This window comes from Manis pentadactyla, chromosome 1 (genome assembly GCF_030020395.1).
Source record: "Manis pentadactyla isolate mManPen7 chromosome 1, mManPen7.hap1, whole genome shotgun sequence".
Classification (NCBI taxonomy): domain Eukaryota; kingdom Metazoa; phylum Chordata; class Mammalia; order Pholidota; family Manidae; genus Manis; species Manis pentadactyla.
In genome coordinates this window covers 190,520,990-191,097,705 of record NC_080019.1, presented here as the reverse complement: position 1 = coordinate 191,097,705, position 576,716 = coordinate 190,520,990, and the positions used below count along the sequence as shown (strand labels likewise).

The 576,716-nt window shown below is 44.6% G+C and overlaps 3 protein-coding genes and 2 long non-coding RNA genes across 15 annotated transcripts; 3 read left to right on the top strand and 2 right to left on the bottom strand.

Annotated features, from left to right (window-relative positions):
• Nucleotides 1-54,128: 54,128 nt before the first annotated feature.
• ETS2 (ETS proto-oncogene 2, transcription factor) lies at nucleotides 54,129-72,004 on the bottom strand. Of its 2 annotated transcripts, none has more exons than XM_036899226.2 (10): nucleotides 71,848-72,004; nucleotides 67,906-67,977; nucleotides 65,234-65,345; nucleotides 63,986-64,105; nucleotides 63,446-63,646; nucleotides 61,860-61,943; nucleotides 60,221-60,442; nucleotides 59,059-59,322; nucleotides 57,228-57,346; nucleotides 54,129-56,355 (listed from the first exon to the last, which is right to left on the bottom strand). In XM_036899226.2, the coding sequence occupies exons 2-10, from the start codon at nucleotides 67,975-67,977 to the stop codon at nucleotides 56,140-56,142; spliced, it is 1,410 nt and encodes a 469-aa protein (XP_036755121.2). In that variant the 5' UTR covers nucleotides 71,848-72,004; the 3' UTR covers nucleotides 54,129-56,139. The 2 variants fall into 2 exon arrangements, with proteins under 2 accessions (XP_036755121.2, XP_036755122.2); XM_036899227.2 differs by lacking the exon at nucleotides 71,848-72,004 and adding an exon at nucleotides 68,412-68,431.
• A 166-nt stretch (nucleotides 72,005-72,170) lies between these two features.
• Nucleotides 72,171-79,537, top strand: LOC130684295 (uncharacterized). Its single transcript, XR_008998514.1, has 3 exons — nucleotides 72,171-72,420; nucleotides 77,611-77,724; nucleotides 79,336-79,537. It is a non-coding gene; the product is annotated as an uncharacterized LOC130684295 (long non-coding RNA).
• A 113,879-nt stretch (nucleotides 79,538-193,416) lies between these two features.
• ERG (ETS transcription factor ERG) lies at nucleotides 193,417-436,401 on the top strand. Of its 7 annotated transcripts, none has more exons than XM_057504584.1 (12): nucleotides 193,417-193,433; nucleotides 258,048-258,149; nucleotides 264,250-264,337; nucleotides 378,869-379,086; nucleotides 396,491-396,642; nucleotides 414,951-415,154; nucleotides 415,937-416,017; nucleotides 417,904-417,975; nucleotides 425,004-425,072; nucleotides 425,611-425,667; nucleotides 426,342-426,389; nucleotides 433,269-436,401. In XM_057504584.1, exons 3-12 carry the CDS (start codon nucleotides 264,299-264,301, stop codon nucleotides 433,787-433,789), a joined length of 1,461 nt encoding a protein of 486 aa, XP_057360567.1. In that variant the 5' UTR covers nucleotides 193,417-193,433; nucleotides 258,048-258,149; nucleotides 264,250-264,298; the 3' UTR covers nucleotides 433,790-436,401. The 7 variants fall into 7 exon arrangements, with proteins under 7 accessions (XP_057360567.1, XP_036755123.1, XP_057360574.1 ...); XM_036899228.2 differs by lacking the exon at nucleotides 193,417-193,433 and adding an exon at nucleotides 194,365-194,492; XM_057504591.1 differs by lacking the exons at nucleotides 193,417-193,433; nucleotides 415,937-416,017 and adding an exon at nucleotides 194,365-194,492.
• A 75,774-nt stretch (nucleotides 436,402-512,175) lies between these two features.
• Nucleotides 512,176-553,803, bottom strand: KCNJ15 (potassium inwardly rectifying channel subfamily J member 15). 4 transcript variants are annotated; one of them, XM_057504572.1, is made up of 4 exons: nucleotides 553,590-553,799; nucleotides 530,119-530,225; nucleotides 516,449-516,547; nucleotides 512,176-514,246 (listed from the first exon to the last, which is right to left on the bottom strand). In XM_057504572.1, the coding sequence occupies exon 4, from the start codon at nucleotides 514,224-514,226 to the stop codon at nucleotides 513,099-513,101; it is 1,128 nt and encodes a 375-aa protein (XP_057360555.1). In that variant the 5' UTR covers nucleotides 514,227-514,246; nucleotides 516,449-516,547; nucleotides 530,119-530,225; nucleotides 553,590-553,799; the 3' UTR covers nucleotides 512,176-513,098. The 4 variants fall into 4 exon arrangements, with proteins under 4 accessions (XP_057360555.1, XP_036755148.1, XP_036755149.1 ...); XM_036899253.2 differs by lacking the exon at nucleotides 530,119-530,225 and having other exon boundaries at nucleotides 553,590-553,803; XM_036899254.2 differs by lacking the exons at nucleotides 530,119-530,225; nucleotides 553,590-553,799 and adding an exon at nucleotides 539,153-540,240.
• A 268-nt stretch (nucleotides 553,804-554,071) lies between these two features.
• On the top strand, nucleotides 554,072-557,914 carry LOC118919374 (uncharacterized). Its single transcript, XR_005027484.2, has 3 exons — nucleotides 554,072-554,526; nucleotides 556,533-556,717; nucleotides 557,386-557,914. It is a non-coding gene; the product is annotated as an uncharacterized LOC118919374 (long non-coding RNA).
• The last annotated feature ends 18,802 nt before the right edge of the window (nucleotides 557,915-576,716 follow it).

The window sequence follows — 576,716 nt, the reverse complement described above, 5'->3', positions numbered from 1 at the left end:
CAGCTCTAAGACTGTGGTGTTTTCTGCGGGGGCTGCTGTAACCAAGTACCACAGACTGGGCAGCCGAAACAGTGGAAGTTTATTCTCTCTCAGAGAGGAGTCTGGAGTCTGAGATCACGGTATGGGCAGGGCTGGTCTCTCCTGGGGCCTTCCTCCTTGGCCTGCAGACGGCCGTCTTCTCCCTGTGTCCTCACACGGCCGTCACTCTGTGTGCATCTGTGTCCACAACCACTCTTCTTATAAAGACACCAGTCATGTTGGGTTAGGGCCACCCTAATGACCTCATTTACCTTAATTACCTCTGTAAAAGCCATTCATGCAAATACCATCACATTCTAAGATAGCAGAGCTTAGCACTTCAGCACATGAATTTGCAGGGGACACAGTTGAGCTTCTAGCAACTCTGTTGTGTAATGACATTTATATGTCATTAAGGCTGATATATCTATTTAAAGGTATTTTTAGAGAGACTCGTGCTTTGAATTTGGGAGCTTTTATGGCTGTGTATGAAAGCGGGAGGTGTGGGGAGTCCAAAAGTGAAAACTCATGATGCCAGCAAGTCCCTACACTTTGAAGATTTGTCTCCAGTCACCTTGCATGGGAGGACACAGCTGGGGGTGCCTGAGCTTCAGGGGGTGCGGAGCCGCCCCAGGGCTGAGGGCTGTGTGCCTGGCCATGTCCATGGCTCTGGGAATTCTCTTTCTGATACACAGTAAGCCGCACTCAGCTGTCCACGATGCATCAGGCCTCTGCCAGAAAGTCAGCCCAACAGACAGAAACCCACCCCACAGACTGAAATAGAAGCTCACTTGTTTTCCAGTGTGTGACAAAGGAGGAGGGTATTTAATTTTGAAAGGGGCTGAGCCAGCTTTCTTACAGGTCTTTTTGGTCTGGGACAGAGCCCTCCCTAGTAATCCCCCTGGGATGGTCTTCTTTCTTAGCCACCTTCTGACATTTTGAATGGGCTCATCTCTGTAGTGAGGGGGTCCCTGTGCGCTGTAGGACACAGCAGCAGCCCTGGCCCGGCCGCTTAGATGCCAGTAGTAGCCCTGCCTCATCGGTGCCACCAAAAATGTCCCCCACATGCCCGTGTCTCCTAAGGGGAGAAGGATTGGTGTGACTAAACTGTAGAGAAAGAGAATGGCTGGAAAGGGTGGCCTGGTATCCCGGCCTTGGCTGCTTCACTGAGAACAACAATAAGCAGTAAGTGGTGAGTGGATAACAGCTTACCGTGTTTAAGGTGGGTGGAAGGCATGCCCGGGGAGGTGTCAGCCCCCGGCAGCAGGGTGTAAGGGTGCCAGGCAGCCAGCCTCACTGGCTGCTGAATCGAATGGTTTCTCCACTGGTCCAAGGCTCCCGAGAGTGGCCTCAGAGGATGCTTGGGGTCTCCTCCCTCCTTCTCTGAGAGGCTGTGAGGGAGGGGATCCTGTCCACGTCTGTAAACTCAGCTCCCTGAGCATCCCTCCAGCCACACACTTGGTTGCCCCTTGAACACCGCAGATTCTTCTTACCTCCAGGCCTTTGTACGTGACGTCCCACCCTTACACCAAGCTTACCTCCTGTATTTCTGCTCTCCTGGCTCCTTCTCATCATTGGGGTCTTACCAGGGCGGTTGCTTGACCACCCATCGGAACCCATGCCAGTCCTCTTCAGCACATCCATTTGGACTGTTTGTCACTGTTTGCAGAGGGGGACACAGGGGCCCTAGTTCTCTGCCTTGCTTGGTGGGCCCCTGCCTGCCTGCATCCTCTCAGCTGCTTCTTTCCCATCAAGGGAGTTTCCAAAAGTTCAGACCCTTCCTGTGCTGGCCGCCCTCCGTTCCAGAGCAAGGAACGCCCCTTACCCTGAGCACCAGGGAGCTCTTTTCCCAGGGTTCTCTGGGGTCTGCTTTGGGCTTTCTAAAAAAATATCTGCATTGGGCTGCAGGGCTCCAAGCATGCCTGCTTCCATGGCCACAAAATGTGTACTTTATTGAGAGGGACTTTTCCTCCAGAAGAAATCTCCTTTCTGTCCAGGCTAAAGGAGGGTGGTAAGGAGTGGGGGAAGGTCCACAGAGATGAGCTGAAGGTAACTGTGGCTAACTCATTTCCCTGCCCTAAGAAGAGCTTTTTGTCCCAGCTGGTGTATTATGGCACCCAGCCTTACATCTCAAGTGGCTATAATCAAATCCAGCTAAGCCTCACACCCTTTGCCCTGTATTACGTGGTAGCTCCCCCAGCCCTGGCCAAAAAGAGGCCTTCCTTACAGGTGTCCTGGTGGTCAGAGTTCTTATTCTTCTTCCCCACCTGCTTTGCCCCTAGGGTGCCTCGACTGGAATGGTCTGGGAGTGGAGAGCAGGAGTCAAGCCAACTGGCACATGTTACCGTTACTCCAGATTAGCCTCAATTAAGAAATGGAAAATGGCCTGCGTATGAAGAACAGGTGGCAGACCTTTTACTTGTAAAGTTTATCTGGCAGTTTGGCCTCTGTGTACTACCATCAGTCTCCCACAATCATTACATCTCCAAAATCCACCCAGGTTCATCGTAAAGAGAGAAACGCATCTATTTAAGTACAATGAACAAGATGGTCAGGACGCATCTAGTGAAAAAGATGTGATATATTTAACAAGGATTATTTTTGGACTGTTGTGGCTGGTCACTCACCAGGCTGTATGTATCTTTTAACATGTAATTCTGAAATGTGTGACGTGCCTTCAAGGGAAAGCGTGAGAATACATATGATACGGGTGTTGATTACTTCTGTGGGCACGTCAGAGACTCTTTCAAAAACGAACTTCTCAAGAGAACTTTTTTCTGATGGCAAGAATAAAGCTCTTTATTTTTTATTTAAACCTCAAACAACAGAAAACTTCGTTTGGGGTCTGTGGTTAGCGTAGCTTGTTGTCTTAAATGGACACACATGAAATCTTTTATTATAGCAATATTGCTTTATGGGAGCCATCAAAAATTATCTAACAAACAACAGGCTCAAGCACTTGGGCCTTGCCGCACAGTTAAGATGAAACAGAGAGTCTTTAGATTAGGGTTAATTTTATGGCCAAAAGGAGGACCATGTGTCTTTGAACATTCTGGAGCTGACGGTTTATTACATAAGAACAAAGGGGCTTGTGCGGGTTAACTTTGTAACGAGTACAGTGACTTGAAACAAATCTCAGGAGCCATCACATTGCTCCAGCTAAGACCTTTCCCAGGATGGAAAGCTACACCTGCCCCCTGCCGAGACCGCCCATCGCACGCTGTGAGAAAGCCACCTCCGTCCCTTGGAACGTGTCAGTTCTGCGATGAACTAGGACTTGGGTCTGGCCACGTGTTAGCTTTGGAGAACTAGGGACTGTTATTTCTGGAGCAGCAGGGTTGGTAAGATAAAAAACAAGCAGGGGGAAGCCTTAGGCCGAGGTATTGCTTCCCTTCTCTCAGAGAAAACAGAACTTTGAATGTGTGTGTGGTTAAATACACATAATAACAACTTAACTATTTTAAGCAATTTCAAGTGTATAGTTCAAAGACATTAAGTACATTCATATTGTACAGCCATTATTACATCCATCTCCAGAACTTGTTCATCTTCCCAAACTTAGACTTTGTACTCATTAAATACTAACTTTCCCATCTCCCCTGCTGCCCCCTGCCCAGCCCCTGGCACCCACCCTTCTGCTTTCTGTCTCTATGAATTTGATGACCCTCGATGCCTCATGTAAGTGCAACCACTCAGTATTTGTCTTTGTGTGACTGGCTTATTTCACTTAGTATAACGTGTCCAAGTTTCATCCATTTTGTAACGTGTCAGAATTTCTTTTTCTAAGGCTAGATAATATTCCATAGACAAAATGTAGTAGAGATGACATTTTACTTCTTCATTCATCTGTCAATGGACGTTTGGTGAGAACAGAGCTTTTTATATGACTAGCTTGTACGTTGGCAAGACTTATTTTAAAGACCGTTTTATGCAACTTCTCTGAAGAATTTGCGCAACCTCTAATCCGATGAAAAAGGAGATGATGAAAGACAAAAGAGGGCAAACAGCAAGTATTTTGATAACACCAAATATGTGAACAGGGGTGTCATTTTCCTCCCAGTTTCTTTTTTTGTTGTCGTTGCTGTTCTGGAGGAATATTCAGGGTATTACAAAGTCTACATTTCAAAAATAGAATTTATGAGTCTAATCATATTAACTCAACAGGGAGCATAAAGGCCAAAACAGCCTCTGTGAGTCATTTATTGGATTCTAAAAGGAATTAGTTTCAGGCAGGAGTTTTCTCTTCTTTGAGGTCTGTTTTAAGAAGTTCCAAAAGCAAACAGAAAAAATCACAAAATGCCTGGAGCCACAGATCTCAAAGCAACTCTTCAAAATAGCAGCCCTGATGCCCCCAAATCAGGGACCTCTGGGCTGCAGGGGCCTCCATTCCTCTGGCAGTGCGGGCTTGCCAGCCTTCTCCTTCCTGGGTCTTGCAGATTATGCTGCCTCCATTTGATTTAAGAAGCCATGACGTTGTCAGGCGGGGGTTGGTGAATAAGGGGTGTGAGAATGAATCTGGGGGCTTTTGAAAAGCTATAACCATTTTTGAAAGTAAATCCTATCCAGTAGCACCAAGTTGACTTCCTGATTTTTCTAGTTATGAGCCAGTGTCTAGGGCAAAGCTTAAATTTAGGGCTTCCGTGTGTTGCTGCAGAGTTGCATCATTTATGCCACCGTGCAAGCCAGTGTTAGCTGCTGGGTTAGGGTCTGACTTCCTGGCCCCGGGAGCACTCTTTGCCTCGTCCCCTTTGCCTTCCCAATGCATTCACTGGGGCTCTTTCTTCCCCCAGGAGGGCCAGGTGCCCTGACCAATATCTCCCTTGTTTTAAAAGCCATCATGTAATTGTTATTGGCTCATCTTTATCTGTACCCTATGCCTGGGGAACAAAACCTCTCTGTCAAGAATAATCAAGCCCAGATCCACACCACCACAAACACCCCAGGAAATCAGGGTGGATTTACGGGGTTCTCCAGAACCTGCAACACAGAACAAGTATCCTTTCGTGACTTCCATCTTCTAGATCTGCATGGGCCAAGTGTGTTGTGACATTAGCTGCTTCTTCCATGTTCAAGTATGTTTAGCAATCACATTAGTTATGGAAATACTGGGCTAACCATTGATAAATAAGCATATTTACTGCAGTAATTATCAGAGGTGTAATGTGCATTGTGAATCTCCAAGAGACAGATCAGGACAGCACATTTTCCAAATGTAGTTAACTGTCAAACCCTCTTATCTAGGAACACCTCCCTGGAACAGCATTCTCAGCACACACTTATGAAAACCCCAACGTAGACACCTGTTAAATTCAGTAATTTAATATGGTGTCCAACACACAATAGGTAATCAATGAAGTATCGATAGTGTTTCTGGGACCACATCCTATATGTACCAATAATCCCGGCCTCTCTTTCCACCCCTCCTCCCAGGTGCCCCCAGTCTGTAATGCCAGCATGGTCTTGACCTTATGGTACAGTGCAGGGGAAGGAAAAGAGAGGGGGTTCCTGACACGGGAGCAATGGTGGGATTGTCCATGAAAAAGATTGAGAACTACTATTGCATAAAAAAGTGAGGGGCAAGCAGTGAGAATGTCCTTGCCAAGGGTGGCAGAGTGTGTTTGGGAAGGGACCTGAGAGAATGTCCCAAAGAACTAGAGTGTGAGATGCAGAGGGAAAGATGGAGGCAGAAGTTAGGCAGATGTTTCCCTGTGTCGTGATGGAATCTTCACTGGCCTTTTGGTGAGACTTCATTTGCCCTTCGATTTATTCTTGCCTGCTGGGTTGTTCACCTTTGGATGGAACACCATGGATAGCGGCCTCAGGATGCCAGCAGATCAGCCTAATTTACTGCAGGTCTCCCTGAGAATAATATTAACTGTTTCCTATTATTCTTATCATTATGCACGCATAGGTCTTCTTGCTTGCTTTCCCCAGAAAAGGATATTGGATGCAGAACTGTGGCTCTGGGTACTGGCAGATTTATCAGGTTTGCTGAATGGCTGGTCACCGTGAGTCAAATGCCAGCTTAAGACCCCAAATATTTAAAACCACAATGAAGATCTGGCCAAGGAAAGCCCAGCCCAGCCGATCCAAGGGATCCTGTTTCCCAGGGTTTTGGACAGCAAGGTGAGCATTTGTTTCCAGTAGGTCCCCAGTCTCAGCCCAGGCACCACAATACAGGAGCACCTCCAGGGGAGTCAGAGGAGGCCCTACCCTGTATTGTTGCCATCCTCCCCACCCCCTCCGGGGGCCCAAAGAAAATAATGTGCAGGCTGGTGCTTGGACCATGCTTAGTTTCCGATGTTAAGTCCGCATCCAGGATTCTGCCCAACTTCATGGAATCAAATGAGCACATTTGTTTCCGGCTTATAATTTCCGCCTACAGCACCTCCACAGGTGACCTCCAGGCCTGCTTTGAAATCAATCTCCAAAGTACAAAAGGATTCTTTTTGCACCTTTTTTTCTGCAAGGGACTTACCAATCAAGGATCTGATAAGCACAGTTGATGATTAAACATAATGAGCTGGCTGCTGGGGGAGCTTTGATTTGCTTTGACAAAGGCTCTTTGAGCTTGGCTGAGAACCAGAATCTGCTTTTTGTTTTTGTTTGTCTCGGTCTTTTCTGCCCAACGCCTCGATTTAGGTCTTGAAAGGACTAAGGTTTTCTGGCAGTTTCTGTAGGCCAAGGCCTCTGTTCTCAGTGCAGGTTGCTAAGGGGTCTCAGTGCAAAGGTCATCCGGCCCCTTGGGGTCTTCACAGAAAGATCTGGATGTGGCACTAGCCAAGGACAATTTGGGGAAGGATTTGTGTATGGTGTATCTTTCAGTATTTTAATTTCATATTTTTAAAATTAGAATAGGTTTTAAAAAAAGTTCTGGAAAAACGAGTATGATAGAGAAATGGCTTGACTGCTCTACACTGGACAGCCAGTTTTGCCTTATTCTGGGGTTGGGCCACCCTGGGCACGGTGGATATATTCACATGCTTATCAGCGCTGGCTTGTTATAAGAAGTATCATCAGACAGATTCCTTGCTCACTGTTTATTCATTTGCTCATTTCTGTCACAGTGTCCCCTGGTGCTGGCCAAGTCCCACAGGAGTCCAGAGGCTCACGTGGGGGCTTTTTGAGATGCACCGTGCTGGGGGCCTCAACCCAGAGAGGCTGACACATCGAGCATGGAGCGGGCCAAAGAGCTCTTCAAATACAAGCCATCAATTCCTTTCGTCAGTAAGACACAGCTAGGGGAAAAGCAGCTAGTGCAGAAAGATTTATCTTGGAAAACAAGAGGCACCTACCCTATCCTCTCCATTGCAGTCTAGCTCCACAGAAAGAACTATTTAAAATGAAAATTTTAACGGTTTCTGTTTCTGGTCCTTGTGGTAATTGGTGTCAGGTCGCTAAGTCATATATGCACGCCACTTTAAAGTGTGCCGTTTTATCGGTAGACTTCCTGTCGTGAGACATGAAGATGCTCAACTGCTCTTCTCCCCTCCTGCCAACCCAGCAGTTTGGTTTTTCAACTGGTTGACACTGTAAAGCAAAACGATAGATTTGTTGCCTCTTCAACATTGTCTTTTAGGCCCCCACTTTGAAGGATGAAGATATTAGTGCCCTGGCCTCCCTCCACCCATTCCCATTCCTTCCCACAGAGCTGGACCTCCTCCCCACGCTCTGGGCACCCACTGCCACCCCTGCTCTGGGTATCCAGCATGTCAGCTCCCACTTGCTCCCCTCTCTGGAAGCCAGACATTTCTCCTCCTCCTTCCCACGGAAGTTACTTCTCTTTAGAATCCCCTAGCTTTGGCCATTTGGGAAGGTGGGAATGTAGCTTTTATGGCTGTGATGCAAGAGGTCTGAAAAATGCACTCAAAATCCTATCAAACAGGTGACATGACATATACAACAGTTCTGGCCTTTGCACTGACAACACTAACACAGAAAGTTAAAATGGGGTTAGAGCTTTGCAGCCAACCCAACCCTATGGAAAAGTATAAGATATCGTGCTCAAAGATATCATTAGGGGCTGGGATTCATTCATTCCACAAATATTTACTGAGCTAGTTTACTGTGTATAATGCATTTCCTTTTTTATCGTGTTTTTTTTTCCAGATACTTTTACATATTTCTAATTCTGGAAGTATTTATTCACTGCTCTGTTTCAAGAAAAAGAAGGGCTTCATAAATGGGTCCAACAGGCCACGGCCAGCCCAGGGGAGTATCTATATGCACCTCCATCTGGTGAGTAAGCAAGAGCAAGGAGGGCTTTTGATTTTTTTTTCTGATTTACACAGATAAGCAGGTAACAATAAGATAGGGTTAGCTCTGTTTTAAGGAGTGATGTTTGTTTGGTTAATATAGGCCTGTCTCCCTCCCTCCCTCCCTCCCTCCTTCCCTCCATCCTTCCTTCTCTCTTTCCCTCCCTTTTCCCATAATTTCCCTTTTGTCTTTCATCAATCCTTTTTTCTAATTAAAAGATCTAGAAAGCAAGAATACAGATTTCAAAACCTTACAGGAATCCCTTTGATTAGTTTCAGTAAATAGAATAACCAAATCATCATTTGACTTCTTAAAAATCAAGGCTTTATTTTTTAAAAGCAATTTTGGGTTTGCAGTGAAATTGAGGGGTACAGAGTTCCCATATACCTCCTGTCCCCACATGTGCACAGCCTCCCCCATTGTCAACACCCCACCAGAGTGGCTATACTCAATGCACCTACATTGACACAATCACCCAGAGTCCATAGTTTAGGGCTGCATATTTTATGCATTTGGACAACTACATAATGACATGTATCCATCATTACGGTATTGTACACAGTGTTTTCACTGCCCTACAAATCCTCTGTGTTCTGCCTATTCATCCCCTCACCCTCTGTAACTACTAATCTTTTTAGTGGCCCCACAGTTTTGACTTTTCCAGAACATCTCATTGTTGGGATCATACAGTACAAAGCCTTTCCAGGTTGACTTCTTTCACTTAGTCATATGCATTTAAGGTTCTCCATGTCTTTTCGTGGCTTGATAGCTCATCTCTCTTTAGGGATGAATAATATTCCATTGTCTGGGTGGACCACAGTTTATTTATTCATCACCTACTAAAGGACATCTTGGTTGCCTCCAAGTTTTGGCAGTTATGCTATAAAGTTGCCGTAAACATCCATTATGTTTCTAGCAGACATAGGTCTGCTAGATTTCTGTGCATGTGGACATAAGTCTTCAGCTTCTTGCCACCTTTTCAACCAGGAGTATGATTGCTGGATTACATGGTAAGAATATGTTTAATTCTGTAAGAAACTGCCAAACCATAGCTGTACCATTTTGCATTCCCACCAGTGGTGAATGAGAGCTTCTGTTGCCCCACATCCTTGTCAGCATTGGTGCTGTTAGTGTTCCAAATTTTGGCCATTCTAATAGGTTTACACTGATATCTCCCTGTTCTGATTTGTGTTTCCCTGATGACATAGGATTTGGGGTGTCTTTTTACATGCTTATTTGCCACCTGTATATCTTCTTTGGTGAGATGTCTGTTAAGGTCTTTTGCCAGTTTTTAAATCATGTTGTTTGTTTTCTTATTGTTGAGTTTTAAGTGTGTTTTGTATATTTTGGATAACAGTCCTTTATCAGATGTATCTTTGGCAAATATTTTCACCCAGACTGTGGCTTGTTTTCTTATTTACTTAACATTGTCTTTCACATAACATAAGTTTTTAATTTTAGTGAAATCTAATGTATTCTTTCAGGAATCATGCCTTTGGTGTTGTATCTAAGAAGTCATCACCATACCCAAGGCCATCTAGGTTTTCTGTTATACTGTCTTCTGGAAGCTTTATAGTTCCACATTTTACATTTAAGTCTTTGATTCATTGTGAGTTAATTTTTGTGAAGGGTGTAAGGTCTGTATGTAGATTCACTTTTTTGCATGTGATGTTCGGTTTTTGCAGCACCATTTGTTGAAAAGACTGTCTTTATTGCATTGACTTTGCTCCTCTGTCAAAGATGAGTTAATTATGTTTCTGGGCTCTCTGTTGTGTTCCATTGATCTCTTTGTTTATTCTTTCACTAATACCACACTTTCTGGGTCACCATAGCTTTATAGGAAGTCTTGAACTTGGGTAGTGTCTGTCCTCTGACTTTGTTCTCTTCTTTCAACATTGGGTTGCCTATTCTGGGTCTTTTTTCTCTCCACATAAACTTTAAAACCAGTTTGTCATCGTTTGATTTTTCTAAGGTGCATAAAATGTAATATGGATAAAAAATCGAGGGGCAAAGAAGGAGAAGTGCTTACTATGAGCTAGAGTTTTGCAGGCAACATCTCCTTTAATCTTAACAACAGCCTATGAGGGGAGTATTTTTACCGTCATTTGTTTAAAGATGACACCCATTTTGGAAGGGCTTACTTAGCCTGAAGTCATTCAGCAGGTAAATGCTAGAGGTAGAATTTGAGCTTTTGATCCTATGACAGCTGCCACTGATTACAAACCCCCAGCACGTACTTCCTAACAAGAACACGCACACCGACCTGGTTGTGTAGATACGCATGTGTATTGAGTGCATCCGGAGTCCATTTAGGTCCATTTGACCTAGCATTTCAAATCACCTCATCCTAAACACAATTCACCGTGTTCACCTGTGTCCTCAAGATGACGCACCTGCCCTGAGTTCATGCCTAGTACCGAAAATGTCCATAGCAGCATTGAGAAAATTCCCTTACTTCAAAATCCCAATTTCAGCAATGAAAATGGATGTTTCCAATGAAGGGCTCAGAACAAAGTTGTGGTAATTCTCCTTCTCTCTTTTGTTCTATAGGTTGTGTCGTTGCTTCTGTTTTTGTGTCATTTTCTGGCTTCAGTTGTGTCTTCTCTTTAACATCTTTAAAGAAGGGGTGAGTCTGTTTCTCTGTGCTTCATATCATAGACCAAAACGCTGAGAACAAATCCAAGCAGCTCACACCGGAAACGGAGAAGCCGGGCTGTGTTGCCCTGGGCTTGAGTTGGAGGGTTCCTCTCTTAAATATCTCCCTGGGTGCGCGTATCCAGGGAGTCAAGCGCCTCCACAAGCAATGTTCCTTTCCAGGGGGAGACCATGAACTCAGCTCCTCTTCCAGTCCTCGGGGTCAAGCCTTCTGAAGTCAAGTCCGACTGCACCTGGCTTCTTTTGAGAGAAGAAGATGCCTTCTTCTAAACAGGGGATTGGATGGGGGGAGAGAGTCTGCCCAGGACTAGTGTCCCAGAAAAACCCTCCATGGAAATACAGGTCTTCAAACCTCTTTCCCTTGAGAAAAGTTTCCTGGCTTCCATCCCCCTAACGTAAGAGCACACTGCCGACCGGTAAGTTCATACAGCGTGTGAGCTTTCTCTCAGATACAGGAAGATCCGTCAGTGTGAGGCCTTGGGAAGCTCTCCCCTGGGAGTGAGGTGTGTTGACACCATAATAATGAATCACGCCTATAAATGAGAAAGGAGTGGATCAAGTCCATGAGCTTCCCCGAGACCTAACTCTGCCCACACAGGGAGGAGAGGAGGCGGCTGCTCTGCGGGCGACACCGGCAGTGTGGGCTCACCCCTCCTCACAGCTGCCCAGCTGCCCGGCCCTTCAACGGTGTCTCCTGGGTGACAGGCAAGAGGCCGGCAGACAGTGCCCACGGGAGGGCGGAATGTCACCTCGTGTCACCAGCCGCCCTCTCTTCCTCCGCCCTTAACCTCTTAGCACCTGGAGAGCTGGTCCCTGCCTTCTGGTCCCATCTGACTTCCTTGCCCCGGACAGGCCGGTGTGCTGGCTGGTCCAGCCGGAGCTGGGTGCCGGGGCAGTTGCTCCGTCTCAGATTCGCTCTGTGCCTCTCTCCCTTCACCTGTAACACGGACAGTCGTGCTCTACACCAGCCTCACCCGGTGGGGTGGAGGAATTAGTGTTCATGATGTCCTTTGAAGACACCAAGTGCTCCGTAAAAGCTGCTTCTCGTCACACTGATCTTGGCAAGGCCTTGTGCTCTGGTCCTTCTGGTAGGGGGCGTGGGCCCTCTGTTTTCCTTCCCATCTTTTCTGCGGAAGCCCAACAGGCTGGAATAAGCTACATAGTTCTTCTCATTCAGCAGGGATAAAACCAGGTGGGGCTGGGAGAGAAAGAGAGTGTGAGGGGTGCCTGTGTGCTGTGTATGTGAGCTACATGTGTGGTGTGTAGTGTGAGATGTGTGGTGTGTGGTGTGGTACACACCTCTCCAGTGTACCTGGGCTGTAGTGCAGTGGCTGTGGCCACCCTGGGGAGAGACCGAGGAGGGACAGATATGGCCAGATCACAGTGTCCATAGCTGGCCTGCGGTGGCCCTGCACTTGTGTCCTGAGAACGCCGCCGAGGTAGGCAGGCTGTGGGGAGCGGCGCAGCCCCTCCGGGAGCTGGGCAAGCTAGCCGACTTGACAGGAATTAGCTTCCAACTGACAGAGGATTTTAGTGTTTTCCTTAAACAACCTCCAACTGCTACTTTTCCTCCCCTGGGTCCTGATTTCTTCAATCTTTATCTGCATCCCTGCCCTCCCCCAGGGGGGGATTGGCTGCACAGACCTTGACCCTTGCTCTAGGGGTCTGTCCCAGGGCGCAGGGGTGGCCTGCATGGGGGTCTGTGGCCATCGCTGGGCAGCGCCAGGCCTCTGAGCGGAGCCTGGGCAGGAGGAGGCTGCAGGGTTCTGAACCCCGGGGAGCCCAGGCCGAGGCTGGAGGGTTGCATCTCCCTCTTGGCCTGCACAGCAACGTGGGGCCGACCCCGCCATCGAGTGTCCCCACTCCCCCCTATGGCCAGGTGACAAGAGTTGCCCACAGCTCTGGAGCCAGCCCAGAGGCAGGCCACTCTCTGCTGGCCCTCCTCTCCTTCTGGGAAGCTGGGGCGGTTGGGAGCAGAGGACAGGGCTCGCTCCTGACATCCTCATTTCCTCTCCACTTCATGTCTTTGTCCACAACCAGCCCCAGTGTCTTCAAATGTAAAATGAGGGCTTGAGCCACGTGGTCTCGAGCATCTGTTTTGGCTGGAACATTTTAGCAAAGCAGCGACGAAGCAGCCTCCATCATCTTTTGAAAAGGGCAGAGAAAAGCAAGCTGTGTGCTAATCTGGTTCGATGTGTCCATACCTGAAACTGCTCTTTAAATATCGATCTGGGCCATCCACAGAAGGCATTTGTAACAGGCTTCTGAATGACCAGAAAGTACTAGGAATGAGAGGCCAAAGGAAAAGAAGAATATAACAGGAACAAATATAAAGCCTGTCATTTAGCTCCCAAGCCCAGCAAAACAGCTACTCGTGCAGGGAGAGGAGGCCAGACAGTGCATCTGTGGCAGGGTTTTGGTTGATTCTAAGTAAATGTCATTATGAGCCACTGTTGGGTTGAGCTGCCAAAATAGCCAGTGTGATTTTAGATTGTATTACTAGGATTGTAGTGGATGCAACAAGGGAGGTGACACTAGTAAGACCTCCCCTGACATGGCAGCATGTTCTGAGAGGGGCACCACCAAGAAGAGTAGGCCTGGAGAGGATGGACAGGCTGGTGAATGTTCCAGAACCATGAAGCATTAAGAAGGCTGAAGAACCCAAGAGTCACAAATGTGAAGGAACATTCCGTGACAAAGGGAGCTGACTTCTGCCTCATGGGCCTGGAGTGGGGCTGGAGTTGTGAGGTGGCGGACTGTGACCCAGGGCGAGGAAGAATTTCGTGGCATTGCAGCAGAAGTCCCTGGGACCTGGAGCGACTTCCTGGTGAGGAGCCCTAAGGTGGGGTCCCCACTCCTCAGGGGCAGGGGCGGGGCAGGATAGGGGAGGTGAGGGGCTATAGGCACCCTCCCCGCTTGGAGCTGGCTTTCACCGGGTGCTGCCAGCCCAGGAATGGTCTGCTGCCCAGACAGTGAGTTGAGACTTTAAAGTGAGGCATTGTTCTCCTTAGAACCTGAAATTCGCAGAGGTAAATTACCTGCTGAGGCAATTGTGGATTAATCTGAAGCAATCAGCTATCTCTAAGTCCACCCAAGCCCACATTTGAATCAGATAGGGTGACTCACAGCAATTTGAAGTCAATTTTGAAAGCTGGCCTCTTCCCGAAACACCAGCCCAGTGCCCTCGATGACCGACTGGGGACAGGGTTGGGCTCCCCCTGGGACTGGTGAGCCGTTCAGCAGGGTTGCCTTTTGTACACTGAGAACTTCAGGAGGAAGGAAGGGAGCCGATGTCTGCTTCCTGGTCCCGGATCTGAAAACCATTGAATTCCGCACAGCCGGTCATTTCTCCACCAAAGCTGTCTTGGACTCCTTCCTACAGGCAAAGCTAGTGGCCAGTGAGGTGATGGCCTTGCTCCTGCTGGAGATGGCCCATGGTATTGTCAAGGTCAATGGTCACTGCTTACGGACCCCGAGGGATTCAGGGATCCCAAGGTCTGGGTCGGCTCTGCAGAGGCAAATGTTCAGAAGGGAGTGTCTCTGACACATTAAGTCATTAAGTTCCAAAGCTGCAGGTGACCAAGGCAAGGTGACACTATTAATTTTTGGATTCCCAACTCCTCCCTGCCAGGCCCAAGTGGGCACGAGACAAGCATCACTGCTTTCCATGAGCCGGGAGGCTTGCTTTGGGGAAGCTGTGCATCGCACGACTCACACTTAGGATTCTGTAGGGCCTGGGCAGCCCCAGTCTTTAGGGTGGAAGGTATTGGAAGAGACTGGAGCTCAGCCACTTGGAGACCAGAACCACACATTCCAAAGTGCTTAGTGGACCAAGACACCCTGAACTTGGGAAACAAAAGTGATAGGAATCATTTAGCAAATACAATGTAATCCTACAACCTGCCTCACGGCTGGGCCGGCTGGCCAGGACAGCTAGCGAGCACACCTATCAGGGTGCCCCGGCTGTCCCAGGAGAGCCCTGTGATCAGGTAGGAAGGAAATGTGTGTCAGCCCAGTGCTCTGAGCTGTAACTGGGATTTAGACCTGCCTTACAGGGGTGGAAAAGACTGCTAATAAAACAAGGACAGTGCAAAAGACAGTGTTTGGCACATACAGATTCATGCATGCACAAATCTGCCCAAAATATATACAGGGCTGCTCTGGGGGTAAGAAACCACAGGAAGAAGACAAAGTCCTTGCCTCCAAGAGCTTGTGTTTTCGTGGATTAAGGCTAATGAATAGTAGCTATTTTGATTACTTCTGTTATTATTAGCAGTTGGAGTCAGAACTTAACACTGCTCCCACGTTTATGTCAATTCATGATGGTTGCCCATCGGCATTGTGCTTTGCAGGTAAGAAGGATGGTGGGCTTCTCGACAGAGGGAAAAATCCTCCCCTTGACCCTCACTGAAACAAACACTGCAACAATCTAAATGCCTTAGTATCATCATTGTCTCTCTGGCTGGTGCTTTAAGGAAGACAGTCTGAGCCCCCATCCTTTCATTTCTAATGAGGAACGTTCACTTCTTTCTTCCAACAGATATTTAGCATTCTTTGTACTTGTGCTAAACTGTGATTTTACGAGCAAGCTGTTCTCGTCTGTCAAGAATTGACAAGGAGACCTCACATGGGCCCAGTGTAGACAGCAGACCTGGGTCACAGAGGCACAAAATAAAGGTTCTAGTCACCAATCCACATGATTTCAGCTTGGATTGAGACAATTCAGAGATTGTCTCAATCATCTGATCTGTATCCATATTCTGGTTCACTTTTTTTGCTGAGCCAAATGCAGTTTACTGGGCAATAATTCCTAGGGTCCCAATTTTGACCATGGATCTGTTTTCCCCAGGGAATCTGGAGACCCCAGAAGCTAGCAGGGGAGGGGGCAGTGTTATGAGGCGCTGACCAGTCTCGTCCCGCAGACACGGGCAGGCGAGGCTGGGACGATGGCAGGATAGCAGCTGGCAAGGGCTCTGGCCCGAGGCCTGGGCCCAGCCTTTGCTGACGCCGGAGCCCCGGAGCAGGGCTGCTGACGTGTACTGACTGGGCTGGCTGTTTACTAGATTGTTTTTTAACAGCTACATTTCCAGTAAGACCTGAGAACATGCCATGACACCCTCACTTACAGCACTGAGCGTGTCACTTGGGTGGCATGTGGGCCAAGAAAGGGAGAGTCCAGGAAAGGTGAGATTAGTCTGGCAGTCAGGTAAATTACTGACATGAAGAGAGAGACTAGCGCGGACCAGATGGCAGCATTGGCGTTGTCCTGGAACACGCTCAGAGCCGCGCTTTGGAAAGGCCCATCCGAGCAGACTTTGTTCTTGGGAAAGTCCAAGGAGCCAAGGAATCTTGGTCTGGGACTGGGATCTGGCCTCAGTTTGGCTGACGTCTAGAGAGACATGGACAGATCATTTCTCCTCTTCGAGCCTCAGTTTCTCTACCTGTACAGTAAAGATGCCCATTCAGAGATTCCTCGATGGGCAGCAGCAGGGCACAGCGATAAGCATGGAGGCTTGTGGGTCCGCGGCTGTGGGGCTGTGGGGAAGGCCTTACCTTGTCAGGAGATGGCCTTCTTGTGTTCAGCAGAGACACCTATGTACCTGTGCTATCTCGGGGCTGTTTTGAGGGTTCTGTGTGATAGAGCACATGTACGTCTGAGCAGTGCGGTGGGGGCCTGGCAGGTGCTTACGACACTGGAGCCCTTACCAACCCCGACACCATGGATGCACTTCTGTGGAGGGCTTTGTGTGGGGTGAGTGCTGTGTGCTGGGCTGGGAGGTCGTGGCCCCTTCCTGCTGGAACACTGTCATTTGTGATATAATAAAAGGCCACTAATGACTCTCTTTATAGTTTATATTTATATATATAGTTATGTGATTCTTTTCCTCTCTTCTGGTGGAAATCACAAAAACCTTCATTTCCATTCCATTAAGATTTCTAAAACATGGTCAGTCACTTATTATTTAAAACCATTTCCCTAAGGCAAAGGTCAAGTTGTCCATTTGGGTTAAAAGATGATAATCACACCCCCTGCCCCCACCCCCTCAGAGTAAATTCTTCTGTGCTCGGTCCTGTAGACCTGACAGAGCGTTTTCAAGTGTACTCTCATCTGGACCCTTGCGATAGCCCTTTGCGGATGAGCATCACTTATGAGTTACAGGTGAGGAAACAAGCTCAGAGATTGTCTGAGGTCACATGGGTGATGAGGGGCAGAGAGAGGTCTGGACATCATGTCCTGTGGCTCCAAATGGAGTGTCTTTCTAACCGCAAAGAGGTTTGTGGTTTGTCCTTCCATGTGTGCACAGGGTGGTGGGTGGTGTGAGAGATGGCGGACCCCCATGGTTGACGTGCTGTGTGGGGGTGCACACGTTGCCCCACAGGGGGCACGCCCCATGCTGAGGGTGGCCCTCACATGGACCCTTTCTCAGGAAGACCTCCCGCAGCCCTGACCTAGAGGAATGGCTCTGCCTCACGAGAGTAGGCATTTCACCTCTTTCTGCACCAAGCTGGGTGGGCCCTCGAGGAGACCGGAAATCCACAGGGGGCAGGGGAGAGATATCCACACTCAGCAAATGGAGAAGAGTGAGTTGCTTATTAGAGGTGTTTGTGATGAGAGGAGTAGACCTTTAAAACAATACGAGCAGATTTTTAACTGAATCTTACCAGCCAAAAAGGACAGGGGCAGATACCACGAGGTCGGGATGCCGGCAGCGTGGGGCATGGAGGGCTTGCCAAGGCAGGGTTACTCCTTTCCGCCTGCTCACAGTGCGACCCGGGGACAACAAGTCTCATCAGGCCATGCGGGCCCTTCCCGGACACTGCTGGCATCCTAGAACTGACATGCCTCCTCACTGACACGTAGGCAGCTTATCTCAGGTCTTGTTTTGGCTTAGAAATCCTTTAATCTCTCAGGATCATTTTAATGGATAGGCCTCTATTTTTATTCTTGGATGGCAAAGTGAATCAGAGACTTGGCCGACTCCACTGGACTTGTGAGGGCCTGTCCCTGAGCACTAAATTCCTTGCAGCTTCCAGCAAGTTAAGGACAAAGCTGAGACTGAAATGAAAGCACGAACAGGAAGGGACCTGCTGTCTGGTGCATAGTAGGCATTCAACAAATATTTGTTGGAAACAGACATCAAGGGATCCTATTAACACCAAGCAGCTCTCTGCCTGTGCTGCACAGTGTATGGGAAGCACAGAGATGGCAGCCAGCAGGTTGTTTTCTGAATTGCTGTCATTTTTCCAAAATGAAATATTTGTAGATATGGTTACATGGTGTGGAACTTCCTAGGCTTCATGCAGGCTTGAGAACCTTTGCTTACTTCTTTATACAGGGTCACTGTGTTTACTTTCCATATTACTCTCTCTAAGGGGAGCCCCAGGGAATGTGAGTGTTCTATTGAGCCGAAGGGTCCTTTTTGCATTCCTCTTGATACTTATCAAAATCCATTCTGGCTCTTGTATACCTGGGATTTAGGTTGTTCTGGATGCATGGCCTGGGAGCTGGGGAGTTATGAGAAACCAGCAGGAATACTTTGTAGTTATGCTGTTCCATGTTAAGCTGTCAACACCTCCCCAAACTGAAGACTGGAGCTAGACTGTTGGCCAGGGGACTGGGGACAATGTGTTCCAAGTAGGGGCTGAAGACTCCATGTCTGGGGCACGGGGCGCTGGGGCAGTGTGGTGAGCTTGCTGCAGTCCCAGAGGTCCTGAAGAGAATGGTTTCAGAATAGGAGTTGGCCATAGCTAGGTCAAACACAGAAGCCCACCGGCTCCCCTGTCTGGCTCCGCAGCCGCGTGGACCGTGCTGAGGCCATGACCCACACACCTACCATGGCTGCCCCATCAGAAGGCAACTGCTCAGCCCATAGCTATGCTGAGGGAAGCACCTCTAATCCGTTCCTTCTTCATGGGTAACTGTGTCTCTATATTAGTCAGAATTTTCCAGAGAGCAATAAGATATATATATATATTTATTTATTTATCATAAGGAATTGACTCGTGATTATGGAGACTGAGAAGTCCTAAGATCCGCAGTCAGTAGCTGGAGACCTGGGAGAACTGAGGCTTCTATTAGAGACTGAAGGCTGGGAAAGATCAATGTCTTAGCTCACACAGTTAGGCAGGAGGTGTTCCCTCTAATTTTCCTTTTCTGTTTCCCTTTGGGCCTTCAGCTGATTGGACGAGGGCCACCTGTACTAGGAAGGGCAAACTTCTTTACTCAGTCTACTGATTTAAATATTAATCTCACCCAGAACTATCCTCATAGAAACACTCGGAATAATGTTTAGCCACATTTTGGGGCACCCATGACACTATCAAGTTGACACATAAAAGTGACCATCCCAGTGTCTCATAACATAATTTCCATCTTTAGTGAGATTGAGCTTGGTTGGGGGGTCTTTCCCAAACCAAGGGTGGCTACTTTGTGGGCTGAGTGATGAGCTACGTGGGTCTGCAGGATCAAAACCCTAGGCAGGGGCCATAACAATTGACAAGGATGGCCCTGTTCTCTCTGTGGGAGGGATGGATGGAATCACTCAGGTGGTATCAAAAGGAGGAGAAAGGAGATACCTAGAGAGAAGCAGAGATGAATCAACAGCAGGGGATCCATGCTAGTAGGTGCACCACATGAAGATCCAAGAATGCCTGATGCTACTGGGACAACCAGAAAACATGGAACCCAGCACCACCTCCGGTCCTGAGCAGCCTCGCAGGTTCATATGCTGTAGTGCTTTCAGTTCTGTCCTCACCCTATGTAGCTTATTACCAGGTGGTTCCTTAAATCCCCACTTCTTAAAAGTGACCTGAATGAGTCTTTTCCTTACCACCAAATAAGATGAACTGTTATCTAACACATGACAAACTAATGCCAATGACATTATTCTACTTGACTTTTCAGGTTGATTAGAGTCCAATTTCAAGAAAAGACTTACACAAATGCTTTCTGCTCTATTTCCTTACTTTCTTGGCTGGGTAAGAGCTACACTGGAGTAACAGAAGTAGAGGGGAAAGGAGACAGCAGGATAGGTCTGGAGACCGTGTCCTTGTATGGACACAACTCCTCATGGATCTCGTAGGATAAGTAAACATAGAGTCTAGGGCTGCTTTCCAAGTTGTTTTCCGTATGTTTGCCGTCACAGGCTTTCCAAACCACTCAACTCGATAATCTAGTCTTTGATATTCAATACATTATTTATAAATCTCTCCTGAGTGGAGGGTTGGGTAGGTGGAGGGAAGAGATGAGGAGAGAAATGCTTACAATGTCAGTATTATAGGTGTTACTTATGTTTGCCAGAGGAACATAAAAAAATATGAACTTGCTCATTTGGTAAATATTATTTGAATACATGCTATGTAACAGGTAGGATCCTAGGTGCATAGGGGATGTCAGTGATTAAAACAGACACCCCTGCTATTGGGCACTGCACTGTAGCAGGGGGAGCAGCCAACAAACAATGAACATAACAGTATAATAAATAACAAGTATAGTATGATAAGGGAATAAATATACTGAAAGAAGCAAGTGTCACAGTATGTGAATGGTGATGAGTGCACTGGGAAGGAAGGAAACAGACTGCAGTTGTAAATACGAAGGTCAAGGTTGGTCCCACCAAGCAGATGACCTTTATGAGAAGGCTTGCAAGAGGTAAAGGGGTCAGTCATTGGAACTAGTCATCAGGGGAAGGGTGTTCAGGCAAACAAAAGGCCACTGCCAGGGTCCTAAGGCGAGAGCATCAGGCGTGCTCAAGGAATAGCACGGACACCAGTGTGGCCAAACCTGATGGGGCAGGGGAAGGGTGGAGAGTTGGAGCAGCTGAGGAATGGGGCTGGACCACACAGGATGGTGGGGAGAAAGAGACAGATCAGTGATGGCCCTGGGCCCAAGCAAAAGTCGTACTAGGCATACTGGTGTTGGATGAGTTTAATCCCTGATGGGCTTCTCCTGGTAGGGGAGGGGAGCTGTATATCCTACCCTCCCGACCACCACCCCAGAAGGTCTCCACACAGCTCCTCTCTTTAGAACACCACTGTCTTATGAAGGTGTCCGTACTGATGGGCAAGAAGGCAGTCGTCTGTGTATCTCGTCCTCGCACGTGTTAGGGCAGGGGAAAGATTGAAGGCCAATGTTGTAAACACCTTGAATGTAACTAGCATCTATTATTGCTTAATATGTGCAAACTGTCTTCTAAGGCAATTTTTTATTTTTACCCTTTATATTCAACAAGGTATTCTGACCAGAAACACAGTAGGTAACATGGCATAATTTTAAAAAGGCTCCCAAGGGGTATATGTTAACCTAGCAACTAAGTATTCCAGTAGAGTGTTCAATGTGTTCATTTCAGATCAGAGAACCAATTTGAATCACCCATTTTGGATGGCACCAGACTCTGAGAAGTGTGTAAATATCTCAGCTAATGAGATAGTATTCCTCAGGAGGAGGGATTTTTTTTCATTTTAAACCTCATCTTAAACATTCTCTATGGCTTCATGTAGTGTTTCTAATCTTCTGTCTTCCATAATAATTATGATTCTGGATTTAAAATTTCTCTTTTGAGCATTTGCAAGCTATGTAGATTCATGTGTGGTGAATTAGGATTTTTCTTAGGCCCTCGTTTGAGCCTCAGACTCTGCAGGGATGGTCCCTAGAGGCAGCTCCTGTTCCCACTCTACGTCTGGCCTTATTGTGGCTTCATGGTCCAATACTCACTCCTAAACTTCTCAGAATAAAGAGCAAGCATTTTACTGATGACACTGTGTTCCACGGTGATATTAACAAATTTTTGGACTGTTTGTGTTCTTCCAAAATTCATATGTTGAAACCCTAACCTGAAATGTGATGGTATTAGGAGGTGGGGCCTTTGGGAAGTGATTAGGGTTAAATGAGGTCATGAGGATGCAGCCCCCTCTACGGGATTAGAGTCCTTACAAAGAGAGGACGAGACACCAGAGCTTCCTCTTTCCACCGTGTGAGGACACAGTGAGAAGGTGGCCATTTGCAGTCCGGAAAAAGACCCTCACCAAGAACTAAATCTGCAGGAACCTTGATCTTGGGCTTCCAGCCTCCAGAACTGTGGGAAGTAAATGTCTGTTACTTAAGCCACTCAGTCTGTGGTATTTTGTCAAAGCAGCCCAATCTGAGTAAGAACACATCTGAGGGTTTTTGTGGTCCTTGCGATGCAACACGAATGTCAGATGTCTACTACTTCTATTTTTACCTTTTCTGAGCATTAAAAAAAATGAAGTATAACTTAAGTGCAATAAAATGCACAGCTCTCAAGTGTTTAGTTCAATGAAATTGGACAATTGTACACGTATGTAAGCATCACCTTAGTCAAAATCTAGGGACTATCTACCACCCAGAACATTCCCCTCTGCCCCCTTCGAGTTAATTATTGGACCACCCTCACAGTCACAGAGACAATCAGTCTCTGACTTTTTTCCACCATATATTAGCTTTGCCTGTTTTAGAGTTCCAAATACATGGATTCTTCCAGTATATATCATTTGTATGTGACTTTTGTCACTCAGTGTGATGTTTTTGAGATGCATGCATGTTGTTACACCTATCAGTAACTTCTTCCTTTTTACTGCTGAGTAGTATTCCATTGTATGATTATATATCACAATTTGCTTATCCATCCTCCCATTGATGGGCATTTTTTTTTGCTATTGCAAATTAGAAGCTATAAATATTCTTGCATATGTATTTTCGTAGACATGTTTTTTATTTCTCTCAGTGAACTAGAAATTAAATTGTGGGTCATAGACTAGATGCATATTTAACTTTTAAAGGAACTGCCAGACAAATCTCTCACATGCTTGTACCACTTCCATCTGTCCTAGCAGTGAATGGTAATTCCAGTTGCTCTACATCCTGGCCAACATTTGGTGGTGTCAGTCGTTTTTTATTTTAGCTATTTTAGTGGGTGTGAAATAGCATCTCGCTGTAGTCTGAAATTTCATTTCTGATGACTCATGCTGTTGAGCAACTTTTCATATGCTAACTGGCCCTTCATATACCTTCTTTCTTAAAGTGTCTGTTCAAGTATTTTACCCATGTTTAAAATTATTTGTTCTTTCATGTTAATTTGTAGGAGTTCTATTTCTTATTTCTGTACTTGTCTTTTCTTCTGGGTTACTCTCTAAATTTCTTGAGATATTTGATCAGTTTTCTCTCTAGTACCTGCCACAATTCTTGATGAGTAACAGGTATTTATTGGATTTATTGGATTATCAGCATATATTTAAGCTCTGTCTGTACAGTTGCACAACCTGTTGATTTTCTAAAATAATTGAGTCAAGCGTAGGAGTTTAATTTTTTGATTGACAACATTTTTACTTTATAGTTTTTGAATTTGTCATTGTTCTTTTCCAGTATGTTAACCTTTTAGAAACATTCAGTATATTTATTTCCAAATGTTTTAAGCCAGTCTGGCTTAAACTAGTTGAGTTTGGAAATGATAATAAATTTTACAGTTAATTTTTATAAGACTTAGGAAGACCTGAAGTTTTCATGATAGGTGGTCTCTTCTAGAAGTTAAAATAGTTATAGCCATAAAAAGCTAGAACATTATGTACTATCCATCTTATGTTTATCTCCTCTTCTGAAGTTTGAGACATTTCTTAATCAAGAACTAGAGCCTAAGGGGCAGAAAGAATATAAATACTTTTATTTGAAGATAAAGATGGTAAGTGTCAAAAAAGAGAATATCTGAGGCTTTTAAGATCTTGTCTCCCTTCCAGTTTTGTTAGCTAAAGCATTATAAATTTATGTTCTGCTTTGAAAAAAAACACCTGCAATGATGTCATCTTCATATTCTTAAATTAGTTTCTGGGCAGACCAGGCAGCTCAGGAAAGCCAGATAAATATTTCCGCTCTCGTCCATTTGAACTTTGTCCCAGACTTTTCGCTCTTGGATATTACTCTGTGTTCTAGAGAGACTCTTGTCCCCAGGTTCACTCAGAGAATCATAATATTTAATCTTCAAAATTATAAGTAGCAAAAGGATGTTTAATCATTCAGCCGGTTGGTTTAAACTCAAGTCAATTCAAAAAATTAAATTTTTTTCTGACCTCAAAAGTTATGTTTGCTTGTTGTTGATAATATAGTATGAAAGTATAGAGAAAATTAAAATAATTTGAAAATCCATCTCACAAAAATAATTATTAATGTCTCTTAGGTTTACTGGTAAGGTTTACTTACAACCTTTTTTATTTCTTATGGGAGGACTATATATAATTTCTACTCCATGAAAAGGAGTCATAGTGAATATACTTTTATGGTTTCTGCATTTTGTTTATTTTGTTTTGTTTTTTTTCCAAAAGGATGTCCACACATAATTACAGTTTTTTAATGGCTGCATAATATTTTATTTTATACTTTGTCTGTTATGTTTGTGTTGTGTGCTCGGTCACCTTTTGTTATTTACTTCATGTTGCTAATAAGAATTAGATCTTTTCTGCCCATGAGAGGCTATTTTCTGTTTGCTTCATGTCGGCACATGGAGAAGATACTGACAGTCATCCTTCTGTTTTTGCTTTTTTAAAAATCTAGCCCTTTTACTAAACTTTCTTTTAAACTCAAAGTGTTTCAGACCTGATTCTCTTAAGTGTTTAAGTTATCTAATCATATTATTGGTATATAATAAATCAAATTTTTGACTCCTCCTTTCCAATAGTTACAACTCATGTTTCTCTTTCAGATCTTATTACACGAGTCACATCTTCTTAGGCAACATGAACTAGTCATAGTTGGAGCAGGCAAACGTGTTCAGTCTCTGATTTTAATAGGAATGTGTCCAGTGTTTCACTATGAAGTAAGGTGTTGGCCATTTTTTAAATATAATTATGATGTGAAAGAAGTATCCTTTAATCCCAGTGTTCCCAAAGACTTTTTAAAAAACTTGGCACATGTTTTAGGTGTTTAATACCCTTTTAAACCATATTAAAAGTGGGGCTATTGACATAACATAAGATAATGTCAGATTTCCTAATACTGAACGCTTTTGCAATCCCAACGTAAGGTAGGCTTTCCTGGATCATGATAGAAAATTCTTTTGGATACTATTTATTTTTCAGCTACTTTATTTAGGATTTTAAAATTACTCCTAAAAGAGGCTGGTTTATAGTTTTCTTTTCTTTTTGTTAGGTGCTAGAAGCAGGGATAATGTAGCTTCATGAAATAGATCATATAGCTTTCCATCTTTTTATGTAGCTTCATGAAATAGATCGTATAGCTTTCCATCTTTTTCTATATTTTGGAATAATTGATATAACCTAATTCCTTAAAGTTTGAAAGACACTTTTGAGATATGTTATTTGTATTTTAAATTTCTTCTATGGTTATTCATCTATTGACATTTAACATTTCTTTCTCTGTTAATTCTTCAGAAACCCCTTCCCTTAAGATTTCCTATTATATTTTGCTTGGAATAGAATATCACCACTTGCTATTTCTTTGTTCTCTCCTCAGTTTAATTTTAAAAACTTTTTGTATACAAATGGCAAGAGAATTTTGAGTGCACTACTGTTCTCATCCTCTGGTTTTAATATTGATCAACTCATGGACAACGTTCGTCTACCTCTATCCTTAGTCATGTGCTCACTCGCTGCCTCTCCTACCCCATTATTTTAAACAAATGCCACCATCAAAGTTTCATCCATAAATATTTCAGCATGTATTTATAAAGTACAGGGACTCTAAAAAATAGTGAAAATGTCACTGCCTACCTAAAACATTAACAATAATTTCTTAATATCATAGGATATCCATTTAGTGTTCACATTTCCTCAATTATCTTCTACTTGTTTATGATTCATTTGAATCCCTACATCACAATCAGTCGATATGTCTCCTACATTTCTTTGGTTATATGTTTTTCCCTTTGATCCCTTTTTCCTTGAAACTTCCCACTTCTAAATTCCTACTTGCTTAATTTTTTTTGATTATAATAGTCAGAAATTTATCTATTTTATCCCCTTCTCATTTTATATCTGTTCATATTTCCCCTGTGATCTTGATTACATTTCCCTAGAGCTTATCTATTATATTTCTTAAAGAATCATGTATTTATTACTCCAAATCAAACACTATACTCTTTGCCTCCTCCAAAATATTTACAGTATTGCAATTTTAGTTTCCTTAGAATCCTTTCTTACCTCAGCTAAAGTGTTTATCTCTTCATCCTACAGTCTTGGCCCATCTTATTAAAAAAATTTTTTTTAAGAAACTGATGTTTATTTTCCATCCATCTTCTTCTGTTGTCTGTGGAAGAGGCACTCCGGCACTCCGTGGTCACTCCCACCTATTTGATGTCCTGGGAAGTGGAGGTTGCAGTCTGTCCTCAGGGACAGACAGTCACCCTGGTCTTCAGCGGGCTTCTTCGCTGGGTTGGCACAGAGGGCCCCCATGTGCCCTGGACCAGCCTGTGACCTCAGGTGGAGTAGCAGTGAACATGGGAGCTGGAGCAACCCATCTGCCTTGAATTCCTCCCTGTTCACAGCCTTTTCAGTCTCTCCTGGGTCTCTCTAGAAGTGGAGGTCAAACAGGAGCTCGCGGGTGCCCCTGGGGGTGGTACTGCACCTGTGTGGGACTTCCTGGGCTAGTGTGTACTGCTGCAGACCCAGTGAGCGAGCCCCTGGCCATTTTTCATGTTTTCATCCCTTCTTGAAGCTCTCATATGTTAAAATTACTATCCACCCCCACCCTGGGCCAGAGGCTCCTGTGGAGTTGGAGAAATACTTGCCCCTCAGCTAGTAACTGCACACTTTCTGTTAAAGCTTATTTGTCTTTTCTCTTTCACCACAGCCTGTTCCTAGGTTTTGGTTTTCTGTTCTTGTTTCATGGAGGTTCTGCCTTTTTATATGCTACCAAGGATGGAAAACTCCTTTCCCAAATAACTCCTTTCTGGTTTCTGTCAGTCATGCTCACAAGCCTCTTCATTCTCCTCTGAGTCCTCATGATTGCTGTTTCTTTTAACTTTTGGCTTTTTAAAATTCCAATTAGTACCATAATGATTTTTTTTTTCCTTTTAGAAATGAAGTCCTCTTCCAAGAAGAAACATTTTCTAGAGAGTGCCTCCAGGAAAATGTGTTAACTGTCCCTTCACTGTTGATGATATCACTGGTTATATCCATCAAGGTTCACAGTGGCAGGTAACAGAATGCACTCTAGTTGGAGAGGAAGTTCCTTTATCAGATGGTATCATGAAGCTTACAGAATCTCAGTGAGATCCAGGACATGAGATTTGATTGCTACACAGTCAGAAATAGTGGCAACCAAGGGAAATGCCCAACAGTGCACAAAACTTTCCTAGTGGAAATCCCGCTGTTGTCACCAACTACTGCTCAGGACCCACAGCACTAAGAACCAGACTTCAGAAACTGCCAGAGCTGCCCCAGGAGAACCATTGTGCTATTGCCTTGCTTGCAGTCTCTCTGAACTTGGCTGCTGCCTCGCATTGCTTACATCCTCTAGCCTCATGTAGGGGTCTGCTTGTCAGAATCTAAGTAACATGCAACATCCTCTCATAAGTGGGGCTTTCAGTTCCTGGGCATCTGTTATCCTAGAAGGCTCACAAAAAGGGAGTACGAATGGCAGTTGAGTGAGCCACTGAAAGATCTGCTGCATTAAACAAGTTTAGTGATAGGTGAACACCTCTCTCCACAATCCTAGGTCTAGAAAGTCTTCATCTATAGTAGTCTTGCTGTATAGGAGTGGGTCTTCCAACACACCGATTTTCTGGAACTCTGTATGAAAGAAGGATATTAAGAAACCACAGTTCCTTCTTTTATGAACTCTAGAGCTTCTCCTGCCTGAATCTTCTTCCACAGAATTTTGTTTCCTCAAATGAAGAGTTTCACTAGCAATCTCTCCTCAAACCCTCCATGTCACAACCCTTCACACCCACTAGTTTTTTGAGACTTGCAAATATAAACAGGAAGGCATAAAAAGGAGGAATTATTCTGACCACAGTCCAGGATTGGTTGCCCTCTTTCTGGGTTGGTACATGGATATATGAACAAGGAGCTGAATTGGTGCATGGATTGCTTTGAGTATACCAATTTCTTGTTTGAGGGTATTTGGACTGAATCTGCCTCCAGGAGATTCCTAGAGATAATGTCTTATGATTTTATGAAATTAGAAAGTCATTCATTTACATATTAGCTTTTTTCCTCACAAAAATAATGCATGACTTTTCAATAGTTGTTCTGGAACAACTGCATTACATGCAAAAATATGAAGTCGGTACTTATCTCACAACATGTACAAAATTAACTCAAAATGGATCATAGACCTAGAAGTAAGAGCTAATACTATAAAACTCTTGTGAGAAAACACAGGAATAAATCTTTGTGACCTTGAATTAGGCAATGGTTTTTTAGATACAATACAAAGCACAAGTGACAAAAGAATAAATATATAAATTCGGCTTTATTAAAATAAAAAAAGCTTTTGTGCTTCAAAGGATGTCATCAAGCAAGTGAAAAAACAACCCACAGAATGAGAGAAAATTACTTGCAAATCATGTATCTAATAATGGAGATGTACCCAGAGTATGTACAGGACAACTCAACAATAAAAAGACAGCCCAATTTGAAAATGCTCAAAGTGTTTAAATAGACATTTCTACAAAGAAAATATACAAATAGTCAAAAAAACATGTGAAAAGATGTATTTTATAGGTGCCTCCATAATAAGTGGAAGCTAAGTTCTTTAAATCACAGGGATATGAAACCTGAGGCCTCATGAAAGCTTGGATGTATACAAAGAAATGGAGTGCAAAACGCTGGCAAATATATGGTAAATGTAAATTTTTTTGACTTATTAAAAAATTCCTTTAAAAGATATCTGAATATTTAAGACAGAATGTGAAAATGTATTGTAGCCTTAATATTATATAAGAAAGAAAATATGACAGGAACAAAATATCAGGGAGAAGACTACGCAAATTAACAACTTTAGTTGGAAAATTTTGCCCTCCTTTCTTAATAATTTATTGAACAGGTAACCAGAAACTCAGTAAAGCTAACATTATTCACCAATTTGACCTAATTGGCCTTAGAATATCTACCCAACATTAGCAGAATATCCAAGCTTTTTCAAGGACATGTATAACATTCACCAGGAGAGACCATGTGCTGAGTCATAGAAGAAACCTCAACAAATATAAAAGGATTGAAATCATGTGAAGTTTATGCTTTGCCTAACAACAGAATTTAATAAGAAGTCAATAGTAGAAGTACCGCGTTCGCCCCTTGTGGCGGTGACGACAGCGATACGTACACAGACCTGGTTCACTTCAGTTGTTTATTGTTGCTCGGAAGGCCGGGAGAAGGTGAGTGAGAAGAAGCAACAGCTGGGGGTAGCGAATGAGAGGAAGAATGAGAGGAGAGAGAGACAGAGATTGAGAGAGAATGAGTGAGAGAGTGAGAGAGTGAGTGAGAGAGAGAGAGAGAGTGAGTGAGTGAGTGAGAGAGAGAGAGAGACTGAGAGAGTGAGTGAGTGCTTCTCTTTCCTGCTTATGCCTTATATAAAGGAAGCTGGCCTATGGTGATCAAGATCATGCAAGCCTATAGGAGCAACTTCCTTATGCTAATGCCACCTAACCAGGCAGGGTGGCGCCCATTAAGCGGGCGCCATCTTAGGGCGTTGGTCAGCTACAGTGGAAGGGCGGTGTTCAGCCATAGTGGGACTCAGCCTCGGCCGTAGGCCGGCCCCTACAAGAAGAATAGAAAATCTCCATGTATTTGGAAATTAAACAATACATTTCCAAATCATAAATGGGTCAGAGAAGAAATCAAAAAGGCGATTAAGAATATTTTGAACTAAGTAAGAATAATAACACAACATAGCAAATTTGTGGGGTGCAGCTTTAAAAAATGACCTAACCTATACTTCCTTCTTTAAATGTTAGATAAACAAAAAAAGCAAATTAAACCCCAAAATAGGAAGAAATAATAAACGTAAAAGTAGAAATCAATGAAATAAAATCTAAAAAATAATAACAATATGAATGAAACCCTCAGCTGGTCCTTTGAAAAAAATTCAATGAAATTTATAAACCTCTAAGTAGGCCTACTCAGAAAAAGAAACAAATTTCTACATCAAGCATGAAATAGAAGCATCACTACAGATCCTATAGACTTTAAAAGGACTGTAAGGAAACATTATGAGCACTTTTACTCCAATTACTTTGATAATTTAAATGAATTAGATAAATCATTTTTCATAATGTCGCTTTAATTGTATTAAACAATGTCCTTACTCTTAGAAGATACATGCAGAAATATTCAAAGTGCAACTCACTTTCAAATGGCTCAGCAAAACTATGACAATTGATGACCTAAGTGGTGGATATACAGATGTTCATTACATTCTTCTTTTTCCTTTTTGGTACATTTGAACATTTTCATAATACAGAGTTGGGATAAATAGATCAGCACAAACTCCTGTCAGTAGAGGGGCTCTCACTCCAGGTTCATCATTTGCAGTAAGCAGACGATGAGAAGGACGGTGTCATGAGCTTTTGGCCCAGAGGACAGAGCAATGACCTTCTCATGTCAGGATGAAGCTTCTCAGTGATGCTGGTGAGCTGGAACCTCCTACCAGATGAGTAGAGTAAGGCCCTGGGTCACTGGGGGCCGGTCTTACCCCTTTCACTAGGGGCAAGGGCCAACAAAAATACTGAGTAGCTTAATCTAGATGTCCAGCTACTAACCACAACTTATAAAGGGGCCAGGGCAGTCAGCACTGGGGCTTGCTTTGTAAACAGAGCCTGGACCCACTTAATTCTTCCCAGAGGTTGGAAAAAGAGGCCTTGACTCACACAGACAAGAAACCTTGGCCTACCCGAATACTAATTACTCATAAGACCTCTGTTTACCCAAACTTCCCGTAAACCAAGCTCAGAATGAAATGAGAGCATGCCCAAAGGAGCAGACTCACTACTAGGAAAATGACCCAGGCACATTTATTCAGTCTTGAAGGTCCTTTTTCGGAAATGATGTTGTTAATTGCACAAGAATAAACAATGCAAGGTTGGTAAGTCCCACATTTAGGGGAGAGAACAGCTTTCCCACATTACTAAGGAGCTGTATGTTTGGAATGGGTAAAATTGAAAGTAAAAGTAATTGGCCATCTAAAGCCAAGTTGAATGAGACAAGCAGAATGTCCCATATTTTGATATACCTCTTGGTGATGAAAGTATCTCTAAAGGAAACAAATGATTGTATGTTTACTATTTTAGTAATGTACAAGGAGCCTGATCATGTGAGTGCCCTTTTGGCCTTGGGTCCTGGCTGATGTTTGGACATCCAACCACCCTCTTTGTCTTGAGGAAAGAATTGAGAGGAAGATATAGTGGAAAGGCATCAGAACTTCTTTGCAGGACATGATTGAATCACTTGGTACTTATCTTCTCATGATCTGTTTGTTCAGCAAGCGGGGCATCTCAAACACTCATTGCTGCTATTGATGCTGGTAGAGTGGAGAAAAAGATAAAATAAATTGCAGTTTTTCTGCAGCTTACATTGTGGCTCATATGATAAAACCAAAATTATTTAAATAAACAAAAGTTGTGAGAAGGCTCTGGACCTAGAGTTCTCTGGTCCTCATCTGGTTCTCATCCCAGCTTGGCGGCTGGCTGGCTGGGGAACCTGAGGGCTGAGCCCTTTGACCCGCTCTAGACCTGAGCTCTAGTGCACCATGGCTGGAACTTGGCCAGATTTCCAAAGCAGCCCTTCCAGCCCGACCTTCATCAAGGGACATCTGAGCACGGGCTGGCGGGAGGGGAGTGGGCTTTGGAGGGGGGCATTTTCGGTTGGGCAGTTGTTGAATCTCTGATCTCAGTCAAGTCATTTAACACTCTGAGCTTCCATCTCCTGGCTGCAAAATGAGATAGTAACATTTGCTCAAATGAGATGCCATGGGCAGAGCAACCCCGACGGCTCCTGGCATGTCCTCATACCTGGCTTTGGCCCCTGGGGGCGCTTCCTTATGAAAAAAGATTTTGTGATGCCAAAGACAATGATCGTTTCCTTAGTGAGGCAACCTAAACATTGGGCAATCTCCCCTCAACTGCACCGTCAGCCCGTGCCCGGTCTGGAAAGCATTTGGCCAACAGTGGAAAGGGCGTCCTCGCAGCTCTCTGCATTCTGGCCATCTTTGTTCTGAAGGACCAGGAAATTTCTGTCAAGTGGAAAAAATTCCGTATGTTTGGTATCCATACTAAGTTTATGTTTCTTTGGGAAAATGTGTCAATTTTAAAAGTTCTGGGCCATTTTTCGTGGTGAGACTGGTGCAGGGGGACCCGGGGCTCTGGGCCGCTGTGCAGCACCGGCCGCCACTCAGGGCCAATGTGGGTCCACGTGTCAGGAGGAAGGCTCTCTGAGACCTCAGGCATCTCATCCTTAGGAACCTGGTGGTAGAAACATCCAGGGCACAGCTATAGTAATGGCCTGAAATAATACCGTAATTTCTTCTAATTTCCAGAACATGATAGATGATTAATAACACAAGACTGGATCCAGAACTTACAGAGAACTTGTACAAGTCAACGAGTCAAAGAAAACAAATCAGTTTAACAATGGGCAAAAGTCTTGAGCAGGTTCTTTACCATAAAACAGGGGTCCAAAAATTAAGACCCTGCAGGCCAAATCCAACCCCTCCCCAGATTGTTTCATAAATAAAGTCTTATTGGAACACAGCCCTGCACATTCATTCACATCTCTGTGAATCATGTATGGCTGCTCTTCTCTACAACAGCAGGGCTGAGTGGTTGGGACAGAGACCATACGGCCTGGAAGCCAAAGATGTTTACTGTCAGCTTCTTACAGAAGAATCTGCAAATCTCTGTTACGGGAAATCCAAGGGGCAACACATATATAGCGAGGTACCCAACATTGCTACCGGGGAAAATGCAAACTAAACCCACAGGAAGATGTCCTTAAACAGACCGACAACAGGAAGTACTGGCAGGGGTGGGAACAGCAGGGGCTCTCGCGCACTGAGGGCTGATGTGTGACGTGGCACAACTTTGGGAAGCAGTTAGGCAGGGTCCAGTGTGCACAGACCTCCACAGCCAGCGATCCCTGGGGATCTACTTGAGAAAAATGAGGGCCACAGCCACCAGGAGGCCCCAACATAAAACCACCCCCGTGTCCATCAGCGGTGGAACAAAGTAAAGAAATGGTGGGCATGGAGTCCGTGATGGGAGGGGGTACAGCAGCAACATCCTGCTCCACACAGGGCTGCGTCCCATGCACCATGCCGGAGCGACAAAGCAGACCAGCCGGTGTATTGTATGATCCCACCTACAGGAGGCTCCGTAACCTGGGGGGCTGGAGGTCAGAACAGCGGTCACCTGGAGGGTGGGGGCCAGGTGTGGACGAGGGTGCCTGCCAGCCTGGATGGTCTGTGGCTCTGGGAGGCGGTTACATGTCTGCAGACATATGTAAAGGGTCCCTGCATAGTGCCCCTAAGATTTCAGCACCTGCAGTAGAAGTGTTATATCTCAATAAAAAAGGAAAATATTAAAGAAAAGGACTCAGAATCCTGTTGGACTTGAGCCTCAGGTCAGCAGCGGAGACCCTGGACTGCAGTTTCAACCAGGATTCAACTGAAATGCATTTTAGGCTTTGTCCTAAGAGACTTAAAGCTTGAGAGTGCACTGAAGTCATCCATAATAACCCATTCCATTCTCCCCTGCCTATCCTGGTCACTGAGGACAGTCACCCGGGTTCACCTGGCTCCGGGCCTGAGCCCCAGTGGGGACGTGTTTTGATGAGACACCTTGGGAGTGGGACTCACACTGAGGGGACCGATGACCCAGGCTGACTCACGTCCCTGTGCTGCTGGCAATCGGGCCTTCCCTGTTCCTTGGAAGGCGGTCGTTGCCCCAAGGAGCCCCCTCCACCATGCTGTAATGGTGCACAGCTGACGTTACACGTGAGTCCACGGCAGCACACACAGTGACCCAGATGTCAGTGACGGACTTGGGTTGATCCTGCACCAACGCTGGTTTATCAGCTGCAGTGGACGCAGCACACTCATGCCAGACGTCAGTAGTAGCGAGTCTTCATGGGGGGGTCAAGGGGGTACATGGAAATTCTCAATACTTCCCATTCCATTTTTCTTTAAACCTAAAATTGCTCTTAAAAATAAAGTCTAATTAAAAAGAGAAAGGAAAGGCCATGGGTCACCTCTTTCTCTCACTACCAAGCCTCTGTTTTCTCCATCCAGGCCAGGGGCATCTGCAGTCTGTGCTCACAAGTGTGGCCTATGCACCCATTCTGTCCCAGGCCCGGCTCTCTAACCATCCCTGCAGCAGGCTGGGGGTTAGGGGAGGTCAGGGAGGGCTCTCTGGAGGAGGTGGCCCCTGAGCTGAAAACAGAAAGATGAGTAGGAGTTACCTACTGTGATTTCACACTTTAAAGCCCATGTGAAACACTTGGAGGTCTTGTCACAAAGCAGATCTGATTCATCAGGCCTTGGGTGGGCCTGAGACCCTGCACTTCTCCCAGTGATGTCCACGCAGGGATCAGACGTGGAATAGCTGAGTTTAGATGGTTATGGGGCAGGAGTGGGGGCAGTTGAAGGAGGCAGGAGCGCCTGGCAGAGGACTTGTGACAGCACAAGTTAAAATGCAGGGGCACAGCTTGGTGTGGGTAAGCAGGTGACTTTGTGCAGTTAGCTTCTAGGGCCCAGAAACTCAAAGCAAGGAGGCGACACCAGAAGGAGAACAATGTGTAACTCCTGTGCGTGCCCTGCTCCCATCCCCTGTGCACTGCTCCTGTCTTACACGGGCAAGTCTTGTCCCTAGAACATCCCTTACTGCAGAGCAGCATGACTTGAGGCCACCCTTTGGGGAAGCCGGCCATGGAGGACCCACTCTGCTCAGAGACAGAGACAGCTTTGCAAAGAGCAAACCTCCTGCCCTGAAATAAACCAGCAGTTTCAGAACCCAAACACGAGCTCTTGTGCCATGAGAGGAATTTCTAGGGGCTCAGTTGTCTGTGCATCCAGTGGAGGCATCAAATGTAAACAGTCCCGGGAGGACTGACTAGTCACCCCCTCACCCCAGCTGCCCCTTCCCGGCTAACTGGAGTCATAAAGCATCTCCATATGCTGCCATGTGCATCCCGCACCTACAGTGAGTCTCTTTCTAAGGCCTCAGCTGAGTCCTGTGATGCGGGTGCCCCCAGCCTCAGCTGCAGTTTCTGCACTGGTTCTGAGTGATGCCCAGGACCTGCTCCCCTCCTGGCCGCCTAGAGGGTCTCCATAGGAAACCCTCTCAAATTCCTCCAGGAGGAGACAGGGTGGGTCCAGAGCCTGCCTGCCGTCTGCTTACCGCGGGGACCCACAGGCATCTGGGTGAGTCACCTGGGAAGGACGCTGTGCCTGGCTGCGGGCTGGGGACCTCACGCCTCCTCTCCTGAGCACGTGGCCATGGCCTGGTCGCCCTCCTCCCCCAGCAGGCACGGAAATCAGGATGGTCCCAGGCCCAGGGCAGGGAGTCTGTATCCGGTCAGGCGACCCATCATTAAGAATAGAGAACGGAGTTGGCGATTGCACCAACACTGTGCCTGGAAGAAGATGTGGCCTCATGTTTGGGGCCGAGCACACTTTACCAAAGGATGTTTCAGAAAGGGCCTTGTTATTTCACAGGACTGAGATAAGGCCCTGAACAAAGATCCGTCCGAGAAGCCCAGGGGAGCAGTCTCATGGCGACAGTGATGTGAGGCACTATTCCTCTGTGTGTCCCTGCACGGGGCCCCCCAGAGCCAGGCCCTGCTCTGTCCTCATGTGCGTGGACACCCTCATGCTGATTCTCTGAGGCACATGTGAGGTCTCCACTCTGCAGGCCAGAAACAAGATCAGGATTTGATTGGGCCAGAGCAGGATTTGAACTCACGTCTGCACAAGAGCCAGGTCCTCGCCCCTTTCCTTCTGGGATTTTCCTGTTCTGTCTTGTCTCTATTTTCCCCTGCCTCTCTTTTGCTCCCTTCCTGCCCATCTCCTTTGCCAGCTGCTCCTCTCCTCCTGTCTCTTCTCCCCTCTTCTTCTTCCCACTTTAGCCTGGTGTATCTGCCCCATGTCCAGCCCAGTCCCGCACAGAGGGAGCACTTCTTGGGAGCTGGGTTCTTGGAGACACCAGAACGTCCCCTCTGACCTGGGAGCACCTGCAGACACACTCACTAGGTTACCTGGCAGAGGGCTGAGTGTGGTGTCTGCCTCTTAAACCTCAGGGGAGCTCAATACCTCGCTCCTCCTTCCGTGGCGGTTTCCACTTCCATGTGACCTTCAATTATTGGCTTCAAGTAAACCTTGCTACTGAGCCTCAGGGAGAGGAGCTTGGGTTGGGGAGTGGGGGCAGGGGCCTGCTGGTGTCTGAGGACAAGCTGTGAGGTAGGGATGGTAAGGGGGTGGGGGAGAGGAGGGGAGCGGGAGCAGGGTGTGGGTGTGGGTGTGGGGGGGTGAGCATTCTACTGTGTGAACCAGGCTTTCTGGAAGTTCCTGCAACCTTTCAGGAGAGCAGAGCCCTCATCAATGAGAAATATCTCCTTGATTTGGGGTCCATTTTGACTTAAATGCTCTCTGAACAATCGAGTATTTATTCACTCCCAGTCTCTATGACCTTTAAATGTGAGCTGGGGTCTCTCAGTTTAAAGACTAAGAAAAGAATCCCTCTGGCCCTGGTCTGGTTCCCAATCACAACACAGACGGAGAGATCTGAGTGGAGGAATGAAAATACCACCTCTCACTGATCAGAAACTGATAATATCATTACCAACTTAGAGCATCTCTTACTGTTTTAAATTTTCTGATGACTCTTTAAAAAAATTTTTTTAATTTACCTAAAATTGGGCCTCTAAAGGTAAGTCAAATATCCATTAAATGATGGCAGATACTAAAAGTTTGGGAACCTTTGTGGAGTGTTTGGAAACAAGTAGAGTCCCTGGGCACAGCCCAGGCAGATTGTCCCGTTCCTGCCTGTGTCCTCCCCTTCCGGGGACGCCAGGGCCCCCAGGTCACTCTCCAGCATCTGCTCTGGCCACACTTTTCCCTGAGAACTGTTGGGGAAGTAGTGGCCTCAGGAGGAGGCCTGGCACCTGCCCCCTCGCTGGGCCCAAGGGCAAATTGTCTCCTTGGAATAGAGGAGCTGTGGGACGCTCCCCCCAGGTTTTCTGGATTTGAATTCTAACTCTGCCATTTACTGAATCCGTGTCCTTGGGGAATGTGTCCACTCTGTGAGCCTCGATCTCCCCTCTGTTAAAAGAAGGGATCATTTAATACCTACCTCATAATGTGGTTGTGAGGATTCTCTTAATGACACATGTAAAATTCAGAGCACAGTGTGGGCACACAGGTAGTGCCCTGGCTCCCCTTGGCAGGCCAGTGGTGGCTCTGGACCCTTCTCAGAATCACATTTTTAATGCCTGAGATAAAATGCAGCAGATGACAAAGGAAACTAATTATATCGACATGCGTATTGAAATACAGCCATGGAAAAGTAATATATACGCTTCTTTATTTATTAACAGTCAGATCAAAAGACCCAGCAGCAGGTCTAGTGACTATTGCAATGTCAGAGCAGAAAGGAGCAGAGTATTTCAGGATTCCACAATCGTGGAATGTCGTGTGACGTACTTGTGACTCCAGTTGGCAAAGAAATCCCAAGTGCTGGGAATGCTGCTGGAATTCGCTGCCCCCATTCAATAAATAAAGAAAATGCTACCCTTCAGTTGGGAGGTAGTTACAATGAAAATGCAGTGTTTTCCCATCCAAGTGCATTCATGGGCTGTGAAGGGTCACTTCTCCAGGTTCTGTGGGAACCACCACACCTGGGCAGCGTGGGTGGAGACTGGGAAGAACACGCACCTCCCTCTGGGCTGGACCCACATGGACAGTGAAGATGTCAGAGGAATTCTGCACTTTGCTTTCTTTCTTGTACTGCTTCTCAGAAGCATTTCAGAGCCCGTCATCTTCTCCTATACAGTCTCATTGTTTGCCTGAATATTAAGTTCAGAGCTACTCTAGTCTCTCAAATGAAACCCGTGGGTGGAATGTTTTTTTAAATGTCGAATCTGAAATGAATCTGCAGAGCACAGGCTCCAGGGAGCTGGGTGCAAAGGGACAGGCAAACCCTTCATTTTCATTATTTAAGTGACATCTTCAAGATTTCAGAGTTGTGAGGCTGTCAGTGTGCAGAGGTTTTTAGAGGCCCATTCTCCCCCTGCTATCAATTTATTCCTCCTCCTGCTTCTCCTCCAGCTACAAGGCGCCCTGTGAAACATCCCATGGGAGGCTGGCCGCTGGACTTCGGGTGGTGAACCTGATGTCGGGCCACTCGGAACCTCTGCTCCTTCTCTTGCCTTCTGGGAATTGTCCTCCTCCTCGTGGGAACAACCACCAACCCTTCCGTACTGGAGTGGGCATGAGACCCCACAGGCCCAGGCTAGTCCACGTTTATGGATGAATACAGACACTAAGAAAGCAAAGACTTCTCTCCTGAAGTCACAAACACCACGAGTCCTGTACTCCTGGGCACCGATGGCCATGGTGGCCCTTTTGGTAATCTGTGTGAGAACTAAGCTCTCACAGAGAAAGCAGTAGACCCAAAAGACAGGGAGAGCCAGAGTACCAATAGCTGGACCCTAGATCCAGCTGTTTCTGAATCCTCTTCCTGGTCTTGTAAATGACCTGAGCCAATGAGTCCCCTTTGAGACTTAAGCCAGTTTGAGCTGAGTTTCTGACACTTGCATGTCAAAGAATCTTCTGGGTATATTTTATAATAATTTTGCCTATGAGCAAACACTGTCTTGAGTAGAACATTGCCCATCAGCACAGACGAGGTGAGACAGCTAGCTCACGGGTTCACCCGGGCTATGCCTTGCAGGTGTAAGAGCACCGACAAGTCTGTTCCCGAGCTCCCTCAGGGCCACCACTGTTCAGGGCAGTTGCACTCTCCCTGTGAGGCCCTCGGGGAAAGGGATTGCTTTGTGCTGTCACCACACCTCCCTATGGAACCCAGCAGGGACCCCAGGTTGAGGGCTCTGCACTGGCTGCTGACCTGTCAGGCCGGGTGGGATGCTTCTGGGAGCAGGACCTGAACTCCTGTGTGTTCAGAGGCACCCACCTCCCAGGGGAGCTTCCACAGGTGCTCCTGAGGAGGCCACAGGGCAAGATGCAGGCTCTTCTGTCCCCAGCAGTGATGGGTGATGCACCCTCTGGTTTTCCGGCTCCTCCTGGGCCTTCGAAACCCAGACCCAAGGCTACAATTGCCCTTAACGTCCTGAGGGTAGAGACTGGACTGGGCTGCCCAGACAGTGCCCCCCACACGGGCCCAGCAAGCCCCCTTGCTCGGCAGCCTCTGCAGTGCCAGCTGGGAAGAGGAGACCTGGTCAGGAGTGAACCCACCCCCCAGACCTCAGAGTAACTGGCGACGCCACAAAGAGAGGTGCCTGCACATGTCCGTGGAGCTCCCCCACGCTGCCCGGCATGTTCTCGGCCAGGTCACCCACACAGCATCTCACCATTGACCTTGGCAAAGACTCACTGATGAAATCTGATGGTCAGTGTGGGGCCGATTTTATATGCAAGTATTCTCTCCCGGCCCCACTGCTGATGAACTTCCTGCCTGAGTCATAAGGTGAGGATGAGCAACACCTGACAGACGAGAGCAAGTGTAAGACTGAAGCTAACGGGGGTTCTGCTCCCATTTCCGCCTAAGTGCCTTGTTTCAGACAGCACCCAGGATATTTAAGCTGAAACAAATCTCCACCCAGATGACACCACTGGACTCTGAGGGTGAGTTCTTACCTGCCTGTTAAGGTTTGTAAAAATAGGCTGGAAATAGATGATACATTTTGTTCTGCTGGGCAAAGTTAATGCCAAGTTACATTAGCTAACTTTCTGAGGGACACAAAAAAGGTGCAGGAAGGGTGTGTGTGGAATCTGAAACCTGAGCAGGTGCCCACAACCCCAGCACAGACAAGACCATCCACCTGGCTGGAGAAGGCCCTAGGGGCGCTCCAGGGGCAGTTCTCAAAGCAACGGCCCCATGCCTGGGGTCACGACATGATAGTGAGGATGCTTCACCCTGGAGGCCCTGTTGTCAGCCTACAAACCACACCCGGACCTCTTGCCCTGCCAGGAAGGCTAATCCCCTAGGAAGCCGTGGGACGACTGTGTCTCCACTTAGGCCCTGAAGGGTCCTCCGTTCACTGCCAGGGCGACAAATGGAGTCTGCTTCCTCACCCAGGACTCCCACGGGCAGCACCCTCCTGGAAGGCTAGGCTGCTCCCACCTCTCCCAGGGCCGCGTGGCTTCCCTGTGGCTTCTTCATCAGACCCCGAAGGATCAGGAGGGGGGAAGGCTGCTGGTCACCCACAGCCCCCTGTGCAGGGGGCACTGGCTGTGGTGAACCTAGACCCACAGAGGCAGGGGCAGACACACGGATCCTGGGGACCACGGCGGATGCGAGACCCAGTCACCATGGCAACCTGCTCTCCAGCCTTATCCTCCTCACCTTTGCTGGGTCTGGACCCTCTCCTTCTATGCGTGTCCTGAGGTTCTCTCCAGGATGTGGCGCAGGCAGGTCTTCCACCCGTCGGCAGGTTGGGGCAACAGAGGCACACATGTGGTGCCTGGTACCTCGGCTGGGTAGAGCGGTGGCTCCCCAAATTCCTGTCTACCTGGAACCTCAGAACGTGAGCTTATTTGGAAATAGGGCCTGTGTAGATGTCATTAGTTAAGACAAGGTCATACTGGGTTAGGGTGGACACAGAACCCAATGTAACTAATGTTCTCCTCTTCGACGCAAAGGTGAGAAGCCACGTAAGACAGGGGCACAGTTGGAGCTGTGCCTCTGGACACCAAGGAACGCCAAGGCCCGCAGCAGCCATGGGAAGCTGGGGGAGGCACAGAAAGGATTATCCCTTGGCATCTCCAGAAAGGGGCAGCCCCGATGCTGCCATGTGGCCTCCAGGATTGTGAGGCAATAAACTACTGCTGCTTGAAGCCTCCTGGTTGGTGGTGGCTGGTCACAGCAGCCACAGGAAACTCACGCTGTGCCGCACAGCTCTTCACACCCAGGCGTTGCCAGACCCCAAGGCTGGACTCCCAGTAGCCTGAGCTGCTGCCAAATGGAAAACTCCCATGTGTCTGATTTGCATGCCTCACCCTTTTCAGGAGGCAGGCCTAACTAAGGAAACAACACAGAAAGATCACATCCCTTCCTCTTAGGTATTTATTTTAATACTAATCTTCTAGAAAATGCCCTGGGATTTGCCCAAATTCATGAGGAGCTAACAAGGAGGTTGAGGTCGTGGTTGGCCCTGGGGTAACTCTGCAGGGGCTGGGTCCTGGTTCCAAGGGCAGGGCGCTGAGTGGCCTGGGCACCGCTGAACTTTGTAACAGGCAGAAGGGAAGTGAGGACATGCCGCCCGCTAAACCTATGACCCCAAATCACACCCCAGGGTCCCTTGGGGGACTCCGCTCTGGGTGCTGCTCTGCTCCCTGGGGGGTGACCTTGCAGGTGGCTCTACGGCACCCACCTGGGAGGGGCAGTCGGGACCTCAGCCTGGCACAGAGTCCAGGCAGCCCAGAGGCCCAGCAGTGTGTCCTGTGTGCCATGGTAGGGGGAGGCACAGGGACACTGATGGGACCCCTGCTCTCCACAGCCCCAAACCCAGAGTCCCAGCATGTACCAAACCATCAGAAAATAGCTGAGTGTTGCATGGGAAGAGTCTGAGGGCAGGAGAGGACCCAGACCACCTGTTAGGGAACAGACTCCTGCCTGAAGACAAATAGGCCCGCCCCCTGCCTCCTTCCCGCACATCTGCAGTCCTGCGCCCCCTGCATCCCAGGCATCCCAGGCGGGGCACTGAGTCTGGGCCGCACCAAGCAAAGCCAGCCAGTCCGCATGAAGACACAGGATGGCCCCGCGGGTTCCATCGGGAGAGCCCCACTCCACACAGGGATGGGGCTCCTCCCCGGGCTGCTCATGCCACTGAGAGCACTGTGACTGGGGAGGGGATGGGACCCCGCATGGGGCCCCCCCTTGGGCACAAACTCTAAGGGGTGCCCACTCCACGCCCACTACCAAGCTCAGAAGGCAGAAAGTAGCAAGTGTTGACGAGGATGCAAAGAAATTGGAACTCTTGTGCATTGTTGCTGGGAGTGTAAAATGCCATGGCCAGTGTGAAAAACACTTTGGCAGTTTGTCAAAAAATTAAACATGGAATTACCATGGAGTCCAGCAATTTCACTTCTGAGTATACACCCCAAGCAACTGAAAGCAGGGGCTCACACAGATACATGCACACCAATGTGTGTAGTCGTGCTATTGCCAATAGCCAAAAGGTGGAAACAACTCACGTGTCCATTGGTGGCCAAATGGGTGACCTAGAGGTGGCATCCCCACATGCTGGAATATTATGCAGACTTAAAAAACAATGAAATTCTGACCTGTGTTACAGCTTGGATGAACCTTGAAGGCATTATGTTAAGCAACATAAGCCAGTCACACAGGGACAGATACTGTAGAATTCACTTAATGAGGTATATAGTCAGATTCATAGGGACAGAGAGTAAGGCAGAGACTACCAGGGGCTGGAGGCGGGGGGCAAAGGGACCCTAGTGTTTAACGGGTGCAGTTGCAGTTTGGGAAGATGAGCAAGTTCCGGAGAGGACCAGTGGTGGTCGCAGAGCAATGGGGATGTTCTTAGTGCCACTGAGTTTATACTGAAAAATAGTTAAGATGGCAAATTTTATATATATTTTATGACAATAAAAAATTTTATGGAGTGCCAAAACAACTCAGGAATCAAGATAAATAGCATTTGAATGCAATATTGTTTTAAAAATAAAAATTAATGCAGAAAAATTCATGATGAACAAAAAGCAAAATTTTAGATAAAGAGAACCTGTGTCACTGAGGCTCCCTGTGCCCAGGCCCCATGATCCTGGCTGGCGCTGACAGTCACCCTCTGGGACGCAGTGTGCAGGTCACATGCAGGTGGGACTTTTCATTCATCTGGCAACCCTGCAGGACAAGGATTCTGATGCTTGTTTTGCAGATAAGGAAACAGGCCCTTGGGGGTTCACTCTCCTGCCCAGGGTCCATCCTGCACCTTTGGCCTCTGCAGAGCTGCCTCCAGGCCACACACGCAGCTGAGGAAGAGGCAGCCAGGAGCTCAGGGTGGGACATGTTTTCAGGCTCTTCCTCAGAAAAATGCCTGAGCCTGTCAGGGTTCAAGTCGGAGATGCCCATCCTGTCCCTTCTGTCTGGAGTCTCGTAAGGGCTGGGCTGATGCATGGCTTTTCCTTCTGTGATTTCCCTCATCTCTTCTGCATTTCCCTGTTCTGAGGATTTGATCTTTCGGCTCTGGAATTGGCCCTAATAAGCCCCACAACAATGAGCTTCCCTGACTCTGATGTACTGAGGGTGACTGGTGTCCTGGCTTCTGGAAACCGGACCAGAGAGGGATCTTGGCAGGGGGCCTCCACCCTCCACGGGCCTTTGTCTCCACCTGCTTCTTGATCAAGTTCAAGTCTTTCAAGCCAGAACCTTGTCTGTCCTGTTCACTGCAGGATCACCCCAAATCTGCCTGCTACCTGGCACATAGAGGTGCTTAATAAATCATGAGTGAGTGAGTGAGTGAGTGAATGAGTGAATGAATGAATGAATGAATGAAGTCTAACCAGCCTCTAAGCCTTGAAAAAGAACACACCAGCTTTTTGGCAGCTGTCTTTGAAATTGCACCTGGGGTAGTTGTCAGATGAGAACTTGGTATTTGAAATGAAAAAGCATGTAAATTTTGAGATGCCTTAAAATACCATGTTAAATATATGTATTTCTAAACCTTCAGTTGAAGTGCACACAGTGACATACATATTCTTTAACCACAAAAGTGGTAGCAGCATATATTTGTCACCAAATACTCAGACGTGAGGGGGGTTTGCATTTGATGCCTCCACTGGATGTACAGACAACTGAGTCCCCAGACATTCCGCTTACGGCACATGAGCTCGTGCTTGGGTTTTGAAACCACTGGTTTATTTCAGGGCAGGAGATTTGCTCTTTGCAAAGCTGTCTCTGTCTCTGGGCAGAGTGGGTCCTCCATGGCCGGCTTCCCCAAAGGGTGGCCTCAAGTCATGCTACTCTGCAGTAAGGGATGTTCTAGGGACAAGACTTGCCCGTGTAAGACAGGAGCAGTGCACAGGGGGATGGGAGCAGGGCATGCACAGGAGCTACACATTGTTCTCCTTCTGGTGTCGCCTCCTTGCTTTGAGTTTCTGGGCCCTAGAAGCTAACTGCACAAAGTCACCTGCTTACCCACACCAAGCTGTGCCCTGCATTTTGACTTGTGCTGTCACAAGTCCTCTGCCAGGTGCTCCTGCCTCCTTCAACTGCTCCCACTGCTGCCCCACAACCATCTAAACTCAGCCATTGCATGTCTGGTCCCTGCGTGGACATCACTGGGAGAAGTGCAGGGTCTCAGGCCCACTCAAGGCCTGATGAATCAGAACCTGCTTTGTGACAAGACCTCCAAGTGTTTCACATGGGCTTTAAAGTGTGAAATCACAGTAGGTAACTCCTACTCATCTTTCTGTTTTCAGCACAGGGGCCACCTCCTCCAGAGAGCCCTCCCTGACCTCCCCCTACCCCCAGCCTGCTGCAGGAATGGTTAGAGAGCCAGGCCTGGGACAGAATGGGTGCACAGACCACACTCATGATTGTTGCTGGTCCGTGGGTCTCAGTCTCCCACGGGCTGTGCACTCTGGTTGAGTAGACTTATTATTCATCTTGGTCTCCCCCTGGTGACATCATACCGGATCTGCTGAGTAGTAAGCACATCACATACAGGAATCTGCTCCCTGCACTCCAGACCCTCCTGTGCCTGACCTTGGGGTCTGTTGTGGGGACACCTGAGAGGTGAGGCCACCTGACCCCCAGGGCCCTCAGGTGTGCTGGAAAGCACATGGAAGTCACATGGGCATGCCACCCAACACTCTGTTCCTTAGAAAACTGGGTGCTCACCGGCGGAACATACCTATGCCTACTGGTTTCCCAGGGTCCCCTGGAGATTCACTGAGGTTTCCTGGGAGTCATGCCAACAAGACATGGGGTTATAAGAAAAGGTCTAAGAGTCATTCTTCCTCCCTCTCGTCTGACCCCAGCCCCCAAACCCAGTCCCAACTGTCCTCACCTCCGTCTTCTGAGCCCCAGCCAGTGCCAGCCCACAGGGCTGACCGCACACCCCTTGGGCCCCTCCCAGTCCTGCCCCCGCCCCCATTCCACTCTCCACGGCCACAGAGACCTGCACAGAGCTCACATCACACTGGGACCCCAGCCGCCAAGCCTCCCCTCGGGTGTGGGTAACCCTGTGTCCCTACCTGCCCTCAGGGACGCCTGTGCGGTGGGCCTGCTCCCCGCCCCTTCCCGTTCCCGCCATCTCTGCCCCATTTGCTCACCCCACAGGCCCAGGCCCTGGGCCTTCACCCTTCCTGTGCTCTGCCTGGAGCCCTCTGGCCCAACCTCCTGGACTGGCTCCTCTTCCCTTGAATCCCAGCATCAGTGTCACCAACTCCTGTGTGTCACCTGGTCAGCACGTCACCCGTCACCCACTGGAACTGTCTGCAGGGCAGATGCCACCATCCGTGCCTCTTGTTCTTTATCATCCAACCTGGCCCCTCACTAGAACACAAGCCTGGCCGTGGCCCCGTGGGGCTGTTTGTCCTCCACGGCCTCCCAGACACCTAGAATGGGGCTGCACACGCGGCAGGCGCTCTGCAGATGCTGACTGAACACACGGATGCCAGTGACCCCCAGGCTGCTCACAGGCACACGGGGTCAGAGAGAGGCAAGCGTGCTGGCTGTCCCCCAGGGTTCCTGGGGGCCCTTGTCTGTCTGCCCCGCGCCTGAGGCTGACTCCCCCGCTGACTGCAGGCCCAGCAAACGGGAGGACAGGGGGACAGAGGGTGGGGACAGCTTCCCCGTTCCCAGGAAAGCCCCTCCCTGGGCTCAGACGGCACCACTTCCCTCCTCCCTCCAGACCCAGGGGTGGGGGCAGCGACCCTGTCGCCGGCAGCTGGGAGCCCCCAGCCCTGCCCTTCCCTCCCCCATCCCCCCCACAGCTCAGGACCTGCCTCATCTCAGTCACTGACCTCAGGGGCACCCCTGGGAGCAAGCGTTTCTAGCTGGGTCTGGTCTGCCGAATCAGGCGACCCTCTTTCCTATGATGTGATTTAGGAAACTTTTCTTTATATTCAGATTATATGCACACGATTTTTTCTTTTCATTTACTTATTTGAAAACATTAAAAAATTGTAACTCTATTTTTACATTTTCCAAGTATTCACAAAACAACTAAAGGGCCTAGTATCTGCATTGTGGGGTGTGTGTGTGTCTGTGTGTGTGTGTGTGTGTGTGTGTGTTTGCCATGAAGAGAAAATGTCTTTATTTTGATTGCATGACATTTGGAAATGTTAAACAATAAACAGGATCTTAAAAAAAACAACAAAGGTTAAGAAAAAAATTTACCAAACAAGAAATGGTAGCAAGTTCTTAAGTTTTCCAATCTACGAATTTAGGACTCAAAGAATAAAAATATCTTGTAGTTTGGATGGGGTGCTCTTTTAAGGTTTTGGGGTTTTTTGCAATGTTTTGAAAGCAACCAAAATTTATTCAGGTAAATGTTAAGTTACTTCTATGTATTTGTGATTATGACCATAGCGTACAGAAATGGTCTTTATTGTTTTCAACATCTCTACCCATGTCAAACTTAGAGGATGGGTTTAAATAATAGTGGGCATGTAATTTAAACCAAAACACAATTATATAATTTTAGAGGGTCTGAGGGGAAATTGTTTTTATGAGAATTATGTTATAAAGCCAATGGATTTATACTTAAACGACACACCAGTAAGTCATAACACAGTGTGGTAAGAACAACTGTGGCTTCAGCTCGGCAGGAGCAGTGACTACAGAGACCAGTAGAACCCCTCTGACAGAACCCCATGCAAGGGCTGTGCGGGGCGGAGGAGGAGGGGGCTATGGGTGCTCAGGGCCCGGCTGCTGGGGGAGCCGAGTCAAGCCCACAGGTGACCCTGAACCCTGAGCCCCAAGGCCGGGGCCTCCCCCTTCCTGGGAGCCAATGACAAGCAGCTGTTATTTGCCTCCAGCACCGTGGTTCCCTCCTGCTCCTGAGGTGGCACTTTCATCAGGAGGCTGGCTCTTCTGTGCCTCTCCCAAAGGGAGGATGGTGTCCTGGGGTGACAGCCTGCTCAGGTCCACGTTCAATGCTGACAGCACAGGTTTAATGGGGGCGGACTGTCCTCCACCCCGGGTGGCCTGAGGGCACCACTGGCTTGTGTCTTTGGTCCAGTAATGTCACTACCGATTCCACAGCCTTCATTGCAGGCACAACACCTTCTGCCCAGTGCCTTCCCTCCTCTTACAGTGGGCGTCTGGTTGCCATCAAAACCAGCACTGCAGTCCAAGCCAGGGTATCCCAGGGAAATGCATGGAGACCTGAGGCCTGCCCCCCACTCTCAGCAATTGCATCAGAGCACCCACAGGTGCTCCAGTATCGGCTGGAATGTGAACCAGGAGGCATGTGGCAGGCCCTCCGTGGCTGCAGGGGCTCCCCAGCTCGGCTTCCGAGTGCCAGTGTCCCATGGCCACAGCTGACCGCCCAGAACCCTGTGAGTGTTCGGTCTCCAAGGCCAGAAGGTGTCGACCAACAGGGAAGGTCAGTAGGTGGGGGAGGGGAGGCCAGCCTGGTTCCAGAAAATAGCTCCCTAACTTGGCTCTGACACAGAAAGTGGTCTCACGTGCCCAGGCCCTGGGAGAGGCGGGAAGGGCCCACCGCACCTGGAGCCTGGCCCCTGCAGGCCCACCTGGCCCCACAGCGAACCTAAGTGCCAAAGCAGGGCCAGGCCATGTCCCTCTCTGGGTAGGAGAGCCAGTCAGGGCAGGGGGATGGGCCTGTCCTGGTGAGGTCCCTTCTCCTCATGTGAGGGTTCCTTCTGCTGAGGGAGGGGTGGTGCTGCCCACAGGGCCTGGGGGTCTCCTCCTCGGCGGCTCCCTCTCTCCTTGCGCCTGGCTCCTGTGGGTGGGCAGGGGCCCTGGACGGAAGGGTCTTCCCGACGGTGCTGAGCCCAGGTTTCCAATCCTAACAACTCAGGACACATTAACTGGAGCTGGCAGGTCCCATGATTCTGTGGATTCTGTGGCAACGGCATGTCCCTGTTCAGTTCCTGTGGCCCTGGAAGGGGGTGACTCTGTCCTGGGGTGGCCCTGTGACCCGAGCTCATTCCCTGGTGGCCTCTGTCTTGGGCCTGTGCCTCCCGAGGTGGTCCTTGAGGCTCTCGTCCACCGGGTCGTCTTCAGAGGTGATGCTCTGGGGAGTGGGCAGGTCCTCTTGTGACTCAGTTAATTTTCCACCTTTAGTCTCATTGAACCACGTCTCACCCTCCTGGTACTCTCTGGCAGAGCCGTGCTCAGAGCCTCCTTGCCCACCCCCTGGGACTCAGCCATGAGAGGCTGGTCCCCAGGCCCCTCTCCTGAGGTGGGAAGGGGGCAGCAGTCCCCAGGGCTAGTCTGGGCGTCCTGGGGGGCCAGAGGGCAGGCCCCCGCAGCCGCTGGATGGAGGGAACAGGCTTGCAGGTGAGGGAAGGAGGTGGCCCGCGGTCCTTCATTTCCCTTTTTAATTACACTTTATTTTTTAGAGCAATTTTAGGTTTAAAGAGAAATGGACGTCTGGCATGAGTGCGCTGTATCTACTGCAGCTGATAAACCAGTGTCAGTGCAGAATCGACCCAAGTCCATCACCGACATTTGGGTCACTCTGTGTTGCTATGGGCACATGTGTAATGTCAGCTCTGCACCATTATTACATCATACAGAATAGCTTCACTGCCCTAAAAATTCCCTGATGTTCCACCACTTCATCTCTCCCTCCCCTTGTGCCTCTGATCATCTTCCTTTATCTGTACTCTGCTTTGCCATATTAATACAATAATTCCTGTTTTTTAATATTAGTGTCAGCATGTTGTATCTTTCTCTATCCTTATACTCTTAAACCAACTGTGTCTTTATAGCTAAAGTGAGTTTCTTGTAGACAGCGTGTAATTGGGTCTTGTTTTTTTATCCACTCATTCTCTGTCTTTTTATTTGTGTATTTAGACCATTGACCTTTAAAGCGGTTATCAATATATCTATATTAATACCCACCATATTTATTACTGCTTTGTCTTAGGTGCCCTTTTTTTCTCTGTAACCTTTTTCCTGTCTTTTGTGGTTTTAGTGGAGCAATTTGTTTCCATTCTATCTTCTCTCTTAGCATATCAATAATACTCCTTTTTAAATTATTTAATAGTTGCCCTTGAATTTGCAGAATACATTTACAATGGGTCCAAGACCATGTGTTTCACTGGTGTCCCCAGGGTCCACTTTGCTGAGCTTAACTTACTAATTATGGCTTGAATTATGTTCTCCCAGAATTCAAACACTGGGGTGTTAACACTCAGTACCTCAGAATCTCAGAATGTGACTTTGCAAAACGTCTTCACAGATATAATCAAGTTAGAATGAGGTCATTTGGATGGGCCTTAATCCATTATGACAGCATTCTTCTAAGAGGGAATTTGGACACAGACACACATAGAGAGAAGATGATAAGGAAAGATACAGAAAGAGGATGACAATCTTCAAGCCAACGAAGGAGGCCTGGAGGAAATTCTCTCCCGTAATTCTCAGAAGGAACAAATCTTATCAACACCCTGATTTAGATTTTCTGGCTTCCAGAACTGTGAGACAATAAGCTTATGTTGCCTACAGCCACCTCAGGAAACTGATAGGGAAGAGAAGGTAAGGAATGTGTTGACCAGAAGGAGGAGGAACAGAGGTGGTCACGGTGAGGCAAGCAAAGGTATGGTGTGTGCATGTGTGAATATGAGTGTGTGTATGTGTACACAAGTGTGTGCACATGTGCTTGTGGGTGTGTGCGTGCACGTGTGTTCTGACGACCCAGGTTCGTCTTAACCGCAACTGCAGGGTTGACTACAGAGACATTTCAGCACACCTGTGGGCCCACAACACCTACCACAGCACAGGCACGGCTGGTCCTTTGGCCCCTCGTTGCGAGGTCACTGCTGCCGTGCACGGTTATTTCTAGCCTCCACCCCTAATGCAGCTGAGTGAGAGGACCCAGGCCTCTCGCTCCAGGTGGAACTCACATGCTCTTGTCATCTTTCCTCTTGGGCTTCTTCACTTGGAAAGTGGCTCCTGGAAGGCACAGAGGGTCTGGCTTTCAGCAGTCTGTATCGAATGGCTCGATGGATGAATACTAAAATGAATGAATGAAAGGGAACCAAATTGGTGGAGCCACTGTTGGGATGCGTTCTGGGGTCATACACAGCTTGGAAAGAGAGATGCCCCAAGTCATGCAAATAGGATAAAAAGTACTAGTCCGATTGCTTGGGGCCTGAGAATTATAGACAAGATGTTATGTTCTTAGGATGATGTAAATCTGGCTTCATCCACAGGGTTGTTGATAATTACCTGGGACAGATGGGTCAATAGGAAAGGGGCAGCTTTTGAGAAGCTATCCGGCTCCTCAGCTGCAGTAACAGCTCTGTGTTGCAGCCCACGAAGCCCTCTAGAACCCCAAACCAGAGTCTGCAGGTACAATGGGCTGGGGCCACTGCTGGGTCCAGAAAAGTCCCTCATGTTTCAATAAAGGGCCTTAACCTTGACAAGCTTCAGTTCTTATATCTGTAAAATGAGCATAATGAACCCAACCTCCCAAGGTTACATGGCCATGATGGAAGCAAGTGAGCCTTGAAAACGGTACTGTATTTCCCAGTGATTACTTATATATTTACATTTTAATGAAAAATAACCTCTTCAATACCCAATTTGGTGCAGTTTACCAGCAAATGGTAAAGTTGTTTCTTGTGAGCTTTATGTGGAAATGGACCTCAGCTGATACACAGCATATTTTGCTTGAGAGCTCATTTTCTATTTACCATTTGTCATCTTCCCCCAAAACCCCACACTCCATCTTCCAGGCACATGAGGTCATGGGCTCCCCTGAATCAGCATTTCTGGTTCCACACCACGCAAACACACATGTATGTGCTGAGCCTAGGTTATCTGTATGCAGAATGTATGAAGCCATAGACACGGACACAGCCTGTGGGAATAAGATTTGGCAATCCTGGGCTCTTTTGCCACCTGAACATGACTTTCGGAGACAAGGAGAGGGCAGTTACTCATAGCATGTGGACAAACGCTGTGTCAGTTCCAGTTGTGAGGGTGTCATCACACCAGCTATGACCAAAAATTGTCTTTCCCCTAATGTTAGATTTCAAGCAGAATCACAAGTTCAAACCCTGCCCAGAAGTTTCAAAAGGATTATGCAATAAGGGGTTTCCCCCTTCACTGCTTTGAGCCTGATGCTTCTGTGTTGCTCTTACAGAAAAGACAGATTCACATCTGGCCCTGATTAGTGGACTAGTGCATCTGCTCAAACTACACTAGCTGCTGCATATAAGAAGACTGGGTGTTCTTTGGGTAGGAGATGTGTGGATAATTTAAAATTCAAACAAAGAACTGTGCACTCTGTTCAAAAGAGAACAGAAGGAAGAACTGGAAGCTTGGGAGAGGCCCTGGGTAGTATTTATACTGACAAACGTGGTGTGGTGATCATAGCAAGAGAACAACTCAAGAAACAGAAGGCCTAGATTTGAGTTCTGGTTCAGTTAAATATCAGCTTTGTCACTGAACTCTGTTCCTGTCCTGGGCTCCATAGGAGGAGGAGCTGGGACACAGGGGGTGCTAAAGACATTTTGTTTGCTTCTTCCCCACTGTGTGGAAAGCTGGGGGACAGGCCACATGTTCCTTTTCTCTTCATGATCTCAGTTTGGACTATGTTAAGTAAAATGAACTTTAAAGAAAAGCTGAGGTAAAATATACACTTAAAAAAGGTTTGGAATTGGAGGGGAACATGGAAAAGGACAAAGACAGAATGAAGAATGGCAGAAGGACTTTGAGAATAGCCATTTCACCCTATGTGAATGAACTATCATGCTTTAAATTGTTTTGCTTTAAATTTAAAAAATCCTTCATCTTAACTATATGGAAGGTAAGATTGGGAGTGTGGACACTGGAAAAAAGAGGAGAAAGGAAAATTTCCCCTACCTGTCTCCTCACCATCTCCCTGCTCCAGTTCCAACATCTTATTCTGGGTGAGCTTATCTGTTTTCTAGAACAGTTCTCAAGGTGAGGTCTAGAGACAACTGCAAGGCTCTGACACACTTTCAGGAGGATCCTCAAAGTCAGAATGATTTAAAAAATAATATTAATACATGGTTGCCTTTTTTTTGTGTGTGTGTTAAAATTTGCACTGGAGGTGGAGAGGCAAAGGTGGGCAAGACTACTGAGGCCTGGGCACTTAACCCAGTAGTCACTACCTTCTTCACCACCATGCACTTGCAGGGAAAAATAAAATTTTAATTCAAAAACATCCTTGATAAGCAGTAAAAATTATTTTTATTAATGAGTGAATGCACATCTTTTTCATTTCTGGGTGATAAAATAGAAAGTACACATAAAGAGCTTCTGTTGCATACTGAAGTAGATTGGTCGTCCTACAATGTGCAGTTGTGTGTTTAAGTTGCAAGCTAAACTAACCACTTTAGTCATAACTCCATTTTTACTAGAAAGAGCAACTGACAAATTATGTTTATTCAGACTTGGCTATTTGACAGTTATTTCTCAAAAAGTAAATGAAATGAGCCTATCATATCAAAGAAAACAACTTAAAACATTTGTTGTCAATAATAAAATTTGAGATTTCAGGTGAAAATTTGAATTTTTGAAACTTTTTATCTGCCTCTCTGGGCTTGATAGCTTCCCAGTCCCTTTTCTGGTGGAATTGGTTATAGTAGTAACCAATGTGATACTCTGATATTGCATGTTAAATGTGTCAACATAGTGGAGCAATATTTTCCAAATGACTAATGCGTGATGTTGCAAAATCCACCCATGGGTGAAAGATCCATTCAAAGTACAAGACAGCCAATTGAATTTATTATAACCATAGTAAAGTTTATTGATGTGGTTTCATATTCCAACTGCAATTAACCTTTAAGAAACTGCCACTTGTCAGTTTTGTTGTAATACAAAACAGTATCAACAATGATTTGAAACAGCTATTAAGTAATCCTTTTCTGACTACATATTTGTGTGAGGCCTAATTTTCTTAAAATAGATCACAACAGACTATGTGCAGAGCAAGTATAAGAATACAGCTCTCTCCTATTAAACCAGACATCAAAAAGATCTGAAAACATGTAAGCAATGCCATTCTCAGCTTTTTTGGAAATTAGCTATTTTTTCATAAAAATGTTAATATGCAATTTCATTTTTTAAATGAATCGTTATTTTTAAATGTTTTAACTTTAAATATGATAAACATTGGTGACCAGTGGAGTGGTGGTAAATGTTTAACAAGCAGCTCCCTGAGGAGGGTGGGGAGCAGAGAATGGGGGAACCCCTGGTATGTAGTGTGTTTGTTGACTTCCACGGTGTAAGTACCCTCATCACACCAAGTTCAAGCTACCAGTATGTCACTAACTCGAAGCTGGGAAGAGATGCGCACCGTCAAGTGTTTGCTAGCCCATGGGGAGCTCCAGCACACATCGATAGAATCTACCCATGTTTCTTGGTGTCCTCACTAATTTTGAGGAGTGGAACCATTTTGATAACAGGTGTCCTAGGACCATCACCCTCACGGCCAGTAAATCACCTCAGCAACATCAGAACTCTGGAATGTGGCCTCAACGACAAAAGTCCTTGAACCTCAAACCTTAATGTTCTTCCCATATACATCCTAAAATCTCTTCTCGCTGGCAAAGACCCTTACATCTTTCTATTCTAATCCCTTCTTAGATGCGGATTTCACTTGAACGAACTTTTTGGGAATTCCTTCAGGAAGGGCTCAGGGCCGGTTCCAGCTCGATCAGAATTCATCAGGTGACCCGTGCATTAAGTTGCTTAAACCAAGACACAGCTCAGTGCCTGAAAGCCACCGAGCGGATGATGGATCTGAGCCGAACATCCTCACTCCCCCTCCTCCATGTTGGGTGAGGAGAAAGAATGAGGCCTCTGACAAGGAGGAATTATATCAACAAAATACTTTATTTGAGGAAGAAAAGACCAAATTAGAAAATTTTTATACTTAAGTTCTGTTCATTACCATGCCCAAGGTTTATAACGGCCTTTAGTTTCCATAACTACTAGGTTGAACTCCATGCAACTGCCAGCTTTGGTCCATACAAAAGCCAAATGCTGGCAATTTCATGGGGTTCAACCCCATATAAAATAAACCACTGGTGAACATTTCTTTCAGCAGCATGATGTTCTCATTCAAGAGTCTGTTGATGTTATAAACAGATGTCCTAGCGATAAACAGGCCCCGCTCGAGAGAAACATCCTGTGCCGACAGACCCAGGGGACAGTCTTGGGTGGGTGCTGAGACCTGAGTCACCCCGGGTCCGGCTTGCCCGTCCCAGCACACCCTGCCACTGCCTGCTGTCCTCTCACACTGCTAGGAAGCATGTCTGATTCGAAACCAACTCGACTTGACCATTTACAAAGTCCGGGAATACATGCTGACCAGGTGCCCCTTTGAAACAACTACAATACAAAAGCCTCAGTTGTGACCGAAACATTTTCTGCACGTGAACTATGCCAAGGCCTTTTCTTTGCTGTCTTGTTGGTGCCCTGCCCGCCTCTGGGCATTCTGCATCCAATAACATGAGAAGACAGCCACCTTGCTGTGGAAGCTAAACAGAAAGGAGTAGCATTGTGCCCAGGCAGCCCTAAGACTTGGCAGGTGAACAAGGATGGGACAAACCATGCTTCATTCATATCAACGGGTTTAATAAAAATTTGCCCTGCTCTCTCCACCTCCCCCCTCCACCCCAACCTCAGCTCTGTACAATAGGCTTAGCTTTACATGGAGCTGAGATAAAAATAAAGCTTTCTTACATACAAATTACATTTTTTTTCCAGTGAACTACTATTGCAGTAAAAATAGCTGCTACATAAATCCCTCCTGATCTCTGAAAAGGAGTCGCCTATTACCAAAAATAGCATTCTTATTTTAATCATACAGAATAATTTGCAGTGCGGAGGTGGGGCACGGGAAGGAAATGGTTGCCCAGGCGAGGTCAGTCTTTGGGGAAACATAGCTGAACTAAAAAATAAAATAAGTTTTGTGTATAAATTGATTTAAAGGCATGCATAGAAATGGAAAACATATGCCATTTGTCAAGAAAAATACTGCTTTATAGCTTTTACATTACAGTTGAAGGAGAAAGCAGAGGCCAGATGTGCCCCCAGATAATAACATTAAGATTTTTATAAAAATTCCCAAATGTACAGAGTCCTTGCCAGATAATAACCCAGGCAAAACAAAAGACAAAACATAACAAAACCAGGGATTAACCCTCTTAGAACTTACTCCTGTTGGCATATTAAATGCAAATGAACATACGTCACAAGTTCACTTAGCCGGCCCTAGGCAAATGACACATTTGCAAAATGCCTTACGTGCTCTTGAAAACTGGAATAAACATTGAATGTCTGCGTTCTTATTTCACAGAGTTACATAATTATTTTAAATTATAATATACAATTTCTGTTAAATAGGACTTAGAGAATTTCAGTAACAATTAAGATTACAATCCTATATACAAACTAATGTCAGAAATGGCACAATTGTCTCCTTGCATCCTCCAGCCCCTCTGAACCAATGAGCTGCTTTTGTACTCGGGATTCCTGGTTGAAAAGGCAAAAGAAAATAAAAAAACCTGTGAGTCCACAACATGCTCGCTCCTTTGAGAATATCCAACAGCCAGAACATGACTGTCACATGGACCACTTGGAGCCACGTGTCTCCGTGGCCCTTCTTTGTCGGCCATTCTAAGGTAATAGCATCATAAATAGCATTTTCCTGTCAGCAGGCTTCAGGAGCAAGAAACGGTGCCGCTCTTGGTGAAGAACCACAGGTTCAGATGAAATAAGGCCACTGCTTCTTGGCGGCTTTCCTGGACGTGCTCAATCCCACCCTCCCGGGTCCTTGGAACAGTCAGTCGGATGGCCCCCTCTTGGCCCTATGGGGGCCTCAGTCCTCCGTGTCCGGCTGGACGCCCAGGATGGCATGCAGCTCCTCGGGCGTGAACCCCAGCAAGTTCTGCAGGTCGCACACGAAGCGGTACACGTAGCGCTTCCCTGACGTCTTGTGGATAATGTTCTTGTCGTAGTAATAGCGTAAGCCCCGGCTCAGCTTCTCGTAGTTCATCTTGGGCTTGTTTTTCCTCTTTCCCCACCGGCGGGCCACCTGTGGCAGACACGGATGGAGCAGAGCTCAACTCAATGGGATAAGGAGGTGACGTGAATGAGCTGCCCCAGGGAGAAAAGACCCGCAGCAGGGACACAGGTGCAATGTCTTCCTTTGTGTGCCAGGAAGCTGCGACCCTTAGGTGTCTTTCTCTGAGGCTGGGGTTGCAGATGCGGGAGTGAGGTGCTCCACTCCCAGCTTAGTCTGGTACAGGGCGCCTGAGGCCTCTCGCTAGGCAGAACTTCCCGGGAGCCCAGAGCTGGGGATCAGGAGATCCCGACATGAGGAAAGTGCTGTGTCTCTTCCTGGGGTTCCCATTCTGCCCACCCCAATGTGCAGTTGCTGAATGGGATTCTGAGCCACGTGACATTCCCCATTCCCCAATGCTCTACTTCCCAAGGGAATCAGGGAGGTGACAGATGGCACCCTTCCGGGGCCAGAGACCAAAAGCTTCTCTAATGCTTGCCCTCAGCCTTCTCCTCTGGCCAGGGCTGCAGCTAAGGAGTGTGAAGCCCGCTGGCGGGCCAGCATGGAGCTACCAGAGGCTCATTCCCTGCTGTGGGAAAGGCAAATTTCCTAAGGCCTTCTCACATGGTCAGGAGAGAGCCTCAGTGTACTGCTGGCCCCTTTTTATTAGATGACAGAGCAGGACGGTGGAACCCGCCCAGTGCCGCTGTGTACAACCAGAGGACACATCAGTATCAGGGAAGCAAGGACTCCGGGATTCCCGACAGTCAGGAAAGCCGTGTGCAGAAGTGTTCTCATTTGTGCTGGTGAACCCTCTCTTGTGCCCAGAGCATTGAATTTGTGAGCCCAGAGCGATGAAATCAGGTTTCAGAGCCCAGAGACTGACTTCCCAGGCCTGGCCATACCTCATCGGGGTCGGCGAGCTTAAACTCCCATCCATCCCCGGTCCAGCTGATGAACGGCTGGCAGGATTTGTCGGAGAGCAATTCCAGGAGAAACTGCCACAGCTGAATAGGTCCGCTGCCTGGGTAGAGGGGTGCATTACATTGTGGTGGATTTAAAATACGGCAAGGCTTTCATCCTACTGGAACAGACTGCCTGAGGAAGGCGAGCCCCAACCCTAGACTGGCATGGTCGCGAGGTGCACGCAGCTGCTGGCGGCAGGCCTGACATTCAGTGGGATGAGGCGAGACACCGACACCAAGGTCTTCCCCACCCCTCCTACTCTTGGAGAAGATGTCACTCAGCCCTTGATTTCTGGGTTTGGTTTTTCTGGAGGAAAAAAACTCAGGCCCACAACTTTGGCATTCAAATACCTCACCCTGCTTAACTGTTCCTTATGTAATAATTTTCAAGGTTTATTTTCAGGAACCCCCAGTGGGATGGGGTGGGGCAGTGGGAGGGGTGTTGCCCCCCAGAATGAAGCATGTCATTTATGAATCACATCCATAGCTTTCCTGCAAAATGACGGTGAGCAAACTGCTTAATCTAAGACTAGGTCCACTCAACAGCCTTATATGGGCATTTGGGGTCATAGCCACAACTCGCCTCACCACATCTGTTTGGTGAGGTACGCTTTGCAAAGTGCTTCCCGTGTCCCTTTTCTCCATTAATATAAGAACTGCCACCTTGTGAAGGGAATATCCCCCTATGGTGCTGTTTTAAAGATGAGGACAAAGCCAGGCTGCTTGCCCTGGATCTCATGCTCATCAAACAGCTGTTCCCCCGAGATGCAATGGCCTGCTCAGTAAGGCTCTGCTGCTCCAGCACCAAAGACAGGAGTTCTGGAACCAGACAGAACTGAGTTGTGACCAGGGCTGTCTACCTCTGAGCCGATTCCCCATCTGTAAAATGGGTTAATATCACCACCTGTGTGTGCTGGGCTGTCCTGACGACTGTGGACCACGGATATGCCTAGGTAACCACAGAGAGGTGGCAGTGAACAAAAAGGTAACTAATATTGACATGAACAGCACCAACACCATGGCTGTTCATTGTCTTATCGGGTCCTGACTCCCAGGTACAAAAACCACAACAGTTTTCGCACCCCCTATGTGTATTTTAATACAATTCTGTTTGAGATGACGGGAAAAAAAGGGTGTCTCTGAATTCTTACTTTAACCTATCGCTTTTAAAAAGTAGTTTTTTTTTTTCAATCCAGTGGCTCCATATGGTCAAAATATGGAAAAAAGCATATTTAAGGACATATGAAGCAATGAAAAAAATTTCTGTATTTTTGCCAAAGTACTGGATTCTAAAAACAGCTTTAATATTTGTCCCTTGCCTAGAATAGCCTTTGCCCAAATCTTAAAAAAATAAGATGGGTTTTGGAAGCAAGAAAAGGTAAACAGTCCCGGTGTTATTTAGGGCCGGCCCTGCCGCTCCTCCGTGAGCCAGCCCATATTCTTTGAAATTCCTGGGGTGGTGAGTCAGAGCCAGAGCCTCCACAGGCCGGGCGCCCTGCTCCCCCTCCTCTCCAGGATGGCCAGGCACATCCCAGATGCGGAAGCAGCCCGTGGACTTTAATCTGCACCCCTGAGAGCTCCGTACAAACTTCCTGCAAGGTCAGCCTCTTTAGAATTCAGGGACACAGCTCTCTTGGATCCCAGATTACACCCCATGCGTAAGATGTGAGGTCTAATGCAATGTGTTCGGACCAGACCCACCCTTGATGGAAGCACTGAAGCTAGGCAGGGTGCAGGGCGGAGACGGGGAGAGTGGGCGCTGCAAGCTCACCTGTGAAGCCGGCTAGCACGGCCGCAGGTATAACTGGTTTGCCTTGCTCCACCGGGTCGCTCCTCTCTTGGATGTAATCCTTGAATGACATGGTTGGCTTGCTGAGGCAGAGCGACTGGCTGCAGTCATCTTCGAAGCTCTCAAAGGAAGGCACCCGCTGTACATCCAGCAGTGATGACTGGCTATTCCAGGACTGCAGCAGCGACTCAGAGCTCTCGAAGCTGTCTGCGCCGTTCTCAGGGGGGTCGTGGTCTCTGGGCTTCCCTGCAGACAACCAGGAACAAACTTTGACTCCTATGGGCCAACGAAATGCCCAGTGCTACTGAGTCCTAAGTAACTGCAGAGTGATCCTAGGCTTGAACATAGCATCAAGGCCAACCACCCCCATTCAACCACATACCCTTCTGGGCTGAATTACTTGGAGCTTTCTCAGCACTCTTAAGCAACACTCCTTATGCTAACTCCAGTATACAACTAAATCAAATGGCGCCTCATGGAATGGGGTACTACACAACAATGAAAAATGACAAATGGCTAGATTCCAGACATAATCACGGGCAAAAGACAAACGCAAAAGAACACATACAGTATGATTCCATTTATATCATCATTCAAGAACAGGAAAACCTAATCTACGATGATCACAATCAAGACAGTGGTGTCTCTGAGGGACGAGATGCTATTGACTGGGGAGAGGTATGAGGGAACCATCTCTATCTCCAGCTGCGTGGCTGTTATCTAGGTGATATATATATAAATCCAACCAGTTGTGCAACCTGAGATTTGGGCACTGCATATGTACAGCTCCATAAAAAGAAATGTATCACATTCTTACATTCTCTCCCAAGTACAGAAATGCCATATGCTTATGATCTCTCCCCATATATACCATTGGTTGGAGGAATCTAGCCCCAAGAGCAGGGACTGTGTCTTGTTTACTTGGTACCCTCAGCATGCGGACCAGAGCCTGAGCTTGCTGAGTGAATTCATCACCTGCAACAGTGACCTACAGTCACTGAGAACACAGAGGCGTCCTCTGACCAGCTTCAATGGCTGAACACAGGACACGCTCATCGAAAAGCTCATGTCACTGTCCGACTGTGGCTCCCAGGATCAAACCACCAGCCCTACTGAGAGGAGTACTCAGAAGCTCCGATCTTACCAGGACCATTGGTGAGCAGGTTCAAGTTGCTGCCTGCGAAGTCCTGGCTGACGGGGCAGTAGTTGACACTGACAGTGTTGAGTCGTGACTTGGAGAGCATCTGAAACTCCTGCTCTGAGCTGAGCACACTGGGCGCAGAGGATGCTGGGCACACGTCCAGGAGACTGCCTTTGCTGTAGTTCTGGGTCTGCATTCCATATGGCGCCTGCTCCACACCAAAACCTGGAACAGAACCATTGGATGGCAGAGCTATTAAGCTATAGTAGTGTGTAATTAGAGACTCTCTCTGCCCTGCAACCAAATCAAACATGGAAAGTTCTGCATGCCCCAGCCCGCGCCAAAACCTCAGTGGAAATGTGGGCTTTGAAAGGTAGGTCCCCCACTAACTCCTCTTCTCAAACCATTCATGTTCTCAGCCAATAAGCTCTTTTCCAAAATGCCTGCTGCTTCTGGGCCCAAGACACAATGCCTCAATGTCAGTACAGTTGACCCTTGAACAAAACAGGTCTGAACTATGCAGAGTCCACTTATAAGTGGATTTTTAAAAATAAATATATTGGACACCTTTTAGAGATTTGCAACAATTTGAGAAAACATTTTCTTTTTGCTAGCTTACTTTATTGTATATATAGTGGTAGAATATATATACAGAGAGAGAATTATATATAGTGTATAATACATACAACATACAATCTATGTGTAATTGACTATTTACATTATCAGTAAGGCTTCCAGTCAATAGTAGGCTATTTGTAGTAAGTTTTTGGGGGAGTCAAAAGTTATATGTGGATTTTCAACTGTGCAGGAGTCAGGTGCCCCTAATTGTGCTCTGGCCAATGCACAGGTAGGACAAGCTACTTGTGCAATTCACTCAAGGGTCAACTGTGCTTCCATGGGTCTAGTTTATCCAGTGCATTCACATGACCCTCAGGTGACAGTGTTCACTGGCTCGTTCAGCTTTCGAGCAAACCAAGGCTCAGAAAGACTGGGATTTGCTACCCAGTGTGTGACTCATAAGGGAAGAGCCACAGTACCCGCCACCCATGCTGGCTGGGGGGAACACCCATAATCTATGCTTGCCAGTGTCAGCCAGACAATTCCTCAAACTCCAAAGTTCACAGCAAGCTGAGTATTGCTTTCCACATACTCCTGGGCCAGCCACCTTCTACCCCTATTTTTGTGCTAGATCAGCTTACTCCATTCCACCCCCTGCTCCATGAATAGCCTGCATGAGCTCTGGCCAATGCACAGATAGTACAAGCCACTTGTGCAATGTTAGATTTTCTGGCTGCCATGTTAAAAAACTAAAAACAGGTGAAAGTAATTTTAGTATTTTATTCAACCTAATACTGTCCATTATCATTTCAACACATAATCAATGCTTTACAAATTATTAAGGAGATATTTTACATTCTTTGTTTCATACTAAGATTTTCTAATCTGGTGTGCATTATATTCTCACCATACCTTTCGGTGTGGACTGGCCCCAATTCAAGTGCTCAGTAAGTCAACAGCCACATATGGCCACCACAGGGGACAGCTCAGGTCTAACTGTGCCTTCAGACCTTCCATTAGGAAGTCCAAATCTAACAGGAAAACTTAAAACCAAACTCTAAAGGGCAGAATCAATTGGACTGACCTAATGTATTGCTATTAATCCAGTGAGGAACTGAGTTGAGGTGTGAATTTTCTTCATACTGATCTTCTGTCCTTTCTTGGTTTTCTAAAAAATAGACAAAAGAGACATAAGATTGCAAACAGAGGTTAAAAATATGCAAGAAGTTACTTTCTGACGTACTTTTATATGGTTATTCTGAAATACCTAAACGCATTTAGTGCCTCCCATTTAGTCTAACAGTGTCCCATGTCATTAGGTCTTTGTAAAAAAACTAGAGATAGCAGAATGTTTTTCCAATAACTAGAAAAAGTTTTCCAAAGTGAACGCTGTCACGGGCAAAGCTAAAATGTTCTAGAGCCTGAATGGAATCATCTAGACTGTGTAATTAGTTCATCCATGCAGTCAACAAATAGGTAAACACTTACGAAATACCACCTACATCAGGGGCTGGGAATACAGCGGATTAGTAAAATGGACAAAGTTCCTGCCCTGGGAAGGCTATGATCCATCACTCCAAACCCCGAAGCTTCTCCAGGGTGAGTGCCCGCAAAGGGAGCTCTGCAGTGGTGGGAGTCAGTGAGGGCCACCCGTGGCCAGAACTTGGAAAGGGAAAAAATGGTTGGGTTTCCCTGTGTAGCTTACTTCCTACAAACACACTTAACCACACACACACCCACAAACCCAGATCCACACGCTCACACCCCGAGTAATGGCAAAGAGGCCCAAATTGCCAGTGAACAGATTCACCAGAAGCCTGTCAGGTCAGACCAGACCAACTTCAGGGAAAATTGGGGGTCTAGGTTTGCCTGGTCCTCAGAAGCCATAACTACCAAGAGCTGGTGGGTAAATCCTAAGGTCTTTTGAAGATTTCCAAGTCCATAACAGAAGAAGTCGAAACATAGTATTTAAAATCAATTAAATAGGAATATTTCTCTGGACCCTACGGACAGGTTAATTTTCTTGTATTTTTAACTTCATTTCCTCCGTATAGTTTTTCTTCTTTTTTGACTCATTGTGTTTTTAACATTGGTTTCAATGCTCTTTTAAGGTCTAAATAAAGACTTTCTACATGATGAGAGTTCTTTTGCTCAGCAGCTTGTTTCTGTATAACATGTCAGTGGGTAAATATGTATCAATTAATTCTGCACTTTTAAACACGTGAAACATGAAATAACATTCTCTCTGTTGGATTCCATTTGGTCTTAGGAAAATTCAGTTTGCCAGGGCTGGTCCAAGTAAGGGCTCCCTTTCCTTGGGGGTGACTTTACTCCTTTCGCTTCTATAAGGTGAGCCCCAAATCATGGTGATCCTTGCTGCCTCCACATCTGAGCCAACACGTCCTCCTCTGACGGTGGCCGCCTGAAAACAGGGGCCAAGTCAGTGACTCAGGCGCCCACCTTGTGGCTATACTCCATGCCATACACACACATACATACTTAAGTGGACTCAGAATCTATAATCACCGCCACAGACCTGACTCACTCCGGTGGCATTTTCAGGCACTTTGCTCTCCGTCACTTGGGACACTGACCCTGAGGTTTACAGCACTGCCCCCTGCTTCCCTGCTCTGCCCTGCGAGGTGGGGGACCCAGGGGCTCAGGCGGTACCTTTGATCATCTGCTCCAGATGCTCCCAGAGAATGTCGCCCACAAAGTCAGGTGCCAGCTCCAGGAAACGCTCCTTGCCCAGGTTGCACAACACCTGGCCATTCATGCCGAACCTCTGGAGGTTCACGTTCACCAGACTGAACTCGTTGGTAGCCCAGAGAAGCCACTGGCACACCTGTTGCTCGGTCCACAGCCACGGGTCTACCGGGGAGGGAAAAGACAGAACACACAAGAGAATAGATGGAAGAAGGTGGTAAGACCAAGGTCAGCCCGATGCAGCCACACGGCCTACCAAAGCTCCACGGATTGAGCGAAATGCCGCGCACTATCACTTCCGAGACACTGACAACAGTGCTGGGATCGGTGCTCAGCTGACAGGGTGGAAATAAAAAGTGGCTCAGGTGAACCACATCTCTGACACTCTTCGCAAGACACCCATGACCATGCTTAAGAACTAAGTCATCTCCAGCAACTGCCATCCAGTTCATTTGCCTCCTACAACACGCACTCAGGAGAGCAGCTCTAAAGAGCAGGACTTACTCTTTGGAATGCCGAGGCGGCGCTGCTCCTTTTTGAAGCCACTGAAGGTAGCTTTCAAGGCTTGACTCATCACAGCCTTGCTGCACGGAGTTAACAGAGGTAATTCACAGTTGGTGGAATCTAGAAAGAAATCCCCAGGGGACATTAGGATGTCAAGCCGGCAACAGCAGATGGAAGAAACCTTAGTTTTCAGGGAAGGTCAGTTTTGATCCCAAACTTTGGCATCATTCCTCAAAGAGTACAAATATTAAGAAAAACGAGTTTTTTTTGCCTGAAATTAAGAAAACATTATATATCTCCTAACTACACTTACTAAAAATTTAAAAATAAAACTCAAGCTATTTTTTTGTTTTGCGAAACTTCGTAAAGCAGTTATGCCTAGGTAAAATTTCCAAGTCTACTTAAAAATTTTACACAGTGCAAGAAATCTCACAGTTTCTGGTCAAAAGGGTTAAGGGGTCATAAATGCGTAACTTGGAAGTTACTCCCATTAAAATCAGCAGAGCATCATATGAACACACAGCACTGAGCACTAGTACGGTTGGCACACCTTCAGTTTTTATCGAGAAACAATCTTCTCTGGCTTCCCTCAGCAATTTCAAGAATGATAAATGACGAGCACATGATGGTGTGCTTATGAAAGTGTGTGTCTAATTAATTTTCTGGGTTGTATTTTCCAGCACCTACTTCATATGACAAAGCAATTTCTGGAATGTTTCCAACCAAGAACACTATCACAGTAATTGCAGAGGCTTTATCTGACATGCTCTTCTTTTAAAAAGAAACATGACATTAGGCCGTCCAGAAGTAAATACAGATCGGTAAAGATGAGCAAGAATAATCCGCTGCTCCAAAACTCCAGGGGTGGATGATCTAACTAACCGTGTGAACCCAGAATGAAAATATGGGGTGCATTTTCATGGGCACTGGTCTGGCTTTGCAGAATGGACCTGGGACATGGGGCCTAGGCTTGCTGCAGGGTTGGAAACCTCATAAAGGAAATCTCAGGGGTTTCCCTGCCATTTGCTAACCAGCAGGGCATTTGCTCTCACTGGGGTGCGTCTGGCAAGGGAAGACTTCAGAACTGTCATGCTCATAAAAATGCAAAGCTGTCTCCTCCAGGTCCAGAGCCTCTATCTGACTCTCAAGATTCAAGATACCAACACTGCTTATGAACTGTCATTTCTTTATTAACTGAACTGGGTAGGGAAATCACGCACAATTTGTCAAGTCTGAGTAACAAATTACCGTGACAAATTGAATCCAAGCCTGTTGGCACTTCTTGGAGTGTTTGTTCTTCATTTAGTGAGGGGAAAGCAGCAAATAGGGACCCATCAAAGGTGTCAAAGGCTGGCTGGCGCTGCAAAAACAGATGGAAAGAATACTGAAATGTAATACTTAACTTTAATTCCTATTTTGAAAGTGGTCTGTGGTAGTCTTACCGATCTACCTGGATTAAACTGGCAACTAAAAAGCCACATATGGAATTGAGCAGTCAGTACTCCAAATGGGCCTCTAAAAAGCCACTGAATCAACCCTGCAGAGTCAGAATGACTGGGAATTTATTTATTTAAAATTTTTTTGTATCATTAATATACAATTACATGAGCAACACTGTGGTTACTAGATTCCCCCCATTAACAAGTCCCCACCACACACCCCTTTACAGTCACTGTCCATCAGCGTAGTAAGATGCTATAGAGTCACTACTTGTCTTTTCTGTGGTATATTGCCTTCCCTGTGCTGCCCCCTACATTATGGGAATTTATTTTTAATAGCTTAATCAATTAATCAGTAAACATAATAGAACCTTAAAAGAACAGTGCTGGGAGAGACCTCAGAGACTGACTGGTCCAAACACCTGGCCCTTCTGCTACAGCGGAGAGAAATTCAGTCAGGCTGTGTGCGTAAGAAAAACGACCCTTGGCAAGGCAGTGTGAGAGCTCAAAGCAGTTAAAACTAAAGGCAAATGAATGAATGAAAACTGAACATCAAACAATGAAATAAGTTACTGTATCTGTGAAGCATTTATTTTTAAATGTTAACAAAGAAAACACTTTAACTGAAACTAAATCACTTCCTCATCAATTCCAATGGTTCAGATAATACTAATACATGTGAGAAAATTCCTTAAAGTTTAATTTTATAAAAGTAACTGTATTAAAAAGAACTTCCCTCACCCCAATTGTCTAGTAAGTGGAAAAATTTCCAAAGGAAATAGGTTTAAAGTTAAACAGCTTATGTGAAAGAAGAGGACAGATAAACAGAGAAAGATAAATCTCCCACTGTATTGATTTCTGATAATCTCAACTAACATTTATGAAAGAAATAGCCCATCGTGTAAGACTCATTCATTAGTAACAGATAAAGTTTTGATTCATCATTGCTTAACTCATTGAGGAAAACGTGAAGGCAGGCTCTATTTTTCCAATATAAACTGGAAATCCCATGTTATGTGTCATACAGTGACCCATCTGTTGAGTCATCAATAAAAGAAATGTGTAACACATTTACAAATAAAATTGGTTTCTGTGCTTGCTTTTTAGAAATGCAGAACAATGACGCATTACATAAGAGGGCAGGCAGAAGTTGGAGCTCAGCCACAACCCTCAACACAATGAGTCCCCATGAAGTTGCAGAGCCCAGCCCCCAAACCTAAGGCAATGAGAATCCGGCTACTCAAAGACCTCCGAGGGGAAAACCAGTCAAGCAAGTGGGAAACAGTCAGATTTCCAGACTATTTTATAGCTGTTATAATTTAGGTGAAATATCCAGATTTTAAAATTCCCACTAGCATTGCCCAGGTCATTAAGAAATGCCTTTCCTTTCCTGATTGTAAGTTCTTTTTTTAAAAATCAGGAAGCCAAAAGACATACCAGTTCGCATTATGAATTTCAACACATCAGTTTCAGCAATGACCGCTTCTCTTCTCTGAACCCAGACATTACATGCGCTTCATCAAATTCTTTTAATTTATGAAATAATTTTTCTTGCTAGGGGTGTGGTTTCAAACTGAACCCCCGAATTTCCTGTACAGTTTCTGCCACGCTGAAAACCTCTGACAATTAAACCAGAAAACTCCTTAGCTTGAAATCTGACGACTGTCTTAATATTCAAGAAAGAACCTGTACCAACTGTGGGCACTTGGGTTCTCTCTGACAGCCAACCTTGTAATGATAGACATGGGAAAATAAAACACTCCAGAGATACATCATTACACAAAAACTAAGCCGGGAGGAGGCAGATCTGAAGTCCCGGCTTCTGAGGCATGTTTACTACACAATGCTCAAAACAATCAAATCTCCATGTCACATTCAAAGCAGGCAAATGGAAAATTATCAGTCTGTGCTACTCAAGAATGTTCCCAAAAGGAATTGAGATAGAAGCTACATGAAATTTGTTTATTATGCAGCAGAAAGGCTCTTTCATTTTTGTTTTTTGGTTTACATCAACAGGCGTGGCTGTGCACTGTGCCAGTGAGAACAGGTGGCCTATGACACCGTGGGCACTGGCCCTACTGATGGAAGCTGCAAAAGCAGTTGGCCTGCCAGCCACTTCTCAGCTCTTTCCCCTCACCCAAGATAACTCCTGGGTGGATAGAAAAGCAGTAGAGACAGCCTCTCCGGCTCTATTCTCTTGAGAATCCTAGGATTTTTCACCTGACAGGTATCTCAGAAATAAACCACAAAGGCCTCACCTTCTGCAAATTAAATGGTTTCATATCATGGAGGACAAGCACCAGGATACCCATGTTATAGACTAGAAAACTGAGGTCCAGAGACAGCCATAAAGAGCCCAGAGTTACACAGCCTATAAATTAAATAAGCCAGGACTAGAACCTGTCTTTTGAGACCCAACACATTGTTTTTATCTCCTAGAGATTAAGTTTGCCAATTTTAAATTAAGACTTGCTCACTCACCTTGAGTGTCCCTCTGTAACTGTTAGACACAGGGGCCACCTGGTCCATGTTCTTGATTCCAAAATCATTCATCTTTTAAAAAAGAAAAATGAAAGAGTCTAAGACATAACAAATTAAGTATAGTTTTGAGAAGTTTTCATTGGGCTGCACCTGACTGGGTCTGCCAGGTTCTAGGGCATAACAGGCCTTTCAAAACTGAATGCCAGGAATTCTTATTTAAAAGGCCCTTCTCACTACGTAAGGAATTAAGGAATAATGCTGATTCTCCACTCAATTCCACTTAGACAAGAGACACATAAATAAAGTTACTTTCTGACTGGCAGGTCAGAGCCTCCCACGGGAGCCCCGCTGGGTGAGCAGAGCAAGGGGACGGTCTCTCTCCAGGGCAGGAGTGGGAGGGGCTGCTGTACACTGCCATTTCCATGGTCAGCTCGGGGTGCAGGCCTGCGGGGTCCTGGGGAGACCATGGGCCACCTCAGCTGCACGGGAGCGGCCAGCTCACTCACCCTGGGAGCATAAAGCAAGCTACAGGGCGGCCTGTACCTGGCAGCTCTTGATGGAGGCTCAAAGGCCCCTCTCCTTGGCAAGCTCGGAGGACACACACACCCAGGAAGAGAGAACGGGAGAGCCCTGCTTCAATCAAGCCCTCGTGCACTGCCCAGATCCTCCTGCGTGGAGTACACAAGCTCAAAGTATGTCTGCTTTACTTGTTGCGTGGCTGTGCATTTCGACGGGCAGTCACGCTGATCACTGACCTGCCTCACTTGCTTGGGTAAAGCAGGCTTATCCTAGACCTGCGCTGACTGGTGTGGTGGCCACCAGCCGCGTCTGGCTACTGAGTGCTGGGCACATGGCTAGGGCAGACTGAGAAGGGCTCCGAATGTAACACACACACAGGATTTCCAAGATTTGTAGAAAAAGGTATGTAATATTTTGATGTATTCATTTAATTGAAATATACTGAAATTACATTCACTTATTTTACCATTCTTAACATGGCTATTAGAAAATTTGTAGTTACATACATAGCTTGCAATTGGACCAGGGCTATAGTAGATTCAAAACTTACTTGGGGCTCTAAAATAAATTGTTCAACCAGGTAAGTGATAATGTTAGTGTGTGAGAAAGATGTTTAGATAACACCATCAGTGTTAGAGAAAAAAACAGAGCAACTAAAACTCATTTTCAAATAATCTGGGTTAGCACTCAGGAGACTAATAACCCTCATCCCAGAGGCTACTCTGCAGCCTTCCGGCTTGCCGGCCAGGGACTGAAGGTTTGTAAGGACACTTTACAGGGTACCCCTAATTGCCCAGCCCTGTGGTCTCTACTGGGTGCTCACTCCCACCTGTTACAACAAAGAACTTTTGAGTAATTAAAATATTGTGCAATTTCTAGGACTTGCTGGAGGTGGCAAACAGCACGTTTTCCCATAGCTACTTAATTCGAGTTTGTGCTTCCTTGCTTTCTCTTTATGATCAACATTATGGCTGAACCAGACCTCACACACACACATACACACACAATACACGCCCTTGGCTGGGAGGCAGCGTGGGAGGAGAGAGTCTGGCCACAGGGGAAGCAAGAGGCTCTGGAGAGGGCTGTTAAACCCTCAGAGGGCGGGGAATTGTCCTGGTGGCCAGAGGAGGCTGGAAAGCGCTGACAGTAAGAATCTCAACTTGGTGGACCATGTCATCCACATGCACTCAGAACCAGTATTCGCCTCCAATGACAGCCACACTGAGAGAACCCTTCTCACTAAGAGCTGTTTCCGACCTGGGGACCCTGCATTCCCACTTCCTTGAAGCGGCCTGACACCAGATTGGTAGATCTTACACGGCCCTAAGTGAGGCCGACCTCTAGTGACTTGCCCAGGACCACGCAGCTCCTGCAGGGGGCTACTGAGGGACAAGCCCCAGTTGAGTACAGCCCCAAATCCTGAGCTCCTCTGTGAGCCAGGATAATGTGTGCCTGAACGATGAAGCATATGGGGCCTTCTCCTACCACATCACTACAGAGCAGCCAGAGGAGAGGATACAAGTATTTTTAGACCAGGCTCCTGCTCACTCCTCTTTACCATGTGAAACGCTCCTTTATTTAGAGCTTTATGTCATTTATCTGGACCATCTAAGTCCTGCTATCTGTTGATTAAATAAACAAGCCTGAAACAGATGTGCAAAATGAGAAGATATCTTGACTGCTGTCCATCATCCCTCCTGAGCCTACTAGGACAGCTCTTTCTCTTCATTCAACTTGCAGACCACTTGCTGACTTTATTCTGCATTTTTCCAGCTTCACAGAGATGGGCAGAGAATAGATGTGGAAAGCCATGGAGGAGCTTCGCCTGCTCTCTGCATAAATACTGGGAGAAATGGCAGTCCACCACTCCCACATAAAAAGCTGTAATTACTAGCTATGGAATAGGATTCTTTCGTTGTCCAGCTTTTAATTTGTTGGCAAAAACCACAGAGAATCAAAGTGCTCTACCAGTGGTTTCAGGCAGACATATAACTAATGAAATTTAAGTTCATTTATTTCATTCCGTATGGCTTGTTAAGGTGGCAGCCAGGCCAAGATTCTCCACATAAATCCATTACAAATTTAGGTCTTTTCGGTACTGCCCTGTTGATAGCTGCTTTTGAACAAAAAAAGGAAAAATGGCAGAAACGTATGGGCTGAGGATGGTTAAATTTTAGAACGAGGAGAACTTGCCTGACAACAGGACCTGTCTTGGTACAAGGGGTCACCTTCCTGAGATCACCGTACAGATTGTACGCAGGTAAATATGAAAACCAGGCCCCCCCAAACAAACCCGTATGGCAAACCTTTCGAAGACTGGTTTGCTCTTTTCTTTGAAAGCTTTCAATTCAGCGAGAGGAATGACTAATCCCAGGAATGAGCGTTTGAGTATTTCCCTGCAGGGCGCACGGTGCTAACATTTACTGTCCTGTGATGTTACTCAGAATTTTAATAAACCTTAACTTGGAGATTTATCTTCCCGATCGGTGGCGGTGCGGACAGGCCGAAAGCGCAGAGGCGGGGCCGCTGTCCAGAACGATCACAACCTCTTACCCGAGAATGAAAGTAAATTACCTCTGTCTCCAAAGGGGGCTGCTCGCTCCTTACTTTCTAAGTAAGTAGGACGTCAGCTACTGGCTTAGGCTACTCTGCAACGGAATACAGGCCAATATAAAAAAGGCTCCTGTGCTTAAAAAAAGCGAAATCCCCACACGCGCACAAACGCGGTTACGCCTTCATCCAAACTGCTTAAGACGAGAAAATAGGCAGCTCTGCGCCCCCACACCTTATTTCCGTGGCTGCCCACGCTCCCCCGCAGGACCCAGGGCCCCGCGCCCGAAGCCCCGGCGCGCCCGCGGGGGTCTCGTCCTCCCGCTCCTCGCTCGCCCGCCGCCCGGCCGGGCCCTGACCGCGGTCCGGTCGAGCAGGTGGCCGGGGCCGGCGCGTTTCCGGGAGCCGCGGCCGCGCAGGTGTGCGAGGCGCCGGCGCCCCAGACGCTCCGGGCCCGGCGCCCGGCGGCAGGCCGCCCGCGGAGCGGGGCGCCGGGCCCTCCCCGCAGTCCTGTCGGCGGCGGACGCGGGCAGCAGCCCCCCGGACCCGCATCTCCTTTTCAAAACAAAAGCTGGAGAACCAGCCGGCGGCCCGGCAACCCGAGGTCGCAGCGGCCCCGCCAGGCCCACCGTGCCCCGGCCGGCCCCGCCGCTTCCCCCCGAAAACCGGCTGGAGCCGAACTCAGACACGCGACCCCCGAATCCCAGGAGTAGCCGCCGCCCCGCCGGGACCCAGGCTGCGCGCGGGGTCCGGACCTCGGGCCAAGCACGGCCCCCGTCCGGTCCGGGGTCCCCGGGAGGGCAGCCGGCGCCGGAGGGCGCTGTCCGCGGACCCCGCCACCCCGGACCCCACCTCCCCGGACCCCGCTCTTACCGCGCCGCTTCGGGCAGGGCCGCCGGTGCTCGGGCCGGGCTCCGCGGGGCGCGCCGGGCACGGGCGCGGGCGAGGCGAAAACGAGGGCGCCGGCGTGGGCGCAGGTCCAGGCAGGGGTCGGCGGGCTGGGGGGCGGGAGGGAGGCTCCGGGCTCGGGGCTGGGGCCACACCGCACTCCGCGCCACCCAGAAGGAAGTAACCGGCCTGTCCCCTCGGTAGCGCGCTCTTCAGGAGCCGGGGAGGCGGGGAGGAGGGGGCGCGAGCGCAGGAGGGGCGGGGCGGGGCGGGGAGGAGGGCTGCGGGGCGGGGCGGCGGAGGGGGGCGGGGGGGAGAAGGGGGCGGGGAGGGAGGAGGGCTACGGGGCGGGGCCGGTTTTCCCGCAGGCCCTGGCTCCGCCCACTGTCAACGCTCGATGGGCCCGCGGTCCCAGCCCCGCCGCGCGCCCGGCGGAGAGGTCCCACCTGGAGCATTCGGTATCCTCCCAGGTCTCGAGGCTTGCACCACAAATGTGCCTCCCGAATTAGGCAGGAACGGAGTGGTGGCGCTGGTGGCAGTGAGGGGCCAAAGGCTGGGGTAATAAGGGTCTCATTCTGGCCCCATTCTTGGACCTCCTCATGGACCTAGGATTTTTTTCATCCTTCTGTCATGAAAAGATGAGATGATAAATGCACGAACTGGGCCCTTTGCTAGGTCACTGAGGCCGTCCTACCGGGAAGCCCCATTCCTTCAGCCTTTGTGTGAGGGGCGCCCCCTAGAGTTGAGCGGTGCCTCGATGGTAACCAGTTTTCTAGCTAATCGTCCTGATGATTCTCCAAGACATTGTTGTTCCTGCTTTAAATATGAGGGCATGGAACCTTAGGGCAAATAGCTTGCTGGGTCATAAAACGGCCAAGTGGGAAACTCAGGATTGAAATTCGTTTACCTGACTCCCAGCCACAGTAAAAACCATCACCCATACCGCCGGTTTTCATTTCTAGCAGAAAAATGTTTGACTCCGTGGCTAGAAATGTGTGCATTTCCTTTTCAGATTCAGATCACATTCTCAATATTTTGGAGAAAAATATAGATTCCTGAAGATGGATATAAAAAATAAGACAGCCCAGCTTAGGTCATGGAACTGAAAGTTGGTGCATTTCAGGGACTGCGGTGCTGTGAAGGGGAGAGGCACCGCCTCACTTCTGCGTTACTAAGGCTCCTGGTTACCGTGGCAACCCCCAAACCCGGAGTTATCTGGATAACTGAGATATTGCACCTTAACGTTTCCAGGTACCTGCTGATCTTCAGGCATCAGTACTGCTTGGGTCAGAGTCAGGGTGTGCACGGCTGAAACACCCAGGTGCAGGGCAGATTGATACTTCCAGTAGACTGAATTGATTCTGATGGCTTCTCAGTGTATATTCAGGTCCAGATCAGAAATCATAGATTGGTTAAGAAGGAACTTCATAAATGGAATACAGATCCATAGTAAATTACCATGGAGACCTCAGAAGTATGCTAATTTTTTTTTAACTATAGCAGAAAATACTGACTCATCTGTGCTGCAGTTTCAGCTAGTAGAGGGTCTTTTCCCCCGGGCTACTCACACAGCTTCTGACAGTGTCTGAGAAGCTTGGTCCCCAGTTATTTCGGTCAAGTTCATTGCTCAGGGCGGGACTGCCTTGTGCAATTCACCTGTCCCCATGCCCATAGGTGTTCAGCGTTGATTGTTCCGGGGCCCCCGGAGTCACTGAGGCCCACTGACTTTCAGGCTAGAGACGTCTGTCCTCCCTGGAGGTCTGGCGCAGTCTGGGGACTGGTAGGGGCACTTTGCTCATGCCGGGCGCTATCCGACACATCTGAGCAAAAAGATATCAAAAGAAGTAGCACAAGTCTGGAGACAAGCCCTTCCTGACAGGCATTTTTCTTCTTGTTAAACTTTGGGCAAGTTCTTTCTTATGTAGAAGAAAAGTAATTGTGGAACCTGTGTCATTCAACACAGACCCAAATAGGTAAAGAATATGTTAGAGTGTTGAGTGCATGGTTGAGAAGAGCTCAAAATGGTAAAGCTATTCAGTTTATTTTTCCAAGCTCCCTTCTGGGAGCATTTCATGAAAAACCCTTTGAAAACACACACACACACATACACAAAATCATCCCTACTCTCTCAGATGTGTGTGAAAACCTATTGCAGTTCATCTGGCCAGAAGTACAAATGGCAGCCCCGAAAGGGGCAGGAGGCTGGAATCAAATACCAGCCTGGACTCTCGATTCCCACCCAAGCCCCTGTCCCTCCCTGCTTCCCTTCCGGAGGGACTTGAACACAGGCTCTGCAACTGGAACAGTCCCCGGCCCTGGGTCCTACCCTGCAGCAACTGATCGCCTCTGCACTTGGGTGGGCACGTGCCCATAATAAAATGGCATATCCTCCTTCTCGGGCCACATCAGGTTCCTAATATTTTTTACCTTCCTGTCATTAGTCGGTTTCCTAGTTACTCAGCAAAGCTAAAACCTGGCCTGGCTGAAGCCTGTGATTATTCGCTGAGGATTATGGCTTGATTCACAGGGAACACCAGTCTTTCCAGTAAATTAACATAATAAAAGTACGACCCTTGTGCTTCAAGATAAAAAGTCGAAGGTGTTAGAAGGAAATTAAGTAAGGAGACATGCAGGGTGAAATGATCAAATACAGTCTGTCGAGGTGAGTTTAAGAGTAGTCTTAACTCTGTCCCCTTAAGAAAGAGGGAAGCTCATAGAAAAGAGGAAAGGTGATTTTACAGTAGAATGTATGTATTAGAAAAATTGAATGTCTAGAGAGTAAAATGCAGATCAAGAGTCTTTAGAATCCAGACGTAATTATTAAAAATGATTAGCTTACCAGGTCATCCAGTTAAAAACCAAAACAAAATGTTTCCTTAGGAACAGTCTGTATTTACCTTTAAGACCAAATCAATAATCAACAAACAGTTTGAGGTGGTTTCCAGTTGCCAGCTAAACAGACGTCATTAGGACTGAGGTGTATCATGTATTCATTCAGCAAAAATAGTGTCAGCTACTAAGACAAAGAAGAGTTAGGCTTCATCCCTGTCCTTGGGGAAATAAAAATGGAGTACAAGGAACCGTAAACATCACATGCAAATGTGAGACTTTGGAAATCCTAGAGGGAGGGAAGCTGAGCTAAGAAAATGCACTTAGAGAGAAATAATTGAATTCATGCATCTTCTGGCACCTGCATTTCCTTTGTTGACTATTCACTCCACAGTCACTGCAGATGTGGGCGGGCAGTGTCTGGCAGTGGTGCCAGTTCACTGGCACGTATTAGGGTCAGGAACGGATAACGTCAGGCTTTGTAACCCACCTCCCCCCACATCCATATACGCACACGTGTAACTCATCCAGCTAGCCCTCCACTCCTGCCCATTTGCAGGTGGCCATGGGTGCCACAGGAATTCCTGGCTAACCTGGGGTCCTTTGGCAGCTGTCCTGCCACCCACCAGGGTGGGTGCAAACTGGGCAACAGTGGCTACTGTCCATTCTCTTGTTTAAGATTCCTGGAAACAGCCAGTCTGAGACTACCCTGCAGGTCAGAAGCTTTTCTTAGTGTCCCATGATCATTTCTTCTGCTTCTGCTTGTTTGACTGATTTGTGCCTTGGGTTCTCTATGGGCATGAAGGCGTTAAAACTATAGTCTGATCTCTTAACTCTGAAGGGCAGCCTGTGGGGCCAGACTCTCTGAGGTTGAATCCCAGGTCAGCCCTTCACTAGTGGCCCCTCGTGGCCTCCAGTTTCTTAACTTCTCTGGCTCTCAGTTTTCTTCTCTCTCAGCTTTGCATAATAGCGGTACTTTTCTCCCAGGGCTGCAAGGTTAAATGAGTTAATGTTTATTAAGCTTTGAACAATGCCTGGCACATAATTAAGACTAAGTGTGTGATAAATAAACAGCAGCCCCCGACCCTGGAAGAGCTTGGTCCCTCCATCCCCTTCAGCCGTCTTGATCACCACCCTGTTCTACACTCCAGCCAGGGTTTCCTTCCCTGTAATTCTCTTGCCTTTGGTGGTAAGAGACCAGGGATGAAACAGTGAGTTTTAAAATTGGAAAACCTTTAAGGCATTGATCAGTGAGACCAGTCCTGTTTTTATAAGGATACTGAGGACCAAAGAGGATCAATTCCTTGCCTGAGGTCACGTGGCTATTTCCTGGCAGGGCTGGGGCCACAGTCTGGGCTTGCTTGCCCCACTGCCTCCCCCAAGCAGAGGTTTTCTTCCAAGGAGTATTGTCGGAGTATTTGAACCACCTTCAAAATCCACCTCAAGCAAACTGCATGATGACATGCTCTAGGCAAGTCTGAACAACAAAAATAGTAAGAGGGACCCTTTGTGTTCTGCAGAACTGATAATCCCCAAATAAATGTGTCTGAAGTATGAGTCAGACATGTGCAGATATATGATTCTGTAGCTGTGTGTGTATTTTTCTGAATCACACAATGATTCCCCCAGTCTTTACTGAACCGAATAAGGCTCAGAGCACTGACCTGGTCTTCACACAAACGGAGAGTTAGTCATTATTGTGTCCATCAGTCTAGCAAATTATTAAGTAAGATTAATTCACAGGCCACTTTGTGTGGCAAAGTAAAACCTGGATTAATGTTCTAAAGCTAAATAATGTAACAGGCTTAAGCAGTTGTGTGAATAAATCACTCAGACATTGGGAGATTTGTTACATCCATTCTTTTGAGGAGTGCTTTCCTATTGATGCAGTATTTCCCCATTTGCATTTATGAATTTTGGGATCTATGTCTATTTCAGACCCACTGAGCTATTAGTTCCTCTTGTTTATAGCTGTTCTGTACATTATGTCTCATATCCCACTCCAGGCTAATGCCGTTTACCTCTAAATGCCAAGCTTCACCACCTTGAACGTGCCTCTGGTTCAGGTTAAGGATGAGAAAGAGGGCCAAGCACCAACTTTTAACTGTCAGGGGAGATTCTTATGAGATGTCATAGGAGTGCCCAGTTCTCCTAGCAAAACAACACACCTTTACTTGACCCTTAAAACTGACTGACAGGTACCTGCTGTAAGAACACTGTAGCAGGGACACACCCCACCCCATCTATGGCTGGAGAAAAGGACAGGTGGTGGGACCAGACATCTTGACATTCTTTGTTTTTTTTTTTTTAAACAAGAGGCCCACTTTCATTTTGCATTGGGCCCTGCAAATTACATAGTCCGTCCCAGGTGGGACACTCCCCATAGGGCTTTCCGCAAGAGCAGGGAGCTGGCACTCTGTCGCACAGAACACAGGGCAGGAGGCGAGCTGCCAGTGCCTGTCCAAGGCAGGTCTGGGCCTCTGTGCCAGCCTCATTGGTCTCTTCAAACTGTCCTTTCCTGTTTGACAATGGGAGTTCAAAGCATGTGTTTTTCAAAGGCTCTCTGGGCTGGATATAAATGCTTCTATTTGCGATCATTAACACTTTTTAGAAGTCACAAAAGAGCATTTTGTGTGTGGGGGGCTGTATGCGTACATGTGTATATGTGTATATACACACACACACACACACACACACACACAAGCACCTTTGATGAGTAATCCACATACCATAAAATGTTCAGTTTAAAGTATACCATCTGGTATTTTCAGGACTACTCCCAGATGTGTGCAACTGTCCTCTAGGTCAGTTTTAGAACATTCCCTCACCTCTGAAAGAGCCCTGTTCCCATCAGCTGTCACCCATTGTCCTCATCACCCCCCAGTGCTGAGTAACTGCTGGCCTGCTTTCTGTCTCTAGATTTGCCTATTCTGGACATTTCGTGTGAGTGGAACTGTACACTGTGGGGCCCCTTATGACTGGCTTCTTTCACGCAGAGGAATGTTCTCAAAGGCCTTCCGTGTTGCGGCACTGGTCAGACCTCTTCCCTCTGTGGCCGATATACTTCTTTATTCTGTCCACCTGACTGATCTCTGTTTGTAGGTCCCCTGAAGCTGTGGGCCTGTACCACGAGGATGACAGCGTCCTGAGCACCCAGGTGGGTCACCCCTGACGTTCTCTGCCTGGACCGGCCTGGCAGGGGCATCCTACTAAGATGTCAGTCAGACCTGCCCCTCCTGAGCTAAAACCCTCCCGTGGCCCCTGTGCTACTGGGAAGAAAAGGCCTTCTGACATCACGGGGTGGGTCTCCCTCCAGCGCCCTGCTGTGACCCCTTCCCCTCTCTTGATCCTGGCTCCCTCGGTGTGCCAGCACAGCCTCCCCCAAACACGAGGCGGCTCCTCCGTCTCTGGGAAGGTCTTCCGCAGACACCACATGGTTCTTTCCCTTACCCCCTCCAGAACTTGACTAAATAGTCACCTTTGCTCTAACCTTCCCTGGCCACCCCATCTAAATTTTCAATCACTCCCCGTCTGACCCAGCATGACATTTTTTTTTCTTAAGCCCCTTTCATTTTTTAACTTTCTGCACTTTTTATCCTATTAATCCTTCCCCTCACCCCCTGCCCTGGAAGGACTTGTGTCCCTTTGGGGCAGGGACTGCATTCATTTTGTCCACTCCATTTCTGCAGTGCTCCGAACAGCTCCTGACACACAGAACTCAATAAATATTTGTTGAGTGAATAACAGTAATGAATTCTGAGGATGAATTTTCCAATGAATATGTACAATGGCTAATAAGTATAGACATGAATGTTTTACTAATAAAAAGATATAAATACATTATGCAATTTCTTCTATAATACTTTGCTGAAATAGTAAATATGGTAATAATGATAAAACCTTGCATTTATATAGCACTTGATACTTTTCCTAGACTTGTCTCCTATGACATTGCTTACTCTGGATTGCACTGCTATCTCCAGTTTAAGTGACTTGCCCAAAGTCACAGAGCAAACTCCTAGGAGATGCAGGACTAAAATCTTCCAAAGTTTCCATGGAGAGTGTTTTCCTGCCGAAGCATTCAGGATGGCACTTTGCATCTGGGTAGCCCTTCAGAGTCTACCAACTGTTTCACAGACATCAGCTGCCCTGCCCCTTGCTTGCCCTGTGATACGCAAGCATGCCCTGTTAACCCGTATTCCCATTAACCAGTGAGTTCACTGTGACTCAGCCTGGCCCAGTGAGGGCTAGCACCGGGCCTCTGCTCTTTGCACTGACTTGACTGCCAAATGACAGACAGTGACATCTGGCTTCCCTGTGCTTTGCAGAACAAAATACGGCCTCATCCTCGGTATTCGAGGCTGTCATGCTGGTCAGTCCCCTTATGTGGGGGTGTCCTGAGACCCATGGTGAGCTATGCTTTCAAACCAATTGTTCCAGCCATGTGGCTAGCAAGGGAAGCTCACCCTCTTGCTTTTTATCCTCCATGGGTGGGTTCCCCTTCTCTGTGTGATAACTCCCTGCAAGGGATAATAGTTGTGTCCCTGAAGGGGGCAAGTGGGGGCCCCCAAAATGTATGTCTGCATCCTAACTCCTGCAACATATGAACGTGACCTTATTTAGAAAAAACAAATGTTTTTGCAGATGTGCAAAATGAAGACCTTCAAGATGAAATCATCCTGGGGTATGCTGATGGGCCCTAAATCAGACGGGTTTCCAGGAGAGACACGGGGAAGAGGAAAAGCCACGTGCGGACCAGGGCAGAGACTGAAGTGATGCAGCCATTAATCAGGGAGCAGCTGGAGCCTCCAGAAGTCGATGGGGAGCTGGAAGGACCCCGCCTACAGCCTCGATCTTGGACTCGCGGCCTCCAGACTGTGAGAGAATAAATTCCTGTCGTTTCCGGCCACCGAGTTTGTGGTGATTTGTTGCAGTGGCCACAGGAAATTCATACAATCTTCTTGTGAGAAGTGGAGAGCAAGAGAGTGGACAGGCACGAGGGTTGGAAGTCAAAAGATGAAGCATTCTAAGAAAGTGAGGGATTCTAGCATGCATAAACAGTTTTGGTAAATTTACAAAATCAAAGATTAAAAAGTTGAATCAAGCAGGGACTTGGGTCTGACATTCTCTACAGGAAAATGAGAAAAGGGGATTTATGAAACTGCTTCACCAAGCGCATTAGCCGGTGGCGGCAACGTGCACGTGACTCTGGCGATTACATGTTGGCAAGTTCAGTGCGGTCTGGGGGATGAGTCATCATCTACCATTCCTTGGAAAAAAGTCATAAAAGAAAAAGAACTTAAAAACTCAGATCAATTCCATGTTAGTAATGGTGTGAAGTGGTTAGGTGACAGAAGATTGGGAGGGACCAGAAGGCCCTGGGCCCTCCTGCTCCTGTTTGCCCCTTGTTTCCCCAGGCTGGGTTTTCTGGGGCCCCTCAGCTTCGGATCTAGCCCAATCCCTGTTCCTGAATTGTCAAGAGAACTGGGCTGGCCCTGTGAACTTCTGGAACAGCCAAAAGTACACCGACAGCCAGCCCCATGGTCTGGTGGAGAATTGACCACGTCCCAACCCAGGGTCACTGAGAGCTGGGGCCTGAGAACCTCCCCGGGCCCTGCTCTGCTGTGACCAGAACTTTCCACTTCCCTCACTCTGGTCTCCTGAGATGGGGCTTCTGCCTCTGTCTCATGTCTTCAGCTGGGACTGGTCCCCTGCCTGGTGTCCTCAGTCCCTTCCCCAGCCTGAAGCATGTCCAAGTTGTGCCATCCAAGCACTGCCCCATACAAGGACCACCTGTCTGCCTGGCCTCTGTGCATGGAATACACCAGGGTTTCCTTGAAGCCCATCTGTTAGCATGTGTGAGTGTTAATGTGGAACCTCAAGTGTTGATTTCCACATGACTCATCACAGACCAGGAGGACAGAAGTGGTGAAGCAGGGAGCCAGCCCCGTGGCTGCAGTGACAGTAAATGTATGTGACGAGGGTGGCTTGGATCAGTGAGCTGATGGTGGAGACGGCGAGAGGCCACCTCAGGTATGGGCACCGCCATCCACCAGCTGCGCAAGCTAAGGCCTGGGAGTCATCTTCAGCCCCACAGGTCATCAGCAAACCCTGTGGACACTATTTCCCAAAACATGACTCAACTCTCACCACATGTCACTCCTTCTGTTTCCCTACCCATCATCATTTTGCTTACCTTGACCAAGCATCGACCTCCTAACTGTAGAGCTCTCCTAATCCCCCTACCCCAACCCTCTGGTGATCCATCCTCCACACAGCAGCCAACAGTCTTTGAAAAAATAAATCCTGTGAAGCCACCTCTCCCCTCAGAATCCTCCAAAAGCTTCTCACCCCACATAGAATAGAATCCCTGTTCCTTACATGCCCTGGCCCACCTGGCCTGCCTCCTCCCCACCATCCTCTCCTTCCTCAGTCTCCTCCTGGAGCCCCCCAAACCTGCTTCTGCCTCAGGGCCTTTGCACTTGCTAGTCTCTGGAATGCTCTTTCCCCCGTCTCTGCAAGGCTGCTCCTTATCATCCAGGATAAGTGCGAGTGGCTCAGGAAAGTCCTCTCTGACCCCAGATCAGAAGGCTCCTCACCTTCCCACCCCTGTCGCATTGTGCTGATAATGCTCCGCCTAGCACTTGTCACTACAGAATTACCCGGTTATTTGACTTTGTTGTCTTTTCCCTGCATAGTAAGACACAGGCTCCATGAGAGCACAGCCCTTGTCCATCTTGCTCATTGCTGGTCCCAGAATGTTTGGGGGCATCTGGTGTGTCTGAGGTGTGGATGCACAGTGTTCAGTGAAGAGGAATGACTGCCTACATTCAACCTCTCACATCTTTATGACTCCTAAGTTTCGTTATCCAAAGTGTCTCCCACTACTAACCACTCTGCTCACCTATTGCCCTGATAAGAAAGTCACTGAGTAAATAGTGACTAAGGCGAACCTTGAGCGTATGTCACTAGGACTTTCCCTCTGGGTGACAGTGACCGAGGCATGATTAGCTCTTTTGGTATACCTACGTTTGAAGATAAAAGACCATGAGCAAAATATCCTGCCGAGGAGCAAGCAGTGCCATCTGTCACACTCGCCCTGTCTGCCTTTCCAGTACACCCAGCAGGCCACACTGATGCTCGCCCCTCCATCCCACTGACCTTGAGGCCCTCACTCAGTTGGGAGTGTTTCCTGGCTCAGGCCTGCCAGGGTAGAGGTGAAGTGGCCACGGCTGTCCAGGTGCACGTTGCACACCCAAATGGCCCTTGCCCCGGGCGGGCTTGGGCTGCAGACGCCACACAGGTGCTCTTCACGCAGGCAGATGACAGGTGGCTCTGAAAGCCCTTGGTGCAGAGATACTGTCTCGCAACCTCCCAGGCACTTAAAATACAGCAAAAGCACACGGTCTGCCCCTCACATGGAGCAACACTTGAACATAACATGTAACAAGATCCCACCAATCCAGGGGCTTAACTGAGCTAGAAGCTTATTGTTCTAGCTTAACAATAACACTTGGGGAAAGCAGTCCAAAGGCTGCTTGGTGGCTCAGTGACGCTGGGACTGAGGCTTTTCTGTCTTGTTCTGCCCTCACTTTCTGGCTAAAGATGGCTCACTACCAAGTCCACACTGCTCCCTGAGACAGCAGACAGAGGGACAGAGGCACATTCTTTCACAGACATATTCAGGATTGCACACGGCGGTCCCGCACACTCCCGCTGGTCTGGAGTCAGTCACTTGACTTCGGCTAGCTGCAGGGGTGCTGAAGCACCGTCTTCAGCTGAATGAACCTGTGCTAAGCCTGGATCCCACCAGGAATGCCCTCCCCCTGGCTCATATCCAGAGAAGACCTCCGGCTCTTCCATCTCTTTCCCTCCCCGAATCCATCTGGAACTGGACAGTGGATACCAGCTCCTCAATTTCTCTAGCTGTCAGTCTCTTCTTTCCATCCTCACCAATCTCCCAGGGACAGGAACCAGAGCATCTGGAAGTCATTTTCTAACCAGGTGCCTTCCCTCTGATGTGTGCGTTTCAGTCAACACTACGCCAAGCAGCCAGACGCACTTTCTAACCCATCACCCTGATTGTGATATTCCCCTACCCAAAAACATCCCATGCCTCTTCACTGCTCTTAAAATGAAACCTAAACAGTGTGGTGTGGCTTTCATCTGCACTGCCAGCCTTGTCTCCCACACCCCCTCACCTCCTACCCCATGAGCCTCAAGATCTGGCCAGGGGAAGGGGAGGACAGTGAGGAGAAAAGAGAACAGAAATGTACAGAGGGCCTTTTGTAATGATCATTGCTATGGTGTGAATGTGGGTGGCCCCCAAACTCCTGTGTTAAAACCTACCCCCTGATGTGATGGTTTTTGGAAGTGGGGCCTTTAAGAAATGATTGGGTCCTGAATGGGATCAGGGCCTTTATAAAAGTGTCCCTAGAGAATGCCCTTGTCCCTCTGCCACATGAGGGAGAAGACAGCCCACTATGAATCTAAGCAGACCCTGTACCTGCTGGTGCCCTGGTCTTGGACTTCTCAGCCTCTGGAACTGTGAGAAGTAAGTTTCTTTTGCTTGCAAGGCACCAGTCTGTGGTATTTGCTGTAACAGCCTGAACGGACCAAGACAATCATCACGGATCACTGGGTGTCCACGGAGCACCAGGCCGGGTTCGCGCATGTTCTTTATAGGAATCTCACTGGCTGTCTGGGCCAACTCCTGGGTCTTACGTCCTAGGCTGTAATGGTCAGTTTGCCTGACCATTTCTCCTGGAGTCTCTAAGGCCCAGAAGGTTCCTTGAGCATCCATGGATGAAGGAAGCTCCAGGCTCTTTTATAGAAGTTGTAAGGTGGTTATTTCCAGGCAGGAGAGGCCAACAGGACAGGCCGGGATCAAAACAGTCAGTGGATAGGGCCAAGATCCTGGCTGGCTGATTGCAAAACTACCTCTCCATTCCCCGAGATTCCAGCACAGGCTGCAAGGCCTGGTCTGTGGTTGTGCTTCCTTGGTCATGGACTTAACAGGAGCAAAAGTGCTGTGGCCCTCAGAGGTCATGCCTGACCCAGCTGCCACCTCTCCAGGCCTGGTGAACAGGGACTGACCTGTGTCACCAAATTGAGCTTAGAACCCTTCAACTGATTCCAAGGCCCATATCTGTTCTCAGACCCAGAGCTCTCATACAAACTGTGTGCATGTGAGCATTCCTGCTACGCTCCTGCTAAGAGCTCTGGGGGTGTCCCTATACCTTTCAGGGTCAACTCGACACAAGCTCTCTGTTAATACCAATTCCAGGGGACTCAGATACCCCTGGGCTCCCTGGAGAAACAGCTGCCTTTGTTGGGGGGCAGTCAGAAAATAGAGTCATGTGACTGAGAAGCTCCCTCAGGGAGTCTGGCTTTGCTGCCTACCACGTGATCTCCTACAGGACCCTTTGGGTCTGATGTCTCGGTTTCTCCCACAAAGCAGAGATAGCACTCCTGCCTGGTCAATTACACAAATGCTGAAAGAGCTATGCCCCCATCTCCTCCCCGCTCCTTCTTACTCACAAATATTGATTGAGTCCCTGCTACGTGCCAGCCCCAGTTTTATTTTATGCAACCTGGGAAACGTTAATGAACAAAACAGACAAATATCTCGGCTCTCAAGGAGTTTACATGAGAGCAGGATGGGGTGGGGGTGGGGGGATAACATAATAAATAGTAAACATGACAAATAAGTAAAGTGATTAGAAAATAAAATGGCAATAAGTGCACAAGGGGTAAAATGCAGAACAAGACCAGGGAGTAACATTTTTTAAGTGAATAACATTTTTTAAGTGAAAAGTCACTGTATATTTTAACACAACAAAAAGATTAGTGTAACGCATGGTATTGTTTTATGTTTCTATAAATCTTAATTTCTAGCTTAATAGAAAGCAATTGGGTTCTCATACCTGCCTCTGAATTCAATCCATTGTAGTAACACATGTCTCAAAGCCTCTGGAAAAAAATCCACTGTGCACTACTGCTTGGCAACAAGAATGAAGAAGGCAAATAACACTTACGAAAGCAGTTTTGACCTCATGGATCCCCAGAAAGAGGCTCAGAGACCTCAGGGACCACACTTTGAGAACCACTGCTTTCATGTATTCTGTCTCCTCATTTTCCAGAAGAGAAAACTGAGGTCCCGAGTGGGACAGTGTCTTTCTGAGGTCTCTAGGCCGGTCAGTAGCATGACTGAGGAGCACACCCGTGACTTCTTACCTCAGCCCAAGGTTACTCTCCCCAGTGTAATGTTTATTTGTTGCTTGGTTATTTTAATGCAAAGCAAACACCAGGTATTTAATTATGCTCACAATGAAGCCACAACTTTTGAAATAATTATGTATAAACTGAGTGGCCACGCACTGCCAAAGGTGCGGCGCGCAGGCCCAAGGAGTGTGGCCGGTAATGGCATGTTTACCACTCCAGTGACCTCCCTGGTGGCGGTCCGCACAATGCCCCTTTGTGCTTTCTGAAAGCCTGTGTGTGTTAGGTGAAGCCTCTGTACAGTGAGAGGAGTCATTACAATAACAGTAAGTGTTCCCTTTGATGAATGGGACAAAGGTGATTTCAGCTGAATCTTGACTGGAGGAGGGGAGGTAATGAGCTGCTCTGCGACAGCCGTCACCCTTGGAAGTACATCCCGCCTTCTCGACAGGTGAATTTGACACACTTGACCTCCGCTCCCAGGAGGCACGGCTTAATCACAGACACTAGCATGAATGAGTTAACTCCTCTGGTTCAGGGACCACAAAGATACGGCTGCCAGTGGTCACCATTTCCAGGTTCCTATTCTAGGAAGTACAGGCCCTTGGAGTGAGTGTGGTCTGAACACACAGTGCCTTCCCTGGGCTCCCCAGGTGTCCAGGCCTTAGTCATCTAGATGTTATCAAGATGTAGAAAGCTCTGGCAGGGTCGGGAGTGAGTCACTGGGCCCTACCAAAGACCAATGAGCAAACAGAAATGAAGTAGGAAAATCAATATGCTGTACTTGATTCAATGGGCCCCGCCGGGATTGCGCAAGTGAAGATTTCAGCCCCTGGGAGGCAGTGCCTGGGCAGTGACCCCCATGCCCCGCTCCCTGCTCCCAGCTCTGGGGGCCCATAGAATTGGTGGGGATCTCTAAGCCTTGTCCAAGACTTGCTGTTTTAACCTGCTAGTCACATGCCAATCTCCCACAGTGGACTTTCTTTCAGTGTGTAAAAATGTAAATCCAGCCGCATACCGTAAGGCTTCTAGAAAGGAGGAAAGGTCAGGGGCCTTGCAAGAGAAGGAGATGGGGTTGCTTCTGGAAATAGGGAGGTTGACTCCACAAAGTTAAAGTTTATTCTTTTAACCAACAGCTTTAACTAAGAACCTATATTTTAAGATTTTACTTCCCTATCTTTTAGACATTTTTTATATCATAAAGTAATTTGGTTGATAAGGCTTTTATGGCCATCATAAATTTAAGTTATTAAATATTTTCCATGTTTACTGAGGCTCTGAAGGAACTCAGATGCTTAGTGTGTTAGTTATATTCTGTGAAATAAAAAATTCATTTTCATGTTTCCTGTCTCAAATTTTCAACTCTTTGCTTTTGTTGGTAAAGCAACAGTATAATTAAGTACAGATGGAAAAAATATGGGCCTATAATACTGTCTCAGAATAGGACTCAATTCTAATGCTAACTTCACAAAGTTATTGCTTTAAAATTAGAGAAATTACATAGACAAAAGTTAGAAAATGTAAAAGTTACACCATATTTAATGCTAATACTAAATAGTTTAAAGAACTATTGACTTATTTCTATTGAAATGACTTAAATACCCTTATCTCTGTTCCATTAAAAATTTGACATTCTTATTAGTGACATTCATTCATCGTTAGTGACATATCACTTATGTTTAGTGACCATCACTAATCTAATAAACTGATTTTAGACTCTCTGCTTTGAATCAGTATTGTGGATGGTATGTAAGATGAGCAGTTTTGCTTTTGTTTTTGTCTGATCAACTTATTGCCCATCTTTCCACGTATCATAAAGATGTGGACCCCTTACTCAATTTACCATAGTCAAAAGAATGTTCTAGATCTGCCAGCATCAAATACACTGTTTTCCCCAATGGTGTGATATGGTGAATTAGAAAATGCAGGCATCTTAATGGTGCCTATAGCTATTCTCCTTTACATCAATTCACTCAGCATATAGTACGTGCTTAATAAACAGGGACAGATTACAGAAGAAAAAATAGAATTTATTATGATGGCATTAAACCATAAATTGTACAAGAAAATCCCCATCTTGATAAAGAACTCTTTTTTTTAATGGTTGCTGGACAGTGTTCCTGGATGCATCAGGATATGTGGGAATTTCAGGAGAAACTTGAGAAATGTCAGGCAGTTGACATACAGACACAGAGGCTGGAAGCCAGCCATGCTCCCAGCCCTGTCGGCTCAGCCTTCACAGAAAAAAATCACACAAGTCTGCCTGGAACCTCCATTGCCCCTGCCTTGAGGCCCAAGGTGATCACTAACTCTGAAGCTTTGGTAACCTGGAAATAAATTACCAGCCCAAGATGGTGCAGCTCCTGCCCAGGGGCCACAGCAGCAAACGGGAAGAGATAACTGTGTGTCCTGTAAATACCAGAAAGGCAGTATGTCCAGTTAGGCAGTCCCTGGATGCCAAGCTTCCCCTGGGCGCTCTACCCACTTCTGGTTCTGTATTCCCCACCCTAGAGAAACCTCCTGCCAGCTGCCCTTTCTGCCGACCTCGTGCAGGCCAGCGGCTTCATGAAGTGTTGAAGTTTGTATCACCTACATTGTCTACCTTAGTCATGTCTTAACAGTGTCTGTGGGTCCCCCTGAAAGATAAATGGAGGCAGATTAAACATTTTTAAGAGTTTATCTGAGTAGAAATCCACTCAAATCAGGCGGCGCCAGGTCCCTCAGTTGTTAGCAGCTCCACCATGGCCCCAGGAAAGACTTCCACAGAGGGCGCACACAGGCCAAGGCTGGCCTTCCCTGGTGGGCTGGGGGCAATGGGTGGTCTTAGCCTTTGATTTCCGAACCTTGAGGCACTTGAGAGGCTCAGATTTTGGTGTGTTTACATAGGGCACCGAGGCATTAGAGTCACCTCGGTCCAATGGCCTCCTTGCTTAATTACTTTAACAGGCCTAAACTGCCAAATTTGGGATTAGAACCCTACAAAAGTTTATTTTAGGATACAAACTTGAAAGGAATTTTCAGCCAAAAAACAGCCACATTTGGACTAATATACAGACTTTCCTCACCTTAGAGTGGGGTACATCCTGATAAGCTCACAGTAAATTGAAAATGTCAAAAAATGAAAATGTTTTTAATACACCTCACCTACTGAACATCATAGCTTAGCCTAGTCTACCTTCAGTGGACTCGGAACACTTACAGTTGGGAAAAACCATCAAACTGATCCTGGCATAGATCAGCTCTTGGCTCGGCCATTCACTAGCTGTGTGTCTTTGGGCTATGCTGCCCCTCTCTGGGCCTCAGCTATAACATGGGGATCATAGCACCTACCTCAGTGGTGTTATAAAGGTCAGTAGCCACCCTATGCTAGACTGGTCTATTTATCTACCTGCCTTCCATATATCTGTTGATCTATCTATCTATCTATCTATCTATCTACCTATCTATCTATATCTATTTATCTATCATCTATCTATAGCTCATCCATACACCAGGCCACTACACAGTATTTTGGCACAGTCTGTGCTAGGAATACAAAAGTGGTCATTGGCTACACTGCATCCAAAAATAACTCAGTTTTATAATTTTTTTGTATAAAATAGTACTGTTCATTTCTCTAATTTGAGAACCTAGTATATTGATGGAAGTTTGATAATCTAGTAGAACACAGTAAAAATGAAAAACTGAGAAGAAATGGAAAATACTATTTTCTTGTTCTGTCCAGCTGCTGTGTGATAGAACAGAACTGGCTTAATCTTAAGTTTAGTTTAATGACATAGGACAATGGAATGAATCAACCTACTATGGAAAGTAAAAGCTTGCAGGCCCAGACTGTTAGCAGCTACTTCAGGGTACAGCCATTTCTTACTCCATCAGGTGGACCTCCTTCTCTGAACCTCTCTTTAGGTTGTGGTCAGGATTAATGAGACAATGTTTGCTCAGAGCTGGGTCCGGGAGCAAATACTTTCAGCAAAGTCTATTTCTTCCTTCTCTGAAGACCTTCCTCTAAGTTGTGTAAATAGAAATTATTTTGATTTAAATAGAACCTGATGCTTGGTTAACAATGAGCAATTTTCTTGGTGAGCCCAAAGTAAACTATTGGGTGAAAATGAATTACAGTCTTGCAAGGCTTCTGCTTTGATAAGGACTTGATGGACATGATAACCCTCTCTCTTTTTACTGAACAGAACCATATTTGCACACTAAATTGAGGGTGCCAAATTAATCCCTTGATTTAAAAGATTTCAAAGTCACAAAATTTATGACAAGATTCCAGCAGGCATTCATCGTCAGTTAAGCTGAAATTCTGGGCAAGTTTTTTTTCCTCACTGCAGGTCTCAACTCAAATGTCCCCTGACAGGGAAGGCTTTCCTGACCTCAGGCCAGGTTTGATTCTGAGCAAAGTGAGCTAGGAAGGCTCTGCAGTGATGTGAAGGGACAGATGCTCAGGGCATGCTACACCAGAAAGAACTTTGGCTGTTCACGGTTGGCACCCCCTTCCTCCCCCCATCAATGGTAGAAAGACAGACAGGAGCAGGGTGGAGAGAGAACAAAGCCAGTAAAACCCACTAAAATAGACTCAAAGAGTTAACCTGATTAAACCACAGAGCCAGAGAGGACTCACAGAGTTAATTAGTAGAAGTTTCAAAGGCCAGGAGTAATTTGGAATGTCTGGATATTCCCCAGATGAAAAACAATTCCCCAGCTAAAGAAAAGTATCAGAGCTCAGCCCATGTCTTCATTGTACCAATTAGATCGGGCCTCTGAGTCCGGAGACTGTCAATCAAAAACTTCTGTGTCCTTCCGCATAAAGTAAAGCAGAAAAATAAGGCAAGAGTCATGCTGTTGTAAAATACAAGCCTGTGAAAAACGCCCAGCTTATTCTTTAACTTTGTTTATATGCTGTTCTTCCTCTTTGTCTAGCCCTTTAGTCAAGTAACTTCGTAACCAGAACACAAGATAGACCTCCAAAGTGTAAGTAAACCTAAGTGGATAAAGAATGCTGAAATTTACACCAACACAGTCACCTAAATAACACTATTCTTTAGACAAAATTTCAGAGGACCTATGAATCACCTGTATACATCATGCCTTATGTTGAACCCTACCATAAGGCCTATAAAACCTCAGACCCTAAACCCTTAAGTGCCAGTGCACCTCCCTTCTGAGGTTGCCTGCACTCCTCTTTCTTCGAGTGTGTTACTCTCTCTGTTCCACTCCAGAAAGTAGGGCGGGGCTCCTGAGAGCTGATTCGGGCTTGTAAATTCCTGTCACCTGGCTGACCTGGACGGGACTGCCAGCTATACAGCCACACTGTTTAGCAGCCTGCCTGGAAATCTTTCTTTGCCTTTGGGACATTCCCAGAACATAATCTCACTCCATCCAGTGCTCTGTCACTCCCCCAAATCCTGGGTGGCAGGGGCTTCGTTCCCACACCGTGCAGATTCAAGCAGACACCGGATGCCCAGGGACCCTGGCTTTAGGAGCTGGCAAGGGATTTGCCCAATGCTGAGCAGGAGTTCAATGAGCTTCCGTTTCCTGCCTCTGCTCTTCCTCGCTCTCGGCCGCCTGCAAGGCAGCTACCATTCCCTGCTATTCTCACTTAAATGAATTCCTTCCTTGCTTTTTGGATAGTCTGACTTCCCTCGTTCAGGAACCAAATTTTTTCCCTTGAGAAAGTTTTTCTTCCTCACTGAAGGTACGTGTAAGTACCACAGAGGCTTTCCACACACCTAGTTATTTCTCCTACAGGCAGATTCCTCATCTTTGCTTTTTCCCAAGATAGATGAGTGGTGTCCACTGACAGGCCACTTGACCACAGAGGTGTGGCTTCTTTACTCTGAAACATCTTTCTTCTAATTACTATGATACTGATGCCAGGTTCTTGTTCACGGCCGAAGAATGAACTTTGCGAACAGTCAAGGTAGGAGAGCAAGGCAGAGGCTTTCATTTAGAGAGAAAGCAAAAAGACAGATCTCCTGGCTCAAGCGGGGAGGGGACAAGAGAGCCCCGGGGTGGTGCGTGGTCTAGGGGTTTTACAGGCAGTTGAGAGACAAAGGGCTAGGAATGTACACCTGCTAAATGGTCCCAAATACTTTTGAAGAAACACTAAGTTTCTTATTAGTCTTCCTGGTTATTTACAAGAACTTTACTGCTCTGATTTCCTCCCAAGATAGCAGCTTCCTGGTCTGGGAGCCTATCACTCAAGGCTGCTTGCTTTGCTCCCAAGGTGGGCTGGGTTATTGTCTTGCTTTTTAACTAATTAGGTTCCAAAATGGAATCCTTCCTGTTTTTACTATGTTGTTTTGCGCTTGCTTGCTACATTGCCTACGTTGCAACAAATCATTTAGGGCTGGAGGAAGAAAAGCAGCACTTGGGTAAAGTTAGAAAAATAAGCTGGGCCCCCCAGCAGGCCAAAGAAATCCCACAATGGATTATCTTGCTTTTGTTTTTCCAGAGGCCCTCACCCTACTGTGTCTAAGCCCATGGTCCCTGTCTCAACGTCAGATTTGTGAAAGCCAGGAAGACAGATCTGAATCCCAGCACTTCACACAGACCTCCATTCCCAATTCGAGATCTCAACAGCCCACTGTTACAGGGAACGGGCCAATGCCGTGATTCTGCTAATTTCACCATTTTTGAGGATCTTGCTTTTCTCATGAGGAATTCTTTGATTCCTATCTTAGCAGCTATCTCCTGAGTAGACAATAGGAATGCGGTGGTGGGGGCTGGAAATGGTGGATCAGGGTAGTGAGGTGGGCAGGCTCACATTCTGGAAACGTCTTTCTGGCCACTGTGTGGAGAACAGGTAAGGTAGAGAGGCCTCAGGACTGAGGTTGGGCTAGGACCTCTGTGAGGAAAGGTGAAGGCGAGATACAAAGGAATGGCCGAGGTTCTGTCCAGAGCAAGTCTCTGTTGTGGAAATGGGTGAGAAACACCATTAACTGAGAAGTTCCAGAAACAACTGAAAATGGTGGTTAAAATAACCAAAACAGGTAAACATGTGTGGAAATAAATGAAGACTACCCAAATGAGAGAAGCAAAGGCATTCATTCTGAGTTGGCTGGAGCAAGGCAGTGGGCACTGGCATCCTGGCAGTGACTCAGAGGCGGGTAGAAGAGAGGAAGCTTCCTGGTGGGAGAAGGGGAGGCTGCAGGTGAGCCCCAATGGGAGGCTGCTGGCCTGGGGAAGCTGTAGCGGCCAAGGAGAAGCGAGGCATCTTAGGTGACTGGTTACAGGAGCATATACGGCTTTCTCTGGTTGGTCCTAAGTTGGGAGTAGAGACAGGTAAGCTGCCAGTTATTAATCAAGTCCTGGACACTTGGGGCTGATTGTTATGGGGGTTATGGACTTCCTGGATTGTTGGTAGATAGTGATCTGGCTTCCTAGCAGCCTGACAGATGGCAGGCCGACTACCTGGGCTGGTCACTGTGGATAAAGGGTTGTTTTCCTGGACAGGTTGCTGCAGGTTGTAGGTTAGAGTTCCATTTCTGTATAGGGTCTGGCCATTGCCCCTTTACATATTCAGTTCCCCATGTATTGGATGAAAGATTTTTTTTTAAATTATTTGATTTGCATCCACAAGCTGGCAAAAGTTCTAGAAGATAAAGGTGAGAGGATGAGTGAAGTCAAGAGGCCTTGGAGGGGTTGATCTAAGTCCAGCTGGTCTTTGCTTTGGGAGCAAATCAGGGCGAACTGAGCATCCATTCCTGTGGCTTTGGGAGGAAAGGGAGGGGGAAGAAGACAAAGCCAGGTGCTATCCAAGATTGGGGGTCCAGCAGGAGGCCCCCCAAAGCTAGGGCCCCATGAGGCTGGATCCTCAATGCACAGGTGAGCTAGAAACTTCACCCAGCACAACCACCAGAGAACCACGGGAAAAAGGGCCTCTCTTGAACCTCCTTACCTGACCCAATAGATGCATAAGGACCATAGGACCATGACTATGGGGCCCACATTCTTGTCAAGCGTACATGGAATATTTATGTACATCGTACACATTCTGGGCCAAAACACAAGCCTCAACCAATTTCAAATAACTGGTAAATTACAGACCGGATTCCCTAGCCACAGTTCTACTAAATTAAAAATCAATAACCAAAAAGCAACTAGAAGAAAATCCAAGTGACTGGAGTGTAAGAAACATAGTCATACACACATCACGGATGCAAAGACCAAAGGCGGTATCTTTGTTTGCAGAGGCTACCATAGCAAAGTACCACAGGCTAGCGGCATAAACCACAGGTATTTACCCTTTTCCATACCCTTCCATTGGCTTGTTTTATCCATCTACGTTTTATTTATTTTCCTTTATTTGCATACTTTTATGTGTCAACTTGACTAGGCTAAGGGACACCTAGAGAGCTGATAAAGCATTATTTCTGGGTGTCTCTGAGGATGTTTTGGAAAGAGCCCTTGGGTCACTAGACTGCGTAAAGAGATTGGCCCCCACCGATGTGCACTGTGGGACTTCTCAGCCTCCATAGTCACGCGAGCCAATTCCCATAATACATCTCATCTTACATCTCTCTCAATATCCTATTAGTTCTGGTTCTCTAGAAAACACTGACTAACATATATTTATTTATTTTGCTTGAGATACCCAGAGTTGGTTTTGCTACTTACAATCCTCAAACACCAAGGAACGTGGACTTTCATCTCTGCTCTACCACTTAATAGTTGAATGACCCAATATCAGTAACTTACCCTCTCCAATCTTTAAATTCCCCATTTGCAAAATAAGCATATTCATAAAAACTAATAATGCAAAAATGCTGAGAAGATTCAATTAGATAAAACATGTTAGTAGAATATCCACCATTGTGTCTTAAATGTGAGCAGCAGCTCAATAAAGCAGAGGAATAATTACTATTATTCAGAACGGGCACCACAATTCTAGGCTAGATTTCATATTGAATATTAACAAAAGTAGCCGGCTATACCTTTCTTCAGCATTGCCAGAAAGGACAGACGACAATTTCTCCTGGCATAAATTCCAGGAATTCATAGATTGTTTTTCTATGAATTAGATCTTGTAACCCTGGCTATGATTCCTGATTCTCAGGAAGAACAAACTGGTTAGTTGCTACTGACTCAAAATCCTGACTGTACTCGAGTACATGGGGAAAAATTCACTGCCTACCACACATGCTACCAGTTCTTTTTAAACTTCTCTTGTGGACAATCACCCTTGTGCTGGCCATCTGCCTTAGAAGCTCTCTTTGTGGCCTCTCCAGATCAAGCCTCTTTCATATCAGTTGTTAAGAGTTATGTCCATAAAAAGTTGTATGTCAGGGCTTGTTAATATTCTGACTCTAGTTCTTAGAACTACTTCCTAGACAGTTGGTGTTAGTGTTGTCCCAGTGTTATTTCTAGAAGTGCCTTCTCTTTAACCAAAAAACAAAGCAAAAGCCACAAAACAACAAAAAATGTATTGTTTTACAGTCTGGAGGCTCCAAGTCCAAGGTCAAGGAGCTTGCAGGGTCGGTCTGTCCTGAGGCTTCCCTCCTGGGCAGCCAGTGTTTGCTCCTGAGTCCTTGGGTGCCCTCCCTCTGTATGTCTGTGTTCTCCTTCCCTCTTCCTGTAAGGACACCAGTCAGGTTGGATGAGGGCTGCCCTCAGGACCCTGTTCTAGCCTAACTGTCTCTGTAGAGATCTTACCTCCAAATACAGTCACATTCTGAAGCTCTGGGGTTAGGATTTCAACATATGAACTTTGAGGGGACACAGTTCAGCACAAAGAGATGACCAGAAATTCTTTGCCACTTCTCCCTTCTAGAGGCAGGATCTGTGTCCTTTCTAACGAATCTCTGAGGTCTTTATGGCTGCTTTGAGCAGCAGAATATGGGGAAGGGTGCTCTGCAGGATTCTTGATCCAGGTCTCAGACTAGTAGCTTCCTTCATCTTGGATCACTCTCTCTGGGAACCCTGAGCCATCTTGAATTACTCCAACCTTCCTGAGACCACCACACACGGGCACCATGTGCAGACACGCCAAAGTCTCGCCTGAGTCTGGCCTCCCAGCCATCACTGCCAAGATGCCAAGCATGTGGCAGACGGTTGTCTTGGACCCTCCAGACCAGCACATCTTCCAGCTGAATGTCACCAGTTACCTTAGTCACCACTTAGGAAAGCAAAAGAACCACCCAGCTGAAAGTTGCCCAAATTTATGACCCACCAATCATGAGATAAAAGTAAATGATTATTGTTCCAAGCTAAGTGTTTTTCAATACAGCAATAGGTAACCAACTCAAAAGGTCAAAGAGGAAGTTAAATGGAGATTAGGAAATATTAACAACCGAATGATTAGGAAAGCACTACAGGATGCAGCTAAAGTAGAATTTAGAAGTACATGCAGAACTTGAGATACTTGTAATTGGGGAAAAAAAATGCTGAAAATAAATGAGCTAAATATCCATCTTCATAGACAAGAGAAAGAATAGCAAAATAAATAAACTTGGGGTCCAAGCCTGCAGATTAGATCCTTGAATTGTCTGTATAACCTCTGAAATAGCAAAATTTTGTATGCATGTTGGAGAGGGTCCACACATCTCAACTGCTTCCCGTTTCTCTGTGCTGGATGTACAGGTCCCTCTGAATTCTCTGTTCCCGTAACTGCTGCAGCCACTGTGGCCATGGCCTGAGAGTTATGATGCTTCGTGTATGTGTGCCTGTGTTGGCACCAGTGTTCATTTCTCATCCCTGCTGAGAGGTGTGGTCTCTGTCTAATTGTAAAAGTCATGTGAGAAGGCCACACTGCTCCTCATTTTCTCAGGTCTGTGCCTGAGGATGGGCTTTCTAAACCAGCCCCACATGTCCTCGAAGTGCATCTACTGCTGGCAGCCTGACTTTGGCTACCACACTGGTGTTGAGAACCGTTCAGAATCTGGTCCCCATCACCCTCACAGGCCTCTATTCTGCACGCACCTGGCTCGCCACACACTCACTAGCCTTTGCTTCCTGTCATGCCCTGCACAGAGCTCCCCCCACTGCACTCTACCTCATGGGCACCCACAGGAAGGAGTCTCAGGGCAGAGGAAGGGTAGGAGCTCTAGAATCACACTGTCCTGAGTTTAAATCATGGCTCTGCCTCTTACAGGTGAGTCACCTTGGGTGCATGATCATACCAATCCTCATATTGCTCTTGGGAAGGTGAAAGAGTCCCCCTCCTAGGTCCACGCCCACAGAAATGAAAAAGTATGTCCACAGGGACTTGTACACGTGGGTTCACAGCGGTGTTATTCCTGTAACAGCCAAAGGCGGAAGCAGCCCAAGTGCCCACCACTGAAGAAGGGATAAACAAATTGCCAGGTATACATACAATGGAGCATCATTCAGTCATAAAAAGGAATGAAGTACCACCACATGGATGATCCCTGCAAACATCACACGGAGGGAAAGAAGCCAGCTGCAGAAAACCACATACTGTATGTGATAGAATCCCGGCCCAAGTACCACCTTTCTAATTAGCCCACCCACTATCTCAGAGAGACCTAGGTGTCATCTTACCTAGGCTACACGCATTCTCTAGAGGACACGTCAGCAAGCCACAAGCCCACCTTTCCCCTAACCCTCCCCTCAAAAAGCCTGCCAAAAAACCCTGGCCATAAAAAGCCTCTAGGCCCGTTAAGAGACCCCTTTCCTCCTGGCCAGAACAGAGGGGTCCCTCTCAGGTTTAGCAATAAACCTGCTGGGACTGTGGAGTCTGCGTCCTTTCCTCCCTTTCAGTATGACTCCAATCGTATGAAATGTCCAGACCCAGCAAGTACATAGAGACAGAAAGCAGATCAGGGGTTACTAGGGGATCACAGAAGGGGAAAATGGGGCATAAGGGACATTTTTTGGGGTGATGAAAAGCACGTGAAACCAGAGAGAGGTAGTGGTTGTACAACACTGTGAATGTACCAAATGCCACCAATCTGTACACTTTAAATGGGCTAACTGTATGTTATGTGAATTTCACCTCAATTCCAAAAGGGTAAGACGACTCAGTGGCACGTGATAAATGAGCCATGACTGGCCACCGCTGTTACTGTTACCATCGTCTGTAACTCTGTCACTGAATTCCTTTCTGCTCCACTCCTCCCAGCCTGGTTTGAGGTTCAGCTGTAGACTCTCCCTTTTGTGGGCACCGCAGCACATTGTACCACATAGATTAAAATGAACCTACTTCCCATCTTCAATATTTTTTGGATGTAAAATAATTTGAGAAGTTTTTTTTTTAAATAACATGGCTTTCAAAATTAGTTACAAGGAGCTAATTAAATCTATTGTGCCTACTGGAGAATTCTCAATTCTGGTGAATTGAGAAAAATCAAGCTTATGAATCGTTTTCAAACACAGTGGAGTTGTATTTATCCAAAATTCACCAATTAATGCATTGAGGTGGTGTTACAGTTTGTAGACATTTGATGAAACATCTTTAATTTCATAATTTTCACTTCTCATGTAGTCTTTCACATATTTTCGTGGGCCCCTCAAAAAGTTATGGGCTGGCCTCATTAGCCTGCGATGCCTAGTGGAAAAACTAGTCCCACAGCAAATGCTCTTTTGGTTTCTGTTTTATTATTTGCCAATTGCTTTACATATCAAACTCTTTCAATCTTCTTACTGAAGTTGTTTTTCCAACTGAAATCCTATTAGTCTCCAATAGAGGAAGTTTCTTCTTCACCTCTAGTTCATAAGAAACACATATTTGATCCCCAAATATCAAAGTACTTTTGTACCCACTACTTACATTATTCAGCAGGTTCAAGGGAAAATCAGTAGTTTTAATGAAAGAAGAGATGTGTCTGTACCTGTCATCTGCTTCTAAGTTAAAGGGGACTGTGATATAAGGCATGTGTTCCATTTCCAAAAAATGTAATACTTAATATAAAATGAAGGAGAATAAACTAGACAAGTGAGAATTCAGAAAAGGAGCATTTGGCGAAGGGTGTCTTGGAGGAAGTGGCATTTGTCATTAATTTGAAAGGATAAACAGACAAGATTTCAACAACAGAGAAGGGAGATCAGGTGTCAGGATTTCAGGCGGAGGAAAGAGCATGGGCAAATGTGGGCGTATTGGTTTTTCATCACTGCTGTAACAAAATGCCAGAAACCTAGTGCGTTAAAATGACACACATTTATTTTCTTAGAGTTCTGGGTAGGTGTCATTGGGCTAAATCCAGATGTTGGCAGGACTGTGTTCCTTCTAGAACTCTCGGGGGAGCTCCATTTCCTTGCTGCTTCCAGTTTCTAGAGGCCACCTGTGTCACTCCTTGGCTTGTGGCCCTCTCTCCATCTTCAAAGCCAGCATGGCTGGCTGAGTCTTTCTCAGGTCACACTAATTTACACGGACTCTTCCGATCCCCTCTTCTGCATTTAAGGATCCTTGTGATTACACTGGTCTCCCCTGTATAATCCAGGATGATCTCCCCATTTTAAAATCAGATAATTATCCATCTCAGATCCATCTGCTAGGGCCATTTCTCATTTCCCTGTGATGTGACATATCCAGAGATTGCTGGCATTAGGATGTGGACATTGTTGGGTGGTCATTATTCTGCCTTATACAAGAGGGAGGCAGGAAGTGTTATGTTCAGTTGGATGTCCAGTGCTGACCCCCCCAGATACTTACAACCTGCTGGTAGGACAAACTGGGTTTACCACTGACCACAGTAAGGGACACGACCATCTTGACAGAGTCCAAGCAGTGTTTTGATGGGGAGGCAAAATTAGGGTTTGACAGTCCTTTCAAGGCGGGGGGAAGCTTGATTAGGATTGGGTAAGGATCATGGTACTGTGGTTTACGATGAGTGTGGACAGCACAGGTTTTAAGGCAGGACAGACAGGTTTAAGGCAGGATTCTCAGAAAACTTCAGGAGAATAAACAATTCTTGATACTGTCTACTGAGCTAAATAGCTTGATGTTCATTTAAATGGATTTTTCTGGGAAGCTCCTCACACTAACGATAAAGTTAGTAATTTTCACTTTCTTGGGTTTCTTGGAATAGCGAAGCCATCTATGAGCACAGTGGGATGGCAAAGTCATGTTAGGGAGAGCAGCTTAATGGTGAAGTCATGTCAGTGTAGACAGGAAACTGGGGGTGTCGATGGTTTTGGCTCCTGAAGATAATCCAGGGCCGTGTCTTAGAAGTTTTAAATAATATTTGAAGGAATTTAAATTTTACTTGGGTGAAAATTAGACAACCAAATTGTATTGGGTGAAGAACCTGAGAGCAGGTCAGAATGGAGACAAGGGAATCAATGAGGTCTATGAGGTAGATATTAAAATAGTTCAGGTGAGAGAAAACAACACCTTCAACTAGAGAGATTGGAGCGTGTACTAGCTATGTGCTCATTCACTCAGCAAATACACCATGGGTTTCCTCTGTGTGCAGGAACTGTTCTTCATGCTGGGGCACCTGGGGACCAGTATAGGCAAGGACATGTTTTAGTGGTGTTGACAGAGAGCTCCCGCAATGCCTAAATGTAGGATGAGTGACTTCATGCCTCTGCTGAAGACTTACATCTGATTGCTTTAGGTTAATGTCTCACCAGCCTCAAAGTTGAAGACCTCTGTATTAGTTTCTGATGGCTGCTGTAACACATTATCCTAATTTGTTTTAGTGGCTTTAAACAACACAAATTTATGAACTTTCAGTTCTGGAGGACAGAAGTCCTAAACTCAAGGCTGCATTGCTACTTGGAGGTCTAGTGGAGAACCGGCTCCTTTGCATTTTCCGGCTTCTAGCTACCTGGTAATTCCTTAGTTAACGGCCCCTCCTCCACCTTCAAGGCATGCGTCCCAGCATACCATCTTGAATTCCCTCTCTCCCTTCCCTCTGCTTCTAATGTGATATCTCCTTTTCTGAGTCAGCCACTCCTGCCTTCCTCTTATAAAGACCCTTGTGATTACATTTTGTGTCCACCTGGATCACCCAGGCTACTCTCCCCACCTCAAGGTCCATAACTTAGTCACACCGCAAAGTCGCTTTTACCATGTAAGAGAACATTCACAGGTTTTGGGGACTTTGACTTGGACATTCTTAGAGGGCCATTATTCTACCTACCATATTCTCCAAGAAAGGGCACACACTTCTTCTCCTTCACTCTTCTTCCTCTCATTCTCCAGTGGAAGTTTCCTTTCCAGCCATGTGGATTTGATTACCATCTTGCTCCATGCCCATCCTGGTCTCCAGAATTCTCTCATAGCATCCTAACTCTTGACTCTTGACTCCTGTTTCTTGACTCTTTCAAGTTCTCACCATCTTTTAAGGCCTGGTGAAGAAGCCCAGCTCCTCTGGGAAACCCCCCTTGAAGACCACAGCCCACCTCTTTCTCCTCCTCCAGTCCTCTCATCTATTGTAACATGTCTAAGACTCTGTTCCCTCTTTTATATCCCTCTCTTCTCTTGGAGGGTAGAGACTGAACCTCTGCCATTGCTGGTTGGATTAAATTAATTTATTTTACCTGGAAAGGAAAGATTGACGAGGAATTTTGTATGTCAGTAGCCAAATAAGTGAAGACATACAGAATGGAATTGTGAGCAACAGTGCATTCCCTCACTAATTGGAGTGAATAGGGTCATCATGTGGCCTGCCAATGGGCTTGGATTGGCACTCAAAAAGAAACCCCTTGTCCCTGAGTTTTGAGTGACTGAATTGCTAGGGTGGGCTGTGAACTCTCGTGCTTGGCTGCTTTTAGAACTAGAGAACAGATCACCCCTCCAGCATGATCTGGGTACAGCCATGCTTAGAAGAGGAATGAACCGAACAGCCCTTTTGGGTTCCTTTTGCTCGGGGACTTTAATGTAAATGGAGTCTGGAGTGAGCACCACTGCCAAGAAAAGCACTGCTTTTCTTCCTCTTCCCAACTGCAATCCTTTGGCATTGATTTTGAACTACACACTCAGTCAGGAAAATGCTGTAAAGTAAGTTACTCAAAAGCACCCCACTAGTGGTATCTATCTATACTTAGCAGAAACTAGATGCATGAGTCAGGATAATAAAAACAATTTGCTGTGACACACACTCTCCAAATCGCAGGGTCCTAATAAAATTTAGAGCTGTTTTTCCCTCATCCACAGTTTGATGCAGCCCAGGCAGCTCTCTTGGGCTCTCCTCCAGGTGGTAACTCAGGGATCCAGTCTCCTTACATCTCATGAAGCCACCATCTTTACACATGACATTCAGAGTCACAACAGAAGAAGGAGAGTGGACATGAAGGGAGCTTTATGGCCAAACCTACAAATAACTCCCCTCCTTCCTGTCCACTTTCCTTTGGCTAGATCCTGGGGAAATGGCTGGCCTAACCCCAGGGGATGCTGGGAAGTGCATCCCCTTGTGTATGCAGGCATAGGACACTAGACTGTGAACACCCTTCCTTGCCTGTCTCTGCTACAGCATGTCTACACTTACCAGGCATCACCTGTGACCTCATTTGAATATCTGAGTCACACAACATTTTCTCCTAATACTCACAGAAGTCTGTCACCATGGAGACCAAACCTCCAGATCACTGACTGCTGCTGATATTATATTGATACAGTCAGAGAATGCTTTTGCAACTCCTGACAACTTGCAGAGCCTGTACCCCCAATGGAGTGGTGATTTCCTATAAATAATAATGTTAAGGTCAGGACCAGTATAACATGCATCCTCAAGTGATATTTTATTGAGGCTTTGTTTTTGACTTTTTGATTGGTTGAGAAAGAACCAAGTTCCAGATCATTTGGCTTCATGACAAAGAAAGAAAATCTGGGACAGGAGGGTATTGCCAAAGATGACCCCTAGATCTGCTTTCCAACCAGTACCCCCAGCTCAGTCCTTGGTGCCTCCCAGGCAGCTATTGCTTCCTTCCAGGAGAAGCGCAGTCTCAGGGTGAAGGTCTTTGCTATGCCATCTGGAGGGAAGGGGGACCTGCTTTGACAGGGTTCAGCAGAATTTTTTACCATATAAAGGGTAGTACGGTCAAAAGATATAGTTGTCTTCCATCTCTAATTCCTTTGGCATTTTAAATTCTCTACTCCATCCCTCACATTCAGTGAGGGAATGCATGTGAAAATGCTTCCTAGCACAGTGCCTGATGCACAAAAAATGTGAATTGCTCTATTTATAAATGACCTTTCTGCCTGGTTCTAGTTCTCTGGGCAATCTCAGGGAGTGTTCCCTGCACTGAAATGCAGATTCATTTATTATCTGTCTGATCTCAGGTCCTTATACTGAGAGAACAAGAGGCAGGCCTGTTCCCACTGAGGACTGTGGTCCCATGGCCCGCTCTTGCTCCAGAATCCTCCTGGCTCCTAGCTTCTTCCCCCACTGATGTCAGCCTGGCCCACCCCAAATTCCACTGACTTATTTTCCAATGCCTCCCACTTAGTACTGCCTAAAATAATATTCTGAGGCAGTCTGAGTACAGGAGTCTTCTGGAATGTGCTTCAAATAAATCAATGAATACCATGAGAATGTTTGTGTAAGAGAGCATATCACAACACAGGCGAGTGGACGCGCTTCTCGATACTGTGCTGTTCACACACCTGCTCCTTGTGGTACAACATGCCTTTTCATTGGGAAACAAAATGTTCTCTATTCCACCCCTTGCTGTCATAGCCTGGGGAAGATTCACCTATTGGGAAAGAAATGGGAACCAAGATGTCTTTGAACTTAATGGTTGTATGCGTTTGCTTAACATTTTGGTTTGGGACATCTGTCTTTGTTTAAAAGCATATCTATTTATATCAACAACCGTTTACATTGAGTTCTTGGAGAATGATTCACACACATGTTGCATGATGTGGGTTTTTAATACAATTCACTCTGAAAAAATGTGGAATTTATTTCTACCATGCTTCTTCCCCAATGAAGTTAAATCCCAGAAATTTGCAAACCTTATATTTCTGTGTACGCAAAACACATCCTTTCAGCTTTTCACAACATGTGACTCATGTTATTATTGTGATGGGTGACTAATGAATCATTTTCGTACTCTGAGGGCTGGGAGACTATACTCCTGGGGAGACGACTTGGTTAGAAGGCTGGTAATGGGATCACTCATTCGAATAGAGAGCAGGGCCAAGGGAGCGTATTCCCCAGTGGGGTTTATACCACCGCGGTGTGGGCGCAGAGCATGGGGCCCAGGCAAGTTGGGTGTGAGTGGGGAAGAGTGACGGCATTGTGGAGACCAACAATGCGAACAAATCAGACCTTGATGAAGAATTTGAGAGGGGGAGCCGAGGGGAAGCTGTACTCCACCTGCCTTTGAAAGTGGTGCTCAGGCAGTGAGGTTTCTTGCACAGAGCAGATGAGTCCCGGGATTAGAAAGGCTTTGGTTCATTCACTACAGGGCCTCGGGGTCGGTTCTGCCTGGTTCCAGTTCTCTTGGCAATCTCCCTGAGCATTCCTCGCGCTGAAATGCAGATTCGTTTATCATCTTTCTGATCTCGGGTTCTGGTACTGAGAAAACAAGGGGTAGGCCTGTTCCCACTGAGGGAGGGCTTTTTGCTTTCAGGGGCCCCAGCACATCCACACTGCCTTCCAGGGGAGCAGACTCATGGACTGAGTCCTGATCTGCTTTTGTCTGCTTGATTCTTCTTCTCTTTGCCTTCTCTTTCTCTTCCCCCTGTGTCCACCCCATTCGTCACAGGAAGTTTAATCTATTCAACACATGTTTGTCTTTGTGTGTGTGTGTGCGTGTGCCTAAGGAGAGTTCATATGGATGGAATATAATTTATGAAGCCATTTCTTCCTGATTCTGTGAAATGACATATGTATGTTTATACACACAGGGACCTCTTACTCCTGATTTCTACTGAATCAGGATCACTTAAAGTGAACTTAATTTGCATGCAGAACCAGTGGTGGGAAAGTGTGACAATCGGATCTTGAAAAAACTTAGAATGAAAAATAAGTATGTTGGTTTCTGATGAATACATTTTAGGTCATAATTTCAACACTGGCTTTCACTGCACATGGAACAATCCCGTAGTTCCTCAATCATGCTTTCCAACTTCATGAAGCCTTACATCCGAGGCAAGATTCGAAGTTTCCCTTTGTCATCAGTTTGCATTATCTCTGCACAATGTTTTCAGAGGGTTTCGATATTTGTTAGTAAGACTGGTGTGGATACTGGCCCACTCGACTATGATCAAGACTGGTATTACGTGTGGAGGGGTTTGAGTGTCAGCTACTTCTTTAAGTGACATTAAAGAAAATGTATGAATTATGGTTACTCTGGCTTTGCTATGTAATATTACCACAAGTTTAAGTTCAGTAGAAATATTCTGATTTTAAAAAGACCCCTTTTGGACACCTATTGGTGTTTATTATGAGCAAAGCACTTTATCTCCCTCAATTCACTTAAAACTCACAAATAATCTAATAGTTGAAGTATGATAGATTTATATAAAGCATCTATACCAGCTATACAGATGCAGAAATCAGAGGCTCAAGAGAGGTTAAGTAAAATACCTGAGGTCACACAGTAGATAATGGGGAAGCTGAGAGCCATCATCAGGTGGGCCTGACTCCAAAGCCCTCGGCTCCAGTCCTCTACAGACTTCGTCCAAGTCAACTGTGCTGGGTGGCCAAATAGCTAAAGGCCCAATCTACCGACAGACAGCAACCCAGTCCTTGATTTTCCAGCCTTCTGACTTTGACTGCAAGGAGCCCCTCTCAGTTAGTTGAAAGGTAAGGCCATTGTGTGGGAGCTGGTTCAGGCTACGCCTGAAACGGGACAGAAATGTAATTCTGTTTCTCTGTTGTCATCCCCTCCAAATCCCCATCACTGTCACAGAGCATCTCAGCCAGTATTTAGAGCATCTGGAATGTATTCCCACAAAGAACAGCTTTCCAAAAACAATAGAAGCCCTGCCTGGCAAGGACTGTCTCTACAGGACACGTGTATTTTGCTACTGGATTTGAACGAGTTGACATCTACTCTGACAAAGGCTTGGTGAGAACCTCGGAGATAGAACCGTTTTCAGAGGAACCTTCCAGCAACATTTTGCAGCATCCTTGCCAACCCACAGGTCAGGTGATCTGCCACGCAACACTTAGGACAGTTCTCACCTGCTCTTACTGTATTCTGTGAATGAAACGCCAAACCCTTCGTGGGTGCTCAGTGTACAGTGTGAACGGAGGCGGGGAAGGTGGAGGTGAGAAGGTGGAGTGGAGCTGAGTCCCCGGGGTTTGTGATGGTGGCCTCTGATTGGCGGCGGGCCTAGGCGGGGCTCTGCAGGATGCGATGATTTGGACCAGGGAAATCAGATCTCCAGGACCCGTGGGACCCTTGCCGTTGAGTTCTCAAGCAGGTTACCCTGGAGGCCAGCCCTAGGAGATCCTGTGCTGGCCAGAGCACCTTTCCAAGCTTTGATTTCCTCAGCCTCTAAAGCCTAAAGCATAATGCCAGGATCCCCAAGGTATTGGGGAATCAGGCAAGATTTAGCTGGATAAAGTATGAGAGAGTGTGCTGTTAGTGATAAAAACTTGACTTCTTAGGGATGGGTGGGAGAACAGCAACTGGATTTTGCACATAAAGTGATTTAAAAAAAAAACACTTAGGATTAGTGCTTCTTTAATGACAACATCATGCTGCTGTGTTAGAATACACTTCTCTTGGAAGAAGGCATCTAAGCATGCAAATCCAAAAGAAAAGAAAAGCCAATACATTCCAATTTAGAGCTTCAAGGAAACAAACCTTCTGTGAACTTGACAACTGCTGCGGGAATTTAACTTCTGAGTCTGGTGTTGGACTGTGTCCTAAATGACTCTAATGAACAATCCTCTGCCACCATAGTTATCAGAATGGTAATTTATATGATACTCTTAAGTCTGAGATACACCATCATCCCACTGCAAACCTCTATTTAATGAACTAAATTCCAAGCCCTGTTAATCATTCATGTGGGGTGTATATTTGGCTGTGACGTACATGCAATTAGGCTTAATTAAAACCACCCACTTAGAGCGTGCTGGGAGACCAGCATTTAAAAATAGGAGCTGAATAATTAGGGTCATTAATAGGAACTGATTAGTTTAAGATAGCTTAAAAATAAATAAGGATCAGCAGTTTTCTCATTTCTAATGGGAACACAGAGAGCAGCACAAAGCTTATTGGAGGGAAGCCCTCGTTATACCTGCTATTCATTGTCCTCCATAGCATTTGTATCAGGCTGCTGCTAGTCGGTCCTGCACGCTGTGAAGGTTAGAGCAAAGCCCCCCTCCAGGGTGGAACGAGGCAGCCAGGCAGGGCGAGGTGGTGTGGGGAGTGGGAGTGGGTGGCTGGGAGGAACTGGAGGCAGCCCCCTGTCAGCATCTGTCTGAACTGCACAAAGCAGGCAGGCAGGTGGCTGTCCTCATCCGGCCAGAGGCCTCGTGGGATTAATTATTCATCATCTCTAATGCTGGTTACTGCCTGGATTGTTCTAAGGCCGCCAGGAACCTATTGATGAAACTCCCGGCTCACCCACTGTCTATTACAACCTTCCCTTAAATAAACAGTTTATGTAGACAGTGCCCCCGTTGAGATGTTGGATTTCCCTTTGCCTCCCTGGTGGGCTTGAGGAACTTCCCACTTACTAAGACAGTGCTAACTTTCAAAGCAGGTGTGAGGCAATGAATGAGCCATCCAGCCTCTATCTCGGCACCTGAGCTGACCTCAGGAGTTCGAAATCCACAGCTGGTGCCTGGGTGGGGTGGGGTGGGAAGGTGACAGGCTTAACTCAAGCAGGGCTCCAGAGGCTACTATTTGTTGGCTGCAACTCAGTGAAAAAAGGGAAGATTTTTCTGCCATGAGTTTTTATTGGCTGAGCTGGATTTTATTCACAAAAATGAAGAATAAATGTTGTGTGTGTGTCTTCTAAGGCCATTAACCACACAGGAGGTGAAGTTTCCATTCCTTCTCTTTATGGTGGACATAATTTCTAGCCTTGTTTTCCAGGCTCAGAATGTCATTTTCGAGTAGGGTTGTTGTGAGGCACGTACTGGTGCTGGGATTAGCTGTGTGAGAATCAGCTTTACCCTCCACTGTCTGAGGTCATGTCTTGCCCGCTGAGAAATTCTGTTCTGTGTTCTGGGTAACACTGCTTATCCTGCCTTTAGAGGTTTACAGGTGGAATCAATCTTATTCAAAATTTTCACTCCTACTTTTTTTTAGGGTAGTTGAGTTTGATTGGTTTAGGTTCACAAGAAAATGATGTGAATCTGTTTCTGATGTATTATGAGGTTGATGAAATAGGATTTAATACCCTTTATAAAATAAAAAGGAATCCCTTAGGAAAGATGTACTATAGGGTTTCTCAACCTCAACAGTACTGACATTTGGGGGAGGCTCATTTTCTGTTGTAAGGGGCTGTTCTGTACACTGTGAGGTGTTTACTAGCAACCCAGGCGTCAGCCCACTAATGCCAACAGCACCACACCTCAGATGTGACAATGGAAGATGTTTCTATGCATTGCAAATGTTGCCCGGAGGAGGGGGTGCAAAACTTCCCTGGTTGAGAATCTCTGGTACAACATGATGAATCAGGGTGGGGAATGGTCGTTCAGCCCTTCTGAATGCCTGAAATATCTACGTTTTGTCTTTGAGTCACTCAAGGAGTTACTGAATCTCAAGATTGTTTATCCTCTTCAAGAAGATAAAGTCTTTTACTTTCTTAATCACTTTTTTGTCTTTCTGTTTTCCTTTGCAACTTTTGTCTTTTTGTTTCCCTTTTGCCACTTAAAAATTTTGCAAAATGTTTAACATTTAGGAATTAGATTGTTCATTAGCTATCCTTGCACTATGTAAGTTAGGTTTACCTTCTACTTGACTCAAGATAAAAATGTGTGATTTCCACTGGCTTTTCAACTCTTTTTTTACATGGACAAAATTTGTAATCACCCATAACCTTGACCCTTTGGGGGGCTCATCTGGGATCACTTTCTCCCAGCCATGTGCTCACCTTTATTGTGACAAGCTGAGCTTTAAAACTGGCTGGTGCTTTTTCCCACTTCCCACCTTGACCTCTTTAAAATCTATTGCCGCCCAGCCTTTGTGGTGTTCCAAATTAATGTGCTGCACGTTGCACCCAGAAAAACATGTGGTGCATTTCCTCAGGGCGTGCTGTAAATTTATAATCACCCATATATCCTACAGTGACTCTAAGACTGATTCACAATTACTTTCTGAGCTAAATCCCTATTTGTTGATCTGGAAAGGTGTCAGTAATGTACTTGGGAGTGAGAAAGCAAGTCATCGAACACTATGTTTTTAAAATTACACGAAACAAATCCAACCAACACTAGAACATGTCAGTATGTGCAATGGAGAACCTTCTGCTAAATGTGTTCGACATGCTATAAATAGTTGCCTTAGGGGAGTCCAAACGTGGAGGAAAGGTTTGGGGGTGAAGATAGAGGGAGAGGCGCTTCTGCTTGGGCTTTATATGATTTTAATTTTTTGAACCTCCATTTTCTATCTTCATAGCTTAAAGAAACAAAACTTAATTTCCTTTTCTTTCTGTCACCTGGTAAGTGGCACATTTGTGTTTTCACTTCTGATGCCCTTTGCTCCTAGAAGTAACATCCGCTTTCAGTTTCAGGTTGAATAGGGTCAACATTTTTCACTTGCTTTTGGTTGTATGTGAAACACACCTTGCGTCAGATTACCCTGGGGCATCCGATTGCATGGGGGGGTACACTTGACATCTTTTTCTAAATATGTCCAAGGTTCCTTCTCTGTGGCAGCAGGGGAAGGGCAGGATTGGCAGTGCCTTTCCTGTTCTCCCCACAGCAGCTCCTGAGCTGCAGGCTGAGCTCTCCACCCCTGAGACCAAGAGAACAGACAGACAGAGGCAGTTACTGGAAACTAAGACCTCAGCACGTTGGGGGTCTGAGCGCTGCCGGGGAGTCAGCTTGTCGGCATTCACAGCTCACTGGCCTGAAAGCATTTACTTTTAATGAGATGAATCAAAATAAAGGACAAGGAAAGTGGCCCAGGAAGGGCACATTCCCCTCCCTACTCCTGCTCCTCGGACGCAGAGCCCCCGTTTGTGGAGCCACGGAGCCCAGGCCTAGCCATGAGCACCTGGAAGTGGCTACCCAGTCTTACTCAGTGTGAGAACCAGGGTGTCCACAATAGATGTCTGGGTTCAAATCTCAGCTCCACGTTGCTAGTGTGTAGACGTGGCCATATTCCTGAAGCCTCCCGAGCTTCGGGGTCCTCTTCTGTGACCCAGGGGTAACGTGAGCACCGCCCTCACCCCCAAGGTCCTCAGGAGGGTTAAAGGAGACAGCTGGTGGCGAGCCCCGAGCACATCCCCGCAAAGGCTTCAGGGTAAGTCGGGCAAAGATGGGACTCACCGAGCCACCTTCTATCAAGAAATTTTATTCTTAAATTGTGAGCCCCCCTCCCCCGACCCCAGGATGGATGGGGAGACCAGGAGAAGAGAGAGCAGCAGTGAACTTCGGAGGCAGGAGCACCGGTGGATGGCGGTGCTGCGCTTTCCTAGCCTTAGGAAAGCCTAACCACCACCAGCAGTGCAGAAGGTACCTGCGTGCCTCGCAGAAAACAGTGATGAGGGCTCAGAACCTCTGCAGGCGGGAGAGGAGGCGTCAGATTAAGGAGGATGAGGTACAGTTCATTTCAGAAGCAGCAGGATCCCTAGATGCCCCCACCCCCCTGGCTGACTTTGGAGATTTACTCCCTGGGAAGCTGTGACTGGATAGTGGAGGCCCTCGGGCACAGGGGCAGGTGGGACTATGCAGAACACAGGTGCATTGACCAAACAAGCACGCGCACACACAGCTGAAGGCAGAGCCCCTGGGCTGCCCAGCTGGCAGCCAGACACTCACCTTCCAGAGCAGGTTGAAGCATCTCCCCTGATCTAAAAGAAAGACCCAAAGGAAATTATAGTAGAGGTCTCCTAACAAGTGGCCCAGCCAGACCACTGAGCTCTCGGTAGATGGGCCCCAAGGGTGGCCCCCGGGCATATGCATAGAGGCTTGAACCAGCTTTTGAGTTCTTCCAGATTGAAAATGAGCAGATGTTCAAGGCAGCCAAACACTGACTATCTAGTATCTATGTAAAGTGATGAATGTGAAAGACAAAAATACATTTAAAGGTTTAAAGGTTTAAAAAATAACTCGGGCTGGTAAGCTCATGAACAGATGCACAGTATTTTACCATTAGCCATCCGGGAAGTATAAACCAAAGCTGAACTGTACACCCATGTTCATAGCAGCACAATTCATAACAGCCAAAAGGTGGAAACAACACAGATGTCCATTGATGGATGAATGGATAAACAAAATGTGGTATATCCACACCAATGGAATATTATTCAGACTTAAAAAGAAAGGAACTTCTGACACATTTTACATGGATGAGCCTTGAAGACAATATGCTGAGTAAAGGAAGTCATTCACAAGGGGACAAATAGTGTATGATACCATTTATATGAGGTCCCTAGAGAAGTCATATCCATAGAGAAAGAAAAAGTACGTGGTGGGTTCCAGAGGCTGGGGAAAGAAGGATAGGGAGTTATTGTTTAATGCGGACAGAGTTTCAACTTGAGAAGATGAAAAAGTTTTGGACATGGATGGTGGTAACGGTTGTGAATGTACTTAATGCTCCTGAACTGTATACCTTAAAATGGTTAAAATGATACATTTTATGTTACACATATTTTACCACAATTAAAAAAAACACACTGAGATACAACTTCATACATACTAGGATGGCTACAATCAGGACAGATAATAACCGTCACACACTATGGACAAGAATGTAAAATGGTGTGGCTGCTTTGGAAACTAGTCTAGCAGTTCCTAAGGAGGTTAAACAATTACCATAAAACCCAGCAATTCTCCTCCTAGGTGTCTACCAAGAGAAACGAAAGCTTATGTCCACATAGCAACTTGTACATAAACGTCCATGCCAGCATTATGCACAAATAAAAAGTGGAGACAATCCAATTTGTCTGTCAACGGCTGAATGGATGAGTCAAATGTGGCATGTACATATAATGGAATATTTTGGCCATAAGAAGAATAAAGCACTGATACATGCAATGACACGGGTGAACTTTGAAAGCATTATGTGAGTGAAAGAAGCCAGACACAGAAGACTACATATTATATTATATCATTTATATGAAATGTCCAGAATAGCTAAATCTCTAGAGATGAAAAGCAGATTAATGGTTGCACCACTTGTAAAGAAACACTGGATTGTATATTTTGAAAGGGTGAATTTTGTGGTATATGAATTATATCTCAATGCATTTTTTTTTAACCTGGAGGAAACACAGACTATGCCTACCATTCACATCATCAGGGTGATGAGAATATTTTTCTTCTGTGAATCAAGCATGGGATACTATAAAAAGGCAACATTTAGAAGACAACCACCACTACCTATACTTTGGGAAAGTAACAACTTGATAGCAGAAATGAAAGGCTCAATGAAAGGACAGGAAGATGTGGTTGAAAACTCTATCAGAAAGACAACAAAATGACAGAGAAGAAGGGGAGAAATATGAAAATTTAGAAGTTTAGTCTAGTAGGTGCAGTGTCTAGATAATAGGCATTCCAGGAAGAGAGAACAGAGAAGACGATAAGTCTTTAAAACACAATTCAAGAAACTTTCTAGAAATAAAGGATACCAGCTTGCAGGTAGAAATTGCCTAGTATAATAGGCAGAAATAAACCTACACTAAGGCATAGTGTGAAATTTCAAAGCAGCTGGGTCAAATAAAAGATTCTATAAGCTTTCAGGAGAGGAAGAAAAGGCAACATATAAAGAATCAGGACTCTGATAACTTCAGCTTTCCCAGCAGCAACTCCGGGAACTAGGAGATAATAAAGTGTGTTAGAGGCAGATGATTTTCAACCTGGAATTCTATATCCACAGAAACTATCAGTCAAGTGCAAAGGCAGAATAAAGACACTTTCAGAAATTCAGGGCAACAATTACAAGTAACAAGTTAAATATGCATCTGCAACAAGGATTGAGCTTAAAAATAGCCTTGAAGGAAAAGAATCAGAAATAGTCTGATAATGAGATAACACCAGTTACAAGGGCTTATGCAAAACACAGTATGCATTCTGCAGATGGTCGGCAAATGGAAAGGCCAGTGTGGAAGAGGGAGAAAGAGGGAGGATGGAGTGGGAGAGCAAATAAGGGGTGGTGAGAGGAAAGAGGGGCTGGGGCTGTAGGGACCTCTGCACCTTCTGCTGAAATCATCCCAGGATAGGACCCACCCAGCTTTGCAGAATGCGAGACGTTTCCATCAAAATAGCAGAAGCCCACTCTAGCCCTGGGAGACTTTGTGTTGGTGTCTTAGTTTAGCTTGGGCTGCCATAATAAAGTACCCCAGCCTGGGCAGCTCGAACAGCAGAAGTTTATGTTCTCAATTCTAGAGGCTGAAAATCTTAAATGAAGGTGTCAGGTAGTTTGGTTTCTCTGGAGGTCTCTCCTTGTCTCATGGGTGGCCATCTTCTCTCTGTCTTGACACCGTCATCCCTCTGTGTCCTAATCTCCTCTTCTTATACGAGCACCAGTCTTACTGGGTTAGTATCCACCTTAATGATACCATTTTAACTTATACCTTTTTCAGACGCTATCTTCAGATGAGGTCACATTCTGAGGCACAGGGGGTTAGGACTTCAACGTACAAATTTTGGGGGATACAATCCAGCCTATATAACAGCTAGACAGATAACCTTCAGAGATTCAGTTTCCTCACCTCTACCATGTTCAAAATGACAATGCCAAGCCTTCGGAGGTATTTGAGAATTAGCTGGGTAAAGTACGTGAGAGCATATAGTTCACGACAAAGCATCAAAGTCCTTCTGCAGGCTGGGGACCCATCTTCATCTCCACCCTCCATGTCATGATTGTCTGATCTTTTTAAAACAATCTGTTGCTAGAACCATACCCACTTTTCAAAAGAAACCACATAAGATGGGTTGCATCTTAATTTTTGTTTTTTTCCATAATGCCATCTCCTGGTTTGCTGCTTTGATATGACAGAGCCAGGTCATCCAGATCAGCAGTTTCTCTTCTTTTGGCCGGCTGGAGAGTCTGGGGGGGGTCTGTTCAGTCAAGCACAGGGTAGGGAGCAGAAGTTTGTCCCTACACTACACATTCTAAGACTTTTTTTTAAGGGAGTTTTATTCAACATAAACAGAAGCACACATGCAAGTTTGAGCTTTTTTAAAGCTTTGAAACAAAGGACCCTATTTTTATTTTTGCCAAACTTGGCATTTTCCTGTGGATTGTGAGAGGGGCCTCCTGTGCTTAGGAGGGCAGCGCCCTCCCAGCCTGGCCTCCAGGGCCCCTAAGCAGGGTTTAATGAGGAGTTATTGGAGTCAAAAGCGTTTGTGGGACTGTGTGGAGTATAAGATCATCTTCTGATGACACAGAATCAACATTTATTGGCACTGCTGATGGGAACTGTGTTTACATGCAAACTCGAAACCCAACCAAATGGGGTGAAACCCTCTGAGGCCTCAAATGTGTCATCTTGCTGAGCAGCCCCAGCAAATATCAGGTAAGCATGAACTACTGTTGGCAAAGCCCCAGAAACTACTCACCAGGTAGACAGAGACTGCAGAAGGGCAGGAGGCACCTCCAGAAAACTTGAGAAACTTCCAGAAATTGCTGGTTGGTCATATCAAATGAATGGAGATGGCCTGAAAGAGATGTTCATTGGTTTAAGAAAGCTCCATCAGTCATGCCTAGGAGCTGTGTTAGGCCTACTGGGCACTTAAAAATGTGACAGACACTGTCATTGTTGTCAGGGGGTAACCATTGTGCGTGTGGGTGTGTGAAAAGTGTCAGCAATAAAGGACAGTTGAGATGGTTTTTTAGGTCATGATACAAACAAGGTGGAATGTATAATTCTGCTTAATGTCGTTCTCCCCACCTTCCTTACAGGTCAGTCTTGACCCCCTTGTCCTGCTCTGTTTTTCTTCAGAGCGCATCAGCTTTACGCTACACTGCACATTCATTCATTTATTGTACAGTTGTTTCTGTTCCCCTCCAACCTATACATTCCACAAGGGCACGACTTCCCTTTCGTCTCAGCCCTTGGATCTGTCCTTGGCATGTTTAGGCCCCAGAAATGTGTTGAGTGCACAAAGGCTGAATAGTAGAAGCAGCACAAGTGGGGGGACCCCAGAGCCCCTATAACAGTAGGGGACGAGAATTTCGAGAGCTCCACACCCAGGATCAGGGGGTTGAGGATTCTGATTCTACCAAAAGGTGGAAGGTCTGAGTTGACAAAAAACTGAAATCATGTGGATCTTTGTTTCCCACTATGATGGATAAAATGCTGTATTGTGCCAAGATTGTTTTCCAGATCTTTATTGGATGAGTGATATAGACACACAAAAATGCAGGAATGGATATGCGACATGAACTAAAGGAATGCAACCAGTACCTAGTTTGCAAGTAATATTCAGTCCCACCGCCAATCAAAGAAATGGAAATTAAAGCAAAAAACAGGCTTTACCTGTGAAATTTACAAGAAAGACCAAAGTGTTATGCTATTCCCCAGTGCTGGCAAGGACATGGTAGACAAAATATCAAAAAGAGGGATATCCAACTATTAATGCTGGTGGCTTAATGATGGTGGAATTATGGGAGGTATTTCTCATTGTTTGGCCTTTAAAAATTGTTTCATTGTTTATACACATGCCCCTACTCGCAAACACACACAATCTATCACTGCCTTACAGGAATTCCAGTTTGGGCTGTGGCAGGATAAGAGGTCTCCTGCCCACCCGGGCGAATACAGTAGTTTAAAAGAATAATGAAGGCATGCAAACTTCTAGAATCTTCCAGACAACGTCTACCCCCTCAAAAGAAATATGATTAGGACATGACTATGAAAGGATGAGATGGATGATTTCTGTGGCTTGTGGGATCTGTCATATTTGTGAGTGCTCTTGGGACTTGTGCTGCTTAAATTTACTCTTGAACTTGTCAGAACATTCATGAAGAGAGATGTTATTACATAATTAAGAAACATACCATGAGGTGTCACCTAACAGTTATATCCGCTGTAGGGAAAGCCACATGATGCTCATACACAGAGATCACGTGGCTAAAGGAGACAGGATCTCAAGAAACTGGGTGCAGGGAGGTGCGGGGGGAGGAGGCAGTGGGATGTTGCCCAATGTTTGTGTTTCTGGCCCTTGGGGGAAATTCATTTTCAATTTGTTTCCCAATTCAGAAGTGACTTTTTTAGCCAAAAGGGTAGATTCTGCCACCTGCTTCCCTGTTACTCAGGAGTCCCTCACCTAAGGACAATCCCTTCCTCTTACTTGCAGACTCTGTTAAAGAACAAACTCTCATGAAGGTCAGTCCGTGAAGACTTGGCCTTTGGGATGAATTGTGAGCAATTGTATAGCAGGGTCTAAAAATAATCTGTAAATAGTCAGAGTTCCTGAAATAGAAAAATGGGTGATGCCAATGCAGACAAGCATGGGCCCAGGAGGATGTGGGGAAAGTAAAATAAAGATAAAAAAGAGAGAAAAAAGATCTCTCTAGCCTGGAAAAAGCAAAATCTCAAATGGCCCAGTACTATCTTCCTAATCCCACAGGTGAAGGGGTCCCTGTGAACCCCTAAGAAAGCAGAGCCTGGGTCTATCTAATCCAATAGTACAATTGCACAGTTACTGTACATGCTCAGCCTCAGGAAAACAGCTGTAATTCTCACTTCTGAATATGGATTCTATCAATATGATTTTGGCAGTAAAACACACACACACACACACACACACACACAAACACACACACACACACACACACACGGGGGTAGAGTTTGTAAGAGGAATTCTGTGCTGTAATAGTCCTCTAGGTAGTTCAGGGCAGCCAGAAATTCTGGTGAAAATGGTTTTTAAAAAAATCTTGAAGTCATCAAAATGCCAACAGAGTTGTAAAGAATTACTAGGCTGGGATGCAGGGAAGGATGAAAGCCCAAGGTAATAAGCCTGGGTCTTACGCTGTTTTTTTTCTCTCTGATTCCTGCAAGGGCATATGAAAGCAGAAAAGCTGAGACTCAAGGGGCTAAAAGTATGGAACCCAGGGCTTGCCAAGAGGGGAAAGGGAATATTAAAGATAAGAGCAGAAATGAATGAGTCATATGTCTATATAAAAAGTATTTAATAGAGAAAATGAACAAAGCCTAAAGGTAGTTCTTTGAAAAGAAGAATGAAATTCATAGATCTATGGCAAGACAGATGAAAGAAAAAAAAAAGACACAAATAACCAGTTTCAGGAATTAGAAAGGAGAAAACACTGCAATTTCTATGGTAAGCAGATATTATGGCTAACATTATTGCAAACACTTAAAAATTAAGGTACTAATGGACAAATTCCTAGAAAAATATGATTTACCAAAATAACATTTAACAGAGGGAAAATCATAATGGTCCTATAACTATTACATAATTAAATCCAGAATTTAACACTGTCCTCCCTACCCCAACACACGCATGCACAAATTCTTGTACCTGAGGGCTTCATGGGCAAATCTGACAAATATTTGAAGAAGGAATATCACTGAAATTACACAAACTATTTTATAGAATAGAAAAGAGGAACCATTTCTCAACTGTATACACAAGAGCATATTCCTGATAGAAAAACCTGACAAAGACATCACAGGAATGGAAAGTTATAGGTCAATCTCAGATGAATATAGATGCAAAAATCCAAAACCAAATTTTGGCTAATCAAATCCAACAATAGAGAATTAGGATAGCACAACCCATGCTTGGGTTTAATCCAAGCATACAAAGTTGGTCAATGTTTGAAAAGTAACTCATTGCACATTTACTACGGAATAAAGTAGAAAAATAGTAAGATCTTCTTACTAAATCTAGGGAAAGCATTTTATAAAATTCAACAGCCATGCATGAGAAAAAGTCTTAGCACTTAGGAAAGAGAGGACCTTCCTTGCTTTGTTAATTGACATCTGTAGAAAACCTGTAACAAATCTCATCCTTGATGATGCAGTGTTGAAACCTTTACCTTTGGAGCCAGCAACAAGGCAAGAATATCTGCTATTACTACTGCTACTCTCAGTGTATTGGAGGTCCTTGCCAGTGCAGTAAGACAAGAAAAGGAAACATAAGGTATGAGGTTTGCAAAGGAGGCAACAAAATGGTCAGTATTTACATGTGATAAAGTTATGTATGTAGAGAAAAAAGAAAAATAGGACTCAGGTAAATTAGTGATATCAGTAGGTAAGTTTAGGAAGACTCCTTGATTTGAGGTGTGTATATAAAACTAAAATCACCCAATAAAAAAATGGAATGAGACTTGAAGATGTTTGACAAAGGATATTCAAATGGCCAAAAAAATATGGGAAAAGATGCTCAACTTCATTAGTAATCAGAAAAATGCAAACTTTAAACATACTGAGATTCTGCAACACACTCACCAGAGTGGCTGAAATTAAAAAGAGTATCCAGGTCAAGAACTGGTGAAGATGAGGAGCAATGGAAACTGTCTTTCATACTCTGCAGTTCTAACTGGAGGAAGCAGTTTGGTGTAATCTACTAAAGTGTATGTGTGCATGCCTTCTTCTCTGTAATGCCACTCCTACACAGAAGAAAAGCATTTCTGTGTTTACCCAAAGACTCGTACAAGAATCTTCATGGCAGCATTATTTACGGCATCTTTCAACTGGAAGCAATTCAACTGACCATCAACAATGGAATGGATTCATGAAAATGTTATTTTCTTATAGTAAACTACTATATTGTAGTGAAAATCAAACTATACTTGTATGAACATGAATGACTCTTGCAACCTTAAGGAAGAGCAAAAGGATCTGGGAACTCAAGAAACTACATTGTAGAATTCCATTCATACAGAGCTTAAAAAACAGGCGGAAGGAAAATTATAGTGTAAAGTGAACCGTGCTTCGGTGATAAAGCTAAAGGACAGCAAGGAAATGTTTAGCAAGAGTCAGGCTAGGACAGAGGCTGCCTGGAGGGGAGGAGCGTGTAGTACCAGGAGGGAACACTAGGGGACACAAGGTGCTCTCAATGTTGTAATTTTTAACATGTGGCACAGCTACACAGGTTGCTTGTTCCTTTTCTTAATGGTATTTATTGAGCTGTTCATTCCTGATTTACACCGTTTTCTGTACGTATATACAGTTTACAATAAAAGCAGTTGCAAAATAACACAACTTCTCTACACCTAAAAAACAAAGTTAGTTGGGTCTGATATTGGCAATGTTTAGGAATCTATAGCGAGGAAACCCAGACAAGCTATGCCAGGGTGCCTTGATGAGGCTCAGCTTTACCTGTGTGTATGTGGTTATTAAACTAGGTCGTGAGGAGCACATTCATTGGCCAGAATAGAGGAGGAATAACCAATCATCACTCTCTGCATGTTTGCACAGCATTTTGGTTTTCTGCAGTAAATAGAAAAGGAAGGTCAGAGGTAAAATGTTCCCAATATACTTTAAATTTTCAGCTGGTGTAAAGAAAAAGCAGTATTACTGTGATACAATACGACACCTGCTGGGAGAACCTGTTAGAGGGCTCTGAGGACTCGGCAGCGCTGCAGAGGCTAAAAGACAAAAGGGGTACAATCTATGAACCATTGAATCTGCACAACATGAGGCTAAATGCAAGCACTGTGCAAACAAGGAGTCTGCCTTCAGGGGAGATCGGCATGTGTTTTTCTTGCACATGGGATGTCAATGGACCCCAGGAAGAGAACATGCTCCTATGGCAATGTTGGTGATGATGGACCACAGTGATCAAGTTGACTAGAGGTGTAGGCAGTGCAACCGCTGCCTTGCTGGGCTCATGAACTCAAGACCTACGACTCGTGTGCATCTTAAGACTCATAAGAACAGCCTCCATGTGCGTGATGCTTCGGAGCTTACAGACTTTGCTTGCTTACATCAGCTTCCTTTTCTGGTCAGCCTAGTTGGGTAGGTGGACCAGGTATTGTTACTCCCATCTGCCACGCGAGAAAACCAGGACTCCAGGAGATGAGATGGGTTTGCTCAGGGCTCCATGGCTGGTCACACCATCCAGGCTTCAGCATTTCAATGCAGTGCTTGCCTGGTAGATCCGTGGTTCTCAGAGTTGTTCTCAGAGTTGTTCTCAGAGTTACTCCCAGGGGTTCAGGAACCCAAAACGTAAGGAATAAGTCATACACTCACACCACCATTTTTACATGTATGTATTTATTGCATGTAAAAGACACAATCTTTTTATGTTGTTAATGAATTCACAGCCCCTTTTGTCATTACAGTTCTTAGTTAATTAAGCAGTTCCACCAATATTTATTGAGCACCTACTACGTGTCAGGTGCTTTTGAAAAAGCTAGGGATACAGAAGCGAACACAGGCAGAAAAAAACCCCTGTCCTCTTGGGGTTGATTTTCTTACTAGGAGAGAAAGAAAATAAGTAAGTCAAGTAGTAAAACAGTTGGGAGAGTGTTAAGTGTTGAAAGAAAATAAAGCAGCTTAAGGAGGGAGAAGTGGTAGTACAGGTAAGAATGATGGAGACCCCCTCTCCTCTGAAAGCCAGAAATGCCAGCACTCACAAAGCCTCACCCCAGGGCAGTTGATGCAGAGAATTGACTTTATAAAAGTCAACAACCATTCATGAGATGTTAGACCTCCACAAGTCCTGGACCGCAGGAGGGAGGTGTCCTTGGGGAAATGGGTTTGTTTATGAAAGGTTAATGATAAAGAAGGTCATTACAAAGCATTTCTTTTCCTTGATCAAACTGGAACCATTTTTATGGCTTGAAGAGATTATGATACCCATTTAAGACAATAGGAGCAGGGTGTGGAATAATATCACCACAATGCTTATTATTGGGTGCTCTTCAAGATCACTGATTTTGGAAACGAATGTCACGGTTTTAAATTTAAGAATTTGAATGTGTTTTTGAAAAAAACAACCCACTTAACAAAATGTCAATGCTTGAAATCTTTGATTTTTTTGCCCAAGGAACTCTCACACTTTCCCATCAAGATTATTATGTGTGTGACACCCAACTTGGCAAGCCTCACAGAGCAGCTAAAAGAGGAACTGCCTGCCGCCAAGATATTATCAAAGAAATAGATACATTTAAATTTATTTAAGAACAATTAAGGACGGATCATCTTTGCTTTCAGCTAAAGGTTTCTCCCAGCCAGAATTTTCTCCAATAACATAATAAATAACGGATGTCTCATATTTCAGATGTTTTCCACATTGGTTTTACAAGCTATAGCTTGTCTTCAAAACGTAAAGCACAGTCAGTTGTAAACTGCAGACCAGGGAATGGAATGTTCTCTGGACTTGGAAACTATGTACTTCTCCTTTTTCTTCTTTTTTAATGTTTTAAAAGTTGTCTAAACAAACAGCCCAGTCTTGAACTCATCTTAATCAAGACAAGGAAATGATAAGCTGAACTTTGCATTAAAAAGACTTCAGAGAGAAGAGATGAGATGATACTACATTTTTAGCAAAATTAACTTCAATTTCCCCCTGCAAAGTTTTCAGGAATCGTCCATTGTGGTAAAGGCAGAGATTGGTCATATTCTCGGTTTCTAGAAGAAGTGATGTCAGCTGCCTGTGGTCGTGGGCCCAACTGGCCTGTCCCCAGCACAGCCACCTCTCCGCTCACTGCGAAGACCCCCGTGCTCCCTGCCCTCCCTGCAGTACCCTACCAGTTACACTGGCCATTCCGCTTTATCAAAAGCAAGACCAATTGATTTTCCCCATAGACAGAAGCGGCCGAACCGCCCTACGAGCTGTGGAGTCCCCTGCTGTGGAAGGTCGGGTGTGGCTCTCCATTTTGTCCAGGCAGCCAACTTGTCAGCGAGAAATTTGTCACCCTGAGAAAGTGCGCCCCCTCCTGGGGGAGGCGGGGATTCGTCCAGGCCTGACCCGGTGCCCGCAGCGCCCTGCCCCAGGAACTAGACCCCATATCCTTCCAGCCCTCCTGGGTGACAGCAGGGACACAGGAGACAGTCCCAGCGGTGAGGAGGGCCTCACCTGCGGAGGGCTTCTCCCAGCCCGGCCTGCGCAGACGGCTCACCTGCGTATCTCGGGACAGTGACGCGCTAGGAAGCCAGGTCAGGGGGGCGGGCATTACCGCCTCCTGCCTCGGGGGGCGAGGGAGTGGTGGGGGGACAGATCCTGCAGACGCCCTTCGACGCCAGAGCCGCCAGGTCACTTATGTGTGTGATGTTCCAGGTGTTGGTTGGGTGGCCTTCTTCCCACCCTGTGACTATGGGAAGGGGCCCACCAAGTGCCTGGCCATGGAAGGTGCTGGAAAGCTCCTACCCCTCTTGCCATCCCTAAATATGGATCCTGTAGCTTTTGGAGGTCTGAAGTGCTCCACTGGGGTTAGCCTTCCCTCCAGACAGGATAGAAATGCAAACCATATGGCAACTGATTCTCACCAGTTATCAGTTTCAAATTTGGTTGCTTTCACCCCAAGAATCATTTTCCAAGATGGCTCACCTGGATGGAGAAATGCTGTTCTGCTGAAGGGTGGGGACAGGGCTCAGCAGGGAGGGGGGCCAAGCACAGGACAGAGAGCAATGTGGCGGCCAAGGGCAGCGTTAGCTCCCACCTACACCTGGGACTCTCGGGGACTACTTCCTACTGGGGGCAGCAGCCAGGGCCTGGGAGCCTGCCGTGCAAAGTGTTCGTATCTGGGTGACAGGCAGAGCAATGTGGCCCCAGTTTGGAGCTTCTGTGGGCTAAGAGTCCCTGTTCCTATGAGGAGAGGTGGAAGGGAGGAGGAAGTAAGTGGGGGGCTTTGATCTGCCATGGCCGCAGGTGAACATGACCTCCCTGAGCCTGAGTCCTGGTGGGTGTGGATTAGTGTCTGGTCTCCCTTAGGGCCTCGCAGATGCTCCGTTCCTGTTTCCTGTGGGAAGCATCAGGGTCCTTCCAGTCAGTAGACACCTGCTCTCACTTCCCAGGGGATGGGTTTTCTTTGGTTTGGTGACACATGTCCATGGATGTCACAGTCTTGATTCTGGGAGAATGAGAAAATGGCTCTTTGCAAAGAGTGGGGGAACAGGATGAGAGGGTCTAGCCCAGCAGAACTGAGTTTGGAAATGCTATGATTGCCTGGACAGGTTTCAGAGGGGATGGATGACAAGCATGATGAGAGCGTGGAGAAGGGGAGATGCGAGAGAAGGAGTACTTTGGAGGAGTTGGAGTTGAAGGGACAGTGGTAGATGAGATGTACCAAGCAGGCTTTGAAGATTTTGATAAAAGGAAAGCAACAGGTCCAGGAAGAGTTGAAAGAAGCAGAGGAGGGATAATGGGCATCTAGATACTTGAGAAAAGCGCAACAAAACAGAGCCTGGAGCTGGGCACCGTCACCTGGCTCTGTCCAGAGCCTGCCTGTCCACCCCACTCGCCTGCACCCAGTCTCTCTGCTCGCTGAGTAGCAAGTGGGACAGCTTCTCCAGCCCTGGATTGCTGCTTTGTGCATGTGCACTTGACCCCATAGCTCTGGAAGTGGCCTTATTGTTTGGGGCTCCCCTGAGGGGACAGTCCAGTGTGGTTCTGAGAGTCTTCCCAGAGATCCAGTCAATATTCTGTAAGCAACGGAGTCTCTGTTTTTGATTTCTCCCTGCATGACGCACCCACAGTGGTTCCTAATTCTAGGCCTCTTCTCTGGGTTCTCAGACAATCCCTGATACTGGGCTAAGTCGTGTCCCCCCCCAGATTCACATGTTGAACCCCTACTCCCAGTGCCTTCAAATGGGACTATATATGGAGACAGGAACTTTAAAGAGGTAAATTTGGCCACTGAGGTGTCTCTAATCCAATCTAACTGGTGACCTTATAAGAAGAAGAGATTAAAAAACTGACACGCACGGTAGGACAATCATGTGAGGACACAGGGAGAGGATGACCGTCTACCTGCTCGGGAAGGGGGCCTCAGGGGGGACCAACACTGTCCACACCTTGATCTCAGACTTGCAGCCTCCAGACTGAGACAATGAATTGCTGCTGTGTGGGCATCCCAGCAGCCCTAGCTGACTACTACACCTCTCTCTCTTGGCTTCAGCTACATTGGCTACTTTGCCATTCTTCTGACATACAGGCAGGCCCTGACCGCAGGACCTTGCCACTGGCTGTTCCCTCTGCCCGGAACCCTCTTCCCCCAGCCTCTCCCAGCTCACTTCCCCACCTGCCTCCGGTGTTCACTTGGATAACGATTCCATGACCGCTTTAACCAGCTCTGTGATCCCTCCCCCCAGCTCTCCCCCTTCCCTCGCCCCAGTCACCCGCACATACTCTGTATCCCCCACTTCTACTCATCTGTCTTGCTCACGGGATGGAAGTCCCCTAAGGACAGGAGGCGTCCTGTTTTGTCTGCTGCTGTGTCCGGGCCTGAACGGTGCCCAGCACCTGGCTGCGGCTGCATACTTTCTTTGGATGAATGAGCGGGTTGAGCACTCCAAGTGCCAAGTATTAACTCAGTTCTCACAAACAACTCATAGAAGTAGGCCTATTGTGAACTCCACTTGAGAGTAGAAAGGTAAGGAGCCTCACTGAGGTTGCATTTTGCATTGACAGGAGAATGGGGATTTGAACCCAGGCAGCCTGGTTCCAGCATCTTCTCCCTGAAACCTTTGACTTTGGACAAAACTGTCATGTAGACTGCCACATGCAGAGGTACAGCTGGAGTGGTCCCAGGCAGGGAGCTGGAATGCAGGTCCCGGCCTGGGGGCACCTGTTTGGGACCATCCATCAATGAGCAGTGTTTGCAACCAGGATTCAGGACAAAATAGGACCATCTTGAGGCCCTGGACTCACCTTTTCTAAAGGGGTGACCCCTGCCCACATCAAATTACATAGCTAAAAATGCAGTCATATCTCACCTCATATGCATATGCATTTGGTATAAAATAATTTGAATTTTTATGCATTTCTTTAAAAAATAAATGAGTTGTTTTTTGTTTGACTAAGATGCTTAGGGACAGTTTCAAGTCATAAAACCAAACCTATACATTATTGTAAGATACAAAGGAATTTTTCTGAACACCAAATTTAGTTACTTTTAAAGTTGACAAATATGCCTTGCATTAGATTGATTGGCTTTATTTTTACAGTTTTCATATTCTAGAGACTTTTTTTTTCACTTTCACCATATTTTGAACAGTTTTTCATGGTCTTGTGAGAAGTGTGTGATCCTAGGCCCAAGAGCTAAGCTGACTCTGGGTGGGGACCGCCTGCAGCAGTGAGGCCTACACGGGCAAGCCAGCAAGTTCTGAAGCCCCAACCACCTGGGTCTGAAGCCTGTTCCAGCACTTTCTGGTGACCTGTGCACGTTACCTTCTCTCTCATTGTCTCAGTTGCCTCTGCAAAACGGGAGGGATAGGAATCTTACCCTCTTGGTAGAGGCTCATGAGGGTGAGACAGGAATGAGTTACAAGTAAGCACACACTCAATAAGAGTTAGCTCTTGTTGCTGTGGAATGAAAGGGTTTAGAGGACAGCCTGGAAGGGCCCATGAATCAGTGGCTTCGGAAGGCAGCAGAGGCAGGAATACAACATGGAGAAGAGGGAAGCTACACCAGAGCAGATATAAGACAGGAAGTGGCTTTTGGAGATAGGAGCCAGCCCAAGTCACATTGACAAAAGGAAACAACAAGGATCAGGGGAGTGTGCAAGGGGCTCACTTTCACACATAGCACTGATGCATTTGGGGAGAAATGAACACATGTGCAGACATTGAGCTTGTAGCACATGTGCACATTCGAGCAGGGCCATAAAAATGATTGCAACCTGTGCAAAGTGATCTCAATAATCAATGGGAAAGATTACTTTTGTTCAGTGACCTTTTGTAAATTTTGGCAACACATGAAGTATTGTCTTAGTGTCAAGTGTTTAAGGTATAGGGAAATTTAAAAAATTTAAAGCTGATATGCATTTCATACACTGTGAATCTTAGAAGCATTGAGAATAAGCATAAGAACATAACCAAAAGTTGTTTGAACAGTGCTTGCCTCCTTCTCATCCTGTAACTTATACCAAATGAACATTTTTCCTAGACCTTGGCAAACTGCCATACTCCATTCTAAGTTGGGTTCAGCTTCTGACACTTTATCCTTTATGCTTTCAACATAGTGACATACCTATGAGAGTTCCTCTAATGAGAAGCTCTTGGCTGGCGTCGCTTCCCCTGGGCCATGTGACCCTTTATACCGCAGCCTCCTTTATGGCAATGAGAGACCTTCACTCATTTCCTCTGGCTGCTGATCTAGAAATCTCCAGAACAGTGGCAGGGCCGACTTACCCCCACTGATGCTCCCTCTGTAACTCCACATAGTCTGGTTTGAATTTTACTTCCTACATCATCCATTTTTTTCTTTTGCTGCACTTTCATTTTGGGGGCCATTTCCTTCTTTCCAGTATCCATGTCTGGTAAAACATCATGTGGGTTTATCAGTGTGATACAAGGAAGCAACACAACTACATACTTTGCTGTCCGTGCATTAACTGAGTTACAGATGAGTGGTGACAGTCGCCAACAGAAAGAAGTGATGTGACTATTACTAATGCAATTTGCGGACTAAAGAGGTAGCAGTAAAAAGGGTTGGGCCTCATGCATTTACTCAAGTTAATGTCTCAAACAGACCTGAACCCATTTTTCAGGGATCTGGTGTTGTTTAGCTTGATGGTGGTAAGGGAAACTTGTGCCTGTAGGAAAAAATTGAGGACTGCCTCCTTTAACTTTCTAACATTCATGACTCTCCTTTTGGAAATGTGGTGATTAACTGGGTCCTGGTTCCTTTGCTCCGGGGGGCCACTTTTCCCACCTACTAAAGATGATCTAAGTCACTACAATATGCTTCTGGAGTGAGGGCTTTGGGCCCAGACTCAGCCACTGGTGTCCGTATGACTTCGGCATGTTACTCAAACCTTCGGTGCCTTGATTTCCTCTTTTGTAACATGGGGATACAGGTAATAACACCTACTCACAAGACACCCAGGAGGGATCTTGACTAAGCCTAGCACATAGAAGGAGCTGTGAATGTGTGCATAATTATTCTTATTCCTTAAAATAGCTAACTTGGGCATTCCTGAGCATGGGGGTGATGTAAGCAAACTGCAGGCATTACCTTGTCCAATCTCCATAGCTGTCCTCAGGAATCATCCCCACTTTACACATGAGGACATGACGTTTGGAGAGATTTAAAGTTCCCGTGGTCACACTGGCCTCAAGTCTGTCTGGTTCCCAAAGCAAAGCTTTTAATTACTTTCTGATTAAATCACTGAACTCTGAGGACTGGCTGATGATCTTTCTCACATATACAGTTAAAGATGCATATATGTCAGATCAGTACTATGCTGAAATTGTTTATTGTACAAGCCTGGTCCTGTCTCTCCTTGTCCTTATGTTATCGTGGTCCCAAGAGGTTTTCTATTTGTATCCTGAAAAGTAGATGTCTACCCTCTGGTTTATTTTCTAACATTTGTATAAATTTAGGTGATAGAGCAGATCTATTGATCCCCAAATCATGGGCTTACCACCCTAAGACAACGGAAATGACTTAGTTCTGTAATAATTTCTGGGCAGCTTCCGATTAAATTTCTTTCAATCTACTTTGAGGTGTAAATATTTCTCCTGGGGAATCATTGAGTTTGGCTTTCTAATTTGATTTAGAAAAAAAGGAACTGGTATTGTGTGCTTTGTACAGAGAGAGGTGTTTCAGTGCATTTGGGAGATGTTCAGATATCTGCGTAGGTGTTTTTAATAAGCTAGTTCACCTAATTGTATTTCCTCTCCACTAAATAAGAAAAGTCCTACCCTAATGGGCTTAATCTTTCTAAATTATTTTCTGGTTTTAATTGTGCTGTTTCCCACAAGCACCTAATTTCATTACAAGATTGTAATGCTTTTCTGTGAAAAGCTTGCTTGCACATTAGGAATGCTAGTGTTCAAATGTTTGAAGGGGGGAAAAGAGTGTGCTTAGTCACCAAGAGTGAGCAGGAAATGCTTGAATGCACGACAGCCACAGTTGTTCAGGTCTTTGGAAGGTGTGGGATGTGAGGGGGTCTGACCCAGTCAGGGGCGTAGACAGACCCCCCGAGCCCTGTCCCAGGATGCGCCCAGATGCAGCTGAAGAACTGTGCTCCAAAGGCTGGGATTCACTCTCTACGCCAGGAAGTGGCTTTGCTTCAAAACCTCTTTGCTTTGGCTAGAATGATAGTAAGACAGTTGACCTATAACCTTGACATGGGTTCAGGAAATGTGTGTCTCACTGAACAGTTTGCATCCTGGAGTGAGATACTGAGCAGTTATTTTTGTAACTTTTATGCTACCCTCCAAACAAAGGGAGAAACAGAAGGGAAAGGATGCAGAGAGCCTGGGGCCCAAGGGCTGAGGTGCAGGGCAGTCAGGGGCCCCTGGGCAGCCCCCTTCCAGGACCATTCTGGACTTTGGGAAGAATGCGTGGGAAGGGAGGAGGTCCAGGGCTGTATAAATGTCCCTTCCAAAAGTTTAATCATAAAGGGAAGGGGAATTGAAAACCCTGTGATGAAAGCCCAGGCAGATGGAGGGTCATGGGTCTCTGATAATGTTTGGGGTGGACGTGGAGGATCTGGCACCAAATCAAAAATCACTCATGTCTGAGCTCCTCTGAGCTCACCTGTAAGGTGGGTTTGTGGTGATAACTACCCCATAGGGATGTTACGAGTCTTAAACAAATGAATATTTGTAAAGAACTTAAAACAATGTGTGTTTTTTAAATGAAATAGATAAGAACTAACATTTACTGACCATGTTTCGATGTCCAAAGGTCCATTTTAGACATAGCGTGTCACGGAAGGGTGTTGGAAAACCAACAGAACAGGGTCTCCATGGGAATTGGTGACACGTTCAGGTGACTTGCAAGAGAATCCATAGGTGTGAGGTGATGTGACTGGGAGCTTTCTTTGTGAGCTCCCCACTGATCTGCTGCCATGGCAGGAGGCGAGGTACCAAACACATGCTAATTACATATCAAGTCCATTGATTTAAAAAAACAAGAAGCAATGATGCACTGACATTGTACACTTGGCTTTTCTGGGCAGGACAATTGGTTATCCAATCTCAGAGAAGGAAAATCAAGAGCATTAATAAGTTCTGTGGTCAGAAAATCTACTTAATTTCTCTTAATCCCCTATTGCCAAACCTTTCCATGTAACATGCTCTGCCATCTCTCAAAACATCCACAGTCCACCGTTGGGGAAATACTACCCTTTCATAAGCCAAACAACCAGTCAAAGTTGATCACCAGTTTCCCTGAAACAACTGCTGGGAAGATCCTGTGATTGGAGAGGTTGAGACCGTATTAGCCTTTTGCATAAATAAGGTCGGGCTGCTGGGAAAGACACTTCCCCTTCCTTCTCCTTTCTTCCTCAAATGACTCGTGTCTTGAATTTGTATTGCAAAAGCCAAACCCTTTTATGCTACAATGAAAGATGAGACTTGGACAAGTGGTAATATGGCTGGGAGGGTGACTGAGATACACGCAGCATGTAGGTGGGAGACACCAGCAGTGGTGCGCGGTGGGACCTTTGTCTAGGGAGGAGAAAGCACAAGGGGCGCTGGGGGCCTGGACATTTCCAGAGGACACCAGGAAGCAGCACGGCCTGCCTGGCATATGGCTGCTGTTTGCCCTCAATAAAACTCACACTTGCTTCCCCAGCGTCTGGGACTCTGCAGGAACTGGCCCTGCCTGCCTCAGGATGTCATCCTGTGTCCAGCCCACTAAACTCCAGCCACGCTAACCTTTCCAGCCTGGGACTCACCAGGGTCTCTGTGGTCCCAGGCCTGTACACGGCCTGGCTCTGCACCCTGCCCCCGGGCTGGATTTCCCCCAGCTTAGGTCTCCTCGTCCATGTCCTCTCCCTTCACTTACTCTCAGGCACCTCCCTTTCCTGCTGGGAACATAAGGACGAGGGGGCACTCTACTCATCTGTGTGCTCCTTGTCTCCTGCTTCCTGCTTCGGAGAGTCACTTCCTTGGGGATGGGGCTCAGTTCTGGCTTGTCCCTGCTGAAGAATCAGGCTCTGCAGATCCAGCCACATAATAAATTGGCTTGGAAATATTTGGTGGGTGAAAGAATGGTTGATTGGCTTTCCCTGGGATGTTGGGAGCAGTAAATGATTGGTATGTAATAGATCATGATGAAGTATTTGTTCATTCATTCCTCGATCCTCGTTCATGTGTGAATTAACGTTAAGTTCTTTCTCCTGCCTCCAGGGGCCCTAAGGAGATGCTGAAAGCCCGAGAGGAGGGCCAGAGCTGTGGGTGGCCGGTGGCTCAGAGCCTCAGCCCTCAGGGAGGGAAGGCCCTGAGCAGAGGCCTCCGGAGAGTCCAGCACAATCCATTAAATGGGCAGAGGGAAGGTTTTCTCGGGGGCCCGGTGTGCTCAGTGGAGAAAGACCGACTCCATGGGCTCCGGATAGCCCACTGTTAGGGATCCGCAGTGTGAGAGCCAGGAGCCTTGGGGAAATGCGGGCTCAGTCTCTCTCTCTTTCTCAGATGTGGCGTTCAAGGCTTGAGAGTGAAGGGCCTCCCTCCAACCCCCTGGGTTGGGACTACAGGCCTCTCTGCATCCTGGGAGTCCAGGCCCACCCAATGTACGTCCATCCCTCTTTGTTTCTTGGGGTCTAGATACATCTCCTAAAAACTCTTTCTTAGACAGAAATTGTGCCCGGCTTGTTTCATCATGTCAGTTTTAATGTTACCTCTTAAAAGAAAAAGCAAGAAAAGACTTCTTCACATCTCACCACAACCATTTTGACCTGCAGAACGGGAATATGTTAAAACACACATGCAGGTTCCTGGGCAGATCGTTACATGCACACGGCTTACAGAAAGAAGGAAACTGTTTGCTTTCACACTTCCTAGTAGACAAAAGCCCCCCCTTAGTATAATTTTCAAAGCTACAAGAAGTCAATTTGAAGGGAAAGAAAGCTTCTTTGACTGATGGAATAAACGCTAATGGTTTCCTTTCTGAAATCACTATATTCCCCAGCTGCAGGATGGCAAGAGTGATTAGATTTAACAAACAGGCAAACAGAAATCCGAGAGCCGAGAGGGCACGGCTTCTTGTCCAGGTTCTGTTTGAGTCAATGGGGGTATGTCCTGCTGACAAGGACTTGCGCATGTTTTCATTCTCAAAAGTTCACTGCTTGAATGATGCTGTTTATTTTAGGTTTACCACTGGCACACTGAGTGGATCAAGTTTTTCCAAAGTCTTTCATAAACTCAGTTGCTAGGATTTACCTCCCATTACCATCGAAGCCCTTGTCCACCTTTTTCTCATCTACCAAGACTTTCCAGAAGAAATCTTTATGTTCCCTGCCTACCTCTTGGAAAGGAAGTGGTCCAGGGTTGGTTTTGATGGTTCCACATATCCCAGTGTCCGGGTTGCTGAGATCCAAACCTCTGTAGACTCATTTTTTTTCTTTTAAACCTCAGACTCCTGGACTGAGTAGCCATTTCAAAAAAGGATCTGCCAAATGCTTTTAAATCTTAGAATTGTGACTGGCACAATGGAAGATAACCAATTAATATTTGTTGAGTGAAAACATTGGGCTATCAGTTAACGATGGTCATCGTAACTTCCAGAATGCTGAGATCTCAGGCTAGCAATCCTTTCTTTAAAAACACAGGTGTGCTTCACTTAGATGTTAAATTGAATGTATTTTTAAATGAAGAAGAAATGGTATCTTCTTTTTCACTTTTATATTCACATTGTTAACCTTCATTCCTAAAGAAGGTACTAAGTGAAATGAACTAGGAATTTTGTGGAGCTTTATGATTCTTAAGTAGGTGGAAGCTGTTCCCACTTCCTGCTCGCTCTATAATTACCTTTTCCAGATGGCCATTTCCAGATCCAACTTCCAGAAAAATATTCCAAGATTTCTTCAACTCCAGCATGCCTTTAAAAGTACATTTCTTTTAATAAGAGACTTGTTATGTCCTTTGTGTAGAGGGGAAACTTTTTCTATTTCTAGAAGGCACTTGCGACAAAATAGTTGAAAGAAACAATTTAGAAAAATCAAAACAAGCCATACAAACTTAGTAGTTTTTGGATACCATTTTGGGCTATATAAAGACTAACTCCATAATATGTTTGAAGAATGTATTCTAGTGTAAACACTATATCTTGTCAAATTATTTATATGACAAAATTAAATTTTTAAGAGTGATCTTTTTGCCTACTTTCCAGGTGATGTATGCACAAACAGGCAGTGCAGCCTGATGATTAAGGGTCCCCGCGAGTCAGAAGCCTGCTTTAGAATCCTGGTCCCCCCAGTAACTAGGGGGGTAGCCATGGGCAGCTTATTTATTCTCACTCTCCCTTGCTTTTCCCATCTATAAAATGCAAAGAATAGTACCATCTAAGTAAAATAGCCTTGGGAAGGAGTTAAATAAATGAATACTCATTAAACACTAAGAGCTGCACTTTGCACAAAGTAAGTGCTCAATTAATCTTGTCGATATTTGGTAAATTGGGGGAAGTTTAAAGGAGAAAATTAGTCACCAATATTCCACCACTCACAGAAACCACATACAGTATTTTCATATTTTACTTTCAGTAAGTACTTTTTCTTTTCCTCTCCATTTACTGCCTATTCGAGAGTGTACTATTGATGAAAATGCTCATATGCTTGTTTCATTTAACATATCACAAGCATTTATTTATGTTATTAAAATTATTTGTAAGCATTCTGTCCCCCTTCCATAATGTTCTTAACTATTTCCCTATTGTTGGACACTTGGGTTGTTTCCAAAAACATCAGAACACATTTTTAAAAAAAACATAGTTCTGTCCTTATTATGCAGGGCTATATCTAAACCATAGACAGCTAGTGAAGTAACATGCATTTTTGAAAATCTTACTGAACATGGTGTATTAGACACAGAACTGTTGAAACATGATGGGAATTAAGCTTTTTTATCTGTGTGTTGGAAAAAAAGTGATCAGGTATGAGAAACAATAACAGTAACACATTGAGCTCTTTTATGTGTTCTCAGCATGAAACTACCTCAAATATTTACATATATTAACTCACACCTTGCAGCTCCTTCACCAGGTAGTTCATTATTATCTGCATTTAATAGATGGGGAAGCAGAGGCATTGAAAGGTTAAGTAACTTTCCCACCATCCCCACCTTTGCAAAGGTGGGATTTGAACCCAGGAAATCTGCCTCCAGAAACTGTATTCTCAGCCACTTAGTCTACACCATTGTTTTATGTAGGGTGTTTATTCCGGATATTTGATCAGGAATACCCTCCTGCAGCTTTCCTTGCCTTATTCTTTATTGGGAAGAAAATAGAAAGGTCAAGTCACTTTTGGTAAACTGATACTTTTTCTGAGTATAATGGCCAAAGCTTGGATGCGCTTTCCCACAAGGAGCTACTCAGGCATTTGGTGTCTGTAGTCTAATTTAGAGATGGATGAAAATATCAGTGGGTTGCTTCCCACCCTAGTTTAAATTGGGTTATGGTATAACTTCGGAAAGAATGACTATATTGTTTCAAAAGGATTTCTTTTTTTACTGATTAGGACTATTTCACAGAAGCATACATCTGTTGTGAGCATGGGCAGCTGGGAAAAAATAGATCATTGACTGTGTTTTCTGTGTAGGTGTTTTCCAATCAGCCACCCAGGTCACGTTTGAGCAACATGCTTTCCATTTTTCTGCCCTGCTCCAAACTACACTATGCATAGATAACAAAATCATCCACACTCTCGGGGGCTTTAGGGGAGTTAGGTGAGGGGACAGAATCCATGTGCACAAATATTTAGAAGGTGTTTCCTGGGGAAAAGGAGTCCTAGTTTTTCACTCTGTAGGATCTGGCTTCTCCCAGAGCAGAGAAGAACCCTGGTGTGTAAGAAACTGAAGAGTCAGAGAATTTTCTAGGTACAAAACGAAACACAAAAATAGGAAATGACCAGACAGGATCATGTTCTCTTCTACTGTGGAGTTTGCTTTGAACTTGAGGGTTACCGACAGAGGTGTGTGCTTGTCTCCAGGCTCAGCCTCTGAATGCTTACGCTCTGGGGGATGCTGGCCTTCTCTCTCTCTTCCATTGTTCTTCCTTGGCAACATTGTGAACACAATCCTTCTTCTTCCCAGGTTCAAAGAACTGAATGCAATTTAAAAAAGCATCACTCCAATTAGAGGTTATTTAGAAACTGGAAATGCACCCAAATGTAGATAGTTTATTTAATTCTTATAAAGGGCAGGGATGCAGAATGTGCTTGCTTTATCCAAAAGACTAGGTATTTGCCTTAAATTTCGCGTTCCAGGAGCATTCATTTAAGAAATCTTTCTCTGACCTAAACGCAGACTTAAGCAAGATCTACGGAGCCTCGCTTTCAGAAGAGCTGCCTTCCTTCAACTGAACTTTTGCCTACGCAGCCCTTTTAAAAAAATTTCCAGGTTTATTTAAATAGAGATGATGATGACCTGTATTTTAAACATTGAGCAGAAGGACAAATCTTTTTACTCGCAAAAGGCAATCGTAATTTTGTAAAGTAGTAAGACACAGGGGGGTGGCGGGTTGGAGGAAAAATCTCTCTGAAAATATCTGCATATAAAAGGGAGCCAAGGTAATTTGCAAAGGCCTTCACTTAGATGGGAAAGGCAGAAATGGGGGTTAATTCTAGGGTGCTGAGTCCTAAGAAGGCTCACTGGGACTTGGTCTCGCGCTGGGGCGCCCACTCCATTCGGGGTCCTTTTACTTGGCTGTATTTTCCCTGCAGAGCAGACTCACCCAGCCTGGTTTCCAGGTGCTTTTCCCCAACGCCCTGAGGGGATGACTCGGCGTTTCGGGACTGGTGTCAAGTCCGTTCTCGGTCCTGCTTTAGGTGCATCTTCGGAGTCAACGCGTCCCGGACTGTTTGGAGGCACCACTTGCCTCGAGCGCCACCGCCTGGCCAAAACGGGAACTGCCGCCGTCCGTCGCACAGGATCAACTTGGGAGAATTTCTAGTGTCTGTCCAGTTCCCATCCTTCTCCATTTTCTGTAAAGTGACTGTAATGGATATTCTCACTGACTAATGCAGATAAGTTTCTGAATAAATACGCACGTTTTCCTCGCAATAATTTGGGTTTAAATAATGGGAACCATCCTGTACCATCAACAAAAATTCATATCAATTGTATTCTTTATAAATGGGTTGAATATGATACACTGTGGTGACATAAAAACGCAACAGCAAGATCAGGTGGAAAATACTCTTTTTGCACCTATTTCCTCAGCATTCTGTCTATGGCACGATGGGTCTAAAGGAAACCCTAATACACGCGGCATCCCAGGTCCTGGACAGCTACATCACAACACTGATTCTACAGCCCAAGCTAGGGGATGGACTGATTGGAAGGTTCTAAAAAGTGTGTACACCTCAGGGTGTGTGAGTATGTGTGTGTGCACAAGCTGTGTAAGCTGATGCCCTGGGGTGCTAACAGAAAATAGTAGGAATTCGATTCATACTTATTTTTAATCTCAAATATCAACATGTATATTTTCATAATGTGCATAAAATTGTTAGAACAGTTATGTATTATTTCCAAAAAAGTATTTTAAAAGGTATTGGAAGTGCAGGTTAAGAAACAGTTTGCCAATAAATATTCCTGACCAAAATTCATGGGTCTAAAACTACATTAAACTGAAGGATGTTCTATCCTAACTGGCCCCACAAGACAACATAGAAATATAGGAATTAATAGAAATCCAGGCAACTGGAAGAGGGCCTGGTCTCCAGGTGGTTTGGCCAGCCTCTCCGTCTGGGTGGGGAGACTGGAATGGGGTTACACTCAGCAGGGAGTTCTGGGCTTGCCCCTGTCAGCCTCATTATGAAGCCCTGGATAAATTCTTTCACATCTGCCAGGGTTTTCTTTTGCTTAACAAATGTGTTGGGAGAAGCAAAGAGATGTCAGATACCAGGTGGGTGCACATGCTGAGGGTAATGTGTGACAAGAGCCCGGACTCTTCTCAAGGTGTTTACTGTCAAGTCCAATTCTTGTTAGAACTGAAAAATTATATGCAGGTTCAAAATAAAGGTGCAATCAAGATTAAAAGGATATCTAAAATGACCCCAAATAGGTGAATTGTAGAGACTCAAGCTCTTCAACACAGTGCATTTGTTTATAGATATCTGGTGTCCTTCATTGAGATTATCATTATCAATTTAAAAAATTGGAACCTTGAGTAATAGACCTACATTATATTTATCATTGAATATATCTTTTTACAAAGTGGATGGAGAAAATAGAATTAATTATTCATAGATTAAATTTCTAGTTTTTAATGATCATTTTTGATATGTCTTTGGAAAAAGAAACTAGAGACTCCAAGTTCTAAAGAGTGGGACTATTTTTAAGGTGCAGCCCTGACTGGAATGGTGATCTAAATCCTTCTCTGAGTGACAGCTTTGACTAAAATCTAAAACCAGTTATGGTCCTACTGATGTGACCCACTTCACAGCAGGGAGCAGAAATCTTGTCTTGTCTTAAGAGGAAGGCAAAAGACAGAGACCTGTGTCTTTTGGTTTACCTATGACTTGCTGACAGCTGTCAAATTTATTATTATTTGTATTTTAGATTTAAAAATAGAGGCTTTCCTTGGAACAGCTTGAGGCCAGAACATTTTATTGGTGTTGGATCTTGTCTGCAGTGAATAGCAAATTCCTCATCACATGGGTCACTTGGTGACTGTGCCGTTGAGCGAAATCGTAATTTGATCATGATTTGGAAACGTTTTGGCAGTTTCCAAGATGTGCAGTTTCTGGAATCACTGAAAATGGAGTATATTGTGTCTGCTCTGCAAGAGGATCTGTGGGTGGCCAGGTGTTAAGGGGCAGAGAGGTGACATCCCAGGCTGGGGTATCTTTGCTTGCTAGGTGGGTATCACCTGCCACTTGGTCTTCCTTCTCCTAGTCCTGAGGACATTCTAGTATTCGTTGTTCCTGTCTGGTTGTGTCACTAATCTTGGGCGAGTCCTCTGGTTGATCTGGACCTACTTTCTTCCTCGATGAAATCAGTGTTTGAGTACACTGGAAAGGCAGCATGACTGAGCCAGAAAACCTGCAGCAGTAGAGCTCTGGGGCTTTATCTGCCCTAGTGGGAGTGAATATTAGTCAAACCTTTTGGTAACACCGTTTGGAAGCACAAATCATGTGCCTTATTAACCACATGCACACTCTCTGACCCAGCAGTTCTGCCTCTGTCAAGTCCTAAGGACTTGGTCCTCAGGAAGTAGTCCAATGATGCAGAGAATTATGTACATGCTCATTTATTCCAAAAAGTTGAGACAAGCTAAACATTTGAGAGTAAGGGCATTTCTAAATAAATTAAGGCAATTTGTTCAATGAAATATTGTGTAGACGTTACAAATTATGTTTTCAAAGATAGTAACACAGAAAATGTTCATGTTGTAACATTAAGATTGAAAACAGTAAGTCAAGATGTCTGTATTGCATGACACTAACTTTGCATCAAATATTTGAGACATATATTTGCATAAAAAATGTTGAGTAAAGGCCACATGTGAACAAGTGTGCCTGGGTGATTTAATAGTCTTTATTATTTTTTCTTGAGTTTCCAAATTTTCTACAATGAAAATGCATTATTTTTATGATTGGAGGAGAACATAAAGTAAAATTCCAGACCTGAAACAAAGCATGGAGTCTGTGTCTGATCAGCTTTCTGTCTTATGTGATTGAGGACATTTCTGGGTCTGAGAGGCAGAATGGGAAAGTGCTCTAGATTATGACCTCTAGAATCAGGCTACTCAGGTCCAAATTCTGGCTCCCTTTCATCTTGGTTGTGTGGCTGGAGTGATGCCCCTGGTTTCTCTGTATCTTAGTTTCATCACCTGTGACACAAGGATAATAGCCATACCTGAGAGAGAGTTAAAGGTCAACATATGTAAACCCCAATCTGTAACAAGTGATCAGTAAATGCTAGCTATTATCATTGCTATCTGTAAAGTAGAAAAACGAACATTAATTCAACAAATATTTATTGAGCACCTACTTTGGGCCACGCACTCTCCTAGGGGCTGGCCATGCACCAGTGCAGGGTTATTGGTGCTGGCAATGTCTCTGCTCTCACAGACCTTGTTTAGTGCGGAAGATGGACAACCGCCAATAAATGTGGAAACTAAAGTGTTACTAGGAATAATCAGGGAAAGGATGTCAGGGGAGCATTGGATAAAGTGACATTTGTGTAGAATCTGAGCAAGCATGGAAGTAAATGGAGGAAACACACTGGGCATGGAGTAAAGTCAGTGCAAAGGCCAGGAGGTATGCTTGGCATGTTTAAGGAAGAGTAAGGACATTATATAAGGTTGGGTTATTCCCAAAGCAAACTCTGAGACAAGGATTCAAGTGCAAGTCGACTACTTAGGAAGTGGTTGCAGAAAGACCAGCGAGTCATGTGGGGCAGTGACACAGGGAAGAGAAGTGAGCAGATGCAAGGAGCATTAATGAGTGAGCTGTCACTGGGCCACTGGGCTTCAGTCCTGCCCAGGACCACAGGGAGTGTGTTGTCCCATCCAGTGGGTGAGGAAACAGGGTATTGATCCTTCAAATCCAGTCTGTCATGAGCTGGGGGCTGTGTCCCCTAAGTATGGGCCCCATACACCAGAGAAAGACACTAGCTGAGTGGCAGGTTCTTATAGGAGGAAGGCACACCTGGGGCTGAGGAACCAGACGGCAGAGGGGCTGGGGACCTGCACTGATCATGTCAGCTACAAAGCCCGTGTAGTACAGTGGAACCAGCAAGGGGGCCTGGGGTAGGAGGTGAATTCAAAGAGGTAGGGGAAGGGGGTCTACATCACTTAAGGCCCTGTGGGCTGTTGTAAGGAACTTATTCTGAGTGATGTGGGAATCACTGTAAGTTGTGAGCAAAAGAATGGCACGATCTGACTTGTAGGAGGACATGCTGGCTGCTGAGTGGAGAATGGAGGGCTGGAGGGCAGGGGGAGGAGCTGGAGGACCAGGTGGGGGCGGAGTCAGAATTCAGGTCAGGGATGATTACGTGTGAAGTTGGGTGACAGGCATGAAATACACCTTTGGATTCTGGATATATTTTAAAGGAAGAACCAAGGGAATTGGCTGATGGATTGGGTGTGAGAAGTGAAAGAAAGTGAGGAGTCAAAGAGACAAAAAGGTTTTGACTTGAGCAATTGGTAGAACAGAGTTACTATTTTCAAGATGGTGAAGACGGTGCAACACGGTGGTGATGGGAGGGTGGGACTGGGAAATGGGAGTTCGACTTTCATCATATTAAATGAGCTACCTTTCAAGACTCTGATTCATCTTGGTTTTTTTTCCTGGAATTAAAAGAATCAGTATGGTTGCTGTGAGCACTCAGGAAATACTATTTTCTCTACCACATTAATTCTCCGAAGGCTCTTTTTGGCATACTTTTGTCTAGATGTCCTACAGTCATACTAATGCTGTGTCACAACAATAAAAAACTCAGTGCCATGCAACAAAGAGGGTCTTTTTGCATCATGCATCTGAGGATCGGATGGTCTGGTCTAATCTAAAGGTTGGCTGGAGGTCAACTGATCTACACTGGGCTCAGCTTTTCCCTTGTGACTTTTATCCTCATGGGACCAGCAAGCTAACTTGGGTTTGTTCTCTCATCAAGACAGCAAATGAAAACACATCAGGCCTCAGAAAGGCTATGTTCAGATCAATACATCATCATTTCTATATTGCTGTGTTAGCCAAAGCAAGTTGCATGTCCATCCCTAAAACCAAGAAGCAGCAAAACATATTCTGCCTTAGTGTGTGTGTGTATGTGTGATGGTGGTGATAGGAGAGTGGATATTTGTGAACAATACTCTAACTTATTATAATAATCTTGTGACTAAATCTTAATAACCCTTCAACGTGCAAAATACATTAGCCCTCCTCCAGAGATCCCCAAAGCTCCATCTAGTCATGGTCAATACTTGGAGGTCAAGACCTCATGAATCACATCAGCATCAGCAGCAGCTCCTCTTGACTGAAGGCTTCAAACTAAAAGGACAAGCTGGGTCCTCCTCTCCACACACATACACAAAATAATGTGGTGAAACAAGGACATAGTAAGCATAGTAAACACACTCACCGAAAAGGGGCAAGAGTGGCAGGCACACAGCAGTCCTTGGTCCATAACAATTTTGAAATCTTACTTGAAAAAAAGTCGCCAGGTCCCCAACCCTCTTTATACTGGGGATGGCGAATGATCCCTAATTAGCAGCAGTTCAGCTCACTGGGTGTGGCTCCTCATTCCATGGTTTCCCATGGCTTGTAGCTTGCTCTCTGAGTGATCATGTCTTTCTCAGCCCTCTTCTGAGACACTTCTGAAGAGGACTTTGGAAAATATGCTGTTCTTGGTGATTCAGAAACCATCTCAGTTTTTTTTCTACCTGTAGAAAGTAGAGGCTGTGATGGTTAATTTTCAATGTCAACTTGCCTAAGTCATGGTACCCAGATATTTGTTGGATATTATTCCAGATGTTTCTGTGAAGATCCTCTTTAGATGAGATTAACATTTAAATCAGTAGACTTTGAGTAAGGCAGATTGCCCTCCATGAGGGTGGGCCTCATCCAATCAGTTGATGGCCAGAATAGAAAAAGAGTGGCCCTTTCCAGAGAAGAGGGAATTCTGCCAGTCGGTGGCCTTCAGCCTCAAGCTGAAACATGAGCTCTTCCCAGAGTCTCCAGCCTGCCAGATTACCCTGAAGATTTTAGACTTGCTTGCTTCCATAATCATGTGAACCAAGTCCTTAAAATAAATCTCTGTATTTCTGTATCACTGTATCTATCTATCTATCTATCTACCTATCTATCTATCTATATCTATCTATCTATCTATCTATCTATCTATCTATCTATCTATCTATCTATCTATCTATATCTATCTATCTAACGAGATCCTATGGGTTCTGCTTTTCTGGAGAACCTTGACTAGCACAGGGTTTTTGTTTTTTGTATTTTGAACAATCTCTTGTATCCCAGTTGCCAGCATTTTGTCTATATTTGTGTGTTTTATACATGTTTAGTTCCAGTCCACCCAAAAGCCACACCCATAATTCATTCTCAGCTATTCTTCTCTTACTGTACTTACTGGTATTATAGGTATAAAGCCTTCTTTCATTCCCCACCCTTATATTTCCTAAATCTTTTTGTCCAACTGAGAGAGTACATTAGACCCCACCTTAATTCTTACAAAGTTCTTAACAAAGGACCTTACAGCCACATGCTTGACTTAGTCTTTACTCTGAGGCTAGTTCTTACTAGAAGCACCCTGGGGTTGATTATTGTTGCCAGGCTATATCCTAATTTGAAAATATTTTGCTGACTCGAAAGGCAGGAAATGAGATGCAGTTTTATTTTCTAAGTCAGCAAGTCCTGAATTCCTATATTCCCTACAAATTCTGCTTGCTAACAAGCCAGCCCTTTTCTGAATACCTATCTTTCTTGAGGTACATCATCATATGTTGGTAAAAACATCCAAATCACACTGTGGGGAAATTGGGGTTCCTATGGCCAGGATCCTCACTGAACTTAAGCCACCTGATGATGTAACTGGCCTGTTGCTAGGCTACCACTTCCACACCTTTAGGCAATAAGCTATTATTACACTATATAGAAAGCTTGGCCCAGTGCTCTGGGTGAAGGCAGAGATGCTGGTGCTCGACCTACCGCTGGGATAACAAGCCGGGTCATAAACCCTTTTACCCCAAAGAACATTTTCTGTCATTTTCTTTGGTCACATTGAATCCACAGTGAACTTGCCCAGGGCTGAAACCAACTGGCAAGACACACACTTTCAGTATTTTTCCTGGGAATCTCTGTGTCCAGATCTATAAGTTCATTAGGTGCACTTTCTATTTTCCACTTCATAGCACAGATGGCTATTGTGTCAGTGTTCTCATCATTTGTTCAGCTTCTTTAAGTTTCTCAACCTCCTGCCTTTGTTCCCCAAAGCAATTCAACACATCTTGGGGTTTTGTTAGAGTAGCACTTCCCTTCTAGTACTAATTTCTGTGGCCAAAGCAGTGCTGTGTAAGACACAACCACAAACTCTCAGTACCATACAACAGCGAACATTTATTTAACTCATGCATTTAGGAGTTGGCTGGGCATCAGCTAATCCAGGCTGTGCTTAGCAAAGCAGGCTGCTAGCTTTGGCCAGGTTTCCTCATACATCTGGGGGTCAGCTAGTGATTAGCTGATCTGCGGTTGGTTCTGCTGGGTGATTCAGCTCTGCTCCACCTGTCTCTCATCCTCCCTCTAGCAGCCCAGTCTCCTGCCAATAGTAGAGGTGAAAGATGGTGAGTAGAAACACATGAAGACCCTTAACACCTTGGCTTAGAACTAGCGCATCATCTCTTGCCTCAACCCACTGGCTAAAGTTAAGGCACATGAATCAACTTAAAGTCAAGGGGTTAGGGATATATATTCTACCCATTATGAGAAGGGTGGAGAGTGAATGTTTCTGATCAATGATCTAATCTATCCACGCTCCAGTCATTCCAGTTATGCTGTGTTTCTATAAAATATTTCATCAGAATCTACATTGAATGGCCCTGTGTGTGTTCTGAGTTAGAGTTTGTCAAAACAGAAATTCACGTGCTGTTTGAAAGGTTGGGCAGCACGGGCCTCCCTGAAGGTCTTCAGCTCGTCTAGACGAGGCAGTGGATGGACTCAGACGTCCCTGGGGGTTTCATCCATCTTCTCCCTTCTCCCTTCCTCCCAGCTCTTGATCCTGATGGGTGGCTGTCTTGCCAATGGGTTTCAGCCCCAGGCAAGTTCACTATGGATTCAGTGTGACCAAAGAAATTACAGCAAAACGTTCTTGGGGTGAAAGGGTTACACCCAACTTTATTTCCAGGTGGCAGGTCAGTCACTAGAATCCCATTCACTCAGAGCGAGTCTGCAGGCAGCAAGCCACTCTCTGCCTCTGGGCCCCTCTGTCCGCACAGCCGTCCTCTGGGCCTCTCTGCACAGTCGTCCCACACAGCTGTCCTCTGGGCCTCTGTCCTTGGCGCTACCACCAGTTCAGCCTCTGCTCTGCTCTCCTGCAGCCTTGCAGCCCTACCACCATGTCATGTGCAGAGCACTGGGTGGAGCTCTTTTTATAGAATCAACAGCCATGTATTGCCCACAGGTGTGCAGTGAGCTAGTCAACCATGGCCAGGTGAGAATCCTGGCCACAGGAACTCTCATTTTATCCACAGTGGCCTCCTCAGGTTTTTGACTGTAGACCTTCAGAGGTGACAGCTACCCAGAATCAGTAGAGTTCCTCTTCTCAAACTCTACCTTGTGGTCTCAGTTTGGCAACAAGATGTGCTTGGCCCTCAAGGTAACAGGTTGGGTCTCCATCCCCTTCTGGATTCTGGTTTCCTCAGCTCCTCCCACCATTGCAGAAGGTCTATTTCCAATAATTTCTTTATTCCATATCACTCACAGTGACCTTGCTTCCCTGCCTGGGCCCTGCCTCACTGAAACAGTCCCCAGGCTTTCCACGCCACTACACTCCCTCCATCACCTCAGTGCAGCCGTGGACCCGTGAACGTATTCTGTCTCTGAACCGTTGACTAGCTCAACACCTCACTCTTTAATGCATCTGCCTTTCTTCAGAAAACCCTCATGCCGCATCCCTTTAAATAGGCTCCTGCTCTGTGCCTGCCCAGTTTATCTAACCAAGACAATACGAGGTGGTGGATCCCCAGGGGTCACAAAGTCGTTTCATCACTGTACATCTGCATCTTTCAGCAGGACCACTGGTAGCCCAGAGCAGTGACCCTACCTGTGTGTTTCTGACTGTGTGACAGTTACTAGGAAGCCATCCAGGCAGCAGTTGGGCCTTGTAGGGTCCCCTGTGGTACAAATGGCTTTCGGTTTCTCTGAGCTGAGCTAGAGCAGGACTGTGCTTACTATCAAGCTTCTTAGCTTAAATGAGTTTTGTTCTTTTAAAAAAAAACATGGAGGTTTTGTCACACATAGGTGGGATTATAAAATCTAGGTGCTTTAAAAATAAATCAATGTATGAGACCTTAAATTTTTAGATAAAAATGGACCTCTTCTAAGTAACTATCTTGTGAGTTTACAAACTTACTCATATGAAACCTTAAAGAAAATCTCAATACCTTTTTTCCAGACCTCGTTTGGAATATAAATGGGGGCAGCTCATTTCATCTAAGGACAAGCTCAGGCTTCTGAGACAGTCGTGGGTTAGTGATTAATCTCATGCCTAAAGTGAGTAGTCAAGGTGAGCGGAACTACTGCCTAAATAAAAAGGTGGCATCTTAGGTAAGTCTTGATCCTGCATGTTAACCCTGGAGAAAGGTCACAGTCTTTCCAAGAGACAGCCTGGAAGAGGGATATATTAATTCAGAGGTTAAATCCTGGTATTTAAAATGAAATAATAGTTCAGGTTTCCACAAGCCTCAGACCTCTATTCTAGCTTTATTAGTAGGGATTAATTATATTAACCTACAATTATTATTAGTAGGTATTAGTAGGTATATATAAATTGAGTTTCTTATAAGTCAAATTGGTATTTCTCTCACTTCTGAAATAACGTGTTGCTCTTAGAAGTTACTGTCTCCTTTCTGAGCAGATTTAAACAAAGCCAATTCATCCTGGACGTAATCAGAGGATATGATCTACAAATTAACATATGCTGAACTAAAAATGGACCTTTTTTGCTACTTCTCACTTCAGAAGTGGCTTGCAGCTTTGCTGGCTAATCTCTCTAGCAAGGTTAATTTTTTTTTTTTTTTTTTTTTTTTTTGCAGCAGAGCATAATCAGTATGTCAATGGGAGTCCAATCAGCAAGACAGAAATGACTCAGAGTTGATATGAAATTGCCTTGGCAGGTGCAAAGTGATCAAATATCGGTGATTTAATTTGGTTCACCTAATATTTCCACCACTTCCCTGCCAATGCCGTCCCCTAGTCAAAGCCAGACGAACCACAGCTGGCAGAGGAGCCCCATGTGCACAGCTGAGCAGGGTGAGGCAGGAAGCCTTCTTGGGCCCAGGGGCTGAGGGTCCGCTCAGAGGCAGGAACTCCGAAGGAATATCCAGGGCATCGCATCACGGCCAGATGAAGACCAGCGAGGCTTCGACAAAAGGGCTTCTCTAAAACACAAGCCATGATCAGGTAAAAGCACTGTCTTGTCAATGGGTTTCATCCCTGGGCAAGTTCGCTATGGATTCAGTGCAACCAAAGAGATTGACAGCAAAACATTCTTGGGGTGAAAGGGTTATTCCCAAGTTTATTTCCAGGTGGCAGGTCAGTCACTAGAATCCCGTTCACTCAGAGCGAGTCTGCATGCAACAAGCCAGTCTCTGCCTCTGGGCCTCTCTGCCCACACAGCCGTCCTCTGGGCCTCTGCACAGTCTTCCCGCAAAGCTGTCCTCTGGGCCCCTCTGTCTGCACAGTCGTCCCGTACAGCCATCCTCTGGGCCTCTGTCCTCGGCGCTGCTACCACTCCAGCCTCTGCTCTGCTCTCCTGCAGCCTTGCAGCCTTGCCACCGTGTTGTGTGCAGAGCACTGGGTGGAGCTCTTTATATAGAGTCAACAGCCATGTATTGCCCAGAGGTGTGCAGTGAGCTAGTCAACCAGGGCCAGGTGAGGATCCTGGCCACAGGAACTCTCATTTTATCCTCAAGCCCCATTGCAGGTAGGGTGCTTCCCCGATTCCGCTCTAGCTTCTCTGAAAGTTGCCTTCTGAGCCCTGGCGGCCGCAGCACTGGAAGAGTGTGCATGCAGGGACCACAGACCAGGAAGCTGGCCGGATGGCGCTGGGGCAGATTTCTTTTACTGCTCCCAAGCCCCCAGTCATTTGACATCACAATATTTAATAACTTTAAATATTTCTTATGTCTGAGATGTATGACCAAGTGGCTATTTATACAGTGTGGTTTGAGGAGGTATTATGGTTGAATTGCTTCAACCAGAAAGATATGTTGAAGCTCTAACCCCTGGTACCTGGGAACATGACCTTATCTAGACATAGGGTCTTTGCATCATGTTATGATGAGGAGGGGGTGCTTAAACCAATAACTGGGTCCTTATAAAACAGGGAAATTTGGACATAGACACAGATATACAGGAAAATGCCTGTGGTGACAGAGGCAGAAATTACAGTGGTGTGTCTGCAAACCAGGACTGCTGGCAGCCCCCAGAAGCTGAAGGAGGAAGGAAGGACCCCCGCAGAGTGTTCAGAGGGAGCACAGCCCTGCCGACACTTGATGTTGGATGTCTGGCCTCCAGAACTGGGAGGCAACACATGTCTGTTGTTTCAAACCACTCTGTTAGGCAGCCTAGGAAACGGACACAGCAGGTGTCTTGGGCTAGCAAAGGCGGTTGTCTAACTGATGTGCAGGTAGCCCTGGGCCTGCCCCTCAACTCCCAGGTTCTTCTTTCTGCTTCTTCCCTCCAGGATCAGCCACACCTGAAACAACGTGGCTTTCTATACCAGAGTGCAAATGGAAGGCTGATCTGAAGGCTTGGGTGGTGAGAAACCTCCACTGGGTATTTTAAAGAAAGAAAGAAAAAGAAATGTTTCCTTCCTTCCTTTTAAAATTTTTCTCAAAATTGATCTTCCTTACCTGTGTGTTGTTTGTCAACTGGGCTGTTAGAAGGACTTTGGGAAGCAAGTTGCGGAGGCTCTTGCTTTGACCTTGAAACAGGCTCTGGTTTATGGCAAATGCGCCCTCGGGGAGCAGGAAAGCCTGTTGCAACCCCCTTTTCCTTCCCTTTAGAATGTGCCTCTGTTACTTTATGACAGAATGTTCTAACTGGGTTAGGCAGATCTTATGCTCCTTTTAACACTATGCAGCAAGTGTAAAGAGTGGTTGGGAATTTAGCTCCAGCTGTTGTGCATTATCAGCTCTCCTCTTTTCTTCAGAAAGCTATTGTGGGACACTTTTACAGAAAGCAGTTCCTAGATCTTGCTATATATCCCTGTCATCTACATGTATCACTTGAGGGTCACTGGGTGTGGTGAAGGGAAACTCACTCCATGTTAGCCGAGGCAGGAAGTGCGCCAGTGGGCCTGCCCCCTAACAGACTGGCCTAGGAGCAGGAGCCATGTGGCCTCAGCCAGTAATTCTTAAGGGGATGTTGCCAGCATGTTGGGTGAGACAATTCTTGGTTGCACAGAATCATCCCCAGCCCAACCCCAGACATAAATATGCATAGGAATCCCCAATTTTTGTGACAACACAAATCCATCCCCCATGCCATTTATCTCCAAAAACTGCTTGTTGCAGATGCCATCAGTGTCCTTGGATGTCACCTCTGCCCCCAGAGGCTGCTAATCATGAGCACCTGAGACTACCTGCCTGTGGGCCTGTTGCCTGGCTACCATGCACACTCAGACACACATTGGCGACCTCAGGTATAGAGCGTGTGCCCTAATGGCTGCGGACTGGTGGCCAGCACTTGAGCGCCTCACCCTCGGTTGGGGCAACTTGGAAGCATCCTCTGTGCTGTCTCTCAGTGGCCACAGTGGTGCTGTGCTCTGCATGGTTGCTGCGTAACATTCTTGTATTTGTTTCCTATCATTGCTGTGACAAATTACCATGCCTTAGGGATTAAAACAATACATACATCATCTTTCAGTTTTGGAGGTTAGAAGTGACATGGGCTAAGGATCAAGGTGCCAGCAGGTTGCATTCCTATCTGGAGGGCCCAGGGAAGAATCCATTTCTGTGCCTTTTCCACTTTCTAGAGGCTGCCCACCTTCCTTAGCTTGTGGCCCCTTCCTCCAACTTCGAAGCCAGCAACATTGGGCTGAGTTCCTTCCACGCCACCATCTCTGGTTCTCTTCTACTTCTAATGACCCTCGTGATTACGCTGGGCCCACTGGGATAATCTGGGACACTCCCCCTCATCTTAAGGTCAGTTGATTTGCAAACTTAATTCCATCTGCAACTTCAATTCCCTTTTGCTTGTAACCTGACACTCCCAGATCCACCAGGTAGACCTCTCTGTGGCACCCTCACTGTTCAGCACAGCACTCTTACTGGTTTCCTTTCTTTCTCTGTCTCTCTATACCACGCCTTACATGATCTCTTTTGGGCATCATTTCCCAAATAAACTACTTGCACCAAAGTCTTATATCATAGCCTGCTTGTGCAGAAACCCAAACCAAAATACTGCCACAAATGCAATTACTGCCTAGAACCTGGGGGCTCCAGTGAGTCAGCAGGACTTAGCTCCTTTTGTCTCTTGGCTCTGCCTTTGACTGTCTTTCCACTGGTAGCATAATGGCCAAGGCATCGCCAACCAAGCCAACAATTTTCTGGAGGTCCTTCCACCGGGAGGGAGGAGCTCCTGCTGATGTTCTGAGATTCACTCTGATCGGATTGCTTTGGGTCACGTGTCTTTCCCTCACCCAGTAATCCAGGCTGGAGGATTGCAGTGCTTTGATTGGCCAAGCCTGAGTTACATCCTCCACTCCTGGAACTGAGAGGTAAGCCTCACCCAGGCTTCATGGACTCAGAGTGGGAGGTGGATTTGCCAAAAAAAAAAATCAGGAACTACTACCCAAAGAGGGAGCAACAAATGCCGAGAAGGCAAATAACAAATATCAATTACATTGTCTTTTCTTCCTTTTTCTTGCTTTCCAAGCTCTGCCACATGTGGTGGGTGTAAATGTGCTTATATAACCCAGATGCCTGAGTGGATCTAAGGGAACATCCAGTGAACACATGGCCATCATTTCACACATCACAAAATCGAGGGCAAAACAAATTCAAGGAATTGCTGTTGGCTGTGCATTAGAACTGTGAGTCTACCTAAGAACACCTTTCTCCAGATTGAGGCTCTGGGACCTGCCTGCACAGACTGATGTCTTCCAGACTGCAGCCTTTTTTATAGCTCAGATCAACTTTGTATTAACCGGTACATCTGCAGTGATAGTGGGAGTTTTCCCCCTATTAGTAATCCAGGTTTGTCTGCATTTGTTTCTTTGTTTTTGCCTTCCCCTTCCCCCAGATACACTTCTGTTGCAGCGTGCACACAGGGAGACATGGTATAGAAGCAAATTGAAATGTGCTTTCAGCAGATCATGTGGAAGATGGTCAATGTGCCTCATGATGAGGATGTGAGGGTCATTTCATGCCACCCCGAATGCATTTCTGACATAGATGTGTAAACCTTCTCTGAAATGAAAAGAGTAGTAAAACAGTGGGCATTTCAGATCTCATTGATCTTCGGAAATTTTGTCTTTACACAGGCAGAGAGCATGGATTTGAAGGCAGACAGAAATGGGTTTGATCTGAGCCCTGCCATTGACTATCTCTATGGAGTTTTGCACTGGTACTTAGCCACTTGAGGCTCAACTTCTGATGATCATGCTTGTTAGAGGTGGATCAGACCAAGCAAGGTCATAAATGAAAGTCCCACGAAACAACTCGGTGACATTGATGTAGAGGGCATGGCATTGTTCTATCATGCTCACGCACCATGATGTATTAGTTATCCTCTGCTTCATAACAAATGGTCACAAATTTCAAGGCTTAAAACTATAAACATTTATTATCTGAAAGTTCCTGTGAATCAGGAATTCAGAAGTGGCTTTGCTGGGAAGTTCTGGTTCTGGGATTTCAGTCATAGGTATGTTGGCTGGGGCTGCAGTTCCCTGTGAGTTTGAAGATGAAGGATCACCTCCTAAAACAGCTTATTCATGGGGCACGTAAGTCTGTGCTGGTTATTGGCAGGAGCTCTCAGTTTCTGTCTACATGCCTGTCTATAGAGACATCTTAAGGGTCCTCATGGCATGGCAGTTGACTTCCTAGAAGGCACACATTGTCCTTTCTACAATAGCCTCTTGATTATACAGTCAGCTCTACTCAGGTGAGTGTGAGTACCAGGAGGTGGGGACCCCAGAGACAGCTACCAGACACAGACCAATCATCACTTTGATGTGTGGCTTACAAAGTACTGCATCACTTGCTGCAGCTACAGTCACTTGCAAGTTCTGATTACAGTTAAAATCAACAACTCTTGGTGTGTGACTGGCCCCATCAGAGCATTCCTGAGTTCTACTGGAACACATTTATTAATGGTCCTTTTGGTCTAAATGCCAATCCAAGTGATGTACATTGACAGGAGCAGGTGGGAGAACGACTGTCCTTGGACTCAGTTGATCTGTGGTGGCCAGTTCAATGGATGCTGCAGAAAATACGTTTCTAAACACATCACTCCTTTAATAAAAGCCAAAAGACATGCATGCTTGAACAGTGCAATTAAGGCCCCTGTGCAATGAAGGTGGGTGTGTGCAACAGCTGAGTGATCTGCTTACAGGCTCAGCCGGGAGAATGTTCACAGCGTCAAGCCCAATAGTATTGGCCCAGGGAGGCTTTGCTCCAGCAAGACCTCGTGTGGCTCCAAGTAGAGCAGGCACTCAAGAAATGTTGCTTTCTTTTTAATGATGACCATGATGAGGATCATTGATGAGGTGATGATCAACAGTAAATGACTTTAACAAGACAAATGTCTTGCATCTTCAGAAACTATAGAACATTGGATGTTAATGTGGAAATAAAGAATCTCCTTTGGAGGATCACATCGTTTTTCAAGAATTAACACCAGGAAATAGGGATCGGGTCCCTCCTTGCATCATTAAATCTGCATTGAGAATTCATGAGCCATAGTTGTGGGAGTGAAGTGATTTCTCTCACTGAAATATAGTAGGTGGATCAGCTGTAAATCAACTCAGTATTTCTTGGGCTGAATATCTAGGTAGATTTATCTTCCCTCTTGAGATTGAGGTTACAGTTGGCTATTTATTTCTAGTTATCTCTACTACTTGATCAGCTCCTTTAGGCCACTTATTGTGTTTCTTAATCCTAATTTTAGGTGACAAGTTTAGCCAATTGCTTTCCCAAGATGTTTTCTTTAAAACAAAAACAAAAATAGAAACCAAACCAAAACCAGAAACAGCTTTCGAAGGAGCCTCTCTCAAAGAACCCTTAGGACAGCCGGGAGGGGTGTGGGGGAGTGTGAACTTGTTGCGACACATGCTTTTGGTTGGCTGTGTGAATTTGCATGGAACATTTACAAGTGATGACTGGAAGTCAAGGTTTCTATAAAGTTTTCCCACTCTCCTTGCAAACGACAAACACCACCACTGGGTAGAAAGAGCTCTGCATTCGGAACTGGCAGAGTGAAGGTGTGCGGAGATAGCTGTTGGAGCTTGGGTTTGACCTGGGATGTTGGATGGGCAGACAGCATAGTGGAGAATATTTTATTTTGATCTCAGTGCTCTATTATCTTTAGGTTGGTTAAGCATTGAATGCCTTAGTATTTTATGTTTGTATTTATTTATGCCTAGGCTATTCCTAGCCCAACATAGGAAGAGAGAGCACAGACAAATTACATTGTGTAATGAAACAACAATTAAAATTGGGAGGAGGGGTCTGGGGATCTTGGGCCCTGGAATTTTAGTCTTTGAAATTAAAACAATGGGCAGGGGATCCTCAGGGCTCTTTTTCAGCTTTAGTATTTTAGAATTCTCTGGCATGGACCCCATTTTATGATTCTCAGCCCTGCTGCCTCAGAGGACTGCTAGACTAGTGAGGGGTGCCCAATGAACACCCTCCAGGTAGCACTGTGGGTGGTGATGGAAATGACAAGTACTTGAGGGGGTGGACATGCCCACCTGTGCTAAGTTGTCACACATCAATCTGTACCTGCTTTCATCTGTAAATTTGGCTACCACTGAGAAGTGAAGTCATTGGCAAGCTTGAAATAGAGATACCTTATAATGATTAATCTTCCACATCTATAATTCATAATACTAAAGAGGAAGCAGGGAAAGGAAAAAGTGTTAGGAGAGGATAATGCCTTTATGGAGCAAAGCTTTTTTGAGCTGACTTAAGGATTATGCGTATTTTGTTGGGTTTTTATGCTATTAAAATGTTCAAGGAGGGAAGAAAGAAAGTTGGAGTGGTTTAAGAAATATCTGGCAGAACTTCCTGGTACAATGGAGGAAACAGGCAGAAATCAAGAGTGGTCCAGCTAGGTAAGTCAAAATTATAGGGACAAGGGAGATGGCTACATGTCTGTATTTTGGAACTTCTTTAAGGAGCCATGAGGTATGCATGTGTGTGCATGCACACACACACACACACACACACACACACACACACATGCATTCCAAGCAATGCAGGGTATGGCTCACCCTAAAAACAGCCAAGAGCAATCTTTGAAGATACATATTGTTTTCCCTGGTAGGATAGCAATAGGGAAGGGTTATTTCATACCTTTTTCACTGATGGAGGGCCAGTGGGGGCTGCTAAGGGCCCAGTGATGAACCAAAAGGGACATAGTAGAAATCTTCATGGGGACGGTTCTGGGAAAGGACAGATGTTGCTGCCTTATTCCTCTCTTCTTACTGCCTTGAATAATAATGTAATGCTGGATCTGGGGTAGCCATCCTGTCACCATGAGAACAAGGCCATGAGATAGGCAGAAAAACCATCACTGATGACACTGTTGAGCTGTTGAGCCAGTACTCAAAGCCAATTTCTGCAGACCTCTGAAAACACTGTTTCTGTCATTGTAAGTCAGATTTTTCTCTTTCTTGCAGCACAGAGCATTCCTGACTAACACAGTGTGCAAAATACAAAGCTCAAATGGCCAATAGGCTATGAAAAAAGTTCAGCTTCCATGAACATGAAGTGGTGATGGCACTCAATACTTGGAAGGCTGCTGCAAAGTAAGTATCCTCATTTCCTCCTGGTGGTGTCGTAAACCAGTACAATTTTTTCAAATTGTGGATGAAGAGCCTTCAAAGATTTACTCCCTTTTGACCCTTGGAAGTAATTTCTTGGGAATCTATCCAAAGAAAATAGTAGTTGGAACACAGATTTCCATGCATTGTGACCCAAACATCGTAAGAGAGAAAAATAATGTATCTTCACAGATGCAGACTGCTAGGAAATAATACAAAAATGTTAAGAATTGTTACCTCTTGTTCTCAGTGACTGTTTGTGCTTTTTCAGCATTTTTAGAAAAAACATGTTTGCTTGGAAATTAAGAAAATACAACAAAATTTATTTAAAAGCTATTACCACTGAATGCTCAAGTCTCTATCTTTGGAATCTACAGCTTTTCTGGAGAAGACATCAGTGAGACATTGTCACAGGTCTTGGTTATAGGTCCTTTTTATTTAGTTTTAAATTTGTTGCTGAGAGACTGAATTTACTGCATAGAGCCATCATATAAAAAAACTGAGCATGCTTGCACCCACTGGTATATTCATTTGAACTTGAAAATGTTTCTAGGAGTTATATACTAATGTTCTTTTCCCCATTTTACTGTTAGGAAAGAGAAAGAAAAGGGCCCAATCTTTCCTCAAGGTCACTCTGCCTGTGAGAGGCAGAGAAGGGCCTGACCAGGGTTAGCTGATTCTAAGCCCTGAGGTCCTGTTTCAATCCTAGGATTTCTAACACGCATGGGTGAAACACACACCCAATTAGAGCCACAGCTAAAGTTTCCTGTAATTGCCAAAAAGACCAAGGAAAGAAGCTGGTTTTATGTCCAGACAGGAAAAGAGTGAGGAAGGCAACTTCAAGCTACAGAAATTATACACGTTCTGAATGCTTATTTATATAAACCTCTCAGCTCTACCCTCCACCCACATCTGTAATGTAACCAATATGCAAAATCAAAAATCTATTTTTGAGTCAAGTGCCAAAGCAAGCATCATCAATATAGAATAAACCACAAGTCCATTAAATTGTTTCGGTCACCATCAGAGGATTTGGGAGAGTGTGGGAATCAAGTTTGTATGTGATACAGAAGACCCGCAGAATAGCATTTGCATGAAGGATGGACAGAACTGTTTTAAGTGGCTTTGCATTAATTTCTATTCTCTCATTTACATGTGGTGCCATGGCCAGACTTTCGAGTCTTGGGCTTTTAAATTAACTTTTCCCTAGAGATAGGTGTTAGACTATTAAAGAGTTAGAGATGTGTGTTAGACTGTTCTTCAATAATATTTGTATATTAAAAATACATTATTTGTATATGAAAGAGATAGTTACACTGTAAGGGACAATGTAATGTTGCCTAATTTTTAAGAGACATGAAAATAAATGCTAACATGTGAAGCAGCGATGATATAGTCATTGCTAATCACAAGTAAGAGTTCATAGGGTTCTTCACAGCTGAACTATACATGACAGAAAGCTGGCAAACTCCTCCTAAAAGTAACCAGGCACAAAAAAGTTATCTCGTGGGTGTCCAGATCTCCGTGCCCGGCCCGCTTCCTGTACGGCCCAGCCCAGTGTGGACGGGGCGAAGGTGAAGAGCACTTTGGCTTCTGGACCCTGCTGTGCCCTATCTGGCTGGGCATCCTGCCCTCACCTAATGCCTATGCAAAGCAAATCAGACCAATTCGAAGTAAAGGGTGAGGACATTGTGTTTCTTTATGGACTACTGCCTGATTTTCGTTAAGTTTATTCAGATTTATTTCACACCCTGGACACTTGAGTTAATGTTAATTTTTAAGTTGTCAAGGGATCGTTTCATAAATGAAAAAATATTACGGCTCCTCTATTTATATAGACCTTCTAGTTCTCTGCTCACTCTCTCCATTTCAGTTCTTTCCTCCCTGTTTTTAATTTATTACTTTTTAAGTATCCTTTAAGTAGCAGATGTTTAAACACTTTTTAATCGGGGAAACTGCAAAGTGTAATTGCCAAGTTTGGCAGGCAGCAGTCCCAGAGCCCCTGGCGGCGGATAAACGTGTTCTGCGAGCAGTGCCATCTCACTGCAGAGGAACGAGGCCGAGTCATGGTCTCCAGACACCTTTTGTCAGGCTTGGGAGGAGTCCTTCAATTAATCAGTCGAATTGGCTGAAATTGAAGGGGATGCATCCGGAAAACATCAGTTCCCCGCTGTCACACGAGTGAAATGTGTAGGCTGCCATGTGCTCTCTGAGTTAAAGGACGGACCATTTGCATTCCCGGCAAAGGAGAGCCGAAAGCTACCAAGTGTGTTTGTCTTTTGGCTTGATTGAAAAAGCAAAGATGGGCTCAATTAAGCGGCACCAAGTCACGTGTCTCCTCTGTGACGTGTCACGTGAGTTTACGGTTGCTCGGCTGTCCGCCTGCACAGGGCGGTCAACGGGGAGTCCTGGGGAAAACAAATGACAGTTCTCTACTCTTGTCATTTGTTCCTTCAGAGTGTTTGTGAAGAGTGAATATTTCAAAATGAACACAGAAAGATAACAGAGGTTTTTCTTTCCCAACAATGATCTGAAAAGCAACTCCAGATGTTTTGTGCTCCCCACCTTTGTCCCTCAGTGTGTTTTCTGCTACCAGTCTTGGTCCTGATGATATATTGCATCATGCCTGGATGTGTTCCTACAGGAATTCATTCATTCATTCATTCATTCCATCCACTCATTCATTCAGTTTGCTGGGGTTACAGGTGACCGTGAAATGGTTCCATGGGACGGAGTGGGGGAAGGGGAAGGGCAGGGACAAGGACCCCACTATGTTGCTCCATAGCAGTGGGGCTTGATACAAGTTATGTAAGCCAGCTGGGTTCCCTCTCCTTGTTCCTATAGGGGGAATGATTCTCCCCAACTCCCACCTTGTAATCCGCCAGAACGTCCTAGGGGTATTTGTTAAAAATGCAAAGTCTGAGGCAGACCCCAGACCCAGTGGGTTGGGTGCTCTGAGCAAGGTTCCGAGCATCGGCATTTACTGTCTCCGTAAGTGCCTGTGTGGAGAGAGATGGATGTCAAGTTGGGGTTCCCATCTGTGTCAAAGTCCCCGAGTCTCTGTGTGACTTGTCATTTCTGAGATGAGGGTGGAGGCAGATGACACCCTTGCCCACTTTTTGTGTTGGCCTTGGTCTGCTTGACCTCTGCCTGGGACGCTGAGGCCCTCACTGCTTCCTGAGCTGCTCCGGCTCACCCCTCCTCATAGTCTTCACGGCTCTGGCCAGTGGTCCTGGTAGACCCACAGGCAGGGGGAGTCAGATGCGGAGGGGAAGGCACAGGGCTTTCTGGGGCCTTGGTGACTGGGAGCAGCGCCAAGGCTGGTCTTCTTGCCCAGAACTGTTCCATCCACCCCATGGGCAGGGCTGGGAGGTGTGGCTGAAGTGGATGAAGGTGTTCCCTGGACCCGGAAGTCAGGGCACCGGGGCCAGGTGAGCAACCTTCACTGTCCCCATCAGCAGAGCAGCCGTGTGCGACACGGAGCACCTCCATCTCTTCAGCTATAAATGGAGGGTGATAATGCCTGAGCGTTTGCCCTGTGGGTGATTTGAGGCTCCAGCGAGCAGGACAGGATGTGAACTGTGTGACAACCCTAGAATTTGTGAAGCTCTTGTCCTCACTTCCTGACCAGACCCGTCCTTCCCTCCAGCTCATTCTCTCGTTTCTAATTAGGCCATTCATTTCCATCAAGGATGGAAAGTGGGTTTGGCAACAACAGATGAAAATCTAATTTTTTTCCCATTGAACTCTGCCTCTAGGGAGGTCTTGGGGGCCAGGGGCCTTCTGAGCATCTATAGAAACCACACCAGGCACCCCAAACCTGGAATGCTCTGTGCTAGTTCCTGCAGGCACAGTTAGCCCACCGCATCACTGCTTCTCTTTCTGGTTTGGTATAACTGTGCTGTAGATGGTTTTTAACTCTCTCAGTCTGACTTCTTGCCCTGCAGATAGAGCTTCAGCCCCAGATGCAGACACAAGCCCCATGGGGACTGTTGACCCTGCTCCCCCACATGCACACAGTTAAATTCTTAGAATAAATCCCTTGGCTCGTCTATCACTTCCAGGTGCTTCTGTTTCCCTGATCAAACCCTGATGGATTCTATTTTCAACACGAGCCTGGGACCAGCTGAGTGCTTCATGTATCAGGCGACTCCAGGTCTGTTCCTCAGGCCCCCATGGGCTGGGTCCTACCTGCCTGACAATGCCATCCAATTTGTGTGCACTGCTGGCATCCCACTCAGGCTGCGGCTTATTTCTTCCTCTCAATTCTCTGCTGTCCGATGGGAGTCTGGGTTTTTTTCTATATGGCCCTGTCTTAATAGATTTTTAAATACATCTGGTGGTGACCACTGTCTCAGGCACTAGCCTCGGCTTGCAGCTCTGATGTCCCCGCAGAACCGAGCCTGCGGTTGGGCAGGACTTGGCCGGTACCGGGCACTGGCTCTGCGTTTACTGCTGCCTTCCTCTGGGGCCCCCGCAGGCCCTGCTGTGAGCATTCGCCTTCTGTGAGGCGGGTGGCGCTTCCTGCTGCTGCTCAGCCCACCCCCAGTTATGGTGGTCCCAGGGCCCTTCCAGGCGCTTCCCCGGAGCAGCCTTGAAGAACCACTCTGTCCTCTCCACAGCCCACATCTGGTCTGAGGGACACAGTCCTGTGTGCTCATCCGTGCAGGTTGTCCTCACGCCTCTGTGTTGCAGGCCCCCTCTCTGCTCTGCTGCCACAGGCTCACAGCCCATGGCTTCTCCCATTTGGTCTCTTAAGCAGGTGTCATATATCAGTCTACCAGGCCTCCAAAGTCCGGGGCACTGGAGTGAGGTCTCCAGGACACCCCATCCAAGCGCAACTCCTGGCTTGAGAAGAGGAACTCCACTGTCACCCACCACCCTCTAGAGGGTGTCTCGTAGTTCTCTCCAGGGAATTCCTTTTCCCAAACCCTCAATCTCCTAAACCTGACCCCCTTTACACTCTTGATGAGAGTTATCTTATGAGTTCTCGATCATCTACTTCAAATTATTTACATTCGAGTCTCTTTTACTGTTTCCTTGTAATCGGAAATCTACCATCCCTGGGTGCCTGACGGAGTGTCCCTCTTTCACCACGTTCCACAGGATGACAAAATTATGGCACTGTGGCCCCAGGAGATGGTGCCCTGCCCATGGGGGTCGGGGTCCTAGTCTGATGGCCACAGCTGTTAGATTCCCTCAATTCATTCTAATGGCTGCAATTCCAAGTTGCCCACATTGTTTTGCAATTGTAATTGTCTCCCGGGATATATCTGCCTGGGTGTTGAGGATCAGGGCTACTCAGAATTAATCTCTCATTGGAAATTAATCCGTCAGTATGGTACCAGGCTTTAGGCTGACAAACGGCTGGAGGCAGCTGAAAGCCTAAGTGGCACGCCTCGGAAGGCCCCCCTCCCAGCAGGACGACCCTTTCCCCCCCAACCTCCAGCTGTCCAGGCAGGGCAGCTGGGCTGCATGCTCTGCATCCACTCCTTCTCCTTTGCCTCAGGTAGTCCCTACAACTAGATTACAAGTGACTCAGGGACGGAGAGAGTGCTTCGTCAGACTCAGTGACATTCTAGGTTTGCCCAGGGTTTCTCTGTCCTCGCTGGAAAGAATCAAGTTGGATACATCCAGTGGCTCTGCGCGTGGGAAATCAAGTGCTCAGAAATATTCTTGGAAGGCAGGGAGACCAGATGCAGGAGAGAACTTGACCTCAACGGATCTTTAATTTCTAAGCTGATGTCTTTCCACCCTCTTCACCACAGAGAAGCCACCGTCTTAGAGCCTCTCTGAGGAAACTGGTGAGCCAGGCGCCCAGAAGATTCCCAAGGTTGGGGCTCAGGGGAGCCGGAGAGGTGGGGTGAGGTCGTGAAAAGGAAACAACCACACAAGCACCTGTGTTGTGCCAGACGTGTTCCGAGCACCTCCCAGGAATCCCCCGGCTTGGTTCTCCCCCTGCTCTGTGGCAGACTGGAGCCCACTCCACACCGGAGGTCTGGCATGTTAGTGACTTTCCCGAGGGCACACGCTCACAGGCGGTGGTGCTGAAATTTGGGCCAGGAGGTCCTGCTCCTGCGTCCACACAGAGTCACCGTATTGCGTGGCATAGCTTTGCAGCCAGGTGGGGGGCAGCTGCACAAATCCTGTTCCTGCTACTCACTAGCGCTGTGGTTTGGGCCAAAGGACTTGACATACCTGAGTCTCCGTTTCTAAGCTGAAAATGAGCCTAATAACTAGTTGGCTGTGAAGGTAAAAGAGAGGGGTGGATGTCAAGGACCAGCTGGCAGAGGAGGCACCTTCTCTTGTCCCCTGAAGGTGTCCCCTAGCTGGTCTTGGTAGCAGATAAAGTGATAAATGAACTGGGATGGCAGGTGTGTGGTTCTAGTTTGTTGATGCCGTCAGCTTGGCATGGGGCAGAACCTTCCAGAAAAGGAACATCATCTGAACAGATCCTTGGTGTGGGTAGCCGGGGGAGGCCTGAGCCAAGTTTGGAGTCCAGTGGAGAATGTGTATCCTTGCAAGAATGGCCTGGGGCCCACGGTGGGGGTCATTGCCCTCTCTGTCCACCGCCTCTCATACCCACCGCTCATGTTGACCTGTCAATCTCATTCCTCCCTTTTCCCTTAAAAATGCACATTTTTTTCTAAAAAACAGCATTTTATTGATTTTTCTTTTCTAAAAAATAATTTATATCCATGGAGAGAGTTTTAAAAGCAAAGGCAAGCAAAAGTAGAAATCTTAAAATCACACCCACGTTAAACATTTGTTACTCATTGTCTCTCACTCTCCAGATTGAACAGATCATTTTAATCTTTTTAATTCGGTATTGGTAAACATGGATCTGCTTTCCTAGGTCTCCCAAGACACTGCTGATCCCCCCTGGGCTTCCACCCAGACCCTCCTCTCCCTGGGCCCCCACTAGGGTTCTCCAGAGACAGTCAGATGCACTGTGAGCAAAACACCCACCCCTCAGGCCTGCAGCCCTGCCCTCGCCTGGCTTCCCTCCGCCCTCCCTGGCCCATGGCCCCAGCACACACCACTGCGTGCACATCTCTCCCCTCCCGTTCTCAGCTCACCACTGTCTATTCACCTAACCCCACCTGCCCACCTGGACTGCTGAAAATGGCCCTCAACTACTCTTTTTGTCTCCATCCTACCCCCCATTCCTTCTCTACACAGAAGCCATTGATCCTTTTAAAACACTAATTTGATCCTGTCACTCTCCATTGTGACTTCCGTCATGCCCCTTTTCCCATGGCATGAAGGTCAAGGTCATGGCCCTGCCTCCCCTACCCTAACCACCTTGATCGCCCCTCTTGGATCCTGGGTGTCAGCCTCTTTGAACTCTCTGACCTTTGAGCTCCACCTCCTCTGCCTAGGGGCCCCCTCCCCTCCTTGTCACCAACCCAGGGCCAACCCTTGCTGTCCTCCAGGTCTCAGCCTGAATGCTACTTCTGTGATCCCCTTAGATGATGTTGGGGCTTCTGCTCTGCACCCCAGCTCCCCACCCCCAAACCCCATATAATAAAATTAATGGCAGCTTTGCGTCCTGTCCTCCACTTCACTACATGGCATCTCTGGTCCAATTTTAAGAGGTTGCTGACTGCTTCTCGGTGGAGCAGGACCTGGAGCCCCTCCTTTCTTTGACCTCAATGCATTGATGTGCCTGGGACCATGCTCTGAGGCCTCTTTTCTTCCCCACCAAACTCTTTCCCCAGGGTGTTATCCTTATTCATGGCTGGAAGTGTCATTAGGGTGACTGACCTTCCCGTTTTCCTTGGGGCTGAGGGTTTTCCCAGAATGTGGGACCTTGAATGTTGAAACCAGGATAGTGCCAGACAAGCTCGGATGAGCTGGACACAAATATCATGCAATGCTGGCAATTCACAGATTTATACCTGCAGCCCCAGACTTTCCCCTGAGCTCCAGACATGGGGATCTTACACCTACACCTAGTTGGTGTTTCTATTCTGATGTTTCATTGGCATTTCAAAGCTGGCTCACTGTGGTCCCATCAGTCCTCAGCCCAAGTCACTAGACTCCGCCCACCTCAAACATGCCCCGCTGCTTCCCACCTCAGGAGCTTTGCACCTGCCTTCTGCAGGGACACCCTTCCCGTCCTCTGCAGTCATTTCCGATCTAAAGCAGCTCCCTTCCCTGCTGTTACTCTTCGTCGTGTTACCTGGCTTGGCTCTCACTGCACGCTCTCACGCTGAGAAGCACGGCATTCCTACCTGGCTACTGTCATTCTCTCTCCCTCCACTTGCCTGTCTTCACTAGGATGTGAGACCATGAAGGTTGGGATCTTGCCCTGGTCATCTACATGCCTGGCACATAGTAGGCTCAAACATTTTGAAGAATGAAAGAATTAATCAATATATTAAATCAGTAAGAATGTTCTTGAGAGGCAGAACTGAGCAGTTTTCCTAAAACAACTCTCAATGTCAAGAGCATATTATTCACAGGCAAATGTCCTCTTTCCATAATTACTGAATTATGCATCCTCTCTCCCCATGTCTTGATAGGGCATGGTGTTGGAATATACCATTTCCTACCAGAGTACTGATACAGAGAGCAAACTGGGAGAAAATTTGTTATTAGCCCTGGGAGATAGAATTTAACATTTTAGTTGATGGCTTAGACTGAAGGCTTATTAATTTTCTTGAGACTTTGTTTCTTTTTAGAGCAGTTTTGAGTTCACAGAGCAATTGAATGGGAGGTACAGAAATTTCCCATATACCCCCCATCCCCCCATATATGTACAGCCTCCCCTACTATCAACATCCCCACCAGAGTGGTTCATGTGTTATAATGGGCCTGCAATGACTCATCATTATCACTCACAGTCCATAGTTTTGGGGTCACTCTTGGTGTTGCACATTCTGTGGGTTTGGACAAATGTAAATGACATGTATTCATCATTACAGTATTGCACAGAGTAGTTCCACTGCCCTAAAATCCTCTGTGCTCTGCCTAGTCGTCCCCTACTCCCCTCTTCTACCCCAGGTCACCACTGATCTTTGTACTGTGTCCATAGCTTTGCCTTTTCCAGAATGTCATAGAGTTGGAATCAAACAATATGTCACCTTTTCAGGTTGGTTCCATTCATTTAGTAACATGCATTTAATGTTCCTCCATGTCTCTTCATGGCTTGATAGCTCTTTTCTTTAGCACTGAATACTATTCTTTCTGGATGTACCAGTTTTTATCCATTCACCTGCTCAATTTTGCATCCCCAGTAGCAGTGAAAGCGAGTTCCTCTTGTTCCACATCCTCACCAGCACTTAGTATTGTATGTGTTCCAGTTTTGGACATTCTAATAAGTGTGTACATTCATTAATTTTTTAAATAAGGAAAATATACTAAAAACAAAGCATTTTCTATGATGTTTTAGATATCATTAAAGTTCAATCTTTTTGCTTCAGAATTTTTTTCAATTAATAGATGTGTTTTTATTTTTATGAAACTGGTGTAATAGTGCATGTTTTGTTTGGTTATTGCTTCAGTTTTTACTTTATAATAGGCCATGAGAAGTTTTACTCATCATTTTTAATAGCTGTATAATATTCCATTGCATATATAAGTCTTAATTTATTTAATCAATTCCCTATTACTGGGAAATTTGGCGGTTTCCAAATGTTTACTATTATAAACAGGGTTGGGACAAACATGCTAGTGAATAAATCTTTGTATAAATTTTTGTTATTCCTGTGTAATAATTCACTGAAGTGAAATTAGAGGGCTATGAAGTTTTTAAACTTGATATTCATAACAACACAACCAAAAGGTTAAATGAATTTCTATGTCCAAATGTATGTGACTATATACTTCCTTAAACCTCACCACTGTTAAGTTTGGGAGTTTAAAAAAAATCTTTTGTCAATTTGAATTATACTTTACTGTTTAATCTTTACTTCTTTGAGGATGGGGAACATAGATTTTTGTATTACCTTCTGAAAGACAGAGCAGGATTTCTTTCTATAAACTCTCTTTGGTAACAGTGGTGGGGGGCATGCTGAGGAGACAATGGGTGTGTGGGGTAGGGTGGGGGTCTGAGGGGTAGTCTGCCGAATGTGGCCACCTGAGAAAGGTCAGGGGCACTGTTCCCGCTGCTCCTTAAATTCAGGATGGCAGGGACAGAAGTGGGCACAGAAATGGATTCCATGGAATCCAACAAGAACATTGATTTCACCCTAACGCTTATCATCAACATTCACCCCTTGGCCCTGGATAGTCTGCTCCTGTGGCTAAGGCTTGGGTGCCAGGATAGTTTCTCTGAATCTTTGAGGGCTTGCCATGGGCATAGGGACCTAAAGGTCTACTTCTGGAGTTGGAGTGGGTGGAGATCCATAGCCACCAATTAAGCCAGCACTTTGCAAAGAGGGTCTGGACATTTACTGAGAGTTTCTCCAACCTCAGAAGGTGGACCAAGCCCTCCCACTGCCACTTTCCACAGGGATGGAGCCAAGTGGGCCGAGGCTGACAGTGATGGGGAGGCAAACACCTGGGTTCCCATTCTGGGGAAGGCATGGGGCAAGGGGCTCTTTCTACCTGTGTGCAACAGTGAACACAGATCTCCTCTGTCATTGTTCAGTTCCTGGAACTGAGTGGCTTTCCAGAGGAGCGCTGTAATTAAACTTAAAAGTTGAGCTTCCTAAAGATGCCGGCTACTGTTCTTGCAAGGCACCAGGGCTCCCTGATGCCTAGTGCAATCCTATGAAGGATACGCCATGTTGTTTAAAGTGCATTTGCAAAGGGGACCAGCCTCTATAATACTTTTTTATAATGGACTTTCCTTTTGCAATGAACTTTTTTTTAAAAAAAGAGGAAAGCAAAGGTGAATGATTTTGGAAATGCTTTTCTTTGGAATTTTCACAAGACTACAATGTTTTGTCTTATTTGAATTGTTCACTCTACTTCCTGGTTTGGTGGGGAGTGCATGGAAATGAAGTCTGTCCGACTCTTTCAAAACTTGACTTCCCAAATGTTTAATGCTTAAATATGCCAAATGGCCTGCACCCTCAGAATCTATTTCCAGAACCGTGGAAGGATTCCTCCCTTCTTTCCTATTTGTCTGGGCATGAAACCCTAGGGAGGGGACTGTTGGGTCCTGCTCACCTGAAGAAGCAAACTAAGTCAGCCAGCCTCGAGTACAGCCCAGAGGAGCATTTGAATGGATAAAGTCACTGATTTATTGATCATCCTCACTGACTCCTGAAAACACACATGATGGATGTTTGGTGCTCCAAATAGAAACAGATGGGGAAGTTTTCTGGAAAGGTGTTTTTATGCATCAAGACATCCCTTCAGGTATACTGAGTGCAAAATACATTCCTGGAAGGAGGGTGGCCAAGTAAGAGGGATCGAGAATGGACCATTTGATTGGGTGAAAGGGAGGTTACTGGGGACCTTGATGAGAATCATCTGAGTGGAGCAATGGGCACCAAAGCCAGGTCAGTGTGGGCTGCACAGAGAAGGCATTCTGAAACAGCAGAACAGGTTGCCTAACCTGGAGATGGTTTGGTATTGTTGAGATGGGGTGTGCAAGAGGGAAGGGGTGAAATGCAGTGATAATGGATGGAGGCAGAGACGCAAGGGCTAGCTCATGGAGGACTTAGGATGCCATGTCAAAAAGCTAGGATTTTAGGCAATGGCAAAAAGCCATCTGAAGGATTTTAAGGAGAGGATAAATGTGGTGGGATTTGTATCTTGTTCTGGAAACATTTTAATGCCCTCCTGTGTCCATTTGCATGCCTACACCCTACACCCTTTTTAAATCTATGGGAAATCATCATAAGGGTGTGTCTCTGTAATGGCGATTCCGCTGTATTTTCTTACAACTAAGAAGAGGTTTTGTTTTTCTCAGTCTTCAGCCAGTTTGGAGACTCATTTTCAATTTCTTTCGCCCCCCCCCCCTTTTTTTTGAACTACTGTTGCTGAAAAATAATGCATAAATAAGAAAAACTGGAAAATTATTAAACATTTATCTAATGAGTTTTCATCTTCATCATCTGCATTTTCTTCCTGATACATCCAAGGAAATCCTTCTTTGCAAAACAGGTTAAACATTGTTCTCAGAGAGGCCCATGCATTTGGCATATACAATTTTACCCAGATTTTGGCCAGCTGAGTTCAAAACAAGGACCATGATTTCCTGGAAACATCTGGTTCTCTAACCACAATCTGGCATGGTCTTGGTAACTCTTAACTGTTATTTTGTGCCATTTTATCAACCTTCATTTATTTTACATTATTCATTCATCTTGGAATAATACTTAATGCTTATCAGAACACACGTTTTTTAGTCTCCTTCCTTTTAAAAACAACATATCTAGCTCCTTTGTTCTAAGAAAGCAAGAAATGTTTTAGTGCTTAAGCTTTCAGGCCATGTTGGCTTGGTGTCAAAGAGGTTTCTTCAGTATATATTTGCTGCCTGAGGGAGCATTAGAGTTTTTTGTTTACCAAATCTTACCGACTTTCTGACTGCTGGTGGGAATATAAATTTGTGCAACCACTTTGGAAAGCTACTTAGCAAAACCTACTAGATCTGACAACCCACAAACCCTATAACCTAGCTATTTCGTTCTTAGGTGTGTGCTGAACAGGAATGCATACATATGTTCACAAAAAAGACAAGTACAAGAATATTCATAGGAGCATTAGTCTTAATAACTCCAAAGAGGAACCTATCCTAAAGCTCTTCAGCAGTGGAATGGAGAAATTGCTGGTGGTATAGTCACATGATGGAATACTATACAGCAATCAGAAGGAATAAGATACAGCTATATGCACCAGTGTGATTGAATCTCTTAAGCATAATATAGGGGAAGGTATATATTATGTAATTCCATTTTTTTAAAGTTCAGAAATAGGCAAAATGAATCTACAGCATTAGAAGTCAGGCTAGCGGTTAGCTTTGGGGAAGTTGGAGGCTGGAGGAGTCACAAGGGGAAGCTCTTAGATGATGGTCATGCTCTGTTTCTTGACCTGGGCACTGGTTTCTCAAGTCTCTTAACTGTATGAAAATCCTTTATTTTTGATTTGTTCATTATTCCATACATTTGTTATATGTTGTACTTCAATTAAAGGTCAAAAGACAACCCACAAAGCATAAAAAGAAAGAAAATATTAGAACTAATTCTAAAATACTAATAAAAGTTAATGAGATCAATTTACCCATAAAAGGGAAACAAACAAACAAACAAACAAAAACAGAACACCATGTTTGTATGTTAAGCAAAGCTGTACTTTCTTAGTGGCTTTACAGCAAAGGATATTAGATTTCATAACTGCAGTTAAGTCCTCATCCCTGATTTAGGCCCAAAGCACAGACCACCCAAAGCCCTTTTCCTTTTTCGGGAATCTTCTTTAAAAGATGTACCAGAGGAACAACCTAAGACAGGCACAGTCACAAGGGGGCCATCAGGAGAGAAATTGGGGACCAACAGAGGGGAGGCTTAGAACCTCACCCCCCTGTTTTGAGAGAAATCTTCTGCATCCGTGGATGTTTCGTTGCCCTTGTCTAGCTTGGATTAATACTTAGTCTATAGGCACAGACCTGATCATCTACATTTGCCCTCTTACAGCACTAAATTATGTTTTCTACCTTTATCTTGCATCTACCTACCACTTCAGCATTTTATTAAAATAATAATAATAATAATAATGATAAGGGAGAAATGTGGGATTCACATATAAATCAAGTATAAAAATCAAACAAATAATCATATCTGTCTTGATTGTTTATAGTTCATGGTGCGTGATCAAAACCGAAAGTTTCTGTGATGACTGCCCTTGCACTGTTCACCATGTAAGAACTTATTCACTATGTAAGACCTTGTTCACCATGTAAGAGCTTGTTTGTTATGCTTCAGAAGATTGGAGACTGTTGAGATATAGGCTTGGGGTTGATTAGTGACTGTGCATTGAGTCCCCTATACAGAATTTTATTGTTGTTAACAACCATTTGACCAATAAATATGAGAGATGCCCTCTCAAAAAAAAAAAAAGATGTACCAGAGAAATGGCTCACATCAGCCATCACTTCTGAACACTGATGGGCTCCTCTCCCCTGCACAATGTCTCCCCAGTCTTCCAGGTCTTCACTGGTTGCCGTCCTTTTCTTGACTCGGCCCTCTGGGCCATTCCTCACATCTGGCCACTAAGCATGCCTGTCTCCTCACATCCTTGCTCTGTGTCTGGCCATTCTACTGGGCTTCAGGGCTGCTGTCAGTGCAGCTCCTGTGCAAGAAGGTCGGCTCCTGGAGGACCGGAGTTACTGCTCCTTCACCTGTGGGAGCCTTGGCCCCATAGCCATAGTCTTGGTGTGGATGCTTGGCTGATGGCCATCGGGGGTTTCCCTGGCTGAATACTGAGTGATAGTTCCTGGGTATCTGTGTTGTGGGTAACATATCCTATCTCTTAGAAGCATCTTTCTAAAACAAAATATGTCCAACCTGAATGCACATCACTCTTAGAACTTTTATGCACTATGCAAACACGGCAGTTCAGTTTTGGGGTTGCTTTCCTATTTGCATTTTTAAAAATTATTTCATTTGATTTACTGGGCACCTTCCCACCATGGAGAACTGTAATCTCTGCTCAGATGATCTCAGCTCCCCCTTGATCACAGCCAGAGGGATTGGATTTTAGTGAGGATTTACGCCCTTGACTACCTTCCCTACAAGGGAGGAGAAATAAGGTCAGATCCTTTTCCTTTTTAACCATCAAACTCAATTACTCATAAAAAAAAGTGATGTGTTCTCCACTTCCACCCAAATTAGCCCATTTCACGTTTTCTCGATTTCTTGTTTGAGCTTCATTTTCCTCCTGGAATCCAATTTTTCTGAACATTGGTATTTATAAATCATCACATGCTATACATTCAATACATTCAACATATTAATCTCACTGTTATCAAGCTTCTGAAGACTGAACAAGATTGAATCATTTTCTGATTTAGAATTTTTTTTTCCCTATAGTGCTGCATAGTCTTACAGCCTGCCTTGCAAATGTCAGAGGGTACAGAGTTCACACTTGGCATGATTATGCTTCATCCAGAAGAAAGAATTTTCCAGATGGCTTGGAAGGCTGAGGGGCAATATTTGGGAGACCAAGAAAAATTCCCAGCATATAATTTATTGGAAATGCCTATTCAGTCCTTTTTATTTTTTCCTTCCACTGTTGTCCTCGTCTATGTTATGCAAAGCTTCTCTTCATGGGGTCTAAACCCCTACACCTTTCAGAGGCAGCTTTTAGCTCTTTTTAATTCTGGGGGACAGTATTCCTAAGACAGTTCTTTTATTAGATAGAAGCAGGAAATTGCCATTTTTGCAGATCAGAAATTCTCAAAGATCAGCAATTTCATATGGCTTAATCTCAACATTGGTTCTTGTGATTGTATTCATCCATTTATCAAGTATTTATTCAACTTTTATCATGTGCTCAACACATTGTGAGGATACAGCACAGAATAAGACACAGCCTTTGCTCCAAGAGCCTGCTGGAGGCAGCGATACAAATGGCAATTGCAGTAGAGAATGCAGAAATATGCAGTGATGGGGTGCCCCAACAGGCATGGTGGGGTGCTGAAGTCAGCTGGGGTATGGTTAGAGAAAGCAGTGACCCTGGCAGAGTGAGTGGAAGCTGGCCATCTAAAGGGGGGCCAGGGGTAAGAATAACACTCCAGTTCTGGAATGTTCCAAGGTCTGGGGTGGTAGAGGCAAGCAGAACATACTTGGCTATGGTGGAAATAGAGGGTGTAGTGGGGGTGTTGGGAGCTCTGAGGTCATGAAGATGACCTTGCAAACCATGTGATGGTTTTGGAAATTATTCCAGTGGCAACAGGGAGCAGGGTTTTAAACTGAGGCTTGGTTACGGCCACTCTGGGCATGGTTTGAGGAATTGTAGGATGGGCAGAGGTTGTGATAAGGAGGACTATGTGATGAAGGCCTGGGTGTACGTCTCCTTTGTTCCATGAATTTTTATTTGTTCTTGGGGGGAGTTGCTTTCTTTAATTTTGATGTGGAAGCAGAAAACAAAGGCGGAGAAAATAGAATCATGTTCACCAGACAATTCAGGAAAAGAGTTTCTCCGGGGCAGGTGCAGCTGAAAAAAGCAGAAGAAATAGCTTCAGAGCCTCCAGTGATCCAGCCCACTGCCTGTGGAGAGGCTAGAGACCAGAGCAGCAGGCCACGTGGGAAGGACCTTGGATGGGCAGGGCAGCATAGTGCAGCCTGGGCCAGCTAGTCCAGCCACCAGCCGTGGCAGATGGCAGATGTTCTGAGCACAGCAAGGGTGGCTGTCATTTTCTTGGGCTTGGAAGCCACACAAAAATACCAAGACACAGGGTAGAGCCCCGAGGCAGAGTCCTTCTTAACTGTGTAAAGGAGCCTTAGAAATACATATACTTTTGTCCAGAAATGCAAAGGGGAAAGAAGTACATATAGACACAGCAGAACAACTTATTTTGGAAAATTATCCCAATCTTTTGGAGAGGAGGGAGAATAGGGCACAGGCACACAGACCTGCTTAAACACTTAGCCTGAGTGTTAGTTTCACTTATAATTTAATATTAAAATCTGCATCTCTAAAGCACATAAATCTATCTGACCCGGCCCAGCAGCACTTTGGTTCCCTCCCCTAGCCTCCTGTTATTTTTCTGAGCTGCTCTAAATTTTCCAGGTTGTTGGAAACGCTGGTTATCCTGTGGCCTTCAAGAACATCTTACATTAAAGCCAGTCACACTGAGTTATGGTTTTTCCATCAACTAAACCTTTTCACCAAATTGCCCACGGCTGAAACTATTTTCTGATAGATAAATATTTTCAGAGTTCCACTGTCAAGCCCAGTTTGGAAATGTCAAGTTTGTAATGCCTGTGCCCATCAGGGTGTCTTCCTCCTCACGGCACTTTTTATTTCCCCCAGAGCAACAAATTTTGAGGGGAAAAGTAGAGATCTACATAATAAAATGATATTAGCAAAGAAAGGATGACTTCTTTGTGATAATTTACAGTTATTCAGAGAAGAAGTATCTCAATACATTTATATTTTAAAATCACACCCCATTTCTGTTCAAAGGTTGCTCTTATATGTATTATGACTTCTTATGAATGACACTGAGCAGCAAAGAGATATTATTTAAATTCTGCAGAAAAATGGCACATACTCTGAAAAAGTTTGAGGATACTCCTCTGTTTGGTAAAGTGTAAAGAAGGGAGAGTGGATAGGTTTTTTCAGGGACTACAAGCCAGGTTATTGAAAAACTGATATAAAGTTGGGCACAAATGGAAGCAACTTATTCTTGTCATGGGATGCACCACATGATATTTTCTTGTTTCTTATGGGTTTATTTGTCTGTCTCCTGCCCTAGGGTGGCAGCTACTTGGGAGGCAGCTTCCTGCTCATCACTGGTATCCTAGCCTCTGGGAAAGCACCTGGTGCCCCAAAACCTCATGAGCAGGTATGGAATAAACGAACGAGCACGTGAACGCGTGAGCCGTGAAAGTGTCCTAGGAAAGCGCTGTCTTCACACACCTGTTAGGAACCGAGTGTTTGTGCCCCCATCCCCCACCCCCTCCCAAATTCGTGGGGCTGCATCTGGTGATGGTCTTGAAAGAAGTAAATAAGGTTAAATGAGGTCAAAAGGGTGGGCCCTGATCTGATAGGACTGGTGTCCATATAAGAAGAGACACCAAAGAACTCTGTCTCATGTGCCAAGGAAAGGCCACGTGGGGACACAGCGAGGGGGTGGCCAGCTGCAGGCAGGGGCAGAGCTCTCACCAGAGTCCAGTACAGCCAGAATCTTACCTTGGACTTGCCAGTCTCCAGAACTGGGAGAAAGTGTGTTTCTGTTGTTACTTAAGCCACCTGTCTGTGGTATTTACTAAGGCAGCTTGGACTGACCCGTATGTGCCCTGGTATTCAGCTGGAATGTGGACTCCAGGGTCATTTACCCTTGGTGCCTTTCAGCTGGCTAAGTAGCCCACGGTGAGGACTCTTCAGTTCCTTTCTTCCGTAAACCACGAGGAAGTCCTTTTAGCAGCAGAGTTGGTGTGCTGGTCCCGGGGGCTGCGGCATCAGGGCTGGAGCGTCAGGGGCAGGTCTCTGCCCGTAGATGAGGCCAGGCTTAGGGCCAGGGCACTCAAGATGGTTTCTTGGCAGAAAACTGCTAGGTAATTTGTGGAAACTGATGTCTCGGAGTCACAGCAATATCACTTCACAAGGCCCTCTTGGGGGGCTGCACCCCCAGTTCACATCCTGAGCAGTTTAATACCTGGAGGGCAGCAACACTGAATATTATGAATCTTTTTAAAAATTAATCTGAGGAGGTCAGAGGTGAGAGTGGGGCTGCTTCACTAAGGGGATGCAACCATGATTATATTCTCGGAATAAAAATATCCTTTTCTCTGGGAAACTCGTATTTATTTCGCCAGTCTGTGTATTCTCTTTTTTAACATTCCCCTTGGTCTCTTTCTGTGGTGGAGAGGCCTGTGGCCCGTGCTGCCATGCCGCCCTCGCTTGAGGCACTTTTGGTGGGGCGGCCCACGTCACTGGGAAGACCAGGGCCTGGGAGTCCCCCAGGTCATGGCTGCTCCCTGCCACCCTTCGGCTCTGCTTCTGTCTCTGTGCTCCGGCTTCTCGTGGTGGCCTCACCCCACGGAGTTCTGCCGACCCTCCGAGTTTCCAAGCCAGGTCTGAGCTTGGCTCAGCTCCCAGCTCAGAAAAGAGGCCGAGGAGGGGACAGGTAGCCCCTGGGAGTCGGTGGGATGCTGTGTCCACTGGGTGGGGGGAGAACAAAGTCGCACGTCATGGCCATGTTTGGAGGACTTGGGCTGCTCCTGAGCTCCCCAGCTTGCAGAGAAAGTTGCTATCCAGGTACAACGTCGTGCAGCGGAGTCTGAGGGAGCAAGCGGGTGAGGTGCTGGCTGGCTGCAAGCCCTGCAGAGGCCTGCTGGCGGCGGGGGTCCCTCAGGAGCGAGTAGGTCTAGCTACCCAGGACGGACACTAAACTCCCTTCCCACCCAAGGAGCGCTGTCAGCCACATCGCTGCAATCCGCGCCAGGGGCGCCTCTGAGCAAGTTCTCCAGCCAACAGAAGATTTTACGGCCCGAGACGCAGCTGAAGGGATCATGTGTGCCTGCCAGGTCAGGGCGTAATCGGCCGCGCTCCACGCCACGGCACTTGGTGTTCGGGGAAACTGTACCACGGATATGTCTTCATTTTCCAAATATGGGTACCATATGAGTGTGATTAAAATGTAATTAATACCATAATTTAAGATGGGTGGGACAGCCCAACTTTTTAGCATCCAAGGCACATTTTCTAATACTATTCAAAAATTCCTTATCATGGTGCACATTAACAGTATAATTTACAATGACTCTCCATAACACAGGTTTTGTGATTCCTTGTGGGGCCTCTGAAAAGTGGATGCACTAAAAGGGGCACTTGCTGAGTAGTTAATTACCGAATGAAAAGTAACATCATTAGTTTCTGAGTTTATAGTGTGCAGTCCTGAGCCACCAGCCAACACCTCACATATTTTTATAATGGTGCTCCTTCCCGCAAAGGATGGGATTGGCCTCCAGCACATAGCAGAGGGAACCTGTTGATCAAGAGAAGGTTTTTGCAGTGAGGAGATACTGTCACACCACAGGTTTTCAAAACTCAGGCAGTGGAGAGGGAGGGCTCACTGGGTCTGCCCTGGGCTCTACTGAGGAGCAAAGTCAGTGACAGGGCATTGAGCATGAAGGGCTGAAAAGGAACGTGGGAGGAGGCTGGTGCGTGGGCAGTGCCCTTGGTGTCGTGTTTTAGCTCCATGGGAGGGCTGTCAAAGGAAACAACAGCCCTGCCCGCCACCAGAGGCTTCAACACTCACCACGCCTTGGCCAGAACGAGGAAAAATCCAGTCCTGAAAGAGACATGGATCAAGGGGTGCAAAGCCTTGGAAGACCGTGGTAGGGGCTCCCCACTGGGCACGCAGCTGTCATTTCATGGACTATATTTGAGTCAACACTTTTTTAGGAAATTAGTCAAAAAGGACCCAAGGTTGAGTTGGGACGAGTTGGTCAATATGCACCAAGAGGGATAAATTAAGACCTGAAAGGAAGAAACAGGCCGAGGGTGTGAAGACTGGTTCACCAGGAGCAAAAAGGGACGAGGTCCGCACACAGAGACCCTCGGCCAAATCCAACCCACTGAGGTTTTGAAAGACCTGTGAGCTAAGAATGGTTTTACCTTTCTAAATGGTTGAAAAAGGATCAGGTGAAGAGTATTTTTGACAAGTGCAAAATATGTAGAAATCATATGTCAGCGTTTATAAAGGAAGTCTTATGAAACACAGCCTGCTCAGTCATTGGTCTGGCTGTTTTCACACCAGGGCGGTGGAGCTTCGAAGTTGGGAAGGGTCCAGATGGCCCACAAAGCCTGAAACGTCTACTACGTGGTGCTTTGCAGGAGGTTGCTGACTCTGGCTCCAGAGCATCACAAAGGAGAGCTGCGGATGATCTTAACCCACTGCGTGGCTCTTATAACATCCTGCATATATGGAATCCTAACTGGTCTTCTGCAATGTCTCTGGAGTTGAGTGTTAGGAGCGTACTGGCAGGAAGACCCCAAAAAAACCAGAGGGCACTAGATAATGGTGCCCACAGTGGGCAGGACCAGGGAGCCGACTCCCTTCAGCTTTGTGTGGGGCTCTCTCTGTCTGGGTGAGCTACGTCTACATGGGGGATAAAAAATGGAAGAAGAGAGCCTAGAGGCATAGATAGATATTTAATGACTGAGCAAGCCTGGTGTGTGATGCAATAGCAGTGTAACAGTGACGGTCAGCTCCTTGACTTTCTACCTGTTATGGGTTGAGTTGTGTCCCCCAAATGTGTTAGTTGAAGTCCTAATCCCTAGTACCTCAGAATGAACCTTACTTGGAGATAGCGTCTTTACAGAAGTAATTAGGTTAAAATGAGTCATTGGGATGGCCCTAACCCAACATGACTGGTGTCCTTATGAGAAGAAGAGATGGGGACACAGACACATGCAGAGGGAGGCCATGTGAAGACACAGGGAGAAGATGGCTGTCTACATGCCAAGGAAAGAGGTCTGGAACAATCTTTCCCTCAGCCCCCAGAAGAAACCAACCCTGCTCACACCTTGTGGCCTCCGTTGCTGTGAGAAAATCATTTTCTGCTGTTTTAAGCCACCAGCCTGTGGCATTTTGTTATGGCAGCGCTAGGTACCTCAAGCACTGCCCATTCAATGCTGGAGTGAAATTCTGCTTAATATGCAAACATTTCTTTGTGAATCACTTCACATTTCTTGTCTAATTATTCACAGATTTTGTATAAATGATGACACATATTCGAAGTGACAGAAATAACACAGATAAAGGGCAGAGAGCTGTTCAAAAGTCATCCTGGCAGATCACTGGACTTTCAAATAGTTTACTGTAGACACTCAAAGCTGGGCAGCTGTTTTGCTTTAAACATCAGTTTCTTCCAGAAGGAATGGAAAATTACTCTAGGAAGTAATTCTAAAAAGATTACTCTTGTTCTTTGTGACATGTTTTCCAAAAGAAGTTACAAAAAGATTGCCTTTATCTGGGGGAGTTTTTTGAACTGTCTCCTCACTGGCTCAGCTCTGCCCATTTTTGTCTCCACCTCCACTTTGTCTTTTGGGGTCTTGTTAAACAAATAGTATACAAGCTCAGGGTTGGACTGATGATTTTTATGCAGATTGTTAAAAATAGTGCAACCGTGGGCAGAGGAGTGACCACAGGAAGTGATTCAGTTCCTCTAGTCAGCGCCTCTGACACCTACCAACCCTTGAGAGAGAGAAATAACAGTTAGGGTGAGGACACATGGCAGGTTGTTGCTGGGCCGGACCTGGTCAGCAGGGTGGTCTGACCACTGTAGCAGGCAGACCAGATGCTTGTGATCATGGGCGCAAAGTGGCTTGCTCAAGGGACATCCAGGGGCTGTTTCTGCCATTGAGTAGCCCAGTCTAAGATGCATCTCTGCCCCTAAGGCTATGTGTCTTTGAAGTCTGGGATCATGCCTAACATCTACTTCCTCAAGCTGATTCTTTACTCTGATGTTTACGTGGTGCAGTTGATAAAAATGGACTCTAACTCCAACAGAGACACTTTCCCCTGTGCTCTTGGGGAGGCATTGGGGCTGGTGTTGGTGGTGTGGGGTCCCGCTGGTAGCCCGTGGCTGCTTTAGTCCAGTTCCAATAGAGTCTCCACAGTGGTCCACACCGTGTTGCTTGGTCTTGGTCAGAGATTATGTTTGCTTCCCTTCAACAGTGGTATGCCAGACAAGGATAATTATAATGATTTTTGAGCCTTATCTGGTGTTTTACAGATTGTATTTTCTCCAACATGGTCTCATTAATGTGCACTGATTCTGGAAGTTCTTTGGCGCCCTTCACTCAGGTTGATATCTGGAAAATGGAACAAGGTTCAAAGGCCCCATGGGCTGACTATGAACCTTCCCTGGGTCCGCCCACCCCTCCTCCAACCTGATTAATGGGGAAATTAGGTTTTACCCAGAGGGTTAAAGGTAGATGAACTGTAGATGGCCAGACCCCTGGGTGGTGGGTCTGGGCTCTTAGGAGCTTCCTGTTCTCCTTTCTTACTCTTATTCTCAGCAAAGCATGTCATACATGATTATTCTGCTAAATCTGTAAGCCTTGAGTGAGGGATAATTTTTTTGAAAGATGTAAATATAGATTTTTCAAAGATCACCTGATGAAGATTTTGGAACAAGGTGAATTAAAAACAAATACATGAAATGAGTGATCAAATCACAACAGTTACAAAAAAAAAAAATCCATCAAAAGGGCCACTGGGTCATTTTTAAAAATCACTGAGAATGTTTTGGAAAAATTCTTCTGAAACATTAGAAAATTAAAAGGATTATTTTTAATCCAATATACAAAAACCAGTGTTTTCATTCCACCTTCTGCCTAATAAAGAGTTCTGTGGAGGCTGAGAGAAGGGGAAAAAAAAGAGGTATTGGGGGATCACACAGAGGGAAGAAGCGGATGTGACACAACGAGTCGTACGAAATACATCTTTGATCGTTCATATGACCAAATACATGTTTCCTAGGCATGTTTGGTCTTCATCCACGGTTCCTGAAAACACTGCAGAGCCTTAAAGGTGCAACGGGTGTCCTGTCATGTTAATGAGAGACTTCTGGACCCCAACAAGGGCTGGAGGTTGAGTCCGCCAATGGCCAATGATTTAGTCAGTCACGACTACCAGTGAAGCCCCCACAAAACCCCCTGAGAAGAGCTTCTCGCTCTCTGGGATCCTGCTTCTCTGTGGGGGAGAGCTTCCACACTTGGGGAACCAGAACACTCCCCCCTCCCCCGGGACAGGGCCCCAAGCTCCCTGAGGAGAGAAGCCCCTTTACTGGGGACCTTGCCCCCCTATGTGTCTCTTCCTCTGGCTGCTAACTTGTACCCTTTACCGTATATTTTATTAAACTGGTCAGCACTGAGTGTTAGGTTCCTGAGTTCTGTGAGCGAGCTGCTCTAGCAAATTAATCAAACCTAAGGGGGAGGTCGTGGGAGCCTCCACTCTGCAGCTGGGCTTACAGCCAGAGTCTGGAGTTGGGGTGGAGGGCAGCCTTGTAAGAAGGAGCCCTTAACCTGGGGTCTGCTGCTGTCTCCAGGCAGATGGTGGCAGAACTGAGCTGAGCTCTCAGACACCTGCTGGTGTTTGAGAATCACTTGGGGTTGCGTGTGGGAAGGCCCCCTCCCCTTACACACACACACACACACACACACACACACACACACACACACACAAACACACATGCTGGAATGGGGTCTGGGAACTTGAAGGGAGTTACACTGTTGTGTATACTGTTATTGTACATGAGGAAACACAGTGAGCAGTGGGGACACACAGACAGCACGACTGGGCAAGAAGGGCAGCAAGACCACAGGTGGGTGAGTCGGAGGAGCCGGGTAGGGAGCAGGGCGAGCTGCAGTCCAGGCGATCTGATGGCTTTATAGGTTCCTCTTATCACAGGCTTGTCTCCAGACCTGCTTGCCCTCCGCCCCACCCCATGATATATTTATGACTATTATTTGAAATGCAAGTTGACTAGATACCCAACATTTGGCAGTTTTCAATTGTTGTTTATCCACAAACAAGCCGAAGTGGCATTTGGAGTGGGCGGCTGCAGACAGTGTGGGAAGGGCTGTCTTCCAGAGTGGGCGATGATACCGCCTCAGGCTTGAATGAAGAGCGATCTTAGGACAGAGGACACTTTAGCCTGCAGGAACCCCACAATAGCATGCCAGCGGTTGTTAACCTGGGGGACTGAACCCCCAGAAACAGCGCCCCCCACCTATGGGGACTCACCTGTGAGGACTGCAAGCATGAGTTTTTCCCGAAGGAGGGGGTACTCATGTTTCTCATATCCTCACTGGGGGCTCGGCAGTTGGCGGCTGGAGAGTCAGGCTGTGCCAGGGAAAGCTGGGGGCCCCGACAATGAGAGGGGGGCACCTGTCAGCAAGGACAGAGAGGGAAACAACAAGGGTGTATGTGCTCCAACAGCCACGGTGTCTTCCAGCTCTAACCATCTCTGTTCCGTGATTACACACGAAAGGCCAGAACTCTCAACAGCTGTAATTAAGAAGGTTTTTTTAAAATTATAAAACAAACATATTTGAAAAACCAGCAATTTGGAAGTTTATAAAGAACAGAGGAATGTACCATTCCCAGGGGATAATCATAGTTCAAAACTGGGGATGTATCCATCTATTCTCCCACATTAAAAAAATGAGCACTGGTAAGCATATTAAACATATCTAATGTATGTTGTATGCTACTCACTAATCTTTTATTTGTATCTCATGGCAAACAGTGGATACATTGCCATGTCAGTATTTACCATTTATTTTAAAATTTCATGTTTATGTGTAGTGGGAAAAAGAACAGTACAGATAAAAGTGATTGGTCCTGAGACCTCAGCACCATTAAGATTTGCTGAGGATAGCTGAGGGTCCAGAGAGACACTGGGGATTTATTTCTGGCTAAACCCACCAGCTTCTCCCCTGATGGCTTGAGCTTTGCAGCAAATGCCTGGAAACCACAACCCCGGAAGCTCTTTTTTGAGGCTACCAGGGCATTTTCTCCCACGTGGTCTACCAACTTGGCCAGTTCTCCTTCAGACCCCTGGTTCCCCAAAACGCTCCTTTCTCTCCCCACCCTGTGACTCTCCTGGAAGTGAAAATCTGCTTGTGGGAAAGGCTTGGAATGTCGGCTCACTCTCACGGTGTCTGTAAGCAGCAACCATGCAAACCCAGGTTCTGGCGCCCTGACAGCGCACAGCGGGGTGGGCCCCGGGATGAGAAATTCCCACCATCACCATAAAGGCTACTGTCGAGGGGCTCTTACTACATGCCAGGCATCTGACCTCCTATCGTCTCTCTTTTTTAAAGGCCTGTGAGGAAGGCATTAATATCTCCATTTTTCAAATGAGACTAAAGCCCAGAGGGCTTAAGGAATTGTGCAAGGGTGCACAGCTTCGTGGTGGCGGCAGGAGTCCCCGTGGGTCTCCCCGTGCCCTTCCCACTGCACCATGCTGACTTGGCCAAGGAAGCAGTGGACTCTGCAATCACACCATGTGTTCCTGAGGCAGCTGCCTGGCCCAGCTGAGCCTGCCAGCTGTCTCTTAGAGCAAGGAGCCCCCAGGAGGGGTAGGAGGCTGGGAGGCTGGGAGCCCTCCTGGAGACTTCAAGAGCCCACAACCCCCAGCAACTAGCCTGGGTGGAGGACCTGCCTCTACAGCCCCAAGGCTTTGGTCACAGGAACATTTGCTCAGTGGTGACTCAGGTATGTGGGATCTGAGTTTGACCTCTCAGCCGGGATTTCAATGACCCATGTGTAGTTCCTAAATACCAGAATCTTCTGACAACCTGGGCTGTCTTCTGTAGGTCTTACTCCAAGTGTCTTTTTACTGAAAACAATTTCGAACTTTCTTCGAAGGTCAATAGAGTTCAAAAAATTCTGGATGGGTGCAGGAAATTCAGATAGAATCCAGAACAGAGCAAAAGTAATGATTGTAAGGATGGAAAACAGGGCTCATAGCACAGGGTGATTAAGATGATTATTGGTCTCTGGAAGGGAAAACAAGGGTCTGCACCCCTGTAGGGGGAGTTCTGGCCCAATGAGGTTACCACACAGTGGCTCAGCCCTTGGCAATCCCGCAGGACCTTTGGTATCTGCCTCTCACTTGGTTCTTGGACTTGACCGTGGGGAGGAAGGGAATGAGCATGGCTCTGCTACTTACTATGCTGCCAGACTCTGGCCACATCTCGTGAACTTTCTGTGCCTCCAGTTCCTCACCAGCAATATAAAGGCAGTAATAGTACCTGTCTGATAGCACTGTTGTGATGATTACCTGATTAAACTACGCAAAATGCCTATAACAGTGCTGGTCACACTGTAAATGCTGTCTAAGTGGTTGAAATCAGAAACAGAGGACCAGGTAAATTCAGAGGGTTGTACAAGGCGTGGACTAGACTTGAATTTCAAAAATTAATTAATTTACTATGTATTAGTTGAGTGTGATTTACACAAAACAAAATGGTCACCTACGAAGTGTACACAAGGTTGGATGAACTCTGACCAGTGCACGCAGCTGTGCCGCAGGCTTTCAGTGGGAGCACAGTGCGTGGGCAACAGTAGGAGGCCCCCACTTTACTTATCCTTGCTGAGGACACAGTGAACCTAATGCTGAGGGGCTCCTTGTGCCTGATTTGCTGTCTCTGCCTCGGTCTCCCCTGGGGTCCTGGTGGGATGTCAGCTCCCGTCCTGTACCAGTCGGGGGAGGGTTTCTGTGCACACCCTCTTCCTGGTCCAGATCCATACCTCTTGCCAGCACTGTTGCAGCAGCTCACCCCTTTGGGGGTGCCCCACAGTCTCTGCTCCCCACAGTTCCCAGGGAGCCCTCCACAAGGTGGGTGCCACAGCCCATAGGAGCTGACCCATTGACCACCCCTCCCCAAATGTTCCAGCTTTCTGGGGTCCCTGCTGTTCCCCAGTCTGCCATAGATGCTCCTCAAATATCTCCCTGGAGTCCTCCCTTCCTCCCTTGGGCTTCTGTTCAGCTGCTGCCTCGCTCACGGCCTTCTCTGCCCTCTGCCCTCCGTGACCTGTCTGCTTCCCACCTGCCGCGGCCTTACCTGGTGCTCCTCACTGTGCGGCCCTCTGCCCGTGTTCACTGCCTTGAAGTCCGCCTCCCCCTCTGCCCAATATCGAATGCCTGCTCCCTGATGGCCAGGATTTATTTGCTCCATTGCTGTGCCTCCAGGACCTCCCACTGTGTATAGCGTAAAGGACACAGACTCAGTGCTGAATCACGTTTGCTGCATGAACATGAGTGAATGAATGAAATGGGCCATGGAAAGTTAAAAGATAAGCATGTTCAGAGGTGGGGAACTAACTGAGGACCTCAGGTGGTGCTTTCCAGTCCAAGATTCAGGCCAGTGGCGGTTAAGAAGGCTGCCATGCCTGGGGCTGAAAGTGAGAAGTGAGAGTGTGTTCCTGGGAGTTCCAGAGAGACTGTGGGCATGTGACTCTCTGCTGCCCCTCCTGGTGGGGTAAGAATGTGGCTATTGCTCCAAGGATTCTTAACAGAGCTTTTCTAAGACATGCATTTGTAACCTGGCGATAGTGAACTTGGATGACAAAACACATCTTCCCTATTTTCACTACTGTCTCACTGATGGCTGGCATTTGCTTGACTTACACATGAGGTACCCCCCATCCTGCCAAAAAAAGATTGTGATTAGCAATACTTGTAATTTTGTCACCAATACAACTCACACATATTTCCATGGCATGGTACAGTTGCAGATCGCTTGATACATGGTTTTTGCTCATCATGACTTTGATAGTATAACTAATACATGCACCAAAAGGTCATTTTATTTAATGATATAATAAGGTAGCATGTATATCACAAATGCATATTTTTAAATATTTTGATATATGAGATCAGTAACATTGATTTGCTTTGAGATCCTATATATTCTATTTTATGAATTCAGACACAGTTTCTGAGCAGGAATCCACAAGTGTCACCAGACAGCCAAGGGGCACTTTGGTATACAACAGGGAGGGGTCCCTGTCTATGGAGTTGAGGGTCCCACTGAGGAAGGAAGATGGTGCCTTGGCTGTGGACTGGGGAAGGCGTCATCCAGACCAGAGGCCAGGAACCCTCCTACTCAACCCTGCTCCAGGTAGGGCCTGGGACTCGGGCCAAGGGTGATGTTAGGCCTTGGCATGAGGGGGCTACGGCCTCCCCCTATCCAGGCCTTTCGGTCAACTCTTCCATTCCTTCCCTCCAGTTCTCCTTCCCTAACCAGCACCAACTGTTTCCACTAAATGTGAAGTCACTCTCATCCTTACAGGATTGTGTTACTATAAAAAATGGAGCCACATCTGCCTTTTCCTTACCTGGCTGTAAAGGTGAAGATACCTGTGTGGAAGCTGTTACAAAATCAGCTGCCATTCCTTGTCCTGCAAAACTCCCCTAATCTAGACAAAGCCCCCCCCCCGTTTTGGAAAAACCCTAAATTCATAAAGACACATGTTCACATTTGCTTATCAAGTTCAAACAAAGCATCATACTGTAGACTTGAATGAGTTTCTAAGTCCACGGCAAAGCTTTGGAGAAAGGATGCGGCTTAGGCAGGAAAAAAATCATAGAAAGTGTAAAAACAAGTTATGCATGTTGATAGATCAATTATACTATTATTCCCATAAAATACTTTCTTTTGATTCACTTCCTTAGTGAAGGCTGGAGAATGCAAAGGCGACTAAAGAAATTATTTTAGTCTCAATCATATATGCCACTGTGAGAACTTGGACAAGTTACCAAAGCTTACTTCATTTATCATTTTATAAACCAGTCCCATATTCTGCATCTCTCTCTGTGTCTCTGTGTCTCTCCCTCTCTCTGTATCTCTCTGTCTCTGTTTCAAACACACAACACACACACACACCCAAACACACACAGCTCTCTTGTGTTAATGATGGGTTCTAAATTTCTTCTTTCCTTTCATTTCTCTGCGTGAAGAGATGTTACAGTATCCAAGCCTGTACTGGGCACCCTCTGCAGATTCAGTCCCTGGCCACGGACTCCTCTCCTCCTTAGGTCCTAGGAATATTATGTGACCGAGTGTTAAAAGCCGAAAAATGCTTTGAACTCTTGGAAAAAGACACTGTATCAAAGGATTTTTAAAAAATCATTAGCCTGCTTCAACTGTAGACCCAGGCCCAGAAAGAAAGCTGTGATTGTATGAGCAGGCCAAGTTAATGATTCAGAAGTTATCACTCTAACAACAAACTAACTCAAACCATAAATTAGATCCTAAAATAACCCTGCAGACCTCACAGTCTTGATCTGAATATTGAGTGAAGTCTTTATAGTAGAAATCTGTTTAATTTCATCCCACATATAACCTACTTTAACACCAAAACATCCTTCAGAGAATGTGACCACCTGCCCAATTTAGAAGACACCAAAAAGATTTTGTAGGCCTGAGTGGAATACCAACTTCCCCGAAAAAAAAATCACCTGGCAAAACTCAGGGAGTGGGCTCCGCTGCGCCCAGAATGTATGGCTCGTTCAGCTGCCCCAGCCCCAAAGCACCATCTGAGCATCTATTTTTCCAGGCAGTTGAGAGAACTGATGTGTCCATTTTTCATGTGTAATTAGGCAGTGTAAGGCGATCCCCACTGCTGACGGCCGCCGCTGCCCTTGCTGGGGTGAATGGCTTCCAGATTTCACCCCCATCTCTTCTGTCTAGACTCTACGTTGCTATTTTTTTCCTCCTTGCTTAAAACAGTCTCCAATATAAAATGCCAAAAACAGAAGTTTGTCCCTCTTTCTCATAAAGATGTGGGACAGAGCTGGCTCTGCCAGACAAGCCAGGGACCCAGACTTTCATAAGACATGTGTCGTCTGAAGCTGACATTAAAGATTGTCCAGGCGTTTCAGTAGGTCATGCAAACCTTTTTCTTTTTTTTCTTCCAATATGGTTTTCATTAAGAAAGCGAGTATTTCTAGAGAGGTGTGGTCCGGTTTGGCGGCGGGGTGGGGGTGGAGGGGAGGCAGGGAGGCGGGGAAAGAGGCAAAGAAACGAAAGCGCCTCTTGAGTTTTCAAACAAGGCTGTTATTTATGCCGCCCGCTGAAATGCGCATTGTCTGATAGAGTGGCTTTTGGGGAGTGAAAAAATTATGTCATTCTATTACCCGGGGCACATCGTGTAGAGTAGGCTGATAATTCAACGTAAAATACAGTCACTTAATGAAAAAAGGTGGAGAAATTCTTATGACACAAATGCCCTTTATTAATTGTAAGACATTTTATGTGTCCCATTCTCTGGAGGTAGAGTCATTATTTATTTCTGATTTAGACTTAAAAAACACCTTACTACAACTGAACTTCTCTAATAGGATGACATGCTGTAAAGATGAGACAGCCAGTGAAGGCCACGTGATCTGACTCACGGGGCTGCGGCGGATTCCTTTTTGGGTTGTTTAAAGCTGTCTTGCTTAATCTTTAATCTCATCCAAAGCTCCTGCCGTTTCTATGGCGATGAAGCCCCTTTTCTTCTGTTCAACAAGTTTTATTCTGCTTCCATATGTAATTAACAAATAAAGATAATAATATACAGAAGATTTTTTAAGAAAGGGATGAATAAAATCATGCCGCTTGTTGAATATCTAAAATAAAAAGATGTTTTCTCAGGAATTGGAAGACAGTTTCCACTGAAACAAAGCAAAGCAGGTGTGTGAACACACAACACAAAAGTAAGCTTCGAACAAGTAAACGATAAGAAAATTTAAATGCTTCTCTATATTGTCTCTTTCTCTCTACCTCTCTATTCTCTTTTAAAAAATACATTACAAAGTGGTACCTGTGGGCCTGTTAACCAGAGACTTAAAACCTGAGAATCTAGTTGTAGTCTGTATTATAAATTCTTCAGGGGCTATTAGAGCATTTTCCTAAAACTATGCAAAATTCTCCTTATATTATAAAACTTGGGGAGAATTCTAATTTTTCAGAATCGGTTAATTCACCTACAACTTTTTTTCAACATTGGTTCTCTAGGAACTGTAGAAAAACCAACTGTCTCGTAATCGTTTCAAAGGCGATGTAGCAACAACAGAGAAGAAACAGATGCTCCAACAATATTATTTTAATTCTTATGTTTACTAGTGTTTCAGATAACTTGAGAATCAGAAAAAAAGAAAAGGGAGCAGTGACTCTTGATTCTGAAAAATCCTCAACCTCAGTGAACAAAGAAGAGGTCCTTGCAGCTGAAAAGTGATTCATGGAGAGAGGTAACGAAATGCTGGCCTTTGGCAGGAGGAGACCAACAATAAGAGAAGGAGGGGATTTCTGATGCCTTGAAATAATCTCGAGGAAATAAGAGATGTATGTTGGAGGTCCACAACATGATCTCACTTTTGAATTTATACCCAGTTTTCCTAGCAGTGTTAGATTCCAGCACTTAATTTCTCCCTAAGAACACTGTCAACTTTTCAGAGGTATTACTAACCTTTTACTAAGGGCATGGAAATTCACGCTTGTATTGTAGAACTCAGGTTGAATTCTCAGCTCCTGAATCAGCAAACACAACAAAAAAGTCCAAATATGCGCTAAATAAATTGTCAAGTGCATTTTATTCTTTTACTCCAAATTTAAATGTGTATGTTTGGATGTTATCTGATTATTTTAAAAGGTGGGGTTCAGCTTTAATCTATGAAATTTGTATTTGAAGATTTGGCTGAATTTAATGCTGTTCGTTTACACAGTGACTTCATTTATAATGTTTCTGTCAATGTCTGAGTCATCTGACTTGCCAGTGATTTGAATGGACATCTAAATATAGCTTCCTAAACAGAGTTTGAGTCTACTTACAATTAAATAGTTCTGCCCAACAGATGAAATCTTATCTACATCTGTATTGCATCTGGGTACATGGGAGTGAGTCCTGTGAACTGGGACAATTTTGCTCATTACACAAATCAAATGCTCAGCAAGGATGGGTTTGCAGACCCCTCTTCCCCAGAAGATCATGAGTTCCCGGCTGGCGGCAGGAGTCACGTCATCTTTTCATTCTCAGTGTTTGGGATGATGTATACACTAGGTGCTCAATGCATGTGTGCTGAATGCATAAATGAATGTGTGCTTCTCTAGTTGGAGCCTGATCTGCCTTCAGCAGAATGACTAGAACACAAGACCTGTGAACCCCTTCTTGAGCTGCTTATGGGAATCCACCTTAGTTCCTCATATCGGAAAACATTTCGCCTGCAGCTAAACTCTTCAATAATAAAGTTGACCCTTGAACAACAGGGTAGAGATGTTTATGAGCACCAGTCTCGCACAGTTGAGTCCCCAAAACTTAATTACTAATAGCCTGCTGTTGACTGGAAGCCCACCAATAACAAATGGTTGATTAACATCTATTGTGTATGTTGTAAGTACTACACACTGTATTCTTACAATAAAGTGAGAAAAAATAAAATGTTTTTCTCAAATTGTCCCAAATCTCCAAAATAATTTTCCAGTATATTTATTGAAAAAAATCTGCATAGAAGTGGAGCCATGCAGATCAAACCTGTTGTTATTCAAGGGTCAACTGTACTCTGCTCTGCTTCTAGAGCCCTTAGCTTACATCTTTTCTGCAGGTGTCTTAACTTCCTTATAAGGAAGTAAGCTTGGGGAACATGCGATCTTTTAATTCTATATCTTTGTAACCCTCATTGCACCAGGCGCGGGACAGTATATGTCATGGGTACTTAGTAATAATCTCTCAAATCTCTCCTTTTCGTCTGTCTACAGCATCACAAGTGGGTGGGATGGAAGCAAGTCATTTGGTTCCAGGTTTCTTTATGCAGTACTGTGCTCATGGCTTCATTAAGCTTAATTTTTCTGTAGAAAATACCTAGATGCTCTACTCTGTCTTTACATGTCAGATCGGCAAAATCCCAAAGCCCAATTTGCCAAACATCTGGGCATGGAAACCCTCTGCAGAGCCAGTCAGAGGGGGACTTCTGCCAAACACGAACAGTCTATGGTGCAAAACATGCCATCTGCATGGGCTCAAATTCTGCACATTGGTGCATATTTTTTTCTTTTTCTGTTCACATCAGAGAACACCGGGTTGGAGTTGTTTTCAGAAGACTTAAGTAGCTTTCATTTAAATTATTCAAAAGTTGTATTTGGCTGAATGTTGAGTTTCATTCCTTCTAAACTGGGATCATTTCCAAAGATTGTTAAAAAAAAAAGCTCAGTGACTTTGGTAGTGAAAGAATGTAACTGCTCTGGTGATAGACCCCATAGAAACCGACGGCTAACTCTACAGACACGTTCTGGTCTGGGTGATGGGGCCGCAGTGGGACTGGGGGTGACCAGGCCCTGCTAGAACTCGTGAAAGGAAGCTCAGTCCAGCAGCCACTGCAGAGGTAGTGGGACATGAAGGGGACATTGCAGAGGGAATCACTGGGGGAAAGGCGACACTGCAGGGCCTGTTCTGGGACAGCGTTTCACAAAAACTATGTAACTTTCATCTTAATTGCCAAGAGACAGCTAAGTCGGCCTGCTCATTAGCAATTTGGCATCAACGGTGGGCCCAGAAACAATGCGCGCAAGGAAAACCACTCCTTAGAAATGAATGTTTTGGAGAAAAAGCACACATTTTCTTTTCTTTGGAACTGGACTGTGAGGCTCTGGGTTCTGGGTTGTCTTTCCATGATGAGGATTTGAAATCATATGTTGAAACATTGCTATAAATTAACAAAACTCTGGATTGATTAATGGAAGGAACACAAATTGGTCAACTCAGGCCCATTTGGATGAATGTGTGTGCCTGTTTACACATAAATATATATATATATATATTTATGTATTATCTGTTTACCTATCATCCATTTAGAGAACAATCACACAACTATATTATGTTCTGTTTTCAGCTCTAGTGTCTTTTAATCTAAGCCAAAGCAGACCCAATTTAATTTCTTTCAACACAATTTTAAAAAACATTTATTCAGTATCTCCCATGTGCCAGGCTCTGCAAATACTAAGATAAATTGGACAGAAGCAACTGTGGAGAATCACACAGGCTGGCAGGAGCCAGACACAAACATAATCCCATCATGTGTTGAGTTCCACCGAGGGTTGGGGTAATTCTAAGTGGCCGCGGAAGGGCCAGAGCGAGGACCACCGCTACCGTGTGGGGCCCGGCTTTCACCTCCTGGCCTCGCAGGCCGATGCCCCACATTCTCAGTGCTCGGTGGGCCCATGCTGCCCTGACAGTTGAGCTCAGTGCTGGCTGGGGGCTTGCTTCCTCCACTGCTGGCCTCGAGGTCATGGTCACCCATGGGCAATGCAAGGTGACACCACATGTATTTTACGCAGACTGCCCAGCACTTCTTTCTACCCTTTTTGGTTAAAGTGACCATTAAAGAGCATGGAGGAGAAAGGAGCTGAGGTGGTGTGTGAGGGTGCAGGTTGTCCCATTGGCCTTGTCATGTTGGAAGGATGAGGCCTTCTTGGATAATGGGCAGTTTAGGGCATTTTAGATGAGTGACAGGGCTGTGTCATGAGCCCGGTTGCAAGAGGACAAGGCCCCCTGTCTCTCAGGGTGTCTGCACAGAGAGTCTTCTGCCTCCTTCTGGTCTACAGCCTAATGCTGGCTATGCAGTCCGGCACTGGGTCCACTTCTGGGTCAGGTCCAGGGGTCGATTCTGCACCCAGCCTGGCCCGGTAAGGTCAGGGAGTAAAGGACAACAAATGGTCCATTGTTACGGTGTCTTTGTTTGGTTTCCAGCCAAAGCAGACTTGGGATAAGAGTCTGGGTTCAGGTGATTCCAGAACTAAGATGGAGGGAGTGGGGAAGAGGGGGCGGGGGAGCAAGCCAATAAAGGGAATGTTCTGGAGCTGGTTACTGCTCCAGGGTGGTCAGGACCCAACCCCATGGAAACCTTCTAAGGACTCTTCTGAATATGCTTTAGAGTTGTGCCTCTGTGGGGTGGGGTGCTGGGACATCGACTCACCAACTGCTATCCCTCAGTGATTAGGAGGTGAGCCTGGCACTTCTGGGCTGCCTTGCATAAAGGCTGGGCCAGCCCTGGGTATCCCAGAGAAAGCCTCCTGCAGAGCAGCTGGAGATGCTGGAGACAGAAGCTGGTGGTAATGAGGGAATGGTCCCCCCGGCTGGGGTGAATACAGTGGTGGACCAGTGGGGACCAGGGCAGAGTGTCAGCTGAGTACTAGGTACCAGGTACCAGGAGATGAGATGGGTCACAAAGTTACCTGAGGTATACAATGTGACATAAAAGACCCATGAGTCAATAGACATCTGTTAGGACTGAATATTTTTCTGACCCTGTTGCTACAAAAAGAAAAGGGTAGGCTATGCAGTCAGAAAGGAGTGGGAGGGAACCCTGGCAGCAGGAGGGATTCAGGTAAGAAATTAGAAAGAAAATCTGAACCTAGATCATGGGAGACTTAAATACCTATGAAAAGGAGTCAGAAATCTTAACTCACAGCACAGCTTACATGTTCAGAAAAAGGTGATTTACCAGTGACTCTGAGCTTCTTTATTTACCCCACCTGCTGGTTGGCAGGAAAAATACTAGCTTTATGAGCGAGTCTGGTTTAGAACTTCTAGTCTGATCCATTAAATCAAACAGTCTCTTCAGCAGGGCTAGCTGCCCCTGGATGAATGCATGTAAGCACTTTCCTTACATGTCTTCCCCAAACCGTGTCCAGGCACGTGGCACTGGTGTGGTCTATGGCAGCATTTCTCAAGCTTTCTGTGGTGAAATATCATTTTAATTTTATTTAAAAAAATTTCCAATGTGTTATTCATGGATATTTTATAAAATACAAGAAAAATAAGTTACTAGGAAAAATGAAATGAAAGAAGACATACAAAATCCAAGCTCAAATTTATATTATTAGATTGAGCAGACATAAAATGGCTCTGTCAGATTGCTTTAGAAGCTTTTATACACTCACTCTCAATTTCTGGACTTAGGTCGTCATGACTGGTAACAGATTTCACAGACTGGTCCCTTTCCAGGAACCACACTTGGAGTAATACGGTCTCTTGGAAGAAATGGGTTTCTCAGACACAACAGCCTTGGGGTTCTGGGGAAGGTCCTTTATTTATCTGGTTGTCACTCACCTTGATGGTGTTTGTGGCTGCAGCCTGCAGCTGGTGAGAGCCGTTGTCCAGAGCCCACCTTGGCACCCCTGGCAGGTTTGGCTGTCAGACTCCCTGGTGTAGCCACACCCTCCACCTGGTCCATGAGACTGAGGCCCTCCAATGTTGCTGGTGACCTCACCTCATCATGCAGGCTCCTGGGATCTCAACTCAGAATCCATGCCACAGGGGAACACTTGGGTTGCCCTCTGTGGGCCCAGGCTCTGAAGTGTGGGAACCCCCAGGTCCCTTGTTAGGGATGGGGTGCAAGAACCACCTCTGTCTCTCTGTTGGCCTCATCTCCCCTGCACCTTTGGGCTTGCCCTCTGCAAGGTGTGTTTGTGATTTTCAAATTCTCACCTGGTCACAACAAGCCTGGAATCTACTCGACAGGCAGGAGGCCTTCCTGAAGGTTTCTGAAGCTGGCTGTGGTGCAGTAAGGTGAGGGCTCTCTGGGCAAGATGGTGTGTGGTGTGTGCTGGAGGGCATGGGCAGAGTGGCCAGTCCCAGTGGCCAGATGTGAGGTTATAAATTCTCAGGCGAGAGGCCCTGGTGGCAAGAGGCCCTAGTATGGCCCAAGGTGACAATGTAGCTCTGGGGCAAGGGAGAGGCAGGCTCATAGATGGAACCCCACTGAGTTCCATGTGGGGAATGATGCAGTTAGAGAAGTGGGTGTTGTTGGATAGATGGGAAGGCTTGCAGGGAAGGGCAGAGGTTAAATTAGGCTCAGGATTGGCAAGAAGGGATCCAGGAGGAGATTTTGAATCAGGAAGAGCAGCAAACTGGCCACACGGTGAAAGCTCCACGGTTTGGGTTTGAATCCTGACTCACTTTGGAGCCCCGTGAACTTGGAGTGTCCCAGGCCTTGTCACTACTGCATAAAGTGACTCCAAGGCACCTGCATGACAAACATGCCTGCAAGGGCTCCATAAAAGGTGGACCACGTCCAGACGGGAAGGACATTCCAGGAAAGGGGGCCAAATGGGAAGGCATTCCTTTGTGTTTTTTGTGTTCCAGGTTCCAGGACTTTGTGACCGAGGAAAGAGTGACATTAAACACAGAGGGTGGTCTTGCCAGGCTGCTGTATGGGGGACAGAGTTCATCTTTCAACTGCATTTTCTAGAATTATCTCATTACATGGAGATTCTGGATTTCCCTTATTATTCATTTAATGACTATCATTTTGACAGCTATGATCTTCAACCCTCAAGGGCCACTCCAACACCTGGGGAGTTTAAAATGTATGTATCAGTGCCATAGTCCCCCATCTGCTGAGATGCTGATTCACAATGTCTGAGATGGGCCCACATGATGGCACTTTTTTTGAAGCTGTCAGGTGCTTCTGATGTGCAGGCAGGGCCCAGATCACCTCTGTATGGCTGCGGATCTCCACTTGACGCCAGGTAGGTATAGGACCCAAACACGAAGGAATCCGTCCCTAGAGGGCGCTACCCTTGCATGATGGATGTGAGACAGGACCAAGAGCTGTGGGCATCAGAGCTTATCAAAGAGGAGTATAATTCCTAATACATGCCTCAATTCATCAATTAATTAGTCACTATACCCAAAAGTAGAGGTATGAAGATGCATAACCCAAGTTCTTCCCTGGGAGGTCCTGTGTTTAGCATATTTGAGATCACTCATTCCCATATTCTCAGCTAAAAGATAAGAAAATTGAGGCTTCTATCAAGAAGTTATGACTTGTCCAAGGTCATACGGCTGATACGTGCTGGATTCCTGTTCTGATGCATTTCTCGACAATTGTCTGTGCATTTTATCTGAAATAGGCTTTTCACACATTAGAATTATATCAAGTCACCCATAATCACAAGAGGGTAATTTACTATTCTAGGATGCAAAAGAAAGTCATTAAGTTAATGATTTTATTTGCATTGATGTACAGTTATGCCAGTGCCTTTATCAATACCAAAAAGTCACTGAGAAGAAGTTGTCTCAATTTTCTAAATATGCAATTATTTTTGCACTCATGAGTAATCATGTTGATGAAAATGTACATGACAAAATTGTTAATTGACAGATTTAGTGCCAGGATATATGAAGCTCAAAAGCAAATTGCCTAAGTATAATCATCAGGAGAGCTGGAGCAAATCTCCTGATATGCTGTATGTAATTCCATTTAAAAAATACAAATATAATCTCTCGATGCATTTTGTATAACCTTTGTCACCAAAGCTCACTGACAGATGTACAATGTGGTTCATATCAACTTATTTTGTGCATTATGCAAGTTGATAGGAATTATGCATTATGCAATTTTACGGAGCCGTTTGTGGTTACCACGTGTTATTAAGAACTGCTGTGTGTATGAAGACTTAAACTACATCTGATGTAGATTGAAAAAGTGCTTCAGAGGATGAGAGTGTTGCATGAAACAAATTTGTCTCGGAAGGGTAAAGAACACAAAACTGACTTCTTAGCAGCTGACAATAAAAGATAATAGTAATGCTTTTGTGGTAGGTTGACAAATCTCTAAAGAGAATGTATACCTCTGTCCTTCAGTGATAGTTAAAAATCAATGACCGAGTCAGGATGGAATGATGCTGGTGGTAGGGAGAGGGACCCAGGGAAGCTGCACTGAGAACCCCAACTCTAGAGTTCTAACACTTATTCTCCTCCTTCCCCTGTCTTGAATTGTCCCGAGGGAAGGTGGAACTTGGAATGGGCAGAGCCCTAGGCATCCACCTCTATCACAAGAGGTCCCAGTTGCTGGAGGGGCAGGGCGCTCATGGCATGAACAACTGGAAATGGCCAACAGCTGAAGCAAGCGCAATGCCTCCCTTCTCAACCACGCTGTCCTTCAGAATGGATTCATGCCAGATTTGAGCTCACTGAAGATATGAATGTGTCAGTGTAGGAATCTCACTTCAGTACCTCATTTAAAACGGAATCTAAGACTTCCTCCCTTGTGAGCATTTACAGCAGAGGGATATGCTACCCTTTCCATATTTAACACATGCACATAAAGAACTGCTAAGCCATAAAGTAAGCTCAAAGACACTCCGTGCCAGGACAACAAAGACCAGACCTTGCAAAATGATAACCAGGTCTTTATAACTCATAACTCCATGCATGTTATATTAAAAGTGGAAGGCTTTTTGAACTGCCACCTTCACATTCCAATCCAACAGTTCTTTCAGCTTTGAAATATCCATGATCTGATTTTATAAGGATAATTTTTATTATAGAAAAGCAATTAAATCTCCATATTGAAGGATGTAAACCTTTTAAGGCCCTTCTCAGAATATCAAAAGAAAAGGAGACTTATATTTAACAGGTGTGACAACCCAATGCAGGGCAATTCATTGAGCAAGAGCTTGACATTATCCAGTAACAAATACTTAAATTAATCCAAAACATCTTCTGGATAAAAGGGATTTCGAAAAGAATTAAGTTGACTGCAAAACTTTACACAGAAAGAAGACCATCTTGTGTATGAAATACTTAAAAATATTAATTCTTATGGGGTGTGTCAAGGTGGTGTTTTTATAAAAACCTTTTTAAAATGATACTTTAAGTTAGAATTATTGTATTTCATGTTTGTCGTGTAGCACAGATAGTGAACTTGTCTCCACTACTTGTGTTCGGCTGGTCTCTCAAATTAACTCAGTTGACATTGAAGCTGATTTGCTAGTATTTGGCCTTGATTATGGAGCAGACGGGAAGAGAATTCTGTGGGAGTAGATGGGGGGTTAGACAACAGAAAGAACCTCCTAATTACAACTACAAGATGCAGTCACTTGGAGGAGATGGGATCATAAGATCCGCGCACAACTCTGGGATTCTGGCTTCTAAGATTTTGGAGAGAGATCAGCGTGTGTTTTGCCTTTTAAGAAATTCTCCCCCTCTCTGTGGGTGTCTTTTGGGGAAGGGTAACAAGGGAGAGGCTAGAAGTGATACCATTTCAAATATTGTGGTTTTTCTGAACCTGTCATTTCTGTTCTCAATAGCGTAAGCTGGATTGTTGAAATCATGTTCTACTATTAAAGTGCCATTCTTTATTCATCAAACATGTTCTTTTGTCAACTAGCACACATAATATATTCAGCACTGCTCTGCATTATAATATTCTTACTAGTGAGGATGATGGAGAAAGTTTGCTAGGGTAATGAAGGGTTTATTGTAAAGCTGAGTCAATGTCCAGAGGACTGCTGAGTTTATCGGAGAGGTTGAGGATCTATCTATTTACTTCAAAGCACCACTAAATGTAAGGGCTCCCTGTGGTGAGTTTTGAGAAGTAGTGGCTACGAGAAAGATTTCAAAACAGTGAGGTTTCTTGAATCTGGAAAATTGGGAGCATTGTTAGAAGAGCAACCAAAATGTGCAATTGATAGTTAAGGGGAGAGGCAGGTTGCATATTTTTTAAGACCATTAACTTGCAATATCCTGGGACATGAGTGTGCAATTCAGAGAAATCAATTTTAAAAATGATGGCTCTAGCACAGATTGTGTAAGTTGACAGGACCTTGTTACTAACTGAACGCCTTTTAACATGCATTCTGTTCTTGGTATGGTAACCTCAGGAAGAACAGGATGTATACTTGTCAGGGACCTGTTCTGTTTTCAATACTTATTTTTATTGGTATCTTCTCTTCACCACCTATGGAGAGGTGCTGTGCGCTTGTATCCCATTTACCATGGTGTGTGTGTATGTTCAAGAAATTTCCTAGGAATGCACTTGCAGCTTTATGAAGGTTTAAAAGAGAAACACTTCCTTGGAGAGTTTGTGATGGTGATTCTCAAATAAATGAGCCCATTTTGGCATCTCTAGGGTTAAAGATCCTGTCAGAATCTATACGTGCTGGAGAGGGCGGTTTCTAAACTCAGCTGCATAGACCCATTTTATTTTTTCCCCAGCAAACAGGAAATGGAGCCCTGAAGGCTTTTTTTTTTTAACTGGAAAGTGTGTGGGGAGGAGGCATACTCACATACCCACTTACAACCCTGACCCTGACCCAGACTTGGGGGTCTCTGTGTGTTTTTTCTTCCCTCACTTTTTTTCTGTTATTTTGGCAGACTTTTTGGAATGTCTGGGAGCTAAGGGCTTTGCTTCATGGAGCAGAATTCTGAAGCAAGAAAAAGAGAAAGTTATAGACTAAACCACAGAAATGTAAACACGTCTGCAGCTAAAATAACTCCACTTTCATTGAAAACACTCCTCCTTCACAATCAGACTTCTGTGTGCTATGGTCAATAAAACTGCATGTTAATAGCGACCAATTAATAGATTATGTTGCCCGGCCTTAAAAGTTCAGGGAGTTTTAATTATTATTTTTCAAATTAAAGGAGCGCTTGTTCCCTCCCTTCTCTTGGGGTGGGGGTACTTAGCTTTCTTTCTGGCTGTTTGCTGAAATTCTTGGCTGTTTAAGTTTGGAGAGGGAGGGACATGAGTAGTTTTCACTTGGTCGGAAAGGGGAATGTGTGCAGGAGGACGCTCTGGGATGGGTTCCCAGCCAGCACGCAGGGACGGTCGTGACGGTCCCCGCGGGACGTGAGAGAAGAGAGGCAGCACTCAGGTACGCGCCATTCGGAGGTCAGAACTCACTTACGAACTAACACACCTGGGGGTGCTTAGTGCCCCGAGGCCCACGAGCCGAACCTCGCGGCAACGCCTTTTGGAGGCTGTTTCTTGTGGACACCGTTCCCACGAGGGCGGCTGTCACCGCGGCGGTCCGTCTGTCCGTCCAGGGTGTCTGCCATGCTGACGGCCGCATCCCGCTAGCTGCCGCGGCGCGTCCCACCGCTCGGGCCGCAGGTGGAGACCCCAGGCCTTACTACCGCCGCCCGTGGCACCTGGGCACCGCGTCTCTGCTTCATGAGGCTGAGGGCGGCGGCGTCTTAATTCCGATCGGCGTCCAAGGCGGTCGGTGGTCATTTTAAACTCCTACTGGCAGCAGCCACTGGTAACTTTTATTATCTGTGGTGGCTGTAATGGCTGAGGCTGGGGATGAAAGCAGTGCTTCCCATTCAAAGGGACCCCGAGTTCCGAAGAGCGGGCACCCCCGCGGCTGCCCAGCGCGAGTCCCTGCCCTCGCTTCGCCCGTTCTCCGGTCGGCGCTCCTCTCCCCTCCCAGAGGCGCGCCCCGGGCCGCCTCCCGCGGGGCCAGGACTGTGCTCCGGTCCCAGGCTCCGCTGCTCCTCCGCTTCCCTCCTCCTCCGAGCCGCCAGCTCCGTCCTAACCCCGAGCCGGGCCCAGACCGGCCCGCGCCGCCCGCGCTCCCCAGCCTGCGGGCGCGCGCACGGACACGCGCGCACTCACACCCACGCGCGCCTACGCGTACCTGGCCGCGCGCGCCCCCACCCGCAACCACGTGCGCGCGCCCCGCCCCGCCCCCGACGCGCGCTCCCGGGCGGCGAGCCGCGCGTCGGGGCGACCGCCCTGCTCGGCGATTGGCGGCAGCCGGAGCCTCCCCGGGGCCGCCGCCAGCACCACGGGCTGAGCCCGTCGGCGCCCAGGGACTCAGTGAGGCCCGGCCGGCGCGCCCCGCCAGGCACGCGCGCGGGCACCCGCGGGCCCGGACACGCGCGGACACACGTGCTGGACACGCCCTCCCCGACGGCGGCGCTTGCCTGCGGTAAGTCCCGCGCTGCGGCTCCGGCGTCCCTTCCGACGGCGCCGGGACAGGTGGGGCGTGCGGCGCGGCAGGGACGGCTCGCCAGCGGCCGGGTCCCCGGAAGGCGTGCGCGGCCGGGCACGGCTGGGAGGAGCAGGACACCCAAACTGGCTAGGGCTCGGAGGGCAGACCGCGGGGACTCATCCGGGGCACCCAGCAAAAGGTTATTCGCTCTGGTCTGTACTGGAAACAAAGGTTAAATAAAGCCCCCGCTTCGCTGAAAGTAGAGACCAGGTGTGGGCTAGGCTGTCACTGCCCGGTGGGCCCCTCGGCGCGTGGAAAAGGCTCCGACGGCGCCCTGGCCGCGCGCTCCAAAGCGGGCTCCTGCTCTTTCCTCTGCCGCCTCTGTCTCTGTGTCTCATCGCCTTCTGACACCTCAGCCTGCAGCTGTTAGGTTTCTGTGCTTCCAGTTTACCACTTTAATTGGAACACTTGGCATGTTTAAATATGTAGCCTGTAATGGTTTTCATCAACTAGTCTTCTTGGTTTCTGTCTGAAAGCCATCATCCATTTGCGCTAGTATATATATATATATATATATATATATATATATAGTATAGATGTTTTACAAAAGTTACTGCAGTTATTTTTAATATTTTTAAGCATAGGACTTATATGCTATTATTCATAGACCAAAGTGCCCAATAAAATGGCTAAACAATTTTAATGCAGATGTGGATTTAATAGGACTCTTCGTTGATATAACAATTTAGTTTATTCTTCAAAAGAACGTATTTATAAGGGTCACAGATTTCACACTCGACATGTTTCTATAGCTTCTGTAGTTCAGAAAACTTTCAATGTGAGTTGAAAAACATTTTAATCTTGCCTGAGTGACAAAACATAGGGGGTAGTGTCTGTTTACCATTGGGACTATTTTTGAGTATTTTCAGTTCTCTCCAAGAAGTTTAGAGCCCTTGACCGGCCTCAGCTCCCCATCACCTTATCACCAGGCGAACTGTCACATTCCTGGGGTTAACCACTGCACTGCTGGCAGCAACGTGTGCCGGCTCCATCAGCTGGAAGGAAGACCAGGCAATAGAATATATAAAAACCCAACTAGTTAAATTAATTCATGGTGTCAAATTATAAGTGAGCTAATCATACCATTGAAGTTACAATTCTCTGGAAAGAGGATTAGCTGTGCCAACTGGGGACTAGTATGTAAAGTTTTATGATTCTAAAGAAAGGATTTGCGAATGCTAGATGCATCACAAATGCTATTCACGATTTGGTAATCTTAGCTTCGATTTGAGTCAGTGACTTTTGGAAATTACACTAAACCGGTATTTGTTCAAGAATACGTAATTGCAGTGACACTTAAACTTTTACTTTTTTCTCTTTGCTAACACTTTGTAATTATTTTATTTTTAGAACTTCAGGGTAGAATTGTGATACATTATTTTACATGTATCTATTATTTCATTATGAGTTCTTGGGGATTTAATATGATATGCCTTTTTTAGCTAAAAATTTGAAAACTAGCATTTACCATTGAATGGATCATGCATTGAGGCTGCATGTACATGTGTATATAAACATTCCCCTCTCCACTTCTCATGTTTTGTCCTGGTATTAAAAATCTTGTTGTATTTTTAATCTCATAAAATCAGATATTTTATTTGTTTTAAGGGCTGAGATCCCAGTGGAATGCCAGAGAAGTAAGAAGTAAAGAATTTCCGAAAGATGTCAAAATTGATTTTTAGCTTTCACACTGTTCTAAAATGTTCTATATTGTGCATATATGGAATATATTGCTTCTCATTTCACAAGTAGGTGTAGAAAACTTTCAACGTTTTTTCTAAAATTAATATTAACCCTGATTTGTTTTATGTTAGCTTTCCCCAACAACAACAAAAAATAATAAAAGAAGGGTTATTTCTTCAAAAGACGGAGGGGCTAATGTTTCTAAAATCTTTTCCTATTCCCCGATGAAAACCGATAGCCGGTCAGCACCTGTCACATGACATGGAGCGGTGGGGAGAATTGTCATGTTGAGTAAATGTCAAGCTGCCTGCTTTCTCATAGAACTCCTTCAGGAGGTGGTGACATAGAGACACCTACGAGTTTCTCATGAGACTGTGGAGTCTGGGATGCAATATGCGGTCAACGTAACTTAAATCAGAAGTAAGTCATTTTGAGCCAATGCCCAGCTCTTTGCTGCTGCTGTCAGCTCTCACTTTAACTCGGGAGCTGGTCTCAGGAAGTGCAGGTCGATTGATTGGTCCACGCCAGGCTTGCTCAGCCTTTGCTTCCCAGGCAAGCTTTACTCATGGGAAGGAGAATGCCAAAACAGAGCCTATTTTCCTCCCCAGTGTGGAAGGATTCTTGGGCATTCCCAGGGAGGACCGTCCTTCAAAGTGCGGCTTTTGTTTATGATCTGCACCTTGATTTGAAACTAGCAAGACCTTTGGACTAGCATTTGTAAGAAAAACAAGTTGACACAACAGAGGTATTCAAGTATTTTGGACACGGCTTCAGATAATTTTGATACCTGTGTGTGAGCTGGAGTTTTGGGGGGATTTTGAAAGTCACTGCAGTAAATGGTGCTGACCACACATCAGGTCTACCAGCCGGCTCCCTGTATGACATTCTCATTGGTTCTCCTTCGCACCTCAGACGGCTGATGAACAGTTGGTGATTAGTTGTATGTTATGCACTGTCAGTTTACACCTTCTCACATTTATTGATTCAAAGCAGTTATTCTGTAGATAGCAACAGGAGTTTCCAATGGCTGGACGATCATCTAAGCCCGTTTTACAAAATAGCCAGGGGGAAATTTTCCACTTTTAACTTTATCTTTTATTTCAGACATGTTAGTATTTAAAACAGAGAGGATTCAAGGCTTCCTGTTTGTAACAGTGCAAATCTAGGGAAGGTAGTGAAGGCGGGTGATCTCAAATTACTTTGCCAAATTTCAGTGTAAGTAAAATGTAGACTCACCAAGAAGTTAAAGGGTGCATCTAAAAATGGAGCACTGGGTCTGAGGTTTAACATTAAACTAACTTTTAAGTTCTTCTTTTTTCATAGTGACCTGTCATAATCTTGAAGACCCTGGTTATAGAGGAGAAACAGTAATTTAACAATGAAAGTAAGGGGTTCGGCTACCTTGACTCAATGCATGTTCAGAAGCTCGCTGTGCAAAGGAAGGTTATGTAACTTCTTTTCTATTTTAAAATGGTGTGTGTGAAGACTGAAATATACTTCAAGTGTATAAAATAGGCTTTTTGAATTAACTGATCACTTTTTAATTATAATCTTAGCTAGACATGATATCTAACCTAGGACAAACGACTGGCATAGCTAAAGGTTTTTAAAGCCTGGATCTATAACTGCCTCCTTTCAAAACAACCCTAAATTTTCAAATTGGTTTAGTGGGAATGAGATTTTCATACCAACTGGTGTCTCATATGGGATGCCTGTTAGGAGTAATAATATTATTCCAACCAGAACACAGTCTCCAGGGGGAGAAAAGCACCCCTCCAATGAAGGAAAGGAAAAAAGGCATATCTGTGGTGATTTTTAAAAATAGGAAACCCCTATTTTCACCTGACTATGGTTTCCTCAGAAGTCCCCAAACCTCCCTTTAAAAGTGAAGAAGGAGGCTGGCTCCTGGGTCTGGATGCAGGGTGGCCAAGGGGCTTTGAGCTCCATTTGGTGCAGTGCCGTTGTGGTACTTCTGTTAAGCGGTTCTCTGTTCTTGGTGGGAAGATTCATCTTCTCTCTGACAGAGTGGAAATGGTGGGTTGTGGATGCCAGGGGCTTAGTAACATAGCTAAAGTTTTGCATAGTAAAGAAAAACTAAATTGGAGTGTGCACGTTTCTCTGCACTCCAGGCAGGGACATTTGTGTAACCACTTTGAGGAAGTGTGTCTGTGGACTGTCATGAGCTGCTCTGTGGACCTGGACTAGCTGGTGGTGGTCACCTCTCTGTCTGGACTGACGGACATCAGGCTGTGTAGGAGAAACCCAAGGTCTTATTATGTCTGCTAACTGCCCGTTGCCTTAACATAATCAGTTGATTGGAATTGGCGGTGGGAAAATGCCATTCCTCTGTGAGCTACTGAGACTTGGAATTCTGCTGGGAGCTGGAGTGAATGAGGATCTCGGGCTTCTAGAATAGATCGAAAGGAGCTGCTGTGAGGAGCCTGGTGGGAGAGGGCAGGCATTACCACGGCACCACGTATGAAGGTACAACTCTGGGCTCCAGGAGTGAATTAGATTTCAGGATTCTTCCGTGGAACATACATAGATCTAAGCTGAGTGTAATGACTGAAGTGTGTGCTAGTAAAGTGAAATGTTTGGGAACACAAGCCACTCACACTTAACAACCTCAACGCAACGCTTTGAAACTAAATGTATTAGAAAGCTGAAGTTTCTTTTATTAGGAAATGAGATTTCTACCAAAGAAACCAACTGCTGGCTTAAGAACAATCTAAGATCTCATACTTTGGATGGATTCTCATTAAAATCATACCCAACCTCACGAAGCTGATGCAAACCTGCTGCCAGATTTACAAATCTGGGTCTGTAATTGCACAAGATTTAAACTCGTCTTGTGCAAGGCTTGCTCTTTTTGCAGTGCCAGATACGGCAGCAAGATGACAGAATAAGCAAAAGTGGAGGGAAAATTTGCTTCTTCAGTGTCAGAAAGTACTTTCTGGTCTGTTTGACCCTGGCAGTAAAATTTACTCCACTAGAGAGTTCTAAAATAGAAATAATGGCAATAAATATCAGATCCAGGGAATATTGCAAGTCTTTTCGGGAGAAGAGATGTTAGGTCAGCATATTACCGGTATTTATGCCAAGTTCTGAAGTTGCACCGCAAGTCCTCCCATTGAAGCAGAGAAAAATTATTGATTGTCCTTGGGGCATCAAAGTGAGAGGATTTTACAAAAATAGCATTACTTCTGAACTGGCTGATAATTGTGTCTCATGATAAAATTTTATTTATTTTTGTAGTTTTCTAAGACTTGTAAATATAGGTGGTTAAACAGACTTTCCCACAAGAACAGTTTCTCCTTATATAACCAAATTACAAAACCAGAGGTAAGTCAAGAAAATCATCCCATAAGTATGTAGAACCCAGAGTAAACTACCAGGAGGCAGAGAAGGGGTTACATTTGTGTGTATATTGAGATGGCATTTGTAACTACATTTAATATCAATACAAAACTACAGCGCTTTTCACCCCAAACAGCTAATGGCATTCGCTCTGAATGCAGTGTCTCTGGGATAGCTACAGGTGGAAGTTCATGCAGGAGGAGTGTGCGCCCGCGAATGCAGGGAATGCTGGGTAGGCAGAGGCTGGGCCGTGCTCAGATCTGACCCCAGGTTGTGGAGATTCTAGACTCCAGGTTGAAGAGGGGGCATTCTGGGTGAGAAAGGCAAGTTCAGGGGAGAGATAGAAAGTGCATCCTGTACTGGGGAGTGACAGCTGCCCTTGCAGCCTGGGTCACTGCCTTCTATTCTGCAGCAGATGCCGTGCAAGGCACTGGGGGTAAGCCTCGGGTCATGCCTTCTGCAAGTTGAAAGGGAATGAGTATACTTGCTACAGAAGCTAGGAAGAGGCTGAATGTACATGCCATGGAATCTAGAAAGGGAAGGAATGCCCATGCCATGAAACCTAGAAAGGCTATGAGTGTACTCTCTTAACAGCATGGCACTTTCAGTGGTGCCATGTGCCAGTGTGACAGTGAGCTAGGGCCCTGCAGTGTACAGTGATGGAGGAAGTGGCCCTTAGGGTGTTTCTGTGTCAAGTGCTCTGATGTGCTATGTTGGGGGCCACTTCAGACGTCCCCGAACAACACACATGGCAAGCCTGTTATCCTCTATCACACAGGGCCTTTTCTCTGACAGACACATGGGAGAACTTCATTTTCAGGCATAGCATCAGGAGTGATTGTTACAGCATTTGGTTGGATGTCCTCACACGGAGGCCTGTGTGTGCCCCAGCATGTGGGTAGAACCCCATGGCCTGCCTGGCAGACTGTTGCAGTCTTAGCTCCAATTTATGCTCTGTTAACCTTAAAAATAAAGCTGTCACTTATATTTTACCAGCAAAAATGGGTTTTTTTGAGAATAGGAAAGAACTGCAATTCAAGATGAGCAAGCTATGGTAGAATCATAGCCAAGTTTTGTACACAAAGGAGAGGAACATAATTTTATGGAGAAGAAGGAGGAAGTTGGGAGGGGTTGTTCTGTGCAAAGTCCATTGGAGAAAACCTAGAGTTCAGGGTGATGACCTTTCCTTACTGACCTGAGTTGCAAGGTTAGTGGATTTCTTGCAGGAGATGCTCTGTACTTCTTTCCCTCCTGGGGCTTAATTGACAGCTGCTTCCTGTTGAAGATTCCTTTGTCGGGTCTGTAATTGACAGTCCTTCCTATAATTGACATGGAGTGGTGTGGCTCCCCTTCTAGCCTCCTGATCCACTTCACTGAGGTTTCCCTTTATTAATTTCACGGCTCTTACCCTTGCTTCCCGTTAACCTCATCTTTATTATTATTTTGCATCTACTTCTGAATTTAAAAAAACTTTATAATAGCGTATGTATCTTTGTAGTTCACTTTAAATCCTTTATTGGAACAAGAAAGAATGTAAATAATCCCTGTAATAAGAATCCTGAATCAGAAAGTGATCTAAACCATACCACAGGAAGATTAGAAAATGCCTCCCTAAGGCACTGGAGCTGTGCCATGCCCGTGTGTTGGCTCTGGCAGCAGTGGGCAGGAGGGTGGGGAAGGTAGGTGCTGCTGGCACTTGGGAGCATTACCTGGGAGGTGGGTCATGTGGTGCAGGAGCTGCTCCAGCCCCCTGGCTTTTGGAGGGTCCAGTCAGAACACCTATTTCAGTATCCCAAGAGTGAAGTTAAAAGGTAGGGAATAAAGTCATCTCGTGAAAGGGAAGAGAGCATGTGATATTTGGAGGGTGGTAACTGACATTGACTTCACCAGGCCATGCCGGTGGTTATTACCCTCACCACCGCTCTTTGAAGGAGATATACTTATTGGTCACGTTTTTCAGAATAACTAAGTGAGGCTTAGGAGTGCTAGGCCCAGAGTTACCCAGACAGTAAAAGCCAGAGCAGAACTGGAATGCAGGCAGACTCTAGAGTTTATGTGTGGGCTCTGCTGTCCAAATTCTTTTGGTCATATCAGAGGGTCCATTTATGGAAGTGACAAAAAGGGAGCAGGGTGGCACAGGAACAGAGCTGGTGGAAGGTCAGAGCAGTGCCTGGTGAAGTAAACAAAATGCCCGTCTCATGTCTAGTTTAAAATTTTCTGGTAGCCATGTTAAAAAACAAGGAGGAACAGGTGAAATTAATTTCAATAATCTATTTCATGTATTGCAACACATCCAAAGTATCATTTCAAATGTAACCAATACAGAAATATCAATGACATATTCTACAATACATTTTTCTGTATTAGATCCTTGAAATCCAGTGTGTAATTTACACTTATAGCTCATCTCAGTCTGGACTGATCATATTTCAAGTGCTTAGTAGCCGCAGGTGGCTGGTAGCTACTGTACTCCACAGGGCAGGCTTAGAATGTTTAGCACTGGGGTTTCAGGTTTGATGTAATTAATCACTGAAGTCTATTCTAAACTCAATCACAGGAGTAGAATTTTTGTGACTTTTTTTCACCACTGGTGATATCACCCAAAATGTCATTATCGAACCAGATGCGATAGCAATAAAACATTGAATGCTAACATGGAGTTTTCAAATTGGAAGGAAGATGGGAAGATGTATAAATAATTTCTCGTCAGTTCACTTCATGCTTTTAATGGACAAAATAAAATATCTATGTTCAGACTGAAAGTTTGCCTGCCTTGTAACAAATAGTGTTGCGGTGGTTGGTGTCCTGCTCAGACAACTGCATGCAGAAAATTCTTACCTGCATATTCTCTATTTAAAGATAATCCTATAAGATGATGCATTTCTTATTTTGCATGTAGACAGTTTCTTGAGGGTAATATACATCACTTTGAAGCATAATCTTCTTGAGGTGCTAGAATCCCAGAGAAACTAAGGGTACCAGTCAGATGGATTGCTAGAGAACTACCACTGAAGAGCACATATTCACACAGTTTGGCAGTGACAGATTGCATCTCAACGCAGGCCTCTCCCTCTGTGTAACACTGAAGTTCATGGCAGTCTTATAAAGTCATTCACGTAGCTCATATGCTCCTTGTTATTATCAGCATACTATGTGTAATGTGTCATTGAATAACTTAGCCCTTTACCGTATGCATGTTGGAGAGTTAAGATTTAATCTCATTTTTATGCAAAGTAAGAACCTCCTTGTAGATTCGACATTTCCCTGAATAAGAAATTTATGTTAGGTCAGTGCTTGGTCTGTGGCAAACTCCTTATCTGTGCTTCCTTGTAGACAGTTTGTTTTTGTTACCACTAGTGCACAATAAGGGAATTTCACTTTCCTTGTTTTGGTTTATTTTTCCCAGTAGGCAGTGGTTCCTATAAAAATGAAACAAAACTGGTAAGTAACATATATTATGTGGCTTTTCTCAACTCTAATTGCTGTATTAAATTTAGCACCTAATTCAGTACAGTTATTGGCAACCGGATATCAAGGGACAAAGAATATCCTGATTTATTTAAAAAAGCCCCAAACCTAAAAACTAACAAACAAGGGCTGTGTCTCATAATCTATACGACTACACATCTCTGGCGGTTTGGATGCAACATTGTAAGGCCATCCAGGGACAAACAAAAAAGCAAGAATATGTACCTTGTGTCTGGTAGGCTCTCGTGCTCTCAAATGTAGGTAGCAGTCCTGTTTCGTTCAACATGGAGCCTCGGCCACCAGGTGAGATCCTCTCAGAGGTAACTGACGTTCTCTTCCAAGGCCTTCTGCGTGTCTGCGTGATGCTATGCACTGCATTCAACTTGCCGGTTTCCCATGGGAGTACAAATTTAATTTAAAGTCTAAATTATACTTGAGAAGTCTGAAGCACATTAAGACTGCTTAAATAATTCACTTGGGGTTATGTTCAGTGTACACGTGTAAATATGAGAACGTGCGAGGCAAGTGGTCTGAACACAGAATGAATATGAGACCACGTTGATGGAAGCCACATGTGCTTGAACTCTTGGAGGAAAAACCGTGTCATCTCTGGCAACCAGAACCTTGGGCTGGCTGGGTGGCTCCTAAGGGAGGGCTAGTGTCCAGTGGCCTCTGCGCTGGGTCCTTACAACTTGCCACATCGTGATGACCTTGGAGACAAACTGCTAAGTGCAGGATTGTCAGCTAGAGGGTGCAGCTGTCCGCTGCGGTGCAGTGAAGGTGCCAGAAACCCCACTGGGCTGCCTACCCCAGCCTCAAATGGATTCCCTGCCAACGTCTCCGGTGGGGTGTTGGTCGGTGTGAAATGGCCAAAATACGCTCTTGGACACGGCTATGTCTAGTTACATTTGGATTAATAACGACAATGGTAGATAGAGGTTTTCCCCCTTTCAGGCTGAACGATTTTTATATGCTTTGGGAAGTGTGGGTGGATTCAGCAACATGACAAGGACACCCAGCAGAGTCACCTCAAAGCAGAATCTAAGCCTTGCTAAAGCTCTTACTTTGACTTCTGCCTTCACGGATCTCCCCTTCTGCAGCCCTACCTCCCACTCCGCTGCTCTTATTTCCTTACCTGTATGGACCACACAGTTTTGAGATGTCAGCGTCAGTAAAGTTTCACCTGTCATGACACGCACAGGGACTAAAAGAAACAAGCCGGTGAGTAATGAAATCAGGCTGCAGATCTGAAGTGACTGTGGAGTATCCTGCCCCTGCTTTCTGTCCCTCCGTCTGGTTTTCATGGAAATTGGCATCTGGGAATGAGGGGGAATCGGAGCGGATTTGCCGGAGGCAGGCGCGTTCCTTGGCTCTGGCCACTAGGAGTCAGGTCCAGGGGCCTCCGCAGAGGGAAGGGGACAGAGGCCTTGGGAGATTTGATGAACACCATGCCATCTTTGTAAGACAGTGGGGATTTTCGCGGACTTCCTGATTTTTGAAAATTATTCATAAGTCTGCCCTGGCCTTGGATTTTTAGAACAGAAAATATACTCCATTTACTGTCCATGCTCCATTAATTAGTCTTCTTTGAGGTGGGCACAAAGTGGTTTCTATAGCCTGTGGGGCTGGTGTGCATTAACCTGTGGGATTCTGAGTGAAACAACTCCATTTCTTCCTCTGCCAGGAGTCAGGAAAACTCATGGCCAGCACGAGTCAGGAAAACATGCAACAGCATACGTGGACGGCCTATGGAAAGTCAGGCTACCTGTCTGAGGCTGGGCATGAATCTGGCCCAACCCAGATTAAAGAAGAGGTAGACATGAGCATCAGAATTAGTTAGGTTTACACTGACAAAGGAAACAAGATTCAACACTATTTTTTTAGTCTTTGCCCCAAGCAAGTGAATGTAAGAATTGTATATCATATCTTTGAGAAAGTTAAACACATGCTTCCTCTTTGGGATAGGCAAGATTTGTAATAGATCAGGTAAGACAAACAGTGTTTGCACACTGAATATAATGTGGAATGAAAGCTGTCCTGAGAAATCTTTAGTTCAAAGATACTTAAAAAATAGGTTGCTGTTTTTGAATAAGTACAATTATCTGCTTCATTTGTCTCAGAGCATGAGCTCTTTATTTCTTTCCTTTTTTATTTTTTTGGTTTTTGTCTGGTTTCGTTTTTCGTGCTGGACACCCATGGGCTTCTAAAACAAGAGGCAACATGTATGTGTTACTGGATAGAGTATGCCAGGGTAGCATAACATTTTCAGTTCCCAACTTAAAGAAACAATTACAGGAACATCCTAAACAGACTGGAATGAATCGCAGGCAGTATTTATATCTCCAGGGAGGGTTGGTGCTAAACAGCAAGAGGAGACGATGCTTTGTGATACAGTTACCTATTACTGGTCAGTTAGTGTTTTTCAACTGTTTTTCACTACCAGCCCTCTAAAGAGTCTTCTTGGATGTTTTCTACCCCTAATTACCCCTCTCCCACATGAAAATCTGATACCCCATCTGACAGATGCCCGGTGTATCTGTTTAGGATTTTGCAGTATACACATGTATGTGTATCTACATTTAGGTAGGTTTGTGCTTTATACATAAAAAGAGGAAGACTTTTTTTCCTCTGCCAATAACTGATTTTAGCCTTTTGGGAGGGCACAGCTTAAGTACACAATGCTAATGCTTAACTTTGAAAAAAATTCTGACTGTAAGAGAAGAGATGGTAAATGCCAGCAGCTGATCTCAGAAAGGATTGAAAGACAAGAGGGCATTCAAAGTAAGCCAGGATGTTATGCCAGGGAATTATGTTGAGCCCGTTTGTATAGAGTGTGGCCTGTGATGGATGGTATAAAGCAAAAGGCAACTGGCAGCCCCCTTTGTATTTCTCAGAGGGCTCCATTCAACATGCAGCATCACTGGCCACATGCTTCTCCCACTTGAGAAAGACTGTAGGGTACTTATCAGACAAGATCAGATGGTTTGCTGAAACCCCCTTGCTAAAATAAGCCCCCAAGAAGACCAGGGAGAGGCCAGCGTCCCCTTGTGTGTCAGTGGCCGGGAGGGCCACCTTCCCTTCTGGGTCTGGGCAGGAGCCATGCTCGGCTTCTGCAGACAGCGCTCCCCCACCATCTTGGCTGCAGAAACGCAGGTCGTGTGGCTGATCTGGTGCATCTGGATTGCATTGACGCTAATGTTTCCCCTGCAGTAAAAATGGAAATATATTAAAAAATAAACAACCAAAAAAGACATGCTGAGTTTAAACCCAAAATCAATCAGAAGAGAAAAACACTTGGGCTAGTGTCAAGAGAAACAAAACCGCGCCAGCACAAATTTTTATGAAAATGACCATTGAATAGTATTTCCATTAAAAGGCAACTGACTCAGAGGTGGCGGGTGAGTGTCCTGTGAGGCAGTCTGACTAACGCGCCCACACCCGTAGCTGCCAGGATCGCTCAGGCACAGTTACTAGAAGTGACCCAAGGATACTGGAAACAGGAAAAAGTGCACGAGGGAAAAACCAGATTCTTAGCAAGGGAGAGAAATGCGTGTTGTGAAACCCAGGTGGTTTGGGAAGAATGTAGCATCATTGTTTGCGTTTCTTCCACCGCATGAAGGTCCTAACGAACCCTCTTGTTCTGTCTTGGAGCCCATAAGGGTATGGCTGGGTCCCTTATGTTCTAGGGAAAACCAAAGGATCAGCAATGCTGCTGTGAGTGCACAGGCACAAAGATTAAGGTTTTTTTTTTAATGCTTCCCTCCAGCTTGTGATATAGGAAGTAGTATGATATTTTCTGATGTTCTACGTCTTTCTAGAACATCACAAGGAAAGCCACTTCTATCTGAGGGAGGAGGCCCGAGTAGTTATCTGGCCCAGAGCATCTGCCAGTGCTTTTGTGGAGCCTCCTCCTAGCTGCTCGCCTGTTGCTGTCTGGGCCATGGATTTGGAATGGAAAGGGTGCATTTCCATTGATTCTTTTGTCTGTGTCGTCTCCGTTTTGAGAGATGCCTCCCTCTGAGCAGTACTGCATCGCTGTGGGACCTCCGCCTCCAGCCATTCCTGCCTCTTCCCAAACTGCCCCTCGGTAATGTCTTACAGACAGACCTTAGGTTTTGTCAGAATTTTGAAAATTAGCAAAACGACCAAGTGCTGTATGTCCTGGTCACATGAAGCACAGATTCAGGAGTTTCTGAATGCTTGTCCTTAAAAATCCTTAAAATACCTCTTCAAACAATGACTCCTCAGACAGTGGATGCTGTTGTGGTAAAATCGCATTGTCATTGATTTTTTTTGGAAGTAGAGTCAGATCAGATGATCCACCACAATATGCCTAAACACTTGTTTATATTAAATGTGTTTATGTTACAAGCTATATACTTGATCTCCTGCAGCTTTAGTTGACAATGATTTCACTGTACACTTTCTGGGGAATCCCTTTGAACTTAATAATTGGGACTGTAGGCTATAAACATGCCAGAAACTTAGAAAACATTATGATCCTAACCACCCAGGGTCAGTGACGACATGAGGTCTATGTCTGTATCCAGAAAAAAGTAAATATCAAGTACTGTTTAGCTTCCAGGCCATTTCAGAGCTGTTTCACGGCTTGGCTCAGTTTATTTAATATGGTTTTTGTGTGGCATTTTTCCCCCAAAAGGTTTTAATAGATGTATTACTATTACATAGATTACATATATACATATAATCTATTACATATATTACAGTCCTGTAAATATTGTGATAGCCTGGTCTCCAGAGCCTGGAATTGGGGATAAGTCATCTCTTCCTTAGACCACATTCAGGGAAGCCTGAGGGGACTCCAGCTGCACCAAAGGAGCCCACTTCCCTGCTAATCACTCGGGTAGAAAAAGACCTTGTTATTTGCTGATCTCCTTGCAGGGGTTTCTACACACTGAGGCACCTGTGGTTGGTGTATAGGAAGGCTCCAGTGTGCTAAAAAACAGCCTAAAAGGAAGCCTTCAGAAGCCATGTAGGACCTGGGAAAAGTGCTTGCATCTTTGGAAAGTTGAAGTTCCTTGTAAGAAAATAAGATTTCTGAAAGCAAAGAAGCCTCCCCAACTTGTGGTAGCATATTATTATAAATGGAAGGTTCTTTTAAAGGGATTCTCCTCAGGAAGACGACTGTCACGTTGGTTTGCAGACAGAATGCCATCCTGATCATGGAGCCCCATTTTTCCCTGGAGGCAGAAAGTCCATCCTTGTCCCTACTTTGCTGTCACTCCCTCTTTCTGGCTTGGCCTTGATTCCAGCTGGCGTCTCTGACTCCACAGTGGACCCACGTGGGTTGGGGAGAGAGTGTGGCTAGAATGACGCCTCTAAGGAAGATGGCCAGTTCCACTGACATTTGTTCATCGGGTGAGGCAGCAAGGGGACTTGGGACCCTGGCTTCCTACATCCCAGGGTGTGGGTGGTTTCTGTGGGTGCTCAGCTGTGAGTCACCCTGCAGGGGCTGGAACGTTTGTTACCATGTCCCCATCATCACCCAACATATCCCTCAAACCCTCTGCTTGAAATCCCTCAACACCTGAAACAAGCACACCATTTAATCATTCCTTACAGTGACCCCAAAATGCCAAGTTCTCAAATGATCTTGCCAGCACTGAAAATGGCCACACACAGGTGTGGACTGATGTAGCCACGAATAAGTAGAATCTTCTTCTGAGCCTTCGAGGGTTATCCAAGGTTGGGGTATTTTAGGAGAGGACTGAAGCAAATGGGTTCCTTTGTTCTTCAGAACACCTGAGTTTCTGTGTGTCTTGTGAAGACCTGTTCTACCGAAGAAACCATTTGCCCCCTAAAAGAAAGGACCAGGGACTGCTGTGCCTGTGGCTCTGGTGCTGGTCAAGGTTAGAAGCAGGAGACTTGGGTCCTCATTGTCCCCCTGCAGACCTGCACCTGTGCTGGTGTCGGGGAGATTCACCGAGGGCACTGGGCTCCCTGGCTGTGTCCAGAAAGATGTTGTTCTTCCACTTTGGGTTTTAGTCCTGAGACTACCAATTAAACCATCCCATAAATCTTCCATTATAGGTAGTGAAACCTAATTTTAGATTTCCTGCTTTCTGCAGTGTCCTGCCTGATTGCTACTAGTTGGCAGCAGACTGGACCTGGGAAGCAGACGGTTCATACGCGCCATGTGTTAAAGCTTTTTCTCACATATTTGGGGTTTGGTCTTAATTCCCTGACTGCTTTCATCTTAAGTTTCAAAACCTTCTGAAGATAGCTTTCCCGCTTACTTGGATAACTTTGATGCAAGGAATCAGGGAAGGAGGCATCGAGGAAGGATTGGATCTCAGGGTGGGAAAAGGGCAGGTTATGGCACACCTTTCCATTTCTGCTGGGAAAGCCTGGTGTGGTCTGTGCTCTGTGATCTGTAACTAAGCCCTTTCCTCATGCTGGAAGCTTCTTAGGAAAACGCATGCAGGTTCTGGATGCTTGTTAAAATCAGCTCTCCTACTGCTGCCTCTGGCCCCGGCACTTTCCACCGGTGATGTGGGATGGTTCTGTGCAGCCATAACTGGGGCCGTGGGGGAGTGGGACTTGTCACCTCCTCATTGTCTTTCTCAAGGTCCCAAATCCAGCCACTGGTTTCCTTTATTACATTTCCATTGTTATTATTATTATTATTATTATTACAATAACAGCAGCTCCCTCCTCATCCCTCAGGCCTTTGGGAAGGTGAGTTTAGAAGGTCAGGGTGTGATAAGGTTGTAAGAGTATTTTGGGTTTGAAGCAGTCACACTTTGTTACCTACAAAGGAAAGATGAACCCCGTGGGAAAGTTGTTCATTCACCCCAGAGACTGTGCAGGGACTAGTGTGCCCCCAAAAACTGCTGGCGAGTGTGTGTGTGTGTGTGTGTGTGTGTGTGTGCATGCGTGCACATCCATGTGTGTATTTATTGGTTGGAGCAATGAAATATTTCTACACTCAGACACTGTGGCTACTGACAGTGATGTGTTTAATTCGAGAAGAGTGGTGATTCCTTTATATAACTTTGTTCCCAGAGTGAATTGTATGTAGTTCATGTACACTTTCATAACCCTTTTACTTTTTCTTACTAAATATCATATTCTAAGTGTCTGTGCATGCCAATAACTATACTTAATGAAATGTCTTTTCTTTCACATTGTTTTAAGACTGGGATTCCACCATATGACCCTATCATGATGGATTCAGCCAGTCCTCTCTTGGGCATTTAGGCTGTTTCCAGTTTTTTTTTTTGCTATAAACCAGGAGTTCTCAGCCCTGGCTGCAGAATACAGATGCCCAGGCCTTCTCACAGACTAATTAAATCAAGTTTTTCTTGGGGTGGGGCCCAGGAATCATATTCTCACTTACTTTAGGGTTAAAAATCACCATCACAAACCATGCCATGCCATAGAGTGCACCGAAGGCAAGGCTACGTTCTTGGAAGTGGGATGGTGGAATACAGATACATGTCTTTAATCTTTTGATACACACTGCCAAAGTGCCATTCAGAAAAATTAAAAAACACCCCACCAATTTGTACTGTAATCTCTGTAAGGCTTTTTAAAGATGAAAAAATTTGCATGTGGATTTGGGGAAGAGGTTTGTATAACACCAAATAACTGCCCTGAATTGTTTGGCTTTGCTTAGTTTTTTTGTATAGTAACATGGCCTCAGTCAGCAGCGAGCGTGGTATGAAAATGATGAAGAAGAGCATGCCCGGGCACACCCTGGGGCAGGTGTCCCAACAGTGAGCACACAATAGTCTTCTGAGTCCCAGCTCTGTGCCTCCCTGGGCTCCTGACCACTCCTCCAAAATCTGCTGTATGTTGGCTCAGTTCAGTTTATTCACTCTGAAGATTCCTTACATTTTTTTTCTCACTTTTCTGATTTGTTACTTTTCTCAAAATAATACATAGGCATGGTTTTAAAAGTCCAGTAGTATTTCTGGATTTATTACAAAAAATAGCAGATGTCTGCCCTCCACCTTCCCAGAGACCCAATACCTGTCCTCTCAGCTGTTCCTCACTTACCTCCTTGTATGTAAGTCCTGGGCACCTGCTGCTCTGTTATGAGTGTTCAGTTTGGACCCTCTCGATTTTCTATTATGGAAGATGAGAATTTAGCTCACGCCTCCCTCCATCCCCTGCTCCTCTCTCCTGCTCATGTAGTTAAGCAACGTGCCCAGTTAAACAAAGGTGCGTTTGTAACACTGTGAGAACTATGGAAGCGTTCGGAGGTGAGCCAGATGGTGCATGATTGTGTTGTGTCTTTTCCCAGAATTAACGAGGAGAGTTGAGTGTGGCCTTAGGTTTTGTACATACTTGTCAGTAAGACGCCCCCTACGGCCCAGCAGGGCTGGCATCTCCTCTGAGGTGGCATGCGTTTGGTGACCTGTCAGGTGTTGGGTGGAAGGGCCTTAGGGGCCTCTAGGCCCACGGCTGTCCTGGTGTCTGCGAACCCTGGGGTCCCGACCTTGTCCCAGACGCCCTACCTGCGGGTTGCCAGCAGCCCCCGGCCTGGTGTGGCCCCTCAGGTTGGCTGTTTGGTGGGCGTCTCAGTAAGAACCATCACCCTCGCGACTGGGAAAGCGATGCTTTGCTGAGTCCAGGTTCCCGACGTCCCTCTCTCTGAATGTTTCTAGGCTTTTCTCTTCATTCCTGGTATCCTGAGATTGCACAGTGCTGTGCTGTGCTGAGGGTCTTTCTTCTTTTATTGTGTGGGGCGCTCAGTGGGCCTTTGCTGTCCAGTTCATGCCTTTCCGTTGCGGGATGTTGTCCTGCATTATTTCTTTGAAAACTTCCCTGTTTGTTGAATGTGTACTGTTCTTGGGACTCTTATTTATTAGGAACTGGAGCTCTTTTCTGATTTTTAATATTTTTTTATTTAAGATTTTTGGATCTTAATTCTATGTTTTTATAAGTTAAAATATTTTTCGACTTCCTGTTGTCTCTTTCTGCTTTAAGTTTTTCCATTGGTTCCGTTGGCTGGCTTTTGGTCATTGCAACTCATGCTGTAGCTTCTTCACATGTCTGCTGGTCCCTGGATGCTTGGTCATATTAAGAATGAGTCACCAGGACACTGACTGCATGCCCAGGAGGCGTTGTCAGCTGGAGAATGTGCCTGGGGGGTTGGGGGCTGGCGCTGGGCATCTGCCCTTGGCATTGGACGATAGGTGGCCATTTATGCAATTCCTTCTGCAGGGCTGGTCAGAGAACATCCTGGTCTGGGGCAGTGGGGGGGCAGTGGCCCGAGGGTGGAGGTTCCTAGGGCCTGGCTGCAGGGCTCTGAGGGTCAAGGAGAGGGAAGACCCTGGGGGCAGGTGTCGCCCTTTCATTTAATTCTCCTTTTCAGTGCAGGGCCTCATCCCCACACTGTGCAGGGCCTGGGGCCCCCGGTGTCTGTGGACAGGGGCCTCCAGTTCCTCCAGGGCACTGATCTGCAGGGGTTTGGAAAGGGGACTGGTGGGGGATGTGTGAACTGCTGCTTACACCACCTGCCGTACACTTGCAGTTCAGCCTGTCCCTTAGCTTGATCCCCCCCCGGGGGGTGTCCCCTGAGGTCTGAACCTCTCTGGGTTCCATGGGGTGAACTGTCTTGGTCTTTACCGGCTCCCTCCTCCGCTGGCACAGAGGTCCCCGCAATCCAGGCCACTTACCCATTTGCTTTGCATCTTCCAAACTTTGTGAACAACCCCCGCAGGCTGGTGTCTCCTCTCTCTTCTCTGTCTGTCTGGGTTTCTACTTTTTGTGAAATTATTCTGGAGGTAAGCCCATGGGTGTCATTTTAAATTAGGACCTGTTATGTCTTAGAGGTGAAGTAAGCCACAAATCCTCATGGATGAGGGCTGCATTTTACCCTGGATCATGACAGCCATGAGGGAGAGGGGCTAGATCCATGCAGAAAGATCCTAGTAAAGTGAGCATTTATGAGTGCGGATTGTGACAGGCATTACCTGTATTAGCTCATTTAATCCTCACAACGACCCAACAGGGGTAGACCCATTACCTCCAACTCACTGAGAAGGACCCTGAGGCTTGGGATCATTAAGTGACTCGCCCAGGGTCCTGTGGGGAAGAGTGGCCGAGCTGTACATTGAACCCAGGTCGGCTTACCCAGAGGCTGAGATCTGGACCCCAGCCCTGACTTCAAGGAAGGAAGGGGTATTTTTGGCAGCCTCTCAGAATTCTACTACCTATATTGGGAAAGCCCCAGACTCCCCCTGGGTCTGTTCTCCCTGAAGAGTCCCGTGAACCCTTCCCCCAGCCACCCCAGCATTTCCAAAGTTTTGGTGACATGTTCTATCCTTCAGTGCGACCTTTGTCTTCTCTGGTATCCCAGGCCGCTGTGCTCATAGGTGTGAGTAAAATGAGAATTCTCCTGGTCTGGGGTCCATGCAGTGAACATTTTTGTAGTCCTGAATGTCTTCTTTTATTTCTAGACTCCAAAAGAAACCTTCTAAAAGGCAAGCAGGAGCACCTGTTAGAACACACATATGGGTGAGCAGACACACCAGCATGCACGCACGTGCACACACACACAGGATCTGTGAAGAGATACAATATAAAACTGACAACAGCACAGATTAAAAATGCCACGTGGAATACACAACTGAGCACAAAACAAGTTAATAAGATACCACATTAGGCTGATAGTACAGTAAGTTAAAAACAATGGAATTATTTAAAAATCTTCTATACCATTATTAATAATATATAACTAAAGTCATTAGTAATATTGGCATAATGGTAGCTGTTGCTTCTTAGTTCCCAGTATATACTAGTGTATTGTCACAACAGCCTTACGAAATGAACATTTTTATCCTCAGTTTAACTTGAGGAAACTGACACTCAGAAATGCTCAGGACACACAACTGAAAGGACATACAGTTAATAGTGCAAGGTCTGTCTCATCGTGTAGATGCTTTCTGCTGCGCATGGTGGCCAAAAATTGAGTCCAAATAAAGACTGTTTTGGACATCCAAATTTTGATTGTAATAAGAAATACACACAGTTGTTTCTTAAGCTCTGAATCAAGCAATTGTTTATTCAGTCAGGTTGCATTTGCCCATTTGCAGGTAGGTCATTTGCTCTCGTGAGCTTCAACAGAATGGCACACAGATATAACAATGATATGCACACAGACATGAACATGTAGACACGCACATGCATCTTTCAGGAGACTGAGGAGTCCAGAAAGTTAAGAAATTTGATATGCTTTTTACACTGACCAGCAAACAAAGAGCAGCTGGTGAGTGAGCAGGAGGCTCTTCATCTAGATCTTTGCTTAGAATAGATGCCACTGGCAGGACCAGCTTTGACTCCAGATCTGCTACCATTGTGTAGCATGTCTCACCATCTTTCCCTTCTACAACTCTATTTCCCTCCTCATTTAAATGCTCTTAAAACTCAAGAGTCCATGATTTGTCTGTAAAGTATAATGGGTATTTGTATCTTTCCTTTTGGATATTCGTCTTATTACTTAGCAATTTTGAACAGACGTTTGCTTCCTTCCAAGTAGGATTACCCAGACAGTGTGCATGCATCTGTCTAAACATGGGGCTCCAGTAATCCAGGTAGAATTCTCTTTCCCTTTAGGCTTTGGAATGGGAGAGGAACGCGTTGGCTAACATCCTGCAGCATTCTAGCAGAGGGCCAAGGTGGGAGATGAGAAATTGGGTGGGTTTACAGGAGCCAAAGCACATTCCTCCCTTGATAATCCCCTTGGAAATGAAAATAAGTTCCCTCAAATTTTTATATTTCCAGCTTTGATCTGTTCTTCACCCACAGGTGCTTCATTCCTTGGCTTTAGCAAATTCCTTAAGGAAAAAGGGACCAGATGTGTCTTAAAATTTTTTTCTTCTTCTTCTTCTTTTTTTTTTTTTTAGCTGAGGAGACCTTTGTTCAAATAAAATTATTCTAAAAGTCTAGTAAGTAAAAATCCCCTCAAAAAAGACGAACTTTTGGTGGAAGCCAGTCTGCTTTCCCCTTCCGTATCCTACCACCCCCATTGTATCCAGACCCCCTCTTCCATTGCAGACCAGTGCGAAAACTAGCTAGTCCATTCTGTGCATTTCTTGTTTGAGGAAGTAGACACCCATAAAAATCGGTTGCCCAGTATTGGAGAACTGGTGACCCTAGCCCCATGCCTTACTTCTGCATCTCATTCCAACCTTAGTCATGCTGGGGTCAACCATGCGTGAACATACATGGTAATAGCCAGAGGGTTCCCTGTCACTGTGACCTCACACGTGTGTGGCTCAGTTTCAGCTGTACAGTCAATGTTACCTAAGCACAGAAGGGTTACTGCAGCTGGGTGTTGTGTTGGATTTTATATTCAATAATTGTGCTTTATGAATATCCCAGTGAATCCTTTTGTGACAGTTTTAGGGTTTTAGAAATGAGAATTTTCTTTTCCTTAAAAGAAGACATGCCTGTGAAGTTTCCTCATGATTGGTTTTTCATTTTTTAATTATTTCATTTATTTCCTATGTATTTATCTATGAAACTACTAATTATTTGCTGTCAGTGTAGACTTTTTCTTTGTTGTTGTTAAGTCTGGTACATTCATTATAATTGATGAGCCAGTATTAATACATGGTTATTAACTGAAGCCCATTGTTTACATTAGGGTTCACTCCTTGTGTTGTATATTCTATGGTTTTATCCATTCATCTGTGGAAGGGCACCTTGATTGCTTTCCAGTTTTAGCAGTTACCCTCATGCTGTTTTTCAAAGCTGGAATGAAATTTGTGAGGAAAGTTTACTACCTCTCAGTAAGAAGCTGTCTATTGCAATCAAAATCAAGAGTGTCATCATGGATCATCAATATGCCTCCGTGCAAAGGGAGCTCTATATTTTGGTATCAATGCTGCAGTTTTTGTATAAGTCTGTGTCATTTTAGCTCTTTGTTCAGGTTGTCATGTGAGGTCAGTAGTGCAGCTTTTCTAAGCTTTCCACCCTGAAGTCACTCTGTGTTCAGGCATCACTTAGTGTGTTTTAAAGCTGGACTGCATGGAGTTTCTGGTTGGAGGGGAGGTGGAGTGTTATCTACAGATCCTTGGAACCAGAGTAGGAATTTCTTCTCAGCATTCTCAATACTCATATTGTCTCTCCCTGCAAAGTCCTAGGGTTGTGGAAGTCACTTGCTCCCTAAAAAGCCCTTCCCATTCTAGGATAGCTCTGTTTGTCCACATGTGCTTCCTTAGACTGACCTCAAATTTTCTCCTTCATTGTGTTTACTTTTACCAATTAGCATAACACATTAAGGTGGCTGTTTTTACTCATGATTGGTCCTACTAACAGCACAGTGCTTGGTTCCTAGAGATCTTACAATGAGTATTTGTTGGATAATTTAAAAACTGGACAAATGAATGAATATTTGACTGACCACCTATTCAAATGAGTATTTCCTTATACTTCTCTTTTACAGACAAAATGCAACTAGTTATTTTAACCGTGTTTCATACAATATGTTTTTTAGAGCTATCGTATATATTGGTGTTACTTGCATGGGCACATTTTTTTTTAAATCAGTGTTCTTCTTGGAAAGCCATGTCCAGAATAGTCCCTAAGAAATCTGGGACTGTTGTATTTTGTGGTCTGGGCTCTATGCTTCTCTTGACTGTGTTACCTTCAGGAAAGCCCCGTCATACTGCCTTTGAAAACAGTTCTTTTTTTGGTACCAACTGCTGCCGGGTTAAGTTCCTATCATCCAGTAAATAGAAGGTCCCTTAACAACTCAAGACAAATAAAATAATCTCAAAATTGTATCTTATGAAACTGAAGAAATTGCAGATGGTTTTTCTTAAAAAATTCATTTTATACTTTTTATTGTTGCCCTACTAATAAGTAATTTTAAAATAGAATATGTAAAGCTTCCAAAACAATTTAATCCTAGAGAGAAATGCTTGATACAGAAAGTAGAGAAGACAAAAAGAAGTTACATAAACAACTCTGAACAGATAAAAGACGCCAAATGAAAACTAAAATAATCGACACACTTGGAATACAGTATGTGGAACCATTGATGCAGATGGCATTTATACAGTGTTCACTCTGTGCCAGCCAGTATTCTAGGCTTATTCATTTGAACTGCTTTAATCCATTCAACAGGGAGCATGTTCTTATGATTTTTTTGGGGTGCGGTAAAAAACACGTATCATAAAATCAACCATCTTAGCCATTTTTAAGGCGCAGTTAGTAGCATTAAATGCATTCACCCTGTTGGGAAGCAGGTCTCCAGGACCTTTGCATTTTGCAAATTTGAAAACTATCTCCAGTAAACAACAATTCCGGTTTCCTCCTTACCCCATCCCCTGGTAGCCACCATTATAATTTCTGTCTCTGTAAATTTGACTACTCTGGAGACCTCACATAAGTGGAATCACTTAGCATAATACCCTTAAGGTCTGTCCATGTTAGAGCATGGGAAAGGATTTCCTTTCTTTTTCAGGCTGAATACTATTCCATTGTATGGACGGATCAGATTTTGTTTATCCATTTATCTGTTAACAGACACTTGGGTTGCTTCCCCCTCTTGGCTAGTGAATAATGCTGCTATGAACATGGGGCTTCATGTGCTTCTTTGAGACCCTGCTTTCAGGTCTTTTGGGTAAATACCCCAAAGTGGGACTGCGGGATCATATGGTAATTCTATGTTTAATTTTGCAGGAACCTCCACACTGTTTTCCATAGTGGCTGCAAAATTTTACATTCCCACCCCCAACACCCAATGGTTTCAAGTTCTCCACATCCTGGCCAACACATGGTATTTTCTGTTTCAAAAAGTTTTTTAATAATAGCCATCCTTATGGGTGTCAGGTGGTATCTCATTGTGGTTTTGATCTGCAGTTTTCTGATTAGTGATATTAGTTATCTTTTGTGCTCATCAGTCCCTTGTATGTAGGGAGGCACTTTTACTACATGCAATGTTTGAGGAAATAGAGGCAGAGAAAGGTTAGTCAGCTTGTTCAAAGTCATATAGCTAGTACATGATGATCCAGCTACTTCGGATTTACACCTGGCAGTGCAGCAGAATGTTCTTCGTTAACACTGTGTTGTATCCCTCCCTATAGAGCACATGCTCAGTGTGGGAGGAGGCTCTTCCTGCAAGTCATTTTTCCTAACACTGTTCGTATACAAGGCTCATGACTGACTTCTGAGCAAGAGGAGGAGTAGAGAGAGTCCTTCCTCCTTCCTTCCTTCCTTCCCTCCTTCCCTCCGTTCCTTCCCTCCTTCTTACGAACACCCACTGTGTACCACCTAGCCAGGTCAGGTGCTGTTTACAGGGCCCTGGAGAATGCAAAGGTGACCAGGACAGTCTCTCTTGTTACCAAAGGGGTTGTAGACGGATCTGAGGGATACGGAGCTGGGTGACCATATAATTTTTCTTCCAAACCAGGAGTGAATGAAGACAAAATTAGTTCTACTGGCAAAATGGTAAGCTCGAATGCTCTTGGACAAACTAGAATGTGTGATTTCCTTAGGGATGAGACATATATGGAAAGCTACAATATGAGTTGGATAATAAATGCTAAAAATAAGGGAGGGTATCAAGAGCTTGAGGGATGACTTCCTGTAGCAGTGGTGCTGAGGTGACGATTGAGCAGAAGCCCTGTAAGCTAGGTTCCCCGAGCTAAGCACACCCTCCAGAACTGTCTGTGGAATTTTGTTTGCAGGCCTCCGGTCTGAAGCCCTTCCTGACTCCGGGCAGTGGACTGGGCAGGAGACAGGAGATGCCAGGGGGTGCTGAGTGGGAATGAAGGCTGTGGCTGCCAGGAGGTCAGAAGAGGGGCCCCGCAGTCTCTGCATCCAGATCTCTGCCAAAACGGAGTGGACGAGGCTGGGGAATCAGGTGTGCATACACAGGGACTCAGAGTTGTTTTACTATTACAGAGGATTACATGGATTTTGTCCAAAGGGAGGGAAAGTAGTAAAAGGGAGGTCAGAATTGGGACCCTGCCATCTCCTGGAAAGGATGGGAAGGCTATAAAAGCCTTCCCAGGCTGTTAGTTACTTCGTCTCTGCTGAAAATGATATACATAGCTGTAAGCGAATGTTCAGTTACCACTAAAAGCAAAATTTCCCCCAATGTGCTTTAAAGAGATGAGACATGTGGGCATTCACCGGTACTGATGCCATTTTTTGTAAGCCAGATTTTCTATGACTCATAAGAACTCCCATTCTCTTTCTTAGCTGTATGAATATGTAAAACTGTGTATTTGGTTGGTGGAATTTTCAACCAGAGACAACCTCAGTGGGAAGCACAGTGTAGGGAACTATGTGTTTTTGTAGGTGTTGAATCTCTTTTCTTGAGGGCAGGATGCACTCAGAGCTGGAGGAGTCACATGCCTGGGCTAAAGTACATTTCTTACCCCCTAAAATGTTAAGAACGTTTTGGTGCTTTCTCATCTCTGCCAAAGCTGAATGCAGCTCAGATTTTAAAGAGCTTTTTGGCATTCAGTTATTCTAGGAGTTTTAACTTCTACAAAACGGATGGGATGAGGCATTACCTTCATCTTTTTGTGTTTTATTTTCTCCTTTTTCTTTCTTTTTCCTTTGCGGGGCTACTCAATTTCATTGTACTTGTTCCTTGGGGTAGATGGTGACTTGCATTAACTATCTCGGAGTGGATCTTTGCATTGCACGTGTCCTGTAAAGTCTGCATGCTTTGTCCTTTGCAAAGAGAGCTTATCAGGGGAAGGTACTCACTTGCTCACCACTGTTTCTTCAATCTTCTAAGCATATGATCCTACAAGACCCAAAAGCTTTGCAGCTTGGTGCCAAAAAACATTTGTAAGGTGGTTTTCACCTTGTGCAAAGATGGCTTGTCTGTCAGTACTCATTCTTCGCGCCTGCCTCAATAACCGAACTCCTGAATGTTGGCTAAGAAGATGCATGCCCAGAACAATGACCATATTCCCAGCTCCCTTTGCAGCTGAGTGAAGCCATGTGACTATATTAGGCTCAACAGACTGTGAGCAGAAGGACTATGTACAGCTTCCAGGAAGTATCTCAAAAGGGAAGGCTTAACTTCCAGGTGGAATCTATAAAGGGAAAGGTGTGCCCTTCTCCTTTGCTTTCCATTTCCTACCTGCTGGATTGTTGATGTGATGACTGGAGTTTGTGCAGCCATTTTAGGTCACAAAGAGGAAGCTGCATGTTGAGGTTCAAGACAGAAGGAGACTGGGTCCCTGATAATCATACCAGCCCTCACATGTCTGTTTTGATATGGTTCAAACCACTATGATTAAAATGTTTTTATATTGTGGTAAAAATATACGTAACATAAGAATCACCATTTTAACCATTTTTAAGTGTGCAATTCAATGGTATTAACTGCATTCACAGTGCTGTGTGACTATCACCACTGTCCATTTCCAGAACTTTTTCATCATAACAAATAGAAACTCTGTACCCATTAAACAATAACTCCCTATCTCAGCTCAATCTGCTATAACAAAATACCTTAGACTGGGTGGCTGAAACAACAGACATTTATTTTTCTAATTGTGGTGACTGGGAAGTGTGAGGTCAGAGTGGCAGCATGATTGGGTTCTGGTGGCTGCTTCCTCCACAGCTGCCTTCTTGCCGCGTCCTCACGTGGTGCTGGGGGTAAGAGAGCTGCAAGGACAGAGAGGGACGGAGGGAGAGGGAAGGTCTTACAAGGCCACTAGGCCCGTCACGGGAGCTCCACCCTCATGACCTTATTATCTTCCTAAGGCTCCATCTCCAAACACCATCACACCGGGGCTAGGCCCTCGGCATATGAATTTTAGGGGGAACACAGCATTCAGGCCATAATACTCCTTATTCTTCCATCCCCTCCAGCCTCTGGAACCTCTGTTCTACTTTCTGCTTTTATGAATTTGGTGACTTTTAAGAACCTAATGTAAATGCAATCGTATCCTATTTGTCTTTTTGTGTCTGGCTTATTTCACTTAGCAGAATGTCTTCATCCATGTGGTGGCCTGAATTTCATTCCTTTTTAAGGCTGAACAGTTTTAGGTCTGCCACAGTTTGTTTATCCATTCATCTATTGATGGTCATTTGGGTTGTTCCCACCTTTTGACTCTTGTGAATAGTGCTGCTATGAACCTTCGTGGACAGGTATCCGTTTGATTCTCTGCCTTCTTTTGTGTATACATCCAGAAGTGGGGTTGCTGGACTGTATGGAAATTCTATTCCTCACTTTCTGAGGACCTGCCATGCACTATTCTACAGAGGCTGCACCATTTTACCTTCCCACCAGTAATGCCCAAGGGTTCCAGTGTCTCTACATTCTCACCAACACTTGTAACTTTCTGTTATTTGGATAGTAGCCATCCTAATGGGTGTGAAATAGTATCTCACCGTGACTTTGATTTGTGTTTCCCTAATGATGAGTGATGGTGAACATTTTTCCTGTGCTTATTAGCCATCTGTGTATCTTCTTTGGTGAAATGTCTGTTCAAGTCCTTTGCTAATTGTCAAATTGAATTGCTTACCTTTAAAGGCCACCATTAAAAAAAATTAAAGTTATCTTCTCACTTATAGCTAAAATGAATCCTAATTAGTATACTTGCCCTGTTGCTTCAGTTGTGATGAGAACCTCTTGGGTGGGGAAGGTCACAGGGACCTAATGAATCAATTCTGGAAGCCAGTTAAAGTTGCCTCTGGTCTAGGTGCAGAGAGAAGGGGCGTTTGCCTCCAGTTACCTGCTTGGAGGCTGAGCAGGGCCAGAGGGGCTCCGGTTTCCTACAGCTTCAGCCAGGGCTTATGTCCCACTGCCTCCTACTGGGGAGCTCTACAAACGGGCATCTGGGAGCCCTAGATACCCCTCCCCCGGGGCTGCAGGGTGCTGTGAAGTGTGCTCTCAGCATGGGAAACTTCACTGCTGCACTGTAAATATTGTCTACCTAAAAACAGGTCATCCCTTAGCAGCAGCAGGAATAGTAACGGTAACAACAAGAAGACAGCAATTAGTTTACAATAGTGCGGGGGAAGGAGGATATTTCCAATGACCCTGGTCATTTTATAAACAAAAGCTGTTTGTCTCTGCTCTCTTTATGTCTTGATAAAAGAGAGAAAAGGTAATAATGATTGTTTGATGAGAAATTTTGAAAAAATGCTTCACTTAGCCTGGTTGAATTTGGAGAATGACAGGTGGTATTTTGAGATCTTGGAGCAGTGGAGAGAAGAGACGGGGGCAGGAGAGGGGAGGCACTGTGCACCCACTGTGGGGGCCTCACTCCACAGGAAGCAGGCTCTGGGGGGAAGTGCCCTGGTCCCCAGCTGCTGGATCCACATGACAGATGGCTGCGCTCACGGTTGTTGAGTTACGGATCCGTCTGGGAGTGAGTGCTACAGTCTGGTAGCTGTGGTGTGCAGGTGGTCACCAAGCAAGAACGTTGTGTGTTTTAACTGACCCCTTCCTCAGCCCTGAGGTCATCACACCCACAGCTGATGGGTGTGGGTCTGGGTAGCCTATGCCGCTCATCAGTAATGACAGCTCACGTGGTCCCTCAAACCAGAGAAGCTCTTTAGAGTTTTTTTTAAATGGATGAACTCATGCAACCCTTTTATTACTCTGTAGTCTTTGTTTCCTTATGACATGAATGGAATGCAGTGTAAAAAATTATTAGATACATTAAAAAAACATAAATAAAGAAGAAAAAAACTGCCTGAAGCTTCCCTGTAGCATTTAGCCACTATTACTATTTTGTTTTATATATTTCCAGACTCTTCTATGCATAGTTATATAAAGATATACCTTGAAAAAACATTGCATCTCTTCCTTGCATAGGAATATTATAATATTATATTATAATATAATTGTAATTTATATATTAAAATATGATATTCAAATATAATATTATAATATAAAATGTATTTAAAATACTGAAGAGAGAGGACAGAGCAAGTCTCATGGTCTACTATCTTTAAAAAGTTAGGGACAAACTGGTTTCTTAGAGAAACGTTAAGGTTTGTTTGTGCTCATCTTCCATAATATCACATAATAAAGATGGAAATACTGAATATGATACATCAGCTTTCACATGCTGTGTCCCTAAGCGTGTTGCTCAGCTGACATTTTTTTCTTTGTAGCGAGAGCTTTCCGAGAAAGGAAACAGTTTGTTGCATTATATTCAGGTGTGTGCACCTTAAACTGGGTAAGTATTTCCCAGTACGTCCCTGTCATGGTAGCTAGGCTGTCAGCCCACTCTGGGAAAAACTGAGTGATGGTGTCCTGGGGGAGTGGTGCTTGATATCTGCTCTATTTTTGGTCACAGAGTCACCTGACATTTCCCAGTGGACTTCTTTGATGCAGTTTTACACGAATGTCTTGGCAATTTTGTTATTGCTTATATGTTTTGAGTTTTCACAACCCAAGTACTGCTTCACAAGAAGCCTTCAAAAAACAATCATTTTTACAAGAAATACTGGATATCAGTTTCTGTCACTTTTTCAGTTAATGCTCTTTCTTGCAAGTAATATTTTTTTGCTTTGGGCTTCTATAAATATGTTTTGTGTGTAAAATGCTGCTTAAGTGTTCATAGTTTCATTTGCCAATACAGCTTTTCAGTGACACACTGTTTTTAGTACTTCACCATCAATTATAATTATAGCTATAAAACTGAAATTCAGTATGTAAGGCACCATACTTCCAAGTAAAAATAGACGAAAGGTTTTGGTTTTCATTTCTTCTGTGTTGTCTCCTTGTGTCATCATTTGGATTACCGTGATTGGCACATTCAGAAAAGATACGTCTTCTCTTGAACAAAAAGGCAGCATCCATAAATCTGGGTTATAAACAAATAATACGAACTTTACTTTCTTTATTTTGTTAGTAATATTAAACTATAAATTTAAGAAGGGACGATTACAACTTAAAGAGATGTAAAAATAGTTACAAAACACACAAATAACTGTAACCTTACTTTTTCTCATTTTTTTACGTACTTTTGGCTTATGCTTAACTTTAAAATGTCATACCTTGTGATGTGGCCCTACCACCTGTGACTCAGAGGAGTGGGTCCACTGACGGACATGCTCCACGTTGTAGTGATGTCAAATTGCTAAACAGTTTTCTAAGCTTTTCTCCTTTCAGACCTTCTTCTCACTTTGTGCACTTCTCTAATCATGGACAAGTGATGAACATTTTGCAAATGGGCGCTGGTCCAGTGACCACACTTTGAGAACCCCTGCTACAGACTCTATGGAGGTTTGCAGGTGACTCAGAATTCAGTCGGCCAGCACTGGATCTTATCACCAAGACATTTTTATTCAAAAGGGCTCCAAATATCATTTTTTTATAATGGGCCTTTTTGGGCTGTTTCAATGAGTTTATCTAAGATTATTCTAAATAGTTGCCATAATACTAACTGTATTCATTTTAAGTTTGCATAATACTCCGCTGTTAATGAAACAGCTGGTGTAATGAAACAGCTGTCCCAGACCTGTTTAAAAGTAAAATGTTGATGTGAAAACCAGTAGCTGAGACCTAAGACCAACTGTCTGAGGTCAGGCTGACTTAGGACTTCTTCTTTCGCATTTGGTTTCTTGGAAGCAGCGAGTTGCCCCGTGCTCAGGTCTGAGGGGTTGTTTCTGCTTTCTGTTTGAGCTAGGACAGGCATCGCATTTAGCACCTTACCAGGAAATGCATCCCCTTTCCCAGAGAACAAGGTCATGAGTATAAGGGGAGGCCACATGGTTAGTGTTTACAAGATTAGCAATTCTTAAAAACTAATGATACAAGCAGACCAAATCATTATCTTTTTCAAATATTTATCCCTAAGAGGGAAATTTATGTTTCTTAACTTTTCATTCTTCCTTCATGAACTTGTGATGCTGAAGATGAATATTCTGCTTAAAAGGATGAAATAAGTCAGCATTTTTTGGAGAATGCCTTTATCTTTAAAAACAATGGCTTCATGCCACAAGGTAGGGATCCAGTCTATTTCTGCTCTAAAAATAGCCCCAAAGGATGCAGGTGGGTTGATGTGTGAAATAATGTACTTCTTCCCAGATAGTTACAATATCACATTGTCTTTTGGGACAGAGTAACAGGAACTTAACATGAATATATATTAATATGTTTTTTCATTTCATTCATTTGTCCATTCAACATTCTCAAAACATATTTTCCATGCACTAGAATGTTTGCTGAATATTGGGCATATTAAAATAATAAGTCATTCTCTTTTTAAGAAGCTCATAGTCTGGTAGGCAAGGCATCACTGTAAATGCAAAACTCTAATTAATGCTGTGATAAGTACTCTGATGAAAATAATTAATGTGAATACCTGCTGTGTTCCCAGTAGTATTTTAGGTACTTAGCATTTATTAAAATATCTAATCCCTACCATAGTTCATGTGGGTGTTTATATAGTCCCCATTTTATAGATGAGGAAACAGACAGAAAAATTAAGCTGCCTCAAATCATGTAGCTGGTGAGTGGTGGAGCTGAGATTCAAACGCAGGCGGTCGCCCTGCAGAGCCCCGCTCCACCTGCACACTGTGATGGAAGTGGGCTGGTGCTCTAGGAGGACGCATGGAAGGGGTGCTTCACCAAGACTGCCCCGGGCGTCTCGGAGGGTCTGGCGTATGGGTTGGGCCTAAAGGGCAAGCTGAAGTTAGCTGGGATGAGTAGGGAAGAGTGTTCCAAGAAGAACACGCAAAGCATGCGGCTGGAGTGCTTGGCGCATTCTGGAGACAGCTGGCGGCTCACTGGGGCTGGACTACAGGCTGGGCAGAGATGACCGGAAGGTGGGAGCGAGGCCTTCCTTGTCGCATTACTGCCTTTGCTTGGAGCTTTTCTCCAAAGCTTCAAATACAGCTTGAAGGATGGAGAAACCTGAGATGCTTTAATACATAGTTTCAGTATTCAAAATGAAAAACATCTCAAGAATGTTTTTATTTGATAGGTGATTACTATGACTCAGAGCTTTAAAAATTTACCGTAAAAATTTGCTTGGGAAGAAATTGCTCACTTGAATTGTGTTTTATTAAAGATACCGTAGAGATGTCCTTTAAGAAATCTAATGGCTGAATGCTTCATATTGCATCATACACTTGTGGAATGAGGTCCCTTGTTGTTTTAATATTAAAGTCAAGGCGTCCAAATGAATAGATTTGTTTCAAGTTCAGTTCCTCCCAGGCAGGTAAAAATCTAATGCCTGCATCATATGCTTGCTGTCAGTGCAGACAACATTATGTGCTTCCTTTCTGATGGGGGAGTACATCTGAGTTTAGGACGTTCATTCTCTGCCATGGTAATGTGTACAGCAAGCTAACAGATGTAAGAGCTCTGTCACACCATAATACTGCAAAACGTGCTATTGTTGTTCAGGTGAGAAAACCCCCAAACACTACCTGACAGGTGAAGAGATGAATGAAATAATATTTTGAGCATGATGAATATATCAGAGACAATTTATGAAGATTTAAAATTTGGCTCATCTTTCTAAATTCTAATCCTATCTGCAAGGCAAGAGAAACGAATCCTTGTTTCCATTTCCTTCCCGTTTACTTTGTGCAGACATTCTGTGTGTGTGTGTGTGTATGTGTGTGCTAGCTGTATGGTATGGAAAGACCCAGGAAACCTTTTAGTCAGGAATGGCGGTGTCTCATATTCATAGATAGAAGCCAGCTTTCAGTCTCCTCCACTGATCTGGCTCAGAACGCAAACAAGAAGCTGTTTGGTGAGTTGTGATTACCTGTAGAGAGTGAAAAGCCCAGATTTTGGCTCCATTGAGGGTTTATCCAGTACCCCTATGGAACAGAAGGCCTGTGGCAGGTGTGGCCTGGTGCAGTGGACAGCAAGCCCCTGTGGTGGCATGTGCCCACCTCTCTCCCTTTTGGCCTGGCATATGTGGGGCAATCTGGGCATGACCTGGAGTCTGGCTGGCTGGAGTCAGGCCGTCTTACAGAGCAGTCACTTACTGTTTGCCTGGAGATGAAGCCATCTCTGCCCTGTCACTTCCCAGTTATCCACACAGTGAGTGCAGCAGATGTCAGCCCACCACAGGCCGAGACCGTCCTGTGCTTGTCTTTGTATCTAAGTGATTCTGCTGCTCATCAGCCTTGTAAATGCTTGTTGAATGGAGCCACCACAGCGACTCATATCAGGACCCTTCCTCAGAGCAGGTTTTCACTGTGGGAAAGGCCCTCGTGGGGAGCAGGGTGGAGAGCACCTGAACCAAGTCTGGATGGTCCAGGGTAAATGTGGGCCACTTCAGAGTCTTGCCCTGGACTGACCTTGAGAACAGCTCTCTGAACTCTCTGAGGCTTGGGGGCCTTGGTAGGCTAACCCCGCTGTTTGGATGTTATCTCCTGGGGGTGACTTGTTTCACTTATGCATTGGTCAGTGTTTGCTGCAGTAACAGACAGCCCTGCGAGTCTCATCAGCTTCTAACACAAATATTTATTCCTCATTTAGAGGACTTCAGGTTGAGCTCAGCTGACCTTGACTGGGTTCTATTCTGGACTCCAGGTTGAGAGGGCAGCAGCTGTCTGGGGCAGTGGGCAGAAGCTCTAGCACAAGTAGACACCTGTGATTCCTCCTGAGGCTGCCACCTGGAACTGGCACACTCTCATCTTTGCCCACGTTTATTGGTTAAAGTGAGGCACATGATCAGGACCAAAGCTAGTGTGTGGGGGGGGCAAGTACACTCTGCCCACTGAAGGTTAAGGACAAGTCACACAGCAGTCCTGTTACAAGAGGGAGGGAACTGAGAGTGGGAACGGTAATCCAGAGTAATGTGCCACAATTCCCTTATCACAGAAGGGGGATAATCAGTGACCTCATCCAGTCCTCTGGCCTCCAATACCAGCCATGACTCCCAAACATCAAATTCCTATGTCCAGCTTATTGACTTGACATTTTCCTTGGATTCCTAATCGTCCCTCCAATAGTCTGTGCTTTCTTACTAACTTGTGAAAACCCTCAGCATCCTCCTCAACCCTGCTGGGAGGCCAGGGGTGAAGTATATTAGGGTATGTCTAAGACCCTTCTGACTTAGCAAGTCTGTGCTTAGCGAGTGTATGTAAATGGCTTCCAAACAGATTCCACCTTCCCAGCTCTTCAGACCTGTCATTTCAGACCAAACTTATCAGCCTGCTGCTGTGCCCCCCTCCCTGCTTCCCCAGTCTGCAATGGGAAATTGAATTAGCCCTGGACAAGGGGACAGAAGGGCCAGTCCATGGATAACACTGAGTGGTGGAGTCCACATGTGAAGTCACATCATTCTGTCTCCGAAATCCCTGCTTCTTCCACTGCACAGATGTCACTGATAATGCCAACTGTTCGTGGCATCCTTAAAATCTTGGTGATGGGAACATTTTAAATGGTTCAGAATCTCTATTTTCAGTTTGTTAAAAAAAAAAAATTTTTTTTAATCAGTGAAACAACACAACTTGTATTTTTAAATACATAAAGACAGTGTTGTCTTTTACTGGTCATTTTCAAATTGTGATTTTGTTCCTTGCTTAAGCAGAAGACTGGCTGCAGGGCTGCAGAATGCACTGGGGCTTCTGTAGCTAGAAGCAAAGGTCTGCTTTGGCTATCACACATGGGCATGGGAGTTGATTGGCACTGTTTTTAGCCCTTGGAGTAGTGAGCAAGAACAAAAGAACGAGTCGTAGCTTTTACACGGCACAACCTTTCCATCCCCCAAACCAAACCAAGCCCACAACTGACCACATAAAACCAGACCAGACAGAACAGCCAAATAGTAGAAGATCCTCGCTGAAGACACTGTATCATGTAGAAGGAATATTATACTGATTTATGGGTTCTCTTTGTCTAACACTTAAAATGCTGATTTACAGAGGGAACACAGCCCAGATATTCTGACAGAGTGTAGCACTTCCACTTGGCTGGCGTCCTGCAGATTCTCAATGGGCTTTTTCACTGCATATTTTCCCATTCAAGTGTGTAAAGCTTTTTGAATAGGAATAACACTAAAGACATTCAAGACTCATTCAAAGACTGCAAACGTTATCGAGTACTTCCTTTCCTTCTGGGATTGATTCTGGCAATTAGACAATAACCTACACACTTTTCTTCCGCTTTTGTTTGCGTTGGTATTCTCATACTAACCATGATGAATTATATCCCAGGATAAAGCTGGTGCTCACAGTACTGGAAGATGGTGGCAGTGATGCTTCTTTAAGCCAGAATACTATAAATTCATGGATATAACAGCACACAAGGAGGGGGCAATAGCGGGACTAGCTAATTTATGAAAACATAAGGCTGGTAATAAATTTTGGCCCTATAAAATGTGTCAGGCAATGTAAATTGAAACAATAGGTTCACCTAGTGCATTGTACATGGCCTCCTGAGCTCTCCCCGATAGCTAGAACCTCAGAAAAGTGATGCTCTTTGGGTTTGCTAGGAGATCGCATGTACCATTTTGTTTCTTTGTGTGGAAGACTAAGGGTCACAGCTTTAATGAGCTGTGAGGCCAGGGAATGAAGTGGGCTAAGGTTGTGGTGAGATTAAGTGGCAGAGGGAGATGAGGGAAGAAGGGAAGAAGGAAGAGATTAGGGTGGGGGAGGAGGAGGAAATGCCACATCTTGGAGAAGACATTTCTAAGTGCCTAATGCCCTTTTCTGGCCCTCTGGATACCAGGAGTGTGGGCTGCAGTTCCTGACCCCATTGGCTTATGAAGCTGGAGTCCTTGAAGTACTTTGAGCTCAGTGTCGGGACTGCCTGGGGAATGAGGAAGGACCTGGGTCTGCAGGGAGAGCCTGACGTTGATGCCATCTCGGAGAGGTCAGGGAAGTGGTCGAAAGCAGATCGCAGTGCCTGAATCCAACTTGGCCTGAAGTGTGTGGCTGACCCAGTAGTGTTCCTGGTGAGCCCAGCTTTGCATGACCCAGGTCGGAGCCCACCTTGATGTTATAGGGTCCCCTGCAGTTCCTTCCTCAGATGCTTACTTATGGCGACTTAAAATGTCACCAACTAAGCCTCTTGCTTTTGAGGCCAAAGAATAGCTGTTACATTCAGTCTGATCTCAGTGCTTTGTGATTATTCATCACTCTGTGTTACTTTTTCAGTGTCAGTTGAATGAACCTATTGATTCTAAGATGATCTTTCTGCCCTGTTTTTCACAGGCTACAGGGTCACTTTCACTATTCACAGCATCTTACGGATGGGGTCTCACTCCTCGCATGGCTTCTAACTTCTGGCTGGGCTGGCTCACTGCAGGTGGTTCTGCCAGCCTCCCCCACGTGGCTTTGCCCTGATAGTCTATTCTTTCTCATCTGACTGCTGATGGCCTGGAAGTCTCTGTCTGCCCTGGCCTCCCATATTGTAAGCTGAAGTCGTACGTGGCACCTGTGGCCTCGTGTCCATCCATGTCTCATTCACTCCCAGCTGCGGCTCCTGGCGGGCCCTGTCCCCCAGGACCTGCTCCGGGCTGACTCAGTCCATGCAGGAGTTCCTCTCCTCTGCAGCTGTTCCCTGTGAGGTGTCCCCTCGGGGTAAAACAAGAGCCTGCCTTCCTTGTCACTCTACTCTGGAGAAGGAGCCCTCAGACTTCCTCAGACATGGACACTGTCTCCACAAACCATTTAGGACACAAAGTCAGCAAACGATATCCAGTTTTCATCTGAACAGATCGTAATCTTTACAGTGAGATGGGATTAATACAGAATCAGAAAGAAATCTCCATACCACCTACATGAAGTAGGAACTTTTCCAGCGACCTAAGTCAGTATGTGGAATAGGTGAGGTCAGGGCTCGTACCATCTCCTAGTCCATATTACCAGGAGGTATTCACGGTGAGGAAGGAAATTAAAAAAGCCATGTGCTGCCCCTACATTTATTTCTTCTTTAAAAAGTCTATCAAGATCACTGAAAATGAAGGCATGGACATATTTTTAAAGAAAATTCTAGAATTATTAAAGAAAATGTTCTAGATGTCACTGTGGATGATAATGTGTAGAGAATTCCCACAGTGGGACAGGTCATCCGCCTGCCCTTTCCTTGTGGTCTAGGGAGAGGTTGAACTCAGGCCTGTTTGCAGAATCCTCCTAGAAGCCCATCCCAGATCTGCTGTGGCTGGAGACAGGATTGGAAAAAACATGCTCAGTGCCTGAGGTATGTTGGGCTGGTGTTTCCCCATGAGCAGCTCTTTCCAGAGGAATTTTTCATTAAGTCTCTGTAGTAAAAACATTTATGATACCATCAAATCGTAGAAATGGAAGAACTGTGAGGTCATCTATGCCAACTTTGTGAGGGAATAAACGACATTTTCCAAGACACAGCAGTGTTATTAAGTGTGGCTGTGCTGCGCCCAGGTGGAGGGCATCAAGGAGTTGGTTTGGAGAAGGAGAACGTGCTGTGATTCTTCAGGTCTCTGCTAGAAATTCAGGCAGGTAATTTTATGACATGCCATCTCTCTCAATATACTTTATGCATAGATTGACTTTAGGTGAAAGGAACAGCTCACTGTGTCCTTTGGGAATATCCAGGGAATTCCCTGGTGTTCTGATGAGTGGCATTTTTGGAATCCTTTGGCTCCAAGAAACTTGAGAAATCCAAATGGAACTATACTTAAATAAAGAGCCACCTCTGCTAACTAGGCAGCACTTCAGGCTGTGCTGCCACCCTGGAACTCTGGGGTATTTCCTCAAGGCAGTGCTTAAAATAAAAATGAAGTTGGGGAGGAAGACTCCCTTGCCTCTGATGACTGATTGTTTGTGTCACTTTGGGCCGCGGGGCACAGATATTTGTCAGATGTGTTCCGCATGGGTCTGTTTCTGGGATGAGAGTGTTCCCAGCTTAAATGGATATTTGAATCTGTAGACTGAATAAAGCAGATTGCCCTCCTAATGTGGGCAGGTCCCATTTTATCAGCCTAAATAGAACAGAAAGCCTGACCTCTCATGCCCAGGAGGGACCTTCTCCCGCCTGACTGCCTTGAGCTGGAATAGCAGCCCTTTCCTGCCTTCAGGCTGGAATCCAGGCACTGGTTCTTGCTGGGTTTCAAGCCCGTTGTCAGCTTTCAGGCTGGGACCTGTATGAAGGGTCTCCAGCTTGCTTACTGCAGATCTGGGGACTTCTCAGCCTCCATAAACGTGTGAGCCAATTCCTTATACTAAATTTCTTTACATGCACACACACACACTGTTGGTTCTGTGTCTTGGAGAAACTTGACTTCTACATCTCAGATGGTTCGGGTGTTTGCTGAGATTAAGCTCACTTCTTTCTGGACTCTCTTTCAGTTCAGTCCACTTCAGCAGACATTTCTTGACCATGCACCATATCCCAGGGGAAGTCATGGACTGCCACTCAGAGAGCTGGCAGCAGAGAATGGGGCTGCTGCTGCCCAGGCTCCTAACATGTCCCTTCCCAATTCTGATTTTCATTGAAACATTTTTTTTCTGAGTCCCAGTTCAGATTATGGGAAATTATTAAGAGATGAAAAGAGCTTAGTGCTTTAATAATAATAATCAATCATTTGTGCACCAAATATTTCTTAGTGTCCACTGTGTACCAATTGTTATACCACACAAGCAGAAGCCACATGAACTACAGCTCCCAGGGAAGGGATGGCCTGTTGCTCCTACTGGCTTATAAGAGCTGATTGTATACATGGCTTCCCAACTCTGCATTCTGTGACATCTTTTTGGTAGCTGGAAGTTGGCCACCGTGGGGGTACTTGCACCATGGAAATAGGGGTTCGCTACAAATTAAGGTTTTTTTCTCCAAAGAAACAAACACGACTTTTTTTTTTCATTTTTATTTAAGTGTGCTCATGTGGCATGCTCTAGTGCCTGGCTCTGAATCAATGAACTTGCCCAACAGCTCTGCTGACAGTGAGATCAGCAGAGTTCATATTCTAGTTACTTCTTAGAAAACATGGGTCAGCAATTGACTGGAAAGTAGCTGCTGTGTGCTAAGTTTTGTTTTGGAAACTGTGACTAGAGTCAGTGATTTCTCTTCTTAACTCATGGCAGTTAAATAACTTGGTTTCATTTGTGAGTTTATAAAACAGTCTTAAGTAGGATGATCAGTGTGCGTGGCGCTCCCCTGATGGACACGTCCCACAGAGTCCCAGCTAAGCCAATCCCCTTGTGTGCTTGAAATGCTATTTACCAGATGAACATTTTATTAATGCTGAAAAGAACCAGCAAACAAGATGAACTGGGACTTGACGCCCCCCACCCCGCCCCGTGTAGACTTGTATGTCTTCTACAAATAATTACTGGTTTACAAATATAATCTGCTGCTTAGAAATGTCAGTGAAAATAACTGTAATTGTGTCTAGCTGCTGTGTCTCATTTCTTCATCTGTTTATTCATGAAGACTTCAATAACTCTTCATTTGAAATGGAAGATGAAGAAAGGCGAAGGGACATTTTTAAAGGGGGCGTATAAGATTTAATAAGTGCAAGTGCTCTTGATGTAAGTGGAATCTGCCCATTACACATGATTTCAGTCTTTAAAAAATAAACATGCTATAAAAAAGCCATCATGTGTAATGATAGAAAATGGAAAACATTTTTAAACCAAATAAAATATCAAAGTCTTACTAATATGCTTTCATCAAAAAGCTACTCCTGTTACTTTATTTCTAAAAAGAGACAGAAGGAAACTTTATCCAAATCAATCACATTTCCAAGAAATGATTTTTAAGAAAACTTTTAAGGTCCCATTTAAATTGTATTTTAAATTTTCTAAACATTTTGTGACAATAATTTTGTAAAATGGAATTCCTTATGTTCAGGACATTGCTGGACCTTCAGGACATTTTGTATGATTTTTGCTTGACTGACTTTTGCTACAGTCTTGGAAATGTCACCCACATTCTTCCTCCTGTTTATAAGCTAGAGTACATAGAACTTGAGAAAAATGATTTAAAATGTCTCCAACTAAATTTAGTTTACTTTGAAATCAAGGCCATTAATGTTTTGACTCAGGAAAGAAGAATCACATGAAACCTTTTTTTTTTCATGCCTAGCATGAATTTCATAAACCAGAAAACAGACGTATACTCTCCCACCCCTTTTAATTTGTCCTAGACTTTCATAATTCATCTAAAAAGTATTTATTACTTGCTAACTGCATGCCAGACCTGTTCTGGGTGCTGAGGATATAGCAGCAAGCAGCAGACTAGCATCCCTGTCCTCTGAAGCTTCCATTCTACCCTGGGAGACAAAGAACAAGATATATGGGAAAAGTCCTGACAGGGTGGAAGTCAGTGCTAAGAAGACATATAAGAGGCAGCGAAAAGAGATTGTTGGGAGTCTGGGATTTTACAGAGTGACACTGAGCAACGCCTGCAGGAGGGGTGTGGGGAGCCATCAGCTGTCTGGGGAAGAACATTCCAGAAGGAGGGAACAGCCAGCGCCTTCTGAGTTTGGGGGGCCATGAGGAGGCCTGCGCGGCTGGACGGCAGGGCCAGGGAGGTGTGGAGATGAGGTGCAGAAATTGGGGGGCTCAAGGGCAGGAGAGGGTGCTGACCGGCCACCTCAGCACTTGCGCCGTTGGTTTTAATACAGGTGGGATGCGAAGCCCAACCTGGAGGAGCGTGCACGGCAGGAGTGACCGTGGGGATGGGGGTGCGCTCAACGCGGGGTGCTGCGTGAACAGGCGTTGCAGGGTTTGAAGTGGGGATCGCTGGCAGCTCTCCGGTTGACCCTGCAGAGAAGTGACAGCAGCTTGGACCGGGTCGTCGCCCCAGAGGTGGGGGCAGAGGGGAAGGGGCGCGGAGTGTCACATTCTGGGTGTGGTTTGCACGTGTGGCCTGAGCGAGGAGAGGACGAGGCCGAGGCCGAGGTCCGCGTTGGTCGGAGCAGCCGCAGGGCCTTTACGCCTGTGTGCCTCCGTCCGCCGGTCTCGGCTCCTGGAGGGCAGGCACGTCGCTCTCGGGCGGTTTGGGAGGCAGCTCAGTGGGGATCTGAGCCGTCCTGCGCCGGAGTCTTCCTCTTTTCAGCGCCTCCTTGGCCCCCTCGGCGCGGGTCGCCGGCCCTGGCTTGGTGCCCAGGACCGGCGGGGACAGGCTGCCAGCGTCACGTTCTTGCGGCCGCGGGAGGCGGGCAGCCTTCCTGAAGGTCCCCTCCTCACGCCGCAGAGCAGAGCGGTTGCCTGGATCAAACGTTGGTTGTCCTTAAGCGCCAGGACAGTTGCAATGCGGGGTCCCTGCGCGGTTCTGCGCGGTGCTTTCCCCCACGCCCGGAGGAGTCCGGCCGCCTCCCGCCGCACGCAGGGCTCTGCTGTCGCCTGTGCTGGTGGTGGAGCTACAGGCGGGCTGCGCGGAGCCGGTGCCAGGCCGCGGGCTCTGCGCCTGGGGTCGCGCAGCTGCCACCATGCAGACGAGGGCATGGAGCGCGCTCACGGCCGCAGCCGGGATGTGCCCTTGACCCCTGCGCCGCCTGAGCTTGCCTCTGACTTAGGGGACTCCAGCGTCGCTTTAGGAGAGCGCTTCAGTTCGCATTCCCTCCAGCGACGCTTTGCTGCTGTGGGTGGGAGAGTCCTAAGCATTAGCTGCATCCAGTCGCTTGCTGAACGGCAGGGCTTCCGTGCGAAATCACAGAGCTCTGCACTCCAGCATCCTCCACGCCTTCCCCCTTCCCCTGGTGCCGCGTCCCACAGCCAGGCCCTGCTTCGGAGCAGAAGCTGCCTTAGGAACGGCTTTGAGTGGCCGGGCGGCGTTTCACTTATGCAGTTCTTCTTTTTGGAAATACCCAACAGCCCAGTGTATTTATATAATAATAACAATAATAATAATAATAATAATAATAATAATAATAATAATTAAAGTCTATACCAACTGATCCAATGTAACATATGCTAACACCCAGCTCTATCTCTAAAGGATTCTTTTTTAAAAACTTTTAATTTTGATATCATTAATGTACAATTATTTGAACAATATTCTGGTTACTAGACTACCCCCTTCACCAAGTCCCCCCCCACATACCCCATTACAGTCACTGTCCATCAGCGTAGTAAGATACTATAGAATCACTACTTGTCTTCTCTGTATATACTGCCTTTCCCGTGCCCCCGCCGCCCCCACATTATGTCTGCTAATCGGATTGCCCCATTTTCCCCCTTATCCCTCCCTTCCCATCCACCTTCCCCAGTCCCTTTCCCCTTGGTAACTGTTAGTCCATTCTTGGGTTCTGTGAGTCTGCTGCTGTTTTGTTCCTTCAGTTTTTCCTTGTTCTTATATTCCACAGATGAGTGAAATCATTTGGTACTTGTCTTTCTCTGCCTGACTTATTTCACTGAGCATATAATACCCTCTAGCTCCATCCATGTTGTTGCAAATGGTAGGATTTGTTTTCTTCTTATAGCTGAATAATATTCCATTGTGTATATGTACCACATCTTCTTTATCCATTCATCTACTGATGGACACTTAGGTTGCTTCCATTTCTTGGCTATTGTAAATAAGTGCTGCAATAAACATAGGGGTGCATATGTCTTTTTCAAACTGGCCTGCTGCATTCTTAGGGTAAATTCCTAGAAGTGGAATTCCTGGGTTAAATGGTATTTCTATTTTTAGTTTTTTGAGGAACCTCCATACTGCTTTCCACAATGGTTGAACTAGTTTACATTCCCACCAGCAGTGTAGGAGGGTTCCTCTTTCTCCACAACCTCGTCAACATTTGTTGTTTGTCTTTTGGATATTGGCCATCCTAACTGGTATGAGGTGATATCTCATTGTAGTTTTAATTTGCATTTCTCTGATGATTAGCGATGTGGAGCATCTTTTCATGTGTCTGTTGGCCATCTGAATTTCTTCTTTGGAGAAGTGTCTGGTCAGCTCCTCTGCTCATTTTTTAATTGGATTATTTGCTTTTTGTTGAGGTGCGTGAGCTCTTTATATAATTTGGATGTCAACCCCTTATCAAAAATGTCATTTATGAATATATTCTCCCATACTGTAGGATGTCTTTTTGTTCTACTGATGGTGTCCTTTGCTGTACAGAAGTTTTTTAGTTTGATATAGTCCCACTTGTTCATTTTTGCTTTTGTTTCCCTTGTCCGGGGAGATATGTTCATAAAGAAATTGCTCATGTTTATGTCCAAGAGATTTTTGCCTGTATTTTTTTCTAAGAGTTTTATGGTTTCATGACTTACATTCAGGTCTTTGATCCATTTTTTGAGTTTACCCCCCTACACACGGGGTTAGACAATAACCTGGTTTCATTCCCTTACACGTAGCTGTCCTAATGGATTCTTTTGAAAGAAATACAATTTACAAAAAGAACTGATGATTCTTTCGTTTCCCTTCCCAGTTCCATCTCCTCTTCTTCCACTTACTATCCAGAAATGGGTATGGAGTCTTCCTCCTCTCTCTGCATGTATATGCCATGTACACATGCTTGTGGGCGCAGTGTCATCTATAAATGCATTTAACATTTTTACACAAATCATATATATATCCTTTTGCAATAGGCTGTTTCACTCAACGTTATGTTTTAAGATTTATCCGTAGTGGTAAGTGTAGACCTATTCATATACCGATTTTTGCAGTGTTTCAATTCAGGATAATTGTTTCATAATTTTCTTTAACTCATAATTATTTTGATTGCTTTTAGTTTAAAATCTTTTTTTGAGATGTCTTTTTGTTACTTTTACTTTTGTTATGGTAAGAGGGTGGGTCATGTAGACATTCATTCTTGGGCATTTGCGGAATATTTCTCTGGACCTACTACATAGTCAGTTTTTTAAGTTTTTTAAAATCTTCCATGTGGGCATGAAAAGAGTCTTTTTTTTTCTATTTGGTGCAGGATTCTTAATGCCTCTTAGATCTAGCTGGATCACTATGATTTTCAAATTGATACGTCACTGGCACGTTCAGCAGTTTTTTTCATCCGACATTCATCCCTGTGGATGCGAGTCTCTGTGCACCCTTACCACTCTCTTGGGTGCCTCAGGAGCTCTCCAGGCTCCTTCAGCCATTTACAAGTTGGGCTAGTCTAATTAAAAACTCTGACATGATTTTTACTCCTCCTCCCTAAACTGCCCTCCTGGGCATGAAGGACGGGCCATGGGGACGTGGGCGGGAGGTCATTCTTTGTCCCCCCTCTTGGCCCCAGCTCCCCAGTGGGGATGCAGAGTAGAGGTGAAATGAATGCTCTGACTGCTTCTGTAGAAGCTTGGCTGCCCTCCGGAGGCCCTCTGCGTGGTAGCCCATGTGTGTGTGCACCAGGGGGTTCTGCAAGGTTCGCAGGAGTGAGGGACCCCGTTGACCTGACTGCTTCCAGGATCCCCCAGCCTGTCCTGGGGGCCCTCACCCCACATGACGGACAGCCCCTACTGATGCTCCAGCCCATCTCTGTATCACCAAGCGTCCATGTCTCCAAAGCATCTATGGCAAACACGTCCTTGACTGCCCCCTGTCCCCTGTATAAACTGGCTAGGGCCAGCTCTTAAACCCAAGTCTCCATTGATTCATGTCCCTCTTAGAAATGTGGGGTATGAGACTCCTCATCTCAGGTTCTTGACTGGGTCTTAGCCTGCAAATCTCAGGTAACAGGTAAAGTCTCACAAAGTGTACTTGGAGAACCATCCATACTAATTCTTTTGCCTGCTTGACCTAGCAATTTAGGAGAAAGTGACAATTTCTCTGTAACCTGTGATAGATTTTTCTATTTCTCTTTAAAATTCTGTTGATTTTTGCTTACATACTTTAGAGGCTCTGTAGTTTGTGCATACAGCTTCTGGAATTTTATATTTTCTTGGTGAATTACTCCCTGTTATCATTAAGCATTGCCCATCTTTACTCCTAATAATGGATTTTGTATTAATAATAATGGATTATCTTAATGTTTACTTTTTCCTGATATTAAAATTGTTACTTCCATTTTCTTTTTGTTAGTAGCTGAACAGCTTTCTTGGTATAACTGGTACACCTTTTTCAATCAGTTTATGTTAAATTTTTCTGTTTTTATGTTTTAGATATGTCTGTTGTAAATAGAATAAAACTTGGGTTTTAAAAACCACCCAAAATGAGAATGTTTATGTTTTGACAGGTGAGTTTAATCTATATAATGTGTATTTATGACATAATTAAAAAACATGTTTTATGTTACCATTAACTTATTTTGTGGTTTCCGTTTTTATTCCTTTTCTGACTTTATGAAATTTTTTTAATCCTCCTCCCCCACGTACTGTTTTTGGAATACGCACTCTAATTTTAGTCACTTTGGGCTTCTACAATTTTGTGGTTATTCCTCACTGAACAGAGTTGACAGGCAATATCTCTTCTCTGCACAGTTCTGGGCTTCTGGCCCCCAGCCCTACATGCCTCTCCTCACTGTTGCCTCGTACCTTCAGTTCTGCTTTGCTTTAAAGTTCTTCCACAGTGGCTTGTTGTTATCATATTTTAATTGTATCAGTGTTTATCAGGATTTATCAACTGTTAACTAATTTCCTTTGTTATTTACATTTCCTTCTTGAATTTAATATTTTTCCCTCTGGACTTGATTTCCATGTTACAACAGATGGACTCTGGTATTTCTTTAGTTAAATATCTATGAGTAGTAAAATTTTTAAGTCTCTACCTCAACGTGTCTTCTGTTTACCCTCACTCTTGAATGATCATTTTGCCTGACAGAATTTCAGGTCACTACTTACTTTCCTTCAGCACTTTAAAGATGCTATTTTATTGCCTTCTGGTATCCATGGTCATCGATGAGAACTTCTGCCCATCCACTGGCTCCTCTGTAGGTCATCTCTTTTCTGTCCTTTGTTCTTTTCCTTAATACTCTGATGGTTCATCATGACATGACTAGATGTGGATGTAATTATATTTATTTTGCACTGGACTTCTTTGCTTTTTTATTATTTTCATGAAGTCTCATTTCTTCCCTCAAATCTGGTTATTATTTCCCTCTAAGTATCTCTTTTGAGTATTTTTTATCTCCCACCTCCACTCTTCACTCACGATGGAAGTCCTAAGAGGTTTTGGGCAGCGCATTCTGGCTGTCATGCTCCTTAACATCTCTCTTTCTGTCTCTTCTTTCTGCTTTCTTTCTAGGTAGTTCACTATAATTTTTCTCATCATCTTTGGATAATTAATTTTTAAAAGCATCTATTAAAATGTTCACTTCTGGAAGTATCTGCAGTTACTTCAGCTCTGTCTGTTGCTAGTTTATTACACTGTCCTCCTTTTCATTATGGTTTTAATTACTTTTTGAAAAAGTCATTTTGAACTTACTTTATAGGCTCTTTTGGTTTGATTTTTATCCACAATGTCTGAGATGCTCCTCCTCCTCCTCCTTTGGTATCTACTCCATCTCCTAAAATCTACTATTTGAGTTTGTTCTTCGTGTACCTTGTAATCTTTGCTGGTGATCTCATCTACAGTGGGTACTGGTTCTTCCTTGTATGTTCACTGTAACCTAAGATGTGAAAATGTCCCTGTGGAGTAGGTTTTCTGTTTGCTTCTATCAGAACCCTAGGGGTTTGATTATGGATCAGTTATTTATCTATTACCTAGCTATCAATCATTTGTGCTGGGGTGTCCAATACAGGTAACAGAAATGTGGTTTTGATTCCTCACAGCTGGGTTTTTCCCTGCACACAGCAAGCTTTCTTGCTAGGGAGATTCCAATTCCAGCTGTCCGGCTTCCTCCGGGCCAGAAGCTGTGTCCTTGTTCTTGCTTGGGCCTCAGAACTCCACCCAGTCTTTAGGACTTGTACCTGTGACCCTTCTGGGTTCCTGGGATTTCTGCTAGCATTTGCCATTCTTGTTTTAATTTCCTTCTTTGCCTCTGGACCTTGAGAATTTATTTTTCTTTTTGCTCTCGGCTATTTATGTATATAAATTTTTTTTTTTTGGGGTGGTGGATGTTAGAGATTATATTTTCCATAGCATTTCAGTATGTTTGAAATGGGAATAAGGCCTGACTGTCTCAGGTGAGTCTTCCATGGGGTGACCTAGGGTTGTTTTTTTAGGAAGAATATTTGTTGTACTTCTATTTACATTCAGGGACAGAATGGACATTCGGTAAAAGAAATCATCTTTTAAAAACTCATTGCATGACAGTAGGTACCAATCACAGATGATTTTCTTGATATAATTTTCTGTTACTGGTGTTGAAAACATTGGGATAGTGTAGAGAGATTTTTGATAGTTCAAAAAGTGGACAGAAATGGAAGCAAAGAAAATAAAATCATCATTCATCTGACAGGAAAAACAGAAGTCTGCAAGAGAGTAAGGCTTCAACTACGTGAAAGAGGAAGCTCTTTCATGTTAAACACTGAAAATTTATTATTATTACGATAAGAACAAGTAACATGAGATCTACCCTCTTAACAAATTTCCAAGTGTATCGTAAAGTATTGTTAACTATAGGTACAACGGGAAGATTGCCTTCAGGGCAAACAAAGCAGAATGTGTGGTTAAGAATCGGGAAGGGGTCAGATGTTCTGCAATAAGTACACTCTCTAGTTAACAGCTCAGGTTCTCAATAAGAGAGCAAATGGATTTGAATCTTGTAGGGGATGAGGCTAAGAGAAATCTCATGAAGGTTATAAAACCATTCATATTCAAGCTGATCCTATCAGAGAAGGGTTTTTGGGTGTGGCTTAGACTGTCCATCAGGACCCAGCATGGACATGGTGATGGATTAGTACTTAGATAGGTCAAAGTAAATGATACTCATAGTGGGTAAGTTATAAAAGTGATAAAAGAGGTCACATATACTTGAATAGTTTTGGAAAGACACTCTAATGACTATAGGTAAATGAAATGTGAATGTAAATATAAATAAAACTCTGTATGCTTTGATAGGGAATTTTTATCTTTTTGCCTTTTGATCTCATTCTAGTAATTTATAGTCACTCGAAACTTCTTTTAATTTAAAAGATAATTTTACAGGAATATTAAAAATGTTTTACATTGTCCCAATTATACCATCCTTATGCAACTATTTTCATTTAGCATTCTACATCCCATTTGTGTGTGTTTTTTTTACTTGGTTGTAATCATACTGTGTATAATATTTTGCATTTTCTATCCAGTTCATTTTATAATAAATATTTTCAGATATCTATTAAAATTCTTGTTAATTTTGCTGATATTTTAGAAAATGGAGGCTTGCTCTTAAGATGTGGTACTAGTAAAATACAAAAGGAAGAGAAACAAGATTGCTAATTTGTTAAGTAAGGGCATTAAAAAAAACCTATTTTGTAATTTCAACAAATAAAAGACATTTTAACACCACCACCACCACCACCACCAATAAAAACTAAAGGATATAATCTTAAAAGAAAGGGAAATGCCTTCGGGTACTTTAAATTAGCTTCATGAATGGAACTACTATTCTTCCACTTTTCTCCTTATTTCTCCAAGAATGCTTGAAAACCTCATCAGGGACCTTTCCTAATACAAGAACAGGGTCAAGGATTCCCTGGACTGGGTGGTGTCTGGAGGAACTTACTGATGTCTGAGTTTGTGATTTTACTTGCAAAATAACTTATTAATTCAGCAGAACTGGCGAGAAAGCTGGGTATTTCAAGTGGCGGCCCCCAAAACCACTGTTTCTCCACACAGGGGGAACTTCCTCATGTATCCCCCCAAAAAAAGGAATCTCTGAGGATGGCTCTGGATTTTCTCTGCTTTGTTTTAATACAATTTTGTCTGAAAATCCTGAAAATGTTCAATTGAGGCTCTGTAAGTTGCTGAAGACCTTGACATGTTTCGCCATATGTGTTTGGCTGAAAAAAGACTTGAACTGGACATGTTTCAGATCTCTTCCTGTGGCAGAGATATTGTCTCAAAGAAGAGGCCTGTGGGAGATAATGATATGAATGAAATGTTTGACATTTTTGGACTGGCTTAATTTGATGTCAGTGAATATTCCGGTGCCTTCGGGTGTACAAGATTTTGTATTCACCCTGCTCTGTGTGCTCCAGCTGGCAATAAGTCTGAGTTCACCCTGCCTTGATGGCGAGGTTAACCCATCCTCAGGAGAGAGAGAAAACTCTTCAGCAGCTTTTCTGATGTGGCTGATACTTCACTTCTCAGGAGGAAATTCATACCAGTTGGAATCATGATTTTTTGAGGACTTTGTTCGGATCTAACAGTTCTAGGAGTGAAAGTCTCCTATGTTTTATTCAGGAAACTTCCAGCTGCTTAAAGGAGTTGAATGTTAAGCAGCAAATCACCGTTAGGTGTTGCAAGATATTCTTCAAAAGGGCTTGAGAGACAGAGAAGAAAAAAATCGCAAAGCCCACACATTAATGTGCTCCTAAGGATTATTTTCATGCTGTTGTTGCTCTGTGCTGTTATTTACAAACTGTAGAAGCATTTTCAAGATAAGAGTAGGTTTAAATTGTAATAAATACATCAGTGGCTGCTTTTCCAGTCTTTACCACTTTCTCCCCCCATTTAAAGTCAATATCAAACAACACTTAATTTTAAATGTCTGATGTTTGTACAGCTGTTCTGGTTTCTTTATTAAAGTTCTTACATTTGCAATGAAAGTGTCAAAAGGTAAAACCTGAAATTAAATCAAGAAGTAGGGAGTTTGTGCCAAGTGTGAATAACAGGATGAAAAGCGTTCAGGAAGACAATGGAAATGGCTCAGAGGACCTCCAAGGTCTTCACAAGTTCAACGCTTTCTTCATAAAATAACTTCCCTTTTAAAAAGTGTGTGTTAAGCTTTGATTTGTGCTCATTTAAATTTTCTTTTCATGTCTGTGAATTTGTTTTAAAGTTGCTTCTATTGTTCTAGGAGAAAACTGTCATCCTCTGTATTTAAAGTGGTGACTGAAAATGCTTGTGTACAGAAACGGTAGGTAGGGTCTCGGTCAGAGTGCAGTGCTCATGGGAGCAGGTAAAGGGAAGGAGAAACACTGATCGAGTAATCTAGGAATTACAATGGGTGAAAATTCCTCCTGAATGGGAACAATGCTGAGTTGTGATTCTAATCCCCACCCTGTATTCGCTTTTGGCAATTAAAACTCATAATGTCTCCTTATCTATCTATCTATCTATCTATCTATCTATCTATCTATCTATCTATCTATCTATCTATCTCTATGTATCTCTATCATCATCTCTCATCCATTAGCTGATCATTTATCGCTCTATATCCATCTATCTATATGATTATTTTCCACGTGAGCAAGTCTGTTATAATAGTGTGGTATTGCGCTGCTTCCCAACCTAGTTTACTACGTTGTCCTGGCCTCCTAAGGGATTTGCCTTAATTTTCTTTAGGGTTTATGAAACGGTAGGTATTTCAGGACCACGATGTGCACTCGTCACAGTTGAGCCTTCAGTTAGGATCCCATTACTGGTGTGATTTAAGCATCAGGTTGGACTCTTGCCCAGTGTGGTGGTTGTGTTGCGGGCTCTGTCATCTGAATTGGTGCGCGGGGGCCTGCTGACCAGTCCTGGAATCCACTGAGTCTCTCCATCATCTGACATCCATCTGTTTCAACACTAAAAGCTGATGGTGACTCCTGTGTTCAGTGGGGGCCATGTGGGTTCTGTCTAGTGCTCGTTCCCGTGTAAATCCAATCACCATAACCAGAGAAGAAAAAAACCAAATAGTGACAGCCATGAGAATCTTGGAGCCAAGGATTTTCAAGTGGGTTTAGATACGTGGATAAGTTGGCACCCCAGGCCCACTTCCACTTTTCAATGGGCTACATCAGTTTAGAAATTGCCTGAAGTCTCAAATTGACATATTATTGGCTTAGCTATAGAAGGCACTTTATAGTAGTTCTTGGTTGTTCAAAAAAATTAAAACAAAAACCTCTTGGTGTATTTCAGCCATAAATATCCTTTAATTGTTTAATTCTGCTTTCAACTGGTTCTGTGATTTTCTCCTTACTAAACTTTCTTTGTATTTCATTTTGTGGTCAAATAAAAAAGCTCCCCCTGCCCGCCCTTTACTCATGTCAAGGAGGGAGGAATAGTAGATAACAATTGATGAGGCCCTCTGGTCCTGGCACCCTCTGGGTGGCCATGGGGTGGGGTCACTCCAGTGTCCCTTTGGGGCCCCTTCATTGCACTCTGGGGGGCTGCTTTCTGCGGAGCAGGCGGCTGCCCTGTGACACTCCACTGGAGCTGTTCTCATACCTGTTCTCTGGGGAGTAATTTCTGTCTCACCCACTCTACCTTGGGAGAAAATGGGCAGTCAGCTGAGAACTTTCCGATCTCTATACAGCTGGATGTTTCTTCCAGCCACTGGCCTACTGGCAAATACTTCAGATTCTGTCTTGGTGCCCAGCCTGTCTCCCGGCCAGGGGTTTCCACTCTTGACCTTTGCAGCCCCAAATCTTTGAGCCAAAGGCAGGTGGGGTGAGGTGGGGGGTGGGGCGGGTTTGGTGCCAGCCTGGATCACTGGCCCTCTCTAGGCCATTCTGCCTCTTGTTGTTTACCTGTCTGGTGCTTCTCATTCTTGCAGACGTCTTGGCCTTGTCCCTGACTTTGGCCCCACTGCTCCCTGGTTTTTCCTCTTCTTGTTTCCCCACGTCCTGCAGAGACCAGGGGGGCTTTGTTGACCCTTGGCCTGATAGGTCCTGACACCTGCCTGCTTGTACCTGGTTTTGCTGGAGGGTTTCCCGTGACCATCTACCCTGCATGTGAGAAGCCAGTGGCTCTGCATTCACATGAGCTGGACTCCGTAGGGTGCAAGGCAGGATGCGACTTGGTTTGCCCCAGACTCACTGCTCAAGTCTAAAACACTTTTCATGCCCTGTTCTAAGGCTTCTCAGGTGCCAGACTTTCCCCATCACTTCCAGATACTAATAAACAGTCTATTTTCAAGTACTGAGAAGTCCAGGTAAGTCTAATAAATGAAAGTCCTTTTTCTGCCCATTTTTCAGTCTATTTATGAAGATCCTTTGCATCTTGAGCCTGTCTCTGAATGGGAAACTGCTCTGTCTCCGGGCTTGCTCTTCCCCTCCTCCTTCCCTACTGACCTCCGCCTCTGGTCCTCGGAGCTGGGGCAGGAGAGGACAGCAGGGGGGCTTATGAAGGTGAGGCCCCTGTGCTGGCTCCTCCGTGGGCATCGGAGGGTGCCTGGCGGCTCTTGGGGGGCCATCCCCACAGCTTTCTGTGGTGTGCTGATGCTCCCCTGGGTGTCTGCTGCTGACAACCTTCTGACCGTGGTCTCCCTGAAGAAATGCTGGGTCTCCGACCCACTCTGGCCAGCCCCTTGGACTCCCCCCGCGGTGTGGCCCGTGGGACCCAGGAGAGCCCTGAGTGCCTCTCTTCCAACTCCTGTTGGTGGATGGAAATGGAGGTGTATTTACGCCACATGGAAATCAGCAAGCTCTACAAATCAGCCCCCAGATTTTGGAAAGACCCCCTCCTCCTGTAGGTGGGGAGGGTCAGGCTGCCGTCCTTGCTGTGTGGGAAGTCGTGGCTTGGGCAGCCCCCGTGACGCTGGCTGCTGAGATTCACCTCAGCACACTGTGAACAATGGATGCTGTCCATTTTGCCGATATCACACGGATGAATGATGTCTAAGTTCTCTCCTGACTCTCCATTATGGGATTTTGTTATTCTAAGTTTTACCTGGCAGTTCTGGTAATTTACTCTGCACCTGTTGGATCTGGGATGTGCTGCCTAGGTACCCCTCAGGAAGGGGGGACTTACTCCGCCAGACGCTGGGAGTGTGGCCGTCCCTCGTCGGGGGCGCCAGCGGATGGCAATCACCCTGCCCAGGGTCATGGGAGCCCAGGACTCATCAGTACAGGAGTGGCAGGCGCTCTGGGGAAATAGGATGGATATAGATATGGGGTGTAGATATCTGTGTCTGTGTCTGATCTATATCTGTAACACTACCTATAGCTATATCTAGTATCTGTATCTATATCATCATCTATCTATTTCAATGAAATTTTTTTCAGGAATTGGCCCACACATGTGTGGTGGCTGGCAAGTCTGAAATCTGTAGGCTGGGCTAGCAGACTGGATTCCCTGGGCAAGAGATGATGGTCCAGTCTTGCTTCTGATATTTTTGGGAAGGCAGCAGGCTGGGCACTCAGGGTTTCTGTGTTACAGTCTGGGGGACAGAATCTGCTACCCTGAGAAATGTTAGGCATTTCTTTTTAGCCTTCAACTGATTGGATGAGGCCCACCCATATTGGGGAGGGTAATCTGCTTCATTTTAGTCTCCTGATTATAGATGTTAGTCCCATCTACAGAGCACCATTGCAGCAACACCTAGACTAGTGTTGGACTGAACAGCTGGACTCCAGAGCCTAGCCAAGTGGACACACAGAGTTAACCACCCAGCAAAGGTTAAAGGCCTGGCCTGTTGCTCTCAACTCCCAGCTCTGAAGGGTCCGCGCAGCTCCAGAATGCCCATGGGGTCATCCAGGGCTTTGTTAGGGTTGGGTCATAGTTCCCCTTCCCCCTGCCCAGTCCTGCTTCCTCCCAAGAGCATACCTATTGAATGCCTGCATGCTTATCTCCAAGTCAACCTGTACTTCCCCAGGAACCTGCCCTGCAGAACCAGGTAATTGGCACAGGTGCACCACAGGACTGGGTTTCATCTCCTGCCCTGCCTGTACTGCTGTGGGGGCATGATTCATGCTCACCAGAAACACTTACCTTTATAGGACCTCTAATAGTGAGATATGCAATTCCAGGGAACACAGTATTGAATGATCACAAGTAAGCTCCCAAACTGTGTTTTACCTTCTCCAGAAACCATTTTAGCAACTAATTAAGTAGTTAATATTTACTGAGGGCTTGTTGTGTTCCAATATCTTGGCTCATTTAATTTTCACAACAGATTTGTAAGACAGACATGGTTATTGTATTTATTTTATAGATGTGCTAAAGGAGTCAAAGAGAGGTTAAGTAAGTTGCCCAGGGTCACACAGCCATCCTTCTCTCCCTCATGATGCTGTAAACATGAATGGGGGATGATAGAGGGAGTGGTAGGGTTGTCCTGGGTGCACACATCCTCCTCTGCACTGAGGGTGGTGGGAATATGTTTTCTGGGCCACAGGTCCCATGTAGATTGAAAGTAGTGAATAGGAGAGTGACTGCGGCTTGTCCTCTGCTTCAGAGGAAACTTCTTAAGAGCAAGGAGCAGGCTGGTGGTGGTCACAGGATGAAGAAAGAAGACAGTGATGTTAGAGCAGCTAAGCTCTCCTCCCAGGCCTGATAAATTGGTGTCTGTTCTGATTTCCTTTGCACCGATCTCCAGGCTTTTGTTCTGGGAGGCTGCCTTTCATTTTGGTAAATGCAGATGGACACAGTTGGGTGGAGGGTGAGTGGTGTAGCTTCTGAGTCTCCCCAGGGTTTGTCCATACCACGTCTGAAACACCAGTGTTAGGGCCACTGCTGGGAGGGTACCTACTACCAGCCCAGCCTGAAATTACATTCCTGAACCTTCTCAAGAAGGCCATTTTGGCAGGACGAGATTTTTGGAAGTGAATTCAGAGAATTGATTGCCAAAATGTAACATTTCAGAGACATCCAGTAAACTAAGGGATTCTCTGGAGAAACTTGGAGGCACTGAAACAAAGATTAGCTTGCAAGTATCTGTACATGGGGATGTTTGGCTTTGAGACTATAGATAAATTAGTTCTGTTGAATAATCAGGCCACTTGTAGCCCTGTTTTGCTGTCTCTGGGAAGTCCTCCCATTTTTTCTTGGGGTTTAACTGTGAAAGAGGATCGTGGAGCTCAGGAAAGGGCCCCGCAGTGGAGCAGACACACAGAAAGCTGTGGGGAAGCTTGACTCCTGTTTGTCTTCTCTGCTGCTGAACCAGTGTGTGATTTTTTCCCCCCATTCAGGAGACAGCATGGTTCATGGAAGAAAGTGGCTGGGTTTAAATCCTGCGCTCGAATCCCTGCTTGTCCACTTACTAGCTCTGTGATCTTCATAAGCCTCAGTTTCTTCATCAAGAGAAACAAGGATCGTAATAGTCACCTTGCAGGTTCTCTCTAATAAACATGAGTGGCCCTAAAGGCCCTGCGGTTTGGATCGATGAACAAGATTGTCGCTGTCACCCAGAGATATAGCAACTGACTTAATTGTGTTAACTGGCTTATGCATTTGCTTTTCACACAAAGGTCAAGGTGTTATCTCAGCTTTGAATTGTTCTTTCTTTGAGAAAGCCAGCCTAGAAGGTCCAGTCTTGGGATTGCAAAACCTGGTCAGAGTTCAGAGGGTGAGGCCAGCAAAGAAAAGATGGGGCGCCTAGTAGCACCGTTCCCAGCAAAAGAAAAAAAAGCTGGATAAATCCTAGAATTGTGCCTTGTGAATGCTGCAAATTGAAAACTCAAAGAAATTTCAAGCAGGTGGAGACTCCCCTGACAGTTGGCTTAACAGGCAGGTGTGTGGAGGTGATGGTGGCCCCAGCTCTGGACACCCTATGCTCTTCTCTGGGTGCGGCCCGCCTCAGAGCCAGCCTGGTCCCTTTTGCTCGCCAGGAGTCCGAGGCACAGTCCCTGAGGAGACACAGCCCTGAGCGCTGGCTCACTCTGACTCCTTCATGGGTCAGGGGCCTGAGGATGAAATTTCTCATTCTCGGGGCTGACACGGAACTGCTCCTCTTCACCAACATCCTACTTTGCCCTGTTTTCCATCCTTCTCTCCTTCTCTCTTGCTGTCACCTTCTGGGCCCATGCCACTGGGCCCTGGCATTTCCACCACTTCCTGTGGCCCCCTGGACGGCCCTGTCCTCGTCCCTCTGGCAGGACTGTGGCAGCAGCCTGTGGGCCGCCTTTCCTTCCTGCAGTCAGCTGCCTTGAGAACCTTCCCCAGGCCCTCTTTGGAAACTCCATTCCACAGATACTCAAACGTCTCCAGCTGCTATTTTCAGAGTAAGGTCAAACTTCAGAGCCAGTACTTCTAGGCTGAGCTGATGGTCTTGGTCCAGCCCTCGGGGCCCCACACACGCCTTCATGACCCAGCCAGTGTGCCCACTGTTTCTGCCCGCCGGGGGTCTCCCCTGGCTCCACTTTTCTGCAACATCAGCCTGAGAGACTGGTTCAGCTTCTCTCTACAACCTCTCTTCCAGGCGATTGTCCTGCTTTGAGAAGCTCTCCTTGACCACCTCAGGAGATGGCAGAGATGCTAAAGGCATGGTTATGCTGCAGACAGAGCCTTTACTATATTGTCTTAAGTCCTCACATGCAGAGGTGGCTGCACTGTGCCTCCTGTATGCCAGGTCTTCTGCAGCCACATCACACTTGACTGCCTGTGTTGCTCATTCCCCCTGCCTTGATTACCCTCCTCTCTCATGTTTGTGTAACTTCTTCCTCTTTTCCTTGATCTGTTTTAAATCCAACATCTGAAGCTGAAGCTCCCTTTTCCTCTCCACTGAGCTGGTCCAGTGTCTCTCGTCAGAGCCACTACATTGCCTCTTACTCTAGATCCTAAAACCAGCTTATTCTTCTGCAAGGCATGCAGGCTCTTTGGGAGCGAGAGACACACCGTGAACGTTTTCATTGTGTGTATCCCCGGGACACAGCTCTTTGCACGGGGCGGTCAGTTAATGCTTAGGGAAGGACCCGTTGATGATGGGTGTCATGGAGAATTCTGTATAGGTGGAGTGTGTAGCTGCAAAGCCAGAGCCACATTATAAACCTCATATCCTCGGTACCAGGGAAGACATTACGGCAAGCCTCGCGATGTCTATTTAAAATATGAAAGAGGATTTAAATTTTTTATTTCCACATTGCATCTAGTACATATGAGGTGATCTTTATGTAATTCTCTTAAACTGGTCAAAAGTCAGGGGAAATGGAAAAGCGGTTTCAGCGCTCCTGCTGCTAAAACACGCATCACCAGAGAGCCAAGCGTCCTAGCAGAGGCAGAGAGCACAGATCTGCTGTCGCGCTGAGGCCGAGGCTCTTTGACATTCCTCACCCTTAAAGAACATGAGGAGACCTTCCCTGTTGGTATTCTGTAAGTACCTGTCAATTCCTTTTTTTTTTTTTAAACAGCAAAGCAATATTGGCAGATACTGTAGAGAATTACTCCATCATTAGAATCTCAGTATTTTTCCTCTTTCTCCTTTCTGCCTTTAGGCTGGTTAACTTTTCTTAGGAAAGCCTCTACCCTTGCCCTGTCTCCAGTCCAAATCAATACATGTGCCTCCTACAAGTATCAGTGTGGTGCTGGTAGAAGGATTTCACCTAAAAATGATAATCTGTGATGTTTTTTGGGCCCCTGAACTCTATTAATGTAAATTGCAGTCATTTTGGTTCTCTGATGGATCATCTTGTGACTCAGGACTTTTGCATTTCTTATTTATAATATTGAGATGTTGATACAATATGGATCAGTTTAACTGGCAGTTATTTCTATAGACAACCTCTAAAGCAAGTATGTATTATTGACAGTGTTTTAATTTTTTTGTGCCCGGTGTTGTTAATTTAAAACTCTGAAACAGACCTCATGGTTTGTGAAGATGGGATTGATGCATTTGCCATCTTTAAGATTTGTGATTTTATCAAGGCAATTCGTCATGAGGGTCAAATTTTCTTCTAAAACAGATTTGGGGATTCTGTTCTCAAAGATAGATTTTGTTTGATGAACTTTCTTAGAAGTACATCATGTTCCTTTAATGTGTGGCCTGTTTGTCAGTTGTCTGCTATTATGAAATGACTAAATATTTATGTTTTCCAGTTGAATTTAGGGGAAAAAAAGAATCTCTGGTAAATGTGTTTCCCTTAACAGAAGGCTCAGTGTAAACGGGAGAGAAGTGGTATTTATAGTTGTTTTCACTTTCTTGATGTCACCTGCCTTTCAAATGCAGCCTGTTTTCCTTCAAATGTCTCATTTTTACTGGGGACCTGGAGTCAGATCCCGAGGGGCCTCCTAGCTGTCTTATTTTGTCCTGGGGGAAGCGGGCAGCCACACCTTGCACTCTGACTGTAGCCTGGTCCTTTCACGTGCAAATGACAGGCTGGGAGGGAGAGAAAGACCCTGACTGTTACTTCCTCCAAGAGCAACAGGGGCTTTACAAGTCAGCAGGCGCCTTCCTGTTCAGCGTTCCTGCATTTTGCTCTCTCCACGGAAAAAGAACGGGGAAGCAGCACTGCGGACAGAGGTTGATTTAGTGTTGTGAATGGCAAAAGACTGACCCCAAAAAACGAAGTGAAATGAAACCAAGCAACAGCCAAACAAACCTGGTAAGAAGTGGACATCTTGGCAATTTCCACGGCTCAGACATGATGCATTTTCTTCCACCCTCACCATTTTCTTCTGGCAAAACTGCTCTTGTTTATTTTTGCAGCATCTCTATGACGGAGCAAAAGGAGACCCTCCGCGTGATTCTGTAAGATCCCAAGAATTGCCTCCCGAGCTACAAGTCACAGCAGATAACGCAGCATAGTGAATTAAAAGTGGATACCGCCACCCGCACACACACCAACCTTGTCAGTCTGAAGGGAGATAACGATTAATGACGCATGTTTGGGACCACTAACCACGTTCAGGAAGCAGAAGAGCTTCTATGAAGCAATTTCAGAGCACCTGTCTTCCCATATTTTCCCAGGTTTTGAACTCCGTCTCCCTCGTCTCGGGCCCCCCAGAAGTGACTGTGGATAGAACTGTAACATTTCCAGAATATCTCGCCTGGCTTTAGTGCATTTGCATATCCTCAGGGGTGGAGAGAAGTTCATCTCCATGTCAATGGCTAATTACCTAGGCAACTGAGGGCATATCTGAACCTGAGAGTATAAGGGGAGCGGCTGGCCTGCCTGCTGGCTTCTTCAGGAGCAGAGGAGAGAGACGGCCCTGGACTGCAGTTTGTGAGCAATAAATGGGTTTTAAACTTTATTTCTCCCTTTGACTGATATCGGTTTTTAGAGGTATTTTGCCCCGGCTTCCCTCTTGCCAGACGTACAGTGACCTGTCCCAGGGACTTAGCTCCTCGAGGGCAGCTGCTGGTCGGGCCCACAGATCCTCACGGCCATCACCCTTTTCCTTCACAAGAGTTTCAGGGCCCTTTGCCTCTGGCTTCTGGAGCACAGGTGTGCTGGGTGAGCCCCTGCAGGCTTGCTGGAGCGACTGCGTGCGTCTCTGTCCCTCTGCGTTCAGGGGCTCCAGCTGGTTCCTTAATATTGGCCATCATGGAAACAGGTACTCCACAGAAATTGCCAAATGCTGCAGGTCAGTTTTCCCTTGGATTGCTGGTGGTGGAGCATCTAGTGGCATACCACTTCTGCTGCGGCCGCGGGGTCCCACCCACCTGCCAGACCTGATCCCCACGAATGTGCCATGGGGACACACCCTTGCTCTGTCTCTTCCAGACTGGACCATCCCTGGCTCCTTTGTATCTGTGATCTCTGTGTCTGCCACTCCACCAGTTCCCTCTATCCTGCCTGTACACATACCTGCTTTTCTCACCGTTAACAAACAAACAAGCTAAACCTTCTAATTGGATTGTAAGCTTCTTGACTTCATGACTGAGTCTTGTGCCCTTTTGCATCCCTAGCTTCCAGCAATTTCTGAAACACAGTAGGCATGCAACGAATGTTGGTGGCTGAATGCTTTAGTGCTTTTTCCTTGAACTACTCTCTTTTTGCTGCTCAACTCCTTTCACAAATAGCCTGTGTTGACTTTCATGTGTCCTCTCAACCACGCACTGCTGAACTGTTTGGAAACATTCTGCAGCCAACGTTGTGAGCCGCCACCACCACGAGCTTTTGACTTATGAGATCCAGTGTCTGTTTTCAGTATGCGTGGTTGGTTAAACGAATTTCTCATGCTCATTTATCTCTGCAGATTGGAATCTGTGGGCCATTTCCATCTTACTGAATGTCCTTTCTTGGCTTCCATGATGTGGATTGTTTTTAGCTTCCTCCTAATTCTCTGACTCCTCTTCCCTGTGTTCTTGGCTATTTTATTTTTCTCCTTCAGTCTCACAAATAGTTCAGGTGCTGTCCTCAATCATATTCTGCCTGAGCAACTCCTTCATGGAAGTTACTCTGCAGCTAGGGATCAGACAAGGCAATGGGGGAGTGGTATGTGTGGTTCTTTGCTTATAACTCTGTCTCTCCCACTAGACTCTGAACTCACGGATAAAGCCCACTCCTGATTAGTGCTTAGCTCAACAATTGGCACATGGAGGGGACTCTGTCAGTTGCATGTTGGGTGGATGGTAATGGATGATGGATGAATGCATGGATGGATGGGTGCATAGATAGATGGATGATGGATGGATGGATTTGAAGGGTAGGTTGAACTTAGATTATGGATGGAAACATACCAGTGGAGCTTCTTAGGTAGATAAGTCTCTCAACATTTCTGAGCTCACACTTGGTATCCTGTGTGAACATAAAGATGGAAGACAGTCTCCCTATAGCATGCCTCTCCCAAGTGCACTCTTTCACCTTCATACCTTTGCTCCTCTGTCGCCTCTACTTTGCACGCTCTCCTCTCATTCCTGCCTTTGAATACCAAGTGCCCTCCATGTACTAACTCACCCCCTGAAGAGGCATTGCCGTTCCATGGTGCTGGAGGGATTGCTGCCTCTATGTACCTCTCTTAGTAACCTTACCACTTTCTACCTCCAATCAGTCCTTCACTAGAAGTATAATCCCCCATCAAACCCTTTGTTTATTAAGGGCATGTCCTATCCAGTGCTGGGCACTCAGTACAAGATTGAGGAGATTGACAGAGGTCATGTATCTTGCTAATTGTTATGTTTCTTAAGCCTTCAATATAGTGGAAGCAAGGGCTGCTGGCTGAGCTAATTTCCAGCAGGTCGTTTTATTTTTAAATTAGAACTGAAGAGCATAATCAGCATGTCTGTCTGAGCTGGATACGGATGGTAAAAGAGCTGAAAGTGACAGATTTGAATGCAGATATGCTGGTGTGTTGGCTGCTTTGTGCCTTCAGCATTGGTTAATTCTGCTCTTCCCCATCCAAGGTAGAAACCTGGAGGATTTCCTTCATTTGTTCCCAGATATCCACAGCATATTGGTTTCATCCTCAGGCTACTGCCTCTCACAGACCTGAGATGGCTGTCACAGTTCCAAGTGTCACACAGACAAGATAATATCGATGACCATTTTTGTCATCCAAGGGACTTTTTCTCAAAAGTCCTCTAGCTCACTTCCGCCAGTGTTGAGTTGACCAGAATTACAGCCCATTTAGTGGCACAAGGAAGGGGTGTTCAGCAGTAGGATTTACCCCTTAGGTTGGGGCAAGATCCACCTGCCCCGAGGCATGTTGGGTGTGTGGGCTACACACCCAAACAAAATTGGGGTTCCTTCTGTAAGGGAGAAGGGGAAGTCAGTTGCCTGTTGTCTTTGCTGCCTATAGGAGGTTAAAAATGAATAGACTGGCTCCTCTGTGTCTTTGTTCACCATGACCGTGGGGATGCCAATGGCCTCACTGTCCCCGGATCCCCTCTGTCTGTCCCTTGCGGGAACGGAGGCTCCTCATGAAAGTTGGCTGCTCTTCACCCAAGTTCCAGGCTGTTTCCTGCCATGGAGGCAACCCTTCTGGACATCTAATTTTCTATCTTCCCAGTAGTTGACCTCTTTTATGAAGTATTTGCTTTTGTTGACACAAGGTGGCCAGAAAAATCCACGTGTGGGTGGTGGCTCCTTGTACAGTTTCTGGGGAATGGGGCGTCACACATCCCTGAGCATAACGATGCCCTGCCTCTGTCCACTGGTCACTGTCACAAACACCAGCTCATTGGCCTTGCCGGCCTTTCTTGCCCACAGCTTGCAGACTGGCACAATGAGGCCGAGAGCAGCTTCCTGGCTGCTGGAGGCACAGCACAACCTGGGGCTTGAAGCCCAGGTGTCTTTCTGCACCGAGGCTGCCTTGCCAAACTGAGCTCGCCCTTCAGGTGCCAGATATGTTTGGCTTTAACCATTTCCAGTGAGAACTTTTATTGATCACATGAAATCTTTGCCTCTCACTGTGCAGAATATGGAGCCTTACTGAATCGAGGGTCCCAACCATGGCAGAGTTGGGGGTCCTCACATGGGCCACGTGTTCCTCTGTCTTTGTTTTCTGCAGGACCAGGGGCTATTGGCGTGGGTTGAGCAGTTTGCTCTCATTCCAGAGTTCCCAAATGGCTGTCTCTTTTGAGTTCTTGAGTCTCGTTTGCATAATTCTCTGCCTTTTTACTTTGGGCCAGCTGTTGCCTCATGAGGCTGGTAGCGTGCCTTTCTCTGGCAAAGCTTCTCCACCTGCACTTGGTGACATCTTCTTTGATCCTTTGTGGGGTCTCAGTTGTGTTATAGATAATTTATCTTGTCAGATAAATGAAACATTAATAACACCATAATGCTAATTCAAAAATACCCATTGCACATATTTAATAGAATCTTCTCTGGGCTGGTCTTTAAATCACGTCCAACAGTGTTCAGTCATCAATCAAGTTATTCTTTCGGCATAGTCAAAGTTTGGCACAAAAATGTACGATAGGATGATGTAGTATAGGAAAGCTTAGCCCATGCTTTTAAAACTCATTCCCCTTGCCAGCAATTGGAAACTAAATGCTAGTTTAACCACTTGTCCATGGAAAGCGTTTAACCAAGTGATAATCAATATTGCTTTTTGGATTTAGACAAAAAATAATTTGGAAACACCCTCATTCACACAAGGTCTGTACGACTAATGTGCCGTCACCGTCCCATTTGCCACTGGACATCCTGTCCCTGCAGACGGGAGGTCAGCTTTGCTCTGAAAGGCTGGATGGTAGAAGACATACATCACTGTCAGGGAAATGCTTTGAAAATGCATGTAGGATTATAAGTAAGATGGTAATTGCTTAGTTTGTTTCTGGTTGTCAAGATGAATATTTTTGGTTTTGGAAATTAGAAAAATATGCAGAATTATAAAGAAGAAAATAAGAGTCCCTGTAACTCATATTGGAAACCCAGGGCCACTTTGCTGGTGAATTTGTGGGCTTCCTTCTGCTTGTCCTCTGCTTTCTACCTTCCCTCCTGTTTCTCTTTCATCTATTTGTTTTCTTTTTACAGTTTTGAAATCATATTTAAGTGTGGTCAAAACTTATCCTTATTTTTTTCCTAAGAATTTATATTTTCCATAGCACAACAAACACTTTGCTAGGCCAGCAGGGTGACTACGATTACGTGTCTTGGCGCACAGGCCCCAAGGCTTCCGGTGGGGTTGGCCAGGGCCTCTCGAGTGCAGAGGGAGGGTCAGCTGGCCTGTGGAATCCTTTATAAATAATATTGTCCGTTGCAAATATTGGTTTTGAGGCAATACTTAAGGCAGTTTTCTAACTTGAAAATATTTTCAACGGAAACAGTTGCCATTTGCAACTTGTCATGTTGTGAAGATTCTATTAAATGTCATATTTTGGGATTGTATATTTTACTTGGAAAGTTGCACAAGCACAGAAATTCCTGTATCTTCAACAACAACAAAAAGATTGGATTTTAAAGCTGTGCCGATGGGTATATTCTAAAAAGATTTTTCTTCCTTCCTTCCTCCCTTTCTTTTTCTTTTCCTTTCCTTCCCTTCCCAAAAGGATCTTTCTGTCTGTCTGTCTTTTCTTTCTTTCTTTTCTCTCTTTCTGTCTCTCTCTCCCCTCCCCCACCCCCCTCTTTCTTTTACCCTTCATTTGGCAGTGTTCTAATCTTTAAAAACCCCTTCTAGCATCTCCAAATTAAAAGGGTTGTTTCCAGGGACTAAAACAATTGCTGAATTGCAGTTCTCAGGATGTGGAATAAACCCTATTGCTCTGTTTTGAGCAGAGACAAGTGTTAAAAGAACAATCTGGGGAAACCATTATTACTAACGCTGGGGGTTGTAAGGAAAGGAAAACATTTTCAAAATATTTTCTTTGCAAAAGTATATGTGTGCCTCAGATGCCAGCTCCGGCTCAGGCTTACTCTGTTCCTCATTTGTGCTTCACATTGTTGAGCTTCCTTCGGAGGAAGGCCGCCTCCTCCTGCCCGTTTGCTGAAAGGGAAGGATTCGAAGTGCATTTCCCTTTTGGGATATTTTAAAATATTGTTTAAGAAATAGGTTTTGTTACTAAATGTACAGTTGGCCCGTGGTATTAATATTTGGGGGAAAGAAAGAAGGTTTAATATATCTAAATTCTCTTTCAGGTTGTTCCAATGTCTTCGAAGACTCCAGAAAAGCTGTGTTGACCAAAGACAGGACAAATGACTCACAGAGAAAAGAGGTGGTGCAGCCAAGGGCAGTTAAAGGTAACAGAAACCCCACAAGATCCTACCCTCCTCATTGAGAATTTTTAAAAAATGCAAATATGTAAATGTTTGGTAGCTTTTGTATTTGGTACCTGTGGCCCCAAACCTACCAGACCTGTCCTTGGACCCTCTGGTGTACGTTGAGGGATTATGTCAGTTGCATGGTTTTCCCTCCCAATTAAGATGCTGCTTGCCCAGTGCCTCCCAGCCTGCCCCCCGACACTATAGAGAAGTTTAAATCACTGCTTTGTCAGTCCTGTAATCATCACGACTCCTGTGCCCACTGCCCTCTGCTGCCTTCTGCTCTCTCCAGAAGACCCAGAGGGCAGCGGGTAGTATCTACACACCTGTGCTTTTAAGCTACTTACATTTTTGTCATATTACTGAATTTGGTTTGTAGTTATTTTATAGTCATTTTACCTGAACTCCATTGAAACTTCACTTCAAGGGGCATGCAGAGGGGATGAGTCTCTGCCTTCATTAACTATGCAAAAAGGAAAAACAGAAAGGCAGAGGGTTTTAGCAGTTTATTTACAAAACATGCCCCTTGGTTCCTCAGGCTGTCAGGATTCTCCCAGAAAAGCACTCCAGGGATGGGAAGAGAAGGGTGGGGCCCATATAACACTTATTTAGACCATGGAATTTAAGAAGAGTCTCTCCTTTGCCAAAATTAATCCAGGAGTGATTAGAAGATGGGACGATGATAAGGGTGCCTGGGTGGTCCTTGAACGCAGTTGGCGCCTGGTGGGAAACGGCGCAGTTGACACTGGGTGTAGCTCCTGAGGCCCAGGCCCCAGCAGGGAGTCTAGTCTGCAGTTACAGTATTCCAGCAAGTCCCTTAATGAAGGCGCATCCGTTTGCCAGGGTGGCTGTGACACAGTCCCACGCCCTGGGCTTAGACAGCAGGACATCACCGGCTCGCGGTTCTGGAGGCTGGAAGTCTGGACCAAGGTGTGGTCAGGGCAGGTCCCTCCCAAGGGCTGTGAGGGGGAATCTGCCCAGGCCGCTCTCCTGGGCTCGGAGATTCCGTTTCCTGCCTGTGTCCTCACGCTGTCCTCACTCAGAGTGCGTCTCCGTATCCAAGTCTTCCTTTCTCATAAGGGCACCAGTTATATTGTATTAGGACCACCGTAGTGACCTCATTTTAGTTGATCACCTCTGTGAAGACCCTGTCTCCAGGCTCACATTCGGAGTTTGCTGAGGGTTAGGACTCCACCATATGAGGCGAATGATGCTTTTGAACAGTTTACAATAGGGATCTGAATTCACTTGGAAAGATATGCCATATCCTACTGAAGAAGTTCAATTTCTTCGTTTTAGATGTAGAAGTACATTTGGTTTCTCACACTTCCACCTCCCACTGATCTCTCTCTGGGGTGCCGGCACCAGGGCTGGGACTAGGATCAGACATGCACGGCACACCGTTTAAGGAGGCGCCCGCTCTCAGGTGCAGACCCTGCTCCTGCAGGAGCTGGAGCTGGAGTGCCTCCTAAAATCAGGGGCCCTGGGTGGGGGTCTCACACGCCTCCCCCACCTCCCGCTTCTCTTAGGAGACCACTGTCCTGGGAGGGTGCCTGTGCACATGGCAGGAATCAGACCTGTGCAGTTCTTACCATAAGTGTGGCTGGTAAAAGACCACATGCCTAACACGCAGTCATCTGGAACAAGTATGCCCAACGACCGGCTCATCCAGTGACAGATTCATTATCATGAGTTTGCTAAGAGCCGTTTTTTCCTAAAATGTTTTTACTCAATGACCAGTTAGCTTAAAGTTAAAAATTCAGTTTTTTAAATTGAGGATGTGTTTAGTCAATTGACAAAGGGTCCTTATGAAAACTTGCAATTTATTTATTTTTCTCCAAGTTGCAATATTATATAGAGTATCAATATTTTTGCTTTCATGTTAATAAGGATCATCACTTATTATCTGCCTCCCATTGTGAGAGATTTCTCAGGCATAATTCAGTTGAGTCTTTGCAGAAGTCTCACTGATGTCCACGGGGAGAGAGGCAAACAGTGGTGTGACTCAGGTACCCCTCAGGTGGAAAAGATACTTGTCAGAACCCACATTCACACCTGTGTGAACCACTGACTGTCAGTGTGGAGGTAGGTAATTGAGGGATTTTTCCCTCCTGACATCACATATGTGGTGTCTTTTCCAACACCAGCAACCAGTTTTCCACCTGTCTAACACCAACTGCGTATCCTACAGTTTAGTTCAGTTCTGACACTACCCAGAGTCAGGTTAAGGGCTCAGACCAAGGCTGCTCCCCCCACTTAAGATGCCTGTCAAAAGTATCAGGTCCCCAGGGTTCCCTCCCTTCTCTCCAGCTTGGCTACAGAGATGAGGGGGTCTCACAATTCAGTAATTGGCTACAAGGACTCATGGAACTCAGCAAAATGCTAAATGCACTATTGCTCCAGTTTGTTGTAAAGGATACAAATGGACAGCCAGAGACAAGAGGTTCGCAGGGCTCTGAGTGCAGGAGCGTCTGTCCCACAGAGCTGAGGCCTCCCCTCTCCTGGCACATGGATGTGCTCACCAACTTGGAAGCTCCCTGGACCCTGCTGTTCAGGGGTTTCTGTGGAGGTTTATCACATAGGCATGATGGATACTAATTCACCTACCTCCAGCCCTTTTCCCCTCCCCAGAGGATGGGGGTGGGACCGGAAGTTCCAGGCTTCTAATCAAGTCTTGGTCTTTCTGAGATGGTCTTGAAACTATCCAGGGCCTGCCCAGAGTCACTTCATTAGAACAAGACGCTCCTGTCACCTGTGTCAAAGGAAATTCCCAGGGTTTTAGGAGCTCTGTGCCTGGCCCTAGGGACAAAGACCAAATATCTTTTGTATTGTAGTACAGGAATGCTACCCCCATTTTACAGATGTGTAACAAGGCACCTCGAGGGTAAAGTCACCTTTTCTAGGTTTCTCTGGAGGAAAATCAAGTCTGGTTTCCTTCCTACATCTGACCCTGGGCCTCTGCTCAGATCCAGCAGTGCCCCTGCATGACAGCCCTGCCTCCACACCTTCTAGGGCCCCCCTGCTCTACCCTGCTGCACGCATCCTGCACCCCACACCACACCTGCGGTGCCTGGGAACCCAGAGCTCCTGCCCAGACTGGCCTGGGCATCTTTGGGGCCTGCAGAGGCCTCTTTCCTGGAGTCCACCTCCTTGGACAGAGCCTTTGTGTGTTTTCCTAGGCCTCAGGGATGGCCAGCAGGGCGGCTGTTGGATGGAGCATGACCATGTGGACTGAGGTGCCCCTTGCACACAAGGCAGGACTGGGGCTGGGAAGGAAAGAGGGGTAGGGAGCCTCCATTTCTGTTCTTGCCCCAGCCCTGCAAATATTCAAGTCTTCTCTTAACCATTTTGCAATATTGCCTCCCCAATTACAAAATGCTTATTTTCCTTTTGGCATTGGGTTCCAGTCTACACCTTATACAATTACAGTGAGAGTGACCCACATCAAATGTTTATTTCTGTTAAGTAAGTCACTGGTATTTTAAAACCAGGAATGAAGAAGGGAGACAAGTAGAGTTCTGTTCAATGTCAATGTATTTTATTTTTCAAGACATCCAAGAATAAAATAATGCTGGACCATGAAACACAAAATCATAAACATATATTATCAGATGAATTTATTGCAAGAAACAAATGTCAAGGAAAGAGTTTTTAGATAACATGGATTCAAGGGTTCACAGGCAGGTAAAATAGAAAATAAAAAGTCTCCCACTGTCACTAGAACCATCACATTATTGTCAACTAAATATTTGAGGAATGATTATTAGAAACACAAAAGTAAATTAGAACTGCTCTTAAAAAATCCGTGAAAGACCTCCCAAATGGCAAAAAAGAACAAACATATAAATGACTGCAAAAACAGTTGATGATGTTTGTGGAGGGGCAAGGCAGGGGGAAGGTGGCAGAACTTTCCATCTCCTGGTCCTTAGGTGCATTGCTTTTTAGCTGATCTGGTTTGCAGGATGGTGGCCATTCACACGGAATGGTTAGTAAATCCCTTTTGTTGATGATGATCCTGGCTCCCTAATAGGGGAGGGCTGGGAGGAATTTTTGTTCTCTGCTTCCCTGCCTTCCTGCCACTCTTCATGCCTCTTGTTCTGGGCTCCTGGGAGGCACCTCCTTGGCTCTACGTGTGAGTCAGCTCTCCTTCCTCTAGGAGATCCCCATGTCCCTTATTTGGCACTGTCCCTGGCTGCCTGCTCTCAGGACTGACCTCTTGGTGTCTGTATGGATTGTTGCCCCATCTCCGTCCTTGCAGCGGTGGGACTGTGTTGCATCTGGAGTTCCCTTCTCAGCTGTGTCCTCTCTGATGCATTAAAGTACCCAGAACTTCCCTATAAAAGACAGGACACGTAAACAGTTGTTTATTAGGTTTATGTTTTGGTTGGTTTCAGACTGAATGGCTCCTCTGACTTCTATGATGTTTCCTCTGGTCTTGGATATTCAGAATGTTGATTCCATTGCATTATATTTGGAACCCCCAGAAAGCTGGCAGTGTCCCAACATGGGAAGGGAGAATTCAGCTGCTCCTGGGAAGAATCTCACAGAATCTTCTAGAGGTTTCTGGTTACTCTTTAATTTCCAAACTCAAGGGTAGGACTGGGGTTTGATATTGTATCTCTTAGCTGGTTGGAAATAGTTGCTTTTGTGAGTTTGGATGAAGTGCATTCCCTTTTATCTCTCTAGCTGGAAATGTTTTAAGAGCAATCTTGATAACCTGGTTATTCAGGACATACTGTGTATAATAGTAATTTACTGTCACAAAAATGCTGTGTAACACTTTACGTCAAATCTCAGTGATTCAAAACAAGAAACACTTAGCTTATGAACGTGTAGGCTGGCCATTCAGACTGGCTTTGGCTTTGCATCCTGGGGTTTGGTCGTCTATAGAAGGGCAGAGTGGCCTTGGCTGGGAAGATGAGATGACTTGGCCTTGTTCCACATGCCCTGCATCCTCCGCATGGAGCCCAGGCATGTTCCCCTGGTTGGGAAGTTGGAAGTGGAAATTGTTCATGCCTCTTGGGACTTCAGCTAGGAACTGGCCTGCTGTCCTGCAGCATTCTGTTGGCTAAAGCAAGTCACATGGGCAGCCCAGAAACAAGGGTTGATGAAGCAAACTCTACTCCTTTAGGGAGCAGAACCACAAAGTCAAATGACAAAAGGTGTGGAGAGATGGCTGTTCTGGAACGTCCAGAATGGCTCCCTCGCAGGCTTGGCATGTCATGCTGGCTGTAGCCGGTACCCACCTCAGCCCTCTGCTGCATTGCTGTGCTGCCTAGGGCATGAGAACTGGTTTATAGTCTGACTAAAGGAATATGTTGGATGAAGGGTTTATCCCTAGAGTATGGACATCTTTAAATTTAATGCAAAAAATTTATATTAAAAAATGAATTGGAGTATCTTCAAAATATACTGCAAAACCTATTACATCAATCCAAAATTTCTTAGGGACTTCGGAGTTGGGCCACGCTGACTTGAGTCCTGTCTCTGTTGCTTATTAATCATGTGCTCCTGGGCAAATTAGTGACCTCCCTAGGTCCTCATGTCCCCAACTGGATAGTGGGAGGGACAGCTGTCTGTCAGTGCTGGTCAGGATTAAATGAGAAAATGCTTGTGGATCCCTTAGCCGAGGGGCTGCCACTTAAGCACTCAGTGAATGGTAGCTGTGCTTTTTATAAAGCTGAATAAGATGTGTGGGTCGTGGGAACTCAGTTTGGTGGAACTTCAGAAGTCCAACTCTGTCAGTGTAACAGAAAATGTCCCGTATTTCTGTCTCATTTCTTCCTTTAAATGACCCCTCCTAGATACTGCCTATGTGAAATGACATGTATGAATTGCATGTGACATGGTTTGTTTGAGGTTTTATTGGGACCCAAAGTAAGTGGTAGTTCCAAACAGAAGAGAAGCTGATCCTCTAGTCACTTCATTGGCTATACATACCTGTAGGATGCTTGTGGACAAACATGTTCAAATGTAAAGCTGTGATTCTTTTGCCATTGGGGCTTGGGTTCAGCCCTCAGGGAAAAATAAAATGCAGAAATGTGTTTGTTATGTTTATGTTGCCCCTTTTGTCTCCTAGCTGTCTCACGCTGTGAACGGATGGTGAGCGAGCAGGCTTACTAAAGGACATGATTCAGACTGTCCCAGACCCAGCAGCTCATATCAAGGTAGGTTCCATGTGGCCCGGAAGCTGCCCTGCCTTCCTCCTTGGCTGGACTTTCATGGATGCCTGCCCACGTGTCAGCTAATGCGGGCATCAGCCAACCACGGCCGTGTGCCAAATCTGGCCCACCACCTGTTTTTGTTTTTTTTGTTATAGCACATGAGCTTAGAAAATGGTTTTCACATTTTTAAATGGTTGAAAAAAAATCGAAAGAATAATATTTCATAACACGTGTAATTTATATGAAATTTAGATTCATTGTCCATAAAGAGAGGTTTACTGGGACGCAGGCGTGCTCGCTCATTTACATACCGTCTGTGCCTGCTTGCACGCGGGCCTGGCAGAGCTAAGTGGCTACAACAAGGCCCACATGGCCCACAAAGCCGAAAATATTTACTATCTGGCCCTTGTTTGGAATGAGATGACTGACCCCTAAGTTAACGTATAAAACCACATACATATTCTTCTAACTAGGAAGACACTAGAGGGCAAATGCTGGCATTGTCAATGCTCAGACATAGTTTTATCTGGGCATGCCAACACTCCAGCAGCAAGTCAGGTCACACCTACCCGACTGCTCTCTGACAGCCCCTCCCGACGGCTCCTGAGGGTAAGAGATTAAGGCCGGGAGACTAGTGTCAAGACCAGTCTGGGAGAGGAAGCAGGCCGTTTTTTCCAGGGCTACCTGTATATGCAGGTGTAGCCCCAGGGAGGAAGTTGGGGCTGGAGCTACATTACCCAGATAGGCTGTCTACACCTGTACTCTTTAGTTCTGCTGTCTACACTGCCAGGTCATTCACTGCAATGCCAGTTCCTCATTTTCCCCATATAAATCTGTTTTCCCCAAGTGGCCTGGTAGGTTTTACTAATTTTTATTCTTTGCCTAAAACATTTATTGAGAGTGGGAAATGGCTTGCAATTGAAAGGAATGTTCATGTTTTTGAAAAATTTACCTTTTGGTTGGACAAAAATATAAAATGCCCTTCAGGATCACCCACACATCTTAAAAGCAATGTACTTGGCAGGGTTACACAGGATGCACAACCCACATTTATACACATGTGATTTCTTTGAAAATGGAATTCGAAGTAATAAGAGTTTAAATGCATTTTTTGAGCTTTGTGGGTGCTTCTGAAGTTTCAGAAACGGGGACCGTCAGCATTGAGGATTCTGAATTTCATTCAGGGACAGAGAGGAGCAGATCCTTTGGGGGACCCTCTAATTTCCTGTCTGTGTGATATTTTATTGGGGTGTGGCAGTGTGTCTGCAGAAATGCTGGTGGGAAAACTTCTTGTGGATGTGATAAGGTTTCTCCAGAAATATCTGGAACATATTTGGAAAGTCTGTCTGTGCCACATGTAGACTGGGGGTGGGGAAAACTTTTTCCTTTGAGTCTCTGTTGGCCATGAAGCTACAGGATGTAAATACAAGCCCCCCGGGAAGGTGACACAGAAATACCCTCCACAGTTCTGAGTAGGAGGGTCAACAACTGAAATACGCTTTGATCAGCGTTTTGTTCCTAATCAGCCAGAAGGCAAAGATAAAGTCCACAAGAAATTATTGCAGATTTTTAAAAAGTAACTAATCAAGCACAAACAGTCCTAGACCATCTGAGAAACACGATCTCTGAAAATGTGTTTCGTGGAAATGTTCTCTAGTTGGTCTCAGGAATGAGCTATGTTTTCAGCTCTGAATTACTATACTAACATCATATTGGTTAGCACAAATATAAGTGAAGGATAATTTTGAGAAATGGTAACCCTGACAGTTTTTTAAATATAAATTTCAACTCCTGCTTCTGTGTGTTTTGAGGATGAACTGGCAATTTAGAGTGGCAGTTACTGATAGCTGAGGTGGAGAGAATTGTATTAAAGATATTTCCCTTGTAAATCTATCAAATTCCACCTATTGGAATTTGAATAATTATTGCTGGACTTCCCTTTTTTGTGTGTGTTATAGTGGTGTCTTTGACAACAAAGTTAGAAAAGCAGATTGTCTTCCACTGTTTCCTTAACACACCTGATTTGGGGAACTTATTCAGTAAAATTTCATATGCTGAGATGTTTCTGGACTCAGGAGGGCAGCTTTTATTTCTGGGAGAGGAAGTTCTTATAAATGGCACATGAATGGTTCCACTTGATGTGTCCCTGTAAATAGTGGAAGGTTTTTTCTTTGGCTCATTGCTACTGAATTTTTTGTTTTTGTCTGAAAATGACTTGAATTCTACACAGAAGTGACTTTGCAGGTGTGCAAGGAGACAGCCATAAAGACTTTATGTGTCCATAGGCTGATCTGGAGGAAAGAAATGTTTCTTTCATACAGAAGACATTTTTCTGCATGCTCTGCTATAATTCTTTTCTGCCCGAACAAATTACTTCTACCCCTCTATATGTTTAGAGAGCTGGAAATAATAATATAAAAAGAGGGATGGTAAATAACTATGAAGTATAAAACATTCCTGATTTAAATAATACAAGTGTGGCAGTTCCTTTACAAAGGAAATGAGCAGAACTTTAGAAAGTTTTTAGCTTATTCTCTGTTGGTGATAATAGTAAGTCCATTTCCTCACAAGAGTTGCATCTTAATATTTCCATTCACTAAATTTGATTAAGATGCTGAACATATTAGTCGCGTTTGCATCTTTAAAGAGACACCTGATTGGTTCATTTTCTAATTGGCCCCTTTGCCATTCTTCAGCTGCTCACACAGAACTTATATTTTGGAACTGACCAAATGAGGACAGCAGGCAGTCTGTGTTTTAGATCCTCTCTGCAGTGTCCCAGCCAGGTAACCCAGAGATGCTGGTCACAGCCATGGAGCTGCATGTTCTTAGACAGATTCAAGTGGTGGATAAGGGCCAGGGTTCTGGCGGCGCAGGGTCTGATTTGAATCCTGCTCTCCCATTTACTAACAGGGTGGTTTTGTGTAAGTTCCTTAATCTCTCTGTGCCTTGATTTCCTCGTGTCTTAAATGCAAGCACCTACTTTGTGGGATCGGTGATAGGATTCGATGATTATTACCTGTAATGCACAGAGACCCCACTGAGTGCTGAACTGTTGTGAGCCATTCCTGTGGTCTATGAAATCCATGTGGAAGGTACAGTATCATAACACCTCTAACATACATGGAGCAATGTGGGTATGTCTTACAAAATACCAAGTTGAGTGAAAAGAAAACACAGAATATGCTCTTTGGCACAGTGCTTTTTACAAACATGAAAACATGCACTTCTCAAACAACATCGTGTAATTTTCACATACATAATTTTACATATGTATGTATCTAAAACACAGAGTGATCATATCAGACTGTATGTGTGCATATGTGGAATGGCTTGGTTAGTTGTTTTGAGAGGTGGTTAAATAAGGATAAGGGGAAATAATACTCTGCAGACAAAGCAAGTTCATAGCAGCCAGGTTTGGACGTGGCACAGAGGGTCTTCCCCTCCGCACTGATGGTAATGTATATTGGTACAATCAGTTTGGAATCAGTTGCATGTTACCTAGTAAAGCAAAAATGCGCCCACCCTGTTCTCCAGCAGTTCAGCTCCTGAGTATATACCCTGTTGCACATGGGCACTGGGAGACCTGCATATGCAAAAAACCAGAACAACCCTAATGCCCACCAGGAAAATGGATGAATGGAGTGTGTCCTAGGATTGCAATGGAATACCATTCAGCAGTGAAAAATGAAGTAGCAATGTCTGCCTGTGTCTGTGCATCAGTGTGGATAATGCTCAAGGCTGAGTGAAATGAGAAAAACAAGTCACATGTTGTCCAGAGAAACGTTTCTGTTGGAAGGAAAACAAGGGTAAAAGTAGGACCTAATTCAGGACAGGAATTGCCTCATCAGGCAGGGGATGGGGCATTGCTTTTTATTTGGGGGGAGGTGTGCAGGTGGTTTTGAGTGTGCTCCAAGAGGCCAAAGGCTCACAGGTCCATCTCAGGCGCCACTGCCCCTAGAAGTGCCTGGGGAGTGCCACTCCGTGGACATGCCGACCCTCTGTCCACCAGAGGAGGGCACCCAGGCTCAGGTCTGTTGTCTGCTTCTGGCTCGTGTCTTGTATGAGAATTGGTCACAGATGGTGGGCTATGGGCTCAATAAGGCCTCTGTTCAGGTTTCCAGTGGTTCTAGATATGGAAAAGGACTGGAAAACTGGCTTACTCTGGATTTGTTTTTAAATATTATTTTTTTTCCGTCCTGTTCCTTTGTCCTTTGGCTTTTATATTTTTTTGCCCATTTTTGTAAGTGTGTTGGGGGCCATATATCTAGGTCTGAAGTTTGCTTCTAGTTCTTATAAGTTGCCTCAGTTTCTTCAGCTGTAAAATGGGGATAACAAGTGAATAGAATCATAAGGATTAAAGTAGTTAATGTTAATGCATTTAAAGCATTCAGAGCTGTGCCTGGCACACTGTAAGCACTTATTATCAAGTTACATATTATTATCAATATATTATAATGTTGATAATATGATACTAATATATAATGTTATATAATATACTGTCATATTTTATATAGAATAGTAATTGTATGACATACATATACATACATTTCCATATATGACATGTTATATTTTAATATGACGTGTTATGTATTAATATATTGCTAATGTTATTTTTAAATAAAAGCTAAGCTTTTTATTTATTAATTCATTAATTATGTATGTTAAAATGTCAGATATAGTAATTGTATAATATATTGTTATATCATTAATATATAATGTTACATATTAGCATACTCTTTCATAATGGCAGTAGAAGGGGAGAAGGAAGAAGAGAAAATATTCTGGAAAGAATTGGGCAGATGGCCCGACTGGGTAGTTGCCAAGAAGGAAGCTGCTGAACTGACCTCTTTCCCACGTGATTCCATGGCTGCTTCTCTGGAAGTAACGCTAAATATTTCTGAACTATAAAAGAGGCTAAACTTCAACCCTTTTTGTATTTCATAGACTAAGAGTCGCCAAGAGTTTTAAGAGGTAGCCAGCTTTAAGGGAAGGGTCACTGGGAAGCCTGAGAACTCAGCCGATGCGCGGGAGCCTCTTAAAGTAACGTGAAGCAGATGCAGAAAGTGCCCCGGTCTACATCCGAGTTGAGGCATCAAGCGACTTCTCGCGGCTGGTGATTTATCCCATTGCCATGGAGAAGGGCTGATCTCACTACCTAGCTCCCACGTGGCTGACAAAAGCCCGTTGAGTTGTAGGCATTTCACACACATTTGCAAACCTGATTTATAATAACTTTGCTTCACAGAAAGGTAGAGTTTATCCTTTTGACGACATGCTCAACAGAGAGTGGAGTTCCCTCCAAAGTCTCTGCGCTCTGAGGATGATGCAAACCTTTGACACACTGCCTGTTGTTTCCTTAATAAATCAGCTTTGAGCAGATTCCGGGGGTTAGCACATCCCACAAGCTTGGTGACTTTGTGGCTGTTTATAGCTGCACTGTCATTTTTCTGTAGGATCGGGGCACTTATTTAAACACAGAAGAGCAAATCTAACATTTCCATTGTGAGGGCATATTAATTTTATAATCAGAAAAATAACGTTGTTTAAAAATATCAAGATATCTGGTACAGCAGAGCAGTGGAGACCTCTAGCATCCGGCCATCCTGCCTGCAGACACCATGTGAAGTTTGCTGGAGCTTGGCTGCACCTCCCATCTCCTTCTCGCTGGCCCTGGGTGCCTTGCTGGGCTCTGTCGCCTGCACTGGGGCTGTGCTCCAGGTGCTTGTAGAGGGGTTTAATGGCAGACCTCAGCAAGTTGTGCTGTTCCTCCCAGACTGGTGACTCTGTTAAGATTCAGTGACGCTGACACTCAGGGAAGGCACCAACTTTCCCTGAGGTGTAGGCGGCTTGGAGGAAATTCAGATCACTTCCTGGGAGAATGGTTAGAAGCTGTGCCTGGCTGGCTGAGAGCTCCTCTGGGGCACTTTACCTCCAGAGGTGGTTCTCAAAAGCTATCCTGGAAAGCTGTCAAAATGCAGATTCCTGGGCTCTGCCCCAAAGCTGCTTCTCCTGTAAGTTTGGGTTGATCTCAGAAAGCTGCATTTTTACAAGTTCCTGAGATTTTCTGGGGACCTTGCTTGGAAAGTGAAGAACTATGAATTTTTAACCCAACCTGAGATAATCGATCTGTAAATATTTATCAAAGCAATAGATTTTTTTTTTCCGTCTCTACTGGAGGCTGCATTATCCTGCACCAGCACACTGAATATTCCAATCACACCTGTTAAGGGTTTCGAATATACTGTTTGGACCTGGGTTTCAAATGTCAGCACATTTCTTGGGCTCTCTGTTTGGATGTGTTAGAGTCCAGAAGAGAAGTGTCACTCATTGCTTCTTCCACCTTATGGGAAATTAACTTTCGAGGAATTGAATCAAGACTCCTGCAGATGATTGAGTGATGTAGAGACAGCAGGGTGGCTGAGCTGGTGCATGTGCTGCTGGGGTTTGAGTAGTGTTATCCTTGTAAGACTCAGCATTGGGACCGCTGACGCGGGGGCAGGCAGGAGTTGGAGGCTAGCTCGGGGTGCAGCGAGTGCAGGACTCGAAATGGGCATTTTCTTCTGAGTGCACCCAGCTTTCTGCCTGCTCTTTTTAACGAGGGGGAGCAAGTCTTACTTACGGGTTCTCATGGCTTAGTCTCCACCTTCTCCTTTTCTTTTAGCACCTCTTTTACCTTTTGATCTCAGACTCCCATGGTTTTAGTTATCACTTTTGAAAGGGGACTCTGCTGTCCCTGGCTCTGATTTCTCCCCTGAGCTCCAGCCTCACCTGGAGGTGGCTATAGGTACCTTCAACTCGCAGCCAATCAGAGGAATCATACATCTACTTGGTGATGCTTTGAGTCTTCAGAGCATCTTCACATACTCTTGGGTGCTTATCCCAGAGTCTAATAAGTCATTTGCCAGGTCACAGAGAGTCCAGCCTCCACTGAGGCCAGGCTCATGCATTCTACAGTATTGGTTCATTTCTCGTACTTCTTCCCTTTGGGGCAAGGCAGCTGTAGAGTAGTAACGAGCTGGCAGGCTGTGTGGCCAAATGAGTTGCTTTAAACCCCAGGCATGACCTTTGCGAATTGACCTTGGCCAAGTTCTGGAGCCCCCCCCCCCCCACCGAGCCTCAGTTCTCTTGCCAGTGAAATGAGGGTAATGGTCTCCATCTCCTGGGCTTGTAGGAATATCAGGAGAGGTGATGCTTGTGAAGCTCTTAGAACAGTGTCTAGGAAAAGGCAATGGTTACTACAAACATTGTCATCATTATTTAAACACTTTTATTAATCTCTTTTCTCCTTTTTTCATGGGGCCTACTGCTCCCAGTGACCCAGGCTTAAAACTTAAGGCAAGTCTTTAACTCTTTCCTCTCTTGTTCCTTTCAGTCCGTGTCTGCTGCAGAGCATCTTCTCTTCGTGGTGATGTGGGTCTAAGTCGCACCCTCTTGCACTTGAGGAGTCACTAGCTCTCCTGCCTGCTGCTCCCCACAGCTGTCCTTCCTTATGCTCTGACCTCATGATGCCAACTTAATGCTCCTAAAAGATTGCTTCCTTCAGCACTTCTCTTATCAGAAACCTGGGTTAATTCAAGGAGTATGAGCCTCTTGTAGGCTTTTGATGGCAGTACCTTCCCACCCAGTTGTGCCCTTCTGTACATCTCCAGAAGTATTTGAGAGTGCCATTTTATCATATTCTACTATGATTTTTAACCTTTGCTGATGTGACGGTGGAAGTGGAGTTTTAGAGTTGCGATTTTGTGTGGAAACATGTGCAAGTGATCATCTCATACACTTTCCAGAAAGTGTTGTGATCTCTTTTGTAATTTGTTTTGACCCATGTTAATGAAAGCATCCGACCTTGCTGGGGGCAGAGCATGAACCGAATGTAAGATCGCCCCTTGTGTGGCGCTGACACTCTAGGGGATGAGGTAGGACATTCTCAAACATGTATGTTAACCAGCATTGCTACGCTGCAACACATGCATATGTAAATGTAAATGCTGGCTGGTATTCTCCAGAGTGAAAAAACAAAAAGGGAAGTAACCAAGGGAGTGATGAAGAGAAGAGGTGTCATTTTGCACAGAAGGTTAGGGGAGGCTGTTGGGAGGAGCTGGCACTCAAACAGAGACCAGAAGGAAGTGAGAGCTTGAGCCTTATGGCCAGAGCCGGGGAGGCACCCCAGAGAGGGCATAGCTTACGCAGAGACCATTGGCAGGAGCTTGCTTGGCATCTTCCAGGAACAGCAGGGGACCTGGGGCTGTGTGGTGTGAGGGCAGGGATGCAGGATGTGGGTTCAGACAGGCAAGGGGGGGGCCATCTGAAGAGTTCTGATATCCAAGGATAAGGACTTCCACATTTTATTCTGCACAGGAGGGCGGGGACCACTAGGGGGTTTGAAGCAGAATGGGTGGTACGATCTGATCGCAGCTTTTTTTAACAGCTTCACTGAAGCATAATTTAGTTCAGTCATTTGCATTTGAGTCATGAGCCTGCATTTGAGGCGAGGTGACTACATGAGGTCACTTAGGACCAAGATAAGAAGACCCTTAGGGCTGAACTTTGAGTTCTTCCAACACATAGGGGGTGGGAAGACCAGGAGGGCCCACGCTGGGCTGAGAGGAAGAGCCAGGGGGTAGGAAAGAACAAGGGCATGCCAGGTCAGCAAAGGGGGGGACCTCAGCTTTGACCACATGGGAATTATTGGTGGCGCTGCTCAGAGAGATTTGCATGGAGTGGACACAAGCCTCACTGGAATGAGTCAAAAGCAAAAGGGAAGCGAAGGGCAGATAGCTCATACAGGCAGCTCTGTTCAGTTATGATTCAGAAGGTCTGGGGCTTTCTCCACAACTTGTATAAATTAGGTTTTAATGATAATGCATTCCTAGCTATATCATATTTACCATAGGGATCGTTTTTGATGTTTATTCTGCCTTTAAATTTTTATGACTACTCCCATGAAATAAATATTTTTCTTTGCTCACATCTATTAATGTTTTTTTTTGTGCTATCTTTCCATTAGCTTTTACACTTGCAAAGTTCTTATCTTAAAAAAGAACTTTGGAAGTTCTTGCCTTTACTTCTCTGTGTTTCCCAGTTTTTTTATATAACTTGCAGAGTAACCATATTTTATTTTAAGAACTCCCAACAAAATCCGTGTTCACAGAAGACATGCAGAATTGTGCTCAGCATCAAATCCATACTCTTTGATCTCGAGTCTGTGCAGAATGAACCCAGAATAACTTTGCAACATTTTTTTTCCCCTGTTAAACACCCCTCCCACTCCCAAAGGGTAGATAGTCAAAATATTTGACAACCAGCACAGGCACACCAATCAGAATGGGGCACAGACCCACTGGAAGAGATCATGGTTGGAAGCAGCTGGTATTGCTGTCAAAGTGCTTGGGTGTTTCCTCACAGTGATTGAAATTTCTTGTTCCATGCTCTTCTGGCCTTTTGCTTTTGTCTATCCTCCAAATCTTGACATTTGGTTCCTTGCCATTTGGAGAGGGGAGAGGTATTTACCATATAATGATGATCTGTGTGCCCGTTTTCTGTGCTTGTTGGATACACATCGCTTAAAGAGTCCTATAATCATTTTGTGTCTCTCATTGTATATGTGCCTAGTGGATATTTCACATGTATGTGTTGATTGAATCAAATAAGCAATGGTCACAATGAAACAAGAGTGACCCAGGGGCTTTGTTCTGTTCTGGGACAGATGGCCCATTCAGTATTCACCTGCTCTGTGCACTTCCCTGTCCTCCTTTGTAAGTATGATCATAGCCACACAGCTGATTTGCAGCAGAAAGAATGTGTTCTCCAGGCAGTGGGTCTTAACTTATATAAGTTTATTTTTTAGAGCAGTTTTAGATTCACAGCAAAACTGAACATGAAGTGCAGAAGTTTTCCAAATGTGCCCTGCCCCACATGTGTGGGTACAGCCTCCCCATTATCGAGACCTCCTCAGCCCCCCAGGTTCATTGTTGCAAATGCACCTTTGTTGACACGTCATTATCACCCAGAGTCAACTGTTTACATTAGGGTTCACTGTTTGTGCTGCCCATTCTAGGGGTCTGGACTAAGGTATGATGCCGTGTACCTGTCGCTCTCGTGTCATACAGAGGAGTTTAACTGCCCTAAAAATCCACTGTGCTCTGCCTGCTTGTTTCTCCCCACCCCCACCCCTGTCCTGGAAACTACTGATCTTTTTACTGTTTCCATAGGTAGGTGGTTTCCAGAATGTCCTATAGTTGGAATCATACAGTATGTAGTCTTTTCAGATTGGTTTCTTCCACTTAGTAATAGCTATTTAAGTTTTTTCCATGTCTTCTAATGCTTGATATGAAATCATCTTAATGTGTTTGAATCACGGAACTCTTAAAAAATTTGGTGAATTCTATTTTCTCCCCAGAATAAGCATACCCACACACTCGTAGGTGCTCACAGATCTACTGCAGCCAACTCAGCACCCTTGCACCCCTGCCCCCAGAGTCCCAAGGACCCCAAGTTAGCAACCCTGTACTGGTGATGGAAACCCCACTTGATGTAGCTGATGGAACTGAAAATAAAGTTTCATTGCACCAAACTATCCTGCCAGAAAATATGTTGCCTCGTGAAGTCAGTGGAATGACAGAACTTATTTGAACAAAGATTGTCTCGAGGCACATTCTTGATCTAAATGCAGTTCAGATGGCAGATACTCATTCTGCCGTTTTGTATTCTAGTGCAAGGCTTCCCAACCTTTAATGTGCTCAGGAGGCAGTGGGCACTAGGGTGGGCCTTGAGATGCTGCACCTCCACAGGGCCCCCCACACCGCTGGTGCTGCTGGCCTGAGGACCAGCCATTTTATAGCGAGGCTTCAAAGCCCTGATTTTCAAACTGCAGGTCATGACCCCTTTGTGGAAGCGAGGCAAGGCTGGTATTAACAAAAGGAAATGGAAAGGAACAGAGCAGAACAGAAACTGTCAGCATGTCGGCATATAGAAAGGAAAAGCATTATTTTGGAAAACTTGTTTTGGGTATATATGTGCATGTGTATATAGCAGGTTGTGATAAGTGATATATGATTTCTTACTCTGGATACATTTGGAAAACACTCCTCGAGATTTCTGTGAAGTAAAAAAAAGTGAGAGGGGAAGTACACAGTGGTTTTACCCTTAAAAGTAGTGGGTTTGCAGGCATAAAATTGCACATGTGTCTCCATGGATTTGCTGCTCTGATTCTGGCATCCAGATGTTGGGATTTATCCCAAAGCAGGAACTGTAAATAGCAGAGAAAGTTTCTTTTTTTTTTTTTTAATTTTAAAGACCAAATTCCAGAGTTGAATAAAAATCCTGGTTATGTTTTACTTAATTGAGAGTACATGTTACTTCTGAGGATGTACTTTTAAGAAAGTAAATAAATGTAACCGAAGCATGGCTGTTAATTTTTGAGTGATTCTTGTGGAATTTCTGGAAAGTGCTGTTCATTTGCATTACACATTAAGTGCTAATACACAGCTACTATCAATATCCCAAAGTAAACAATAACACCAATTATATGGACCTCCAAATTAGTCCCATAAAATTTTATGGTAGTGGTATTGGTGAACCAACTGAGTTCCGGGCTGACAAAAATCTGTCTCTAAACATGTGATTCTTATGTCCCTAGTTTTAGAACCCAAGTGTAAAATGTCTTTGTATATACAAGGTGAATTGTACTGAGCATAAAGCATATGCCTGAAGTAACAGTCCAAAGCAAGTCAAGTTTTTCATGATTTATGTTGTTTGAAAAAGCCCCCAGTTCAAATACTTACTTTCCACTATTGTGTGGAAAAAAAAGGGTTATATAAATTTCCCTATTTCACTACACATTGCAGAGGGGACCTCCAGCCTGCAGGTGAGACTGGACATGATGGTGGGTTTCCCATTCCGCCAGCAGGAGAGGTTGCCCTGGAAGAACTGTCCATAAAATCGACAGTATTAGCAATGAACATGGACATCAAGAAGGAACACAGACCCAAGGAGAGAAAATATTTTTATCTTATGAATAATTTAAACAATATGCTACCGTTCTTACTCCTTAGTCTTTAGGAATGGAAAATTCATATATATATATATGGATATATATATATATATCCAATAAAATTCATATATATATATTGGATATATATATATATATCCAATAAAAGGCCTTAAAAAGATGCATTACTTGATTGTCAAAACTGAAATAAAAAAAGGGAATCAACACTTATGTGACACAAGATATACCTGGTGAAGCGATGTGGCTATGAATAAGAAAAAAATAACACAAGGTTTCGTTTTTTTGTCCTTTTTTCCCCCCCTGGTTTATTGAGACAAAATTGACATTTAATATTGCGTGAGTGTAAAGTGTGCAACATAAGGATGTGATACACATATGTGTTTGTGAAATAATGGCCACAGGAAGGTTAGTTAACACCTCCATCACCCCCATATAATTGTCATTTGTGTGTGTGTATAGTGAAGACATTAAGACTTATTCTCTCAGCAACTTTAAAGTATGCAATACAGTACTGTTCACTGTGGTCGCCATACTGTATATTAAATCCCAGAGCTTACTCATCTTATAACTGGAAGTTTGTACCCTTTGACCATCATCGCCCCATTTCCCCACCCTCAGCTCCTGGCAACCAGCATTCTACTATTTCTATTTGGCTTTTTTAGATTCCACATATAAGTGAGATCAAATGGTGGTTTGTCTTTCTCCGTCTGGCTTATTTCACTTAGCATAATGTCCTCCAGGTTTTTTTCTTACATTTTACAGCATTAAAAAGTATAAGTCTTAAAAACTTTTTGATTGATATTAATATATAATGTAAATCAATTGGACAATTTATTAAATATCTGCTGTTATTTTTGCATCAAAGAAAACTATTCGTATTTACCCAAAGATATAAAGTGACATGTTGCACGTGACTCTAATTATTTTGTGTCATAGTGACAATCACGTTTTCATCATCAGTTCACTCTGAGGATTAAACCTGGTGATGCACGATCATTTCCAAATAACATGGCTGACAATCAGAAAGATATGAAGTTTTATTTCCCAGGAAGCCGATCTTCACATCAAGGTGTGGGGAGTCTCTCTTCACTAGTACTGGTTTCAGGAGCACTGTGTTAGTGGAATTCCCTGGGAAGATGTTGGCACAGAATTAGGAATGCCCGAAGCTTATTGGAGGGGGTGGCCCTGAACTATCAGATAAGGATGAAGCAGGCTGGGGCAGGGAGGGCCTCAGGCCAGGCGCAGGTTGGACAGTTTGCCCAACCCCATGGGGGCTCGGGAGCATAGATTGCCTGAGGAGGGGTCCAGCATTGGGCAGAAATAGCCAGGCCCTCGCGCCTCACTGTGCTCGGCTTTGGCTATCTGCGGTGAGGCAGCGCCTGAGCTGTGAGCGCATGGAGGCTGCTCAGGTGAACGCTGGATTCTTTCTTGAAGGGACGTGTGAGGGGATACCTCCTGGGCTGCCTGCGCACCTGCAGGAGCAAGAACGGATGCAGCTAGCTCCCTTGAAAAGTCCAGTAGGGTCATCCCTGGCTTGACATTGTTACTCCATCCATTTTGTGGTGGTGGTGGTGGTGGTACAGATTTACCATTTGCAGGATTATCTTCTGCTGTATAGTAAGTGCCCTTTGTTCCCTGAGTCTGTGTGATTCTCCCAACATGGGATAGCCTCTTGTCCTTAGCGCTTGGGTTGGGGCACTTGGCTGTGGGACAGTTCTGACATAGAGTGCCACCATGATGGAAAATTGGGATGCTCAAAAATATCAATGATTATTTAAAAAATCATTTGAGTCTACTAATCTGTTGTTCGGAGGTTTCTTGGGTTTAGACCTCTGGATAAACAATTGTTTACTCTATTTGTTATATTATCTGCCTATTCTATAATTCAGGGCTGCCACTAAATTTCTCTTTGGGCTTTTGGTTAAGTGTGTTAATGGTCAGTCAGCTGCCAAGGGAGAACACCGACATCATGTCAGTCACCCCATCATCCTTTACCGCTCGGCATTTGAGTCCCGTACTGGGGCTTTCCTCTGATGTCACCTTGGGCCTGGTACTGCTTGAAATGAAATGGGACCCAAGGGGAGGGAGGGAATGTTTCCTACCATATGCCATGCTAAAAAGCAGAAAGGTCCCCTCACGTGTGGGCCACCAGCCCTGTTCATGTTCCCACCATGCTCCTGCTCCAACCTCCAGTTTCTATCAGGTTTGGGGATTTGGGGACCAGAGAAGAAAATTGGGGGAGGCTAGTCACATGGGTCTCCTTGTTCTGCCCCTGGTGTTCACACCGGCCAGCTTCCAGGCTTCCTGAGGCAGGTTTGTGGCTTCAGTGCTGGGGGACGTTTTCTCTTTTCTGTAGGGCACCTGTGGGCATCCTTCAACCTGTGGCACTTTTGTGCTGCCTGGTGGACCCAAAGGAGACTGGCTCACCCTCCCCTTTCCTGACTCCCTAATGTTTTCTATATCTTCTTATTACGTAGTCAATAATCTTAAATATTTTCAAATTTAATTTTAATTATTTTATGTGTTTCCTCTACCTTGATGAAAGACATTGTACATGTCTCATCTTTCTCCGGGTCGTTGATTATACTGTTTACAGATATTACCGTCATGACATCATCTCTTTTACATGTGCCTTAGTGATTTTGGTTTATTCGCTGGAATCACGTACTTTTCCCCTCATTTTGCACTCCGTGTGTGGATAGTAATCTGGGAGGTTCCTTCTCTTCTTACTTTTGTCTGATTACAGCTACTCTCTTTATTGATATGTGATGGAAAATAAATAATTCCCAAGGGAGACCTATTCCACATTTGTAGGAATGTTGTGGCGACATTAAATACTATTCTGTCTTGTATTTCTGTGCTTTCGCTATTTATTATTTGAAGATGTGGAGAGGGATGGAAAACTATTTCTTGTTTGAAACACACTCACAATAGTCTTTGCCTTTGACTGGAAGTTTCTGAATGCCTTTGGAAAAATTAAATGCCTATTATATTAAATACCTACCTAGGTAGCAGGGGGTTATACTTTGCTCCTTCTTGAAGAATGAAATTAAAAACTATTACCAGTATGATTTTTATGAATAGTTGCACTCTACTATTAGAGTGCCAGCATACATATACGTAAGCATTTTATTAGATGAGCTGGAATCAGTAAAGTGCACATAGAACTTACTTATTTTCTCGCCACTGTTCCTTCCTTCCCACCTTCTTAGAGGAAATACTCTCTTCCACTCTCAAATGATATCTCAGGCCCATCTGTAGTTTTTACAGTCACTTTGATCATGCACAATTTTATTTTCAGGTATTGAGAAGTCCAGTTAGTTCTGAAAACAAACTTCAATCTTCTATTCAATTTAAGGATTTCCAACAGAGAAACCTCAACGTGGAAGAAGGAGTGTGTGATCTGTCTCCTCCTCCCCACCTTCCTGTCGCTTCTGTCACTGCCCGGCCTCCTACTGGGCCCTGGAGATCAGTTACAGGCTGAGTTCACCAGAAATTTGTTCATCTGGAATGTAGAGTTCCAGAACTTAAGCATGTTCTACCTCAATAGTTGGGTACCTCTCTTTACAAGGTCCTCTGCTGAAAGTCTAAGACCAAAACTCTGGGCTCCACCAGGAATTTTATATCCAGCAGCAGTAGAGAGATGAAAAAGATAAAATGAAATATAAAATGCCAGTTACCAAGAGAATATGTCAAATAATAAAGGAGTTCCAAGTCATAACATAACTTGGAAAAAATCTTTTCACTTATTGACACACAAGGAAATATGTACATCTCCCCAGTCTCAGTTAATTTTGATCTTAAGGAGCAAAGAAGAAAGATAAGTATGCAGGTGGTGCTGGGGCATACTTCTTTAGGGAACAATCACCCCAAACAATGTACTCAGAACATTCTGAGAGGCTTCTGAGGAATCCAGGAATATTACCCACAACATACACTGTTTTTTCCTTGTGATTAGGATTTACTCTGCACCTATAAGAGCTTTACATCTAAATTATCCCTCTGTTGTTCTCCTTGGTCAAAGTATCGAGACAGAATTCTAAGTTGTTAAACACTTAACCATTATTTAAAAAGACTTACTAGCTTTTTCTCAAGCTAATGTGTTTTTGGTCATCGATCCTCACTAATCCCTAAAGCCCTCAGGATGCTCCTAGAAGTCTGGGGATATCTCCTAATAGCATCTGACACAAAGTCTTGCCAATCCACTTACTTATAACTTGTAATTTGGAAGAGCCCCATCTGAGTGAGACCCAGTGGAGATTATATAACTTTACAGACCTTTAAGTACTGGATCTCTTAATTTCATTCTGAAACAGCATATTGCACTATTGAAATTCAATATGGAAATATTTCCTTTGGCTTTAAACCAAATTTTCAGAAATGCATTATGTTAGCAACTAAAAATAGAGAAAGTCTCAAATCTCTCATTTTTCCGTGGTTAAGGGAGAGAGTTAACACTTTTCTTGGCACCCTAGCAAATAGACTCCCTGATATCATGGGTACAGAAACACGGAGAACGTTTTCTTCATGAGCACCTGTGGCTTTGAGTAGCTGAATCCATGTGCTTTGTGAGTTTCCAGGTGAAGAGCTCCACAAACATGAGCAGGGGCAAGAAGAACCCCACACTCAGGTAGCAGATACTCTAGTGGAAGACAGCAGTTCTCTCCTGGGTAGCTTCAGATTCCTGGATGAGGCTCCGCCTGGGTGCTGGGCAGGAGGGAGGGGCTACCAGCGTCAACCAGAGAAGGCGGACAGCTCTAACCAGCCCAACGCTTCAGTGGCGCCCAAATAACAGTTTATTTCTCTTTCAGTCCAGCACAGGGGTTCCTGGTGTGGCGGCTAAGAGGGGACTCATGACCTTCCAGCCTGCCAGCCTTGCCCTTGTCTATGTCCTCAGAAGCCTTGCCATTCAGCCACTGGGTGGCAGAGAGAATGGGACCTGCATTCTCAGTGGGAGCATCCCATAGGCCTGGCTACCACCTGCTTCCCACTGGCTGGAATTCAGTCACATGACCACACCTGACCACAAAGGAGGCTGGGAAATGCCATCTGCCTGGGTGCCCAGGGGCAGAGGGACATTGGCAAATGCTTAGCCAGACTCTGCTCTACCCCCAAAGTGCAGTGGAAACCTGGCTGGATCTCAGGAGGAGCTGAAGGCCTATCATCCCACCTTCCTCTCTCCATGCATAACTCTCTTTTCTGTCTCCGTCTATGACTACATAACAGTCTCTTTGTTCTTTCCTTGCATGACAACTCTCATATGTCACTGTGAACAACTTAAAAAAATAAAATAAAGAATTACATAAAACCCCACCAGCTCAGATACCCACAATTAATGTTTGATGGATTGTCTTCTTTATCTATGTATCCATGAACAGCATTACATATAATTATTTTGCCAAAAAGGACTTGGAGGTCGTAGTAAACATTCTTTTAAACTGGTCTTTTGTCATCCATAAATATTGCATTGATGTTTTTCCATGTCCTAAAAATTTTTTAGTGACTTCATGGAACTTCATCCTACTCATAGTCCATAAATTTTGAACCAAATATTTATTGAAGCCTTTCTAGGTGGCTTACATTGTTGCCTGTTGTATATAATGTATAGGACTGTTCTGCAGAGCCTGTATCTTTGCTGATGCCTATGATAACTTTAAGATATAATCATGGAAGTTGGAATTGCTAGGTCAAACATATGCAAAATTCTGATCTTTTATATGAATTTCCAAATTTCCATTTGAAGACCTATATCAGTTTAAACATACACTGGAATAATGAGGGCTTTTTCCCACAATGCTTTTTCCCACAATACTTACCAATATTCATTATTGTTTTTTCTTAATTTGACAGTGTAAGTGGCAAAAAATTGATATGTCATTTCCATTTGCATGTCCTTTAATATTAATTTTCTAGAATGCTTGTTAGCCATTTATACTTCTTCATGTCCTTTGCCCATTTTTCCATGTGGACTTGAGTTTTTCTTCTTATTTCTCAAATATCTTGCTAGTATGAAGCACCATACTCAATATGCTAGAGACAGGCAGTTAATATTTGTTAACAAAAGAGATTGAGAAGGTTTCTTTTATATGTTAAGGATGTTAAAACTGTCAAGTGTATTGCAGATATTTCCCTAGGATTGTTGAAAATTTCCTAAGTTTTTTCCCCAAGAATATATATTTCTTTGTCACTGAGAAATAACAAAACTATTTTTGCCTTTCAGTTTTGTTTAGAGTTTTTCAACATACAGAGTGTCTTAATTTTTTAAAGTTTAGTTTAATCTACCAATATGTTCCTTTATGGATTCTGCTATTAGTTCATCCTGACAGAGGCCATAACCCCCTAAATTAAACAAATATTTTCTTCCTTTTTATGGTTCATTTAAAAAAAATCTTTATTTCTCTCTTCTATTTGGATTTTTGTAGCTAGCTATGTGATGTGAGATAGGGATTTAGCTTTTTAAAAAATTAATGATGGTGCCTCTGCTGTTTCTCAGTAACTCATTTTAATCCAACTGAGGTGAAAATGTCACCTTTCCTCTGCGAGTCTTATGTATACAGAGGCTTGCTTCTGGATCTCCTAGGGTTTCATCAATCTGTTAATCTGTTAATTGTCCGTTAATTCCTGACTCCCACTCTTGCTGATTCATGTTGCCCACGTCACAAACCTGGTGTGAGACAGAGTCCCAGTGGCCTGGCCCCGGCTGGCTGCAGTGAGGGTCTCTAGTTTCCTCAGTTATCTAGAAGTCACGTGCTCATACATAGTAGACGTTAAACAAATGATGAGCTTGGGCACATCTCATGGGCCTCCCTTCAGGACCCTCAGCTGGTCACCCACCTCCACTGCCACCCCAGCATGCTAACTGTGGCCACTTACCTGTCCCAGAGGTGCGGGCTTTCCTCCTTGTGGCTGAGTAGTAACCAGGCCCAAGGGTTTCTGGATCTTCCTGCCATTTCTGTCCTGGGATGAAGCACCCATCACAGGCCACCTCCAGGGCCAGACGACTTGACCCAGAAGTGCAGGGTACCTGACTAATTGCAAAAAGGATGCAGGAATAATAAAGGCAGGTAACATATCTCTTCTCCCTCCCTCCCTCCATCCCGTGGGCTGCTGGGAGGTGGGGTTTCTCCCACAGCCTGCCAGGGCATCTGCGTGGCCGAGGGGAGGCATCTACCTGGAGATGCTGCCTCGCCGTGGCCCCTCCGGAAGCCCGCAGGGACGGCCGCCTGGCACTGCTTCCCGTGCTTCATTCCCCACACTCGCCCGGCCCTGGGTTTGCGCCTCCAAAACCCAGCAACCGCGCTTGGTCTTTGCTTCAAGCTAAGTGTGCTAAGGAATCCAGGCAGAAACACTCCGTATGAACACAGGCCCTTGGTTCTGTTTACTGCTGGTATATTTTTCTCTGTATCTTTTTTTCCCCACGAAAAAAATCACACACAAATAAGCCTCTCTTTCGAAAGACTCATCTCCCATGACGCTGTCATGTTACATGACTAAAGAAGTCGTCAGTGGACAACAGATAATCCCCAGAAGTTTCTCTGGGTGCGTGTGTTACCTTTTTAACAGCAAGTCTGAGAAAAGCATATTGAACATCTAGGCCAGGGGAGCCTGCGCTCCAGTACGTGGAGAGGCGCGCTTAGGTGCAGATTTTTGTGCCGTAGGTAACTAGCTGCTCCGGCTCGTCCCTGTCTGCGTATTGTTGCGTTGGCTGGTGCCAACCTGTGCAGTAGGGCCGGATCTTAATTCACAGCTTCTCTGATGCTCCAGGGAGCCTTCAAGTGATGCTCTTAACACACTGGTTTACAACCTCAGGAAACATGAAAAAAAATACCTATGCCTGTGACCTACTCCCAGAGATTCTCATTGAATTGGAAGGGGCTTGGGCATGGCTGCTTTAAAAAAAAATTCCTCCCAAGGGATTCTAATGGGCTTCCAAAGGTCTACACACCGTTTTCTAAATGTCAATTTTAAAAAAGCTCTTGCAAAGTCATCCTGTGTGGAGTTTCTGAAGTTATTTTTAGTTTCCTTTTAAAAATCACATGAGAATGGTCTCTATTTAAGGGAAGCAAACTTAAGAATCTTAGGTGGCTGTCTATAATGATTTTAAAACTAAAAGGGCTTTATTCTAAACTCACAGTGAATAACTATCAACTTGCATATAGTGCCACAGTTTTTTAAAAGTGTTGTCATAGATCTCTTGGTGGCGTGAGGCACAAAGCCAAGTCCCTGGGATGGGATATGGTTCTCACTCTCAAATGACCCCTGACTGCTCAGGGGGTTATTCTGCAAGATGTTGCTTTCAGTGGACTGCCAACAGGTATAGTTTGCATCCCTACAGCACTTCTACTTTTCTTCTAGACCTTACGTGCTAGGGAGAAAGACCAAGAGAGTGCCATGGTAAATATTTTTGGGAGAAAAATATCATCAGACATACCACCAAAATAGTTTTGATGTAGAGCAATTATGGTTAACTAATTTTAGGTATATTATATATTTTCCTGCTTAGCATCTGTGCATTTAATAGGTTAAGAAGTAGAGGATTATACCATGTTTTGTGCATTTTGTGCTGTTTGTTGCATGTGATTGTACCTTGCACACTCAAAGTTAACAAGGGTGCATTCTTACAAATTCTGGCTTTACTAATGAAGGTTCTGGAGTTGGAATATTCTTGGCCTGTTAGATTCAGGCCAGTATGTCAGTGGCCAAGAATGTAGCTGAATGGGCCAAGGGCATGATTTATCTTTCTTTGTTAATTCATGAGGTTATCACTGTACTTTGCCTGTGGAAGGCAGACAGGTTTGCTCTAAGTAATAACAAAAGAAACCCCAAAAAACATCCATGAGCCAGCAAAATCTGAAGTGGAATTTTGGTGTTAATACAGATAATTGTTCTTTAATAGTAAAGAGCTCACTGCTCACCTTTGCTTTTCTTTTGCTTACTGTTGCGGGAACCTTTTCCAGGGGCCCCAGGCAGTGGCAGCAGTCCCACCTGCAGCCAGCGTTACCTCTCGTCTGGGGGAATAAGTTTAATGCCTTTCATGTTAGGGAATTGATAGTGGGGTTTATAAATATCATATACACTCAGCCATATATTGACTGTGAGCCCTGTGGATCTTGCTGTGCAAAACAGAACACGCCTACCTCCATCACTAACGCCATTCTAAACAGTTTGGCAAAAATAAGTCCATAGCCATATATATGCGTGGGGAGCTGGATATTAAGGCCAAAGCAGAGCATTTGAAGTCATGAAGATGGCAGAAAATCTTGCCTCTTCATTTAAGTCTGAACTGCCTCAGAAGTGATCCAGGGCTGAGTAGGCCAGTGGTGGCGGGAAGTCCCCTGTGAGTCATCCCTTAGACACGTCTGTCTGTCTGTCTTCCCACACCCTAGCTACCCTCCAGCTCAAAGGACATTACAAGAAGCAATTCTACAGACAGGCAGACTGCCTGCACGTAACAAAATCACCTTCAAGGCCTAGAAGAGGAATATTGTTTCCAATGAAGGCCGGTCAGCTGGGCTTAGAACCACTTCACATATCTACTTACAAACAAGAAATAAGTCATCCTAGATTCATTTTGCCAGGCACTGGAAATATTTGGATTAATTGGACGTCATTCTTGTTCTCAGGAGTGGTCAGCTGAGGGGGGCAGCACCACAGGAGGGTAGCCAGGCCTGGGGGGAGCTGCCCTTGGCATTCTGTACCGCCCACTCCAGGGTTCCCCAGATGTGCAGGTGCTTTCCAGAAGCTAAGCCCAGGGTCTGTGCTGCTCGTGAGCATTTTCCAGGCATTCTCCATGGAGGCTGGGGGCTCGGGGCTGGGCTGGGCCAGGCTGTCTCCTGGAGTTGCCTTCCGCTCACCCTCATTGCATTTTTTTTGATGTAGATACAGTGATTAGGAGAAGTGCTTTGGCCGGGAAGCAGAGCCAGTGAAAACTATGTATCACAGAAAGAAAGCATGCATTCTCTTCGGGCTGTGGCCCCTTGAGCCAAGGCCTAAAAAGTGAACTCACACCGCAGCAGTGTGAGGGTGGCCAAACTGTGTGGTGTGGGGTAGGCACTGCCATGCTCGTATCCCGTGAGCACGCACCTGACAGGGAAGGGCCGGCTAAAGCTAGACGGAGGGAAGCTCAGCCTTTGTTGTGTGGTGTGTATGGCTCTGTGGTGGATAGAAAACAGAACAAGACAGGTTCCCACACACTTCTGTGTGAGTAGAGAAGGTCAGACATAGTGTGAAAACTTCTAATAGGAGTGGATGTAGTAGTGGAAAAAAGAAAAAACTGTATGGGATGTTAAGGGGGAGGGTGCCATCATACCTGGGGTAAAAGAAAGGTGTTCCAGACAGAGGGACAAGGTGTGGGCCATGGAAGGTGGAGTAGGGCAATGGGAATCGTGCCACATGCAGGGGAGATGCCTTTAAAACTGACTGGTCCAGAGCATCAGGATAAGGGAGGAGTTGATGACAGAACGCTGGACCTGGAGATCTACAGGATGGAGGTGCCATTTCTAGGACTAGGAAGGTTGAGGGAATTGAGGAGAGGTATGGAGAATGTGGTTTCTCAGCTTTGGCAGGAAGAGCTGAGTAGGGATGTCGGCCTGGAAGTAAATGGAGCTCATGAGATGGGGTAGAGCCGCACCGCTCACTCTGGGGATGAGTGTGGCTCCATCGGGAAAGCTCTTTCAGTGCAGTCCTCCAGAAGGCATCTTGCAAGTAACTCAAGAGGAAGAAGGCAGGATGGCAAGGAGCACTGACTGTTCTTTTGAAAAATATGGCGGCGACTGTATCGTGTTTGCCTCTGTGTTTGAGAACTGCAGCGCCTGACCGGCTCAGCTAGCGTTGCTTGAAACAAGGGAAAGTGAGACATTGAATGTTGGCTTACATGGAGTCAAGAGATGTTTTGGATTATTTGTTTTAGGATAAGGGAAATTTCTCTCACACAGGGAAGCTACCCATTGTAGAAGAAAAGAGGGAAGATGCAAAAAAGGAAAAGTGGACTGGACAGCGTGCGGGAAATGTTGGTAGTGTCTGCCTCAGGCACAGGTGGAGGGGTTAACTCTGGTGAGGTGCAGGGGAGCTTTTTCCTCTGAGTTAAGAGTAAAGCGGGGAGGAGGTGGGTGAGGTTCCTGAGGACTTGAGAGTGAGAGGCTCACGCTGAAAGAATTTACGTTTTGTGGCTTCATTCTTCTCAACAAAATAAAAAGCAAGGTCACCCTCTATGAGTGAAGTGAGAGTAGTTTAGGGAAAGAGGCAGGAAAACAAAAGGTTTCCAGCAGCTGTGTTGGGTGTTGTGCAGGAAGTGAATTAGAAATGAATTTTAAAAGTTCAGGAGTAGATGTCGATTCCAAGTGACGTTAAATTAAAAACTACGGGATTTGTGGTAAATAGAACCTGTACAGTTGTACGATTTCTTCCGCAGTGTTGAGTCTCGGATTGGAGAAAGAAGCCGGAGATGGGCGCCCAGCCTTCTGGTTGGGAAGGAGATGAGAGGGATCAGGGGACTGGTTAGAGGACAATGAGCTGGCCACTGGGAGGTCAGCGAAACCGTGAGTTAATGAACGATCTGGGAAAACACACTATTCAAGGAAGAGGGGCCTTAACGAGGATCCAGGATGTTTCGGAAAGAGCAAGGGAAAGATGAAAGGAGAGGAGGCTGTGGTTACCGGGAGGAGTTTTGGTTAGAGGTATCCTTGCCGTCACCAGGTCACGCCCTGCGTGGGCCACATGCCTTGGGTCATCACCTCCATCACGTTGGCTGGCTCGCCCTCAGGGCTTGTCATTTGTTAGAATAGGGTACTCTCAGAAAGGGAATGGAACATTGCTTTTTTTTCTGTGTAAAGACCACATTTGCAGTGTTGTGTTAAGCTCCAGATATTCCTTTTTCTATGTTTTCTCCACGAATCCTGTGGGCTGACCCTTGGAAATCCAGGGTAGCACCATTTATCTGCTGCTGTCGTCCTGGTGCAGGCCACCAGCATCCTGTGCGTGTGTCACGACTCTGCTTTCCTCACCAGCCCCCCTCCTGCTTTCACCTTTGGCAGGTCTGCTCTCTACAGGCAGCTGAAGAGACCTGTTCAACTGGTTAGACCATGTGGCTCATGCTGAAAACCTCCTGTCCCTCCACCTTTCTGGGAATGAAGGTCAAGTCTTCCCAGTGGCCCTGTCCCATCTGACTCCATTGCTTCTTTGACCTCATCTACCACTCAGCCCCTTCTTCTCTCCACATTGCTCATGTGGCTTTTCTTGGTGCTTCTCAAGCGTTTCAGGCTTATTCCTACCCCAGGGCCTTTGCAGTTGCTTCTTCAGTGTGGAACGTTCTGCCCAGTACTCTGTGGCTCCCTCCCTCACTGCCTTGAGGTCTTTATCACCTTCCTCATTTGACCTTCCCCAACCACCCTGTTTAGCAGTGCTCCCCTGCTTGGCCCCATTCTCTCTCCCCATTTTGTATCACCTTCTAACCTCCTATCAGTTTTACTCTTTTGCTGCACATCTCCTCCAGTTAAAAGGTAAGTTCATGAAGGTTGGGATTTTCACTGTGCTCACTCATGGCTGCATCCTCACGTCCCACAGCACTTCTGGAACATAGTGGGTGCTTGGTAATGGTGGCTGAGTACTGATGACCTGGCTATAAAAGTCACAGATGCCCACTGTAGAAAATTGGGAAAATGTGGAAGAACATAAAAAAGAAAATAAAATACTCCTTAGTTCTATCTAGAAAACATGTCCACTGATACTAAAGTATAATCTCAATATCTTTTTTTTTTTAAATCTCTGCTTACATAGTTGATGATATCAATAGGGATATTGTTAAATAGAATGTGATTGCAGGAATATGACCTGGAGGATAAAGACCTGAAATCACATCTTGTAAAGGGCATGTGGAGTGTGGAGAGATGTTTGGGCTGGAGGTTAGAAGGCTTTGGGGAGCATGATGCATGTTTTAGATATTCTGGTATCTATGTAAATCTAGATCAGGGTAGAACCCACATTAGTGGGGAAAGCTACAGGAAGTGATTTCAACTCCATGAAAAATGAATTCTCTCCAATTGGCTCCCACCAGTGGGACTAAATTTTAAAGGACAGAACTTAACATTACTTAGAGTTCAAATAGGAACTCTAGGGCCCCATGTTAGGTGTGTCCTATCTGAGGACTTTTTATCTGAAGCATCTCAGGTAGAAAAAAACACATTTAAAAAACTTAACAGTTTTAAACTGGTAACAGTAAATTTGCTAACAGTAATTGGAAATTTCCTCCAGTGGCTATTTTTCCTTTTGTATAAAATAATCTTTTCTTTCTTAGGTAGTCATGGCTTGTGTGGAATACCCATTTAGTGTTTTTGTTTGTTTTCTGTTTTGTCACCGCACTGGTACTCACATATTAAGTGTCATACTACCTTGAAAGACTGTGAATAAGTCATGCATAAGGTAGATCTGACAAGTAGTTCATTTTCTTGTAACAAAACTATTTTCCTATTTTTAAACTATGTTACTCCAGAAACATCAGGAACACATTAAGCTACATAATAACTAAGATTTTTAAAGCCATGTTTTGAAGCCCCATGAAGCCCCATTGATATAAACACAGTTAAGCCTGTCATGGTGATGCTGTCATTTGTCCTGTAAACATTTTTTAGCCTTTGGAGAATCATAGCAGATCTTCTGTAGAATGCGTAAACAAGGCATTAGAAAATACATGCAAAAAAAGTCAGTAATTAGAGTAATTGATGTTGAAAAATCACAGGACTTAGAGATGAAGTGATGGACCTAGCAGTGTATGGTATATCCTTATTGATATTTCCAGATGATCTATTTTTAAGAAGAGTGATATGAGCTCTACTTGAATTACTAAAGTTCTGTTGTTAAATACACAACAAATTACATATTTTATTCAATCTGTATTTTATTATACTATAGCAAGTGGCAATGTGTGACCTAAAATAAGGCCTTCCCGCTGTTATAGACAAAGGGTAATTAAGTGTGTTACAATAACGTAAGGTGAAACAGGGACAGTGCATTTTTTAACCAGAGCTATGCAGGCGCCCCACCTTCATGCTCTGAATTTCTTTGCATCACCAAAATGATCGAGGGGATTTTAACTCAGGTCATTGTGGCCGGGTAATCTGGACTTTTCTTCAAATTCGATTTGAATGAAGCATCTTAAACAGAAACATATGGGCATGTAAAAGCCAGCGTCAGAACTCTTACAAGGCAATAAAAGAGTAATAAGAATTTATAATTGGATGGCATCTTTCATCCAGATGGGTTCGACGGCATTTCGAAACCTTGTACATAGAAAGGCAAGGCGGACCCGCAGGGGTGTGCTTTCTACTCACTGTCATGGTCCAGTTAAGGGAAACCTGAAGGACACAAATTCCCTTCCTCCCAGGAGCACTGCTGTGCTGGTGAGATGGCCCACGGTGTGGCCTCCTGGTCCCGGCCCTGTTCTGTACCTGCTTCCTCCTCACCAAGGTGCCACCTACCATTGTCAGCACTAAAATGTCCTCTCCCTTGGAGCTGGGAAGTCGGTGAGTGGCAAATATTTCATGGAGGCAGACTGAGAAGTTACTTACTTACTCAGGATAAGAGCCTAATTCCCTGGAAGGACTAGACTGAGAAAGAAAGGGACGTTAGAAAGCTCTGGAAAGCAGGGTCTCGTGTCTGCATGTGTGTCTGTGTATCCTGGAGCCATGCAGCCTCACTGATGACCCTGGGCCAGACCCCGGGCAGGCCTTGCTCTGTGGAGGGGGTTTCGTTTGGCTGGAGTGGGGTGTGGCAGGTATATGTTCTCATGGGCGTCCCCTATTGCATTCTTGGTGAGTCATTTAAAGTCAGGATGTCAAGAGGTATACTCACTTGCCATGGGCTTGTAGTTTATTAATAATTTTATTAAAATGTTTAACTTGTAGCCTAGGGCAACTCAACTGTGCACAAAATATAGGGCTTGGGGGGAGGGATGGGGAGCAGCTACTTCACTGGGACAAGGTTTCCTTTGGGGTGACAGGGGCATCCAGCAACTAGAAGGAGGTGGTGGTTGCACGACATGGTGAATGCGCTAAATGCCACAGAATTGTTCACTTTCGAATGGCTTATTTCATGTTGTGTGAACTTTCCCTAAAAAAAAAAATGGCAATGGAAAATAAATTGTTGGGATGATGTTAAAAAGTCATGGGGTGGAAGTACTGATTTTACACAGCACACCTGGAGTCGAAGAAGCGGGAAAGTGCTGCCCCTGTGGCACCACCCGGCCGCCTGGTGCACCCCTCATGTGCAGTGGGCTCCTGAGGACACCCCTGCCCTGCCCCAGCCGCTTCAGGACCCAGCAGCAGGAAGACACCGCGAAGGGGGGACTGGAGGCAGTGAGAGGCGGCTGTGCTCAGGAATATGCTCAAGCTAAATCACCTCTGCAGAAAACACAGCAGTGGTTTTTAAATGGCTCTAATTGTAACTTCTTGGCTTTATTCACTGATTTCTTTCTATCCTCCCAGGTTTGGACACAACTCAAAAGTTATATTCATCAGCCTAGAGCAGTGGTCTCATAGAAATGGAATGTGAGCCATGTATGTAATTTTACATTTTCTAGTAGCCATATTTAAAAAAAGGTGAAATTAATCTTGATCATATATTTTATTTAAAAACTCTTTTTAAATACTACCTCGGTATTTACCTGGATAGTCCAGTATTTGCAAAATAGAATCCTTTCAACATGGAATCAATAAAAAATTATGAATGAGATATTTTACATTCTTTTTTTGTGCTAAGTATTGAAAATCCAGTGTGTACTTTATATGTACAAACACATCACATTTCTGAATAGCCACCTTTAAGGGCTCAATAGCCACACATGGCTCCTGGCTACCATGGGGCAGTGGAGATCTAGAAGTTATTATTTCTGTTGAGTTCTCTGTGGGCTCAGGAAATGTCAGTGAGCTAAAATGTAGGTGGAGAAGGAGAACCATCACACTGCATTGTCATTAAAGCGTCTTTATGAATGGTGAGCTCCTGATTTACACAATATTGGGAGTGAAGTCAAGGAAACATGCCTCTTTTGCATTTTACAGGTAAGAAGCCTGAGATTCCAAGAGCTTACCAGGCTCACTTACTCCTGCCTAAGTAGGCTGAGCTGCTTGCTGTTCCAGTGTCCCAGTTGCTCTGGACAGATTCGGCAGTCTCTGTTCCTGGGGAAAGGATTTATGCAGTCTGGTTTCACAGAACAGCAAGTGAATCTCAGAGAAGGAAAGCGGTCGTCCTGGCGGCCACATGTGGGTCAGTAACTAGAGTCATGACAGGAGCTCCCAAAGGGCTCTGGTGCACCGAGGAACTGCCCCCCTGCCCTGGAACCATGGAGGCTGGCACACTAGTTCACTGCTCAGCCACTTAGCCCTCAGGCGAGCTCCAGCCAGACACCAAGTCTGGAAGTGGAATTGCCCCGGATGAGTGCCCTGGCACCTCCCACTGCAGCTCAATCGTAAGGCAGGTAGCGACTGGCAGGGCCCATCTCTCGCTAGACCACTCGGTCACTTTGGACACACTTCTGTCTCTGTGGTCTGGGGCTGGGGAAGGAAGGAGGGCCAGCCAGACCCAGGGACACTCAAGGGCACATTTGATTCTATTTCCCACCCATGGTACTAAACCTGCTGCTTTATCAACCAAAAAATGTGTACATCTGTTAAATTTATCATTGTGATTTTTTTTTTGATTAAGTGAAGTCTTAACTTGCGTAAAGAAATCTCAGGGTGAAATAATTTCAGCCATCAATTTGGCATTTTTAAGTACAGATTGACCATGGCTCACTGTGCAGTTTTCATCCAGCATTTTTAAATACCAGACCCCCACTGCCTGATCTGCTCTTGCACCTCCACCATGCCCGTTGTCTCAGTCTGCATATGGGGTTCTGAACATCCCAAAGTGTGGCCTGCTGGTTCCACCTGCCAAGGTGAGTCAGCCATGCAAACAGGTGCATTAGCAGAGGATGCATATAAGGCTAGGAGACGCAGGAGAGGCAGTGACGCCAGGGGACAGCTTCACTTGGGAGGTGAGAAAGATCTGATATAGAATGATAGAGAGCGTTCTCCAGGTAGATAAAAAGAAGAAAGAGTGCTGTGAGAGAGTGCATTCTCTCTCAGAAAGATTCCAGAAACCACAGTTATTCTCATGTGAGGTGCTTCCCCAGATGACGTACCCTTGGGATTATCTGATCAGCTTCCCAGTTTGGGCCCTAGATGAAGATGTGACTGTACAGCTCTGGTGGCTCCCAGAGCACATACATGTAAGTTAGGTTTTGTTGAAGATGACCTCACTGCCTGCCTGGAGAGAGTCCCTTTTCAGAGCTGATTTACCAGCAAGATGTTTAATCCTGTCTGACGGAAATCCTCCTGTGAGCTCCATCCCCAGGAGTGCAGACGGGGCTGCTGGCTCACCAAAAGGGATGCTTATCATCCGATGTGATGACCTAGGATTGGGTCCAGAGATGGCTTGCTTAGTCAGGGCAGGGAAGCAGAGAGGGTGAGATGTGAAAAAGTACCAAGAAGATAGAGTTGATTTTTTTTTTAAAGTCTTTAAATACAAGGTTCTCCCCTGTTTCATCTGTGAGTCTGCCTGGTTGCCGAGCTCACAGGTTTATACATGGTAGGTTAATATCTATAAACACCTGCTATATGAAGGAATGAAGGGAGGAATGGGGAAAAGCACTTTGAAATCATGAACTAGTCACAGGTAAGACACCAAATGTTTTTTGTATAGGTGCTAAAAAATCTTTTATTTTTAATTTAATTTTTATTTTTAGTTGTGGTAAACACACATAACAAAATTTACCATCTTAACCACTTTTAAGTGCACAGTTCAGTATTAAGTATATTCACATTGTTGTGTAACCAACCTCCAGAACTTTTTTATCTTGTAGAACTTAAACTCTGTACCCATTAAGTAGCAACTCCCCATTGCCCCCACCCCCAGCTCCTGGCACCCACCATTCTACTTTCCATCTCTATGAGTTTGACTACTCTAGGGACCTCATATAAGTGGGATCATATAGTATTTGCCTTTTTGTGCCTGGTTTATTTCACTCAGCACAATGTCCTCAAAATTCATCCATGTTATAGTATGTGTCAGAATTTTCTTCCTTTTTAAGACCAAATAATATTCCGTTGTACAGATATACCGCATTTTGCTTATTCATTCATCTGTTGAAGGGCACTTGGGTTGCTTCCACCTTTTGTTGTGAATAAGATGCTTATGAACATGTGTGTATGGATATCTCGTAAGGATCCTGCTTTCAGTTCTTCTGGATATATACCCAGAGGGAGAGCTGCTGGATCATATGTTAATTCCATTTTCTATTTTTTGAGGAACTACCACACTGTTTTCCGTAGTTACTGCACCAATTTACATTCCCACCAACAGTGCACAAAGGTTCCAGTTTCTCCACATCCTCACCAACACTTACAAATTTCTATTCTTGTCTTAACAGTAGCCACCCTGAGGGGTATGAGGTACAAAACTCTTTTTAAGTTGAACGAATGAAGCTTTTGTGTGCCACGTGCTTATCTTCAGTCAGTCAGTGTTTTTAAAGAAACCGTTCCTCAAAGCAGACTATGTTTTGAAGTCAGGAGCTTCGTATGTGTGCCCTTTGAGAGCTTGTTCAATCAAGTGTTGTTTTGGCACTAGCAGCTTTGATGAAGCTTCCAAAACGAACTCCTCTCCCAAACCTTGGAAGAAAAATAGGAGAAATAGTTTTTAAAAAAAATCACAAACTGGTCTTCTGTACAAGGACTTATGGGCCAGTTTTGCAGAGGTTAAGGTTAGTAGGTAAGTCATCCGAGGATTGTATGCAGAGAATGAAGATCAGAGTGGGCTCCGAATGGTATGGTCTGTTTTAGGAAATCTTTGAGTATAGGAGCTGTCCAGCAAGAGAAAGGTGAGTTATAAAGGGTTTACTTGTGCATAATGTGCTACGACTTGTTGCTGCAGTACAAGGAGAAGCCCAGTGTTTGGTGTGTGTGTGTGTGGCAGGGTGGTGGTGGTGTGTAGTTCTTGCATAGGAAAAAAAAGATTGTTTACTGCTGAAACTCCCCTTGCTTACTACAGGAGAAAAAAAACATATACTTGCCAAAAACAGACAATTTTAAGAGCATGGATACTGTGACATCATCTAGTGGAGTTAAATATCCATTGAGCAGCTGGTGTAAGAGTGGTTTGCAGTGAGTTACAAGGCTCTGAAACTCTCTAAGTGAGTTTACACCCTTTGTGGCACGATATGAAGACTTTCGTTTAGCCTGAGTGTTTGTTTTAATGAGGTATTGCAATGTAGCGCACTCAAATGAGAAACACATGATGTACCCCAGGCAAGAGAGAAGCAATAACTCTACAGATTTTTGAAGAAGACTAGTCATACCACAGGCTACCATTATAACAGAAAAAATAACAAAAATTTTAATACACTTGTCTGGCCAAATGTATTAATTTAAACTGAATGCCTTTTAAAAAATATTACAGCTATGAGGCAGGATATTCCATTGGCAAGCATCTTCAAAACCTTCATTTTAGAGGATTCATTGAAAGGTTTTGCAGGGTGGCAGACCTTCCCGGGACGTGCATTTGGAAGAACCACTGAAAAGCCTTTGATCATGGATGGAAGACTTCTTTGAGTCTGACACAAAGAAGCTAAAATAAAAGGAGATGCATTTTTAAATGGGTTGACTTCTCTGTACTCAGGGGAGAGCATGGCTGATTTACTGACAGCAGAAGCACGTTCGAGAATCCTAGAGTCAGAACATGGGGTGGTGGCATCACCCTGGCCACGTGCTGACGTGAGTTCCAGTTACTGAGGCAGGTACTTGTCTGCCTTGTTCGGAAATGTTTGTAGAAAAATGTGTTCTGTGACTTCACTTGGGTGTTAGTCCTGGATCCTCATAATTCTTGTCTGAAAGAAGAACATTTCCCCATGTCTCCTTGAACTTGGAAATCTGAAATCTCAAAATGGTCTATTTCTCTTTGGTTCAACAGGCATTTTTCTGACACCCAGGTCCAGGAAACCCAGAAATGAAAAAGAGATGATGCCCTCAGGAAACTCCACAGCTAACTGAGTCGTTGATTTTTACCAAAAGTCTCTAAAGTCAGCTGGCAACTGGTACAGCATTGGGAGGTTTGTTAGGATTGTCGACACACTTTTATTGTTTGGTTTCTGTGTATTTCTTTTCTGGCTTCCTCACGTGTAAATCACCAGTGAGAACATTAGGGTGATGGCTACTTGTACTGTCCATAGAGAGCATTGAATTCCAGGTACACGGAGATGGGAGGTTGCTCTAAGTGTGTGGTGGAAGCGATGTCTCCAAAGCCTCATTCTCTTTAAAATACCTGAGTTGCCTGGCAGGATCTGTTTTCAGCCTGAGCACACCCAGGCACGGGACTAGACTCAGAAATCCGTGCCTATAGCTGCCCTCCTCACGCCAGTTCCTGAAGTTTCTCTGGATGCTCCAGCCCCTCCCATAGAGCTTACCCTGCAGAGTCCCACAGAATCAGCTGTCTGCAAAAGAGAATTGTTTCAGATAAAGGGATCATGTAAAGTGTGGGGGCTTCTTTTAGTTTTGTGAAGTAACTTTGAGCAGCGACTTCAGCAATGATTTTCCATGGGTTGAAATGGAAGCCCAAACCACCTGTTCTGCCTGAATACACTCTCCATCTTTAGCTAGTGTGTCTTTGTTACGTGAAAAATATCAGTTCTTTTCCTTACAGTGCAAACAAAGCCAGAAATGAGCAACTTTGACTCTCATACAACAGTTTATCTTATCAAAACTTCCATGTGTCCAGTTATCACTGGTTATCGGTCTGTACCTGTGAATAATTGGATGAGGTCCCCTTTGCTATTTCAGGTTGTCTGAACAAGAATTGAGCTTTCTTTCTCTCTTGCTCTTATTTTCTTTGCAACCAACTGTTGTTCTAAAAGCACCAAGAAAATACAAAATGTTGGTTCTTACACTGACACAACTTGGCTTTGTATTGAAAGGCAAATGAGAGAAATCATAGAATGCTGTTTTTTTTTTAACCTAAGTTTTCCTTTCTTGAAATAAACTGAATTATCAATGCAGTTGTTTTAATTAAAAGAAGAACTTTGTGAAGGTTTTTCTGGACCAGGTTCTGTTTAACACCCTATACTTGGGTTCTGTCTTAGTGTGTCTCCTGGAGCTTGCTGAGCCATAATATGTAATTGGAAACATGCATGTTCACAGCAGCACTTTACTCTGAAGAATGGTACGGACATTTTTCCCAGCTTTGTTCTTTCTTATTTTGTCCCTGTGCCATGATTTTTAAAACTGAATTCAAATTTGCAGCTTTTAAAAGAAAACCACAAGAACACGATTTTTAATCTCTTGAGATTTGTTTGCCCCTGTTCTACATATAAAATAGCAATTGCCTTAATATATCCAAACCAGACTTAATGAAACAATTAAAAATTGCATTTCTTTAGTCATTTAGGTTTTTGAAATGTCTTTTACCGGTTAAGGAGAGCATGTTCTACAAAAGCAAAGCAGAGGTTTTTTTTTTCCTCAGGCAAGGCCCAGGCATAGCTATTTACATGGACCCTTCTTCAAAGTGTCAGGGAAGGGTCAATCCTTGTTTTAAGTGGTAATTTTAGCCTTCAGCCAGATTCCAATCTTGAAAAAAACAAGGTCCTGGAAAAACCATGTCGCCACATGTCGAGTGATGTCACCAGGCAGGGGAGGTTACCTAGATGAAGAATCTTATAGCTTATTTTATTTGTGAACTGTTTCTGATTATCCCAATTGAGAGAGGTTCACTTTGAATAATGATGCCTTGACATCCCTCCCGTGGGGAGTCTATACCGCTGGTCGCCAGATGTGGTAGGGCAGGCGCTTCAAGCTTTCCGGCCATCCTGTGAGCTATACCCATGTTCAGACAGCTGCTGGAGGCCCCCGCTGAAGCCCACCCCCTCTGCCCGCCAGCCCAGTTAGAGGAAGGTCTAGTGAACAGTGATTTATTGTGAACATTCATGTCTGTGGGCCCAGGCATTGTTCTCTGGGTGTGAATGTTTGACATGGGCTGGAACTGAGCTGCTTCGCAAGTGGAGCTCTATCGGTTCTTTGGAGCCAAATATTAACTATTATGAGCATTGTCTGAGATGGGAATTTTTATGTTTAGGCATATCTACCAAATCCTAGATTGTAAACCTTGAAGGGACTTTGAAGATCATTTGCTCTTACAAATCTGTACATTTTCAACTTTCCTTCTAGACTCTTGATAGCTATACAATGAATCCTATTGAAGTCAAACGCACTGTTTAGAAAAAAGCTTGCTTCCCAGCCTTCTATCACTGTTACCAGGGACAGCCCCCCACCAGTTGGGCATGTAACTGTCCATGTTTAGCGATTTAGGGGAAGGAAGTGGTCTCCTCCTGTCTAAAGAGACCTAAAAATGAGGGTGATGGATGGAGAGGAATTGAGAGCTATATGTGCAATCCTCTCCCCCTCGAGGAATCTCCTCCGGGGGATCCTGACAGATGGGACACCAGCCCTGCCTTGCCATTTTCTTGCACTGGTGTTGCCTTTTTACAAAACTTATGCTTTGGTCTTAAGACCCTCCTGAGGAGGGTCTGAAACCCTGAGAATTGGTCAATCCCTTTTCCAAATGGAACTTTTCACATGTTTGAGGACAACACGCCTATGCCTCCCCTTTGATCTTCAATCTTTTCTTTTCTGAGGCAGAGTTCCTCAGCCCTTCTACACCATCCTGTCTGTTCCCCATGAGTAAATTCCCAGTGCAGACATCACTATTGAAACTGCTGTCCTTTCATTCTGTGCTGGTCAGGCTGTGACCCACAGTAAATGCGATATTTTGACTGTGATTCAAGAAGCAGAAAGCAGAATGCCATAAACTGCGGTGGGCCCCTGGGGTCACTGTCAGTGTGTAGTGACAGTCCTTTTGCTCCCCAGTCTCATTGTACTATCATTTTTTCCCATATGACATGAGCTTTCCTGGAGAATTTCACAACTTTTGTATGTATGTGGTTATGTAAGTAATTATTTGCTTATTTAAAAGGGGGAAATAATTTATAAAAATGTAAAGAAAAAAGTTAAAAGCAGTCTGTAATCCCCCCAGAAATAACAAAGATGGAAGATGCCGCTCAAAATGGAAACACTACGTATAGTATGGGATTCATGTTCGTAAAGTTGTATCTGTGTACATTGTTATGTTTAGAGAGAGTTATGAAAGGGTGGGTACCAAAATGTAAATGACAGTTTGACTTTTCATAAGAAGAATGTGGTACATTTATACCTATATCACCATCCATAGCATCTATATTTATTTCTATATTTATATCTGTATCTCTCTAAATCATGATTATTAAAAGGGACCTAGCATGGTGATGTGTATCTTGACAGAGGAATAAAGACACATATCAATACATTAGATATTTGATTGTAACTTGATACTGTACTGAACCTGTAGCTTCTAAGAAGGGTTTTACCTTCTAAGAAAATAACTGGTCACCACCTCCCTCCCCAAAGTCTCCCTTTCTCATCTTAGCAATGGGATAACCACTCACCCAATTGTTCAGGCCCCAGACTTTGGTGTTACGTTCACTCTTCTTTCCCTCGTTTTTAATCCATCATCAAGTCCTGTAGCCTCTGCTTCCAGATGCTTCCCAAAGTGCTCACTCTTCACTTCCTCCACCACCAGCACCTTAAGTCACTAGATCACTCTCTTGGTTGCTAAAATAGCCCCTCACTAATTCCTCTGCCTCCACACATAACCTCTTCCCCACTCTTAGAGTGTTTTCCTCAAAGTATGTGTCAGGTGACAGCACTCACCGAGGAACATTATCCCATACTTCCTTTGGCACTTTGAGTGTAATCCAAACTCCTTCTGCTGTTCTCAAGAGCCCATGTAATCTGACCTGCCTCCCGGTGCCACTGGCTCACTTGGCTGCAGTCACACTACCTCTTGCTGGTTCTAGAACACTCTGTGCACATTCCTACCTTAGGGTCCTTGTGCTCTGTTCCTGCTGCCCAGGACATGCTTCCTCCTAAATTATCAGGCTTTCTCCTTCACATTCCTCAGCCCTCTACTCAGGAGTCACCCGAGAGCCCTATCCTGACAACACTGTCCAAAAAGAGCCATCTCTCATCCCCTGGGTTCTCTCTTTCTTCCTAAGTATCTTTATATGACATCACATTGTAAATCTGTTTCTAGATTTTTCACTGTTGTTGTCTGTTTCCCTCATTAGAATGTAAATGCCTGGGGCAGCTTTTTTTTTAGCCGTCCCTGAATCTCCAGTGCCTAGAACAGTGCCTGGCACATGGTATTCATTCAGTAAATAAATGGTTTGGAATGAATGAATGAATGAATCCTGGTGGCCTGAGTTTAGGACTGGGAATGATTCAGGCAACAGCCTCAGTCCATGCCCATAAATAATTCTACTAGGGAGACTGCCCTCCCTTCGTCTACAACTATAGAGATAACTATGTTAATCTTACTCAAAGAGAAATGTGATCAAAGTTGACTATAATCGTGATCTACTTCTCTTTAATGTGAACTCCTGAGATACATTTTGGAGGAACAAAGGGGCCTCTGGATCTTCACACTGTTGTGTTTTCATCTGTGACGTTGATACTGTATGTAGTGATCATTTCTTCCTTAAATCCTTTGTGAGGGCAGCATTATGCCCTGGGGGTCTGTGTGTGTACCCGAGGTGGATGGTGAGTGAGATGGTCAAGGTGTGTGGGAAGGGGCAAGAGCCACTCAGGCACCATAAATAACCTTTCATGGTATGACAACTTCCCTTTTTGCTCTTGTTTCCCCATGTGCACACCTGAACCTACGGGTTTTGGTCATATTGGAAATGCTTCATGTTTGGGCCCTGAGGAGTGATAGAAAAGGCAGGCTGGTTTCTGGTTTGGTCCATCCTACCAGGAATGCAAGAAAACACTGGTGAAGTCAGTGACCCCACTAATGGAGCTTTGAGGAAGTGTGCCACCAGAGTGGACAACGTCATGCTGTGGTAAGAAATTATCTCCGAAGCCCAGCGGTTTAACTTAATGAGGGTTTATTTCATGGCGCTGCCACGCAGTCATTGTGGCATCAGGCTGACAGAAGTTCTCCATCTTATTCTACTGTCATATCACACTTGGCTTCCGGGGACACCTTAGCAGGGAAGGAAGATCACCTTGAACTCATCCCTGATACCTGGAACATCAGTGACATCCTTTACTTTGGTCCATAGGCCAGTCGTCCTGCATGGTACCACATGACTGCAGGACTGGGAATCTGCCAGTGTGTCCAGGAAGCTGTTCAGAAATTCATTAAGCATAAAAACTCTTTTAAAAGATAATAAAGATAACAGTAATGAGTAAAAAAAACAGTAAAAAAAAAAATCACAAAGAAATTTACTAAGCCTGAAAGTACCTCTAAAAATAATAAATAAATAGTAAAAAATACTTTACAAGGAATTCATTAAAAACTTAAGCATTGTGGATTTCTTAGTAGCTTCTTACAAGTAGCTCATTTCCTAAACAAATAAACAAGCTTGTACAACTGAATAATTTGGTGCTCATCCCTGAACCAGCCATAGCTCGTCCCAATGCCAGCCATAGACGCTGGTCTGTCCGCAGCAGATCGCAAGACCCTCTAACCACAGGATTTTAATTCTGAGCTACTCATGTCTGTTTCTGTGACATGTGATGAATTGTATTAAGCCCAAGAAAGACCCCTGGGAAGATTTTTTTCAATTCAAAATCTTAAGCCATGTTGTAATTGGTCAGCCCCAATCTTATAAAAAGTTTGTAACTTAACTCCTTGGAAATCATCCCTTCTGGATGGGTAGAAATCATGCTATTAAAAAAGTTTGCTTTGAGAACTAAATCTGTTTGCTTCAAAACTCGACCTCAGATTTTTCCTCATGAAGTTCAGCTGAAGGTGTTTCAATACCATGCCTAACTTCAGGAATGGATAGGTTTTAGGAAGAATTACTATGGCATATACTACTTAGATTATTGGGTGATTTAAAAGTGATAATGTATCTGAAAACAATTTATAAATGGTAAGCTTGCTAATACAGTGTGGGGCACAAATTGGCACCGGCAGACTTTTAAAGCATTCATATCCATTGACTTAACACTATTTCTAGAATTTTTCCTTAAGTAAATAATTGGACAATTTTAAAAAGAATTTTGTTCTTAATACCTGGAATATTGGAAGTGACCTGATATTTTTACTGATTAAAAAGGTGGTTCAAACACTCAACAGTTTTAATTGAATAGGTGCTCTGTGCTAAGCTGTTCCTGACCCTGGGCTGAAGCTGTGAACTAAGTGGATGAAATCCCTTCCCTCTGAGAGCCCTCATTCTGGTGGGGGAGACAGTTACCAAAGTAATTGAGTAAAATACATAGAAGGTGATAAGTGATATGGAGAAAACTCAAGTGGAGCGGAGCAGCGCAGGGGTAGTGGAGAGGAGGGTTGGAGTTTCTCATAAAGGGGTAAGCAGGCTGCAGAGAAGGTCATGTTTGAGCAAATGCTTGTGGAAGGTGAGGGAGCAAGCCAGTTGGATCCGCGGATGAAGGTACATTCCTGGCAGAAGGAACAAGTACCAAGGTGCCAAGGTGGGACTATGCGTGATATGATGGAAAAACCAGTAAGGGATAACCTCTGGCCCAGCTGTGCCAGGGAGTCCTAGGCCGCCATTAAAATAATGGTGGTGAGCTATGTGGATTCATGCGCACAGACAGCTGTAATGTGATTAGTGAAAAAAAACTGCACTTTAAAATGATACACAGAAAATCCCATTATTTTTGGCTGAAAAATTTTACACATGGCTATTTATAAACATATATTTAGAAAAATATCTGAAAGGATTTAACTGTAAAGGTTGGCAGTAATTTTCTGATCCAAATTTGCTATGAATTTTAATTGGAATGTAGAATACTACCTTTTTATAATTAAAGACCATTCTGTTATTAATGCTAATACGGTATTCTAAATGGAGCTGAATATTTCGGCTAAATCTTCTCAGGAAAAATATTTAAATATTAATTATACTAAACTCAATAAATTGCCATTTTTGAGATGTTTGCTATAGCTTCTTAGTACTTGATACACTAAACAACCTGTTACAGTTTGAATGGTGTCCCCATAAAATTCATACATTGAAGTTGTAACCCTTAGTATGTTAGAATGTGACCTTATTTAGAAATAGGGTCATTGCAGATATAATTAAGTTAAGGTAAAGTCAGACTAGAGCAGGGTGGGCCCTAATTCAATATAACTGGTGTCCTTATCAGAAGGGGACATTTGACTATTCAGTCACTCTTTGGTCTTTAACAGATCCTCCTCTCCATGAAAGGTTCCAGCTCTTTCTTTGGGCTTCTACTAAGAAGAGTGGGGGAGGGGCCCCATTAGCAAGGAGCAGATGCAGAAAACATCACCTTCAGTCAACTGCAATACGTGTGTCCTCTCAGACCCTTACTGTGACCTCAGTGCTGTTTGTCATCAGCTTTGGCCAGCATCCTGGCTAGGAAATTGATATTCTAAGGAATGACTTAAGGATTATTTAACTAGTCATTGCTTAACACTAAGCACTCCCCCCATACTAAGCCAGCAGAATGGGAGGGCAGGTAAAACACGATTTTCCTGGCCTACCTCAGAACCCAATTCAGAAGGGTGCATGCTTTTCATTTCCAACAAGTCCCCAATGGATGCTGAGTCCACACTTTGAGAAGCTTTGACCTTCTGGAATGACACCAGGGTCTTGCCTCCAGCCCATGTGGAATTTTCTTCCTATGACTTAGGCCCTTGAATGTCTCCAGGGGCCAGTATGGGATAGCCCGTGTTTTGATGAGGACTTCATTCATTTTGTTGCTCCTTGTCCATCTGGAAAAGTGCCCTCAGATCTGAGGGTTTAGATCAATTGACCCCCTTACTGTAAATTGGTGTACTGCTGGTAGTTGGCAAGAATTCTGTAAGGCATCCTGTTTCTTTTATTACTTTGTCTAATAAAATGCTCAAGACTAGGATATTTCTCAATTGCTGTGTCTTCACTCAGACTCAGTTATAATTTTCTAATTCTTACTACAATGCTTTTGCTGCTTGATTCTGTACCATCATATGTCCTGATAATATGTGCATGCCTGTTGCTTTTTATTCTTTTTTCTAAAGTAACATTTTTATTACAAAATTAATATGGGTAGACCTTGTAGTAAATACAATTAGTCAAGAGAAATAACCCTCCAGAGCTCCATCACTTGGAAATATCTACTGATATTTTTAGGTGTTAGTCTTTAGTTAATATATAAATTTACTTTAATTAAATTACATATATTTATATATGAATATAGCATACACATTTATTTTAACAACTAAAAATGAAAACTACTTAAATGAATAAAATTAAAAATTTTCACCTGGAGTGCTAGTAAATTGCTGTTTATGATATACTCACGAGTCCTTTCATGTCCTGACATCCTCTCCAGTGACATGGTATAGACTCTAATATATTCTTATAGTCTTACTTTGGTCGCTTTTAGGTGGTTTCCAGTTTTCACCATGACAGTTTTGATTAATATTATAGTAGATACATCCAGTTTATCTAGTATAAATTCTAGAAATGGACTTATTAGGTGAAAGAGAAAGGTGCTAAGTGGAACTTTTTTTTTTCCCTTAATCACCTCTGGCTCTGGGTTCCCGCTCCTGTGAATTTGGTCCATTCGTGTATGATTTTACTGTCCCTGACATTCAGGAAGAATGCCTTCCAATCATGTCACCTTTTCCTAAGTTGCCCTGCAGTTCACTCACACACAACATCTGTACAACAGACCACGTTTTCTTATTTCTTGGTCCCTCTCTTCTTCAAGACCCCTTTGACAATGCCACATGTCCTGGGAGCCCACCCCCGCCCTAGAGTGTCCATTCCCCCTGTTCACCAAGTATCTTGTTCAAAGACTGGTTCTTCCAGTATCACTGTTCCATTCATTACCTCAGGAAAAAACAAGCTTGCTGTCTGCTCAGACCCCTCATGGGTGCGTTTGGCTTCCAGTCTACCTGTTCATACCTGCAGAGCAACATCTTAACCAACGATGTTGTTTCTAGAAGGCCTGGGGAGGACTTGGAGGTTTCAGCCCTGCCCTCTGCCTCTCTTTCTGCTAATTCTAGTAAGCTGATGAGGGGTGTTTAGAGATCAGTTTTGCCACTGACACAGCTGTATTTCTCCTTCCCCATAAAAAGCTGATGCGGCTCAAGCCTGTTAAATAGCAGCACTTAGGAGATAAAATCAGCAGGATTTGGGGGGAAGATTGGAGGGCAGGATGAGGCAGAGCTGCTCACAAACAGCCCCTTCGTTTTGGCTCGTGTGACCAAGACGGGGGAGGAATGCTGGCCCGCAGGCCCTGAGGAGCACTCTGCATTCGATTCCAATCGCTTTTGTTGAAATGCATATGCTCATCTAAGTGAGACGTCTGGCAGGATTTGGACATACATCTCTGAATCTAGAGGAGGGTCAGAGCTTGGGTAGCTGTGGAAGGCATCAGTCTAAGAAGCAGGGGGAAACGTGGGTGTGAAGATGGCCTCTCACACAGAACAGGAGCAGAGACCCAGAGAGGACCGTGCCAGAGGACAGGTGGGGGACAGGTGCCAGGAAGGAGAAGCGAGCTGTGTCACCTCCACTGCCCATGATTTTCATGTCGCACCAGCAGAGATGGGTCTCAGACCCCCTTAGGTCATCTTCACTCATTTTCTTGGAATATCTGAAATAAATTTTCCTTTCAGTTTTTGAAATTAATTTTCTGACCTCCTTCTATATTACACATGCAATTCTCTTTAGCCCCCTCTCCTTCCAGTGGTGGTTTGATGTAGAAAGCGGCACACACACTCTCTCCGACTGATTCCTAACTTGACACTCTTGGTGTCATTGTTTGGAATTAGCACCAGCTCTTGCATTTTTCACTGATTCAGTATTTTCTTTAGGAAGAATTTCAAACAGAGGAGGCTCACGGTTTCTCTTGCAGGAGCATTTCAGAAGTTATTTTCAGAAGTGCTCCGGTTGCACTGGGAGATGTTTCCTTATAGCCTTAAATGTTTCCCAAATAACGTACACTGTTTCTGGCTCTGGAATTCCTTGTTTGGGGACTTCTGCTGCCACGTGGTTCCTGTCTTCTCCACCTACTAAAGAGAATGTCATCTCTCATCACCTCTCTTGTATTTTGGAGTTTCTCATAGCAGAATGCCTTGTTACCGAGGATCCTTTTGCTGATTATATTTTAAACATGCAGTGATGTTTCGAAAAATGCTCTGACACAGAGCAGGGAAAGTCAGCGGCAGCTTGGTTCGGGCTCTGCCAATCTGGGTGGCCGAGGGACTTCTGCGCAGGCAGCTCATTTAGCTTTGTGCGGTTCTGTTTGATAGTTTGAAATGATCCGCCAAGAGTCGCATATATGAACACATTGACTCTCTTCCCTAGGGCAGAGCTCGCATCACTTTTCCTAGTCCAGTGGTCAACGAGTTGCTACCACTTTGTGACATATTTGAATTTATTCTGTTTATAGAAATTCAAGCCAGAAAGACTCACAGTTTTGGCAGTTGATTAAAGCTACTTCATTTAGAGTTTTGACACTATAATTAAATGTGAACCCAAGTCAAATCATGCATTCTATCTTCCTTCCAGTGGGGAGGGCTCAGCAGCTGGCAGTGTGACCGTCTAGCTTGGGTTAGGTCTCTGGGATTCCAAAGAAAGCTTTGATTTTTAAATGGTTGGGTTGAGCGGTGCCTTCCAAAATATATCTTTTAGAGGTATGAACTAACAAAATAAATGAAAGAAAATTGGATCAATTTTAATAATTCTGCTGCTTCGATTCCAAATCTTGAACACCTACAAAAACAAAGTGCCTCTTAAAAGCACAGACTTGCCTTTGGATGCTGGAGCTCTCTGTTTCTGTTTATGAGCAGAAGGGGCCAGGCATGTATTTTTAGATGGATGGAGGCGTCCAACGGAGAGTGAAGGTAGCTGAGAAGAAGCCCTTCCGGTGGAAGGTGCTGGTCCGAGATTGCTGGGCTTCTTGGAGCTTTCAGAGTGAATTTCTTTCAAGTTATAATTTTGAAACCAGATCCAGGCCCTTCTGCTATCGATTGTTTTCATATGAAATAACATTGAAATCCAGTAGCAAATTGGGTTATCTGTGGATGAGTATTCCACATGGGTAACTGGGATTTTATTAAGAATTACTGTAATGGATGCTGTGAGATTCAGACATAGAACCTTCACCAGGGTGGAAGCTCAGAGAGGCACTTTGGACACCCACCAGTTGTGTTGTCGGATCTTGCACCTTGGCCCTGACTCTTACTTCCTGACCTTGCATAAAGGACAGCCTGTCTAAGCTTCAGTCACCTCATCTGTAAAATGGGAAGAATAACAACACCTAAGTCATAAGATTGTGGTAGAAATGAACTCTGATATTAAGGCACATGAAGCATTTATTGTAATTGCTGGCATCTGATAAATTAGTGGTGTGTATCATGGTAATGTCCAAAACTACTCGCTAGATGAGATAGAGAAGGTGTCTTCTTGGAGAAGTTTTACAAGTATTTTTGGGGGAGATGTCAGTGACAGACACTCACTGGGATATTTATTATAAATACAGACTTGGTGTTCCATAAGATCCATCAACAGTAAACACTTCTCTCTGGATTCTATGAAAAGGAATAGGGACAACAGAATGGAAAATGTGATAGCCAACTATCTGATAAGGATGCTTAGGCAGGAGCTATTTAGACAACATGGACAGGACCTAAACATTAACCCACGTTTTCAGCATGCTCTCCCTCCTGCCTATGTATGTTTTTAAGAACTATAGGCCATCCTGCAGGGAGGGAAGCTGGAATTGTGTGATCTAAAGGCATTTAGTGAAATGATTGTGAGTGGAAAGCTGGTCTCACCCAGACACAAAGCCTCCTTTGATAAACCATTTTGCAGAGCCAGAGTGCCTCCCACATAAGAAATAACCAGCCTAGCTCATATGGAATGACTCATTTCTTCCCAAAACATATTTTATGTCCAAGAGAAATAGCGTAATAGATCTTATACCTTCTCTTTTTGTTGTTCTATTTCCATCATGTCGTATCTAAACAGATCGTCAGAGCAAGATTGCTTAGATTTCTGCTGAAAATTCACCGGAGAATAACAACTCTGTCTTTGGGACTGGCTTAGAAAATGCTGAAATAAACAAGGATTTGCTTATTCCTTTTGTCTAGCCTGAAATTGTTGTATGAGACAGGACCTGTATTGAACTTTGATAAATAACCTTGTAAACATTTGATCGAACATTCTCATTGTAATGTGAAGCCACATATAGCTAATTGCTTCATTAAAATTAAATATTTTGACATGCCTGATCTGCACTGTGAACTGATATTTAAAAATAGCTGGAGTGTTTTAATATTCCTAGTAGAGCAGTTATGGCTAAATCCATTTTATAACTTTCAATAGCTTTAATTGATTGTAACTTCATATAGTCATTTGTCATATTGCAGGTAAGGGAATACAGTTCATTTATGGATTTTTAATTTATGATGTCCTATTCTTGCAATACCAATATAATCAATCTTTTCCAAAGTTAGTAAATCAAGACAAAACCTTTTATTAGTAAATTTATAGATACAATAAGGAAAGTAAAATGCATATTTTGTAAAGACCATTTTTTCAAAAGTAAATCTTTCCTTACATTCAAGAGAAAGTACACATTTTTTAATGTATTTTAATTTAATTACCTATATTTTCCCAAAATTTATATATGAAACAGGCCATGCTTATACCACTTTTAAAAAAGTCAACCTTTTTTTAAATAGCTCATTCGTAGGGAGAGGCCCACATCTTTTGAAAAATTGTTAAAGCTACTCTAGCTTTAGATTTAAGCAATTCTTTTTGAAATAGAAAACTCCATTTTCGTATGGTATAATTTGTTATTGTATATAACAAGAATTATAAACCTTTATACTGAGAACTTCCACTGATGAGGGGACTAATTGTGAAATTTACCCACAGATACCTGAATTTAATTCATATCATATTTTTAATATTGCAGATATTTAACTGTAGTAAATAAAATTGCAAATAAAAAAATTGCACATACTTGATCAAAAATGTCACAAATAAAGGTATATCTGGATCTGCAGATATGCCCCTTTAATGCTTATAGGGCCAGACTTACAACGATCATAGTTGCCAAGTTATGTCCACTCACGTGGAGTTCCCAGGAGCCTCACTCCTGGCTGCTCAGGGGACCTTTGTCATCACCATGTGCTAACTTGCACTGCAAATTCCTACATTTCTTAAGTTGTTTACTATTTTATTTTTGTTTCCAAAATTGAAAACCTCAATTATGGTTTCTTGCAAGCAAACTGAATAAACCTCAATTTGCATCATTTTCCTTTCTCACTGTGCTCTTAACAATATTTATAGGGAGGAGGAGCCTTATTGTATTTATAGGGAAAATGCCTTTCCCAATAATCCTGAATATTGTTCTTAATTTAAGTTCCACACTTGGTCTCTTTCTGTAAATTTTTTTTTTTATGAGCTCCTGAGTCACAAAGTACCTCCCCTATCCCCCAAGGCAGCATTTAAGGATGTGGAATATGGAGTTAGACTGCTTCAGAGTCCGTATTCCTATCCTTACCTCGCTGTGTGACATATCTCCTCATTGATATCTCAGCTTGCCATGACTGTGAGCAAATTACCAAGCTTCTCTGTGCCTCCCTACCTTCAGCGGTAACATTTGGCTGATAATAAACATACCTACGAAGGTTTCGTGATGATTGGCCCAGGGGTTGGCTCCATGCGTAGGAGCTGCACTTTGAGCTGCTGATGGTTGCCTGAGAAAACACCCAGAACTGTGCTGGCCGCTCTCGCTCTAACTTTGCGACCACACATCCCCCACGGGCGCTCCGTGCCGCCTGGAAATCCTCCCGCACTGCCCTGAGCCACAGAGTGGCTCTTCTTTCTGGGCTCAGCTCCTAAGTAAGTGATGGACACCCTCAAGGCTCTGCTTTAATCACCTTTTCTTTGTGATTTACACCACCTCTCTCCCCTAAAACGTGCCATCCAATCATGGGGCTTAAAAACCACTCAAATCACAATGGTTCCCAATCTTATCTCCCTATTTATAACCATCTCCTAATTGATATCCCAGCAGGCACAGCTGTAAGCACCCTGGATTTATGTACAAATCCTGATCTGTCTCCGCCAACTTGTATTCTCTTAAGTATCCCTCACCTCTGTAAAGTAGAAGCACCGTGTTCCCAGTTGCCGTGGCCATACAACAGAGCAAACACCACAAACCAGGCGTCATCTCTGCTTCCCTTTCCTGTCTCTTCCCCGTGTATCAGCCACTCTGTGAGCCTTCCTCCCTCGCCTGGATTGATACAGTCGCCTCTGGACTGGGTTCCCCCTCACTGCCCTTTGTGCATGTTGACAAGCTTTTCCTATATAGAGCCGCTGGAGAGCCTGTAGAGCATGTCAGTCAGCTCCTACACTCTCCGTTTAGTCTCCAGTCCTGGGGGCTTCCTGCCACAATGGGGATAAGTCCAGACTCCTCAATATGATCTGGCTCTTGCCTTTCAGATGCCGGATGAAATTACTCAGCCCAGGCTCATGGTGCTCCAGGATTCTGTCTGTTCCTCTGACGTTCCAGGCTTATGCCTGGCACAGGAATACTGAACTAGCTTGTCCCTCCCCTGGAGGGCTGCTTCTCTGCAATATATAAGCGGCTTCTATTTTTGTGTAGGTCTTAACTTAATGCCACTCCAGTAAATGCCACTTGCCACTGAGGGCCACTCCTTCCAGTTCCTGGGCCCTCACCAAGAAGGTTTACCTCATTGAGAAGGTGGTAGGGGTCATGAGCATTTGTGGTGCTTCATATTTGCACCTCCCACTTCCTCCCACCTGGAACAAGCAGAATTGATGTATTACCACAAGGCAGGACTGTTATCCCTTTTCCACGGCCAAATCCCACGTTTCATCTGGCTGCCTTAGAAGTATTCCTCGTGTGAAAAGTTTTGATCTACTGACCTGTGGAGAAAATGTAACCTTACAGGTTTTTCTTTTTCTTCTCCTCCCTTTTTCCCTCTGTTCCTTTCTTCCTTCCTTTAGGGGGGATTATGCAGAAGGTATTCTACACAAAATGCTATGACCTGGTCTAAGTTTCCCTTGCTTGGAAGCTAATCAGATTGCAAAGTGCTTCTCAGTTGCTCCTTTCTCCCAGATCAGGGTCTCTGTCTTAATTTACTTCTTACAGTGTAGACAGATACAACGGGTAACAGAGAAGAGGAGAATGCATTCCTAACGTCTATTATCTTGTGCTTATGTGTGCCTCTTCATCACTGTTTGAAAAATTTTAAACATAACACACATAAAAAGTACCTGACCAGTAAATGGACACTGTCATTAATTGCAATATGGGGGCAGCCCCATTGAGACCCTGACTGGTGCCTACCCCTCTCTTTTCTCTAAAGGTATTATCTTAATTTTTCCATCATTGGTTCTTTGCAGTTTTCTCATCTAAATAGTCACTAGAGTGTAGCCTTGCCTCCTTTTTGATGTTTATATAAATGTAGTTGTAAAGTGTGTTTCTCTGTGTCGGGCTTTCGCTCACCGTTATGTTTGTAAGGTTCATCAGGCTTGTGTATAATGGTGGTTTCTTCATTTTCATGGTTAGAGAGTACCCAGTGTATCAGTGTGCCACCCTTTACCGATTCATCCTCCTACTGAAGAGCATTTGAGATGTCCCCAGCATCCAGCTCTGAGAGATAATGCTGCTAAGAACATTCCTGTATGTGTCTCTTGGTGCACATATGCATGTTTTTGTGAATTTACTGTAAGCATATTAAATAGTGGAATTGCAGAGTCTTTAATGATATAGATATGCTAGATTTTCTCTATTTTCTAGCCCACTCTTCATCCTTCCCCGCCCTGCTTCTTGCCCCAGGAATTTGGCATCTGTGGGCTACATCCCGTGGGCTCCCTGGTCCTGTGTCTTCCACTGAGTTCAGTTCATGAGAAACACCAGAAGGAAATCAGAGTGTAGGAGGCCAAGGAGAGCTCAGGTATTTATTTCCTCAGCTTTCTCTTTGGCACAGGTTGACAGTGGCTTTTTCTCTCTAGGGAAAGCCATAGCTCCTGTTGTTTGTCCTCTCCTATATTTAAAGGTACAGCCGCATCTGTTTATATGTGCTAATAACTGTCTCCGCCTTTGCCATTATGGGGCCCAGGATCGTATTGGCTTCCCGTTCTTGTGAGTCATGGGGATTTTATCACCCTCTGGTTTTACTAAATTCTGCCCTCATCTTTGTAAGTTCTTTCATTAAGCTCTCATCAGTTACCTCTTTGAATATCCTGTTTCCTGTAAGAATTTTGACTCATAAATAATATTTTCCAAACTCCTGGTGTGTGTGAAAGTTCTTGTTCCATATCTTTTCCAATAAGTGTTGTCAGTCTTCCTCATTTTAGACATCCCTATGTATGTGTTCCATTATCTCATTGTGGGTTTAATCTGCATTTCCTGGATTACGAATGAGGTGGAAGACTTTCTCATATATTTAATGGGCATTTGATAGCTTCTTTTATAAATGCCTGTTCAACTTTATTCCATTTTTTTCATTAGGTTGTATGTCTTCTTATTGATTTATAGGGGTTCCTTACATATTCTGGATATGAATAGTAGGTTAGATGTGTTTAAAAATATCATCTTCCACTCCATGGCTTATTTTTTTATTCGCTTAATATTGTTTTTTGATGAAAAAGTTCTAAATTTTTTCTTAATTTTAATGTAGTTCAATTTATCACTCTTTTCCTTTAATAGTGTTTTTGTGCCTAATTTATAAAATCTTCCCCATCGCAAACTCATAACAATATTCTTCTATATTATGTTCCAGAAACTTTATTATTTTGCCTCTCTTGATATCTACAATTCACCTGGAATTGACTTTTGTGATGGTTTGAGTTAGTTATCAAGTTTCTTTTTTCCATGTGGATATCCCATTTCCCTAGCACCATTTTCTAAGAATCCCTTTCTTCCTTGCCCTGTGTGCCACCTTGGTCATAAGTCAAGTGTGTCCATATATGTGTAAATGTGTTTCTGGGCTCTCTTTTTTTCCCATTGTATTGTTTGTTTATGCCTGCATACATACCTAATCACTGTGCCTTTGGAATATGTTTGATCGAACAGGTTGTCCTACTGTACACTTCTTTAGGACCATCTTGCCTACTTTTAACCTTCTTTAGTAGCATCTAGAATTTCCATATAAATTTTAGAATCAATTTATCAAATTCTATAAATACCCTGTTGCAATTTTGATTGGATCTACATTGAATCTGTTGATCACTTTGAAGGACTGACATCTTTACAGTATTAAGTCTTTTCAATCCATGAATATAGTATAGATATCCATTCATTTAGGTTAGTTCTTTAACAATATTGGGACCTTGACACAGTTTTCTGTGTCAAGATCCCACACATCTTATATTTGATTTATTCCCCATATTTTAAAATATTTTTGATGCTAATGAAAATGGTATCATTTAAATTCTTCATTTTTTATTGATATATAGAAATACAATTGGCTTTTCTAGTTGACCTATAGCTAGCCAACTTTCCAAGCTCATTAAAAATTCCAATAATTCATTTCTAAATTTTCTTGGATTTTCTATGCAAAAATAGTATCATCTGCAAGTAGTTAAAGTTGTATCCATTTTTCCCCCATCTCTTGGCATTTTATTTCATTTTCTTGCCTTATATACTGCCTAAGACCGTGTTTGGTTTGTGACAGATGTGGTGATAATGAGCCCCTTTGTCTTTTCTCCCAACTTCAAAGAATTAGACTTTAGTGTTTCACCATTAAAGTATGTGGTTTACTTTAGGATTTGATAGGTGCCCTTTATGAGAAATTCTCTTTTGTTTCTAATTTACTAGAATTCTAATTTCTCATGAATTGATACTGAATTTTATCAAATGCTTTTTCTTCGTTTGAGATTACCATATATTTATTCTTTATAATATAAATTAAATTTGATAATGTACACTGAATGAAATAACCTTATATTTTAAAAATCAACTCAACTTGATCATGTTTTTACTGTTCTGTTTTATATACTGTTGGATTTGGTTTTCTGGGAATTTATTTGGGATTTTTGCATCTGCATTTATGTGTGAGATCAGCCTATAATTTTCCTTTCTTAAAATGTCCTGGTCATGTTTTGATACCAAGCTTTTTTCTTTCTCTATTTTCTGGAAAAGTTTATGTAAGACTGGCATTGATTCTTCTTTAAATGTATGTTAGAATTTGCTGTTAAATCTGGCCTCGAATTTTCCTTCTTTGTTTTTCTGGAGTTTTCTTTTAAGAAGGTTTTAGTTGCTTTAACTAATGTTTTTAATAGTTATAGGAGTTCAGATTCTGTTTTCTTCCTTAGCAGTTTTGGTAAATTATATTTTTTCAAGGGTTCTATCTATTTCAGCTAAATTTTCACATTTATTGGTAGGAAATTATTTATAACATGCTTTTATAATCCTTCTAATGTCTATAGGATCTGTAGTCATGATCCCTTTCTCGTTCTTGACTTTGGTTATCTTAGCTTTCCCTCTTTTCCCCTTAATTATACTCATCAAGGGTTTACAAATAATCTTTTCAAAGAACCAGATTTGGTTTTGTTAATCTTTTCCACTATATGCTCATTTTCTATTTTATTAAATTTATTTTTGTCTTTGTTATTGTCCCTCTTCTAGTTTTTCTGACTGCTTAAAATTAACACCTGCCTCTTTTCCATGAGAGATTAACTACAGAAACAGTAACATTTGTTATCTAATCCTTTTTCACTCCTTTTTTATTTGTAGAACCAAAACTAGTTCAAGTTAGAATTAAGATATAAGTAATCTCTATAAGCCATCTCTTTATGCAATGCCATAAAATGTGTTCTAATCCGAAGCATATTATGTCAAGTGTTCTTTGGATTATTCTTTTGAATCCTCATTGCCCAAATGAATCAACAGCAAAAATCTGTCTGTAGAAGTCAAGATATTTCCTCATTTTGACACATTTCTCAGAGTAAGCTTACCTGCAGTTTCTTTGTTCCTTTCATGTTGAACCAAATCCTTTACCCAAGCTTTACAAATTTCTTGTTCCTGAAAGACTTTTGCCACTTTTTTTTCTTACAGTCTGGATAAACTTTAATCTGGGGGGAACAACTAAAATTTCATTTTCCCCAGGAGACTTTTATTAACACATCTCACTTACAATTTTACTAACAGCAAATTTAATAAAATAGATGCTCAAATATTTCTTGGATTAATGAATAAACCTATACCTCTTTGTATCTATATTAATATGTATTTAGTTTATTTTTTATTCTGTAATGTCCAATAAGTAACCTATTATATATTTTATAATACATTATATTTTGTGATGTTTTAATATCTTTATATTAGAATATGAATTGAAAATTTTTTTCTGATTACAAATGTAACACATATTTGTTATAGCCCAACTTTCCCAAATGTTTGACTTGAAATGCAACAGTTTTCCAATGATCCTTTCCTCTAAACTGAGGTTTATACTTCAGTTTTCTCTGCATATAGTTAACATATATTTGATGATTTTTTAAACCGGTTATTCCTTGAACATTTCTACACAGTGAGTTTAAGTCTGTCTTATTCTTAATACTGTGTAGGATATTTATCTAGTCTCTCATTGTATTCTCATTGTTTATTATTACCAAATAGTGAACATCTTGTGCCGATGTCTTTGTCTATTGTGAATGTTTCTAAAAGGTGGGTTTCTAAAATAGAAACTTCTGAGTCAAAGGATAGATTACCTTCTGATAACGTGTTAATCTATGTTTCTAATACACATGAACAAGAGTACTCTTTCCTCCATATTTTTGCCAATGCTACAAAAATTAATCTTTTTTCACCTTTGTCATGTGGATGGACACAAAATACTGGGTTTTGGCTTCCCCACTTGGATTTCTTAATTTCTTTTCAAATTTATTAGTTTATAGTGAAATCTTGTCATAGATTTGCCCTCATCCAAATTATATTTTTTAGTTTATATTGAGATATAATTGACATAAAACATTGTATTAGTTTAAGTGTACAACATAATGATTTGATATCTGCATGTATTATGAAATGATCATTGCAATAAGTTAATATTCATCACCACACATAGTTAAACATTTCTTGTGATGAGAACTTTTAAGATTTAGTCTCTTAACCTTTAAATATACAATACAGTATTGCTAACTATAGTCACCATGCTGTACCTTACATCTCAGGACTTTTGTTACTTTAGATCACCTATTTGCCCATCCCTCTCCTCCAGCCTCTGGCAACCACCAATCTGTTCTCTGTATTTGTGAGTTAATTTTTATTAATTCCACATGTAGTGAGATCATACAGTATTCACCTTTTGATCTCTGACTTATTTCACTTAGTGTAATGCCTTTGAGGTCCATCTATGCTGTCACAAGTGGCAAGATTTCCTTCCTTTTTTATGGCTGAATAACATTCCACTGTACATAGATACCACACCACTTTCTTTATCCATTCACCTGTCAATGGGCCCTTCACTGGCTTCCAGGCCTGGGCTGTTATGAGTGATGTTGCAGTGAACATGTGGGGGCAGCTCTCTTTTTGAGACAGTGATTTTGTTTCCATGGGATAAATACCCAGAGGTAGAATTTGCTGGTTCCTATGGTAGTACTATTTTTAATTTTTTGAGGAAGCTCCATACTATTTCCCATAGTGGCTGCACCAATTTACATTCCCACCAATGGTACACAACAGTTCCCTTTTCTCTACATCCTTGCCCACACTTGTTATTTCTTCTTTTGGATCTTAGCCATTCTAACAGGCATGAGGTGGCATTCATCATGGTTTTGATTTGCATTTCCCTAATGATTAGCAATGTTGAGCCATTTTCCAAGTTCTTTCACATCCTGTCGGTTGCGGTGACCAACATGTCCTCTTGTATGGGCACCAATGGTTTGTTTATGTAATGTTTTTTAGACCAGTATGTCTCAGTCAAGTATACACTTTCCAGTTGGCAATACTGCGGCCTGTCATTTATACATAGACTGAATTATATTGCAAAACTGACTAAGCCGAGCCACTCTGTTCCGGGGATTCTCATACAGAAGGGCTTTGCCTCTTCCCTCAGGGACATTTGGCAATGTCTGAAGATGGTTTTGGTGATCATAACTGGGGGGTAGGAGAGGTGCTATTGGCATCTAGTGGGTAGAGCCCAGGGATGCTAACAAACAACCTACAATGCCCAGGACAACCCCCACTGCTAACGATTATCCAGCCCAAAATGTCCATAGTACCAAGGTTGAGAAACCCTGCGGTCTGTTACAAATAGCATTTCAGTGCTTCCACGATTTGTCATTTTGTAAGTATACTGCATTACATCTATTTTTAGGCATGTGTTTGTTTTAAAAAATTGGTATGTGACTTACAACTGATGGATATGAAAGTATTATGACTAATTTAAAAAAATTTTATTAAATTATTATTGATATACACTCTTATGAAGGTTTCACATGAAAAAACAATGTGGTTACTACATTTACCCACATTATCAAGTCCCCACCCATGCCTCAATGTAGTCACTGTCCATCAGTGTAGTGAGATGCCACAGATGCACTGTTTGCCTTCTCTGTGCTACACTGTTTTCCCCGTGACCCCCCCACACCATGTGTACTAAACATAATACCTCTCAATCCCCATCTCCCTCCTTCCTGACCCGCCCTCCTACACCCCTCCCCTTTGGTAACCACTAGTCACTTCTTGGAGTCTGTGAGTCTGCTGCTGTTTTGTTTCTTCAGTTTTGCTTCATTGTTATACTCCACAAATGAGGGAAATCATTTGGCACCTATCTTTCTCCGCCTGGCTTATTTCACTGAGCATAATAACCTCCAGCTCCATCCATGTTGTTGCAAATGGTAGGATTTGTTTCTCTCTTATGGCTGAATAGTATCCCATTGTGTATATGCACCAACTCTTCTTTATCCATTCATCTACTGATGGACACTTAGGTTGCTTCCATATCTTGGCTACTGTAAATAGTGCTGCAATAAACATAGGGGTGCATATGTCTTTTTGAGTCTGAGAAGTTGTATTCTTTGGGTAAATTCCAAGGAGTGGGATTCCCGGGTCAAATGGTATTTCTATTTTTAGTTTTTTGAGGAACCTCCATATTGCTTTCCACAATGGTTGAACTAGCTTACATTCCCACCAGCAGTGTAGGAGGGTTCCCCTTTCTCCACATCCTTGCCAGCATTTGTTGTTCTTAGTCTTTTCAATGCTGGCCATCCTTACTGGTGTGAGATGATATCTCATTGTGGTTTTAATTTGCATTTCCCTGATAATTAGTGATGTGGAGCATCTTTTCATGTGTCTGTTGGCCATCTGAATTTCTTCTTTGGAGAACTTTCTCTTCATATCCTCTTCCCATTTTTTAATCAAGTTATTTGCTTTTTGGGTGTTGAAGCATGTAAGTTCTTTATATATTTTAGATGTTAACCTCTTGTCGGATATGTCATTTACAAATACATACTCCCATACCCTAGGATGCCTTTTTGTTCTGTTGATGGTGTCCTTTGCCATACAGAAACTATTTAGTTTGATGTAGTCCCATGTGTTCAATTTTGCTTTTTTTTTCCTTCCTCGAGGAGATGTGTTCAGGAAGAAGTTGCTCATGCTTATATTCAGGAGATTTTTGCCTATGTTGTTTTCTATGAGTTTTATGGTTTCATGACTTACATTCAGGTCTCTGATCCATTTCGAGTTTACTTTTGTGTATGGGGTTAAACAATAGTCCAGTTTAATTCTCTTGCATGTAGCTGTCCAGTTTTGCCAACACCAGTTATTGAAGAGGCTGTCATTTCCCCGTTGTATGTCCGTGGCTCCTTTATCATGTATTAATTGACCATATATGCTTGGGTGTATATCAGGGCTGTCTAGTCTGTTCCATTGATCTGTGGTTCTGTTCTTGTGCCAGTACCAAATTGTCTTGAGTACTGTGGCTTTGTGGTAGAGCTTGAAATTGGGGAGCATAATCACCCCTGCTTTATTCTTCCTCTTCAGGATTGCTTTAGCTATTCAGGGTCTTTTGTGGTTCCATATGAATTTTAGAATGATTTGCTCTAGTTCATTGAAGAATGCTGTTGGTATTTTGATAGGGATTGCATGAATCTGTAGATTGCTTTTGGCAGGATGGCCATTTTGACAATATTATTTCTTCCTATCCATGAGCACAGGATGTGTTTCCATTTATTGGTATCTTCTTTAATTTCTCTCATGAGTGTCTTGTAGTTTTCAGAGTATAGGTCTTTCACTTCCTTGGTTAGGTTTATTTCTAACCAATAGTTTGTTGAGTATTTTTGCATCTATGTTCATCAGGGATATTGGTTTGTAATTTTCTTTTTTTGTGGTGTCTTTGCCTGGTTTTGGTATTAGAGTGATGCTGGCCTCATAGAATTAGTTTGGAAATATTCCCTCTTTTCTACTCTTTGGAAAACTTTAAGGCAGATGGGTATTAGGTCTTCAGTAAATGTTTGATGAAATTCAGCAGTGAGACCACCTGGTAAAGGAGTTTTGTTCTTAGGTAGGTTTTTGATTACCAATTCAAGTATGTTGCTGATAATTGGTCTATTCAGATTTTCTGTTTCTTTCTGGGTCAACCTTGGAAGGTTGTATTTTTCTGGAAAGTTGTCCATTTCTTCTAGGTTATCTAGTTTATTGGCATATAATTTTTTATAGTAAGCTCTACTAATTCTTTTTATTTCTGTGGTGTCCATAGTTATTTTTCCATTCTCATTTCTGATTCTGCTTATGTGTGTAGACTCTTTTTTTCTTGATAAGTCTGGCTAGGGGTTTATCTGTTATGTTTATTTTCTCAAAGAACCAGCTCTTGCTTTCATTGATTCTTTCTATTGTTTTATTCTTGATTTTATTTATTTATGCTCTAATCTTTATTATGTCCCTCCTTCTACTGACTTTGGGCCTCATTTGTTTTTCTTTTTCTAGTTTCATTAATTGTGAGTTTAGACTGTTCATACAGGATTTTTGTTCTTTCCTGAGGTAGGCCTGTATTGCAATATGCTTTCCTCTTAGCACGGCTTTCACTGCATCCCATGGATTTTGCAGTGCTGAATTATTGTTGTCATTTGTCTCCATATGTTGCTTGATCTCTGTTTTTATTTGGTCATTGATCCACTAGTTATTTAGGAGCATGTTGTGAAGCCTCCATGTGTTTGTGGGATTTTTCATTTTCTTTGCATAATTTATTTCTAGTTTCATACCTCTGTGGTCTGAGAAACTGGTTGGTACAATTTCAATTTTTTTAAATTTGCTGAGGCTCTTTTTGTGGCCTAGTATATGATCTATTCTTGAAAATTTTCCATGTGCACTTGAGAAGAGTGTGTATCCTGCTGCTTTTGGGTGTAGAGTTCTATAGATGTCTGTTAGGTCCTTCTATTCTAATGTGTTGTTCAGTGCCTCTGTGTCTTTACTTATTTTCTGTCTGGTTGATCTGTCCTTTAGAGTGAGTGGAGTGTTGAAGTCTCCTAGAATGAATACATTGCATTCTATTTCCCATTTTACGTCTGTTAGTATTTGTTTCACATATGTAGGTGCTCCTGTGTTGGGTGCATAGATATTTATAATGGTTATATCTTCTTGTTGGATTGACCCCTTTATCATTATATAATGTCCTTCTTTGTCTCTTTTGACTTTCTTTGTTTTGAAGTCTATTTTGTCTGATATAAGTACTGCAACTCCTGCTTTTTTCTCCCTATTAGTTGCATGAAATATCTTTTTCCATCCCTTCACTTTTAGTCTGTATATGTCTTCAGGTTTAAAGTGAGTCTCTTGTAGGCAGCATATAGATGGGTCTTGTTTTTTTATCCATTCAGTGACTCTATGTCTTTTGATTAGTGCATTCAGTCCATTTGTATTTAGGGTAATTATCAATAGATATGTATTTATTGCCATTGCAGGTTTTAGATTCATTATTACCAAAGGTTCAAGGTTAACTTCCTTACTATCTAAGAGTCTAACTTAACTCACTTAATATGCTATTACAAACACAATCTCAAGCTTCTTTTTTTTTCCTCTTTTTTCTTCCTCCTCCATTCTTTATATATTACGTATCATATTCTGTACTCTTTCTTTATCCCTTGATTGGGTTTTGGGATAGTTGATTTAATTTTGCATTTGCTTAGTAATTAACTATTCTACTTTCTTTACTATGGTTTTATTACCTCTGGTGACAGCTATTAAACCCAAGAGTACTTCCATCTATAGCAGTCCCTCCAAAATACACTGTAGAGACATTTTGTGGGAGGTAAATTCTCTCAGCTTTTGCTTATTTGGAAATTGTTTAATCCCTCCTTCAAATTTAAATGATTATCTTGCCAGATAAAGTAACCTTGGTTCGAGGCCCTTCTGCTTCATTGCATTAAATACGTCATGCCAGTCCCTTTTGGCTTGTAAGGTTTCTGCTGAGAAGTCTGATGATAGCCTGATGGGCTTTCCTTTGAATGTGATCTTATTTCTCTCTCTGGCTGCTTTTAATAGTCTGTCGTTATCCTTGATCTTTGCTATTTTAATTATTATATGTCTTGGTGTTGTCTTCCTTGGGTCCCTTGTGTTGGAGATCTGTGCACCTCCATGGCCTGAGAGACTATTTCCTTCCCCAGATTGGGGAATTTTTCAGCAACTACCTCCTCAAAGACACTTTCTATCCCTTTCTCTCTCTTCTTCTTCTTCTGGTATCCCTATAATGCGAATATTGTTCCTCTTGGATTGGTCACACAGTTCTCTCAATATTCTTTCTTTCTTAGAGATCCTTTTTTCTCTCTGTGCCTCAGCTTCTTTGTATTCCTCTTCTCTAGTTTCTATTTCATTTATCGTCTCCTCCACCGTATCCAACCTGCTCTTAATACCCTCCATTGTGCTCTTCAATGATTGGATAGCTGACCGGAATTCTTTCCTGAGTTCTTGAATATTTTTCTGTACCTCCATGAGCATGTTAATGATTTTTATTTTGAAATCCCTTTCAGGAAGATTCATGAGGTTGATATTATTTGAATCTTTCTCAGGTGTTGTGTTCATGATTTTACTTTGAACCAGGTTTCTTTGGCGTTTCATATTTGTATATGATGCCCTCTAGTGCCCAGAAGCTCTACTTTCTGGAGCTACTCAGCCCCTGAAGCAATGTCTGGGGTCACAGGGGAGTGGTATTGGTGCCTGGGGGGAGGAAAGAGTTGTTTCCTGCTTCCCGGCTGCAATGCCTGCCTCCACTGCCAGAACCAATGGGCTGAGCACAGAGGTATAAGCCTCTATGCTTTGTGTTTGTAGTTGCTGTAGATGCAGCTTCCCTCTGGCTGGCCTAATGCCAGGGTAGGGTTTGCCGGTTTGCGAGCCAGGTGGGGCTGGCTGGGAGAAAGGCGCAGTAAGCTGCGTATCACAGAGGGGGTCCTTGGGGCTCTGTAGCCAGCCAGGGAGCTGGAGCGCCTGAAGATCGAGGAAGTTCCCAACCTGCTGGGCAGAGTGCACCTGGACAATTTTGTCTACCTGTCCTTTCTCTTGAGCAGTAAGCTCTGTGCAATCCTTGCCCCTTTAGCAGCCCTCTTGCTGTTAGGAAGTCTCTCAGACTGCCTGCCTTTCTTTTGTCCTAGAGCAGCCAGATATGGATCCCTGCTTTCCACAAGCAGCTGGAATCTCAGTCTCTCCAGGAATTCTGCCTTGTCTTAACTTTCCAACCCCCTAATCATGAGAGTAACATGCAAGCACCATGAAATGTAGGTTTGTGCTCCCAGAGCAGATCTCCGGAGTTAGGTATTCAGCAGTCCCAGCTGTGAGCTGGGGTGGGGGATGGGCTTGGGTCCTGCTGGGCCATGGCTTTGGTACATTACCCTGTTCTGTCAGGTTTATTCTTTTCTCCAGGTGTATGCAGTTTGGTGCAGCCCTCTTTCCTGTTGGTCTTTCAGGATTAGTTGTATTATTTATCTTTTCCTATTATATGCGGTTTTAGGAGGAAGCCTCTGTCTCACCTCTCATGCCACCATCTTTCTACAACTAATTTTGTTTAGCAGAATTATTATTTTCTTTCTTAGTGATTCATTAAATCATGGTGTGCTGTGCATCTCACCATCCACAGTCTCATATGGATTGAATGTGGTAATATGTTTATGTCTCATCCTTTCCTTATATTTACATATGCATCCATCTAACTTCAGTGTAGGACTAGTAAGTCCTATGTAAGTATGACAGTGTCATTGCCATATTCATAGGTATTACAAATCAGTCAGTGTCTAGCCTTGTGTCTACAGTATTCCACCTTGTGCCTGCTATTTAAAGGTTAAAAAATATTTTTAAGGTTAAAAGATAATATTCAAAAATTAAAAAAAAACTTATTAAAAGTTAAGAAATAATCTTCAGTACCTGAAACAACTTTATATTTGATTTTGTGTTAAAATAGTTCCTCTTGGATTCAGGAGATAGACCTAATATTGGTAAAATGTTTAGTGCAGAGTGATTTATTTCTTCATTTGGGAGGTGATGAATCATTCCTATATCTATTGATTTTTCTCCTTCACTTATATTCATTACTTTTAAATTCAGGAAGTGATTGGAAATTAAAGTTGTTTCCATGTTAGGGAAACATTTTGGATTGCTGGATTTTTTACCCTAAATCTCTATGTTTTCTTATATTTTTTAAGCAGTCTAATAATGCAAGGAATCTGCATTTACTGATTCTTGGGAATAGGTAGCAATAGGAATCTCTAATTGGCAGTATAAATTCTCTTCTTCCAGGTATTGTTTGGTTAAAGGTGACGAACACCTAAACTAAAACAGTCAGATGACAGCCGTGCAATTTAGTGGAGAGAGCTTTTGTTCCTGCCCCTTGTTGGAGAAAATCTGTATGTGTTCAGAGGGAAATGGGTTTTAATGCATACTGTCAATTCTTTTTGCATTTATAAGTGAGAAAAAAAACTAGATAGTTAAAGGGTGGCAGTTTTGAGTTATTAAGAATGATCTGGATTAGCCTCAACTTCTATGGGTCAGTACAAGGTAGCTGCTCACATTTCACATCTGGTTTTGGTTTGCAGGAACTAACAAAGGAGCAGAAGGTATGTGTAGCGCCATTGTTAGTGGTCTCCCTGCTCCTCTAAAAACTAAGAGCTCCTGCTCCAAAGGTACTGAAAGACTTGGAACTCCAGTTTACAGATTAGGCAAAACCTCCTAGGTTAAAGGTCACTTCAGGCAGTAGAAAAATCTCTGTGAACTTCCCAGTTTTCGGGCTGTTAAAAGAAAATAATAAAATAAAAAAGAGCTCCTCAGTGCAAGAATTCCATAAAACAAAGAGCAGCATGTGAGACACAGTAATGGTTTCCATTCCTGATGAAAAGCTTGAAACAGCTTTAAGTAATAGGGAATCAAAGATCTCAAACCCTAGCTGAGTCTGAGAGGTGAGGTTTGGGTGCTGGACTCGCTGGGATCAGATCAGCAGGGCTTCATCTGCAAGAATTCAATATGTGAATTTAAAAGCAAGAGACCTTCTTTAAAGAAGCTCACAGATGTTTTGGGGGGATTCTGCTCGAGACTGCAGTTTTGGTCATGCTGTTTTTCAGGGGGAGGAGCTCACAGGATCGTGGTATTCGGAAGCAGAGACCCACTATGTGCACCTGTGCTTTTACTGCCGCATGCGGTAAACTTCTCATCGGTGTCAGCGAGGCCCCCCACTGCAGTCTTGCAGATGGCTCTCATTATAGTCAGAATTGGCTGGTGGCAGCCCTGTTGGTGTCTGGGAAGCCTTAGAGACAGAGCCCCTGATTTCTAGGAGCTAATGTTTCAGGGAAAATAATAACAACACCTTCTAAACACTTGGGGTAATGAATCCTCTCCCTCTGCTTCTCATTTACCACCCCCATTTCTGTGGAAGCCACAGAGGGGAAGTGAAAGTTTTCCCACGTCTTCTTGGGAAAGTAATCTGGGGTTGATGCGCAGAGATGTTTCTAGAAAATGGGAGTGGAGCACCGGCAATGTGCATCCTGGGTGTGGACGGCGAATGGGGTCAGGAGAGGACCAGTGAGGGCTTGTGCTCTGTTGGGTCAAGTGGCCTGAGGTGCAAGTACAGGTGAAGAGCTGGGAGGGAGAAGAGAGGGAAGGGCTCTTGATGCTCCCTTCTTAGGTCCTTTCTCTTGAGTCAGACTCCTGTTGTAGTTTTGGCAGATTTTTCTCTCCGACTAATATGCATGCCTTTTGTTTGTTTGGCTGAGGACTGTCTCTTCTTTCCTGCATCTCAGTGCCTTGACACCATGCTGAGCACGTAGCTGATGCCAGTAAAGATTTGATAAATGGGTGAATACTCACATAAGAATACTTTATGCTTTAACAATGTTGTAAAAATCTCTTTGAATAAGGAGACTTCTGATAGTGTTTCAGTTACCTCTGGCTGCATCAGAGATCAGTTCCAAAACTTAGCAGTTTAAATACACAATGATCATTTTATTACTTACTATTCTGCGTGGTTCAGGGGTTGACTGCCTGAGATGAGGAATTCTTCGCTCTGGGTCTCCGACAGTCGCAGTCACGTGGTGGTTGGGGAAGGCGTCATCATAGCTCACACCCCTGGGGACAGGTGCTGGCTGCTGGTTGACCTGTTGACTGCGCTATTCCCACACGGCCTTTCCATGCCCTGCGCTGCTCTTGGTATGGTGGTTGAGGGTAAGTGTGGCTGTTGCCAAGAAAACCAGATGGAGACTTTATCAACTTGAAAGATAGCCTTGGAAATCACATAGCTGAAATTATGCTGTAGCCAAGGGCCACCCAGCATAGAAGAGTGAAAACATGGACTCACCTTTTGATGGGAGCAGTGTCAATGTCACCTTGTAAGAGGGGCATGTGTGATGGGAAACCTTAATGTGCTATCTTGGAAATACACTTGCCATGGGTGATGTGGCCAATGTCTAGAAATGCAATGTATCTGTCATTCTGATGGTTTCTATTAAGTGCTTGTGTTACCTACCCAGTGGCTGAAATAGTTTAGCTGGGAATAATTTTAGTCAGAATTACTTTGGAAAATTGCAAGGGCTACATAGCATACAAATGGGAGCTATGATTTCATGTTGAACTTCAGATAAATATGCTATAAATACATCACGATGCAGGCATCATAGAAGGCATATACTCATTCAGTCATTCATCTACTCATATTCAGTCATTCATCTACTCGTTCATCTATTCATTCATTCATCTACTCATTCATTCATCACTTCTGGTATGGTTGGGTTGATTATTGAGATGGAAATCCCATAACATACAAAGTTGGAAGGTCTCTTAGAGACCATTTGCTTTCTTCACTTGCCAGTGCCTTGATCTGGGAGAATTGCTCAAGAAAGTCACCTCTATAGAGTTATCCCAGGGCATGTAGTTTGGACACTTATGAGAGGAGTTGGCAGGTGGTGGTGGGGCAGATAGCCAGCCTCTCCCTCTGTTTTGCTTTCTCCATCTGTCTATCATCTTTATCTATTTATCCTTCATCTCTCTCTCTCTTTATATATCATTTATATCTATTTATCAATCATCTATATCATCTGTGTCAATTATATTTGTCAATCATCTCTATCATCTATATTAATCATCTTTATCATCTACGTCTATTTATTTCTCTATCATCTCTATCTATCTTCACCATGGATGAATGGAGGCATGAGTGCTCACAGCCTAAATACCAGCTTTGACCTTCACCTTGAGTGGAAATCTTCTTAGGAACTGTTGAAAGCCAGATGAATGGCACCGATGCTGGTCACATTCGGTTCAGAACTGAGGAGAGAAGTGGAGGTCTGGAGGCAGCTGGCCTTGACCACCCCTCCTCAGGTGAGCCACATGTGGCCTGGGCCCCCGTGGGGCTGTCGCTGGGCCTGTCCCAGGGCCTCTCTGTTGGAAGTGCCTCCTGGTGGATGCTCAAGTCCAAGTCAGTCTTTGGGCCCCTGGGGCCTCTGCCGAGCTGCCCACACGCACTGCCAGGGCTGCCCTCCCCTTGGGCTCTTGGGCTCTGCAGACATACTTCACTGATTCTTTGATTGATTGATTCATTCATTCGGCAAACGCTTGCCGAGTGCTAGCAGAGCACAGGGCTCCTGGGGTTTGCTGCTCTCTGTTTTGGGCGAACTGGGAGGCTGGCATGGAGCGGGTGCCCAGTGCATGCTAATTGGTCTTTTGGATGAATATGTGAAGTCACTAATTGATTTACACCTGGAGTCGGCACAGGTGAATTAAATGGTAACGACTCTGTGACTCAGTGAGCAGAAGAGGATGAAGCCAGGTCGAGGCCTTGCTATCCTGAGCCAAGGCCCTGTGATGAGGGTGCTGCACTGGGCCGGGCACTTGGAGGGATATCACCAATTGTCCCCCAGGGCCTTTGTCTTGACCTCACTTGCTGACATAAAGATGGCTCTGCACTCACACCCCGCAGGTCCCTGAAGCCAGCTTATTGTGGCAGCTAGTGCTGGGTGCTGACCGCGCTGAGCCTGGAATTACTCCTCCCTCCTGCCATGGTCTTATCTAGTGGTGCGTCGTGGTCAGGCTGGGCCAGGACGTCACTGCTGTGACAGTTCTCTGAGCCTCATCCCATCTGCACCATTTTTGTGCAGAAGTAGCTTGTTTCCCTTTAAAAATCGCAGGCTAACAGATTAAACATTGCCTTAATTACCCTGGTGTAACGCACATGGAAAGCGAAGCTCTGCCGTCCTGGCAGACCCAGAGGAAACTATGTCGCCAAACACACAGCTCCTGGTGCTTCTCAGATGCCGGTGGCAGCCATCCCCACACACAGCCCCGCCCCTGGCCAGCCGTGGACACACACAGACAACTGTCTCCCATTGACCTCGCGATTCCTGCGTATAAACCACAGTGGAAGGGAAAAAAAGGAAATACTATAGATATTTTTAAGTACAAGTGCAGACAAAAAAGAGGAAAGTTGCAAAATCAGTTAAATTTTTTGCAATTCCAAGGCACTGCGTTTTGCTTTAAGTATTTAGCATATGGGTGACCTAAAAGTCAGGGTAGTTACAAAATAGGATTCTTTTCAAGAAAACCCCCTTATTTAATTTGGAAGCTTATTTTATTTCCTATATGTGTATGTATATCTTAATACTGAATGCCATTTTTATAAGCGATGCACCATAAGTTTGTTCCCATATGCCAAAATACTGCATATCTCATTTTTTTTTAACAAAGGAAGATACTCTAAGGTCCCTGTCACATATTATAACCCATAGCCTCCCTGGAATTCTCATCTGTGGAAAAGATCTACTAATACCTGATTTAGGCAAGGTGCTAACATTGCCGCTGGTATTGTATACACAGAAGACAAATGCTCCGAAAACTAACCTGTTGATTTGACTGGACTTGCCCTGAGCACATCGCAAACCACCTAGAATTATTGTGATGTAGACTGTTTTTCAGGGTTTGAAACCATTACTAGTGGTGTAGAACAATAACACAATTTCCATGGTCAAACCCTGCAAAATGATGCCTTTGTTTTATATGTGCATCTGTTTTGCTCCTCATAGGTGCAATGCCTTTATGTTCCATACTAATGAAGAATTTACATTTCTAAGAAAAAATTCTGCATTATGAATGTTGGACAACATGGGTAAAATGAGACAACTTTGTAGGATAATAATGCCAATTCAAGAAATATGAAGCCAAGAATTTGTCAAGACCATATGCCCTCTATGGGCCTGTTAGAGGGACGTTTAGCACCCTCTGGTGACAGCAATTGAAGCGGTCCAAAGGGAAATTCCCTGCAAGGCTGGCTTCTGGGGTCTGGCTAGCAAGTAAACAAAGCAATGAGTTCTTTCGCTTATAGGTGGTTGCTTCCTAAAATTCCTAAGACTAGTTTAATTTTGTAGCTATAAATAAAGGATTAAGAGTGCCCACCAGCCAAGCTGCAGCTTGCTTCTGGACTATCTTTGACAATACACCCAGAAAGAACATACCCACTTGTCCCCTGAATACTGGAGCTTTTCCCAAAATATATGCAGAGATTTGTATTGGGATCAGATGAAAACTACATATAGTTGTAGTTCAGTTCAGTGCATTTAAACAGAATTAAACAAATTTTCATAAGGGTCAACTGGGAAAGAGGGGCCTGCCTTGAATTGAACTGCATTCTGTACCCCCAAGAGGGAAAGATCCTCTACATCACTTTGCAGAGGGAGAGGACACAATGCAGAGAGGGTGCAATGAACAGAGGAAAGAGTGTAGCAGACAGACTCCCATGGTTTCACACACAGGCCTTCAAATGTGGGCCTACGACTCAGTGAAGTCTGCGGGTGGCCTGATTACACTCATGCAATTGTAATTGTAAATGCATCATTTACGGCAAAGAGTTTGTGCCTTGGCTTCATTTCTGATTCCATTTGTGATAAATGAGCAAATACACAAACAAATTAAGTGATGTAGACAGAAAGGCCATCACAGTCTAAGACTACAAGCAGCCTTTTCTAAAAGCAGGGGGGCATAATTAGTAATGCAGGCTTCTCTGTAAATTTCCATTAGTTGGGTGACATTGTAGTGAAATTTCTTTCTTTAAGAAGGAGTGTATATTTTCTTTAAGAAATAATTTACAAAATAACCACAGATCAAGACAAAAATAAGTGCTGATGTCTAGTTTCTTATAAATGAGACCAACACACTTAAAAAACATTTAAAACTATAACTGGTGATCAAAATCTAAGTTATTTTCGCCAGCCCAAGGTAACTAACTTCTCAGGGTGACCAGGGACAATGGGTAGGACAATAACTGCGACATAGTACTCCAGGTCAGAGGAGAGGGTAGAGAAACAGAACAGCCTCCAGGCAGGATGACCACATGCCTTTGTGTCCCCTCCTATTATGTGACATGGGTGGTACACTGCCCTGTGGGTAGACCAAGGCTCGAGGTGACCAGTGACAGTCTGATGACTGTAGCATCTATGCTCATGTATGCCCAATTATATGGATGAAGACCTTGAATTGCATTTCATCATTCACAAATTATATGTAGAGATATGATCACTGAGACAGGAAATTTAAAGGTTCCTTTAAGCGAAATTATCGTGCTAAAATAGTCACTCTATGCTGAGGTTGTTTCTGCTTTTTTTCCCCGCACAAGTGATAACGTATTTAGTGGTCCCTGATACTGGTTTTCGTACTCCTGCGTTTCTAGAGGCATATGGAGTTGGGTAAGAGCAAAGTTGGCAGAACTTGAGAATATATGTGCTGCTTATGAAATTGTGTCCATTGAAATCATTGCTACATTTGAGCTTATAGAACTGAACTGACACGTGCTTCAAAATTAAGGAAATTGCAACTTGGTGTTGAGAAGTTGAGGATTTAGTATGTAATAACAATTTCCTTGGTTTAGATTAGTTCAAATCAACCAAGATGCTGAAGAATACAATAACCACTTAAGAAGGTGTTGAAACAATAGTTATTTAGATTGTAATTGGATTATTTCTTCATGTGTGGCTGGAGGATATCATACACACACAGTCTTACCCAATGGAGTGAAACTGTATGAAGTATGTTTTGAATAGAAAAATGGTTCTCAAGCAGTGTAAAACGGGTGACCTTGGAAGCTATGAGTGCCTTACACTCATATCTTCTCAGGCAAATCCTCCCACTGACATGGACGGAAAAGTTCCACTAGTAATGTAGTTTTCCATTGTGGGGACAGCTCCAGATGCTCGATCCTTATCTGCAATCTCAGGCATGTCCCTGGCAAAAATCCTTGGGACATCCTTCTTGCAGGGGTCTTATGAATAATCCAAACATTATACATTTTAAGATTCATGTGTCATCTAGGAACAATATACAGGATTTTTGTCCTATTGTTTTGCCCTTAAAAAAGCCTGCATTTCATGGGTCAGTTCCAGGCTGTGCAGTTTTATGTGTGTGGAATTTGAGTCCACTAACACGGACTTCCTGAGAATGCTAAGACGCCCAGTGACTGGACAGAGCCCTGTCATCCTTGTTTCCTAATGCTGACCACAGTGCCTGGCATGGAAAAGGCACTTCATCAGTATTGTCTGGAAGGGTTAATGCTGGATAGATGACCAGCATCACAGAGCACGTGAGTCTCTCCTGGACTTCCTTACAAAGATGAATAAAAAAGAGCTCCTCTCTTCTTGCTGTGGATGTTTGAGAAGGAAGGAAAGCATTGTGCTACGCAGACATTGAGTTTCAGAACTATAGGTGTTGTGTGCTGCATGTTCTACATATATTTACAAAAACAGAACATTACATGTGACTTACATAATTTTTACATGAACATGTAATTTATGTTTATTGTATATGTTTTGAAAATATAAAGGAACCAAAAGAGAAGGGGGGAAGAAAAAAAGAGAAGAGGGAAGATTCTCTGCCATTAGGGTTGTAATACACAGCCTGCTAATATTTCTGTCTTGCATTGTTTACTTTTATTTATTTATTTATTTCTGAAATAGAGTTGATGTACAATCTTATGTTGCTTTCAAGTATACAACACAGTGGTTCAGCAGTTACCCATGTTATTAAATTCTCACCCTGACTAGTGCAGATACTATATGTCAACATAGGAAGATGTTACAGAATCAGTGGCTATATTCTCCATGCTGCACTACTGTGCCCATGACCAGCTTTTATTATGATTGAGAATTTTTTGTGCCTCTTTATCCCCCCCACCCCACTTTTACTTTTTTAAAAAATTTCATTTTATTATCATTAATCTACTATTACATGAAGAACATTATGTTTACTAGGCTCCCCCCTTCACCAAGTCCCCCCCACAATCCCCATTATAGTCACTGTCTGTCAGCGTAGTAAGATGCTGTAGACTCACTACTTGTCTTCTCTGTGTTGGACATCCCTCTCTATGCCCCCCCCGCCACATTATACATGCTAATCGTAAGGCCCCCTTTCTTTTTCCCTGCCCTTATCCCTCCCTTCCCACCCTCACTTTTACTTTTGATAAAATGGGTCTGTAATATAATTCTCCTTCAAACCTGATTTTTAACTTAACAGGTATTGTATTATAATGATTTTCCACATCACTAAGTGTTCATCTAGTACATCACCCTCCTGCAATGCTTTCAATGATGATGGGCATTCCGAAGTATGGATGTTTAATACAGGGATCATTCAATCATGAGTGAATCTACTGTTAAGTCTTTGCTTTGCTCATACATCCTTTTTAGAACTCTATTACCCTCATGTATCTAAAACGTTCTCAACTATTCCTCTGTATATACCACGTAGGGAAGTTAGTAAGAGAATAGATAAGAACTTGTTGACTCTTTAGAAAATGGGAAGATGTGGTTTTAGGACAGATAAATGACAGTACTCCTTTCATTGTTACAGTACTTGCATTGTCTATTTTATATTATTTCCTTTTTTTATTTGGAGTGAGATATGCATGCACAGGCTTACAAAGGGTTTTCGTAAATTCACAGGTAATGCGCCCATGATGGGTAAATGAAATGGAAATGTCCAATATATTCATGGGCTTTGCTGTCCACAGACAGTGGGAGGCCTCTACTGGGCCAGCATGGTGTTTACTATGTCCCAAAGAGGGTGGGAAAGGAACTTGTCCTGCCAGGTTCCTGCCAGGGTGGCCCCCCAGGTGGAGGCCATTTGCTAGATTGCCCCCAAATGGGTCTGCTGGTGACCTGAGGGTGGCTTCCGCAATGAGGGGTGATAGCTAGTTGGAAGGGCAGTCCAGTCCTTAGGCTGCTGAATAATCTGATGCTGAGGCTGTTTAATATCATAGGCTGGGGGAGGGGGTGAGCTAGGGGGTAAAGTGATCTCTGTTTCTTCCAATGATTCCTCGCTAGGATAATGTTTGGGAAATGGTCTCTGCATTACTATGTTCTAAGTAGTAGATATGCCTTATGCAATCAATAGCCAATCGAAGTTTTTAAAAAATCAGAACTTGGCTTTAAATATTCAGAGAATACCATGCTTAGATGCTATTATAATATTCTGAACATCAAGAAGTATTTTCTTTGAAGATAATAGGAATCGATCAAACATTTTGTCATTAGAAATGAGGAAGATTTACCTTTTAAAAATTTGTAAGAGGATGTACAATTCTATCTCAAAATTGGCTTTTTGTTAGATCTTTTATATTTCTATGCACTTTCAAGTTAGACACAATGACAATTATGGATAGACTCTTCAGAAAATAGGTTGAATAGTAGCATTGGATTTCTGTTTTAAGTATCCAAGCAAAGAAATTAGTCTCCAACAAAATAACATTTTTATTAAAGAATAAGGCATATGTTATGTATATACATATATATATATATATGCATTATACATAAATATTAGAGAGAGAGAGAGAGAGAGAGAGAGAGAGAGAGAGCAAAACAAATGATCTACATTACTAGCAGTTGGAGTAACTGGCTGAAGGGTATTAGGAGTTCTTCCTATGACCTTGTAACTTTTCTTTACATTGGAAATGATTTCCAAATAACGAGTTAGTTTCCCTGCTAACTCTTTGGTTTGAATCACAGAGTGGAGAGCGGACCCTCAATGAAGACTCAGATCTCCTCCATCGACATGCTGATGCGTTCATGCTGCAGAGAACAAGGAAAGGGCTGGATCAGAGGCCAGGAGGCGGTGGGGAGACGGGACCATGCAGAACTTTCCTCCGTGGCTATTTTGTGAGCAAAGGGCTCACTCTATTTAAGGCTGCTTTTGGGGACATCCATACTAGAGTGCTGCTTTTGGGGGTACTACACTTAACATTTAAAATGGATGCTTCTTAGGAGAGCAGAAAGCGAGGAATCTTGGCAGAACTGAGAGCATTTTTCTCAGTAATCCTGAATCCTCATGGAAGCTGCCCAGATAAAACAGCACTTTGAAATTTTAGGGGAAACACAATTTTAATCAGCCTGCCATCTCATTCATTGTTCAGAGATGAAAAGAGCGGAAATCAACATCCCCTCAAAATGTAGATGCTGAGAACTTGTCAGGTTCTGATTTCTACATGTTTCTTCTCTTTTCTCTTTCATTTTTCTTTGTTTCTTTCTTCCCTCCTCCTCCTCCTTCTGCTCATCTTTCTCCTCCTTTTGTCCTAACAGGAGGGGATAAATTAAGACAATAAGAGATACAAAAACCAGCTAGCTTGGAGAACCCTGACATATGCCAGCCTGAATGAAGTCTGAGTGAAGTCAATTCACTGAACCTCACCTCTGAAACACAGGGTTTCTGGATGACTCAGGTCTATTGTATTCTGCTGGTCCCCTGTGGAGAACACACCTCTTCACTGGTCCAACTTTCGTGTAGCGAGATTCAAAGCAAAATGTTGTTTCTTCCAGATAACAAGTAATTTCCTGAAAATGAGTAATTAAAGGCCAGAAACCCTCTGAGGAATGTTCAGGCCTACATTAGCTGTACTTCCTTTAAGTGGAAAACAGACGTGTGGCCCTGAACTTGGAGCTGCGATTTTAAAACACTTAATGAGGTCTTCACGTAGCATCTCTGTGTGGCCAAAGGTTCTTTTGGGCTCCTGTCGTCTGCAACACCGATGCTTGTCAGGGTGGGGCAAGCTCGCTGACGTTACAAAGCATTTGTAGTCATTTCAGTTACTTGGATTTTAAATATCAATATTTGAAAGGGAGGATTTCACAGGTTTTCTTTCTCCTTATTTTTCTTGGTTACTTCACTGATAGAGTCTCAGTTTTCTTAACTGGTTTATTGTAGCCACAAATAAAAACTACAGGTGTTTGGAAGGAGAAAATGAAACTGTTCTGGAACCCTCACTTGAAAGGTTGAATCAGTGGAGGTTGTTGAGATCAGCAGGCAGATAGGTGGCCATTATTAAACATCTTCATCACCTAACATGAAATAAGTTCCACCTGCGAAGTTTCCCTTAGGGGCTAAGGAGCAAGCGGTGGGCGTGGGCGCTCAAGTCCTGTGGCTTGGTCTGTGGCAGATGCAGGGAGACAGGGGCCAAGCAGTCCTGGCTCCCGGATGCAGGGTCCCTTGGCGCCTGGGCCCTTGGTGCCCACAGCCCGTGAAGCCACGCGGAGTCCCGCCACATCTGCATCCTGTCGCGGTGCAGCATGACACACGGGGCACCCCGAATCACACCTGCTGTTGGAAGCCCAGTCCCAGGCAATTGATGCCTTTTTTTTTTAATAAAAAAGAAAAAAAATCTCCTGGCTGCATATCATCAAGAAAAACAACATTGTTTTCAGGGTCTCTTATCTCTCCACTCCCAAATATCCTGTTTCTTCGGGCAGGGCGGCCAGGACCAATAGAAACCTCTTCCTGCCATTGGCTGACTTCATTTCCCAGAGTTAGCACAATCTCATCCGCTCTAAACAACCTCATCAAAACTACTTTCTGGTCAGAGAGAAGCAATAATTATTATTAACATTTATTAACGATCAATAAACTTGATTGCATTATGGCCAGCACTATTAAGGTAAGGAAAGGGTTCCTTTTCATTTGACAAAATCTTGCGCTTGTTACTCTTTTCTTTGGTTTCCTTTATCAAGGCAGATAAGTTAGGATTGGGCAACACCCCCACTGCCACAATAGAGGACAACAAGATTTCCTTTGCACTGCCTAGTAAATTTCCTTTTTCCTACTCCAACCATCCGCAAGGCTTAAAAACTTCAAACTCAGAAAAAAATTGGGGTTTCTAAATTCACGGTTGAGTGCTGTGGATGGCTTTGCGAAGGCTTTTCGGAGCGCATCTAGAATTTTCGTATTCTTTAACTATCCCTAGCAGTGCACGGATGTGTACCTGCGAAAAGGCAATGGACGCGCGGCAAGGTTGGAGGGCAGGGGTCAAAGCGAAAGATGGGCTTGTACATGTTGAACTTCTGGATGCTCCTGAAAGACTGCTTAGCATCAGGGGTGCCAGCCAGTGCCAGTGGAAATGAAGAGATACCGGGCAAGTGGCTGTTGGTCATGGGACGTGCAAATGTTGGCTTGATTTCTGGATCCTTCATGCCGAGATCAGAGCATTCTCGTAACTCAAATGGTGGTAATTCAGTTTGTTCGGTTATGTATTTATCTTTAATAAAGTAGCTACTCCTAGGTGCACTGTGAGTAAACTTTCTTCCTGGTGATGGTTTGTGGGAGGAGGAGAGCAATGGCCTGTCTGGTTCTCTGGGCTCTGAGGTGTGTGGTCTGATGTGTCTTTCTTGCAAATGTTTCTAGTAGATAGCAGAGAGAGATGGACGTGGAGGTGAGTCCATATAGGTGGGAACCTAAATGTGGCCGGATTGCTGGAAGTGAAGCCAGTTCATGGTTGGAGCAAGTCAGTGGCCGAGAGGCTATGGAGCTGTGGTCTGTTAAAATATTTTCAAAGCCACCATGCCTTGGTGACATTTGTAGAACTGGGAAAAATCAGCAGCAGAAACAGACACCGAAAGGAGGGAAAGGAAAGTTTTCTTAGTTGCTTATCTTTAGTTCTGCAGCGTAAGGGTGAGAAGCATTCGGTGGGGTTTTCATCGAGGGTTTTAGTTAATTGAAAACCCATGAATATGGAAGTTAGTCCAGAATTGAGCCTAGGCCTTTTCAAAAACCCTCCTTGCTTTGGTGTTTGAAATGTTTGTGTTAGGCGAGCTGATTAACACCCACCGTATAAACAGTGTTTTCACAAGTTGTGTCAGTTTTTATTTCTCAAGGTAATGTTCAATCATACATTTAAAATTCAGGTATCAAAGCCTTATAGAAATTTTTCTTTTCTTGGCTTCAGGCATTGCAGTCCGCTGAGTAACTACATAGAAAGGAGTTTAACACTGGGGGTTTAATGTGCTCCTTGGTCAGTTGTATCACCAGAAATTATTTGATTTTATAACCCAAAATGCTACCCTTTTATTCTTATTACTTTATTATGTCCATATGTCATAGCAATTAGGAACAATTAAATCAAATGTTCTTTGTGAATTTTGAATAACTCGAGTACAATTGTGTGTGTGTTTAAAAAAAAATCTGAATATTGAAGGACATTGAAATAACAGACCGTCCTTTAGAATATGGTGTATGCTTTGCAAAACCTACCAATGTGTTACACTCTTGAAGCATACATTTCTGAAAACACAAAGATACTTATTTTAAGAGCTTGAGTATTTTATGACTTTCAGAATACATTTTGGGAGAGTTTACACTTGTCTAGGCTACTGTGTTTGCTATAACATTGATTACACTGCATTATCTATATATTGCATATATCCTGAATGAACTTGTTAAAGATTTCAAGTGAATTCTTTTTAATCCTCTGTTAAAACAAAATAGCCCTTCTTTACAGGAAACTTCCTTTAAGACATGTTCTGTTAGGTTTCGTTGGTGAAGTAATGAAATGACTTTACAGACTAGTTTATAGCGTGGAAAAAGGAGGCCTGAGTCTGTTGACTACAGTTTTAATTATGTTGGTGCAAAGCTCAAATTAGCATAGGGAAAATTACGGCTGTCAGTTGGAATTAGGAAACAGTCTGTCATGCAGGCAATGTCCAGTCTCAATTGCATTCTGGTTTTTGTTGTTTCAGTAAATAAATCAATTAGCCGATTAAGGATTGGATGCCCTGAATTTGTTACATTGGTATTCCACATCTGAGCAGGTTTTTTGTTTTTTTGGCATGAATACTTATAAGACCCTGTGAGCCACTGTGGAAAGCTAAATGTTTTTATCCTGTCTTTGTGATTCTCACCATCATTTTCCCTTGGTATTTTGGAGCTGGGAATAAAATGTTTCCATTGGAAGAGGTAAAAGAATTTTAGAAGCTTACTTTACCTCTATGCGTTTGTGGATTTTAGGATCAGATTGAGAGTTCTAATGAAAACATGTAAGTATCAAGGGTGATGTCCCTTGTGTAACCCATGCATCCATTTTGGTGCTTCTGCCTGCTTTGGGGCCATCTGACAAGGTGAGAGTGCTTCGTACCCCCTTCTCCTTCCCCACAAAACACTGTGTGTTTGCTTAGAGACTCCAAGGAGCTTGTCTGTAGCCTTGGAACCTGAGTGTGCTCCAGGTAGGATTTTTAACCCCATCTCCCAAAGACTTCCCTGACCCTTTTATTATGCCCTGGGCCACTTGGGAAGTCTAATGACTCCTAGAATCCCTTCTCTGAGTAAGGCTTTTAAATGCATAAAATACAACCCTTAAAATGACAACACAGGCTAATTCTACTGAAATGCACTTCTAGCCTTGGGCAACTTGGGTGGCCCATGTGCCCCAGGTTACAGTCCTTGATCCTAGAGTTTAAAGATCTTTAGGCTTTAAAATGAGAATGTGGGGATTTTCCTCTATCGCAGAGATCTCACACTGAGGAGGAGGAGAGAGCGAGCCTGCAGCAGTGAAGCGGACAGCATCTTCTGCCTAGACAGCAAATGGAAAGTTGCTAACCACGCTTTTACTGTCTAAGTGGGTTGTTTAAAGAAGTTACTTTCATTGATTTAACAGGGCTGGAGGTTTTGAGGACAATTGAAACACGGAGTGTTCATTTAAAAACATATAGCTTGTTTTACATAGTTCATGCCTCCCACAGAGCAGGTACTCACTCCCTGAATATTTGCTCTTGTATGTGAAGGAGAGTCATTAAAAATCTCAGGGTTATATGAAGAAAGCTTGTGTACTAGTAGGATTTTGATGATATGATCAATGAGTTTAATCACTCTAGGTACGTGATTTCTCACCAACCCCCTGGCTGACGTGGAATAAGAATTCTCCCATCCCTTGTGACTTTTGGGGACTGTGTGACAGTGGAAAGTGAAATGCTCTGTCCATGGCACATCCCTGGAGCAGTCCCTGATCCTCTGTCCTTGCTTGGCAGAAGGTGACAGGCCATCACCTTAAAGGACCTGGTGTTTGCGGTCACAGGTAGCCCTGCCACACGCTGCCCTCGGGTATGGCATGCGTTTCCCTTGCTCTCATGGAATGTGCGTGCACCCTGACTCCATCACCACAGAAAGGGGAATTGGGAACACAGAATTTGTGGGTATTTTTTCCCGTCAAATACATTTATTAGGACTGCAGTGCTCTGAGGGAATGTTCTGAAAGTCTGACCCATTTCTTAATTATCTATTTCTTGTGATTATTTCATAATTTTTTCAAAGTCGACCTAATTTAAAAAGAACAACCCACAAACACACACACGCATGTGCTTGTTCATGTCCCTTGAGAAAGCATACAGGAAAGTAAGCGACATACGTAGACAGCCATTACTGATGCCTTCAGGGACACAGTCCTGTGTTTAGAACTTCAAAGTAAGATTCCCTCTGTGGGGTGGAGACCAAAGCAGAAAACCTGCCTTGGCACCCCAGTAACTTGACAGGTAGATTGATTTAACAGCTGTTGCAGGAGAGAACCGCAGTCCAAGAGGCCAAGCGAGAGCCAGCTCTGTGAGGGCTTCTCTGGGGGGTAAGGGCCGGAGACAAGAGTCTGACAGACAGTCTCCAGGCCCTTCAGGGTGTGTGAGCACTCTGCTCTGGCCGCACCTTTTTGTAGGACTAGGACACACCTCCAGACCGCAGGCCCCTCTCCCCTCCTTCTGTCCCACAGGATGGAGAGCCGCTCTTCTGCCCCCGGGGTTCTGTCAGATGACCCCTGAGATGTCTTTTCTTATGTTACGTGGCCACAGACACACCTGCCTTTGAATCCTTACCAGTCATGTCACCCTGGGCAAAGGGACCTTACCTGTCTGACCTCAGTTCCTCACCTGTAAAATGGGACTATTATGGCTCTCCTGTCTTGTGCTGGTGCAAGGTAAGGTCTATGGAGCCTCTTGTATGTGCTTGATAAATGGTAGATGCCGAGAGACAATCCAGATGGATTTAACCTGTACTAATGTCTTTGCCTCGTCTTACTGGCTCTGTTCTGAATTCTCTCCATGTTTTCCACGGCCCTGCTTTAGTTGTGAAGCCCAGAGCCACACAGCGTTTGTTCTAAAGCTTTGCAAAAACACAGGGAGAATAACAGGGCCACTTCTAATGTCAACGCTGTGGCCTCCTGCACTGGGGCAGGGCACACCTGGGCCTGGATAGCAGCAAGCCAGCAGAGGTCAAGGGGAAGGCGCTCAGAGAGGCCTTGGATAAGGTCACAGCAGGGCAGGTAGCAACCACGTGGGCAGGCGGAGCATCCGGGGGTTGCACAGGGCACAGCTGGACAGAGGGTTGGTTTAGTCCTGTTGGAGGGTGGAGGCCATTGGCTCTGTTGCTGAAGGAGGGCAGCTTGCTCCTGTGAGGGCAAGGGCTGGCATAGTGGGATGCCGCCCCCATTCTGTTTTCTCATTAATTTTGAAAATGCATCCTGTGGTTTTGTACAAATTATAGTAAGAAACATTCTCACTGTAGAGAAAATGAAAAGCAAAAAAATTTTTTTACAAAGTCAGTATAGGTTACTTCTATCCCAACCAGCCAGAGAAAATTACCAACACCTGGGTCAGTTCTTTCCTACTGTATGATTCTGTCTGTCCTTCTGTCTTCCTAACTATCTAGCCTGTTTTTTGCAATGAGCATTGTCACTACAATTTTTTGCTAAGCAGAATTTTTATGCTTAATTCTATTCCATCTAAAGTAAATATTGTAATCGGTATCACCAAAGTCCTGTTGTAGAAAATATCACTTTCAATTTTTCACTAATTACAGAGCAGTGCATCCTCTATCTGATTTTTAAGAAAATTCACTTTATTAGTTTTGGTGCTTAGAAAAGGAATTATTGGGCCAAATTTAAGTATTTTCCAATTTGAAAAATAATTGCCAGTTTACTCTCCAGAAGGGTTATATCAGTTCCCACTTCTTCTAGCCATAGAGGAGGCCAGCTTCTCTGCGCTCAGTACAACTCTGAACATTTCACTCTTTAGATCTGTGCAGTCTGACAGGCAAAATGGAATCTCATTTTTATTTGTTTTTCTTTAATTATAGTATTTCATTACTTTTTTTTTTTGCTGTGAACCTATTTCAGCTAGCGGCCACTGTGACCTCTGGAACTTTTTCTTATTCATACCTTCATTCCCTGTCTGATCAAACTTATTTCCCACATATTCTCCTTATTGAACTTGGCGGAGGCATGATTTATAAAGTTCAAGTTCATTTCTCATTCTGTCCACTCTTTCAAGCTTTGTGTTCTCTCTCAGCACATTCTCCCTGCTTTGCTTGTGTTTGTGAATGTGAATCCTCTGTGGACTTTATGTACACATACCTATGTAAGCCAGAGGATCCTTTTTAGTGATAGCCTGTCCATCTTGTGTCCATCTTGGCCATGTTGTATCCTCAACAGTGATTAGCAAATTGTAGGGGTTCAATACGTATTTGTTGGAAAAATTAATCTGATTAAAGTTGTTGAAGTCACAGAAAGAAAATTAAGCTGTCAGAGGAATATAATCATTACTATAGATTTTAAATAGAAGTATTTCTTTGGAGATATTTCTCCTACTTAAATAAAAATTAAAAAGATTAAGTGGGTATTTAAAAGAGCATAGAGAAACATTCTTAAAAGGTAGCTGTTGTATCTTCAAGTCATAATCCAAATGAACACCATCTTTACAACTGCACGGCTGTGTGCCACACTCTGTGCTAGTTCTCATATCATCTCATGGGACACTTACAGCCGCCTGGGTACAGTTGCTCTTTGCACAGATGAGGACAGAGTTTCGAGAAGCTAAGAAACTGGTGCAAGTAACACAAATCCGTTTCTCCTCGATTTATCATCATTTCTCTTTTTTTCCGGCTATGTGCTTGGCTCCTAAATTACTCTGCAGAAAAAGTGATGTATTAAATGATTTAGTGACACATTAAATAATTGAATAATGAAAATGGTTCTAACTGGCTAATTTATGTTAGGACTCTTGTGTGAAAAAACCCAAAAGCAGTGATTATTACACGCCCAGTGGCTAATCACGATAAAGTGCTAGAACACGCCAGAGCTGAAACTCTGGCAACCATGTCTATATTTGCTTGGTGACAAGAATTCTTTCCATATTTGGCAATATCCAAGGGGCAGAGGTTCCAGATTCCAGATCAGCTGCTGACTTAAGTTTCCTCATCCTTGCCCTCCCCTTGGCGTCAGTAATGAAAATGCAGCTCGAGTTTCCCATCAGGCTTCAGCAAATCTCCAGCAGGGGTGTTCGCCAAATGGTGCTCTGGGAAGAGTGGTGATCCGCTGGTGGGCACAGATAGTGCCGAGGCATTGGGAATACAAATGCCAGGGCCAAGCAAAATTATTTATTTTTCTAGCCACAGCATAATCCAATCATAACATTAACGTCAGGGCTGTTACTTCAGACCGTTTTGTTCGAAACAATGCATGTCCAATTCTGGAAAATATAAAAAAAGAACATTTCAAACATATCATGCAAAGAGTCAGCACTCTTGAACTGAAGACAGTCACCATTAGTCACTCTGAGATTTAACATCTCTCTTCCCATGATAAAGGTACAGTGTAGCAAATTGGTTTTTATTTCTATTTTTCCACATAACAAGTATTGACCTAGAGTCTCTCTGAGGAGAGAACCTTCCTCCATCTCACCCCATTCACATTCTCCGGAGGCCATGACTTGAAATTACCAGCCAATAGTGAGTCTATCATCCCCATTCCCTTTGGGTCCCACTGGGTCTTACTGAGTTTTATGTCTTAAAGTTAACTGTATGCATGTGGTGCCCACCTCTGAGGAGGAGGAAACTGTTGAAACACACTTCAGAATTTGTCAACACAATTAGTTCGTGTCTCAATTTGAGGTAGATTTCCCAAGACATTGCTCCAAGTCAAAAAAAAAAAAAAAGAAGAAAGTATGTGGTTTTATATTGCGAAGTCCTCTTTGGATCTGTGCTGTGTGTATGTCCCCTGATGCCCCGAGGAACAGCAGAAGGTTAAGGAGAGTGGGCACAGCCTGTAATCATCTATTGGTCTCTCTGTTTCTTCATGGCATCCTTAAAATAGCCTCTGTGGGGAAAGGATTGCCTTTATCTTGCTTGCCCGGAAGGGAGCGGAGGGGCAGAGGCTGGTGAGCTGAGCAGAAGCGGAGAGAGGCTGGCCTGGGAGATGGAGGCTTGGGATCTTGGCAGGTGAATCCACCTCTCCCGGGCTTAGCTCCTTCTTGGGAAAGTGGTGGTGGGCTTGTTGGCGTTTCACCCTTGACGAGTACTTTCCTCACAGTTATCTGGGCTTTTCCGTCTGTCAAAAGGGAGTAATAAAAGTTCCTGCTTCTCGTGGGTTTGGTGAAATTAACCAGTTGGAAGTGTATTGAGCACATATGAGGTACTTAATAAATGTTAGCTAATTTTACTGTTCATTCGAGTCAAATAAATTTTCCTTCTAGGACTAAAATCAGGAAATCCATAAAAGCATTTTTTTTTCCTTTTGTCAATTCCTTCAACAGTTTGTGAACTGAACTTGTTCTTCAAGTAGCTAATTTTCCTCTAATGTGTTAGTTTTCTCTTATTGCAAAATAAAAACTCTTAACAGAAGAGTGAGTTCTCAGTTACTTTATCTGCCTCAGGGGTGACCTGGAGGTGCTAGGAAACCCTGCAGCTGAGCTCCCGCAGGGCACACAGGGCATTTCCCTCGCTTCTCCCCACACCTCTTACTCCCATGCTCCCTCCCTCCTCTTGCTCCCTCTCTGCGGTACCTAACAACTGACAGCAGGTTTGAGAAATATAAATGACAAGACAGTGAGGAGGACCTTCCTGAGCATCCTGGATGCACAGGGCCTCCTCTCGGACCTGCTTGCACTCACTCCCGCTGCCTCTCACAGGTACCCGCTCCCTGGTTTCATCCCAGGAAAGCTGGGGCAGGGCAGGCTCACAAGCCTTTAGTCTGGAATAAAGAAATAAAGAGAAGATCGACCAGGAGGCTCTCCTGTGCTGGGTCAAAGCTGTCAAAGGCAGTAGGTGCACATCTACCTTTTGATTTCATCTCGTGCAAACTCCTAGAATTAGAAGCATACTTATATTCACATAGAAAATAAGTGTCTTTATGAATTATCCATTCTATCAATCTGAGAAGCTAGGGTAGTCTGATTGACTTTACCTTTTAAAGCAAAGACAATGGCTCTGTTAATCCCATGTTAAGTTTAGGAAAAAAGAAATAAAATATGCTTTGTTAAAGCAGCATTCTAGCGAAGAAACCACCCTTTGTCTCTTGGGCATTCCTGAGACTGTATCTCCTGTCCTACCCAAAGACCTGTTCCCAGTGGCATGCTATTGGAAGCACAGTCACACTGCAAATAGTTCTGATATGAAAAGCTGGTTATGAAATAAATACACACGTGTATTTTTTTCAAGCCTTGTTCTTTGGAGGTGGAAAACATCTTTTTTTAGATCACATGTTTACTGCTTTGGTAAACAGTAAAATGCTGCTGCGGCAATTACCTTGAGGATAAAGGGTTTGTAGACAGATACTTCCTGCGCTCACTTCCTACCCAGATAGCCGGCCCAGCCAGAGACGCACTGAAGCAGGAAGGGCTCCCAGTGGAAACTTCCTCTGAGAATGTGTGGTTCGTTATTCATTATCTCCTCTCCAAGGGAATAAGCCCGCTGCTACAGATTTTTCTGGCAGAATTCTCTCTCTTAAAATGAGGAAATAGGACATTTCTAAAATAACAGCTCTAGTCCCTCATTCTCATCCTTGGTCTTGTCTGCTTGCTGATTTGTGCAGACAAGTCCACTCCCCCAGCTGTGTCTGTTAAGTGCCTGGAGGCATCTGAGGCTCCTTTAAATCATGGAAACGCTGTACCAGTCAGCTTGTGGATTCTGGGAAAATAACTCTTTTTGAGATTTGGTGGAAGGTTGTTTCTGTGATTATTTAGTGTAAAAGTCACGTTAGCTTTCTGTTGTCAAGCAGAGATCACCAGATTCGAGTCCACAATCTCAGGGTATAGATGGTTCTCTGTGCTGATTTTACATTGGTTATTAAATTTCAGTGAATGCTTTGTTTGGATCCTTTGAACCAAAGCAAATAAAACCACAACACACAGACGTTGAACAATAGGGCGTCATCAATTATCCATCAACAGGATGTGTCCTTACTGACTGGCCCCTTTGTAGGGGGGAAAAAATGCATCAAGTCAACAAACAGAAACACTTAACAATAAACCAAACAAAATAAATAGCACCTGAAAGCCGCTCAGCTTAAGCACTGGCCACATTCCAAAGGGTGATGTTTACATACTTCTAAACATGGAAACGCGTGGCTCCGCCCAGATCTCCTACGGGGCCCTAAAATAATCAGAAAGCTGAGCGGCTGTTAATTGTTGGGTCACGTTGTGGTAAGGCACCTCCTTTGATGATCAGAAAGCGCCTGGAGCTTTGCTTTGCAATGACAAGGGGACGGTGTCCTATGGATATTCCTTCCCTAGTGCCTAGTCCACACGCGTTGATGACTGCTAGGTGTGGGGCAGAGATTATATATTTGACCCTGAGAAGCTGCCAGACATGGTTAGATGTAGTCATGTCTCATGGATGCACTAGTTCATGGATATACCCCAGTAATTTATCTACACAGTCACTCAATGCACACGTTTTGGTTGAATTGACATGAAATTGCCCAAAGAGGTATTTTCTTTTTCAGACTCGTTTATACACCTTTGCTCACCTTGTTGGAAGATGCCATTAGAATCTCAGGATCCTCCGGTTTGAGAGGTGGCTGGTTTCTTCCTCTGCATTTGCTCCCCTTCCACCTTTATTACATTTCAGTGAAACTCCGTGAGGCATCTCCCGGCAGGCTTTCTCCCAGAGGCTCCCTCCTGCCGCCTTTGCTTCTTTGCAAAATGATGTCTCAGACCCCCTGAGGTCGAATGATTCTGGTGCAGGGCCGTACCATAGCCAGACTCGCCTTTGACGCTTGGCAGAGCTGTGCCCCACTTGGCATCCTCTCTGAAAATCGCCCCTCCTGCCTAAGGATTGTGGCCGGTTTTGTTGTGTTTTGTTTTGCCTGAAGTAAGTTTCAATATACTCATTGTTCAAGCAAAAACAATAATCAAAACTTTGTTCCTTTTCCCCATTTCAAAGACAATTATGGTAGGAGTTTGGAAAATAAAAATTTAGAGAAGGAAATTAATGAAATTTGAGCAATTAGACTCATATTTAATAGTCCTTTTCTCCCCACTCCCTTTTTTTCCAGGAGGGTGAATAAAACCGAATAGGGCTGAAGGTTTTCGGATGCCCTTTAGAGATGAGGCCGGGTGTCACACCCCATCCTGGGCACTCAGGTTCAGAGCGGAGCGAGGCTGCCGGGGCAGATGCTTGTGCCATCGTGCCTGGGCCTTAGTTCCTCGTCTGTAGTATAGGTTCAGTAATGGTGATAAGAACTGCTTCTTGCTGGTGGTACAATAATTAAACAGCTTAATACATGTATGTGCTTTGTACAGCAATGTGCTTTAATGTGCAGAAAATGTTCGCTGTTATGAGCTCTTTCTGGCTACTTAGGCCTGTCTCATTCCTATTGTTTAATTTTTTCTCATATCTTACTTGCTTTTTCTGAAGTAATTCTTGGTTGTTTCCAAATTGTTCCAATTTGAAAGGAATCCTCTGATACGCTTTGGGTACTCATAGCTTCTAAAGAGATGAAAAAATTTCCTCATGTCAATTGTTCCTTTCTCATGCTGTACCTTTGAGGATGAGAACGTCACAGTCACCACGGTGAGTCCATTCGGCAGTTCAAGCAACATGTTACCTGAACTCAGCCATGTTTTTGAAAGCCCAGAAAACCCATAGTTTTGAGGTTCCAAAATAAAACCAAGACAGAGGACTGCAAAGCATTTACTGTCTCCTCCCTAGGCTTTTCTCTGACTTCTGCTGATGAAAGCACGGACACATTCCCACAGTGGGGAGCCGTGGCTGTTCGGGAGCAGTCCTGGAGTGGGAAGAGCCAAGAGTTTTTCTGAACCAACTGCTGTAGCTGGTACATTCCTTAGAGGAGGAGAGCGGGCATTTAGTGAATTACCACACTGCCACTTAATGTCCCTCCGTAGGCATCTGTGGAACCTCAAGGAAGACCAGAATCTCTCAAAACACTGGACGTTAAAGTTCAGACATTCATTCAGCTCAAGAGCAATTACTGACTTCTTACTGTACACAAAGCACTGTGTTTGTTACTTCTAGAGGTTATGAGAGAAGGTGTACTTCCTGATCAGAAGAGAGAATTATTACTGTGTTTTGGGACCAGTGTCTTGCAGGCACCTGCATCACACCTGAATGCCTAGAGTTAGACATAAGCTCGTGCCACACCCTTAAGGACCTGCCTGTGTCTGGGAAGGTGGATGAGTGAACGGCTGCCCAGAATTTAATTGGGTTTTGTGAGCATGAGCCTGAGAAGTGCCTGCATCTCTGCTGGGCCATGGTTGGAGATGCTCTCCCCTTGAAAACTAAACGCAGAGAAACAGTTCTCAGAGCCTGTGTTTTATTACAAGACTCTTGTCTGGATGAGGCAAAACCAAGCAATGCTTTTGCTTTTACTAAGTGGCAGCCCTACCAGTGTTTATATATCCAATCCAAGGTTTGCATTGGGTCATCTAAATGTTCAACTGTTCTGATCCATTTTGCAAAACATCTTCTGGGCACAAAGGAAGCATGAGTTGTATTTAATGGATTCTGATGAGCACCACTCATTTCTCTTCTTTTGTTATCGCGGTCAGTACTCCTTTGAAATGTCAGTGAAGCTGAAACTTATCTTTAATAGCAATTAACAACCAATTTATATCGGCTAGATAAACAAAAGTAGATTCCCTACTGAAATTTTCAGTTTAGCAAACATATTATTTAACTTAATGAGCCACTTTGGTCGAAGTTTTATATATAAGCCAAAGAAAATGTGATCTTTTGTAAAACTAAAATTGTTCTATTACCTTAGTAAGATATTTTTACAATCTCATAATTGAAGAATTTGGCCCACCATTATTTCTCCAGTGCCAAGCACAGTGCCTGGAACATAAAATCCTGCCCCATAAATGCTTGCTGAATGAATGAGCACGTAATAAATGACCAAATATGTGTCGATATCTTTCCCTGTATGAATCATGTCTTTGGCAGCATAGTGATCAAGAGAAATCTGTGTTGGTCCCTCTCTTAGCAAAAGACTATAATCTAGTTTTTAAGGCGTCAAAGAGAATGAAAAATCTTTTATTTGGGAGCCAAAAAGTTGGAAGAAACTTTATTGGTTGTCAGGGGGTCCAGTGTTTCTCAATCTAGTTGTACTTTGCATTAGTACCCTCTTAATTGTTCTTAGGATAATTAAAAGGAACTCCTAAAAGAACTGGGATTTTGCTGGGGAGAGAGTATATACGAAGCAATCATAATTTAACTAATTTGCCCACAAATGCTGGTTGGAAAAATGTACTAAAGAAATTAGGTTTTAATTTCCATTGGCTATTTTATTTTAACTTCCAACATTAATCTCAAACAAAATTCTGAGAGACTTACAGATGTTTGTGAAAACACCTCCCCATGTGATGATGACTTGCCTTAGAACGTGAAGCAGACATTTTTCTCATAATGGTGTAAGAGTCATATTTTCCGAAGCAGAAAAATCAGGGCATGGTCCAGCAAAGGAGTTGACATGAAAAGTTTTGCAAGATTAGTATTATTCTGAAAAAATTACAGTTATCTGGTAATAGGTAACCAGGGAGTTACCTAATTCTTGGCATAAATACAGGCACTTTTGGAAACAGTACCAACTCTATAAGGCACACAGTGGGCCATATAATGCCCTCAGATGGCAAACATTTCATTGAAGACAACACATGCAGGTGGTATCTCAGGGCCCTGGGGCTGCCATGGCAAATAACCACCACCTGGTGGCTTAAAGCAGCAGAAATGTATTCTCCTGCAGTTTACGAGGCCAGAGTCCAAAAATGAAGGTGTCTCAGGGTTACGGACAGTCTTGGGGAGGCTCTGAGGTCTCAGTCCATGAGAATCCTCTGCAGGCTTCTCTCCCTGCCTCTGGTGGTTGCCCATGATCCTTGCATTCCTTGGAATGTAGCCGCACCACTCTGTCTTCACGCACCTTCTTCTCTACCTCTTTGTCTGTCCTGCCCTTCTTGGTCTCTAATGAGGCTACTCTTGTTGGATTCACGGTCTATCCTAACTTTGCATGGTCTCATCTCAATACTCACCTTAAATACATCTGCAAAACCCCTATTTCCAAATAAGCTCACATTCTGAGAATCCAGGTGGATGTCCGTGGGGGACAGTGGGGGTGGTGGACATGGTTCAGGTAGGGTGGGGACAAAGCAGGCTTCGAGCTTGGCAGCGTCTCCTCTGCACGTGGCTTGCCCAGAGAAGGGCAGGGTGCCACTCCCTGGGAATGCCTAGTATCTCCTGTGTTGATCCTGGGATTCTCACATTCATGTTGATGCAGACACCACCTCCGTGTAAATGCCATTTTGGAGTGTGTAAATGCAATTAGCCTCATTGAAAAAAAAAAATGCAGCTTCATTAGCAGGAGTCCTGGCCGTTATGTTGTTAAAGGCCGTGTGGACCAAAGTAAAAATCACTGTAAGCAGAGTGTTTACTCTGCAACCATTTCAGTTTCACAAGATAGTGAGTTTGATGTTGTGGTTTCCCTTATCTCATATTTTACTTGGTAAATGTCAGAAAGTGCAACAAGGTTAGGGCAGCCCACCCCGCTCATCAGTCACGTGGGGAACGTGCTCCTTAGGCAGCCCGTCTAAACTAGTGGACGAGTGTGCTGTTTGCATCTTATAAAAAAAAGATTCCTGTGGCTTTTTTTCACTTAAGTCCTGAAGTAGAACCTACACAGCTCCAAGACTGAACTCATAAAATGTCCTCATCAGCTCTGTTATTGCCAGGGACTATGCTTTCATTTCTGACATCTGTCTTTGATATCTGCTGAGGTGATAGACATGGAAGATTTGGGCCCCTAGACAGTAATGTGCTGGATCTTGTGAAATGGATCTGACTCTAAGCAAAAAATTGAACTTTACCTTATCACTGGCAGTGAAACGTTTTTGCAGGATTTCCTTGGGGAAGAAATGCCCAGAAATGGAGGACCCGTCCGGGGCTCTTGCCATGTTGTCTGCTTCAAGCACACATCACGGGGTGGAAAGTTGGTGAGCTCAAGGGCCAGTAGCCCAGCTCCACCAGGCCTCAGGCCTGGACACCACGGAGCTCCCAGTGTGACTGGGAGAACTGTACCCGTGGAATCCTTTGTTTGCATCTAACATGGCTGCTGATACAGCGGTGGCATAAATTCCTGTGATACAGGGGTCAGTCCCATTTGGTGTCTTTTCTCACAACTCCTGCTCTGGAGGTAGGGACTTTCTTACCTCTAATGGCAGGAAAAGACACTACCAAGCATACAGATTCAAGCCATGAAAACAGGCCCTGTGGCTAGAATACTTTGCAATAATATGGCCCCATGTGGTGCCCACTCTCTGCCTTATCACTGTTTGTCAGAGACTGGTTTGGAGATGAGCTTGGGTGAGTTGTGCTGTGGAGAGCCCGCGGTGTTGTGTGTACACACATCCCTGAGGCTTTGACTTACTCACTGGAAGGAGAGAAACTGGGTTCAAAGAAGAAAGAGATAAGATCTAATGTTAGCATGGACTATTTTGAGATCTGTCTTTGGCCATGATGAAGACAGGATTAAAACCTTGGGAAAGATAGATTTGTTTAGTTAACAAAACATCTGTCCCTCATATGACTCTGTATATGTATTTAATATTGTTCTTGATTAAATGCTTTATGTGGTCTATCATAAGCACGCACATTGGTTTATAGCCACCTCTAAGGTATAGGAGTCTTATCTTTATTAATATCATGTACACAGATACAATCCAATGGCTCAGTATAAACTAATGCTAAAAAATACTATTGGCTCTGATAAGTAACATGACTTCACAGATTTCTCTTTAGTGCTGTGCAAGTTATTTTTAAATGTAGGGTTAAATTCTAGTAGATTCTGCAACCGCTCAGTATTTTACAAGAGCCAACTTGGTTAGCTCAATCGGTTACAGCTTATGCTGATAAAGGCAAGATCACAGGTTTGCTGCCCATGAAAGCTAATAACTTGTGAGAGATAAAAAAAAAAATCTCTCTTCTGTGACCACAAGATGCCTCACTCATGCAAATGCCCACCGTGGTTGGAAAAGCGGAATTGAGGGCAAGTGAGGGCCAGCTAGCTCAGTACAGATACTCCTACTGAAAGATTCCTACTGTTGGGCAAAAGAGAAAGGAGAAAAAAAAACAACCCTCGAGTTGTGGTTGTGTTCACGGACACGTGTTTCTGCACTGCATGAAAACAACTCTGACCTAAAGCTAGTGACTTTATTTAAAAATACCCTGAGTGATTTTTCATGCTCATAACCTCAGCTTGCGCAAGCCAAGGCCAAAGTTACCTGAGTTACCAGCAGAACCGTGACCCACCGTTCCCCCATCACCCCCCTCCCGACTTTGTCATCAGTGCACATCTGCAGAAAGAGGCCGTTTACGTGGAATTCAAATCTGGTTGTTTAGTCTACAAGGAGGGGGGGAAGGATTCTGTCTCTTTAATGTTTATAACGGTTGGCCAGAGCCTGTCGGGTGAAGGTTAATTGCTCTCCAGTTTAAGTTGTTGTGTGCCCAGATGGGTTATCAGGGCTGAACACTCGTTACAAGATTAATCTCATTTCCGACAAGACTTCCCTTTCCTTCAACTGATTTTCGCCCAGCCCTTGGAGCTGTCATCAGCCGTTAAAAGAAGGGTGGATTACTCTGGGATATTAATGTGGTATGCAGTGAAACAATGCAGAGCCGTGTCGTATCTCAGGGAACATCTTTAAGAGAGCACATCGCAGGGGTGTTAGGAAGCTGAGGCTCAGACGCAGCAAGGACAGCCGGGCCACCTAGACCCCTGCCCCGGAGAAGAGGCCCAGGCAAACGTGCTGCCACCCGGGCAGGACCATGCCCTTACAGTGCCGAGTGGCACAGCTTTGTTCGCCATTGAGGATTTTTTAAAAAGCTGTACTGTGAGCAGATCTTTATTCTTAAGACCCCACGTAAGCGTGAGGAGGTTTGTTTGCTGCGGGCACATGAAGTGTGGGGCAGGAGGCACCTGTGATGTGGCCCCTTCACCTAAGCCCTGTGCAGGGTTCAGGCTTGTTAATTTCAGGATTTCAGAGATACCATCCTCACATATTTGCCTAAAACCAGTAAGCAGATTCTTCTTTATTTGATGACAAGCAGCCTCACTTCTTTGCTCTGTCTCCTGACATTCTTCCACAATCACGGCAAAAGACCAGTGCCCTCTCACGCCTTGGGGAGGACCACTCATTTACGTGTTCACCAATGGCCTGCCAGGCCCCCCGTGGCCACTGATGCTGGGGGTGCGTGAAGCAGGAATAGGCAGGCTCATCCCACAGGCGTGGGGAGGCCTGCCAGGGGGACCTGGTGGAATGGTGGCCACAGAGCATGTCAGGAGGGTAAGGATGTGTTTGGGGCACAAACATGAGAGCACAGTGGTGGGCATGCAGGCTCCGGTGTTGACCGGGGGTCGGGGCAGACCTTCAGCAGAGAGCGGAAGGGAAGGTGGGGACGAGGCTGGCGCATCCCAAGGAGGAGTGTGCGGGCCGTGGGCAGCAGCCTTGGCAAAGGCCCTGATGTCCGGGTGTCTGACAGCATCGGCTGTACTTAAGGGGCCGGGCAGAGATGTGGGAGGTGGTGGCATCATGGGCTCTCGTCACCGCATCTCTCAGAGGGCACCCTGCCCTCACGGAGGGCCCAGGTCCCTCTCCAGTGGGTGCGATGGGCTGGGAAATGCCTTGGCTGTGGGATACCGGTACAAAGGAGGCCCCCTTTTCAGGAGCAGGGAGAAAATCTTCAATCACTTATGTTACCTTCCCTTCTCTTTTCAGCCCCTCTCCTATACCTGGTCTCTCTTCCCTGGCTGGGCTACTTTTCAATATTCTCTAGTTGCCTATGTTTCAAAATGCCTTTGTAGCCATTTCCACCCTAGGCCATTTGGTGAGTGTGTTTGGTGCTTAATTTAAACATGCCTTTGGAACCCGGCGGCTGTGTGAGAATTCTGGTGCTTCCTAGGAACATGCTCTAGGTGACTTATTTAATTATCCTAGATTCAGTTTATGTGCCTTTAAAATGGGCGTAAACGTAGCTCCTCCTTGCAAAGGTTAGCGTGGGGGTTCGATGTGTGAATTCACACAGGCAGGCACTTATAATGGAGCCTGCCCCATTGTGATCTTCTCGTTAATTCCACTTTTACTGTCGCAAAGATCCTTTATGGCCCCCAAAAGTTCCCTTCTTTAGAGCCATCCTTTTCCCTGAGGATAAATTACCATTAAAAGTAGGGACATTTTTGTTGATTAGAGACTTCTTGTTACAATGTTTTCTACAGGTAAAAATCACCAAGCTTAGCTTTTCATTTCACTACATTTACTTGGAGAAGAAGGAATAAACAGGCACCACATTCCGCACAGGCAGGAATCTCACTGTGGCCATGTAAGAGCAGTTGTCATGTCTGCCCCATAAGTCATCATGTGGCTTAATGGGATTTTTAAACCCCTAAGAAGCACATGGTTTTCACAGCAGAAAGGAAGCTGAGGAGAAGAGAGGACTGGCGGCAGTTTGAGTGGCTGGTGCTATGTCCCTGATGGGTCCCTGACAATCGTGGCACTGAGCGGCAGAGGCCAAGGCCCCTCCCGGGGACCCAGCAGGGCTCTGCTAACTGAGGTCACCTTGGAGGAAAAGAAGACAGTTTAGCCAAAGATGCTCGGCCACCATGTGGACCATACATCATCCCTGAACACCTGGAAAGGTTGCACGGAACTGGACTCCAGTCTACATGTGCTTCTACATTCTCGGCTTTCCTATGGAGAAGTTCGCCTTTTCTGCGGAGTTCTTTTAAGGAAGAACACAAGCTGTGGGCGCTCAGAGCACCGGCAGGAAATTCTCAGCATGACCATTTTTGGCAGCGGATTCCAGGACCAATAATAGGTCTTACCTCTTGTAGTGACTCCCCAGTGATGACTCAGACATTGGCCAGAATTGCCCCTCCCAGATTTCACTGTTTATGGGAAGGAAATGCTCCTTAAAAACATAGGTTTACCTGTGAGCAAACTTTTAGCCATTCTTCTGGAAACTCACTCTCATACCAGGAGAGAAAAAATCACTTGGCTCATTTTTCCAACTTATTTCCTCCTTTGATTTTTTTATATGTACACATAAATCTGTTTAGTTCCAAACTCACCACTTTACATAGGTAGAACTTAGATGAACTTTAAAATAATATCTATATTATACATTTAAATACAACTGCATTTCACAAAACTCTCCCGTACCTCCCACCTTAACTCTTTGCGGCCACAAAAGGAAGGATATTTCCTCCTAGGCATTTGTACGTGCTTCTGAAGTTTGACACTCCCAAATCTGAGTCAGTTTCCCATACGCCAAGGTAGATAGACTCAGTTTGAATCATTTCTACTTCATGGCTCTTCGGTATCTAAAATAATTATATTTTCTTATTCAAAGTATTATTACTTTTTTAAAGAGAATAGTTTTACATGTAGAATTAAATGTTTAGATCATGTTAATATTTTTTAAAAAGTGGGCTCAGTGTTCCCAATAACAATGAAATCCGAAAAAGATAAATGGAGGGATTTACTAAAGAGACGTGATTTCACTGAGCTGTCACCTGCCTGGAAAGAGTATGGGTGACATCAAGATGGGAGTAACTGATTGGAAATCAAACTTAGGGACTTGCTCGAGGTCGCCCAGTTTAGCACAGAGTATATTCATAGTGCTTGCAAGACACCAGTGACTTGTGAAATCTGAGTCATAAATTTACTTTGCAGAGGTGATTAGCAGCCCCTTACTCAACCCGAGCAGCCTGGGCACCACACAGCAGAGAATGTCCAGCTTCCTGGAGGTGTCAGACTGCAGGTCAGAAATGACCTTGAAAGGGCTCGGAGTCAGGAGCTTGGTCCTTCCCACAAAGAAGGTCCAAGACCACTCCTCTCCTGACCTGTTGAGAAAGAATCTTCTTCTGGCCCCACGCCTGCTCCAGGAGCCCCAGGATGGGACCCCACAGACCCGGAGAGCTTGCCCTCTTGGCTCATGGGCATGTCAGCTCCCCTCAGTGGGTCCACCCCTACTTTTGGTGTCATCTTTCCAAGACACAAATTTGGCATGTCATTCATTTGCAGCCACACCTTTTCCAGCCCCTCATCACATGTCACAGTGGCCAAACTGCTCAGTGCCTTTGAGCCCCAGACCAAGCCGACTCTGCTCTACCCCACATGGAGAAGACTGCGGCCTACCACCTACAGCCCCTGGGGCCTCATTTGGAGTTTCCCCACATGGTGGGGACTCTCAGGCTCTGTTTGCATGTGCCTGCAAAGCCCTATTCATCTGAGGCCACCCCAATACCGCCTCCCTGTGTGGCTGCTTGCTTTATACACTGAATCCTGCCTATGAATGTATGTGGAGAAAGGGTGCCATGACTGTGGGATGGTTACTGTGCCACCTATGCCAGAGGATGAGGCCCAGGGATAGGAATTCTTGTCCTGGTCATTCTTCTCATTAGCTGTGGCACAGCAGTTTTCACCTTTATTAGGAGGAGTTTGGAATAGAAGGAGGGGAGAGCATGTTGGGTTTTGCTCTTCTGGGTTCCTGAAAATGGCGCCATGACCTAGGTTCCACTGGGATCTGTCCAGCCATTTTTATGCACAGAGAGGCACAGAGAGGCTACTTCTGTCCAAAGCCACCCCTCCTTCCCCCTTTGGGGATCCATTCTGAGGCTTAGGCTCCCGCATTCTCAGGTACGTTCTGCTGTCTGTCTCTTCCAATCTCGAGTGAGATAATGAGCCTGCTCTCTCGTTCTGTGCAGTGTAGACACAGAAAACAGTTCATGGAATTGGCAATGCTTGTGGGATGTAACCCATATATGTGAGAAAATAAAGTCCCTGCAGGAAGAAGGTACCGTGAAGAGGCAACAAAGGTCATCTAAAAATGGCACACAGTCCACAGGTTATTTCTACTTCATGTACAAAATATTTTTTGAAATAATTTTACATTTATGGAAGGGTTAGAAAGATAGCACAGGGAGTTCCCACACTCCTTTACCTGCTTTCGCCTTGTAGTAACACCCTGCATAACCAGGGTACAAAGGTCGGGACTAAGAAATTAACATTGGTACGATATTGTTGTCCGGAGTCAGGGAACACTAGATCCAGCCTATGGCTCTTTTTGTATAGAAGGTCTTGCTGGAATGCAGCCACGCCAGTTGACTTCCATGTTGTCTTTGACCACTTTTGAACTACAAGGACAGGGTAGTTTTCCAGTAGTTCTAAAGGAGGCCACCTGGCCTATGAACCAAACATATTTATATCTGGCTCTCTATAGAAAAAATGTGCTACCTTCTCCTTTTAAATAAACTACACACTTTATCCAACTTCCCCCAGTTTTCCGATGCCACAGTGCATGAGTCTCTCCAATCCTTGATAACTTCCTGTTCTTTCCTCATCTTTCATGACCTTGACATTTGTGAAGAGTACTGCCCAGGCACCTTGTAGAATGTCCCTCATTTGGGGTGGGTCACGTCTAGGCAGAGGTTCCAGATATCGAGGAAGAAAATACCTCAGAGGTGATGTGTCCATCTTACTGCCTCAGATCAGGGGATACCTGACATCAGTCTGTCTTCTTGCTGTCAGTGCTAACCTGCATCACCTGATTAAGGTGGTGTCTGCCAAAGTCTTCTCTACCAAAAAGTCTTTGCTTTCCCCCTCCTCATACTTTATTCCTTAGAATTCAGTTGCTAAATGCAACCCACACTCAAGGTGTAGGTGGGGTAAGCTCCATCTCCCCAAGGGGGACGTATCAGAGATTTTGTGGCTATATGCTAACATAACAACAATAATTAATAAGTATTTTGCAGGAGATACTTTGAGAGTGTTCACATATCCTGTTTCTCTTTAAAATGTTGCCCAGCACCATTACCTCCCATCTGTACACGTTGCCTGTAGCAACGGAGACTGGGATTCTGATGGGGAATTTCTATTTCCCTCATTCCTCCCACATTTCTTTTTTGGGATTTTTCTATTAAGAGTTGTCTCTTCTCCCCCATTTATTTAATTCCATCATTTGTTTATATCAGTGTAGTCACTTGGATATTTATTTTATTCTTTTTCAGGGTTATAATCCAATACCCTGTTATTTATTGTGTTGTACAACTTGTCCCAAGCTTTCGACATTGGGGGCTCTCTCTCTCTTAGGTTGATTCCTATTTTCTTTTGACATGTCTCTGCCTCTTTGTTTTTGCTTTTTTGAGGACTTCCTCCATTTCAGGTTGAAGGATTTTTTTGTAGACCAGGCTGTACTCTGAAAACAAGCTATGCTTCAAATCCTGGCTCACAAGGAGGGAGACGGGGCCACAGGTCCTCGGCAGTCCTGCCTGTCTGTGGCTGCTGCCTGCCTCCCACTGGGTCTGTACACAGGGAGCTGAGGGTTGCTGGAGGAGCCAAGTTCAAGTGTGGAGACGGGGCTGCAAAACTCATTTTCTTTGGGTCTATTGGGAAACTTGCACTGGATCACGGGAGAGGCGAGCATCGTGAACACCAGCGCATGGCAGGCAAATTGATCGCGTCCTGCAGGTCCAAACTCACAGTTGGCCAGTGTACAGGCATTTCCTTCTTCTAAGGTCATGATAAAGAGAAACTAACTCAGCAGCTGTGACTTCTTTCCTCTCCCGGCCACTGTGACTTAGGAATACCTTTCGTAAGATGTTCCTTTCCTTTCCTTTCCCTCCCGGCTTGCAGAGCCCCACCTCCCACGTCCGAGGACTCCGGCTCTCTGGGGAGGCCTGAGCGTAAGCTCAGCTCTAGTGTGGGTCACAGACATCGGCCCGCAGGTGGGAGCCTCCCCAGTCTCACCACAAATATGCGGGAGGATCAGAGCATTAGACGTTACTAATCAGATTCACAGGCAAACGTCTGGAATGCAATTCATGGCTTTTTATATACCCTGGGTATCAGCAAACCTATCCTGTGTCCATATGGAGCGGTTTGAAGGGTCACATGAGATGATGGTCAAAAGGTGTTTATTAAATTATAAAGTGCTCAACTCACAATCCGGTAAATGACTTCGCATATGGCTAATCTAACATCCATTTTATGGTTGCTAGAATGTAGTGTATTATATGAGCCCTTAAGGTACCATGTAATAGTGCATCGTTTCATTCATACATACCCTTGAGTGCATGATTAATGTGTATATGCACCCAAAGATGGGGTGACTCAGCCCTGTGGCAGGCCTGCAGGAACTGGTGCTGGGCCTCTGTGCTGCGGGTAGTCTGCGCTACATAGGCTGTCTGGTTTATATAGTCATTACAGCTTAGACACCATGGAGAGTGACACATAAACATTAGAGACTTTTTTCAAATATGTTCTTTTATATGAAGATTGAAATTAGATTATGGAGTTCAGTGATGAAAGCCAGTAAGTTATGTGGTTTGATTTAAATATTAAAATCAGACAGAGAAAGCTGTTAAGGAAATGACTACATCTCGGTTCTCAACTAGAGGTGAATACCTCTTGCCTCCCGTGCAGGAGGGTATTTGGGAATAGTGGGTCTGTGGGGATCATGATCAGGGAGCTCTCTGGCTATCAGTGGGCAGAGCCAGGGATACCTTCAAAATATGGTGTCGTTCCATGTAATCAAGATAGACTGTCGGCCCAAAATCTCAAAAGTGCCTCCTGCAGAGAATGGCACATCTACTGAGCTCATGAGGAAGGGCAGATTGCTAGAAGAGTCAACAAGATCCAATTCACATTCTTTGTGGATATGATCCAATTACGTGAAACACTGATGTTTTATCCCACCTCTACTTCTCCAGGTAAATCTGACACATGTCCATAGTGAGTAACAAACCTAATTAAAGATCCTAATCAGATAACAAAACTACTCAGTGATCAAACTATATAATTAGCTTTCTGCAAGTGAAAAAATGAGTTTAGTGTCATTGCTTAATTTTATTTAGTTCCTCTCTTTCCTAAAGATCAAAGTCTGAGAATTCATTGGCCAAAAAAATGAATGTGATTCAGAGCCCCATCTATGTGTTAGTGATGAAAAGCAATTCCTTTTCTGATTGTACCTGGAGATGTACAATATTCAATAAACCTATTGTGGAAAATAGGGCTTGGCTAGGAAGGGGGACTACTTTCAGATGTGTTAGTGTCTGAAAAACACCTCAGACACAGCCAGCTCATGGTAGATGGCTTATGCCTCCCTCCACACCCAGCCTTTCCCTGTCTCCCATCCGTACTTAACGTAGACTCAACAAGCACATTGCTCAGCTAAACCTTCTACTATTCTGTCTGGCCATTTAAATAGACTCTAAGAAAAAGGAATAAATAGGATGCGATGGTGTAAGTTGATCATCCTTTCCTTTTCCTCTTAACGTTCTGAAAGTTGGATCAGTTTCACAGTCCCTGGTACAGGGTTTTTTGCTCATGCTGCAGTTTGACAGGTGTAATTATGAAATGTAAATGCAGAAGGAAAGAGATCCCACTGCACAGAGAGGCCAGGATTTGCTATTTCTATGTCCCCTTAACCATCCAGTGTGGGAAGGCCCAGTATGTATTTGGTAAGGTAAATGGAGTTATGACAGGAAAAGTTACACAGCTAATCTTTACAAATAAATGATTTTTTATGACATAAATGGAATTAGTTTAAAAAAAATTCTACAACTTTGGTAGACCAGGCAAAGCGACAGACCAGGATGTAGAATTCCTGATATTTCTTGCTTTTTGACAGTTACATGTCAGATTCAGTTATACAAGTCAGCTCAACTTCATGAACTTTAATTCAGTTAAGTATAAATGATAACAACAATGGCGATGCTAATAAAGAACATTTAAGAGTACTTTTCTTATACCAGACATTGTATGAAGTATTGTATAGATCAGAACAGATAGAACAGATGGGTGCAATGACCATCACCTCATTTCACAGATAAGGGCACAGAGGCGACAGAGAGATTAAGTCACCAAATAGGACTGTGTGGTCAGCCCTGGAGATACAGAAATGAATTAGGGACCTCCTTTCCCACCAGGAGTGTACAGTTTAATGACCTGAGACCAACAAATAAACCAAGGGGTGCAATAAAGTTGTACACACATTGTAAACATCTATATGCAATACAAATGATAAAATGCAAGACAAATTGGGGAAATCGTTGTAACAAAGGTGGCAAGTGTTAATACTGTAATGTATAACGACGGTATCAGATTCAAACGAGACTGTGGATGTGAACACTGTCTGGGGGCCGTACAGCAGGAGGGATGAAGAGAGTTTGTGATGCCCACTCCAGCATGGCCTTGCTGACATGGACAATAAGCCTGTTCACTTATTTTCTTTCCCAGGTAAAAGGACAAGTTCCCTATAAATTTTTTTACTCCTTAGTTTATTTGAAAATAGATGTGAAAAAAATCATTGATTATGTCATAAAATGTGTTCCTTACAAATTAATATTGCCTTAAAGAAAATTAAAGGAAATATTTTGTAATACCTCCTGAAAGGAAAGAAAGGGAATAGCCCAAGGCAATAAATAAAATTGTTCTGGGGAAAAACAAAATGCAGTTAATTATATCCACTCATCCATTTTTTCAAGTAAGCAGGATCTTCTGAAGCACTAAGCCCAGCTCACATAAATGACATTTATGAGCACTTTTGGTTGCATTTCTATGAAATTACATCTAGAGAGAGGTGAACTTTTCTTAACATAATGGTGTACAAATGGCAGGTGGATAGAACCCTTGGGTCTTCTTGGAAGAGGTATTGAAATTGTATCACGGTACATGGTACAGAGTCAATGAATGTTTGATAAGTGAATTAGTGAGTTCACAGATGGATAGATATAACATTAGAAACATGTACAGAGTCTGAAGATGAGAGGTTGCACTTTAGCACAAACTTCTTGGATTCTCTGGCTGGAACCATTCTTCTCAGAAATGCTTCCACAGTGGAAACTGGCAAGGGGTCCCCAGGCCCCCAGTAGCACCTTTTGACTCACCAGGGGTCTGGGAGCCATGATCTGGATGGACGTGGGCTGGAGGCCTGGTCTTCAGCACATTGCTCTTGCTGAGTCAGCAGTTTATTTGGGGTGTCTTGGTAGGGTATGGGAGGACCTGGAGCCCCTTCAAGGCTCTCCTTAGGTTGCAGTTGTTAAAGGGAAATTTAGAATGTTCCATGCTTGCCTCTACTGTGACATCTGTCTTAGCATCTTTGATGTGCTGATCTGGACAACCAGACTTTCAGAGTCATTCCATGATTTGTGTCAAGGGAAAAATATCTTTACGAACTGAGGCCTGCACTGTGGGATTTTGGAAAAATCTTTGTCTCAAGTTTAATTTTCGCTGTTAGAAAACAATTAAGATCACAGTATCCATTCCATGTCCACCCCTGTTCCCCATCTATATCCCATAGAAACACACATTTTTCCCACTGCACAGAGCTTCAGAGAACCTTAGTGGGCTGGCCAGCAGCCCAGCAGGACAGAATGAGAAGTCAGGAGGCCGAGCAAGGTGGGAGGTGGGCACTGCTGATGAAGCCAGGTCTGTATCAACCACACTTCTCTTTTCCCTGCACCCACCCCCACCCCCCGCCCCCAACCTTTCACCTGAAGCACTAATAAGTCACCACGTGGGCTGAGAGGAGTCTCACCTTTCCTCCTTTTCTGCACATAGCTTCGGGTCACTGGCTGATGGCCAGCAAATGTTTTAAGAAGGCAGAAAGCTGGAGGGACACAGACAAGAGCTTGAATAACTAATAGGCCGTGACATGAATGGCCCTGAGCTGGGGGCATGTGGCTCAGGCTCCTAGATGATTCGCACACACGCATTGCAGGTGTGCTCCAGCATTTTGTTAATCAGGCTGATTTCTACATCATATGCCAGAGAAGTGTACATTTTTGTTTGCTATGCAGACTTTACTGGAATTAACCAACTGGTTGTGTGTCTTGAATATGTACAACTTTTCTGCTGTTTGGGCCCTGAAGTACAATGACTTATTAATTCTCAGATGCTCCAAAGTCAAGGTACAAATGAGTGGATCTTTCTCTGGCCTCAGATCCAAGTCCTTTGAAGCTGGTGGTTTGAGCGGAGCACACCGACCATTTCACAACCCTTCTCTGTGTGTCTGTGAGGGGTTCCCTCTTACTTTCATCTCTTCTTGCATCCCCACATGCTTCCTCCCAACCTCCTTCCTTTTCTCCTCCACTCCACAGACGCACCTGCTGAGCCACACCTGACTTGCTAGCAGAATGCCCTTGTTCTTCGAAAGGGTATGTTTCTGCTTTCAGTTTGGTGTCTGACTCCGTTTGGGGAAACCGTATAACGTGTTGAAGACCTGGGGCCAGCTAGGAGGAAGGAGGTTGGTTGGGGGCAGCCGTGTGAGACAGCGGCTCATGCCCACTTCTGAGTGTGCATAGTTCCTGGGAAGTGTGTGTGGCACAAGGATTTTACAGTGATGCGCCTCCTGCTGATGGTCTTTGTGGCATGTTGTTTCTGCCTTCGTTTGCTGGGTCTTCCTCTGAAGTACAAAGTGGGACCTCATCCAGACAAAGAACAAGGTTCTTAACTCAGTGGCTTCAGTCCCGAGATTGGATTCTGGTTCTCAGCAGCACATCCAAATGTTTCCTGAATTTGTAGAAAAGGAGGATTTTCCCACAGAGTCAAAATGATGTAGGCTGTTCCTTGCCAAGTTATTAAGTAACCTGCCTCTTCCAGTTGACTGGAAATTATCTTTGCTGCTCAGGTCACTAACAAGTGATTAGGAATAGTTAACAAGTAGCAAGCTCAAGACCCTTCTTGTGCAGGACTTGAGGGTTCCTAAGGCCAGAACACATTGGGAAGTTACATTTTATTTTGAAACAGGAGAGTCCATAGTCCCAAACCAGTGAGATCAATTATGTGTAAAGTTCGTTAATACAAATTGTGACCCAGATAGGTAGAGTTGATTCACCATAGATGCTGTGCTTGTTTTGATTGTCAGCATCATTTCACCATACAGAGAATCAGCCATCCATAGATGGAATTCCCCAAACTTGTCTTTCTTTAAATTGCTGGCTTTTATTTTTGCTTCCAACTTATATGGGCAGTGGGTCTTCCGGGACTGCAAGCCCATGAAAGGCCATCTTAGGATCACCATGGAGGAAATTAAACCACTCCTTCTAATGCAAAACATGCTAATTACATTTTAATTAAGCGAATCATATTCAAGCATGTGCCTCACCTGAGCCAGAGTGACGTAGTCCTAAACCAGATGATTAGTGTCATGGATGGAAAAGATGTTGAGAAAATAGAGACCAGGAGTGAGAGAAATTGGAAACTCGGAAATAACAAGCCCATATTTTGGGCAGAATGAAAGACAAATTCTGGATGGGGCATCTGAGGTCTTCAGAAACCAGGACCGGGCTATGGATCTAATCCGAGCTTCCACAGCTTGCCTGCCCTGTCTCCTGGGCCTTCCCTGACTCATGGAGGATGGGCCTACCTCTATGCTTTTTCTCATGGGTTCTCCATCTCAAAGAGCTCCTCAGCATCTCGAACCCAGTTCCTCCCGTTCTTCAAGGTCAGCGCACACTAACCCCTCCCTCCCTCTTCCCCCACCGTCCAAGCAGTGGGCAAACTTAGCAGTACCCTGAGCCCCTCCATAAGCATTCATGCAACAGATCCTCACTGCGTGTGCATCACATGTGAGCACTTTTCTAGGCACCAGTGAAACATCACTGAGTGAAAGGGAAAAATCCCCACCTTCAAGGATCCTGCATCCCCCAGTCCAGATGAACCTCCTTTTCTTTTCTCCAGAGTATTTTGTACCTCTATTAAAGTAGTAACAATATGTCTAGAGTAATAGACTTTGAATCCAACAGCTTTCTATTTTACCACCAGTGCCCACCAGAGTTGGGTGTATTTAAATCAAATACCTTTGAGAATCTGTTTTAAAATGAGACACCTCCATACAATCCCCAGCAAGGATATAAACAGGGAGGACCTTCCAATGTCCAAGTGTAAGAGCTGAGTTTAAAAATTAAGATAATATAGCCATTAATAAAAAAGAGTGGCTCTCAGCATTAATGGGAGAGTATCACCTGCCAATCCAGAGATGTGCCATGTGTGCCAGGACGGGCACGTCTCTGCCTGGGCTCTTGGCCCCTCAGCCCCTTGGCCCCAGGACCACTTTCTCAAGCTGGCTCTGACCCAAAAGCGTAGCCACTTGGCAACAGGTAGGTGGTCTGCAGCCATCGCTCGTTTTCTGCTGGCCTGTGTTCCCTTGAGAGACCTCCTCCCACTTTGCCGAAAGGCACGGTGCTTCCAGGTAGCCTCAGCTGGAAGCAGAGGTTTGTAGGTAGCTGAGAGGGGGTGGGCAGCCCACTTCTTTTGTAGATTGTGTGCAGTGTTAGAATGTGTGGGGACCAGCACCCAGCAATTGGGATGCATAAAATTGCCGGTCCCTGGACTTAGTTTTTTAAACACAGCAAGTTCCAAATTTAACACATCACTAAGTGCTATCCTGGGAGACTAGAGATTGCCTTTTTTTTTTTTAATGAGAACTCTCTTTTGTAAACTTGAAGGGATGGCCAACAAGCTTCCCTTTTTTGTGGCACTTAACTACTAAAAATACGTTCTTCATAAAGTATCTTATCACCCAAAGACTGTGGATTTCTTCAGAGAACATAGATTTCATTCCAGCTAGTTTAAATCCCTACAAAAGTGGTCCTCAAACTTGGCCTCAGGACCCCTTTACAATGTTAAAAATGTTTGAGGGTGCTAAGGAACAACTGTTCTTATCTACTGATATTTGCTGAATTAGAAACAAAAACCAGGATATTTTTAAAACATTTATTTATGAATTCATTTAAAGATAACAGTAATAACCCCATTGTGTGTTAACATAAATAGCACATTTCTATGAGAAATGTCTGTATTTTCCAAAAAGCTATTTGGTGAGAAGAGCTGCATTGTTTTATACTTTTGCAAATCTCTTCAGTTGTCTGGAATAATAGAAGACAGCAGGATTCTCACATCTGCTTCTGCATTCAATCTGTTATGGTAGCCTGTGTTATGTAGCCTCTGGAAAACTTCTTTGTGCACTGGGAGAGGCTGAGACTGGAAAAGGCAAAAACCATCCTAGGATATTATGAAAACAGGGTTGAGCAGCAGACTCTCTGGAAGGGTCTTGGCAGCCTAGGAGGTTCCTGGAACACAACTTTGAGAACTACTGACCGTTAGTGCTTGAAGAAAATTCAGTAGCAAAAGGTTGAGTCACCCTTTCTTCATGAGGCTTGTCCCACCAGATGGGGCTCTGAGGATTGAGGGTCTCCACAGGCCAGCACGGTGCAAGGGGTTCTCCTGAATGCCCCCTTCCTTGAGCAAGGTTACCTGCTTGCTCAAAGAGGAAATAGCTGGCATTTGCATTACTGTTCAAGCTCTGAAATTTATACTCTGGTGCTTGAGGTGGGAACTGGTATTTGAAGTCTGCCATTTGCCACCTGCAGTTATCGAAGCCTGCAGGCTCACACCCCTTGATTGGTGAGCCAGCAGCGATTTGAGAGCAGGGGAAACACAAGAACTCTTGTTGTTTTTGATTGCCAGTGATTGTTTTCCCTGGGGGGCTGCCCTTTTGAGGGAATGGGTTGGGGGGAAGGGAGCCTCAATGAGGTATTTAACCCTTTAAGAATGGTAATGGCTATTTACAGGCTTTCTGAATGAAAAACAAATAATTATGAGCTCCCAGAGTCTCTGGATACGAGGATGAATGGAAGTACCCATTGCACAGAGGGCAAAGGATGGCTGTAGCGTTTTATTACATGTGGCTTTTTGTGTACACACAGCACACATCATACATGCATTCTGATCCCATTTAGTTCTGAAAATAATGAGACTTAAAAGATAGGAAGGATTTTTTGTGCAGAGCCCTTATGAGGTGGAAAAGAATACATCTCAGTAGTGACAATTGCTGGGTTGTTAGCCAGGCTATCTGGAGAGGTTCCTAATTCACTCCCAGTGACCCAGAGCCTTGCCCATCCACTGTGCAAGGCTTTACTTGCTCCAGCTGTACCTGACTCCCCCTGCATCCCACACACTCTATCCAGGGCCAACCCTTCATCCTTGGCTGTTTCTGCTGCCAGTGTGCGACCCCCAAACTCCAGGGCCCACCTCTGGCCTTGCTCTAGCTGTCTCCGTGCTCTGGAACCTGTCCGGCTCTCTCACCTCCTTCCTGTTTGCTCAGGCCTTGCCTCCTCTGTGGGGACCTCCTGGACCACACCACATTGAACACAGCAACCTGCGCCTCTCCTGAGCCCCCTCAACCAGCTCTGCCTTTTTATTCTTTTCAGAGCCTTTAGCCTTTAGCACCTTCCAACCCAGTTCTCGAACCTGAAGTGCATACAGTTCACTCGGTTCATCCTGTCACATCCGGGTTCTGACTTGGTAGCTCTGCGGTGGGGCCTAAGGGGCTGAGTGTCCGACAAGCTCCCAGAGGCTGAGGCTGCGTGGCCCCAGGATCGGACTTAGAAAACAAGGTTCTAATTCACTCCATAAATCACTTACCTGTTTATTTTCAATTTTGAAAATTGCCTGCTGCCTGCACCTGCGTGGGGACAAAGGCAGCTGGGAGCGTAGGTTACATGGCTGTACCAAGCACTTGCGGCTGCTGGTGTCGGTGGGACGGTGTCCACCCGGCCGCGAGGTCTGAGGAAGGACTAGAGATGGGAATTCATTGAAGAGTCATCAAATATTTAAATAGCTATGGTCATTTTCTGTCCCCTTCATCACCACCTGCCAAAACTCAGGTGAACATACATGCATTCTTTCACTTGGAGCAAAGAATGAAGGCTTAGAGACATGTTCCTGAGTGAAAATAAAGTGAACATTAGTGAGATCAGCATGCACACATGAATTACGTGGAAGTGCCTTGTGATTATAGAAATAACTGCATCAGCATCAAGTGCATTAATAAAAACCCAGCCTTAGGGGCTCTCTTGTCCCCTCCTGGCTCATGCCAGGAGCTCTGTCTGTCCTCTCACTGTATCTCTCAATAAAAGTCTCCCTGGCTCTCCTAAAAAATAAAAACCCAGCCTTAGATGTCAGACAACTTAACTGGCCGCCACTTGACCAGGACTTTGGAGGGGCTCCGGTCTGCCTGTTGTTTAGATCAGGAGCTCCAGCTTCAGATTCAGCAGCAGCTGACGGGGGTTCCTGACTTCCAGCTGCAGTTCTTTACACCTTGTTTTAATTTTTAAATTAAGTGAAAGTGCACCTGAGCTTACAAAGCTGTGACAGTGCCAGTCTGCCGGCTGGAAGACAGTGTGCAAGTCACCTTTGTTCTAGGTGGGTTGCCCTTTTATGTAGACATAGCCCAGCATGGCACGCCCAGAGGCTAGTTATGCAAATTAGATAGGTAGCCACTTAGAATCCCCCACCCCTCACTGGCCCAGCGGGTGTCTGTGCAGCACGGGGCCTGTAGGAGAGTGCACACAGCCCTGAGCCCTGGCAACTGCCTCCTTCTGGTGAAAAAGATGGGTAGACATGAACATCCATGGCTCCGCTTCCTCCATGTGTAATGTTCCTTCCATTCAGTGTAACAAGTTAAAAGGGTCCCAAATGAAGAGGCAATCCAAAAAGTGAGGCATAGACCCTTGTGCAGGCATCATTAAGATTTTCAGCCCACACGCTGTACTGCAGGTTGGAGAGGTTTTGGAATGAACAGATCTACAGAGTTTTAAAGAGTGGTTTTGACTTCCCAAGTAGAGCAATTTACAGAGGGGCTCAAGCTGGACTGCACGAGAGCCCTGTTGGGTGTGATAAATGTAGGTTTGGTTTGAAACCGTTGGACAAGTTTACAATTAATAATTCAGTTGTATTAGGTCTTGAGATCAACACTCCTGGAGTCATAAAAATCAAGTCCCGCTGGCAGCCGTCTTGTTGGTGCAGGAAAAGTGTTCTGATGACAGGGTGCTCCCTGGTGCTCCGCACTGCATCATGGGAGAAGAATGAGCTCAGCCCAGAGCATGAACAAAGGTTAGGACGCTTGGTTCCCTTCCTGTGCAGAAAGCAGGGCAGATTTATGTGCTGGAAAGTCTTCTGCAAAGTGCGGGCTTAGCCCCCAGCCCAGGGGAGGGAGGTGCTGTCACTCACTGAGCCGAGGCGAGAGCTGGCAGAGATGGGCCCCCTCGCAGTGGGGAGCTTGTGCCTCGCCACCATGGGAGTCAGCGTCTCAGAAAAAGACAGGGTCCGTGTTTGCATCTACTTTACATGACATGTGACCCATGTCATCAGTTACTGGGGGTGGGGATGGAAAAGAAAGGAAATCAGCCCCTGGACCCCCTTGGTGGAAGTGCGGGCTTCCTACATGTGCTTGTCTCCCTGCCCGAGAGCCCCAGTTTCTGGAGGACTTTTGGTTAGTAGAACCCATTTTATGATCCCTGTGCTGTATGTGCAGAACAGCCATGGAGTTCCCTTGCAGAGCAGGTCCAGACCACACCTGATGCCAGGGCCTTGACCGCCCTGTCACCTTGCGCACAGAAGGAAATATCCACAGGGCATGGGAGATGCAAACCGGGGCAGCGTGGGAAGAACCTTGGTGACCTTTAACCTGAACTCCTGGGAGCTTTTAGAGACTCCACCGGTAGTAGTTGTCCCCCTGGTGCACACATCCGCTCAAAGACGGAGAAGCTGGAGCTTGTAGGGTGGCCATGGCAGGAAGAGGATGTCACTAGATGAATGAAATAGATTGCATTTTGGTGTGAGAAGGGACCTTAGGAAACATCAGGAGACCAGCCCCTCATTTAATAAGGGGCCAGCGCCAGGGCATGAGGCCCTTTGCGTGGCCGAGCTGGTGAGCCTTAGTCTCGCTCCAGTGACCCTGTGTTCTTGCTCCTCTTTGACCTCCCCACATGCCCATCCTGACACTCGCATGTTGAATATGGTATGACAGGCCCATCTGGGGGGAGCTGTGGCAATTTAAAAAAAATTGAGGCTTCTGTAATGCCCCCTTTTATGGGAATTTTGTATTGCAAGTTTGGAGACATGGGATAGATACCTGATGAAAATTAGCTGAGCCAGCCAGGACTGTGGGTGGAAGCCCAGACATCTGCTGGCCTATCTGGTGCTTGCCAGGACTTTCCATTATGCCAGCTTTTTCTCATGAATAGAATTCTTGGAATTTTATTGAAAACAGTGAATCCATGTGTCAGAGATTCATGTATGAGACACATTCCAGATGTGTAGTGTGCTGTATTTTTGGTATGTAGATGCGAGTTTTGAAAGCCAAGCACAGAGCTGCCAGTTTTTCACGGAGCTCCTTTGCAAGATGAATGCAGACTCCATCCCTCCCTTGGTGCTCAGAGCAGGACTGCACCAAGAGCGGGAAAGTGCATATGGCTCCGTCACCCTGTGGGCCTCAGAGGTGCTGTTCTGGGATCCTCTGGGCCTCTTGACACGTGAATCACCTACATCCCAACCTAGCCAAGTAAGCTTCTAAAATCAGAAGGGTAGAATAGTTCCCTGAGCTTCTTAGTAATGCTGTGGGAGAAATACTTCCTTGTGCAAGTTTGTCAAAAACCACACGGGGTTTTAAGGAAAGTTAACTAAAAAGTACCATGGATCCCACATCCTGGAAGAGAAGACTTTTTCTGGGAGTTTGAGGAACACCAGGTGTATTCCTCAATACATGTATGGAATACCATGGGCTAGTTCAGGGAAAGAAATGGAATTGTGTTATAAGGACATGGTATATTCATCCCTTCATTCATGCATGCACGCATGCATCCATCCTCCCTTCCTTTCATTCATCCTTTCATTGCACAGAGAAAGCCAATAGCAAGCAAGCCTACCGACAGTTGAGGCTACAGTTTAGAGTAGGGATCCAAATCCCCTCTCACACACAAAGCTTATATTAATTGATGTCAGACAAACTGATGTAGAATTGATTACAGCTGCCAACCCCAAAACGACTGGACCATGTACCCAAATGGCGAAATCACATGGGGCTCACAGGACTAGTATGCTCTGAGCAGTAAATGAAAAGCTGCTAGCTCACCTTCCGCATGGTAGGTAAAGACAGGTGAATTTGAATTTAATGCTTACATACACTGGGTCACTTGGTCCATTTCACAGCCTGGGTGGAAGCAGGGCAGCTGTTCGTGACACCACCTTTATAACTGAAGAATTCGAGACTCAAACAAGGAGAAGGCAGCTCTATGTAAACTTGCATATGCAAGTCTGCAGTTTGTCAAGTTCACCTGGGGATGTGGTTATAAAGCAGATTCTGATTCAGCAGGGCTGGGGATCCAGAATGGGCATCTCTAATGAGCTCTTAGCCAGTTCACTGTAGGACAAACTTGGAGCAGGAAGGGGTTACTGAGGGTCCAGAGCAGACAGAGAGCAAGGGCTGGATGGTGCTTCCAGCTCAAGTCTTCCGTCCTGAGCCCAGCGCCCCTAAGCTGCTCCGTGCAGTCGCCTGCGTGTTGATGCATCTCCATGCTTATCCTAAATTTAGTTATAAAAAATGAAAAGAAAACCTTTTTTTCTCCTCTCAAATGAATTATTTGGAACTAGATAAAATTAAGATGAAGGCTTTTGCCAAATACTCTCTGCGTGTTATGTGGTGACAATGATTAGAAAAATAAAAAACAAGTTTTGAATATCAATCCCACGCAGATCTGGGAGGTCACAGAAGGATCTAAATGTGTAGTGATTGTGTTCTTTGCACTCACTTCTACTTAAAACATACAAACAGGATGCTTCCACACATGTTTTTACACTTTTTGTACATCTCTAAAGAAGGAAAGAAGTCTATGGGAAAAAATGTGTTTCTTTGTAAGAGAACAAAGAAGCTATTAACATCACTTATACATTGTTTCTTTTTTCTTTTTTTTTAAACCACTTCATCGAGGCTTGATTGACATACAAAAAGCTGCACATATTTAATGTACACAAGTGGATGAGTTTGGAGATAAGTAACCACCCAGGAAACCATCACCACAGTGGATGCCATAAACATCTCCATCACCTCTGGAGGTTTCCTTCCTTCCTATTTATTTTATTTATTTAGTTTTTCTGATAACACAACATAGGCTCTAACCTCTTATCAAATGTTTGCGTGTACAGTCCAGCGCTGTTGACTATAGCACAATGCTGTGCCCGGGTCTGTACGACTTACTCATCTTGCAGATTGTTTACCTTGTAGCCTTGACTACCAGCTCAATAGCCCACCAGCGACTCCTTTCAAATGTTTCCAAGAGCATCCAGCAAAGCTCTGAGGATGAAAACAGAAGAACTGTTTTAAAATTATGTCGTTGGGTTTCTAATTCCTCAAGATTCATTTAAATCTAGGTTTCATTACGTGGAACATAGCCATTTTTTTTCTTTGAACTATTTTCTACAAAGCTCCAGTCTTCCCCAGTATTTCTAGGTTTCTACTTCCCAGCTGAATGCTTTGGAAAAGCTCATTTTCTAGTAAGCCTTATTTTTTCCCCTATGCTCCCTAGCTATATAGAGTCCCTACGTTAAGCCTACGTAGATTTACAGTCAGACCCTGCGGTGATGGGCCCCATGGTATTGATGTGGACATGTTGCCAATGACAATTAGCTTCTAATTTCCTGGTCGCTGGTGAAATAACCCTTGCTGTCACAAGTATCAATCCCTTATTCTGATGTGGTAGAAGGTCTTAGATCCCATTTGGAGTGTCATGATGGGGCTCTGATACCATTTCATGGGTTTTTGTGCCATTTCACACCAGTTCTATAGTTGAGAGGAGTATTAACAAACACGTACTGTTAAGAAGCTCTTTTCATGCTAGGACCATACACACAGAGGATCCTGCCCTGAACATGCTTATATTTTAATAAAGGTGGGAGTGTGAACGGAAGTATGTGAGCAGAGAAAATCTGGGGACCAGCTAGGCTTGCTCAGAGCCAAGGGGAGACCCAGGGTGTTGAGAGCAGGGAAATCCAGTCTTTTCTGAAGGGATATGCTGAGGAGCAAGAAAGTATCTTCTGGGATGAGAAAGGAAGAAATGAGGGGAGGTGCAAAGGGAGGAATTTGGGTTCTTTATATCATGTCGGCAGCATCTGCCCTAGTGGGTGTAGGGGGTGTGTGCAAGATAAGGACACGTAAAGGTCCTCTGAAGTGCTCTGTAAATAAAGTGTATCTGTAAATAAAGGTAATAAGAATAGCTGGCTAGCTAGACTGTAGGTAGGCAGGCAGGTAGGAGGCATATCTGTGTATCTCCACACCAGCCCTGGTCCTCATTGTCTTAGCCCTGGGCTGGTATTGGGAATTGTAAACTAGTTTGATACTGAAGCAATACCATATTGTAGAAATACGCACTTTAGATGGACTTCATTTGCCTATGTACATTTTTCCTTTGAGATTAATCCAAGATTTTTTATATTTTTTGAAGGACTAAAATAGCAATGTGTTAAATGAGAAAAATGTGAGCACAAAGCTAGATGCTGCATTTAATGTATGATTTTAATGTTTCCTCCACTGAAGAATTAAAAAGAAAAGAAAAGAATATCAAGAAGGGGCAAAAATGATTCACACCCAGCTTGACAAGGCATCTGTAACATACAGTGTTTGACTTTTTTTTTTTTTTTTGTATTATAATGAAAGACACACTAATCCGATGAAGTTTCTCATTACATGAGATGTTGGTTCTGTCAGTATGCAAGCATCCAGGTTTAGGAGGAGAACTCCCGAGGGGCTCTGGGTTGATGTTGGGTGAATAGTGGCGGAGTGGACATCTTTCCTAGGGACATACAACTGTCTAGTTTGTTTGTGTTGCTTTTTTCTCCTCCAAATATGATTAGCAGTGGACTTTCCAGAAACATCTACTTGATGTGCCCTGCCTTGAAGAGAAAGTATAAACAGCTGGACTTAAGATAGCCTAATAAATAGTTTTCCAATATCATTAGGTCTGCAGACATCCATTGAAGGCCACCAAGTGGCACTGACTGGCTCTAGCATATTTATAAATGGTGCTCCTACCCACGCTGTTTTTCTGTGTATTATTCGCTAAGAGAGGGCAGGCATCCACCCACAATGGATGTGTCCCAGTACCTGGCCATTGGTTTGGGTCTGAACAGTCAGATTAATTAAAGAGAAGAACAGCTTTGTTGATATGCCCGGGACCTACTGCTGCATAGCTTTAGGCTCATGGGAGAGCATGTTGCACTTAGTGGGTTCCTTACTGGTTTCCAAAGGACGTGCCTCTTTCTCTCCTGATGCCTTAATTCTGCCCTGAACCCCGGCTCTCTGTGCATTTACCCCCTCATCCTTCCCCCTCTTCCCTGTGCCAGCCTCTCTCTCTCCCTGGGCAGTTCCATCTTCTCTGCGCTAAGGGCTCTGCTCTTTCCACAGCCAGGACAAGGCAGGGCAGGGAGCACTCTGCATGTGACTGCCATTAATCCAGCCTCCTCTTTCTTCTCCTGTCACTCAGCGTGGCAAGTGCGCAGCCTTGGGGAGTGACTCCACTCAGAGACACAAACTCTGCTGCTCCCTCGTCTGCACTACTGATGTCAGTTTTCTCTCTGTCGTGCTTTCTCATCTGTGGGCAGGAATGACAACCGACCTCATAGGACTGTTGTCAGAACTAAATGACCGTGTTTTATGATGTTTAAGATGCCAGTGGTCATGATATTATCTGCCACCAAGGAAGAAGAAATGCTGCCAGTAAATTATGATGTATCATTGACTGTAAGATGCATCCAGATTTCCGAGGTAGTAAAATGTGAAAAACGGTGTAGCTTAAAAATCAGTGAAATAGGATTTAAAAGGCTACTGCATACAAAGTGCTTAACTGGGTAACCTGGTTTATTATGATTTATCAGCTACTTATAAATCTAAAGAAAGTGGCTGAAAGGTATTTTATTCATCGTGATGTATGATGTTATGTGATGTACCAAATTCTGTTTAGTTACATGTGACAGAACTTTAAGGAAGCACTTCAAACTGGATTGTGGAGGGCTGAGAACTCTGACAGAAAAGGCAGGCTGTGATTTAAGGTCACATTGGCTTCCTGAAATGGATACTGTGTTGTGAACGTAAAGGACTTCTTGAAATTTTTCTGAAGCACAACCATAATCCTACATGGTTGCTCCACTTGTTCATCATAACTATTGGGAGCACATGAGATTTGAGGAAACAGGAGCTCAATTTAGGATTGGGGAGTCCAGGTCTCTGGACACCTGGTTCTGGCCATCTTCTGAATTTTTGAAAACCATTTAAAAACCATTTCCCTTGCTTAGGCTTCGCTTGTTTCAGCAGCGAGAGAGAGCTGACCATCCTGGGAGACGTTCTCAGTTTCAGCATATTACCACGCCCAGGTTTTCATGAAAGTTTAAGTATGTTGGGTTCTCTGTATTAAAAACAGTGTTTTTATGAACTACTGGGGATCACACATTAGAAGACAATTTGAGCCCAGACCCTTATTTTCTAATGCTTCCACTTGAAATAGGGGAGCCTCTCAAAATATTCCTCTGTTTCATGAGCCCTGAAATCTTTGGCTGGAAAAGTCAGTCTGCTTACAAAGTGCGTTTGACTTTTTATGTGTTCTGATCTAGCCATTTTGGATCCTTTGCTGTTCCCAAATCTACTTACTTGAAAATAGAACTGTATTTTAGTCTCAGAGAATGAAATATAATCTAGTTGAGAACCTCCCCAGTTTCTGGAACTATCAGTCAGCTGTTGTCCCATGACCCAAATCCAGAGGAATGGTCTGCTATGTTACTGATGTATTTAGTATTCAAATGAAATAATGAACACTAGTATGAAACAGTGGTACCTTTTGTTTGGGGGTAATTTGCTTAGAATTTATGTGTTTCTCATAAGTTCATAAAAAATGGCGTTGGTAGTCTGCCACTTGCCACATCAGAATATCCCAATTTTCCTGGAGCTACAGAAAAAAACACCCCCGCACACCAGTGCACACCAATCTAAAGTTCAGGTCTTTTTATAGTAACATAGAGGCAGGCTTATTAAATTATTACGCCATGTTTCTGCCAGGTTTTGGCTTTTCTTGAATTCTCTGTTATAAAGCAACCCAAGCAGCTCCTCAGTCCTGCAGCTGGCTAAAGGTTCTGAGAGAGTAACCTATACATGTTAATTAAGGCGTCTGCTGACCCCTTTGGCAGGTAGGCAGGTAGGTGAGGTGGTCACGGATGAGGAGGGTAGGCAGGCGGCAGGCAGGAAAGCAGGAACAGTGGCCGTCCAGGACAGGGAAAGTTGGGAAAGTTGCTGGCAGTGCGGAGCTGAGGGACCCATGTGTTCCTGTTTACAAGCCTGACTTCGGAGCTCCTTTCTGGTTTTAATCCTGTGGGGCTAGATCCTCTGCCCACTTTGAAGTCTCAGAGCTGCTGGGGCAGGAGAACCCTATGCATCTGCCTTTGTCATTTATACGTGCACCACAAGGAAGATGAAGTCTATGCACACACGGTATAGCTAAGTCACAGGGGTGAACAGAGAACGTGTTGGTTTGTAGTGTTTGCTGTTTGTTTTCTTCTAAAGAACAGCAGCTAATTGTAGTCATCATCCTTGTTCAAGGTCTCTGAAAACCACCCTTCATCTTTTTTTACTTGCCCACTGTTAAAACGCCCTGCATTGACAACTGTGTGTGTGTGTGTGCATTTGTCTGTGTGTGCGTGTGTGTGTGTGATGTTGTTCCTGTTCTCTGACCTGTACTTAGTCCTAAGTCTTGGTCAGTTACAGTCACTCTGGGACAGGCTTGTTGATTGCTCCATCTTTCCAAGTGTGGATATATTTCATTTCTTTTGAAATGTTTATCCTCAAACTTCCCATTTTTCTACTGTTTCTCCTCTAGTGAACAAAAGCAACTTTTGATATTGTTAATCGTATCACCTTTCTCATTTTTATGCAATATTAACTTTGAGGGGAACTTTAAGATATGAAGAAAAGACATGTGTGTCTTTCTTATCTCTAGCTTTTGTAAGTTTTTTTTTCTAAATCGATCTCAATTAACTTTGATTTCTTTCTTTAGAAAACCATGTGCTGAAATAATGCTTTGCCAGATGTGAGAATGGGTTCCTCCCCCTCCCAACACACATGGAAGTCCTGTCTCAGTTCTACTATTTCAGTTCATTTTTAAAAGTCTTATGCTACGTTTGGTCATTGGATGTGTTTGCAAGAATATCCTGTTTTATCTTGGAGATAGATGAATATCCTTAACAATGTTATTTTTTGTTGTGAAAGCCGTTTTCTTTTTTCCTTTGTATTTTAAAACTTAGCCTCTCCCTTATATCTAACGTGTTTCTGCTGGTTTTTTATGTAAATCGCACATTTATTCATGTTTCTCCTCATTGCTGAGCAAATGCTAGTATTGCACAGCATGCAATTCCCCTCTGACCTTGGTAGTATCTGCCACACCAGGAGAGAGAAGGGGCTTGTTTGCTCTTCCGAGTATGTAAAACCATTCTTTTAAGCTCTGCTTGGGGAAGAGCAATTCTGTTTTGCAAGAATTATACAGAAGCTGTAATTGTTGTCTTTATTAATTAGCAAAACTGCGCTAAGTCCATGGTGCCGATTTTACCTTGAAACCCACATCTGTGAGTTTAGATTCCTTAGATTTTTTCATTCCATGTGTGACCAGAACAGAGTCAGGTTCCCCTGACACCTACCAAGTCCATTTCTCTACATTGAATTCATGTGCTACTGCCTTGTAGTGTTGCTGTTTGCTGATGTGTTTGATTTTGCTGTGTATTCAAGATGCCTTATTTATTTACCTTTTCTTTCTTTCAGCCTGATTGTGGCTACCTGGCTGGCACTGCCTAACTTTTGTATGTTGCATGTTAGTGTTTAAACCCTGGGCTTACTCTTTCCTTATTCCAAGTATCACAGGGCTGTGATTCTAGAGATCTTAAAGAAGCCAGAGGTGGTGGGGGCTTATATAAGCACAGATACCTGGCCGCCATCGGAGAACTAAAGCACTGGGCTTGTTCCCTGTGACTCTGCTACTCACTGGTCCATGGCACGTGGATCAGGCAGCAAAGTCCATATACTTGGGAAGCTCTGAAAGCAGCTGGTCTTTGAGTGACGGGGGATAGAGTGGCAGAGGACACACTGGGTTGGGGGAGCACTTTGTGAAATGTCATGTGTACCCTATTCTGCTACTTCTGGGTGGGGAATGAGGTCTGTATCTTAGAAAGGCTGCTTTTCCAGGCTGTATGACTAATGGGGGGCATCCTTATTTATTTAAATATCAACTCAAAGAATAAAAAGAGAGTGCTAATGTAGACATATCCTAAACCAGAAAATGTGAGAAGGGCATTGTGGGCTCCAGGGGGCTGGAGTAGATGTTGGAACAAGTCAGTTCCAACACTAATTCTGTGCTTGGTCTTGGGAAGCCCACTTCCAAGTGAGGTCTGGACCTGTGGATCTCATCATTTGGGAGAAATGGGAAGTTTGAACTAGAAGGTCTCCACAGTACCCCCCACCCCTGGCTCTAAAGTTTCAATTTTTAAAAAACGTGTGATCCAGCCATCACTAGCTTCTCAAGAGTTGTAAGCCATACTGAGGACACCATACTGAGGACTGCAATAAAATTGAGCTGTAACATGTATTTTTTTCTGTTATTCCAGCTAACATTTGGATTGTCTCAAATTATTTTGTGTAATTGCTGTATGGAACATGATTCAAGTAGCTGAAATTTCTAAATCAAATTTGCCTTTGCTGATACAGCTATAGAATAGGCTGTCCACTTGACTTCAAACCACCGAAGAACAATTCAATGATGACAAATGTCTATTTCTTCTCACTAAGTCATGCAAAAGAATAAAGCTATTAATAGAAAGTAAGGGGAAAAAAGAGCTCGTCAGTGATCCAGTTATTTCAAACATCCTGGTATTTGGAGGCATCTGGATAATTCACAGCTTTTTTTGTTGTTCATTTATCATCCAGATGTTCGCCATCATGGAGCACCACTTGAGACTCTATTTTGGCTAATAACTTAGAAGTGGAAAAATCCACTTCTTTTGTGTGTTTGTCCTTCGGTGCTCCATTTTCCCTTTTCTCTTCTCCTAACTTTCTCTTCTTTAAAATCTTCTGGGAATGTGGCAGCTTTGCCGGATGCTTAGGTGTTAGCCGTCACATTTCTTTTTTTAATCTTCATGACCATTCTGTATCCTGTCTGCTTGAATTATAGACTGCATTTGTCAAATAATGACACATGCAATTGGATGTCTTTTGAGACCTTTGAAATTCAACTTCCTTGAGTTAAGATTAAAGTGGGTATTATCTGCACTGCTGCAGTCAAGCTTGGTATGTTTGGAGACCTGCAGAAAAGTTTTTCTAGACTGGCCAGTTCCAACTCTTATGGTCTGGAGGGAAGAAAAGCAGCTACTTTTTTCTCCTGAAAGGTAGAAATAGATACCTTAAAAACTACCTAAAATGTGGTCCCTGTTTGAAATGACTCTAAAGCCAACAGCTTTTTGAAACATGACTGTCCTTCGGGAGTCCTGAATGTGTGTCTCTTTGGGCGTTCAGGAAGCATTGTCGGTTGTGAGCGAGGACCAGTCCCTGTTTGAGTGTGCCTACGGAACGCCACACCTGGCTAAGACGGACATGACTGCGTCCTCCTCTGGCGACTATGGACAGACATCCAAGATGAGCCCACGGGTCCCTCAGCAGGACTGGCTGTCTCAACCCCCAGCCAGGGTCACCATCAAGATGGAATGTAATCCTAACCAGGTGAACGGCTCAAGGTAAGGAGATGCTGACTCTTGCCCTTTTGGACTTCTGGTTTCCTTATCCCTTGAAAACGTGAAGTAAAAGTTAGTTATGCTTCTCCAAAGATTGTTTCAGAAAGGAAGGCCATTGAACAGTAACACCAGGCAACGCTGAGAAAATGTGTTCTGCAGTGGTTTGTGCTGAGGACAGAGGTTGTAAAACCGGTAGTATATTTACCAAGAACTTGCTTTGAAGATGTGGTGCTCAATTCCATTTCCCAGGCATGAGGGCTCAGTGAGAGGGGGGCCATGCCCACATATGGCAGAATTCATCTCTGTGGTTTTTACTGCCTGGAAAATAATGCTGTTTTATGTTCCTATGGAGGGAGAGTGTCAGCTAGTGGCCGGGCAGTGAAGCATGTGTCCAGGCCATGTGGCTTTGCTGATGGATCTACTCCGTCTGCCCTCGGCCCTGCCCCACCCCCTCCTCTGTCCCCTTCTCTTAACGCACGCTATTGCTTCTCCTCTGCACTTACACTTAAAGCCAAGCGCCGACGCCACCCTGAAGTATTAACTTTCCTGAGCTTGTCACGATAGCACTGGTGTCACATAGAATGTATTATTCCATGCAGAACAACCCCAGCCTTCAAAAGCATTTCCTCAAATAGAGTTTTGAAAAGTAATGTTGATTTCAGCTGTGATACCATACCCCATCTGTATTCAGGTAGAATATAAAATCTCAGGACAAAGAGATGGTAATTTCTTCGAAGTGTTGCATAATCTGACATGGAGTCATAAGGACAGCCACATTTTCTAGTGCTTTGCTGTGTATAAAGTTCTTTTCCCATCCAGTGGACTATCCCTTCCAAGCAGCCCTGTGAGGAATGCTCGTCCCTCTTTGATGGATGAGGAAACTGAGGTTCAGGCATTTTCTGGCTGACCCATCATCACCACTGTGGGTCTGGGTTCAAACCAAGAGTGTTTGGCTCCACACCCAGTGCATTTTCCACGCTGTTGAAGCTATAATAGGCCCTTTTTGTTACATATATATTTTAATGCTGAAGTGTCATGTTTTATAAGTGTTGGAAACCATTGCGTCAACCTCTAGTGCACTGTTGGCGGAGGTGCCAAGTCACAGTACCTTAGAGGCGATGTCAGCAGTGAGGCCAGATGTCCACGCTGGGAGATGAGAGGTGCCAGACCTTTGCTCAGCTCTGAGAAGTCATTTCACTTCTGTGCATCTGGTTTCTTCTTGAAAATGGGAATGATAGCTCTTACATTGAATATTATTGTGACACTGGACCTTTAAATGGAAGTCAAGCCAAGACAGACCCACCTTGGACCTCCTCAAGGGATTCATTCCTAGACTTCTGAAAGGACCTCGGCAGAAAATGCCATCATAGGGTCCAGGATAGCAGAGTCCCAGCACGTTACCTGTTCCATGTAAAGATCTTACAGGTAAAGCCTATCCGTCTGATCGAATGTTCCATTGATGAACTGTATAATTCTCCAAGGCCCTGGGGGAAAGCAGAGTGATCCTGTTCGAAAGCAGGATGCAGGGTTTTTGTAGAACAGTTTGCAGAGCCTACCCTGGAAACATTGGCCAGTGATAGTTTTGATAGAGCTGTGAGATCCTGTAACACTGGGGTATTTGAGGCACAGCACCACAGGCAGTGTTCACCTCTAAAGCTTTCTTCTTTGAAGATTGGTTTCTGCCTGCAGGACATACGTTGGCACGTGTGTGTGCATGTGTGAGGTAGACATTGTGCCAGAGAGATTGTATGTGTAAGAGAGAAGTTTTGAGGGTGGGAGCAGAGTGAGAGGGAGAAGGGGTGAGAAGGGAGAAACCACTTGGGGCAAAGAGCCCTGAGATGATTTTCAGCTGGCAGGAGAAGTGAGCCACGCCCTGGCCCCCCATTTCCAGAGTGGGGCCTGGGGCCAGCTCTGGGAACACCAGTCAGGTTTAGCAAGCCTCCAAAAGGAGACTGAGCAAGGAGTAAGAACCGTTTTGCAGAAACAAAACTTGTTCTTGTTCCTGCTGTGCTATTTCTGAATTTAAAAAGATACATAAGTAAAAGACACCTGCTGTCTTGCAGGCAAAGTGAATACCGTGTCCTTGCAAGGGGTCAGCAGGGCGATATCCTTTTTGTAGAAGAGAAAATTACAGGGTCTCTGCCCTTCCTTCCCAGAGCTCTGCGTCTGCTGGGGTTCAGTGTGGGGCCCGGCCTGGCGTGGTCGTCGGGGTTGTCCAGAGAAACAGAGCCAGTGGGTTCTGTATTTAAGAGATTTATGTTAAAGAATTGGCTCAAGCAGTTATGGAGGTGACACGTATGATGTGTAGGGCAGGCCAACAGGCTGGAAACTCAGGCAGGAGCTGATGTTGCAGTCTTGAGGCAGAACTTTTCTTCCTTAGGAAAATCTGTTTTGGCTCTTTTGACCTTCAACTGATTAGATGAGGACCATCCACACTGCTCATGATAATCACCTTTATTTAATGTCACTTGCTTGTAGGTGTTAACCACATCTATCAAATATCTTGACAGCAACCCCTCAATTAAGCATAGGATTAAAGTCACTGGGTGCGATGGCCTGGCCATGTGGATACAGGGAACTGACCACATGTGGTGCTCCTGGCCCCTGTGCCCGTCGGTGGTGGATGGAGTCATTCCTTTCAGACCCCCAAACCGGTGTCCCCTGGGGTGACCAGTTCTCTGTTATTGAAGGGGCTCAGCCTGGCTGCACGAGAGGTGGCAGAGGGCATTGTATGTCAGGTCTGTGGTTCACCGGACCCGCTCAGACTCTGACCATTCAAGTATTGAAGAAGCGGAGTGAGGCAGTCTGTTCTTCAGAGCATGACGGTCTGCCTGAGGGGCGTGGAGGAAGGGGAACCTCCAAATTCATAGGTGGAGCTAAGGCTTATTCCATCTGGAGGATTGGAAGAGGCCCAAAGGGCCGTAGAGGGCTGCCAGGGATCACACCTGCCGACTCAGTGTGTGAACTTTATGCTGGTCAGTCTCAGCTCCATAAAAGGGAAGGTGGACATGCATTCACCCCTCTTTCATTCTGAAGACCTTGAATGGGCACCTGGCCATACCAGCCCTGCCTGAGGTTTGGGGGCAGAGGCAGCAGACATGCAGACAGGGAGTCTGCCCTGGAGAGGCTCATGGCAGACCCTGCAGAAGAGGAGGAGGTTCACCTGGGTATGGGCACCAGGGGTGGGGTGCCGCTCCTGAGCACCCCACCTCTGTGCATCCTTCCAGAGAGAGTGGCACCTCACCCCCACCCAGAAGCCCCAGGCCAGGTGTACCAGGAATTAGGGAATACAGCGAGAACATAAGTGTCTCTTCTGGCCCCCAGACCAGCAGACTTCCTCTAATTGTCCTTACTCTGAACTATGTGTGATGAACTTTATGTTGCACACATACTTCTTGAAGTCAAGTCCAAGAGCAATTGACATAAGTCAAAAATTGGACTTTGGCTAGAACACACGGGATGTTACCTTTGTGGCCCTTCATTGCTCTTTGGCAAATACCTCCCAGGAGAAGGCTCCTCTCTACAGCTTGGGTCTTTCCAGAACATGACCCAGCTCCTTCTGCACAGAAGATGGTCTTCAGGAATGATCATTTCTGTCTGTCCCTATCCGTCCATTATCCTCCGGGGAAAAGGTCAAGTGCTTTGGGAGGATGGAGGAACTTAGCTCCCAACCAAGGGATGGAGTTCTGTAAAACATCAGCCCTAACATGCTCACAAACTTCTGAAATGAAATACAAGTGGGGAAATGGGATCTGGTACCACTGTAATAGAGCACTATAAAAAAATCATAGAGGGAAAGCAGGGGAGAGAGGAACCACTGCCTGTGAGCCGACAGGGAAGTAATGGTGGGTTTGGCTTGGCTGCCGTGTCAGGGCACAATTCTCACAGACACTAATCTAATTGCACATCGTGTAGGCACAGGACATCGTTTCTCAGCTTCAGTGCCCCACAGCCACCCTGCCTCCCCGCTTTCTTCACTCCAGCCTCACATGCAGAAACCCCAAGTGCTCCCACAATGGAGAAATGCCAGTGTGCAGCTGAACTCGGCCAGCTGTTTTCCACATGCTATACACAAGGGCCCTGCAGGGGATACCAGTGCTGGCTTGGCCTCTAGTGAGCCCCCTGCCTCTGATTAATTCCCTGTGAGTTTCCTAAGGCTCCAGCTACTATTGATGGCCAAGAAATAATAAACACACACACACACATTCACATACCCACATGCACACTCACACACAGTCTGCATCAAAGCTGCCTTCCACTAGCAGGCAGGGAGCGCTATGTGCAGAGCAGGCTGTTCCCTCTAAGCACCCCTGTCTTGGAGATCGAGCCAAAATCTCAGGCACGTCGCACTGGGTATCTCCCTCATCCTATCCCAGGTGATGAAAATTCCATGTAGCCCCCTGGAGGTAATGGCAGTTCCATGGAGGCCCACCTGGAAGCTTGCTGCAGCTGGAACTCAATGAATTTGTGTGCCATGCTGTGAGTCCTCCCCCTACGCCATCCCCACGCTGCCTGGAGTCATTCACCTGGGGTTTGAGCCTGTTGGGTGAGGGTCCCCTGGTGTGGTGATTCTCAGAGTGGGGCCCCAAGATCAGCAGGATGAGCGGCACCTGGGAGCCCGTTAGAGAGGCTGATTCTCAGGCCCCACCCCGTACCTGCTGAATCAGACAAGGCTCTGGGATGGAGCCCAGAACTCAGGTTGTAATGAGCCCTCCCAGGAGTCCAGTGTCTTTGGTCTGAGAGCCACTGCTCCGGGCCAGAGAGTCACTGCGTGGTGTGAGTACTTCCAGCCTAGGGTCAGACAGCAACATGCTTTTCATATAACATTGAAAAAGTGTGCCACCTGTACATAGTATGCTGAAGATGAGAGAAAAGGAGGTTACCTGATTGGTCCCTCTTGGAATCAAGACACACTAGTTATACATGCAATTATTCTTTCATCCAACACATATTTATTGAGGTCTGACTATGTGCATCACTGTTTTAGGCACTTGACATTCGGTCCTAAAACATACAAGAATATCGGTCTCACTAAGTTCGTTTTCTAGTGGGCAAGATGGTCACTGAACCATGTAGGTGATTAAAATGTATGGCAGGTTAGATCGTGGTAAATGCTAAGGAGACGAATAAATCAGGGAAGTGGATGGAGGTTGGGGATGGGGTGGCCTAAGGACATGATCTCTGGAAAGTGACCTTTGAGTCAAGCCCCAAAGGCAGTGAGGGGGAAGGCCCAGGGTTAAGCAGAAGAAGAATATTCCAGGCAGAGGGGGTGATAAGGGCAAAGGCCCGAGGCCAGCCTGAAGTGTTAGGGGACAGCTGGAGCTGATGTTTAGTGACCAAGGGGAACAGCGGAGGGAGATGAGGTCGAGTCATTGTGGGGCCCCTGAGGGACTTGGATCTTCAGTCTGAGCGAGCGAGGGGACCAGTGGGGGCTGTGAGCAGAGGAGGGGGTTACTTAGATTTACCAGGATCTCCCTGGCCCCTCGCTGAAGCCGAGATCCACCAGGAGGCCCCTGCAAGAATTCAGACAAAGGATGGCAAGGTCGTGGGTGGGGGGGTGACCTGGGGTGGGGGGAGCTGACTGTTTTCTGGACCTACTTTGAACATAGAATTGATGCACTTTGCTGATGCGTTGGACCCACGAAGTCAGGAGGAAGGAAACAAGGGTGATCCTCGCTCTGCGAAGTGCACCCCAAATGAGCCACAGCGGGCCATCCCCCTGAGATGAGAGCCCAACATGAGGGGCAAGCACTCGGCTCTAATCAGCGGCAGGCCCCGCGGGAGGGGGTCATACCCCCCTTGCTGGAGTTCCGCGGCCCTCTGTTTGATAAACCAGTGGCTCTTACGCTCTCAATCACTGATGGCGCCCCAGGGGGCATTTGGCAATGTCTGCAGACAGTTCGACTGTCACAGCTTGTTAGGGGGGACACATGTCTGTCATCTCGTGGGTGGAGGCCAGGCGTGCTGCTCAACGCCCTGCAACACACAGGACAGGACAGTATCCAGCCCTACAGAACAGCGCTCTGGCTCCGGGCGCCGGCATCTGCCGTGTTAGGAACTACCCTGGGGTGATATTAAACTGGTGTTTACAGCATGAAGTACATTAGCAGCTATGAAGATGAGTTAGGAGAGGCTCATAGTCCATCACAGGGGAAAAAGATTCTGTGAGCTCATGTGACAAGTAAAGTACAGAGGGAAGCTCAGGGAGGGCTCGGCTGGGGCAGAGGTGATGGTGGGACTCACTCAGTCTGGGCAGGAAAGATGCAGAGAGGAGCAATTTCAGTCTAAATTTCTACAACACACTGTGACCTAGGAGTAGATTTTAGCATGCAATGTATCATCCAATTTCCTCACTACCCCTGAGATAGTATTGTGATTATACCCATTTTACAGATGAAGACTATTGAGTTTCCAGACGCTTCCTTGACTTGCTCAGGTCCCCCTGTTGTAGCCATTTGACCCCGGTCTGTGCTTCTCTTCAACGCCAAAGTGCTGCTTCCTTCAGTCAGACAGCTTCTCTGTGCTGGGGGACAGCAGAGGCGGCCCCGGGTGATCGAGGAGCAGTATGTTCTCTCTCTCATCTTCTGAGAGGCATTAAATCCACACACTGACCATATTTTGATTTCTTGGATGTATTACACATTTAAACACCATTTACTTTCATGTCTTTTCATGTTATTACAGTAGGTCAATGTACCCACCTTCACGTTCACGTTACCTTCCTGGGTATCTCCAAACAGAGCCACATTCAGAAAATACTAAGTGTGATGAGGAGGCTCACAATCTGAGCACAACAGCGGCTCTTAGTTAACACTTGCTGGACTGAAATTAAAAATAAAAAATTCTCAGTTTTAGGGTGGTGACTGTTCCAGGACCCCATCTGTTATTGTGTTGGGAGAGGTGCTCTGCCAACTGGCCCGCTACAGAAGAGAATCCAAGTGGAAGATCATTTAATATCAAGTTCTCTTATCTTACGTGCAATACTCAACACTCGATATTTGAAAGTGGTCACTGGGGCTAGTCTCCTTCCATGCCTTTTACTTGGAGTCATTGAGATTTGACTTGATGTATATGTTCTTAACATTTTCTGTGAGACTTAATGTATTGGTGTAGGACAGTGAAATTCACCCCTATACTCGCCTCTGCTCCTTTCTGTCTTAGGGCTCTCAGTTGGGTTGGCATAAGAGAGACTCCTAATTAAGCTGGGCCACCTTCCACGCTGTGGGTGGCGCAGTGTTGGAGCTTATAAACTAGTGATTTTTCCAGACTGTGATAGTGAGGTCAGTTAGCCTGTCCTGCTTGTAAGGGGCCTTGAGTTTTTACAGATGTCAGCTCATCGAGCGGCAGAACTGAGACCTGGATGGAGTGAGCCTCACTCGGGAAGTCAGAAGGAGACGCATGCTCTGCGACGGCCTGTCTGGCTGGAGCACACGCTCCCCCAACCCTTTGCCTTAGCAGTTACCCATTCGGGTCTTTGCCCTCTTGGGATGTCAAGGGGATGGGCACCGTTGTGTAGAAGAAGAGATCCTAAGAGGTGTGCTCTTCAATATGACGCAAGCGAATTCTATCCGATTGCCGTGGGTACCGACAGCAGAGACAGGGGACTGCTTTGGCAATTTCTGTTTCGAAAATGAAACCATTATGGTTAACCAGAGTTTACATAGCCTGTTATGAAAATAAAACCTGAAGCACCATAATGGCTATTGGCTTTAATTCTTTCCTTTCTGGAAAATGAAAGTATTTGGAACAAAAAGGAGAATTCAAAAGATAAAAAGATGCCACACCTCGTCTTTACCGTGTAACACGCATACATATCTTATTCTATAGAGTATTTTATTTTCAAACAGTGACTCTCAGAAGGACATATTTCCACCCAGTTATCAAGCTCTAAATGTGACATCGTCTCCCTGATAGGCATTTTCAGCTGTAAAGAGAAATACAAACTTAAATAATGAAACTTTCTCAGGGAAACTTCAAACCCTTTCAAGGGACAAAGAACTAACTGTTGGTGAGCTGGTGGTGACTTTTTAATTAATTTAGTCTTCAACTGCTTCAGAGAAGAGGGAAGGGGACAAGCCTGGTGGGAAGAGACTGAAATTCCAGGTGTAAGAGAGTATTTAGTAAGGGTAAAAATAACACACAGCTGTGAAGACAAACATCTACAGTTTCAGTTTGAGCCCAGAGTTCTGCATGAATCACTGCCGAGCTCCACCCGCCACCCGGGCCATGGGGTCTGAAGCAGCTTTTCCACTGCCTCTGATTCAGAAATAAAACAGACCCACAAATTACCCCAGAGCTCTCCAGACAGTCCTCTCCTTGTCCAGGGTCCTAAAAATACCTTTTGTGGTGACTGACCTCGATTCATGCTATGATGCTTGATTAGGAGTTTGTTCGGTCAATTAAGACTAAGTATGTGCTTTTAGGATTCTTAGGAAGAAAATCACCTGAGAAGGGATTTCTCCATCTGCAGGTTTGAACACGTGCCCTGGCCAGCCTCCTGTGGGCCCTCTCATGGAACTGACCTCTTTGGGCTCATAGGTAGAGCTGCCAAAGGAAGCCTTTTTATTTTTCCCATATAGCTTCATCCTCAAGTTCAACATGAACTCACCTAATAGACTCCAGAGAACATTTGGGGAGACAGTGGCATGCTAACAGTGGTGAGCTGAAGGCTTCGTGGTGGGAGTGTCGGCCTGCTTACCCACGTGGGAGAGGGTGATGGGGCACCTGGGCTTCCAGGGAGTGGAGCTGGCGAGAGGGGCTGGAGCCACATGAGGCTCAATGCAGGCATGTGAGAAGAGATAGATCCGTCCCCAGCACATGGGACAGTGCCTGGCAGAGAGACTTGCTTCACTGCTACTGGATACAGGAATGATGGATTGAGGAGACCTAGGGCCAGGGTGCCAAGGAGAATCTAGGGAGTGTGGTTTTCAGTCCAAAAGCACCAGAGGCCAGCAAAGGGCTCGGGATGCCTGTGGCCAGCGTGGATTTGTATTGGGGGTAGGTAGCTCTGAACCCAGTGTGATGGAGAGCAAAGCAGAGGGCAGTCATCTACAGGTGCAGAGGAGTTCAGGAACAGGAAGGAAGGTGGGTCTTGCAGAATGGGTAGATTTTGGGGAGCACAGGGGCGTTTGCTTCTACCTACCAGAAGAGGCAGTTACATTGATTGGCCAACTTCGGTTCTGACTTGCCTTGGACTTTCTCTAAGGCCTGCGTGCCGATGCTAACTGTTCTGAAGCGAGGGTGCAGCACAGGTTTAATGGGGCTAGTGAGCTCAGGGCTGTCTTTCAGGGCTGCATTCAGCAATGTTCTTGGATAAATGAGGCCCACTCACACTCCACAGGGATGGCGGGTCCAGGCCGAGGCTCTGTCCCTGTCAAGCTAATGGCTGTGCCTGTGCCATTTCACTGCGGGCTCTTTCCACATGGAATCGGCCCCTTGTAAGTAGATGCTGATAAGAGGACACCAGTGTCAGATGCCAAGTTTATTTTGTTTTTCAAAAACTGAAGCCCTAATTTTAATTTTTCAGTACGTTTTTACAGGTGCACTACTTCTTTGCAAGAAATGGTATTATGTATGGGAACAGCTGTGTGGGGCTTTTGTCTTGGGCTGTGTTCTACTTCATCTTGAAAAATTAGATTCACTACTTTCCCGGGGGTCCAGCGACTGTCCTGGTCCTCAGTTCTCTCCCCAGGCCCACGACCTGAGTCAGGCTGGCCCCCTTAGCATGGGAACCCTTCCCTGGCTTGTTCTCACGCTCAGGAAGGCCTGCCCATCATCTCTGCAGAGCGGGTGCCATGATGGGCATGGTTGGGGGCAGAGCATGGCATTCAGCTGTCAGTGGAGGTGACCAACTATTTTAACCAGACTTACCATGATTCCTGTCTATGCCCAGACAAACCCTGCCATCCTCCGTGTCCCCCAGGAAGCTCTGCCTTTGTCTGCTCGCCTCTGCCCCTACCCAGCTCACATCTGCTCCTCTCTCTCTGTCTTCAGGGCCACTCCCAGGGTATTCTTTGGAAGAGACCCAATAGCAATGAAACGGTATCTACAGAGTATCTGTTCAGTTCCCTTTCATGTCTGTGAACGGGATTACTCGTGTGCAGTTACCAGGTGAGGTCCTATAGCATGGTGGTCAAGTACCTGGCCTCAGGGCCCCTACTGTCTATGTTCAAATCCCGGCTCCTCCACTGCCAGCCAGATGTGTAACCCTGGACACAGCCCCTGCCCAGCCTCACCTGTAGCCTGGCTAATGCTTGTTGGTATAGACCTCACGGAGTGTGGCATGGATGCAATGAATACAACAGTGAACACACGGCATAGGTCATGTGCTAAGCGCCATTTCAAAGGCTTTACCATGAAAAGAGTTTGGGGCCATCCTTACCATGAGTAAACAGTCAATTACTGGATAGACGATGAGCCAGATAAGGTCTGTAAATATTTGTTTGCCCACAATGCATTAGGTGGTCTCAGAGGCAAATGTGAATTTAAAATATCGAAATTAGAGGTTGTGGAAACTGGAATATATAGCAATCCATCTCTCAATACCTTATCATCTTTTTAAATTACTCTTTTATTCTTTTCTATTTCTGTACTGATCTCTTGGGTTGGCCAGTTCTTTCCAAAAGCAGTGTCAAGAAATGGCAAGTATGGAGGGCCGGCTGAGGCCACGTCTTCTCTTGATTGCTGTAGCTCAAGCAGCTGAGAGGTGTGTCCTTGGGGCACCCTGCTTCGTCCCCAGCCCCTCCTGGCACTGTGTGGAATGTTCTTAGGTCTGTTATGGGATGCTGGGAAGAATATCGCCTGCCACGTCACTCAGTTCCCTTCAGGAGAAGCCATGATAGAAACTTCTCACAAGTCTCAGCCCAGGAAAAGCTTTGCTTCTGCTGAGTAACTGGTGCTTTTGACAATTTGAGTTGTAACAGGGTGCATTTCCTTCTTTGCTTTGGCTGGTAGAAGCTCAGAGAAAAATTGATGCCCTACTTCTAGCAGCTGTACCTAGGAAGCTTAGTCAATGTGCTGGTTTTCTCTCTTGATTAATTACTTTCCCACCCTTGTATTCCACTGACTTCCATCATTTGATTGGATTATTTATGTTACTATTTTGTCTTGTATACTTTCTTATAAGCCACCTTTAACTTCACAAACTTTGAGGAAGGGTAGGGGAATAATGCACATTCAAAGCCACCACACATACACATAAATATACCTCTAGAGCTGCAGAGGAAACTGATGTAATCTCCTCCTTAGAAAAATTTTAATGCAAGCTAAACACTTGTTCATTCAAGCAGCCTCTGCAGAGCCATACCTGGGGGCTTGGAAATGGGGTTTCTCCCAGCGCTCTGATTCTGTGACCTGATGAGACCCCAGTTGGGTTTGGGAATGTTTCTGACTTCTCACAGTAATTTAGATTTAGCAAAATTTCCAATTTATTTGATGCTTTTTGCCATGTCACTTCTCCAATAAGTCGAAATGCTAGTGTGTTTTAGAAAGTCAATGTTCATGTTCTTAACTTTCCTGAACTTAATTCTCCTAATGCTCTTTAAGAGTATTTAGTTAATGGAGGCTCCACAAGCCAGAATTATTGGGCCCACGTCTCCACTTACCAGTAGAAGAGCACCAGCACTGTATCTTTTTCATCATGAAGGTTGGGGGGTCTTTCTACAGTATTTCTGGATTCCCTAGAGTGGCCCCAGTTATGGCCAAATGCCACAGAAATCTGTAAGATTGCAGCAGAGGCTGAACTCATGACAGTGTGTGCCCCGAGGGTGTTAACAAAGGAAGTGGGGAGAGATGCTTTTTGGCACCCCAGCTGTTGTTCAGGTCCCTTGTGAAATTCTTCTTTCTGAACCAGCCTGTCGCCCCGGGGCCACCCCAGCCCAGTGTGGACTTTGTCTTGCTCTGAGCTGGGGAAGCAGGTGTCTTCCCAGCTCCTGGTCCCTCTCACTGACCCTCACACCATATAGGATTTGTCAAGACCATTGTTCTGTGGATGACAAATAGAACCCAGACCTAAATACATGAATTTGAAAATATCTCCAAGATATAATAATTTATCTCTTTTATTTTATTGTGGTAGAACACTTTACATGAGATGTACTCTTTAACAAATTTTTAAGTGTGCAATACATTATTATTGACTAAAGGTACGATGTTGGACAGCAGATCTCTGTAGCTTTTGCATATTGCTTGACTGAAACCTTAGCTTACTGAGTAGTAACTCCTCATTTCCCCCTCTCCCAGCTCCTGGCAACTGCCATTCTACTCATCAACGCTCTGAACTTAACTGTTCAGATACTTCATTTAAGGGGAAGGCGTGCAGGATTTGTCTTCCTGTGATTGGCTGATTTCACTTAGCATGATGTCCTCCAGGTTCATCTGTGTGGTCAAATACTGCAGAATTTCCCTCTTTTTAAGAAGAATAGTATTCCATTGTATGTATCCACCACATTTTTTAATCCACTCATCCATCAACAGATACTTGGGTCATTTCCACATCTTGACTATTGTGAATTGTACAGTAATGAACATAGCATGCTAATATCTCCTCAAGATCAGGATTTTAGTTCTTTTGGATAAGTATGCATAAGTTAGATTGCTGGATCATATTGTTGTTCTTTTTCAAAATTTTCAAGGAAACTCCATATTGTTTTCCATTGTAGCCGTACCATTTTGCATTCCCACCAACAGTATGCAAGAGTTCCAATTTCTCTACATCCTCACCAACACTTGTTATCACGTTTTTCTTTTAATAATAGCCACCCTGACAGGTGTGAGGTGAGATCTCACTGTGATTCTGATTTGCATAATAACCTTTGTATGCCTTTCAAAGAAAGAGTCTTTGAGAGAAAGATCTTGAATCATGACTACTACAAAAAGACAGAGACATTTCATATTCACCAAGTGACTATCCATTTAACAAGCATCTAATGAATTCCTTAAAATTTTCATAGGAACTACTAGAAAACACACACATACATGAATACTAAGAACAGTTTTTTCAGAAAAATTTCAATTTTGTTAATATTTCCAAATTTATATCCAGACATTATAAAGTAGAATATAAAATATTCACAATAAAAAAAAATCTTGTACCTGTCATTTTTATCATTTTTAATTATCCGAATTGTGTTTTCCCCCTCTTTCCCCAGTTAGACTGCCTGACACCTGATTAAATGGTTCTTTAGAGGGAAAAATAGTTTGGGGACGTATGAAATAAACTGCATTCTCTTATTTTTTGGTTCATTTTTTTCTGCTTTTCCCCATTTAAAACAATTTATGTCATTTCATAGTTCTTTATTCTGATTGGAATGTTATGCTTAGTTCATTTATTTTCATTTTTCCCAACTGCCCTATCTGGCTAACCATCAGTGACCCTCACCTGCCACCAGCCACGGACCAGGCTTCCATGTAGCTCTCTGCTAGGTCGCAGTCATGGGCCCGTGGCAGCCGCTGGATGGGCCCAGCTACCCAGGCTCCCCTGCAAGGGCTTCATTATCCACCCAGGCTTCAGGAGGGCTGGCTAGTGGCTCAGCTCTATTCTGCAGCTCTCCCTTTTGGGCTGGGGCTTCCTCAGCTTCTCCTATCATATAAATTACCAATAGAGTTTTTAAAGGGGTGTTCTTTGTTGTGTTATGTTATGTTCATTGTTCAAAAGCAATGCGCTGAGCGTCTGGATGCAGCCTTCATACGGTAGGGTAGAGAATATGTGATCCTCCATCCAGGCAGTGTTCGTGCCCATGGCACACCAAGCTGTTTGAGGGAAGTTTACCCCTGCTGATTTATAAGCCTTGGAATGCAGTGATGGTCCAGCTGCCGAAGCAATAAGGCAGATTTCCTCAGGGTAGGTTCTCCTTACACACCTGGGCAAAGAGCTGAAAATGTATTTATTGTGAGACTTTTAAATACACACTTTTCAGTTCTCTGAATCATGTTAAGATTTCGTTTCTTAACTAAAGCGGTGTCTAAATGGATACCCTCTGAAAAAAGTTTCTTCTCTAGGAACTGCCTCTGTGTCTTACTTAGAGCTTTTTTATGCATGTGCTGGTTGTCACACGCTTGCTGTGCTGGGGAGAGAACAGTCCCTGGGCTAGGATGGCATCCTAGAGTAGGAATACTGTGTGAGTTGCAGGGCATACCTTATAGCAGAGTAATGTGGTTCCGGGAGGTCTGGGTGCCTTTCTGAAATTGAGTTCTATTTTTAAAGGTCAGCACATTACCTTGACTTTATGGAGGTGCTCTGTGCAGGGGCTGGGAGCAAGAGCAGTGAGTTCAGGGCTCCCCGCTTCACGTCTCACTCAGGTCTATCTCCTCCTGGCTCTGAGACCTGGAGCAAGTCTCTTACCTCTGTGTCCTCAGTTTACGCCCCTGAGAAATGGAGATAAAGGCAGCCCCTGCTATTCCAGGCTGTTGTGAAGACTGGTAACTATTAAGCTCCCAGAACAGGCCCCTGCATATACTCTGTGGCTACTAAAATTTTGAAGAGAATAAACCTGGAGAAATGACTGAAAAGTGAGACTAGAACAACTCAGGGCCCCTCTAACCATTATTTGGACCTATTTGGACAAGCACCTCCTTTGAGTTCTGCAGATAACTGGCCCTGTGGGTGATGCTCTCCATTCGGGGGGATTGACATTCCCTCAGATTTATTACAAAAGCTATTTGAAATTATCAAAATCATGGCTCCATTCTGGCTTCCTCTGAAACTAAAACAAAATGCCATGGAAAAAAGACTGCTTTTTTCATTGTCCTGAAGGTGCAGCTTTTGAAAACAGGGTCTGCTGCTCTCGTGTTGCTGATTTTTACAGTGAAAGCTGGAATGGGACAGTTTAGTGAGATGATTAAAAGATCATAAGATGAAAATAAAGTACCCTTATTAAAACTGCCCCTTTTTTAAACACTTACACCTATTTTTGGAAAGCTCTGGTGAAATGCAATCTAATGGCCCATCGTATCTTTGCATTTGAAGAGGGATCTATTTTATGCTAACAGGAAGTCTTTTGGGATCCACAGCAAGAGCTCCTGTCCTCACATGCAAATTAAGCTACTAAGTGTTGAAAGAATATGAGTTGGTCTGAAGGGTTCGTAATGCCCAATGTCCGCTATTTCTATAATTCTGGACTTCTTTGACCTGTAACTTTTCAATGCTTAATTGCCTTGCTAGAGAAGAAAGAATTTATCAGACTGTAAAAATGGTCTAAATGGATGAGTGAATGAATGAATCTGAACACTGCTCATCCCAGACGTTAAGGTTGTTACCTGAGTTATGCTCATCCCCTGAATAGCATCTAAAGTCTAATTGCTAAAACACCCATTTGACTTTCTTTCTTAGTAACTTTTTTTCTTGAGACAAATAGACCAAAACATGCCCACTCCACTCAGATGATGGAATGTTCCAAAGGGATTGGAAACTAAGTCACAAGTGAAGAGATTCACTGTTGTTATTAGGATGGGTCTTTTAGAGGTAAATGTTGGAAGCCAGGAAAAATAGCACCAAGAGGAAACAATGCCTGTACAGGCAGAGCTGGAAATGTAGAGGATCTGCACCATGGGAGCCCAGACTGTTGTTATTTTTAAGTTTCCTTCATGTTGGCACAGCTGTGAGGATGCTGTGAAGCAGGGCTGTGTGTTTCCGGGCCCATGGTGGGGCCTTCATCCTGGGCAACCCCAGTGATGACCTCCATCCACATATAACCAGTCTGTCCCCACTGTCAACCCTAACTAAGCTCCTTCCATCAGCAGCAAGTGACACTGGGAACAAACCTATATTCTCAGCATCCTCAGACACTGAGCAAAGAAATTCCTTCCAGGGTACTGGGCCCTCATTCTGCCCTTTCTGTCTACACCCACACCATGCTTTTTGGGTCTGGAATGATCTTCACCATCCCACCTCTGCCCTGACACACCCAGAGCGTGCCCTCCTGCCTCACAAGATTTTGAGCTTCTTAGACCTGAAGGTTGAGTCCACGCCAGGCCTTAGTCCATGATTCTGCAAGTTGTCTGCAGAGCTCTGACCTCACTGATAGAAACGCCCATTGGGGCAGAGCCCACAACCCTTAGGGCCTTAGACTCTGGGGTGGAAATCTAACATCCAGCAGAGATTCATAGATTCCTGAGAGTATGAAAATCTTGTAGTATGTAAAGCTTGAGAGGCCATTTCCAGAAGTCCACCTTAGAAGACATAACCCAGTGAGAAGGACACTTTGGCCAGGTGACCCTGGGTTAATGATCTATGGGTTAACCATCAGAGAAGGTATTAACTGACTTTTTCTGTTTCCTGGTTAAGCTGGATTTTCAATTTGGCATTTCCTATTAAATGTGATTTCACCATATCCTATAACTTCAAATCTCACTTTAAAAAAGAATTCCATTTTCTTTTTCCAAAAAGACAATTTTCTCCAAATGGCTACGGTTGCCTTCCTAGCAACCCTGTGGCCCATTAGGGGAGGCCCAGTGGCTGACTCCTCTCTTCATCCACACAGCTGGTTCCACACCCTGTAGGGCCACTGGACCTGTCCTGCTGCTGCCCTCAGGACAGTCCAGCTCCCTCCCTGCCCTTCCTGCTGGCACCTGAGCTGGAAGCACTGTAAGCCCCCAAAGCTCCTTATCTAAACATTGGCTGCAGGGGTTTGAAGGTCACCAAGGATTTCAGTCTGAGGGTCTGAGGAGGAATGTTGTTCTAGGATGAACCTTGCTGGGCGCCTCTGTGGGCATAGCCTGGGTACAGTCACACGGGGAGGCCACGGGGCAGCTCTCTCTCCCTGCACATGTTTCCAGTCAGTTGTCACCGGTGAAGCCTTGATGTGACAGTTTCAGATGGGGCTGGCCTCAGAATTAGACGCCACGTGGCAGCTGTGCTCCCCGGCCTGCCCTGGGCTTGGACCAAGCATGGCGACATCTGAGTTGCTCGGGCAGCCATAGACTGGGGGCTTAAACACGAGGAATGTGTCTCCCACTGTTCTGTGGGCTGGGAGACCAAGATTGAGGTGCCAGCAGGGTGGACGTCTGGTGAGAGCTCTCCCCCTAGGTGGCAGGTGGCCGCCTCCTCTCTGTGTCCTCAGTGAGAGAGAGAGTGAGTGAGCAAGCGAGCTGTCTGTCTGTTCCTCTTCTTATAAGGACGCTGACCCCATCACGGAGGCCTCACCCTCGTGACCTCATATAACATTAATTACCTCCCAAAGGCCCCCCTCCAAATGCCGTCAGATTTGAGATTAAGGCTACAAAATAAGAGTTTGGGTGGCACAGACATTCAGTCCTCAACAGACATGGGGTCTGCCTCGCCTCGCTGCTCTCCTGTTCCCCTCAGCCCCCTCTTCCTTGCCCTTCCGTGGCTCTCTCTGTGTCACAGATAGCAGGAGGCGGGCTTTCTGGGTGTGACAACAATGGCAGGACTTACCTTCTTCTCCTGCAGGAACTCCCCGGATGAATGCAGCATGGCGAAAGGTGGGAAGATGGTGAGCAGCCCAGAAACCGTCGGGATGAATTATGGCGGCTACATGGAGGAGAAGCACATGCCACCCCCGAACATGACCACCAGCGAGCGCAGGGTCATCGTCCCGGCAGGTCAGACACTCGTGGCTCCGCTCTGCCCCACCGGCCGCGTCTTTCTCGAGTTTGTCCACCTGGGGGGAGTGTTCACCGGTGTGTGTGTGTGTGTGTGTGAGGGAGAGAGAGAATATCCATGGATAATAGGGAGGAATTGCCTTTCTCTGAGATTATTTGGTGTTAATCATCCTTTCTTTGATGAAGTGCTATTTATAATAGATGGTAGGCTTCAAAACTTTTTTTTTTCTTATCTGGCAAAACAAAAAGTTGGGAGCTGTATATTTCTTGTTCTCAAAATCCAACATTCCAGTTATCACTGGCCGATGATGCAGATTCCAAGAACCAGAGTAATTCTTTACCACAGAAGGAATCCTAAACCAACCCAAAGCAATAGCTCTGAATTTGAGGAAAATGCCAGGAACTTACTTATAGTAAAACTGAAAGTAATAGGAAGGGTGACGTAAAGACCCTCAGAGGGCATGTGCTACATGAAACCCAAGACCTCACAGCAATAGTCCCTGCTCAGTGTGTCCTTACACATCCTAGGCGTTTCGGCAAGCAGTGCAGAGACATCACCTCGTGAGATCTTGGGCAGCAGAGTGGGCAACCTTACCGCCATTTCCCTGATGTGGAAAAGGAAGCTCCAGTGCATCAACTAACTTTCCCAGTGGCTTACAGTTAATAAGAGGCTGTGTCACATTTCAAACAGGTCTGCCTTACTCCTTCGTTCTCTTCCCTAGGAGTTGGATTAAATCTCAGCTCCTGACAATGGGCCCCATGGGCTCCTGCCCTCCACTCTGCAGCCATCTGGTCACCCTGAGGTTTGGTCTCTGGGGCTGGTGCTTTCCACCCCATCAGCATGACACCCTTGATTCCAGGTGGTTCCGTCCTTCATCAGGGCATTATGCAAACATCTCCTCAGAGAGGTCTTTTCCTGTCACTCGCTTCTGGAGTTGCTCTCCACTCTATCCAGTAACTGTAAATCCCCTGCCCTGTTTCTCTCCATTGCATCCCCTCCCGTCTGCATCATAGTTGCACTGAAAGAATCAATCTGAGGAAAGGCCTGTATTGAAGATTCTTGGCTTGGTTCTTCATGGAATCAGAGACTCAGGAGGTAATGCCTGGTGCCACTTACATCCTTTATCCAACGAGGTCCTATTCCTGTCCTGCCATCAGTATTCTTTAATGTCATCAATACCCTCTCCCATACGGACAGACTCAAGGCTTTCTATGTTAAAAAAAAAAAATGTTTAGAAAACAGGAGAGATATTTATAAGGGAGAGAGGCAAAGAACCAATCAAGTCAGAGCATACACCATTTCTGATACATAGTAGTTGCTCATTAAATGTCAGTTGGAAGGATGGTTGCAGATTGGCTCAAGTTAAGTTGCTGTGTAAAGGCTGGTTTCATCTCCTGAAGAAAGTCCTCTTTCAGTGTTCCCTCCTTTGTTGCTTCATGCTGATGCAGGCAGTTATTCAGTTAGGTGTTGGTAAGAGAACTGGTTGTGGCTGATTTTGCAAGTTGTGAGTCTTTCAGTTATTGGTCAAGCTTCATGTATGTGTGCTCACACAGACACAAAGATGAACACACACATGCATACACACCAGCTGCATTGCACAATCCAGACATCTCCCAGTGTGACGAAGGCATGGCAGGACCTGGGGGCAGCTCTGTCAGCTGCTGTACCTGTGCCTCTGCCCTGCTCCAGGATCCAGCCATCTACTCAGGCACATTTGGGGCATAGCACATTCTGCATGCACAGATGGAATTCTCCAAACCTGGTTCCAGTTGGTTCATATAGTTCCTACTAGTTAAACACATCGACTGACACTCATAAGTGAAATAATAAAGATGGCTGAAAAAAATAATATTAATTATTCCTAGATAATTATTAATTATCTACTCCATCAATCAACTACATACTAAGTAAGGTTCATGTCCTAGACTTAAAAAGGGTCCTGATGCTTGGTTGTTTATAGTTCATAATGCGTGATCAAAACCGAAAGTTTCTGTGATGACTGCCCTTGCACTGTTCACCATGTAAGAACTTATTCACTATGTTAAGAACTTGTTCACCATGTAAGAACTTGTTCGTTATGCTTCAGAAGATTGGAGACTGTTGAGAAATAGGCTTGGGGTTGATTAATGATTGTGCATTGAGTCCCCTATACAGAATTTTATTGTTGTTAACAACCATTTGATCAATAAATATGAGAGATGCCCTCTCAAAAAAAAAAAAAAAAAGGGTCCTAATGCACACGCATCAGAAAATTGGTATGTAGACCGAGACAGAAAAACAGGACCTGGGGGCATTGTCTGTGTTCAGATTGAGTTCTTGTACTAGGATTCCTCACTTCTCAAAGTCACTGGTTTTAAGACTCAGTCATCATTCATTAACTCAAGAGCTCTAAGGAAACTCATAAATACCCTAAGGAATAAATACATACCTTCACTGAATGTATTTACACTGCCTTCTTACTTCAGAGAAGATTTCAGAAAGCTCACACAAATACACACAAAAGAGTAAGGTAGGATCGATTTTAAAAATAAATGGATAAGAAGCATGGCTTGAAATAAGAGCTTAATGGAGACAGGGACAACAGGAGTGAGGTTTACATGTGCATGTGTTTATGTATGTGCTCAGCAGGCAGTGCCAAGGGGCCGCCTCCGTCAATACATGATTCAGTGTCCACAGGATAAACAGAAAACTAATATGGGAAAGATGGCCTGGCTGTTAATTCTGAGTCCAGAGAAGAATGTATTCCCTGATTAGTCAACAGGATAATAGACAAATTATGAGTAAAGCACTCAACCTGTAGGGCTGCCAGACATTTCTGGGAAACCCAGCTTATGCCTGTTGTCCTGGCAAAATTGTTGACTGTGTCTTTCCTTCTCCAATGTACTAGTTAGGCGGTAAGTCGCACCTATATTTTGTATCTATTATCTACCTATCTGTCTGTGTATCCGTCATCCACCTCCTACCTACCTGTCTCTCTGTTTGGTGTGCTCACCTGTGTGTCTAGGTCTACATCTCATGGGTTGGGCTGTGTCTTACATGGTTCCAGATCAAAGTGTCATTCAATGAAACCCATCTTAATAAGAGAGGCCTAAGATATGTGACCTAGTTACATGGCCCTTTGTTGGCTCTACTTAATCTGGAGGCTGACTGGAAAATGTTTCCCCAAGTGTGATTAGACCCAATTGTATCAGGATTACCTGGGAGACCTATGATTAAAAAATGCATGTTCCCTAATTTTCTTAATCTGGTGTAGGGTTGAGGAGTCTACTTTGTTAACACACTCTTTGGGTGATTTTCATGCATAATAAGGCTTGAGCAGCTCTAATCTGGGTAGAGGACTAAATAAATTTGACTTTAATGCACCTTTATTTTTAGTAAACGCATGATATGTCACTTTTAGAAGAGGGAGTGGGCAGAAAGGAAGAACAGAAAACAACTAACAGTTTCACATTGACGCTCCAAAAACTAGAAAAAAAAAAAAAGAAAAGTAGAATTGTGTAGGAAGGAACTTTTGTCATTGGTTGACACAGTAAAATGTGTGAAGTCCACGAGTCAGGGCATACACAGGGAAACACAGGGCTGTTAAAGGCACAAGATACAGTGTGAAAGTCCAGGCAGCCCCCTCAGCTCCATTCTGACAAGTTGTATCAATTCAAGGCTTATACGCATTCTACTCTGTTTCTGTCAACTGCCAAGAAACTTGGACACAATGCAGGCATCTGACTTCCAGGTGCTTCCAGTTCTGCGTCTCCAGGGCTGTGAACATAAATCAGTGTTTGGAAACAACGGGTCTCCATTGCACAGTAGGACTAATATGTTCTAGAGCATGTAGGTTTCATGAGGCCTCCTGAAGCCTCTGCCATCAGAGACACTGTCTTTCCACGCGCCGCTGTGCCCCTTTGAGGTATTGACAGCGTACTCGGCAATGTGCTAACCACGGGGGCTAACAAAGATGAAGGCCCAGTTTCCATCCACTTTTCTTGAAAGTTACATAATGCTGACCAAATGCAATAGGACCTCTGGTTTTAGCAGCTTACATCATTTTGAAAGATTTTTCTTTTTCTCGTTTTTATTCCCTAAAATGGGTACTAGAGTGTTGGGCTTTTCAAGCATTTCTACTTTCATTTTCTAAATATCCACCTGGAGCACACACACTCATGGTAATCAGAAGTCTCTGAGATAAGGAGTCGCCTACTCATCTCTTTACTGGTGCACGCTTTTCATTCTTTCATTGATTTCCTGGGCACTGACAGTGCTCCAGCCACCATGAGTAAAAATCACTCTTATGTGATTTTAAAATCCCTTTTCTTGGCCCCTAAGTGCTGTGGCTGGAACTCCTTGTAGTGTGTCTTACTCAGGTCCTCCATGCTGGGGAACGTCTCTCCTGGGGTTCCTGAGGTAGTCATGAGGACTTGCTCTTATACGAGTCACAGAGGAAATGACCAGAGTCTGTCAGAAGCAGATAAGGCCCATCTGTGTGAAGTAAGTAGCTCACGGCAGGACAGCGTGGGATTGAGAGCTCAAAGGAGTGATTCAGACACATGCTTCAAAACATCTGAGGACCGAGATAAATATGAACATGACTGGTCCAGAAAGCTCCCTTTGTCCTCCCGTGAAACGATTCCTGAATCCCTTTGACGCCTCACCCGTTTTCCTCTTGCGTGTCCTCCCACCCATCAGAGCGCTGTCCTCTGCACAGTGTCTTTGTCCACGCTGTTCCCTCGATGGAGTGCCCGTCCTCCTTTCTCTGCTAGCAAATCCTTCTCATTCTTCAAGGCATCTTTCAAATCCCACCCTGTCTAGGAAGCCATCCTCGATCTTTTGGCAAGTTAGCTATTTCTCTTACAACATTTAATGGAATCTTTTACTACCAGACTTTATTTTGATTCAGATTATATTCTTTAACACATCTATATTCTTACTTCAATATGGATATGCCATTAAATTCCACCAAGGATTTGAGATGCCTTGTGATCTAAAGTACTGATAAACACGTGAACCAAACTACTGATTAGATAGAAGTTCTAGGGATCAGCACTAAGGCAATGAAAAATATAAATGGAAAACCAAGAGCATGTGAAGGAAGCACGTATTCATTTTGACCACCACAAAGTTGGCCGCGATGCTATAGCTAAGCTTCCAGAAAGGCTCTGAGCTTCCTGGCAGCCAAAATAAAGTCATTGGGAGAAATAATACCTGTTTCCAAAAAGAAGTTTCCCAGGGAAGGCCGTGTGTTTCCTAGTCAAACTCCTAAAGGCAGGAGCTCTGATGTTCTCCGTTCTGGGTCCAGTGAGGCTGTACCTGTGGCCTCCTTCCTGGCACAGTTGCTGCACCACGTTTCGCCAGCCTTCCTCTTGGGCCACCCTCCTTGAGTGCACCACCTTATGTGAGAGACCAGCTCAGCACAGCCCAGGACAAGATGCCCAGCATGAGTCTCTGCTGCTTCGGCTTTTTGTAAAGTAAGGCTTCTGAGTTTGCAGAGTGGCTGGAGGCTCACGCAGCTGTGACATGATCCTTCCTAAATACGGCACCTGTAGGTTGGCCTTTGGATACAGAGAATAACAAGTCTGGAAGAATATACTCCCTGACCAAGTGCAGATGGCCAACATATTATGCCTTAATCTTATTAGAGTTAGTTATCTGTACGCCAGTCTGTTCTCTTAGGTCATAATCTCTGTGAGTTGCTGATCATGGCTTTTGCATTCTCAATTGCCAGACCAAGCAGCCAGTTTGTGGCCTGTGTACAGAGGTCATTAAATGTGCATTTACTGAGCTAATGGTAATCTGGATTTAGTAAGAGTACAGAATCATAGGAGTTGGTGTTGCAAGATTCTTGATTTTAGTTCAACTTTATATTAGATACGGTTATTCAAAGAAACAACAAATCCCTCTCTCTATGTATATATATATATATATATATATATACAGAGAGAGATATGTTTGATAAATATATATATATGTTTGATATATATAGAGATATATATATCTATAAATACATATATAGAGATAAATATATATACACCGATATATAAGTTTGACAAATATATATAAAATATATAATATGTACATAAATATAAATAATAAAAAATATAAATATGAGATTTTATTATGAGGAATTGGCTCATGTGATTATCCCTCAACCCACAATCTGCCGTCTCCAAACTGGAGACTCAGGGGAGCCAATAGTGCAGATCTCGGTCCCAGCCTGAAGGCGTGAAGGCAGGCGACTGAAGTCCCAGCTCAGCGGTCAGCCAGAGAGAGCCAGTCTTCCCTCCCTTTTGTCCCATTCAGGCCCCCAGGGGATTGGATGCAGCCGCCCATACAGGGGAGGGCACTTGGTTACTCTGCTCTCCAGCTCAAATACTAGTGTTTTCTGGAAACACCCTCACAGACACACTCAGAAATAATATTTAGCTAAATATCTGGGCGTCCTGTGATCTGACTCAAGTCGACACTTCTCGGGACACATGCGCAGGTGGGTAAACGTGGAGCCAATCCCCAGCCTCTGCTCATTCATACTTAAAGAGCTTGTTGGTAAGACTACACATTTCTTCATTTTACTTTGTCACATCACCAAGCACCTCAAGGATCTCTTCCACTATGTTTACATTATGGGATGTGTTTCTGTAAGTTTCTGTTTAAATTCTTTGTATGCTCAGTCCAGCAACTAAATAAACCAAACCCAAACTCAAATCCTAAAGTCAAAGTTAACTATAATTTTAGAAGATGAGCTGAACAGTGATTGAGAAAACTTCCACTGGGTTATGTGTGTGACTGAAATCATAAAGACAAATGGTGGCAGTAACCATCTGTTGGGTGCACACTATTGCCAGGCGCTTGGCCATGCACTGTGTGAAAAAGTTATCATCTCGTTTAAATCCCACAACAACCCTGTAGTACAGGCGCTGTTTATTATTCTCACCTTGCAGATAAAGAAGCTAAAACTAAATAAACAGTAAGACAGTTGCCCAGATGTCCCAGCCAATAATGCAGAGAGCCAGGACTCTAACCCAATCCTGTCTGACTCCAGAGCGTGAGTTCTTACTCACAAACCACACTCAAACATGCCTGGAAAGAACACAAGGAAATGGGATGATGGAATAAGTTCACTAAATGGCGGCAAAGATTCTGAAACGGCTGTTCCAGAGGAGACTTAAGTGAAGAAGGCAGAGGTGGAAGACTATTGCTTGGCACTTTTACCTTTCCATGATGGTAATGAAAACTGAGAAGAAGAATAGAATTGAACACGGCTTAGATTTAGCATGAGTGTCTGAGGTGTTAATGAATGTAGAAAAAGATTTTTTAAGACAGATGATGATTCTGGTTTGGTGCATTCTGTGTTTGAGAGACCCCTGGGATGCCCACAAGGCATTCTAGTGAACCTGTATAGAGCTTGGAGATAAAGAACCTTTATCAGAGGTCACCACACTTCAGTTCTCAGCTCTGCATTTTCTAGCTCTGGGATCTGGGAAATCACGTAATCTCATTGTTCCTGAGTTTTCTTGCCACCAAAATAAGGGTGGTAGTTATGCCCATTTTATGTGGTGCTGTGTGCATTAAATAAGAATACATGTGAAGTTTATAAACAGTGCCTGGGATATAGTAATACCTCACAAATTGCAGCTTTTCTTCTCATATTTGGGTCAGGTGTCTGGGAGGGAGCCCTAGACTCAAGAGATAGACTGGCAAGACATAAGCATGTTTTTAGGCTGAATTGTGTCCCTGAAATATACTCTGAAATAGAGTGTTTTCAGATATACTCAGGTCAAGATGAGGTCATGAGGGTGGGTCTAATAAAATGACTGGTGTCTTTATAAAAGGGGGAAATGTGGACACAGACACACACACAGGGAAGATGCCGGGAGACCCCAGGGAGAAGGCCATGTGAAGGTAGAGGCAGAGGGGGCCGATGCAGCCACAAGCCCAGGAGCACTGGAGCCTGCTGGCCACTGCTGCAAGCTGGGAGAGGCAAGGACGGGTCAACCCGGAGTCGCAGACGGAGCACAGCCCTGCTGGCACCTTGATTTTAGACTTCTAACCTTCACAACTGTGAGGCAATAAGTTTCTGTCATTTTAAGTGACTTAGTTCATGGTACTCTGTTATGGCAACCCTCGGAAACTGGTAGAGAAGCCTGTTGTACTTGGAAAGTCCAGGGGTATCTGTGGAGTAAGGAGAGCAGAGACCCAGGGATAAAGGTCCAGGGATTCCCAGCATCTAAGAGGGACAAAAAAGAAAACCCCAGGAGGGAGAAGCTTTTAAGTGGAACAAGTCATTCCATTTCTACAGCATGATGAACATAAGCAGTGTTGTCATGGAATAACTAAGGGAAAAAAATGAAGAAAACCAAAATCCAAGCACTAGATAATCTTCTCAGAAGAGTTGAGAATGGCTCCATCCAGTGAAGTATTTTGGATGTCTAAATGTCAGAGATATATTTAGCGGCCAACAAAAATAATTTAGTCATGGATTTCTTGAATAAAATACATAATGGAATTGTTGATTCTCAAGCAAGTTGATGATAGATATGCTGTCTTACAGGGTTGGGTTCCTTCATAGCATATCGCACAATTCATATGTATAATTAAATATTTGACAATTGGCTAATCAATACATGAATGAAGTAGAGCATAGCACAAGTTAGGTTGATGGTGAAATTGGAAATAGAGTTTTAAAGTTGGTAGATTAAAAATGTGCAGTCAGAGCATCTTACTACGCTGATGGACAGTGACTGTAATGGAGTTTGTGGGGGGGACTTGGTGAAGGGGGGAGCCTAGTAAACATAATGTTCTTCTTGTAATTGTAGATTAATGATACCAAAAAAAATGTGCAGTCAGGACTCTTAGTTCTAGTAAAATATTGAACTTAAAAGACATTCCTCTTGCAGAGGTCATGGAAACACTGCATAGAATCTAACATCCTTTTAAATGCACAACTGAAATGGGAAGACAGTCAAACAATTCCTTAGGGACTAAAAACAGGTAGGGAATAGAGGACAGAGCAGCCCATCCTCATGTTGTCGCCTGGTTTTCTTGGGAGGCATGGATAGGGTGGGGTGGGGTACCACTGTTTATAATTTGGGTTTTAAAGGTTAGGTAGGGACAGGAGATGCATCTTGGGCTTGAACAAAGCAGGGAGTTGGACCTGATCCCTTGCATCCCCCTATGCACACATGTACACATCTGTGTGTTTCACCAACCCCCAGGCTGAGAAACTACCCATTTGTAAGTGGTTGTGGGCTAGCGATAACCTGGGAAACCTGGCAGAAGTGAATACAAAATCTCCCTGGATGGTTTTATCTTCAATCCAAGCTTTACAGAATTCCTACAGATAAAGACCTTTTGCAGATGACTCTGTAACCCCTGATTACAAAAACAGGAAGAAACACACTATCTCACCAAGATTCAGCAGAAACAACAGACAACATGATTAAACCCTCAAAAATGTTTAAAATAGATTTTAAAATGATTAAATACATAAAAGCAGGAACCAAAAAAGAGAAGAACAAGACATTATGGAAAAGAACAGATAACTCTGAAGAAGTAATGGAACTTAGAAATACAAGAAAGGATTCAAACCTCAGTAACACAAAGTCTCAGAAACTCAGGTGATTTGAAAACAAAGCAGTAAATTAAAGAAAGTAAACCTCAGATTGTTCTGAGTACAGCACGATGTAAGTCCTGGGAGAGGAAACCCCGGGGCAAAATACACTAAAAACCGAAATCAGTCAAAGGGAGAAATAAAATTTAAAATCCGTTTATTGCTTACAAACTGCAGTCCGGGGCTTTCCCTTTTTCCTCCTCTGACAGAAGCAAAAACTAGCACCACCCCTCGCCCCTCAGGTACAGATAAGCCCTCCTTGCCCAGGTAATTACCCATTGATATGGAGATGAACTTCTCTCCACCCCTGAGGAATGATGCAAATGCACTAAAGCCATACTTCTCTCCACCTCTGAACACCTGTTGATATGCAGATGTACTAAAGCCAGGCGAGATATTCTGGAAATATTACAATTTTACCCACACACAGTTACAAAGACATGGCACATACACAAAAAAGTTCAAGAGTTGGGAAGGACTCCTAATAATGTCCTACATGGATCTAATAGAAGTTCCAGGATGGAGGAAATAAAGAGGAAAGAAGAGATGAAATATTTGAAGAGACAAAAGCTAACTTCTTCAAATTTGAGGAACAAGACTGTTTTCCCAATACAGGAAGCACAAGTCACAGAATGATAAATAAGTGCACACTAATAACGTTTTGGGGACACTGCAGAACACCAAAGACAAGGTGCTTTAAGGCAACTAGAGAAAACAGACAGACTATCTGAGAACCAGACTTCTCAACAACAAAGCTGGCACAGAGGGCAGTATAAGAAAATCTCCAGTGAGCTGGGAGAAATAGACAAAATTCTAACCAGCTTCTGGACTCATAACCATTTTTTTTTCCTGCCACAGACCCCTTTAGTAGCTTGGTGAAGCCAATGGATCCTTTAGAATAATTCCTTTGAATGAATGAAGTAAACTTCAGAGGAATATAAAGGAAACAAATTACATGAAAAGTACATTCTATTCTTATGTAAATTGAAGGTAAAATAAAGATACTTTCAAAGAAAGGGTAAGAAGTTGTTGCTCACTGACCCTCATTTCAGGAAATCACAAAAGATTTAGTAAAGAAAGAAAACATATCCTAAACAAAGGAGTGGGTTAAAAGGAAATGGGAGCAAGGAAATTGGTTAATATAAGAGTAGATCTAAAGGGAAATGGCTATAAAATGAGAACCCCAGCCCCTTAAACAGGGAGTACAACAATACGGTGGAATAGAGATTTGAACATTATCATATAAGATTAGGAATTAAAGGCTGGAGTTAACATTTCTAAATTCCTTGCATTTTTTGGGAAAAAGATATATATGGTGATTAAATTTAGCTTTTATTTTAAAGATTAACAAGTAAAGAAATAGAACTGAAATATTAAACAGCCAAGCCAATAGAGAAAGAAAAAAAAGAATGAATAAAATAGATTAATCCAATAAGACACTTGGAAAGGAGAAATACAGACCAAAGCAAGGTAAATAGAAAGCACAAAATCAGGTGGTAGAAATCAGACAGACCAGTAACTATATGTAAGTAGATCAAACAAACTCACCATTAAAAATGGAGAGTGCTAGATCAGATTTTTAAAAAATACTCCAAAATCAGTTTACGTAGTTTATAAAAACATCTAACACAGAGAAAAAGTAATAGCAAACAGAGAAAATAAGACATCCTTGTCAAATGCTAATAAAAATAAAGCTGACAAAAATGGAAGCAGAAAGCATTAACAGAGATTATTGAAGTAATTGCATAATGAAAAAAAGGTTGCATTCTTGAGAAATCTATAACATGGTAAACTTATATATACTTAATAGCACAGCCTCAAAATACATAAAGAACTGTAAGGAGAAATAGACAAACCCACTTTAGTGAGAGATTTTAATTTGCTTTTCTCAGTAATTGATAGACCAATGACATAAAATGACCTGTGCATTTCCAATTTTGACCCAATGGTTATTCATATGTTTTATACCTGCACCCCCAAATTAGAGAGTGTGCACTCTTAAGCACTCAAGGGGCATTTGCAGAAATTGGCCATCCAATAAATAGGCCATCAAAAAAGAAGCAACAGTATAAAAGAAAGTCAGTGTCATATAGACCTCATTCACTGGCCAAAGTGCAATAGAATTAAAAATTAGTACATGTCAAACTGATAAGTGAACCTCATCCATGAGTTCAGAAGTTAAAGGTTCAGAAGCAGCCTTGAATGTGAACTCGTTTTTTGAGATCAAATTTCCGTTTGTGGTGGAATGAAGCACAAATGCAGGTCAGTTCTCTGTTGGGTCTGCTTTATAGATGTAAAGTCTGAGGGGAGGAAATGTTAAATCTTATTTTTGCAGGCTTCTCAGTGTCTTGGACAGCAGATTGGCAGACTTGCCCTGGGGCCTGGTTTTATAAACAAAGACCTCATACAATTGTGATATGGCTTAGAGATACCTTTTATTTTTATTTTTTCTTTACCATGGGCAATTTTTTCTAGCTGGAAGCCAGTATTTTATGTTGATATTGTTCAAGAAAAATGACACTCAGGGCTTGTATTATCACCAGTTCGGCTCTTGTTTAATCTCACTTCAATTCATCCCTCTAGAGGGGTTTCTGAGACAGGATGTTTGCCTGCATGAGTGTTTTGTTTCATGAAGATGCAGTATGTCTTCAGCAATGCAATATCCCTTTGCCACATTTAAATATCTACTTAGTATTTTCCTGGCAGCAGTGAGCCTTCACTAGGTCAGAATCCTGTTAAGGGAAATGTGAAAATAATTCCAGCCCTCCTCCCATTTACTGCTTGCCCCCCACCCCCAGGACTAACAGTGCAACTCCAAAACTCTATGCTTTTATTTATTCTTTAAATCCAATATACTGAAATAGCATTTGTAAATGTTTTGGATATTAACCACATAAGCTAAGATATAGGAAACAAAAATTAGAGGTTTCAGAGAAAGATGGCTTTTTTTTCCTTTTTCCCTTGTACCATGGGGGTTTACCATTTTGATGTCTGTGAAATGTGGAAGGGTACATAGATTTCAAAACAATTGGACTGGAGGGCTGAAAACAAAACAACTTACCTTTGCTGATTCATCTGACAGAAGCACCTCCAAAAGCTTCTTAAAATAAGTAAGTCAGGAGGAAGCTGCCCCTGAAGTAATAGATTGTTTATTTTACTTTAGCCGTGTTTGCAATGCAAAATCCAGCGTGCAGATGCATTATTTGCAGTATGTTATCATGGGCAAAGTGCTTTCACATCACTATCTCATTTTCTTTTCTAGTCCACACTTAATCACCCTCAGAAAAAGAAAACCAATTTCAGAGAAGGTAACATTTGCACTTTGTAGATGGTTGAGTCAGAACTCACCTATGGGTATTTTGGCTCCCAGGAACACCTTTTAATATTATCATGAAGTTTGCTGTGCTTGATGTGATTTAAAACATTTTTTGATTCTTCAGACATTTTTGATGGCTCTGAAATGCCTGGCTTATAAAAACCAGCATTCTTTGCAAGACACTCAAGACGCCCCCTGATCTGGCCCAACTCCTGCCTGTCTTCATGAGCCTCTGTGCTCCTGCCTTCACCCTCCACTCCAGATACACCAAATTTCTCCTTTCTGCCTCAACACATCAAGTGTTTCATGCCTCTGTGGGTAAGAAGCTGGACTCAAGCTGTTCCCCAGACTGAAGGGCTGCTCTGCTTCTGTCACCCCATTTCTGTCAAAATCCCCTTTCTTTCTGCAGGCTCACACCAAGCCCTGAAACCCTTCCCCTCTCCTGATTGGGATCCACTGGGACTTTGTACGTCCACGTCCTGCTCAGACAACAGAGTTAATTCTGCCCATGGGTTGTGTTGATGGCTGCCCACCCACCGCACCCCCACCCCCAGGAGATTCTCGGCATCTCCCTTTGTGACAGCCACCTCTGAATCCCTCTAGTGCTCGTGCGGTTAGTAAATGCTCAGGGACTCTTCCTGGAGTTAAAAGGAGTCCTTCCCCGATGCCCTATGGCAGCCGTTCCCTGGGTCCTGGATGCTCCACAGTGTTTTACAGAGGAGGGAAGCCAGGCTCAGCCCTGAGGTTGGGTGACAGGCTCTGAGCCACACCACTACCTGGAGGCAGAAGGTAGCCACACCTAGACACAGGCCAAGGGGGCGCTGTGGCTGTGGCACGGCCTGCGGCCCCTCCCTTTTCTCCTTCACATGCACAGCCGGGCCTCAGGAAAGGAGGTAAGGCTTATCGACTCCTGTGAGCCCCTCTGTGATTCAAGAGAGGACAGAAGAAGGAAGCTTTGGTGACATATCATGGGCCACGAGGAGACCTGGGAGACTCCACTGGGCTCTCTGTGGGGTTCCAGGACGAGCTGGGAGCCAACGCACAGCCTTGAACCTTAAACACCACCATCTATAGCTGCAGCATCCCTGCTTGGCCCAGGTAGCTGGGGCGGAGCTCAGTGGGGGCTCTCGCTGGGGCGGAACCAGGCGTCCGGTCTCATGATCACTTCACTGCGCAGAGACTCACTGTAAGTGTGTGCACCTCCAAGCATTGGGGACAGATGCCTGGGTGGGGTGGTGAGTGCTGGCGAGGGCACAGGAACCAGGCAGGTCCTCCAAGCAGTGGGTGGTGTGTGGGCCCAGGCCTGAGGTGTTAGTTTAGGAGATGGCAAGTGGTTATGTGTGGCTGTAGGGGGAAGGGTGGGAATGAGACTGGGGGTACAGTGGGGCTCAGGGAGTTAAGGGTCTTGTGCTTCCTGCTCAGGAGTTTGGACCTGTGCTTTGCAAACTGTTCTCTACTACACCACCTCTGGGGTAGATCTGGAATAGTTGTGACCCTGGACGGGGGGTGGGGGGAGGTGGGGGGGGAAGAAATGACCTCATTTACTCTATCAAATGGTCATATTTTGTTTTTAACATCCTTTGCTTATAAACTTTGAGGGCAGAGGTGTGGAGATCAGATCCCAAAAGAATATACAAATCCCCCAACATCATGTAATAATACTCTTCTCAAATGAAGCAAACCCCACTAACAAGCTGTATAAGAAAATGAGATAAAAATTTTACACCCTTGAAAGAAGTTTTATGAAAATGCTTTGACAAAGTCCTTTGTAAGACCTTGTTTTGATTCTGAAACACAGAGAACAAGTTTTTTGATAAGTACCTTTTTAAGTTAGGCATTATAAATTTATTGCAGAAAAAGAGAAAATGCAGTTGAGTGCAAAAAGAAAAAAGTCTAAAAATCTCCATTACCTTTTCCCCCAGAGACAAGTTGACAGTTTGCTGCATAGCCCTCCCAAATTCTTACCCTGGATAGATTTACATTTCTTTGGAAAATACAGTGCAATAATGTTTTCAAATTTTAATCTGCTTGGACATTTTCTCTTATCAATAAATATATTCAACAGGGTCATTTTTAGTTTCTAAGTATCACAGAATATTCCAAAACATACTACAACTTAAGTAGCTCTCTTTTTGTTGGACATTTAGGGTGTTCCCAATGTTTTGCTATTGTAAACACTACCAAGAACATCCTTGAAAAGAAAGCATTGCGTACATCCTCTAATAATTTCCTTAGGGTGAATTTCTAGAACTGGAATATTTGGTGCAGAGACTACACTCATATTTTTTAAAGGACATTGAGATGTATTGCCCAGTTGTTCATTGGAAAGGGTTGTAGTGATATACACTTGTGCCAACAGAACAAGAGAATGGTGGTGTCACAAACCCGAAGAGGTAAGAACAATCCAGGTGGAGGAATTGCTCTCTGGGGTGTTGTGTACGATTCCTTTCAAGGAAAATCAAACGAGCTGTGACTGCCCTGGCTTAGCAAGGAAAACCAGTGAATGGGCACACGAAAAGGGTGATGGAATGATTAGACTTCTCTTTTTGGCTGTCTCCCTAAGATGTCATGTCGCCATTTTAACATGACCCCAGTGACTTTCAGGGAAATGTTTATGGATTATTTTTAGACTATCTGGTTCCATCATTAAGAGCAGAAAATGCATTCCCAGAATGAACTGATTTCTAGGAAGTAGTTACACCCAAATGTAATCCTTCCACATTGTTAGAGGCAAACCAAACCAAAAAGAAGGGCTTGGCTAATACCTTGTGGTGGGAGTTATAGGAAATGACTGGAGAAGGGAGGAGGGGGACCTCTGTCTGAGAAGTTCTGTCCTCTGGGCAGAACTGAGGAGACAGAGGGCTTGAATTATGGATCACTAAATATTGCCCTGTCTGTATATTGAGGAATCATGCCATGTCATGAGAAAAAGAAGAAAAAAGACCTTTGAAAACAGTCTCGGTTTTGAACATTTTGTCTCTGAATGCAAAATCCTAACCCAGTGACAGAGGGCCACCTGAACTTCCATGAGTCAGACAAAGTTAACCTTCCACATAAGCTGTCCAATTCCACCTGATCAAATTATAAGGGAATATGCACACCTTGCTGTCATTGCTGCCACCTGAGGTTTTGTACATGTTCTGCTCTTTGCATCAGAAGCAGAGTTCCCCTTAGTTTTCAGATTCTATGCCCTGAAGGCTGGTGGAGACTGAGTGTTAACAGTACTGGTAGAAATCCAGTCCTAACTGGTGGAGTTGGAGATGCACATGCCCTGCGACCCAGCCATTGTACACGCAGGGCCTCACTCTCTGCCAGCACATCCCTGAGTTCAGCGTGTGCACAGATCGTCTGAGAATCCTGTGAAAACGGGACTCTGATTCAGCAGTCAGGGGTGGCGCCTGAGAGTCTGCATTTCTAATGAGCTCTCAGACAATGGTACTGCGTTCCAGGACCACCCTCCGAGTAGTGAGGCCCTGGGGGTGATGGTCCGAACTGCAGCTGCACATTAGAAATACCTGAGGGGCTTTTACCGGTCCTGATGCCCTGGCTCCCTTCCACCAGAAGTCAGAATCTCCGCGGGTGAGACCAGGCTTCAGTGGGTCTCCATCTCGGTGTTATTTCTGCGTGGGGCCCCGGCTGTGGACCAGCACACATTCCCTCACACGGGCACCGGGAGAGAGATGCAGGAGTGCTCACCGATAAGCATACTGAGCATATTCATATGGGGGTGCCCAAGAGCTGTTTAAATGGTTGAATATACCAGCATGGGTTAATTTGGACAGAGGTTGAACATCCAGTTCTGAGTGCAAAAAGCAAGTCAGGGACCTCTGTGTTCACTTAAAAAATGCAAACAGTATATATAGGCGGTATGGTAAGAGTATTCAAGTATGTGGCAGGATGACGCATAGGTCAGCTTCAGAAAGTGGCTACTCCTGGAGTGTCCTGGGGGAGATGTGATGGCAGTGGTTTCTATTGGATCTGAAAGAATTTCTTCCAAATTAAAAATGACATGAAACAGAAAGGAGTGAATGAAAGGAGGAACAGAGGGACGGCGGGAGAAACAGAAGGGAAAAGAAAGGAAAGAAGGAAGGGAAGGAGGGAGGGCAGAGAACCCTGGAGGTAGGGCCATCTGCTGTTTCTTACAAATACTGCTCTTTACTCTGTGAACTACAGTTGTATCCCATCAGCACGCTACATGCCCCATTCTTCAGTAGCCAGAAACATTGGTAAGACCAAACAAGGTTCTAAAACAATTAGCTAAAAAGTGATTCAAAAGTGTGATGCATTCCTGTGCCTGACTTTTTCACCTGCGGTGTGATCAGAGCATGTGGCTTGCCTGACCTCCAAGGGCCTGTCCAGAGAACCCGGGTCAGGGCTCTCCTTGTCCACGTAAAACAGCCACAGAAAGCAGACGCAGCCTCCGAGGTGGCAGCCAGTTGAGAGTTGCTGGGATTAGAAGTCCGGGCTCCTGTGCGCTGCCCCTGAGTCTGTCAGTGCCAGGGGACCCGAGGGAGGAGCCCCATCTGACCACTCTGACTCCCCTCCCCCAGGCCGCCTGCATGGGGTGGTCCCGGCTTGTGTTCTGCTGGCTGTGGCCTGCTCCCGCTCCCCGGGGCCCCGCCCTCCTGGTCGCGCCTGGGTCCCCTCACATGGTGGCAGTGGAGCGTGACGCTGGCGTCTGCACCCTGCGGGGTGTTTGTGCTCCACAGCTGTGGAATGTGATGGTCACGCAGGCAGCCCTGGCTGCTGCAGGTGCGAGTCAGGTGCCAAACCAAGTTCTGTGCAAGAGAAGCGTGTAACTGACAGTGCTCTGTCAGAAACACAAGCTCAGGGGAGGTGCCTGGTTTTTGGCTCACTTAGTCTTTATTTCCAGTTCTGTGATCTGCATTGTTCAGAATTTTGCACAAGTGCTGTTTTCTTCCCTTCTTTTTTTTGTAGTCTGTAATGAGCATCTCCCTGATACATGTTGCTAACTCTTATTTCCATACAAAGATATCAGTAGTTTTCCAAAGGAAGAAAGTTTCCTTCTTTTTCCATTTTTAAATGAATAAGTAAAATTGATAATAAGTGAAAAATATGAATAATGTCCCTACAGGAAACTTTAGATTTTCTGAGTAACACAGGGGCAGGTGGTGTGTATAATCCTAAACATTTAGAACAATTCACTTTAAAGACAATGATCTGTGGGTCACTGTGAGTCTTTTGGTGTTACTCTTTCCCCCAAGACATTCTCTTTTGACCACGCACTGATCTGGCTTGAGCCGCACTTCTGCGCAGGAAGTGGGGGCTGCCCTGGAGAGCTGGGGCGTGGGGGGAGGAGACCCGCCTGGGGGACGACCGTGTCCTGAATGAGTCCTCAGGAGCTGACCAGTCACGTTTCCATCCCCTTTCAGACCCTACGCTGTGGAGTACAGACCATGTCCGGCAGTGGCTGGAGTGGGCAGTGAAAGAATATGGCCTCCCCGACGTGGACATCTTGCTCTTCCAGAATATCGACGGGAAGGAACTGTGCAAGATGACCAAAGACGACTTCCAGAGGCTCACGCCGAGCTACAACGCCGACATCCTGCTCTCCCACCTGCACTACCTCAGAGAGAGTAAGACGCCCCTGGCCACGCCGACCCCTCAGAGGGTCTGGTCCGGTTCATCCACAGTGTCTTTCTGCCCTAAGTCAGCTCCCATTCAGGGTCTGAGAGTGAACCGTTAGGAGGCACTGACTAGGTGAATGCGTTTTGAGAAATAGTCAGTTTGTAGGAGAAGCCAAAAGACACCTCAGCCTTCCGCTGCTTCCCCCAGTGCCCCCTCAGCCGACAAGATCACATGTCGAAGGGAATCAGAGCTTTGTCGGGTCGCACAGGGGAAGCCTCGCAGTGCCCCAGTGAGATGGAAGCATTAGGAGAGGCCCTACCTGATGGGAACTGTGGGCTTACCTTCCCTGAAAACAAACCCAGTCCCGTTCAGATCGCACCTGAACACAGAATGAGGGGAGCTCTCACTCGGTTCCATGAGGTGTGGCTTGGCTGGGCAGAATGGGAACGCGTGTTGGCGATGAGAGGCATGACCCCACCGTCCGCTGCATGCTTTTATTCAGGCACAGGCATGTTGGAAGGAGATGGAAGTAGTGCAGCAGTGGGTTGGTGTCACTCTGGTGTCAATGCTTTGCCTGGCATCCCAGTCACTGGTTCTTGAATTAAATCTGGGTCCCCTCCTAGGTTTTAACACTCTAACAAGTAGCACGGCCATGGAGAGATTTCCCAGCAGCCCGTGATATTAGGATGGGGGGCATGTTTTTCTTCTTTCTTTCTTTTTTTTTTTTTTAAGGAAGGTGATTCTCTCTCTTTTTTTTCATTTTGATGTTGCCTTTTGTTTTGTTTTGTAGCTCCTCTTCCACATTTGACTTCAGATGATGTTGATAAAGCCTTACAAAACTCTCCACGGTTAATGCATGCTAGAAACACAGGTAATGCCGGCCCTGTCCTTCCCTGCAGGACAGGTTAGGGGCGCGTCTTCAGGTTGCATGCTCTAACGGTGGGACGTCAGGGTGCCAGAAGACTGGCCACAGGGCTCTGTGCCGGAGGTAATTCAGGGGCAGCCTTTGGTTTCTGAGCACTCCCCTGCTCCCTTTGACAAGACAAGGATATTTTTTAACCGGGAGACATGCAGAATTAGCCTGTAGCCACAGCCTTTGCTCACTTTTGCTGGATTTACAGTCTGCTGCTGTCAGTCCCCAAGTACACACTGTGCAGACTGTAGAAACTAGCGTGTTTGACGGGAAGGGGCCCTTAGCATTCTCTCCTCCTACCCTTTCCATTTTTAATTCTCCAAGGAATGTTTACTAGGACAAGCAAGAGTATTATTTTTTTGGTAAAGTTTGAGGCCATTTGACTTGTCTTCGGTTTTGTCACACAGACTGGGTACATTTGCAAAAGGCAGTAGGATGGAATGTTGGTGACTTTTGGGGGCTTTTGTTGAAAGGGAAGCTGTGCTATAATTTTGGAGGATATGAAGTTAGTTACTAACCAAATGCCTACTCTGCTGTCTCTAACCACTGAGTCTGCATTTTGTTGATTTTTCCAATTTTTTTGCCTGAGACTAGTAGAGTTTAATACTGCTTCATCCTGTCTAACATCTTCCCTTCCTGTCACAAAGAGGCCGCGCGTAGAGGTTGGGCTTTCTTTAGATGAATGAGCTCCTGGGTGGCATCCATTGCCTTCTTCCTGATAGAGACAACTAGAGAAGCGTGCCCACAGGCTGCTCACCCCACTGTGTCAGCCTGCAGGGACCCTGTGCCCCCACCCAGGCTAGGGAAGAAGCCATCCATCCAGTACTGGTAAAGCTTAGGTAACCCCGTGTAAGCAAGTGCCCATCTGAAGGTCAGCCCTCCCAGAGAAATCCAGCAGTGTTCCAAATATTTGCCATTTTATTTTAAAATGTATAATGTGAGTGAGTCCAGGTTTGAGCATTGCAGTGAAATGGCTATTTGATCTTGGTCCTCAATATTCAGAACATTGTGCTTTTAATCGAAAGTAAAAAAAAAAAAAAGAAAAAAAGCTTGGAGTCGGTAGTATACTTTTTCAACATGCGTGACACACATCAGCCGATTAATGACCTTGTGGCCAGAAATAACAAATAACTTAGACAAAGTAATTTCCCTCCCTTAGGAAACACCTTTGAGCGGCACACATTCTCTGATAATTTGACAGTCTTTAAAAAAAATACAGTGAGTGAACGTTTCAAGAAAGCTCTGACTTTGTTCGTTATTTTAGTTATTGTTAAACGTAGAAGCAACTGAAGAACATGACAACCAATTCCTAACAGACTGAACTGCAAAAGGGGATTTTTCTTCAGCTAACAACACAAGTGTTGATTGCGAGAGAGAAAGGGAAGACATGCATTTGAATAGAAATGGGGATTAACTTTTAATAAGATCCATATATTCTTTGGCAAGATATTTATAATTCTTTGGTCCTCTTTTCCAAGGGCTCTGTAAAATGTTTTATGGATTTTTACGCAATCTAAAAATGAAAACATATACCATAGAATTTTTTTTAATAAGATGAGATTGCTGGAGGGTGGGGACACAGAGGGGTTTCAGCAAGAAGTTGTAAAATTAAAACACATGACACCCGAAAGCAAACGGGGTGCTGTAGCCCTTCCTGTCTCCATCCATCAACAGAGTCTGTTTCTGACCCTGTGCCTGTCCCAGCCTCCTGAAGACTGGCATGGCAGGTTCAAGGAGGTCCCCTCCCTCTGTGGTCACGGGGCAGAGTAGCTTTGGCACTGTTGCTGAGACCAACAGCCGCAACCAAAGACCTTCACATGTTTTGTCTTTCCTTTTGTCTGCAGGGGGTGCGGCTTTTATTTTCCCAAATACTTCAGTATATCCCGAGGCTACGCAAAGAATTACAACTAGGCCAGGTACGAAAACACCCCTGTGTGATCTGTTCATTGAGAGACGCCCCAGGAGGTCCTGTGAGATCTGTGGCCTAAGTCACGTGATTCAGAGCATGCTGATACTGGATCTGATGCGAGTCCTTAACAGTTTTATTCAGCCTCCGTGCATTTGCAGCCTAAGCCTGTTTCACTCAGAGATCACACCACAGGTCCCTGAATTCAAAGCGCATCAGCCCCTTAGCTAGCTGCTCTGGAAGACAGACAGACAAAGATGGCATCCCAGGTGCCTGGCAGTAAGGAATCTTTATGCTTTTGAGTTAATTGAAGGACGTAAGTGTAATCCTCCCTTCCTGGGGTGACCAAGCGCAAAGCAAGAACAACCGCATAACACTTGTGACCTGCTCCCAGCCTGTCACAGGGGTGCAGAGCAGAGCACGTAATAGATAATATTTACATGTGACTCTCACTTTATGTCTTTCCTGACAATGATTTCATTAGGCAATTGATTTATATGTCATTCATGAAAAAAAATATTGTCAAGTGCCTATTAGTGCCAAATACAATGTTAGATTCTGGAAATGTAAAAATGCACCAGATGTCGGAAGGCTTCCTGTCTTCAGAAGGCTGGCCTGTTCATCCTGCGGGAATCCCTGGAGTGCCTGTGTGTGCCAGCCACGGAGGGTACAGTGGGAGCAAGCTCCCAGGACGCGAAAATGTTTCTCCACAAGGTCTAGACGTTCCAGTAGAACCAGCTAGAGCCAGAGACAGACTCACATGCATAAATAGTTCCTCTTAAAGGCTGGCAACCTAGAGCCAGAGAGGCATGCGCGTGTGAATGTTGAACTTAAGTCACTGACTTTGCAGGAGAGGCACCACCTTGAACAATAGGGGCTGTAGGAATTCCAAGGATTCACCCCTCCATGGAATGGAGAAGGAAGCTTTCAGGGGAAGGGCCACTGCCAGAGGAGGGCTGGGTGCTTCCAGGTGGGGAAGGAGGGGGAAGGCTCTCAGATCAGAGGCAGCCTGGCTCAGATGTCTGTCCTGTCCCTGGGACTACTGCAGCCCCATCAGGGATCTAGAACTCACGTCTTCTTAGACTCAGGTGATCGCCGGTTGACCTCTGGCCTATGTCCTGGCCACGCAAGTCTCAGTCTGAACTGGTCCCAGGGTACTAAGTGTGGCACTGCTGGTTTTTCCCAGTGAGAAAGGCTGGAGGCCGTGTGCCAGCCAGCACATGTGAAGAAGCTTCTCGGAGTTCTCACCCCGACACGGCCTTGGTGCTGCTGCAGTGACTTGAGGCTGGAGATGTTCTCTTCTCTAAACTCAGAGAAAAGGAAGCCTAGCAGACAGGCTTCATCGGAGTGCTTAGCTACCCCTGTCATGTTAAAGATCTCACAGGCCGTTTAATCATGGGCAAGAGCCAGGGTCTAGAGGAAACTGGACTGGCCCTGAAGAAACCCACATGTGTATTGAAAATGGAAAACAGAAATGCCCACTTTACTCTAGCTCTAGAGATTTCTGAGTTTATCCCTAGTAAATGTATCCCTGGGAAAGCAGAGGAAGTGTAGGAAAATCACAGTGAGTTTGTGAGCATCTCAATGATGTTTTCAGCCATATTTAGAGAAAGAGAAGCTGTCTCTAAAACATTTGGCCAGCATTTGTTCGTTTGTTTGAAACTATCTCACAGATGCCTCTGACTGAGTTGTGAGAGCCAGGGATTGTGAGCTAGTGTTGGAGTTGTGTCAAAAGATGACAGCATTGGTCAGATCAGGTGGTACAGCCCAGCGGTCAGACCAGCCAGCCGGCTGCTGGTCGCTACGTAGAGAGAACAATGGATCCTGGAACGACTATGTCTTTTTCATATTTTAGGACATGCTGGGTTTGGAAGATAAGGCCCATCCACCTGTGTGGAGGGGGAGTGCCTGGGAGGGTGCTGGATGGGACACCCCCCTGTGCTTTGGCCAAGGGAAAGAGATGGGTGCCAAACTCAGAGGCCCCTGGCATGGCTCTGATGGTTCTCTTCCTTAGGCCCATTATTTGAACATGATTTGGGATAGATCACACTTCCCTATGTCCATCACCAGTAAAGTATGTTCCTGAGACTTAATTTGTATCAAAAATCCCTGTTCTGAAGACTACTGCTATGATGGTGAAGGAGATACATATGTCAGTATCTGAGCCATGAATTTAAGTCACACTGAACAAGCCAGGGGACTCTTTGCTGTAAGCCAGATTTAGGAATTTGACCTTGGAGAAAAGAATTATTTATATGCCTTGGGCGGACCAGTGACCAACCTTGAAGGCCTGTAACGGTGCAAATAGAGAATTGCGGGATGGCAGTGGGTGCTACGAAGCTGATTCCTGGGAATCAGTGGTGCCCTGTGGTCAGCAGACGTCTGACTGCTTTCAGAAGAGGTCGTTGTTGACTCTTCTTGGGAAAGGTCCTTGGGCCCTGGGGATAGAGACAGAGCTCCTTCACCCTGCACACGTGGTGTGAGTGTCATGATCCTCATGCCACCCCTTTTCTCGAAGCCCGCATCCAGGGGAGCAGAGCCCGCCTTCCCCATGCGTGTCATCCTGCCGCACCCTGTGTCCCAGTGCTTCTTTCCTTTCTGCCCCAAGTAAACCCATCCCTGGGCTCCTGCCCCAAAATACCTTTTCTTCTTTTTGTGACTGAACTTCCCCAGGCGTCATTTATCCTGACGGCTCACCCTGTCAAGCTGCTGTCATTTCAAATGTAGCTCACAATTGACCGAGACTGTTGAGTGACCTGACAGAGCGCCACAGAAAGGTCATTCTATTCCTTTGTCCCTGCCTCATCCCCTTCCTTTCAAGTTTTCCTGATTTAAAATGCACCCTCTTTTGTGGTCCTGTGTTGAGTTAGCCTGTAAATACATTTCTTCTCTATTCTTAAAAAGTGTTAACATGTAGACATATCATTTTATATCCTGTTTGTTATGATCAATTATTTTATGGCATTGTGTGTACTTCTCGGGTTGTGTCAATTTGCTTCCACATGCCTTTTCCATCTCCCCCATAAGCACCCTCCTCCTTTGATGAACATATGCCTCTGGAACTGTGGCCCCTTGAGATCTCAAGTGGCATAAATAGAGACAGGTCTGATTTGTAGATGTTTGCAAACTGGATTTTGATCTTGTGATGTGCCACCCACCTGGCATCTTGGGAGCAGTCTATGTGAAGTTCTGGTGGGTGACATGGAGGACGTTCTAGAACCCCATTGTTACCCCCCAGTCAGCATGGCCTTCCATGTACCATGAGAGACATCTAGGGTGTCATCAAGAAGACTGGACTGCTGACTTGACATCTCGTTTTCCACTGTGCTCTGCAGGTTTCTCTGATTCTTAAGGTATTCCTCCATTCGCGTTCACATCACCAGTCAGAGCAAGACAACACAACTAATGCACTTCCTCCTCCGTGAGGTGCTACGTAAAGCCTGTGTCATAGTAAATGGCTAAAAATGCATGCTTTTTTCCCCCCTGGCTATAATATACCCACAGAAATCTGCAAATCCTGGCATCAAGGGGCTGCGGCATGCCCCCACATCTCTAGGTTTTTGATAGAAGATTCTAGAAATAAGTAGGAAACTGGAGGAAAATAAGAGGGAGAGATACTTAATCATGTTAGGTTGACTCTAAAGATTCCTTCCATTAAACAGCGGTTTATAGATTGGTTCTGGGCAGTATCTTTCTGTCTTTGCCATTAGATTCATTGAAAGCAGGCAGATACTCATCCTTTCCCATCCAGCCTGGCCAGGGACCATTGTAAATGTGTCATGGATCCCACAGGCCATGAGGGATGAGCTCTCCCACGCTCCGAGTTCTGGTCCTTTGAAAAATAAACTGGGTGGGTGGTCCTCAAGAGGGCAAAACGCTGTTCTTCAGTGAGCTTGGTGAAAGGAGAACAGGACTTGTTTAACTTAGCCCTGCAGGGAAAGCAGCAAGGGCGTCGTCTTGAGCCACGGATGTCTGGGGAAGGGAGTAGGTGGAAGGAGGAGTCTCATTCAGAACCAGGAACCAGTCCTAGCCCGGTAAATAAACAAAGGGGTTGGCGTGGAGGGGGCCAGCACCAGTCAAGCTCTCTGTGGTTTCATGTGTTTTGGTCTGGATCAAGGCATATAACACACTTCTGTGGTAACCCTAAGCTGCCTAAGAAATGGCTTTTATAAAGCTCAGTTTTTAAACACAGTCTGTTGCAGAAAAAATAGCAGAACCAATGCCAGAAAGCAGCCTTCCCTAACACAGGACCTTCTGCCAAGGGTATGAATTAATTACCTTGATGGTCAAAGTTGAATAGAAATGGAGAGTGTGTTGAAATTGATCAGTTCAACAAAAATTTCAACAAAAAATTTAAATGTAAAATACATTCTTATTAGAAGCCCTATGAACTACTCATCAATAAGGGATGAATAGCAAGTGTATATATAACTAATAATTTTCCAAGCAGCCAAAGAGTAGAACTACTCAAAACTGCCTCTGCTTTGAGGTGGTGTCATTGCTGCAGGTCACAGTGGCTGGTCTCCCATCTGTGCAGGGCTTTAGCTCAGCACTTCCCAGTTCACATCCCACAGGAGGGAGGCTTGGTGCCCACAGCATGTGATCGGTAGCTGATAAGGAAGTGCTGGACCAGACGTTCATGAAGGAAAACAAAAGCCCACTTATCTTCCATGGCTATATGTTTATGAACATGTTCATCATTGCTCACATAAACATCTCAAATTCTTGGCTAGGAATCAGGCTTAGGGCTGTGTAGGTCCTGACTTATTTTCAAGGGAGGATGGGACATGGTTATACACCCTAGGAAGGATTTTATGAATAAAGAGTTTCAAAATATTTTTCTATGAATAGTTCGGTGTTTAATTTTTTCCAGTCACATGTCATGAGGAATACGTTCATGTTTAAAGTAGTAGTGGAAAGTCTACTGACACTGGCTATTAATTCCATTAGTATTCTTCTGTTCAGGTAAAAGCATTCAACCTATCATTATTTTTACACATTTATATATTTGTATTGACACAGACAGCATTTCTGAAATCACTTTCTGTAGGAACACAGATTCCTAGAAAAGAGTGATGGAGGTCATCTAGAATGGGCTTTCTGAAACTTCAGTGCGCACCCAGCTCACCTTGAAGTGACCTTGGCAAAATGCAGATTCTGGGATCTTGGTAAAGTGCAGAATCTGATCAACCTTAGATCTGGAATGAGATTCTGCACTTCTAACCAGCTCCCAGATGTCAGTATTGCTGGTCTGTGGACCACAAGAAACAAGGATCAAGAACACATTTTTGCTATCTTGCTTTTTCATTTGGTGAAGAGAAGCCCCTTATTGATGTGCATGTGTGCTTCTGAATTAGGTTAACTGCTGCTAAGATTACCTTACTAGTGGATTTCTCTTTCTGAAACAATGCTCAAATTGAAACTCTGGCTACTATTGTTTTTAGACAAAATGCAACTGAACGAGAATGTGTGTGCCAAGTGCTCCCAGAGACTTAAGTTGAAATTTATTTGTAAATCGATAGTAGCTGCAGATTTAATTCCCACGTGCAACCCCAACACCAGAAAAATGAGACTTTGAGGAGCTGGGTGGGAAAGGCCTAGGGTCCAAAAATGCAAAAATGCCAGCTGAGAGGGAGTGGTGAACAGCAGCAGAGTTTAAAAACAAAAATTATCTAACGCAAACAAACCTCTGGAAGGTAGCATTTCACAGACCACACTAGTCGAGATGCTCATAGCCAAACAGACCAAATAAATTAAGGCATTCTGTGTTGAATTTCATCTTGCATTTCATTGCTGTTCTCTGTGGGATATGAAAATGGGAAGAGACACATCTTTTGCAACATCGTCAAGCTTTTTGAAGATTGACCCACCCAAAATTGCCAATTTTAAGCAAGGTAAATGATCTGTTTAAAGAGAGGCTTAAAACTAATTTTAAGAGAGATTTTTACAGCATCTCCAGGTGTCTGGCACCAGAACACCTGCTGAAGTATCTGGCTTCAGCTTTCACTTGGCTCATAATGACACATGGCATTGAACTGAGACCCATCAATCCAAGAAGGCATAGTTGTGAAATGGTTTTGTAATCAGTCTGCATATAGAAATAGCTTTGTGTATGCACAGTTCGTAAGAGCATGCATAATATTATTTCTGGAAACTGTTCTTGAAAGAAACTTGCAATGATTTAGAATCTTCATAATCATTAATAAAACTTGCCCTGAAGATGCAGAAGTATAGTTCTTAAATTTGCACATGCAAAGTGTGATGGTTCATGGGACAAGTGATAATAGATTTTAAATACAAAGGAGTCATTTGCATATACTAAAGCTCTTATGGTCATTGTTAACATGTGGGTGCCATACTATTTCAGTCTTGCAACTGATGTCATGCAATTCATTTTAGAGATATTCCTAATCATTCAGAGGAGAAAGAGTACACATTTGTGGAGAAAACTAGACAGTTAAGACTGATTTAATATATATGGGTGAGATTATAAAGGGAAATGCAGGGTTGTAGAGAGAGACAGCTGGCAAATAAGAGGATAAGAAGGTAGTGCTAGTTTTCAAGGAAGAAGAAGAAAAAGAAGGAACGTGAACGTCATTTGGTGGATTTAGGGGCAGAACTTGAGCAAAAATTGGTTGATTCACCAAAGTTGCAGGCTCTGTTTTGGATGGGTCATGAGGATAATAAAGGGATGAATTTAGGTCAGTCCCAGTTAGAAGGAAGACAAATTAGATTGTAAGAGATTTTATAAACGGCCTTGACCTATGATTGCAGGCAATTACCTAAGAAGAGTCCGCAAACTGCAAGAATCTATCAATGGGAATATTCAAGTTAATGGGTGAAAATATTAGCTCAATAAAATATACAAAATTATCATTGTAAATAAAACCCAAATCTAGTGGAATCCACGTTGAATGTATTTTTGGATTACTGGATTTTTTGCATGATATTTATTCTAATAAACATAAAACTAAAAAACAAAGTATCTATTATAAAATTACATTATCGATCTTTTAGTCAATTTATTTGTCTTTACAGATTTACCTTATGAACCACCCAGGAGATCAGCCTGGACTGGTCATGGCCACCCCACCCCCCCATCAAAAGGTACAGTGCTGGCCCCCACAGCCTCGCTTCTTTCTCTTTTGGGGTTGCACCGATTTCCAAACCAAAAAGAAATGAATGGTGTAATGCATTTCGATCTAGACAAATGTACGTCTCATGGGATGTTTAAGAACAGATGTAAATACTGGCTGATTTCCTAATCTTGGGCCGTGTTTAAAAGTACCCCTTGTTTTATTTTCCTGGTGGTTTCCCTTTATCTGTTTATTTTAGACTGTGATTCATTTCAAGCTGTTTTGTAAGCCATCTCAAATTCTTCCTTTTGGTTTTAGTCTCAGAACAAGTGGAGTACAAATAAATTTTTTAAATAATTGAAAGTGCCCTCCTTTTTGTACTACAGTGTCTAATTTACATTTGGTTTCATTAGAGAGGAAATTCTTTCCTTACCATAGATGTTTATTACAAGAGTTAGACTATTATGTTAATAACTAAGGTAGTTGATGAAATGGTGGTACAACAGCATCCAAGACTAGTGGCCCATATAAGTTTTAGCTAATCGTCTCTTTTGTGTTTGGATTTTCAGCTGCTCAGTCATCTCCTTCCACAGTGCCCAAAACTGAAGACCAGCGTCCTCAGTTAGGTATGTTTCAGGGAACTTCTCAATGGCCATTAAGTGAAGAAACAGGTCTAGAAGCGTATTTCTAAAATGTGTCACCTTCTCAACAAACTGAATGGTTACTTTTTCTTCTTCATGAATCCCTCATATATAAAAATGGGGACCAGATTATCAGTCTACTCAACCGGGATGACTTGAGATTTTGCTAAAACATTTCCAAAACCTGGGCAGTCAATACAGAGAAAGCATTCTGCTTGCACACAGGTGACTTCTTTGCGACCTATGAATCTATTTAATTTTGCCTTTGAGGCCGCATGTGGTGATGTCAGCATTTATGCCAAGCCCAGTATGCAATGGAAGGCTGCTGTTGCCGGTGTGTCCATCAGCACAGCCAACATGGCCCTGGGGCCAAGTGGGGACTCATTGCACACGTGCCCTGTTGATATCCTGGGATGGCAAGAGCCCTGGCCTGGTGTCGGGAACCCTAAGCCAAGTCTGAGCTCTGCCACCAGATAGGAGGCTGTTAGCAAGAAACTTCTCAATCCCATGTGACATATTTAATACAGGAAGTGGTGCTAGGTGACTTTGGCATGGGGAATGTTTAACTGTGAAATCTGGAAACTCAAGTGGGTCAGTATTGTGTCTGCGGTTACGTCATACCACGTCTTTGGAATTTGACTTGTTTTCTTTTGCTATAGATCCTTATCAGATTCTTGGACCAACAAGTAGCCGCCTTGCAAATCCAGGTGAGACACTGCTGATGATTTTGCTTTTACACAGTTACCTTTTTGGCAGTGGCTATCTTGAAAGATAAATTTGTATTATGAGAAATCTCTTCAATGGAACAAATTTTAGTTTTAGGTCTCACTATATAATTTGCCTAAGAGGAAAAAAATGAGTCTGGTTATCAATTAAGAGTTTAGCTTCTTCAGAAAAGAGCATTATTAACTAATCCAAGCCCTAGGACTGCTGTACAAAGCACCACAGACTGGGGGCTTAGACAATAGACATTCATTGTCTCACAGTTCTGGAGGCCAGAGGTCCAAACTCAAGGTGTCGGGTGTTGGCAAGGTAATTCCTTCTGAGAGCCATGAGAGGGGGCATCTCTCCCAGACCTCTGCCTTTGGCTGGTAGATGCCCATCTTCTGCCTGGGTCTTCTCGCCTGGTCTCCCCTCTGCATATGTCTCCGTAAAATTTCCGCCTTTTATAAGGACACCAGTCATATTAGATTGGAGCCCACTCTAAGACCTCACTTCAACTTGATCAACTGGGTAAAGACTCTATTTCCCAATAAGATCACATTCTGCAGTACTGGGGGCTAGGACTCCCAACATGTGAATTTGGTGAGGGACACAATTCAATCCATCACACAAGCAGATAAAATAAGATTTTAAAAGGAGATCCTGAATCACAACCGAAAGACTTCAAGTTGAAGATCATCTTCAATGAATGCTCTGTTTCTGAACTTAGGTGCTAGAAGAAAGTGCAGATCCTTTTCTGGCCCATTTGTAACCCATACCTTGCCAAGGATTGTCACCTGTCATCACATTTCAGTGCCAACCAAATTATTTTATTTGTTTGTATTCAGATCAGAACCAGCTGCGCTGGCATCAGTTTCAGAAATTCACAGCATATGCGGTATTTTTTCAACAGCAAATTCAGATGCTAAGATGTCACAGACATATTGCAAGCACAAGCTGGAATGTGTATTTCCCAAACATTGAGGCCAAAATAGGGTTGGAAATGGGAAAATTCAGTTTCAGTCAGCAGAGATGCCTACAGGGGAATCTATCCTTTGAGAACATGACATATCATTACCGACTGTCTATATCTTTGGCATTAAATTTTAATGCATGTTATAATTCAGGAATTTTTTTTAAGCATCTGGGCAATTAGAAGGGACTGGGACCTAATCAGGTGTTCAATAATTATTTGTTGAATAAATGGATGCAAGGAATAAGGCAATACCATTTTGGATCCTCAAGGAACTTACATTCTGTTGGAGAAATAGGCTCAGGTATTTACAGCCCTGTCCAAACCATGGGGCCACCAGCTCTGTTCTCTTCTGTGAACACCCAGCGGGGCGCCAAGCCTCCGGGGTCTCGGTCCCTCCTCATACATGTGCTCAGCGTTCCATTTGCAGCTGCTTCCATCACCATTCAGATAAAAATGAGCACTATGTTTTGAGATTATTATTATCAGTCATGCTTCAGGAAGACTGATCTGGCAGCAATGTTCATAACAGATTAGAAAGAGGAAAAGGACGGAAGCTGAAACACTCTGGGAACATTAATACAATCATGTGAAATAACAATCACATAGCTCCCGCCCCATGTAATGCCTGGGCATGTCAGTGGTCCCATCTCATAACAGCCCTCGGAGGTCATTATCTTCATCCTACAGAAGAGAAATCAGATCCAGAGACATTAGGTAATTTTCCCTGGGCTGCACAGCCAATATGAAGGGAAGCCAGATTTGAACCGTGACTGTCTCCAAAGTGTGCTTTTATTTTCTTGCCCTACACTGCCCCTGACTAAGTACGAAGGATGCAGGAGGGCTCAGAGAAAAGGGGCCAAGAGGATAGAAAGAAAGGATTTCCATTCAGTTTAAGGATCATTTAGTGCACGGGATGATGGGTCAGGGATGAAGAGGAGGAAGGTGTCAGGCTACCAACAAGACCAACTGACCTTGTCACTCACACAAGTTGGCTAAATGAAAGACATATCCACATCCGTATTGTCAAAGCTCATGGGTGTGGCTGGGTGAAAGCTCACGGACAGTAGGGCCAGAGCATCAGCTCTCATGATGGCACACTGGTGCAGCCTGGAGATGCCCGCTGTGGGAAGAGGGACCTGGGCAGGGCAGGAGGAGACTGCAGGCCCATCACAGGCCTGAGAGAACGTCTGGGCTCATAACACATCGGCAGCACTGGCCTGGGGAGCAAAGGACCAAGCTTTGTACCACTGAGGCCCTTCTTGTTGGGCCTGGGGAAAGTGGCTACATCCAAGTCCTGATGTGAAGGTAGAGACTGCTTCTGCCTTGTGCATAGAGGCAGGCCTCCCCACCTCTCCTTAGGCTGCGAGTCAGTTGCATTCATGTGGCCTTTCCCCATGAAACCAGAATCTTTTATCTTGCTGTTAATGATAATGCATCTTCCTGTTTGATTCTATTTTCCCATTCTCTGATAAATAAATCCTTCACCACTTAAAATTGCTACCTTTGCTCTTTATACAGGGCAGCCTCTTTTTACTCATTTTAAATGGAAAGATGACATCATGCAGTATGAATGTACAAGATGCTAACAGCATCTCAACATGCCCAGAGTGAATGTTCATTTGGTGCACATGGGACCACATTTCTCCTTTTGAGAGAAGTGAGTCCCTGTGTTACTAGGTCGTGGATCAGAGATGAGAGACCCGACTCTTTTATGTCTCTCAGGATGGCTGAGGACTCAGTGTGGCTCCCCTAATGAACGGAAATTGCCTTTCCAGGGCAGAGCTTTCCTGGGTTACATTCAGTGGCTCCCTTGATATTAACTAGGTAGTCTTTAATTGTGGGCCTTAAAATGTGTCCTGCTCCATGCCGTACCAGAGACTGATTTCAGGGATCTTTTCACATTTCTTAGGAGGGAGGAGTGTCCCGTTTTCCACTGGGGACTTCCCAATCTCCAGGCCCAGGGTGGGGATAGTTTGGGGGAACGTGAGAGGATTGTGGAGCTGTGTGCAGAAACCAGGCCCGAAAGCAGTGGCCAGTGCAGTAATTCAGCATCAAAACCTGGTGTCCGAGTTCCAGCCCTTTCTGACAGTGTACAAGATAAGTCGCTCAACCTCTTTGGGCTCTAATTTCCTCATTCTCACAATGGGCAATCACATGATTCTTGGAGAGATTAAAGAAACACATGCGAAATGTTTGGAATGGTGCCTGGCACATTTTGTGGATTATTAGCCAGCCCCAAGAACACTGTCCCCAGCTTCGACACAGGGGCTCCTGGGGACACGTGTCTTCCTTTCTGCATCTCCCGGCTCTAGGCAAAGGGTGTACCTTTCTTCAGATTCTGATTTTCAGCCAAACAAATCATGTAAGAGTGTTCATGTACTGAGTTTATCCTCGTGGTGACCCTGCAAGATAGCACTATTATGTCACCTCCAGTTTTGCAGATGAGGACCCTGAGGCGCAGAGAGCTGGGCGAGCTGCCCAAGGTCCCCAAGGGGGCCAAGCCGGGATCAGCTGAGAGTGCCAACTGCACAGTGGTGCTGCCAGCCACCCTGCTACCCTGTCCGCCCTACAAGTCCTATCTGAGCCATGTGGGCAAAGGTCTTGATCTCAACACGGTGGAGGGTCCAGGTGTGCACATGGCGTTTTCTGCAGCACCCCAGCACCTGGAGGAAGTGGCCTCAGACACTGCCACCAGAATGCTCGCTGGGCACCTCTCTGCCTTATTTACTGCAGCGTCTCTCCTACTTGACCCACAGCTGCCGAGTCACTCCCAGCCCCGCTTGTCTCTGTGGTTTGTAAACCGCTTTGGTGTTTTGCCCATTTTTATTCAGTCTGGTTCTCTTTGCTGCTGTTCCTCTTCTTTTCTTTCAATCCCATTAAGAGACTACTATCCTAAAAATTGAAGGTTGTCTTTTGGAGCCACGCGCCTCTCTGCTGTGACCTACTGGTCACTCCTGTAGCTAGCTGGTAGCCTCCAGCTTTGGTTTTTAACCCCTGTCCTGGCTTTTTGGGTAATTACGCTGCACACAACTAGGATGAAAGTAGCTAGCTAGTCTTTACTGATGTAGCAAGAATATTATCAAGATACAGTGAGAAAATAAGTATGAAGGGTTTTACCCAAGAAAAGTGACCTCTGAGGTGGGGAGGACAATGCTGTTTGGATGCAAGGTCTGTCTTGTAAGAGCTGCTCCGTGTACTTGGGGGTGTGGCGTGCATGACCCCAGCCACTCTCCTGCTTCCTAAACCTCAGTTATTCATTTTGGAGTCCCTATTCTATATTCCAAAATGCACCCTTACAGCACAGTAAGTGTTCATGTTTTGATAGGAAAATAAGAATTTAATAAATTGCTTTTGAAATTCTGTGGCCATGAGTAACTCATTTAGTTTATCATTGACTGTGATTCTCAATAACCATTGCGCATCCTGGGGAATTCTTGTACAGAAAGAAAATCTGCTCTGTACCTGCATGCAGTGGGTTTTGTTACGAATATTAAATGTAACAGTTAATGAGCTTGACATAATGTTACAGTTTATACCATTTACTTAAACACTAATTGCTTTCGCACTTACAGTTTTGTTCTCAGCTTTGAAAGCTGATGAATTTTCTTTCCAGATCTCTTATTCCCACAGACCCTTGAAATGCTCAGAGGCCTAAGCCCTGTGTCTTAAAGGCTGATGGGTAAAATAGTCAAGTCTATTGAGATATTTATTGTGCATCCGTCCTTTGAACCTTGAGTGTCCAGCTATGAATTTAGGTCCCTGACCATCTAATTCTTCAGAAGTGGGAGAGACATGAAACCACTTTTGTCCACTAGTTCTCTCCTATACATATTTATAAAGGAAGTTGATAAGTTCATAAGAGCAAGGGACAGATTCCTGAGAGGCAGTGCCAAGGTTTGAATGGATACTAAGTATCATTTTGGCTGTTTAGGAAGGTCTGTGTATTTATACAAAATCTGTGGACTCGCTCTCCCTGTGGGAAGAGGTTGACAGTGAATATTTATTCTCAAACAACTCTATGTATTTTTATTGAAGCATATGTTAGACTGTTAAATCAAAAATCCATGTTTTTCCCTATTCCCAGGTCATATATTGAATTTTTTTTCAAGCAGTAAGCCTTTGGTTACAGTACATATACTAAAACCATATGCTTCACCCATACCCCTCTTTATATTTTTTGAAATGCATATTAATGAAATGTTGGGGCAACAACATTTGATTGAGAACAGTTTGAATATGTGGTCCCAAAAAAGCAAAGGTTTCCATTGCAATGGACGACAAGCTGTTAATCCATTTCAAATGTGTCTCTAGACTGAAAATGATAATTTTCCAGAACATTTTTAGAAAAGGCTGACCTTTCTCATGATGCTCTTGTATGGATGGATTCGTGAACATATCCATTTACATGTAGCCAAGGTGGAAACAAGGATTTATGAGTTGGACAATTTATACAGGGAGTTAGTGGGAAGGCTTTAGAGAAAAATGAATTTATAATTGATTTTTACATTACACTAATTCTCTGAATTGTTACCAGTTAAAGTTACTTTAATCACTTTATCACTTCTATTGGCATTCACTGGTAGTATAATAAAATGTAATCTTTTTGATAATAAGCCCAAGGCAGGGCCGTAGCTAGTGTGTGGGAGGAATGACCTACCTCCACCCATTTTCAAAGCTTCAGAAGTCTGTTCAAGACACTTTGGCTTCCTTGGTACTCAATAGTACTGTTGCTATTTACAGGTGTCTCGCCTTTAGAAAGCCATAAATCATCTTCAAGTATTGTAACAAGGTGGCTACAATGATGTACCAGGATTTTTATCTGAATGTAATAAAACTTTAAAGGGTTGAGTGAACTTGGTACTGTGGACACCCGGCTAACTGAGATCTCACTAAGCGGGGGTCTCGCTCCGCTCCCCAGGAGGGCCCGCCAGCTCTCGCTGCTGCAGTTTTTCTTTTGGAAACTCTTCACACAGTTGGCATTGCCCCGCAGGGGCAACACGTGGATTTCCGTTACGATGCATTTGCCCAAATACTGGAAATAGGTGATCTGGTTTGAAAAAGAGCCAACTTTTTTCTAAACTTCCTCATTTTGAGTGGGTTAATTCTGTTCTAGGAAAAGTTTTGACAGAATTGCTTGCTGGGTGCCAGCAAAATGTTATGTTAGAAATAACGGTGTTTACTTCCATTCTCTATTTTTTCCATAAACTTTTAGGAGTTCATTTCCTAATTCTGACTTGTATTATTTTATTTGACCTGGCCAATATAAATGGCATTATGTCATTATTGCCATCAACACGATGACATTTTCGCCTCACAAAATAGGAAAAATAATCCCTTCCACCCCCAAAACACAAAGTTGGCCTTGACTTTTTAAAGGAAGCCAGAAATGGATGAAACCAGCTTTGCCCCATAGGAATTCTTTGCATTCCTATGGACAAACTTGGGTCTGTCCATCAGTCTCAGAGTCACCAAGGAGCGCCGTCTTAGGTCACACTCCCTGGGGGCTCGAGATGAGGGTGCTCGTGCCTGTGATCAGTAAGTGTAAGCTCTCCGACGGGGAGGCGATGAGCAGGACAGGGAAGGGAAGAGCCAGGGACCTCTGGCCTTAGCTAGAGCCCTGCCTTGTCTGACCCCGGGGGGCTCTGAAGCACAAACAGCATCAGTGGCCTGGTCCTTTCAGGAGCGGGGGACCAGCCTCTACCTCTGTGGGGTGGGTGAGGCACTCCTGTTCAGCTAAGGGATGCTGTCTGCTGCAGAGCGCTGGAGGGCAAGAGCAGCCACTGAGGGACGGGTGCATGGGCCTGGGGAGGGGGGTCTGGGGGGAACACCAGGGCACCTGAGTCTGCTCCGGGGTGGCAGACCCAAGCCCGTTCTCACTGGTGTTTGCTTCTCTCCCCCGCCTCCGCAGGGAGCGGACAGATCCAGCTCTGGCAGTTTCTCCTGGAGCTGCTGTCCGACAGCTCCAACTCCAACTGCATCACCTGGGAAGGCACCAATGGCGAATTCAAGATGACAGACCCTGATGAGGTGGCCCGGCGCTGGGGAGAGCGGAAGAGCAAACCCAACATGAACTATGACAAACTCAGCCGCGCCCTCCGATACTACTATGACAAGAACATCATGACCAAGGTCCATGGGAAGCGCTACGCCTACAAGTTTGACTTCCACGGCATCGCCCAGGCCCTGCAGCCCCACCCTCCTGAGTCCTCCCTGTACAAGTACCCCTCGGACCTCCCCTACATGGGCTCCTATCACGCCCACCCGCAGAAGATGAACTTTGTGGCCCCCCACCCTCCGGCCCTACCTGTGACATCATCCAGTTTTTTTGCTGCCCCAAACCCATACTGGAATTCTCCCACTGGAGGCATATACCCGAACACGCGGCTGCCAGCCAGCCACATGCCTTCCCATCTGGGCACTTACTACTAAAGACCTGAGACAGGCCTTTCCCAACGACATGCAATCGCCAATAAATTGCCACAAACTCTAATGGAGAACATGAATCAAAAGTGCCTCAAAAGGAATGAAAATGCTTGACTGGGGCTGGGAAAGGAAGGCAGGGGAAATATCCAAAGACTCTTAGGGGGAGGGAAAAAGTGTTGCTTAACTGTTAGGTCAAAATGGGGAGGATGCTAGAAACGTAATGTATATGGACATACAGTGTGTGGACCGACCTTGTGAAAGACATTGTAAATAGAAGCAGGAAGTCGTAAGGACAAAGTGCCGAAGAGTGCTCCTCAGCAGCGCGTGGACCCGAGAACAGGGCAAGGGTCCTGCTGACACAAACTGGGATCAACTGAAAGCCATAGACGTAAGGACGGTCTCGACCTAACGTACAGTCGATCATGCCATTTTAAGGGAAACTACCTGTATTTAAACATAGAAACATATCAAAAAGAAAAAAGAACAAAGACAAGAGAGACAGTGGCCCATCGGCAGACACTGATGCGGGACTCATCCGCACTTACTGTTTTAGGTGAGATCACATTCATTCCATTGGATGGAGAGCTACCAGCTCTCTCACACTGTGAAGCCAACCCAAAGTCTCCAACCTTACAGTATTACAGGAACTCTGAGCCGAGCAGAGGGACCGAGGATGTGGACGGAGAGTGGGTGTGTGGGTGCAGACTGAGGGGTGGAGGAGGTGGAAGACGAGGCAGCAGAGAAGGAGGGGTAAGGACTGGGAAAGAAACTTCTCAAGCCGTCAAGACTGGACTTAGGGCAGTCCTGGGAGCATGGAGAGGGCGTCATGGAGCCTTGAGGTTTGACGCAATCAGTGTTAGGCCAAACCCAGGGTCATGAGGAAGGACACAGCGTCATGGAGGAAGCGGACGTGGTAGAATTCAGAAACAAAAATATGCATCTCTTTTGCTTGTTTGTTTGTCAAAAGAAAAATTTAACTGGAATTGTCTGATATTTAAAAGAAACATTCAGGACCTCATCATCACGTGGGGGCTCTTTTCCCCCCCGGGGTCAGGTAAGAGAACGCCTTCTTGGCTGCCACCATCCGGAATCACCCAGGCGTTTGGGTTAGACAGGCTCCCGTTTTCCTTTTGAGTCGCGAACGCTGTGCGTTTGTCAGAATGAAGTATACAAGTCAATGGGTTTTTTTTTTCCTTTTTATATAATAATTATATAACTTATGCATTTATACACTACGAGTTGATCTCGGCCAGCCAAAGATACACAACAAAAGAGACAATCAACGATATAATGTGGCCTTGAATTTTAACTCTGTATGCTTAATGTTTACAATACGAAGTTATTAGTTCTTAGAATGCAGAATGTATGTAATAAAATAAGCTTGGCCTAGCATGGCAAATCAGATCTATGCAGGAGTCTGCATTTGCACTTTTTCAGTGACTAAAGTTGCCTAATCGAAACTTGTGCTGAATGTTTGGGTTTTATGTTAGAATTTTATTCTGACCACAAACTTGTACCAGTGAGAACCAAGCAAACAGGATGTTTGGCGCCCAGACAGCAGTGGCCTCTGCAGGTCCTTCTTGCCCACTCTGTTATGCCTCACCCCTGCTGGAGCAGAAGGATCAGAGGTTTCATGTCCGAGACTCCATACTGAGGCCCCAAATGGAAAGAGGCCTCTAATGCTGAAGTCATAATTGAGCAATTCCAGATCAGCACCCAGTCACAAGTCACCCTTAATTCCTGCTATGATCACGAAACATTTGTCAAAGGGTGAACAAGCTATTGCTCTTAATACAAATTGTATTATTGTTGGTAAATAAAGCATCATGGCTACTGCGATTTCTCGCTTTAAAGAGACAAGGGACAGCTTCTAAATTTGCCATTTGACTTTTCTTTCCGAGGCTGACCAGCTGACTGTTCCATTAACCTTCGCACAGCGGGATAACCTGGGCACCACGGTTTGGGATTCACCAGCCCTGAGCCTGACATATGAGCAGACATTGTTCATTTCTATGATCTCGAGTCAGTTCCCCTTGACATCTCTTCTCTTCTGTGTATCACAAACGCTGCCAATCTTGACCAAGGCAGTTTGAGAGGGAGAATACACAGCAATGTGAAAGGGAGCCAGCCTGAGCAGCTCCTCAGCCAGAGTCAGTTTCTGAATTGGCCCATTTCATAGCTGTCTGGGGGCTTGTTTTGCACTTTGTAATCCTTTTGCTATGATTAAATGAAGTTGCCAAACCTCTGTGCTATGGGTATTTTGGCAGTGGTCTTTAAAGTCGGTAGGATCCGATTACCAAAGCTTCAGACACTCGGCATTACTTGGATGGATTAAAAGAAATCCAACCATCAGTCATTTTGCCACAGCTTGGGAGAGAGCCACAACATGCCTGTATCTCCTTAGGGAAAATAAAGAAATAAATAAATGCTTAAAAGCTGGCAGCTGGTGTGACCCAAACTGTCCTAATGGAAAAGATCACTCACTTTATTTTGGAATGCCAAGTCAAGGCACACCTACGTTCTGCATATAAATGCAAATCTACTCAGGTTCCACTCAATCCCACTCTTTCAAGATTGTATCATGAGAAAAATAATAAAAATAAGACATGATTATCATATTCACGTTTAACAGATGTTTTTAGTTAGATTCCCTCCCACCACCATACAGATTATTAGCAAACTGTGTGACAAGCATCCACAACTGGGGTGATTTTGGATAACATGATAATGCTGAGTTCCCCCAAATAAGTAATTTTTAAATTATGTGTTAAAATAACCCTTGCTTCCAAAGTGCTCTCCAGTTCCCACCCGTAATCACACAAAGACCCTTTTTCTCTCTCTGCTTCTCCCCCCTCTTGGTTTGCCCTGATGTGTGCTCACCATCCCAGCATGATCTCCCCTCTGCTGGCAAGAGATCTGTCCTCTCTTCTTGTCTTAAACAACCTGTTGGGCTTTGCATTTGGAGGGATCCCCACAATAGTGTTTGGCATACTTGATGCAATCCCCACATATTCCTACACCTCGGCCAAGCTTCAATTTTTGTCCCCAGGCTGATGCCTTTGCCAAGTCTTGGAGGGGTTCATGGTAAAGTGAGTTGTCAGGTCTGATGCAGTCGAAGGAACCTGTGCTCCTCCTAAGCACCTGCCACCTCAGCACAAGGCCCAGAGGAGCATATGCCCTGACAGCAGGGGCAGCACAGACTGCTGATGCCTGGGAGCTGCACAGGCAACTAGGGCAAACACACATGCCCTGCAGGCTCGCACACTGACCTTTTATTGTGGGAGCAGGAGAACACAATTGTTTAGAAACCTGGTTTAATTGCTCTCTCATCATGCCACCCAAGTAGAAGTTCTGGGATGACTGCAGAGAATAAAAAAACACTTTGGACTACTCACAGGTATATCAAGAACTGTTCTTTCTCTTTAACTTAATCTTATTTTTTTTTTAATCTTGCTAAAATGTTTTTCTATCAAATGAAGAAAAGGTTGGACATAGAAATCAAATATTAAAAATACCTAGAAACAGTTTATTTATCATAAAGCAGTGGTTCTCAAAGTGAGGTCCCAGGGCCAGCAACGTCAGTCGCCTGGGAACTTGATAGGCATGCAAATTCTCAGACCCTGCCCCAGACCTCCTGAATCAGAGCTTTGTGGGTAGGGCCCAGCCATTGGTTCCAGCAAGCCTTATAGGTGATTTGGAGGCATGCTGAAGTTTGAGACCCACTGCAGTGGAAGAAAAGATAACCTGTGTCTATGTGTACAATATTCATGAAATCTCAATCCCATGAAGTTTGTTCTGTTGCCACATGAAACTGACTATTAGGGATACCAGTTTACTCTGGCAATGTCATCTTGAGTTATGGTCCCTCTGAGCAACTCTCCTCCCCGTTACTGTTCCCCTGTGTATTAGTTATCTACTGCTTGGTGACCACAAACTCAGCAGCTGGAAACAACATGTGTCTATTATCTCACAGTCTCCATAGGTCAGGAGTTCAGGCACAGTGTAACTGGTGCTCTGCTCAGGGTCTCAATCAAGCTAAAGTCAAGGCATCAATCAAGACAGATCTCCTTTGAGACTAGGATCCTTTCCCAAGCTTTCAAGTTTTCCAAGCTTTCCAAGAATTCAGTTACTTGCGATTGTAGGACTGAAGTCCCATTTCCTTACTGGCTGTCAGTTGGGCATCATTCTCAACTCTTGGAGGCCATTTAGGGTCCTGGCCACACGGACTTCTCCACAGCATGGCAGGTGCCCCTTCAAGGCCAGCGGGAAACTCTCTCTCGCTTCCAGTCTCCCCAGTGTCTTAATGGCTCACCTGATTAGCCGAGGCCCATCAGGGTGACCTTTTTTTATTAACTCAGAGTCAATAGATTAGGGGCCTTAATTACATGTGAAAAATTCCTCTTGTCAAAATTCCTCCTTTTATGAAAAAAGGAAATAGTTTTTCATGTTCTATAGACACATTTCCTATAAATGTGTTCCATAGACACACATAGCATATTTCCTAAAGAAAATAACACAAAAAAAGCCAGAATTTCATTCGGAGAGGACTTCATAAAACAGTTTGGAGATTTCACAAGGTCATGACTGGCAGAGTGAGCCCAGCCAAACAGTACTAATTAAAAGATCAACATTCATCTGGAAAGGAGGTCCCGGGGACTGGTTCTGGGCCTCTGTCCTTGACCTTACTTATTCATACTTTATTAGGATGAGGACATAGAAGATTCAAGGAAGACAACTCCAGATGCTCAGGATCCCAAAGAGCAGACTAAAGAAATAGGCAAGTTTAACAAATTTACTGGAACTTAATGATGTTAGGACCTGCAATCTGTCAGAAAAGCACCTGCGAATTGGACTGACTGAGCAGAAGCCCATGTGGAAAGAACTTCAGGGTTTAGAGATGACAGCAGTGAAATATAGAATAGCCAGCATATAATGAGCAAAGTGGCAGATGCCACACAAAGCACTTCAAACACATTATATCACTACTCCTTCCCATCGCCCTCCTGATGCAGATTAAAAATAAAAATTCTGACACTCAGATTCAACAGTCTCCCTAGCTCAAGGTAAGAAAGAGAATGAACTAAAGCTGGTCCAATACTATCTGACTCCCAGCCTCTACTCTTAACCTTAAGCTGTTTGTCCCATATTGATGAGGCATGGGAGATGACATGACTGCCCGAGCTTAGGGTGCATTGTCTAAAACAGGCCGTGAAAGAGGACTTACTTATTCTGCTTTGAACTGATTCCACCATCAATTCTGGGCATTCCCCTGCAGGGGGACATGGGCCAGCTAGAGCGGGCCCAGCGAGGAGAGCACAGGGGAATGAGGAACCCGTGACTCTGCCATGGAAGAGTAACCGGAGGCACTGTTGGCTGTCTCCAGCGGAAGCAGGACAGTTACAGCCAGCATTCCAGGACCCAGTAATGGTGTGTAGCAATGTTAAGCTGTCTTCCTCAGTGTGCATGTATGAACATCCAGAAAGGTAACATCTGGACCAAAGCAGGACTCAACAGGGATGCCCACTGGCCAAACTCAAGGAAGGACCTTTTAACAGCCAGTGAGGCTCTGTACAGAATGGCCAGCCTTTGCCCAGGAGTTCTGGGTGTGGGTGTGCCCAGGTGGACCCTGTGGCTATTGCCCAGGTGGTTAGCAGCACTCGGTAAGTGGACTGCTTGGTGTTCAGGTCTTCATCAGTTCTATGCAGTTCGGGTTCTGCAAAGTGATTAAGTGTCATAAATATGTGAACACAGCCCAGGGAAGAGAGTCTGAAACGCATGATAGCTTAGGAGCCTCACCGTGATCGGTGTACTCCTTGGTCCCATGGGCATGAGCGTATTTGGAGGTCGGACATGATGGGCACTAGAGACCCTCCAAATTCACCTGTGGGTGGCTCTCTGTCTGCAGATTGACTTGAGCCCACTCTGCTTGGAGGTTAGAACACATCACATCTGCCTGCACCACAGGGCCTGGGCCAAGGGTGAGAAGCAGCCGGCTGGTGGGGACACTGGACGCCCCCTTCATTTTCTCATTTAGGAGGGAGGAAGGCTGCCCTCCTGCAGCACTTTTCCATAAAGGCACACATCGTGGGGGGTGTTGGTCACAGCCTGCTCAGCATTAGACACGGCTCATCTGGAAGACTGTCGGGCTGCCCCAGGGAGCCTCAGCCCAGCTCCAGACTAACACCATTTCCACCTCCCAGCAAGGATCGGAGGCTGCGGGCCAAGGCTGGCTTTCCTCTTAAGAGGCTAAGGAAGGGGTTGGGGAGAAGATTAACGTGGGAGAGAGAATTTGGGGTAGAAGTTATGAAGCCATTTGGCAAAGTCCCTCGACTCTTGACTAGAAAGCCAGGGTCTTCCAAGGAATTGCCAGAGGGGCATGGGGCTGGGATCCACATCTTCCTCCAGAGGTCTACCCCTCATGAGATGGAGAAAAAAAGAATGAGGGAGGGAGTGATAGCAAGCAGAACAAGGAATAGGGTTCAGTCCCAGGCCGAGCCCTGACAGGGCAGGAGTCACTGTGAGAGGCCCTGGGATGGTGCTGAGTGGGGAATAGTCCTTCTGTCTTAACAACAGAGCCTCAGTTCAGAGAAATCCCTGCTCTCATCCTGTTTCAATCTGAGACCCTGCGCCTGTCCACACCTCTCCCCGTCTGCTGTCACATGGCTCCGAGTATTTCACAGTGGCATTATGCAGTGGTCACTGGGTTTTAGACAACACGGTCCACTCTGGCTCATAGTTAAGCTGCCCTATTCCAGGTATGCAGAAAACACCATCAGGGGCTCTACGGCATTCACTCAGTGAAGCCTGACACTTGCTAAGGCCATTTTATCCAAGTTGACGTGGCTGCTAAGAGGCAGCGACAGGATTTGAATCAGTCTGTTTGACTTCAAAGGCAAGGAGCTGTTCCCAGAGAAAGCTGAGTGAAGAGTAGGACTCAGGATGGGCAGCCATCACAAGGTGGGCAGACAAATAATGACTCATGTGATCATGGGGAACAAGGAAGGCAGTGAGAAACTAGGAGGGAGGCTGAATTGTAAGTTAGTGTATGATGTCCCGGAGTGTGTGTGCATTTTTGGGTGAGGGGGACACTCGTCAGCAAGAGACTGAGCTATGAGGATCACTGGGGGCTGGACGACAAACCTACAGTAGAGATGCCTCTGCAAGGACCTTGTCCCTCTTCTGGAGGGTCACAGAAATCAAGACAATAAGTAATGTAAAATCAATCTAAATGAAACCAGGCTACAGAAGATTCAGCTTCAGTTGACTGAATGCTATGTTTTGAGGGGTCAAGGATTCTTGGAAACCACATGGTCTCAGGGTGCTTTGACTGTTTGTTTACAACTTGTGAACCCACCAGAATTTCCCTTTTCTGTGTCTAGTTCTTCAACCCAATTCCCACTTTTCTTTATGTGAGCTAGACTTCCTATAGGAGTTGTTTTTGGAAAGAATGTTTCTATAATTCTTAGAATTAAGATAAATCAGTGAGGAGCAAGAATGCTTCCATTTATTCAACAAGCATTTTCTTGGTGTCATGGGTCTCAGAGCATTGTGAGAGGGGCAGAAAGGTGTTACAAGAAGTCTTACCCTTGAACAGATTATAATTCAGAGGGAAATCAAAGAGCCTACATGGAATCCTCTCATGTAAGACTACACAGTGTGTGATCTTCACATTAGTATTCAGAAGGAAAGGTCCCACAGGGTGGGCTGATCGTGGAAGGCTTCTTGAAGGAGGTGGCATTTCAACAGGGGAAAGGTTTTGATGGAGAAACTGTGTTTCAGGCAAGGAGATTTTCTTTCCTCGAGCAAATGCCTGAGATTAGAAGATAATGTATCTTCAGGAAGGAAACATACAAAGCAGAGAGAAAAAAACAACAAAAGAAATCAAGCACCTTGTGATTTACAAAATGATGTGAAGCGAAATAGGATGTTCATTCTTGTACATCATAAACCACATCTGAGGTGCGAGACTTGAGACCTCTCTCTGCATCTGTGCAGACCACGTCCGAAGGGGCACGGCACCCAAGGGTCTAACCTGCCGAGGTCGGTGGTATGAAGTGGTCGGAGCACTAGAGACCCCACACACGTTAAAATATAAGTCATTTGAATGACAGGCAGTTTTTTCCAAGTGAACCCTATCTCTTCCTTGGGCAGAGTTTGTCTTAAACAATTGGTCTGATATTGAGAGCTGATCTGAAGATTTGAGGATGCGGTACAAAATTGGATATTTGAGGGAGTCTTACATTGCTGTAAGATATAATAGAAAAGGGATAATAACAATGCAGTCCCCTGGAAGGACCCTGTCTGTCTTGGAGATAGAAACTCATTTATTCATTCATTCAGAAAAAAGATCTGATCTACAACAGCAGATAGGACGTTAGTGCCAAGGGATGTAAAGTAAATGGAACACAAGGTCCCGCCTTCAAGGACCTCAGAGTCTTATGGAATTCATGCCTGCGTTTGGAGATGACAAGCAGAGACTCCAAAGAAGGAACACGCTTTGTAAGGCATGTAGTGAGCAAGAAGCACCCGAACTTGAGTGCTGGACTTTGATGCTCATCAGCCGCACTTCCAGCCACCCAGTGCCGCCTCCTGTGGTACTGCAGGCACTCACTCCAGACACCTCATGAGGCTGGGCAGCTGGCGGGATGTTTACACAGGTGCTGGCCTTTGTGTGCCGTGAGGCATGCCTATTCTGCCCTGGTACAGTTCCCTGATCTTAAGTCTCAGGGTCTCATTCCTCCACCCCCAAGTCCAGGATGGAGTAGTTTGAACGTAATTTCTAAAGTTTCAGGAGGGAGAAATTATTGAGAACAACATGTAAAGGAGATGGTAAGAGTGCTAAACAAGAGGGAGGTTGGGAGACTGTGGATAAAGCGAAGGTTCCTATTGCCAAGATTCTCACCTAGCTGTGGTTGGCTAGCTCACTACACAGGTATGAGCAATCGCTCTGGGTGACACGGGTGCAGGGCTGCAAGGCTGCAGGGGAGCAGAGAGGCTGGAGTGAGCGCCAAGGACTGAGACTGAGACGGCTATGGGGGTCGAGACCTAGAGGCAGAGACCGGCTTGCTGCACGCAGACTCCCTCTGAGTGGATGGGATTCTAGTAACTGACCTGCCACTGTGGGAATAAAGTTGGGTATATACCCTTTCACCCCAAGGACGTTCTACTGTCATTTTTATGCTCTCATTGAATCCATAGTGAATGTGTCTGGGGCTGAAACCCATTGGCAAGACAAAGAGGTGCCTCAAGAACGGAAGAAGATTAAGGTCAGTAGGACTCAAGCAATGGGACCTGCATGGTCATGGGTGTGCAGGCCCCAGACGTGACAGGGATTCAGGAGTGTGGATCCAGGTAATGGCCCAGGGAGCTGTAGCCCAGCCCTGGGGATCCAGCCCATCCAGGACTTTGCTTGACGCTGAAGTGGGAATCTGCACGGTTTGGGGCAATGAGTGTGCGCTGAAGCCCAGGGACCTTGTGCTTCTAGAACCTAAGGGAGGAGAGGCCCCTCACCACGATGATGTGATTCAAAGGCCCAAAGTTCTCACCAACTCCAAGGGGGGTCGATTTCATTTTGATTTGAAAACAAGAATAGAATTTCTCACACTAGATTTGTAGCCATTAATATACATATCTCTGTTATCAAAACCCAGTGGCAAAACAAGATGTAAGAAGATTAGCAAGCTTGACCTAATGGAGTAACAGAGGCACTCTTCCCAACAACTGAAGAATATACATAATTTTCAAACACATATGGAGCATTTATAAAAATCACATAAGGACTATTGATGAAAATCTACAGGCTCAGCACATTTAAAGGACTGAAATCATATAGTACATTCTCTGACCCAAAGCAGTTATTCCAGATATCCATTAAAAAGTTGTGCAGAAAAATTATATTCAAGAAGTGGACTAGCATTGAAATTTCAAAAAAAAATTATAATTAAAGCTAGAAAATGTTTATGTCTTAGTAAATGAAAATACATATCAAAATTTGTGGGATGTAGCTAACAGCATATAGAAAGAAATTTATGGTCTTAAGTCTTTATATTGGAATAGAAAAAGATAAAAATTAGTGAACTAAAAACAACAAATTTGACTGGATCTATACTGTTGGAACTCAACCAAGAATTAGCAGAAGTGCAAATTGTAGCGCTCCAAAATCTTACAACTACAGACTATTTACTGTTAAAAGAACATATGGGATGTGAACATTCCCCAGGAATGGGTTGTTTTAATTTGTCTGATTTCTCTCAGACTGTTCAAGGTCAGTTGGACAATATCCACCATATCATAGATAAGTTTTCACAAATGCCTAAGGTGCCTAACTGGTTTTCTTGGTTTCACTGGAGATGGCTGGTAATTACAGGTATGCTTTGGTTATGTAACTATACTCCTATTATGTTAATGTGTGTGTGCAATTTAAGTAGTAGCTTAAAACCTATACATGCTGAAGTTACTCTACAAGAAGATATGTCAAAGAAATAATCAATCTTCCCATGTTTTCTTCCGCCTGCTACTTCTATAGCTTTTCTTCTTCCTTCCTAATTACAACCCTTAAATAGAATTCGTGCCTCATATCAAATTTACCGAGAATCATAATTCTTCCAAGTGGTAAAGACACCTCAAGACAAATGCTGGGCATAGAAGCCACAGGGCATAAATATGCAAAGAAGTAAAAAGCTAACCATTTCAAACAATAAGGCTTCTCTCTCACTTACCAACTTTACATTTCCCTGTATGGCCCCGGAAGATGACTGGTTAGCCAGAGACGGGTAAGATTCCTCAAGGGAGGAACAACCTAAGACAGGCACAGTCGCAGGGGGGCCATCAGGTGAGAAATTGGGGATCAACAGAGGTGAGGCTTAGAACCTCACCCCCCCGTTCTGAGAGAAATCTTCTGCATACGTGGATGTTTTATTGCCCTTGTCTAGCTTGGATTAACACATAGTCTACAGGCACACACGTGATCATCTACATTTGCTCTCTTACAACACTAAACTATGTTTTCTACCTTTATCTTGTATCTACCTACCACTTCAGCATTTTATTAAAAATAATAATAATAAAGAGAGAAATGTGGTATCCACATATAAATCAAGTATAAAAACCAAATGAGTATTCATATTTGAACTGACTGTTTATAGTTCATAACACATGAGCAAAACCGAAAGTTTCTGTGATGACTGCCCTTATACTGTTCACTATGTAACTTATTCATTATGTAAGAATTTGTTCTCCATGTAAGAACTTGTTTGTTATGCCTCAGAAGATTGGAGACTGATGAAAATTAGGCTTGGGGTGGATTAATGATTGTGCATTGAGCATTGACTCCCCTATACAGAATTTTATTGTCGTTAACAACCATTTGATCAATAAATATGAGAGATGCCCTCACAAAAAAAAAAAAAAAGTACACACTTCCAATGGTAAAATAAATAAGTAACCGGGATGTAATGTATAGCATAAGGAATATAGTCAAAATATTGTAACAACTTGGTATGGTGATAGCTGGTACCTAGAATTATCATGTATATAAATGTTGAATCACTATGTTGTACACCTGAAACTAATGTAATGTAATACTGTGTGTCAACTACCCTTCAATAAAAAATAATTATCTACAAAAAAAAAAAAAAAAATTAGTGAACCAAACATCCATTTTTAAAGCATGAGAACATACGAGAAAGAAAATGGTAAGTGGGATATACGCATGAGAGCAGAAATTAATTGAAAAATAGGTTTAAAATATAAAAAATTAACAACAAAAGTTGGATCTTTGAAAAGATTAATAAAACTGACAAATCTTTGGTAAGTTGGTTAAAAAAGAAGACACAAATAAGTAATATTAAGAATGATAAAAGGGGATAAAACTATGGTTGCTTTTTTTTTTTTTTTTTATTTTACCATTGGAAGTCTGTCCTTTTTTTTTTTTTTTTTTTTGTGAGGGCATCTCTCATATTTATTGATCAAATGGTTGTTAACGACAATAAAATTCTGTATAGGGGAGTCAATGCTCAATGCACAATCATTATTCCACCCCAAGCCTAATTTTTGTCAGTCTCCAATCTTCTGAGGCATAACAAACAAGTTCTTACATGGAGAACAAATTCTTACATAATGAATAAGTTACATAGTGAACAGTACAAGGGCAGTCATCACAGAAACTTTTGGTTTTGCTCATGCATTATGAACTATAAACAGTCAGTTCAAATATGAATACTGATTTGGTTTTTATACTTGATTTATATGTGGATACCACATTTCTCTCTTTATTATTATTATTTTTAATAAAATGCTGAAGTGGTAGGTAGATACAAGATAAAGGTAGAAAACATAGTTTAGTGTTGTATGAGAGCACATGTAGATGATCAGGTGTGTGCCTGTAGACTATGTGTTAATCCAAGCTAGACCAGGGCAATAAAACATCCACGTATGCAGAAGATTTCTCTCAGAACGGGGGGGTGAGGTTCTAAGCCTCACCTCTGTTGATCCCCAATTTCTCACCTGATGGCCCCCCTGCGACTGTGCCTGTCTTAGGTTGTTCCTCCCTTGAGGAATCTTACCCGTCTCTGGCTAACCAGTCATCTTCCGGGGCCATACAGGGAAATGTGAAGTTGGTAAGTGAGAGAGAAGCCTTATTGTTTGAAAAGGTTAGCTTTTTACTTCTTTGCATATTTATGCCCTGTGGCTTCTATGCCCAGCATTTGTCTTGAGGTATCTTTACCACTTGGAAGAATTATGATACTTGGTAAATTTGATATGAGGCACAAATTCTATTTAAGGGTTGTAATTAGGAAGGAAGAAGAAAAGCTATAGAAGTAGCAGGCGGAAGAAAACATGGGAAGATTGATTATTTCTTTGATATATCTTCTTGTAGAGTAACTTCAGCATGTATAGGTTTTAAGCTACTACTTAAATTGCACACACACATTAACATAATAGGAGTATAGTTACATAACCAAAGCATATCTGTAATTACCAGCCATCTGCAGTGAAACCAAGAAAACCAGTTAGGCACCTTAGGCATTTGTGAAAACTTATCTATGATATGGTGGATATTGTCCAAATGAACTTGAACAGTCTGAGAGAAATCAGACAAATTAAAACAACCCATTCCTGGGGACTGTTCACATGCCATATGTTCTTTTAACAATAAATAGTTTGTAGTTGTAAGACTTTGGAGCGCTACAATTTGCACTTCTCCAAATTCTTGGTTGAGTTCCAACAGTATAGATCCAGTCCAATTTTGTTGTTTTACTGTATGCACAGGCCAGCTTAGATATCTCCTTCCTCATTCCCATGGCAGGTCCAGGAACTGGTGGGATGAGTGCATCTACAGCTGTAGCAGTGCGTGGATCTTTGTTGGGGTTTTTTGATGATCATCTTCTGGCATGAGTCTTCCAGAGGGTGCAGATGTTGGAAGTTCTTTTTCATATCGTATCTTAGTTCATTTTCGGGGTAGCCCAATTAGGCTTTGATCCTCTGTATAAACACAAACAGACCCTTTGCCTACACTTTTATATGCCCTTTATACCCTTGTGTAGAACTCGTTGGAGGTTACCACACAGGAACTGCCCTTTTTTTTTTTTTTTTTGCTATCACTAATCTACACTTACATGACGAATATTATGTTTACTAGGCTCTCCCCTATACCAGGTCTCCCCTATAAACCCCTTTACAGTCACTGTCCATCAGCATAGCAAAATGTTATAGAATCACTACTTGCCTTCTCTGTGTTGTACAGCCCTCCCTTTTCTCCTACCCCCCCATGCATGTTAATCTTAATACCCCCCTACTTCTCCCCCCCTTATCCCTCCCTACCCACCCATCCTCCCCAGTCCCTTTCCCTTTGGTACCTGTTAGTCCATTCTTGAGTTCTGTGATTCTGCTGCTGTTTTGTTCCTTCAGTTTTTCCTTTGTTCTTATATTCCACAGATAAGTGAAATCATTTGGTATTTCTGGTTGCTTTTAAAAGATTAGAAGGTATTGCAGACCAATTTCACCTATTCATTTGAAAATTAGATTAAGTTGACAAATTCTTGCAAAAATGAAACAGACCACATCTGACTCAAGGAGAAGTAGAAAGCTTGAATATTTTTACAGCCATTAGAATTATTAGTAAAAAAAAAACATTCTTCAAAGCTGCAATAAGATGGCTTCATCAGTGACAGTCACCAAATATTCAAGGCACAAGTAGTTCCAAAATTACCCAAAATATTGTGGGGAATATAAAAAGAAGAAACACACCCCAGTACAGTTTGTAATGAATGCTATCATAACCTTGATAGCCAAATCCAACAAATGGTTCAAAAAAGGCAATCACACTTACAAATGTAAGATGCAAAAATATTAAATGAAATTTTAACTAACAGTATTCAACCATGTATAACAAAACAACTTATTATAAAACCAACTTGAGCTTACCAAAATAATGCAAAGTTGGGTTAATATTGGAAACCTCATGTAACCCCCACAGGAGGATGTTATAGGAGCAAAATATAATCATCTGATCAACACAATAAATTTACTTAGTACATAACCAAACATCTACATATTAACTATTAGCAAACTAAGAATAGAATGTGACTTGTTTAACCTGATAAAGGGTAACTGTAGAAAACCTACAGCAAATGTTATACCTGAAGGTTTAAAACTGAAAGCATTTTCTCTGATGTCAAGAATAACACAAAGGTGTCTACTATTACCATTTCTATTTAACGTAATTTTGGAGGTCCTCACTGGAATGCAAAGGCAATAAAAATGAAAATTATAAGTACTGGAAAGAAATAAATATTTCATTACTTACAGAAAATATACTTTAGGTTAATTTTTTGAGCTCATAAGAATTTCAGTATAACTTTAAAAATTATATTGCATTTTTTTATACTAACACATACATTTAGAAAATTAAACTTAAAATAGGTTATTTGCAGTAGTGTAAGAATATGTAATACCTAAGAATAAATCTGATAAAGATATGCAAGATATCTATGGGAAAATAATATAAAAGTTCATTCAGACACTTTATCAAAAAAAGTCTAAATAAATAGATAAATAGTGTTCATGGATTTGATGATTCGGTATTAGAAAGATGTCTATTTGCAAAATGATCTAGGAATTCACTGCAATTCTTATAAAAACTCTCAACTGTTTTTTTTTTAACTTTACAAGCTGATTCTAAAATTTATAGAGAGCCAGATTAGCCAGGATACTCTTGAGGGCCTGTGCTTTGTCCTCCCAGATACTAAATCTATTAAGTTACAGTAACTAAGAATCACAGTGTGAGATCTGATACAAAAAGAGACAAATAGATCAATGAAATAGAAGAGAAGTCCATAAACAAGTCTGACATATATGAATCCGTAATATAATCAGAAATGACTGAAGATTGCTACAGAAGAAAGGGACTTTTTAGTAAATAGAGCTGGAACAATGGGAAAAAATTCATCGGACTGTTATATAATACCACACATTAAAAACCAATTACACTTGGTTAAGGACTAAAATTTTAAATGCAGAAGCATAAAGATTTTCAAAGATACTCCGGAAAAATATATTACCTTGAGGTGCAGAAGATTTTTTTAAACATGGCACTAAAAAGTATGAAAGAAATATTGGTAAAATTTTCTATATTAAAATGAAGAACTTCTTTTTATTAAAAGCTATATAAAGAGGTAAAAAGACAAACTCTGTGCTGGGAGAAGATGTTTGTAACTGATATAACCTGCGAGGCACTAGTACCCAGGATGCATAACTATTATAGATCGGTAAGAAAAAAAAATAGAAAAATATGTAAAAGACGTGAGTAGCTCACTTCTCAAGACTAGAAACATGATGGAAAACAAATGTGTGGACAGTGCCATGCTTATGGTAATCAAGGATATGTAAATTAAAACCCAAATGATATTCATTTTATACCCATCATATTGGCAAACATTAAAAAGTCCAATCAAGAGCAATGATGGTGAGCACCTAGAACAAAGGAAGATCTCCTGCTTGAAGATAGGGATGGAGGTCAGTCCGATCTCTTAGGAAGCAGTTTAGCATCCTCTGGCACCCACTGTAGAACCAATGAAGTGAGTGCCCAAAATCTGCTAGGGAAATTCCAAAGGAAACTAGGAACCTCCCCCAAGTCCACTAAGATTCATGAACCACAATGTCCCTACAAGCATGCTTGTAATCATAAAAACTGGAAACAGCCCAAGAATCCATCAAATTAGGTTACATAAGCCAATTTTGGTATATCCACCTAATGGAAATAGATACAGCAATGACTAAAACTCACAAACTTAATGCTGAACCAAAAAGTCAATAGCAGGAAGAACACACAGTAGGGTTTCATTTACTTAGATTTCAAAAGCAGGCAAAGACAAACAATATATTGTGAAAACCTCATGGAGTAGTGTTTAAAAACATATGAATTTTTTTAAGCAAGAGGGTGTTATTTGAAAGTCAAGATAGTGATTACCTCTTAGCAGGAAATAGAGAGAAAGAGAGTCGAGGAGGGACACTTGGTATTTCAGGAACCTGGCAATGTTCTATTTCCCACCGTGGTGGCGACCTCTTTATTTACTGCATATACCCACTTACATTCATTTCAAACACTCTTCTGGGCATATATGTATCTCCCAATACAAATGTGTTTTCCATGCTATGGCAAAATTGCATAAACACAGAATGAGCCACAGCCTTGGCCCCATCGGGAGGAGCAGCTCCTGCCAGAGCAGCGTCCAGCAGCTCTGCAGAATGGGGCACACTGCGGTTTCTCCGCACAGAGGATGCTCCATTTCCTCTTGTGGGGTGGCTGAGAGTTCACTTTCGGTACAGTGGGTTTCAATGTTCCCCAGAAGGTTTTGCTTCCTCTGCCAAACATCCTCTGTTGGTTAGTTATTGTTGATGGATGTCCACACAGCATTCTGTCTCTCTGCATACGAGTCCCCTGTGATTCTCCTCCCTTCAAGAGATGGAGCTCAATTCCCCATCCTTTGAGCATAGGCTGGGCTCATGACTGGCCCCTAACAGCCGGAATGTGGGAGATGTGGCAGTATGTGACTTCTGAAATGAGATGGGAAAAGGCATTGTGCCCTTCTCCTTGCCTTCTCTCTTGGATAACTCCTTCTGCCGTGGTGGGAGGACAGCCAAGCAAGCCCGTGGAGAGGGCCGTGGCAGGAGGAGCTGAGGCCTGCTGCCAAGACTGATCCTCCAGCCCTACGCAGACCTTGTTCTTGGTCAACATTTCACTGAAATCTCTTGAGGGACCCCAAGCCAGAAACACCCAACTAAGCTGCTTCTGAATTCCTGACCCACAGAAACCATGACATAATAAATGCTTGTTGTTTTAAGCTGCTAAGTTTTAGGGATGTTTATTACACAGCAATAGCTATCTAGTGTACCTTGCTTTCTCAGGATTGCTGCCTATGAGTTCTGCTCAACCTAGTAGATTGCTTTAGACTTTTAAGAGTGGCTAAACTGATATGGGCTTGGCTAGCCTCAGATCTGCAAGGTACTCCTACTTCTGAAATCTTGGCTCATTCTTCTCTCATTCCATGGACCGAATTTGTGTTGATTCTTAGGCTAAAAAATATTGCTTAAAGAAATACTTCTCCCTTAGATGATTAAGGGGCATTGAAGAACCTGTGGCTCTGCCATTCTGGACTTTCTAGATTATAGTTGAAATAAGTGGGCTTTCAAACCTCATAGGCATGCACATACCATTTACTGGTTGTTTGACCTTGGATATAGCACTTAGCCCCTTAGAAGTCCCCTTTTCTTATCTGTTGTTCAAATAAAAGTCACCCAATAAATATATGTTACTTAGGATTAAGTTTGGTGATGAGGGAAGAAAAACAGTGGTTTAATCAAGGTAGATGTTTGTGTCTCTTCCATATCAAAACACAGAAGTAGATGGTCTAGGGCTGGTATGGCATCCATGGTATCAGAAAATCTTTGTGTCTTGTTCCTCCATGTGTGATTATTCTGCTCTAATTACAAATTATCCGCTGAAAAGTAAAAGTTGGACTTGGACTATGTATCAGTTAGGGTTCTGCCAGAAAAACAGAACCAGTAGAATATGAATGTATATGTGCATGTACTTCAAGGAACTGGCTTCTGTGACTATGGAATCTGCCTGGGCAAGTCTAAAATCTGGCGTGTAGGCCAGCTGGCTGGAAACCTTCAGGAAGAAGTGGACACTGCAGGTCACAGGCAGAATTTCTTCTTCCACAGTTTTGCTCCTAAGTCTTTCAACTGATGGGCAAGTCCCACCCAGGTCACGAAGGATAATCTCCTTTATTTAAAGTGAATCGATTATAGATGTCAACCACACCCACAAAATGCCTTGGAGTCACACTTGGATTGGTGTTTGAATAACTGGCAAGAGGACGTAAAACTGACCATCACAGGCTATGTGTCTAGTCTCAGACTGATTTCCACAACTTGGTCTCCATGAAAAACAGCTACGACTGAGTGCTCGAGGTGGCAAATCAGGTGCCCTCTGCCCCGTCCCAGAAACTGCATCTGCAAGGCTCAGGCCCAGAGCCTTGGTTCCCCAGGGGAGGGACAGGCGGTGCTTCCCAAGCATGAATCAGAGCTGCTGGGACACGGCCGCAGCAATGTCCTGCCACTTCTACTGTTGCTGAATCCCAACACCAAGCTTGCTCCAGGAGCCAAGCTTAAAACCCCCTGAGGGTAGGAGTCCCTCTCCTGTGGCCTGATGCCAGGCCCTGCTAACCCTCTGTGCCCTGCTGCAAAGCCATATGGCCAGCTGGTGAACCACATGCCCACTCTGCTTCTGACTCCATGATTTTTCTCCAGTGAATTTCTCTCCAGCAGGCCCTGTGTGTGTGTGATCAGGCCATGCATCCTTGGTTGAGAAACATCTGCAATCCAGCTAAGTGCTAATGGGGAAAGGAAAACGAAAAGCGTCAAAGAGCACAAGACAAAGGCCCCATCCCACCGACTGCACCTAGCTGTAAGGAGTCTGAAGAACATAGTCATTGCTCTACCAACATGGAGAAGAGTAAGAAAAGCACTTGGCATAACTCTTAGCTTTGCAGGAGGCCTCTATGTGCAAATTAGAAAAGGAACTTGCTCTAGACAGACAGACCCTCTGGGCCAACAATTCACAACAATGTGGCCCTCGCCTGGGATGACACACCCTTGACCAGGGGCAAGGCTTGGTGATGGCAACGCAGGCCTCATGTCAGTCTCCAGCCACCCTTCAGTTGAGCACTTTTCTGCAGTGCACAGTCTGCTCAACCATCTGCTGCAGCATGTCTGTCCCAGGACTGTCGTGCATTCCCTGGCTTAAGTGGCCAGCCTGAGTCATAGGCCTAGAATGGGGGTGGTTCAATCACTCAAACCTTTGGTGGCGAGGGATCTGACACCCAAAGAAGAAGGTGGGCATTGTGACCACCAGGGAGGAAAGGTTTTGCTGTCGGGAGGCAATCTCTTCTGAAGAGATCCTTCACTGGGGCTGGGACCCTCTCAACTGAGGAGCAAAATTCCATACATTTTGGATTTTTCTGGTGAGACAGCCCATTCCTTTCATCAAATCCCCAAAGTTTACCATCACCTCAAAATATTAAAAGCAACTGTTCTAGAGATTGACCTCCAAGTTTTAAGCCTTTCATGGTGAATCACTTGCAAACCTAGGAAGAGCCACTCAAGCTTTATTGAATCCTACCGTAAACAAATACCCTAAATCTACTGGTTAATCTCTGCAGTTTAATACGTCAGCAGGCCCTGTCTCAGTGGGCTTTGCTGACTAACCAACAGCCTCAAACCTCGCCTCAAACCTCAGAGACTTTTGACAACAATCTGTTTCTCATTCATGTTTCACGTCAGCAGTTCTGTTCGGTTCTTAGCTGTGCTCCATGTGTTTTCTAGTTCTAGGACCTGGGCTGAAGGAGAGCCCCCAGTTTGGGAGGTCCATTCTTGCTAAGAAGGGAGAAAAAGCAAGAGCCAACCAGGCTAAGGCCATTAGAACTTCTGCTCAGGTGTGGCCTCTACTCATGTCCCTTGAGTCAAAGCAAGACACATGGTCAAGGGCATAGTCAACAGGGCTTTATCTTAATTTTTGAGTAACATGTTCTCATGATTAAAAAATTTGGAGATATAAAATAATATACAGTGAAAAGCCTTATTCCCACTGTGGATAAAGTGAAGGTTTTGGTGGCCAGGATTCTCACCTGGCCCTGGTCAGCTAACTCACTACACACATGTGGGCAATGCATTGCTATTGACTCTATATAAAGAGCTCCACCCAGTGCTCTGGGTGACACGGTGGCACAGCTGCAAGGCTGCAGGAGAGCAGAGGCTAGAGTGGTGGCAGCACCGAGGACAGAGACTGAGACGGCTGAGGGGGCAGAGAGGTTCAGAGGTAGATAGAGACTGGCTTGCTGCCTGCAGACTCACTCTGAGTGCACAGGATTCTAGTGATTGACCTGCCACCATGGAAGTAAAGTTGGGTATAAACCCTTTCACCCCAAGAATGCTCTACTGTCATTTCTTTAGTCACATTGGATCCACAGTGAACTTTCCCAGGGCCGAAACCCACTGGGAGGACACCCACCCTGTTCTCCATCCTCCCAGGCTGCCTGAAACATATAATGATTATTTTACAATTCTTGTCTCTTATAATAGTTTTTAAAATGCATATATAAGAAAACACGAATATAAACTTTAGTTTTCCTTTACGTTTTATGTGAAATATAGCAGAACATGTACCCTGCACATAGCTGTGTATCTTGCTTTTCCTACTTAAAAATGTCCCCTGGAGACATTCCACATCAGTTCAGAGGCAGCTTCCAGGTGTGTTTTTCATGGCTGCATGGTATTCCATCATTGGATGTGCCCTGCTTCATTTGACTTCTCCTCGGAGCAATTTTTGGTTGTTTCCAATCCCTTGATTATACAGATAACACCACAGGGAAGTAATTAATCATGGACACATGGAGGCAAATTAGCAGATGCCAAAGGTGGTAGATGGATTCATATTGAAAAGGAACAGTTTAAAAAATATCTGAGTAGTGATTTCAACCCTAAGTGCACCTAAATTTCAACCCTAGCTGCATCTCGGAGTATCTACAATCTCCTTCCAGGAAGCCCAGACCCAGCTTCCTGGAATTCCAATTTCACTTGTCTGAGGTGGGACCCAAGGGTTTAAAGAGGTTTCCAAGTGCATCTAATATACAAACAAGGCTGAAAACCGTGAGTGGGGGGGTGGGGGTGGGGGTGGGGGTGGGGGGGTGGAATCGAGGGCGGATGGAAGGGAAGATAGCACCGGTGGAGGGTTTTAGGGGTGGGGAGGAGCCTGGAGAGAGAGAAGAGGTTTGGGACAGCTGCCTGCCACGAGGGACTTCAGCAGAGATGCAGGTAAAGGTCTTCTAGTACTGTTATTCTGTAGTAAATCTAGCTGTGTTGTATATTACATGGCTCTGCCTCCCCGCCTCCTTCAAGGGCAACAAAGGCCCATGTTACTTCTCAAGCAGTGTGGATTCGATTTCAGGTCTTGGAAGTATGACTGTGTATGATGAGGCTTAGGGATAAAGTGAAGGTTCCTGTGGCTGGGATTCTCACCGGGCCCTGGTTGGCTAGCTCAGTACACACGTGTGGGCAATCGTCATTACTGACTTTATGTAAAGAGCCCTGCCCAGTGCCCTGGGCGACATGGTGGCACGGCTGCAAGGCTGCAGGGGAGCAGAGGCTGGAGTGGTGGCAGTGCCAAGCACAGAGGCCCAGAGGACAGCTGTGTGGGATAGCTGTGCAGGCAGAGGGGCCTAGAGGCAGAGACCAGCTTGCTGCACGCAGACTCGCTCTGAGTGGATGGGATGCTAATGACTGACCTGCCACATGTGGAAATAAAGTTGGTATAAACCCTTTCACCCCAGGAACGTTCTACTTTCACTTCTTTGGTCACATTGACTCCATAGTGAACTTGCCTGGGACTGCAATTGAGACTGGAGCAGCCGTTCTGGCTGCTGAGGATGAAACAGAAGGAAACCCACAGGCAAGACAGGCCTGAATGGGGTGGCCGTGGGTACTCAGGTGAGCACATACTACTGCCTTATGGGCTCTCCATTATGAGGTGCAGGATGTTAGAATCTTCATTTTGCGGATGAGGAAGCTGGGACTCAGAGAGGTTAAGTGACCTGCCTAAGGTCACACAGCTCAGAAGTATGCAACTCAGCCTGAGAGCTGAGTGTTCTTGCCAGATGGGAGCCGATTTCCTTCCCTGCAGCTGTCAGGCTGGCAGACGTTTAGCGTTTTGTCTTTGTTGCTGGTCCGCTTCCACCTTCTTTTCCAGGTCCTCTCTTTCACTGGCCTTACTGTACATGAGCTCCCGCAGAGGAACCTCATCGTTTGTCAGGTGCACTGTCAGCAGCCACATCTTTTCCTCCCTGGGAGAGGTGGTGGGCCTCCGCAGAGAGTTATCAGCCCCCTGGTCCCCAGCCCTTGCAGGAAGGTCTTACAGCCTGTGGGCCAGCAGACACGAGTCCCCTACAGCCCCCTGACAGGACTGCGGCATGTGTGACCTGTCCTCAGGACCTTCTGTCGTCACCTGATAAGGGCCAGGCGGGCAGAGGGTGAGTGTAAGCCGTCAGCTGCACTGCCTCGCCCCGGAAGAGCCGGGGTGTCCTCGTGCCCTCTCCTGGGACTGCCGACCTGCATCCTTCTCTGAGGTTGGCAGAAGAAGGTTTTTGAACCCAGGGCAGGACCTCGAGGAGGCAGCTTTGGCCATTAGGGGTCATCAGTTTAATGTTTTTCCCTCACTCTGGAATATAGTGAATCTGGGGATGCCAGAGTGCTGTGGGCAGCCCCCCAAGAGCCTGGGCAGGGCCTGAAAAAAGACTTGGGACTGAACTTCTCTTTTTAAATTTGTGTGTGTGTCTTTATGTGTCCCTGTGTGTGTAACTGTGTCTGTGTACCTGTGTCTGCATGTGCCCCCATGTACATGCGTGCATGCATGCGTGTGTCCCCGTGTGCAGGTGCATGTGTGCCTGTGTGTGTGTGCGTGTGTCTGTTCCTGTGTCTGTGTTTTGTGGGTTGCAAACTCAGAGCTCTAATTCCTTTGAAACATTTTCATTTGGGAGGATTTTGGAGTTGCTCTCTCTCTTTGCTGGAGAGAGAACCCCCAAAAAACACCCACCAGTAGAAGTAGTTCCAAAAACACACCACGTGGTCACCAAGCCTAAAGAACCAGGGGTTTGAGAGGAATTCGGGGCCTGGGAGGAGCTGTGGGCCTCCCTGTGGGCTGGTTGGGAAGTGCGGGACGAGACCCATCCATCCACTGGGTGGCGCCCGAGCTGCGTGCACGACCCTCAGGGCCGGAGCCACGTCCCCATTCCTGCCTCATTTGCCTGCCTAACTTGGGTAATTTTACTTCTATGACATCACTCATCTCTAGAATAAGTTAGAAGCCAGGTGTTAGGTCACCTCATGGGATTTCCTGAGGACCATGGCTCTATTTCATTGACTTTCAAAGTTGGTCCCAGCTACACAGAGAGTTGGTGCAGGAGGAGCCTTAATCCTTTGATCCCAGTTCATTGTCCAGATTATTAAATGTAAATAGATTTTTTATGACCTGGATGAAAATATATTCTACAGTTTCTTAAAAGGATTTTGTAATATTAGTCCTGCTTTCCAAAGGTTGGGTATTGTGTCCAACCGAAGGTGGAGGGCTCAAGGTAAAGGACAGTCGTCCTGCCAGAGCACAGAGGCCAGGAGAGGGGCGGTATCAGCAGCTCCCTGCCCAGGGCTCACCCCCTGGGACAGGGACAGTCCCTGATGTTGGCCTCATGGGCCTGGAGCAGCCAGCCCCTGTGCTGCAGCCCCAGGCAGGACCTATCAGGCACTCCCTGCCATCTTGCCCATCAGAAGCTTCCAGCACAGGACCCTGCTCAGTGGACACTTTCTCCACTTAGTCTTCCCTGACTGCCTTCAAGGAAAATGGCTGGTGCCATGCCCTGGACTCCCGTAAGCAGCTCTGCCCTTCCTGGCATTGCCCCGCTGGCCAGCCTCCATGCATGGCACCACGCCTCTAACCTGCCGGCCCAACACTTGCCCAGATGAAGGAGAGAGGCACCTGAGGACCTTGAATTCTCTCCTGTGACAAACCTTGGCCTTCACAAGGATATAACAAATATTCATAAGTGAATTCATGGCCAACCTCTTTGCTTGACTCTTTCCCTCCCTCCCTCCCTCCCTCGCTTCCCCCCCACCCCCGCCCGACCCTCTCTTTTCCTGGATCCTTATCAGAGGTTGGCAGAAAAAGAGACTTTGTTTTTAAACCCTGGGTAGGACCTTGAGGAGGCAGTTAGAGATCATCAGGCTAATGTTTCTCCCTCACCCTGGAATAAAGCAAATCTCCATGTGTTGCAGGCAGCCCTCCGTGAGCCTGGACAGGGCCTGGAGAGAGACTGGGATTGATCCTGTGGGCACACCCTTCTCTGTCTGAATGTCCATGTTTGTGTGTGTGTGCACGTTTTGTGGGTTGCGATCCCAGATCTGCAATGCTCCTGACCATTCTTCCAGTTCAGATGGATGGAGAGGGTCTTGGAGCAGGTCCGCCATAGAAACTTTGGGTCTGCAGATCTACTAATGACCCTTGGCGTCTGGGAACATGATAGTCATTGCAACCAGGGGCCTCCTGAAGAATCTGCCTTGGCCATGACTTCTAGGACCCATGCAGTGGTCTGTGTATTCCCCTGCATCACAGGACAGGGGTGCGGGGGACCTAGGGGAGAGCACAGTCAGCCAAAATTATTGGCTGAGGGCTGCAGTCATGATTCCAGATAAAAATAGAGCTTGTTTTCCTCACTGCGTCCTTGGCAAGAGAAACCCATGTGATCTCCATGCTGTAACTGTTTGCAAGTTATTCTCAGAAGGTGGTGTGTTTGTAACCTCGGCACCCTTACACTGTTTGCTTTCTCCTCTTAGATGTCTTATGTTGAAGAACGAGTTGACTTGTGCTGTGATCGGTGCACCAGGGAGGCATTGTTCCTTTGTTGTAAAACATCATTAAGTGCAGAGCCAGAGTCTGTTGATCTTGCCAGTCACGTGGCTCCAGATATTCATGTTGCAAAAGACCCATTTATGATTTCATCTCCTTTTGGAGTTCATAAAAATAGCTCAGACCTAGTGGGGAAGATGTATGCATGCATGTTCTTAATGGAGTAAGCAGAAGAGGAGAGTGGACTCAAACACTCAGGTGCCCTGAAATGTCTTGTTATATTCACATACCATCCAGTCTGTCATTTGTTCATTCAAAACCATTTATTAAAAGAGATAGAGATGGAAACCCACATGAGCAGAGCACGTCCCAGCAGCCAGGTGCTCACTCTGCACAGGAGTGGGGAGCAGTTGCCACCCCCGGGGGCTCTTGGTTCTAAAACTGAGACCTGCAGACACCCTGCCTCCCCATTACTGTGTCTGTGGGTTAACCATGCGCATTCCTGAGGGTGTCCCAGACCTGGTCTGCTTTTACTGCATGCATTGCAGAAACACTGGCCAACTCCGGGACCAACAGATCAAGTGAAGTCATGTCCCACAGTATGAGAATAGCCACTGAAGCCCGAGATGGCAACCCCTTAGCATTTAGTACATCACAGGCCTGATCTAAGAGCTCTAGGTACTAACTCATTCAGTGCCATGACAATCATTCTGGGTAGTTTCTGCAAACAACCTCATTTCCCAGATGGGGAAACTGAGGCACAGGGAGGCTAAGTGACTTTCCCAAGGTAATAGGAGAGGAGGGGCTGGACAGAGGGGGACCGGATGCAGGCAGTTGGCAGCAGAGCCCGGGGCCTTTCCTGCCATGCTACACTGCTCCGGCTGAGATGCAAGAAGGAAGGCTTTTGTGTTAGAGGGATAAACATAATCCTCTTAGAGAATGAATTCTTTGAAGGCTTGGACTCAGTTATAAATTTGGAAACTCAGACTGAAACCTGGAGATGTCAAGGACCCAGTGAAACTAGAGAAAGAATGGCTTGGATGGAGAATAGGGGAACAAACAGGTGCAAGATCCTTGTAAAGAAATAATTAAGGACGCTTCTCTGGGAAGATGCCCTGGGTTCCGATTTGAGACTGCAGTTGAGAGAATCAGAGGGGACAGTCACAGTTACCAGGGACTGGAGTGCCTGGCAGTCCCCTCCAAGAGCTGGCGCCAGCCTGCTCCCAAAGGGAGCCCGCTAACAGCCGCTTGTCTCATCCCAAGCGTCCCCCCAAGTCTCCAGGCTCCTATTTTGTTTGTGTTGTTGCTTCAAAGCAGGGAAACCCTTTACTGGGATTCCCCACAGTGGGATAAACGCCAGACCTCAGCTGGTGTGAGCGAGGCTGGCGGGGCGGCATCATCAAAGGCACACGGAGGTCTGGGGGTCTGGGCAGCCCAGGCCCCTTTGTTAAGAAAGGGAGTTCATTGGCATTGAGCAGCTGCCAGGTGAGCAGTTCCACAAACGCCTAATCCTCTCAACAGCGACTCTCCTGAATAGGTTATTGTTTTTTTAATCCCCAATGCATAGGCCATGAAATCAAGGCTCAACCAGGGAGGCCCCCTGGGCTGACCCTGCCTGTGCAGGGTGGTGCTGGGACGGGTCCCCTGCTCTGTGTGCCCCTGCCCCAGCCACCAGGCTGCTCCGTTACACAAGGAGAAGAGGATGAAGCTGGGGGGGCTAATTTGTTTTCGTTGTATTTGCTTTTCTCTTAAAGGTGGAAGCCAACCCCATTAATTGAGGGTTTCAGTTAGTTGTGTGCAGACTAAGGTGAGCATTTAATGTACTTCCTGCTCCAAGTTGCTGTGTGATGCATCACCCACGATTCGCACAGCTTAACATCTCTGACAAGAGAGGGAATAAAGCCCCCCTTCTGAGCAAGGGGAAGGCGAACATAAGGTCTTCTATTTCAAGGTTTGCAAATTCCCCACCTTCTGGCCCTGCTTGGCATCATCAGAAGGTCCATGTGAACAAAGGGAATGAAGAGGAAGGGGTGTCCTGCCCCTGACTAAGGGGCTCCATCTAGTCGTTCTCTCTCCCCTTCCTTCCCCTCCTTCCCAACCTACATTCTCCCTCCCAGCCTGCCTGCGTGCTTCCTTTCTGCCCCCTCCACCCTTCCTCTGCCCCTAGGTGTGGGCTGGGCCCAGGACTCTTTGCAGCCAGCTGAGTAGGCAGACAGCAGAGCTTCTCAAATTTTCACGTCATTTCAGGATCTTGTTAAAGTAAGACTCTGAGCTGTGGGTCTGGGGCAGGCCCGAGACGGTGCAGCTCCAATGGGCTCCCGGACACCGCTGGGTGACGCTCCAGGTGAGGCCGGAGGAGGCGTCGGAGGATAAGGTGATGAGCCAGCCGGGCCCACCTTGTTCCGATGAGGACCCAGTGGGGGCTGCTGACCGGCCAGAGAGGCCTGGCCAGCTCGAGCTGCTGGTGGCCCCAGGACAGCCAGCGCCCCTCAGACCAGCTGCTCTGACATCTGCAGCCTGGGGTCTTGGCTCTGGGGAACCTTCTCTGCTCCCCAGGCCCTCCTCAGGCCATGGGGTGGGGGGCGGGGGTGGGCGAGGCAAGTGGAAGGGAGAGCACGGAGGTGGCCACCCTCTTGCTGGGGTCCCCTCACTAGAAGATGGGGAGGGCAGGAGTTGCCCCTTTCAGGCCTGACCACCTCCTCCCCAAATTCATCCAATCTGAGAGGGTTGGACCACACTCCAGATGTAAGATTAGGGTCTTACAAAGCATTGTGCAATGCAGGCGACCTCAGGGTGCATCTGAGTTTCCAGGGTGGGTCCAGGGCTGACCCACCTCTGGACAAACTGCCCGCATGATTCTGACCTACGCTCAAGTTTGAGAATCACCATTGCAAGGTCATTTCCAGCTCTAGAAGTTTCTCTTTTCCAAATCAGTCAAGCTCTCTTCCCTACAGGGTCTCATTGAGCCCCCCGGAGGCTCTCCTGTGCAGGGCATCATGCCTGCCTGGGCTTTGCCCCTCATTCTAGATGACTTAGATCTGCACCACCCAGGGGCCGAGTGCAGGGCCTGGACGGAGCCCGGATGTTCGGGTTCCTGGTCCGAAGCGCCTTCCTCACAGCTGCCCCCTCTGCCCTGCCCTGACAAGGCCCCGCCTTGGCACCCACTGCTTCTCTCCTGGGCTCTGGCCCCAGGCTCTTCTGTTCCGGCATTTCCAACCCAACTTTTTAATCCTCTCTTCATACTGACAGAAGATTAAGCTTTCTCCCCAGATCCCTTACATTTTCTAGCCACACTCACACATTTTCTGTGGTTCCCAGCTGCTACAAAAAGGGCCCAAACTCCCGTCCTCTGAAGATCCTCTGTGTTCTGCCATCCACTCATTTGCCACCATAATCACTCGCCACTCCGTTCTGCATCTTCCAGGTGACCTCCATTTTAGCCTCTCCATTTTCATGATTCCTGGTCTCCTCAGTTTGCTCAGACTTGGAAAATAATCTATCTAGAGCTCCTGAGCTCTTTATTTTTCCCCGCCAAGGCCTTCCCCATCCTCCAGGCCCAACATCTATACTCTTCCTCTCTGGGGACTTCTGTAGGAAGCAGCTGCCCCGCCTTTGACTTTGCATGGTGCTCTGGATGTTGCTGTGTGGCTGGAATGCCGCATGTATTCAGGGGTGCAGTCTCAGGCATCTCACCATGCCCCGAGCCCCACCCAGCACCAGCATCCTGCAGGTATGAAACCGAGGGAGGGACTGAATCACTGAAGCAACGTCTGTGTATGACCATCATGATCTCTAGGGACTTAGGGTCTTCCACTGATTCATGAAGGTAGTTGGGTAGAATTTTTGAGTCCTTAACCCACAGAATAAAAGCCTGCCTTCAGTTTAACTTTCCCCAAATAGATATAGGATAATGACATATGACCCCACAAAGCATAACCACAAAGATACACTACCAAGAAAATGCTAATTCTGATGGTCAAATAATCAAAATGATCTGAATTTTAGGATCATTATTGTATACTGGTTTGATTCAGGGCTGTGGAAGCTGTTCATGATTTTATTCTATGGACTATAACTGTCTAAAGCTGTCTTCAAGGTCAAACCATTCAGACTTTGGTTGATATGTAATAGACTGACCTTATTTAAGGAGCATGAAAATAAGTCCTTTGAGGCCTCTGACGGGTAGACGTCAGAGACCTGAGCTATGTTCTTCTCTGGGGAGTGTGGGCAACATTGGATGAAGTAGCTCTCTTATTTCATGGGGAAGTCTAGCCAGGCACCAGGAATCAGAACTTGCCCACCTTCTCCTCGAGAGTAACTAGATGCACGCTCCAGCTCAGAATTACCCTGGTAACTGACGCAGAACGATGTGTTCTTGGCCCCAGCCTTCTCCATTGATCGGTCATCCACACTGCCCATGTTCCCAGGTAATTTGAAAATGCCGTTCCACTTTGCTTCCTGTAACTATAGGCAGAGACATGCAGGACAGTGAAGAGTCATTATTTCCATAACTGTCCACGAGTGATTTTTATCCTTAAACCACAGCTCTCTGACCCTCCTCTCAGAAAACAACCCAAACCGAGAATATGTTTTCTTAACAAACCTCAGTCAAATATCTTGGCTGGTTTGCCATTTTCTTTCAGCAGATTCCAGGAAACAGGGGTGCCTTATGAAGCCCCAGCCCCTGAGATTCCAGACATGATCCTCCCATCCTGAGAAAGGGTAGCTAGGGGTCAGGTGCATGGTATGTTTTTCTTTTCCTCTTTCTCATCATACACCCAAAAGTATAAATTGAGGGTTTTTTTTTTCTCTCTTCTCTCTCTCTTTTTTTTTTTTTTTTGCAGAAACATTCTTTAATTCACATTTTCTACAGTTTGGTGGTACAATGGTAAATTATTTGGAATTATGTTCAAAATCAAAGTGGTACCTGTAGATGTAACAATAGAGTACTAATATGTATGTGTGTACGTTCTGTGTTTTGTTTTTTCTCTCTTCTCTTAAGAACACTATTGTTTTTTTAAAAAGCTCTTCTCATATGGGGTTTCCTCTGTCATAGGTGCGGGTGGTGATAATTACTGGGAAGCTTAGCTGCTTGTTTCTGACGTAAACAGTGGCCTTCTCTGGAGGCATCAGAGTGGGCACTGCAGCCCTCGTGTGGCTGCTGGTGCATGGATGGCAGGGAAGGGGGGCCAGAATCTGTTGGTACTCTCCCTCCCCCATGAAACCCTGTCCCCAAATCTGGTATGGGTGCGCTCCCCAAGGTTTCATAAGCAGAGATATTTTCCCTCCCAGGATCTGGGACTTCTAGGAATCCCTCTTTTCTTCAAACCATCTGACTATGAAACCAGGGTCTAAGAGACTCAGTTGCCCTATTTCTTGCCTACCTTCAAGGTAAGAGGTCCCCAGGGTCCTGGGTGGCAAGAAAATTAGTGACTTACTCACATATTTTGTAAGCACCTCATAAAGGACCTCAGCACATAGAGTCCACTACCTTCTGAAATGGATTGAATTTTGAGAGGCCTCGGCCAAGAAAACTCCTGAATGGAGGCAAGACTCCACTGCTGCCTCTTTCTCAAGAAAAGGCTCCTCAGGGGTCCCAGGAGATGCTGACATACCCACCTTGGGACCAACAGGATGAGAAGATTCATTGCAAAGGGGACTCATCATTCATATGAAAAAATTACCTTTCAGCTTCTGAGACTCTTCAAATACACCTCTTTCCCTTTCCCCTAAATTCGTGCTCTCAACGAGCAGCTGGGGCTTCCTTTTCACATGAAGAAGCCAATGGAAAACATTGCTGTGGCTGAAGAGGGACAAAACCTTTGAGCTGATGAGCAGTCTTGTCTGGGAATGGATCTCAGCGCTCTGCGCATGGCTCCCCTAGCTCGGCCACTATTCTCGCAAGACAGGCCACAGGGTTAAAAAATTAAGTGAAGGATGTAATTGGAGGGGATTCCTATGTCGCAGGGATCCTGAGCTCTGAATTGAACAACAGTCTGAGGGTGATCACCTACTGTGACCTCCACTAGAGATAAGAATTGCCCCACTGCTTGCCTGCTGCCTGTCAGACTGGGCTATGTCTATCTCATGCATTATCTCACTGTGTCCTCTCAGTAACTGTATTTTACAGATAGAAAAACGGAGATGTAGAAAGAGTCATAAATTGTGCAAAGATATAACCTCACAACTTATAAATGGTAGTGTTTGGAAACTTACGGACTGAATTGTGTCCCCCTTAAATTTGTATGTTGCATATACTGCAGCATGAACTCCCAGGGTGTCTGTATGAAGAGACTGGGCCTTTAAGGATACAATGAAGGTTCATAACAAAGCAGAAAGAGCCGAAATCTTGTGGGAGGATAGAACCATGTCTCCTTATAAGAACTCAATACCATGGAGTATGTCCCTAAGGCACCTAAGCTCTCTGCAGGTCCGAGTCGACTCACGCTGTCCCTTGCCTCCAGCCCCAGCCCCCAAACACCACATCTCAGGGAGTGGTACATGCTCACTCCCTTTCACCCCAACACAGTCCCTGAGACCATCCCCCCACATCTCTATGACCAGTCTGTACCTGGATTCTGTCTTTTCTCTTAATGTCCTGCGTATCTTCAAAGTACATACACTTCTCTCCACTACCATTACTACCACCCAACTAGATGACTGACATAACAGTCCATCTGGTCCACCCATGCTATACTGTGGTGTAGTTTGTAAGTGAGCAGCTCTGCAGGCAGTAGTCTGTTTGGATTCCTGGTATTTTATTCTTTCTGTGTTTTAATTTCTTCATAGTTACAATGAGGATCATAATAGTCCCTGTTTAATTGGGTGCCTGTACTTCATGTAAACACCACCTCTAAGTGTGCTGGGCACAGAGTAAATCAATCAGTGCTAGCTATCATTAATATTACCTGCACCAGCCTCCCTCCGTCCGTCCTTCCCTGGGCAGCCACATGATCAGCTTCTCTGGGCTTCACCTTCCAGCTTCTGGGCCTGGCTTTACTGCTCCCTTCACCACGGGGGACTTCTCCCCACTTGTGCTTTCTCAGATTTAGGATCTGAATTTCACTTTCCCTCCCTCTCAACATAACTCCTGCCCATCATTTATTTCTTAGTTCAAACATCACTTCCTCAGGGAGGTCTTCTGGGATTCCTCTTACTTGGCCCGCCTCCCTGGGAAGCTGGGGCATGGGTTGTGGGACAGGGCTATAGTGGTGGGTGAGGACCACGCAGAGCAATTCCTGGTAGACGAGTTAAGGCCAGCATCTTTATCTCAAGTGCAGTGGAGGAGCCATACAATGGCTTCATGTAGAGCGTTCAGATGATTATCGAGGCTGCCCAGGGAAGGACAGAGGGAGGGAGGCCAGGGTGGAATCTTTTAGTTCACTCCCATGACCTCCCTGTGAGCACCATGAGGGCCTGGCCTGAGGCCTGGCAGGTAGCAGGTACTCAGTATGACCTATCACACGGGAGTTCAGTGCAGCAGCACGCTCCCCTTCCCCACTGCGTCTAGCCACTGACTCTCCCCTGCAGTCACCCCCCAGACTGTGAATTGAAGGGATGGGCAGAGACCCTCCCTCTCATGCTATTGTTTTCAAGCATTTGCCCATTTCCCAAGCTTTGGCAGGAGGGGCGAGAAATGGTCACTAGCGGGTGGAGTTTCATGGTTCCCTGGACATATTCACATCCATGGGTATGTTCACGGACCCTCCCAGCGACCCAGCTCTCAGGCGGGGGTCATTTGCCTCCCCATTCACCAATGGACAAACAGAGGCCCTGGAGTGGGTCTTATCCCAGATACTGCAGCTCGTGAGTGACTGAGCTAGGGGAGAAAGGGGCCCTGGGGGCCTAAGTCCTCTGTTCTTTGCACCGTGCCCCTGTGTCTGGGGCGGCAGAAGCCTGGGCGAGGAGAGGCAACGACATCACAGAGGAGGGCAGACCCGTCCCTTGCCTTTCTCATTCTCCTCGGTCTTGGGGATTTTCATCTGTTCTATTTCCTCGTTGTCACAAGTTGGGGTGCTGGGGAATGGACTCTGAGATGGAGTTTAGGGCATAAGATGCTTAGGAAAGCATGTCCTTGAGATGCATACCAGTGAAACGGAGGAGAAAGAAAACAAGGGTGGGCCAAGGGGGAAGGTTAATAGCAGTGCAGGGGAGACAGCCTCAGCCGGCCCTACGGGGAGCTTGGGAGCAAAAATGGCCACAGGCTGGGCCTTTATAAATCCCTCTGCAGTCTGTCAGGGGTCGTGGGCCACCCCAGTCAGGCATCTCTCTGCCACTCAGGACATCTAGAAGGGACTGATAGCTTTTCTGGCAGCTGCACCCTTCCCTGGGGGCGCTCTGGGCCCGAGTCTTTGTAGCTACTAAGCTAGTCCCTGCTTCCTGCCGTCTCCACCTAATTTATGGTTCTGCCCTTTCTTCTACTGCTCCCCCACTTATTCAATCACTCATCAGCCTGGAAAGAATTTTCCTGAATTGGCCCCTAGTGATCTGTGATCTGAGATCCGGGGATGCTGAGTGTGTGGGATTCTCCTCCTGGCGTTGTAGTGACTGTGAGGCCCAAATACTTAAGAACAAATCAAGAGTAAAGGCAAAAGGAAAAGGAACTCACCTGTTCTTTACATTAGAGTTTTTGTTTTCTAACCCACAGTTCCTATTCCTAGAAGGAAAATTCCTGCAAAACTGATGATTGCATAATGCGTATCTTTGCAGAAGGCCCAGCGGTGGTGAGACCCACAGCCCGTGGACCTTGCTTTCCTGTTCGTCACTTTGTCCTTCTCAGAGGGCTTCTGTGTGCTTGGTGCCTCATATCAAGGCAGGTCCAGCAGATATCACCCCCTTCCCGGGCCTGAGAGGACACGGAGAGGTCAATACCAGGCTCATGCCAAGGCGCCAGCTCATGGCAGAGGTGGGAGGAAAACGGGGCTCTCGCAACACTCCAATCTTTTCAGTATCTGGTTCCTAGGGAGGAGGTCAGTCACAAGGAGAATATCCTTTTGTGACAGTTTAATTTTTGTGCAAATATCTAGATTCCTTTCATTGTCCAGTGAGATTTTTCAGGCTGTAAAACTTGACATAATTTGCTTTCCTTCTGGGGTCAAGAGGGCAAGAGTTCGGTTTTTGCCACATTGCTTCAGTGACCCTCTAGGGCGGCAGAAAATACAGATACCAGCAGAAGGGAGCAAACAGCTCAGTGGATGTTTAATGTTACTAACATTATAATAATAACAATAATTATAATAATATTAACAATAATTATAATAACAAGAGTAATTACTATTTTTATCCTCTCTGGAAAGATGGGCTGTAGTTTCAATTGAGTGAAGCTTTAAGCTGGCTCATTTTATCTCACTGAACCCTCTGCCCTCCTGCACTCAGGATCTGAAAAGATGTCTATAAATCTAGGCTACAGTCTATGCTTTGCAGACAGTCTGAAGATTATCTGACTGGACTAGAGACTCATTTTAATTTTCCACGAGCAGACACAAGCTCACATCGGCTCAGCAACCTGGCAGCTTCTGTGACACGGACTGTTCCTTTTGTCCCTTACGTTCCTTCCTGTCTGCAGGCTTCTCATCTTGCTCGGCATCAAGACTCAGCCTCCTTCTGTGGGACCCACACGGGGGCATGCCGCTCAACCCAAGTGACCCCGGGACGGCTCAGCATAAACACAGTTCCCCATGAGTCATGCACCTGGGATGAGGGGCCAAACCCTGGGCTGGAGACCCAGCCCTGGGTGTTGATTCAGAACTGTCACCTGCTGCTGGGCTCTCTCTGTAGCCCAGGGCTGGCTGGGTAGGGGAGCATGTGCCTGGTCCAGAACCACACAAATGCTAACATTTTATCAAGCCTCAACAGCCAAGCAAACACTTGATTCACTTACTTCTTCCTGGCTTCAACCTACTTGATAAGGAAGTGTTCTGGGCAGAGGGCGCTGGGAGTGCCAGAGGGAGTGAGGGCTCTGGCATCAGCTGCAGGTTTCGGGCTCCCGAGAGCCTAGTCACTCCTGGGCTGTTTTCAGAGATGTGAGAGGGCATTTCTCATGCAAGTCAACTGCGGCCTGTCACACCCCGTGAGGCTCTTGCATTTCCCGTCATTGAGGTTGAGGAAGGGACAATTTGATGACTATGAAGTGAGAAAGATGGAACAGAAGATTGCCTCACAGTCCAAATTCTCCAAACTGTCAGATGAAAGGGGCTGATTCTTTAATTTATACAATCCCTGCCATTCTTGGAAGACTTGCTTAGCTCTAGCCTACTGTGATGCTTCGGGGTGTCCGAGGTCAGCATCTCTTGAGAAAATGTGAGGCCAAACTTCTGTAGTTTAAGTAAGATTTTAAATACAATGAAGGCAGTGATTTCCTGTAGGTGCTTGGTGCTTCATAGAGAACTTTTAAATCCTCATCTGTGCTTCTGTGTTATGATTACTTTCGGGATGTGAGGAGGTTGTGGTGTAAAAATGAAGAGGAGTTTGGGAAGATGGTTGTGGAGGGAATGTTCTGGCTCAGGAACTCCTCCCTGACCCTCCCCATGTGTTCTTGTTTCTGACCCTACTTGGAAATCAACTGGTGAAGTAAGATAATAGAAGAGCTGTAACCCATGTCATACCAGCAGGTAAAAGAGAGGGAGGTGGTTAATGAGTAACATATTTTGAGACACAACCATGGTGATAAGGAGCTGAAGTTTTCTCCCAGAGCAAAAGACCTGACATCTTGTGCTCTTGGAGATATTCTGAGATTGGCCTATCAGAGAGTGGGGAGCTTGTCTGGGAGAGGCACTTAGTTAATACCACTTCACCCTTTCATGATCCTAGGAGAAACAGGTTCACCCAGCAGAGTGCGGAATTTTACAGTCCTACTGGTTGCATAACTGTGATTGTAAGAGGGTCTGGAGAGCCAGGACATGGGCCCAAAGGCAGTACAGGTGAGCTTTGTACCTTGTTGGGGTAGCGGTGAAGCCCCACAAAAAAATCTTGGCAAGCTTTTTAAAGTTAGAGGGGGAGGGGTCATAATCAATGGTTTCTTGTGTTTGCTGGAGTAAAAAGCTCCATAAATGCCCCTTCAAATCAGAACCACTGATCATCCCATCAATACTTGTTTAGTTCTCGTTAGGTGCTAGCAGTGATCTAGGCATTGGAGGTAAGATAGTGAGTGAGAGAGGGATTTCCTGCCTTCACTGAGCGGAGGTGTGTTCCATGGACAGCAGTTAACTGTGGCACGGCTGCCACAGACAATGTGGGCATTTTCTGGAAGCCTGCTAGGCTTCTAAGCTTTCAGTGAAGGATTTATGAGATCTGAGTATGAGACCTCTCCTGCTTGACCACTTGTATGGCATCAGGGGTCAAGACCCAAGGGTGAAGAGTCAGTGCCAGAGGCGCCCACTTCGACCTCCTGACCTCTCCAGGCTGACTTGGCTGTATCAGGCATCCGGGACTCTCGGCGCTCTAGGGATGCCTCAGGCTTTGCCGGGAGTGTGTTTGGAGCGGAGGGACTGTTGATGACCTCACGTCTCTTCTTTGGCCTGGGCTTGTTGCCTTTGGCCCTTGGTCTAGGCTCCACCCACAGGTGTCCTCGGGCCACAGTTCTAATGATCACATGAGATGCTCTTCCTCAGAGGCAAAAACAGGGTTGTCAGCCAGCCAACAGAGTGGGTTGGTGGCCCCCTGTGTGCCGGCTGTGACGCAAAGGCACCGGAGTGGGCAAGGGAAACCCTCCTTCATGAGAACTGATGAGGGTCCTTAGGGAAAAAGAACAGAGACTTGTGGTGGGGAATCTGCAAGCCTGGGCAAAAATAGACCTGGAAGGGAAACAAATGCATAACTGCCAGGAACCAGGTCTGCTGGGAATTGCTGGGGAAGGGGCCAGCCAGGCACCCCTGGTCAGGAAGCCCAGCACTGTGGCTTCTGTGCTTCATGGCTATGAGGCTGGCGCGACGGGAACTGGGTGTCCCACTCCCCTCCTCCGCAGAGGACCCGTGGTCTGCCAGCCTCAGTGCTCTTCTCGGGATACCAGGTCAAAACGCTTGCCTTAGGGGTCTACCCAGAACATTAGAACATGTGTCAGAGGAGGGTGTTTCTTCTCCTCTGCCCCGTGTGGAGTGATCTCCCTCTACACTGTGGCCTTCTATTTGTCTTACTCTTTTCTCTTATTCATGCATTTCTTGAAAGCATGGGCAGGTATGAGTGGTGTGATTTCTTTTGTTCCTAGTGATACCTCATGTTGTTCACATACACCTTACAAGAACAATGCAAAAATCTATCTACCCCTGCTTGTACTTGTAAGTTAGCATCTAAGTATTTTCATTGTGTGAAAAAGTCTTCTTCTTGTTAAAATGAATACACAGTATTCTATAAGATGAATGATGACTAATGATAGCATAATATATGACTCGATAAAATAGGTTTTAACTATGTCATTGAATAAAGCACACTAATTCTTAGAGGAATCCCACAAGATTTCTATCTGCACATTTTATGTAATGTATTCTGAAGAATTCAATAGTTCCACAAAACATACTTTTAACACATAAGAACAAGTAGCAGTGCCCTAAACTGCTTTGACTGTTCTGTATTCAGAATATCGCAATGCAGATTCAAAGACATGGTCCCTAATATGGTACTTCACCATTAACAGAAATATCTATCAGACAGGGAAAGACAGGAAGCTTTATGATTCAATGCCCTCTGTTCTATCACAGAATTAGTCTTTTTGTAGGCTGCCGTAGATACATTTTAGCTGGAGGCAATGAGCCCCAGTAATATTTGAAGTGGGTGAGGGATGCTAGTTTTTAATAGTGAGCAGAGGACTATTCTGAACATCGGCTCACTGTCAGTGAGATCAGCTTTAGGAAAGGGCGCTGTCTCAGGTACTTTGAAAACAAACTCAGAGCTCCATCTATAAGTTTACTGGGGAGTACTTGGGAAATACACATCCGAGGAAGTGAGAAAGCCACACATGAGCAAAGGAAGATGCCGACCCTTGATACAGCGACAGTTGAGGCCTCAGCTGACCTACAGGAACGCCAGAGCTGGGATAAGCTTTCAGAGTTGTCCCATACTGAGGGAAAGTGGCTGCATATATGCATCTCTGTAGAAGCCATTGTTGCTGACAATTGTCCCCCTGGGAAGAAGTGTAACACTGGGCGTGGCAGGTCCCAGTGGCTGGTGGCACTTCTCCTTAAGGGCTGCAGCTGTGAGCCACCAGCCGTCAATGCCCCTATCAGCTGGGAGATGGGTGAGCCTGCTCCAGGGGATCTGAATGGAGCCTGTGGAATCTGCAATGGACTGACTGTGTCCCCCTGGAAATTTACACGTTGAAATCCTAACCCCCGAGGTGCATGCGTTGGGATGTGGGCCTTTGGGAGGTGATTTGGTCATGAGGACGGAGGCTTCATGAATGGGATTAGTGCCTTTATAAGAGACCCCAGAGAGCGCTCTCACCCGACTCCCACCATGTGAGGATACCACAAGGAGCTGTGGTCAGTTTAATCAAGAAGAGGGTTCTCACCAGAACCTGGCCATGCTGGCACCCTGTTCTTGGGCTTCAAACTTCCAGAGCTGTGAGGAATTAATTTCTGTAGTTTATAAGCCACCCGGTCTGTGGCATTCTGTTATAGCACCCCACACGGACTATCCCAGTTTCACTACAGTTATTATTGCTCAGATCTCTTGCATGGCTTCTTAGAGTAAGCTTGCCCCTGTATGGGAAGAACTGCTCTAGGAATTTGCTTGTTATTTTCCAGGCAAGTCTGTGAGAAGCGTTATGAGAAGCACTGCCACTCCCCCTGCTTCAGTCAGTCTTGCACTGACACTGGCTCCCCTCTCCCCTCATCCTCTGTTGCCACAGGTAGTTGCTTGATATGATGATCTGGGCTGTAATCTCCAAGGGATCAGAGTCCCTGGCTACTGTGCACCTTTTAGGCCAGGGCTGCTTTAATTTATCATTTAAATTAGGCATGGGGGCATCAAGAGATGCCCCAGTTTGTACCTGAGTGCCAAACCATCTTTTCTATGATCACTGTGTTGAGCAGCAATACCGTCTTCTGCAGGTCAGGCCCTTTACCCCTGCGGTTAGGGCAACCCCTTTTGGAAGCAAACACAGGGGGTTTGTTCACCTCTTGGTGGGGCTCCGCTGCGGAGAGCCAGGTCTGGGGGCACGACTGCTCTTCAGAGTGCCAGCTCTCAGATCAGCTCTCAGTGCTTATACCTCTTCTGTGAGTTAGCAGCTCTTTTTTTGTGAATGTTAGTAGCTCATAAGACTCAACCCAGACAGATTACAAGGAAAGTTTATTCCTTGCAGCAAGTTAGGAGAACACTGGGGTAGCTCCTGAGGCAGTGTCTCTGTGGACTAAGCATTGGGAAGCTCTTTTACAGGCACAGAAAACTCAGTACAATTCTGATTGGTACATGAATTATGCTAATGAGGTAAAAACCCAATACTATGTGGACTGGTGTTCAGAAAAGGGGCAGTGATTGGCCAAACCTCTCAGTCCCTGGTGGGGCCCCCCGGTGCATCTGGGAAGCCCTGCAGCAGTTGGAAATAGTAACTGTTATGACCCCTTAGGTCTGCTCCTCCCTGAACATCTTGTTCTGCAAAATGACTCAGCAGAGAATGTTAGCTTCCTTCCTAAGTTCCCTGTTCACCCTTTTGCTGCCTAGCTATGTCCTCACCTGCTGGTCCTGTGGCATAAGGAGCCTGAAGTGACAGAATGGCAGCCATAGCTCAAATTTCAGTGACCCTCTTGATGAGTCCACTGGGAGAAGCATTTCCCCACTCAGAAACCGGGACTTCTAGACCCCCACATCCTAAAACTGTAGAGACCCGAAGCACAAATTCCTTAAGCAGGGCATTAGCAGGGGTGGTGAACAGGGCCAATCCTACCTTCATCCTTTGGTCTGCAGACCCATACATTGCACACATTCAGACATAACACTGTTTGATGGTCATCATTTAGGATGTGCCTATCCGGCATGGTGGCACCCTATCCCCACAGCAAATACTGTGTAAGCCCGGGCCTCAGCTGTATCTTTAGGAGACCCCACTGCCTTTCAGGCTTCTGGGTGGTGTTGTATAGGATAGCACTGTCTCTGTTTGAGATTCCCTGTTCGTGCACCAAATATTCTATAAGTACTCAGAGGATGGGACTGGTTGGGGTCCTGTGTGTAAAAAAAGATGAACCCATACTTGATATATACATTTATTCCTGAAAAATAAATTACTGCCTCTTCCTGAATGGAAAGGGTCCAGTGTAGGCAATTGCTGCCAAGTGGCTGGCTGGTCACTGCCCAGAATGATCCAGATGGGGGATCGTCACTGGCCTCTGGTACTGACCGGTCGGACAGTCAGTCAGAGCGGGAGGTCGCTCAGCCCTGGTGAGTGGAAACCCTGCCGGGGGCCCATGCACACCCTTCCTCCTCCACCACGGCTACTCTGTCCATGGGCTCATTGGGCCAGCGCTGAGGCGATTGATGACCAGCCAGATGAGTCACTGTGTTGATTTGTGGCTTAGTGCTTGTTCTGAATTGAACTGTGTCCCCCACAAATCATAGGCTGAAGCTGTAACCCTCGATGTGACTGTATTTGGAGATGGGGCCTTCAAGGAGGCAGTTAAGGTTAGATGAGGTAATAAGGGTGGAGACCTAATTTGACAGGACTGGGGTCCTTATAAGAAGAGGAAAAGACTCCAGGGATGTGTATGCACAGAAGAAAGGTCATGTGAGGACACAGTGAGAAGACGGCTGCCTGCAAGCCCAGGAGAGAGGCCTCCGGAGAGACCACCCTGCCGACACCTTGACCTCGGGCTTCCAGCCTTCAGGCTGTGAGAAAACAAGCTTCTGTTGCTTGGGCCCCCCAGTCGGTGGTATTTTGTTACAGCAATCCTAGCAAATGAAAACAGTAGCTCTTGTGGGGGGTGGGGGTGCTTGCTGGAGAAACATTAACATGCCATACAAATGTCATACAACTCACATGTTGTACCTGTATATACCAGTCCACATGCCTCATCCCCAGGCCCCCTCATCTCCTGATCTGTCCATCTTTGTAATTTTTCTCCATCACCAGCAACTAGGCCATTCCTCACTGTCCATGATTCTGTATATATTCTATCTACTTCTCCATAAAATGGATGGCCAGGTGCTCCGCCCAAGGGGAGGATTTTCCCTCACTGCTGCCCTTCGAGGCCACCCCTGAGTGGGGTTGCAATGCAGTAACAGATGTCCCCAGAGCTGGGCAACTTCTCTGATGGAGGAAGGTGGGCTACAGTGGTGCAGGGGGCGTGGGGGTCCCGGCTGCAGGGGGCAGCCAATTCCTTACTTCCATGGAGCCACAAGAAAACACAGGCCCAAAGCTGTCAGGCCCTCTTATCTTATGACATTAATACAAACTTTCTCAATGTTTATATATCGGTTCAAAACATTTTAGGAAAACTCATGCCTGGCACAACTGGAGTAGGATGGCTTCAGGTTTTTGGAAATCCCCAAAGGACACATAGACCTGAGAAATTGTGTGTTTTTTCTGGGGAGGGTCTATAGGCTACATCAGTGATCAGCAGGTCAAAATGTCGGGGGTCACTGTCTTATGGTGAGGTATTGTTTTGATTTTATTTCCCTGGAAGCCTTCTTGGATCTGTGCGCAAATATGTTCTGGAAATTTTGCCCTCTAGTTGCTTTTACCTTCTATGTCTGTTGTTTAAGTTCAAGCCTCTGCCTGCCTGTGGTTTTCCTAAGCATACACTAGCAAAGGTTCTGGAATAGTCAGGGACATTAATGCCTTACATCTGCGCTCTCAAACTGGGATGTTTTCACCCTAAGGGCACACAGCCCTACACCCATGGCAACACGAAGCCACAGGAGAGCTGTCGGCACAACTAAATGGGGCATCAGTTTTTTTGAGGTTTTGGGCAATCGCTCATTTTATATTTAATATAAAATAAACATGATTATATTATAGAGTAGAATATAAAATTCTTATGAATTATTGAGATCGGTGCGAGATTTCAAAGACATCCCATGCTATTTATGGGTCTGCTCCAGGCTGTCCCCCCAGATCCTGGGGACCTATGGACCCTCTCATGCAGCTGGAGGTACTCAATGGAAAATTCTGGAAAATGCTGCTCTGTATACACAAAGAGCCTTGCAGAACTTTGCCTCGCAGTGGTCCATGGTTTACCCAAGTCACAGCAAGCTGGGCTTATGATGAGATAGGCATCTGGGGGCTCTGTGGGGATGTAGTTCAAAGTAGGGTACAGAGGTGCACAGATCCCAGGACTTCTGGAGTCACTGGGGCCCCCTGGCAGAATCTTGGTTTCCAGATGTATGTTATATGGGAGACCACACCAGGTATACCCCTGTTGTGGACTTGCCCCAGGCTGAGGTGAGGCAATGGGCCTAGCCTCCCTGTCTCCTGGCATCTGCCCAGAGGCCTTCGGCACAGGATGGGCAGGTGAGCTGGGTCCTCACATTTGCAGTTGTTACCCTAGCTGAGTCCTGAGCTACAGTGTATTCTGTGCTAAACTTGTCATCTAAAACACATTCTCAATTGCATATTGAAAATGCAGCCTGAGAAGAGTATATTGCATAAGATTTGCATATGTAGATATCTCTAAGTATTGGAAACTGTGTGACTGGGTTGTCTGCCAAGGGTATTTAAAATACAGGACTGTGGAAGGCTTGTGTTGACTCATGGATCTTGCAGTAGAAACCCACAGTTTGATAAAGGGAGAGTAGGGGGGAAAGTGAGCTCAGAGATTTTAGTAATCCACTCTCTTGTAACCAGGAATCCCCACTTTATCACCAACCTGTCTGCCAGTGAAAAGAAAGCAGGCAAGAATCCAGTTCAGGCTGGCATGCCCTCTTTCTAGAAGTAAAAAGAGGCTGTGCTTCTGGCTGCACTGAGTCCTGGTTGTGCAATTGTGGGCAGCAGTCCTAGCGCCCACTCTAAGCCTCTGTAAAGTGGAGAATCATGAATATAAATAGTAATAGCTGTCCTGAGAATCGATTGCATGGTGTGTATCAGTTCTTATCAGGGTGTCTAGCACACTGGAAGGGATCAAGACACCTGAGATTTCATTTTTCATTTGATCACATCACAGCTTCTGGACACCTTGATCAGAAGGTTGATAAAGGCAAAGAAGGGCAAATGTACCAGCAGCTGGATGCCTGTGTCCTCGAGCCTATGCTTGGGGGGTTGTGAGACTGGGGCAGTGCCAGGGAGAGGGTTGGGTGGGGGAAGGAGTCAGACATGATGGTGGCTCCTGCCTTCAAGAAGCTTGGTCCTTGGGAGGCAGGAAACATGGTTTGAACAAGGAATGACAGTGGCATTTTGCATATTCTAATCTAGAGGCTTGTAGGGACATTCAGAGAGGCCGGGAAGGAAACTCCACAGCCTCGGGGGAAAGAAGATGGACTTGAACCCGGGGAAAGCAAAAACACAGGTCTGGGGGCACTGGTGTATGGATGGAAGGAAGGGGAGTTGCAAGAGGTGCCTGAAGGCTGAGGCTGGATCTGAAGGGAGTAGAGCTCCTGGCAGGCATGGGCTTCACCGTGGGAGGGAGGGATGGGACTGGGACGGCTGGTGCAGGCAGGTGCCGGATGAGCAGGGAGCTGGTGAACAGGGTCAGGAGTTTACGAGTGGATAAAGGGAGACCGGGCCTCAGTGGATGAGGATTCTCACCATGGGGAGGCAGAGAAAGGTCGACTATGGGGATCAACCGTGACTCTGAAAGTTGTGGTTGGGGGTGCCCCTTTCCCAGAGGAGCCCTTGGGGGTGCTGGACACTCAATGGTCACTTCCCAGGTTCTGAAGGGACATTTAAGTCAACCATGGAGGGGAGACTCACCAAATCAAAGGCCGGTGTTGGGCGAGAAGATGAGCGACCGGGGAAATGGGCAGTGAGCCCGTGGAGGAGGATCGGGCAGTGAGGGTTCCCAGAGCAGCTCAGGTTCCCGGAGGAAGAGCAGAGTCAATGGGAGAGCCTCATCTGAGTCATGGCACCAATGAAAGGGTATCTAGCTGCGACCCTCCTTACCCAGAACCACTCAGGAGACACAGTCCCATGCAAGAGATTTTATTATCTGAAAGAGAAAGTGGCTGCCCCCAGAGACAGGGAGCAGCAGCTTGTGGGTGAGGAAGTGCGTTTTTAAGGAGTAGGGGTAGGGGGTGTTCTGCGTTGGTGATTGGATCTGAAGGGGTGGGGGTCTTAGCGTGCCAGAATTTGTCTTCAATAGTCACTTTCTAAGGTACTGGATGTTAGGACTTCAGCATATGAACTTGGGGGAGGAGCACCATTCAGCCCATACCAGGTGGCCAGGGGAGTGACAGAGCTCTCCATACACACCTGTTTCCTTCTATCAGAGAGGAAAAGTCTCTCTTAGATGTCCTCTCGTCACAGCTCTGGGCCTGGGTTGTGTGGGCTCCTAACTGCAAAGGATATGAAAGACAAGAGCATCTGCCTTCTTTGACCTTCACAGTGGCGTGGGGGAGTCCATGGGAGGGGGGGACTGTAAATTGTTCAAGGAAGTGACCCGAGCAGGTTCTGCCCTAGCTAGCTTTGTGACCTTGGAATGCCACTTAACCTTAGTTCCTTTAACTGAGATGGCGGCAGTGGTGAGGGATTGGATTGGGTGAGAGCTAAGGTCTCTTTCAGAGCAAAGGAATTTATTCTAGAGATCTGAGCCCTGTTTTCATGCTCAACACACATGTGCAGAAGACTGACTAATTTGGGGCAGTCCCTGGGATTTTGAAGCCCCATGGGAACTGATTTTCCTGCCTGGACAGTTTCTCTTCCTCTGGGCTGTATCATCAGAAGCTTATCTGGAGCAGCTGGGCTTGTAGGCTTTTAAGGGGCTGCTGATTACAGAGGCAGAGACTGGCTGCTAGAGGTCAGGGGGACTGTTTTGTTAGCCTGGCTCCCTTGGGGAAGGTTGTGTGGGACTTGACAGAAAGTCAAGTGGTAAACAGAGAAGGAGACTGTGTTTGTTTATACTGAGCTGTAAGGCTACCAGAGGAAGTGGGGTGGATTTGCTGATCTCCTGTCTTTCTTTCCCTTCTCCTCTCCTAATTTATTTCTAGGGCAGACTGTTACATCTGCCTGGAAGCGATGGTTTACAAGTCAGGCTCTGGGATTAGCAAAGCCAGATTTGAATACCAGCTCAGTCATGTATCTGTTGGCCAACACTGGGCAATTTGCTAGCCTTTCAAGCCTCAGATCCACCATCTGTAAAATGCTGCAAGACACTCATGGGAGGGTCTTAGGATAAAGTAACTTGATGTGTGTGTGGGTGTGGGTAAAACTGTAATATTTACAGAATCTCTTGCCTGACTTTAGTGCATCTGCATGTCAATAGGTGTTACCACGGGATCTGTTCAAGTCAGCAGGGCCTCAGGCAGCCTAAACTCTAGTCCCCTCTCCATTCTGTCCCCCTAGATAAGTAACCCTCTGTATCAAATGGACCATGTGCAGTTCTTGCTTATCTCTGAGTGTGGATTTCATTCAGTTCCCAGCCAGATCACAGTATTATTCAAGCAAGCCAATCACATTCTGGTGCCTGCAGAAACCAGGGGTCACCCTACCATCTTGTTACTACCCAGGCAGCCCCCAACAGTCCCAGCTTGTTCCCAAGAGCAACCCCCGGACGGCCCGGCCAGAGTGCGTGTCTTCCTCCCCTGGGCTGTGAGTATGTGTGACAAACTGCTGTTGATTTCATCTGTCCAGTGTAGGACATTGTTTAGTCATCCCCCTAACCCTACCTGGGAATTACCACTTGGTGCATAAGAGGCAATTAACCCACTGTGTTAATAGCCCATATTAGCAATTGCTGTTGTTATTTTTTGAGGAAGATGATAGTTTAGTTTTCTTTCAATAAAGTTTGATCAGTGTGTTTATCTTGCAGCATTAGTCTTAGGTTCTTCTAAGAAACTTTTCTGGAACTTTCTATCCCTCCTCAGCTAATATTGAGATACATTAAGGTATGCCTATGGGGCAAGATAGATGTGTGTTTGAGGGTCTCACTGAAAACCAAAGTCCCAGAATCATAGGACGTCTGAGTGTCGAAGGGTGGGGGAGGCCGGAGAGGAAACACGATGGGTTGTATGGCTTGACCAGTCACAGAATCTAGGGTCAGAGTCTAGATCTCAGGCCTCTCGATACAGCCATTTCCCTACACCACTCCTATTAAGGCTATTTAGGAGAAATATGATCACAGAGATAATTGCAGGTGAACATAAGTATCACTTGATAACCCAGTGTCGGCATCTTGAATTGGCCTTACAAGAACACCAGTGTGGGGATTGTCAGATGTTACGTGCCACCCCCGGGATGCAGGCTGTGGCCCCCAGCTCAGCTTCACATAAACCTCTGCTGGGTTGATTCTCCATTTAAAACTACTTTTGAGCATTAGCTTTCAAGATGGAGATACAAGAAATTCTGAACTCAGCTTATCCAAGAGACATATTGAATCTACAGCTCCATATGGAACAATTTCCTCTTTAAAGACCTAAAGGCTGGCTGAGTGACAACTACACTTAGGGAAAACAAGAAGAAAACTGCACTGAAGTAGATGGGTGAGGTTGGAACACAATCTTGCCATAATCTTCCATCCTGGCCCAAAATTTCCCTGGTGTGGTGATCCACACCTTGGAGAAAACTCAAAACCCAGACCTTCTCCCCAAGGAGCAGGGGGTTCAAATGCAACATCAGGCACCTCAACTTTTAGGACCTGCGCCTGAAAGACAAATCCCCAAAACATCTAACTTCAAAGCCTAATGGGGCTCCCATCCTGAGACCCCAGGATTGTAGTGATCTAGAGATAGCTCTTAAAGGGCCTGCATTTGGACTTAGCTCCTCCAGAGCCCAGCTCAGAGGCAGCCAATCACATCCAGACTCAAAGTGAAGGAGGTGCACCTGCTTATACTGAAGTGTTGGCCAGAGGGGCAGGCATTTAATTTAACAATGATAAATTAAACATCTAATTTATCTAGGAGCTGGAACAATCTTCTGGATGGAGGCTGATGGGCAGCATCTCCATACTCTCCCTTTGCTGTGCTCCAGAGCACCAGTATCTCCCAGAAGGAAGCTTTAACATGCATTTGGTACCCTAGTCTTTGTGGCTGCCACCTTGGGTATACCTTTTGACAGCCAGTCTCTGGGGGCCAGGGAAGCTTGCATTCTTGATTCCACAGCACTGTAATAGTTGGTTTCCCAGAAAGGAGCTTATACCCCTCTCTAGGGCCCTGACTTTTGCATTTGATGCCAGAGGACACCTCTACAATGCCTGGCTCTGGCGGCCAGTGGGGCTTATGCCCACGGATCACATAGGACTATAACCAACAGAGAAAGAATTCTTGAATAGCTACCACAAGGGCACAGCAAAAGGCAGCCAGCCCAGGAGCTCAGTCTTTCTGTGAAGGAGTCCTATTAGCTCATCAACATGGTTGCCTGAGGGACAGGCTTTTAATTAAAAATGCATCTAGGAGCTGATTATAATCCTTTCCAAAGACTGGGTGCTATCTTCAGGCTCTCCTTCTGCTGTGTTCCTGAACACCAGTGTCTCCTAGATGGAAACTTTACACACATCTGGTGCCCTGGATTTTGTAGCTGCCACCCAAGGGATGCCCTTTCATTACCTAGTTCTGGTGGCCAGGAGTGCTTGTATTCCTAGATTTCATGGGACTGTGGCAATAGGAGAGGTGGTTCTTGGCACCCCCAGGGCACTATGCAGACAGTATATTGAGCCACACTCTCCCAGTCTTTTTTTGAAGGAGGCCTCTTGGCTTGTCCTGCAGCTTTGGGTAAGGACAGACTTCAGGTCAGGCATATATCTAGTGGCCTATAGAGATACTCTCAAGGAACATAGTCTGTGAATGCCATCTTGGTGCTCCCTTCTACCTTGCTCGAGTTTGCCAGTATCTCCCAGAAAAGGGCATATACACTTGTTTGGAGCCCTGATTTTTGTGACTGTTGCCTAGGGGACATCTCCAGATCACCTGGCCAGTGGGACTTATGCTTATGGTCCCACAGAACTGTATATATTTGCATAGTTTTAAAAGCTGCTACCTGGGAGTCTACCTGAATCTAGGTGACACTAGATCAGGTGAATTCGGGACACTGACAGGTCCTGACACATCCTGAAAAACTGAGAGTGAGGAAAAAGATTATAGATTTTTTGGACAAGCAAAGGTCTGAGACACAACAAAGAACTGGGGAAGGTTTGAATGACAAGGTTCATCTCCTACATGAGGTGACTCCTTCAGGACTGGGAGAGGTGGTTGTTTCACCTACTTTATAGAAACAAGCACAGAAAGTCAAGTAAAACAGAACAAAACAAAACAAAACAAAACAAATCCCAGAGGAACATGTTTCAAAGGAAATAACAAGATAAAACCTCAGGAAAAAAAACTTTAATGAAAGGGATTATTTGATAAAGGATTCAAAGTTAGAGTCAGAAAGATGCTCAATGAATTGGGGAGAAGAATAGACACAATAATTTTAACAAGAAGATGGAAAATATAAGAAAATACCAAATAGAAAGTACACAGGTGAATTAATTTTATCAAACATTTAGGGAAGAACTAATAAACATCCTTCTTAAAGTTTTCCAAGAAGTAGAAGATGAGGGAATACTTCCAAACTCATTCTAAGAGGCCAGTATCACTCTAGTACCCAAACCAGACAGATACTACAAAAAAAGAAAATTCTAGACCAATATCTCTGATAAACATAGATGCAGAAATACCCAACAAAATATTATCAAACTGAATTCAAAAATACATTGAAAAGATCATCCATCATGATCAAGTAGGATTTATTCCAGGGATGCAAGGATGGTATAATATTCGAAAATCCATCAACATCATCCACCACATCAACAAAAAGAAGGACAAAAATCACATGATCCCCTCCATAAACACTGAAAAGGCATTTCACAAAATTCAACATCCATTCATGATAAAAACTCTCAACAAAATGGGTATAGAGGGCAAATACCTCAACATAATAAAGGCCATATACAACAAACCCACAGCCAACATCATACTTAACAGTGAAAGGTGATAGCTTTTCCTCTAAGATCAAGAACAAGACAGGGATGCCCACTCTCCCCAGTTTTGTTCAGCATAGTTCTGGAGGTCCTAGCCATGGCAATCAGATAACACAAAAAAATAAAAGGCATCCATATTGGTAAGAAAGAAGTTAAACTGTCACTGTTTGCAGATGACATGATATTGTATATAAAAAACTTTAAAGAATCCACCAAAAAACTACTAAAACTAATAACTGAATTCAGCAAAGTTGCAGAATACAAAATTAATACACAGAAATCTGTTGCATCCCTATATACTAATGATGAACTAGCAGAAAGAGAAATCAGGAAAACAACTCCATTTATAATTGCATCTAAAAGAAGAAAATACCTAGGAATAAACCTAACCAGGAAGGTGAAAGACCTTTACCCTAGAAATTACAAGACACTCATGAGAGATATTAAAGAAGACACCAAAAAATGGAAATATATCCTGTGCTCATGGATAGGAAGAATTAATATTGTCAAAATGGCCATCCTGCCTAAAGCAATCTACAGATTCAATGCAATCCCTATCAAAATATCAACAGCATTCTTCAATGAACTGGAACAAATAGTTCTAAAATTCATATGGAACCACCGAAGACCCCAAAGAGTCAAAGCAATCCTGAGAAGGAAGAACAAAGCTGGGGGGGATTAACTAACTTCAAGCTCTACTACAAAGCCACAGTAATCAAAACAATTTGGTACTGGCACAAGAACAGACCCATAGATCAATGGAACCAAATAGAAAGCCCAGATATAAACCCGCATATATATGGCCAATTATTATATGATAAAAGAGCCATGGATATACAGTAGGGAAATGACAACCTCTTCAACAACTGGTGTTGGCAAAACTGGACAGCTACATGTAAGAGAATGAAACTGGACTATTGTCTAACTCCATACACAAAAATGAACTCAAAATAAATCAAAGAACTGAATGTAAATCATGAAACCATAAAACTCATAGAAGAAAACATAGGCAAAAATCTCTTGACTATAAGCATGAGCAACTCTTTTCCTGAACACATCTCCTTGGGCAAGGGAAACAAAAGCAAAAATGAACAAATGGGACTACATCAAACTAAAAAGCTTCTGTACAACAAAGGACACCATCAGCAGAACAAAAAGGCATCTTACTGTGTGGGAGAATATATTTGTAAATGGCATATCTGATGAGAGGTTAACATCCAAAATAAATAAAGAGCTCACATGCCTCAACACCTCCCCTGCTAAAAAAATTGCCCTATTAAGAAATGGGCAGAGTATCTGAACAGACACTTCTCCAAAGAAGAAATTCAGATGGCCAAAAGGCACATGAAAAGATGCCTCACATTGCTAATCATCAGAGAAACTCAAATTAAAACCACAATGAGATATCACCTCCCACCAGTTAGGATGGCCAACATCCAAATTGTGAGAAAAAACAAATGCTGGTGAGGATTCAGAGAAGGGGGAGTTCTCCTACACTGTTGGTGGGACTGTAAATTAGTTCAACTGTGTGGAAAGCAATGTGGAGGTTCCTTAAAAGACTAAAAATAGAAATACCATTTGACCCAGGAATTCCACTCCTAGGAATTTACCTGAAGAAAACAAGATCCCTGATTCAAAAAGACATATGGACTCTGTGTTTGTCACTGCACTATTTACAATAGCCAAGAAATGGAAGCAACCTAAATGTCCATCAGTAGATGAATGGATAAAGAAGATGTGGTACATATACACAATGGAATATTACACAGCCCTAAGAAAAAAACAAATCCTACTATTCGCAACAACATGGATGGAGCTAGAGGGTATTATGCTCAGTGAAGTAGGCCAGGCAGAGAGACAAGTACTAAATGATTTCCCTTATTTGTGGAGTATAACAATGAAGCAAAACTGAAGGAACAAAACAGCAGCAGACTCACAGACTCCAAGAAGGGACTAGGAGTTACCAAAAGGCAAGGGTTGGGGAAGGTGGGTAGGGAGGGAGGGAAAAGGGGATTAAGGGGCATTATAATTAGCAATCACAATGTAGGTAGTCACAGGGAAGGCAGTACAGCACAGAGAAGACAAGTAATGACTCTATAGCATCTTACTATGCTGATGGACAGTGACTGCAATGGGGTTTGGTGGGGGGGCTTGATGATATGGGTGAATGTTGAAACTAAAGTGCTGCTCATGTGAAACCTTCATAAGATTAATATCTGTGATACCTTAATTTAAAAAAAAGTACACAGGTGAACATACAACAACTTAACTGAAAAATACACTAGTGTTCATCAGCAAGCTAAAGTAGAAAAAAGGATCAGTCAATTTAAAGACAAGGTGGTAGAACTCACCAAATCACAGCAGTAAAAAAGAGGAGGAATGAAGAAAAGTGAAGTTGGCTTAAAGGCTCATGGTAAACATCAAACAGCCTAACATTTGCATTAGAGGGTGTCCCAGAAGGAGAAGGGAGAGAAAGGGGTAGAAATATTCTGTGAAGAGACAATGGCTGACAACTTCCCTAACCTATGGATGGAAACAGATATCCAAATCCAGGAATCCCAAATAGTCCCAAATTAGATGAATCCAAAGAGACCACACCAAAACACATTATAATTAAAATGTCAGAAGTTATAGACAAAGAGAGAATATTAAAAGCAGCAAGAGAAAAACAACTTGTTATATGAAAAGGACACCCCTATAAGACTATCAGCAGATTTTTCAGCAAAAGCTTTGCAGGCCAGAAGGGAGTGACAAGATACATTCAAAATACTGAAGGTAGGAAAAAAGCTGCCAACCAAGAATACTCTACCTGGCAAAGTTATCATTCAGAAATGAAGGAGAAACAGTTTTCTAGACAAGCAAAAGCTAAAGGAGTTCATCACTACTAAACTGGCCTTAGAAGAAATGTTACAGGGCCTTCTTTAAGCTGAAAAGAAAGGGTATTAATTGGTAATAAGAACATGTATGAAAGAATAAATCTCACTGAAAAGGTAAATGTATAGTAAAGGTAGTAGATTAATTAATTATCTATAAACCAAGAAGGAAGGTTAAAAGTCAAAAGTGGTAAAAATAAATGTGATGACAATAATTAATTAAAAGATAAGGTAAAATATGACATTAAAACATAAAATGTGGAGCAGGCGAGAGTAAAAAATGTTGAGCCTTAGAATGAGATCAAACTTAAGTTATCAATCTAAAACAGAGTCTTATAGATATAAGTTGTTATATGTAAGCCTTGCGGCAACCACAAAACAGAAGCCTACAATGAATACACAAAAGAGAAAGAGAAAGGAATGTAGCATGCCAGTAAAAATGTCATCAAACTACAAGGGAGAGAGCAAGAGAAGAAGAAAGCAACAGAGAGGAATTACAAGATAGCCAAGAAACAATTGACAAAATGGCAATAAGTACATACTCATCAATACTGACTTTAAATTTAACTGGACTAAATTCTTCAATTAAAAGATATAGAGTGACTGAATGTATAAAAATATAAGACCCATCTACAAGCTGTCTACAGGAGACTCACTTTAGATGTAAGGACATACACAGACAGTGAGAGGATGGAAAAAGATATGTCATGCAAAGGGAAACCAAAAGAAAGCTGGAGCAGCTCTACTGATATCAGACTAAATAGGCTTTAAAACAAAGACTATGAAAGAGACAAATATGGATGTTACATAATGATAAAGGGATCAATCCAACAAGAGTATATAACATTTGCAAATATTTATGCACTCAGTACAGGAACACCTAAATATATAATACAAATATTACAAGACTTAAAGGGAGAAATAGACTACAACAGTGGATTTTAATACCCCACTTACATGAGCGGATAGAACATCCACACAGAAAAATCAGTAAGAAAACATCAGCCTTAAATGACACATTAGACCAGATGGACTTAACAGATGTATACAGAATATGCCATCCAAAAGCAACAGAATACACATTCTTCTAAACTGAACTTGGAACCTTTACCAGGGTCATATGTTAGGCCACAAAACAAACCTTACTAAATTTAAGAGGACTGAAATCATATCAAGCATGCTTTTTGGCCACAATGGTTTGCAACTAGAAATTAATTACATGACAAAGACTGGAAAATTCACAAGTATGTGAAGATTAAACATGTCACTGAACAACTAATGGGTCACTGAAGAAATCAAGAGAGAAATAAAAAATACTCTGAAACAAATGAAAATTGAAATATAACATACCGAAATTTGAGGGATGCCATGAAAGCAGTTCTAAGCGGGAAGCTTTTAGGGGTAAGTGCCTGCTCAAGAAATAAGAAAAGCCTCAAATAAACAACGTAACTTGCACCTCAAGGAACTAGTAAAAGAAGAACAAGCAAAGCCAAAAATTAGTGGAAGGAAGGAAATAACAAAGACAAGAGCAGAAATAAGTGAAACAGAGACTAAAAAGCGATGATCAATAGAACTAAGAGCTGAGTCTTTGAAAAGGTAAAAAAACCCTGACAAACCTTTAGCTAGACTCACCAAGAAAAAAGGATGACTCAAATGCAATAACCTCTCCTTATTCCCAGGGGATACATCCCAAGATCCCCACTTGATGCCTGAAACTGTAGATTGTATTGAACTTTAATATACTGCTTTTTCCTGTACATATAAGCCTATGATAAAGCTTAACTTATAAATTGGGCACAGTAAGATATTAACAATGATAAGTAATAACATAGAACAATTATAATAATATACTGTAATAAAATTATGTAAATGTGGTCTCTCTCTCTCATAATATTTTACTGCTCTCACCCTTCTTGTAATGGTATGAGATGATAAAATGCCTGTGTGATGAGATAAAGGGTGAAGGACATAGGCATTGTGATGTAGCTTTAGGCTAGTTTAACCTTATTCTTTGAGTAAAGAATAAATGCCTAGAAATAAATTTAACTAAGGAGGTGAAAGACCTGTATATTGGAAACTACAAGATGTTTATGAATGAAATTGAAGAAGAAACCAAAAAAATGGAAAGATATTCCATGATCATGGATTAGAAGAATCAATATTGTTAAAATGTCCATACTACCCAATCTACATATTTAATGCCATCCCTATCAAAATTCCAGTGGTGTATTTCAAAGAAATAGAACAAATAATCCTTAAATTTGTATGCAACCACAAAAACATCCTGAATAGCCAAAATAATCTTTGGAAAGAATTACAAGGCTAGAAACAACACACTCCCTGATTTCAAACTATATTATAAGACTATAGTAATTAAAACAGTATAGTATTGTCATAAAAACAGTCACATAGAGCAATAAACAGAATAGAGGGCCCCAAAATAAACCCAAGCATACATGGTCAATTATTTTATGACAAAGGAGCCAAGATTATACAATGGGGAAAAGACAGTGTCTTCAATAAGTGGTGTTAGGGAAACGAAAGCCATATATATAAGACTGCCATTTCTTGCCATTGGGTTTTAATTAAACCTAGCTTCACTAGTCTGCCATGTTTTATGCAAAGGGAAGAATTTCCCCTCTCTATTTTATCTATCCTATCCTATCCTATCCTATCCTATCTAATCCAAACTCCCGGGTTTTGTGCCAGCAATTAGCATGCTGTATCACACTGAGAAAACTGGAGATTGGCAAGTGATGGTTACGTTAGGGGAAGATGCTGCAACTTCACTTGCCTACACAACCAGGGTCTCTGTCTTATGAGAAATAATTTCCTCTGCATCATGACAAATGCAGCTTGTGATTTACAGGAATAAATGAACAGGAAGGATTCTATGCTTCCCTCAGCATCTCAGTATGCAGCCCTGTGTTAGGGGCCCAGTCTGTTTAGTTTAAATAGAGTGGGTTGGGCTACCTTCATTTGCACATGACACCAGGGAATATTGTAAGAAAGAAGAAAAGCATTATTATACTCCGTTAGCCTGATCTGTGACAGATCATTCCAGCCCTTCTGCCCACCAACCTGAGGTGCAACCATTACTCCATCCTCCTCAATTACTTTCAGACCTGGTTCTGGGGTAATGGGGTATGTGTAGTTTAAAATATGCCCACAAATTCTTTGATACTTTCTTGAAATGGTGGAGCATTTTCTCCTCTTCTTGAGTGTGGGCTGGACTGAGTGACATATTGCTGATAAACAGGAAAGAAAACCACAAGTGACAAAGGACGACAAAGAGGCAAGGCAATAGAAGGGACAGCGGTTTCCTGGTTCCTTTTTCTCCTGCATCACTTTCTCTGGAAGACACTAGCTTCCTTGTGATGAGAACCACTATGGAGAGGCCCTTGTGGTGAGGAACTGAGAACTCCAGCCAATAGCCAGTGAAAAACTGAGACCTGCTATCAGAGTGTATTCTCCGGCCCTGAACAGACAACTTCTGCTCCTGCAAACCCCTGATTGCATCTCATGAGGGACTTTGGATCTGAACCACCTAACTGATGGACCACATTCCTAACCATCAAAAACATTGAGATAATAAATATCTGTCATAAACCACCTCCTTTCAAGGTAATTTATGATGTAAGAGTAGATAACTAATAATAGTCACCACTATATTCTCAAAAACTTCTAAGAATCTAGCCTAAGGTTTCCCAGTTTTATTATGTCCAGACGTAATGACATATCTTAAGTCAGCAACTCTAAGTTTACAGATTGTATTAGCCAGGCTAGTTAACACTAGCTGCTCTAACAAACAAGGCTCCCCCTACCCACAAATCCCAGTGGGTCAACAGAATGAAGATTTAGTTCTTTGCAAGAAGTCCAATGTAGCTAAGCCATCTGGACAGACTGCAGTCCAAGATCACTGAGGGAAGGGAAAGAAGGAATGGAAGAATTAACTGTCCTGGTGGCAAGGGACACACATCGTTCCTGCTGGTACTCCATTGGCTGGGACCAATCACATGTCCTCAGCCTAGCTACAAATAGGAGACTGAGAAATGTTGGGGCATCCAAGGGGTACTGGGGACTACTACTGTCCCTGCCACATGGCCCTATTTGGGTCTTTTAATTGCAAACCCAAGATAAACATGGTTTTAGGGAGATATATGTGTTTACTCTTTGTATACCAGTCTGGGGATTAAAATGGGGGATATATGAACAATAATAAACCTTATTCTGGATTTTGCCCATTAGTTTTACTGTTCCCTGTATAAAGTTCCCACACCAAATTGTTTTCCTGGGAAACCTCAAGGGATGTCTCCCAGGTACCTGAGACAAATTTTATCAGATACCCAAGGAGTCCTGCACCCGCTTCTTTCCTCCTGCTGGGAAACAGCCATCGCTCCACAGTCTCCCCATGCCGTTGTGAGCAGGAGTCCATTAAGGCTCAGCATATACTCTGTTTTCAGCACGATGCAAACAAACTGCTTGTGCCTTACCTGGTCCTCTGGAGCCTCCAGCTGAGCTTTCCATGAAAACAGCTCGGTGGGACTCACACACGAATGTGGTGAGAGCCACATCTCCGAAACAAAGATGGCACAGGCCATTCTCTCTCCCCACCCCTGCCCACCCTTCCACTCCTAAGCATCCTGTAAGCAGCTCCTTTATCATGTGTCTTATAAATAGAAGGGATACATGGAGAATGGCGGAGACCCATGCAGGGGGGTGAATCTAGGAAGCCACAGTTTGGCTCCACTCTGTCACTGCTACTGGGGGAACCCTGCCTGACCATCAGAGATAAGAACACCTGCAGCTATTTTTTTTAAATTTTGGTATCATTAATCTACAATTACATGAAGGACATTATGTTTACTAGGCTCCCCCCTTCACCAAGTCCCCCCCACATCCCCATTCACAGTCACTGTCCATCAACATAGTAAGATGCTGTAGAATCACTACTTGTCTTCTCTGTGTTGCACAGCCCTCCCCATGCCCCCCCAACACTATACATGCTAATCATAATGCCCCCTTTCTTTTCTTCCCACCCTTATCCCTCCCTTCCCACCCATCCTCCCCAGTCCCTTTCCCTTTGGTAACTATTAGTCCATTCTTGGGTTCTGTGCTTCTGCTGCTGTTTTGTTCCTTCAGTTTTCTTTTGTTCTTATACTCCACATATGAGCGAGATCATTTGGTACTTGTCTTTCTCCGCCTGGCTTATTTCACTGAGCATAATACCCTCTAGCTCCATCCATGTTGTTGCGAATGGTAGGATTTGTTTTTTTCTTAAGGCTGTGTAATATTCCATTGTGTATCCTGCTCTTGGCTAGGAAGAATTAATATCGTCAAAATGGCCATCCTACCCAAAGCAATATACAGATTCGATGCAATCCCTATCAAATTACCAACAGCTTTCTTCAATGAACTGAAACAAATAGTTCTTCTTTATCCATTCATCTACTGATGGACATTTAGGTTGCTTCCATATCTTGGCTATTGTAATTAGTGCAGTGATAAACATAGGGATGCATCTGTCTTTTCAAACTGGAGTGCTGCATTCTTAGGGTAAATTCCTAGAAGTGGAATTCCTGGGTCAAATGGTATTTCTATTTTGAGCATTTTGAGGAACCTACATACTGCTTTCCATAATGGTTGAACTAATTTACATTCCCACCAGCAGTGTAGGAGGGCTCCCCTTTCTCCACAACCTCACCAACATTTGTTGTTGTCTGTCTTTTGGATGGTGCCGATCCTTACTGGTGTGAGGCGATATCTCATTGTGGTTTTAATTTGCATTTCTCTGATGACAAGTGATGTGGAGCATCTTTTCATGTGCCTGTTGGCCATCTGAATTTCTTCTTTAGAGAACTGTCTATTCAGCTCCTCTGCCCATTTTTTAATTGGATTATTTGCTTTTTGTTTGTTGAGGTGTGTGAGCTCTTTATATATTTTGGATGTCAACTCTTTATTGGATCTGTCACTTTCGAATATATTCTCCCATACTGTAGGATGCCTTTTTGTTCTATTGATGGTGTCCTTTGCTATACAGAAGCTTTTCAGCTTGATATAGTCCCATTTGTTCATTTTTACATTTGTTTCCCTTGCCTGGGGAGATATGTTCAAGAAGAGGTCACTCATGTTTATGTCTAAGAGATTTTTGCCTATGTTTTTTTCTAAGAGTTTTATGGTTTCATGACTTACATTCAAGTCTTTGATCCATTTCGAATTTACTTTTATGTATGGGGTAAGACAGTGATCCAGTTTCATTCTCTTACATGTAGCTGTCCAGTTTTGCCAGCAACATCTGTTGAAGAGACTGTCTTTTCCCCATTGTATGTCCATGGCCCCTTTATCGAATATTAGTTGACCATACATGTTTGGGTTAATGTTTGGAGTCTCTATTCTGTTCCATTGGTCTGTGGCTCTGTTCTTGTGCCAGTACCAAATTGTCTTGATTACTGTGGCTTTGTAGTAGAGCTTGAAGTTGGGGAGTGAGATCCCCCCACTTTATTCTTCCTTCTCAGGATTGCTTTAGCTATTTGGGGTCTTTGGTGTTTCCATATGAATTTTTGAACTATTTGTTTCAGTTCATTGAAGAAAGCTGTTGGTAATTTGATAGGGATTGCATCGAATCTGTATATTGCTTTGGGCAGGATGGCCATTTTGACGATATTAATTCTTCCTAGCCAAGAGCATGGGATGAGTTTCCATTTGTTAGTGACCTCTTTAATTTCTCTTAAGAGTGTCTTATAGTTTTCAGGGTATAGGTCTTTCATTTCCTTGGTTAGGTTTATTCCTAGGTATTTAATTCTTTTTGATTTTATTGTGAATGGAATTGTCTTCCTGATTTCTCTTTCTATTAGTTTATTGTTAGTGTATAGGAAAGCCACAGATTTCTGTGTGTTAATTTTTTATCCTGCAACTTTGCTGTATCCTGATATTAGCTCTAGTAGTTTCGGAGTGGAGTCTTTAGGGTTTTTTATGTACAATATCATGTCATCTGCAAATAGTGACAGTTTAACTTCTTCTTTACCAATCTGGATTCCTTGTATTTCTTTGTTTTGTCTAATTGCCATGGCCAGGATCTCCAGTACTATGCTGAATAACAGTGGGGAGAGTGGGCATCCCTGTCTTGTTCCCGATCGCAGAGGAAAAGCTTTCAGCTTTTCACTGTTCAGTATGATGTTGGCTGTGGGTTTATCATATATGGCCTTTATTATGTTGAGGTACTTGTCCTCTATATCCATTTTGTTGAGAGTTTTTATCATGAATGGATGTTGAATTTTATCGAATGCTTTTTCAGCATCTATGGAGATGATCATGTGGTTTTTATCTTTCTTTTTGTTGATGTGGTGGATGATGTTGATGGATTTTCGAATGTTGTACCATCCTTGCATCCCTGGGATGAATCCCACCTGGCCATGTTGTACGATCCTTTTGATGTATTTTTGAATTCGGTTTGCTAATATTTTGCTGAGTATTTTTGCATCTACGTTCATCAGGGATATTGGTCTGTAGTTTTCTTTTTTGGTGGAGTCTTTGCCTGGTTTTGGTATTAGGGTGATGTTGGCTTCATAGAATGAGTTTGGGAGTATTCCCTTCTCTTCATTTTTTTGGAAAACTTTAAGGAGAATGGGTATTATGTCTTCCCTGTATGTCTGATAAAATTCCGAGGTAAATCCATCTGGCCCGGGGGTTTTGTTCTTTGGTAGTTTTTTGATTACCGCTTCAATTTCGTTGCTGGTAATTGGTCTGTTTAGATTTTCTGTTTCTTTCTGGGTCAGTCTTGGAAGGTTGTATTTTTCTAGGAAGTTGTCCATTTCTCCTAGGTTTCCCAGCTTGTTAGCATATAGGTTTTCATAGTACTCTCTAATAATTCTTTGTATTTCTGTGGGGTCCATCGTGATTTTTCCTTTCTCATTTCTGATTCTGTTGATGTGTGTTGACTCTCTTTTCCTCTTAATAAGTCTGGCTAGAGGCTTATCTATTTTGTTTATTTTCTCGAAGAACCAGCTCTTGGTTTCATTGATTTTTGCTATTGTTTTATTCTTCTCAATTTTATTTATTCCTTCTCTGATCTTTATTATGTCCCTCCTTCTGCTGACCTTAGGCCTCATTTGTTCTTCTATTTCCAATTTCGATAATTGTGACATTAGACCATTCATTTGGGATTGTTCTTCCTTCTTTAAATATGCTTGGATTGCTATATACTTTCCTCTTAAGACTGCTTTTGCTGTATCCCACAGTAGTTGGGGCTTTGTGTTGTTGTTGTTGTTTGTTTCCATATATTGCTGGATCTCCGTTTTGATTTGGTCATTGATCCATTGATTATTCAGGAGCCTGTTGTTAAGCCTCCATGTGTTTGTGAGCCTTTTTGCTTTCTTTGTACAGTTTATTTCTAGTTTTATGCCTTTGTGGTCTGAAAAGTTGGTTGGTAGGATTTCAGTCTTTTGGAATTTTCTGAGGCTCTTTTTGTGACCTAGTATGTGGTCTATTCTGGAGAATGTTCCATGTGCTCTTGAGAAGAATGTGTATCCTGTTGCTTTTGGATGTAGAGTTCTGTAGATGTCTATTAGGTCCATTTGTTCTAGTGTGTTGTTCAGTGCCTCTGTGTCCTTACTTACTTTCTGTCTGGTGGATCTGTCCTTTGGGGTGAGTGGTGTGTTGAAGTCTCCCAGAATGAATGCATTGCATTCTATTTCCTCCTTTAGTTTTGTTAGTATTTGTTTCACATATGTTGGTGCTCCTGTATTGGGAGCATATATATTTATAATGATTATATCCTCTTGTTGGACTGAGCCCTTTATTATGTAATGTCCTTCTTTATCTTTTGTTACTTTCTTTATTTTGAAGTCTGTTTTGTCTGATACTAGTATTGCAACACCTGCTTTTTTCTCTCTGTTGTTTGCATGAAATATCTTTTTCCATCCCTTGACTTTAAGTCTGTGCATGTCTTTGGGTTTGAGGTGAGTGTCTTGTAAGCAGCATATGGATGGATCTTGCTTTTTTATCCATTCTATTACTCTGTGTCTTTTGATTGGTGCATTCAGTCCATTTACATTTAGGGTGATTATTGAAAGGTATGTACTTATTGCCGTTGCCGGCTTTAAGTCTGTGGTTACCAAAGGTTCAGGGTTAGCTTCTTTACTATCTTACTGTCTAACTTAACTTGCTTATTGAGCTATTATAAACACGGTCTGATGATTCTTTATTTCTCTCCCTTCTTATTCCTCCTCCTCCCTTCTTCATATGTTGGGTGTTTTGTGCTGTGCTCTTTTTAGGAGTGCTCCCATCTAGAGCAGTCTGTGTAAGATGCCCTGTAGAGGTGGTTTGGTGGGAGGCAAATTCCCTCAAGTTTTGCTTGTCTGGGAATTGTTTAATCCCTCCTTCATATTTAAATGATAATCGTGCTGGATACAGTAGTCTTGGTTTGAGGCCCTTCTGTTTCATTGCATTAAGTATATCATGCCATTCTCTTCTGGCCTGTAGGGTTTCTGTTGAGAAGTCTGATGATAGCCTGATGGGTTTTCCTTTGTAGCTGACCTTTTTTTTTTTCTCTGGCTGCCTTTAATACTTTGTCCTTGTCTTTGATCTTTGCCATTTTAATTATTATGTGTCTTGGTGTTGCCCTCCTTGGATCCCTTGTCGTCATGGGAGTTCTGTGTACCTTGTGGTCTGAGAGGCCATTTCCTCCCCTAGTTTGGGTAAGTTTTCAGCAATTATTTCTTCAAAGACACTTTCTATCCCTTTTTCTCTCTCTTCTTCTTCTGGTACCCCTATAATGTGGATATTGTTCCGTTTCAATTGGTCACACAGTTCTCTTAAAATTCTTTCATTCCTGGAGATCCTTTTATCTCTCTTTGCATCTGCTTCTCTGCATTCCTGTTCTCTGTTTTCTAGTCCATTAATGGTCTCTTGCATCTCGTCCATTCTGTTTTGAAGTCCTTCCAGAGCTTGTTTTATTTCTGTATTCTCCTTCCTTAGTTCTTGCATATTTCTCTGCAAGTCCATCAGCATGGTTATGACTTTTGTTTTGAATTCTTTTTCAGGAAGACTGGTTAAATCTATCTCCCCAGGTTCCTTCTCAGGGGAAGATGTAGCAGATGCCGAAGCTGTCTGGGTTAGTCTTGTCTGGATCAAATTTTTTTGCCTTTTCATGTTGATAGGTGCAGTTGAGTGCTATTGACGTGTCTATCAACTTTCCACTTGGCTCCTGGCCTTCCTTTACTGGGACAACTGCGACTCCTAGTGGCTTGTGTTGGGCAATTGCGTGTAGACTGGGTCTTTGTATGTTGTCCGGCCGGTATGGAGGAAGCTCCCTTGCTGAGGGCGTGGCCAGCTTCAGGCTGCTTCTCTGCTTTGGCTGTGCCCCGGAGGGGTAATGGACGGGGGGCTGTTTGGCTGTTTACCTCCGTGAGGGGTCTCACAGCTGTTGCCCAGGGGTTAGTGTGCCCGGGTTTCCCTGGAATTTCCAGCTGCTGGACTGTGACCTGGGTTGTTTCCGTCCAGCTGTGGCGTCCCTGTCCCTTTAGGACTTTCAAAAAGCACTCGCTTTTCTTTGTCACAGGGGCATCGGCTTCAGGACCTGCTCAGAGGTCTTGCTGCCCTGTTTCCTTAGTATCCAGCCCTCCACGCATGCACTGTGTCTGTGCTCTGGTGCAGATTACTGGGGCTGGGTGTTTAGCAGTCCTGGGCTCCCTCTCCCTCCTCACTTTGACTCCTCTCCTCCCGCCGGGAGCTGGGGTGAGGGGCGCTCGGGTCCCGCCGTGCCGGGACTTGTATCTTACCCCTTTCACCAGGCGCTGGGCTCTCGCAGGTGTGGATGTAGTCTGGCTGTTGTCCTGTGTCTTCTGGTCTTTCTTTTAGGGATAGTTGTATTTGTTGTATTTTCAAAAATATATATGTTTTTGGGAGGAGATTCCCACTGTCCTACTGACGCCACCATCTTGGCTCCACCCTGGAGCACCTGCAGCTATTTAACACTGTTGCATTTTCCAGCCTCTCTCAAGCTTATACTTACTGAACTTGCCCACTTTTTCCTGCACTTTCCAAGGTGTTTTTGAATACATTCCTTCAACAGGTTATGACTACATATCTAATACGTGTGTAATTCTGGGCTGTAGAACTGCCTAAAAGTGTGAACTTTTACCCAGACTTACATTTTCTTGCATACAGATTTTCCAACCTTTCTTATTTCCTTTCTCTAAATAAAACAGTTTGAAAAGAAAGTCATAAAATATTTATCAGACTTACAGGAATTTTTTTGAAGATCTTGATAAGTGTAAAGAAGTTGAAATACTCAGATCAAATTCCTTGAAAATATGTGAAGGCTCATACAAATGAGGAGAGAGGTGCTTTGCAAAACCGTGGTTTTGCATTTTTCTGAACCAGCAGCACTTGAAAAAAAATCATTTGAGACATTCAGTGGTTCCAAACTGTGGCTGGGCTCACCCATCCCTAATTTCAAGGGAAATTAAATCCATGTGTTTCTCATTCATTTACACTCAGCTCACCGAAATACTACTCGGTCAGAGGGACGGGGTGACCAGGAAGCTGCCCACGCTGTGTTTAAGCCACGTTGTCCTAGCTGGGATGTGGGCTTTGCCACAGTCCCCTTGGGTCAGCTTTTCTGGTGGTTGACCTTCCACCTGGACCCCACAAAGTCCTAATGGACTTAAAACTCGCTGAGTGGACTCGCAGAATCGTGAGAGTTCTGAGAGGTCAAGGGGCCAGTTCCTTGTCTCGGGGCAGGTCTCTGTTTAGAGCCCTTGTCACTCCAGCTTAGCTCTGTCTCCATTGCTAATCCGTCTTGTCATCCACGACCTTCCCCTTCAGGAAACTCCTCCTGATAATAGCTGCCCCAAAAGCCTCGGGGACATCATTCAAGTCGCGTTAATGCATCACCCGGATTTCCTTGCACACCTTGACCAGCTTTCTGTCCCCAGCCCCCAACTTCTGCAACCTCTGCAGCTGGAGAGTCCCTCACACTGGAGCCATTTTACCCTCAGCCCAAAAGAGGAATCATGTATCATAAGAATAATTGTGTCATTTAAAATGGGTTTTCTGATGATCAGTCTGGTGTGGACGCAGAATGACACAACATCGAGCCATACAAGTGAAAACATATTTATTTATAGTTATAACAAATGAAAGATATTTATTATATACTCACAGGTCCTAGAGGAGGGAGGCAGGGCATGGCAGGGCATGGTGGGGCCACGTAGGCTGAGTGCCCAGGGAGCAGGCTCTAACTGGGCAGGAGGGAGAGGAGAGCCCAGGGCAGGTGACTTCATGGGGGTCAGGAGTGCACAGGCAGAGGGTGTGAGGGGGTTTCACTGTGTGTGACTGTTGTTAGGTCGCAGTTGGGGCAGGGCCCGGTAGAACTGTGGCAGGGCCAGCATTCCCACCCATGTGACCTGGTCCCTGGGCAGGGTGTTCACAGCCTGTTTGGTGGGGATGCTGAGGCAATGGGAAAACAGGAAATTTTAAAATGTGCAGTGCTAATCAGGCGTCTCCTTAGAGGAAGGATGATGAGCTCAGGGTATGGGCTCTCTCTCTGGAGACCGAGTGGATGGGAATGTTTCATGCGAGCATGGGGGTGCTCCAGAGTCACCCCTGCCCGTCTCACCCCCAGGCTAAGTCAGTGTCCTCAGCGTGCAGGGCCACCTGAACAACACCCCACTCATTCCCTTGACAGCCAGAGAGGGAAGTGGCAGCCTGGCTCCCTAGAAGCTCAGAGCTTGACTCTTTCAGAGTGTGGGTTCTTGGAATGAGGAGACACTGGGGAAAGTGTGCGGCTGATTCTGGTCAAACCACCCCAGGGACAATGGAGAAGGTAGTAAGGATGCCAGCTGCTATTCCCGGCAAACAGCTCAGAGAACAGATTTGCTGGTGAATGGTGGGTCACTTGGCAAAGGATGACACACTTTCAGGAAATTGTGCAAAGAGCCACCCACTAGCTTGTGGATAATAAAGCTGACACATGTCAAGTGCTCAGTAAATATTTGATGTTTTAGCAATAAAGTCCTCCATAAAGAGTGGCAAAGGGGGAAGACTCTTGGGTGCGGATCTGTGGTTCTGACATTCAGGCCAGACGCTGCCACACTGGGGAGTATAGTTGCCCAGAAGAGAAGCCACAGAGCGTAATGGTTGCGTGTCAGGCGCTCAGGGCTGCATCTGCCTCTTCTGGGTATCAGCTGGGTGACCTTGGGTAAACCGCTTGAACTTTCTATGCTTTGGTTTAGACATCTGTTGTCATGGGATAAGCATAGTGCTGGCCTTTGCATAGAGGATTAAGTGAGCAAACACATGTGCAGCTGTGAGAACAGAATCCAGCACTTAGTATGTGCTTAAGAAACGCCAGATGTTACTGCTATTATCAGCAGTGTCACAGGTTGGTAACACTACGGGAGGAAGTTGTGGGACATAACACAGCTCTCTAAGAATAAGTTTTTCTCATTTATAAATCCTCTTCCCACATATTGGGAAGGGGATTTACAAAATGCTTGATCATCAAATGCTAAACTAGGTTGAATCATTTAGTCCCAGGCTCCTTCAAGTGTGGAACTCGGACTAGCAGCTTGAGTGTCACCTGGAAGTTTGTTATAGATGCAGAATCTCAGGCCCCCTCCCAGAACTAACGAATCAGAATCTTCATTTTAACTAGTTCCTTCGTGATTAGCATGCACGTTAATTCTTTATTACAACTTATTGTGGTAAAATGAAGATACAATCACTGCATCCATTTAAATTGTCCTCATTGATGTGTGCGTGTGTGTGTGTGTATGTGTTTATCATTTTGAGATATAACTGATACACAAAATTTGAACATATTTAAGGTATACATCTTGATGAGTTTGGACATAGGCATATACCCATGACACTATAACCATGAAAACAAAGTGGTAGACATGTTGATCATTTCCAAAAATTTCCTTGTGTTCTATTTTGTGTGTTTTTTTCTTTCTGTAAGGCCATTTAGTGTGAGATCTATCCTCTTAGCAAATGCACAATACTGTATTGTTAAAGGCAGGTACTGTGGTGTACAGAAGATCTCTAGAACTTAGTTTTGAGTGCTGTATAGACCTATGAACCATCATCACAATAAAGATGCAGAACATTGCCATCCCCCCCAAGAGTTTCCCCTGCCCCTTTGCGGTCCATTTCTCTCTCTGTTCCTGACCCCAGGCCACTGCTGATTAGCTTTCTGTTATTGTAGATTATGTGAACTATTTTAGAGTTTTATAAAGAAGGAATCATACAATATGTAGTCTTTTTGTCTGACTTTTTTTGTTCATCATAATGACTTTGAGAGTCATTTGTTTTGTTGTCTTTGTCAATAGATCATTAATTTTTATTGTCTTCCATCATATGGGTAGATCACATTTTATCTATTTACCTATTCTTGAACATTCAGACCATTTACAGATTATCAGATTATCTGGCTATTACAAATTAAGCTTCTGTGAACAGTGGCGTATAAGTCTTCCAGTGGGTATTATGTTTTCGTTTCACTAGGGTAATGCCTGAGCATGGAGGGGCTGGGTCTCTGCTTGACTGTACATTAGATATTTGACATTAACCAACAGATGCCCGACATCTGTTAACTTTAAGCCTTTTTTCTCTCTTTTCTTGAGTTTGGATGATTCTATTGATTTATATTCAAGTTTACCTATCCTTTTCTCTTTCACTTCCATTCTGCTATTGATGCCATCTCGTAAATTTTTTATTTCAGATATTTTATTTTCTCAACTCCAAAATTTCAACTTGTGTATTTATTCTGTATCTCTGGTGAGGTTTCTTATCTTTTTCTTCCATGGCCATTGTATTTTCTCTGTCTTACTGAGCATATTTAACAACTGTCATCTCAGGGTTGACCTCTGTTAATTGTTTTTTCTCTTGAGAGTAGGTTCCATTTTCCTGGTTCTTCATATGTCATTTAATTTTGGACTGTATCCTGAACATTGTTGAAGACCCACCAAGTCTCTGAATTCTGTTCTCTTCTGACAAAGTGTGTTGAGGCTTTTCTTTTAGCAGACAATCAACTTGGTTAGACTTAAGCTTCAAACTTGATCTCACCTGTGTTTATGCAGCAGCTATGTTCTCAATCTGTACTTTGCAGTCAGCCCCATGTGTGTATGGGCCAGGGGTCAGCTACAGACTTTTCTAGGATGTACGCACAGAACTAGAGATTCCTGTTCCAGGTTCTCTCCTTCTGAGATTTCCACTGCCTTCCAGCAGTCCTGGTTGAGCCGGACACCTTCCTTTTCCCTGAGCTAGAAAGATGGTGACTTCTGTGGGAGTTTAGTTCACCTACAATCCACCTCAGCTGCAGCTGTCCTGAGAGCAAGGCTGGGGTGCGCCCTCCATGCTCACTGCTTCCCGAGAGTTCCCTTTGCTCTCCTCAAAGGTTTATGTACTTCTGTTCACTCTACAGGGTCCTTGGGGAGTTGATTTCATGTATTTTTTCCAGCATTTGTAGCCATTACCTAAGGGGAAGTTAAGTTTGTTACCAAAAACAGAACTATGTGTGTATGTTTTTATTTCATTGACTTCTGTCCTGTTTTTAATATTTCCCTCCTTCCATTTATTTTGTGTCCAATTTACTCTTCCTTTTCTAACTTCTTATGGCTGAGACTTAAATTGTTGATTTTAGAACTTTCTTTTTCTCCAAGACAAACACCTGAAACTACAAATTTTCCTTTTAGCACTGATTACATCTTATTTAACATTTTGATAGTTTGTCCATAATGGATTTTTTGCATTAATTTTGATTTAAAAAATACTGCTTCAAAGTACTGTCTTGATTGCTTAGTTTTCAGCACCCCTTATAGTTTGCACTCAAGGCAAGTGTCTCTTTATCTGTCCTTACTTCACCCTAGTCTTATTGGAAGAACCAGTGTTGAGCCACTTACATAAGTGTGCTAGGGCCTGGGAACAGCCCTGGAGATACAGCTGGGCAGTTTGTGGAATGTTATCCAGAGGCACGACAAGCTTAGTGACGATGTCCATGAACTGTAGGAGGTGGGCGCTGTGGATCACAGGGAGTCAGTGCAGTGGCCAGGACTCCTTTTCAGGAATATCATATGCATTGTCAAGAAAGCCATGCATACAAGGCGTCAGCAGAGACAGCAGAAGTTGGTCAGGGATGCCCCTGGCAGAGGGAGGAACGTGATCGAAGTCCAGAGGCTGGAGGGAAGAGAAAGCGTTTGTGAATAGTTCAGGAGATTTGAAGACAGGGTGCAAAGGAGAAGCTGACAAGGGAGAGCCAGTAATCCCATGTTAGGACACCTGGCCTTTATTATGAAGGATCGGGTTTGGAGTGATAGAGTGATGCCATCATATTTTATTAATATGATCCATTGTAAAATGACCATTCTGGATATAGTGTGGAGGATGGATTGGAAGGGAGAGGGACTAGAGGCAGTACAACCAGTGTACAACTTGTCAGAAAAACCAGAGGAGAGATGATGGTGGCCTGAGCCAGAGGAGGAGCATTAGAATGGATGAGAGGAAACTGGCTTGAGAGCCACTTTGGTGGTGGTGTAGACAGGGTTTGGCAATGGAGTAGATACGGTGGTTAGGGGTGGTAGAGACACAGATTGGTGATGGAGTAGATACTGGTGGTCCGGGGTGGTGCAGACAGAGTTAGATGATGGATTAGAAACCGGTGGCGAGGGGGCAGGAGAAAACAAGAGTGGGTCTCAGGTTTCCGGTGTTGGAGGAAGAACTGGTTTGGGAGGAAGACGATGTGCAAGTACACTGTGTCCACAGTAAAGGGTGCCACCTGATGTGACAAAACAGTGCAAGCGTGAGGAGCCACCAGGCATATGGCAGCTGTGAACTGCCTTCATGGAACATGCCATGGTTGAAGAATGGGTTTTGCTTAGCCTTTATGGTAGGAGTTACAATGCCAAAAAATGATAGACACAGAATTATGAAAGGCATCTAAAAGTCAAGTACTTCAAAAGTCTTGGGAAATCAGCAAGCTCTTTGTGACAGCAGTTGGGAGGGAAGCCCAGTGTATGATTAACTTAAAAAGGCTACAGCTAACCTCTGACTATTTGAAAACCAGGGTTAGAAAGTCAGTCTTCCTGTGTGCAAAACAGTGAAGAGAATTTCCAGGGAAGGTTGTCAACACTGAGAACCAAACCCCTCTCGGGGGTGTCTGTGCTGCCCACTGGCACGGCTTCCATGCAGCTCTGCTCAAGTCACAGTGAACAGACCCCTGTTAGAGGTCTGCTTTGTCCATTTCCCAGGACTGGGAGAGCCAGGACCTCAGGACCATTACCACCACTGAGGGGAAGCCCTTCTCTCTTCCAAGGGGAAGAGTCGGGGGGAGTTGAGGGTAGACGAGCTGGTGATGAGATGCCCAGGGAAGAGTTGCGTCATAGGTTGAATTGCATCCCCTCAAAAAGACACGTGGAAGTCCTAGCTCCTGAGAACCTTAGAATGTGGCCTGACTTGGAAATAAGTTCTTTACAAAGGCAATCAAGTGAAAATGAGCTCATTAAGTGGTCCCTCTTCCAGGTTAATGGGTGTCCTTATGAAGAGGACATATGTGAACACAGAGACAGTCACATGATGTGAAGACACAGGAGGAGGTTATGTGACCGCAGAGGCAGGGAGCCGAGGACGCTGCCGCAAACTGTGGCATGCCTGTGGCCGCTGGAAGCTGGGCAAGGCTGGGGAAATCCTCCCCTGCAGGTTTCCAAGGAGCACACCCTTGTGACAATGGATTTGGACTTCTTGCCTCCAGAACTGTGAGATGAGAATGTCTGTTGTTGTAAACCACCCAGTTTGAGGCAATTTGAAGGGAATACAAATAGCATGGCATCTGTTTTTACCCCCTTAGTACTATGAATATTATCAAATCAATATTAATGTGTTGACCATGACCCTGGCAGGCCTGGCTTGGCAATCAGGTGATTGTTTGGTTCGGCAAATAACAAGTGAAACAAGGAGCTGCTCTATCTGCCCAGGGGCCGCCCGCCCGAAGTCGGAGGATGTGCTGGCTCCAGGCCTGCACCTCTGCCTGGGGGGCCCTGGGGCAGGAGCTCTGGCTGCCAGCTCTGATTGCCACTCAGGGGAAATGCAGATGCCTTGGGCCGTTGGTGCCTCACCCAGGTCCTATCCCCTTGGATCCTTCTTCCCGGGGAGGAAGCCCCTTTATTTTACCCAGTTCCATTCCTGTTTTGGGCAGCCTCATGTGCTTGAGTTCCAGGCTGAGGTTTTTGCCCCAGAAGCATGGCTTCAGCTCACCTCCCTTCTTCACTGAGTCCTCATGGGAGCAGGGTCCTGCCCCTGCCTTGGATGCCATGGGGCTGGGCCCCTTCTCTTGAAACATCACTCCCTGATCTCAGCATTCATTTGGATTCATACCACACTCCCCACCCAACCCTATCCACCCTTCCCTTTATCTATCTGCCCATGAACTGGGGAGATTTTCAGACCAGTCTTCCCTGGCATTAGGACCCATCTGTCAGACCCTCCCTCTGCAGTCAGCTTCTGAGAACTTCCTGGGACCCTTGCTCTGTCCCAGTTTCTAGTGTGTCTTGGTGTCTGGGTCCTGATGGCTTGAGCTCTGGCCCTGGTCATTATTACAGCAGTGACTGCGTGCACCCGGGCCACTCACCTGCCCCCACGAGGCCATATATGCTCAGTATCAGATTCTGTCAAGCTCTGCAGATTCTGCAGTGTTTGCTTATCCCCACAAAGCTCTCTTTGTCTCTCAGCTTAGTCAACCAAGACCTGAAAATGATTACCTATCTTTTTAGGTTGGTAGAAGAGCTCAGTACAAATCCTTACAAATCAGGTTCTCAGAGCTCAGCAAAACAATCAGTTGGAACTGTCCAGCCCCGTCTGCAGCTGGCAGCACTCTAGGAAAATCCCTTATTACCTGCATAGCTGCTCTTCAGCATTGATGCAGCACCCGTGGGCCAGGTCCGTGGTGACAGCAACTCGACCATGCTTTTGTTTTCACTGGATGCAAACACTGCTGCTTGGCTCCAGGAACATCACCTCCACGGCCCCAAGGCTCCTTCAGACGCACTGTGCAGTGGCCCGGCTGGGAGGCCAGAGCTCCTGGAGGGAAGTTAGGCTTTCACTTGGGTCTGTCCTCGGTTTCTCTTCTCGCTTTGTCACTTACTAGCTGTGTAACTCTGGACAAGTTACCTAACTTCCCTGAGCCTCAGTTTTTCCATCTGTCAAATGGGGATCTAATAATACCTACCTGTTTTAAGGAAATATGATGCTATTATAATGAATGTAAGGAAACTTGAACTGAACTAGATATATTTCCTTGGCTACTATGACCTTCCTCTGTTTTTCTTAATCCGGGCCACCCCACATCTAGTCTTTGGCCGTCTGTTCCTTCCTACTTCGGTAAACAGCACTGTTGCAGGTTTGGTCCCCATCTCAGTGAATGGCATTCATACCCCCTGCCTTTTCCTTCCAGACTGATTGCTTCTTGCCAGTTTCCACCTTCTAGATACTTACCCCATGTGCTCAACCCTGCATAACAGAGCCCTTGGGGCATGCCAAGCCTTCATGTAATTCTTCCAGTCTCCCGGCCTCATGCTTTCCCTGAGTGACCCACTCTGCCTTCACTTTTTCTCTAGCCCTAATTTTGACCTTTCTCATACAGAAATTAGCTCCACAATGAGTTTCTAATGTTTCCAGTTTAGAGGAATGTACATTGGACCCAGAGGGAAAGACCTAGATCATTGCATCAGTTTGTCAAGCGATACTGAGTGAGACACTGAACCTCAGCAAGTTGTAGGATCTCCTCCTGTACAGGTAAATGACTAGACAAAGCCTATCTCCTCTATCGGGTATAAAACAGACTACTAAATATTTGACGTTTGAAGCGTTCAGAACCTGACAAGTGTGTGTTGTTTGTTCTCTGCAAATCCAAGGTGTGATCAGAAGTCATGAGAAGCAGTGTGTGTGTGCACGTGTGTGTGGGCAGATGAGGCAGGCTGGCAACAGCACTTGACACAGCATGCGATACCTGTAGCAGGCTGGCCAGATCTGTGGTGGCAGTAAGGAAAAGCAGACATTGTTCCATGTTGGTGTAAGTCTATGCATCTGTGGTTTGTGGTAGACTTCTGGCAGATCTTTAAGTCATATGCACATCTTTAAATCACATGTAAACAGAGTTTACAAGGAGGTGTACTGTCCAGGTAAGAGCTTCCGACAGACTCAATAGAAACAAACCAAGAAAGATACAGAGAGCGGTCCCCGGGCCTGGTGGAAACACATTTGGGAAGCTCAGATTTGCTATGTGCGAAGCAGTCTAATGGAAATGTTAAATTCAAGTAAAGGAATACAAAGTTTGGAAAAGAAAAACCTCTAACAAGGTAAGAGTTTCTGGGAAGAATATGGACTTTTACATGGAAAATTAAACCATTACACTTGTTAGTCTGACATTTTTGAAGGCAGATGACCAAATAAAAGATTCCTGAGAAGAGAGTTCCAGCCCAGAACCAAAGTTTTCCAAGCTGCTGTGACAAGTTCCCACATTCACTGCCCCAAGGACCTGGTGTACAAAGGCAACGCTGTCTTATGGTTTGGACATGGATAGCTCAGTTCTCAGCCAAGGTTACCCCACAAAAACAAGCAGATGCTTGAAATAATGGGTTAGAAAATAATATGTGTCAGAAATTCCATGCACATTAAAATTAATAAAATGTGTCCTGATGACAAGCTCATTAGTGTGTTCTAGATTACTGTGTACTTTCTGGAAAATGTTTTTTTTCTTTATTTGCCCAAACATCCTCAAATTTGACTTCCTATTATATGCATCAGACTTTTAAATTTCCAACTGTCATATTCTCCCTCAGAGAACAGAGGCTTGCCACCATTGAGAATGTTGCAATGAATGAGCCAAGATTCCAAAAGAGAAGTTTCCACCAGAGACACCTGTGGATTGTTTGGAGCTGTGGCAGCTACTTTGTTGTATGTGGCATGGTTTCCCCAGGAAAGTGCTTTGAGGACAACAGCTGCTCCTTGGGCACCTATCACTGCCCTGTGGATTTTAAATAGTCATGCTGCTTTACAGGCACATCTGTACTGGCACCTTGAAGGCTTATGTAATTATGTGTTTTCATTCTTTTAATCCATCAGAGTAAAAGAGCAATGGAAAGTAAGGACTTCGATAAGGGGTGAGGTGTGGAAAAGATGCTGCTAAACAGTTACTTGATTTTTAATAATTGACTAAATGAAATGATCAGTGGAGCAAAAGAGATGAGGCAGGAATTTCACTTTCTTTTCTTTGATTAAGGAAATGCTGAGGAAGGAAGCACAATGCATTCTTTTAGGCACTGATAGAAAATGACATTTTATCAAGTTTTTAGGACCTAGCCTCCCAAAATTGTTGTAGTTACCATTATAGGAAACAGCCTCTGAACTCTCTAGGGAAGTACTAGATTTCCCCCTCCATCAGGGCAGCAGTGTAGCATGATTACCACTGCAAAGAAATTAAAAGAAAGTCAGGACTATAAAATTAGCTTTATTGTATTAACTACTGTTTCACAGATCAGAGTGATTCCATGTATAAAAAGGAAAAGGTGATAGAGGTGCATATGAGAACAACAAGTGGTTTGGCAAAGAGAGGTATGGATCTGTAGACCTTAAAAGCCCACATTCCCACCTAAATGGTCAGGCTGTGACTGGGCTCAGCGGGTACATCACTGAGCACCTGGTGTAACTGATACACACATTAGTTAGTGTGAGATTTCCAGCATGCACCAAACAGTAGCTCAACCTTGAGAAACTCGAGTCACTATTCTGCTAAAGCAAGTCCAAGCATAAGACTAGCTTAAAAATCTGAAGGAAGCAGGGAAATTCATCTTGTGTCCTGGGAGATGGTCGGATGTAGTGCTATATATAGCAAGAGACCGAGGTGTGATCAAGATTTAGGTGAGTGCACGCTGCCAGGATTTACAAGAAGCGGGGTTGTTCACTTGTAAAGCATGCATGTCATTTGGGATTTTGATCACCATAACATTCCCGTGAATCTCACAGAGTGGTATTTTGGACTGGGTCCCTTTGGGACGAAGAGTTCTGTTTACCAAAGCATTCTTTTTTGTGACTTGCAATTCCATGACACCCTACAGACATAATTCTTCAAAAATAGATCCAAGTTGGCTGTCAGCCTGCCTTCCTCTCCTGACTGCTGTCTCACACTCCGTGTCAGCACACAAACACAGCTTCCTCTAGTGATCTGGAAGTTTGTTTTTGTAAGAAGTCCCCGATACAGTCATGTTTCCTGCCATGATTTGATTTCATGCAACATCCTTCACCTTAAGATTTGATAACAGATGAAGGAATATAGTTAACTTACAGAGAACGAGACAAACCATTCCCTTGAACTCCCCTCTGAACAGTTGCCTTCTTTGGAAGAGGTTTAATTTTTCTTTAGTATTAAGGACACTTGCGATAGTAATAATAGTAAATAGTAAGCTAAGGGGTTACATTTCTTAGCTCACAGTCAACAACTTCTCAGAGTTTATTTTTATAGAATAAAAGTACTCTTTTGTACTTTTATAGAATAAGGTACTCTTAATCAATTGTGGGAGCTTCTTTGGAGTCTAATTTCAAGTAAGTTTGACCTTTGGCTTGATATTTTTGAGAGGTGAAATTGGATATCATAAGGAGGTGGGAAGGCTTGGTTACTGGATAGGACTGGCCTTGAATCAAGATAAGATCATAGTTAAATACTGAATCATGAGGCGGCCGCTGCTAAACACCTTGGTGTTGGACTCTTAGGTTGACTCCATCTTTGGCTGGTTGGGAATGCAAAACCGTCAGCCTGACTTTCCAAGAGGAGAGCAGGAATCGGGGCTGCTGTACACATATGTAAGCCCCTCATTCCAGACCTTTCCTTGATAGACAGTCTCAAAGATCGGTGGTCCACACCATACAGAATGCATCAAAGGTGTCTAGGTGAAATTTACTAATTGAGCAAGCCAGGAAAGTATCTTTTTGGAATACCCCTTTCCCCTCTACTAGTTGAATGAAAACCCATAGCTTCCAAATGAAGGGGACACTTATTTATTTGCTTTTCTAGAGATAGGTATAGTTTGGGATTACATGAATACTTTTCTGCAGGGTTGTCAGGTTTAGCAAATAGATATAAAGGACATCCTGTTAAATTTGAAATTGCTTTCTAATTGCCTATGCAATTTTGTAATTTATTGAAAAAAATGACTACAGGACATTAGAGCATGTTAATAAAGTCCATACAGGAATGCAGGACACAAATTGCTAAATACCTGTACTCCGGACACAACATGTCTGCCATCCCTCACTCTGGTATCATATGCAGAGTTACATGGCCTTTACCTTCATATATGACATCTTTCTTTGGCTTTTATGCTCATCTATCAGTTATGTCCTTTGATTCCCACAATCAATTCTTGTAATTTTATTAGGAATTAACTATCAGCTCCAATCAACAATTGTTTCGTGGTCTTCTGTTTTGACACACCAGCAACATAATTGATTGAAAAATAAAAATTCCTGTCCCCATGTTTTGGGCATCTCAATGTCCACACATTACTCATTTGGATGGGTAATTTTTAACCATAGGATTAGTTGATCTGATGGAATAAATAGCAAAAATGAAGGACTTTCATCCCAGCACATGTCAAGTTGAGGGGCAGTTGAGTGCAGCAGAAAACAAAGTAAAATGGCTGCAGCTTTATTTCTGCCTTGTGTTTCTTTTTCATTAAGAATTTAGTGGAAAAACTTTGGAAAAATGCTGGATTTAATCCATCAGTGTTTCTTAAAGCCTAGGAAAACTGCTTTTTCTGGGAAGCCTGGAGAATATAATGACACTGTCTGTTGCAATGTAAGACTGAATGAACAGTTTTTCTCTCATGAAGTTCTTTTCCACTGGTAGCGGTCTCTTTATGTGACAGTCTAATTGATCAACTTTTAACTTATTTTTTACACTCTTCTCACTGCCTTCCTTACTCTGAAGACAAAGATTTTGTTTCAGATTCCTTTCAAAAAAAAATCAAAACAATACAATATTAAAAAAGGAGTTTACTGACGAATACTAATGCCTCCAGAAGTTAAGTAACTTCTTTATTTTTTAAAACCCCAATTAAGTTCTAAGCATGCCTTTTTACTGCAGGCTCTAACTCTGGAGATTAACTCTGCTCCGAAGGCCCTCCACTCAGAGCAGAAACCACTCAAGGCTGTCCACAAGCCCAAGGATTGGTTGGCACGTCATGCTGATTAAAGATGAACGGAAACTCACAAAGGGCCATATGTACGTGCTTAATGAGAGGTGAAATATTAAGCTTTAAGCCTTCAAGTGTAAGTCTTCCCAAGGGAAGAAAATTAAGTGCATCTTGGACCCATCCAGAGTCCAATGCTGAAATGTGAGTGCACACTATAGAATTTGGAAATGAAGCCTTGAAATGCCAATTTAAAAATTTGCATTTAAAAAAATTCCATCCCAGAAAGCTATGATAAAGTAACCTCTATTCAAAACCAGTTGTTTCAAATGTTTAGCAGGCAAAGAAAAATCTAGCAAGCATGAGAGCCAAGACTGAGAAGACTGGAGGTCTGATTATTCCACATGGTCAAGTGTCCGACCATTTGACCAGTGACAAGATACAGCCCGGAGCCCAAGGATGGGATGACCCTTTACTGAACCACCAGTGCAAAGGGATGGGGCCGGCTTGGCTTGGCTGTTCTCTTTTTTTTTTTTCGCCAGATGACAAATGAATACTGAGGATCCAAGTGAGGGAGAAAGACTCACACTGGAGGAGAAAGGTCACTTAAAAATTTTTTTAAATTTATGTTCCAACTGTATTGAGATCACAGTCAATTAAACCTGAAACTTGAATTCAAAGGGAAAAAAGCATTATTTAAATTCATCTAAATATCTGGTCCACTCATTCATGACACTTTTTATTTTTAACCAGTTTTTGTTTCTATTTTAGATTTCTGGAGTCTCATCTCTGCACGGTAACCCACGAGTGGGAAAGCGAATCAATATGTGCCTCTACTCAAAGTGGCTTTTCGTGAGGATCCATGGGTAAATCTTTGCTATGCTGCCTGAGGTCACTGGCTACTAGGTGCCATGTAAGTGCAATATATTTTGTTACTGAAATAGGACCCAGTTTGCAGGTTACATTGATTTTCTGCTGTTTACTTTGTGGTTTCTCAAATGGAACATGGCATTTTCGAATGGTCTTACTGAGAAAGTCTGATGCATTGGAAATGTTTCAAAATGCAAAAGGTGTTTTGGGTCAGAAACACTCCATTAGTTTGACTACTTCTCAGTGGGAGCTGGGCATGGATCTGTTTCAATCAGAAGACTGTCCAGATATAATCAAGTAAGTTTATCCCATGAATCCTTTGTTAGCATGTTAACATGAGGGCATTTTGTATACAGTTTTAATAAGTTAGCATGCTTGGAAAATGCTAGGTTTCAAACCAGTTGCAACTTCAGAGCTATTTATTGAATATTATGTTATAATGTGACTTATCAACTTGTGCAAATATTGGTTCTTAAGGTACTATATGTTTATTTTGTGTGTAGTGGTAAAGATCAGATGATTAAGTCTTTCAAATATGACCGAAATACATATGCTAAATGAATATACAAGAAGATTTCTCAGTTTTATGCTACATCATTGTACCACACACTGTGTACCTACGAACAATTCCTAATCTTGATCACATTCAAATTAGCACTGGTGTAAATACTGTGAAAAGAATTTAATAGTGCAACAGAAAAGCTGTAAACATACCTGTGGCATTATTATCTTGTCCATCATACCACAATATGCAATAAAGATGGCAAAACTAAAAGAGCTAATAACTAAGCTCAACATAATTTTTTAAGAGAATGAAGATCTAAAACAATCTGCCATGAAATTAGCATCAGAATAAGAAAAAATTCCTGAATAATTAACGACAAAACCCTTTTGTGTTTTGAGATTGTTCTTTAAACCTTTACATCTTGGCCTGTGTTATTCTTAACACCTGTATTAGATGTTCAATTCCAGGTCATTTTAGCTGCATTTTCTCTTTCATGGAAGGACACTCAAAAGTGTGGTAACATCAAGAGATGACCAGATTTAATGTAATCTGTATTATCATTTCCCTGATAATCTGAATCCATATTACTTTCCCCATTTTCTCTGAGTCCCAGTTTTCCCATTCTTGTAGAACAAAATACAGGGGAGCATATTGGTTGAGGATTGGTTCTCTTACTTAAAAATGTCTTTCATTGATAATATCCACAATTGTGCTTGAAGAACCAGCATGTGCGTGTCTGTGCACATCTATATGTGTGTATGTACTTGTGTGTACATACATCGTGGGCTCACGCTTATGTCCACGCAGCACCTCCACACTTACAGTCATTCTTCTTGTGTGAATATGCAAATCTATCCTGGTTGGAATGAAATGAGAATTTTCCTGTTGCACCTGAGGCAACCCTAGCCCATTTATTCTCTGCCCCAAAGAAATGCAGGGTCCTTGGCCCCTAAATTCTGCCAAAGGCAAAATGTTACCCCTGAAACACTCAGTTGTACAAGATTTATTTAAGTAGTGAGGTCGTCCTATGCCTGTTATCAGATTACCAAGTGTTGTTTGTGTTTCAGGGAGTCATCTGTGTATGAATTCCTTCTCCCAAGCTCCTCTTGTTCCTCATGGCCCCATTCAACCTTGTAGATGTCAACATCTGAGCACATTTCTGTAACACAGCTTTATTTTTCTTCTGTGCTGACTGTAATCAGGGAGCATATACTCAGTAGGCGTGCGACAGCCATCATTCTCAATAGTTTTATTTTGCTCTTGGGCTGTTAGTGAGCGGTTCCTTGTGGACAAGGTATTTTAATAGATAAGGAATGAAATAGCTGAAAGGAATATTGGCCTGATATAGCAAATTGAAGAGAGAAGTTCAGGTCTGGAGGCCGTGTGGATGTGGCTACCCACAGGATCCTGGGGCTTCAGAAAGTTATTTTGAAAACATTGTGTGGAGTGGAGCTTCTCAAACTTTGATTTGTCCACGAATCACTTGGGGGTCTTGTTAAGACACAGACTCTGATTTTGGAAGCCCAGGTGGTGCCTGAGGGTCTGCATTGCTATGAATCAACTCGACGGTGCTGATACTGCTGGTCTGGGAGTCACACTTTGAATAGAAAGGACACTCTATTCTAGTACATTCCAGCATCAAAAAATTAGTGTGAATAAAAGCAACAGCTCCATTTGCATATGTTCTTATAACTGTTCATTCCTGATTTGATCAGTTTCACTCTGTACAACTAAATCCCCTGAAAAAAGGTAGAAACGGAATGATTGTATTTTGTGAATACAGAGACCCCCCCACCCCCTTTTAGGTTTATGAGATAGCCTCCATTATATATAACATTTTCTCTGCTTGAAAGAAGTGGGTATGTTTTAAAGTAATGATGTAAGGGTTAACCTGGGCAACACCCCTGCCATCAGACATTGCTCTGTTGCAACAAAAGACTTCTCAGTTCTCTTTCCCTCTGATCCTCCTGCCTGTACTTCTCCTCAAGTTTCTGCTTCTCAGAATCTGCACAGTAAAAGGTGCAATCTGGGCTCTTCCGGATCTGTTCAAACTGACTGAAATCAGCCACATACTTTCCGTGTTTTGAGAGTGAAACCACAGGCACAAACTCAAAGCCCCAGTAGATCTCCTCTGGGATATAAGATGTGCGGCTCTGGCAGACGGCGCTGGTCGATTCCACGGTGGCATTGAGGAGGACCACGAGTTCAAACTCCTTCTCCTTCAGAGTTTGGGGTGTGAGATCTCTCAGGGGGCTTGTCTCATCCAGCACGTGGTAGAAGGTCATAGGCAAAATGAGGAAGGGGCTCTCTGAAGAGGAGTCCACGTGGAATTTGACAGTGGCTTGGTTGAGGAGGATGCGCTCCCCCTCCTTGGTGACATGGGTCTGGAGGAGCTTGCCGGAGAGCTGGCACTGAATCAGGAGGCTCTTCCTCATGTTGGCCACCTGGATCACCAAGCACAGCTTCCCGTTCTGCTTGGTGATGACAGCACAGTGGCTGAACTTGATGGTCTCTGCCCGCTTTTTAGGTCTTGCGATTTTGGCCAAGAAGGTGCCCGTGATGAAGATCTCAATCAAGGTCGTGATGACCAGCTGAGCAACCAACAGGAAAATGGCATGAGGGCATTCCTCTGTGATGGAACGGACTCCGTAGCCGATGGTTGTCTGGGATTCCAGGGAAAAGAGAAAGGCCCCCGTGAGAGAGTCCACTTTCATGATGCAGGGGGTGTGATTTGAAATGCGTTCACTCAGTTCTAAGTCCCCATGGATAAATGCAATGGCATAGTAGACCACTCCAAAAAGGAACCAGGTCATCACGAACGTGGCGGCAAATAGGGTGAGCTTGTATCTCCACTTCATGTCGATGACGGTCGTCCACAAGTCTTGCAGGTAGAGTAAGTATATACCATCTACTTTGTCAATTCTCACATTGCTGTGCCCACTCTTGGACATGACTCGGGGTCTGCTGGCCTTGAGCCCAGCTGCAGTGGTATGCCTGACCAGGGGTGCACTGGACATGCCTGTGTGAACAGCGTCCATGGTCAGGCTCCGGGGACCACCTAAGGAGATGATAGACAGAAGTGTTCCGTCACTGTCCTAGGTGGTAGGACATCCAGGAAATAGAAATAGGATCCTCATGTAAAATAAGCATGAATGTATATGGATGTAATAAGAAAGGAGAATTCTGAAGGCAAGACTAATCAACTGGTACTTGACAAAAGCAGTCGGGCCTCTGGAGACATGCAAACTTGACTTAAATCCTCACTCTCCAGTTTTTTTACTGTGTGATCTGGAGCAAGCTATTTAACCTCTCTGGACTTCAGCCTTCTGATCTGTAAAATGGGAATAAAGTCCACTTCTCAGGGCTTTTGAGATAATGGCTAGAAAGTGCCAAAGCAGGCTCACATTAAAAAAAAAAACAAAACGATGCTAACTTTCTCTCTGTGATATTGCACTCACATGTATCTACCCCACAGAGTATTATAACATTTGTATATTGAGCTGTCATAGATTTCCAATTACAGAAAATGTGAAAGCAAGTTGACTGACTATTGGGTCAATACTGCTATAACTAAAATATACCATCCATTAGGTAGTTCTAGATATAGCAATGAGGAATACAAATTTAAAAAACCTGGGTAGTGGCAATAAAAGTTAAAAATCCCTAACTTTTGCATGACATCCCCTGTAATAGCAACTCATTCCCACCCCCCATTCAATGACTAATTTAGAATCCATGACCTTGCCTAGTTCTTGGTTACACTGGAAAAGACCAAGTTATCAAGCAACCAACAGCAAACATATAATGAGTAATGAAGCTTTATTAATAGCTCGAGTGCTGTCAGTATACCCTATCAGGTATGACTTCAGGTGTGGCACAACAATTCGACCTTCCTTCTTTAGAAATGAGTACAACCAGTATAGGAATCTATTTGAAAATGCTAATGAACAAAAAAATAGGCACAGGCATCCAACACCTTAGCAGAACAGACCTACCTGGAAGGAGGCTAGGCTCCCATACCAAGCCCCAGGGAACTCTGTGCCCTGTAGTGACAGGCATGGGCTGGGTGTGACCACACAGCATCTCACAGTGCCTGCCTGCTCACTGAGATAAATGGCCCTTACGTGCCTTGAAAAAGATAATGAGTGATTACAGGGTAACTCTACCTGGTTAGCATGTTTTTTTCCACTCACTGTTATTTTCCAGGACAAAAGAAAATTTCCCCCTTCAAAAAGGAACTGGTATATAGTGGTATGTGATTCATGAAATAATCTTTGCTGCTAGAGCTGCATTATCTGAAGAGAAGTTTTGAAAATAATCGTCTGGGCAAATCCCTTCAAGAAAACTGAAACTGTGTCCGGCAGAGGAGGACCTTTGTTGAGGGTGTAGTGGAGCTGATCACCTTTTGAATTTTCCTGGCACATTATAAAGAGTGTGTCATTTACTGTATGCCCCTTGAAATGATGATTTTTCTTGGAAGTGAAAGTCACTTTCCATTTCACTGCAAAGAAGGGCTGTAAGTTATTCAGAATTGATTATCCTCAATGAAGCCTATGCCATGTATTTTGTGATCCCTTTAGAAGAAAAGGACAGGATATTACTGATGAGCATGGGCTTTACCAGACCCTCAGCAGCACTTCTCAGTAACCAAGAGGAAAGCGATTACAATTAAAGTTTGGAAACAAAACACTGCACTGGCATGCCCAAGTGCAGTCAGCTCAGGATGTGAGCGCTTCCCAAGACAAATGCAGCTATGTACAAGTAATTGCATGCACTTTAAAAAAAAAAGAAACTGCCAAGGGAAAGTGCATGCCATTCAATCCACGAAAATAAAAACAGAGGCTTAAGTTTTCGAGTGTGAGTGATACACAAGTGTCCTGCGGGCACAAGTGACGCTCCAAGCTCAGCTGTCTGCCAGATTCTGGAAAACCTGGCTCTGTTTATATGAAGGCAGTGCCATGAAGCTTCTGTTTTAGCTTCTTTCAAAGGGGCAACAGGCCAGACTTGGGATGAACTGAATCTTTTCCTTTCTTCTGAAAGCTCTTCTTCTGCATTTCTGTACATGTAGTGTTGGTGTTAATGACACCAGTAGCTACCAGAAGTTGGTGGTCATCAATAGGGGAACAGGACCTAGAGCCTCTGGGGGGTGATCTTGGGTTTAGCATCTCCCCACAGAAAAGAGCATCTGGCGGGCAGCACTCAGAGGGTAAATGCCTTCTCCCTCCCTCTCCACACCCTATGCCCTCGGACGGTGTATTACCTGGGCACTCACTCAGCAGCTCGGAAGGCGTCTCTTCAAGGCAGGTGGAATGTTCTTGCTCCCCTCACCCACCTGGCTACCACGGGATTCTGGGACTGCCTGAAAGAAAGAGGGACACGCAGAGATCACAGGTGTTTACTCGGAAACCTTATCCAATGAAACTGACCTTGGCGATTCCCCGAGGGCCAGGGCCCTAGCATTCACCTTCCAATCCTTGGTCCTCTGGCATGGGGCCCAGAATAGGATAAAGACTCAAAGAGTGTTTTCAAATTATTTTGAAGCCCCAACTGCAGTCCTAGCGACAGGATCCCCACCCTCTGGGGGGAGCTTAATAGTAAAACGCCCTGGAAAGAGTGGGTTAACTCACCCCCATTGAGGCCCACTATCAACTGACCGGCTAACAGGGAGGCAGGAAGGGGAAGTGCAGAGGAAGTAAACAGTGGGAATTGGAAGGGAAGAGTCTAGAATATTTTTACCGCCTGTGGAAATGCATTATTACTGTTGAGTCATAGGACATCAGAGTTGAAAAGACTGTCACAACCAAGGCGCCCGACACACATTTCTCAAATGAGGAGCCCGGAACCTGGGCAGTCGGGGTGAACCGCGTCCACCGCGAGATGCTTCATGGCCAAAGGAGCGAGGCCTGAGGACTTTGGAAGCCAGACTGAGTTCTTGTCAGCACACCACAAACCCCTTTTAAACCTCCAAAGGCTAATGTGATCTGTTCTAAATTCAAGGGGAGCTTTCGCATCCTACTTTTCTAAAACACTCCTTTCTAAGCTGTGTGTTTATATATAAGTGTCTCCCACGTTTTTACCTGTCTTACACACAGCGGCACGTATAGCCTTCATACTTCTTTTCTGACCCACCAACGATCGTAAATTATTGCAATAATTACTCTTTTACTGCTTAAGTAGTCGCAGGTGTCATCCTAGAGAGCCTCTTACATGCTCTCTTCTCCCACTGCACCCACCGCATGTTGGACAAATAGCCTCTGCATCGCGGCTTTATGAGGATCCAGCATCCCTTTCTTTGCAGCCACCTATCTCACCTCAGCGCTTTATCATTTACATGTTGTGATATGCTTTTAATTTATAGTATTTTACTTCTGTCATGAAATGTACTTCATTGTTGACATAAACTCTCATTTCATGTAATTTTATGTTACCACCTTAGATTTTTTTCCTTAGTGATTCTGTAATCTTCCTGGCTTGACCACTAAAGTGTCAAAGGACAGGGACGCTTTCCCAAGTTTAGTATGGAAAGGATGATAGAAGATTCTCCTCTATGAATCCCCCAGGTCAGCAATAGTCCATCCAAACTATTACTTTTTTCTAAAGTCTCTAGAGATTGCATTTATTTCTCCAGTTGTCATTACACTGTTCCAACTTGCGAGTTGGCTTTGTGATTCTCAGAAGGGTGATGTCTTTTTGAAGTGAGGTCCTTGAAACTATTGGATGGAGAGGTCGATGTTACTTGGGCTACTTCAAGCCAAAAACATACATGGCATGAAGTCGCTTAGTGCTTATGTTGTGTAGCATTTGTTTTCTGGAGATAAAGGAAAGAAAAACACGTTCTGAAATAGAACTAAACAGTAACACATTGAAAAAGGTATTTAACTACATGAAAACCTATATATCCAGACTTGGGGGCAAAACAATGAAGAATGGGGAAAAAAATGGAAAGGACATTCCCATCACCATCCTCAGGGAGGAAAAAGTTCTTTGAAAGCACGGGGCTCTCCAAAGAATGGGTGATCAAAGAACTCAACCACAGTGACTGGAACACACTGTCCGGTCAGAGAGAAATCAGTTCCATAAACAGGCGGAAAGCCACAGACCCACTAGAAGGAATATTTACACAATAATAAGCAAGCAGAATAGAGCCAGAAGTGGTCCGAGATAGGAACGATGCAGATAAATAATAACGACGGCAATAATACAATACTCAGATAAGTAATACTAATGAGGCTTCAGGTGAATAGTAACAATAATCATCATCATAGATAATACTGCAGTGCCGTGTGCTTTCTATGTGTGAACTTAACCCTCATACCAGCCCTGAGAGGCAAGAAACTTTATTTTCCCCATGAGGGAGAAACTGAGGCACACAGAGGTGAGTGACTCACCCAAATTTCCAGCAGCATGTGACTGCTGGGCCCCCTGAGGCTCCTGTGCCCACGCTCTCCACCACCCTGACAAAGGCCCTAGAGCACCCGGAAGTCTCAGAGAGTCTGATCCAGCAAGTATGGGGGGGAGCCCAAGAATTTGCATGTCTAACAAGTTCCCAGGTGCTGCTGCCCCAGGAACAAACGCTGTGAGCCGTGGCCCTAGGACATACAGGCTGAGTGCTGTCCACACGCCCCCTCGATGGAGACACCTCCCTCAGGACTCCTGCATTCTGCAACAGCACGATTGCACATAGACATTAAAAACATTTGTTTACTGGTTTTCAGAAATATCCAATCTATAGATGAAAGACAACTATGCAGCAGGCCGATGCTAAGTATTAATTTTTTAAAGCCCTAAAGAATGATGTTTTTCCTCCTTTTCGTACAACACTGAGAACTTCTAAAACTGAGAGCTCTGGTTGAGTCAAATTTTGGAAGTTTTCAACTTTCCAGTCTGGAAAAAACTTCCTTCTGTGTTCCATGGTAGGCTAGCAAAGTATTTGCACCTGCAGAAAAATAACTAATAAAAAGAAAAATAGGCAGGCAGCAGCTTCCCAAACATGGAGATTCTCAAGCAGGCCTCGAGTGATGTCATTTCACGGACTGTCAAACCTGGTGGGTGGGGGCGGGGGAGGTGAGACGTGAGGAATAAAACCCAAATCAAATCACAACTGGGTTTCCAGGCTAAAATTAGAAGTTGAGGGGATCTGACTTTAAAGCTGTAGCAAAACAGCTTCCTGTTTGTAAGAAAAATTGCTTAAAAAGCTTTCTTGGACATGAACTTTTGCTAACAAAACAATTTTTTGATGATCTCTCTCTTAGCTATGAATCCAAAATATCTGGATTAAATTTCACCTTAAGGATACACAGGTTTAAATATTAAGTAAAAAAAGAAATGCTTGACCAGAATGTACTTGGGGTTCACTGAACTCAAAAGGCTTAAACATAACTGAAAATAAAACCAGTGAGGCTTAGCTATCCTTTATTTGGATCCTGTGACTGTGGCCACACCACTGGGACCTTTGGCTCTGGCCTTGTGCCATATTCTTCCCTGCTCTTCACAGCAGTGCAGGACTCGCTTCAGTGGCTGCTCTGACTTCCTAATCCTTATGACCCCTTCAATGTCAGCGGAGGACACGGATGGCTTTGCCCAGGTGGTCTCAGAAATGGGCATGTTTATTGGAAAAGAATAAGGTAGCCAAAGCCGGCACTTGGCTGTTTGCAAAGGGTGGCCCTTTGATTCTTATCTGCTGGGGAAGTTACTCTTTCCTTCCGCAAACCCGTTCTTTCCCTCGGGCCATTGAGGACTGAGGATGGCTGGAAAGAATGACAGCTTCTGGGAAGCAGAGGAATTGGTCATTCTTCTCCATGAGCCTAATAAGGATCTGAGAGAGGAAGCACCAGTTGAGATTGTGCAACCTGATCTCTTCCATCTTAATGACCGAGGCTTTGAAGATGTGAACTTGGAGCCTAATTGGTAGGCTTTGGTACTTTTTGGTTATTGTGGACAATTGTTTGAGGTTTCCAGTTATTTGCTGCCCCTTTCTGCTGGGTCCCAACATAAAGAATCTTTCCTTAAGCCGATCCTTAAGCTGATCCTTGTGTTTTCACCCTTTTGTGTCAGATCTGGTCACTGGACTGCTCTGGCCAATGGCGTGTGAGCCACAGGTACACGCACTGCATTGAGCAGGGGCATAAGGCCCAGTCTTGGGGGAGTCTCAGAGTGGTCTGTACTTTCCTCTGGGGAATGGAAAGAGGGAGGGGCTTGGAGCTGAGCTACAGGTGAACCAAACTGTGCTGTAAAATGGCTGAGAAAAAACTCTTGTTGCCTTAAAGCCACTAAATTCTTTGACTTTTTGTTACTGAGGCAAAATCTCATGAAAGCCTGACCACAGAGATACCCTTACTACATGTTTTGTATGTTAGGATTATATGCCTGACCTGAAAGGTACTGTATTTAAAGGAAATGTGAAGTCTTGAAACACCCCTATTGTAAATTCTGAATATTGGTCCGTGACTAAACATTGAACAGAAAAAGAAATCAAATCTAACAAGATACCAGTAGAAAGATGTGTCTGACATATAAGGACAACATAGATGGGGTGAATAATTCTTCTCATTAAGTTACTTCAAAATCAATATTTAAATTTATCTTGATAAGGCAACTTTTCAGGGAAAGATACAAGGGTCTTAGAAACTATCACTGTAATATTCTGTGGAACAAGAAGCAGTTGGATAAGGACAGTGGCTTCGTGATCTGTAATGACAGACATGCTGGGCAGTGCTGGGGCCCATACCATTATACCCTTGATGGCTTTCGTTTGGGAAGGGGATTCTTAAAAGGGACTAAATGCTTTTCAAAGCAATTATAGACAATGTTTTAGTCACCCCTTCTCTCCTTATCTGGTGAAGAAAGTATTTTCTTGATTTTCTAAATGATTTTTTAAGTGAGGAATCTAAGCTTAGGGAGAGTAGATAATTCACCCATTTGCAAAGTTAATCTATGGAAGACCTCGTAGGCAAACCAGATCTGTCTGTCTTCATAGCTGTGGTCCTATCAAACCATCATGCACCCATCATCAAATTTAAGTCACAAAGAACATCTCTCATGATACATTGTGATTCAGTGTAAATTCTGCCTAGAACACATCAGTGCCCATTATAGAATAAATAGGTATAATTGATTTATGGCTTATCCTGTGCCAGACCTTACAATAGTGCCATATATTAATTTAATTCTCACATAGATTCTGAAAGAGGTATGACTATTACTCCTGTGTTCCAGGTAAGAAAACTGTGGTACAGCTGCAAGTCTGTTTGAGTCCATAGTCTATGCTTCTTATCTCTAGGCCGCTAGCTCTTTAACTCCAGCAAGTATCAGAATCATCTGGAGGTCTTGAGATGCACAGGGCTGGGCCCCATCCCAGAGCTTCTGATTCCACAGGTATAGAGTGGAGCCTGAAATCTGCATTTCTAATAGGCTTCAGGGGATGCTGAACATAGTCTTGAGACCACACTTTGAGAACATGATCTAAACTGTTCAGCACTTAACAAGTTATATAGAATACATGGGAAATTCACAAGCACATAAATTGGGTTGTCTAGAAATTCAGTGTCACCACTCATTACAGTCTCAACAAAGGAATAGGTCCTTTGGTGTGAGAAGGAAGAGGGTTAAATATACAAATGTGGTAGCTGCTGAGAGGGTTTTTTGGTCAGCCAGGAGGAGTGTCCTCGAGGATAGAAATTCAGGTGTATTGTCTTGGGGAAAATAGTAAGAATTTCTGGAAAAAGAAAAACAATTGGTTGAAAAGTGCTCTGAAGTTTCTTCCTTGGATGACGGATATCATCCTAGAGTAGTTTTGCAGTTTGTTGGCTAAGAACATGGGAGGCCTGAGGAGCGATCCGGGGTCCTCAGGCTTAGAAAGCTGAGTTGCAGGGTTTAAGCCACCCTCGTGTTCAGCTTACCTCCACATGTGGTGTAGGCATTCTACAGATAAAAGGATTTGTGGTCAGGTGATTTAGGGATGCTCTGCCTACCTGTAGGGGACAGTCATCAAGAAGATGTGGCCACTGGTCAGCCTATGACTGGACCTGGGCAGTCAGAGGCTCCTCTCCCCTCCCCTGTCCTTGGAGTGGGGGACTGCCTGCCTCCCCTGATCCCAGAGACCGCCTCAGGACAGAGCCTTAAGATAGTGATGTTTTGAGACCATCTGGACTGGACACATGCCTGAACCTAGTTAAGGCTTCTATAAAACTTTTAGGATTGGGTGTGTGGGTGTGGCAATCTACTTGTGTGGCCATCTACTTGTCTTGCAGCCACCTGGGACAAAGCTCAGATATTAGTTCCCTTGCCTATTAAACCTGCCATCCACTAACCTGGAGTGGCCTGCCTCTTTCATTGGTCTCTCCCTGCCCTTCAGGTATGGGGGGCAGATTTCATATTACTCCTGTAAGCTCCTAAGGGGCTTACAGACCCACAGGACTACCCTTCAAACACCCCACTCTCTGTGCTCTTGGAGATTCACACCACATGTTTGTATATTACGGGGTCCGAGAAGTCCTACTTGCCTGTATCTGGCATTTACTTGACATTTGGGAACACTTTGCACAGTGCCAACTTGGCCTGAACTCTGCACTTTATATCTGTGAAAAAGAGGCTGAAACGGTTGAATGATTTGTTTAAGGTCACTGAGTCTGTGGTGGGGTTAGGGCTGGAAGTAAGGCTTTGAATTCCTCAGTCCATGAGATGAGCAGATGCTCTCTCTGTTGCCATGAGAAAGTTTTTGAAATGAGCGATCCATCTCATTGGTTGCTGAAGACACAGTAGCCTGGCGTGGGATGCCCTCAACCACAGAAGCAGTGTCACCTACAAGCTCATTTGTTAGGCCAATGCTTGGGTTCCACACTTGAGCTATCGAATAAAAATCTCTGTGGATGCTGCCTGAGAGCCCGAGTCTTGAAACGAACCCAAGCTCCCCAAAGGAGTATGTGCCTCGCTGGCCAGTGATGGCTTCGTGAATTGGCCAGGTCTTTCTTTCACCCCATGACACATTGGAAAAGCAACAAGCACTCTTTAAAGACAAATCCCATATCTTGCATTGCATGTGAGCATCTAATGACCCAATTTGCCTCTGTGGCCAAATATGTAGACTTTTTCCTATGTTTCCATTCCATTATTATTGTTCTGAATTCCGTAAGTACTAAAAAAATCCCTTTCCATCTCTACATGTGGTTTGCATGGCTATACCCTTTACTCCTGAATGCAGATTCTTTTTTTAATTTTTTTCATTCCATAGAACATCGACCTTTCTCTACTCAGCAAAGACAAGTTCAAACAGATACTGGGTTCAACAGGGGACTCATTTTCCATTTTCCATGGCAAAGAATCTGAGCACTGGAATAAGTCAGAGGCATCATTTGCTGAATATTTTTGTAAAGACAGTTTAATTTCAGGCCCTTTATTTGTGAGAGAGCTGGCTAACCCAAATAAAACATTATACATCTGTCTGTTGTTATGAGTGACCAACTTCAGCTGAGCATTATTACTTAATAACAGCTAACTTTCCTATAGAGTAAGAATGCAGCAGCTAAAGAGCAAATGGAAATTTCCTTTGGTTTACCACCCTTGGTCTCTCCATGCTCCAACATGTGAAGAACGTGGGTAATAAGCATATTCTCCGCTCTAATCACAGCATGGCTTGGACATGCATTGTTGTGAGATGACTGGTATAACAGGAAAATTTATGTCTGAGGGGGAGAAAAAACAAGGCGGACTGTATTGCGTGGGCCTCCCCAACACGCTGCGCCGGGTTTTCATTTTGGGGAAGAGATTTCTTTAACTAGCTCACGGAATCTCACTTAATGTTCTTGTCTGTATTAGTTCAAACATAACACAGAGACAACGGCTCAGAACAGTCCCATTTAGATAACGAAAAGGGAGTACAGAGCGCTGGGGTTTGCGTGGCTGTAACCTCGAGTTCAGTCAAATCGGAAGCCATCTGTTTTAGCAGGCAGTGCTTGTAGAGAGAGAAACAAGTGATTTATAGAGTGCATTTTATTTAATGAAACTTAAAACTGGCCGTAGTTGGAGCATTAAAAAGAGGAAGAAAAGAAATGGGAAACAAGCAAGTATGTGTTCTGTCTAAGCTCATCTCTGTACTTTCAAAGTCACTTGAAACTAAAGCCCTGCATATTCACAATGCATCAGTGTATCATCTGCAACATTTCAAATGGATTTTGCCCTAAATAAATCTCTCATGAAACCATTGTATCCACCATCTTTATCCCCTCATATAAACTTCCTCTGTTTCACATTTATAATGTTTTTTTACTATGGTAAAGGCGTAGAAATATAGAAAGAGTATCACATTATAAATACACATACCGATTTCAGGCTGGCTTGCTTCCTTGGCTTTGTGCGGACTAGTTTTCTTCTGTTTAAAATGAATTTGAAATTGTTGGTCTCTATCAGTTGATGATTAATGGACCCAGTGTGATTCACCTGGAGAAAAGGGTGCAATTCTTCTCCTTGGCAACTTCCAAGCTCATTATTATCAGGCCTGGAATCTCATCCCGGACAAAAGGAATTGTGACTTTTGCTTGATTTGGAATCAGGTTATTTAACAATGGGATGAGCGTCAAAAGGTTTTGAAATTCAGTTTGACTGTCAGTCTAAACACTGACCATGTTTCCCTGATACAGAAACTGGGCATCACAGAAGCTCAGGAGAACACATTTTATACCCAAATTCTTGGACTGTGGTCAATTTACTTTAAGGACTGGTCATATTTCTGAGTTGTCTGCTTGTCCCAAAGTTGAAAACATAGATGCTTGGGGTTGTTCAGTGATAAAAAGAAAGTCTTAGACTTCAGAATACCATCACATTCAAACAAAGCCTGAGGCTATTGGCAGTTGACTAAACTCCATCAGCAAACAGTGTAAGAAGGCACGTTCTGACCATCTGTAGCTAATTAGATGGAGGACTACTGCCCCAATTATGATATTTTTAGGGTTGCCAGGAGAATGCCCTGTAAAACTGAATTTCAGATGGACAAAAAATAATTTTTTAGTATAAGTATGTCCCATGCAATGTTTGATATACACTTATACCCAAATATGCTTGTTTATCTGAAATCCATTTATATGTACTATATAGATATAGTACAAAGGAGTCCTGTATTTTTATTTACTCAATCTGACAACCTAGGGAATAGTAAATCTATGCTCAAGAGTAGCTCAGAAGGTCAAAAAGCTTAAAGACAGAGTGTAGTGCACAGACAGCATTCTTAGAAGACCAGTGACCCGGATTTTCCCGGTACCAGGAACTCTGAAAACAAATGTAGCCATTGTGGGATGAGAGGACAGCCTTTTCATGGTATGTCAGAGAGTCTAGTCAGCTCATCCCATTTTTAATATTTTAGCTCAGCGTTCTTAACTGCTCTGGTGTTATGGTCCTTTCTAGTGGACTGGTGAGACCTATGCCTCCCTTCTCAGAATGTGTTTGAGTAGATAAAAATCAAATTAAATGTGACTACAAAAGACATACATAATATTAAATGAACTCAAGATATTTTCTGAAACCAAAGTCGTGCTTCTTTTTCAAGCATCTGTTACTAAGAGCTAGCATTATAAAAGTATGGTGAGCAGAAATGTCATCTCAAGGTCTCTGAAGCAGCTGCAGGGTGATGTTGAAATACTGGGGTTTTTGCCACAACAAAGTCTCAGGTGGGGCCAGTATGACTGTGGGTGTGTTGCACATTCATAGTAAAAATACATAAAATTTAGTTAGAGGGTGACTGAGAATAAGCTGTTTCTCTTCCTCCCTCTATCCTAGGTCATGGGCTCTCCAGAAGTCTACCTCTGATCTCTCCAGGGGACCTGGGTGTAAACCCTGCTCAGAATGAGGCTTCTGCATGTAGTGATTCTGGTAATGTCATGGAAATCAGGCCAATCTATTGAATCCTTCTTGGTTCATTTCCCCAGAGACACGCTCTTGACACGCTGAACAATTAACCCTTCAGATTCTGTTTCTGCTAGAAGACTAGCTGGTATACTAAATTAGAATCACAGTTAGCTCCCCTTGCAGAGGGACATTGCTGCACACCTGGTGTTAGCAGTGACTAGAACACAACCACCAGGGCAGAGCCCTCCCGACACCTCGTACTCTGGAAGTGATGTGCTGTTTCTTCTTAAATGGAAACCAAAGAGGAAACAGCAGCTCAGATACATGTGGAATTCCCCATCCTCATAGCCGTACACGTTGTGTTTCTCAGAACTGTGAGGCTGGGTCTCCACAGTTAATACACTCTTCAGTGGCATGCAGCTCTGTATTGCCGCGGTTTCATCATAACCCTTCCTGAGAAAAAAGAAGGCTTACTCATCCACAGAGTAGTGATTCAGACAATACTCTCTTCACAAATCCTCAGCGCCTCCCTGGCTGACAGGCTAAGCCCTGGACACCTTTGCAAAGCAGGGACTCCTCCACGCCCTGGCCCTCGCTCTCTCGTCAGCTCTGTGCTCTCCAGGATGCAGCCTGGGTGCATGCTTACCTTTTCCCAAACCACTCAAAGCCCGCGTGGCTCCGTGTCCGGGCATGCCAGCCCTTCCTGAAGGTTCCCATTCTCTCCCCTCCTTGACCAACTCCCACTTGTTCTTCAAAAGTCAGGTTGAATATTACCCTCCATGCTTGAACAAAATTAAACCCTTCTTAAGAAGCAATGTAGTGTAAAGGTTAAGAGTACAGGGTCCTGCTTCTGTTAAACAGTTGCTGTCTGCCTTTCGACAACTTACTTAACCCGAGCTTCCATTTCCCTGTCTGCAGCAGAACGGTAATTCCTCTGCATGACAGGATGACAGGGTGCTGTGAGGTTATAATAGATAAAGCACCATGAGACTCCTTCTGCTCACACTAGCTGATATGTGAATTAGCTCTTATCACTGTACATTTACAATAAGCAAAATACACATCTGACTTGACCGAATTACATTTACCACAGATGACAGCAGAGGGTTGATATTTGGACTATAAAAAGTTCTTGTAAATCAGTAAGAACTCTCATTCCCCAAACAGCGAAGTTTATAAATAAACAATTCAAAAAAACTCAAGGAGGGGGCAGGAGGATGGGTGAAATAGGTGAAGGGTAAAAATATGCAAAAAAATAAAAAAGGTGAAAAAGCTTAAAGATATTTCAACAACATGTGTTCATTCACCTGCACACCAAAAGGTCACTGGGCCCCTGCTCCGAGCTAAGCACCAGGCAGAGAGCTGGAGACCCAGCGGCGAATGAGCCTGACTTGGTCCCTTGCTTTCATGTCCCCTTCAATAGAGCCAGGAAGGGAGGTAGCGAATAAATCATTAGACAAGTTATTCAAACATATTTTAGGGAGAACTAGGGAGCAAGTCAAGGATGGAAGAGAGACCAGAACATGGGGTATATAACATATTTCAGTCTGAGATTCCTGGAAGGCTTCTCTGGGGAGGTGGCATTCAGGTGGAGACATAAGAATGAGGAGCACTTGGCTGTAAGGAAGCAGGCTTGGAGACAGATGAGCATTTGGGGCAGAGGGACACATGGCATTTGCAAAGGCCCAAGGAGGCACAGAGCTTGCACCTTCCAGAAAGTGAGGGGCTTCGGGTCTGGAGGTTGGAGCTTCGGGGGAGCCATGCCCTGCATAGCCCTGTGGGCTCCTTGAGGACTGTTGCCTTCATCCTGGGAGAATGAGCATCTCAGGATTTCAATCAAGGAGGAGATAGGATCAGATTTGCTTGTAAAAGCCAACATTTTGCCACAACATGGAGAACAGACTAGAAAGATGCTGAAAGTCTGATTAACTGGCACTTTCAGTGATTCAAGCTAAAATCCTGATTCGTGGGTAAGGACAGTGCCAGAGGGCTGAGCGAACTGAGGGGTTCTGAGGCACATATTCTGGACAGAGTAAATGGGCATCTCTAACAGGTGGATGTTGCAAAGGTGGACAGGGAGACGGCCTCAGGGATGACACCTGACTTCCTGGCTGGAAAATGAGGTGGGTGGGATGGAGATGTCACTGACTCAGAGGACACTGGAGCTTCCTCTGTAATCTGGAAATCATATATGTTACTGGATACCCACATTGTTTGGCTACTTTGATATATATCATGCGGAGCACATGTTGGCACACACAACTGTCCCCACAGAAGGAGGCTCCAGCCCCAGGGTGGGGCTTGGGGAATGCAGGGGGGCTGCCTGGGGCATCTAAGCCGGATATGAACCTGGGTCTTGATGTTCAAAAGAGAAGGCTGGACAGGAGGGATGCCCATAATGTTTACATCTACAGATGGACTTTGGAACCTGTACATGGTGAGATTTTCCTAGGCAGAGTGTGGGAAACAGACAGACTAGGCCTGGGGGGCAGCTGTGGGCCGGGCAGAGTAGGAAGTGCTGGCAAATTAGACCAAGAAGGAGCCTTGGGTCCAAGGAACACAGCTCTTCACTGATCAAATCATCAAAACTTTTAAGACATATCAACATTCTGTCTCAACAAGCAAGTGGGGATGAATGGCTTTGTACATGCTTCCAGTAGACTATTCTGGTTTTGCCTTTTTTGGTGGCAATTTGACAGTGCATACCCAAGGCTTAAAGCTATTTATTTATACTTTCTGATCCAGTAAATGTATGTCTAAGAATTAATTAGAAATGAGCATCAGAATTATGTACAAGAGTTTTCCACATTAGTTATAAAACTGAAACATTCAAACCAACCAGGATTGCCAATGATAGAAAAATGATTTTAAATTTATAAAATATGTATAAAATATGTATAAGCTGAAATATTATGTAGTCTTTAAACATCATGGCAAAATGCTAAACATGTTCAACAAAAAAAGGCATTGAAAAAGCTGAATGTACAGTGTAATTGCTCTGTTTTTCTCCATATATATAAGATTAAATGCCTCTAAAATGTTGATAGCAGTTATCTCTTCAAAGGAAAGTGAAATTAGGAGAGGTTTTTCAACCAGACTTTCCATTTTTATGCAGTTAATCTGAAAATGCAATTTCCCAAGTACAGACAATTCCCAAACATTCCAGGTTTTACTGTAAATGAGAAGTACTTTCTGTGCTCTACTGAGAAACTTTCCACATACTGCCGTGGCCAAACCATATGAAATAATTTACTTTCAGAGACATTTTGATTGTACAAATCCAAGAACCTAGTATTCAGTAACTGTTCAGGGTTATTATTTTATGACAACTTCAGACATCATTTAATGGACTGAGAAGAATTTGCTCTTCACCCAAGAGGAATGCTGGAAAAGCAGGTTTTCTGCCCAGGGTCTTTGTGCAAGCAAATTGTTTTACCCCAAATTCCTTCTCTGTGCCCTGTGCCCGGGAAACTCCTATTTATCCTTCAAGGCTCAGCTCAAATGCCACCTTCTCTAGCTTCCAGGCAGATTTCCTCTTGCTTTTCTCTTCTGCCCTTTGCAACTTGTCCACACCTCATGGTAACACTTCTGTGCTCCCATAGTGATCTGATTAGAAACTTCTGTTCTCCCTTAAACCAGTTTCTGTGTATGTGAGTGTGTGTGGCGGATGGGGTGTGGGCGGGGGGGGGGGGTCAATGAATCTCTTAGCCTTGATTCCAGGACAAGGCCTGTCACAAGGTAGGGACTTAATATCTGAGGGAGGGATAGGGTGGGCAGAGATGCTGTTCAAGTGAATTCCCAACCATCCAGATTTAGTAACCAGTGGAGCCCATTAAAAACATGGGATGTGACATTCTGGGTCAAAAGAGAAGCCAGTCCAAAGGCAGGCATGTTGGAGGGGAGGGGACCGAATACATCACTGACTTGAATGATTGAGCTAGAAATAAAGATTTAGAATTGCTATTTTGATTTACAGCTCAAAGGATATCCTATCATATCTTACGTTGAATAGAGAATGTGTTTTACATTTCTCAAACTTACAAAATTGATAACACTGATCATAATATATTCAGTTTAGGCCAACAAATTACTTACTAAGTGTGTTCTCTGTTCCATGAGGCCTTAAGCACACTGACCGTGGTATGTGAGGGCTCTTTTCAGCTCTCTGCTTCCTTAGAACGGGGTCTCCACTGCACTCTACCCTAGCAATCCAAGACGGTACAGCAAGAATTAACAAAATTGTTCAACTCTAGCTTCCACTTCATCCTTTTAAATGTTTACATTTTGTGCATACTTAGAAATGTACATACTACAAGACTACATACTAAAATTTTATGTATTGTGCATGTATAGCCCAAAGTGTCCTTATGTGTGTGGCAGAGGGGGATTGTAAATTTTTGAACCCATTACTTTAGCTCAGTGCTTATTAAACTTTAATGTGCCGACAGATTCCCTGTGGACTGAGTTAGAGTGCAGATTCTAATTTAGAAGGTCTGAACTGAGGTCTGAGAATCTGCATTCCTACCAAGCTCCCTGGGGTTTCTGACACCGAGGCTGGACGGGGGTTACCCTTTGGGTCACAGTCAGTCTTGTGCAGCTGTGGCCCCTCCTCTGAACTGCACAGCACAGGGCACAGCAGACGGTTTCAGGGACTTTCCTGTCTCCCAGGGAAGGCCATGTTGAGCATCCCCCACAAAAGAGCATAACTCATTTCAGGAAAAGGAAGCTGTGGGGGCCAGGAAGGCTGATTTCCCACAGAGAACTCTATGGGGAAGGGGGATCTGAGGAGCCTGCTGGGCATATGGCTTTACCTCTGGGAGAAAGTTCCCAGTCACTAAGTGACTTCATTAAAAAAAACAACAAAAAAAGCACTGTTTCTAAATCATCATCCAGTATTAAAAAACAATCCTGTTAGTCAGCAGTTCTTTTACAGTGTTTGGCTCATATCTGGAAACTTCCATTATGAGAAGTATAGCTTGAAATCAAGGTCTTGACCACTTCTGATCATCAAAGAACCCGTGGTACTAAAGGTAAATGGTAGAGTGCTAAGTCTGGAGTTTCTGACTGTTAGAACTACCTCCATACACCCTCCATGTAAGGGCCAGTGTTGGGAGTCAGTGGTTACAAATGCTCTTTGTGCAAAAGAAGAGGAGAAAAATAACACATACACAATATAGTCCTCAATGAATATTTGTGAGTGAATACACACACACACACACACACACATCATCGACAAATAAAATGATTTCTTAAGTCACAAAATCTCCCCAGCACTTCATGTTTGTGCATCCTAGTGCAACTCTGGAAAGTACTCTTTGATCTAATTTGAGCCATATGCCTTAGCTTAATTTCTGAGCCAGTTCGTACTATGCAATAGTGGTTGCAAATATGTTTTCAAATATCTGCATCTTCTATACTGTGTAACTGGTGCCAACAAAAAGTGATGTATGATTGAATTAGAAAGATGTTTCCTCTGAATCCAGGTCCACAGGCCACACAAACATGAAGCAGCCCAACAGAACTCAGCCTCTAGCCACCTTGACACCTAAGAGCACATGTTCAACGTTAACAAAGGCAACGGAAAGGATGGAAGAAGTTCCAAGGGGCCATCACATGGGCCACTGGAAATGAGTTGGCACCCAAAGTAAACCAATTTGGCAGTTTTTAATGTCCTATCTTGGATCTGTCTTCATCCCTAGTTTCAGCCAAGAGGTCCAGTTTTCAGAGCATGAAGTCGGGACAGGCCCCCAGTTGAAAGAGCTGGGTGGTGTGCTCTTATTTGTTCTGTGTGCCGTCTCCTGCTTCCTTCTGAGCACTGGTAATAGAACTCATAAAATGAGAAAGCCCAGAACTCCCATCTTTTGGATATGGGGAGAGAGAAGGAGTTTGACCACGAACACCTTGCATCACAAAGCCAAGCTTTGCGGGGCAGAATGGATGGGGTGGAGAAGAACTTTAAGAAGGAAAGAAACGACCCTTTTCCTCCATTTCCTCAGTGGTGGTGTGATGACCCCTCAGCTCTGGAAATAAGTCCTCTGTCCACCAGCCCCCTCAGCAGAGTCACTGGCAGCTCAGCCCATGGGCTGTCGCTCCCCACCTGACCCACGTACTGTGTGAAGGCTGCCACCGTCTTCTAACGATGGTCCCTCCCTGCTGTCCAGGCCCCTTTGCAGCCCACTTTAGTCTTCTCCTCTTCTGCCAGTCCTTTAAAAGGTATTTTTCTCCCAGTTCCCCTACTTAGAATTAGTTTCTTCTCACTGAACATGCACTTCTGTACCCACTCCCAGCTGGACTGAGATGCCACCTTTATAATTCTGGAAACCTAGACCTTGTGTCTCCACCTCAGGTCTCTCTCATCATGAATGGTCTGTGGTCTCCCTTTGGACTGCCCCCAGCCCAGCTTCATCATCTCCAGCCCAGGTGAGCTCCCCTCCTCCTGCAGACCCTTGGGCACTGGAAGACACTGAATCACCCTAGTTTACCCCTATGTCCTGGAAGCTGTCGCCTCCCCCTTCCACTGCCACTGCTTTGGGTTAGATGCGCATTGTGTTCTTTCTTCGGTGACTTCAGCAGGCTCATAATCAAGACCCCGCCTCCATCATCCTCTCTCTAATGCATCCTCAGTGACCATCCTAAAGCACTCCCCTGCTCGGAGCAGCGGGCGGCCCCCTGTAGCTGCACACCAAGACCTCAGCTCCTGCCCTTATGATCACAAGTGCGCAAGCCCTTCCACAGCTGGCCTCACCCACATCTTAGCCTTAGAACCAGCACTGCAGCTTGCTTGGGCCATGCTGAATGACTCACAGTTGCCCAAGTGGGTTGATCCCCTATTGATGGATTCAGTGCCTTTAAACATGCTAGGCCATCTGCAGGAAGGCCCTCCCCTGTCTTCCATCTGCTTTCTCCTGTGTGCACCCCTCCCCTTCTGTCATCCACAACATGTATCTCAGTGTCGTGGAATTGTCTCTTTACTTGTGTATATCTAATCACAATAATCATGATCAAATTAACAGCTATAATTACTTGAGAACATGCAATGTGACCAGCACTGTGTTGACAGTTCATATACTTTAATTCCAAACTTCAGAGGAACTCTGGTAAAACTCTGATGAAAAGAAGTAAATGGAGACTCAGTTAAGTAAGAGAGTTTGCCTAGGTCACACAACGAGTTAGTAGTGGTGACGATATTTAGGTACTGGTCTATTTGACTCAAAAGCCAATGTGTTGCCCATAATGCTCCCTTGCCTCTCATTGGAATGTACACTACTATATCTGACCTTGTATGTACCAATGCCTAGGCTGTGGCTGGGGGTTCATGTTTGTGAATGGATGAATACATGGATAAATGAAGGGAAGCAAGGGGAACTTGGAATCTTCCAGTTCTGGAAAAACAACCTTGGGTCACACAAAAATGCTCCTGCATATTGATTGTATTAATGAGCTAAGTGGAGGGAAGGTCACTTTGCCTTAGAACCAACTATCTGCTGATGGGAGACACCTATGAAGTCAGTGTTCCCTGGAGGAGCATGTGGAGCGCTGCCTGCAGCCCTCAGTCTGACCGCTCTTACTCCTCTATTATTATTTCTGGAAGTGGCTCTGTGGTCACCCAACCAGGTGCTCAAGCTGCCTCCCTCTCCCCTTTCCTCTACGACCACCCCATGCTCTTCAGTTTTATCTCCTGATGAGACCTCGTTTCCATCCCCTGCTCCTCTGCCCTTCCATGGCCAGCTCCTGCCTCAGCCCTCAAGTTGTCCTTTGTTTCTTACATGACTGAGTCTGACCTCTTCACCCAATGCCCAAGTCTTCCCAGTGACAGCCTGGCTACTGCTCTCGCCCCATGCCTGGATAATCTCCTCCCCATGCCCGTGCCTCAGTGGTGAGGGTCCACTTTCCCTTCCACACTGCATGCTGCCCACACCTTTCTACCTGCCTTTGCTCCCAATGTCTTCCCTGCCTGGAAAGCCCATCATAGTACTGATCCCTCAACAGAAGCCCCTGTGGTTCTTCCACTGGCCAACTCCTCCTGCTGCTGGCTTATTTCAGACCCTGCCTCTCCCTTACCACTATGAACCGTAATCTCACTATACCTGCCAGGGCAACACGTTGGCTTTTGAGTCAAATAGACCAGGACCTAAATATTGTCACCACTATTAACTAGCTGTGTGACCTAGGCAAACTCTCCTACTTAGCTGAGTCTCCATTTACTTCTTTTCATCAGTTTTACCAGAGTTCCTCTGAAGTTTGGAATTAAAGTATATGAACTGTCAACACAGTGCTGGTCACAGGGCATGTTCTCAAGTAATTGTAGCTGTTAATTTAATCGTGATTATTGTGATTAGATATACACAAGATTTTCTCTTACTGTATCTGTGTCCTTTTCCAGATGGTGAGTTCTTTGAAGGCAGGGATTGGGCCATGTTCATCTTTACACCCATAGTAACACAGTCCCCAGCATTTAGAAGGTTCCCCCAAAAAACTTTTAATGGCTGCTGACTCTATAAATGAGTCAAGGAGTGAATCAATAAATGGATTAGAGTCATTCCATAAACTAAAAATGAATGAATTTCAAGGAAATGACATTCATATAATACATGTCAGTGGTTTTAATGCATTCATCATTACATATGAAGTTTTCTAAATTGATTCTTTGAAGTGATTTATATTTACACATTATTCTATCTCTGTGGGAATTACTGTTGAAATCCTATGGGTTAAGAAACACGTCCTTTTATCTGTCCTCTGCTCAGACACTCCAAAGCCGAACCAATCCTCTTGGCTCACTCAGTCAATGACTCTTACAGTGTGTTTCACTGGTGCCCTCGGAGAGTCCATGGACACTCGGAGATGGCCTTCTCCCCCAGGATGGCTATGGTGCGCTTCTTAGGGTGTGATTTCAAGTATTAATCATACTTGTAGTTACCTGAGGTTTCTGTTGGAGTTGAGCAATTCCTCTGACATTGGTTTGTCTCTTAGTCCCCTAGCCCACCCCCTGCTCTGCACATACATACATGTTTATGGGAATGATTGCAGTGTCCTTCATTCATTTATGTCCCTCATTCATTCATTTATTCATCATTTGCCAGTTTAGCAGCTTTCTCAACAACATCTTGAAGAGGCCTAGGGACTTAACTTGAAGATCATGACAAGGTCAGAGGGGAGGCTCACGAATTTGTAGGGTGGGCAGGTGTTTCTCCTAAGCAGCCCTGGCCCTGAACCCAGCTCTTTCCATCATCAAATGATGACATGTAATCTCTAATATTTGCTTATTGGAGTCAGAGGGGCTAAGTATTATTTTGGGCAGACCATCACCACCTACTCAGTTATGAGAAATTAGTGATTACCTAATATCTACTGCTTACCTATTACTATTAAAAAAACACTATAGAAAGGATGGTTGAGGGAAATTGTTAAACTCGATAGCTTGGGACTGAACATGCCAACATGAACTCTAGCAGAGCACCCCTCTGCCTGGCCAGGCACTGGGCTCTATTTCCTAGGAGCTTTCTCTATTCCCCAGTGACTCCTAGCCACCAACATACTGTTTATTCACCCACTCACTCAATCATTTATTCAGCAAACATTTAACACTCTCATAAGAAAAATGTGGACTTTGGAACACATGAAGGTGAATTTTGTACAGTCCTGGCTCTCAAAAGTGTGCCATCTAACAGAAGAGATGGATGACATACATGTAAATTGTTATTACCGTAAGCGTAATGGAACCCTTTATGCTGAAATGCTATCTCATGGACACATCTTTCTTCTATCATAAAACTTAGGATATTCGTTGGCTCATCTCATGATACTGTAAACTGCATAAAGACAGGGACCTTGTCTTATTCTAACACTTTATATTGTCCTTATTGAACAAGGAGTCTTAGCTGACATTAGTGAATGTTATGTACAGAAACGTAGTGAGGATTTCTAGGAAAAGGATCAGTTCCTTCCAACTGGAAGAATCACGGAAGTCTTCACACATTCACTGTAGGAAGAGGAAATAGGGGGAAGAGAATTGCCTGCAAGGGGAACTGCCCAGCTGGAAGGATGGGGTGGTGGTAAAGGGCTTTGCTGAGTATGCTTATTTGATTGGATCTTAGGGTATATCAATGATTCCTAACTATGCTGCATGTAAGAAACACCTGGGGGAAATTTAAATGCCCTATTATCTTGGTTCTACTACAGGTCAACTGAATCAGAATCTCTCATGGGGTGGGGGATACATAGGAGTAGGAGCTGGAGTTGGCTATATTTCAGAGCTCCATTTGTTTCTGATGTGTATCCATGACTGAGAACTGCTGTGGTACATCAAGAAAGTTAGTGTGAGACCAGATGGGAAACTATACTGCAATAGATTTGAAAAGTCCACAGAGATGAAACTGAAGCATTTGATCTTTCAACAGGCAAGAAGAAGCCAGCCTCATCTACCAAGATACATCGAGACAGGAGAGTGGCCATAGAGAAATGATTTAGGAGGCTGTTGAATTCGACCAAGTATTACATGAACTTGGGGGCATTGCTACCTTGGTTTATAAACAGGTCAGATTCACGGACTTACTAGATGCGTAGCAGTGCTGGGGAAACAGGAGCTGTATGGGCTCTGGATGAAGAGGAAGGAAGTCTTGCATGAAAAGCAGAGTTTACTGCAGGCGACATGGTGAGGGTGGCTTTGAGCGTGTCTGCTTTGAGGTGTGCGTCCCTAGGAAATAAATTTGGGACTGATGATGGACATTTGGGAACTACTGTATAAGAAAATATAAGATGACCACAGATGAGTCATGAGATCTGCAAGAAAGAAAAATACCAAGAGAGGAAGGCAGCTGAGGACAGAATCTTGGAGATTACCCATATTCAGAGAAGGAGGGAGAACTTTCCAGCAAAACAGCTAGAGAAAGAACAGCAAGAAGGCTGCACAGCTATGTAAATTCTACAGAGTGGACAGCTAGGGAGGCAGGGGTTCAGGAAAGAGAATGTCATCTGAAGGTCAAGGATCTGAAGGCAGGCAAGGGCACCCTGACACACCCATGAGGGGAAGTCCTAGAAAGGGTGGGGGCACCTTTTTCCCTAAGGAGGGAAAGAGGAAAGGTCACACTCATTGCATATGTATTTATTAAGCACCTACTATTTTCCAGACTATTCTTGACATTGGGGATACAACAATACAGGCAAGATACTTGTTCTCATGAAGCTTATATTCCAGTTGTGGGAAGAGGAAGAAAGATAAGAAGACTTATAGAAAAGTGTTGAGCAGGGGAGGATGACAGTGGAGGAGGCAGTGCGTTTAGTCTAGGGAATGCTCATACGGTGCCTTGGTGTAAGAGGAACCGGGCTGAAGGACGTGGGAGAACCCGGGGCTAGCTCCTGAGGAGCGTGGGACAGGCCACAAGACATGAAGAAAGTTCGCCAGTTGCACAGGCCCCATGTGTCTCCCAAGTAGGAACCGGCTTCTCTGTCGCACCTATCGTGGCTGCACAGGGCTGTGCAGACTGGGAGCACCGGGTGCATGCGGAAGAGGTGGGCTGCCCAGCGTTGGGGATTGGCAAGGCCTCAGTGACGAAAGGTTACTGGGATGCAGGATTACAAATACCACATTAGAAACATAAACATTTGAAAACCACAGAATGCAAATGCTCAAGGTCACAGCACATTCATCAGCTCATGGAATCTATACAGCAACTGAGCACATTGAGAAGCCTACTAACTCTGCTATCTAGTTTTAGAAGACCAGTAATTTAGTATCGTTAGCTATCAATTAGTCCTGTTTTCCTCATCTGTAAAATGAGAGGATTGGATGAAATGACCTCGAAGTTCTCATCCAGCACTGTCAATGGTGAACGTTAGAGCACATGTAAAATCCAGACACTCATTTACTTCCTTAACGTTTACATCGAATGTTTAAGTACTGGTTTTCAAAAACGCAGATGCAGAGCTCAGGCCATTCTGCCAGGTCTGTGAACACGAAACCCTTAGTTTTATGGACCACCCTGGTTTTTAAATAAATTGTCCCATGAAAATACACAACCTGAATTCTGCTGGGACAAATCTCAGCTTTCATGGTTAATTGACAGGTCAGGGATAGGACATTGAAATAGACTGGTTAGAAAATTATTAGAAATAAATAGGTTCTCATATTTGCAAGCTGGGGAAATTGCTTTGTGACTCTTAGCAGAAAAGGGAGCAAAACTGGTTAAAGGGTGCCAAAAAGAGAAAGAGGGAGAGAGACAGAGTGACAGAGAGAGAGAAAGCAAAAGGAAGGAAGGAATAAAACAAAAGGAGTTTTTAAAATATTAGGATGATAGGAGATATTAAGTATAGTTATGCAGATGTCACTCATCTCTGAGTTAAGTGTAATTTAGAGCAATATATGTGGGATCTCTTTTATCGCTCTCAAAAATTTTGAGAAAGAGTTAACCAGGGCTTGGATAGATCCTGAAAACCTAAGGTAAAATGAGTGACCAACTGGACAATCAGTAAGGATAACTAGGGTACTAACTAGCTACTACCACTTAATGTTTTAAACACCTTGTTGCTTTTCATAATATGCAGTGTGACCTGTGCGTGGTATTAGATACCATCTCGAAAGAAATACACTGAAGTATGTGCAGTTTTTCAAACAGATGTATTAGTTATACATTTTGTCTTTGAAATCAATGTCTTTAAGGCTCAAAATTCAGCACTAAGTTTTTGTTGGTTATTAATAAATTTAATCTGACTTAATAGCTGAACTGTTATTTTTAGAAGCATGATTGATGCACTACTATTGGTTTTATACCCCAAACCTTTGTTTATGCAAATAAACTGAGAGTTCAGTCTTTACACTATGAGGTACAAATATTAATTGCTTGTCTTCCTAACAGAGTTAATGCAATATTTTATTTGCAGTCTCCTAGAGTAGAGCTCAATCACTTTTAAGCACTCAGAGTTTCAAAAGTGGGAGTTTTCTTCAAATCAGGAAGATATATACTAGTTGAAATTAACAAGAGTGGAGAGTAGAGGAAAAAATCATGCCTGAGGTTATGATGAATTACTCTGGTTGGACCTTCCAGAAATTCCACTGAGGTTTGGGTGTTTTATTTCCCCTTCCTTCTGTACCACCCTGGTTGATCAGCTGGAGGCATTATGAGGGTCTTACCTAGAGTCCAGGTGCTGAGGCCCAGCTCAGCTGAAGAGCCCAGAGACGTGGAGAAGTGAGGGAACCTGGCTCTGGAGGGAAGAAGCCTGCACTGCCAGGAGGGTGTGTGTGCAACCCAGACCTGTAGGCTGGTGCTCACGTGACAGCTGAGAAGGGGCGGAACATGCCCTCCACCCCAGCAGGCAGAGCTGGGCATTCGGCAGCCCTCACCCACCTCCAAGCCTGGACGCCTTGTGCCATGCGGGCCCCCAGCAGGCAACTCTGGTTTTTATGGGTGAAAGACAGCCCCTTGCTTCAAAAAGTGTTTCTATCTGATAGAGCTCCAGGTTTGTTTGCTTTTTTTTTAAGCTACTTGACAGCAAAAACTGCCAGGCAGAACTACCACCTGGAAGGCAGCCCGATGCTTTCTCATTCTTCAAGGTGCTAGGAGAACTAGAACTCCTTTCTCTCACTTGAATTCTCTCCAAAGGGCTCTAGAACCTCGGAAATTATCTGATCAAGCCTCACATTCTAGTAGTTCTCAAAGTTGTCATAGTCTCAATCATGGCCCTAGGTCACAAAGTTTGTGCTTTGTTTTAAAACATCACACTAGTTAGCAGCCCCTTGTGGTGGATAATTATTATAAGCAAATGGGAATGGGCTAGAAATTTCCATGACAGTGGATGAATCTCATGTGCCTTTATTCTCAGTGACCTCCACATGCATTTCTACAGACTTATTCCATGTGTGATACCATAGTGAGCTTCCCATAGTGACCTCTGGACAGGATGTGGATTATCTGCACAGAATAATAACGATAGGTCTGGCTTCAGGCCTCGGAATGATGCTACGGCATAAGCAGTGTAACATCCAGGAATTACCACTTTCTAATTACAAAGATACTGAGAGGCTACTCACTCAGTTCCCAGGGGTTTTCCTTATAGGACCACCCTTAGGAAGGAACTATTGACAAAGGTCTACAGTTTAGGGAAAGCAGGAATTGTATGCCTTTTAAAAATTTGCCAACATTGGCAAAATTTTCTATTTCTTTCTACTCACTCCTCTCATCTTGTTCCCAAACTGTAAGTTGCACTCTTTTGCTCTCCCCTGAGTTTGGGCCCACCTCTTCCTCTCTGGGTCCCACCTGGGTAAGAGAAAGTCCCAAGCACTGGCTCCACACTCCGCCGACCCTCGGACAAGTCTCATGGCCCTTCAGGGCCTCGTTTCCTCATCCGAAATGGGACAGAGGGTCACACTAACTTTTCTGAAACCTCATTAAGCTTTAACTTTCTATTAAGTGAAATTTCAAGTAAGAGCTCCAAATTTGGGCTTAAGCAGGTATAACAATTTTACACTTGTGTTTGAAGATGCCAGGCCCGGCTTGGCGACTGAGAGGGTTTGGAAAGGTGAAAGTCCAGGCAGCCAAGACCCCCACTCCTGGGGTGCTTTCTAGGGTCCAGACGGCCTGGGCTCCACGCATGAGAGCAGAGCTGCCACTCAGAAGTGCCTTTGCCTATTGGAGAAATCGGGCTATAGGCAGTGTAACACATGCACTGAACATTCTTTATGATGCATGGGACATATATAGAATTACATATGACACACTATTTTATATATATTACAGAGATATATGAAATAGTGACACACTATCTTAAACATGAGCATGCTGCTAATGGACTTTGCAGCCTTTGCCATACAGCAAAGAATGAGAAGTCAGGTTTTGTCTTGGTCTTGCTGTAAATACCTGGGGATAGGGAGCTACCAAGTCATGAAAAGACATGGAGGAAGCTTCAGTGCAAAACGCCAGGAGAAAGGAGCCAATCTGAAAAGGCTACTTACAATACGATTCCAGCTCTATGACATTGTGCAAAAGGCAAGACTATGGAGACAGAGAAAGATCAGTGGTTGCCAGGGACTGGTGGGGAAGGGAGGGTGAATAGGGGAAGCACAGAGGATTTTTAAGGCCATGAAACTCCTCAGTATGACATCACAATGATGTCATATACGTTTGTTCAGTATACCTTTGTTCAAACCCAAGAGTGAACTGTTTGGTAAACTATGGACTCTGGGTGATAGTGACGTGTCCATGTAGGTCCACCTTTGGTCTGGAAGTTACCATCTGGTGAGAGCGGCAGTGGGGTGGCTGCGCGCATGTGGGGCAGGAGGTATGTGGGGATCTCTGCACTGCTTCTTAATGTTGTTGTAAACCTAAAACTGCGCTGAAAAAATAAAAAGTAAAGTATTAAAATAATGTATATATATATGTATAATTTATATCTGTTTAAGACATACATATGTATACAAAGAGAGAGGGAGAGAGAGAGAGAGAGAGAATACTGCTGCTCTGGTCAAACTTGCATATTTTTGTCATATTCCTTTGGTTTTGACACAATGGGATGAATCATCACATATTTATTTCATATCCATATTCAACTTTGTCTTGAGCATTTTGGTGACGGGGAAGCAACACGATACAGTGGAAAAGAATACGGTTGGAGCCAGACAAACAGATTTGGGATCAAAGCTCAAGACGTCTGGTTACAGCAGTGGGTGCAAGTTACCTAGGGCCTGAGTGTTTGAGTCCGCCCTTCCTAACGGGTCGCCTGATGATGAAGTGAGATGCCTGTGCAAGGTGATTCTGCCAGCGACAAGTGATTCAGCCTCCCTGATTTTCAGGTTCCCCCTTTTGAAAAAGTGAAGTAATAAAGCTCGCCTTACATTCAACTAGATTGCAAACGGTGAGTTGAATGTACCCAACTCGCGGTGCAAAGCAGGACTCAGCAAAGGGTGGCTGGCTCTCAGTCAGTCAAGTGTGGTGCCCCTTGGACAGCCAGGGGCTTGTAATCTGCCCAGGAAGGAGGCGGCACCTGCACTGAACAGATGCTCGTTTCCGGGACAGCATGTAAGCTCTTCACGGTGCACACACATTCTTGGTTTGGTTCAGCCTGGTGGGCAGGCGCCACTGGAAAAGGAAAGCCAAGTCTAATGGGCCTTGAAGGGACCTGAAGGTGGATAATGAGACTTTGAAAGAAAAGGGAAAGAAATGATGGCTTTCAGGAAATAGATCACACAGGAAACACAACAAGGTCTGTTTGAATCCAGCCGACTGAACAGGGGATCCAGTGAAGAGAGGTGGGAAAGGAGTGAGGGACCCTGCGATCAGGTGGCAGGGGTGTGGGCAGTAGGCAGTCAGCTAGCTGCTCCAGGGGTGCCTGGTGGATGCTGACCATAACCAGGTTCCATAAACCTGTGAAGACGGCTGCTAATTGCAAACATCCCCAGCTTGCAGGACACCTGGTGTTCTGTGAGTGCCAACTCGTTCTGTCTCCTCTCCCTTGACTTTGGAGAGCCCTGTGTTTTCTTTCCATACCAGCCCGTGCAGTATGTACTCAATTTATAGTTTATGGGGATTTCTCACCCACCCATATATGTTTTCCACTGAAGTCTGTACTTTTTCCTAGACCCACCCAAATTCCAGAGCATAGACCGCTTGTACGCCAAGTTCAGTGTTTCTCTTTGTCACTCTCCTCTCCTTATAAAACCGAGGAGAAAGTCATCTTTCAAATATTTCTATGTATTTTTAACAGAAAAGAATGAGAACCTCAAAAAATAATCACAAGGGGAATTTCAGATTCAATTTTCATTGAAAACAACAGTCATTTCTAGAGGGGAACCCAGTAAACTAGTTCTGCCAAATCTAAATTCTTGTTCCTCAAAATTCAGATAGCTATAAGGGTATAATCCCTTTTATAAGTAAAACAAAAAAATTTAAAAAATCTGCTGGAAGATTCTGTAAGGGTGGTGACCTACACTCTGGAATTCTGAGTTTCTTTAGAGCAGACGTGTTTAAAAAGCAGAACTATATAAAAAGGGAATTAGGTTCTTATGGAGAAAGTTAGGATCGTTTTTGGTCATTTCAAGAAAGCCTGCTCCTTATTGATTCATGGAAGAAGTGATTTGCCTACCACTTGCACAAAAATCCACTCGTTTCACTCCCTATTCTCTGTGTGGGTAGGAATTTCTCCATGTTTACAGGGAAAAATAAAGTTAGATACCTTGAGGAGGACCGCACAGCCCTTAAGTGGGGACTCCAATGTAGGTCTTCCACCTCCCAATCTGGTCTTTTTTTCACCAGCTGCCTTAAGGGAAAGTCTTGTCCCCACCTTGGGTTGGGATGGTGAGGAATCTGTGCAGAGGGTGGGGATCTGGAGTGGAAAGAGAAGGGGCCACTCTCTGTTGACTGCCTCCCATATACACTGAAATGTGCTAGGAATGTCAGTGTACCTTACCCAAGGGGGTTGTGGCTAGGAGTTTGCACACCTGGAATTCACATGCAGGAGTTTGGCTTCCAAAGTTCAAAGTGTCTTTTTGAGAGACCTGCCTGCCTTTCTTAACAGAATGGCTGTCTGTTGTCAAGCCTCCACATTACCTGCCTGAGGCTTTGTCTTATCCCCTCCCCACCACTTTTTTTTTTCTTTTCCTGTAGGGCTTTAAGAATTCTTCTTATATATTTCTATTCTCCCATCCAGAAGTTTCCAAAATATTACTCATTTGATTTTTGTTAAGAAAATTAAGGCTTTGAATCTTTTCATCTACCTCATATTTTTCAAAACGACTATAATATAGTACTTTATGTTCTGCTGAAGTTTTGCTTAATTACAGTATGGCACCAAAACTCCAGAAGATAGTCCAGCAAAATAAACTTTAAACGTAGGTTCAGAGCCAGAAGCAACTAATTGTTCTGAGGGAACTGGCACTACCTGCTCATTTTCTCTCCATCGCTACGACTATCTTTGTCTGATCCTGTTTGTGTTCAAAAGGTTGCCGATCTTATGAAAGCATAAACTTGAAAAGTCTTGCTTTAATCATGGCTGTAATTAGCAAATTTGGACACTACATTATCTTTCCCTTTTTATTGCGAACACATTCAAGAATGGGCTTGTAGTTCATCCAGAGCTTCTCGGAAAACTGAAGCTCATAACTCATAAAAACCAGGTATTCACCAAGTTACAAAGGGACCAGAGTTGCTAGAATTTTCCTTCAGGAGCACATGTAATGGCTCCTCCATGCTAAGTATATACTTAGAAAATCATGACAGATGTTAGTTTATTGAATAACCTGGTTGACTTTAAGGAAGAAAAGGAATGGGTTGGCTTGGAGCGGCTATTGTCCAGGTGGCCGAGGATCTGGATTTATCAGCCAGATGAGAGGCTGTCAGTTCCTCTGACTTTTTGCCTGGAGAGTGAGCTGAGAAGGGGTTACCATGCCCTCCTCTGCCATCTTTTCTTGTTGGCAACTTCAGACCATCGGCTGCGTCTTTCCTTCTGTCCTAAGCATGCTTTTCCCCTTCCCTGATACCTGGGTCAAGGGTGTTATTAGTAACAGTGTCTTCAGAAAGTTTCTGCTGCCTGTTGCTGTGGGTCAGAAGACTCTTGTTTTCTATCTGCTTCTCTGATAGGTCATCCTCCTTCTGTGTGGTGGGCTTTCTCTCTTCTCCACAGTTAAGCTCAGCCTCTTATTTCTCTTTTTGCTTGGCTCAGCATCCTCCATCTCCCGCTTTTGACCATGGCTGTCCCGTTGCTTCACCCGTTGCTCACCAGCAGCACCTCCCCTGCGAGCCAATCTGTTCCCAACATCCTCCAGGAGAGAACTACTTTGCACTGACTTGTCCAAAGCAGGATGCATAGTACTCTCTCTAAATCCAGGTACTTCTCCTGATCTTTAGTTCCAAGCTCTGGCATTCACCTTCTGCTGTCTGTCCATCAGCAAACTCTTCATTCCTGTCTAATCTAGAGTGAGCCCCTGTTCTACCTTCTGTGTCTTATACCTCTGTCTCCCCTTCTCTGTCTACTGCCCCTCTCTGTTCCAGGTCTTCATGCCTCTGACCCTGCTTCTCAAAATACCCTTCCAGCAGGTCATGTGGCCTTCACCGCCAGACTGATATTTCTAAAGCATAGCTCAGAACCCGAAAAATAAAATACCCTTCAGTGACTCCTCATTGCTCATGAGCTAAACCCCATACAGTCCTTCTAGGCCAGCCTGCCCTTGCATCTCATCTCCCCTGGCAACCACCTCAGGGCATGGCTTCTAGAGACCAGTGCCCTCGCTACAAAACTCAGCTTCACCCCTTCTGAAGCCTGTGACCTGAAACAAGTTACTGAACCTCTGCACCCTGCTTTCCTCATCTCTAAAACAAGACCAAGACACCTACCAGATGGGTGCTTGTTGTGAGGACTGAGGTCACCCGGCAGTGCCAGCCACTGGCATCCTCTTGGTCATCGTCATCATTTTCCCAACTTCTCCCCTTTGCAGACCCAGCCCCAGGGCACGCCCATGTCTCCCTTGCACCCTCCTTTTGCCCCTGTTCTTCTGACGTCTGGCGGCTCCTCCTCCCCCTCTTGACTTCTGAAGTTCTAGTCATTCTCTAAGGCTCTCAAATGCCCCGTGCCTTTCCTGACTGTCACAAATGGACCTGGTTTTTCCCTCTCTGACTACTCCCAGCCCTTTATTGGGGATCTTCATGTTTCACCTCATATTCTGCCCCACAGCCAGTCATATGCTTTGAGTGCTTTTGTACTCTTTCTTCACCTCCATTGCCATCCACGCCTCCTCCTAGCAGCAGACTGGAGATTCCTTGAGACCAAGGACTAAGTCTTGTCCCCTTGCCCTTTCTGAGGCACGGGCACTCAGAGCCCTGCCGAGCAAGCCACCAGCACAGGTGTGCTGGGTGGAGATGACCAAGGGCCCGAGGCTAATGATCCAAAATCCTGATGGGAGTTGATTACAGACTCATTAAATATGCTTTTCTACCAACAATAGGGCTAGTAAGTCACAGACCATTTCTTCAGATATTAAAAACTGAGCAAAGATTTGTACAGAAAGCATAATTTAGAGAACATTCCCAGGATACTGGCCTAGACAAGTTAATATTCATAATTATAAAAATTAATGTTTAAATACACATACCCTCACACAGCCTGAGACTCTGAAACACCATATTCTGGCATAGGCCCCAGTCGGAATGAAATGCACTTGATTATAATCACAGAAAAATGATTGTACTTGTAACTCTTAGCCCTAAAATATTTCATCTTTAAAATGGGTAAATGTTAGAAAATTCTCCTCAACTTAAAATTTAAAACACATTGAGAGTCAAATACCCGTATTGCCACAGGTATGCTAACACAGACCACATCTAAACACAGCGTCCGAGGGAGACTGATGTGATGTGAATTCCCTTGTGTCCTGGGCTGACCATGCTGAGGATCAGATCACCCTCGTCCACCCCAGGATCGCAGCAAACCCTCCTCCTCCTTCTCTCTGCTTTCTTCCCCAGGATCACACTTTCCGTCCATGCTCCCATGCCAGACCTCTTCGACCCCTCATTCACTATTCTCTCTTACTTCAATTTCCTTCTTTCCAGAATACTTTGCGTGTTTCCTCTTTTCCCTCTATGGGGTTTCCATAACCACTATGCTGTATATACATGATGCCCTTTTCTTCTCACTCATAAAAATGTGTTTCCATTCCTTAAGAGCCCCACTAAAGTGATTGTAGCAGCCAGTCTATCACTTTGTAATGTTCACCAAGGACAAAAATGTACCAGGTAGTAGTTTTCAGATAGATGTATTTTCAAAATACTTCAGATAAAAGGTTCTATGCTGTGTGATTATAGGGTGAGATGGATATAGGTCATGGTTCAACTGAAGATGTATTAAGAGCAAAATCTTGCCTTTGTGCCAGTTCATGCTGATTCAGCAAGCACAGCCTGAGGAATTATTGAGCCCACTCTCTGGAAGCACAGAGGAAGAATCAGGAAACATCTCCATTGTCACTTAGCTTGCAACCCAGCAGAAGAGAGAGACAAGTAGATGGGCCATTGTAAAGAAGGGCCATGTGGGAGGAACCAGCTGGCCCAGGACGGGGAGGGAAGTCTACAGAGGGATCCACCCAGGTGTGGGGATCCCATAGGTCCCCGGTTCTGGTGCTGGACCTGAGTCTAAGCCAGTGAGGAAAGTTTATAACCTCACTTACAGACAATTAAATTACAAGTGCTGTGATGAAAAGGAATAAAAAGATCCCAAGAGGCAAAATAGACATTCTTTTTCAAAAGAATTATAAAATACGGTGCATGCAAAACCAGATTCAATGAGTGCCTAATTGATTACTAGGTTCAAATGTGAAGCATATTTAAAACCCTCACTTAATGCTCAAGTCACAAATAAGATTCTGCTACTGTGGGTCTGTATACATTTAGTTTGTGGTTTTAAAAATAGATAAAACTCATGTAAGTAAATGATTTAATCGAATTACCTCTCTGAGGCTTGCCTTCAGTTTTCTTTGCCATCCATCTACTTCTGATTTGTGTTGTATTTGTGTGATGGTGTGTGAAATGTGTCCTTGTAAATTCACTTAAGTCTTTGTGGAATCAGATGGATATAAAGACACAAAAAGGCAGAAAGGAACTGAATTCTTAGTGGCTGACTGTCTGTGGCCACTCTGCAGCCCCAAAGACTGGCTGGTCACCTGCAGGGGTAGCTTGGCTTCCAGCCGTACGACTCAGCCAAACACCACCACCATGTATTCCTCCTGGGAGCAGGTGACACACTGCCACCCCCACACCAACTGCAGTCTGCAAAAGTGTCCCCAGTGTGGTTGCATGAAATATGATAGGAGTTAATAATGGTTGGAAGTCGGCATGAGGAAGTGGGACACAGTTCTGTAGTCCAAAATGGTTGTACAGCTTGGGGTTCACAGTGAAAGGATGCCTTGGCTGTAGGACTTAGCAGAGTTTTAATATGTTAATGATCACTGTGACTTGCCAGGAGGGAACCACAGCCTATGAGGGATTTCCTGAACCTACTTTAGTAGAGACCTTCTTATTTCTGGCAGGGGAAGGGTTACATAGACCCCTCTTCAGGATCTTGCTTGCCCGCAGGGCCTTTCAGGACAGTGAAGCTTTATTGTCAAACTTGATTGTTTCAGGAGACTCCCTCCTGCTCTCTGGCTACGGGAATCACTCCTGACCTCAGATCCATGGGCCAGGAAGTATAGGGCCAGCATCTAAGGGGCCTCCTCGCAGTTCCCAGGAGAATGAGTAGTGAAGGTTCTGGAGTACAACTCTCCCCTCCGCCCTTACCTCTCCAGGGCCGCTTTGGCTTGCCTGGGGGAAGCCAGCCCTTCTTCTGCCCACAGGGGCCGGGTGGGTGGTGGCACCAGGAGCTGGGACGCCCAGCGTTCCTTGATCGCATTATCATATCACTGTCACTGACGAGAACACAGTGACATGACGTGCTGCCAGCCCATTTATTATAGGAGTGGTGTTAAGATCAGTGTTGCTAGGTGACAGCACTTTTTCAAAAAAACACTGTTTAGAGGGCTGCTTTTTCAGATGCTTAATCTTTCATGTAGACCTAAGGTGGAAATTATGGATTTGAGATTTATTAAACAAGACAAGATGTTACCATGACGTTGACATTGGGATGGTCTATACCTACAGTTCCATTATTAATGTTCTAGCTAAATACACATGCACGCCACTTGGTCATGGGCATAGTTATGTCTCTCTGCGATGGAGCTCACTCTCTGTTTATACATACATTCCTTCCATGGGCTTTTGAAAATATAAAGAGGACAGGGTGGGTTCTCATTCTTGTGTGCTTTGAGAGGTCTGAGGAGAGGAGCTGTGTGTGCTCTAGGGCTTATATACTCTCTTTAGCTCCTAGAGGGTATGTGGAGACAGGGTTGTTAGGAAGAGCCCAGATTATGCAAATTCATGATGTTTCATAGCAAAAGATAAAACTTTTCAAATGTGTTCCTATAAGTTAAGAATAGATAAAAGAGTGGCTCGGAAAGTAAGAAAGCCAGATGTGAGGAGCTGACCGCGTGTTCTTTGGCAAAGAGGACTAGGGCGGGCTAGCTACCCAACTGCAAAGACTGGAAGACGGGGCATCCCTCAGTGAGCCTGACCGGCCAGGAGGGCGTGCGTTTAGCATACACGCAGACTGAGAAAGGACACTACCAACTGCCATCTGAACTGGAAACAGCATGAATGGCAACCAACAGAAGAAGAAGCTGTCCCTGGCCAGATGCAGATACTTCACTAGCACAACCCTAAAATCTGTTAAAAAAAAAAAAAGAAGCACATTCTTGATGCCTTTAATACCATTCTAGGTTCTAGACTCACAAGTAGCCTACTGTTCTTCGGGTTTAAAGTGAGGGCTTTTCAAATGGAAAAAGGGCACCATTAATTTCAGTCCCCACATACTGTGCCATTAGAAAAACAGAACCTTGATAGCATCTTGCCCATGGGCCTAGTTATGACCTAAAGACTCGGCTGTGGTATTAAGGATCTATGTTTCTTGGCAACATACCAGTGAAATGAGAAACATTTTAGATATCACCCAGATCAATTTTCCATATGTTACTAATGATTAGATATGTGTAAGCATGATTATTTGGTATTTTTGCTTATGAATTTTCAGTTACTTAGAGGACAGGCAGAGCTAAAATGTACATAGATTAAGTCAAACTGTTCCTTCCAGAAGCAAGTATTGGACCTTTATTATGTATGACACAGAGTGGATTTATCATGATGTCAACAAAACACAAGCTTTGGGCTGGCACCTGGCCTCCCCAGAGCTTGATACCTAATATTTTATAGTCATGATTTTTGCATCCGTTTGCCTTAAAGAGGGCCTCCAAAATTGTGTATTCTTCAAACTCCATAAAACCTTGATCAGCCTCTGCTACCAGGGCTGGACAAAGCCTATACAGATTTCAGTCATCAGCAACAGGATGTGGGCTGAAACCCAAACCCGATCACCTGGGTCCTCAACACACCCTGAGAATCAGATCTCCTGTGCAGTGTCACCTCTGAGTCACCTCCTTCGTTTTCCAGTGGCCCCATGGTGACTCTGAGGATTAGAGCGATGTGCAATCCCAGGCACATGGTCTGGCTCAGAATGTCCTCCCCCTGAACTCAGACCCTGAATGGGGGCACCAGTCGCCAACGCAGCGTGGAGGCTGTCGGCCAGCCCCCACGGAAGGAGCTGCCGGCTTTGTTTAGTGAGTGAGGGTCAGTGCACGCCTAGGTGGCTCTGACTCAGAGCTGCAGGGTCGTGGGGAAGAACACGGTGACTGCACTTCTTCCCGATTCCTCTAGGTTCTCAGGCCCGAGGCAGCGTAGACAATTCTTCCTCTAGGCTGTGTCCTCCGGACAGCGTGCCTTTGTCACAGATCAGACCTTGTCCTTCTGTGTGTCCTCAGACGCTGTGGGCATGATCATCCCTGAGTCATCCTCGTATCACAACTAACATATGTGGAATTTTGTGCTACTGACTTTCAGGTCTGGAAGCACAGACTGTTCTGGAACTGGGCTACATGTGGACTTGCAGAGGCCAGCTGGACTGCGGTGACTATGGGCTTATTGTTCCCCAGCTCAGACAGGATGCTTCATGAAGGGAATAGGGGTACCCAGTTCATCACAAGCTCTCATCTTTCTTTGTGAAAAGAGCAGAAACAGTTTTGGCTAAAAAGCCCTGGAATATGGTAAGAACTTCTGGGTGGACTCCAGCTGGTCACACAGAGTGGAGATGTCCACACCACCATTTGCATAACCTGAGAGCATGCAGCATTTAGCAACAGTTTTCAGGTTCCACTTTTCTTACTTTGTCTTTTACTGGGAATGTCTATTGGTCCATTTTTTCCCCTTTAGCTCAACAAAGGAACTCTTACCAAATAAAACTTCTTTCCCCAGGACCTTTTTTTTAAGATTATAAATTAGTTTCTCTCCCTTTGTGCTCTCAACTCTCCCTTTTAAGGTGGAGAAGTAGGTTCCCCTTTCTTCCTTTAGTTGAAGGAGGGTTTAGCATTTTGGCAGCTGCTCACTTCAGGCCGCACAGCAACTTTACCTGTCTGTAAAACTCGCACCAGAAAACTCCCTGAAAGGCAGCAAGGAGCCAGGTGCGTTGGGTCAGATCTGTCCCCTTCAGGACACTGCGTCCTTGAAGGGCACAGAGTAAGCTCCTCTGCTCTCCTGTGCCCAAAGCCCCACGCCCAGTGTGGCTCTATGAGATGAAGATGAAGGTCAGGAAAAAGAGGGATGGATAATCACCTGTCTGATCTGCCTCTTGTATTTACACATTAATAAAGTTCTTCTTTGCAAGCATAAAAGCTAACATTAACTCTTGCCATATCTTCCTATTTTTGGAGTAGAATTATTTTTACTTGAAAGAGGAATTAAAACACACCTTTGGTGATGTGTGGTTTACTCCGGTGCAAAGTGCCAGATTATTGCAAGGGAAAAGCCAATAGCTGAGTTACTTATATATGAAAGGTGGAAGGAAATGAAAGGGGGTGTTTGTGTGCCTGAGCCAGTCCTCCTGGGACTCCTCGTCTGCGGCTGCCCCAGGCTGTGGCTCCTTCTGGGACTCTTATTTTGCTTCTGAGATTCTGATGTGCCCACCAGGCAAGTACCTTGTACAAACAACTCTGGGCTCTGAAGAAACGTGCAGAGGAGGTCAGCGGGCCGCTTTGTGTTTCTAACAGATGGTGTAGGGGTATGGCAGGAAAGGACATTTCAAGTACTTGACATTGACTGATGAAGTCTGAAAATGGTTGCCTCTGTTTGGCACCTAAAGCCATAGAGTGATGGTTTTTCTTGTACCAAACATGCTATTGTCATTCGGGGATATAATTACACACACACACGTACGCACACCCCAAAACAAGAAAGTGCAGCCCTTTCAAGATCTCCTCCATGGAAGGGCAGAGCCGGAACGAGCCCAGCCCCATGCCCAGAGCCGCTGACCTGCTTTTGTTGGCTGCCCAGGGCTGCTAGTGTGGGAGGCCTGGGTCCCACTCTCTTTTCCCCTGAATCCGGGCTGTCTGCACTGGTTATACGTGTGAGGAGAGGAAATTGGGGAAATAGCACTTTTCTGTAAAATGACCACAGCTGTGGGTGGGAGGGAGGGGTGATGGGAGGGAGGGGAGACTTTTTAGAAATGTGTGTTCCTTAAGTAACCAGAATCTCAGAATTCAGCAGAGTCTATTTCTATGAAACCCTCACACTCCCTAACTCCGTGAAGAAATGTCAGCTCCGTTACGTGATTGGCATTCCCGAGATACGCTGCTGGCAATTTGGTTAAACTCTTCTGCTTTCCAGCCTTGTGTGAAGACTTTCCAGGTGGCCTCTGGGCTGCTCTCTGCCTGGCCAGTTATCACACTTTCAGCCAGAGAAGGAGGAAAACTGCTAAAAAAAACAAAACCCAGGGAAAGCACAGCGTCGAGGGGAGCTGTGTGTGAGGTAAGTCCTCGATTATTCCACACAGAGTCTCCGGGACAGTTTTCATAAAATAATGGCATGTAAAAATGCCTAAGAGTTGTCTTTAACTCTTTGCTTTTGATTCTTAGGACAATTTGAGAGAATTATCACCTCAGGCTATTGTTGATCATTACATTCGTTTAGACAGTTAGGAGAGAAGACGAGGCACTGTCTAGGATTGGGATAACAGCTGATTGCATGTGTGTGAGTGTGATCTGAGGATTCAGAAAAAGAACTTTAAAAATCACTTCCAAATTTTTCCAAAATCCTTCCTTTAGGCAAAAAAAAGTATATTTTTCTTTTTAAATAAGGTATATTTTGATAAGAAGAAATGAATCTAAACGTTTGAACAGAGTAGGACAAAGTTTGCTCTTTCATTTTCCCAAGTTGAATATTACATGTATTGTAAGTTTCCTACTTTGTGGTTTAAAGGAATCATGAGGTCAAGAAACCTCTGTTGAACAACAAATTCTTATTTCCTTCAGGCAGCTAAACATGGAAGTGCAGAAAGGAGATAAAAAACTAGCTTCCCAGGAGCAATGTGGAAATTTCACTCAGTGTAACATTTATTAGCCGAGAATAGTCTAAACTCAGTAAAATTATACACAGATTATAAAACCCATTATCCACGGGTTGTGAACACGGTTCATAATGTTTCCAAAGTCAGAATTGTTTACCTTCCTTATACCTACCACAGAAAACTTACATAACTTTTTTCCTCAGACGGATAGGTAACATGTTTTAAAATATTCCAATGAGGTTTCCCCTTACGACAACCTCAACTGATTTCTGCACCAACAAAGGGAACTAACTGCCAGAGAGCAGCCCAAAGAACTATATAATCACTGAAAATCAATAACAAACTTGCTCTGACAGGCACCACGAGAAAAACACTTGCAAAGAGACGTTGGAGTAACTCTTCGCCCTTGATCTAGATCACTTACACCCACAGCAAAAAAGACAACATCTGGATATTGTTTCACAGGCAAGAATAAAGCACTTTTTTTTTTAGCCCCATCATTAAGTAAAAAACTGTTTTCCACATGCAAACAGCACTTTTAAGTTCCCCCAGATAAGCTTGGATGTCTTGAATGATTTAAGTAAGTTTTAAAAGAATCACAACTTTTTCATTACCTTTAGAAGAAAAATTTTTCAGAAACACCTCCAGCACGCGGCATGCTCCAATACTGACCTACAGGGCATACCTCTCACCTACAGAGACTTGATGAATGCAGGCTCCTGGCTAGATGGGAAGCTGTGACCAGGCAAAGAAAGGATCCGTCCATGCAGGTTGCCTTGAGAAAGATGGGTGTTTAGGTTCTCTCAGAATTAAGAAAAACTCTCTAGCTGTTCACTGTCAGTCAAAAACAAGTTGGTACAAGTTTGAGTAGGATTTACCTGAAGGAACTGAAGAGAGAAAGAAAGAGATTGGGAGAGATTGGGCAGAGGGAGGGACGGGGAAGGAGGGAGGGAGGGAGGGAAGGAGAAAGAGGGAGAGAGGGAGAAGGAATCTGAGAAAGGAGTTCATGATGTCAGCAGTGTGTCTTAAGGAAATCTACAGATCAGCAAATGATTCTAAGGGACACCCAGTCCTAGCTCTCTGAACACCTGTGTAACAAAAATTAATGCCCTTTTAAAGAATGCCAGTTAATCTTTGAAGAAACTTTGGCCACTCTTATCAAAGCTTTTTTAAAGGTCCCTTTGCCTAAATAGACTATAAATAAATAACCAGATTGTCTCTTCTAACAAGATGTCTATACCCCATGTTCTCACTGCCTCCTTCTTGACTCAAAGCCTGGTATAAATCACCACTTCTCATTTCCCCCAGGGGAGCGGTGCCTCATTTCCTTCCCTTGGGTCCTTCTCTGTCCCAGGAAGCAAGGGCTCCCTCTTCAGCCTTGGGGAATGTGGTCGCCCCTCAGAGAAGATGCTGGGCTCCTGGGGACCCAGGACTCCAGAGAATGAAGAAGCCATGCAAGATCTAGATTCCTTAAAGCTGCTGTTCTTCCTCCAGAAAGTAAAATTAGAGAGACCTCAGAGGAGGATATTAGAAAAGTCCCATATGAAACAGGTAAACACAGAGGTGGAGAAAAACAGAAAAGGGAAAACCCAGCATACAAGATCTGACTGTATCCTCCCTCAGATGGCTTGCTCGGACTGTTCTCTGTGCCTGGAATATTCTCTCTCAGGTCTACACACCCCAGCCTTTATTGCTGTTTATGCCTTTGCCCAAAGGGTACCGTCACAGGGAGGCCAGGCTCCTAGTTTCATACGGCTCCAGTCCATCTCTGTGCCTCGATTCTCCCTTTACTCTGAATGCCACTCAGCCCTGCCTAAATTGTCCTCACTCTAGCATTTACTGTCTGTATTCCATTTCAGAGCTCCACAGCACCTGTCTTGTTCACTACAAGTCCTTCTAGGGACACCTGGCACATCATAGTCGCTCAAATAATTGTCAAGTAGGTGGATAATAGATTATAAATGGACATCATGGTTTGTACCATGGAACTTTAGTTCTTATTTTCTTATTTTTAATGAGTATTTCCAGTCTTGGCTTTGATTGGTAAACTAGCATTTGAACACGGTCAATTTATAAAGCTCTCTCTCAAACATTATTAATTTAATGCTCAGACCAAAAAGTCATGATTAGTTGCATGTTAAAGGTGAGGAAGCCGATACCAGAGAGGGTAAGTGATTTGCTCAAAGTTACTGAGGTAGAAAGGTAGCCTGGGGCTCAAACAGCTCTTCTCTCTTTTGGTCCATGCATTTTTCAATAGGACTGCATTTTTCTCAGATTAGTCAATTGTGGGCATACATATGCACATGTAAATTCCTTGGAGTATCAAATAATAACACTGCATGAATTATAATTTCAGTCTAATCTCTGGAGAGTTTTAGTTGTCTCCAGACCTTGCATATTAGAGCTCTTATTCATTCATGACACAGTCTTACAACAATGAAAGAAGAAAACAAGAATAGTATGAACAAATGAAATAATTTAAATGTGAAGACCTGTTCTTCATTGTGGTGATGTCCACCTGTTTTCATTCTTTTTCATTTGGAGCTATATCAACAGTTAGATCTTGAGGTTGCAGATCTGATAGAATTCACAAAAGGTGAGGCTTTGCGAATGAGAGATGAAGTATTGAGAGGTGAGAGGGAAAATTCTAGAATAAGCATCTGTGAGATTTCTGTTGCAGGGGATGGACTTTACTTGACACGCATTAATAATTAAATGACCTGTCTAGGCATTTCTGAGGCTAAAAAGGGAAATAGGACAAAGTATTAATCTTGACAGAAAATATTTTGTTCACCCAATCCTCTCCCCTCCAGTAACTGAAATTTGCTCCACACCTGGTGCTAAGGAGTAAGTTCTGGAATCTGCCACATAAGATTACTTCAAGAAGCAGAGCTAATCATTTTGTGTTTGAAGATGGTCAGTATTACTGATCCTTTGGCCTAAAACAAAAAACAAACAATAATGATTGATTATTCAATTAATCTCCTTCTTTTCCTTTCTCCCTCTCTCTCTCTCTCTCTCTTTCTTTCTTTCTACCCAATTAACTGGCAGCAAGGCTCTTACATGTGTCAAATTTGAATAAAATATGCATCTGAAGTGTGCATTTGCATCCAAAGTTCTAAAAAGACTTCTGAAAACTAGGCAGAGGCAGAAAAGATCATAAGAACGAGCTTTTTCAAGAGAGCCATTTTCTACAAATAATTTCCAAAGAAGAAAAAAAAATGTTATAGAGCTTCCAATTCTCACGTTGGCCTCAATCGACACGTAAAATCCTTGAAGTGTGATGAGAGGGGAAAAAATTGCATTTTTACCTTTGAATATATCTAGTTCGGTTGGGTTAGATATGAAACTATTTATGGAGGGCCAGGTCAGTTTTTAAAACTCCCTTGAAGCCCCCTGTGCTCCACCAGCTTGAAGCATCCCCCACATGTGAGGCAGGATTGGGTCGGTTGTCCCCTGTTTGCTCCCACAGTCCCTGTCCCAGAGGCCTGTAAACTGTCCCCCTGGTATGTAGGTGAGTCAGAGAGAATGAAGGATGTCTATTTAAACGCCTTCAGGACTGTGCAGACCAGAGGTGGGGACCAGCTGGCCTTGGTCCTTGGAGCCAGGAGCCTGTCAGGAAGCCACAGAGTTGAAAGCTCGCCGTGGAGCAGGTTCTTTCGACGCAAGTGTTGAGACAAGAATGCGTGTGCAATTCATTAAGGAAGAGCTCCTGGGAGGAGGCCAAAGGAGAGATGGGGAGGTAAGTCAGGGGATGTGGGAGCTCAAGGAAAGGGGCAATTTTAGACCAAAACCAGTTGCCTGCCTGATTCTGGAGGGAGTTCTGGAGTGAAAACAGCATCTTCAGCAAGGGAGCTGGCCTTCCTGCTCCTGCCCAGGTTGGCCAGTGCTAAACTAAGAGTGGAAGGGATGACGGGTGTGCAGCTCCTAAGTGCCCTGGCTTTCCGTCTCTGTAGGAAGCGCTCCCACAGCCCAGGGGCAGTCTTACAGAGATGGTAGTGGGTCTGCAGTGAATCGCAAGTAATACACATGGAAGCATAGGAATGGGCACCCAGAGAGGTGAAGGGGACCCAAGGGGATCTGGGTAGACCACCCAGAGCATCGCTAATCCTGGGGATGCTGGAACTATTTCCTGTGCATCATTACAGGCACTCCCCCTTGTCACCCTCTCACTCCCTCAACAGCCCCCCACTTCCTCTGCAGCATCAGTTTCCCAAACAAAGTAAAACTGGCAGCTAAAAATCTGGAATTTGATTTAAGAGGCACATGGTCTTATCATATACATAATCAGTTACTCAAAGTGGCAAGAGGACCCCAGCAGAGCCTTCTAGCACTAACCAAACACCTCGTTGGTAATATGTGTCAGTTTAATGTGATTAGTAATGAAATTGGGTGCCTTCTCTTTGCCAGGTTACAAAGACCCTGTGGTCCCTACACTGGAGTAAAGTGCAGTGCAGCAGGAAGATGGGTCAGTAGCTGACCATAAACAGTGCAATCAATGCTATATGATGAAATCATTCTAGAAGCCCACAGGAAGGACAATGGACTCTGCCCAGGTGTTTGGAGTAGGCTTCCAGAGGGGAAAACAGTTGAATTCAATTGACAAGATTCCCATGGGTGGAGACAAAGAAGGGCTGGAGACACTCCAGGAAAAAAGGGGCAGAACAAATAAGCTGATTTAAAAAACCAAGTGCTCTGACCTCTGGGACAGCTTAACAATGAAGCTTTCACCTTAGGCTCACAGCAAAAATCTCGAGAAAAAAGAGATTGCATTAAAGAATCATTCAGGGTGTTAATCATTAGTATGAAAGAGTGTGAGTCTAGTTTTCCCTAGAATGACCTCATGGGACAGGAGGTTACCCTTCTCTTGATAACATCAGAAGAATAAAGCCCACATTGTATTCATTAACATTAACATTTTGTTAATATTTTTAATATTTTAAACTAAGAAATCAGAGCTTAAATCCGTTCTCTACCATTCCTACTTTCCATTCAGCCATTTATGTCGCCAAGCAGAAGTGAGCTTGCCCAGAACAAGCCCCGCAAATGCCATTTTCCCAAGGCACCTGCCCACTCTCCGCATCGTCCCCATCTGCGCACGTGGCCCCTCTCTGCCCTTTGCAGTCCTGCCTCCCCACCCAGCTGCGTCTCCTCTCCAGGTGGTTGGAGAGAGGGGGATGCGTTCACTAGGGTTATGTTCCAGAAAGGAAGCAAGGAGAAGAGTCGGAGAGGCCCAGTTAGAGCCTGAAGGAAGCTCAGGGCCTTGCCCTCCAGTTTCCTAATGTTTCCGGTTAAGACACTGAAGGCCAGAGAACGACTCTCACAGGGTCCACAAGCCTGGACGCCGGGCTCTACACCAACGCCTCTCCCAAGGTGCTTATCCTCTGTCCTGTGCTGTGGCAGTCCCCGCACTGACACACCTGCGCCCTTGTAACCTGTTCAAGTGGCAGAAGCCTATGTAAAAGTTTGTGTTGGTGTAAGAAGAACAGCGGGTCACTTTGGGGTTGTCAGTATGTGACTAGTTGCCTGACTCACTTGCCCCCCACCCTCAGCAGATGGCCTTGGAGCTCAGCAGGTGACGTTCAAGTAGGACAATAAGAATCATTATTCCACAGACCCAGGCATGAGATGCTTTCCTCGTGGATAACACCACATTAGGCTAGAGACAGAAACAGTGTCCTGGCTTTTCACTCCCAGTAGAAGCAGGGCCAGCCCCTGCCCTCAGAGTCCCTCCTTTGCTCTTCTGCTTCATGGCGGATCACTGAAGATCCTTGGAACGTGTGAAAGCATGTGGGGAATGGAAGAGCTCGCGCGTGGAAGGGTTTCCTCTGGCCTTCCAAGGACGGTGCCCAGTTCTAGCATTCTCCCCCTCTTTGCTCCTCCTCTCACAACATGCCATGTGGCCAAAACAAGATCCCTGCTCCATTAACTTCTTCCTGCTGTCACTTTGCCTCGACCCGGAATTCATAAGCCACTCATTTTTTTTTTCTTAACTGAAGTTTAGACAGGTAGGGAAACTGTGTGGCTCACTTCTGTTGAACAGAATCATGGCCATACATGCCACATCTTGGGGCATTACTGAGGGTGAGGGATGCATCTATTTATTGTGTATTCCATGAAAGGCCTGAGAGATTTTGCAATTATCAGTTGCAACAACATAAAATTCTGCAAAGGAGCTTAAAGAACCAGCTACTCAAGTCATAGGGGCTGGGGCGGAACAAATGAGGCCAAGGAATGGACTTCCCATGACCCTAATAGAAAAGCTGGCCCTGTGGGTGGGCTGGCTTTTAAAAGTTGTTTCAGCCTTTGTGACAAGGCCAGTTCACTCCTTCGGACTGAAGGAAGACCCCTTGCAAAGAATGCTGAAAGGCTCTTGCCGGGTCACTTCCAAGTTCATGTGTTCTTGAAACTTGCTTTCATCTTCTGGTTTTTAAACTAAGTCCCACAGGACAAAGCTCCCCAGCTGCCCAATCATCTGCCCTGTAGAACCTTCTAGAAGATTTCCAATTACCTACCTCCCTTGTCCCTTGGGATTCCCAGGGGAGAAACTTGTAGTACTAAAACCAATCTCCCACCATTTCCCCCAAAAAAGAATTCTTCCCTGGGAAAACACTGAGGTTATTTTAGTTCTTTCTCACATTTTTCTGTAATGGGTGGCACAAAAATTAATCCCCAAATGCAGAAGTTCCTTGATAGAAATGTTACCTCCAAGTTACTCCTCTGCAGGGCAATCAACCATTCTGGTGTTTCCATGACTGAGAGTCTGATGGCCTGGAAAACCCCTCAGTCCCAGACAAACTGCGATGATTGATTCTCATGGGCACCCTCAGCACTTCTCTGGACAGCTGCTGATTGATTAAAGGCTAATTTGGAAACCAAAGTGTTAACGCAGGCAGATAGGTTAATTTGTTAGCAACAATTGGACATTTGCTAGGGCCTATGTAAAATCCAATTCTGTCAAATGGGAAAATGTATACTTTAAAAGCTTGATTCAGGAAATGCCCAACCCTCCGTGCAGAGGCTGGACCCCTTTCCTTTAAACCTCAACTGGACTAAGTGGGTGAGCCCTGTCCCCCCCGTGGCAGGGCTTGGAGTTGATAAGGGAAAGCACTCAACTCAAAGTGCTCAGAGCCGACATGAGCCGGGCGGTGATCCGGTTTCCTCTCGCCTCACTCACGTTGGACTTTGTTGCTTTAGCTGTGTTGTTGATGCAACCTTACACCTCATGTTAAACACACACAGCTTGTTCCTGGTTCACTTCAGACCCACTTCTACTAAATTAACTGTTTTGTGGCAATGCCCATTAATGAAAGGCGCAAGATCATGACTGCTTCTTATTCACTGTGGACAACCTGGGCTGCTAAATAGAAAAGCAACATCTGTTGGGGGGCGTTACCATCTCCAGGCCACTGCAGCCATAAAGATCCCACCTTCCTTTCAAGGCCTAACCGTATCATGTATCTGGCAATGTGTTATGTGCTGGTTTGCATTAACTCACCTCCTCTGTTGCTATCTTATTGTTGTTTAACCCTGAATCAGCTATGCAGGTCATCTCCTAGGCCAGACAGTGAGGTATGTATGGCTATCTGGGCCCTATCTCCACGAGATGGCCAAACACAGAATTTTACACACAGCAAATTGAGTCTGAGTCCAAATCTCCAAGAGCTACATTTAGAATATTTAACAGAATAGTACAGAGAACGCTATTATCACCCTGAATATTTTCAATGATCAGTTGGGGAAGACGAAAGTGGTGACTCATTCTAGATTTTCCCCCTGTTTTCATATTTTAGTAATTGACCCTTGGTTAGTGGTAAGTTCCATTTTTCAGCTTTAAAAAATCACCAAGCCAATGGGAGTCTCTTTTTTCTTGGGTTGGAGGCATTAATGGATGTGTTTGAGTCTGTCTGCTGGACACAGACACTATTCCTCATCCCATGTTCCATCCACCTGTCCCTCTCTACAGGGCTCACCTGTTCTGACATTTCTTGACATATTTTGGTGCCACACCCATAGAACCTCTTTTCCATGTTTTCCAAGTTCAGCTCATGGCTTCCGGCACAGTCCACGGGGTACACATTGTATATTTTCTGACTCTTTACTTGTCTGCTTAGTGATATTACTATGCCATAACTCTCATTTGTAATGTTCTGACTCATTTCCCTATGAATCTCTCTCTTTCTCTCTCTTATAACTATACAGAAGAATGTCATTAAAACCCTGAATCTACACCAATACCCGATTTCTACATTAGCATAAGTGCAGGAGAGCCTCAGAGACTTCTCAGGGCTCATTTTATCTATTGATTATTAGCAGAACAGAGTAAATAACTAGGTTTTTTTACTTGGGATATTTCCCATTACAAAGTTGTATCTTTTTGCCAAATATTCTAGTTATTGTGGAAAAACTGAGCAATGCGAATTGGCTAAATTAAGTAAAGTGAAAAATCCCAGCCGGATTGCCATAAACTGTGAGAGACTTCACAGTGAAGATGTAGTATGGGGATAGGCAGAGGGTGCTGGGTGCCCTTAAACCTCAACTCCAAAGGCCATCAATTCCTGATGCACCTTAGCAAAGGATATGTGCTAACTGGGCAAACACTGCCTGGAGAAGCTGCAGCTTTATGTAAAGCTACACAGATTTGTTAAATAAAAAGTGAACTCCAAGGCATAGCTGTTCATGCTCACCCTTGTTCTAGCACTGCACTTCCAATATCCTTGTAGAGATTGCTCAGTCACCTCCAGGGTAGAGAGGAGATAAACAATGCCGATAGAAGGATACTCTTTTTTTATTATTATTATTTTCTCCTCCTTGATGGTCCCACATGAAGAACAGAAGCTGGTGGACCATGAGGCCAGGTCGGGCTCCTGAAACCACAGTCACACAGCCTCCGTTTGACAGCACTCATACAGACTGGAAATGGAGTGCGTGCACTTTCTTTACACCCACCTCCCCACGTTAAGAAATATTCCTAGGGTTAGTTCACCTTCATGCATTTATTTCTGATCCCACACTGGAGAATCTTTTCTGTCTCTGCCATCTGTTCTGTCCCCTTAGCTATGGTTTGCCACTGTGGTACCAGAGTCCAGAGTGGATGTTCATTTATGGCTTGCTCTTCTTCAAGCTACACTCATGGGAGAACTTTTACTAATCCCTGAAAACTTGCCTTAGTTCACTTTCCTTGTGAAATCTGTGTGTACTTACTTAGGCAGCAGTGACCCCGAAGATGCAGCATTAGGTTTATCAGTCAGTAAATAACATTTATCACCCAGTGGAATGTTCACACCAACAAGAGCGCTCAGATTATCAGAGTAGACTCATGACATCTTTTGGGCAAACATTGTTACGTTTTGGTTCTCAAAACTGCTTAATGGTATATCTTATCTGATCAACTTCACAGTGTGGAGACCCACAGAAAAATTGAAGCTAAAATGTAATCCTTGCCTCAACATACTGAATTGTTATTTCTTTCTGGAAAGCAGTACAGTATAATGAAGAAAAAAGTGCAGGCTTGGTCTGAGACATGGATTCAATGCTTGAATGGCTACATACTAACTGCATGACCTGGGGCACATTGATTGATTTCTCTGAGCTGGTTTTTGCACTAGTGAGCTGAGAGCAAATTTATGTCGCAGGGTTCTGAAGCAGTTTCGATGACTGCTTGGGAAGTGACCTGCCCCACGAGGCTGCGTCAGAAGACATTAAAGAGCAGAGTTCCATGGTGAAGGTGGCCAGCGACAGGACACTCACCCTGCCCATGGTGCTCGGCCACCAGGGCAGGATACTCACCTGTTTTGCCTGAACTCACACCCACAAACGGTCATGTGTAAATCCATTTCTAATACCTAGATTCTCCTGTCTTCTTCTATGCTTGAATTGTGGGATAGATAAGCTGGGTACTTTGGCTCTTTCAAGATCTGCTATGCCTTTCCCAGTCCCCATGCGGAGCCCCCAACCTGGCTGAGATGCCTTAAGTGATTCGTATTCCCTAGAAGTCCTACTGCTCTTCCAAAGAGAGCACTGTAGGTAGGAGGGTTTCCTGGGTCTTACTCTATTTCTTCTATCGCAAACCACTTGAGCAGTCAAATAGTTCAGATTCGTTGAATAAATAGAACTTAATTAACTTGTTGCTAGGAAGCTGAGTTTTATTGTGCCAATTTTCCTGAAGAGCCTTGCTTTACGGTGATAAGCTATAAGGTTTATGCCATTTAGTTAACATTGTTCTCGACCTTTATGGGACATTAGCATTGCCAGCAATCGAGCATGAGAATCTATCCTCTATCTTGGTTATAGAACCTAAAATAATAATTGACATTGCTCAGAGAACCCTTCTGTTCCTTCTTTCCTGTTGAAGCACTTGCACCACCCATACTGAATCAAGAGCATGTATTGAAGTACATTCCATACAACAAATCTGCTGCTGTGCGCAAGTGTGGAGATGCAAAGATAAAGGGTGGAGAGTGTACGTAACGTGTTTGCTGTTCCTTGTGATGTGCTCTTACTAGCAATAGTATTCAGTGAAAACTTCCCCCTGATTGTAGAAATCACGTGGGTAGGGTCAACATGAGCCAAATTTGGAAGCCGTGACACTTGTCAGTTCACTGAGTCCTAGAGATGGAATTTTAGTTAAGAGGGAAGCCTGCATCAGCAAGTTCTTTCTAGTGTTTGTGAGGTGTTGGGTTTCTTCCTCAGACTGTAGGGAGGCATGAGGAAAGCTTCTTTCAAGCTGTATACACTAAACTGTGTATATGTTTATGAGGAACACGGGAAAACATGGAAACTGGGGTCAAGGTGACACAGAAATTACAACATAGCACCATCCTTCCTGCAGAAGGCTAACTGCAAATGGCCTTGGAGAAAGTGGGTATGCAGAGTAACAAATGTCTTTTAACTCGAGTGTTTTATCAAATCTATCATCTGTCTGTCTATCCACTATCTATTCATCCATCCACCCAACTACCCATCTGTCCTTCATTTTCTGGTTTTATGATGTAAGTTTGCCTTTTCCTTAAAAACTGAAGTTCAGGATAGCTTCCAGCTTTAGATGTCTCCTGTCAGAAAGGCTAGGTTCAAGTTTGGTTCTCAGACATGCATTTATACTCTCGTGGAGAGCAAATCTACATGTTAAATTTGTGGAGCATGACCGGTACTACCAGGCTGATAGGTAAGTAGGTAAACACATGACCCTTGACACACACACACACACCACACCGGCCAGGTGGCAAGCATTGTGGTCAGAAGGTAGGGCAACATGAAACATGATTTACCTACTAAAGATTATGTTGGAATTCTGCTTGCTTTATAATATATTTCTTCTTTAAATAAAATCAAGTGCTGGAGAGATTCATACTTTGCCTAAATGCTCAACACTGATTTTAAACAAGATTTCAAAAACACTCCCTTCAGGTCAATGTAACTCATCTCTTGACCCCCAGAATATAGGAGGTAATATGGAAATAAACTCACCCTTCACATGAGCTGCTGTGAATCCAAATCAAAGGCAGCCCTGAAATTTAAATTTTTGGCCTGCATTCTGCAGAAAGAATTCTCCAAATGTTTGTCTTTATATACTGACAATAACCAATACTCCTGGATCTGATTGAACTTGGCAACACAAGGAAACTCTAGTGAACTCACTGCTTCAGGGAAAATTAAGACTTTATTAGTGGGCTTGATTTTTATTCTCAAGCCATTATCCCATACAACAAAGAATCAAGACTCTGGCCAAACAGACATTCGTTTTATTCCTATGAATAGCAACCACCGTTGGCTGAAGGCTCACTGTGGGTCAGAAATGCGATGTAGTGTTTAATGTTTGCCACCTTATTTCCTTACTATGTTATTTATTCTAATAGTACACTTACCGTCATATTAACAAAGCAGTGTCTGGAGAGGGGGTTTGTTCTTCCCACTTTGTAGGTGAGTAACTGAAGTCTTAGGTCAAGCAGCAACTGATTTGAGGCATAGAGTTTCAAGTTTTGGTCTCACTTCAAAATCCACACTCTGAATCATTGATTTTTACTGCCACCCATGAATTTACAGCCCGTGTGGTTTTCTCAGGGTTAACTGAGCTACTAAAATGGATCATACCATGAAGAGGGCTGAAATGGCCAAAAATGAACACATGATATCAGATCTAAGTCCTATGTTACTTCTAGCTGTAGACACTATTTATCTTTCTATGCATATATGCAGTGTGTATATAAAATCACTTATAAGGTGATCTTACAGCCTACTTTCAGATGCAGCCTTATGAGGAGGTTCTGAAGGGCAGGGATGGTGGGTGGCTGGTAGCCTTCCTTATTTATTTCCAGGAGTATTTTTAGCATCATGATGATAACAAAGTAGAGCAATGACCCCCAACCCTGACTACACATTAGAATTACCAGAGAAACTTTAAATGGCTATGAGATTCTGATGTAGTTGGTCTGGGATGAGGCCCACACATCAGTGTTGAGTGAGATCCTGGGATCATCTGAATGAAAGCAGGTTGAGAACCAGGGAGGGAGGGAGGCACAGAGAGAGGGTGTCGGAATAGAACCAGCATGAGATTAACTCACACCTGGAATCTAGTCTCCAGGCCCTCATCTATTCCCTCTGAGTGGCCCTCAGGGATCTGACCCTGTCTGCAGACTCCTCCGTCATGGTGCCTTTGGAAGCCTTCCATGGTCACAGAGGGGTTAGGCCTTCCCCTCACATCGCGGTGAGTCATCAGTTCTGGAAAGAGCATCTTAGACTCACAGTGTCCATGTGGCTGTCCACCTCAGGATGTGGCCAGTTCCCTTTGGTCAGCTCCCCATCCACAGCTCTGGTTACTTTGATTACCTCTTAAGAAGAAAAGAGGCTGTTCTTGGTCCAGAGTACCTACTGGTTCCCATTAGTTCTGCAGAACAAATACCTTAAAATTACAACAAGAGAAAAACCCGCTGCCTCATTAGCTGCCAGTGTTATTGCCCCCAGGGTCTGGGATGAGACATATTTTTCTGGGGTCAAAGGAAAGTATTCCCCTTCTGCCAATGTACCGAAGTCACTTTGACCTCTGGAATATGCAGGGACCCAGAGTGGAACCATAGATAAAAATCTGACTGGTTGGGACTTAATTCCACAGGCAGCTGGGGTCTCTAGGTGTCCCCTCCTGCTGGGAGAGTCAACATTTCTCCAGAGGTAATCTCTGACCCACTCCAGATGAGGCAGAGACAGTGTCTGGATGAAATAGAGGGCACTCCTATGAAAAAGCTGGTTTGGTGACCACCAGATAAGGAAGATAACAACTTTATATTCAGGACTTAAGACTCAGTTAGGTTGGGTTTCTGTGCCAAGCCCAGAATATGGACTCATCTCTGCTTTCTGGTACTTTTAGGGTCTCAGTTAAGGAACCAAAGTCCATCCACCCTTTATCCACGCTTGTATACGACTTGTATATGAAGATTACTCATTATTAGGCCAGGGAGAATAAAAGAGGCACAATCAGGTTTATATTACATATTGATCCCTCCTCAAAACACATCTGATCCAGTATAGTCCTTTTTCCCCTTTTCCAGCGTCTGGTGGATGAGAAACCAGTTTAACCACAAACAGCTTAGTGAGCCAGCACTGGAAGCTCTGTCTCCAGGTTAGTTTGCTTGAACAAAATGGTCACAAAATGGGATAGTATTTTGTTAAAAAAAGGAAGGAAAAGAAAAGACAGGTCCTTAGTACACTCAACCTTTATATAATCTAAAAATGAAATAAAAAAGGACTCAGGCTTGGTTTTAGGGATGGTTGTTTATGACAAGAACAGGCTAGCACCGGGGTCAGCAACCTGCAGTCCACAGGTCAAATATGGCCCACAGCCCGTTCCTGTAAATAAAGTTTTATTACAACACAGCCATGCCCATTTGTTTACAAATTGTTTATGGCTGCTTTAGTGCTAACTTGGCAGAGCTGTGTAGCTGTGACAAAGAAGTGTGGTCTGCAAAATGGAAAGCGTTTACCGTCTGGTCTTTTTCAGAAAAATTTGCCAACTTTTGATCCAGCAGATCAAACAATATACAACGTATCATTTGAAACAACTCCTAGTCACAGTGAGCAGAGGAGGTCCCCGGAAGAAAGAGGTCCCTTCCAATAAGTTAATTATTGAACACTGGCTAAGTGCAAGGTTTCTATTGGGAATATCAGAGAATAAAAAGATGCACATTTTATAATCCTGCTCTTTTGAAAATTATAATCCTGTAGGAAAAGTCAGAAAGAAGATAAATATTTCTAAAATATCATAACTTGAAAAATCACCCAAAATCTTAATCTTCTTAAAGTTTAACTCAAATCTCAATAATTGTACAGACCAGGGCAAGAGAAGTTCAATGTCTCCAGATTGGCCGCAAGCTGTGTGAGATCATTTTAGCTGCATTTCTATTGTGGGCCACTTGTTACTTGGATGAAGACTTGCTAAGTGGCTCTCAATCACTGCATTTTTAGATGGGGCTAAAAATGAGGTCACACAGCCAGGTGGAGAGGCAGGGAATTGAATCCTTACCATTTATTCCCCTCTTGGGCAGCGCACTATTTGTCTTGATTATTTGTTTGTTCAACATTCACTGAGTTTAAGCATCTACTCTGGGCTGGGCCCTCTTCTAAAGGCTATGAAGATGGCAGTAAATAAAATAGTTGAGTTGCCCTCTACCTGGAACTTACAAGTAAGCATATAAATATCAGAGTGCAGGTGGGGACAACGTCGGAGGAAACGAATGCAGGCGGGTGGTGGGAATCAATGAGTGGGATGGGAGGCCAGGAGCGTGCCTCCCATGAGGCTCCTTTTGGACAAAGACCTGTGTGGAGGGCAGGGTCAGCTGAGCAGACAGACAGCGAGCCTGAGAGGGAAGGGAGGCTGGGGCAGGGAAGGCCTGGGTGCCCTCGGAGGAGAGTGGGGACGCCACTGTGGCAGGAGAGGCGTGGGGGCGAAGGCTTGGGGAGGAGACCTTACAGGGCTTCACAGACCAGTGGAAGAATTTGAAGTGAAACTACTTGGGCATTTAAAATGATTCAAATATTGGATGGGGCCCTGTTTGTTTAAGCTTGCCCTGGGCTTCTGTTTGGTCTGGCCTCAAAGGGGATGTGTAGGTGTGTGGGGAGGGGGTCTTTTCCACATACAGCGCCTTGTGAAATCCTGGTGCTCAGGTAAGCCCAGATCACTGTCAGTGTGGCAGAAACAAGCATCAGAGAAGCAGCAGTGGGAGCAGCACGCATTTAGGAAGAACTTCGAGGTGGTCCAGGAAGCCCATAACTACGGCGTGGCTGGCTGCCTGAGTGCACCTTCTATTTGGGTAAATAACCAGGAGAAAGCAGGGAAAATGCACCATTCAAGTCTTGGCTGCACAAAACAAAATGACCAGTGAGCACAGCGGTGGGTGGAGGATCATCCCTCCCTGGACAGAAGAAAGCGGTGTGCACATGCCAACACTGGCCTGTGTGGACAAAGGGAAATGGGAGAGTGAGCCACTCTTGAAGTTTAGATGAAAACCGGTTAATCCATGGAGGGTGGGAATCCCATATTGCTTCACTAGTGTGTTTTGCTCAAATTTGTTTAGGTAGTCACCTTAAGTCTACACACTGTCATGAATTTGCTGCCCTTAGCAAAGAGTCTGGGTCTGGAGACCATTCATTTGTGCAAGACAAAACTTCCACTGAGCTGTCCTGTTTGCCAGCCGATGGGGAGGTGTCCATTGGGCCGCTGCACAGAGGCTGTGGGCTCACATTCCCCAGTGGCGTTTTGAACTCCAACCTTTGTTGATACATATGGAACAAAAGCAATACCCTACTGCATAGGAAGGTGACCTGGCTGCCTTACACTTGGGGAATAGCAAACCTGAACATTCTCGCCGAGAAAAACACGTCTCACCAAAGCACAAACCAGACACTTGGCACCCAGTCTCCGTGACGCAGGGCTCCCCGACTGGCAGGAAAACCACAGTAAAGAACTGATTATGCTGTTAGAACACATTCCATGGGCTGTCCAAGGCTATTTTTATTTTACAATAAGGTACAATATGTTCCATGATGCTTTCTATCCTGGACTTTCTTTTTTATTGTATTTGCATACTCATTAATCCCAGTAACTGTCAATGATTTGAACAAATTAACTAGATTTGGGTGTGTTTATTGAACTCACAGCAAGAGTAATACACAAGCGTAATTTTTATTATAAGCAGAACACTGGGAGATTGTACCACCTGTTGACTGTGGAAATCTTCATGGGAGGTGGATATTTAGAGACACTGAGCCCCACCAAAAGTTTCATTTTACAGACCAAATATCTGCCATTTTTAATCTTTTTTATTTTCCTTTTAAAAGAAATCAATTGTGAAAGCAATGTTTGGTCAAGTGTTATTTGGTCAAGAAATTTACCAAATCCTTATAATAGAGCATTCCAAAAATTTTACCCATAAGAAAATAAATGTTCTGTTTTAACATAGACTCCATAAAAATTAAAATTGCTTTGGAAGAGGGAATAGCTTCCCTGTAACATAGTGGATATTCAACAACTCAGATGCATTTTGAGAACAACTTTCCATCCACTCAAAAGGAAAACAGATAACTGGTGTAAGGTTGCTTGTAAAGCCCATTCAGTGCATTAAGACTCGCGTGCAAGGAAAACTTCCCTGCCAATGTTTATTTGTTATCATGACCACTTTTGCTTTTTCAGAACTTCCTTGCTACCTTTTAATCGCTTTCCATCAAGGAAACTGGACACAGTGCATCAAATCCAGTCTTTGGCCCTCTAGGAAGGTCTTGAGTTTGATGAACTTTGAGAAGTCCCCATTGCTTTTATAGTTTGCAGGCTTTGAAAAATCTCAAGGTTATGAGAGGGTTAGCCATCTACGACTCCATGGTGGGAGTCTACATTTCTTGATGACCATTAAAACAAAAAGGGAAGGCAGTAATCATTGCAATAAAGCATATTTTATTACAGTGGTCCTTGGGTAAATTTAAGTAATATATCTAACTACTCATAACAAGGAGAAAGAATAGGGAATATACCCCAGAATTAGCTGCTTTGTAAGGAGCTTCAGCAAAAATAATGCTCATATATGCAAATTTACACCTCATAAGAAAACATAAATAAATCAAGAGGCTTGTTCTAATTTTTGAACATCAATTTTGCTGACAGGATCAGGAGACTTGAGCCAAACATCTGCATCAAATGATAAAGTCACGGCAAAAATGTCCTTTTTCCACTGTAGGGCAGTCATAGCAAAGCAGACACACAGAAATGTTCTCTGCTTTCACTTAGAGCTGAGATGAGAATCCAAGCTGAGTGTTACGTGCTGGAAGCGGTAGCACCTATATTTCTGTTGTCACCCTAATATGTATTTTAAGATAAGGTTGGGGGAGCTGGCCTCTTTGTATCTTTGGTTTTCTCATTGGCCTGCAAAGATCTTGCACATCTACGCTGTACCTCAATTACTGTTTAACTATTATTTTTATATAGCTTTTATAGGGTACCAAAGATGTGGTTGAAGTTAAGTACCTCTTCTGCCCTTCCAGCTACAATGGAAACTTTTTTAAAGCTCTTCAAAAGAACAAAAGGGGAAAAAGAGAAAAAATAAAAATAAATCAGGAGTCCAGAGAGGTTTTCCAGAACCCATGTGTTCAGAATTCTTGCCAGTGGAGTCCTGTGGGCTGTCCCTGGATTCTCTGTGGGAGCAGGATGCCTTCACTGAGTCCCTAGGTGGTGACTGCATTTGAATTACTCTCTGGCTTGGTGGCCTTGTCACCTTAGGCTGGTCAGATAGCAACTTTGTGGGAACTGAACAATGGTTACAAACATCAAGGCTGTCAAGTAAATGTCAAATCAAAGAGATTTCTGGTTCCATTCTTAGTAGTAAGTGTGAACATGCCTCCAGGAACATCTGGCTCCCTGAAATATTGAAAACAAAAACAAAAAAACTCATCTGAGTTCTTCTCCAGCAGCTCTGTGTAGACAGGTCTTTTCGCCTGAACAGCAAGTCAGAAACCGCAGTTCCTGTGGTTCAGTGGAAAATGGCTTGTGTCTATAAGATGGCCTTCATCCAGAAACACCCCAGATGTTCATTGTCACATCTGCAGTCCTACTGGTAAAGTTCTGACTTACAGGCCTTCTCATGGGACTGGCCTTCCACTGGCAGGGTTAATTTTAACCAGGGAGCAACCTCTGAGTACAGAAGTGCTCTCTGAGGCAAGGACAGGTAAAAGAGATTTGGAAAGCTGAAAGGGAGAAATATTTTTTCCATACTCTTATTTTTCCACACCAACCCCTGAACAATAGAGTTCTGGAAAACACTTTTATCTAATCATTGGACTTCAACCCTCTTTTCTTTCCACTGAAGAGGAAAATTTCTTCCTCTTACGAATAATCATTCAGAGTGTAAAGTAGTATAGCCTCCAACCTGGAAGGCAGAATCAAGTTGGTTTTTTAAAGAATCTTGGGTTCATTTTGTCTTGGCAGTTAACAAAAGGATGCATCACTGTGATCAAGTCTTAGGATGCCTGTATTAATATGCTTGTACTTATAACTGAACACATGTTCTGGGTGCTGTGATGGCCCCAAGGGCAGCTCCTAGCTCCCTTCCCAGTTTCCCTGTGGCCCCCCTGAGCCTTGGGAGAGGCCACACTATTGTAGTTCACTGGACCTGGTCATCTGCCAAAAGTGAGTGAAGTGCCTGAACACCATAGATCCTGACGGACAGTCCGGATAACTCTTCATGTCCAAATGAAGAACAGCAGGAGAGACTTTCCTGAAGCTGTTGAATGAAAAGCAACAGGAGGGAAGAGCCTGCTGCTTGCCTAGCTCACCACCATCCTCAACTTATTTTTTCATATTAACCATTAGTCCTCCAATATAGCAGCTCAAACTACATTTCTCAGTCACCTATGAGATATAAGCAGATTATTGAGATGGTGTAATGGTGTCATAAAGAGTCTGATTCTATTTTTGATGTCTGACTGCTTTTGAGCCCCACTGCCCTTTCCCCTTCTGCCCCACATCTGGGAAGCTGATAAGAAAGCCTGGGTTCTCCTTCCTTTGCCATTGATGGGAAATTCACACCCCACAAGCTCCTACCCCATGCAGGAGCCCTCAGCGCAGACTCGTCTCCTACCCTCAATAAAGGACAAGACATTTTCCTTTCTCTGCTGTTTTAAGCTATTTTTGGATCTTGGGAGGCTTTCCTGCTCACCCCATAAAGCCTCATTATATGAGCAATAACCCTTTCTGCACCCTCTTTGTGGGCACATAGGTGGTAATCCCAGTCTCAACATTGAACCAAATTTTGGGAGAGGGGCTCCATCCCAGCTCTGGAAAATCTCTTTAGAGGAGTTGACCTAACTGGATGTTTTTATCATTTCCATCCATCACACTTTGCCTTCCTCCTGCTGGTGGTAGACCAGCCAGGCCTCTTGTGACATGGTAAAACAAACCTTGTGCTACGGAATGGCTGAGTGGGAAGAAAGAGAGAACCTGATTTGTGAGTTATCCTCCCTTCCCTAGACTGCCTGCTCTGGACCTCTCGAGTCATGAAAACCAAGTTAAATTTATTCAGGCACTTGTAGCTGAAGACAGTTCCAAACATAGAGCTGTGATTAGATTATTTCTTGACCTCATAAGCAGAAATCAGTACTTTTGATGGGATGTGAACAGGTGAATATCACCACCTTTAATATGCACCCAGGACTAAGCCATTCCCAGTGTAAGATCCCCATAACTAAGGGCAGCCACTGAATATTTTCTGGGCTGAACTCATTTTGGGAGAAACAAGGTTTGCATAAACCCACAGAGAGAGCTTGTTTCCCCAGCTGGAAAATGGTCTGAAAATTGGACTACAGCAGAATTTGGAGAGCTGTTCAGAGCCAGCCATTTTGGTTGGGAAGCCGTCCACGTATCTATCTCATGCTGTTAATGGACCTACAACACCCAAATGCCAGGAAGGAAAGGGTCTGTTTATTGAGCAGCGATTCTTTCATTGGTCGTGTACTAGATAGGCAAAGAGAAGGTAATATAGGCTTCTTCCCCTTAACCCCAGAGGACGACGCTAGTGTGGGAATACTAAAAAATCATGAAGAGAATGAAAACAGGTTTCTTCTAAAATAATTAGAATTTGATTTGAGTGACATTTAATTTGTGCAAAACTTTTGGTATGACTGTAGTTTTGCAGATGGACACAAGTATCCAGATCAAATAATGATGATGAAAATCATGTGATTCAGGCATAGGAAATTGACCAGAGTTAGGTCCACCCTCACCACCTTCAATGTGCTGATCGTTATGCCCCACGTGACCTAGGAGGTAATGCAGAAAGGGGAGGGAGCTGGGAGCCCACCTCCGGAAGGAGTGGCCTTTCCATAGAAGCATTGTGATCAAACAACACAGTATTTATTTTTTGAAGAAATGAATGGATAAAAAGTTTGAGGGCAAAAGGAAGTAAATAGACAATTGTGGAATAGAAATATTGACAGTGTAAATCATCTCTTTTTAGAAAAGGAGCACACTTATTCTAGAGAAAATCATCTTTATGGGAGCACAGCAAAGATCCAAGTATTTTATCTTCACACTTCTCTTTGTTGTTGGTAAAAGTGAACAAAAAACTTCCTGAGTGCTTCACAGGCCAATGCACACCGATGTCTTTAAGAAGTTTTTTTAAAGTAGTTCTAAATACTTAATATGTTAGTATTTTTGATAGTCCACATTTCAGAGACAAAATGTGAAACTTTCATATTGCTGATACAGTAAGCATACAATCAAGGAGGGCAAATTCCCCCCACTAGGCTCCCACCACAGCCCTCTCTGGCATAGCAATGGAGGTGTCTACACCTTCTTTTCCAGGAATAACAAAATCAGCTCAAGTTGCAGCTTAACTTTTTGGTAAAAGAGACTTTGGTCAAAACCTGAAGCAGTTTGTTGAAAGATTTTCTAACAAACAAAGGCTAAAAGAAAAGGGAGGAAACTTCTGATGCTTCAAGAAAGGCCCCAAAGAAGAATTTCTGTGCCCAAAAAACCTATTAAATATACTGAAACGGTTCATGGGTTCTATTGAGTTTTCCTGAAAGTTAAGAACTCAGATGAACTGCCAGCACTTCTTGATTTGAGCAGGAAACCACCTTAGGTGGGTGTCTGGATATCACACTCTGCTTGAACATAGAGAAAGTGTTCTAGAAACATACCTAACCTGCCTGACAGGTATTGCCTCCACCTGGATGGCTTATTCATGAGTCAGAAAAACTTCTGTTGCCAGCTTTGTGTTTTATTTCATTCTTAGACTTGTCTGACTCAGGATGCCAAACACATTTTAAAATTCAGAAATATAAAATGTAAAAAGCATTTGCTCATTATTCAGCTTCCCAAAATAACAGATAGCTTTACACATAAACTCATATTTACTAAAACGTTTGTATAGGTGAAAGGAACTCTGTAATACTACTAACGAAAACACTCAAGCTGGGTCTGTATAACCACAGGAATAGCAGACACGGAAGCATTGTGATAGTTTCAGTGTGTCATGGAAGCCCTCCGTCTTGAAGCCCTCCTCAAGGAACTGGAGCCTTCAGGCCAGCTTTGGTCAGTCTTTTGAACATACCACAAAGTCATGAAGTCCTTTAACTGTGTCTTGCTAGAAAGAAGTTGTTTCATTTGGTGTTTCTGTTTGGTCTACAAGGAATCCAGGGCTACAGTAACTAATCACTTTATTCTATTTTGTAAGACTTTTATTTGCAATATGATTCAGGGCTTATAAAAACAATAAATGTAGTATATTTGCCAATAGCAGCATAAAAGAGGTGGCAGGGAACAAAGCTGTGTTGGAGTAAGAAGATGACACCAGATGGTAACTTAGATCCACAACGACAAATGAAGAGAACCAGCAATGAAAATATAAGGATTGATATAAAAAATCTTTAGATATATACTTTCCCTCCTTTCTTATTTCAGATTCCTTAAGAGATATAAAATAATATAGAGTAATAATTAAAGCAATGTATTATTGAGATTGTAACATGTATAGAAGGTGTATGTATAACAATAATATCACAAAAAAGGGAGTGGGCATAGAACTATGAACAAATAAAGTTTCAGAAACTGACAAGGTGATTCTACAACTTCCATGGAAATTCAAAGCACTCAGAATAGCCAAAACCATCTTGAAAAAGAACAAAGTTGAAGAACTCACACTTCCTGATCTCAAAATTTATCCCCAAACTGCAATAAATAAAAGACAGTCTGGTGCTGGCATAAGGATGGACATAGATCAACAGAACAGAACTGAGAGTCCAAAATTTTTACATTCATAGTCAGTTTCAACAAGGTGCCCAGACAATTCAATGGGGACAAAAAAGTCTTTTCAAAAAATGGTGCTGTAACAAGTGAATATCCATATGCAAAAGAATGAGGTTTGATACAAAACATTAACTCAAAATCATTCTTAGATCTAAATGTAGGAACTAACCTATAAAACACTTGACAGGAAACATGAAAATAAAGCTTTTGACCTAGGGTTAGGCAAAGCCTTAGATATAACCCACAAAAAGACACCAGTAACAAAAGAAAAAAAGTGATATATTGGAATTTATCAAAATTCATAACTTTTATGCTGCAAATGATACCATCAAGAAGCCCACAGAATGATAGAAAATATCTGCAAATCGTATATCTGATAAGGAACTTGTGTCTATATAAAGAATGCCCAGCACCTCAATAATAAAGACATAAATAACTGAATAAAAAAATAGGTGATTGATCTGAGATAAACATCTGGTCAATAAAAACATGAAAAGATATTAACCATCATTAGCCTCTAGGGAAATGCAAATCAAAACCACAATGAGAAACCACTTCACACCCACTAAGATGATAATAATGAAAAAAATAGATAATGACAAATAACGAGATTGTGGAGAAATCTGAACCTTACGTTACTGGTGGTGATATAAAGTGGTTGACTTACTTTGGAAAGCACTGGGCAACTCCCCAAAATGGGAAACACGGAGTTAGTCGATCTAGTAATTCTATTACTGGTTATATACCCAAGAGAGATGAATGCATACATACATTCACACAAAAACTTGTATATGAATGTTTGTAGCCACACTACACAAATAGCCAAAAAGTGGAAGCAACCCAAATGCCCATCAACTGATGAATGCGTAAATAAGACATTGTTTATGTATATATCATATTATTCTTCAATAAAAAGGAATAAAGTACTGATCTCTACTATAATGTGGATGAACCTTGAAAACATTATGCTAAGTGAAAGAAGCAAGTCACATATTGCTTAATTCCATTTATAAAACATCCTGAATAGGCAAATCTGTAGAGATAGAAAGTAGATTAGTGGGTGCCTGGGGTTTGCAGAGGGGGCAGAAAGTGGGTGGGGAAGGATGACTAATGCATGCGGGTTTCTGTTTGGGGAGATGAAATGTAAATCTGATCATGGTGATTGCATTCTGAACAAACTAAAACCATTAAATTGTAAACTACAAATGTGTGAATTGTTTGGTATATGAATTCTATCTCAAGGAGTTAGAGATGTAATCCATATAAATCAGTCATGTAGTATGAGTTTTGGTTTCTTTAGAAAAATAATTTAATGAAGTAACATTTGTCAACGTTGTCACTACTGGGCTAAATTTTGGGCTAAATCATTGTTTTTCTGGGGGAGAAGGGGAGTCCCTCTTTCCTGTACAATACAGAATGTTTAGCTCCATCCTTGACTAGATGTCAGTAGGATCCTTTCCCC

Coding starts and splice junctions, on each gene's coding strand:
- ETS2 (XM_036899226.2), bottom strand. CDS start 67,977: ATGAATGATTTTGGAATCAAGAACATGGACCAGGTGGCCCCTGTGTCT. Junction 63,647..63,985: donor CCGCCTCGGCATTCCAAAGA/GTAAGTCCTGCT, acceptor CCTCCCCGGTAG/ACCCGTGGCTGTGGACCGAG. Junction 60,443..61,859: donor GATTAATAGCAATACATTAG/GTCAGTCCAATT, acceptor GTTCTGTTCCAG/GTTTTGGTGTGGAGCAGGCG.
- ERG (XM_057504584.1), top strand. CDS start 264,299: ATGATTCAGACTGTCCCAGACCCAGCAGCTCATATCAAG. Junction 264,338..378,868: donor ACCCAGCAGCTCATATCAAG/GTAGGTTCCATG, acceptor TTGGGCGTTCAG/GAAGCATTGTCGGTTGTGAG. Junction 425,073..425,610: donor CCCCACCCCCCCATCAAAAG/GTACAGTGCTGG, acceptor TTGGATTTTCAG/CTGCTCAGTCATCTCCTTCC.
- KCNJ15 (XM_036899253.2), bottom strand. CDS start 514,226: ATGGACGCTGTTCACACAGGCATGTCCAGTGCACCCCTGGTCAGGCAT.